Here is a 550,753-nt window from a genome sequence, read left to right as displayed (position 1 = left end):
AATATCATCAGCTCAACCACCAGTCTTCCACACATTGTAAATTATGCTGATTTGCTCACCTATTGTTTACGGTGGGTTCTCAGTGTTTACACATATGATAATGTGTATTGTATTGCAGGAGCTGGAGGACGGAAAGTCTGCTAGTTAATTGGCTCAGGTTAATTGAATCACTGTCATCTATTAGTTGCTGAGTGGAAATAGTATACTGTTTGTGTTGGTTCTTCCTTAGATATGTTAATTATATTTCTGTATACATTTTCTTCTGCATATGATAATGTAATCAGGCAACCCCTGATCTGATGGGGTAATTTGATCAGGAGGGGGATGTGCTCATGTGTGTATAAATTGAGTGTGAAACTGTTCAATAAAGAAGAAGAATCCATTACAAGCTAAGTTGTCGGCTAGCTTTGTATGGGGTGGCTGGGAAAATCTGATATCTATGTTCACGACTGGGAGGAAGCCGTATACTGCCGGAAGTCCACAAGTACAGTGTGGGTTGCGGTTCAGTTACATTGGTGGCAAGTGGTGGGATGCTTCCTGCAGTCTGGGACATCCAAACCTCCACCGGAATCCAAGGTCCGCATAGCAGAAGAGGAGAGGTACAGATATCAGCCACCATGGAAGAGGAATTCGGAAGGAGGTTGCTCGAGATGCGGATACAGCACAGGGGACCAGTGTCAGAGAAGGTCCTGCTAGGATGGCATGATGTAATCCGCTGGGAACTCTGGAAGGACGGCGCTAGCCCGTGAGCAGCTCCACCAGGAAAAAAATCCTCCCCTCCTTCCAGGAAAGATACTGGTCGCAGTACAAAAATAGAATTGTGTTTTTGGGGAGACAACCGCACCAGGAATGGAAAGCTGAGTTAAGCAGGCTGGTCCAGGTGGAGATGCTGTTGGAAGGGAGCTATAAAGCCCTCCGCTGGTATGTAACTCAAGTGTGCCCATGGACAGTGGACGACAGCGAAATGGAAGGCTTTTGCTACGGCGGCCCAGGGCTGGTATTAGAGAGACTTTCCAAGGACCCCGACTTTGGGAGCGATTTGGAGTGGCGGTTAGAGGAAATTAAGGATTATAGAGAAGAGATCTGTAACATCTCGGAAGTGTTCTGGGCACTGGAAGATTTGGAGTTTCTGGCCGTTCAGGAATGGGAGCTGAAGATCGCCTACAGACGGCTGCTAGACTCTGCTCAGCACCAGGCCTGGGCTCCCCTTGCCTGGGAATATCCTGAAGTACCAGCTGACAGTCCAGAAATCCTGACTGAAGAAACGACATTGTGGCACAGTAATAATGTGCTTTGCTCACCTGCACCCACGGTTTTGGATGCGGAGGTCTTATGGCAGATGCAGCAAGTGCTGACTCACCTTGACGAACACAGCTTACCTTAGAGAGGTTGGGAAATACCTCTCTCAGCCCCTCTTATGTGTAAGTCACCCAGTGTCTATTAGGGACACAGGGTGATCAAGAAGCCCAGTCTGCATATAATAATATAATCAGGCAACTCCTGACCTGATGGGGTAATTTGATCAGAAAGGGGGATGTGCTCATGTGTGTATAAATTGAGTGTGAAACCATTCAAAAAAAAAAAGAAGAAGACTCCAGTACAAGCTAGGTTGTCGGCTAGCTTTGCATGGGGCGGCTAGGAAAATCTAATATCTATGTTCATGACTGGGAGGAAGCCGTATACTGATGGAAGTCCACAAGTACAGTGTGGGTTGCGGTTCCATTACACTATGTATCCTGTTCGTATTTGGCTTTTTATAATAAAGGACTTTAATTTACTCAAGCATCTGGTGGTGTGGGGCTGACTTTTCTTCCATATCTACAACTACATGGTAGCAAGCTGGGGCCAGCGCCCACACTCAAAAGCTTCTGGTTACTCATCTGAAGGGTGTACGCATCTTTCCATATTTAATAGCATTACAAGCAATAGTTATTTTTGACAATCCAAAAAAAGCTTACCTAAAAAGCCTGTCTGCTGGCCATCTCTTTCAACAACTTCTTGCGACATGTCACATTCCCCAGGAAGCTGGCGCATAAGTCCCAAAGCGATGTCATGTCTTGCGCATGTGCAATGGGAGGCCGGCCGTGGGACTTCAGTGGGTCCCATCTGGCTCCCATAACCAGGATGATGAGCCAAAGCCCAGTGAAGAATCGGTTTAGAGGAAGACAGAGACAGACTCTGAGGGCTGGTATGTGTATTTTTCTTAAAAGTCAGCAGATACAGTTTTTGTAGAGTCGTTTCTCTTTACCCTACGTTTACACCTATGTGCTTTTTCTGTTTTTCAGAAATGCAATACAGTCCATTTAACATAGTTTCCTATGGTACACATTCACATCTATGCATTTTTCAGCTGGTTTTGCAAAGGGTCAGCAAAGAGAGGGGACAAGCAAGTGCCCCCCCTCCTGAACTATACCAGGCCACATGCCCTCAACATGGGGGCTGGTGGGGTTGGTGTTTTGAAGCAGGGGGGAGCAGGGGGGACAAGGGCCTCTTCCCGACAACCCTGGGCTGTGGTTGTGGGGGATCTGTGGGTGGCAGCTTATTGGACTCTGGAAGCCCCCTTCAACAAAGGGAGCCCTGAGATCTGGCCCACTTTGTGACGAATGCGGGTATCAGATCTCTATCGTTCTTACTAACTTGTGACAAAGGACCAGCCAATCTCACACCACGCTTGTGGGACCACAATTTAGGTGCTAGCAGCCTGAGAGGGATTGTCACTGGGCTAATAAGGCAATTAACCCTTTAAATGTCACCACCCCCATTTGGTCCGAGCAGGAGGAAGTTCGTAATTCTAGCAATACCAATTATGATTTTAGAATAAGGCCCCATGCACACAGGGCGTAAAAAAAAAAAAAAAAAAACGAGCTGCAGAGCCACTTCTAACGGCAGGAAAAAGCAGCTGTAAAAACATGCTTTTAATAGCTTTTTCCATTGGAGTTATTGCACGTTTGGCCACGTTGGCTTTTAGCAGCGTTTTTTCTGCCTCCATTCAAAATCAATGGTTGCCTAGGAGCCGTCTTTGAAACAGCTTTCAGCCCATTGATTTGAATGGAAGTCGCATCACACGTCGGATCAGGATGATCCGACTTGTGGTGCGACTTGCGCTCTTAGAATCTTGACGGAAACTCCACGCCAAAATGGGAAAAAAAAACGGCGTGGGGGTCCCCCCCAGGTTGCAAACCAGGCCCTTTGGGTCTGGTATGGATTTTGAGGGGAGCCCCACGCCGAAAAAACGGCGTGGGGTCCCCCCAGAATCCATACCAAACCCTTATCCGAGCATGCAGCCCGGCAGGCCAGGAAAGGGGAGGGGATGAACGAGCAGCTCAACCCCCCCCCCTCGGACCATACCAGGCCACACGCCCTCAACATGTGTAAAGCTCCCCCTGCCCCAAAGCACCCACCCCCCCCCCCAAAGCACCTTCCCCCACGTTGACAACCTTGGGTGGTGGTTGTGGGGGTCTGCAGGCAGGGGGCTTATCAGAATCTGGATCCCGGACCCTATGTGAATGGGTATGGGGTACATTGTACCCATTCCCCCCATAAAAGGCAGTGTATGTAAATAATTACAGGAGACGTTTTGAGAAGTTTATTAAAAATCTTTATCCGGTCTTCTCCCCTTTGGTCTCCTCCGCTCTGGTCTTCTCCCCTCAGATCTTCTTCCTCCGCTCTTCTCCCCTCTGGTCTTCTTCCTCCGGTCCTCCTCCGACAATGTCTCCGGTGACTATGCCGGCTCCGGGCTATGCAGCTTGTTACATAGCCATGTCTCCTTATGATGACATCGACATCGTCGGAGGAGGACCGGAGGAAGAAAAAGACCAGAGGGGAGCAGAGGAAGAAGAGCGGAGGAAGAAGAGCAGAGCAGAGAAGAGCAGAGTGAAGGAGACCAGAGGGGAGAAGACCGGATGAAGATTTTTAATAAACATCTCTAAACGTCTCCTGTCATTATTAACATACACTGCCTTTTATGGGATGAATGGGTAGGGGTACAATGTACCCCATACCCATTCACATAGGGAGGGGGTCCAGGATCTTGGGAGCCCCCTTGTTAAAGGGGGCTTCCAGATTCCGATAAGCCCCCTGCCCACAGACCCCCACAACCACCGCCCAGGTTTGTCGGGAAGAGGCCCTTGTCCTCATCAACATAGGGGCAAGGTGTCGAGCTCCCCCTGCCCCAAATCACCCACCCCCCCATGTTGAGGGCATGTGGCCTGGTATGGGGCGCTCGTTCATCCCCTCCCCTTTCCTGGCCTGCCGGGCTGCATGCTCGAATAAGGGTCTGGTATGGATTTTGGGGGGGACCCCACGCAGTTTTTTCGGCGTGGGGCTCCCCTCAAAATCCATACCAGACCTGAAGGGCCTGGTTTGGAACCTGGGGGGGACCCCACGCCATTTTTTTCCCATTTTGACGTGGAGTTCCCCCTCAAGATTCTCAGAGCGCAAGTCGCACGACAAGTCGAATCATCCTGATACGACTTGTGATGCGACTTCCATTCAAATCAATGGGCTAAAAGCCGTTTCAAAGACGGCTCCTAGGCAACCATTGATTTTGAATGGAGGCAGAAAAAATGCTGCTAAAAACCAACGTGGCCAAACGTGCAATAACGCCAATGGAAAAAGCTACTAAAAGCACGTTTTTACAGCTGCTTTTTCCTGGCGTTAGAAGTGGCTCTGCAGCTCGTTTTTTTTTTTTTTTTTTTTACGCTTTACGCCCTGTGTGCATGGGGCCTTAATTCAGCAATAGAAAAATAAGGTAGGATTGAAGAGGAAGAATACTTACAATCAATGTCCTGGGTGTTATGAGAGTTTAGTCGATGAGCCAGGTGTTATCGGTTCTCAAGCTTGACAGATGTTCCTGATTTGATGGTAAAGGAGAACTCTCTCAACTGGTTAGGCATCTCCCTTTTTCTCTGGGATGAAGGGGGTGTTGACAGATGCCCCTGATCAATAAAATGGAGTGTCCATGGGCTGTCCTGGGTTTATAACAATATCAAGTCCCTCCCTTACGGACAGTTTTATACCACTTTTCATATCTTCCAATATGTGCCGCTTGCATTCTTGAAACTGATAGATTATTGTTCATTATTGAATTTCGCATCCAGGGATACTAAACACTGAGGTAGCTCAGATAAACTTGTCACCCAGAGAATATCTGACAGCTATTTTCCCTTTCTATATGTGCTAGTGTGGTCATGTATGACCTTATTTTTTTCAGTACAACATTTCTCATTCAAATATATACAGTACTTATTATTATTGTGTCATGTTCCTGTCTGAGTTTATGAATCGTGTATGGATTTGTTAAGTTTTTAATTGGGCAGAGCTCTCTGATTGCCTTTTATGATCCCCATTAGTTGTGGGTATTGTTAATGGATTTGGTCACAGTTTTACAATAGGCCTGGACAGCAGAAACAGACATCCTGCCAGGACTCAATTACCAGTGTACAGCTCTGCACAGGCATAAGCGCTGGTTTCTGATGTCTCTGAGTTGAGATAACGGCTCTTTTGAAGTGTGAAACTTCTGCAATCCATAAAATAAAGGAGGAGGGAGGGGGTAATCCCTGCTGCAATTTGTAACTGTTCTGCACGGCTGTCATAGCTAACTTAGGATAACTGAGCAACATGGCCACTTGCTGCAGCTTTTCGTGTGCCCAATACAGGATATCATTACAGGGGCTACATAGTACCATTCACCAAAAAGCAATGTCCCCTGATATAGATCCATCTTTAATTCTTATACACATCACTGCCGCCACAGCCACCACTGGACCCGAAAAACGAAAAAAAAAAAAAGCTCCGTCCGTCACGAACGCTCACACAGACTGCCTGCCCAGCCATGTGACTTTTCTTAAATAGCAATTGGGCAGGGCCACTCGGCAATGTCACCTGGAGGGGCATTTATATTACTTTGGTGTAGTATAACTGCCCTGGAAATAACTGGAAATTGAATTTGCCCACACTTCCTGTTCTGTTACCTGGTAATCAGAGGGACAAGCAGTAAATGGAAATACCTCAAATGGTGACATATGATCAAACATATGTTAACCGCTTTCCGCCCTTTGTATGCAGAATTATGGCTGCAGGTTGGTTGTATTATCCTGACTGGGTGTCATATGATATAGGGCATGCATCGCATTGATCGGTAGTGTGGTGTGTCTTTCTGACACACTGCATCTCTGATCATAGTATAGAGACTATGACGTAGGCTCTTTACCTTGTGATCAGTTGTGTCCAATCACAGCTGGTCACATCCTTACCAGGAAGTGCCGTTTATCGGCTTTTCCTCTATTCGTGCTGACAAGGTAGAGGAGAGCTAATCAACGGCTCTCCTGATAAGGGGGGTCTGTGCTTATAATCAGTGCATTGATTATCAGTGCAGACCCATCAAAGATGCCAACCCATTCCCACCAGGAATGCAATCAGTCCCCATCAAGGATGCCAATTAGTGCCCATTTGGGATGCTAATTAGTGACCATCAGTAATGCCTGTGAGTGCCTCCTCATCAGTGCTGCCTATCAGTGCCATCTATCAGTGCCGCCTATTAGTGCCGCCTATCAGTGCCCATCAGTGCTGCATATCAGTGCTGTGACAGAAGTCACATTGGGTGGAGGACTCGTGTGGAACTCAGCTTACCTTAGAGAGGTCGGGAAACTCTTGTTTAAGGTCCCCAGACCCCTCTTATGTGTAAGTCACCCTGTGTCTATTAGGGGCAACTACTTAATTTACACTGAGAATGTAGTTTGCATTACATCAAATGGGACATTAATATTTATCAACAACATCCCTCAAGAAATCTATGATACCATAATTCCACTGTATCAGAATGATGGAAAATTGTATAAGCTTTGCATCATAGACCATTGTAGGTAGGAGCTAGACAGTCTACTACTGGAGTCTCCTTCTATTGTCTGTTTAATAAGGTGTTCTGTGTTTATACTTAGGATAATGTGTCATGTACTTTGTTTTGGCCTTGTTGCCAGCAGTTCAGCCAGTCAGGCTGGTTTAAGTGCTGGGTTAATTAGCATGTTAATTATATCATTGTCAGCTAGTAGTTACTAGAGGGGGGAGATCACTGTATTGTTAATTGTGCCAAATAAGTCACCTATTGTCTACTGTGAGGATGTGTTTATACTTGTAATAACGTGTATTGCACTTTATGAGCTTGATGCCGGAAATCTAACCTGGAGTGAGATCCTGAGTAATCAAAGCCTTGTCTAGATGTGGATTCCCATTCATTCATATTGTTTCTGTTGGTGGCTAATTTGATTAACTATTGAAGGATCCTCCATGGTGGGATTAGCCTTGTGTCAACTGTACCTCATTATATAAACCATTGAGCGACATTTTGGGTAAATATCTGGGTTATTGTTCATGTGGTTGTTTAGCTATGGTAATGACATTCCTGTGTACAGTTTGTATTGTTAGGGTAATATGATCAGGAGGGGACTGTCCTCCTGTGGTATATATACTGTGTGAGTTTGTTCAATAAAGAGTTCCAGATTTGCAGCTAAAACGAGTTCTGCCTAGTTCTTGGTTGCTATAATATCTGATATCTATGTTCAAGACTGGAGGAAGTGGTATACTGATGGGAGCACTCAAGCACAGTGTGGGTCGGTTCTGTCACAAGTGCTGCATATCAGTGCCCATTAGTCCTTCATATTAGTGCCTCATCATCAGTGCCGCCTCATCAGTTCTCATCAGTGAATAAGAAAACTTACCTATTTACAAAAATGTATAACAGAAACAAAGAAAACCTTTTTTTTTTTTTTCAACATTATGGTCTTTTTTTATTTTTTTAACAAAATATAAAAAAACAGCAGTGATCAAATACCACCAAACGAAAGCTCTATTTGTGGGGAAGAATGATAAAAATTTGGTTTGGGTACAGTGTGGCATGAGTGTGCAATTGTCATTCAAAATGCAGCAGCGTTGAAAATTGGCTTGGGCAGAAAGGGAGTGAAAGTGCCCTGTATTTGTGGTTAAGGGAAAAAACCTAGAACCTCTGTTCGGTTTATGCAGTGTGTACTCTCATGTCACTTGAGAAAGCTAGAGAAAGAGTTTTAGATGCATTTGGGCTTTGCATTACTTGTACAATTCTTCTGCAGTGGACACTTTGCCATCAGTTACTGCAAGTAACCAGGGCTGTTACGGTTACCTTTTATCCAGTCTCATTTTATTTTGGATCATAAATTAATGGCACGATGTGTAACATAAATAATTTATATAACACAAATGTACATGTCAGAGCACCATAGTTGGGAGGAATTTTAAAAGTTGGACATTTGAGCACCATGGGTTATGTTGACACTAGGGAACTAATTAACAGAGATTTTTTGTACCTATTTGAAAGTTTCATTGTTTCAAGCTTGCTACACTGTAAAAAAAAAAATTGCAGATACATAAACCACAAATTTAGATAAATTCAGGAAGAAAAAGGTCGCAAGAGTGAACTTTAAATCCCAGCAGGAAAATTTGAGTAGACTGAAACAAAATAATAATATGCTCTATGGAAGACGCCTCCTCTTCTTGCAAAAGCAAATGCATCAAATTCTACAACTATGACCTCTGTTCAATCCCCAGTGAATTAAGTACTGAATCCCAGCAGTTCATGCTTAACTGAATTAAAGAAAACTAAAATCAGAGATGCAGTCATAGCATAAATAGCTATGACAAACTCATTTGTATGTGACTAAAAAATATTCCCCAACTTTCCCCCAGGTGTCACGGTGACATTTTCTTCTGCCTATTGAGATGCAATTTAGATGTTAGTTATTGATCTTCTTTGGCTGGCCAAGAGATACTTCCAGTCTCACTGGCTTGTACCTGGCACACTGTAGATATAAACAATACATTTAAAGTAGAACTACAGGCAATTTTTTTTCCATTTTGGTAAAGCAAGGGAGGGTATATAACCCCTGTCAGATTTTCTTTTCACCATCTGTGTCCCATTGCAGAGATTTTCCTTCACTCCCTGTCCCATAGCCAAACAGGAAGTGAGAGGAAATCCCTGCAAATAAAGGAAATGTCTGGGGAGCCCAGGTCACCAGAACTAGTGTCCTCAGTGGAAGATTTCCACGCTATTACTTTTCTGGGGACAACCCAAATTGTGGGAATTTCTTTTACTTTCTCTTTCATTGATAATGGTAAACAGGGCAAATAAAAAGGGTGAATCTCTATAACTGGGGCACAGACAGCAATAAAAACTCACAGGTGTTCTAATCCATCTCCACTCTATTGAAAAAGAAAAAAAAGTTTTGACTTTAGTTATACTTTAAAGTAGAACTAAAAGCAAAACTTTTTGTTTTCTTTTACAACAGGGTAAGATAACGTTTTAACCTTTAAGTTTTTGTTTTTTTTTTTTGCATAGAGTGTCTGATTGAGGAGATTTCCATTTTTCCTCTCCCAAAAGCAAAACAGGAAGTGAGAGGAAATCCTTCTAAAGTGAGGGAATCCCTGGTTGTCACCAGAACTAGTTCAAGTTCAGAGAGTAGCGGTTAATAATTCTAACTCTGAATGGTCCAATGTTATCAGTGGTGTACTCCAAGGTTCAGAGTTGGGACCCCTACTTTTTAATACATTTATAAATGATATAGGGTCTGGGATAAAAAAAAATACCATTTCAGTTTTTGCAGATGACACCAATCTATGCAGTGCAATAACATTGTTACAGGATGTCTCCAACTTACAAGTTAACCTCAATGCACTGTTTCATTGGGCAACTATGTGGCAAATGAGGTTTAATGATCATAAATATAAAGTTATGCACTTGGGGGCTAAGACTATACATGCATCATACATATTAGGGGGGAGTACAACTGGGGGAATTAATGGTGGAGAAGCATCTGGGTGTTTTGGTAGATCATAAGCTAAAGAGGAAGTAAAGCGCTGTCTTTTTTTCCCCTGACCTGCAAAGGTAGGGCATAATGTGCTAGTATGTTGTCACGGCTGGAGATTGCATCAATCTTCGCCTGTCTTCCTTCTGGGTCTGCAGACTCCAGCTATATGACTGTCCAGAGCCGCATGATGTCACTTCCACGCATGCGCATGGGAGACACTGGTCACGGCAAGGGGCTCTGAAGAAACTGTACGGGTGGCCATTCTTTTTGAGCGTATGTGCCGATGATGTCATCGGCAGCATATGCAGTAAATATCTCCTAAATCGTACACATTTAGGAGATATTTACAGTACCAATCGGTAAGCCTTATTATAGGCTTACCTATAGGTACAAAAAAATCAGCAGAAGTTTACTTCCACTTTAATAGTAGCATGCAATGCCAAGCTGAGGTTTACAAAGTGAGCATTGTATTAAGAGAGTCCATATAGTGAACTTGGTGTTGAGTAATTCACTTTAAGCTCATCACAGAGGACAAGGGGGCATTCTTTGCGTCTGGAGGAAAAGAGATTTAATCTCCAAATACGGAAAGGTTTCTTCACAGTAAGAGCTGTGAAAATTTGGAATATACTCCCTCAAAAGCTGGTTCTGGCCAGCTCAGTAGATTGCTTTTAAAGAGGTTGTACACCGAGAAAAAAATTTTTTCTCTTCTTTACATCCTGAAAGAGAAACCCATAATGAGCTAGTATGCATCGCATAGTAGCTCATTATGAAATACTTACCTTAGAACGAGCCCCCGCCGTGCCGTCCGCTTACCTGTATGACGGGCGACATGTATAGTCGCCCGTCTTCCGGGATCGCGGCATCCGGCCATCTGATTGGCCGGAGCCGCGGTGACGTCACTCCCGCGCACGCGCGCGGGAGCCGACGGTCACGGCACGGGGCTCTGAAGGAACGGCACGATCTGCCGTTCCTTCAGAGCGCATGCGCCAGTGACGTCACTGGCTGCATTAAAGGTAAATATCTCCTAAACGGTGCATGTTTAGGAGATATTTACAGTACCTATAGGTAAGCCTTAATATAGGCTTACCTATAGGTACAACTTCCTGAGGAGGGTTTACTTCCTCTTTAAAAAGGCCTGGATTCTTTCCTAAATGTACATAGCATAACAGGACAGTGACATTTATAGGTAAAGTTGATCCAGGGAATATCTGATTGCATCTCAGGGAATCAGGAAATAATTTTTTCCACTGCTGGAGCAAATTGGATCATGTTTTTTTGGGGTTTTTCGCCTTCCTCTGGATCAAATGTAGGTATAGTATTGTGTATATGGGATTGTATGATTTCTTTTTTCTTATTTTTCCCTCCTATTGGTTGAACTAGATGGACCTGTGTCTTTTTTAAAACTGACTAACTATGTAAGTTTTCCTCTCTGTTCCTGTTCTCGGACAGCTAAAAATGTGTAATTTTCTTTCACTTTCACTTTTGATGATAATGGTAAACATGACAGATAGAGAGGGTAAATCTCCCACAGGCAGCAGTAAAAAAAAAAACAATGGACAAATGTTCTAATCCCTCTTCACTTACTAACAAAAAAACTGTATTTTTGTAAGAACTTACCGTAAAATCCTTTTCTCTGAAGTTCAGACGCAGCTCCGTCTAGTCTATGGGACTATGAGACTATGGGGTTATGCTCCTCCTATCAGGAACAGTCACTAGGCAGGAAAAAAGCTTAACCAGGCCTATGGGGGCTGTCCATGCAGGCATAGCCCCACATACCCTGCTATCATCAAACAGTTTAGTTGCAAGCAGTGTTTAGAATAGAAAATAACACATTCACTCAGAAGTAGAGGGGTGAATGCTGCATCTGTCGATGAACTTCAGAGAAAAGGATTTTACGGTAAATTCCTACAAAAATCCAGTTTCTCTTACGTCCTCCGACAGTCGCCGCCTCCTCTAAGTCAGCACTGTTGGGTATTGACTTCCGCACTCCGCAGCAGTAGCTAGGCATAAAGACTTAGTCAAAAGAACAAAGGCATTTGCATATACACACCCATAGGGGCTGTCCCATCTGGTCAATACCCCCTGCAGTGACCACTCCCAACTCAGTTTTAATCTGCCTAGCGTCAGGAGTAGTTAGGCTTCCCTGTGCTGGGGCTACAGTCTCAGCCTATCTAATCTTTTTTATTTGATTTTCTTTTGAAAATGTCAGTTTTCTCTTACTTTACTAGCTGTTTATTTTGTCAGCTTTAGTTTTAGTCGATTCTTCGGATGAAGATGGATCATGCGGTGCTGGGATTCGGACTGACCGCCCTGGTTCCCCAGGGCAGAGGGTCAGATGGACCCCCAGCCCACCATCGAGCATTCGGCTATGGTTCGCCCTGGCACTATGAATGACCCATCCCTGTTCGCAGCAGGGATGCAGCCGTGAGGTGCCTACCTCACAGGACACATCTGCGATGCTGCAGTGTCATGTCCCTGGCAAACGGCACTCCCTGTCATATGAGGACAGCGGCTTTCCGTTCATAGAGGCACCCCACGCCATCTGGTACAGGTAAGTACTTCTGTGTGGGGCCTCTGTCTGGGGTGGCAGTCCTGTGTTGCTGTGTGTCCCCCATGTCGGTACCTGTGTGACTCCCTGATGCGGTCCCTGCGGGGATCGCTTGTGCATGCGCTGCGGTGCTGTATGTTTTTGGGGGTCCCCTTCCCTGTGTCACTTCGGTGCTTGTTGGGGGTGCTGACTGTGTGTGTGGCGGCCGCAGTGGGGTAAATCCGCGCGGTCCGCCATTTTTAGGTATGGGCAGGCATGTTTGGCTTCTCTATGGGCAATCTACATGCTGTTTTTGGCGCCATCCGCCGCCATTTTGCGGTAGCCGAACGATCGTTCCGACCGCATGTCCGGCGGCCATTTTGGCGGGGCCTCCCATGCAATCCTATGGGGCAGCCATTTTCCCTGGGTCATGCAGCCTATAAGTTCAGCCTACTCTAGCAGCACTTCCTTTTCCTCTGAAGCAGGACACTCGGTGACAACACTCTGCGGGGCTCTGCAGGTTATTGCTCTCAATATCTTTCTGTATTGTCATTTCTGGCTCAGTTTTTTTTTCTCTCCTGTTTGGGGGTCTTTGCGGCACTCTTAAAGGGACAGTACTAACTTTATTGCACTAATGTTTTTTGTCACCTTGAGCAATGGATTCTCAGGACAGCAAATTCCCCCCAGCTCTGGTGGGGGTCCCCAGTTCTCCTGTGGCCCCTCTGAGACCTGATTTGGCCGCTGTAGTGGCGACCTTGGTGTCATACATGGAAATGCTGATGGCTGAACGTGCTGCTAAAAAGAGGCCCAGATTGTCTCTCTCCTCTGATTCAGATGGTGATATGGCTGCTTCTGCTGCGAGCGTGCCCTTTTCAGGGTCTCGCTCATCCTTGGACCTGCTGGGGTCTGAGGGGGAGGCAGAGGTGGAAGGGGTTGATACCTCTTCCCCGGGGTCGCCTGAAGAGCGGGCGACCATGGATGAATTAATTGTTTCTGTTAAGGAAACACTACATTTGGAGGATGAGCCCTGTCCTCCGGGCGTTGTGTCCTTATTTGGGACGCACAGGACCCGCAAGTCGGCGCAGGTTTTTCAGCTGAGTTTCATTACACTGTTAATGAAATGTGGCGCACGTTAAAACGTCCATTCCTGGTGCCTAGTCGGTTCAAATTGCTTTATCCTTTTGCACCGGCTACGGAATCACGATGGTGTATGCCTCCACAGGTAGATCACACTGTGGCCGTGTTAAACAAGGCTACCTTGGTTCCTTCTGAGGATACCCCGGTTTTCCGGGATCCCACGAACCGACGGTTTGAGTCTCTAGCCCGCCATTCCTATACGGTGGTGGGCTCGTTGCTCAGACCCGTTTTCGCGTCCGTTTTGGTGGCTCAGGTGGTGGCTGATTGGACTAAGGTGCTTAGGAGCAACCTCGTGTCTGATTATGTTCTGCCTGCCCGGCTGGAAATGGTGGATCAAATCCACCAGGGAATCATGTATCTGTGTGATGTGGCCTTGAATGAGGCCCCTTTAGTAGCACGCCTCTCTAGTGTCTCGGTACTTAACCGGCGACTGATATGGCTGAAGAGCTGGTCGACTGACCAGTCCTCGCGGAAAACAGTTGCTGATTTTCCCTATGCTGGCTCTCGCCTTTTTGGCGAGGCGTTGGATACCCTGGTAAAAGGCGTCACGGGGGGCAAGAGCACCATGCTGCCCCAGAACCCAAAAAACAAGTCCTTTCGAGGCAAGCGGGGTTCTGCGCCTAGATCCACTCAGGGGTCCTTTCGTGCCTTTTGGAACCAATCCAAGGGCAAGCCCTTCAAGGCCCAGGGCAGTCAGAAGAAGCCCTGGGCGGGTAAGCAGAAGTCCGGCAATGCCGGCTCGGCGGGTCATTCCACCTCTGCCTGAAGGGGCGCCCTCACCCATTTCAGGGGTGGGGGGACATTTGCGCGGTTTCCTCCAACCTTGGCTGCTCCGGATATCGGACAGGTGGGTCCTGGAAATCGTTCGATCGGGATACAAGATCGAATTCCTTTCCCGGCCGGCGGACAGATTCTTTCCCTCAAATCTTCAGTTGCCTCCGGGGCGTCTGCAGGACCTGCATCAAGCGGTGCAGGACCTTTTCGCTCAGGGGGTGATTGTCCCGGTGCCTCATCGGGACAGGTTTTGGGGAATTTATTCAAATCTGTTCACTGTGCCCAGAAAGGAGGGCAAAGTGCGTCCTATTCTGGACCTGAAAGCGTTGAACCGCTTTGTGCGTGTTCGGAAGTTCCGTATGGAGTCTCTCCGTTCGGTGGTGGCCTCCTTGAGTCCAGGAGAATTCCTGGCCTCGATAGAGCTGAAAGATGCATACCTGCACATCCCCATTTTTGAGGGTCATCAGCGGTACCTTCGTTTTGCTATCGCAGAGGACCACTACCAGTTTGTGGCGTTACCTTTCGGTCTCGCTTCGGCACCAAGGGTTTTTACCAAAGTGTTGGTGCCGGTTCTGGCCCTGCTGAGGGCTCAGGGCATTGTGGTCTTGGGTTACCTGGACGATCTACTTCTGAGATCGCGTGCCAGCCAGGACCTAGTGCACGATCTGTCCACCACGGTGCAGATGCTACAGGAGTTCGGATGGACCATCAACGTTCAGAAATCGACATTGGCTCCATCGGTTCGTCTTCCCTATCTGGGAATGATTCTGGACTCTGCTCAGGCAAAGGTGTTCTTGCCGGAGGACAAACTCCGGACTTTGCGGGACGAGAACAGGTCCCTCAGGGACAGCCCGTCCTCGTCACTCAGGGCCTGTATGCAGGGCCTGGGGTTGATGGTTTCGGCCTTCGAGGCGATACCCTTTGCTCAGTTTCACACGCGGGCTCTCCAAGCGGAGATCCTGGACAGGTGGGACAGACTGCCTCAGTCCCTGGATCTGTGTGTCTCCTTGAGTCGTCAGACCAGATTGGCTCTTCTGTGGTGGCTCCAGTCCCCGTCGGTGGCGGAAGGCAAGTCCTTCTGTCCGTTGGTGTGGACAGTGGTTACCACGGATGCCAGCCTTTTGGGCTGGGGTGGAGTCCTGGGCAACCGGTCTGCCCAGGGCACTTGGTCGGAGGAGGAGTCCTCCCTCCCGATAAATGTGCTGGAATTGCGAGCGATAAAACTCTGTCTCTTCCAGTGGTCAGACCGTCTTCGGGGCCGTCCTGTCCGGGTACAGACGGACAATGCTACCGCGGTGGCTTACATCAACCACCAAGGGGGCACCAGGAGTGCTCGGGCGGCCCGGGAGGTGACCGACATTCTGTCTTGGGCCGAGACTCATGTCCCGGCGATCTCGGCAGTTCACATTCCGGGTGTGGAGAATTGGCAGGCCGACTATCTGAGCCGCCAGAGCCTGGACCAGGGGGAATGGTCCCTACACCCGGAGGTCTTCCAAATGCTGTGTGGGGATCCCCGGACATGGATCTGTTCGCATCCCGGCTAAATCGAAAGGTGGAAAGGTTTGTGGCAAGAACGATCGATCCGCTGGCGGACCCCTCGGATGCGTTGGTAGCCCCTTGGCATCAGTATCGTCTGATGTATGCCTTTCCCCCGATTCAGTTGCTATCCAGGTTCCTCCGCAGGTTAGTCTCGGAACCGCACCTGGTGATTCTGGTGGCTCGGACTGGCCACGCCGGTCCTGATACGCCGACGTTGTTCACCTGGCAGTGGCACCTCCGTGGCGTCTGCCTCTGCAGGAAGATCTCCTGTCTCAGGGACCGATCTTCCATCCTGCTTTACAGTCGCTGGCTTTAACGGTCTGGCTGTTGAGACCCAGGTCCTGAAGGACAGGGGTCTCTCCTCTGAGGCCATTCCTACCCTTGTCAGGGCTAGAAAAACCTCCTCTGGTAAAATCTATTACAGTACCTGGAAGGCTTATTTCGCCTGGTGTGAGTCCAGGGGGTTCTCCCCTCGCTCGTACTCAGTGTCGAGAGTGTTGGCCTTCCTCCAAGTCTGGTGTGGACCAGCGCCTGGCGCTGGCCACGATCAAGGGCCAGGTGTCCGCACTGGCTATTCTTTTCCAACGCCCTGTGGCGTCTCATTCCCTGGTTCGCACCTTCATTCAAGGTGTGCAACATTTGGCTCCTCCCAGGAAGGAGCCCTTACCTCCATGGGACTTGAACTTGGTTCTGTCCGTGTTACAGCGTGCTCCCTTTGAAAACATTCGGGAAATATCGTTGCCTCTGCTGTCTAAGAAGGTTGCCTTTTTGGTGGCGATCACTTCGGCTCGCAGGGTGTCAGAACTGGCACCGTTATCTTGCCGTTCTCCGTACTTGGTGATTCACCGGGATAAGGTGGTTTTGCGTCCGCATCCCTCCTTTCTTCTTAAGGTGGTCTCTGAGTTCCACATTAATGAGGACATTGTCCTACCTTCGCTTTGTACAAAGCCTAAGCATCCTAAGGAGGTTGCTTTGCATTCCTTGGATGTTGTCAGGCCGATCAGGGTTTACCTGTCGTCTACGGAATCTTTTTGGAAGACGGATTCCCTCTTTGTCTTTCCCGAGGGACCTCGGAAGGGCATGGCTGCATCGGCAGCGACTATTGCCAAATGGATCAGACAGACCATTGAACAGGCTTATGCTTTGAAGGAACGGGTTCCACCCTTCCCTGTTAAGGCGCACTCTACCAGATCGGTAAGTGCATCCTGGGCCTATTGGCATCGGGCCTCGGTGGCCCAGGTGTGCAAGGCTGCGACTTGGTCGTCGGTGCACACTTTTTTTAAATTCTACAAGGTAGATGTTCTGGCATCAGCTGATGCCTCCTTCTTAGTGCGGCAGTGCCATGAAGGACCCTTGTTTTCTGGGTCCCTGGTTGTTGGTATTTGCTTTCCTGGGCTGTTGCTCCTGTTGAGCATTGTTTTTCTGTTGCCCAGAGGTTCTCTTACTGTGCATGTAAGGTTCCTTTCTCTGATGTGGGTACTGCGTTACCTTTTCTACAGTTGCGTCTCCCACCCCTCATGTCTATACTGCTTTGGGACATCCCAACAGTGCTGACTTAGAGGAGGCGGCGTCTGTCGAAGGACGTAAGAGAAAACTGAATTTTTGTAAAATCTTACCTGTAAAATTCCTTTTTCTGAGTCCTCCGACAGTCGCCACCCCCGCCCCTCTTTTGGGGTTCTTATTACCTACTGCTATGCTACCAAACTGAGTTGGGAGTGGTCACTGCAGGGGGGTATTGACCAGATGGGACAGCCCCCATGGGTGTGTATATGCAAATGCCTTTGTTCTTTTGACTAAGTCTTTATGCCTAGCTACTCCTGCGGAGCGGAAGTCAATACCCAACAGTGCTGACTTAGAGGAGGCGGCGACTGTCGGAGGACTCAGAGAAAGGAATTTTACAGGTAAGATTTTACAAAAATTCAGTTTTTCTCTATCGTTCATCGACAGACGTAGCTCCATCTAGTCAGAGACTATAGGGATGTCCCAAAGCAGTATATTCATGAGGGGTGGGAAGACACCCCTCATGGCAAAGTTAAGGTCACCGCCAAAGATCAAAGTCCCCTCCACGGAGTCCAAGAGTACCAAGATACCCTGGAGGTATCGGGGATGGTCCAAGTTCGGAAAGTATACATTAGCGAAAGTAACCTGCACCTCCCCAATCATCCCCTTGAGAAGGAGGAAATGACCCTAGACATCCGGCCGCACAGCCCCCAAAGTCCATTTCACTGATTTGGCAATCAGAATACTGACTCCCTTTGCTTTAGAAATGGGGGGCGTGCTATGGTATACTAACGGGAAGTCTCTGTTGAAGCGGCTAGGTATGCTGTCACCCCTAAAGTGGGTCTCTTGTAGGAAGGCCATTTGAGTTTTGGATTTGCGTAGGTCAGCCAACTGGCTGGAACTCTTTTCCGGGATATTCAGATCCCGTACATTGAGGGAGGTGCTCTTTAGGGGACCCATGTCGACCCGCAAAGCAGCAGAGCGGGGAGAGTACCAGAGGGGGGGGGGTCAGGGGACCACCGCAGCCCCCCAGAGCCGGAGAAGCCCAGCTCAAGAAAAAGAAGAGAGTGAAGGGGGGGGGGGAGAAGAGGAGGGACAAAAAGAAAGAAAGGGAGAAGAGGGGAGTGGCGAGAGGGAGGAAGATAAGAGAGAAAAAAAAAAGTGGAGGAAGGAAGAAAAAAGGAACATGAAGAAAAAGAGGAGGAAAGGAGTAATCTAGAATAATCTGAGAAAAATGGTCCACATTTGTAAAAGGGTACAAGGAGGTTCAAAGTACGGTTCAGCCCCAAATGGCTAAGGCCACTGTAAGGTAAGCATACTCAGCTGGTCTCGGAGAGTTAGAGGAAATGAAAGGACGATTTGCCACGAGTCAGTCTTCAGGAATAGCGGGCATCCGTCTGGGTGTATCTCGACTGGAGGGTCTGGAGCGAGCCCGCCTGGGCCATTGGGGTCTCTGGGTTGAGCAGGAGAGCAAACCAGTCCAGGACATCCACCGCAGGCTTTTTCAGGAAGGATAAAAGAGCAGGCAGCTGGTCTGTGGAGTGAAGGTAAAAGTCAGTTCTGCGCTTCTCGACAATTAGGTGGAAAGGGTGGCCCCAGCGATATGTTGCCTCAGCCGTACGAATGACCTCCAACAGCGGGTGCATCATGCCTCTCATAGCCCGAGTATGGCGGGAGACATCGGGGTACACTCGAACATAGGCCCCATCAAAGTCAATAGGGCACTGTGTCCATGCTTGGCGTAGGATTTCCTCCTTAACAGTGAAAAAGTGTGCCATGCATAGGACATCATGTGAAGGGGGAAGATGGCCAGGTGAATTTGAAGCAGGGGGGGCCACTCTGGGGCCCTGAACCCTGTGGACGCGGTCCAACTCTAGTTCCAAGGTAGGTGGTTTGCCCAAAAGTTGGTTGAGAATATCTGTAACTGTGGAGCGCAAATCAGAGCCCTCGTGGCCTCAGGTATCCCTCCGAGGCGCAGGTTATTCCTCCTGTTGCGGTTCTCGCTATCATCCAAACGCAGCTGCACATCAACAAAATGGCAGCACAGGGCCTGTTGGCAGAGAGGTGCAAATCCGTGGAGGTAGAAGTCTCCTAGAGCTCCACCACCATTTCCTCAATGTTATCCACCTGGGCATGGACTTCCTGCAAGTCTTTAGAGAGTGCTTTAACTATCGTGGCTGCCATGTCCTGTATATCCTGCTTAGCAGGGAAGTCAGAAAGTATCTCCCTGATAAAAGCCTCTGGGAGACCAGACAGCCTCTGGGATGATGAGGCTAGGCAAGGGGAGTCCCTCTGGGGAAGCTCAGGGGTAGGAATAGGGGAGTCTGTCCTGGGAAGTCCCTGGCTAGTGTCCCCCGATGCATGTACCTGTGTGGAGGCAGGCTTCTTTGCAGACTGCCCGGCGGAGCTGCTGTGAGGCGGTGCCATCTTAGGCTGACCGGCCGGAGATTCGGTGGAGGAAGTAAAAGATGTCACGGCCTCTGGGTCGGCTAGAGCTCCGGGCATGTGCGGATCAGTGGTAGGTTAGGTGATAATGGCGGTCCCCAGTCTCAGTCCACGCAGAGCTCCTCGATGCATGTCCTCACCCCGCTATCACTTGGCCACGCCCCCAACACATCTGTGTATAATTTTGTAAACGCATGCACAGACGACCAAGATGCCGCCTTGCAAACTTGCAGCACCGACGCCTAATGGCAAAAAGCCCAAGAGGCACTCAGGGCCCTCGTAGAATGCGCCTTCACTGGGAAAGGAGGAACCTGACCCTTCAGTGAATACGCCTGAACTACCGTCTGCCTGATCCATCTGGATATAGTCGCCGCAGACGCAGCCAATGCTTTACGAGATGCTTCGGTAAGGATAAAAAGAGCGTCTGATTTTCTAAAAGACTCAGTGGTCTCCAGATAGACTGCTCCAAAACAATACGGTGATAACACCTTTCTCCTGCGCTTAGAATTCAAGCTCCCCGGCCACACTTTTTTAAACTTGTGAGTTGGTCATGACACAGTGGCTCTGAGGAAGAGGCTGAGCCTCGAAACGCGTCAGCCGTCATCATAACAGGAATATGGACTAATACATGAACTACTCCTGACACTCGAGCGACTGAGCTTGATATGACTATTTACTACCATCGTTTGTGAGTAGCCATTTTTTATGTTGTATAATAAAGCCATATTGAAGATAATGCGCTAGGTCGGTGCGCCCTTCTTTTTGTTTCTTTTTGCCTTCGGTCTCCAGATAGACGCTGATCGCCCGACCACATCCAAAGTGTTCATTCAGATGAACATCAGAAACAACCTTAGGAAGAAACTACTGATTAGGTCGAAGTACCACTTTATCCCTGTGTATCACCAGATAAGGTGAGCGGCAGGACAATGCTGCCAGTTCAGATACTCTGAGAGTGGAAGTGATAGCCATCAAGAAGGCAACCTTCTGGGACAACAAAAGCAGAGAAATCTCCCGAATGTTCTCAAAAGGAGGCTTTTGAAGAACAGATAATGCCAGATTGAGGTCCCACGGAGGTAGCGGGCACCTTCTCGGAGGAGCCATATGACGCACCCCCTGTATAAAGGTATGAATCAAAGCATGCGTAGCTAACGAGTTTTGGAAATATATAGCCAAAGCAAAATAAATGTTTTGCTCTGAGTGGACTTCCTAATGGTGCCACATCCCTGATGTAATTCAAAAAAGGGATTTCCACTTTGAAATCTCCTTGGACTTTATACATCCTTATATTTATTCATATTTTTGGCATATAAATTCATGGTAGCTCTTACTATGAACTCGCAAATGTCTTTTTTCTTTTTAGGACAAATACACATTATTTTTCCTTTTTTTATTAAACCATAGTGTCATCTGAATTTGGCAAGCTCTCCAGCTCTTTGGACTTCAGTTGCCTTATTGGCCTAGTCTGTATGCATGCAGTCCGAGCAGCCATCTTGAATATTCCATCAATATTCCATCTATAATAGAAAAATAGTGCAGCGCAATCCTAGTGGTAAAATAATAAATCATATAATCATGCAGAGTCCCAATGTTAGTAGGTGTCCATATAAACAGATAAAAGTCTCCAGTGTAAAGTGGTCCTAGGGCAATTCCATAAGGTGCTTGTCTCCATGAGTGCTCATGCAATCCCACCACCTGTTCACACTGCCGCTCACCTTAACCGCTTCCATACAGAGCAGTTAGACACCCTTCCTGCCCAGACCAATTTTCAGCTTTCAGCACTCTCACACTTTGAATGACAATTGCTCAGTCATGCTACACTGTAACCAAACAAAATTTTTATCATTTTTTTCACACAAATAGAGCTTTCTTTTGGTGGTATTTGATCACAACTGGGGGGGGGGGGGGGTTTCGTGATATATGCAAAAAAAGAGCAAAAATTTTGAAAAAAAAACACTTTTTTTTAGTTTCAATTATAAAATTTTGCAAAAAATTAATTTTTCTTCATACATTTGGGCCAAAATGTATACTGCTACATGTCTCTGGTAAAATTAACCCAAATTAGTGTATATTATTTAGTCTGTGTGAAAGTTATTGAGTCTAGAAGCTATGGTACCAATTACTGAAAATTGATCACACCAGATGTACTGACTGCCTATCTCCTTTCTTGAGGCCCTGAAATGTCAGGACAGTACAAATACCGCCCAAATGACCCCTTTTTGTAAAGTAGACAGTCCAAGGTATTTAGTAAGAGGCATGGTGGGTTTTTTGAACTTGTAATTTTTTCCCACAATTCTTGGGAAAATGAAGAAAAAATTTTTTTTTCTTTTTTTTCCCACAAAGTTGTCAATTTATAAGCTATTTCTAACACATAGCATGTACACAGCAAAAATTACACCCAAAAATACATTCTGCTACTCCTTCCGAGTATGGTGATACCACATGTGTGAGACTTTTACACAGCCTGGCCACAAAAAGAGACTCCACGTCCAAGAAGCACCTTCAGGCGTTCTAGGAGCATAAATACACATAAAACTTTCTTACTACCCATCACACTTTTCAAGGCCCTAGAGCACCAATACAATGGAAAAGTCCACAAAATGACCCCATTTTGGAAAGCAAACACTCCAACGTATATTCTATGAGGCATTATGGGTCGTTTGAACGTGTCAATACCACGTGTGTGAGACTTTTTCACAGCCTAGCCATATAGAGGGGCCTAACATCCAAGGAGCATCATCATGCATCCTAGCCACTTGCCTAGGCCTATTTTTGACATTTGGTGTTTACAAGCTAAAATCAGTTGTTTTGCTAGAAAACTGCTTAGAACCCCCAAACATTATATATTTTTTTTTAGCAGAGACCCTAGAGAATAAAATGGAGATTATTGCAATATTTTTTATCACACCGTATTTGTGCAGCGGTCTTCCAAACGCAATTTTTTTGGAAAAAATTCACTTTTTTTAATTAAAAAATAAGAAACCAGTAAAGTTAGCCCAATTTTTTTCCATAATGTGAAAGATAATGTTACGCCGAGTAAACAGATACCCAACAAGTCATGTTTCAAAATTGCGCACGCTCACGGAATGGCGACAAACTTTGGTACTTAAAAATCCCCATAGGCGACAATTTAAAAATTTCTACAGGTTGCCATCTTTGAGTTACAGAGGAGGTCTAGGGCTCAAATTATTCCCCTTGCTCTAACGATCGCGGCGATACCTCACATGTGTGGTTTGAACACCGTTTACATATGTGGGCGGGGTTTCTGTATGCGTTCGCTTCTGCGCGCGAGCTCACGGGGACAGGGCGCTTTAATTTTTACTATTTATTTTATTTATTATTTTTTATTTTTACACCGTTTAAAAAAAAAAAATTGATCATTTTTATTTCTATTAAAAGGAATGTAAACATTCCTCGTAATAGAAATAGGCACGACAGGACCTCTTTTTTGTGAGATCTGGGGTCAAAAAGTCCTCAGATCTCACAAGTACACTAAAAGATAGAAAGAAAAAAAAAAAAATTATTATATAAAATTTAAAAAAAAAAAAAAAGGACCTTTAAACCGGTTGCTAGGCAACAACATTTTCCGTAGCTCCGGTCCTCCAAGACCATAGAGTCAAGTGAGGGCAAGCTTGCCCTCACTCGACATCCTGTCTGTGAGGATCTGGGACCGGATCGTTTTCCCCGCTGCCGGGAGGGGGGGGCGCCTCTTCCGCCATCCCGGAAGGGTGATCCCATGGCGAATCCGCCGCTGGGACCACCCTTATCGGAAAGCCAACCGTCCACCGTTTAAAAAAATACCAGGGTTATGGCAGCTATCTGCTGCCATAACACCGGTATTTAGGTTTAAACGGAAGACGTATATAAACCTTTTTGGACTTGGGCATGGTGGCTGTATGAAGGGTGACAGGTACTCGGGTACTTTGTTGGGCAGGTGACAGGTACTCTGGTACTGATGAGCAGGTGGCAGGTACTCGGGTACTCCGATAGGCAGGTGACAGGTACTCGGGTACTCTGATGGGCAGGTGACAGGCAGGTGATAGGTACTGATGAGTAGTACTGATACTGATAGGTGATACTGTACTGATGGGTACTGATGATCAGTACTGATACGTGATAGGTACTGATGAGTACTGATGAGTAGTGATGGGTACTGATGAGCAGGCCGTAAGTACTCGGGTACTTCAGGCGTCAGGTACTCTGATGAGCAGGTGGAAGGTACTCGGGTACTCTGATGGGTAGGTGACAGGTACTCAGGTACTCTGATGACGGGTACTCCGTTGACAGGTACTCAAAGTACCCGAGTACCCGTCATCAGAGTACCCGAGTACCTGTCATCAGAGTACCCGAGTACCCGTCATCAGAGTACCCGAGTACCCATCATCAGAGTACCCGAGTACCCGTCATCAGAGTATCCGAGTACCCGTCATCAGAGTACCTGCGTACCCGTCATCAGAGTACCTGCGTACCCGTCATCAGAGTACCCGAGCACCTGTCATCAGAGTACCCGAGCACCTGTCATCAGAGTACCCGAGTACCCGTCATCAGAGTACCCGAGTACCCGTCATCAGAGTACCCGAGTACCTGTCATCAGAGTACCCGAGTACCTGTCATCAGAGTACCCGAATACCTGTCACCAGCCCATCAGAGTACCCGAGTACCTGTCATCTGAGTACCTGATGGCCTGATGGGCTGGTGACAGGTACTCGGGTACTTTGATGGGCTAGTGACAGGTGCTCTTTATTGGGGGGGGGCAATCAGTGTGTTTAGCGTGCACTGTAATCTGTAACTAGCTGTTACCGCAATCTCCTCCTCACACAGGATCAGTGTGTGAGGAGGAGAACACGGTGACAGCTAGTTACCGTGTTCTCTGTTGACATTTGTGACCGGCTGTGATTGGACACAGCCGGTCACGTGGTAAAGAGTCAATTTCATTGGCTCTTTACCTAGATCGGGGATCGACTCTGTCCGAGGGACGAGCCTCGTCCCCGATCGCTGCTCTGCGCGCCCCCGGGGCGCGCATTGCAGAGAGAACGAGCGGCTCGTGCTGGAGCCGCTCATGTGATCGGCTGTGATTGACACAGCCGATCACATGGTAAACAGCCAATTTCTATTGGCTGTTTACCTTGATCAGGGATGGGCTATGTCCGAGGGACGAGCCTCACCCCCGATCGCCGCGCTGCCCGCCCCCGGGGGCGCGCAGTAGAGGGGAGATCCGGGCGACGTCATATGACGGCGGCGCGGATCCTTACAACCACTTTGTCGACGTCATATTACATGACTCGGTATGGAAGTGGTTAACAAAGAGACCCTACAGGGTCAACCAGCATGTCATCTCAAAATCAAAGCATCCTCACACTTTCTTCCTTAAGCGTAGTAAATGATTACACCTCCGATGCACTGTCAACTCCTCAAACAATGTTACCAATACGTGTAGGAGAAAAGAAAGAAAGATCTAATGCTCTCTGTATGCAATCAAGCACTCTTTAATCCATATAAGTAAACAACTCACATTTTTGAAGAAAATAACAGCGCATATCTGCAGAGTTTGCAAGCAGGCGTGCATCAGGTCCACCAACCCGGAAGAGTGAGAGGCGGCCGCGGGTCACGTGACGAGGGACATCACGTGACCCGCGGCCGCCTCTCACTCTCCCTGGTTGGTGGACCTGATGCTTGATTGCATACAGAGAGCATTAGATCTTTCTTTCTTTTCTCCTACACGTATTGGTAACATTGTTTGAGGAGTTGACAGTGCATCGGAGGTGTAATCATTTACTACGCTTAAGGAAGAAAGTGTGATGATGCTTTGATTTTGAGATGACATGCTGGTTGACCCTGTAGGGTCTCTTTGTTAAGGTGAGCGGCAGTGTGAACAGGTGGTGGGATTGCATGAGCACTCATGGAGACAAGCACCTTATGGAATTGCCCTAGGACCACTTTACACTGGAGACTTTTATCTGTTTATATGGACACCTACTAACATTGGGACTCTGCATGATTATATGATTTATTATCTTACCACTAGGATTGCGCTGCACTATTTTTCTATTATGTATTCAGAAGGTGTTTTGGAGATATTGCCCTTGAGTGCTTAGCTGCTGGTCCATTTATTAGTGGTGTGTACAAGAGTCCAGCGCGGAATATTTTTCTTTATTTGAATATTCCATCTATATTGATCTGCTGATTCTCATCATGTTCTGCCAGTCAGGCTTTCCACAACTTTATTGATTTTAAGAAATTGTTGCAAGTGACATAAACTGCACACAAAACGCAGCTGATGTAAGTGCTCTGTATGTATTGTATAGTGTCATATATCTGTATGTACATTTGCTGATATAATTATGCAAATATTGTATTATTTATATACTATTTATGAATGTATTTAATCATTGACAGAACACCACCTAACAATTAGAACTACCCCTGAGGAAGGAGATACCATATACTTCAAAACGCGTTGGGTACTTATCTGCTGTTCTAATGTGGTCATCACCAGCACCGTGTGATATGTAACATGCATTGCTTGCTATTTTAATATGTGTTCATATTTTTGTACTATTTTCAATAAAGTCATAAATTTTTTTTATATATATTTGTTGTATTCCAATTGAGTGCCTATAAAATCCCACCAACAGGGGAACCTTCTCTTCTTTTTTATATAGCCAAAGCTGACACTTGGCCTTTGATAGTGCCCAAAGCCAACCGCTGTTCAACTCCTTTCCTCAGAAAGGCCAAGACCCTAGCTATAGAAAACAAGCGAGGGTGCACCTTCAGTGATTCACACCATGAAATATACGATTTCCACGTACGATGATATATCTTCCTAGAAGTTGACTTCCTAGCCTTTAATAGCGTAGGAATCACAGAGTCAGAAAGACCTCTATGTCACTTGGCTTTCAACTGCCATGCCATTAAAGCCAGCAACTGTAAAGCAGGATCGAAGATTGGACCTTGAAACAAGAGATCTTCCCTGAGAGGAAGACTCCACAGAGCATCGGCGACCAACCTCACTAGGTCTGCGTACCAAGATGGGCGAGGCCAGTCCGGAGCCATTAGAATGACCGGAATCCCTTACATCTCAATCCTGCGCAGAAGCCTCAGGAGGAGTTTCAAGGGAGGAAAGGCATAAATTAGCCGATACTGACCCTGTCATGGGTCTGCCTCCTAAGGGTTAACTTAGTGCAGACTAATTGCAATGATTGGCAACAGGCTGCCCTATTTAAACACCTCAGAAGCACTGTGTCATTGCTGTCTGATCTGCAGCTTTACTTTGAGTCTGTTCCTGTGCTTGTATTGATTCCTGTATTGACCTGGCTTGTCTGACTTCGTTGCTATCTCCAGTCCTGACCCCGGCTTGCTTTGACTCTGCTATACCTGCTTCCTGCCTGATATCCTGCTGCCAAACCCTGCCTGTACACCGACTACTCTCTGCTTGCTGCTTGAACTGTATCTGATTACCTGTGTCTGAAACCGGCTTGTCTGACCCTGCTCCAGTCTTTGCCCATCCAGCTCCTTCCAGTGCCTGGAGACGCTGTCCTGCATCCGCTGTGCATCCGCTGTGCATCCGCACCTCTTTACCTGCTTCTTCCTGCTGCTCAGCAATCCAGCCGTGTTCAGTGACTTATCAGCTACTCTTCTCAACTGCCAACAGAAGACCAGCGCAGGCACTCTTACCTCACTGCGCTCTTGCATCCACTGTTGCAACTCCAGTGGTGCTTGAGCCAGGGCTGTACGAGAGGTCTCCCTCTGCACGTCAGGCTCTGCTACAAGGTACGTGACAGACCCCAAGGAACCACCAGAGCATCTGTGGCGTTGGCCAGAGGATCTCGAGACCTGGCTATGAACCTCTGAACCTTCTTGTTGAGGCGAGAAGCAAACAGATTGACATTGGGAGTTCCCCACCGAACACACAGGAGATGAAACACCTCCGGGTGCAGGGACCAATCCCCTTGATCCAGCACCTGATGACTCAGGTAATCAGCCTGCCAGTTCTCCACATCTGGAATGTGTACAGCAGAGAGGGCTTGAATACATTTTTCCGCCAAGACCAGAATCTCAGCCACCTCTTTGGCTGCCAAGACACTCTTGGTGCCCCCCGGTGACTGATGCAAGCCACAGCCGTGGCGTTGTCTGATTGAATTTGAACTGGACAATCTTGCAGACGAGTCGTCCAATGGTTCAGACAAAGCTTTATTGCTCTGAGCTCCAAAATATTTATTGGTAGTTTCAACTCTTCCATTGTCCAGTTACCCTGGGCACAGAGCTTCCCGAGCACCCTGCCCCAGACCAATAGGCTGGCGTCCATGGTCATCACCGTCCAAAACAACGGAAGGAAGGACTTGCCCTGGCATAGTGCTGGAGACTGAATCCACCACAACAGAGCAGACTTTGTGTTGTGGCTTAACCGAATCAAAGAGTCCAAGGATATTGGATCCTTGTTCCATTTGACAAGAATCTCCCTTTGCAAAGGTCTGGTATGGAACTGAGCAAATGGAACCGCCTCAAAGGTTGATACCATCAGACCCAAGGCCCGCATGCAAACTTGAAGAGAGGACAGATTGTTCACCAACAACAACCAAATCACCTCCTGCAACTTTTGCAGCTTGTCTGGGGGAAGAAACACCTTGGCCAAGGCTGAATCCAGAGTCAAGCCCAGATAATCCAGTCTCAAGACAGGTGTCAGCGAGAATTTATTGAAATTGATGTTCCAACCGAAATCCTGCAGAATTCTGACAGTAACTGTCAGATCCCCCAACAAGACTGAAGGAGAGTCCGCTCTCAACAGGAGATTGTCTAGGTACCCCAGTACCGCAATCCCCCGCTGGCGCAGCAATGCCATAACCGGTGCTAAGACCTTGGTAAACAATCTGGGAGGTGAATCGAAGAAACCTCTGGTGTCCAGCGTAAATAGGGATGTGTAGATATGCATCCTTTATATCTATGGAGGCCAAGAAATCTCCCTGGTGTAGTGATGCCACTACCGTGCGGCTGGATTCCATCTGAAACTTCTGTACCCACACAAAGCGGTTCAGGGCATTGAGATCCAGGATGGGACACACCTTGCCTTCCTTCCTGGGCACAGTGAAGAGGTTTGAATAAAACCCTTAAAAAAGTTCCTGAAAAGGAACCAGTACAATCACTCCTTGAGACAGCAAATCGTGTACTGCCTCTCGCAAGTCCCTTAACTGGACTAGGGATAAGCTGTCCGACGGGCGAGACCGGAATTCCATCTTGTACCCAGATTGGATCAGTTCATGAACCCATTTGTCCTAAATCAAGGAGGTCCAAGGTTCCAGAAATTAACAAAGACATCCCCCCACCCCAGAATCAGGTGAGGGCACTCCTTCATGCAGACGAGGACTTGTCTGCAGGTCCAGATTGGCCGGTCTTTGTTTTCCCCAACTACGGCTTCTTGGAACCCCCAGAAGACCTGAATAATTTACCTTTTTCTTGCAACCCGGAGGCACGTAAAAGACGTATATGAGCGTTAAAGGAAGGCCCCCCCCCCTAAGATGTGGCGCTTTGCCCTTAAAGGATTGGGGAAGATGATTGCTCTTACCCCCCATCAGGGCCATTTGAAGGCATTTGGGGGCCCCAAGCAGAATGGACATGGAGGCCCCCCCCGACCCCCCGCACACACGCAAAGCCTACAGGAACCACAGCATAGCCATACAGTTTAAGTATCTATCTATATATATATATTTACATATATGATATAGATAGATAGATAGATAGATAGATAGATAGATAGATAGATAGATAGATAGATAGATAGATAGATAGATAGATAGATAGATAGATAGATAGATAGATAGATAGATAGATAGATAGATAGATAGATAGATAGATATAGATATAATAAAGAAAGAAAGGAGAGAGAGAGAGAGGAGGGGGACAGATAAACAAAAAGAGACATAGGAAGACTAAGATTAGAAGGGAGATAGAAAAGAAAAGAAAGAAGTTTTCAGACCTGTCAGCACTTGGCAGATGTAGAAGCAGAGGGTCCTAGCAGCTACTCACCCTGATGCTATCTGCTCCTCACTCATCCACACTGGCTGCAGGAATTGTAATTGCATTTAGAGCCCTGCTATCTGTATACAGTAGGAGCTGTCAGTCTGCACTGTCCATGCTCTGCATAAAGTCTAGCTGGTAGGCCAGGGATCTCTCTTGTGCCTGCAGATCTTATCAGACTTTTTACAAACCTGTTGAGGCAGAGAGGGGCCCCTTGAGGGAGATCCCGATAACAGTGTCATTGCACTTTACTGCATTGACGATCAAAGGGGCGCTCACAGCCTTACACAGTGTCCTTGCATTTATTCCTAACCAGTCGTTGTCTTGGGGCCCCAGGCCAGCTCGGGCCCCAAGCAATTGCTTGGTTTGCCTGCCTTGTAGCAACGGGCCTGCCCCCCATGATACCTTTGATCAATTCATCCAGAGAGGATTCAAACAGCCTCTTCCCTAAGAAGGGAAGATCAGTCAAGGCCTTTTTAGAAGCCTGGTCCACCGACCAGCTTTTTAGCCACACCATGAGCCTAATAGTAATCCCCACTGCCAACGCCCTGACCACCAATGGGGCTAAATCCAGGGAAGTATCACACATGAACACCAGGACTTGAGCTAACTGGTCCAGTAGTTCCAATACTGCAGGGGGGAGCCATTCAGCTTCCAAGTTACTTTTAAGTAACTTCACCAATTCCGTAGCAGTCTGCGCTACCAAAACATTCACAAAGGTAGTCTGTAATATGTGACCTTATACCATGTGTAAATGGCAGAACAAGGATTCCACCAGTCTATCCATGGCGGTCCGCAAAAGTTTGAGGCTCTTCCACCGGTACCAGAGTTGCTTTATTCAACCTAGACACCGGGGGATACACTTTGGTGGTACAGTCCACCTAGTGGACACTCCCCCCGCAAAGGAGTAAGGGCCTGCAAAACGCTTAGGCGCCACTAACATGTGCTTAATGAGCTGCCATTGTTCATCCACAATAGTATGAAACAATTCTGGGCAAGGGATCACCTTGCCCGATTTACAGGAGCTAAAAGACACCTGCGTACCCGGCTCAGTGGGTTAATCAGCCAATTTTAAAGTTTCCCGCACTGAAACTATCAGAGCTTCCACCAAAGCGCGTTTCTGTGTGACGGCTGATGAGGACAGATCCTTTTCACTGTCAGAATGTGATGACACTGACCCCTCAGGGTGATCTGTGCCTGCGGCGGCCATGTCTATCTCAGAGTCCGAAGACCCTGCTGATGGAGATGAGGGCGTTTGCGGCTGGCAGCACTAGCAATGACAAAATCTACCTTAGACATCAAATTTTGCAAACAAGCTGCAATCTCTGGCTGAGACTGAGAACCAGAAGGTCCCGCAATTGCTTTCAGGGGGTCTGCAGGTGATATATTATCCTGGGACTCCTTGTAAACTTTTTTAAATAATTGGGAAGTGCCTCTTTAAGTCCGCCAAAAACGCGGTCCCACTGCTATAAGTTCGGGCTCACAATCCCTGGTTATTATAAGATTATAGCAGAGTTAATGAAGAAAAACCCACAGGGAACCCCAGGAAAACATTACCAGACCACAGAGGAGACTGCCAGCACGATCTGTGCAAAAATGAAACTGACACTGACTGTACAGGAAGAGGAAGAGAAAACTCAGCCCCTATATTTTAAAAAAAATATGCCGCATGCCTGTCCAGCCTATGGACCTCAGGAAAATGGCCGCTCATGCATTCTCAATGTGGAATTATAGAAAATGCCCATATAATCCAATGGGATTATAAAAAAGAACCACAGCAAAATGGCAACTCCACTCTGCGCCATGCGGTCTCCAGGACCCCCAAAAGCGGGCCCAGAACAATAGGCATCGGAAGGTCCCTGACCAGAGGCCCACAAAGGACAAATCCCCCCCCCCCCTCAAGTAAGTGCCACAGCGGCCGCATGATCACCTCCCACAAGGTAAAAACCTGCTAGGGGTAGGGGAATGCTGAGGGGTACACAGGACTAGTCCTCTGAGGTACCAGGGGAACCGAGGGAGCCCCTAAGGTCCGACTATTCCAGGGAAGGGCCCACGTCCACCCCGAGACCGCTAGGGGTTTTTTGGGGGGACAATTTACCCACCATACCACGGTACCAGCTGGGCGCTATTCCAAAACAGATCACCTCCCATCAGGGATGGGGGTGCTGTCAGCCAAAGGGGAAGCTGCGACTCAGGGCATTCCAGGTCATGTGCGTCCCAGCTAGACGGTCCACTCGCAGGCTTGTTCCCATCCGACGGGGCCCTGTCGTGGTGAGCCCTAGTTCTGGACTATAACCTGCTGATGCTCGCTGGCCAGGCTGGGAGACCTTAACGATCTAGATTATCCAGTGAGAAACCTCAGCTGGCTGTTGCTTGTAGTTCCTCTGGATCTTGGTCCTCAGGAATTAACTAGTGAAAATAAAAAAATCACAAACTAACAAACTTTCCCATAATAGCTAAGACAGAAGTGCCAGCAGAGAGCTAGGTCATATTCCTTAAACTAGGCAGAAACAAACTGTTTGATGATAGCAGGGGGTTATGCCTGCAAGGACAGCTCCAATAGGTGTGGTTAAGCTTTTTTCCTGCCTAGTGCCTATTACTGATAGGAGGAGCATAACCCTATAGTCTCTGACTAGATGGAGCTGCGTCTGTGGATGAACAATAGAGAAAAAAAGTTTTGCCTTTAGTTATACTTTAACCACTTCTGGACTGGAAGGTTTTTTGAATGACCAGGCCATTTTTTGCAATTTGGCACTGCGTGACTTTAACTGGTACATGCACAGTCATGCAATGCTTTACCCAAACAAAATTTATGTACTTTTTTTCACAAATAGAGCTTTCTTTTGGTGGTATTTGATCACCTCTGCGATTTTTCTTTTTTGCCAAACAAAACGAAAAAAGACCAAAAATTTTGAGAAAAAATTACATTTTCTACTTTTTCTTTTAAAAAATATCCAATAAACTCAATTTTTGTCATACATTTAGGCCAAAATGTATTTAGCTACATGTCTTGGATACAAAAAATGTCAAAAAGCGTATATTTATTTTTTTGTGCAAAAGTTATGTAGGATGTACTAGGCGGCTGGTGCTTGCCAGTTCACCAGAAGGTTGAGCAGCACTAGTACCGACACTCTGCTGCATTCGAGAACTCTGCAATTGTTGCACCTCAGCAACAGAAGAACAGGATCAGGTACTCCTGACCTTAGCAGGGACCACTACTCCGTCATCAGAGCCATCTGTCAGGGTGCAGCTGCTGTCTACAAGTTCGAATACTGAGCCTGATTCTGACAGTTAGGCTTCCCCATCGATCTCTTCTGTCAAGCTTAGCATTGTGTAGGCCTCTTTACTAGTGTACCTGTTTGGACATTTTGTCCAATAAATTTATAGGTACCTAGTGTGACTCACAGGTAAAAAAGCACCTGGTTTTCAAGGACTGTTTGAACCGCTACCAAAAAAATTTAACTGCTAGTGCTGGCAGAGATCAGGCCTGACTCTGCTAATGCTGCAGTTTGGTATGCTGTGTATCCATTAGTGACAGTAATCTGCTGATACTGCACTTCTTGGGGGATGGGCGGAGGGGCTAAATGCGGGTGCTGGCAGGTGTCGGAGCTGATCCTGCTAACTCTGTGTTTTGGGAACACTATACTAAACTATTGGGGATGCTAGTATAGTTCTGATCAGATCAAAGATATTGAGGTGTTTAGTGTGTGTGTGTCAATGGCAATCAAAGGGTTAAAATGTATTACTAACTATGCGGTGGGAAATCTGATGTTATCCTGTATTGACGCTAACTAACGTTAACTGATGTCACCTGTGACACTAATACAGTGATCAGAAAAAAGATCTGTACACTATAATAGTAACACTGTTACAGGGCAATGAAGGGGTTACCTGGGGGTGATCAGGGGGTTAAATCTTTATTAGGGGATGTATGGTGGGTACCCTAAACATATCTGGGACTCCCTCTAACTACCACTAACTGTCTCTCACACTAACTGAAGTCACAAGTGACACTAATACAGTGATCAGTAAATTATCTGTATACTGGGTATGGTGTACACTGTGACAGGGAGTGAAAGGGTAAACAGGGGGTGATTAGGGAGTTAAATGTGTGCCTATGTGTACTGGTGTCAGTGTAGTGCTTGTGTAGCCAAAGTTGATGTTCTCTTCTCTCATGTTGGAACCAAAAAGGGAGATTGCATCATTTTCTGTGCTTGTGTTTACATTACACAGGATCAGGACGTTCTGCAAATGGTTAGAACCAATCACCAGGTCCAGGCCAAAAATCATTGGATTGGACCTGATCGATTCTAAACCGAATCAGAACTTGCAGGGATGGCGGGTGCACGTGCCCCCTCTAGCTATGCACGTGACCGACATACAGTTACGTCGGTTTGCGCAGCCGAGCCACCTTGCAGCAGTAAAATTGCGGTGGGTGGTCGGCAACTGATACAGCTGCAAGGTCCAAAATAATGAATAGCATATCATGGCATATGTTTTGCATCACTACAGTTAAAGCCCAAATCCATTTAAAAAAAATCCAGCTGACCTTCAGTCTGGCGTTGTCTCTCACAGATTTCGCTAGTGCAGGGCAAGGGGTTGCTGGAAAACCTGGACTGGGGCTTTAAACTATAAATACCAGAAAAAAAAAATCAATATGATAATAACTGGATTTTTGTACTTACCGTAAAATCTTTTTTTCTGAAGTTCATTGACAGACGCAGCTCTATATCTTCCTAGTCCATTGGGTTATGCTCCTCCCATCAGGAACAGGACACTAGGCAGGCTTTACCACGCCTATGGGGCTGTCCCTGTAGGCATAACCCCAAACACTCTGCTACAGCACTTAGTTTCATTGCAAGCAGTGTTTAGAAGACAAAGAACCCTATTTCACTCACAAGTAGAGGGGTGGGTGCTGCGTCTGTCAATTAACTTCAGAGAAAAGGATTTTACGGTAAATACTAAAATCCAGTTTTCTTTATCGTTCATTGATAGATGCAGCGCCATATCTTCTTAGACAATTGGAATGTCCCAAAGCAGTATATGCATGAGGGGTGAAAAAAACAATGCAAAGAAGAACGTAATTGCCCAAAGGCTAAAATTAGCCAACCAGGTAACATGGAGCTCAACCAGAAAAAACATACACCCTCAAAGAGAACAAACAAAAAGGTTCTCTTTTAAACAGCAGCCTGCAAAACCTTGCGGCAAAAAGAGGCATCCGAAGATGCCAACACATCTACTTTTTAGAATTTTGTGAACGTATGCACAGACGACCAAGTTGCAGCCTTGCAAATTTGCATCACTGACGCCTGATGGCAAAAAGCTCAAGAGGCATTCAGCGCCTTAGTAGAATGTCCCTTCACAGGGAAAGGAGAAACCTGACCCTTCAGTGAATAAGCCTGAACAACCGCCTGCCTGATATATCTGGATATGGTCGCAGCAGATGCAGCTAATCCTTTACGAAGTCCCTCGGTAAGGACAAAAAGAGCATGTGCTTTTCGGAAAGACTCAGTGACCGCCAGGTAAACCCTGATCGCCCGGACCACATCCAAAGAATGTAAGGCAATTTCCTTGGGATGCTTGGGTTTGGGACAATGTGAAGGCAGCACAATGTCTTCACTCAAATGAAAATCAGAAACCACCTTTGGAAGAAAAGACTGATTAGGTCGGAGTACCACCTTATCTTTGTGGACCACCAAAAAGGTAAGCGGCAGGACAACGCCGCCAATTCAGACACTCTGCAGGCAGAAATGATAGCCACCAAAAAGGCAACCTTCTGAGACAATGAAAGCAGAGAAATCTCCCGAATGTTCTCAAAAGGAGGCTTTTGAAGAAAAGATCATAACAAATTCAGATCCCACAGAGGTAGCGGGGATCGTCTCGGGGAGCCATATGGTGCATTTCCTGAATGAAAGTGCGAATCAAGGCATGCGTAGCTAACGAGCGTTGGAAATATATAGCCAAAGCCGACACTTGACCCTTGATAATGCCCAAGGCCAACTGCTATTTAACCCCTTTTTGCAGAAAGGCCAAAACCCTAGTTACTGAAAACAAACGAGGGTGCTCCTTCAATGATTCACACCATGAAATGTACGATTTCCACGTACAATGATAGATCTTCCTGGAAGTCGTCTTCCTGGCTTTCAATAGTGTAGGAATCACAGAGTCAGAAAGACCTCTATCTCTCAACACCTGGCTTTCAACAGCCATGCCCTTAAAGCCAGCGACTGTAAAGCAGGATGGAAGATCGGCACTTGAGAAAGCAGATCCTCCCTGAGAAGAAAATCTCCAAGGAACATCGGCAACCAACCTTACCAGGTCTGCGTACCAAGACCAGAGAGGCCAGTCTGGGGCCACTAGAACGACCGGAATCCCTTCCACCTCTATCGTGCTTAGAAGCCTCGGTAGGAGTTTCAGCGGAGGAAAGGCATAAATAAGCCGATACCGACCCCAAGCAACCACCAGTGCGTCTGTGGCGTCGGCCAGAGGATCCCGAGACCTGGCTATGAACCTCTGAACCTTCATGTTGAGATGAGAAGCAAACAGATCGGCCTCAGGAGTACCCCACCGGACACACAGGAGAGAAAACATCTCCGGTGTAGGGACAATTCCCCTTGATCCAACACCTGATGACTCAGGTAATCCGCTTGCCAGTTCTCCACACCTGGGATGTGTACAGCAGAGAGGGCTGGAACAAACTTTTCCCCCCAAACCAGAATCTCAGCCACCTCCCTGGCCGCCAAGAAACTCTTGGTGCCCCCCTGATGATTGATGTAAGCCACAGCCTTGGCATTGTCCGATTTATTCTGAACTAGACAATCTCCCAGACGAGTCTTCCATTAGCTCAGACAAAGCTTTATTGCTCCGAGCTCCAAAACATTGATCGGTAGTTTTGACTCTTCCACTGTCCGGGTTCCCTGGGCACAGAGCTTTCCCAGCACCCCACCCCAGCCTAAAAGGCTGGCATCCTTGGTCACCACTGTCAAAAACAATGGCGGGAAAGACTTGCCCTGGCATAGTGCTGGCGACTGAAGCCACCACAACAGAGCAGACTTTGTGTTGTGGCTCAACCGAATCAAATTATCCAAGGACTTTGGATCCTTGTTCCATTTGGCAGGAATCTCCCTTTGAAAAGGTCTTGTGTGGAACTGAGCAAATGGAGCCGCCTCAAAGGTTGATACCATCAGACCCAAGGCCTGCATGCAAACCCACAGAGAGGACAGATTGTTTGGCAACGGCAACCAAATTACCCCCTGCAACTTCTGCAGCCTGTCCAGGGGAAGAAAGACCCTCGCCAAAATGGAATCCAGAGTCAGGCCCAGATAATCCAGTCTCAATAAAGGTATCAGGGGGGATTTCTTGAAATTGATATTCCACCTGAACTCTTGCATGGTTTTGACAGTGATAGACAGATCGCACACCAGGGCTGAATGAGAGTCCGCTCACAATAGGAGATCGTCCAGATACACCAGTACCACAATCCCCCATTGGCGCAGCAATGCCAACACTGGGGCCAGTACCTTGGTAAAAACCCTGGGGGTGGAGACCAAAGGGTAACGCCACAAATTGATAATGCTCCTCTGCTACGGCAAAGCAAAGAAACCGCTGATGCCCAGCGTAGATAGGAATGTGTAGATATGCGCCCTTGATATCTATGGAGGCCAAGATGTCTCCATGATGTAGGGATGCCACTACCATGCGGATGGATTCCATCCGAAATTTCTGTACCTGCACAAAGCGGTTCAGAGCCTTGAGATCCAGGATTGGACGCACCTTACCCTCTTTTCTGGGCACAGTAAATAGGTTTGAATAAAATCTTTGAAAGCATTCCTGAGAGGGATCCGGAACAATCACCCTTGTACAAGCAGATCTTGTACCGCCTCTCGTAGATCCTTTAACCGGTCTGGAGATGGATGAAGATTGGATGGGAAAAACCTGTTGAGACCGGAATTTGATCTTGTACCCTGATTGGATCAGTTCATGAACCCATTTGTCCTGAATCAAGGAAGTCCATGATTCCGGAAATAAGCAAAGGCGTCCCCCCACCCAAGAAGCGGGTTAGGGCACCCCTTCATGCAGACAAGGTTTTGTCTGCAGAACTGAACTGGCCGGTCTTTGATTTACCTTACCATGGCTTCTTGGAACCCCCAGAAGACCTGAATGGTTTTCCTTTTTCTTGCAAGCCGGAGGTACAAAAAAGCTGCCTATGAGCAGTGAAGGAAGGCCCCATCTATGATGTGGTGCCTTGCCCTTAGAGGATTGAGGGAGTAATCTTCCCCCCCCGTAAGACCTTTGATCAGTTTATCCAGAGAGGATGCAAACAACCTCTCTCCCATAAAGGGAAGATCAGTCAAGGCCTTCTTGGAAACCTGGTCCGCCGACCGCTTTTTAACCACACCATGCATCTAATGGCAATCCCCACTGCATACACCCTGGCCCCTAGGGGGCAGCATCCAAGGACGCATCATACATGAACACAGGGGCTTGAGCCATCTGGTCCAGGAGTTCAATCAGTGCCGGGGGAGCTGTTCGGATTCTAAGTTCCCTTAAGTAACTTCACCCATTCAGTGACCGTCTGTGACACCAGAACATTCACAAAGATTGGCTTTAATATGGAACCCGCCAACACATGTAGACGGCAGGACAGAGACTCCCCCTGTCTATCCACTGGGTCTGTAAATTCCAGGGATTGCTCCACCGGAACCACAGTAGACTTATTCAATCTGGAAATCCACCTTTGGTGGCACGGTCCATCGAGTGGAAACCTCCTCTACAAAGGGATAACGGCATTTATGTCACGGAACCATGAACCAGACGTACAACAACAGATAAGTGAAAATAAGACAGCTTTATTGAAAAACAAGCTATAAAGCAAAAGTCCAAAGTGATGGCGAAACCGATGCAGAGTCTTTGCGAAGCCAGGGATCAGGAACCAACAGGGTAGTCAGACGAAGCCAGGATCAGGAACCAACAGGGTAGTCAGACGAAGCCAGGAACAGGAACCAACAGGGTAGTCAGACGAAGCCAGGAACAGGAACCAGAAGTAGCAGCAGTCTTGGTAGCATGTGAACACAGGAGGACCAAGCAGGGAACTGAAGCCACAGACCTCCTATATATATGAGCTAGGCATCCAGCTCCTCCCAGTGGGAAGGAGGAGCCGCAGGGTGGGAGGCTACAAGAAACCCAGAAACCAAGATGGCCGCCAGCACATGTCAAACGAAGGAGAACAGCAAGAAGGTAAGACCATGACAGTACCTCCCCCTCAAGGGCCCCTCCTCCGCGGAGTAAAGAACGGTTTCTGAGGGAAGCGTGCGTGGAAGGCTCGGAGCAAGGCAGGAGCATGGACATCTGCGGAGGGAACCCAGGAACGCTCCTCTGGACCATAACCACGCCAATGAACCAAAAACTGCACCCGACCGCGGACCAGGCGTGAGTCCAGGATATTGCTCACCTCATACTCCTCACGATTGCCCACTCGGACCGGACGAGGCCGAGGAACCGAGGAAGTGAAACGATTACACACCAGAGGCTTCAACAGGGAGACATGAAACACGTTGGAGATCCGCATGCCAGGAGGAAGCGCAAGGGCATAGGCTACCGGGTTTACCCTGCGAAGCACTCGGAAGGGACCAACAAAGCGAGGCGCCAGCTTGGGAGTGGGCACTCGAAGGTTGAGGTTGCGGGTGGACAACCATACACGGTCTCCGGCCTGGTAGGAAGGAGCAGGCGCTCGTCTGCGATCAGCCTGGAGTCTCTGGCGCTGCGCAGAGACCTCAAGGGACTTCTGGATCTGTACCCAAGAAGCACGTAGGACGGAAAGGTGATCCTCCACAGCCGGAATATCCTGGGGAGAGAATACCTCCGGTAACACGGCAGGTTGGAACCCATAGTTGGCCATGAAGGGAGACGTCCCAGAGGAAGAGTTCACCGCCGTGTTCCTGGCAAACTCAGCCCAAGGCAGGAGGTCAACCCAATTGTCTTGGTGATCGGAGACATAGCAACGAAGGAATTGCTCCAAGGCCTGATTGGATCGTTCTGCGGCCCCATTGGACTGAGGGTGGTAGGCCGAGGAGAAGGAGAGATGAATCCCCAACTGGGAGCAAAAGGCGCGCCAGAACCTGGACACAAACTGACTCCCCCGATCCGACACAATCTCCTTGGGCAAACCGTGCAACCGGAAGACCTCCCTGGCAAAAATCGTGGCCAACTCCTGTGCAGAGGGTAACTTCTTGAGAGGAACACAGTGACACATTTTGGAAAACCGATCCACAATCATGAGAATGACCGTATGGCCTCGGGATGCAGGGAGGTCCACAATGAAATCCATCCCCAGGTGAGACCATGGGCGCTCCCCGGTGGCTAAGGGTTGCAGAAGGCCCAACGGAAGGTGCCGAGGGGACTTACTCTGGGCACAAACGGAGCATGCCGCTACATATGCGGCGATGTCGGAACGTAGGGAAGGCCACCAGAACAGACGTGAAACAGCCCAGGACAGCTGATTCTTTCCAGGATGCCCCGCGGTCTTGGAGTTATGGTAGGTTCGCAACAACCGAGTGCGCAACTCCTCAGGCACAAAACATCTGCCGTTGGGTCTCCCAGAGGGAGCACCAGATTGAGCCGCCAAAATCTGCTCACCCAGAGGAGAGGTCAGGCTGGTGCGAATGGCAGCCAGGATCTGATTCGGAGGTATGACCGAAGTCGGAATCGACTCCTCCCTGGACAGGTCGGAGTACTGCCGTGATAAGGCATCAGCCCTGATGTTCTTGGAACCGGGTAGGTAGGAGACCACGTAATTAAAACGTGACAAGAACAGAGCCCATCTGGCCTGACGTGGTGTCAATCTCTTGGCCTCAGAGAGGTAGGTCAGATTCTTGTGGTCCGTCAGGATGAGGAACGGAAACCACCGAACCCTCGAGCAAGTGCCTCCATTCTTTAAGAGCCTGCACGATGGCCAATAACTCCCTGTCACCAATCTGGTAGTTGCACTCCGCGGAAGACAGTTTCCGGGAGTAAAACCCACAAGGAAGCAGAGGACCCTCTGGTGTTCTACGCTGAGACAGAAGGGCGCCTACTCCCGTCTCAGACGCGTCCACCTCGAGGACAAAGGGCAACCCAGGGTTGGGATGCGACAGAATCGGAGCCGACACAAAGGCGGACTTTAGAGCCTCAAAAGCTCGGATGGCCTCGGGCGGCCAGACCTGGGAATTACTGCCCTTCCTGGTCAGATCCGTGAGAGGCTTGGCTAGCATGGAAAAGTCCCTGATGAACTTCCGATAATAATTGGCGAAGCCCAAAAAGCGCTGCAGGGAGCGAAGACCACTGGGCTGGGGCCACTGTAAGACAGCCGAAACCTTCTCAGGATCCATGGAGAACCCCTCAGCGGAAATGATGTAACCTAAGAAGGTTACCTGGGATCGGTGAAATTCGCATTTCTCAAGCTTACCGAACAGCTTGTTCTCTCGTAACCGTTGCAACACTCCTTTGACATCCAGAATGTGGGTCTCCATGGACTCAGAATATACCAAGATGTCATCCAGGTAGACCACCACACACTGCTGCAACAGGTCACGGAAAACATCGTTGATGAATTCCTGAAAGACTGCGGGCGCATTGCACAGACCAAAGGGCATAACCAAGGATTCATAATGACCGGTCCTGGTGTTAAACGCGGTCTTCCACTCATCGCCCGCCTTGATCCTTACGAGGTTATATGCCGCCCTCAGGTCGAGTTTGGTAAAGACCGTGGCCCCTTTAAGGCGATCGAACAGCTCGGAAATCAAGGGTATCGGGTAAGCGTTCTTGATCGTGATGCGATTGAGACCCCTGTAATCGATGCAAGGCCTCAACTCACCGCCCTTCTTTTTCACAAAGAAAAATCCAGCCCCTGCCGGGGACGAGGATTTGCGAATGTGTCCACGTGAAAGCGCCTCCCTCACGTACTCCTCCATGGCCTCAACAAAGGTAGGCGCCAATCTGTTAGGAGGCCTCCGCAGACTCTCCTTAAAGGAAGGTCTCTCCCTGAGTCGGGTGTCAATCAAAATCAGGAAAGAAATAAGAGACTCGAGCTCCACTGGTAGGTCCTTAGCTGCAACCTCATCCTTCAAGGCATCCGAGAGACCATGAGAGAAAGCAGCAACCAGAGCCTCATTATTCCAGCCCACCTCTGCTGCCAGGGTACGAAACTCAATAGCGTATTCAGCTACGGATCGTGAACCCTGTCTGATGGACATAAGGAGCTTCGCAGCAGAGGCAGCACGAGCCGGCACATCGAATACCTTCCGAAGAGAAGCAACAAAACCGGAAAACTCGGCAACCACCGGATTGTTGTTCTCCCATAAAGGGCTGGCCCAGGCCAAGGCCTTGTCCGAGAGCAGCGAGATTAAGAAGCCCACCTTTGATCTCTCAGTAGGAAAGGCATGTGGCAGCAACTCGAAATAAATGCCCACCTGGTTAAGGAAACCTCGGCACTGAGTTGGCTCTCCCCCAAAGCGCTGTGGAAGGGGGGCAGAACCGGACATACCCCGAAACACCGCGGGCGCAACAACAGGTGTCGGGGTAGACTCTGGCGCAACAACCGGAGCGGCAGTAGGAGCGGACCCAGGAGCGACAACCGACCCATCGGCAACGGGAGCGAAATGAACCGTGCGTTCAAGCAGGGTTTGCAACGCCACGGCGAACTGACCCAACAGGTGATCCTGCTGATCAAGTCTGGCAACCAGCGTGGGTAGTGAGGATGGCCCTGTACCGTCAGAATTCGTGGCCTGTGGTACCGTGCGTTCAAGCAGGGTTTGCAACGCCACGGCGAACCGACCCAACAGGTGATCCTGCTGATCAAGTCTGGCAACCAGCGTGGGTAGCGAGGATGGCCCTGTACCGTCAGAATTCATGGCTTGGTCCTAATGTCACGGAACCATGAACCAGACGTACAACAACAGATAAGTGAAAATAAGACAGCTTTATTGAAAAACAAGCTATAAAGCAAAAGTCCAAAGTGATGGCGAAACCGATGCAGAGTCTTTGCGAAGCCAGGGATCAGGAACCAACAGGGTAGTCAGACGAAGCCAGGATCAGGAACCAACAGGGTAGTCAGACGAAGCCAGGAACAGGAACCAACAGGGTAGTCAGACGAAGCCAGGAACAGGAACCAGAAGTAGCAGCAGTCTTGGTAGCATGTGAACACAGGAGGACCAAGCAGGGAACTGAAGCCACAGACCTCCTATATATATGAGCTAGGCATCCAGCTCCTCCCAGTGGGAAGGAGGAGCCGCAGGGTGGGAGGCTACAAGAAACCCAGAAACCAAGATGGCCGCCAGCACATGTCAAACGAAGGAGAACAGCAAGAAGGTAAGACCATGACAATTTAAAGCGCTTGGGCACCACTAGCATTTGCTTGATGCGCCGCAAATGTTCATTAACAATATTGTCAAAAAGCTCCGGACAAGGAAACACCTTGCCTGACTTCTGGGCTTTGCGGGGGCCAAAAGACACCTACGTACCTGACGCTGTAGATTAATCTGCCATTTTTAAAGTTTCTCGCACGGAAACTATGAGTGCTTCCACCAATGTACATTCCCGCGCGGCAACTGAAGAAGACAGATCCTGTTCACCATCAGAATGCCAGGACACCAATCCACCTGGATGGGGAGCGTACGTGGTGGCCATATCTGCCTCCGAATCTGAGGACACCACCGATGGAGGGGAAGGCAGCGGACGTTTGCGGCTATCAATACTCTTGAACACAAAATCTACCTTTGACACCAGGCTTTTCAAGACTGCTGTAAAAGCAGACAGAGACTGCGACCCAAAGGGTCCCGCAGCCACACTGAGGGGGTCTGTAGGTGAAACATTGTCCTGGGACTCCATTTTTCAATGAATTAAAATAATGCAGTGTCATTTTAAAAAGATCGCAAAATCGCGACCCCACCGCCGCACTAGCAGTATCACAAATCCCAATCCAGTACAATCTGATAGCAGAGTGAGTAAGGAAAACTCACAGGGGACCCCTTAAAAACATTATCCAACCGCTCAGGAGGCTTGCTGGAACGTTCTGTGAAACAAAGTAAAAACGATCGGACACAGGAAATAGAAAAGAAAAAAAAGCCTAGGTCATTGCTAGATCAAATGTGCCATACCTGCTGCCTGTCTAGCGAACTGGACTACAAGAAAATGACCGCCCAATGCATTCCTATGGAGAATTAACAGAAAATGGGTGCCCATACATTGTCAATGGAAAATAATGAGCACAAATCTACAGTAAAATGGCGGCCCCCACGGCGTGACATGCGGTCCCCTGGACCCCACCAGGATAGTCACCCCTCTCTCCCCCGCAGGAATGCCGCAGCGGCCATAATATTAACACCCCCCAAGGTAGGATCCCGCTGGGGAAGGGGGGAAAAACTGGGGAGGACCTGGTATGTCCGAGAGGCCAGGGGAACAGAGGGATCTCCCAAGGGTCTGACCATTCCCAGGAGAAGGCTCACCTTCACCCTAAGGCCGCCAGAGGATTGGGGAGACAGCATTACTCATCGTACCATGGTTCCAGGTGGGCGCCACTCCGAACAGACCACCTCAAACCCCGGGTGGGGGTGTTGTCAGCCAGGGGGTACGCTGCCACTCAGGGCATTCCAGGTCGTCACGTGCCAGCGAGGTGGTCCACTCGCAGGCTCCTCCCCATCCATCAGGGCTCTGTCGTGGCGAGGCCTAGTACTGGACTATAAGCTGCTTACACTCGCTGGCCAGGCTGAGAGACCAGCCGGCTGTTGCTTGTAGTTCTCCAGGAACTCTAAAGTAGTAAAAGAAAATTACATATAACAAAAATTTCACTTTTAAATAGCTAAGACCCAAGTCCCAACAGGGAACTATGTCCTACTCCTAAACTAGTTAGAAACAAACTGAGTGCTTGTGAATGTCAGAGATTTACAATGCCTCATGGGAATTGTAGTTCCTGAACAGCTGGAGGGCCATAGTTTGGACACCCCTGGTCTAAGAAGATATGGAGCGTCTGTCAATGAACGATAGAGAAATACAGTTTTGATGTATCAGTTTTGTAGACAAAGAGAAATCCTGATGGTTCCAAGCAGTGCCTGCTGCAAATAGTTTTTTTCCCTATTGTAGTGCAAATATAGGGTTAAAAAGGAATCACAAATTCCTCATAGCTTCATATACAAATTGCATGGATTACAGAAAAAAGCCTACAAGAGTGCCAGCTTCAACTAGCATTCTTAATACTATGTATTTTTGCAATGGAATTTTGAATGTTTATTTAACACAGTATGTATACATGTTACCATAGATGACTTAAAGTAGAACTTCACTCTCCCAATCAACATTGACTATTTTTAATCCTTACAACGGAACTATACTGCATCTGAGCACCCCAAACCAAACATGCTGTTTAATATGCAAAGCAAACTCACCCGTCCATCCATTCTTGTCCCCATACTTTATTTTGGTGAGAAATCACTTTGAAAAACACCCCCATAGCATTTTTCGCTTTGGCCATCTTGAGTAAGGGCAAACGATAAATGTAGCATTTCCTGTACCATGCCCGTAGCCCCTGCATCTCTTGCACCATACCCGCAGCCCCTGCATCTCCTGCACCATGCCCGCAGCCTCTGCATCTCCTGCACCATGCCCGTGGCCCTTACATCTCCTGAACCATGCCCGCAGCCCCTGCATCTCCTGCACCATGCCCGCGGCCCCTGCACTATGCCCGAAGCCCCTGCATCATGCCCGCAGTCTCTGCATCTCCTGTACCATGCCCACAGCCCCTGCTTCAATTTGTAACAATGAAAAAACATCCTGCATATCAGATATTTACATTACGATTCATAACAGTAGCAAAATTACAGTTATGAAGTAGCAACGAAAATAATTTTTTGCTTAGGGGTCACCACAACATGAGGAACTGTATTAAAGGATCTCGGCATTAGGAAGGTTGAGAAACAGTGTGCTAAGGCAAAGCAAACAGCCATGATACTAAGCAAAGGGCATTTACCCCACACAGTAAATTAGAAATTCATCACTGACTGCTTCACAGGACATTAAAGCTTGCCATAGTGTACAATAATACTATGCAGATTTTACCTGCTCTTTGTACTTGATGAGATGACAGCTGAGAGCTTTAGTTTGGGGTGGTGGAACCAATAGTGCCTCGAAAACAAGAAAAGTGCAGGCAATACAATAACGGTCGCATAAAATCTTATACTATTACACAAATTATTCAGTGTTGTTTCCCATATGATGCCTTATTGTGGAAACCCTTCCAAAAACATTTTTAATAAAAGGTAGCTTTCCTGCGGCATCTGATGTACGGAGGGTTGATTGGATCGTCTGATAATGAGCTCACCACTGCTAGCACTTACAACTACAGAACTGCTTTATCCAGTTGCCACGATACCTAAATATGAATCTGCCGTCTAAAAATAGAATGTGTCTGATCACATGATGCTGGGTTGGTGTCTAGAAAGCAAAATGTAGATTGTTGTGCTTAGACTGTTTAGTTTAGACTGAGCTGGTGCTCAGGGCTTCACAAGCGCCACTAACAATGTTGCGGTTTTTACAATGCTGGAGTCTTGAGTGCCAGTTCACATTGGTGCGATGTGGGAACCCTGCAAATCCACTGCGGGTTCCCACATCGCACCCGACTCACAAGCAGTTCACACTGCCATATGCAAACTGCTGGGATTGTCAATACAAAGTTAACGACACCCCCAGATTAGTTTGCATATCGCAGTGCGAACTGTCAGTTCAGGCATTAATCAAATCGCATAGGTGTGAAAATCCATGCGATCCGATTCTGGTGTGGACCAAAAATACGGTTCTGTGCGACTTTGGTCTGAATGTGATGCAAATTCAGCAATGGCTGAATTTGCATCGCACAGACATCGCATGTGATTTGCACAGCAGTGTGGTGCGAATCACATGCAATGTCTGACATCGCAAATGTGTGAACGGGCACTTAGTCTCGATCCTTAGCCAGACCCAGGACCCTGCACACTATATTTGGTCTCCCACAGTACAAAGAACATGAAAATGCAATATGTTTATTAAATATAACCTGCTAAATACCTTTTCTCATCAGCAGTCTTGTGACTTCTATGACCGTTTGTTACCCCAACACTTCATATTAATGATATGTGCCTGCTGTTCCATGTACTTGTATGAAAAAGTATCCTGTGCTCTTTGTATTGCTTCCTTCATATGAAATCCCTGGTGTTCCTGTCAGTCCCTCTGCTTTCCTATTAAAAACTCACTACATTAAGAAGGTGAACACAAAGTGGTCAGTTCTCTAGCTACTGTATGCTGGAAATTCAGCCTGCTCTCCTCCAATGATCAGACTTGTCCTAACATTCCCCCCCCCCCAGTGCACAGCCATTCACTGGGAGGCCCAGTGACCTGCTGCTTCTCCTCCCCCAAGTCTTATGAGACCAGAGGGAATGTGATCACTTATATAGTTATGTTTTTTTACATTTATACACAAATCCAAAAACTCTATCACTGCCAAGTTTACTGTATAATATATATATATATATATATATATATATATATATACATATATATATATATACACATATACATATACGCAGTATACATGGCAAAAATATGGTGAGCCCTTGCGCTCAGGAAAATCCGCTGAAACCTGCCTAACATGCAATAAGATATTGTCACCTACCATGTGAAATATATTCAATAGATATATATGCATTAATAAAATAATATGTTTAAAATTGTATTGTATTGAAAAAACAGTCCTCATAAAAGTCCATATAAATGCATTGGCACTACATATACGACATAAATGCTTGGAAATCCAAATCGCTCCAGGGAAGATCAGATGTGTATTTATAGGGACACCTCACACTCCACCACCAATGTGTCAGGATCACTCTGAGTAGATAAAGCACTCACCAGACCTCCTTGCCTATCCACTCTCATGGAAAAGGCTCAAAAGGGCTTCAATCAATGACAGACACAATCAGATGGGTATGTGCGATCAAATTCCTCACTAACTCCTCTTCCTCAAGATGTAATGTATAGGGGCACATGAAAAAAGAACAACCTCCACTAGTGCAATATTGTTGAAACTCTTACATTTATTGAAACAAAACTTCAAATATTCCCAAAATACAAATCGCTTTTCAGTAATGTCAGTACATGATTAGTGATCCCAATCGCCTCTCACCCTCTCCACGATGGTGCAGAGAACCTCCGGAGACACTTGCCGCTGACTGACAGTCTGAAAATGGACACCGTGTGGTCATGAACTGACGCGTTTCGTCATTTCAGACTTCGCCACAGGGGGTGTGTGACCACACGGCCCGGCAGTCCAATTAAATAGCAACTCGCTCATAGTGATATGTAAACAAGCAGTAACCCATTCCAGGGACCAGATAGAGCGTACCATCAGGCTGAAAATCACACCATTCCGGCCGCCTATCCTCAGTACTTACGGACAAGTAACCAACCATCACATTAACTCTATAGTGGCTTCTAATACCATCAATAGCCTATACCATCAATAGCCCTCGGTGAAAGTAAATTAGCTACACTCCAGTCCGTGGTATAGGTGAATACATAGAATTATACAAGTATGCAATAGTTATAATTAGACACTCATAAAAATGTAAAAAAATTTACATATAAATAAAATAAAAAAATGCAACAGAAAATGAATTATAAAAAAGAAGAAGAAAGTGGCTGACATTCATTATAGATAATATCAGCAATTTGCCACATAATAAAACGACCAAACAGCTATCATTAACTAAAATGGTACTATTAATACTCATAAAAGGCAATACAGTACAATATCATTTGATGCAATGAAAATTCAATTAAATACCACAGACAAAAAGCAGTATATAAAATAGAATATAAAGCGTCATGTCCACCAGCCCGCCCAATAGTGAACGGTATGGGATCAGTCACGGCGAGACTTGGTCAATATTTGGAAACCTTTTTGCAACCTAGTGTGGTATGTTCTAAAGCCTTTTTGAAAGATATGAAGGATCTGTTGTGCTCTTTGGGTGATGTGTTGCTGGGAGAAGACTCGCCCGCCTTCCTGGTGACGGCAGACGTGTCATTTATCTACACCATCATCCAGCACAATGATGCTCTACTGGCCTTTAATTGGGCATTGAGTAAGAGGGATGAGGTGCCCTTTGCACAAAAAGTGTTTATACAGAAAGCTCTAGACTTTTGTCTAGCACACAATTGCTTTTGGTACCAAAATTAATTTTATAGCCAGAAAACAGGAGTGGCAATGGGCGCTAAATTTGCTCCGAGCCTTGCAAATATCTTCATGGCCGAATGGGAGGATACGTTTATATTCAAAATGAGGAGACCTGAGTTAAGATATAAAAGATTTATAGATTATATCATTTTCGTATAGGAAGGATCTGAAGACTCTCTTAAGGAATTTATGTCCCATTTGAATACTAACCACAATAATATCAAACTAGACTTCCAATGGCACATAGACGAGATCCACTTTTTGGATTTCTTTATTCATAGACAGGGCAGTTGGTTTATAACAAAAGTTTATTATAAGCCCACTGACAGGAACAGTTACCTGTTCATTCAAAGTGGACATCACCCAACATGGCTAAAGAATATTCCGAGAGGTCAGTTCATGCGTATTAGGCAAAACTGCACTTATGATCATGACTTCTTGAAACAGTCAATAAATAAATGATACATTTTTGCATAAAGGGTACAGAGAAGATGTTTTGTCTAATGAAATTAAGAAAATATTGCAGATACCAAGAACTCAATATTTGATAAATAACAGCAAAACATCTAGCACTGGAAAGGAGTGGAGTTTTATATCCAATTATTCAGAGGACTACAAACAGATTGAAAGTTTTTTTAAGAGGCATTGGCATATTCTGCAGATGGACAGGAAGCTGGGATCTGTCCTGCCTTTCACCCCTTCATTCATTTATAGAAAAGCCCCAAATTCTGGGGATAGGGTAGTTAAAAAGATCCTTGATCCACCAAATACCTCTTTCTTTTCAGGTAGAAGAGGTTTCCATACATGTGGGAGATGTACGGCAAGTTTTTTTGCAAGAACGAATCTCAGGAAACGAGATGAGTTTCATGTACCGTCAATAGCTAAATCATTCATGATTAAACACTAAAGGACATGTGATACGACTCACGTCGTTTATGCATTGATGTGCCCATGTAATCTCATCTATATAGGGCGCACCAAGAGCACAATTAAAAAACGAGTTGGTGAACATATCACTAATATTCTTAATGGTTTGTAAGATCATAGCGTTTCTGAGCACTTTAGGTGCTTATATCAGCGCGATCCACGAGGCCTCCATTTTTGGGGCATAGAAAGAGTATCCCCATCATGGAGAGGCTCAAATTGGATTAGGGATTTATCAAAATGCAAAACAAAGTGGATTTTTCTTACACAGGCTTTAGATCCAAAGGGGCTTAATATTGAGATCTAAACTGCTTCATCAGTGATTTTTAGTAGAGGTGACCAGAAACATTAGTCATGACTATGGAGTCTTGTGACTACCTTTTTTGTGACTGACCCAATGGGGAGGTGGAGGGGGGCATAGGCATTATATATTATATACTGCTTTTTATCTGTGATATTTAATTTTATTTTCATTGCATCAAATGATATTGTACTGTATTGCCTTTTATGAGTATTATTAGTATGATTTTAATTAATGAGAGCTGTTTGGCCGTTTTATTATGTGGCAAATTGCTGATATTATGTATAATGAATGTCAGCCACTTTCTTCTTCTTTTTTATAAATAATTTCCTCTTGCATTTTTTATTTTATTTATATGTAAATGCAATTGTTATGAGTGTCTAATTATAACTATTGAATACTTGTATAATTCTATGTGTTCACCTATACCACGGACCGGAGTGTAGCTATTTTACTTTCACGGAGGGCTAATCTTTAGTTCCTGACTCTACTTATTTTTACTTATTTCTACTTATTATTGCCTTGTGTATAGGGTATTGATGGTATTAGAAGCCACTATAGGGTTAATGTGATGGTTGGTTACTTGTCCGTAAGTACTGAGGATAGGCGGCCAGAATGGGGTGATTTTCAGCCTGACGGTATGCTCTATCTGGTCCCTGGAATGGGTTATTGCTTGTTTACATATTACTAGGAGCGAGTTGCTATTCGGACTAATCGGTCCGTTTCAGGTCCGAATTCAGCCAAAAATTCAGACTGAAATCCGACCTGAAACAATGAAGAGAGACGCATGGGACCCCTGCTATGAGCAGCTCCATGCGGCAGCGTGAACCATGCCTGACTGTCCTATGAGGCCGCATGACTCCTGACCCGCTGTCTGGACAGTGCTGATTACATGCATTCTTTAAAAAAAAAAAAAAAACTCTCTAGCAATACACACCAAACTAAGCATTTGCAGCTTGCCTCCAAGGCTCTAATTTATCAGGAGATGCTTTGGGGCTGTGGAATGGGAGGATCAGAGAAGACAGGATCAAACAGCCATTTTACATAATGCAGAGGATTAAGCCTTTAGGTTCTACAGCGAGTATAAGAAGCATGCTTTACTGCATATACAGACTGATTAGACAGACTTAGTAACATGTTAAGCCTGTACAGCATAAAAAAAGTAGGATTCACAGATATATTCATAAGAAAAAGCTAATGATTGAAAATGTGCATGATTTTTGGCAGACTGCGTTTTGTCACTTTTTGATAAAACCACTGTAGCTTTAGCGTACTAAAAAAAAGTTTAAAAAAGTATTAGAATATCAATGTAGAGTTTAATATGTTTTTATTGTTTTAGTCAAAAAAGAGATATACAATGTGAACAGGAATAGAAACACAGAATGGTCAGATGCAAGATCCGTATTCGCTTAAAGAAGAAGTACAGCCAAAGCTTGTTTGGCTGTACTTGTTCTGTGGATCACAGGAGTGCAGTACGTCCTGCACTTCTGTGACCCCTTTTCAGCCAACAGGGGGCTGAAGCCCACTGTCGGCTGACATCACAGAGCTGGGAACCACCCAGGAGCCTGGACTGGCACCTTACTCAGTCTTTCAGCGAGCCTCTGAGAGCCTAAACCAGCTGCTCCCACCCCCTTCACAGCCCAGCTCTCCAGTGAGCACAGGGGAGAGGGCGGTCAGAGCAGAGAGCCAGGGTCTGATAGTCACCAGCTATCTGCTCATGAAGAACTGAACGATCAGTAGTGTTTAATTGCTCAGTTCTCAGTCTTGGAGCAGGCTACTACATCCACCTAGGTAAATTAAACGTTTAAAAAAATGTACCACCATAAGAAAAACGTACACGTGTTCACAAATAGTGTTCTATGGACGTCTTAACAGTAAATTTTGAAGCAGGAAGATCATAGGACTGAGTAACCAATCTTCTGACGGAGAAAAAGGGGGAGGGGGGGGGAATTGGATTTTTGACTTCTGGAAAATCCGTTTCTCTGATGCTCATTGACGGACACAGCTCCTGATATTCTTAACCATTGGGCAGAAAAAAAGTCTGGCTACGTCTATGGGCAATCCCAGGGGGTATACTCCCTCTCCCTGTTATAGGTACTCAGTTTTGTTACAAGCTGCGTCAGAAGAATTACAACTCCACAGAGGAATGAGTGCTGTGTCAGTCAATGAACATCAGAGAAATGGATTTTACATTAACTCAAAAATCACATTTTCTCTTTCGTTCATTGACGAACACAGCTCCTGATACTCAAAACCATTGAGACGTCCCATCCCAAAGCAGTGTTAAACATGAGGGGTGGGAACAGCAAAACAGTAGCCAACCAGGCAACAGGAGCTCCAATAAAACAACTGGAGCCCACCAGAAAAAACATAACACCCTCAAAGAGGATCAGGTCCTCTCAACAGCAGCCTGCAAAACCTTGCGTCCAAAAGAAGCATCCGCAGATACCAACACATCCACTTTATAAAACTTTGTCAAAGTGTGCACCGACGACCAGGTGGACGCCTTGCAAACCTGCGTCACTGGCGATTGATGACGGAAGGCCCAGGAGGCACTTAGTACCCTAGTAGAGTGAGCCTTAACAGGGAAAGGAGGAACCTGACCCTTGCTGGAATAGGCCTAAATCACTGTCTGTCTGATCCATCTGGAAATGGTTGCAGAGGAAGCGGACAACCCTTTACAAGGCCCATACGCGAGGACAAATAGTGGAGTTTGACTTCCAGAAAGACTCCGTAGCTGCCAGGTACACCCTAATTGCTGGGCCACATTCAAGGCATGCAAGAAAATTTCCTTTGGATGTTTAGGACTGGGACACAGGGAAGGCAACACAATGTCTTCATTCAGATGAAAATCAGAGACAACCTTTGGAAGGAACGACAGACAGGAGCAAAGAACCACCTTATCTCTGTGAATCACCAGGTAAGGTGAACAACATGCATGCAGAGGTGATAGCCACTAAAAAGGCCACCTTCTGGGACAGCAGGGGAATCTCTAGAAGATTCTCAAAGGGGGGCTTCTGGAGGGCCAAAAGCACAACACTGAGGTTCCAAGGAGGCAACGGAGACCGCACTGGCGGAAGCAAATGTCGGATACCCCGAAGAAAGGTACTCACCAGGGATTGTGTGGCCAAAGGTTGTTGAAAGAAGACTGCCAAAGCCGACACCTGGCCCTTGATGGTACTTAAGGCCAATTTCTGTTCAACCCGCCGTTAAAGGAAGGTCAAGATCCGAGCCACCGAGAAGGAGCGAGGATGAACCCCAAGAGACTCACACCACACAATGTACGCCTTCCTCATACGATGGTAGATCTTCCTAGCAGTAGATTTCCTAGCTTTTAACAGTGCTGGAATCACCGGCTCAGATAAACCTCTAACCATCAGCACCTGGCGTCAACAGCCAAGCCGTCAAAGCTAGTGACTGTAAAGCAGGATGGAAGTATGGTCCTTGGGACAGCTGATTCTCCCTAAGAGGAAGCTTCCAAGGAACGTCAGTGACCAGCAGCACCAGATTGGCGTACCAGTCAGGAGCCACTAAAATGATCGGAATCCCTTCTGCCTCGATCCTGTGTAGAAGTCTTGGCAGAAGCTTGAGAGGAGAGAAGGCGTAAATCAGATGATACTGAACCCACAAGGCCACCAGCGCATCCAGGGCGTCCGCTAGAGGATCCCGTGACCGAGCCATACACCTCTGCACCTTTCTGTTGAGCCGAGACGCCAATAGATCCATCTTGGGGATGCCCCACTGGAGACATGACTAATGAAACACCTCCGGATGAAGAGACCACTCCCCTTGGTCCAACGCCTGCCGACTGAGGTAATCGGCCTGCCAGTTTTCCACCCCCGGACTGTGTACAGCGGAGAGGGCTGGAACGAACCGTTCTGCTCACCTTAGAATGTCAACTACCTCCAGAACCACCAGGACACTTTTTGTGCCCCCTTGGTGAGTGACATAAGCCACGCCCGTGACATTGTACCTTTGAATGTGCACTGGACATCCCTAAAGACGATCTGTCCAATGTTCCAGGCACAGTCTGATCGCTCGGAGTTCCAAGACATTGATCAGTAGTCTGGACTCTTTCAGTGTCCAGCTCCCCTGAGCAGAATGCTTGCTGGGGACGCCTCCCCAGCTAGACAGGCTGGCATCCGTGGTGACCACTGTCCAATAAAAGGGGAGGAAGGATTTGCCCACCTGAAGCACCAGAGAACGAAGCCACCATACCAGGGACTCCTTCATTTCCCGACTCGGCCGGATCTGATTGTCCAGAGACTGCCGAGTCTTGTCCCATTTGGCCAGAATCTCCCTTTGCAGGGACCTCATATAGAACTGTGCAAACGGAACCCCCTCAAAGGTAGACATCATCAGGCCCAGCACCCGCATGCAAGTCCAGAGGGATGACCATCTGCTGAACAGCAGGAGACTAATTGCAGCCTGCAGTTTTTGGAGTTTGTCCAGAGGAAGGAGCACTCTGGCTAAGGCCGAGTCCAGATTCATACCCAGATGTCCAGCTTTGTTAATGAAACCAGCACAGACTTCTGAAAACTCAGAATCCAGCCGAACTCCCGCAGAGTTCGTATTGTGATCTCCAGGTTTTCCAGCAGAGCAGTAGGAGACTCCGCTCGCAGAAGGAGGTAGTCCAAGTAGCCAAGCATCACGATCCCCTGTTGGCATAACAAAGCTAGCAGTGAAACTAACACTTTTGTGAAGGCCCAAGGAGCGGAGGTGAGACCAAAGGGTAACGCCACAAACTGATAATGCTCCTCTCCCACTGCAAAGCGGAGAATACGCTGGTGACTGGCACATATTGTAATGTGAAGGTAGGTATCCTTGATATCGAAAGAAGCAAGGAAATCCCCGACGCAGGGATGCCATACTGTGCGAATGGACTCCATTCGGAAGTTCTGCACTTGCACAAAGCAGTTCAGCGCCTTGTGGTCTAGGATTGGACGCACTTTGTCTTCCTTCCTGGGAACTGTAAACAGGTTTGAGTAATAACCCTGAAAACTTTGCAAAGTCAGAACCGGGACAATCACCCCCTGAAGCAACAGGTTTTGTACCGCCTCAAACAGACCCTGTAAGCGGTCGGGGGGACAGGCACAAGTTGGAAGGAAATAACCTTGCCGGGGGACAAAAGCGAAACTCGATCTTGTAGCCGGACGGAATGACTTGTCTCGTACCAACGAAGTCCATGGGTCCGGAAACCAGCAAAGACATCCCCCCATGCCTGATACGGATGAGGGTGCACCTTCTTGCTGAAGGAGCCTTGTCCGTGGGTCTGGAGAAGCCCGCTCTCGGTTTGCCAGACCAGGTTCATTTGGATCCTCCAGGAGGCCCTGAAAGGCTTTGAGCCCTTGTCAGTCGACCCCGAGGGGTGAAAAAACTTCTTATGAGCCGAGAAGGAAGGCCCACATCTATGATGAGGTTCCTTACCCTTAGTAGTCTACGGAGGAAAGGTACTCTTCCCCCCGTGAGACCTTTTATTAAGTCATCCAGGGTAGCTCCTAACAGGCGATCTCCTTGAAAGGACAGATCAGTCAAGGCATTTTTAGAAGTCTGGTCCGCAGACCAGCATTTGAGCCAAAAGACACACCAAAGGACCACTGCTGAAACAGAAAGCTGCCCCACTTGAGGAGCCACATCCAAAGAGGCATCACAGATAAACAGCAGCCCCTGGACCAGCTGGTCTGCCAGCTCAGCAAAGGCAGGGGGGAGCCGTTGTCCCTCCAGGTCACGACATAAAAGCTTAGCCCCCTTGATCAGAGTTTGCGACACCAGGGCAATGGTGAATACTGGCCTCAGTGCCGAACCAGCCAGAGTGTACATATTGCGGGCCACAGCCTCCGCCTTCCTGTCAGCCGGATCCTCAAAGGCCGGGGACTCCTCAACAGGAATCATAGTTGCCTTGTTCAATCTGGAAACTGGAGGGTCAACCACCGGTGGAACAGTCCACTTCTTAATAAGGGACTTCTTATAGGGTAACGCTTAGTAAGGTGCTTTAGTAAGGTGCTTAGGGACCCCAAGGTCCTCCCACTCTCTAGCGACTGTCAAAATAGGTGGGGAAAGGAAACACCTTTGTCGCTCTGGATGGCTTGTGAGCACCAAAGGGAACCTGCGCCTCCGTCGCAGCTGCAGCTTCCACCAGCGCCTTTTCGTGTGCGGTTGCAGACGTGGAGGAATCATCCTCACGATCAGAGGATTCTGGGCGTGTCGTTGCAGACCCAGCAGGGTCACCCATGTCCGCAGGCAGCCGAATCAGATTCAGGATCTGATGAGACAGATGAGGCAGGGGGTGCTTTTTACTAGCCTGTCGCCTGAAAACCACCTCCACCCAGGACACAAAAGTTTCCAGGACCGCCATCGGTGCATTGATTGATGGTTGGGACCTGGAGAGCCCCGCAGCCTCAGAGAGGGGACCAGGTGGGGAGATGTGCTCCAAAGATGGAAAGAACCCCACCAGACTCATTGCCCGGCAGAAACAGGCACCTGCAGCCACCAGGATAAACTGCACTGCACACGCAGCAATCAAGAGGTAAAATAATCCCGGAGTCAGCACCAGGGGCTGAGGAGGGGCTCCCACTGCCAAAATCACCATCCACAGGGCTCCTCTGTCATGGCCACCGCTATTTTCCATGGCAAACCACCGCAAAATGGCAACCGTGCATAGAAACACAGGCTACAACAAAATTGCGGCACCATGAGGCTTTCAGGGACACAGGGGGGATCCTTAGGCCTCAGAGATAGACCCAGGCAGGATGGGGGGGGGGCCCCGGCAGGAGCCCCCACCTGGTACAACCCCCCCTAAACAGCCGATCATCCGGTCGCTGGCCGTGCACCCCCCCAGCCCCCATCGCCAGTATAGTGCCCTGCCCCCACCCCAGGAGGTGGACCTGACCACCAAAAACAGGCCCAGCATAAGTGAAGGGGGGTTAGGAGGGGGGGGGGCAGATGAAAGGGTGTCGCCTGACTGGAAGGAGGGGAACCCAGGGGTCTGACCGTTCCAAGGAGGGGCTACTCCCCATACCAGGAACCGGGTGGGCACCGCTCCAGACAGAACCCCTCTCCATCGAAATGGGAGGGCTGTCAGCCAGGAGAAACGCTGGAACTCAGGCCGAGACCCGGTCGTATGCGAGCTCGTGAGGCGTTTTACTCGCAGGCCAGCCCCCGTCCAGTGGGGTATGTCGCGGCCAACCTGGCGCAGAGCTAAGGTCTGCACGCGCTCCCTGGCCAGACTGGGGAAGCCACCGGATCTAGATTATCCAGCCTGTCGCCCAGTCCGGCAGTTGATTGATCTCACAGGAAAAAATCCAGGAGAAACAAATTTCTATATAAAAATAAAAAAAATGCCAGGACCAGAGATCCCAGCAAGGAACTAGGTTCTTACTCCTGACTAGGCAGAAAAAAAAACTGAGTACCTATAGCAGTACCAGTCCCAGGGGGTATATATAGTATAGCCCCTGGGACTGCCCATAGGCGTAGCCAGACTTTATTTCTTCCTAGTGTCCTACTCCTGTAGAGGGGGGGTATAACCTGAAGGGTTAGAATATCAGGAGCTGCGCCCGTTAATGAACGAAAGACAAAAAAGCAAATATGCACCAAGACAGAAAAGAAGAAAAAGGAGCAGAAGAAAAAGAAAAGACATGAAAAGAATTAGAGAGGGGGGGGGGGGGGTTTACATTGAGTTGGTCTGGAGTCTAGATTAAAGGCAGCAGGCAAACATTTCAGGAATGGGGCTAATAAAACAAAACCAGTTCGGGCTGGTTCACACCACAAACACTCACTCCAGATCTGTTCTGGATGCATTTCTGCATGCGCCTTTTTAATGCGTTTTTGATATGTTTCTGAATGCATTCCAGATGCTTTTTTCACTGTACTGGGGTCCAGTGCATTTTTGATGCATTTTACTGCATTCAGTACAGCCCAGTGCAGGAAAAATGCAGCATGTTCTACTTTTTTTTCTGGAACTGAACGCACTGGTGTGAACTATGCCATTGGAATCCATATAACCTACTTTCCATGCGTTTTTGATGCATTGGACTGAACGTGGTGTGAACTGGCCTTTGGTTTGTAGCATGTAATCTATTTTCCAGGGCATTATCCAGGTGGTCCATTGTGAAAAACTGTCAACTGGATCTTGAGCTAGGAGTTCCTCCATTCTCATAAATAGTGTTAAGCAAGCGGACCCAATTGAGAAGGGAGGGTGTATGGGAGGATTTCCTTATGGAGGGTATAATTTGTTGACTTGTCCAGGAAGTGGCAAAGAAGAAGGGTTTAGACTAGCAATTTTAAAGTAATAGTTCTCCTATTTTGAAAAAAAAATATTGTAAAGCTGTAATTAAACCCAAAAAGTGTAATAAATTGCAGCTTACCAATCATTCCACTAACCTCCTGTATTAGAGTGCAGCAGTGTCATCTGGGGGGAGGAGGGTGTTAGAAGTACTAGAAGATTTAGACACACAATTTGAAGCTGGCCTCCAGCTATTTTATATTCAGTTACAGCAGTTTTTTTTCCTTTTGGGATAAAGGCTTTACATAAATAAAAGCTGATAGTTTTAAGCACCCCTGCCAGTGTTAAGTCTCATCCCTGAAAAACAACTCACTTACTGGCTGGATCACCAGATGAAAATAGAAGAATGAATGCCTAAAAAATAAAACGAATGCAGCCATCACATCCAAGAATTGCTAAGCTGAAATATAATAAATGTTTGCTTTTTGGTTTAATACTGCTTTAATGCCTTAAAAATGTTTTAAACTTTTTTTTTTTACCAGTATATCCCACAGCCATGTGACGGTATGGTCCTATATTCTGCTTCTCGATGGGCTGGAGGTGGACAATACAAAATACAGTATGACGATTAGTGTTAGCGCTACCTTTAGAAATGATAAACTCTAATAAATTGCCCCAAATGGCGTGAATGGGAATATGGGGTGTGATGACCCACAAATGATGAAAATGTGCCAAAGTAATATAAGTGAAAGTCTGAAAATACAAGGTGTTTATTCACATAAAATCAAATTAATGCCAAAACAGTGAAAATAAACAAATGCCGTGAGTATAGTCAACCCACTACCACAAAGTGTGTGAAACAAGTTACTAATAAATAAATAAATAAATAAGCGTGCCACACAGAGTGTGATTAGGTGCTGAAAGGACGTTGGTATGTAAAGTTCACGAGTGGCCACTGGGTGGCGTTTTTGCTGATACAACCTGTATGATGATATGTGGGGGGTTCCTCTTCGTTGCGGGGAGCAATCGTGAGCTGGTGGCGGGTGGCCTAGATGCTCGCATAGGAAGAAGAAAGCCCCATGGTGAATAAATGAATCATACAGATAAAAACAAAGGCGTAGATAACTCACTCGTTAGATGATCGAAATCAAAAAAAGCACAGTTCGCGCCGGGATGCTTCCGCGTTCCACGGCCGACAACCGGAAGTGACGTTTGACGGAGACTCCGCCCTAGGCGTTTCGTCACAATGACGTCAACTGGAGCGGCCTCCTGTGGCACGCTTATTTATTTATTTGTAACTTGTTTCACACACTTTGTGGTAGTGGGTTGACTATACTCATGGCATTTGTTTATTTTCACTGTTTTGGCATTAATTTGATTTTATGTGAATAAACACCTTGTATTTTCAGACATTCACTTATATTACTTTGGCATATTTTCATCATTTGTGGGTCATCACACCCCATATTCCCATTCACGCCATTTGGGGCAATTTATTAGAGTTTATAATTTCTAAAGGTAGCGCCAGCACCAATCGTCATACTTTATTTTATCACTCTTCACCTTCACCTAAGGTTTGATTGGGGCAGCTTACACCTTTTTATTTTTCACCCTCCCACCATATATCACAGTCCGTAGTGCTGGTCACTCTTCTCTACCAAATACAAAATACACTTAGCAGCCTAAGTTGCCATCACAAATCAAGAGGATTTGTGTCTTTACGCAAACCCTCACTTCAGCAATAGGTAAGGGTACAGGGATGACTGACATCCATTATCAATCCCTGCCGCAAGCTGCTGTCACTCATGCGGTAGGTGAATGGTGGTGTGGCAGCTGTATTTTGACTTTGGGACTACTTGCATGCCATGCAAATTACAGCAGCCTGTATCTCCCATATCAAAAGAAGAGATATCAACTGATGTTTATCATTGTCAATGAAAATGAAAAGTAAATGGAAATCCCTAAACAAAAATACTGGGGATATCTTCCAATGGGCATACTAGTTCTGGTGATCCTGGTGACAACTAGAGATTCCCTCCCTTTAGATTTCCCCTCACTTCCTTTTTTAGTTATAGGACAGTAAATGAGGGGAAATCTCCCAATTGGACAAAGATGGCAAAAACAAACCTTACAGGGGTTATAACCCTCCGTAAACTATCCAAAGTGAAAAAACTAGTTACTACTTTAAAGCTTCCACCAGGGGTCAAAACATTTCAGCAATTCAGAGAGCCTGATCGGACAAAGCCGTCCTCAGGCAGGGTGGTTGTAAGTGTCTGTATAATTTCAAGCAGCTGTGACTCTTCCAAGAGGCTCACCACTGCTGAATCCTAGATGTTTATGTTTCACTAAACAGCATACATCCTTAAAATGTCAAACACTCTTTATCAGTTGCCATTAAAAGTGACATGTACATCCCAAAGCCACGCATTATTCCAAGAGCAAATCAGTGGTTAGTCTGGTCTTCTTCCTCATAGGAGGTCGAGGCTCTGGGGAGTTATGTTAGTTTGAGCTCAGAATATGGAATTCAAAATCCTTTTCAAAACATTAGCTAAACACTTATCCAAAGTAATTGCTAATAATGTAGATTATCATTGATGCCAATATTATTAGACTTTTACAAACTTCCTATGTTAATGAGTGGTCCCAAAGAGTGGAAACTTTAAACATTGAGAAGGGGTGTGATTACGTGTACTGGGATTGCATAGGCCTGGTCTTGGAATGATTGGGCTTTGGCCCATCATTCTTGAAGTGGATATTCCAGTTTTATCTTCAAACAGTCATTAAAACTGGACATGATTTATCGACCCATTTCTGGTTAAAAGGGGGATCGGGCTGGGCTGTTCTTTGCTGCACACTATATTGCACATAAATGAACCCCTAGCGGTGGTGCTGCACTCCAATCATTGTTAGCCCTTATAGGCAAGATCAGTTCAAAAAAGAAACTCCTTCCCTTACATCTTTGCCTTTGAGAATACCTATGTTCAGATCCCAGCTTCTTTTTTCAAACAAATAGATAAATTGCTTTCTGTATTTCTCTGGAATCAGTCAACCCCTAAGGCCCCTTTCACCGGCTCCGTTCCGTCGACGGAGCCATGCTGCTCAGCTGCCGCCGCTGAGCAGGCGGATGACAGCTCCGTCTCCGCTCTGTGTGCAGAGACAGAGGTGTCAGATCCCTACTTTCCTCTATGGGGCAATCGGATGAGAACAGACCATCTGTCCGTTCTCATCCGATCGACGGATGGAAAATAGGGTTTCCATCCATCTGGATTTGACGGACAGGTTTGGATCGGATGTCAGCGGACATGTCTCCGCTGACATCCAATGCCCCAAAGAGATGCATGGGGCACCTGTTCAGATACACCTGAAAAACTGACAGGCGGATCTGAATGGTCCGCAAGTGTGAAAGGGGCCTTAGGCTTAGTCTCAGGACCCTACATCAACCTACCAGCTCCTGTGGCCCGCCACTCCCAGATATCTATAAATAATGTCTGGTAGGTAAACTTTCCCATGCCCATAACTGGCTTATCTTAGATAACAAAATGCAGCTGTGCTGGTGGAGCTTGCCAGTTTAGGATTCCTCTGAAGCCCATTAAAGTTTATTTCACAGAACAAGTCAGGCCCCTCGCCACTTCATCAGCTGTATACATGCTATTAAAGCTTAGCCTAAGGTTCATAAAATGCTCAACATTGTGGAAGAACAATGGTTTCTTCGTATTCTCTTGTGGAACAACCCAGGGCACCCTCATATTTTGAAGATACTGCATTTAACTATTTTGGTGTCCAGGGAAATAAAACACTTCTTTGTTGCTAACAAACTGGCCTCCTTTGGGAAACTGAAAGATAACAAACAATTCATAGGATCCAAGGCTGCAAAAAAAAAAAAAAATATTCCTTGTCATCCACACAGTGCTGGTGGTACTCCAACTTGCTGGCTGATTTTATACATGGCTTATGAAATTGTATTTGAAATACAACAGTACTGGTATCAGGTCTTTGATCTCAATGATCTACCTTCTTGTCCTGATGGAAACTTTGGCCCTGTGGAAAACCTCACTGGTACTTCTGTAGTATTATGCATGTAAAGCCATTTTCTCGAGGAGAAAATTCTCCACTCCTAAACCCACTAAAAATTACTGGATGCCTCCAATTATTGCGGTTTTATCTCCATATAAAAGAAACATACAATAGCAGGGGGTGCCCTTAAAAGGTTTCCAATTTGTCTGGATAAATCTCCTGCTATTGTGGTTGGCTGTTGCACCATGTGTTATTCATGCCCCTTTCTCCGCACCCCAATATTATATAAATTAGAGCCTAGTGTCCTGTACCTGCCCTCATGTATTATCCTTGATCTTATGTCCCACACACTTCTGTCCATCTTTCTTCTGTTACCCTGTTTTAAATTTACCACCTGGGGATTAGTTAGTAGTTCTAAAGAAAACCCAAAAATTAACGTTTATGAAAAAATAAATCTCAGAGGGTTAACTAATTTCATAGGTTTAGTCCTTAAAGCTAATGTCCAGGTTTACTTTCACTTTAATTTGTGTGGGCCAAGCTCTCTCAAACAAACTATTTCCTTCACTAACATGTGCGCCCACTGGATGCCCTGTATAAACTTAATGTAGCCTCAACTACATATAGTATACAGCACCTTATTCTAGGTGTGAGAGGAGACCTTCCTGTCTCACACCTGGAACAAAACAGCTATGGGCTGAGTGGCACTTAGCCATTTATAGACACCTTTGCATTCTATCAATGAATACAAAGCTTCCTCTGAGTGGGTGAAGCTGATAATGCCATGATCTCTGCCTTGGTCAGGAAACATTGTATTCATGGATAGATTACAACACTGCCCATGAATGGCCAGATGCCAGTTAGAACGACACTAGTTTGCTCTGGGTTTGAAACAGAAAGGTTTTATCTCACAACCTGCATCACTGTGCTATATACTGTATGTACCTGAGGTTACATACAGATTATACAGCGCACCCAGCGGGCACATAGAAGTATGTTTGCCCCAGCTTGGCCCAAATTAAATATTTAAAAGGGAAAGTAAACCTGGACATAGGTTTTAAAATTATGAAACATTTCTCTATATAAAACTTCAATTGTGCAACTTGTTGGGAAGAGTGTTGTAGTGAACATGGTATCAATACTAAAATGGCACAAATCTTTGGGAAAATACAGAGCTTGCTAACAATACCATAATAAAATATTCAGAATGTAGCAGAAAATCTGTTTCAACACAAATGGACTAATCTGTAGGAGTTATTTCATTATAAATATTTCCTCTCAATATTTTTCTCTTCAAAATGAACAGCTCATACACATTGAATTGACATGTGTTTGATGGTTTTCAATGGAAAAAAGGTAGAAAAGAATTAAATGTTTTAATGGGCTCATAAAGTTCATGCAGTAAATCCTGCTGAATAATGCAACAAAACTTTTAGGCAGCACTCACATCCGTCCTTTTTTCGCCAGATACTCCTTCCATTGAATCAATGAAACAGCACTTTCAGTGTAAATCATATGACATGTAAAACAGGTTATAAATCACTCTTATGTGTATTTTCCTTGATTTTAGTGGAAACTGAGAACACAACTGTAATGGATTGAAAATTAAATGTTGACCATTTAACCTAGCAAAATAACATGATCATGAAAATATGCATTTTGCGTTAGTAGGCCAAGCCCCTTTATAGTTTGCCCCCCTAATACAAGGAAAACCAAAGCTATTCCATGTTGTTTTCCTCAATTTTAAGCAACCTTCCCATTTTCAGTTTTATAAGTGGTTATTTCACAAATGTGGATATATATAAAACATGAATTAGATGTACAAACGGCAATTAACTTTAATAAAGGAAGTACCTTCACAAACTAAATGTATACGGTTTTTAACCACTTGCCGACCACCGCACGACTATCTACGTCGGCGGTCAGCCCCTCACAGGCAAACTGACGTAGGTCTACGTCGCTTGCTTGTGAGGGTCTAGGGAGCGAGCGCGCTCCAGCTCCCGCTTGGTCACGGACCCCCCCGCGCGTGTGACCGGCGGACTCGATGTCCGCCGGCCACTCTGCGATCGCCGGGGGAGAGGGAGAATGTCAGGCAGCTTGTGTAAACAAGCTGCCTGTCATTCTCCTCGGTGTAAAGACACTGATCACATGGATCTACTATGTAGATCCGTTGATCAGTGTCCTTACAGCTCAAGCCACAGCCAATCAAAGTAGAAAGCACGCCCCTAGGGACACACACAGCCCCTCCCTCCCAAATAAAGTTAACCCCTTCACTACCAGTGTATTTTTACAGTAACAGTGCATATGTATAGCACTGATTACTGTAGAAATGTCACTGGTAACCCCAAAAGTGTCAAAAATGTCAGTCAAGGGTCCGATCTGTCCGCCCCAATGTCGCAGTACCGCAAAAAAAAAAAGAAACAACAAAAATGACAAAAATCTTTCCCTTTGTTAGTAAACGCGATAACTTTTGCGCAAACCAATCAAAATACGCTTTTTGCGATTTTTTTTTACCAAACATAGGTAGCATAAAACAAATTGGCCGAAAATGTTAAAAAATTTTGATTTTTACATTTTTTTGGGGGGGAATTTCATATAAAAAAATTTGAAAAATATTGCTATTTTTGCAAAATTTACGCTCTTTTTTTGTTTATAGCGCATGATCAAAAAAAAAAAAAAAAAAAAAAATCGCACAGGTGATCAAATACCACCAAAAGAAAGCTCTGTTTGTGGGGAAAAAAGGACGCCAAATTCGTTTAGGTACAGCGTCGCACGACCGCGCAATTGTCCGTTAAAGTCACGCAGTGCCGAATCGCAAAATACCCCCTGGTCATTTAGCAGCCAAATCCTCCGGGGCTTAAGTGGTTAAACAAAATGCAGTTTAACATTTCATAAGGTGGCAGAAGTAATTAATTATTCTCTTTTTATCACAAGACACACTAGGCAAGAAGACATCTAGGCAATCAGTTGATCTTAGTGTTTAATGCCATAAAGTGAGCAAGACCCTGTATGTGTGAATATATATATATATATATATATATATATATATATATATATATAAAATATGCACATACATGTCACACAAACACACTCATGTAGTTTAGTGTCCACTAATCCAAGACTAAACACTTGGTTTTGGTAAAATTAGCTTTCTACATTAAAATACTAAGTAGGATACAATACTCCATATCAAGTATCATAAAAAAAAAAAAACAGAAAAATAATTCCCAGACTCCTTACAGGTGTAGGAACTGGAATTCTGCTGCACACCACGGAAAACCAAGTAATTTGTTTGGGGTAGACCCTGACCTTTAGTGTTATGCAGTGTGAACTAAAGCTCGATATGTTTTTAAGAGTTGCATTTTAGGTTTTGATCCTTAGATTGTGCCAGCTAAACAAACACCTTCCTATGCCTGTCCACATTATCAGTATGCCCTCACTTCATTATTCACCTCAATACAAGACACTTCCTCACTCCCACCCTTCCTGCTCAGGCCAAGTTTCAGATTTTAGCGCTGTTGCACTTTGAATGACAATTACTCAATCATTTAACACTGTACCCAAACAAATGTTAAGCATTTTTTTTAGGACAGATAGAGCTTTCTTTTGGTCCCTTATGTGTGTCAAGCTTCACAAGATTTATGAAAGTGCGGTTTGCCGCGTGACAACTGGGGCATAATTGCATAGCGTTTGGGGGCCATTGAAGGATAATGGCACCCAAACATGTGCAGCGCATTGTACTGCGATTTCTGATTATGATCCCAAGTCGACGTGAGGTGTGAACGGGGACTTAGTGAGTATTGCTAATTAGGGACACCGACTGGCAGTACTGGTCTGGTGATATTGTAGTGCCATGGTGGAGATCAGAGATAATAGCTGGTGGCACTGACATATAGTGATTATCAGAGCAGCCAGCAATTGTACATGATCAGCGCCGTAATGGTACAGTTTCACCATAGTGACACTGCACTTACTCTGGTGACAGTATGTAGAAAATGTAATATAGATATGATAGACCAAATGGTAGGAAAATTATAAATGGTTTTTCAAAGTTTTTAACAAATATCTGAAAAGTGTGGCGTGCATTTGTAATTCAGCCCCCTTTACTCTTATACCCCTAACTAAAATCAAGTGGAACCAATTACCTTCAGAAGTCACCTAATTAGTAGAGTCCACCTGTGTGTAATTTATTCTCAGTATAAATACAGCTGTTCTGTGCAGCCCTCAGAGGTTTATTAAAGAACCTTAGCGAACAAACAGCATCATGAAGGCCAAGGAACACACCAGACAAGTTAGAAATAACATTGTGGAGAATTTTAAAACAGGATTAGGTTATAAAAAAAAATATTAAACAATTTTAACATTTCACAGATCACTGTTTAGTTCATCATCCGAAAATGGAAAGAGAATGGCACAAATGCAAACCTACCAAGACATAGTTGGCCACATGGAGAGCATTAATCAGAGAAGCTGCCAAGAGGCCCATGGTAACTCAGAGATCCACAGCTCAGGTGGGAGAATCTGTCCACACTCCACAGGACAACTATTAGTAGTGTACTCCACAAATCTGGCCTTTATGCAAGTGTGGCAAAAAGCCATTGTTGAAAGAAAGCAATAAGAAGTCCCATTTGCAGCTTGTGAGAAGCCATAAAGGGACACAGCGAATATGTGGAAGAAGGTGCTGTGGTCAGAGGAGATCAAAATTTAACTTTTTGGTCTAAAAGCAAAACACTACGTGAGGTGGAAAACTAACACTGTGCATAACCCTGAACACACCATCCCCACCGTGAAACATGGTGGTGGCAGCATCATGTTGTGTGGATACTTTTCTTCAGCAGGGACAGGGAAGATTGATGGAGCCAAAAACAGGGCAATCTTAGAAGAAAACCTGTTAGAGTCTTCAAAAGACTTGAGACTTGGGCGGAGGTTCACCTTCCAGCAGGACAACGACCTCAAATCTACAGCCAGAGCTACAATGGAATGGTTTAGATCAGTGTTTCTCAACTCCGGTCCTCAGGGCACACTAACAGGCCAGATTTTAAGTATTACCTCAGGGAGATGCAGACTAGAATACTGCAATCACTGAGGAGCAAATGATATCACCTGTGATGTATTTCAGTTTTCTTGCAAACCTGGCCTGTTAGTGTGCCCTGAGGACCAGAGTTGAGAAACAGTGGTTTAGATCAAAGCATATTAATGTGTTAGAATTAGTGATCGACCAATATTGGTTTTTCGTTGCGGATACTGATAGTTTGGCCATTGCATATTGGTATAGGCCAATATTTTCGTACATTTAAAACAAACATTTTTTTTTAATCACTTGACCTCTGCACTTAAAAGTTTTTACATGGAGCCCCGATCAGAGCCCAAATGTGGCTTTGATCGGGTCTTCGGCAGCCGTGTAGGCTGGTTGCCCGGGTCTCACGGGGGGAAGGGAGACCCAGGCGAGCAACTGAAGGCGGCGGGAGGGGGAACGTCCCCTCCCGCTCCTTGTAATGACAGCCGAACGGCTTCTCAGACAGTCTGGAGACATGCTTGGCCAGTCCATCACCTTTACTCTCAGCTTCTTTAGCAAGGCAGTGGTCATTCTGGAGGTGTGTCTAGGGTTATGTTGGAATACTGCCCTGCAGCCCAGTCCCTGGTGGGGATCATGCTCTGCTTCCGTAGGTCACAATACATGTTGGCATTCATGGTTCCCTCAATGAACAGTAGCTCCCCAGTGCCGATAGAACTCATGCAGCCCCGTGACACTCCCACCACCATGCTTGACTGCAGGAAAGACACACTTGTCTTTGTACTCCTCACCTGGTTGCCGCCATACATGCTTGACAGCATCTGAACCAAATAGGTTTATCTTGATCTCATCACACCACAGGACATGGTGCCAGTAATCCATGTCCTTAGTCTGCTTGTCTTCAGCAAACTGTGGGTTTTCTTGTGGATAATCTTTAGAAGAGGCTTCCTTCTGGGATGACAGCCATGCAGACCAATTTGATGCAGTTGTGCGGCGTATGGTCTGAGCACTGATGGGTTGACCATACCCCCCACCCCTTTAACCCCTGCAGCAATGCTGGCAGTACTCGTACATCTATTTCCAAAAGACAACCTCTGTATATGACGCTGAGCATGTGCACTCAACTTTTTTGGTCGACCATGGAGAGGCCTGTTCTGAGTGGAACCTGTGCTGTGTAACGGCTGTATGGTCTTGGCCAGGGTGCTGCAGCTCAGTTTCAGGGTCTTGACAATCTTCCTATAGCCTAGGCCATCTTTATGTAGAGCAACAATTCTTTTTTTTGGATCCTCAGAGCGTTCTTTACCATAAGGTGCCATGTTGAACATCCAATGACCAGTATGAGAGTGAGAGTGATAACACCAAATTTAACACTCCTGCTCCCCATTCACACCTGAGACCTTGTACCACTAACGAGTCACATGACCCCGGGGAGAGAAAATGGCTAATTGGGCCCAACTTGGACATTTTGACTTAGGGATGTACTTACTTTTGTTGCCAGCAGTTGCCATTAATGGCTGTGTGTTGAGTTATTTTGAGGGGACAGCAAATTTACATTGTTATACAAGTTGTACACTCACTACTTTCCATTGTAGCAAAGTGTAATTTCCTCAGTGTTGTCACATGAAAAAATATAATAAAATAATTACAAAAATGTGAGGGATGTACTCACTTTTGTGAGATACTGTACACACACACACACACACACACAATTATCCGCCCCCCCCCCCCCAACGGTCACCAGCACAGTTCTACCCTGGGGGAGTGATGGGGAATTTTTACACTGATTGCTTATTACAGTGATGATCACTGTAATCAGCAACTTGTAACAGTCTTCAAGGGTATTTTTTTTTCCATGAAACCTTGCTTTTCTCTGTGAAGCAGTCATTGATCATGGCTCACACAGACTGCGACTGCCCCTGGTACCATGTGATCTCTGTGACCAATCACAGTAGTAAGCAACTCATCATGAATCACAGACTCGCTTACTACTGTGACTGTGATTGGTCAAAGCGATTACATGGTACCAGAGTCACACACTAAAGACCGGTACCATGATCCGTAATCAGCTGTGTTAGGTGGATACAGCGTTAACAGATTGAGCTGCTGCGTGCCCTTCTGGGAGGACATAAGGGTACGTCCTTTCAGAACAATAGAGCACCCACCAGCCGTTTATATACACTGGCAGGAAGCTGTAAATTACTCATGGAATGTGCAACTAAGACACCTATACACAAAACAATGGGTAAAAAAAGCAAATAACCCTGATGCCTACATCCTCTTAGGGGAACAACCACAACTGTTCGGAAAAACCCTATTGCGGTCATTTAGAGGGTAGCACCACTGCACAAAAGATGATAAAGATTACTGGCAGAGCCAAATGGAAGACCTACCAGGTCTCTTCAATATACCAGAAACCGCAATGTATTATGGGACTACAGTGCTAGAACACAGCTGTAAAAAAAGTGACATGAACCAAAGCATTTCATACTTACACATACTCCGAATACATCACTTGCACAAAATATTTGCTTTAAAGCAGTATTAAAACCAAAAGCATATATTATATGAGGTGCCTGCATCAGTTTTCATTTTTATGTTTTGTTTCCTTTATTTTCACCTGGTGATCCATCCAGTAAATCTGTTCTTTTTCAACAGACCAAGCTGCCCTGAGGCACACCATTTACCACTGACAGAAATACTTGCAATGGTCAGATTTTATTTATTTACTTTTGTAAAAGCTTTATCCCTAAAGGAATAAAACTGTTGCTCTAACGGCTTAAAAAGTGTTAACTGGAGTTTAGCTTCAATTTGTTAGTGTATTTACCCACTTAACGCCAGGTGACATACGTGTACGTCGCCTGACTTTGAGTAGTTATACTGGGATATTGCCTGCAACTACAGGCATCATACTGGTATTGTTTTTTTTTTTTTTTTTTTTTTTTTTTTTAAGAGCCGTCGAAGCTTTTTCTTGTAAAAGCAATCCTAGCGGCTAAATAACCCCTGGATTGTTTTTACAAGCGGCTCCCCCATCCCACCGGGGAACCCGGGGATTGCGGTTCCACCAGCTGAAAATAGAGCTGATTGTTTACTGCAATGGCTCCAATTATCTCTATGGGCTTAGAAACTGGAATGGACAAGCATTTTGTCCCTTCCAATTTAACCGGTTTGTTAAACAAAAACCAACAATTAGTGGTTTGTGAAAAGCATTGGATCATACTGATCTTAGTATGATCCAAATCTTTTAAGAGCAGATGAGACATCTGGGGTCTAAAGCCTGGTACACACAAGTGGTTTTATTTTTGGTGTAACAATCTTTTATATTTTCCCAAACAATTGGTTATTATGTTGTGTTTTTGTACATTAGGATTCATTAAAGTGTATTTTTTCCAAAAAAATTATGTTTGAAAAACCGCGGCCCAAATACCGTGTGACATAAAAACACAGCAACACCCACCATTTTTTTTTCTCTAGGGCCTCTGCTTTAAAAAAAATATATAATGTTTGGGGGGTTCCAAGTAATTTTCTAGCAAAAATAAAAAGAATTGAGATTTTTCATGTAGGAGAGAAGTGTCAGAAAAGGCTGGTCCTCAAGTAGTTAAATCTGCTAGTCCATCTAACACTCCCCATCCACAAGATTGACAATGCTGCTCTCTATAGGTGTCACTGTTGCTCCTTCATCCAGAGTTTAGGCACCTCAATACAGAAGGCGTGTCACTGGCTAGATCCCCAGGTGAAAAAATAAGCTTTAAACAAAAAAAATAAAATAAACTATGATTGATAAGCTGCAATATATTAAACTTTTGGTTTGGGGTTTAAGAGCCCATTCAGACTAGCGCGACACGACTTTGGGGGGCGACCTGTGAAGTCGGGTGCACCGCGACTTCGGCGCGACTTGCAGAGACTTCACCTAATGGAAGTCTATGCAAGTTGCTCCGAGGTCGCCCCGATGTAGTACAGGACCCTTTTTCTAAGTCGGAGCGACTTGTGTCGCTCCTATTAGAACGGGTCCTGTGCTAATCAATGGACCGCGACTTGTCAGGCTGATAAGTCGCCTGACAAGTCGCGCTAATGTGAATGGGCTCTAATACTGCTTTAAGACAAAAAGACTGCCATTTTGAATAACAGAATATACAAAGGACAAAATAAATGTGTAATTTACATCAAGAATCTTCATCACTGCTACTCCATGCATCATGAAATGCAGGGTGAATATGGGCTTGCGACCTAGATGATTCAGTATCATCATCAGGGACAGGCTCCCGCATTGCGGGTACCCAAGCCAAAACATCACAGTCCTTGCCTCCACTATACAAATCCTGATATTGAGGTTGAAAGACACAGCAGTCTACATCACTGTAATGTCCTCTCAGAACACTTATTTTTTCACCGGTATATATGGTGTATACAACTATTGTGCTATCAACTGGAACAAATGCAAAGTCTGGATTACAGCCTGCTGAAACTGTAAACTTCACACATTTACGGCTGTTATTTAAAACTTTGCCATAATTAACCAGAGTATTTTCCCCTGTAGCACTGTTCCATAGTCTCATTCTGTTATCTGTGCCAAGAGTCAATAGGTGGAGCCCATCACTGGTAAAGCATAACCCATTTACTCTTCCATTATGGGCAGTGTTAGCAGCTTCTGAAGAAGATTTAGACTTCTCTCCATTGTGTTGATCCAGTGTGATCAGGCACCCAGTAGCTTTGCGGACATCCCACAGCTTTACTCTACTGTCGGCACTCGCAGTTGCTAAAATACAGTCATAGCGTGGCGACCAGCAGACAGACAACACTTCAGCTCTGTGACCCTGCAAAATGTGTGAACAAGACCCAGATTTTAAGTCACATAACTGAACTTTAGGATTTTTTGTTCCAACTGCTATTAAGCTATGCTTGGTTGCTAGTGGAGACATGTGGTGGCTGTAAACATTACCATCAAACTGAAAGACTTCAGCTAGCTTTAGTGAATTTGTATCCCATATCTTCAGAGTCTTATCAAAAGAGCTTGATGTAAATATTCCAGTATCGTGAGGGTACCACTGAACGGTTTCAACACTAAATTTGTGTACATCAGGGAGGCCTTTACCAATCTTACATAGTGCTTTGCATGTATACGAAGACTTTTTAGTCAAATTTTTAAGGTCATATATAACAATAATGCCATCTGATCCACCAGATAGCATATATCTTCCTTCCACAGGTTCAATGTCAAGAGTGTTGATCCCATTTTCATGCATTCGTTCAACATCCCTGTCCTTGTTTAACTCCAAACTTAGTACTCTCCGTGTGGCCTCAGCTCGTGTGAGGCGAACGGGGCTATCTAGGCCACAGACCCGGGACCACAGAAAGCCAAGCATTCTTCAAAACTGAAAAAAAAACAAAAAAAAAAAAACACATTAATTTGCTTTAAAATCCAAGGCAACAAGAATAAAGTATTTTGAACTCTGTTTTGAAAGCTTTGACACTATAGAAACATAGAAACATAGAATGTGTCGGCAGATAAGAACCATTTGGCCCATCTAGTCTGCCCAATATATCTGAATCCTATGAATAGTCCCTGGCCCTATCTTGTATGAAGGATAGCCTTATGCCTATCCCATGCATGCTTAAACTCCTTCACTGTATTTGCAGCTACCACTTCTGCAGGAAGGTTATTCCATGCATCCACTACTCTCTCAGTAAAGTAATACTTCCTCATATTACTTTTAAACCTTTGCCCCTCTAATTTAAAACTGTGTCCTCTTGTGGTAGTTTTTCTTCTTTTAAATATGCTCTCCTCCTTTACCGAGTTGATTCCCTTTATGTATTTAAATGTTTCTATCATATCCCCTCTGTCTCTTCTTTCTTCCAAGCTATACATGTTAAGGTCCTTTATCCTTTCCTGGTAAGTTTTTTCCTGCAATCCATGTACTAGTTTAGTAGCTCTTCTCTGAACTCTCTCTAGAGTATCTATATCCTTCTGGAGATATGGCCTCCAGTACTGCGCACAATACTCCAAGTGAGGTCTCACCAGTGTTCTGTACAGCGGCATAAGCACTTCTCTCTTTCTACTGCTTATACCTCTCCCTATACATCCAAGCATTCTGCTGGCATTTCGTGCTGCTCTATTACATTGTCTTCCCACCTTTAAGTCTTCTGAAATAATTACTCCTAAATCCCTTTCCTCAGATACTGAGGTCAGGACTGTGTCAAATATTCTATATTCTGCCCTTGGGTTTTTACGCCCCAGGTGCATTATCTTGCACTTATCCACATTAAATTTCAGTTGCCAGAGTTCTGACCATTCTTATAGTTTTCCTAAATCCTTTTCCATTTGGCGTTTCCCTCCAGGAACATCAACCCTGTTACATATCTTTGTGTCATCAGCAAAAAGACAAACCTTACCATCGAGGCCTTTTGCAATATCACTTATGAAGATATTAAACAAAATTGGTCCCAGTACAGATCCCTGAGGTACCCCACTGGTAACATGACCTTGTTCTGAATGTTCTCCATTGACTACAACCCTCTGTTGTCTGTCACTCAGCCACTGCCTAATCCACTCAACAATATGGGAGTCCATGCTCAATGACTGCAGTTTATTGATAAGTCTTCTATGTGGGACAGTGTCAAAAGCCTTACTAAAATCTAGATATGCAATGTCTACTGCACCTCCACCGTCTATTATTTTAGTCACCCAGTCAAAAAAATCTATAAGATTTGTTTGACATGATCTCCCTGAAGTAAACCCATGTTGTTTTTCATCTTGCAATCCATGGGATTTAAGATGTTCCACAATCCTATCCTTTAATAGGGTTTCCATTAATTTGCCTACTATTGATGTCAGACTCACTGGTCTATAGTTGCTCGATTCCTCCCTACTACCTTTCTTGTGAATGGGCACGACATTTGCCAATTTCCAATCTTCCGGGACGACTCCTGTTACTAATGATTGGTTAAATAGATCTGTTAATGGTTTTGCCAGCTCACCACTAAGCTCTTTTAATAATCTTGGGTGTATCCCATCAGGACCCTGTGACTTATTTGTCTTCACTTTAGACAGCAATCTTAGAATGTCTTCCTCTGTAAAGACACATGCATCAAATGATTCATTAGTCATCCTTTCAAGTGGAGGTCCTTCTCCTTCTTTTTCTTCTGTAAAAACTGAACAGAAGTATTCATTAAGGCAGTCAGCTAGCCCTTTATTTTCTTCTACATACCTTCCGTCCTTTGTTTTTAATTTAGTTATTCCTTGTTTTAATTTCCTTTTTTCATTTATATATCTGAAGAATGTCTTATCCCCCTTTTTCATAGACTGAGCTAGTTTTTCTTCTGCCTGCGCTTTAGAAGTTCTTATAACTTGCTTGGCCTCTTTCTGCCTAATCTTGTAGATTTCCTTATCTTCATTGCTCTGGGTTTTTTTATAATTACAAAATGCTAGCTTTTTATTTTTAATGATTTGGGCCACTTCTGCTGAGTACCACAGTGGTCTCTTCCTTTTTTTGCTTTTACTGACAAGTCTAATGCAATTTTCTGTTGCCTTCAATAATGCACCTTTTAAGTAGTCCCATTTCTCCTGGACTCCATGTAATCCGTTCCAGTCTGATAAGGACTCATTTATGACTAATTTCATTTTTGAAAAGTCTGTTTTTCTAAAATCTAAAACTTTTGTTTTTGTGTGGTGTGACTCTTTCACAGTTCTTATATTAAACCACACTGACTGGTGATCACTAGATCCCAAGGTTTCGCCTACAATGACATCATATACCGAATCCCCATTTGTGAATACCAGATCCAAAATGGCCTCCCTCCGGGTTGGCTCCTCAACCACTTGTTGCAGAGACAACCCCAGTAGGGAATTTAGAATATCTGTACTCCTGGTAGACAGACTCCTGTGGTCTGTCCCGAGTTTTCTGAGCAATCACTGCAAGAAAATACAAACAATAAGTGTGATAATGTATTCAATGCTGCAGTTTCTTAAAGTGGATGAAAATAACACCACATAGTAATTATAATCTACAGCATTCACATAGGGGAAGATTTAATAAAACTGGAGAGTACAAACTCTGGTGCAGCTCTGCATAGAAACCATCAGGTTCAATTTTTTTTTTGTCAAAGCTGAATTGAACAAGCTGACTTTAGAAGCTGATTGGCTACCATGTACAGCTGCACCAGATTCTGAGTTTTAGTAAATCACCCCCATAGTCTTGTAAAGCAAGATTAAGTTGTAAATTATCTGCGCTTTATTCTTGCTGTAAAGTGCCTGGACTCACCTACATCACATGCTGTGGTCTAATAGGTTAGCAAAAATCTGGTGCTCTGGTTATTTGGTGTGTCATTGCTTTTTAGGCACAGTTTCCAGAGTTCAGTTCTGAACATAGAATAAAAACTAAGTAAGATAATAATATTTTAAGAATATGGAATATTATTTCCCCCATTTATGTTTGATTATCTGCATTGCGTTTGCATTGATCAGGTATTTTCTGCCCCTGACAACTAATGCATTTTGCGCTGTCCATTACAATGTAGCATTAAAACAGTATCAAACCCAAAACCAAATATTTAACATTAGAGCAGATTACAATCCTTAGATGTGGTGGTCCTGCTGAAAAACAGAGTTACTCTCCAGATCACCAGGTGAAATAAATTAAAAAAACAAAAAAAGCTAAAAATAAAAACTGATAAAGCCATCACATCTAAGAAATCGTAAGCTGCAATATAATAAAAGGTTTGCTTTTGGATTTAATACTGCTTTAAAAAAAAGGGGACACATTCTCCTGAATTACAAGGCAAGCTTTAATTTTAAACTTTACCACTTTGACATATAACAAAGAAAACTGACTTATGTGACATATTATTATGTGAATCAGAAGACTGTGTCAGGGTAAATATCTAGGAATGCACATATAATGTTAAAGTTGCATTGGGAAAAATAAAAATATATGTACCCAAATCTGCCATTAAATTAAAATCCCTATCTATCCCGAGGCATAAAAAGGTTAGGGTAGGCTACAAAAACGAAAAAGGTGCAGAACTGAGACCATTCCTAAATAAAAAAAAAATATATATATAGAACTCTGTGTCTCAATTTGAACACATGAACTAGAACTGAAGAGGTTAAAGTAGAATTAAAGGCACAACCCTTTTTTTATTTTGAATAGAGTAAGGGTAGGGTTAAAACCCGTCAGTTTTTTTCCCCCATCTGTATCCCACTGGAAAGACTTCCCTTCACTTCTGAGAGGCCAATGAGGGGAAATCCCTAGTTGTCACTAGAACTAGTGTCCCCATTGGAAGATTCTCGCTCAATTCCTATTCAGGTGAACACCCACCCAATATTTGGGACTTTTTACTTTCGGTTATAACAGTAAACAGGACAAATAGAGATGGGCTGGGGCGTGTTCAAGTTGCCACATGCCTGATCCCACCAGGAAGCCGACACTGCACTCCGCGCAGTGTCTACTGAAAAGTACTGAGACTTTTCCCAATCTGTGTAGCGGGAGGTCGGGAAATGTCTCACTGCATGTGATTAGTGGAGTGCAGTGTCGGCTCCCTGGCGGGATCGGGGTATGTGGGAACTTGAACATGCCTGAGCCCATCTCTAAAGGACAAATATAGTAGGTGAATCTCCCTAATGAAACACAGACAGAAATAAAAGCTGAAAGGTGTTCTAAACTCTCTCCACTCTAAAACTCCACTATATATAAAAAAAAAAAAGTGATATCTTAAGGCTCCATGTCCCCACGGGACATTTGAAAACCTCTCCTGAATGCTGGAACTTGACAGCTAGTAACCGGCGGTTAAAAATGTGTTTTCTTTTTTTTACATCGTTCATGGGGGTGGAGTAACATCATGGCGCGTGCTGCTGTGAGCTTTCAAGTGTTTCCTGAGCAAGGACGCTCGTTTCTCTTAGGTACCGATGCCCTGTGTTGGGAAAGCCTGCAGTCCGAGCCTGGAGAGGCTTGTGGGAGCAGTGTGCGCCTATGAGGAGCAAGACGCGACCCATAGACGCCCAGGATCTGGCCTCATGAGACCAGCTAGAGCGCTCAGAGAGCGGTCGGGTTCAGTCAGAGTGGCTGGAGCTGCGAGAAAGGGCTGAATCGGAATGGTTACAATTTAGAAACATTCAATTATAGGCTCAAAGATCAAGAGAACCGAAGCAGGCAAAATCATTTAAAGATCCAAGGACTACCTGAGTCTATTAGGAATCTGTGGATGTTCCAAGAGATGTAATAGTGAGATTTCACCACTATGAAATAAAAGAACAGGTAGCACAGGGTATGAAAAAAATCTGCATTTATCGAGTTCAACGGATCTAAGCTACTCATCTTTACAGATTTATCACCTGAGACATTAGCCTGTGATAGGGCACTGAAACCCTTAATAAGTCAGCTACAAAGGACATTACCTATAGGCGGGTCTTCCCAGCATGCCTGATTGTTAAACATAAGGGTATCTCAGCAACCCTGCAATTTCCAGAAGATCTAAAGTAATTTTGCAATAAATTAGGCCTGCAGAGTGTTAACTTGGAGAACAGGGAAAAGAAGCCTCCAGACTGGGGGAAGCTAAAAAACTGGTCATGGAATAAAATATAAAGTATAGAGCTGAAAAATTGATTAACGATTATAGAAGGGTTACATTTAGGTAGGTTGGAAGAAGAGATGAGAAGGAGAGTTGAAGATGAAATGGAATTGACAGGGAAAACACTGGAGCGGCTATGCACCCCCTGGCCCTATGGAACAATCCACATAATTTCGGTGATGAGGACTGGGGGTTCAGCTTGGCTGCTTGCTTATTTAAGCGGCAGCCGAGCTGGACAACTAAAAAGGTTCTTAATGTACCTCGAAGAGGGAGGGTTATACGGGGGTATATATTTTTTTTTTTGTTGCCTTGTAGTTTATCAGTAGATTGGTGTATTCCCAGAGTTTGAGAAGATTACTCCGATTACATAGCATATGTGCCATTGCTTTTATTTTCTTGAAATTAAAAATATTAACTTATAATGTTATGGGATTAAATAGCCGTAGTAAAAGTTGCCAGATTACATGGGAATTAAAAGGATATTCAGCCAATATAGTATTTCTACAAGACATTTAAAATAGTCATCAAAAATTAAATTAGGCACTAAAAACTTCCCAGTGTTTCAATGGTTATTCTTCTAATAAGAGATCTAAAAGAATATCAATAGGGTCTGATAGTAACACACCATTCATATTGAAAGCACTAGAGATGGATCCTAAGGCTCCATTCACACCTGGGTGTTTTTGAGCGTTTTTCAGCTCCAAAAACGCTCAAAAAAACGTTCCAAAACGCCCAACAAGTAAAACCCCATTCGTTTAAATGGCCCCTGTTCACATCTGAGCGTTTTGCAAAACGCCTGTAGCTGAAAAAAGTACATGAGCTTCTTTTCGGGCTGATTACCAGCGTTTTAAATAGATGTCAATGCCTGCCTCCAAAAACGCCTGAAAATCGCGTTAAAAACTGCGGTAAAAAACGCTACGCTCAAGTGTGAATGCAGCCTTAAGGACGATATTTGTTTATTAAGGATTCTCTATTCAACATTGATTGTACATTGGTCAATGTGTATTGCCATTTTACCCACTCTTCTCTTTTCTTGAAGATGGTTATGAATAAATTGGAAGGTTTCAGAGAAAGGAAAGTTATAATGGCAGGAGATATTATTTTTGTATTTGATCCAAATAGGGATGCACCGAATATTCGGCGGCCGAACATTATTCAGCCGAAAATAGAAAAAATAGCACTTTCGGTGTTCGGCCGAATAAGTCAAAAGGCCGAATAATTTTGTGCCTAACAATAGGGCTGAACGATAGTCGATATGATATCGACTATCGTTCTGTGGCCGTAGGCGATATTCATATCGCCGAGGTCACGATATTTACATAGGCAGGGGGAAGGGACTCGGAGGAGGACAGGAGGACTCACAGACTTCCGTGAAGCCGGGACACTTCAGCGGTGAGCATACATACATTACTCACTCGTGCACTGCAGCCCGCCCCACACATTCAGTGAGTCTTACTCTCCTCCCTAGTTTTTTCAATGGCACATTCAGGGAGCCAATCACGCCGTGATTAGCTGCACAGCGAACCAATCACGCGTGCCTGCACACCTGATTTGTTCCGCTGTGCCGCTACTCATGGCGTGATTGGCTTCCTGAATGTGCCATTGAAAAAATTAGGGAGGAGAGTAAGACTCACTGAATGTGTGGGGCGGGCTGCAGTGCACGAGTGAGTAATGTATGTATGCGGCTGTGCTCCTTTCCAGGCTCCTACTACCACCACGACTGTCTGTCACTGTATAATCTGATCGAGTCCACACTGACACTGACTGACTGTCACTGAGTAATTGATGTTACCATATTAACCCTGACCTGCCCAGTGCCCTGTATCTGCAATTAAAATTTACAAGGCTGCCTGCATGCTTCCTGATTTCCATTCCCAGCATCCTTCCCAATCCCTACAGTGTCACTAACATTAACCCTATGGTACAAGGCTGCAGTGTGCACTGAATCCCATTCCCTACAGTAACATTTAGGGAGAGAGAAATGAGAGGACAAGAGAGAGAGAGAGACATGAGAGGACAAGAGAGAGAGAGGGAGAGACATGACAGGACAAGAGCGAGAGAGAGAGAGAGAGACATGAGAGGACAAGAGAGACAGAGACATGAGAGGACAAGAGAGAGAGAGAGAGACACGAGAGGACAAGAGCGAGGACAAAAAATTGGCAAAATAAATGGAAAAAATGCGAAACACCACATTCGGTATTCGGCCTTCGGCCAAACATTTCATTATTATTCGGCTTCGGGCAAGAATTTCATTTCGGTGCATCCCTAGATAATAATTCAAATCTGACAGAGGCATTAAAGGGCTGTTATATTGCCATTGCATACTTGTAAAAAGATTATCCCAGCATCTTAGGGACTCTGTTGTAGTGTGTATGGGTTGGTACCTCAAGCCAAGTTAAGTGGGACTTTTAAGGCAAGAAACATGTATAAAACATTTCAGGAAATTCTTTGCCGCATACAGGCTAGCTCATTTCAGTAAATGGGGTTCCCTAGGCATGAAGTGCAAAAAATGTGCATTAACACTATGCAAAGTGTCAACAGGGCCTTTGTTATACTTTAACAATTCCCTGTGCAAAGACAGACTAAATGCTGCCATTGCTGACCTGCTCTTGAAAATTCCTAATGCCTGGCTGTCATGTTAATCCAATGGCTTCCATACTTTTAGAAGCACTGTCCTAGAACAAAAATGCAGACTAGGAGCCCTTCCCATCCAACAAGTTTCTAACATAAAGTACACAACAGTCTGAATTTATCACAAAGGTGTGTATCTGTAACATGATATAACTGACAATGGTATGAACGTGTACGAAAAGTCTCCAAAGGCAAACGTTCTTTCTTGTGTATGATTTCTATGTTTGTGGTCACCTACTTCTGGGTCAATTTTTGTTTCTGGTCATACATGTTTTTCCCTATTCGACTATTTCCATATGATTAAAATACACATAAACAAATCGATAATAAACCAATCGTTCCTCATACAGAACTTTTCTTCCAATTTTTTTAGTGTGTGCCCAGCTTTAGAAAGAGGTCAGGTATGGCCACCCCTGTTCTCTTCTCTGACTTTAGGCCATGGAGCCTCCCCAACCCCACACTTCTTCTACACAGCACTGCCAACTGACAAACGATTCCAATGAAACCGAACCAGCACAGAAATCTCAGCCCACTATCGAATCCCAGCTCCTCCAACCAACACAGTCTCACCTCACATCACCACCGAACTTCCCGTCCCTGTTCCGTCTCCCACAGATGACCTCACTGCATCTGCGACGACGGTAGCACTGGTTGTTGCCGAGCGACTGACGTCATCCCGGCGCGCCCTCTCTCTCCTCCGAGCTTGTGTCTCTCGGCGAGCACCTTCCGCCAAGTGCGCGTGTGCTGGAGTGTACGTGAGGAACGGAGTGTTCACAGCCGGCCCTGAGCAGGTACCGAGCACCGGGCTCTGCCACCGGAGGGTTCTCTACTGTGTGTCAGAGTCTCCCCCCCATACTCGTGTGTACAGGAGGGCTTCTCTACCACCCGTGTGTCCAGGGGCTCCTAGGTGTGTGTCTGTCAGGGGAGCCGGGTGTGTGTTCTTATATGTGTGTGTCTGTCAGGGGAGCGAGGTGTGTGTCCAGCTCTACACCCCAACTCTGCCCATTCCTTCTTCTACCATCATTTTCACTATCGCAATGTATACCCTACTTCACATGATGTGTATATGAGCTGTGTGACAGCCGCATCATTCTATCACTCTATGGGTTTATGCCTGTGTTTGTATAATGTAATACTCAGTATACATATATTAACTAGTGTGTGTAATAGTGTGTGTATATGTATGTATGTATGTATATATATATATATTAGTAAGTGTATTAAATATTCAGTGTTGACGTGTGTGTATATGAGCTTTGTGACAGCCACATCATTCTATCACTCTATGGGTTTATGCCTGTGTTTGTATAATGTAATACTCAGTATACATATATTAACTAGTGTGTAATACTCAGTGTGTATGTGTGTGTGTGTATATATATATTATTAGTAAGTGTATTAAATATTCAGTATTGACGTGTGCATATATTAACTACTGTGTGTATGTATATATATATATATATATATATACATACACGCACACACACACTATATTACTAAAAGTATTGGGACCCCTGCCTTTACACGCACATGAACTTTAATGTCATCCCAGTCTTAGTCCGTAGGGAACCAATACTGAGTCGGCCCACCCTTTGCAGTTATAACCGCTTCAACTCTTCTGGTAAGGCTGTCCACAAGGTTTAGGAGTGCTTCTATGGGAATGTTTGACCATTCTTCCACAATTGCATTTGTGAGGTCAGGCACTGATGTTGGACAAGAAGGGCTGGTCTCCGCTCTAACCCATCCCAAAGGTGTTCTATCGGGTTGAGGTCAGGACTCTGTGCAGGTCAGTCTAGTTACTCCACCCCAAACTCGACCTTGCTTTGTGCACTGGTGCTCAGTCATGTTGGAACAGGAAAAGGCCATCCCCAAACTGTTCCCACAAAGTTGAGAGCATGAAATTGTCCACAATGTTTTGGTATACTGACATCTTAGGAGTTCCCTTGACTGGAACTAAGGGGCCAAGCCCAACCCCACACCATAATCCCCATCTCCACCAAATGATTTGGACCAGTTCACAAAGCAAGGTCCATAAAGACATGGATGAGTGAGTTTGGGGTGGAGGAATTTGACTGTCCTGACCTCAACCCGATAGAACACCGTTGGGATGAATTAGGGCAGAGAATGCCAGCCATGCCTTCTCTCCTACATCAGTGCCTGACCTCACAAATGCGCTCCTGGAAGAATGGTCAAACATTCTCATAGACACACTCCTAAACTTTGTGGACAGCCTTCCCAGAAGAGTTGAAGCTGTTATAGCTTTTAAGGGTGGGCGGACTCAATATTGAACCCTACGGACTAACACTGTAATGCCATTAAAGTTTATGTGCGTTTAACCACTTTAGCCCCGGAAGATTTTACCCCCTTTCTGACCAGGGCCTATTTTGCGATTCGGCACTGCGTTGCTTTAACGGACAATTGCGCGGTCATGCGACACTGTACCTAAACGAATTTCACATCCTTTTTTTCCCACAAACAGAGCTTTCTTTTGGTGGTATTTGATCACCTGTGTGATTTTTTTGATCATGCGCTATAAACAAAAAAAGAGCGTCAATTTTGTAAAAATAACAATATTTTTCAATTTTTTATATGAAATTCCCCAAAAAATATGTAAAAATCAAAATTTTTTAACATTTTAGGGCAATTTGTTTTATGCTACATATGTTTGGTAAAAAAAAAAAATCGCAAAAAGCGTATTTTGATTGGTTTGAGCAAAAGTTATTGCGTTTACTAAGGGAAAGATTTTTTTTTTTTTAACGAATAATGGCAGCGATCTGCGTTTTTTTTGCGGGACTGCGACATTGCGGCGGACAGATCGGACCCTTGACTGACATTTTTGACTCTTTTTGGGTTACCAGTGACATTACTGCAGTAATCAATGCTATACATATGCACTGTTACTGTAAAAATGACACTGGGAGGGAAGGGGTTAACTTTATTTGAGAGGCAGGGGTTAAGTGTGTCCCTAGGGGCGTGTTTCTAACTGTGATTGGATGTGGCTACTTGTGTAAGAACAGAGATCAACGGTCCTACATAGTAGAACCGTGTGATCTCCATTCCTACACAGGGGAGAATGACAGGCGGCTGTGTTTACATTAGCCGCCTGCCTTTTTCCCGCTCTAACGGACGATCGTGAGTGCCCGGCGGACATCGGGTCCGCCGGGCACACATGTGGGGGGTCCGTGAGCGAGCGGGAGCGCGCCTCCGGCGGCGCGCGCTCGCTCCCCAGAGCCTCACAGGCTAGCGACGTAGACCTACGTCGCTTTGCCTGTGAGGGGCTGACTGCCGACGTAAATCTATGTTAGGCAGTCGGCAAGTGGTTAAAGGCAGGCGTCCCAATACTTTTGGTAATATTGTGTGTGTTTGTATAAATATATGTATATTCATCACTGTGTGTATATGCTCCCTATAATATAAATATACTTCCCTTACCATAGAGTAGGGGTGTCAAACTTAATTTCATTGCAGGCTGCATCAACATAGTTGTCCTCAAAGGGCCCGTTGTACCTGTAAGGTTATATAAATTTATGCAGAGCTTTTTTTTCTTCAGAGAATAGATGCAGGAACTTAACCACATCCCCCACAAAACCGCATTGGGTGTGGCCAAATTGGGTGTGGCCACAATGGGTGTGGCCAAATTGCACTAGCAGTGGGAGGATCTTAAAGGGGCAGTAAATACCAGGAGTGTATTCTGTGTGGATTTCAGGGGTGCGCTGCGCTATGTACAGAATGCAAAGTTCAGGAGTGTTCTACGTGCAGGGTGCGCTATGTAGAGAGTGCAGGGTTCAGGGGTGCGCTATGTAGAGAGTGCAGGGTTCAGGGGTGCGCTATGTAGAGAGTGCAGGGTTCAGGGGTGCGCTATGTAGAGAGTGCAGGGTTCAGGGGTGCGCTATGTAGAGAGTGCAGGGTTCAGGGGTGCGCTATGTAGAGAGTGCAGGGTTCAGGGGTGCGCTATGTAGAGAGTGCAGGGTTCAGGGGTGCGCTATGTACAGAGTTCAGGGGTGCGCTATTTACAAAGTGCAGGGTTCAGGGGTGCGCTATGTACAAAGTGCAGGGTTCACGGATGCGCTATGTACAAAGTGCAGGGTTCACGGATGCGCTATGTACAAAGTGCAGGGTTTAAAGGTGTGCCACATACAGAGTGCAGAGTTCAGGGGTATGCTGTGCATAGTGTGCAGGAATCAGCTCTTTCCCAGGCTGTTATCATATCCCTTTCACGCCTCCCCCTGCGTGCGAGGGCCACATAAAATAGCCTAAAGGGCCATATTCGGCCCGCCGGCCTTGTACTTTACACATTTGCCATAGAGAGTTCCATTTCTTTCTTATGTGTGTGAAAAGCTCAGGGTGTGTACATGCAATCAGCAGTCTCGTATAGGTTTACCATATTGTAGTTCTTTTACGTGTGTGTATGTATATATATATATATATATATGTGTGTGTGTGTGTGTGTGTGTGTGTGTGTATATATATATATATATATATATATATATATATATATATATATATATAATGCATGCCGTCTTCAACACCCATATGATTACATTATGTAGTTAAGTTTTTTTTTTTTTTTTTTTCCCCCTGTGTGATGGATATGTATGTATGTATGTATGCGCTTGTATAAAACACACACACTATATTGTCAAAAGTATTGGGACCCCTGCCTTTACTCACAGATTAACTTTAATGGCATCCCAGTCTTAGTCCGTAGGGTTCAATATTGAGGGCCTTCTGGGAAGGCTGTCCACAAACGTTGGGACTCTTTCTATAGGAATGTTTGACCATTCTTCCAGAAGCGCCTTTGTGAGGTCAGGCGCTGATGTTGGACGAGAAGGTCTGGCTCACAGTCTCCGCTCTAATTCATTCCAAAGGTGTTCTATCCGGTTGAGGTCAGGTTCCTCCACCCCCAAACTCGCTCATCCATGTCTTTATTGACCTTTTGGTGGAGGGGGATGATGGTTTGGAGTTGTTTTTCAGGGGTTGGGCTTGGCCCCTTAGTTTCAGTGAAGAGAACTCAAGCAAGGTCCATAAAGACATGGATGAGCGGGTTTGTGGTGGAGGAACTTGACTGACCTGCACAGAGTCCTGACCTCAACCTGATAGAACACCTTTTGGGATAAATTGGAGTGGAGACTGCGTGCCAGGCCTTCCCGTCCAACATCAGTGCCTGACCTCACAAATGTGCTTCTGGAAGAATAGTCAAACATTCTCATAGACACACTCCTAAACCTTGTAGACAGCCTTCATATAAGAGATGAAGCTGTTATAGCTGCAAAGGGTGGACTAACGCAATATTGAACCCTACGGACTAAGACTGAGATGCCACTAAAGTTAATGTGCCTGTAAAGGCAGGGGTCCCAATACTTTTAATAATACGGTGAATTTAAATTGATGGATGTGTGTTTATGTTTATATGATGCGATCAGTGTGTGTATATAAAAAAATAAGTAAATACATATATGTGAAGTAGTGAGTGTATACTTGAAATGATCAGTAGGGATGAGCTCAGGTGTGTTCAGATTTAAGTCTGAAAACCCCTGAGGAATCCTGCCAGGAAGCCATCACAGTCATAAGTGACAGAAACATTCTCTGCCTTGTAGCCATGTGTATATGTGCAGCTGTGGGTTGGGACGTACCTCCGCCTATTATGATTGGTCTGTTACATTGACAGCTTCCTTGCAGGATCACTCAAGTGGTTTCAGACTGGGATCTGCAAACACCTGGTCAGTGTGTGTGTGTGTGTATACAGTGCCTTGCGAAAGTATTCGGCCCCCTTGAACTTTGCGACCTTTTGCCACATTTCAGGCTTCAAACATAAAGATATAAAACTGTAATTTTTGTGAAGAATCAAAAACAAGTGGGACACAATCATGAAGTGGAACGAAATTTAGTGGATATTTCAAACTTTGTTGACAAATAAAAAATTTAAAATTTGGGCGTGGAAAATTATTTAGCCCCTTTACTTTCAGTGCAGCAATCTCTCTCCAGAAGTTCAGTGAGGATCTCTGAATGATCCAATGTTGACCTAAATGACTAATGATGATAAATAGAATCCACCTGTGTGTAATCAAGTCTCAGTATAAATGCACCTGCACTGTGATAGTCTCAGAGGTCCGTTTAAAGCGCAGACAGCATCACGAAGAACAAGGAACACACCAGGCAGGTCCGAGATACTGTTGTGGAGGAGTTTAAAGCTGGATTTGGATACAAAAAGATTTCCCAAGCTTTAAACATCCCAAGGAGCACTGTGCAAGCGATAATTTTGAAATGGAAGGAGTATCAGACCACTGCAAATCTACGAAGACCTGGCTGTCCCTCTAAACTTTCAGCTCATACAAGGAGAAGACTGATCAGAGATGCAGCCAAGAGGCCCATGATCACTCTGGATGAACTGCAGAGATCTACAGCTGAGGTGGGAGACTCTGTCCATAGGACAACAATCAGTCGTATAATGCAAAAATCTGGCCTTTATGGAAGAGTGGCAAGAAGAAAGCCATTTCTTAAAGATATCCATAAAAAGTGTTGTTTAAAGTTTGCCACAATCCACCTTGGAGACACACCAAACATGTGGAAGGAGGTGCTCTGGTCAGATGAAACCAAAATCTAACTTTTTGGCAACAATGCAAAACGTTATGTTTGCCGTAAAAGCAACACAGCTCATCACCCTGAACACACCATCCCCACTGTCAAACATGGTGGTGGCAGCATCATGGTTTGGGCCTGCTTTTCTTCAGCAGGGACAGGGAAGATGGTTAAAATTGATGGGAAGATGGATGGAGCCAAATACAGGACCATTCTGGAAGAAAACCTGATGGAGTCTGCAAAAGACCTGAGTCTGGGACGGAGATTTGTCTTCCAACAAGACAATGATCCAAAACATAAAGCAAAATCTACAATGGAATGGTTCACAAATAAACATATCCAGGTGTTAGAATGGCTAAGTCAAAGTCCAGACCTGAATCCAATCGAGAATCTGTGGAAAGAACTGAAAACTGCTGTTCACAAACGCTCTCCATCCAACCTCAGAGCTCGAGCTGTTTTGCAAGGAGGAATGGGCAAAAATTTCAGTCTCTCGATGTGCAAAACAGATAGAGACATACCCCAAGCGACTTACAGCTGTAATCGCAGCAAAAGATGGCGCTACAAAGTATTAACTTAAGGGGCCTGAATATTTTTGCACGCCCAATTTTTCAGTTTTTATTTGTTAAAGTTTGAAATATCCAATAAATTTCGTTCCACTTCATGATTTGTTGATTCTTCACAAAAAATTACAGTTTTATATCTTTGTTTGAAGCCTGAAATGTGGCAAAAGGTCAAAGTTCAAGGGGGTCGAATACTTTCGCAAGGTACTGTATATGAAATGATAGTTATGTATGTATGTAACCCCAATTCCAAAAAAGTTGGGGCACACTGCAAAATCTACAAAATGCAATGATATGCAAATGTCACAATCTCAATTTTCCTCACAATAGAAAATAGCAAACATGTGAAATCTTAAAACTGGGAACATGTACCATTTAAAAAAAAAAAAAAAAAAAATCTAACTTTGAAATTGATGGCAGCAGGGCTATGTTATGGTGTAGCATCCCCTCTTCCCCCCCCCTTTTTTTTATTGATATTGTAAGAAAAGGGGGAAAAAATGAATGTACAATAGTCTGCAGTGAAACACAATCATCCAATGTGGAGAGAGAGTGTTACAAACACATCATCAACATGCGTCATGTAGTACAGAACTAAAAGCCATCAATACAATTCCAGATAACGAAAAGAGAATTAGATGTAAATAAGTCATTTATCATGGATGTAAACGAAAAGGAAGAAGAACCCTTCAAGTCCAAATAAACAGAAATATCAAAACATAACGTCTAGTATGTATAACTAAATATAGAGATAAATTGAACAGTCCACTCTAACATGGATTGCATATTTAGATATAGAAGAGAGGAAAAAAGATAATACAAAGTTAGAAAAGTGTGAAAAAAAATAAGAAAAAATATATTAATAGAAGCGGGGCTAGAGGAGAAATCCCCTCTTCTTTTAACAACTCTGTAAATGTCTGGGGGAGACCAGTTGTCCCATTCTTGGCTGATCTAGGTTTAGAACTGTTCCAACAGTCCTGGGTCGTCTTTGTCATATCTTTCTTTTCAAGATGTGCCAAATATTTTCAATTGGTGATTGGTCTGGATTGCAGGCAGGCCAGTTAAATTATAATGGAAGGCAAAACTTTTTAAGTTTTGGACGGAGTAGAGAGTGATAACACCTATAAGAGCCGGTTCACATACAGGCGACCCAACTTGCCGGGGCGAGCTGCATGCACGGACTTCATATCATTGAAGTCAATGCAGGTCGCTCCAGGTCGCCCCAAAGTAGTACAGGACCCTTTTCCTAAGTCAGAGTGCTATGGCAGGCGACCCACGGCAACTTGTCAGGCGACCAGGTCGCCTGACAAGTCGCCCCAGTGTGAACCGGCTCTTAGGGTTTTATTGCAGTCTTTTTTCATTGGTCACTTGTGAACTTAAATAGGCCTGCACAAAAACGCCTGTAAAAATAGCAACGCCTAGATGTGAACGTAGCCTGAGAGCCCGAATATCATGGGCATCCAACATTGTGTTTCAGCTCTGTCCCTTGCCCACAGATATTTTTCCAGATTCTTGGAATCTTTTTATTATATTATGTACTGTAGATGATGATATATTTAAAGTCTTTGCAATTTTACATTGAACATTATTCTTCATTGTTTGACAACTTTTCGCAGACTAGTGAATCTCTGCCCATCTTAATGTCTGAGACACTTTGACTCTCTAAGAGGCCCTTTCTTTAAAGGGCCATACACACTATAGGATTTTCTAAAGACTTTTTGCTTTAGACTTACCCAAACCATATAATATGAGGTCAGACCTAAACACTTTCAATTTCTATGCAATCTGGCAGGCCCTTGCACTACATAGAAAAGGTAAATCTGAAGGAAATCTAACCACAAAAGTTGGATAGTATGTATCCAGCTTTATACTCAATCATGTTACTGACCTGTTGAAAAATGTTCTTCCAGCTTTTCCTTGATAGTACCACCTACTTTGCCAGCTTTTTGTTGCCCTATTCCAACTTTTGTGGGACTTGTTGCTGGCATCAATTTCAAAGTGACCTATACTTGACTTAAAGAGGAAGTAAACCCTCCTCTACAACTTGTACCTATAGGTAAGCCTATGATAAGGGTTACCTATAGGTACTGTAAATATCTCCTAAACATGTACCGTTTAGGAGATATTTACCTTACATGCAGCCAGTGACGTCACTGGCGCATGCGCTCTGAAGGAACGGCCGCTCGTGCCGTTCCTTGAGAGCCACGTGCCGTGAATGTCGGCTCTCGCGCGCGTGCGCGGGAGTGACGTCACCGCGGCTCTGGCCAATCAGATGGCCGGATGCCACGATCCCGGAAGACGGGCGACTGGACATGTCACCCGTCATAGAGGTGAGTGAGCGGCACGGCGGGGGCTTGTTCTAAGGTAAGTATTGCATAATGAGCTAGTATGTGATGCATACTAGCTCATGATGTCTTTCTCTTGCAGGGTGACAAAAAAAAAAAAGGGGGGGGGGGTTTACAACCTCTTTAAAATGGTACATTTTCTCAGGTAAAACATTTGATTTGTTTTCTATTGTGACTAAAAAATGGGTTTAGGAGTTTTTCAATTCAATGCATTCTGTTTTCTTATCGATTTTACAGTGTTCCAACTTTTTTGGAATTGGATTTGTATGTTTTTCATAAAAAATGTTTTTTCACACGTTCACCTAAAAATGATCCGTGTGTTTTTCCTTAGTATATGTAATTCTTTCTCATGTGCAGGCCCAGATTTCTACATAGCCAACATACACCGTGGCCTATTTCATCAGGGCTGTCAGGGGCAGCACACAGCCACACATGCATCATGTTATTGACTGTCCATAACATTCCTGTATACAATAGAATACAGGGCTTCCCTACCTTCCAGTCCAGTGCAGTTGGTTTTGTATTCTTTCTCCTACACAGTGTGTAGATGTTTGTTAGTGGGATAATTTATTTTCATACATTTTACCCAGTGAAGCTCCATACAGTGCATCCGGAAAGTATTCACGGTGCTTAACTTTTTTTCACATTTTGTCATGTTACAAGCCTCATTCCAAAAAAGAATAAATTCATTATTTTCCTCACAATCCTACAAACATTACCCCATAATGACAACATTAAATAAGTTTGCTTTGAATATTTATTCACAGCCTTTGCTCAATACTTTGTTGAAGCACCTTTGGCACCCATTACAGCCTCAGATCTTTTTTAGTATGATGATACAAGCTTGGCACACCTATTTTTAGGCAGTTTATCCCATTTTTCTTTGCAGGACCTCTCAAGCTTTATCAGGTTGGATGGGAGCGTCGGTGCACAGCCATTTTCAGATCTCTCCAGAGTTGTTCAATCAGGTTCAAGTCTGTTCTCTGGCTGAGTCACTGAGGGACATTCACAAAGTTGTCCTGTAGCCACTCCTTTATGTTAACTGTGTGGTTAGGATCGTTGTCCTTTTGGAAGATGAACCTTTGCCCCTGCCTGAGGTCCAGAGTGCTCTGGAGCAGGTTTTCATCAAGGATGTCTCTGTACATTGCTGCATTCATCTTTCCCTCAATCCTGACTAGTCTCCCAGTTTGTGTCGCTGAAAACTATCCCTACAGCATGATGCTGCCACCACCATGCTTTACTGTAGGGATGGTATTGGCTAGTTGATGAGCGATGCCTAGTTTCCTTCAGACATCACACTTGCCATTCAGGCCAAAGAGTTTATTCTTTGTTTCATCAGACCAAAGAATTTTGTTTCTCAAGGTGTTTCTGAGAGTCCTTTTAGGTGCCTTTTGGCAAACTCCAGGCAGGATGTCGTGTGCCTTTTGAAGCGTGGCTTCTGTCTGGCCACTCTACCATACAGGCCTGATTGGTGGAATGCTGCAGAGATGGGTATTCACAAAGGTTCTCCTCTCTACAGAAAAACACTGGAGGTCTGTCAGAGTGACTATCGGGTTCTTGGTCACCTCCCTGACTAAGGCCCTTCTCCTCCTATCACTCAGTTTGGCTGATTGGCCTGCTCTAGGAAGAGTCCTGGTGGTTTCAACCTTCTTCCATTTTGAAATGATGGGGGCCACTGTGCTCATTGGGACCTTCAATGCTGCAGATATGGATTTTTTGTTCACTTCTCCAGATCTGTGCCTTAATACAATCCTGTCTAGGAGATCTACAGACCATTCCTTGGGCCTCATGACTTGGTTTGTGCTCTGACATGCACTGTTACCTGTGGGACCTTATTTAGACAGGTGTGTGCCTTTCCAAACCGTGTCCAATCAACTGAATTTACTACAGGTGGACTCCAAATCAAGTTGTAGAAACATGTCAAGTATCATCAGTGAAAACAGGAAGTACCTGAGCTCAATTGAGTGTCATGGCAAAGGCTGTGAATACTTATGTACATGTGATTATTTTTTTTTTATTTTCAAAGATTTCAAACAAACTACTTTCACATTGTCTGTCATTATGGGGTATTTTTGTAGAATTTTAAGGGAAAATGATGAATTTAATCTATTTTGGAATAAGGCTGTAACATAACATGTGAAAAAAGTGAAGCGCTGTGAATACTTTCCGGCTTCACTGTGTGTATGACTAAACTATGGTTTGCCCTACTCTTCTAGTTGTCTGTCCTGTGTATGGTGATGTAGCATGAGCAGGCTTTCTTTGCCAGCTCTTCCAGCCTGTGTGCCTCTTGAGCTACTATATTTTCAGTACCTGTTAGGCTGGCCATACATTATACAATTTTCTGTAGAATTTTCTTGAAGTTTACCTTGAACTAGGTAGTACAAAGGCCTACCGATTTGGATGCAAGTGAAGTGTTGTTTAGCTTTGACCTCATATTATGTGGTTTGTGGTAAATCTAACAGAACATTGAACATGTATGGCCTGACTTAGGCCCCGTTCACACTGGGGCGATCCGACTTCCCGGGGCGACCTCACAGGTCGCGGCGCACAGCTTGCACCGCGACCTCGGAGCGGCCGGCACGGACTTCATAACATTGAAGTCAATGCAGGTTGCTCCGAGGTCGCCCCAAAGAAGCTCCGGACCGTTTTTCTAAGTCGGAGCGACTTGTGCCGCTCCTATTAGAACGGGTCCACAGCTTCTCTATGCCAGGCGACCTACGGCGACCTGTCAGCCGACCAGGTCGCCCCAGTGTGAACGGGGTCTTAATGTAATGCTAAGGCTAGCAGATTGCCTTGGGTGCAAGTGGGAATCCTAAAGGTTCAGGGAGTACTGCTACGTTGCTTATGTGACTATATCCCTCTGCAGTTTTGATATACTTTCCTTACCATATGAAGTACTTCTGCCTCAGAATGTAGAAATATATTTCACTAAAGTAGAATCATGTTACTTTAAGGCTGCATTCACATGTCAGCGTATGGATCGCGGACAGAATCGCCGCAATTCCGCCCGCGATCCGGAAATCATTGCCCGTGATTTGCAATAGCACCCCAAATGCTGAGCGATGTTGCCGCGATTTCCGCCTGCCGAATCGCGGTAACATCGCGCAAATAAAAACGCGCGACGCATTACGCCCAAAAAAATACAAGAGCTTCTCTGGAGCGTAATGCGTCCCGCTATTTTTTTTGCGCGATGTTACCGCGATTCGGCAGGCGGAAATCGCGGCAACATCGCTCAGCGTTTGGGGTGCTATTGCAAATCACGGGCAACGATCAGGCGTCCCGCGATTTGCAATGATTTCCGGATCGCGGGCGGAATCGTGGCGATTCTGCCCGCGATCCATACACTGACATGTGAATGCAGCCTAAGAGAAGTCTGCCTTATTAAATAAGATGAGGTGCAGGAACCCCTAGCAGTTTGTTAGCAAATATTTATGATTTCTGTACTTTGATAAAGGTGAAATGGAATAGTACTGTTTGATTGTATATCTCTTTGCCTCTTTTTGGGTAAAACTAACTGCTGTGAAATAATACCTTTGTGATACAATGCAGCTTGTGCTTTTCAATATTAGTAGCTGGAGGCGAATGTGGGTGTCGCCATTGTGAGGGGACAGTTTGCCAAGACTGAATAAAATATTCAGATTCTTTCTGAGAGAAGCAAAACTTTAAATGTAAAGCATTTTTTTTTTGTATAAGGGGACGAAGAGAAGTTATGTTTGGTTATTTCCTGACTGCCCATATGGTTTGTGGTTACATACTTTTTACATGTACAAAAAGTCTGTAATTGTGTTCCAAATTAAGGATGAAGTGGATGTTTTCTGAAGCAGAATAGTGTCTGAAGCCTCAGATAAAAGTTGCTGTTATCTGATTTCAAGGCAGTGAAATAGCTGGTAATAGAGGGGAAGAGGCTTGTATCTGCTAATATAAACCCTTTATTTGGAGAATATCTGATGATTCTTAGTTAATTTTCTTTTAAATTGTGTCCTAAAGCCTAAGGCTTTGTTTACACAGCCGATTACTTGCTTGAACTGTTAAGGCAGTGTTTTTTGGGTGTTGTGTGCACCCCCCCATGCCGCTGGTCTCATAGATGTCTATTGGGACACACTGCTCTATGGACACAGCCGCTGTGTCCCAATGTGACACTCGTGTGGGTGCATGTACCTGAAAGGAGTTGTAAAGTCAGTTTTTTTATCTTAATGCATTCTTTGTATTAAGATAAAAATCCACCTGGGTATAGTATCACCCCCTAATACTTGCCTGAGGTCCTTCTTTGTCCTTCGATGTCCAGGAGTCCCTCGGCCATCTGGGACTGTCCCTCCTGATTGGCTGGGATACATTGGCTCCCATGGCTGTCTATCAAAGTCAGTTAGCCAATCAGGAGAGAGGGGGCAGGGCAGAACGCAGCTTCGTGTCTGAATGGACACACAGAGCCGCAGTTAAGCTTGGGTGCCCCCATAGCAAGCTGCTTGCTATGGGGGCACTCAACAGGAGGGAGGGGCCAAGAGCAGTAACAAGGGACCAGAGAAGAGAGGGATCCAGGTTGCCTTGTGCAAAACAAACTGCACAGAGAAGGAAGGTATAACATGTTCCTTTTTTTTTTTTTTAAATAAAAAGAAACAAGACTTTACAATCACTTGAAGCCATCCTTGATGCTTTCAGTGCCGTGCACCTGTATGGATGTCACCCTGGGACAGCGGCTTTGTCGGTGCAGCTGTGTGTCCCAATAGACATTTATGGGGGTGCGCGCAACACCTGTGCATCCCTTTGCTGGCAGACCACAGCCCTGCACAGGGCCCACAGCCTGGCACCCACTGACAGTTTTTGGTGCCCATCGGTGAAAAAAACTGACCGCCATACCAACACAAGTGATGATGATGCGGGGATCTCACCAGCCATTGGCTGCGACCGCTGATTGGATGCAGGTTTTCCAGCATACCTGTTCGACAAAAGCCGGCTGTTAGGTTGGATTGGTGGCATGTACACATGGGCCTAAGGTTGGCTTGTTTTTATGTAGCTTAACACCAGGGAAATGGCTAAGATCAAAATGTGACGGAACCGACCCACACTGTGCTTGAGTGCTTCCATCTGTATACTGCTTGCTCCAGGCTTGAACATAGATATCCGATATTATAGCTGCTTATTGCAACCAAGAACTAGGCAGAACTAATTTTATGGACTTGAACCCAAAACACACAATGGTTTAGATAAGGAGGTACAGCGGACTCATGACTAATCCCCTTATAGGAGATCCTCCAAGAGTTATTCAAATTAGCCACCAGACAGAAACACTAGGTGAATGGGAATCCACACATAGACAGTGCTTTAATCAGGATCTCACTCCAGGTCAGACTTCCCAGCCCCAAGGTCACAAGGTACATTACAAATGATCCCATATGTAAACCGATCCCCTAATAGTTTCATAGCAGACAATAGGTATGTTGGCACAATTAATATGTGGAAGACAGGTGGTTGAGTTGATGCGATTCCCATCTGTTATTAGTCTGACTGTGTGGAGCAGTTCTTATTGGTAATGGCCAGCTAGACCCTAAACAGGGACCTGGGGGGCCTAGAGTCTCAGAGTCTGTGTGTCTTGGGGAGACATGGACTTGAATCCAAAGTCACAATGCTCCCAAAGGTCCCTCCAGCATACACCTCCCAAAGAGTAGTGTTACCTTAATCACCTCTGGGTTTTTTATTACAAAAAAAAGACAGAAAATTTTGAAAAAAAAAAAAGTTTTTATTTTCTGTGAGTAAATTTTGACAGTAAAAAATGTTTCTCCTTCACTGATGTGCGCTGATGAGGCGGCACTTATGGGCACTGATGAGGAGGTACTAATATGCCGCACTGATGGGCTCTGGGAGGTGGCACTGACGAGCACTGACAGGCGGCACTGACGGGCAGCACCATCAGTGCCCATAGTGCTGCCAGTCAGTGCTTATCAGTACCTAGATGAGCAGGCATTGATGGGCAGTGATGGTGGGCACTGATTGGCACTTTATTTCGATTTTCTGTAATCAGGGCACTGATCAGTGCCCTAATTACATGTCCTTGTCTCCCCTGCGAGGAGCAGCCGCTGATCGGTTCTTCTCGCCTCACACTGTCAGAGTGGGAGGCGAGGAGAGCCGAATAACGGCACTTCTTTATTTACATGTCACCGGCTGTGATTGGACACAGCCGATCACATGGGTAAAGAGTCATGTCATTGACTCTTTACCAAGATTTGGGTCGCGCCGTGTCCTAGCAACACAACGCGACCACGATGCCGCTCTATGTGGGCCATTCTGGTGTGCCGTCATATGATGGCATCCCAGAACAATGGATGCACCGCTCCGCGGTTAAGAAGTCGTTAAGGCAGAACTGCAGGCACAGAAACTTTAAATGAAATATATTTCTCAATAACTTAAAAGGATATTAATCTTTGTGCACCTTAGACCCTTGCTAACCCAAGTGTTGCCTTGTAAAAGTAGCAATAACATGACTGCACTGTACATAGACTGTCCGGCGGGCACCCGTGATCGCTCCCTGTGGAGACAGAATGGCGGTGTGCTGTTGTAAACACGGCAGACCGCTGTTCTGTCAGTAAGGAGCAAAGGGATCTTGTGTTCCTCTTATTTAGGAACACAGGTCTCTGTTCATTCAGCAAGCCCATCCCCCACACAGTTAAAAGAAAAACCCTAGGGACACATTGAACCCTTTGATCACCCCTGGTGTTAACCCCTTCCCTGCCAGTGTCATTAGTACAGTAACAGTGCAGATTTGTAGCACTGATTATGGTAGTCACTTGTCCCCCCAAAAGTGTAAAAAATGTCAGGTTTCCGATCTGTCCACAGCATTGTCGCAGTCCCGCTAAAAATCGCTGATCGCCACCATTACTAGTTAAAAAAAAAAAAAATGAAATAAATCTTTCCCCTAGTTTGTAAACGTGATAACTTTTGCGCAAACCAATCAATATACACTTATTGGGATTTTTTTTACCAAAAAATATGTAGCAGAATACATATTGGCCTAAAATGATAAAAACATTTTGATCTTTTTAATTTTTTTTTTTTATTGGGGACGTTTTAGTTTAGTTTTTTTTTTTCCAGAATTGTCACTTTTTTTGTTTATTACGCAAAAAATAAAAATCGCAGATGCGATCAAATACCACCAAAAGAAAGCTCTATTTGCGGGAAAAAAAAGACATCAATTTTATTTGAATACAGCGTCACAGGACTGCGCTATTGTCAGTTAAAGTAACGCAGTGCCGTATCGCAAAAATGGCCTGGTCATCGGGGGTTAAACCGTCTGGTCCAGAAGTGGTTAATGAACATCTGCTTGCATGAACTGACGTTTTTTTTTTTTTTTTTTTTATCTGCCTGGAATTCAGCTACATTCTCCACTTGCTCTTGTAATAGATGTTAGAGGTTTTAAATCTCCCCTCAAAAAAATGTAAAAAATAAAAACCTGAAAGGCAAAGGCATAATGAGCTAGTAGGCATCGCCTACTAGCTCATTATGAAATACCTTAAAACGAAGCCCCCGCAGCACCGCCCCGCACAACACTTGCATGGCCGACGTTAACCTGTCTTCCTTTTGGGGTTCGCGTCCTCCGGGCATCTGATTGGCCAGAACCGCGATGATGTCAATCCCGCATATGTGCATGGGAGCCGTCGTTCACGGCACATGGCTCTAAAGGAACGGCACTGGCTGTTACTTCAGAGCGCGTGCACCAGTGATGTCACTGGCTGCATGCAAAGTAAATATCTCCTAAACGGTGCATGTTTGGGAGATATGTACAGTACCTATAGGAAAGCCTATGATAAGGCTCACCTATAGGTACAACTTACAGAGGAAGCTTTACTTCCTCTTTAACTACTCTTCTTTTGTTTCTTTACCTTAGGATGAGAACATTTTGCTTAGGAGCAGTATTATTCCCTTGGTGAGGACATAAAGTGGTGATCGAAAGTTTGGGCACCCCAGGTAAAAAAGTGTATTAATGTGCATAAAGAAGCCAAGGAAAGATGGAAAAATCTCCAAAATGCATCAAATTACAGATTAGACATTCTTATAATATGTCAACAAAAGTTAGATTTTATTTCCATCATTTACACTTTCAAAACAGAAAACAAAAAAAATTGCGTCTGCAAAAGTTTGGGCACCCTGCAGAGTTAATATCTTGTACTGCCCTCTTTGGCAAGTATCACAGCTTGTAAATGCTTTTTGTAGCCAAGAGTTTTTCAATTCTTGTTTGAGGTATCTTTGCCCATTCTTCCTTACAAAAGTCTTTCAGTTCTTTGAGATTTCTGGGCTGTCTGTCATGCACTGCTCTTTTAAGGTCTATCCATAGATTTTCAATTATGTTGAGGTCAGGAGATTGTAATGGCCATGGCAAAACCTTCAGTTTACGCCTCTTGATGTAATTCCCCGTGGATTTGGAGGTGTGTTTAGGATTATTTTCCATTTGTAGAAGCCATCCTCTCTTTAACTTCAGCTTTTTCACAGATGGCATCAAGTTACCATCCAAAATTTGCTGAAATTTTATTGAATCCATTTTTCCTTCTACTCATGAGATGTTCCCTGTGCCACTGGCTGCAATACAACCCCAAAGCATGATTGATCCACCCCCATGCTTAACAGTTGGACAGAGGTTCTTTTTATTAAATTCTGTGCCCCTTCTTCTCCAAACGTACCTTTGCTCATTCTGGCCAAAAAGTTAAATTTTAACCTCATCGGTCCACAGAACTTGTTTCCAAAATGCATCAGGCTTGTCTATATGTTCATTTGCAAAGTTCAAAGGCTGATTTTTGTGGTGAGGACTCAGAAGAGGTTTTCTTCTGATGACTCTTCCATGAAGCCCATATTTGTACAAGTATCTCTTTATAGTGGAATAGTGTACCACAACTCCAGTGTCTGCCAGATCTTTCTGGAGGGATCATGCAGTCAAACGTGGGTTTTGAATTGTTTTTCTCACAATCCTGCGAGCTGTTCTGTCTGATATTTTTCTTGGTCTTCCAGATCTTGCTTTAACTTCCACAGAGGATATTGACATCTGAAAACGCTTTGCTATCTTCTTATAGCCTTCTCCAGCTTTGTGAGCTTCAACTATTTTCAGTTTCAGTTTTCTAGACAACTGCTTAGAAGATCCCATGGTGCTGATTGTTGGGGCAAGGTCAGATGAGTCTGGGCATTTAAAACCTTTGAGATTGACATCACCTGGTCTTCCCAGACGATGATTGAGAACAATCCATGACACTGGCAGGTCTCAGCCTTGCAAAGGGGGCAGTGCATGCTATAAATTCTGCAGGGTGCCCAAACTTTTGCAGATGCCATTTTTTTGTTTTCTGTAATTTTGAAAGTGTCAATGATGGAAATAAAATCTAACTTTTGTTGACATATTATAAAAATGTCTAATCTGTAATTTGATGCCTTTGGAGATTTTTCCATCTTTCCTTGGCTTCTTTATGCACATTAATACAAATTTTTACCTGGGGTGCCAAAACTTTCCATAACCACTGTATGTGACAAAATTACATCTAAAGCTAAGAACTCAGTGTAAAAAAACCCATATATATATATATTTTTGGTTTTTTGACACCCTACTCTGTTCTCAGGAATTGATAGGAAATCCCTCCAAAGTGAGGACATTCCTAGTATCTCCATTGGAAGATTTCCCCTTTGTACTGTTCTAGAAACAACCCAAATTTGGTATTATAATTTTTTTTTTTTTACCTTTCGGTGATAACTGTAGACAACACAGAGAGGGCGAATCCCCCTATTGAGAACTTAGAGAGCAATTCAAATCTGACCGGTTTTCTAATTCCTCTTCAATCTATCAAAAAACAAACAAATATTGCCTTTTAGTTTTATACTTTAAGAACTGCTAAGCTGCAATATATTTAAATTTTTATTTTTGGATTTACATCTGTGTACCATTTGCAGAATAGAAATAGTAGTTTATTATTTGCTTTCAATTGTTGCCTGTCCTTTTAAAGGGCATTCTTCGTATACTCCTTAAAATAGTTTTTGAGCTGATGTCCATATTTTTAAATGTTGGGAGGATAAGAACTCAGTGCCCAACTGTTCCCACCCGATTTTGCCCAGCTCCTCCATTCAAAGAAGCCATATACAGTAATGGCTTCTGTGAATAACACAAGATCTATAAATGGGGGGGGGGGGGGGGGGATCTTTAAATTCATTGCCTGTCCTCCATCCATAGATCACCTTTCGTTCATGTAAGCTCTAGTACAGTACAAGCCGACAGCTGCAAAGGCTGTTGGTACTTGTAGTTCTCCAATTCACAGCACTCTGTAAATAAATTACGCAGCCGGGTGGGTGGAGCTTTTTAAAAAAAATTGTGACGGGGTGAGGGGAGAAGTTCCCCAGCTCGCTGTCACAGCACAGGATGGGGGGAGGGGCTACTGCAACAGCCCCAGCCCCTGCATTACAGGCCATTATAAGGCTTCAAAAACGTAACAAATCCATCAGAGATATAGCAGCAACATTAGGAGTGGCCAAATTAACAGTTTGGTACTTTCTAATGAAAGAACATCACACTGGTGAGCGCAGCAACATAAAAAGGCCTGGACGTCCATGGAAGACAACAGTGGTGGATAATCAAAGGATCCACTCTATGGTAAAGAAAAACCCATTCACAACATCCAGACAAGTGAAGGACACTCTCCAGGAGGTGGGCGTATCATTGTCAGTCTACAATCAAGAGAAGACTTCACGAGAGCAAATACAGAGGATTCACCACAGGGTGCAAACCGTTCTTAAGCCTGAAGAATAGAAAAGCCAGATTAAATTTTGCCAAAAAAACATCAAAAAAGCCAGAACAGTTCAGGAAAAGCATTCTTTGGACAGATGAAATTAAGATTAATTCTGTACCAGAATGACAGGAAGAAAAAAGTGTGGCGAAGGCTTGAAACAGCTCATGATCTAAAGCACACAACGTCATTTGTAAAACATGTTGGAGGCAGTGTGATGGCATGGGAATGCATGGCTTCCAGTGGCACTGGGTAATTGGTGTATATTGATGTGACAGAAGCAGCCGGATGAATCATGCAGTGTTTAGAAATCTACTGTCAGCCCAGATTCTGCCATATGCAGCAAAAATCAATTGGACGGCACTTCACAGTACATATGGACATTGATTGAAAACACTGCAAAAGCAGCCCAGGAGCTTTTGAAGCAAAAGAGGGGGAATATTCTGCAATGGCTGAGTCAATTGAGCTTGATTTCACTTGCTGAAGGCAAAACTAAAGGCAGAAAGACCCACGTACAAAGGACAAATGAAGACCGCTGCAGTTAGAGCCTGGCAAAGCATCAGAAAGGAGGAAATTCAGTCTTTGATAATGTCCATGGGTTCCAGACTTCAAGCAGTCCTTGCCAGTAAAGGATTCTCAACAAAATACCCACCCTGCCAGTTCTCATCACAGAATTTGATTGACAACAGCTGGAGCCATTGGCTCCTGCTGCCTCAGCAAAGTCTGTGAGATCAGGAACTTAGAGGAAAGAGGCGCTACAGACTGGCACAACACTGGATTGAGTGAGGAATCAGGTAAGTATATGGGGTGATGAACGGCATTACTTTTATCTAAACTTTTTTTTTAACCTAATGCAAGGAATGCATTAAAGTGGTTGTAAACCCTTCCATATACCTAGTGAAGTAACTGGCCTCAGATGATACACAGAGATTAAACCAATCCTACTCTATAAATTTGTACATGTTTCTCCTCTCTATTATTTGAAAGTGCAGAATTTACAGCTTGTCTGAGAGTTCTGAAAAAAGTAGATGGAGAGTTGAGGTTGCCCTCTGCAGCGCTCATTAAGGAGAGGGCTGAGAGCTGATTGGAGGTAAGGGATGCACAGCCCCCCCCCCCCCCCGGAGTGGACAGCTGAGGCTGTCAATCTGCTGCAGATCCCTCCCTTGCCACCATTTTTCTCTCTGTGTCAGGAAAACTTGTCAGAAGTGATTTAGGGCTCTTTCACACGGGCGCTCCGTATGTCCGCAAATCATCCTATTTTTTTGTGGATGATTTACAGACATAATGTAAGTCAATGGCATTGCGGAGGTCAGCGGAATACCATCTGCTGACATCAGATTTTCTTCCTTTCAGTTCTGTTCCGTTTTTTGGAACGGAACAGAACCCTATTTTTCCTCCGTTCAAAAAACGGAAAGGAAGCAAAATCGGATGTCAGCGGTGTCATCCGCTGACATCCGCAATGCCCATAGACTTACATTATGTCCGTATATCATCCGCAAACGGATGGGATGATATGCGGACATACGGAGCGGATGACACAAGTGTCATCCGCTCCATGAAAAAAAAAAAAAAAAAGGAGCGGGGAATAAAAACTGATCGCCCGTGTGAAAGAGCCCTTATGCTGATGGCAGATAAACGAAGCAGCAGGCAAAAATGACAGTCAGTGCTCTTAATTGAGACAAATCAGGGATATGCTTTTGTTCATATTCCATGTCTGAGGTTTACAACCACTTAAGGTAAGAAAATGTTTAGGCTTTAGAAGCCCTGTAAGCTTATATTACTAGTACATCTAAGAAAAGTCTGATCACTATATGTTACCTATGAGTTCTGAATCAGCTGGTTAGTTGCAGTACTATGGATGCTATTTGTGGCTTGTGGCAGGAAGTCAATTGCTGTATGTTTATAAGCTTGGTTTGTCTTAAAGGATATAGTGCTAGCAGGTGTTGTAGTTTATTTTGAATCAATATTTAAATTTCTTTAATGCTAAATTCTGAACACTTTTTGTGTACTGCTCCTTTAATAGTTACTGTTCTGGTATAATACATGGTAACCGTTGGGTTAATGGGTGGCAGTGGTAGATAATTGGTTTGTTGTTTTTATTTGCTGTGATAGTGCTCAGTTCAGAGCTGGTATTGATGCACACCCTCAAAACACAGAATCACACACCCTCTGATAACACCAGCTGAACTCAACCACATCACAATATGTTCTTCTCCTCCTTAGGGAGCTGCTCTGACTTTTTAGCATAGCTCAAGTATGCATTGTTAAAATATAATTACTTTTTGTGGCCCTGTAAATTTTGATACATCAAAATTTAGGTGTAGGCAAAAAAGTAAAATCTTTATGCTGGGTAGGAAGTTGGAGTATAGCAACTTTGTAAGAAATCTTACAAGAGAGGATTGTGAATTGACTTTTTTTTTTTATTTTTTTCCTTGTGATGAATTATAGTGCTAATAGGCAATCAAGGCTATTTTCAGCATATCTAAGCTTGATTACTCTGTTCTACTTAGCTGTCCAGTTGCTAGTGTCTATAGCTGTAGTTCCACTGACAATTTTTTTTTCCTTTCATACCAATTCACCCAGGAAACCCCCATTTGTACAATTCCAATGTAGAATATTGTGTTCAAATGCCTTACCTTCATATAAAAGAATTTAGGTGGTAAAATATATCCAAAACTACTCAGAGGATCACTTTTAAAGGATAAGTTCAACTTTTACACTTTTTAGAACATGTAACACACTGAATAAATTACTGCTGCAGCTGTCACCCCCCCCCCCCCCCCACTACTTTGATGACAGCAGGCCAGGGATCCTCTTCCACACTCGCTGTCACAATCTAAGAAAGATTCAGCCATGCAGGGCTCCGCCCACCTAGCTGCATCATTCATTCACTGTGCTCTGTGAATGGGAAACTACAATCACCGTCATTCTTTGCGGCTGTTAACTTGTAGTTCTCAATGAACTACCATGGCACAGTTGAGTGCTCTAGGAAGCTCATTGATTCTTCCAGTCATTGTGTAACGAGGTATGAGCAGACAGCTTACACAAACAGTCTGCAGGAGCTTTGCATTGCACCCGCTATCTGCTGATCGTGGATGGAATGCTTTACAGGCTCCTAACAAAAAAAAAAAATGTAAATGCACATTTTTTTTTTTACCTGCAAAAAGATATGCATTTATTTATTTGTTTTAAATGTGAACTTATCCTTCCATTAGGACATCTAGGATTCTTTCACCTCAGATGCATGGTTAGGCATTTTGCTTCATATTTCAGAGTGGGCACAATTTAAGGGCATGAAAAAAAAAAAACAGTTTTCAACAGGACGGCTTGTTCCATCAATAGAGTATTTTTCTTTCCCCTTTGATGTGTTAGCTTGCATTTCCTACCATTCTGACCATTAGAATGCTTCTAACACATGCAAACCGTGCCCAACAATGATATTGTTGAAGCATTGCTTTAAAACTATCTGGTGTGAGCAAACTGTAACTGAATATATTTTATTTCAAGTGGCCCACAAGCACTTACTTTAAATTACTTTTGCACAGTTACTGATAAAGGCTGGGTGTGTTTGGCGTAGGCCATTGAAAATGTTCTAGCACTCCCTCTGCCTTTGATTCACAGATTATAAAGTTTTATACTCCTTTCTGCTCTTCCCCCAAAACCTTCATGTGACAGTGCTTGTGCCTGGTAATTGGCTACTTGGGTGGTAAACACTGCTTTGTTGTCTGCACACAGATGTGCTGAGCATGCACTTTCTGCATTTGCGACATTCCGTGTGTCTGCATGCACCACTAAGGACTGGTTTACACCAAATGCAGTCCAGTGCATTTTTATTCTGCATCAAAAACACAAATACACAGTGTTTAATATGGATTCCAATGGCCCTTGCAGTGTGTTCCAGAGCAGTCAACAAAAGTAGAACATGTTGCATTTTCTTTTTCCTTCATTGACGGACACCTATTATTGCCTATTTTTGCCCATATATATTGCCTCCTCCAGGAGTAAGATTAGGCAGAACAAAAAACACCTGGCTACGCCTATGGGCCATCCTCCGCTTGGTATATAACCCCACTCTCTGCTCTAGGTAATCAGTTTTAATCTGTCTAGTCAGAAGTAAGGACCTAGGCTTCAGGCTGGGATCTCTGGTCCTAGCTTTTTTTTTCTCCTTCCTTAGATTAGATTTTTATTTTTTCTCTCGGGAGATCTACAGTCAACTGCCAGGCTGGGCGATGAGCTGTACAATCTAGATCCAGTGGTCTCTCTCCCCCCCCCCCCAGCCAACTAGTGCGTGCAGACCGCAGCTATGTGGTAGGTCGGCCGGTCTTAGGTCTGAGTCACAGCGGCCTCTTGGCTGTGACAGCTCCCCTACTTCGGTGGCGAGGAGTTCTGTCTGGAGCGTTAGCCACACCATGGAAGGGTAAGTATAGTCCCCCCTTTTCCCTTTTGGCAGTTTTTTTGAGGTGGACGTCGGTAACCTCCAGGGACGGTCGGACCATCCTGTCTGGACCTGGAGTCAAGTGGGGATCCTAGGGCAGAGGATGCAGCGGAGACACCTGGGGTCTCCCCCCCCCCCCCCCCTTGCTTTCCCCACTCTGTAAGGGTCCTGGGATAGTCTGTCCTGTCCTGGTAGTCTAGAGGGTTCCCAGTGTAGGAGACCCCTAGGCGCATGCCCCACTGTTTGCAGTGTGGTTATAGTGCAGGGGGGTCCCAGTGCAGAGACCGGTGCAGAGTGCGCAGCGGAGTCTCCCCTAATGTGTGTCTTACCTTCAGGAGGGGCGTGTGGGCAATGGCCCAGAAGGAAGCGTCCCCCGCCTTTCCCTGCTTAGTCTATCTCATCTGATTCGGAGCCTGATGCCACCGTGGACGTGGCCCCATCCAGTGGGCTAATATCACACCCCCAGATCATCTGATAGTGAGGATGATTCCTCTATGGTCGCAGCAGCGAATGAAAAAGCACTGGTAGAGGCACTTCTTACTGCAGTGCGTGAGACTTAAAAAATGGAGGATGCGGCTGATGTAGCCAAGGATGTGGCTGTGTTATTTGGTATGCATAAGTCACCTCGCGCTCCAAAGATGTTTCCTTATGTGCCTTATTTTGGCAGGTTTTCCTGTAAGGAATGGGAACAACCAAAATTAACATTTGTGGTCCCCAAACGTTTTGCTGTACATTACCCTTTTGAAGAGTCCCTTTTAAAAAAAGTTGACTAGTCCACCAGTGGTGGACCCTCATGTTTCTAGGTTGAACAAAACTACCATGATCTCGGGAGTGGAATCCCTTTCCTTTAGGGACCCAGCTGACAGGAAAGTGGAGGCTGTGGCACGCAGCATGTTTTACTATGGCTGGTTAAACATTGCGACCAGTCTTTGCCTCAGCCCTGGTGTCAGACCCTAACTGAATGGGCTAAGCTTTTGTGCCAGGGCCTGGGGGATGAGCAGGTCCCCGCTTCTTATGTTGCTTTAGCGGACCAGTTTGTCCATGGGCTGCAGTTTATTTGTGATGCAGCTTTGTTTGGATACAGCTCCTGTGCTGTCTATACTTTCTGTTTTAGCAGTGGTGCTTAGGCGCGTGCTGTGGCTTAAGAATTGGTCCGCAGACCAAGCCTCTAAGAAAGCTCTCATTGATCTGCCCTTTCAAGGTGATTGCCTCTTTGGGGCTACCCTGGATGACATAATTTAAGGGTATCACGGGGGGGAGGGGGGGGGAAGAGTACCTTCCTGTCATAGTCTAGAAAAGGGAAGGAGCCTTGTTGGCCCTCCTTCTCAGCCCATAGAAAATTATTTTGTGCTTCTGGAATGGAGAAATAGGGAGGGAAATAGATCTTTCAAATCTTCCCCGGGAGGTTTCAAGCAACCTTGGTCTGGTAAGCCTAGAGCTAGCTTCCCCGAACCATCAGACAAGACCCCTTCAGCATGAAGGTCTGCCCTCACCCATTATTGGGGTTGGGGGATATCTTTGCTGTTTTCCGACCTCATGGACCGCCTTCATTAACGTCAAGGGGATCTACTAAAGGATTCTTTTGGAGGTACCCAGAAAGGGGGACAAAGCTTGTCCTGTTCAGGTTTTTTAGGTCCCGATTCTCCTTGTGTGGATTTAATTCCTACAGAGGTTCAGATGATCAAACTACATAAGGTCCCCCCCTATCAATGTCCCAGAGAATTGATTTACCTAGGTCTGATTTTAATTCCTAACAATTCTCTGGACAAACTTCAGGAACCACACAGATAGTTCTCTCTCCCGTTTTGCATACAGGTTCTATAGTCTGGTGGTATCCACCTTCAAGACAGTTCTGTTTGCACAGTCATACATGCAGTTCCTTTTAGCTGGTTTGGCTCCACAGGAGGATACAAAGGTTTGTGGCAAGATCACAGGTTCCTCTGGCAAACGCTGCACGCATCCAAGGGCCTCGGTAAGGCTAGTATCATTCTCAGCTCAAGCTTCTTTTGCAATTCCTGCGAGGAATCCAGGGCGAGGATCTTCCAATCAGTCTGGTGGCCATACACGTCCCTTGGGGGCTTTTTCATAGAGAAGACCAGTGGTCACAAGGGCTGATCTACCATCCTGCTTTCCAGTCGCTGGTTTTATTAGCTTAGCAATTGAAAGCCAGGTACTGAGGGATAGAGGTCTGTCTGGATCAGTGATCCCTACTATGGTGAAGGCGAGGAAGTCTTCATCCAGCAAGATACACCATCATACGTAGAAAGCGTACATTTCTTGGTTTGAGTTGGTTGGCGCTCATCCTCTATCCTTTTCTGTGGCTCGGATCTTAAACTTTTTTCAACAGGGCGTTGATCAGAAATTGGCCTTGTGTACATTCAAGGGCCAAGTGTCTGCCCTGGCAATCTTCTTTCAGCGACCCCTAGCAATGCACTCTTTAGTTTCTACCTGCACTCATTCAGGGGGTTTGACATGTGGCTCCATCTGTACAGTCTCTTTTGCCGCCATGGAAATTAAATTTAGTACTTTGGGTTCTCCAGAAACCACCATTTGAGAATATTCGGGAGATTCCCTTGTCTACGTTATCCCAGAAGGTGACATTCTTGGTGGCCATGACCTCGGCCCGCAGGGTATTTGAATTGGCGGCATTATCCTGTCGATGTCCCTATTTGGTGGTCCATAGGGATAAAGTAGTTCTTCGTCCCTGTCCATCATTCCTGCCCAAAGTTGTCTCTGACTTCCATTTGAATGAGGACATTGTGTTGCTTTCCTTGTGTCCCAAGCCAGCTCATCCCAAGGAATTTGCTTTGCATACTTTGGATGTGGTTCGTGCGATCCGGGTGTATCTGGGACCTGCAGAGTCCTTTCGGAGGTCAGACTCGCTTTTTGTGGTTACGGAGGGACCAAGGAAAGGGATGGTCGCTTCTTCGGCTACCATCTCCAGATGGATCAGACAGACCGTGACTCGGGTCTATTCTACTTGGGCGCTGAGTGCTTCTTGGGCCTTCCATCATCAGGCTTCAATATTGCGCGTTTGCAAGACGGCCACTTGGTCGTCGGTGCATACCTTCACAAAATTCTATAAGGTAGATACTTTGGCATCTGCGGATGCTTCTTTTGGCTGCAAAGTTTTGCAGGCTGCTGCTTAAGAGGGGCTGTTCCCTCTTGAGGGGTGGTTTTCTTTAAACTTTTATTTTTCAGACTGGGCTCCTGTGTCCTGGTTAAGGGCTCCTATGTTTAGCCTTGGTTATTTTTCTTTTTGGCACTGCTTTTGGACGTCTCACTAGTTATGATTTATAGAGCGCTGTGTCTGTCGATGAACTAAAGAGTAAATGGGATTTTTGTACTTACTGTAAAATCCATTTCCCTGAGTTCATGGATGGACACAGCACCCACCACTCTATGGAATTCTGATACTTCTAATACTGCTTGCTACTAAACTGATAACCTAGAGCATAGAGGGGGGGTTTAAATATCAAGTTGAGGACGGCCCATGTGTGTAGCCAGGAGCTTTTTGTTCTGCTTAGTCCTACTCCTGGAGGAGGCAATATAACCGGCTAGGAATGATTTATGGAGCGCTGAAATGGATTTTACGGTAAGTACAAAAATCCCATTTTTTTCAGTATGGAACTCATCTGGAATGCACCAGGAAGCATCAAAAACGCACCAGAGTAGCCCATTGAGTCTGCCCACTTTTTTCTTCATTAACTTCTGTGTCTGAGTATAGATGAATGTATGTATGTCAGTGCAGACACTGAAGACCAGCATCATATAGTGCCCATCTGAGTATTTATACTTCCCTCTGCTTTAGGGATTAAAAAAAAAAATTATACATAAATATCTCTTTTTGGCCTGTAAAGTTCGATCGCCTTTGTTTCTTTTCTAATTCTACAATTATTGATGATGGCCAGATATGTCACAGATATTCTTTAAAATGTGTCCCTTAGGAAACCATGTTAAATGAACTAGTAGGTTTCTACAGAAAGAAGAAAGTACCAAAAAAACAAATAGGTGTGAATCAGGCCTTATACACTTTTGTATACTCAGCAAAAAGACATACCTTGTCCAACAAACCTTACGTTAACCACTTTACCACCGGAGGATTTTGCTGTCTTACGTCTGAGCCACTTTTTGCGATTCGGCACTGTGTGGCTTTAACTGACAATTGCACGGTCGTGCGACGCCATACCCAAACGAAATTTACGTCCTTTTTTTTTCCACAAACAGAGCTTTCTTTTGGTATTTGATCACCTGTGCGATTTTTACTTTTTGCGCTATAAACAAAAAAAGAGCGTAAATTATGAAAAAATAACAATATTTTTCAAATTTTTTTATATGAAATTCCCCCCAAAAAGAAATCCCCCCCCCCCCAAAAAAAAGTAAAAATCTAATTTTTTTTACATTTTTGGCCAATTTGTTTTCTGCTACCTATGTTTGGTAACAAAAAATCACAATTAGCGTATTTTGATTGGTTTGCGCAAAAGGTATTGCGTTTACTAATTAAGGGAAAGATTTCTGTCATTTTTGGTGTTTTTTTTTTTAACGTGTAATGGCGGCGATCTGCGATTTATTTTTTTTTTTTGCGGGACTGCGACATTGTGGCGGACAGATCGGACCCCTGACTGACATTTTTGACACTTTTGGGGGTGCCAGTGACATTACCACAGTAATCAGTGCTATATAAATGCCCTGTTACTATAAAAATGACACTGGCAGGGAAGGGGTTAATTTTATTGGAGAGGGAGGGGTTAATGTATGCCTGGTGCTTACTAACGTGTGTGGGGGGAGGTGACTGTGTGACACAAGGACAGATCCAGGGTTCAGCAATGCTGAACCCTGCAATCTGACCCTGCCTGTCACTTAGGAGATCCACCTGCTTGTGTTTACACAAGCAGGCGGATCTCCACACTCGATTCCCCTACGATCGGGGAAGAGCAGCGGCGATCGCCGCTGCTCCTCCCCTGGCCCGACTCCCGCTGTGACTGAACACAGCGGGAGCGAGCCTCCGGCGGCGCACGTGCGCCGCCGGGAAAGGGGGGTGTCCAGACGACAACCAACCACTTTGCCGCAGTAGTGCTCGAATGAGCAGACGGCAAGTGGTTAATCACATACAAATTTAATAGAACGTGAGTCATTACAGAGCCTTGTGGTGCACCGCTGATCTCTGTTCCCAGTGAATCCTATTTAGGCTGCTTTTGCATCGAGAAAAGTGCCTGAAAATCGAAAAAAAGTGCTTCCCTTTAAAAATCAATGAATTTGTTCCCACTGGGGTGGTGCACTTCCATTGCAGTGAAATAAATCTCGCTTGCAGCATTTTTGAGGCATTTAAAAAAAAAAAAAAAACATGCCCAGAAGCTGTTTAGCAGGCAATGATGCGCCTGCATCGGAAGTGATGAGCAGGGCCCGATGCAGGCGCATTGACTCCTGGGAGCGATGATGTTCAGCTCCCAGGAGTCCATGCAAGCAGGAAGAGACGGCGCGGGCTGCGGCGCAGAGGGAGAAAGTAGAAGGAAGGTAAATATATTTTCTTCAAAAACAAGGTAAGTTTGCTGAAATATTATTACGCTGCACAATTAGCCCAATTAGCGAAATTTCATACCCATCAGCCCCCTGCAATCTGGATGAGAATGGAGGCTAGCTCCGTCTTGGACCGAGAGATCTCCAACATTATGTGGTTGCCACCCAGAGATCGCCCCCCTATTCTTTGCCCGGCCTTGTCTCACTCCCTAGCCCTCTGGGACCGATTGTCTAAATTGCATGGCTTTCGCTCCCCGCATGCTCCCCTGGCCCCGATCCTCAATAATAGCGGGTTCCCCCCGGGTCTCTCACCCAAATCGTTCCAGTGGTGGACAAACAAGGGACTACTCCGTATTGCAGACTTTTGTGACCCTAGAGGTATTCTTAAGAAACAACAGTTGATTGATAAATATACGTTGCCTGCCTCGGAATATTTTAGGTTCACTCAAATTGATCATTTTCTGCGTTCTCTCTCTAACCTCTCTGACCTGACCACCATGACTTCTATGGAATTTTTGTGTCGCAAACACGACAAATTGCGGGGCTATATTTCAATGATTTACAATATATTGACGGACTCTCCTCTGAAACTCCCATACATGGAGCGTTGGGAGGCAGACGTCCAGGAAACCATTGATTTGGCAGACTGGCATGCCATGGCTCAGGAGGCCTCCAGATCCCTAATTAACACCTCAATCATAGAAGCTAATTATAAGGTACTACTGCGTTGGTACATGGTGCCGACCAGGATAGCATCCTTTGTGCCCGGGGCGTCTCCTCAGTGTTTTCGAGGCTGTGGCCAGGTTGGTTCTATGTTCCACATTTGGTGGCAATGCCCCAAAGTGAGACGTTTCTGGATCAGAGTATATAACTGTATATACTCTCTTACACAGATAAACCTGACTAAGTCACCGCAGCAGGCCCTACTGGGCAGAAAGGTGGACACGGCAACCAGGGCGCAAAGGAAACTTATAACATTTATTTTTACAGCGGCCAAAATTACGATTGCTAGATCTTGGAGGTCTCCTGTCCTGCGGTTTGAGCAACTTAGATACAAACTATCCTGGATAATGCTGAATGAGAGGCTGTCGGCTCAACTGGATGATAAGATGCACATATTCGACAAAGTGTGGGAACCCTGGCTCAATTATCTTACTGGGAACGAATAAGTAGTCCGCTTGGGTCTGGAGGTGGGGGTCCGGTGGGCGGGGTTGGGTCCATTTCTTCCTCTTTCTCTTGCCTTTTCTTTCCATTTCTTCTTTCTTCTCCATTTCCTTTATCCGCTATATTTGTCTCTCAGCAGCCTTTTTCTTTTATTTTATTTTTTTGCTGAGGATTTCTCGGTGGTCATCGGCTGTGGTTTAATCTTCTAGGTTGGTTTCAGCCCAGCTATCTAGCAGTAGCCTATATGTTTATCAATTAGCGAAGGCTGATATTGTTTGTTGGAGTTCTGACGCATTGCGGGGGGACGTCTCTACATCTCCACGTGTGTGGGAGTCCTTGAGCCCTCACTTCGCAAGGTCTCCCTCCTGGGAAATAACAAGTTTCCTACTGTATTTTTATGCTTGTCTATCCCGGACTGTACTACCTGACCACTGGGACTGTTATACGGTTTCGTACCGTTTTTCAATTATTGCTGTTTTGTTAGAACACACGTTTGTATGCTGAAAACTTTCAATAAAAATCATTGAAAAGAAAAACAAGGTAAGTAAAGCAAAAAAAAAAAAATTGTGATTATCCATTTCTTTTTTAGGTTACTTAGAGCAAGCGGATGGCAAATTTTCATTTTGAGGCTAGAACTCCACTTTAATGCATACTATGTCAAAGCCCCTAACAGTGATTGGGTATTTGAAATATACCCAGGTTGACTATGGTATGAGCATTTTTGTCCCTTTATTAAATGAAATACCCGTGATCAGTGTTGACAAATATTTCCAAAATTTGAGAATCAACTGTAAGAGCTGGTTCACACTACCACTACCAGAAAGTCAGAGCAACTTCAGTAGTGCCAATTAAGACGGCACTGATTGATTAACATTGCTTTTGTTATGTCAAGCTACCTGGGGCAACACAAGTTGCCTCACAAGTCGCGCTAGTGTGAATGGGCTCTTAGGGGCCAGGTAGATTTTGGGTTTGGCCTGACAATTACATTGTTCATATATTTGTGTCTGTGTATGTATCCCATTTTCTCAGGAGCCCAGGCTTGTAACATTGCTCAGCATCATCTTCTCAGGCATGCACACCAGATTTTTATTTTTTTTTTGCTTTGGCCATGGTGGTTTGGTGAACTGTAGTGTAGCTGGGACAGGTTTAAAATTGAATACATGTAAATATATGTATGTAATAAAACAGCTTAACCATTCTTTAGCATTTTTTATATTTAATGACTAGATTAATGGTGTTTACTTTGTGCAGAGGCTTGAAGATTTGCAGGGAAGTGAAGTACTCTACCAGTGTTTGGATGGCTAGCTATAAGTCTTAGCACCTACCAGTGTTTGTTTGGATGGCTAGCTAGAAGTCTTAGCACCTACCAGTGTTTGGATGGCTAGCTAGAAGTCTTAGCACCTACCAGTGTTTGGATGGCTAGCTAGAAGTCTTGGCACCTACCAGTGTTTGGATGGCTAGCTAGAAGTCTTAGCACCTACCAGTGTTTGGATGGCTAGCTAGAAGTCTTAGCACCTACCAGTGTTTGGATGGCTAGCTAGAAGTCTTAGCACCTACCAGTGTTTGGATGGCTAGCTAGAAGTCTTAGCACCTACCAGTGTTTGGATGGCTAGCTAGAAGTCTTAGCACCTACCAGTGTTTGGATGGCTAGCTAGAAGTCTTAGCACCTACCAGTGTTTGGATGGCTAGCTAGAAGTCTTGGCACCTACCAGTGTTTGGATGGCTAGCTAGAAGTCTTGGCACCTACCAGTGTTTGGATGGCTAGCTAGAAGTCTTAGCACCTACCAGCGTTTGGATGGCTAGCTAGGAGTCTTGGCACCTACCAGTGTTTGGATGGCTAGCTATAAGTCTTAGCACCTACCAGTGTTTGGATGGCTAGATATATATATGTCTTAGCACGATTGGTAAATTAGTTGAAAAAGAACTGTAAAGTATTTTACTCTTTTGCTATGTTAAGCATAGTATTTTTTTACATTTTACTCTTAAAATTCCCTTCTCTGCAGGTTATCAGCTTCCAGATCATATCTGAAAAATGATCCAAGGTTCACAGGATACCTGACTTCAAGGTTTCCCGACTTCCACAAATGAAAAAAGCCAGAGGGATACATGACTGAGTGGACGCATGCTGCTTATTTAAAGACTTTGGGTAATACTTTCTTATCCTAAGGAAGAGTGAGGTTAGCGAATTTCTGCTGCGTGCAGCTAAATCTTAAACCAATGAACTGTAAACTGACTGCTGAAGTTTAAAGAAAAAGGTGAATACCATCCTCATCATGGATGTGCTACTCCCTTCCTGACGTCAGGACCCCCGGAAGCTGCCTACCTTCTACTGCCAAAAACAATTGCTGAAAGCCACAATCAGTCTGTCTTCACAGGGTTATCGACTGAAGCAGGTTGGTTTCTCAGTGATTTTTAAATTTTTTTTTTTCTTATGTGTTACTGTATATATTGGAAATGATCCTGTTATGAATGATTTATTTATATTGATATATGGTTTTTCATACACTATGAAAAGAATTCTATCAAGGCCCCTTTCACATGATCGGACCGATCGGATCCGCCTGTCCGTTTTTCAGGCAGACCTGATCGGGCCACCTGTTCTCTTCTATGGGGAGGCAGATGTTAGCGTACATGTCTTCACTGACACCTGCCTGGCATCCGATCCGACAAGAGCCGCTGAAAACAGACGTATGGCTATACGTTTGTCACCCGTCCAGTGGGTCGGATGGGATTGTTTGAAAATGGACAGGCTGTTCGTTTTCATCCGATCTCTCCATAGAGGAGAGTGGGACTCTGACAGGTCTGTCGCTGCACAGTAAGCGGAGACGGACCTGTCATCCACCCTGCTCAGCAGGGGTCAGCGGAGTTCATCAAAACAGAATGCCCCCCATGTGAAAGGGGCCTAAGCGCCGGTTCACATTACCGCGACGCTACTTGCAGGGGCGACCTCCGAGATCGCGGTGCGAGCAGCGCGCCGCGACCTCGGAGCGGCCACCACGGACTTCATAACATTGAAGTCTATGGCGGTCGCCTCCTGGTCGCCCCAAAGAAGCTCCGGACCCTTTTTCTAGGTCGGAGCGACTTGTGTCGCTCCTATTAGAACGGGTCCGCAGCTTCCCTATGGGAGGCGACCTGCGGCGACCTGGGAGGCGACCAGGTCGCCTCACAGGTCGCCCCAGTGTGAACCGGGACTTAAGCAGAGCTCCAGCTGAAAAATAACCAGATAAAAATAAATAGACCATTAAATAAAATAACAAAACCAACATTTGTTGCAATATTGACTTTAAGGTACAGAGAGATTATCCAGAGTGTGTTTTCAGCCTTCACATGTCCTTGGTTTGATGGCCAGCATTGTTCAGTCCAGTTCTTCTGAGCCCAGGTCATCCTGAATTTACCCTAGCCTGGACAGTGAAAGGCAAAGCAGCAATGATGAATGTTGTGTGCTTTCTTTTCCTATCCGCATTTTTCCTGTCAGCACATGAACTGAATGACTCCTTGTGTTGATTCTTGCTCTTACATTTCAGGCTTACTATACAGGCATGGCAAGAAGCTATAAGTTCAAATTCAGGTTCTTACATTGCTTTTAAATAGAAAGTACTATTAATGTTTTATTAATGCTTATGCATCTGGATTCATTTGTGTCTTTTATATATGCCTAGTGTTCAGTTTTATTTACATTTAAAATTAAACCCCCCCCCCTTTTTTTTTCCATTATATTTTAACTCCTTTGCCTCTGCCTGTACACATATATGCAGCCTCAATGAAGTTGATGTTGTTCCATGAGGCTTCATATTTGTGTACGTTTATGCTAGGAGCACGCTCGACAGAATGCTCCCAGCATGGAGACTGGACTCTCAATGACAGTCCCAGGTCTCGTACAAATGATTGGTAATTGGGACTCCCGATTCCCGGTCACCTGATCGCTTCGATAGCCTCCGATTTGCTATCACAGTTATTAGTCACTGTGTATGCCCACCCCTTTGTTTTTTGTTTTTTTCCTCTGAATGGAGATAAAAATAAATTGTATCTTTCTCTCCTTGCTAGGGAAAAAATTTAAACAAACAAAAGTGCCTGAAAAATGGAAATAAAAAAAGAATAGCTAGTTTAAGGTTGGATTTAGGTCAGTGCCAGGGTTAGTGTTAATGTCAAGATTAGCGGCAAAGGTTGTCAAAAGGTCAGGGTCAGTATATTTTAGGTAGGATTTTTTTAAAATTAGTATCAGTTAGGCTTCTTTTGCACATGCGGACTGTTTTGTCTGTTTTTCATTGTAGTTTTCAGCGTATCTCCTATGGAAACTCTATTTACTAATTAGGTGACTTCTGAAGGCAATTGGTTCCACGAGTAAAGAGGGCTGAATACAAATGTGCGCCACACTTTTCAGATATTTATTTGTAACAAATTTTGAAAACCATTTATCATTTTCCTTCCACTTCACAATTATGTGCTACTTTGTGTTGGTCTATCACATAAAACCCCAATAAAATAAATTTACGTTTTTGGTTGTAACATGACAAAATATGTAAAGTCTAAAGGGGTATGAATACTTTTTCAAGGCACTGTACCAATTCAGTCTTCTTCTGCACTGAAAATCTTGTGGTTTTAGGAGTTTTCGTATAGCAATTTGCAACAGATAATTTGTTCTTTTCCATGTCATGACATAGGAAGTTTCATACTTATACTGCTGCCTGGCAACTCAGGATCACCCCTCCCACTTATAGCATTCTAGCATGCCTCCATTTTTTGCAAGTGTTCTAGGAGAATGGACATCTTTACTGCAGCTCTGCTTTATATAAGACAGTCATTTTTTGCTAGCAGGTTTTTTTGCTGCTTAAATTTTTTTTCTTGAATCAAGAATCATTCATCACTGCTGGATCTTTATCTCCAATTGCAGCTTTCAATTTTTTTCTTTCTGTTGTGTTAATAGTTTAGAAGGGACCTTTTTCGACACTGGGTTGTCTGTTTCAAGTTTTTGAGTTCTTTCCTGGTTCCGAGTCATTGGAATTTTCCTGTCTAAGATTCAGCGATTACTTTGGAGGGCCTGAATGCTAGAAGCTGTCTCATTTACGTATATTGATTCTAGGCATGGGGTGTATCGGGAGAAGGGGTGTATAGTCCTTCTTTCAAGGTGCTCCAGATCACCTTGTAAAAATGATTCTGGGGCTGCTTGCTGCATGTCTGCTAATGCTTCCAAAGCTGGCATCCTGGAATCATGTTCTCCTCTGCTCCTAAAGTCTGTTCTGTCTTCTGAATCCTCTTTGGCTCAGTCAGGTGTAGCTGAACTGTCTCCCTTTACCACGGTCATGTAAGACTTAGATTCTAATCACCCAGTTATTTGCTGATTCTGATTGCAGAAGCTGCAAGCTCCTTCCTGCACCCTCTTGTGTAAATTCTGCTTTTGATTTTCCCTTGGCCTTAGCGGCTTCCCAAGCCATCAGCCGCAGATACGGAGTCTGATTTACTCCAGTCTGTGACTGATTAGCTTTAACCCTTAAGAGTCTTTTGCTATTATTCCTGAATTAAAGATGACCATTTCGGCCCTATTTGATACAGTGCACACTACTCTACAACTAGATGGTTAGTCTGTTTCTACCGGGGCTGTTTCCAGTCTTTTGGTCATTTAAAAGTCCACAAAGTTTTCCTTTTTCAACGTGCTCTACCAGCTAATTTTTTATGGGTATTTAACGCATTCTAAAAACTGTTTGCTGCTCATAAGTGCTTATTAGTCTTGTATCTGTGTGGTTAGGATTTTGTGCAGAAATCTGTCTATTCCCAGTGATCCAGCAGTTTCCCGCCTTAACAAGGCATTTACTATTCTAGTCGAGAATGCATTTGTCTTTAAAGCGGCTCTTCAGTAATTTTTTCATCTTTCCATCTAATAAATCTTCTGCCCTTGTTGTTATACCTTTTGGATAGCGAAACATTTTTTTTTCTGCCAGTAAATGCCTCATACAGCTTACTTCTTCTGTCTGGTAAAAAGCCTAGGCCAATGACATAATGCACAGCTCTCTCTCTCATGAGAGTTTGCCAGCAAGGGAGGAGTGGTTAGTCATAGGAGAGCCAATGATATCTGCAGAGCTGGAGGGAGCTGGATGAGGGCAGAGATAACAGGAGACTGCAGAGATCTGTTAATCCAGAGGAGAAAGCTAAGGCCGCATTTTTGTGTTCCGTCGGTGCTAAGGGGTTAACATTAAATTTGGTCCATGCCACAGGCTCAGGGAGGTTAAAGATATGTGGTAGTGTGGGGTTATTCCATAGGGATTAGGGGAAACTACAGTTCATAGATATCCCTCGCAGATAAGTCTGGTCTTCCAGGTCTTAAGAGTGACAAACAGAGAGAGCGTTCGATTATAAGGAAAACTTGCACAGTTTAGGAGATATTCCGAGTGCATGCAGCCAATGACTTACCATGCCAGGACCTTCAGAGCCCATGCCGCAAATGGCGGCTCCGGCGCATGCGCGGGAGTGATGTCATTGCGGCTCCAGCCACTCACAGCACTGGAGCCTGCGTACCCAGATGTAACGGCGTGGAAGATGTCGGCTATCTTAATGGTATGCGGGCATGACTGAGACAGCTTCATTCTAAGGTAAGTATTTTATAATGAGCTAATATGCAATGCTTACTGGCTCATTATGCCTTTGTCTTGCAGGTTTTTTTTTTTCCCCAAGGTTTACAACCTCTTTAAAGACCAAGCCTTTTTCTGACACTTGTTGCTTACAAGTTAAAATCAGTATTTTTTGCTAGAAAATTACTTGGAACCCCCAAACATATTATATATAGATATATAATTTAAGCAGAGACCCTAAAGAATATGAGGGTCGTTGCAATATTTTATGTCACACTGTATTTGTGTAGCGGTCTTTCAAATGCAATTTTTTGGGACAAAATACACTTTAATGAATTTTAAAAAAAACTAAACGGGTTACCCCAAATTTTTTATTTTTTTTTGTATAATGTTACTCTGAGAATCGTGAGGATCGTTTTCTGCTCTGTACACTAATTTTCTGCATTGCAAGTATCCGCTCTGTTTGCCTGACTGATTATTAATTAAAACCTTTTTAAAAGAAAACATTCTACAAGATAAACAATAGATTTGCCATTCTTCATACAGGAGATAGGGAGCTAGAAGCATTATGGAATTACATCAAAACCATAATTAGTGAAGCAGAAAAAAAAACATTACATATGAAAGAAAAAGACATAACTTTGGATTTCAGAAGAAACTAGGATAGTAGCAGAAAAGAGGAGACAATTCAAAATTTCTAGTGATAGAGTAAAAGTATCACACATGAACTGGGAGTTTCAACGCCAAGTTTGGAAAGCTAAAGAACGATTTCTCACGTTTTTTTTTTTTTTTTATGGACATGAAGCAGAGTATGAAAAACAAAAAAAAAATACTAGGTTTTCAGGACATTAAGAGATTGCAGCAGTAATTCCGACCTAGATTGGGAATGCTTAAAGAGGAGTTCCACCCCTTACCACCAAAAAATTAAAAGTCAGCAGCTAAAAATACTGTAGCTGCTGATTTTTAATATTGGGACACTTGCCTGTCCAGGGATCCTGCGATGTCAGCACCCCAGCCAATTTTCCAATTGGAGAAGGTCACTGATCATTCCTAAACTGAAGAAAGGTGATACCAGGGATTTTAACAACTACAGAACGATTGTATTCCACATGCTAGTAAAGTATTGTTGAAAATCATACAGTCAAGGATACAATCCTACATTGAGTGAGAACTACCTGAAGCTCAGGGTGGTTTTAGAGAAAGTTGAGGAACAAGAGACATTAATGTCAATATTAGATGAGAGCAAATACTAAAAGACCTTATATATTTTTGCTTTGTCGTCTACAGAATGATAAATTATAGAGGACGAAATTACGGCGAATCTAGTTAATTCCAAAGAGCTCAAATTTGGTCTGATCTGACCGCAGCACTTTCTCCCAATCCTTCTCTGAATCATTTAGATGTTCATTGGTATGACTATACAATGCCTTGCAAAGTATTCGGCCCCCTTGAACTTTGCAACCTTTTGCCACATTTCAGGCTTCAAACATAAAGATATAAAACTGTAATTTTTTGTGAAGAATCAACAACAAGTGGGACACAATCATGAAGTGGAATGAAATTTATTGGAACAAAATTTATTGGATATTTCAAACTTTAACAAATAAACTGAAAAATTGGGCGTGCAAAATTATTCAGCCCCTTTACTTTCAGTGCAGTAAACTCTCTCCAGAAGTTCAGTGAGGATCTCTGAATGATCCAATGTTGACCTAAATGACTGATGATGATAAATAGAATCCACCTGTGTGTGTAATCAAGTCTCAGTATAAATGCACCTACACTGTGATAGTGTCAGAGGTCTGTTTAAAGCGCAGAGAGCATCATGAAGAACAAGGCACACACCAGGCAGGTCCGAGATACTGTTGTGGAGAAGTTTAAAGCAGGATTTGGATACAAAAAGATTGGGACGGAGATTTGTCTTCCAACAAGACAATGATCCAAAACATCAAGCAAAATCTACAATGGAATGGTTCATAAATAAACATATCCAGGTGTTAGAATGGCCAAGTCAAAGTCCAGACCTGAATCCAATCGAGAATCTGTGGAAAGATCTAAAAACTGCTGTTCACAAACGCTCTCCATACAACCTCACTGAGCTTGAGCTGTTTTGAAAGGAGGAATGGGCAAAAATTTCAGTCTCTCGATATGCAAAACTGATAGAGACATACCCCAAGCAACTTACAGCTGTAATCGCAGCAAAAGGTGGCGCTACAAAGTATTAACTTAAGGGGGCTGAATAATTTTGCACGCCAAATTTTTCAGTTTTTTTATTTGTTAAAGTTTGAAATATCCAATAAATTTCGTTCCACTTCATGATTGTGTCCCACTTGTTGATTCTTCACAAAAAATTACAGTTTATATCTTTATCTTTGAAGCCTGAAATGTGGCAAAAGATGGCAAAGTTCAAGGGGCCGAATACTTTCGCAAGGCACTGTACCCCTCCCCCTTTTTTACCTTCTCTATCTCTGCGATAAAGGGAATACCCCTGAATGGTCGCCATTCAGTCATGAGAGCTGTCGAACCAAGACTCAGTTATTCCCACAAAATCTAAGTCTTCCTCAAACATCAGCAGCTCCAGCTCTCCCATCTTGTTGGCCAGGCTTCTGGCATTGGTATAATAATTGGTTAATTTTGGCCGTTTACATATATCCTCATATGATGTTTTTAGGCTGTTCTTGAAATTTTTCCCTATACCCACCCTGGATTTAGGAGCTCTGAACACCCTACCTCAAGACTGTGGGACCATTTACAATGCACAGAACGGCAGGTACCAGACTATGAAGCTGTCACTAACGGTGCCCACACTTGAGATGCTGGGGACAGAAGACGGAGGGAAGGGGACAGCTTAGGTTAGCTGAGGTTAGCACATCGCTGGATCATGGGACAGATGAGTGTCTGTTAAAAAAAATCAGCAGCTACAGTTTTTTTAGCTGCTGACTTTTAATAACCACAAAAGTGACTGAAGCTCCTCTTTAATAATCCTTATCACATTTTTTATTTATTTTTTATTAATCCTGTCAGATATCGTAGAGATGGAATATAAAATGTCAGTGTGCTCCATTTTTCAAAATGTACTTAAATCGTTTAACTTTCACGTAAACACAATAGTGCACTACATCTGTGCACAAGGAAGAATGTCTCCTATAGTCATACACAATACTGCTACCAGTCCCTCCGCCTACATCAAAAAACTCTACCTTCCAGCATGTAAACTTACAGCATCTCACAAAAGTGAGTACATCTCAAAGTGCAAATGTCCAAATTGGGCCCAAAGTGTCAATATTTTATGTGGCCACCATTATTTTTCAGCACTGCCTTAACCCTCTTGGGCATGGAGTTCACCAGAGCTTCACAGGTTGCCACTGGAGCCCTCTTCCACTCCTCCATGATGACATCACACAGCTGGTGGATGTTGGAGACCTTGTGCTCCTCCACCTTCTGTTTAAAGATGTCCCACGAATGCTCGATAGGGTTTAGGTCTGGAGACATGCTTGGCCAGTCCATAGACATTTTTTTCAACTTCTTTAGCAAGGCAGTGGTCATCTTGGGGGTGTGTTTGGGGTTGTTATCATGTTGTAAAACTACCCTAAGGCCCAGTCTCTGAAGGGAGGGGATCATGCTCTGCTTCAGTATGTCACAGTACATGTTGGCATTCATGGTTCCCTCAATGAACTGTAGCTCCCCTGTGCCGGCAGCACTCATGCAGCCCCAGACCATGACACTCCCACCACCATGCTTGAATGTAGGAAACACACACTTGTCTTTGTACTTCTCACCTGGTTGCTGCCACACACGCTTAACACCATCTGAACCAAATAGGCATGTGACGATATCAGATTTCCATGCTGCGATTAATCGATTAGGGTTTTGTCACGGTATATGGTATTATCACGGTATTCAATTATTAAACTTAAATTATTAAATTTCTACCTCACTTCAATTTCATTGCTGAATTTAGGGACTTTGGTTCACTTTTGCACATTATTATATAGTCAGTCAGTACAGACTCTGTGAACCAGGCCTAAAATAAGCCATCAATCAGTGTCTGGCCTGCCTGCTGATGACTGGTCCTGGCGCTCTGATCCGATGGCCTGGTCATTAGGGGCTAAATCCTTGCGGCCCAGAAGTGGTTAAACCTGCAGGAGGACCAGTGTTTTTATTTGTAAATTACTTTTCATATGCTTAAGGCCTAGTTCACATGTATGCGGGTTGGCGGTTCACATGTATGCGGGTTGGCGGCCCACATTTGCACAGGCATAGCAGCCCATTGATTTGAATGGGCTGCTATGCCCTCATTTTACGCAGGAAAAAGGTGCATGCAGCATTTTAAAAATTGCAGTGGCCTTTAAATCCATCCTACTTCTGCACCATGCGACTTACCTGCAGTTCCTGCTCTGGCAAGCTTTCTGCGTTTTTAAATACATGGGCCCAGCATTTAAAAACACAGTTTGCGTGTGCAGGAACTGCAAGTAAGTCGCATGGTGCAAAAGCAGGATGGGGTTCACGGCCTATGCATTTTTTAAAATTCTGCATGCGGCTTTTTTCAGCTGAAAACGCAGGCATAGCAGCCCAACCCCATTCAAATCAATGGGCTGCTATGCCTATCCCTGTGCAAATATGGGCCGCCAACCCACATACATGTGAACCGCTAACCCGCATACATGTTAACCAGGCCTAAAGCAATAGTAAAGTAATTTACAAATAAAAACACCGCTCCTCCTGTAGGTTTAACCACTTCTGGGCCGCAAGGATTTCCCCCCTTAATGACCAGGCCATCGGATCGGAGCGCCAGGACCAGTCATCACCGGGTAGGCCATACACTGCTTGATGGCTATATAATAATGTAATGTGGGCTGCTATGCCTGTGCATCTATATATATATATATATGCTGCTATGCCCGTGTATGTATTTCTTTCTATCTATCGATCTATATCTCCATCTCTATCTATCTATATCTCTATCTCCATCTATATCTCCATCTATCTGTATATCTATCTCTCCATCTATCTGTATATCTATCTCTCCATCTATCTGTATATCTATCTCTCCATCTATCTGTATATCTATCTCTCCATCTATCTGTATATCTATCTCTCCATCTATCTATCTAGTGACAGTGTATGGTAAAAGTACTTGCTTGTAGAAGGCACTGTGTCTCTCTGAGCCCGGGAAGGAAGCATGTGGGTGTGTGCTGAGTGGGAGCTGTCTGATTGGTTACAGGGAGGAGCTAAGTCTCTCACTCTAGGATCATATTACCAGAGCTGTTTTCTATTGAGTGAGTGAACTGCTGAGTGAGGAATGAGTCATCCAAATATATCAATTCACAAGTCAGACTGAGGAGCAGAGAAACTCGGTATTTTAAAAAAGCCACAATAACAATACCGTGGGTATGCAATACCGCGATATATCGAATTACCGAAAACTGGCATATGTCTAGAACCAAATAAGTTTATCTTCGTCTCATCAGACCACAGGACATGGTTCCAGTAATCCATGTCCTTAGTCTGCTTGTCTTCAGGCTTTCTTGTGCATGATCTTTAGAAGAGGCTTCCTTATAGGATGACAGCCATGCAGACCAATTTGATGTAGTGTGCGGCGTATGGTCTGAGCACTGACAGGCTGACCCCCCCACCCCTTCAACCTCTTCAGCAATGGTGGCAGCACTCAAGCACTCATACGTTTATTTCCCAAAAACAACCTCTGGATATGACGCTGAGCATGTGCACTCAGCTTCTTTGGTTGACCATGGCGAGGCCTGTTCTGAGTGGAACCATGTCCTGTTAAACCGCTGTATGGATTTGGCCACTGTGCTGCAGCTCAGTTTCAGGATCTTGGCAATCTTCTTATAGCCTAGGCCATCTTTATGTAGAGCAACAATTTTTTTTTTCTCCGAGTTCTTTGCCATGAGGTGCCATTTTGAACTTCCAGTGACCAGTATGAGAGTGAGAGCGATAACACCAAATTTAACACACCTGAAACCTTGTAACGCTAATGAGTCACATGACATTGGGGAGAAAAAAATTGCTGATTGGGCCCAATTGGACATTTTCACCTAGGGGTGTACTCACTTTTGTTGCCAGCGGTTTAGACATTGACGACTGTGTGAGTTATTTTTAGGGGACAGCAAATTTACAATGTTATACAAGCTGTACACTCACTACTTTATATTGTAGCAAAGTGTAATTTCTTCAGTGTTGTCACATGAAAAGATACACTCCAGCATCGTGAATAGGTAAGACAACATCACTTTGTATCTGACCATTACTGTGTGAAATGGGGCTGTGCTTGAAATGTATTTACTTCACAGTGCAAACTTTTTAAATTTGAGGCTAATATCCAACCAGTGCTCAGTCTCAAGTGGATGATCAGGTATTACATCACACCACTGATTGCACATTTTAATGCCTCTTCTGCCTAGAGCCTTTATAAATTACTTGGGTGCTTCCGTTCCTTTCACCACAAGGATTTGTTGTAGGGACAGTCTACACCTGGGTTATCGCATATTCCAACTGCACTTGCTTACCTTATCTCTCAAACTCTCCTGTGTGTTTACCCCATAGTGTAAAACCCTCAACTCCAAACAGCAGGCAAAGATTTGCTCTGCTAAAGGCCCTCTCAGCACTCAGAGTACTGATGCGTCCCTTTAGAACCTGTATTAACATCGGTCTCAGCATCCAGTTCTACCTCTATTTCTGTGATTCCTACTTTGCTAAAAGCAAAAAAAGGTACTGGATTGCTGGACCTAGCAATCTTACTTTGACTAGTGAGAGCACAAACATTTTATTCCCAGAGATTACTCTGTGCTTCACATCTTGACCTGAATCTAATGTTAGCACCCTAAAGGAGCAAGTTTTCGGCCTTATCCTTCACTTTTCAATGGCCTTTGGCTTCTCTTCCCGTATATAAAATTTTTATTCAAGATGCTTCTTGTGTCAGGCCCCCAAGGTAGACACCTTATCTGTCAGACATGTCTCTGAACTAGCCGTCATTTCCTGTAAGGAATCCTTCCTCAAATTTTACAGCAAGACATCCTTTCTTTAAAAGGTAGTTTCAGTTCCATCATGGTGCTGCTGTTCCTTTGCTCTGCTCCTAAGCAAGGAATGCTCTCTTCATTGCCTGGGTGTAGTCAGAGCCATTAAAGTGTACCTAAAAGCTGCTGCTTCTGTCAGACAAACCTATTCCCAATTTATTTCCCTTTGTATTCACAAAGGGCACCTCACGTCAGAATCCATCATTGCACGGTGGATAAGGAATTTTATTGCTAGTTCCTATGCTCTAAAACATTGGTCTCCAAACTGCGGCCTGTGGGTTTGGTGTGGCCCTTTGCTTGCTTTTATCCAGCACACGGGGTACTATTCACCTTACTGACACCAACAAGGGGCACCATTCCTTTCACTGACACGAACAGCGTGGAAAACCATTCCTCTCACTGACACCAACAATGGGGAATTTTCCTTCCACCGACACCAGTGATGGGGCACTGATATGAACAATAGGCACTATTCCTCCTAATAATACCAATGATGGGGCACTATTCCTCCTTCTACTGACTACAGGCACTATGCAATTTTTTTACTTCCCACTGATGGCGCATTTTATATTTCCACTGGCCTCTCTGCCAGTCTGAAGGACAGTAAAACAGCCCTTTGTTTAGAAAGTTTGGAGACCCCTGCTCCTAGAAAAAAAACTCTGCCTGAGCTTTTGCGCTCACACTCCAGCAGATTTGTTGCCATATCCTTGGCTTTTAGGCATCATGCTTCTGTTCAGTTCTGTAAGAATACCACTTGATCTTCTGTTCATACTTTCATATGTTTTACCCGGTAGCTGTCCAATTTTTCAAGCCAGGTATGGTCCAAGCAGGGCCAATGCAACTATGTATAAAATACCCAAGCCTGGAATTCCTATAAGATTCCAATCTGCCTTATTATAAAATAAGGTTTACTGAGTTATGGGCAGTATGACAGAGATTGTTTTGAAGATACTCAGCATCATTTGAGGCCAGTTTTATAGTGCATTTTTTGTGACATTGGCAGTGTTCTAGTAACCAGTCTTTACACTGTAATCATGTTTTTTATTTTTCCCTTTTTTGTTTTTCTGTTTTCTTTGTAAATTTATTCTTTGATTTCTTTCAACACAGATGTCTTGAAGTTTCTGGACCAACTGGCTCCAAATTGTCCATTTATGCAAAGAATGCACATTAACTTGGATTTGTTTTTGCTGGACAAAATCCCATATTTATGGAATTTTTTTTTTTTTTTTTTAAATAAATAGCAGTCCATTGAACAGTTTCTAATTTCATTCCTGAGCCTTTGCTTCCTTGTATGGAATTCTTCACATAGCCACCTATTTCTAGACTGCAGCAGTCCTCAAGTGAAATCTCTATCAAACTTTCATATAAACATGGCTTTATTTTACATATTTGATTTAAGGATATTAATGCGGAACTTAACTCTCTCAATCAACATACTATTTTTAGTTCTTATGCTGCTAGCAGTTGTAAACAGATAGGAAGGTATATTATGTTTACTTGTTCTAAACTTTTTATTTATTTATTTATTTTTTTTGCATTTCTACAGTAGCTACCTGGGTTTTGGCCTAAGCAAATTTTGTCATACATCCCAGGAGTCTTTATGGGCATTTTTTTTTTTTTTGGAGGAGGGGCTCTCTCAGCTAAGAATTGCCTCCTTCCTGCATACCTGAGCTAAGGGCAGATGGATTACAGGAAGTAAATACTATAGAAACAAAATGGCCTTACTCAAGATGGCCGTGCCAAAAATTGTTAGGGGGTGTTTTCTAAAGTGGTTTCTCAACAAATGGAGACATGGATGAAAGGGTGAGTATGCTTGGAAATGTAAAAATATATTAAATAGCATTTTTTGGTTTGTGGTGCTCAGAAATTGTTTAGTTCCGCTTTAAGGTATATATAGGTTTTCTGGCTGTCTGAAAACATAAAGTGACATACAATAAAGTCTTCTGAGAGGGCATAATGTCTTTTTTATTGATATTTAGATACAATTATCTATGCATGATTTTGTATTTGTGTGTATGTATGTGCCTCTTTGGTAAAGCAGTAGGTCCACGTAACAGAAGAGTTTTCCTCTTCTACTTCAGTCTCCTTCTATATAGTGATCTACACGTAGGGTTGCAGCATACTTCAGTAAATTATTTTATCCCAGGCAAAAAGAAAAATAGGTAACAGAGTGACCGTTTCAAGCAACCTCTGCGTCATAAAAAATGACTAACCTCTGTTGCTGAAGGCATTGTGAATATACATTGGCTGATTACAAAATTACACTAGGAATAATTTAAAACCTAGTTTTTATTTCTGCTACACTGGTGACCACAGTACTTCTGCCTCCAGAATTGTGCAACTTTTTACTGAGTCTTTTCTTAAATGTTAAGGCATAACCATTCCTATTTAAATTGTGTTTAACTCTGTGCTGTTTGTGGCGTGCTGGAAATATTGTTAAATTTCTTCATAACATGTTTTATGTGCATAAAATAGCCTGCGAAAGATTTTCTCACAGGAGTTGTAACTGGAGACTGACTTCCACTAATGGCCGAACATTGGGAGCTTTCAGAGATCCATCTTTTTGGCATCTAGTTTAGTAGGAGGTTTAAGAATCAGGTTTAGCCTACTACATGTAATGTATGTAAGAAATTACTTCAAAACGTTTGGCATAAGCAAAAATCAGTGGCCACCCAAAATGTATATTTTTTATTTCAATATTTTTATTGAAGCTTTAAGACAATGCTGTATAAGACTCCATTCACACTACCGCGACTTGTCAGGCGACTGGTAAGCCTGACAAGTCGCGGTCCATTCTGTGCTACGAGAACCGTTCTATAGGAGCGACTGAAGTCGCTCCTTAGAAAAAGGTTCCTGTACTACTTCGGGGCGACATCGGATCGACTTGCATAGACATTCATTATATGAAGTCCGTGCAAGTCATGCCGAAGTCGCGGTAAACGCGACTTCACAGGTCGCCCCCGAAGTTGTGCCGCGTTAGTGTGAACCGGCACTTAGGCACAGCTTTTGAACAATAGTGCAAATAGATGTTAAACCGAAAACAAATACTGGAATGTTTTTCCCTCAAAATATTCTTAGACGTAAGACCTCTTAATATTAAACAGGGAGATCTCAACATTAAACGATCTCGGTAGGAATACCAGTAGAGATAACAAAACAGTATAGTAAGATACAAATTATTATCAATAGGGTCAAGGAATATATGTCCAATCCACTAGGGACTGACTGCGTGGTATCCCATCGAGCCATTTCGATTTGTGATACTGATAATGGCTATGTCACGGGGAGAAGAGATAGGGGGTGGGGAGAGAGAAAGTGGAAAAAAAACGGACCAGTAAGAGGAAATCCCAGTGTACATTCCTATGAGTATCATCAGTATAGAACTATATGTTCCATCAGAACATCTTGCAATTATTGAAGAATTCAGACAAACCAAAAGAAAGTTATAAGAAAGAGTGAAAAAAAAGGGAGGTAGATCAAGGAAAGGCAAAGGAAGGAAAGAAAGAGAGGAAAAAGAGAGGGCCAGCCAGGAATTCATTAGGTTACAGATAAGTATCGTAATCATGGAATCCATGTTGCATCAAATTTCTTAGTAGAATTGCGGAGAATACAGGTAAGTCGATCATTAAACATGATCCAGTTTATTCTTCACGTATTCAAGGGGAACCATCGACTGCTTCCAGTATTTAGCAATATTTATTCTAGCTGCTAAAAGTATATATGTAATGAGTTTTTTATCAAAATATTTTTTTTTTGGGGGCCTCCTCAGGAAACTTTTGAAAAAGCACTGGTCACTGGGATCTAAGGATATTAACCCCTGTCACTGTATGTATCAAATTAAATATTCAAATCCAGAATCTGGTGGCTACAGGGCATTGCCACCAAACATGATACATTGTACCCATCTTGCGACAACGCCTAAAGCATGTAGGGGATGCAGATGGGTGCATCTTCACAATTCTGGTCAGGACCAAATACCAATGTAGGAGTGTTTTTATAGTTTGCTTGTGTCTTGTGTTATAGATACTTTGTATAAAGCATAAGCAATATCTTGCCAGTCAGATATTTCAAAAATGGTATTCAAGTCCTGTTCTCATTGATTCATATAAGGGAGTTTAGTAGACGGATCTGTAAAAAGTGGAGTATACCGTAGATACCCGTCCCTGTAGGAGGCCTTTTGTTTGACAAGATAATTCAAAATTTGTAAGTGTAAGGACCCCCTCTAGCAAATTAAGTTTAGATCATACAAAAGAGATAAGCTAATTGTACCAAAATATTTCACTAGATGGCATTTGCAACGTATTTTTAAAATATTGCAAGGAGTGTGGTTGATCCCCATTGAGGTAATCACCTATCCTAAAAAGTCCCTTGTTAAGCCACCATAGGAATGGCATCAGAGTCATTGCGGGGAGAACTCAGGTTTGCAGGACAAGGGGGCCAGCGGAGTATGTAGAGATGGCAGGGGTTTTTGACATTTTACTCTATCCTAAACTGCTAATGAATGACACAGGGTAGGACATAGGGAAACAAAGACGACTAGTAAGCCACATTAGAGAACCAATGACAAAAGGGTAGCATGAGAGAGCTTTAATAGAGACCCAGAGGAGTTTAGATCCCTTGGCTTTTGTGTAGGAAAGCTGAGGTATTTGAGCAGCTTGGTAGTAAGCCTGTAAATTAGAGAGGCTAAACCCACCACTCGGTTTCAAAACCTACAACGTCAATTTATTCACTCTGGGTTTTTTATTGCCCCAAATAAAGTGAAGCACTTCCGATTGTAAATGCTGTAGATCTACCCTTGGGACACCAATTGGTAAGGTTCTAAAATTAAGTATCCTGGGTAGAAATGTCATTTTAATTGAACTGATTCTGCCAAACCAAGATATGGGATAGTCTGCTTATCGTCAAAGATCTTCCCCCAAGTCAACGTAAGAGTGGAGGATAATTACCCCGATAAGGGGGTGCCAATTAAGGGAGTCAATTGGATACCTAAATAGGGAAGGGAGTTTAACGCCCATTAAAAACTATAGGTATTGCATAAGTTCAGCACTAAGTATAAGGGGGTGATACTAATACCTAAATATTTTTTGCTTTAATGCAGGGAATGAATGAATGATGGTAAAAAAAAAAAAAAATCATAGGCATTTTCCTCATGTCGCGTAGTAAGTGACCAGGCAAGAGAGTTTGCAGTGGCAGCTGTGCAGCTTCTCATGGGCCTCAGTGTGGCCTTGGCAGGACAAGCAAGGACAGATGAGTGGAAGGCTTTGGAAATGTTAAGCTTGTTAGAAATTTACTTTCAATGAAAACACAATTTTTTAATTATCAGTAGATCCAGACATGGGTTTATATTCAAATTGTGAGTTCTCTATAAAAATAAAGCTTGGCAATGCCCATTCTCACACCCAATTGTCCCTGTTGGTCCTTTAATATCATGAAAGGGTTGATCATAGTGACTAAATCTTGCGTTCACACAGGAGCGGTGCTGAAAACTACATGCAATTCGAACAGGAACCACATTCCTGTTGAAATCGCATGGGATTCTTTGCAGTATGATTTGAGCCCATTAATTTTGCATGGGTTCAAATCGTACCGCAAAGGTATTGGTGCTCGGTATCAGTGAGTACTTATTTGTACTTGGGGGTAAAACAAAACGGTATTGGTGCAACCCTAGTTAAAAATTGTTTGATTTGTATATAGAAAAGGTATGGATTTGTTTATAACCTAAGCTGCCTATATTTGTGATCTATGAACTTAATATAAGATTCTTGGCTGAAAAGTTACTTTGATGTGTTCGTAAATGTCATAAGCCCAATAACCTTTAGAGCCTATGCGAACTAGACTGTTGTGGTAATTCACCATACCTACAGTATGTTGGTGCATTGGAGTGCCATTTATTATGCCTCCCCATCCTACATCGAACTGCACTGTTGTGTTAGAGGACTTTGTAGTGTGAATGGGATCTTAAAAAGATTTTATTCTGATGTATATGCAAAAATTGTGTAGACCTGATATTGTTGTAAAGGGTTGGGAAATTGTCACCTACTGTCTATGGGGACCCTAAATTTCCAAGCTCTGCAAGTGAATAGCAAAGAGTCCAAATTAAACCTTAGGCCCCTTTCACACAGGCAGAGACCGTTCAATTCCTCCTGTCCATTTTTTTTGTGGATCTGAACGGATGCCCCATGCATCTCTATGGGGCATCGGATGTCAGCGGAGACCTCTCCGCTGACATCCGATCCGTCAAATCTGGACGGATGGCAACCCTATTTTCCATCTGTCCAGCGGATCGGATGAGAATGGACCGACCCCCATAGAGAACAGCGGGGAAGCTGCACATGCGTAGCTCAGTGTCATTTTACAGAAGACTGTGGGCAGGTAGGTTTATTTTATTGCAGAAAAGACCCTGCATATGTCTTCTGCAATAAAGAGCTTGCCTGATTCCAGTTTTTTAATATCAGATTTTATTTAATTACTATCTTTTTTTTTTTTTTTTTTTAAGGTACTCAATTATTGAATGTGTGCCCTAATCCTGTTCCATATTTGTAGCAGCAATTCAAGACGTGTCATGAGTTTGGAATAACTTTCAGCTTGTTAAGTCTTTGGTGAAAGTGTTGTTCAGTAAGGCGCCATTCACACTTGAGCGTTTTGTAACTCAAAGCTCAAAAACGCTCAACAATCAAAAACTTATTGTCGCTTTTAGCAAAATGCTTGTCAGCATTTTTGCCCCATAAACTTCAATGAAAATGTATAAAAAGTGCAGCATGAGATTTTTTTTTTTTTTTTTTCAAGTATTTTGTCACACGTTTTTCCACTCAAATAGCAGCTGTCCACCCCTTTTTTCAGCAGCACTCCACCCCTTTTTTCAGCAGCACTCCACCCCTTTTTTCAGCAGCACTCCACCCCTTTTTTCAGCAGTACTCCACCCCTTTTTATTGAAATATGTCAAAAAAAAAAAGCATAACAAAAGCAGCAACAATGTGCAAGTCCACTCCGAAAAACGCTTTAAAAACTCGATGCTTAGGTGTGAATGTAGCATAAAGGCAGCACCTGAAAATCATAAACTGCCTTTTTTTGCATTATGTAAGCCTCTGGAAAATATACAAAAATACATTTGGAGTTCAAGGTAAATATATTTGTCTTAAATTTTGTTGGGAGATTCAGGCTAGGTTCATTTTAGCCCACACTGTGTTCCGATTGTGGATGCGGGAATTACATTGATACCAAAAAACCACTCACAGCTGAATCGTGCTGCTCTTGCAAAATGCGCAGGACTACCGTACATTCTGAATGGCACCCCCGCACATCTCAGCCCACAGAGTGGTCGCGGGTGCTGGAGCTGCAGGGAAACCGCATTGGTAAAAAGACAATGTAGTTTCCCTGCGGCCTTGTTTTTAAAAAGGTGCTTGCACCTTTTTTTCTGCTGTTCATGTAGCACAGCAACCCATTCAAATGAATGGGCTGCCATGCCTGAGCAAATGTGGTCACACGGCCCGCACTAGTGTGAACATAAATAATGTTGCGCTTCTCTTGTTTGATTGCAAAAATATTTGCTCAAGTGTGGCTGGGATGAACGGCGGCTTTGTTCATTGTAGCTACTATGCATATTCCTCAGCTTAATTTTTGAACTTGCTTATATAGGCCTTTGAGGGATCCAATTTTAGCGGGCTCCGCAGGAATCTGCTGAATTTTGAAATATTTGTGTCCAGGTTGTCAGAAAATTTTCACTCGCTCAGTGCTGCCGGCTTAAGGCAGGGATGCCTCCCCACTGTCAGAACACAATATCTCAACCTGAGGGATTCCCCAATCTACCTTTTAATGTGTGGATGGGGGAATCGATTCATTGTCTTTCATTCAACATGCTGGTTGAACGATGGAAAATGAATCATGTATGGCCTGCCTTAGGCTAAAAATCATAACATGGGCAGCTCTTCCCCAGAATGATTTCAGGAAGCCGACAACCCTGGGCTCTGTAAATACAAATAAATAGTCCTGAGAATTCATATGCTTTACATCTGCAAAGGTCTTTTTCCCTCCTCTTCTGGTTCTTTCCTGCTTTTTTGTCATTGCATTTAACACTTTTCTGTCTGTCCTTTTTATATCTTCATAAAGAAAAAGAGAAAGCACAGAAAGCGCTTTTGCAGTGGTGGTGGAAGCCGGGAGTATTCTAAGGAGAAGTAAATATACTTTAGATGAATATAGAAAAAAGTGCTGAATTGTAACTATTGGAGCTAATTCATGGATGGTTATCCATTTAGTTGTGGCTGCACAGGCTCATGTGTGTCTATGCTGAGGATCTGTCCTTTTGCTTGGTAAGAATGTCCATGGATATCAGTCCTGTGGCATGCTGCTACTGCAGTCTGTGTATGTACTGCAGATAACACTTCACTGGCACTGACTTTGTGCTCTGATTTGCATTAACAAACATTATGCTGCAGTGTACATGGATTTATTCAGCACCACTCTTCATCTCATAGTAATAATTCCAGAAGTATTTGCTCTATATGCTGCCTAATGTATGGTCTCGCATTCTAATAGTTTGCCTTATTTTAGCTTATTTTACTAATAGAATTTAATAGAATAAATTTCTGCCAGTGAATTTTCTAATAAAAACAGTGGACTACCATTATTTCATGCCCACGACCTGTCAGTTTTCTTAAAGGAAAACCATACCCAAGAAAAAAAAAAATTAAAGCATGTCTAAACCAAATCAAAATCTCAAATCAAAAATGTATTCTGTTGAGGCTTACTAATCAGTAAAGCTGATCTTCTGGCACAAAAACATTTATGAAAATGTTACTTAATGGCTACAAAGGATTTACATTGACTTGGTGTGCACCAAAATCTTTTGAAACCGTAGATATTGCCTTGTAAAAGTACCATTAACCTCATCACTGTGCTGTACATAACCTGTACAGAGAGTAGATTTGTGGGAGGAAACCAACAGGCTCCACCCACTACAGGCTGCCTGTAGAATACTACAGGAGGGGTGGGGACAAGACCAGTTACCTTACCCAAGGAAAAAAAGTAGCAATGACTGGTCTTAAAGGATAAGCTCACCTTAAATAAATAGATGCACATCCTTTTGCAGGTAAGAAAGAAAGTGCATTTATTATATTTTTTACATGGTGCCTTGAAAGCATTGCACCCATGATCAGCAGATGCCACGCAGGACATCAAACCTCTCAGTTTATCTGTCTGCTTGTACCTTGTATGGGCAAACAAATACACACTGACAGGAAAAATGAATGTACTGCCAAGAGCATTCAACCGTGCCATGAAAATTCATTGTAACTATAAGCCTTTGGGACTGTTGGGATTTGTAGTTTCCCATTCACAGAGGACTGTGAATGAATGATGTGGTTTGCCGGCGTGATCAAATGCTTTTAAGGGAAGAAGAGACGTCTGGTATCTAAAAGACCCCAGATTTTTCCATAAAGAGCACATGTCACTGGTTATTGCTATCACATGGTATGTGTAGAGATAAGTAATTATGAAAGCAACATTTTTTTTTTTCCAAAAAACACACCATGCTTCTTACCTTGGAGTATCTACTTTCCAGAAAGGGGTCATTTAGCGGATATGTGTACTGTTCTGGCATTTTCAGGCCTCAATAAATGAAATAGGCCATCAGTACATCAGGGTGTAACCATTTTTAGATATGTACCAGTCCGCAAATTTTTCACTTGCCTGCTTGCATTGGGTGAGTGGAAATAAGCCGAGGGCGAGCAGGGCCAGAGCCAGCTAAGGCAGCTAAGGTGGCTGCTCATAATAAAAAAGGTCTCGGGCTGATTAATTGTGCAGCCAGTGATGTTATGGTGCCTTTTACAAATAAGCAGAAATGGATGTGGTGAGGTCGAGCGCTACATGAGAGCAAAGATGGAATCTACTTCACAGACGCTGCCATCCCGGCCACAATAGACGCTGCTCTGTTCTCTGTCTGCCTGCAGTCTACCTGACTGCTGTGCCTTCCAGTGCAGTCTTGGAGCCAAAAGGATTACTAGGGATGCACCAAAATGAAAATTCTGGGCCAAAACCGAAACCGAAAATGCAGGATGCCCTTGGCCGAAAACCGAAAATGACTTTTTCCCCCAAATAATTTTAAAATGGATAGAAGAGGGGCATACACCAAAAACAGGCAGCGACGTACACCTGTCGCTGCCACCCCGTCACAGTATATGTACTGTGACGGGTTGGCAAGAGGTTAATTTAATTACCAATGGTATTAGTATTATGCAGCATGAGGGGGTTAATGTATTGCCACTGCTGGTCACTGATGCATTAGTGACCGACTAGTGGGAGTTAATTAACCCCTTTGTGCTGCATTAGTGCAACCAGTATCAGTGTTAATTAACACTGGTTACACTGATACTGGTTGCACTAATGCAGCACAAAGGGGTTAATTAACTGCCACTGGTCGGTCAGTAATGCATCAGTGACCAATGGTAAGCTCGCGTCAGCTCCCCCCCCTGCCTCAGCTTCCCCCCCCCCCCCCCCCTCAGCGTCCTTACTGTCAGACACTCTGCTCCTCCGGTGTCCTTCATTCATAAGACGCGCCTCTGGCCGGCGGCCCACCTCCCCGTGATGTCACTACTACGATCTGTGCATGAATGAACTAACACACCGGGCGGGAGGGCGGGCGAGCAGCCGCTAATAGCTATAACTATGTGAGCGCTTCACTTCCCTGTCAGAGGAGATACCCGCATGACAGGGAAGTGAAGCGCTCACATAGTTATAGCTATTAAAGGCCGGTCGCCCGCCCTCCCGCCCGGTGTGTCAATTCATTCATACACATCGTATTAGTAGGGACATCACAGGGAGGCGGGCCGCCGGCCAGAGGTGGGACTTTTCAAACCTGCGCTGCGCCCTCCTTCTTCCTCACGGCGGCCATTAATTTAGGCATTTTTAACCCATTTTTGGCCGAAATGGGATAGGCCCATTTTCGGCCGAAAATTTAGGTGTCTGAAATTTCTGTGCATCCCTAAGGATTACACTAAAGCAAAAGCAGGGTGCTGGCTCAGCACTGACGGGGGACACAACACAGTTACAGTGAGTAAACAGGGCAATATATGCAAAACCTGTCTCTGTTTCTTAATAGTATGCTTGCAGTCTCTGACCATCTCTTGTGCCATGTCCCCACAGTCTTTTACCGTCTCTTGTGCCATGTCCACAGTCTTTTACCGTCTCTTGTGCCATGTCCGCAGGCTCTAATCTGTCTCTTGTGCCATGTCCGCAGGCTCTGACCGTCTCTTGTGCCATGTCCGCAGGCTCTGACCGTCTCTTGTGCCATGTCCGCAGGCTCTGACACTTGTGCCACATCCGCCCATCTCTGATCATCTCTCCTGCCATGTCCATGTAAAGCACCTATTTTCCTTTTATATTTGCATTGAGTTGTTAATGTTTTCAAAAACAAATAGGAGCTGAAAAATACTTAGCATACCTCCTGAGGTGTAATTTCACATTAAGCCGTGGCATGTTTGAGCAATATAACATTGAAGTCAAAACATTGTGTAAAAAAAACAAACAAACAAAAAACATTTCTTTTGTTTATCAATGGACATGGCTCTCCATAAATCATAACTAGTGGGTTATGTTGCGTCCTCCAGGAGTAGGATTAGGCAGAACAAGACACCTGACTACACCCATGGGCCGTCGGCTGGTATATAACCCCCCTGTCTAGGTAATCAATTTTAATCTGTCTATTTAGGAGTAAGGACCTAGGCTCCCAGCTGGGATCTCTGGTCCTAGCAATTTTCTCCTTCCTTGCATTTTTTTTTTTTTCTCTCGGGAGATCTACAATCAACTGCAAGGCTGGGCGACAGGCTGGATAATCTAGATTCAGTGGTCCCCCCCACCACAGCCAGCGAGCACATGCAGAACGCAGCTATGTGCTAGATCGGCCGCGACATAGCCTCAGGGACAGAGTCTCGCATGGTTGCATACGACCAGGCTTAAGTCTGAGTCGCAGCGGTTCCTTGGCAGACAGCTCCCCTACTTGGGTGGCAGGGAGTTCTGTCTGGAGCATTACCCGCATCCTGGAAGGGTAAGTGCAATCCCTGTTCTCCCCTTTTTGTTGTTTTTGTTTTTCGGGTTGGACGCGGGTATTCTTCAGGGACGGTCGGACCTGCCTGCAGGTTCCCTCCTCCCATCCTTAAATCCCTCACTGAGCTGGGCTTCTCCCTCTCCCATTCCCTCCTGCCTGAACCTAGAGTCTGGTGGGGGTCCCAGGGCAGAGAATGCAGAAGAGACCCCTGGGGTCTCCACCGCTATCCCCACTCTGTAAGGGTCCTGGAATAGTGTGTGTCCCGCCCTGGTAGTCTACAACGGTCCCAGTGTAAGAGACCCCTAGGTGCATACCCTTTTGGCAGTGTGGGTATAGTGTAGGGGGGTCCCAGTGCAGAGTGCACAGCATAGTTTCCCCTAAACGTGTTTCCTACCTTTAGGGGGGGGGGGTCCGGGTGCAGGGAAGATCCTGGCAGCATGCTACAGTGTTTCTAGCTGATGGTGGTCATTTTCCCTTATTGTGGCTGGCCTCTGGTTGGTAGCCATGTTTGTGTAGCCGGATGATGTCATGGGGGTAATTTTTTCTTAGTCTGGAAGATGCTGGAGATAACTGAAGCTTCGTGGGATTGCCAAAGCTCCTCCTCTTCCTCCTTAGTTTCCTCTTCCTGTGATGGGGACATATGAACATGGATAATGTCCATGATGATGCTGGGTTCGAAATCTCGGCACTCCTCTGGTCAGTAGGGTGAGTCTTTGGGGGTCCCTGTTATCTCTCGCTGATTGGTACGCTGAGCCTTGAGGGGATCCTTTAGTGGTGCCAAAAGATAATTTTTGTACTGCAAGGTCTTCCTTTCCTTATGGAGCCTCAGGGTCATATCTCACCCACTGACTTCCTCATGGAGGTTGCAGGTCCCTCGGAACCCCAGCTTACCATGGTTGCACAAACTGTGGTCCTGCAGTCCTGGTGTCCCAGGTGGAAGTGGTGTGTGGGCAAAGGCCCAGGTGGAAGCGTCCCCTGCCTTCCCTTGCTCAGGCTGTCTCATCTGATTCTGAGCCTGATGATGCCGTGGACGCGGCCCATCCAGGGGGATTAAAAGCACACCCTCTGATGCATCTGATAGTGAGGATGATTCCTCCATGGTCGCAGCAGCGAATAAAAAAGCGCTGGTAGACGCATTTATCACTGCAGTGCATGAGACCTAAAAAATGGAGGATGCGGCTGATGTAGCCACGGACGTGGCTGTGTCGTTTAGTACACACGAAGTCGCATTGTACACCAAAGGTGTTTCCTTATGTGCCTTATTTTGACAGGTTTTCCTGTAAGGAATAAGAACACCCAAAATTACCCTTTTGTGGTCCCCAAACGTTTCGCTGTACATTACCCCTTTTGAGGAGTCACTTTTAAAAAAGTGGGCTAGTCCACCAGTGGTGGACCCTTCTGTTTCCAGGTTGAATAAAGCAACCATGATCCCAGTAGAGGAATCCCCATCCTTAAAGTACCCAGTTGACAAAAGAGCAGAGGCTTTGGCACGCAGCATGTTTACTATGGCTGGTTTGGCATTGCGGCCAGGCTTTGCCTCATCCCTGGTTTCTCAGACCCTAACTGAATGGGCCAAGCTTTTTGCACCAGGGCATGGGAGATGAGCAGGTCACCGCTGCCTATGTTGATTTAGTGGACCAGTTGGTCCATGGGCTGCAGTTTGTGATTCAGCTTTGGATACAGCTCCTGTGCTGACCAAACTATGTTTCAGTGGTGGTGATTAGGCACTGAAACATATGTTTCAGTGGTGGTGATTAGGCACGTGCTGTGGCTTAGGAATTGGTCCGCCTCTAAGAAAGCTCTCATTGATCTGACCTTTCAAGGCGATTGCTTGTTTTGGGGCTACCGTAGATGACCTCATTAAGGGTATAACCGAGGGGAGTATCTTCCTGTCAAGGAAAGGGAAGGAGCCTCGCCGTAGACGGGGGCCCTTAGCCCATAGGAAATTCTTTTGTGCTTCTGGGGCAGGGAATAAAGATAGATCTTTTAAATCTTCCCCGGGAGATTCCAAGCAACCTTGGTCTGGTAAGCATTTAATTAAAAGACATGGTCGAAACGCTGTCAATTTGCTAAACATCTCCATCCCGAATTTTAATGAGAAAGCAAAGAAGAACGCCCTGTGGGACTTGTGAATGAGGTGGATGCAAAAATATGGATAAAAAGCATAAGTATGCAGTAACAAATTTATTTAGTACATATAATACATATAGAAATGCATATGAACAGCAGACATCAATACATAGCATAAAAGCATAATAACATATTAACATCAATGAATAAGGAAATAACATGCATAAACTCATAAATGGAGTGTAAGCTCGACGCGTTTCGTGGGTCCTAGGTGCCCACTCATCAGGAGCATGAGGTAGTATGCCTATATAGAAATAAAAAGATAAAATGGAATGAGTCTAATGTGGATATGCATATAATTGGCCAGCAGCTGTGAGACTACAACATGAGTATGTATACCCCAAATGGGGGAGTCGCACTTACATGCGGCTGTAAAAAATGAAACATAGTGGATGAGCACTGTCCCGGGGTGGAAAATCAAGTCTGATCCGGGAGCTGACGGGGCATGGATGCACGGCAGCAGAATGGAAGGCCAGGTGAGAAATCATAAGTGATGGGTGCCACATCCTGCTTGATGGTATAATAGTAACTGGAAAGATATATAGGTATATATGTATAAGTATCAAAGTATCGCATAGTGATATATGGAACAATATATATGCGGTAGCAGTATAAATAGATCTTAGCCAGTTTAAGGCAAAAAGTGGAAGCAGGAAAAGAGGTGTGGACCCAAGATGGAGGAAGAAAGTGAGGTGAAAGAAACAGGGATTCAAAAGGTGATATAAAAATAAATGACAAGAAGCACTGTCCAAGTCGGTGCCAATAAGTGAAGATAATGTGGGCTAAGTCACCAATGTAGTGATAACCAAGTGATACAAGTATAAATTGGTGTATATATAATATAAAAAAAAAAAAAAATATATATATATATATATATATATATCCGGTGTCTCTATTACAACAATGAGAAGCCCAAGAACTGAAGAGCATGTATATGGAAGATGTGATGGTGGTGAGTGAAGGAAAGACCCACAAGCCATGAATGAGCTGAAGGAAGTGAAAGAGAAAGTAACCTCCAGAAAAAAAGGGGTGAGAAGAAATGGCCAGTGTGAGAAGTGACAAGGGGATGGAAGGAAAGAGGGAGTGAATAGAAGTGAGTGAGGAGAGTGATTCAAACCTGGTAGCCTCCAAAGTGAGCAGGTGGATCCAGTCCCAGAGCGCCATGTGAGTGGTACATTGGACAGGCAGACGCAAACCAGCACCTGTCCGTCCGGAATGGGTATCCAGCGTAGCTGGTAGCCACAGCCACAGTTGTAAAGACACTGCCGAAAGCGTGCAGACACCGAAACCGGCGTCTCACGTGGTCGACAGGAGGTATGGCGCTGATATACAGGTGGCCCCGCCCCCGGAGGGGAGGGGACAGCAAAGGAACACTTCCCTTAATAGTATATCGCAGCTCCCGGACTAAGTCCCGAACTCATGTTGTAGTCTCACAACTGCTGGCCAATTATATGCATATCCACATTAGACTCATTCCATTTTATCTTTTTATTTCTATATAGGCATACTACCTCATGCTCCTGATGAGTGGGCACCTAGGACCCACGAAACGCGTCGAGCTTACACTCCATTTATGAGTTTATGCATGTTATTTCCTTATTCATTGATGTTAATATGTCATTATGCTTTTATGCTATGTATTGATGTCTGCTGTTCATATGCATTTCTATATGTATTATATGTACTAAATAAATTTGTTACTACATAATTATGCTTTTTATCCATATTTTTGCATCCACCTCATTCAAAGTCCCACTGGGCGTTCTTCTTTGCTTTCTCTTGGTCTGGTAAGCCTAGAGCTAGCTTCCCCTGGACCAGTAGACAAGACTTCTTCAGCATGAAGGTCTGTCCTCACCCATTATTGGAGTGGGGGGGGGGGGGATCTTCGCTGGTTTCTGATCCCGATGACTTCTTTAGTGAGCGTCAAGGAGATCCACAAAATGTTTCTTTTGGGGGTACCCTGAAAGGGGGACAAAGCTTGTACTTTTCAGGTTTTTTAGGTCCTGAGTCTCCTTTGTACGTATTTAATTCCTGCAAAGGCTCAGGTGATGTCTGAACTACCCAATGTCTCCCCTATCCCTGTCCAGGGAATTGATTTACCTAGGTCTGATTCTTTTTCTGACCAGGGTGGTCCTTACTCTGCACAAACTTCAGGGACCACAGGCCGTGATTCACCGGCTGTTGTCACAGATAATTCTCTCTCCCGTTTTGCTTACAGGTTCTGAGTCTGGTGGTATCCACCTTCAAGGCAGTTCTATTTGCACAGTGTTACATGCAGCTCCTTTAGCAGGTTCGGCTTCTTCCGCAGTTCCTGCGAGGAATCAAGAGCAAGGATCTTCCAATTATCTTGGGGGCTGTAAACGTCCCTTGGGGGCTTCCTCATAGAGAAGACCAGTTGTCGCAAGGGCTGATCTACCACCCTGCTTTAAAGTCACTGGTTTTAATGGCTTTGCTATTGAAAGCCAGGTATAGGTCTGTCTGGATCAGTGATCCCTACTATGGTAAAGGTGAGGAAGTCCTCTTCCAGCAAGATATACCATTGTACGTGGAAAGTGTACATTTATTGGTCGATTGGTGTTCATCCATTTCTGTGGCTCAAATCTTAACCTTTCTTCAACAGGGCGTTGATCAGAAGTTGGCCTTGAATACCATCAAGGGCCAGGTGTCTGCCTTGGCAATATTCTTTCAGTGACCCCTAGCCACGCACTCTTTAGTTCATACCTTCATTCAGGGGGTTCGACGTGTGGCTCCGCCTGTACGGACTCTTAATCCGCCTTGGGATGTAGATGTAGTACTTTGGGTTCTCCAGAACCCTCCACTTGAGAATATTTGGGAAATTCCCTTGCCTACAGTTATACCAGAAGGTGATATTCTTAGTGACTATTACCTCGGCCCGCAGGGTTTCAGGATTGGCAGCATTATCCTGTCACAGTGCCTATTTAGTGGTCCATAGGTATAAAGTGGTTCTTCGTCCCTGTCCATCACTCCTGCCCAAAGTTGTCTCGGACTTCCATTTGAATGAGGACATTGTGTTGCCTTCCTTTGTGTCGCCTTCCTTTGTGTCCCAAGCCGCTTCATCCCAAGGGATTTGCTTTGCATACCTTGGATGTGGTTTGTGCGATTCAGGTGTATCTGGCAAGTACTGAGTCTTTTCGGAGGTCAGACTCGCTTTTTGTGGTTAAGGAAGGTGCAAGAAAAAGGCTGGCTTTTTCTTCGACTACCATCTTCAGATGGATCAGACAGATGGTGACTCAGGCATATTCCATTAAAGGTCAGGTTCCACCTTTCCCTGTCACGGTGCATTTTACTTGGGCGCTGAGTGCTTCTTGGGCCTTCCGTTATCAGGCTTTAAGTTCAAGACGGCCACTTGGTCGTCTGTGCATACCTTTACAAAATTCTATAAGGTAGATACTTTGGCATCTGCGGATGCTTCTTTTGGCTGCAAAGTTTTGCAGGCTGCTGTTTAGGAGGGGCTGTTACCTCTTGAGGGGTGTTTGTTCTTTTAAACCTTTATTTTTCAGACGGGGCCTCTGTGACCCGGTTAAGACTCCTATGTCCTGGTTAAGGGCTTTTATGTTTGGCTTTCGGTTATTTTTCCCCCACCCCTCATTTTCCTTTTGGCACTGCTTTTGGACGTCCCACTAGTAAGGATTTATGGAGCGCTGTGGCCGTCGAACGAAAGAGAAAATGAGATTTTTGTACTTGCCGTAAAATCCATTTCTCTGAATTCGACTGACACAGCACCCACCCCTCTATGGAGTTCTGATACTTCTAATACTGCTTGCTACTAAACGGATTACCTAGAGCAGAGAGGGGGTTATATACCAAGCTGGGGACGGCCCATGGGCATAGCCAGGTGTTTTTTGTTCTGCCTAGTCCTACTCTTGTGGAGGCAGTATAACCAACTAGTTATGATTTATGGAGTGCTGCGTCCGTCGATGACCTAAATGGATTTTATGGTAAGTACAAAAATCCTATTATTTTGTTTTTGATATTATAATGCTTGTGTTAAAAAATAAAAGTTTAAGCTGTGACAATAGATCTCCTTAAATTGAAATGTATGGTAGGAATTTCAGAAAATATTGTAAGCTGATTTTTGTTTATTTTTGCTGCTCTTTCTATAATAGTTTTTTTTTCTTATTTTAATACATAGTAGAATATGTAACAAAGCTTTAGAATTTACTGCCAGTTAAAATACTTCACAGGAAATAAAAAAGTCCAGTTGGTATGTCAATGTTTTTAACTTGCTATTCTTGTGCTAAGCACGACAGTGCTCCTCTCCTCCCATTTCCTAACGTTTCCGGAATAAACATTAATCCCTATATGTGACGTTCATTCATGAGGAAGTTCACGTTCTGCCAGCCAGTAACAATCTATCCTGGGTTTTCAGCACATTCATTCTATTCATTATCTTCTGCTTATTGTGCTCCCCTGCTACACAAAGAATAACCGCTTTTGCAGTATCAGACCACTGGTGTGGCCATTCAATCATTAAACAAAATATAATTTACTGTTTACTTTATGTGAACATGATAAAATCCCTGAACATCGGAGGGGAAAACACAAAACAATCATTAGAGGTTAAAATACATTAAAATAAAGTTGCTTTCAGTATATCCAGAAATAGACAAGTCCCAGCACTTTATCCTGTTATAGAGACACTAGGAAGGTTTGGGAGACAGGATTGAGTGGGATTTGCAGTTACTGTAGTTTAATCTTCAGTTGAAGGTAACTTCTATTTATGCATCATCATATAAGTTAAAATTGCACACATCTGTGATCAGTTTTCCATTTTACTAGATAAAGTATAGAGTATATACAGCCCCTTTTTTCCATTAAATTTTTTATTTATAATAAGACAGCAGTTTCCAACCACGTACATCATTGCAGTAAAACAAAAACAGTATAACCATATATGTAGATTACAATGAAAAGCAATAAACCACCCTGATGGGTGCATCCAATTATAGGCTTCCAGCATACGATCCCTGAGGATGATGGGTATCTCTGAAAACCGAGGACTCTGGGAAATAACCCTATACAGAAATCATAATGATTATGGGCAGTGAAGGGTACCGCTGTCCCACTTTTTAAAAAAACAAAGATTAAACTATAAAGAGAAAGGGGGAAAACAGAGAAGGAATGGAGGGGGAAAGCGGAGAAAGGAAGAGAAAAAAAAAAAAAAGGGGGGGGGGGTGTTGAATAAAATGGATGGATTGCAATCTCCTCCGATGCAAGAATGGACACTTGTGTCTAATAGTCAGTGGGATTCACAGTTAAGAGATTTTCCTTCTTCAGAATAAATAAACCTGTTCCATAGAGTCCATGTTTTAATATACACCGCATGTTTGTGTTGGTTTGTCAGTACACGATCCTCCATTGTATTTAATTCCTCCAACTTGCGTAGCCAGAACCCAATGGCCGAAGGTGGAGATCCATCCAAGGGAGGTACATGATTTGGCAGCATTCAGAAGATGATGTAGAAGTGATCTTTATTATGGATACAGCCCTTTACTTGTGTGAGTCAGACAGGGGTTTGTAGAGCAGGTATCTGGTTGTTGTATGCAACACCTGGGAATATCCTTCCCTCCACATGGAAAGAGAGGTAACAAATGTAGTGTGTATTTAAACATACTACACATTTTTAAAAAACAGCTGGGCTTTCTGAATGTGTAGCTATTTATTTTGTCTTAAGCAGCCTTATGGCTGCTTTATAACGATGACCCGTGTGGTAGTAAGATGTGTTGATTGGGATAGTTCGCAAAAGGTGTTTAACTTCCCCCACAGACAGTTATCACTGGAGCAAGTGCCCCTATTGCAAGATTTATCTTTTGCCTTATTCACCAGGTGCATGTGCTATTTCTGTAAGGGCACCACCCCTTAAGGCACATTTAATGTGTTGCTGCACATTTTCCCGGACTGTAACAACTGTCCGTTGATAGGTTGCTTTGAGGAAAGCCATTCAGAAACGTCTTATTACCCAGTGCAATGTGAATATGCCCTCAGAAAAACTGAGCTGCACATTAGGTGACTTATTCTTCTGAAAGAAGTAATCCTCCCAATACCATCTTCTAGAAGTCTTTTACAGGAAGAGATGACATTTCTTTATAAATTTTGTTGCCTCAATCTCTGGATCTATTGAGAATTTTGCATGCTTTTTGAGAGACCTCTGCTTGTGCACTTTTTCGTCCCTTAGGATCAGTTTTGTGTTTTTCAGGTTTCTGACAGATTTGCTTTACAGGAAAATTTAACTTAGAGAAATGTACAGTATATGAAACCCTTGATTGTCAATTTATGTATAAACAAGGTAGGTATAGATAATACATTACAGAATAGAACAGATGTTCAATATGCATATCATATTGACACATCACATATAAATGGTATGTACACAAGCAGGTCCAAATCAGAGTAGTCAGCAACCCAATACTGGTAATGTACTTCTCTGCAACGGACATTTTTGATAGTGGTCGAGTCTACATTAGGCATGTACCTATTTTTTTAATTTTAAGACCAGCAAGGGAGGAGATGAAAACAAGGTATAAACAATTTTGGCTGTAATAGGCAGGTAGGGTATGGCAATGCAAGAGAAACAGGGCTGATTCCAAGGGAATTGGAAAGTCAGTGAATTTTTGTGTTATATGCCTAATCATCGACCAGAACACTGAGCTTGTCACAAGTTGAGCAAATATTCAGGATGTCTCCTCCAACAGAGGTCTCAAGACACTGGACAAATTTTGTGAAGCCTAGAGAGTAATTTGAAGATCTTGTTCCCATTTGAGTAGATATGGTGCCTTAACCACTTAACGTCTAGCCACGTAGACCCACGTCGGCTGAATTTGCGTGGTTATATTGGGGTGATTCCTCTAGCTAGAGGCATCACCCCGGTACCGTTTTTTAGAGCCGGCGGTAACAACCGATGCGGCTCGGGAGCCGCTCGATCGTTACCCCGGCGAGTGGGAGGGGACGTCCCCCCCCCTCCCGCGGCCTTCCGCGGCTTTGCCCGGGTCTCCCGTCCCACCGGGAGACCCCGAGCACCCAGCTGGCACGTCTGCTGGCTGGATGGTGTCCCGATCAAAGCCGGAAGCGGCTTCGATCGGGTCTCCGATGACGTAACCCAGAGGCGGCGTCCATGACCTCACGTCCGGGTTACTCTGCTGCTAAAGGCGGCAGATTCAAAAAGTGAATGTATTCAAAAATGCAGTTTTCGGCATTTGGAATACATGGAAGTGTAAAGAGTACCTGTCACTGCATTTTGCTGTCACAAGGGATGTTTACTTTGCTTGTGACAGCAATAAAAGTGATCAGATTTTTTTTTTTTAAAAAAAACCTGTGTTAAAATAATAAAAAATAAATAGGAAAAAAAAAAATTTAGCCGCCCCCAGCGCCGTTAGCTCGCGCATGAAAGAAAGCGTATATTGAAGTCGCACCGCAAATGAAATCGCTGTTCAAACTAGGGCTGCAACTAACGATTAATTTGTCTGTCGACTAATCTATTATTTTTACGATTAGTCGACTAATCTAACGATTATTTTTAATTTTATTTTTTTTGCTTAATTGAGTGTTTTTTTGATTAGCTAATTAATCCTGTAATTAATACAGACCCCACAGTAAGCCCCCCTCCCAGTACAGACCCCACAGTAAGCCCCCCTCCCAGTACAGACCCCACAGTAAGCCCCCTCCCAGTACAGACCCCACAGTAAGCCCCCTCCCAGTACAGACCCCATAGTAAGCACCCTGTCTCGTATGTAGGACTGTGCCCACCCACTCATGTCCCAGGAGCTGTGGGGACTGACTGCTGGTAACATAAAGAAAGCCATGTGCACTCACTTGTTGGGCCCCCTCATTGAACTTCTACAGGCTGAAGTCCTGGTCCAAGAAGGTCCGGATAAGGAGTACGTAGACTCTTGTTCTCATCCAGCCGGGGGCAGGAATGGGAGCCGCATGGGCTGAGCTCGGTCCCCTCAGACTCAAGCAGGACACTCGGAGCGCCGTCCACACATCCTGTGCACCTACTAATCCGTCCCCGGGAAACACAGGACTCAGCTGGAAGGGGCCGCTTACTACTAGGAGCCCGGGGAAGGGGATTTCACCCGGCCGGCAATGCTTCAAGCGGCGCTGCCGCCGGCCAGGGTGCGCGTGACGTCACGTGTAGACGCGTCGACGCCTTTCACGCACGTCGACGATTTTTTGTAGTCGACGCGTCGTGGCAGCCCTAGGCCAAACCACACGTGAGGTATCGCCGCGATCGCCAGAGCGTGAGCAATAATTAAAAAAAAAAAGAGCTACACTAACTCTAAACTGGTAACCGTTAAAATTTTTTAAAGCGTCGCCTATGGAGATTTTTATTGACCGTAGTTTGTCGCCATTTCGCGGGTGTGCGCAATTTTAAACCATAACATGTTGGGTATCTATTTACTCAGCGTGACATCATCTTTCACAATATACAAAAAGATGGGCTAACTTTACTGTTTAGTTTTTTTTTAAATGCAGTGAAATGTGATTTTTTTTTTGTAATTTTTCCAAAATAATGGCGTTTGAAAGACCGCTGCACAAATACCGCGTGACAAAAAATATTGCAATGACCGCCATTTTATTCTCCAGAGACTTTGCTAAAAAATATATATATATAATGCTTGGGGGTTTTAAGTAGTTTTCTAGCAAAAAATACTGATTTAAACTTGTAAACAAAAAGTGTCAAAAATAGGATTAGTGGTAAAGTGGTTAAAGTCCCTAGGGGGAGCATTAACAAGATTTTAGATGGGAAATACTGAGTGCCTTGGGGGCAGTGGAGGAATATCATTCCCATTTGAATTATGTAAAGGCTTAAGCGGGAGGGCAAGAAGTAAGGAGTTGTGATTATTGGGCTTCATATGCTACAATTTTCAAGCTTTATTTGTTTGAACATTTTAGTTGTCTTGATGTCACACTGACCAAGTGGTTTTAATACTTTTTGAGTTGCAACTCCAGGAGCGCACCTCTATTTATTTCACAGGTTGCGTTGCATACTTGTTTCTGACCAGTGAACACTTGATCATGTATAGTTGTTGAGCTGTAGCATGGTTTTCCTTTGTTGCCAAGGAAACAACCACCTGCCAGTCATTGCATGCAAAATACTGGAAATTAAGGTTATTAAGAATGAATTTTCTGGGCAAAGTGCTAAGGATAGTATTGGGGGGAAAAATTGTGTTTACATGTTTTAAATTAACTACAATATCTTGGGAAAGAAGTAGTATATATACGCTGAGATAAATTTACATTGTAAGTGTGTAAATTTCCAAGAAGCTTGTTTGCATGTATGAGTGTTAGCCACCTGTCATTACCACAACCCCATATTAAATGTTCATTTCTTCAGCCGGCTGATGACCAGTTAAAAGCTTTTGTGAGTTGCCAGGTGGACATCCCTGCTGCTCTTTGTTGTTCAATCAATAACCACAGTCTAAAAATAAGTGGCGTTCATATTGTATACGCAAATGGTCTGTTAAAATACCCTTGCTGTAATTTAACTTTGTTCTTTGTGGGTTGTACAATATAAAATAGGTATTTTTATGTGTGTTTTATCTTAAACGGGGATCTGTATGGTGTTTTCAGTACTACCTTTAGGTAATGCCTTATGGTTTTAGCGGCATAGTTTGACATAATATTGTTTATACAATCTAAAGCTCGTCAAACAATGATTGCTGAAGGTTGTAGTTTCACTCAGTGTATGGTATTGTTATTTGGCAGTAAGCAGAAGTGCACTTATCTGTTGATATATACTTATATACAGTTCTGTGCAAAAGTTTTAGGCAGGTGTGAAGAAATGCTGTAAAGAAAGAATGCTTTCAAAAATGTATGTTTTAATAGTTTATTTAAATCAATTTTCAAAATGCCAGGTGAACGAGTTTAAGAAAAAGAGCTCTATACTGGGAGGGAAGAGCTGGTCATTTTTTTTTTTTTTAAATGGCCTGTGACATATGGACTCCTGAACCCGGCACTCTGTAGGTAACACACTCCTGAACCCGGCACTCTGTAGGTAACGCACTCCTGAACCCTGCACTCTGTAGGTAACGCACTCCTGAACCCGGCACTCTGTAGGTAACGCACTCCTGAACCCGGCACTCTGTAGGTAACGCACTCCTGAACCCTGCACTCTGTAGGTAACGCACTCCTGAACCCTGCACTCTGTAGGTAACTCACTCCTGAACCCTGCACTCTGTAGGTAACGTGTAACGCACTCCTGAACCCTGCACTCTGTAGGTAATGCACTCTTGTTTTTATTAATGCCCCTTTAGAACCCTCCCACTATTAGTGCAATTTGGCCACATCTATTTTTTGATGTAGTAAACCCAACATGCAACTTGTTTGATGCATCTATTCTCTATATACATTGTATGTGTGTGTATACTGTATGTATATATCTTTTTCTTTATCTAGGTTTAGTTGCTCTCCAGATATATATTTTCAGACTAGTTAGGTTTTGCATGGTTTTACTTTATTTATTATGACAATCTACCTTTTAGTATTTCATTTTTCTTGATGGGAAGAGTTTTTATCTTTGCTTTTTGAGCTGCCTGCCCTTGCTCTTATTACTACACTACTTGTTCCTACAGTTTTTTGGATGACATGCAGGTTCATGTTCATTCAGTGAGAACCTCTTTACATTTCCATGTGGTAAAGGGAGCCATAGTGCTAAATTGTTCAGTGTATTAAAAATGTTTGTGTTTATTGATGAAGCCCCTTCCAAAGCTTGCATTTGATAAATACAGTGGGTATAGAAAAGAATCACCCCCTTTAAAATCACATTTGGTTGCTTTGCAGTCTGACATGAAGACTGACAGTTTTTTGCGCCCGTTCAGACTGGCGCGATCCGACTTTGAGGGGCGACTTTGGCGCGACTTGCAGGGACTTCACATAATGGAAGTCAATGCAAGTCGCTCCCAGGTCGCCCCAAAGTAGTACAGGACCCTTTTTCTAAGTCGGAGCGACTTGTGTCGCTCCTATTAGAATGGGTCTTGTGCTAATCAATGGCGAGCGACCGAGCGCGACTTGTCAGGCTGACAAGTCGCCTGACAAGTCGCGCTAGTATGAATGGGGTCTTATCCAGCTTTATTTACAAGTTCAACTTATAACAACCATGTGAAAGATATAACACCAACATGTCAGAAAAAAAACATTCAAAAACCGAATCACTGAGTTGTAAAAAGGATCACCCCCTTGTCAGTATTTTGTTGGACCACATTTGGCTTTAATTACAGACTTTAAACTCAAGAAATTCCTCAAGAATTTGATGTATTTTACCCCATCTATTTTTCTTCTATCCTTAGAAGTGCTCCACTCCCTGCTGCTGAGAAACACCCCCCAGGATATTTTCACCTCCATGCTTTAGTTTAGGAATGGTGTTATTTGGATGGATTTTCACCCCGATCTGGCCACCTTAAGCGCACCTTGAAGATTATGAGGCCACATGGAAAAATGTGTTCTAGTCAGATGAGACTAAAATTGAATTATTTGACTTCAACACCAAACGATATGTCTGGCAGAAATCCATCCAAATAATACCATTCCTACAGTAAAGCATGGAGGTGGTAATATACTGTCATGGGGGTGTTTTTTTTGCAGCAGGGACTAGTCAGAAGAAAAAAATGGATGGAGCAGAATACTTTGAAATTCTTGAGGAAAAACTTCTGCCCTCTGTCAGAAAGTTGTGAATGGGAAGAAGGTTTACTTTACAAAATGAAAATGACATAAAGCACACAGAAAAAATGGCCACACAATGGTTGAAGGAGAAAAGGGTGAATGTCCTTGCATGGCCTAGTCAGAGCCCAGACTTAAACCCCATTGGAAATCTGTGGAATGCCTTGAAGACTGCAGTCCACAAACGGTCACCATCATATGTAACTGAACTTAAGCAGTTCTGCAAGGAAGAGTGGGCAAAATAAGCAAAGTTAGTAGAGACCTATACCAACAGACTAAAGGCTGGTATTAAAGCAAAAGGTGGTTTAACAAAGTACTGACGCAAGAGGGTGATATTTTTTCCGACTCAATGATACGTTTTTTAATTACATTTTTTTCTGAGCTGTTGGTGTTATATCTGTCACTTTGATGTTATAAATTGCACTAGTATATACTGCTGGATGCAACAAAAACTGTGTCTGTCTTCCTTTCAGGCTGAAACATTTGGGATTATATTAAAGGGGGTGATTCTTTTCTATACCGCACTGTATGTCTCAAAATTAAGCAGTACATTGAAATTGGTTGACACGATACATACTTTGTTACACTTAGTCATCAGATTAAAACTTCATTGTAAATTAGTGACAGAATCATAGGGGTCCGTGAAGTCTTAACCGCTTGCCGACCGCCGCAAGTAGATATACTGCGGCGGTCAGCCCCACGGCCAGGCAAAGTGACGTGTATATATACATCACTAGCCTGTGACCGGTTTGTGAGCCAATAGCGGGCGAGCGCTCGCCCGCTGAGGCTCGTTCACGGAGGAGTCCGCGCGTGTGACCGGCGGACCCGATGTCCACCGGTCACACTACGATCGTCGGTAGAGCGGGAGAAAGGCGGGCGGCTTATGTAAACAAGCCGCCTGTCATTCTCCCCTGTGTAAAAATGGAGATCAGATGGTTCTACTATGTAGAACCGTTGATCTCTGTTTTTACAATAGGAGACATGTCCCACTACAGTTAGAAACACGCCCCTAGGACACACTTAACCCCTCCCTCTCCAATACAGTTAACCCCTTCCCTGCCAGTGTCATTTTTACAGTAACAGTGCATATGTATAGCACTGATTACTGCAGTAATTTCACTGGTAACCCCAAAAGTGACAAAAATGTCAGTCAAGGGTCCGATCTGTCCGCCGCAATGTCGCAGTACCGCAAAAAAAATCGCAGATCGCCGCCATTACTCGTTAAAAAAAAAAAAAAACACCAAAAATGACAAAAATCTTTCCGTTTGTTAGTAAACGCAATAACTTTTGCGCAAACCAATCAAAATACGCTTTTTGCGATTTTTTTTTTTTTTTTTTTTTTTTTTACCAAACATACGTAGCGTAAAACAAATTGGCCGAAAATGTTAAAAAATTGTGATTTTTACATTTTTTGGGGGGAATTTCATATAAAAAAAATGTGAAAAATATTGTTATTTTTGCAAAATTTACTCTCTTTTTTTGTTTATAGCGCATGATCAAAAAAATCGCAAGGTGATCAAATACCACCAAAAGAAAGCTCTGTGGGAAAAAAAGGACGTGAAATTCGTTTAGGTACAGCGTTGCACGACCGCGCAATTGTCCGTTAGGCTCCGTTCACATGTAGGCGTTTTTGGGCGTTTTTGGAGCGTTTTTCTGCTCACTGATCAGCTCTCAAAACGCCCAACAAGACAAATCCCATTCATTGCAATGACCCTTGTTCACATCTGAGCATTTTGACACCCTAAGGAAAACGCCCAACGCTCAAAAAAGTACTTGAGTTTCTTTTTGGGCAGATCACAGGCGTTTTGTCCCATAGACCTCAATGTAAAGTGATATTTGGCGTTTCACAGGCGTTTTACAAGCGTTTTGTTGCTCCTGATCAGCTCAAACAGTACAACTCTCCACGCAGCTCTCTACCATTTTCCTGAAACATGGAGAACATCAGTTTCCTGTTTAGGCAGTTTAGGTGACCAGACCCTGCCATACCAAGGTGACCGTAATGAACTTTACTGACTTAGCCTGCTGCCATACCAGGGTGACCGTAACAAAGTTTAGGTGAACAGACTCTGCTATGCCAGGGTGACCAGACTCTTCCATGACAAGGTGACTGTAATGAACTTTACTGACTTAGCCTGCTGCCATATCAGGCTGACCGTAACGAAGTTTAGCTGACTTAGCCTGCTGCCATACCAGGGTGACCGTAACGAAGTTTAGCTGACTTAGCCTGCTGCCATACCAGGGTGACCGTAACGAAGTTTAGGTGACTTAGCCTGCTGCCATACCAGGGTGACCGTAACGAAGTTTAGGTGAACTGACTCTGCTATGCCAGGGTGACCAGACTCTTCCATGACAAGGTGACCGTAATGAACTTTACTGACTTAGCCTGCTGCCATACCAGGGTGACCGTAACGAAGTTTAGCTGACTTAGCCTGCTGCCATACCAGGGTGACCGTAACGAAGTTTAGCTGACTTAGCCTGCTGCCATACCAGGGTGACCGTAACGAAGTTTATTTGACTTAGCCTGCTGCCATACCAGGGTGACCGTAATGTAGTTTAGGTGAACTGACTCTGCTATGCCAGGGTGACCGAACTCAAGGTGACTGTAATGTAGTTTACAGTGAACTGACTCTACTATGCCAGGGTGACCAAACTCTTCCATGCCAAGGTGACCGTAATGTAGTTTAGGGTAAATTGATTCTGCTATGCCAAGGTGACCGTAATGTAGATATATATATGGAATCAAAAAACACCATTTTGAAGCCCTAAAACCCAATAAATGCCCCTAAAAAGTGCCTAGGGTTCTGGATCATGCCCCAGGGACTATGAACCAGAAAAAAAAAAAGATCATGCAGAAGAGGAGGTCCCTGGGAGGTCCAATGCAGAGGAGGAGGTCCCTGGGAGGTCCAATGCAGAGGAGGCGGTCCCTGGGAGGTTCCTTTGCAAATGTTGTAAAAAAAACGCTCTGCTTTTCCATTGGTCACCTCATTACACAAAAACACCTGTTAAAAACGCCCAAAAAAACGCCTGTAAAACGCTTGCAAAAACACCTGTAAAACGCCTGAAAAACGATAAAAAAACGCCTGAAAAACGCCAACTCCTACATGTGAACGGAGCCTTAAAGTCACGCAGTAAAAAATCGCAAAAAACCCCCTGGTCGGAATGAGGGTAAAATCTTCCGGGGCTTAAGTGGTTAATAGAGTGATGTTCCTCAATCTATGATGATTATGTGCATTCTTAGAAATACTAGTGCTACTGGCCCTAATCTATTACACTGTTGTGTTTACATCTTTGAATGACTGTCTCCCTTGTGAATTACAAGGCCATATTGTACAGCTAGTTTGCAGCACCATAAGCTTTGCTATAGTGTGAATGTATCTTGAAGGGCTGGCACAGTAGTAAATGGGATATGTCCTTTCATAACCTTCTGTATAAACATGTCTGTTACCTTCACGACTGCTGTGTTCTGTGCTGTCGTTCAGCTCGAATGACACTAGATCTCTTGCTGATGTTCAGCATTGCATGAGCTAATTCTAGGGCATCTTTCTAATGCTTTCTGCACCTTTGCAGATGTGTTGCTAGATTGCATGGATCTCCAAATGTATTTTCTGGGTGTGAAGCTCTTTTGTACGAGAGTAGCCTTTGAGGAAATCTCATTATATCTCAGTGAAGGATATCGCAACCTGAAATATCTGGAATTCATTCCAGTGTCTAAAGCAGAAAAATAACTTATTGTGATGAGGAAAAGCTGTTCAGCCCTGCTGTGCTTATTTCCCTGGAGGAGAGCACTGCTCTGTCTCACAGCAATGATGCCTAGATCTCATTTCATCTGGCAGTTTTACACACAACAAATATATGGGCATTAGGGATAGCACTGGTAAAATGGGCTCTTCTTCATTTGTTAGCTTTATTTTAAGAGTGTCTCCTTGAAGGAATACTGTGATCATCAGTTGTTCAGAGGAATAATGTTCTAAAGGAATATAAACGGTCTTTGATAGTATTTTCTGTTTAAATAACAGGTGAGATATGTAAGCAGTGACCGATCCAGTAACCTAAAATACTGGTTTCTTCTTTCTTTTATCCATTATTTCTCATCCAAATACATTTTCTTTTGTGATTGCACATACCTCCGGTATGTATATCATTAGCCCCATGTATATACATCCTCTTAATCAATATTACAATAAAGTAGCTGACACACACAATCCAGGTTATAAATAATTGATTACATACTTTTGCTCTTCATATTTCCTTCCTGTGCTCTAGTGCTGATTTCTCCAGGAACACTAACTCTTCCCAACAGGCACTTTTTAAAGCACAACCTTGATTAGATGGCCCAGAAATGTAATCAGTCTGCCTGGTCTACAGCATTCTGAAAATCAACCAGTATTGGCTGGCCAGAGTAAACACTCCTCTCTTCCTCCCTTAATATTTATAGTATATAAACTTGTCAATGTCAAACATTCCCTTAATAATATTAGAGCTTTTCATTAATGTGAATTACAGAACCATTATAGAACATGGATGGTAATGCCTTGACGGACTGTTTCACCATTCAGTAGTTTTTGTCCTTGGTCAGTTTTAGAGTCCTTTTGTGGTTTTTGGAATCAGCGGGGCATGGTGGGTTATTACCCTTGCATACCTATATGGGAGAAAGAAAGAGTTTCCTTACATCCTGGCTGCATACTGTGTATGTGCGAAGTGCGCTGAGCTTTCTAACTGGCCCGGCGGCGGAGGAAGGAGGAGGGGGGGCCGAAATTGGAATCTCGCAGCAGTGAGGTCTCCCAGGGGGGTTGGGATGGCTACCTGTCCACCCCCCCCCCCGTTCCTTCTCAAAAGGTGCCAAATGTGGCACTGGAAGGGGGAGGAAGCAAACAAGCGGAACTTACTTTTTTAGGTGAAGCTCCGCTTTAAGGCTCCATGCACACTAAGTGCTCAAAAACGTGTAACAATATGCTGGATGAGAAACGCTAATATTCAGCGTTTTTGTGTCTGCTTTTAGCAGTGTTTAGGAACATTTTCAAAAATCTTTAGGAGGTGTTGCGTTTTTGTTAAGGAGAAGGAGCGGTTCGATAAGTCAGTCACTGCTTCCTTTACTACGGATGACTCTTCAGCTGTCAGCGGGGCTCCCTGCTAACAGCTGAATGTAAACTAAAAATTGAAAAAAAATCCATGCAAAACCCTTATCTTGAGAATGAGAACCCCCCCCCCCTCCCCAAACTATACCTGGCCACATGCTCTTAACATGGGGAAAAGGTGCTTTGGGGTGAGGGGGCTCTTAGAAAGCACTTTGTCCCCATGTTGATGAGGACAAGGGCTTCTTCCCCATAACCGTGGCCTGGTGGTGGTGGTCTGATTTATCGGATTCTGGAAGCCCCCTTTAACAAGAGGGCCCCCAGATCCCCACAATGTGAAGGAGTAAGGGTGTTGAAGCATGTGGCCTGGTATGGTTCAGGAGGGGGGTGGGGGGGGGGGGGTTCCTGTCCTGCCCTGCCCTGCCAGACTGCATGCCCAGATAACATTCTGGAATGGATTAGGGGGGAGTGGTTTATGCTCCTAAAAGCTGAAGCTTGAAAAAAACGCTTCTAGCCTAAATTAGTGTGCTTGTACACATAGGATAACACTATTTGCTTCTAGGGGCAGAAAACAAAAAGCTCAAAGTAGCTGCTAGAAGCTTAAAAATAAGCGAGTGTGCCTTAATTCTTAAATAGATTTTTTGGGGGCTTTGTTCCATGTGATGTACACAGGATACCGATGACTTTGGAGGTGCAAAATGTTTTATTTGTGACAAAGCAATAAAAAAAAGTCAGTACGCATAAGTATTTATTCTCACAAAAGTTACTCCTACAAGGATGACTAATTACAGCTTCAAACCTCTTGGAGCATGTCTCTGTTTGCTTAGCAAATCTATGCATTTTTGTCCATTCTTCAAGGCAAAACTGCTTCAGCTCTTTTGAGTTACGGTAGTTGGGTTGTGTTAAATGGTCTGGGCTTTGACTAGGCCATTTGAAAACATGTAGGCCCCATGCACACGGGGCATTAGAAAAAACTTGCGTCAAAGTTAGTTCTGACGCCGGAAAAAGCAGCTGTAAAAACGTGCTTTCAGTAGCTTTTTTCCATTTGCGTTATTGCACGTTTTGCCACGTCGCTTTTAGCAGCGTTTTTTTCTGCCTCCATTCAAAATCAATGGTTCCCTATGGGAGCCTATCGATTTGAATGGAAATCGCACAGCAAGTCGGATCAGGATGATCCGACTTGCGGCGCGACTTGCGCTGTGAGAATCTTGAGGGGGAACTCCACGCAAAAATGGGAAAAAACGGCGTGGGGGTTCCCCCCAGGTTCCAAACCAGGCCCTTCGGGTCTGGTAAGGAATTTGAGGGTAGCCCCACGCCGAAAAAAACGGCGTGGGGTCCCCCCCAAAATCCATACCAGACCCTTATCCGAGCATGCAGCCCGCAGTCCAGGAAAGGGGAGGGGACGAGCGAGCGGCCCCACCCCCCTGGACCACTCCAGGCCACATGCCCTCAACATGGGGGGTGTTGGTGCTTTGGGGCAGGGGGGGCTCTGCACCACCTGACGTACAGATAAATATGCCCATGTGAATGAGGCCTTAATTTACAATAGGCTGTGCAAGAAAGGACACCATGAAACTATAGGACCAATGCCCATCTTATGCAGGTAGGAAGGTTTATAATGCTTTTCAGCAATTACCTTTTTCTGGCCACTCTTTTATAAAGCCCCGCTTTGTGGAGTGTACAGCTTCAAGTGGTCCTATGAAGAGATACCCTAAACTCCACTATGGAGTCTATGCAGCTTCTTCAGTGTTATCTTTGGTATTTTTTGTTACATCTCAGATTAATGCCTTACTTGCCTGCTCTGTGAGTCCTTGTGGGTCTTCTTTTGTCAGGTTTATAGTGTTGCAATTATCTTTCCATTTTGTTTTAGTTTTACTTGTGCTCCATGGGATGTAGAAAGTATGGGCCTTGTTTTTAAAAGTCACTTTGTCTCTGACCTGTTTGGAAGTCCACATGGTCTTCATGTTTGCGTAGTTTTGCAGACTTGGAATGGGTGTATTTATACTGACATCATTTGACACAGAGGTGTCCTTTTATGAAATTGAGATGAGCAGTGATCCTGCTGATCGCAGCTCATTTCCAATCTTTATTGGTTTATTAAACAGAGATGATCGGGGAGAACATGTTCTCCGCTGATCATCTCTACACACAGAGAATCTGTCATTGACTGACACAGAAACGGCCAGTTTATGAAGCTGCAATCTCCGCTCTTCACTGGTGATCTGTGCCAGAATTCACATTCCCAGATTCACCAACCCAGAGGTGGTGAATCGGGGAGAGAAGACAGAATTGGGGGAGAACTGAGGGGGAAGAAGGAAAATTATTGACTTCCTTCTTCCTCCTTCAGACCCCCCCAACACAGTAATCATGTCCCCTGCCATATTTATGTGTATATATACGTGTGTGTGTGTGTTTGTATATATACAGTACAGACCAAAAGTTTGGACACATCTTCTCATTCAAAGAGTTTTCTTTATTTTCATGACTATGAAAATTGTAGAGTCACACTTCAAGAGGTAGTCACCTGAAATGGTTTTCACTTCACAGGTGTGCCCTGTCAGGTTTAATAAGTGTGATTTCATGCCTTATAAATGGGGTTGGGACCATCAGTTGTGTTGTGCAGAAGTCAGGTGGATACACAGCTGATAATCCTACTGAATAGACTGTTAGAATTTGTATTATGGCAAGAAAAAAGCAGCTAAGTACAGGAAAACGAGTGGCCATCATTACTTTAAGAAATAAAGGTCGTCAGTCCGAAAAATTTGGAAAACTTTGAAAGTGTCCCCAAGTGCAGTCACAAAAACCATCAAGCGCTACAAAGAAACTGGCTCACATGCGGACCGCCCCAGGAAAGGAAGACCAAGAGTCACCTCTGCTGCGGAGGATAAGTTCATCCGAGTCACCAGCCTCAGAAATCGCAGGTTAACAGCAGCTCAGATTGGAGACCAGGTCAATGGCACACGGAGTTCTAGCAGCAGACACATCTCTAGAGCAACTGTTAAGAGGAGACTGTGTGAATCAGGCCTTCATGGTAGAATATCTGCTAGGAAACCACTGCTAAAGAAAGGCAACAAGCAGAAGAGACTTTTTTGGGCTAAAGAACACAAGGAATGGACATTAGACCAGTGGAAATCTGTGCTTTGGTCTGATGAGTCCAAATTTGAGATCTTTGGTTCCAACCGCCGTGTCTTTGTGCGACGCAGAAAAGGTGAACGGATGGACTCTTCATGCCTGGTTCCCACCGTGAAGCATGGAGGAGGAGGTGTGAGGGTGTGGGGGTGCTTTGCTGGTGACACTGTTGGGGATTTATTCAAAACTGAAGGCATACTGAACCAGCATGGCTACCAGAGCATCTTGCAGCGGCATGCTATTCCATCCGGTTTGCGTTTAGTTGGACCATCATTTATTTTTCCACAGGACAATGACCCAAACACACCTCCAGGCTGTGTAAGGGCTATTTGACCAAGAAGGAGAGTGATGGGGTGCTGCGCCAGATGACCTGGCCTCCACAGTCACCGGGCCTGAACCCAATCGAGATGGTTTGGGGTGAGCTGGACCGCAGAGTGAAGGCAAAAGGGCCAACAAGTGCTAAGCATCTCTGGGAACTCCTTCAAGACTGTTGGAAGACCATTTCAGGTGACTACCTCTTGAAGTGTGACTCTCCAATCTTCATAGTCATGAAAATAAAGAAAACACTTTGAATGAGAAGGTGTGTCCAAACTTTTGTGTGTGTATGTGTGTATGTATATATATATATATATATATATATATAAAATGTATGTGTGTATGCAGTATATACATATTTTTATGTAGGGGGACTAATTATTTTATTAACATTAGTGGGGGTCGAACGCACGTGTACTCGCTTTGTCTCACGAGATTACAGATGGCCCCATTCATTAGTACACCGATCTTGGCAGTTCTCCGAGTAAACACTTCTCCTCTGATCACCCTGTGAGAACTGAAGTTCACTGCTTCATAAAAAGGGTGCCAGAGGTGATAATTTTCCTCGGAGAACTGCTGAGAAGTGAAGTGAGAAAAAAATTCACAGTTTCATAAACGTACACCATTATGTGACACTTTGACTGCACACAGGTGGACGTTTTGTAATCTATTTATGGGACTGGTGTTTACGATAGCACCACTGTTCAGCCACCAATGTACAATAGCCTTAAAGCAGAACTCCAGGCATACAACTAAACAAATGTTGGAAGTACAATTATGTGAACTTTAAGGTGGGTCAGCTATTTTACATAAGATGGACACATACTACTTTTTTCCACATTCCCCCTCCTGCTGTTATTTCCTGATTTGCTTTTTAAAACCTTAGATTTGAAATCGTATTCTCAGTGGTTTTTTTCTTCTTGCAAGTTGCAACTCAGATTTTCATGTTGTTTACCCTGAGAGTGAAAAGCCACAGTTGCCAAAAACATCATACAGGTTTAACATTAAAGAACTTGTTGTGCATCTAATACAGGTGCTTAACCACTTGCCCCCCTTCAAGATTTACCCCCCTTCATGACCAGCCCATATTTTGCGATGCAGCACTGCGTTATTTTAACTGGCAGTTGCGCGGTCATGCAAAGCTGTATCCAAATAAAATGTACGTCCTTTTTCCCACAAATACAGCTTTCTTTTGGTGGTATTGGATAACCTCTGCATTTTGTTATTTTTTGTGCTATAAACGAAAAAAGGCAATTTTGAAGAAAAAAAAATACTTATTTTTTACTTTTTGCTGTAAAACCTATCCAAAAAAATGTAAAAAAAATCTAATTTCTTCATAAATTTAGGCCAATATATATTCTGCTACATATTTTTAGTAAAAAAAATCCCAGTAAGTGCAATATTAATTGGCTTGCGCAAAAGTTATAGTGTCTACAAAGTATGGGACGTTTTTATTTTTTACTAGTAATAGGTGACGATCAGCAGCCTAGAGCGGGTCTGCGATATTGCAGCATTCGGACACTGACACTTTTGACACTTTATAGGGACACTAATGGTGATCAGTGCTTAAAAAAAAAAAAAAAAAAAAGCACTGTCCCTGTACAAATGACACAGACTAGGAAGGGGTTAACATCAGGGGTGATCAAAGGAGAGCTACTGCTCCTGTGCATAGATGTGCACAGGGGCAGTGGCTCTCTACCTCCTCACAGGGCAGATTGATAGCAGCGGGAGACATTAGCTCCTGCTGCTTCCAATCATATCCTGTGAGGGAGTGCAAGATCTGTGTCTATGGACACAGGCAGCGGGGCTTAGCAGCAAGCCTGCATGAGTGGCCTCCCTAACAAGTTGCATTGCACAGAGCAGGTGAGTATAACATGTTTAATAAAAAAAAATGTTTAGAATCACTTTAAAGTCCCACTGAATGTTTAGTTTAAGTTGGTTAAATGCTTTCCAGATGCATCAGTTTTTTTGTTTTTGTTATTTTTATCATAGCTTGGAAAGCTGTCCCCTTCCAGATTAATGTAGAGAAGGATCCTTGCTCTCAGTGTGGAAGCACTGGTCTTTCTATAAAGGTCCAAGATGCCCTCCATAGGGCTAGAGTTGTCCAATTAGCAGGGAGCATGAACTTTGTTGATTGCAGAGCTGTTGGTCTGACACAGCAGGGGTGTTTTGGATCTCTACAGAGAGACCATTGTAGGAGGGACCTTATTTGCAGTATACCAGTAAGGGGTACGTTTGTATACTCTACTGCAGTCTACTCCACTGGGGGGCAAATAAAAATCTTTTTGGAGTATAATAACCCCAATCATTGATGTCAGTGGATGCAATAATAACCCCCATCATTGATGTCAGTGAACACAATAATAACCCCAAGTGTTGGTGTCAGTGGACGTTGCCCAACATCAGTGTCACTGAATACAATTAAACCCCTCAATTTTTGTGTCAGTGGATGCTATTAGAATTCCCTACATTGTTGTCAGTGCATGCAATTAGAATTCCCTACATTGGTGTCAGTGGATGCAATTAGAATTCTCTACATTGGTGTCAGTGGATGTAATAATTGCCAGCATCAATGTCAGGGGACAGAATAATTGGTGTCAATGGATGCAATAAAACCCAACATTGTTATCACTGAACACACTAATATCCCCCAGCACTGACTCAGTAGTAGGCGGCGGCGGTTCCCCATCCGGAGGAGACATCATGGAACTTTAGGACAGAGCCAATGAAAGGATTTTGACATACTAACACCTGTTGGCATATCCACATGGCCTTCCTCCATGTAATATATGGAGAGATGCTTCCATAGTACAATTTGTTTGGTGGCTCCCAGGCTCCACTACCCCTGGGTTAATCTTCTCTCTATATATACCGAGCTCTGTACCTATCCATGATTGTCCCTTCGTTATTCATTACCATTTGTCTGCGGTGACAGTTGTCCTGCATAACAATTATACAGAACCATTTTCTTTGATCACAAGCAGGCTCCAGATGAAGCTTCTTTATGAGGCGAAACATGTAGAGCAACCTGATCAAGCGTACTACTAATTTCTGTCATCACGTTTCTAAGTATATAAATATGTACATGTAGTCGCATTATGTGACTAATAATATGAATATGTGTATGATTACATCAAATAGAACTGCTGTATGTTATTCATTTCTGACTGGTTAACCCATTTTGGCTCCAGTCAATTTTTAATCAATATTTTCTGTTTTGTTTGTTTATATGTTTTGTGTGTTTCTCATGATTGCTTTTTGTGTTATGTTATTTGAATAAAATTGATTTTTTAAAGAATCTATGTGCCGGAAAATCCTTCCTTCCCAACCTTCCAATAAATTCTGACTCAGTAGTATCCACCACCACACAAACTGGTGGTCATTGGCAGTGAAAGGTAACCCCACCCCCTCCCTATTGGTTATTATGGCAGTAAAAGTTGTCTGACGGTATGTTTTGTGGGGAGCCAAACATTGAGAGAATTAATCATCTATATGTAGATAATTTAGTATTTTTTTTTTTGAATACATATTATCTGTATATAATGTGTATTACTTCTCCTGCAAGTTGCCGTCCTAGCTACCGGCCCTGATTGACTATCTTCGGGTGCTTGTATGGGTCAGCAACTCGTTCTGTAAGTGGAGGAGGCCTGATGAATGACAGGGACTACACTACCCATTCACATTGCATTTTGGGAGAGTAGTAGAACAAGGCCTCAAAAAGGCAGAGAGCAGAAAGGGGTGGGTGAGCAGTCCAGTTTTTCAGACTAGCAGTTTCCTGCTGTCAAGCTATTGATTTTCAGAAGACAACCGCTCAGGAAATATCTGGAGACCTGGACGGGAGGATTTTTACAAGAAGCAGCAGCCTGCTGGAGATGGGTGGACATACAAGAAGCAGCAGCCTGTTGGAGATGGGATATACAAGAAGTAGTAGCCTGCTGGAGATGGGGGATATACAAGAAGCAGCAGCCTGCTAGAGATGGGGGATATACAAGAAGCAGCAGCCTGCTTTGGAAATGGGGGATCCTCCTCCTGGCCAAACAGGAAGCGCGTTCCTGATTGGCCGCAAGGCAAACCCCAGGCCATTGGCCCAGGAGGAGGCGGGAGCGGAAGGACTACATAAGACGTGCCGCCGGTCGCCGGGACTGATGAGAAGCCGCCCGCCGCTGCTGCTTCAGGAAAGTAAGGGGGCACGCATGCTGATCTCTGCATTGGGGGCATGTATGCTGGTCACTACATTGGGGGCGCGCACGCTGATCTCTGCATTGGGGGCGCGCACGCTGATCTCTGCATTGGGGGCGCGCACGCTGATCTCTGCATTGGGGGCGCGCACGCTGATCTCTGCATTGGGGGCGCGCACGCTGATCTCTGCATTGGGGGCGCGCACGCTGATCTCTGCATTGGGGGCGCGCACGCTGATCTCTGCATTGGGGGCGCGCACGCTGATCTCTGCATTGGGGGCGCGCACGCTGATCTCTGCATTGGGGGCGCGCACGCTGATCTCTGCATTGGGGGCATGTACGCTGATCTCTGCATTGGGGGAATGGTATGCTGGTCACTGCATTGAAGTGGGCATGTACGCTGATCTCTGCATTGAAGGGGGCATGTACGCTGGTCACTGCATTGAAGGGGGCATGTACGCTGGTCACTGCATTGAAGGGGGCATGTACGCTGGTCACTGCATTGAAGGGGGCATGTACGCTGGTCACTGCATTGAAGGGGGCATGTACGCTGGTCACTGCATTGAAAGAGGGCATGTACGCTGGTCTCTCTGCATTGAAAGGGGGCACGCTGGTCACTCTGCATTGAAAGGGGGCACGCTGGTCACTCTGCATTGAAAGGGGGCACGCTGGTCACTCTGCATTGAAAGGGGGCACGCTGGTCACTCTGCATTGAAAGGGGGCACGCTGGTCTCTCTGCATTGAAAGGGGGCACGCTGGTCTCTCTGCATTGAAAGGGGGCACGCTGGTCTCTCTGCATTGAAAGGGGGCATACTATACCTTAATTACTGAAGGCTCCTTTCACACTTTTGCGACCTCAAACTCACGCAATTTTTTTACAGCGTTTTTTTCCGCAAAGCAGTGCCTATTAGATTTTTCTGTTTGCGCCCCCCCAAAAAATTTTGAGCACCAGCCGCCACTGACAAGAAGCAGAAGCCTGCTTCTGAGATGGGGGATATAGAAGAAGCAGCAGCCTGCTGGAGATGGGGGGATATACAAGAAGCAGCAGCCTGCTGGAGATGGGGGGATATACAAGTAGCAGCCTGCTGGAGATGTGGGGATATACAAGAAGCAGCAGCCTGCTGGAGATGGGGGGATATACAAGAAGCAGCAGCCTGCTGGAGATGGGGGGATATACAAGAAGCAGCAGCCTGCTGGAGATGGGGGGATATACAAGAAGCAGCAGCCTGCTGGAGATGGGGGGATATACAAGAAGCAGCAGCCTGCTGGAGATAGGGGGGATATACAAGAAGCAGCAGCCTGCTGGAGATAGGGGGGATATACAAGAAGCAGCAGCCTGCTGGAGATGGGGGATATACAAGAAGTAGCAGCCTGCTGGAGATGGGGGATATACAAGAAGCCGCAGCCTGCTTTGGAGATGGGGGATATACAAGAAGCAGCAGCCTGCTTTGGAGATGGGGGGGATATACAAGAAGCCGCAGCCTGCTTTGGAGATAGGGGACATACAAGAAGCAGCAGCCTGCTTTAGATATGGGGGACATACAAGAAGCAGCAGCCTGCTTTGGAGATGGGGATATACAAGAAGCAGCAGCCTGCTTTGGAGATGGGGGGGATATACAAGAAGCCGCAGCCTGCTTTGGAGATGGGGGACATACAAGAAGCAGCAGCCTGCTTTAGAGATGGGGGACATACAAGAAGCAGCAGCCTGCTTTCGAGATGGGAAACAACATTACATGACTAAAGTGCTTGATGCTGTTTCTGGGAAAAAATAAATTTCAAGTTTAATTTCATACAGGTAAGAAAAGTATATTGGACAATAAAAGATGTATTATGTAACATTTTTTTGTATTTACATATTTCATTTTGATGAGCACTAATGCTCCACTGTAAGATATATATATATATATATATATATATATATATATATATATATATATATAGAATTCTTCTTAGCTATATGTTTTTCACCTACATTAATATATGACATGTGGACATATTTTGTGCTGCTTTTGAGCATAACAGATGGTACTGCTGTGAGATTTCTATGTGTAAATGTGTTTAATCGTTGCACTTTGATGGACAATGTTTACATGGGTTTCCAGTATTGGCACAGTGCAACATCTCCGATTCATAACCTTGTGTTAGTTCCAATCAGTTGCTGTTTCTAAGAAGTTGGTAACCACCTCCTTACATCCAAGTTATTTCACCTGGTATTACTTTAAATTTTCCACATAATCTGCACTTTTCTTGAGCGGCTCCTGTGGAAGCAGCACAGGGAAGTGAAAGCGAGAGAAAAGCCAAGTCCTTGGCAAAAGCAGCTGAATTGCATCTGCAGATGAATGAGGATTTAAAATTCTATGCAGCAGACAGTACCTCCAGCAGGCGAGTAAAAGGTTACTGCATTATTTTGCTTGTTTGCATCCAGCGTACCAATTGGTACAGTGTTTCAGTTTGTCGTCACCTCTGCTTGCCCTGGCTGTAGTTACTCTAAAGAGGGATGTGAACTCATTTTAATAACAAAAGGGCACAGCAAGGTGATGCTATTATCTTGCAGTTTGCTTTGGTCATATTAAAATTGCTATTTATTTTGTCATTTTCGTTCCATTTCTGCGATGGTTAACCCTACTAGAATTGTGCTGTGATCCTCTTCTGTTACAGCAGAATGATAGATTTCAAATATGTTCCTCTAAACGGAGGAAACCTATTGCTTGTAGTTAAAAGTATGAGAGCTTTTTTTTTTGGTTAATCAAGAATGTCAAACTATTTACTGTAAGGCAGGATTTTTTTTTCTTCAAAAAAAAAGATCGTTTTTTTTATATGTTAATTTTTTATAAAGATAGTAAAACAGCAAATGTGTGCAGCTATGCCGGTTTCTAATCTCGTATGTGTGTGAACTGTGATGTAAGGTTGTGTAGAAGCTATTGATGCATTTACTCTGCTCTCCAAATTATTAACGCAAATTGATAAGCAGCTCAGCGGAGAGGCCAGTATCACGCATGCTGTGTGTAATTGGCAGGTCCCACCTAACCACTGGAGTCAGCAAAGGTCAACTGCTGTGAATTGCAAATAAATGAGCACAAATGGTGAACTGTTCCCTGTTTTCCGACTACGGAAGGCAGTGTAAGCAGCAATTGCTTTCAGGTGCCGATCATTCTTGAACAGGGTACTTGGGGACAGCTGAAAGGGGTGTGGCTGATTCCTGTTGGCTGTGGCTTAGAGAGCACCATCACTAAAAGGGAAACAGGTTGGATAGGTTGCAGAGCTATAACATCTGAACAGGACAGCTCTTTTGCCAGATAATGCAGATCAGGATGCCTGCCGTGCTCACAAGTGTACATTTCTTCATGAGAGGCTGTGACAATTCACATTGAACATCTAGAGAAAGACTTGACTTCTACAAGAAATGATGCTTTAGCCTGAACCTTGAATACTGTACTAAGGATTCTGCCATTGTAGTGCTCACAGAAGCACTTTGGTGACCGGCTTATCTTTCAGCAACCTGTAATCGGTTATTCCTTTTATTTTCCTTTCCTTCTTCTTTATGTTTTCCCCCTCCTATTGATCAGAGTTAATTTCAGCCAAGGAGCTACGTAATGAGGCAGCCAGCTAGTCGAGAGTGCATGTGGGACAATAGCAGTGGTTATTTCCTAAGGAAAGAACTCGTCTTCTGAGCAAGTCAATGTGTGGCTGTGGCTGCAGCATCATTTCTTCTTTAATGAAGAGGCTGGGCCGCTCGACCTGCTGCTCCGATTTGCTTTCTTGCAGCTATCCATCAGACCCTTTGCAGAGGCTCTCCTTCGAATGTCTTAGCCAGCCAAAGGTAAACTGTCCAGCTTTCTTTACTGTCGAAATGGATGATATGGACTTAAGGTTTCAGTGTGTAAGGATTGGGGTCGGGCGGATTTCTTGACCTTGTAAAAAAAAAGTATCTGCTATCATGTGACAATCACTAGATTCTGTACGGTTAAAAATGCACTGCAGTAATTGATTTTGTAATAGGATCGTTGATTTACTGGCAGTCCAAAGATGCAGTAGCTTTGCTTGGAATGAGTGTGTGCACTCTATTGAATGTTTACATTGCTGTTGACCTGCCTTTCACTAAAGCCTTTCAGGATATCTTCTGTATACATAAAATAAGAACAAGCACTTTATAAATCGGATTATGTTGAGCACCCTTCATTTTATCTTATTAAATTTAACTTTCTTTGTAGTGACTTTCAGATTGCTACTATTCTCTAGCTCCAAACTACGTATGCTGGAAGATGCTGTACTTTTGTTTCTGCTTAAAGCTGAACTCTAGCTTTACCCTTAGTCTTGCACAGTTGTACAGGCTCCTCTCTTGTACTCCGGTTGATTACTCTGTAATCACTCACAGTGCTCACTAAAAGCTGCAGGAAGTCAGATAGATAAATCCTGCCTCATTTCCTGGCTAGAGTATATAGTACTGGAGCATAGCCCTTTCCTACCCAGCCCAACAGTCCTTAACTGCCTCTTTCATTTATTGGATTTTAGCTATGGAGGCTCAAGATCACATGTGGGGTATTACCCATGGCAAGTCTGCATGTGCAAACAGCTTGTCTAGAAATGGCCACTCCTCCAGACTAGGACCAATTAAAGCACTTTAAATATTTGCATAATATCTCCAAGAACCAGCCCACTGCATCAGAGCTGAGTCAGGGTGCTGTGATGACTTTAGGAGGATATATATAGCACCTTAGTGGCCCCTCTCGCCAATCTTGATCTGCCTGCATTACAGAGTAACACAAATATCCCGTGATTATTTCAGAGGGTCTAAAAGTATGTGGTGAAAATGTAAAGGCGGTTTTTTTTTTTTTGTTAAAGTGGAAGTACTGGATTAATCAAACTAAGCCTACAACTTCACCCACCCTCTTTATAAATCCTCTTCTAACTACACTGTAAAAGGAAAATGCTTATATTTATCTATACTAAAGGCGCTTTGTGTAAGCCATGTGATCTCTCCAAGGGTCAGCTTCAGGGAAGAGGAGAGATCGCCGACAACAGCTACAATGCCTTTGCAGTGACATCACCTATTTACTATGGGTCATCTGTTGTCAGTTGTCCAACCACCCCCCCCCCCCCCTCCCTCTTTCCTGAAGTGGCAGCTGGGAGTCAATCATGTGACCGCAGCACCCTCAGAATAGTTACATAGTTACATAGTTAGTGAGGTTGAAAAAAGACATCAGTCCATCCAGTTCAACCTATGATGTGTGTGTGTGTTTGCTTTTAACCGTACATCGTATACCCCTGTATGTTGTTGTCTCTAAGGTGCCCATCTACTAGTTTTTTGGAACTATCAATGCTTCCTGCTGATACGACTGCTTGTGGAAGAGAATTCCACATCCTTACCGCTCTTACAGTGAAGAACCCCTGACGCACTTTAAGGTTAAACCGCCTTTCCTCTAGTTTTAGTGAGTGGCCACGTGTCTTATTGTATCTCCTTTCTCTGAATAGTTTGTTCCTTATGCTAGGGTCGCCAGTACAGTATTTGTACATTGATATCATATCCCCCCTCAATCGTCTCTTCTCCAGAGAGAAAAGGTTCAGTGCTTGTAGCCTATCCTCATAGCTGATGTCCTCCATTCCCCTAATCATTTTTGTTGCCCTTCTCTGGACTTTCTCCAGTTCCAGCACATCCTTCCTGAGGACCGGTGCCCAGAACTGGACAGCATACTCCAGATGTGGCCGGACCAGAGTCTTGTAGAGTGGGAGAATAAACTCTTTATTTCTGGAGTGAATCCCCTTTTTTATACATCCCAGTATTCTGTTGGCTTTGCTTGCAGCGGCTTGGCACTGCATGCCACTGCAAAGTCTGTTGTCTACCATTACCCCCAAGTCCTTTTCCATCTTAGACTCACCCAGAGGTCCCGCCCCCTAGTGAGTAGCTTGCTTTCTGGTTTCTGGCCCCCAGGTGCATTACTTTACATTTTTCAACATTAAACCTCATCTGCCATGTAGTTGCCCACCCCGTTATTTTGTTCAGGTCCGCTTGCAAGGTTTCCACATCCTGCATAGAAGATATTGGCATGCCTAGTTTAGTATCATCTGCAAATACTGAGATTGTACTAGATATTCCCTCCTCTAAATCATTTATGAATAAATTAAACAGGATTGGTCCCAGGACAGAACCCTGGGGGACCCCACTTTCCACACCCGCCCAATCCGAGTACTCCCCATTAATCACCACCCTCTGGACTCTCCCCTGGAGCCAGTTCTCTATCCAGGTACTCACCTTATGGTCCATACCTACCTTCCTTAGTTTGTACAGTAAGCGTTTGTGAGGAACGGTGTCAAAGGCCTTTGCAAAGTCCAGATACACCACATCCACAGGCTTTCCCTTATCTAGGTGGCAGCTCACTTCATCGTAGAAGGTTAATAGATTGGTTTGGCAAGAACGATTTTTCATGAATCCATGCTGATTACTACTTATAATACCATTTTCATTACTAAAGTCTTGTATGTGGTCCCTTAACATCCCCTCCAAAATTTTGCAGACTACTGATGTTAGGCTGACCGGCCTATAGTTACCCGGGATACATCTCGGCCCCTTTTTAAATATTGGTACCACGTTGGCTTTTTTCCAATCAGCTGGCACCATACCCGTCTGTAAACTATCCTTAAAGATCAAGAATAATGGTCTGGCAATCACCTGGCTGAGCTCATTAAGAACCCTCGGGTGCAAGCCATCCGGTCCCGGGGATTTATTTATGTTAAGTTTCTCTAGCTTAGCTCTAAGTCTATCTTCTGTTAGCCATGGCGGCACTTCCTGAGGTGTATTATTTAGTTCGGCCTTACAAGCAAGGTTCGTGTAGCCCCCCGGTTTCTTTTGTGAAGACTGAAGAGAAGAAATTATTTAACACTTCCGCCTTTTCTCTGTCCTCAGTGGCCATATTTCCTTTGTCATCTTTTATGGGGCCAATGTGTTCTGGCCTCGCTTTCTTACTGTTTATATACTTAAAGAACTTCTTGGGGTTCTTTTTACTCTCCTCCGCTATATGTCTCTCGTGTTCTATTTTAGCCGCCCTGATTTCATCTTTACATTTCTTATTACACTCTTTGTAATGCTTAAATGCTGCCAATGACCCCTCAGTCTTGTATTTTTTGAAAGCCTTTTCTTTAGCACTAATATACATTTTTATGTTGGAGTTTAGCCACCCAGGGTTTAGTTTTGCTCTTTTAAATTTATTTCCCTTTGGAATGCACTGGCCAATCCCCTTGTTAAGTATGCTCTTGAAGCACTCCCATTTTTCCTCTGTGTTCTTTGTTCCCAGGGTTCTATCCCATTTGATATTTTCTAGCAGCGAGCGCAGTTTAGGGAAATTGGCTCTTTTGAAATTCAGTGTCTTTATATTACCCTTGTGCTTCCTATTACTGTAATTAATACTGAAACCAATTGACCTATGGTCACTGTTTCCTAAGTTGTCCCGTGTTTCTATATCCTTGAGCAGGTCTGTATTGTTCGTAATCAGTAGGTCAAGTACCGCATTGTTTCTTGTCGGTGCATTTACCATCTGACCCATGAAATTGTCCTGCAAAACATTTAGGAACTGCCTAGCCTTGGCTGAGTGCGCAGTTCCTTCTGCCCAGTCTATATCTGGATAATTAAAGTCCCCCATTATAATGACATTTCCCATCCTTGCTGCCAATCCTATCTGTAACATTAGGTTCGCCTCACCCTCCTCCCTCTGGTTGGGGGGCCTATAACATACGCCCAGTATTACCTTCCCCACCGTGCCTTCCCTTTGAAGCTCTACCCGTAGGGATTCTGCCTCGTCCTTAGCTCCATTATTAATATCATCTCTCATATTTACCTGTATACTGTTCTTAATATACAGACATACCCCTCCCCTTTTTTACCTTCTCTATCCCTGCGATAAAGGGAATACCCCTGAATGGTCGCCATCCAGTCATGGGAGCTGTCAAACCAAGTCTCAGTTATCCCCACAAAATCTAAGTCCTCCTCAAACATCAGCAGCTCCAGCTCTCCCATCTTGTTGGCCAGGCTTCTGGCATTGGTATACAAACCTCTTAATTTTGACCGGTTACCTATATCCTCTTTTGATGTTTTTAGGCTGCTCTCTTGATTTTTTCCCCATACCCACCCTGGGTATAGGAGCTCCGAACACCCTACCGCTAATGCCCCCATTTCTGCCCTCTGAATCTTGCTTTCCACTGGCTAATTCTACATCTGTACCCTCCCCCCCATTCCCTAGTTTAAAAGCCCCTCTAACTTTTTGGCCATCCTCTCACCCAGTACGGCTGCACCCACCCCATTTAGGTGCAATCCGTCCCTACCAAAGAGCCGGTGGCCGACTGAGAAGTCGGCCCAGTTCTCCAGGAACCCGAAACCCTCCTTACTACACCAGCTCCTCAGCCACTCTTTAACTTCCCTATAGGTAAGTATAAGCAGCTTCTTTTTGCAGGGTAGTTGGAAGAGGATTTGGGAAATGGGTGGAAGCAGTCTTAGGCTTGCTTAGATCAATCCTGTACTTCCAATTTAATTATGTTGATGAGGGTGAAATAAAGGAACCATGGAAGGCAAAATATAAGCATTTGAACTTCAGCTTAATGATGTTTTAAGCTTTGAAAATGGTTACATATAAAGAAAGATACACATTTATGAAAACTATCCCCATTCACACTAGCGCGACTTGCCAGGCAACTTGGTCACCTGACGAGTCGCGGTGGGTCGCCTGCCATTGATTAGCACAGGACCCGTTCTAATAGGAGCGACACAAGTCGCTCCGACTTAGAAAAAGGGTCCTGTACTACTTTGAGGCGACCTGGAGGCGACCTGCATTGACTTCAATGATATGAAGTCCATGCATGTCACGCCGAAGTCGCGGTGCACGCTGTACACCGCGACTTCACAGGTCGCCCCAGCAAGTAGCGTCGCCCCTGTGTGAATGGGGTTTTAGTGTTTGGCTCTTTAACCTTGGAGTTTTGGGATCCTGGGTTCAGTTTTCATTGGTATCACTGTCTCCATGAATGTTTCTGCTTAATTTTGGTTTTCTCAGGTAATACAGATTACTCATGCAGGGCAAGATATCCTTTCTTGTTAATTAGTTTTATCCAAAATTGGTCATAGCTCTTGTCAGTATGAACAATCTAAGTAATTATAACAACTTCTTTCTTTTGCTTTTTTTTTTTTTTTTGTAACAAAAACATGGTAATTGCTGTGGCAATCCCGACCCCTCCCCTCCACATGACAGCAGTTGGGCCTGGTTGGCTCATGCTCCCCCATACACAGAAGTGCCAGATGTTTCACAGGGCACTAGTGGATGGAGGGAACAGCAGAAAAGGATGGGTAAAAAATAGTGGGTTTAAGCTTGATTTGAGAAGGAAGAACTACTGTATGGGTGCCCAGTTACACAACCTGTTAAGCTGGCCATTCAGGTAGCAACACTTTCGTTTGACTTGAAATTGAACATTTGATGGAGATTGGTTACCTGAAGACCAAGCAGGGTGCCACTCACAAAGTTAGAATAGTCCAACTGACAATTTTCGTACAGATCATTAAAAAACTTGATCGAAACCAGAGACCATTTGGCAATTGTTTTGTTCAAATAAGTGATTTTAAATCCGAGTTCAATCGAGGAAGTTTTGATTCCATCTCCTTGTGGCTTAAAACCATCTTTTTGTGTTTCCAAGAGCTCTTTGACTTTGACAAAAAAATATTGTGTTTTGTACTTGTTTATTTACTACTGCTGTAATCGGTTTTGTTCAGGGCTCTACCCGAATGCTTTTACACACTCCGTGCGCCACCTTTGCTATGTATCCCGGGCTCCACTTGCCCATCTGCAGGTCTGGAACCGGTGTTCTATCATATCTCCCTACCCCATCAGAAATCCATACCCTCGTCATTTCCGGTTCAGATCAGCTGTGGATCCGTCATGCATCAGCTGTCACACGTCCTAGTGCGCATACGGGCAGCGGGATCTCTTAAAACAAATATCCATCCGATCTCCATGCCCCACACTGCACCGACCCGACAATGGGACAATCTGATCTCCATGCCCCACACTGCACCGACCCGACAATGGGACAATATGCCCACTGTCCATTTGATGGCTATGTCCCATTGTGGCGTCGGTGTAGTGTGGGGCATGGAAATCGGATGGATATTTTGTCCCATTGTTGGGTCGGTGCAGTGTGGGGCATGGAGATTGGATAAATATTTGTTATAAGAGATCTCCCTGTCCACTGCCCGACCCATTGCCGCGAATGTGCAGTAGGACGTGTGCCCGACTGTTGCGATATTATCAAATTTCCCTATAGGACGTGTGACGTGGCTACAGCTGATGCATACAGCTGATGCATGACGAATCCACAGCTAATCCGAAATGACGAGGGTATGGATTTCTGGTGGGGTTTGGAGATCTGATAGAACAACGGCATAGCGGCTGCCGCCGGGAAGAGGGGAGGGAGCAGAGCGAACACACATCTGCTGTCCTCCCCTTCTTGTTGCTGACCCGGAAGTGACGTGTATGATGTCACTTCTGTTCCCCTTTTACAGTCTCCCTGCCCATCAAGGCCGGTAAAGAATGTAATGGGCATTGCATTACATTCAATAGAGCACAGGGGAGACATGCAGGATCTTTTAGACCCTGGATGTCTCATTAAAGAGCACTTGTCACAAAAGATATTACGAAGAGCACATAGCAATTTATTGATGAGATTTGGAGAATAACCCTGCTGTACTAATGTGAAATCAACGGATCGCAGCTAACTTTTACACTATAACCATTTCCATCCGCCCTGGTGATTTTAAATCTACTCCTTAATGACAAATGACACGAGTACCTAGGATTGTAATCGATCCTATAGTTCGAGAAAAAAAACTTGATAAGGTGGAGGGGAAATTAGCCCGGCGGGTTATCTTCAACATCTCATCAAAAATAGAAAGGACTAATCTTTGTGCTCTTCGCAATAGGGGTGTCCCCAATACGAGATTGTTTGTGTCACAGTATCATTCCTTCCCATCAAGAATTTTGAATCTTCTTAAATAACACTAGTCGGTACTTAGTGATAATTGTATGCAATTACCGTTTAATAACGTTTAATATGCCACCTTTACCATCATATAGGAAAGCAAGGTCTTTATACAACCACTTGGTCAGATCTGACCAATGTTGTCCTACTGTACCTTCACTATCTTTTTGGAACTGCAAAATAATGGGTCTTATCCCTGTTTGAGCTGCATACAGTGCAATTCTACGATGAAATGAAAACCTTTTACACATCCGCATAGGGGTATGAATATAGAAATTAAGAGTCATTATACCTGCCAGTCTTCGTTTGTTGTTTATATCATCAAATGTCCATGTGAATTGTTATATCTAGGAGAAAATACATAGAAAATTAAGGATTGGATTGCAAGACATAAGTATTCTACTCAAGACAAATTGGTCCAATTACCTATACCTAGGCATTTTTTAGAGAACCGAAATACCGTGGCACAACTTAAATTTATGGTAATTGATGGCATTCCCTGCAATAGACGAGGAGGAGATAGCGAATTAAATTTAAGAAAACTAGAGGTGCATTGGATAAATCGTTTGGGTACTTAACAGCCAGGCGGACTATGTTCAGTTTTTGATTTACATCTTTTCCAGTGATAAAGGGGTATAATGAATATGATGGGACTATTTTGCCGTGTATAGGAAGGTTTTGTATAATGTGTCTCTTGTATATATCCATTCATATATCATCATGTATGGTTTTAGATATGAATGATTTATACTGTGTTTTTGGATAGGTGACATTTGGTAAACCTTTTTTCATCTACTGATGGGGAAGGAATATAACTCATTAGCTCTCACTCTGAGAATCAAGATTTGATGTGTGATAGTATTGATTGATGTAATTATGTGTTAATGATTTAATTGGTTCTTTTTGAGTATGTTTCCATATTTTCAATATTTTTTTTTTTTTTTAATGAATTTGACTTGTTACAGACTAAAAGAAGGGCACTTATATGTATAGCCTAAACTGTAGCAGTGATGAAACTTGCTTGATTTTTTCTTTTGTTTGCTATAGTTATTTAAATCTTTAAAGTGCAGTAATCCTGGACTATTTCTTCTATATAAAACTGCTCTGGGAAAGCCTGATATTGCATTAGGAAATTGTACTAAGGCTGTTGTACTAACACCTGTTGGATGTGTTTGTGTATATGTGTTTGTATGCATGTATACAGGGAGTGCAGAATTATTAGGCAAATGAGTATTTTGACCACATCATCCTCTTTATGCATGTTGTCTTACTCCAAGCTGTATAGGCTCGAAAGCCTACTACCAATTAAGCATATTAGGTGATGTGCATCTCTGTTATGAGAAGGGGTGTGGTCTAATGACATCAACACCCTATATCAGGTGTGCATAATTATTAGGCAACTTCCTTTCCTTGGGCAAAATGGGTCAAAAGAAGGACTTGACAGGCTCAGAAAAGTCAAAAATAGTGAGATATCTTGCAGAGGGATGCAGCACTCTTAAAATTGCAAAGCTTCTGAAGCGTGATCATCGAACAATTAAGCATTTCATTCAAAATAGTCAACAGGGTCGCAAGAAGCGTGTGGAAAACCCAAGGCGCAAAATAACAGCCCATGAACTGAGAAAAGTCAAGCGTGCAGCTGCCAAGATGCCACTTGCCACCAGTTTGGCCATATTTCAGAGCTGCAACATCACTGGAGTGCCCAAAAGCACAAGGTGTGCAATACTCAGAGACATGGCCAAGGTAAGAAAGGCTGAAAGACGACCACCACTGAACAAGACACACAAGCTGAAACGTCAAGACTGGGCCAAGAAATATCTCAAGGTTTTATGGACTGATGAAATGAGAGCGAGTCTTGATGGGCCAGATGGATGGGCCCGTGGCTGGATTGGTAAAGGGCAGAGAGCTCCAGTCCGACTCAGATGCCAGCAAGGTGGAGGTGGAGTACTGGTTTGGGCTGGTATCATCAAAGATGAGCTTGTGGGGCCTTTTCGGGTTGAGGATGGAGTCAAGCTCAACTCCCAGTCCTACTGCCAGTTTCTGGAAGACACCTTCTTCAAGCAGTGGTACAGGGAGAAGTCTGCATCCTTCAAGAAAAACATGATTTTCATGCAGGACAATGCTCCATCACACGCGTCCAAGTACTCCACAGCGTGGCTGGCAAGAAAGGGTATAAAAGAACAAAAGCTAATAACATGGCCTCCTTGTTCACCTGATCTGAACCCCATTGAGAACCTGTGGTCCATCATCAAATGTGAGATTTACAAAGAGGGAAAACAGTACACCTCTCTGAACAGTGTCTGGGAGGATGTGGTTGCTGCTGCACGCAATGTTGATGGTGAACAGATCAAAACACTGACAGAATCCATGGATGGCAGGCTTTTGAGTATCCTCGCAAAGAAAGGTGGCTATATTGGTCACTGATTTGTTTTTGTTTTGTTTTTGAATGTCAAAAATGTATATTTGTGAATGTTGAGATGTTATATTGGTTTCACTGGTAAAAATAAATAATTGAAATGGGTATACTGTATCTTTGGATTTTTGTTAAGTTGCCTAATAATTATGCACAGTAATAGTCACCTGCACACCCAGATATCCCCCTAAAATAGCTAAAACTAAAAACTACTTCCAAAAATAGTCAGCTTTGATATTAATGAGTTTTTTGGGTTCATTGAGAACATGGTTGTTGTTCAATAATAAAATTAATCCTCAAATACTCATTTGCTTAATAATTCTGCACTCCCTGTATGTATATATCATTTTTTTTCAGTCTGTGCACAAATAAATTTATGAAATTTACAACACACAGACGTTTTTCTGCAATTTGTTATGCAGCCATATAGGTTCATTACTTTTAATCTTTCCCCACCATGCACAAGCACCCACAATAAGCAGGAAAAAAAATAAAATAAGCCAATCAAAAAACTTTTTGATTGGCTTGTTTACGTTACTTTATTTTAATTTTTTTTTCTTGTCATACTCTCAAACACTTCTTTTTGGACCTGTGCTTTTCCATTATTATACCAACTGCGGGTGTGCTGAGAACTCCTTGCAATCACAGCTCTTGTTCAGCATGCCATTTGCACCATAGTGTCTAATTGTGTACCTATCTGCAGAAAAGTGCATCTGTGACATGCAGTAATTATGGGATTGCAGAGCTCGCAGCAGTGTGCTTTGAATATATTTCTTTTCCTGAGCTGCCTGTGTTCATATTCATGAGAAATATAAAGAGGGAAAAATCAGTGTCTGAGGGCTTGTTCTTGCAGCTGTTTCTCCCATTTGGGAGAAAAAGACAGGAATGAAGACCTACAGTAGGGATACACTGTATGTATAGTAGGACTTGGAGAGGGTCTAAGTCAGTGGTTCTCAACCTTCCTAATGTCTCGACCCTTTAATACACAGTTCCTTATGTTGTTGTGACCCCCAACAATATTTTATTATTTATTATTTTCATTGCTACTTCATAACTGTAATTTTGTTATTGTTATGAATCGTAATGTAAATATCTGGTATGCAGGATGTATTTTCATTGTTACAAATTGATGCAGGGGCCGCAGGCATGGTGCAGAAGATGCGGGAGCCGCGGGCATGGTGCAGGAGATGCAGAGGCTGCGGGCATGGTGCAGGAGATGCAGAGGCTGCGGGCATGGTGCAGGAGATGCAGAGGCTGCGGGCATGGTGCAGGAGATGCAGAGGCTGCGGGCATGGTGCAGGAGATGCAGAGGCTGCGGGCATGGTGCAGGAGATGCAGAGCCTGCGGGCATGGTGCAGTAGATGGCAGAGGCTGCGGGCATGGTGCAGTAGATGGCAGAGGCTGCGGGTATGGTGCAGGAGATGGCAGAGGCTGCGGGCATGGTGCAGGAGATGGCAGAGGCTGCGGGCATGGTACAGGAGATGCAGAGGCCGCGGGCATGGTACAGGAGATGCAGAGGCTGCGGGTATGGTACAGGAGATGCAGAGGCCAAGGGCATGGTGCAGGAGAGACAGGGGCCGCGGGCATGGGGCAGGAGATGCAGGGGCCGCGGGCATGGGGCAGGAGATGCAGGGGCCGCGGGCATGGGGCAGGAGATGCAGGGGCCGCGGGCATGGGGCAGGAGATGCAGGGGCCGCGGGCATGGGGCAGGAGATGCAGGGGCCGCGGGCATGGGGCAGGAGATGCAGGGGCCGCGGGCATGGTGCAGGAGTTGCAGGGGCCGCGGGCATGGTGCAGGGGAAGCAGGCATGGTGTAGGGCTGTGGGCATGGTACAGGAGATTTTCCTGGAGAGGGGCTGTGGAGGGGTCTCACTTACTTTGTGAGGTGCCTTGGCGTTGCATTTAAAAATGGCGCCGCCCGGTGCCAACACGTCACCACACATGCTCCGTCTGCCTGAGAACAGCCGAGCATGTACAGACTTTCTCGACAGGTGGCGGAGGCACATGTGCAGTGTACCTCTCTGGCCAGCCGCAGCAATTTTTTTTTTTGCTGTGCGTTCTCTGCCTAAGACCATCAGAAACGTGTTTATCGATGGTCTTAGGCGACCCCCTGTGAAAGGGTCAGTCAACCCCAAAAGGGGTCGCAACCCACAGGTTGAGAACCGCTGGTCTAAATGAATTGTTAAGAAGACTCCTTAAAATGTAGCATTCTGTGTATTTCCCTGACATACACTACGTTACCAAGTATTGAGACATTTGCCCTTACACACACATGAATTTTGACACCCCAGTCTTAGTCTGTAGGGTTTAATATTGAGTTGGCCCACCCTTTGTAGCTATAAGGCCCCTTTCACACTGTGAAGTCTGTCGGCAGACTCTGTTTTTCTCAGCGGGTGATCGATCCGCCGCTGAGCTGGCGGATGGCAGCTGTGTCTCCACGCTGTGTGCGGAGACACAGCTGTCACGTCCCGCTGTTCTCTATGGGGGAATTGTATGGCAACGGACCGTCTGTCTATTCTCATCCGATCCCATCCGATCTGTTGGACGGATGGAAAATAAGGTTTCCATCCATCCAGATTTGACGGAACGGATGTCAGCGGACATGTCTCCGCTGACATGTCTCCGCTGACATCTGATGTCCCATAGAGATGCATGGGGCATCCGTTCAGATCCGCCAAAAAAACGGACAGGCGGATCTGAGCAGTCCGCCTATGTGAAAGGGGCCTGACAGCTTCAACTCTTTCAGGAAGGCTGTCTACAAGGTTTAGGAGTGTGTCTGTGGCAGGGGTCTCCAAACTACGGCCTTCCAGTGGTTTATGAACTACAATTCCCATCATGCCTAGTTATGTCTGTGAATGTCAAGAGTTTTACAATGCCTCATGGGGCGTATAGTTACACAACAGCTGGGGGACCGTAGTTTAGAGATCCCTGGTCTATAGCAATGTTTGACTATTCTTCCAGAAGCGCATTTGTGAGGTCAAGTCAGGCAGGAAGGCCTTGCTCGCAGTCTTCGCTCTAATTTGTCCCAAAGTTTTTCTATCGGGTTGAGGTCAGGACTCGGTAGCAGGCCAGTCAAGTTCCTCCACCCCAAACTTGCTAATCAATGTCTTTATGCACCTTGCTTTGTGCATTGGTTCAAATCATTTGGTGAAAGGGGGATTATGGTGTGGGTTTTTTTTTTCTTTTTTTTCACGGCTTGTGCTTGGCCCCTTAGTTCTAGTGAAGGGAACCCTTAAGACATCAGCATACCTAGACATTTTGGACTATTTCATGCTCCCAACTTTGTGGGATCTGTTTGATAATGGCCCTTTCCTGTTCCAACATGACTGTGTACCAGTGCACAAAGCAAGGTCCAAAAAGACATGGATGTGCGAGTTTGGGATGGAGGAACTTGACTGGCCTGCCGAGAGTCCTGACCTCAACCTGATAGAACACATTTGGGAAGAATTTGAGCAGATACTGCGAGCTAGGCCTTCTCGTCCAACATCAGTGCGTGACCTCAAATGTGCTTCTGGAAAAATGGTCAAACATTCCCATAGACACACTCCTAAATCTTATGGGAAAGCCTTTTCAGAAGAGTTGAAGCTGTTATAGCTGCAAAAGGTGGGCCAACTCAATATTGAACCCTACAGACGAAGACTGGGATGCCACTAAAGTTCATGTGTGTGCAAAAGGCAGGCGTCACAATACTTCTGGTAATATAGTATACTAGTGTATTTTCAAGCTCTAATTCATTAATTTACTAAATGGTCAGCGGACCCAGCCCAAGTATGGATACTGTATTGCCTAATGTCAAGACTGTAGCTGTGGGCTTTGTAGCTGCTTTTGTAGCTCCACTGCCACCAATCCAAATGTAAGTGAACCTGTAGTGAAAATTAAAGCAACTCTAGTTTAATAAAATTAATTTAAGTATGTTTTCTTAACTCAAAAAGTACCTTCTATTTCTCTCAGCCGCCTCAAAATTTTTTTACTTTTTTTTTTTTTTTACTGTAATTTATCCTACTGTTGGGAGGTTGGCTGCATTCGTTCTCCATGGTCCCGCTTTATGTAGGAATGCAGCCACCCTCTCTTGCTCCCTCCCAAGATGAACTAGGGACTTTGAGATTTGTAGTGGACATAGAGCATTGCAACTAACACTCATTGCTTCTTCCAAACAATCAAAGTGGGTTGGAAAAGGAGAGGTTTGGGAGCTCACAGATTATGTTGCAAGAAGGCAGAAAAACAGTCAGAAAGGATTTTATGAGGTTTAGTGGATGCGTATGGACTATTTGTGGAGAATAAGGATATTTATTGTCACTTCAATATAAGAAGTGGTCATAACTACTTTTTTTTTATAAATAAGACATTGAACAATTTCCGTACAAAACAATATGCAGAGACCATACAGAAAATTCGATATTTGTCACCGAAATTGAGCAGTCAGTTATACACACAATCATTGAAAATCAAACATCTTGTTAATGTGATAATGTGTGCCAGTAGAAGCCCTATGCTGTATAATGATCCCTGCGGAAATGATGTGGGCATGAGTAAGTCAGTTCAGTATCCCAGTCCTTATTAGTAGTGTTTGGTTACTTCAGTTCTAAGGTACCATGCACACTAGACACTCAAAGACTGCTACAAAATTGCTGGATAAAAAACATTTTTGGAGCGTTTGCAAAAGTGTTTAGGAGAGGTAGCGTTTTTGTTAAGGCTTCCTTAACCAGTGAATAGCTGGTTGTCAAGGAGCAGGCTGGCCGCATCCTAACAACAGATGGCTCATCAGCCCGCTGTTAGCTGAATGTAAACAAAAGATGGCAAAGGTGGGCAAGGAATAGGAGTGAGAGAAGCAGGATGTAGAAGAGATGGGTTAGACATTATATTAACAGACTCATAGTGCATACATTGAAAAACAAAGCAGAATAGTGGAAATGCAGTGATTAATTCATGCAATATTGATCCTGTATAATTCAGAGGCCTATCCTGTATGGATTATTCCTGGAGCTGGGAAGTCCACAAAGTTTTGAGGGGGGGAATGTATATTAGAGTTATTGTTGGTTTTACTGGCTCAGCGGGGTTTCAGGAAGCAGTCACCTCCCAGATTCCAAAGGCGGCGGGCCACGTGGTTGATTATTAGGTAAAATCTCTATGGTAAATATAGCATGATGAAATTAGTGAGATATCGAAATTACCAGGAGGTTGGCCATGACCAGTTTATAAACGTGAGGGTGCTGCTATGCTGCAGAAATCGCAGGTTCCACTGGAGAGAAGTCAGTAGCCCATGTCGATCAGAACAACATATAAACAAAAAGAGAACCTATTAGGGTGTTGAAGTCCATCAAATCGATAAAATAAATACACTTTACCCTCATTTTTCTCTAGTCCACTCTTGTAGAAAATCATGCAAAGCATCGTCCTGCATGGGTTGCCAAAGCTTCCACTTGCGGATTTCTGGATGTCAGAACCTTTTACCAGGGGGGTCGGAAAGAAGATCTGTTATCAGGCTGTAAGCAAATGGATCTGGTCAGGGTTGGAGTTCCAGCTGAGCAGGTAGATCGAAGGCCTTCAGTAATGTGGGAAAGTCCACTGGGTTACTAAGAATCAGTGTCTTGTTCTACTGCACCAGATGAGGAGTACCTTCATTGGCACTAGATGTTCGCCTTTTGTAGAACTCTTCTTAGCGGGCTCAATGCACTGCGTGGGCAAGAGTTAAAGCAGGATACATCAGGGAACAGAGAAACATGTGCCCCATAAAAATGCGGTATGCCTTTCTCTCTTGCCCTGGGTAGGATCTTCTCTTTTACCTGGTAAAAGTGGCCACAGGAGAGAAAGTCCCTTGGTTGGCTTGTATTAGTATTCTTCAATCCAGGGATTTGATGCACCCAGTCACATTCGATGGGCTTTGCAGGCAGTCTACCCAGGTGTGTATTAACGGTGCTCAAAACTGTGGGATGGAGTTTGCTGGCCCCAGTGGCCTCAGGCATATTTCATAGATGCACATGGTTCCCTCGGTGTCCTGAACAATGTGCATTTTACCATAAATTGCTGTGCATAAATAACACAAATCTTTGTAAACACTCAAAACGCCTCCTTCCCCATATATATTCCACCTTGTGCAGTGCTCAGGTACTCAGAGAGGCTCATCGGGTAGATATGACCACTTAATTCTAAGCTGGTCATAAAGTGCATAGAAGACAGACCCAGATATATTAATTTCCTTTACTCAAGTCTCCTACTTCTCCTGATTAGCAGGCAGCTCTTCTGCTCCTCATCAACTCTCATGCATTTGACTCAGTCCTACATTAAAGACAGACTTCCTATTTTAAATCCGTTAAAACAAGTGCTTTTTATTAAATGACAAATGCAAACCTACATAAAATAAATATTAAAAGCTCACATGCCAGTACTTGCTCCCAATACTTAGAGAAATCACTAGCCCTGGGTTTTCTGTATGGCTATTTGTATCAAGTTGTTAATTTACTTTACCAGTTCTGTAGGATGACACTCCTGTCTGTGCAGTTCCACAGTTTTTTGTGGTAAATTCTTTTAATCCTTTTGTCCCAAAACCCTACAAGCCCAATCTCCAGAGGAGGGGCATTAGCAATGATATAAGCTAGTTCTATTATGTATCGCAAACTAGCACATTATGTGAAACTTATTTTAAACTAAGCCCTCCAGTGGCTCGCTGTTACCGCTGACAGGGCTTTTATCTTCACCAAGTTTTCCTTCTGCGTTTACGGGCTTCGGCACCTTTGAAAGGCCGAGCCAAATTTTTGCCACGGATCCCTGAAGGAACAGAACGGGTATGCTCTTCTTTCAGAGCGAATGCGCTGGTGACATTACCGGCTGCTACACAATATCTCCTAAAGAGTGCATGTTTTGGAGATATTTACAGTATCTACAGGTAAGCCTTATTATAGGCTGTAGGTAGAACATAAACCGACTTTACTACCACTTTAAGGTCTCAGGGCATTCATGTCTTGGAATACCTATATGACCGACTGCTGAAAGATTTCTGTTCTAGTCTTATGTTTTAACGTTCAAAGGACGAATCCGTTCTTTCAAATTTTTGAATGGGTGATCCCCTACAAAAAGTTTGCCCTTCAGTCTTTCTACTGCACTAGAGTATCTGAGACTAAGGCTGGCCATACACTATACAATTTTCTTATTCAATTTCCTTTAGATTTACCTTAAACTATGTAGTGCAAGGGCCTGTCTGATTACATACAAATTGAAAGTGTTTAGGTTTGACCCTATATCACATGGTTTTGGTAAATCTAAAGCAAAGTTGAACAAGAAAATTGTATAGTGTATGGCCAGCCTTATTCTAGACACAGTCTAGGCACCTTCTCTGGGAAAAGATTGCTGATCAACTGTAAGGCTCTTAGATCAACCAGATAGTCCTTAACTCACTTCTGCATGAGAGTTCTGGGTCTCACGGTGGCTTGCTTTAAGGTGGTTCCACTCCAGAGCCCTTATAGTTTAACATTCTCGCGATGTGGGACAAACGGGTCCCTTCTCCGGACCACCCACAACTTCTATCCAGCCTGGTTAAAATCTAGTTCCTCCTAACTGTTGGAGATAATGACAGATGCCAGCATGTCTGATCTAAAAATCCCTAATGGTCCAGGGCACTTTGTCCCCCACAGAAACAACGCTCCTAATAAGTGTTCTGGAACCGAGAGCCGTAAGACTGACTCTCCTAGTACAGTCGGACAATTCTATAGCTGTGGCTTGCACAAGCCACCAAGGGGGGGGAAATAGAAATCGGCTTTTTTCAAGGAGGCAACCCCGATTCTCTCTCGGGCAAAGAACCGTGTTTAAACATTCTTGGCCCTCTACATGCCAGTATTGGAAAATGGGCTGGTGGACTTCTTGAATCACCAATACCTGAACTCGGGTAAGTTTTCTCTTCACCCAGAGATCTCCTTAATGCTCTCTCAGTAGTTTGAACACCAGATGTGGACATCATGGCCTCTGTATTCAACAAGAAACTGGACAGGTTTGTGACCTGATCAGAGATCCTCTGGCCTTTGTGGTGGATGTCCTGGTAATTCCTTGAAACCCATTCAGTCTTGTTTGTTCTTTCCCTCCAGTGAAGCTTGTCTCTCAATTACTCTGCAAGATAGAAGGGACGCTCATTCCTGTGATCCTTCTTACCCCAAATCGGCCCAGGATAGCTTCATACACAGACCTACTTGGACCCCCGGTCGACAAGCAAGCCAGACCTCCTGTCACAGGGCCCTGTTTTCAGTCCTGCTTCTCTGGCATAACTGTAACCAAGGTTTTAAAAGATGGGGACATTATTGATTTAGTCATTCCCACCCTGCTGAAAGTGAGAAAATCTACTTCTTTTAAGATCTACCATTGTAATTGGAAGGCCTAGTTTGGCTGAGGTGAAAGCAGACACCCTTGACACTTATGCTATATTGCTTGCATCCTGGCCCTTCTCTAGTCCAGACCAGAATCTGTCTCTTAGTACTCTAAAGGGCAAGCCTTGTGCCATATCCATTCTGTAACGAAGACATTTGGCTTTCCACAGTCTTGTTAAGACTTTTATACAAGGTGAGGCTCATGTTAATGCCCCCCTTTGACTTGTAGGTTATACCTGGGATTTAAAGTTGGTACTTTTGCGTCCTTCAGAAACTTTTATTTGAACCAATCTGGGATATCCCATTGGAGGATCTCACTGGTAAAGTGGCCTTTTTGGCAGCCATTACCTCTGTCTGGACTTATTTCTGAGTTGGTAGCTCTTTCTTGTAAAGAACCTTCTCTTCATAGAGCTAAGGTGGCCCTGATACCCAAACCTCCCTTTCTTCCCAAGTTGGTCTCTTCTTTTCACCTTAAAAAGGTTATTACTCTCACTTCCCTCTACCCCAAAGCAAGTTACATGGATTTTATTTTACCTTTTTTATGTCCTCCCTAAAGTTTCCAAGAAGGGTCATCTTGCTTCCTACTCCACCATAGTTAGGAGGAGCTTAGAAGGTACAAACTCTCTCTGTGTATAGGTTTTAGTTTTGTATGTATGTTGGTGCATCCATATTGCCTTTTTACACCTGCAAACTCTGCATCTGTGGAAGGCAAAGCCAGAAACAAAGAGCAAAGTAAATAGGATATAATGTCCCAAACAAGTACCCATGTGTTTTAGTCACTGAATGGTTTGTTAAAAACATGAGGATGACCTAAGATTAGCCATGTTAATCTGCTTGCATGCCTTGCCCATCTGTGGGAGAAGCACTCTGAGTATTGGATAAGAGTGAATGATAGCATAAGAATCCATATACTGAAAGAGACATTTGAGGGGATTGTTGACAGTAATTGTATTCCTGCTTTTTTGGCAATACATAGTAACCTAGTTTTGAAATACAGCTTGGATACCATGAAGCCATTTGATGCTTAAGCTGGAGAAGTTGGTTGCCTAGATAGGTTGGATTTGGGAAGTTTAGAACAGTATATATGTATGTGTGTGTATATGTATGTATATATATATATATATATATATATATATATATATATATATATATATATCCTTGGGATGTCAGGTGTAGGATGTCCGCATTTGGGACTGTTAATGAATTTGTGGAATTGGGTCTGTGAATATTCCTGCTATGGAATTGGCTCTGTGAATATTACTGCTATATCTTGCATAAAAGAGTTCTTGCCTTTTATTTCAGTTTGAGTGACATCATACACACACAGGTAATTGGATGATAAGGAGTTGATGTATTTTGTTTATTGCAATCAGAACTAACAACTGCAGTTAATTAGATGGTTCTTGCTTACGGCAAGAGACATATTAGTCACATAGTCGCTGCTTCCTCCTCTGCTTTTTTTTACTCAAAATTGTATATCTGCAACTCCTAAAGCAATTCCATCTCTGTGCTTTATAGGAGTAGTAAAAGATGACTAAACCCTCATTTGGTATTAGTTTTGCTGCTGGTTTATTGGTCGAATCATATTTTGGCTAGAGATATCCAAAGATTTTAGTTGATGGTCCATGTTTAGGTAGCAGTGTGGGCACCAGTAAATGGCTTGCTTTGATCATGGCATGCATGATTATACGACATTCTGAAGGGTGTTGTATGACAACTTTGATTTCCGTTTTTTAGCCAACTCAAATGTTTTCTGCAAGGCCATATGAGGCCACTTTCCCTTATGATTTCACTATGTTAATAATGGGAGAGTTCCTCGATTACATTGACAACAATCACTGTAGTGATTCTATGAAGAGTAGCACTGTTACCCTAGGATATTGCAGCATAACACCCCCCCCCCCATACCATTTGTAGTCCACAGTGATAGCTAGGAAAAATGTAAATGTTAACAGTACAGGCAAAGACCACCACAAGTAGTTATGCATCACCCGAATTTCTAGCAGGGACATAAACCTTTTTACACTTAAAGCGGAGTTCTGGGCAGGAAAACGTTTTTTCAATAAACATACCCCCGGGACAGTCAGGGCTAGTACATTCCACAATGGCTAGCCTCTGATCTGTCCCGGTTCGCACTTACCTGCAAGAAGAAATACTCACTTATAAAATTTCTTCTCCAGCGTTGCCATCTCTGTTGTGGGCAGCTGAAGCCGGCGCGATCCTCTTCTGCGTCCTCTTCCGTGTCTTCTTCTCCCAGAATGCGCCTGCACCTGCCCCTCTCGTCACTTCCGGTGCGGCGCCGCATTCCTCCACAGCTTCTGGGCATGCCCAGAAGCTGTTTAGCAGGGAATGCGGCGTCGCCCCAGAAGTGACGAGCGGGGCCGGTGCCGTCGCATTGATTCCTGGGAGCCATGACATTCAGCTCCCAGGAATCATCGCAAAGGAGGAAGTGACGGCGGAGCCGCGGCACAGAGGGAGGAAGTGAAGAATAGGTGAGTATATTCTATCTACAATTACAAGGTGAGTAAAAAAAAAAAAATAAACCTAACTATCCAATTCCTTTTCAGGTGAAGAAGATCCAGCGGATGGGCACAAAATTGATTAGGTCGATTTTGTGCCCGGAACTCCGCTTTAAGTTTTGGATTTAACTTGGAGGATTAATACTCCTGTCAAGCTTTAGAAGCTCCTAACCAGAAAAAGCCTACATGTAAGAAAAAAACTCTCCTGAAGAAGATATCCTACAGAATGACCTGGACAAAATAACGGAGTGGGCAACGACATGGCAAATGAGGTTTAATGTGGAGAAGTGTAAGGTTTTGCACTTGGGGGCTAAAAGCATAAAATCACAATACACTTTAGGGGGGGGGGGGAACCTCTGGGGGAATCAAAAATGGAGAAGGATCTGGGAGTCCTGGTAGAGGATAGACTAAGCAATAGCATGCAATGTCAAGCGGCAGCTGCCAAAGCCGGCAGAATATTAGCATGCATAAAGAAAGGGATGTATTCCAGAGATAAGACTATAATCCTTCCACTTTATAAAACTCTGGTCCGACCGCATCTGGAGTATTCTGTCCAGTTCTGGTCGCCGGTCCTCAGGAGGGATGTGTTGGAGCTGGAGAAGGTCCAGAGAAGGGCAACTAAACTAATTAGGGGATTGGAGGACCTTAATTATGAAGAGCGTCTGCAATCGCTTGATTTATTCTCCCTGGAGAAGAGACGATCGAGAGGGGACATGATAGCAATTTATAAATATCTCAATGGTGATCTCAGCATAGAAAAAAAGCTATTCAGTCGGAAGGATTGCATGAGGACTAGAGGGCATACAATGCGTCTGGAGAAGTGTTTTAACCTCAGGCAATGAGGGGGGTTCTTTACTGTTAGAGCTACATGATTGTGGAATTCTCTACCACAAAAGGTGGTTTCTGTGGGAAGTATGATGGCTTTCAAAAGACTCTTAGACGTACATCTCAAGGATCAAAACATTCAGGGCTATGTGAGATGATTACAGCCACACACACCTACACAGGTTGAACTGGATGGACTATTGTCTTTATTCAACCTCACCTACTATGTAACTATGTAATATTTGTGCAAATGTTGTTTATTTTACTGTGTCACATTAAAAACTTATATTTCAGAGAGATGCAGGCCTTCTGTTATTAAGGTGATGAAACATGACAAGATCTCAAATGTATAGAGCGTGTTATATATATATATATATATATATATATATATATATATATATCTGTGTGTGTATGTACACACACCCACCTGCGTGTCTCTAAAATGCACGTTTTCATAGAACTACAGTAAAAATGCTATTTGGCCTTTTTGGATCACAGATTTCTAATGGCGCTACTGTTCCATCAATTTGGTGATTGGAGACAATATGCGCAGGTTGTTAGTTCAAATGTTTTAGAAGCGCGATAGAAGATATTACTCTCCTTTTTGCTTTTGGTTTTATACCTATGCAGAGGAAATGTGGGCACATTTCTCTCACAGGGACATGGATGGCAATAAAATAATGCCAGTAGTTTTAAACCTACTGTATATGAGTCTACTGGAAAATAAATTTGTGTTGCTTCATCTGTCAAACATTAAGCGCCGGTTCACATTGCAGCGACGCTACTTCGCACCGCGACCTCCGCGGACTTCATAACATTGAAGTCTATGGCGGTCGCCTCTGGGTCGCCCCAAAGAAGCTCCGGACCCTTTTTCTAGGTCGGAGCGACTTGTGTCGCTCCTATTAGAACACCTATGGAAGGCGACCTACGGCGACCTGTGAGGCGACCAGGTCGCCTTAGTGTGAACGGGGGCTTAATGGGAAGGAGATGTTTTATTTATTTATTTTTTCTAAACTTTTTCTGCCTGACAATAGAGTAGGGGGAGGGGAGGAGAAATATCCCAAGGTGGACATCCGTTTACGGAGGTTCTAATCCTTGCATGCTGTATCCAGAACTTGGTCATTAAGTAAACTTCAGCATGTTTCAACATGATTCCATTAGACATGGTGAAGCAAACCGGTTTATAAACACTGAAATATAAAATTCCTAATTCTGTTCCTAGAAAAAAACTCTCCTGATGGCACATTTCCTGTACCACCAGGTTATCATTGGTGGCCTGCGGCTAGCTTTATGTCTTGCTACATGCCCAAGACATCTTCCAGCTCGGTATTTTCAAAATCAAAACTTGGAAAAGACTTTCTTTTTAGATATGTAAAACTATATTATTGGGTGCATATATAGTACTAAGTAAAAGGAAAAATTCTGTCGCACGTTCACACTGGGAATGCCATCTTCAATGATTTTCTGAGTGACTATGGTAGGAGAATTAGATTGTAAGCTTGTCTGCTAATGGAACTTCTGAGAATGGTTCCCCACATTGTGTGGTAAGGAATTGACACCTAAATCATTTTAGCAGTACTTTCTTTTCTTCTTGGTGTCATATTCCACAACTTTGTTGTTGGGATAAAATCTGCTGCGTTCAGTTCAGCATAGTTTCGGATTACTTATATTTATATGCTATCCACTTTAAACTGCTGGCTAATTATAGAAATGAATTTATGTCTCTGAAAGATTGAAATGCAGTTTGCCAGAGGTTTTTTGAAAGACAGTGGTTGGTTTGTCCTTGTTGATTTTAACTGTCTTTCTGAATTGATAAAATGACAATATACATCTCAGTCTTTCTTTAGCCCCCCCCACCCCTGTCTACATCACGCAGGTTTGCTGCCTTTATATAGCATCTAGTGCAAAACTGTTGGAGTTGATGTTCCTTTTGAACATGCATTAACAATGATGTTGTTTGTCTTTATTATGTTATTGATGATGCATTTCAGCATGAGAATCGGTGAACTGATGATTAGGTATTACTGGTGATCATTGCAGACTGTCTGGCTTCATAATTAATGTAAAGTGGTACGCAATGACTTCTTTATTGACCTCTCTTTAGACTACTGTTTAACAAAAAGGACCAATTCTTGTAAAATATTTGTCCTGTCTGTTTTATTTAGTCAACATGTTGGAGAATCTGTCATTTAACTATAGTGTGCATCCATTTTTAACCACTTCCATACCGGGCCAATTCTGGCATTCCTCTCCTACATGTAAAAATCTTAATTTTTTTTTACTAAAACAGAATATATATATATTTTTTAGCAGAGACCCTAGTGAATAAAATGGTGATCGTTTGCACTTTGACTACGGTATTTGTGCAGCAATTTTTCGAACACAATTTAAAAAAAAAAACAAAAAAACACTTTAATTAAAAATAAACCATAGCATGTATCCCATTTTTTGTATAATGTGAAAGATATTAAACCGGTCATGTCACGCTTCAAAATTGTGCACACTTTGGTACTTAAAAATCTAGGCTAAGCTTGAAAATTTTTCACAGGTTACTAGTTTAGAGTTAGAGGAGGTCTTATGCTTGAAATATTGCTCTCGCTCTAACGTTGGCAGCGATACCTCACGTGTGATTCGAACGCAGTTTACATATGCGGGTGGAGCCTACATATGCTTTCACTTCAGCATGCGAGCATGAGGGGTGCTTTTTAAACAATTTTTTTAATTATTTTATTTTATTTCTTTTTATTTGGACACTGTCCCTTTACATTTTTTTGGATCCCTTTTATTCAAATTACAAGAAATGTAAACATCTCTTGTAATGGCAAAAAGACATGACAGGTCCTCTTTATGGAGACATCTAGGGTCAATGAGACCCTAGATATCTCCTCTACCCTGGAAAGCTTGAGATAAAAAAATAAAAAAGAGATTGATCTATGCTTTCAGGTAAAAAAAAAAAATGGAAGTTTACATTTGCCAGTGCCAGAAGAGACATATTGACGTTGCCTCCGGCCTCCCAGGGTCCACAGCTAGCTCTTTAGTAATCCGCCGCCTGATCATACAGGAATGCCAGGAAAGGCACAGGAGAGTGGCAGAAGGAGGGGGATATCCCCTTCCGCTGCCTATAAAAACAATCAAGCGGCTGAATAGCTGCTAAGGAGGCTTTTACATTAGAGGGAATCGCCGGCTGAAAACGAGATGTCTGAATGATGCCTGTAGCTGCAGGCATCATTTAGATATCACCACTTCAATCCAAGCACGTCATATGATGTCCTACTATGTCCTACCTATGGGAATGCATTGCATAGTAGCTCATTATGAAATACTTACCTTAGAACGAAGCCTCGCAGTGCCGCCCGCTCACCTGTCTCATGGGTGACATGTTCGGTCACCCTTCTTCCGGGTTTGCGGCATCTGGCCATCTGATTGGCTGGGGCCCCGGTGACGTCACTCCCGTGCATGCGCGCGGGAGCTGACGGTCGCGGCACGGGGCTCTGAAGGAACGGCGCGATTTGCCGTTCCTTCAGAGCGCATGCGCCAGTGATGTCACTGGCTGCATGTAAGGTAAATATCTCCTAAACGGTGCATGTTTAGGAGATATTTACAGTACCTATAGGTAAGTCTTATCGTAGGCTTACCTATAGGTACAAGGTGCAGAGGAGGGTTTACTTACTCTTTAAAACTATAATCCTGCCACTTTACAAAACTCTGGTCCGGCCACATCTGGAGTATTCTGTCCAGTTCTGGTCACCAAACCTCAGTAGGGGACGTGCTGGAACTGGAGAGAGTCCAAAGAAGGGTAACTAAACTAATTTGGGGATTGGAGGACCTTAATTATGAGGAGCGATTACTCGCACTTAACTTATTTTCCCTGGAGGTATCAGCGGGGAGTATCAATACTTTTAAAAGACTCTTGGACGTGCATCTCAACACACACGTTGAACTGGATGGTCTGTTGTCTTTATTCAACCTTAAATACTATGTAACAATGTGTACACATACACAGCTGCGTACTGCTCACCTCCGCTGTTTATTCACAGAAGGCTTTTTATTTTTATGAATGAATTCATTCAATACAAAGCAGTCTGTGATTGGGCAGGACTAGGGAAGGGATGGGCACAGCAACTCTGCAGCTTGAGGAGCTGAGAGCAGAAGGTTCTGTGTAGGAGTGCCATAAGTATTACAATGGCTATGCCCCTGGCGCTGAGTTAAAATGTCAATTGTAAATTAAAGAGACTAGTTCATGAGATGGCATGCTCCTCGATTGACTTAACCCATACTATTCCCCCACATTTTACAAAGTAGCTGAATTCTTGTAGTTTGGCTTTCTCCACAATTACTATCTTTATCAGCAAGACACTATCACAATCATTTTTTTCTCTCAAAATAATCATATTTCTTAGTATCTCACAACAATAGAACTTTCTGTAATTATTATACAGCCTTTAGGTCACGGTACAAAGTGCAGTAATGGATGTCCCAGAGCTTACCACTCTATCAAATTGCTTTTGAGAACCTAATTTAGAAGTGTTACTTCTCAAATTCCCAGAAAAATCTGAATCTGGATATGTTTACCCTATGACAGCCTCAGGCTTGTATTTAATATTTTTTTTATTGCTTACAGCTTTTGTATTTGGAGTGCTAATAATCTTTTGTTTTCCTAAACTTCACAGTTGCTCAGAAAAGATCTTCCCAGAGACTGTGCCAAATGCATGGCTAAAGCTGGCTTGTGACACACAAGCAGTGCCATCCCCCCCCCTTCCTTCACTTTTACTGAAGTCAATCAAAGATTCTTGCTAAAACCACAGGATTCTGATCAGTCCTGCATATAGGAATTTTGGTGGGCTTTCAGAAAATGCACCAAAAGTGCCTGATGCAATAGAAGTCTAGGTACAGAGCATATAACAAGCCCGTGGGTGCGCTGTGCATGCAGTGCTGGTAAATTGCACCACATTATTGTGAAATATGCCTTGCTGCTGAGAGTTAGTATATTCACCTTCATATAGCGGTATTAGCTAAACAGTTGTATATGATTTTGCTATTATACTTTGCTTTATATGGGACTGAAGTCGAGTAATTGATTGTACAAAATAGTGTATGTTAGCACAAAAATATTTCATGTTAGAAGGGATTTATTGCAGTGACTTGCTTCAAAAGGTAAATCACAGTTGGGCTCAATGACAGATATTTTGGCCAAATTGCCTTTTTACTTTATTATATTAATATTATCTGATATCTAATTTTTTTAAAATCAAATTAGCTTTTGTGTTGATGTTCTTATAATGTCTTTCTGATTGTCTGCTAGTGTGTTTGCTCAGCCAACAAAAAAAGTCTGAGCATTCTTTGGTTGATTTGTATTTAGCATGTAGCATAGAATTTCAGGAATGCATTCAGTTTTATTGTGCTTTCCCAGATCTTTCAGCTAGTGGAACCAAGGGAGCCCAAGATGTGTTACTATTTTAGGTAGTGAACTGGTTCAAATATTTTACTAACTTACTGGTCCTCTGAAAGAATGTTGTAATTGCTTTGTCAGAGGTTGTCAGACAATGCCATGTGTGACTTTATACAAAGTTCATTACTGATGGGTTATTTGTATGTAAGAAGATAGTTTGATGTGTAATTTAGAGCCCATTCACACAGGGGCGACACGACTTGCCGGGGCGACCTCGGTGCGACATGCACGGACTTCATATCATTGAAGTCAATGCAAGTCGCCTCCAGGTCGCCCCACCCAAAGTAGTACAGGACCATTTTTCTAAGTCGGAGCGACTTGTGTCGCTCCTATTAGAACGGGTCCTGTGCTAATCAATGGCAGGCGACCCACCGCGACTTGTCAGGTGACCAAGTCGCCTGACAAGTCGCGCTAGTGTGAATGGGGACTTATGTGTACACGTACATTGTTTTCTTTTGTTAGAGTAACAAAAAGCAAAATGTAAAATACATTGTAAACATTCTTTTACCACTTTAAATTTTACATGCAGTAATGGATCCTTTCACACAGGCGGACTCAGTTTTGCACAGCGGGGGAATGATTGGCCGATCCCCACTGAGTAGGCGGATGATAAGTCTGTCTCTGCTCACTGTGCAGAGACGGACCTGTCAGAGCCCCGCTCTCCTCTATGGGAGATCAGATGAAAACGGACTGCCTGTCTGTTTTCATCCGATCCCTTCCTCCAGACGGATGGAAAATAGGGTTACCATCCTTCTGTATTTCTCAGGCAGAATCGGATAGCAGCCGGTGTCAGTGGAGATGTCACCGCTGACCTCCGTTGCTTCATAGAGGTACATGGAGCATCCGATCAGGTCTGCCTGGAAAACTGACAGGCAGACCTGATTGGAAAGCCCGTGTGAAAGGGGCCTGTAATTTGTCAGTTTTTTCTCCAATCAAAATTGAAAATTTAGTGTTTACACAACCAAAATGGTTTTGTGTATTTTTGCATAGAGTAGCTAATCTCTTTAAAGTGGTTGTAAGCTTGCAGCCACACTAGGTACAATTTTAAAGTAGTGTGATTTAAAGAGGTTGTAAACCCTTGAAAGTTTTTTTTTTTTTTTTTTTTCTGAAACCTGAAAGAGAAACCCATAATGAGCTAGTATGCATCGCATACTAGCTCATTATGAAATACTTGCCTAAGAACAAGCCCCCGCTGTGCCGCCCGCTTAGCTGGATGACGGGCGACATGTCCAGTCGCCCATCTTCCGGGATCGCGGCATCCGGCCATCTGATTGGCCGGAGCCGCGGTGACGTCACTCCCGCGCGCAGGAGCCGACGGTCACGGCACGGGGCTCTGAAGAAACGGCACCAGCGGCCGTTCCTTCAGAGCGCATGCGCCAGTGACGTCACTGGCTGCATGTAAGGTAAATATCTCCTAAATGGTACATGTTTAGGAGATATTTACAGTACCTATAGGTAAGCCTTAATATAGGCTTACCTATAGGTAAAAGTGTCAGAGGAGGGTTTACTTCCTCTTTAAAGCCCGACTTCAATCACTACATCAGCACTACTGTGAGATTTGAAACAGTTTGATAAAAATTCAGTCCTACTTTATGAGATGGGCTGTCCATGTCACAGGGAGAAACAGTGATGTTATATACTAAAGTTTCACTAGCAAAGGGTTAATCTTTCACTTCTTTCAGGCGCAAGAAGTGCTGATAAGGACACAGGCGCGATTTACATTATAGTCTATGGCAGTGAAATCCTGTAATTCCTAAAAAAAATAGTAACACATGAACTACTTCTCAAAAGATATTACCTAAAATCGTATCTATTAAGACACTGCGAATGAAACCCATTAGATGCTACTTTAGGTACGATTTGTAAATCGTATGTCGTGCCGGAAGTCATACTGGTGTGACCAAGGGCTTAAGGCTTGAGGTTTTTTTACCTTCATGCATTCTCCTAATACTTGAGCCCCATCTCGATCCAGTGATGTGCACAAGAGCCTTGGCTCTCTCGGGTCTCTTCCTCCTCGTTGGCTGAGACAGAAGCGGTAGCCATTGGCTCCCATTATTTTAAGTCACAGCCAGTGAGCCAATGAGGATAGAGCGGGAGTGGGGCTGCGCTTAATGTAGAACTATAGAGAAAACGTTTTTTTTATTTTGGATAGAGTAAGGGACAGTTATAACCCCGGTCAGGTTTTTTTTACCATCTGTGTCTGAGATTTCTGTAAACTTCCTGTTCCGCGACCAAATAGGAAATGAGAGCAAACCCCTGAAAATGAAGGTATCTCCTTGGGGACCCCCAGGTCACCAGAACTACCTAGTGTCCCCATTGCAAGATTTCCCTTCTATTACTTTTCTGGGGATGACCCAAAATTTGGGATTTTCTTTTACTTCTTCCTGTTTACCATTATTGAAAGTTAAGAGAGGGTGAATCTCATCAACAAGGGCACAGGCAGTGATAGAAACTGGCAAGCTTTATAATCCTTCTCAACACTCTCCAAAACTAAAAAAAAAGTTTTGCCTTTAGTTATACTTTAATCATGTCCCCATGCCTGTACTACTCATGTAAACAATGTGTGTGGGTATAGGTTAGCCTGATCTGTGGCAGCTCACAGCAGCCGACGTCTAGCTCCCTGCTGCATGCACATACCCTCACCTCCCCAGCTTCATTGCTTCTGCACCGAGGTGGGGGAAGCCGCTGGCAACTCTGACTGTTACATTAACATATAGGTATCCCTGCACTGATTGTGAGGGAAGGGATAGGGGCATGCATGGTGTTATGCATCCAGAAGTGAAGAGCTGAATTATGGAAAGTGTTTTCTCTGAGATAAAGTGCAGTGTCTCTCCCTGCAGGCTGTTGGAGAACAGACGAGACAGAGGCTACAGCTGAATAGCAGCTTGTCATTAAGAGATATATAGTGTTTTTTTTATTCATACTTACCTAGGTGGATGCAGCATCGATCCCCCGGCGCCTCTACACTGAGAACCGAGCGATTAAACACTGCCATGAGCAGAGAACTGACTGTCAGTCAGCAGCTCTCTGATCTGCCCCCTCCTCACTCACTGAAGTGCTGGACTGTGGAGGGGGGCTTGCTGAGAGGCTGAGCTGGGTGTCAGTCCAGGGATCTAGGCAGATCCTGACTGCTTGGTCGTCATGACACAGAGCCTGGACCGACTCTGTGACATCAGCCCGCTGTCTGCTGAAAACGGTCACAGGAGTGCAAAACGAACTGCACTCCCATGACCCCATAGAAGAAGTACAGCCAAGCAAGCTTTGGCTGTACTTCTTTAAACCGGATGAGGAGTCTGAAGAAAATTGTAACATTTTAAATCAAATGTAATTGGAAAGTTAAAGGACATTGTCCTGTGAAAAGATTTCACAGAATTTAGGGAAATTCATACTTTATTATTACACTTACAAAATTCATACCTTCTGTAGCATGCTGTCTCCCTCCCTGCTTCTGTTTACATTGTGATACTTTCTGTGATGGAACTGCTTTGAGCTACCATTGGGAACAGTTCTTGGGAAATTCGCTGTGCATTGGATTGAATTAGTAATCCGTCTGCTGTAACCCACATGCTCCCTCCAGTGGTGGGCAAGAGCTGCTTCTTCAGAATGTTATCTGAATGCAGTATTAAACCCAAAAGCAACTTACCATATCATAGATGTAAAGGCTGCATTTGTTTTTCTTTTTTTTATTTAGGCTTTCTTTCTTTTATTTTAACCTGGTGTGATTTGGTCAATAAGTCAAATTTCAACAATTCAAGCTGTACTGATACATGCAAATGTATCAGTTTAGAGGGTTGAGACAAACCAGTTACCACTGACAGGGGTGCTTACAGTGACCAACTTTTAGTTATTCATGTAAAACCTTTATCCCAAGAAAAAAAACTGTTGCTGTAAGTGCTTGTAGAACTGCAGTCTTAGCTGGAGTTTGGCTTCAATTTGATAGTGTATCTAAATCTGCTAGTGCATCCAACACTCTCCTCCTTTCAAACTGACAATGCTGTTGTCAAAAGCTTCTCCTGTACCTCCATGAACCTGGAGTAATTTAAGAGTACAAAACCTACATGGGAATTATTTTTCCCATTTTAAGCTCCAACGAGCAGAGCCCTCTGATTCCTATTGTATTGTAATTGTACTATCTGCCCTCATCTTTTTAAGCTTTGCATAAACTGTTAGCGCTATATAAATCCTGTATACTAATAATAATAATTTTACTGTTTTACTCAAGTGTAACTTAATATTTTTTTTAACTTGCTTGATGTGAGTAACATTTTTTTATATTTTTTTGTGTTTCAGAATGTGAAAGCGTTTGTCGCTTCACACAGTCTACTGAATGTCCATGAAGTAGCAAGCTGGCTTTTGGAAATGAATCAGGAACTGCTGTCTGTGGGCAGCAAGAGGCGACGTACTGGAGGCTCTGTGCGAGGTAATGCTTCCTCCAGCCAAGCAGATGAGGAGCAAATGAACAGAGTGGAGGAGGAGGATGAGCAGCAGAATTCACGGCAGCAGCAGGAGGATCAGCATATAGTGGTAAATGGAGATGTTGATGGCCCTGGTAGTGTGGATAGAAGTGATTCCCAGCACGGACAGTTGGAAGAAAATAATAACAGCTGCGTTATAGCAGGTCAGGAGTCTGAGGACCAACCTGAAGAACATGAGCCAGCAGAGGATGAGGAGGAGGATGAGGAACATGTTTGTGATGAAGATGATGATGAGGAGGAAATGGATCAGGACAGTGATGACTTTGATCAATCTGATGACAGTAGTAGAGAGGATGAACGCAGAAATAGCGACATCCCAAATTCAAACAGTATAATGGACATAACTCTTCACCAAAAGTCCACTCCTTTCCATACAAAAACAAAGGTGAGTGCTGTTCCTTATGTATAGCTGTGATATTTTACACTTTCAGTTTTTTTCAACAAATGCGTTTTTTTTCATACCTTATTGTCAAGGGTAGGCATGCATTTTTTTTTTGTCTCACAAAGTTTTTCATGAGAAGTATTTATTTTGTTTATAGTAATTAGTAATGAGGTAGTTCTTACGAGAATCTCGTTTTTTGTGGTATGTGTTTTTTTTTTTCCCTCATTTTTTGAGAATTTGATATCTGCTTAATGTACCAGCGATAAATATTTATCAGCCATCAGTTTATGAACAGTATAGTTTCAGAGTTAAATAGACTAAAAAACATCGAAATAAAGCATCATCAAGGCCCCGTTCACACTTGGGCGACAAAGAATTTCAAACGCGATACACGCAATGAATGGCACCCCAAACGTGTTGTGACATCCTCCCGTGACCTCGCTGTCTGCGGAGTGCGATCTGTGATCAGCTGATCACAGATTATGGTAAAGGGCCAATCACAGCTTGTATAATAGTGTAAATTCTCTGTCCCCTCAAAATAACTCAAAACGGTCATTAATATCTAAACCACTGGCAACAAAAGTGAGTACACCCCTAAGTGGAAATGCCCAGATTGTGCTCATTTAGCCATTTTCCCTTCCCGGTGTCATGTGACTCGTTAGTGTTACAAAGTCTCAGGTGTGAATGGGGAACAGGTGTGTTAATTTGGGGTTATCGCTCGCACTCTGTCATACTGGTCACTGGAAGTTCAACATGGCACTTCTCTGCAAGGAATTCTCTGAGGATCTGAAAAAAAAGAATTGTTCATCTACATAAAGATGGCCTAGGCTATAAGAAGATTGCCAAGACCCTGAAACTGAGCTGCAGCACGGTGGACAAGACCATACAGCGGTTTAACAGGAAAGGTTCCACTCAGAACAGGCCTCGCCATGGTCGACCAAAGAGGTTGAGTGCACGTGCTCAGCATCATATCCAGAGATTGTCTTTGGGAAATAGACGTATGAGTGCTGCCAGCATTGCTACAGAGGTTGAAGGGGTGGGGGGGTCAGCCTGTCAGTGCTCAGACCATACGCCGCACACTGCATCAGAAGGAAGCCTCCTCTAAAGATGATGCACAAGAAAGCCTGCAAACAGTTTGCTGAAGACAAGCAGACTAAGAACATGGATTACTGGAACCATGTCCTGTAGTCTGATGAGACCAAGATGATAAGCTTATTTGGTTCAGATGGTGTCAAGCGTGGCGTGTGGCGGCAACCAGGTGAGAAGTACAAAGACAAGTGTGTCTTGCCTACAGTCAAGCATGGTGGTGGGAGTGTCATGGTCTGGGGCTTCATGAGTGCCGCCAGCACTGGGGAGCTACAGATCATTGAGGGAACCATGATGGACTGGCCAAGCATGTCTCCAGACCTAAACCCTATCGAGCATCTGTGGGGCATCCTCAAACAGAAGGTGGAGGAGCGCAAGGTCTCTAACATCCACCAGCTCCGTGATGTCGTCACGGAGGAGTGTAGGAGGACTCCAGTGGCAACCTGTGAAGCTCTGGTGATCCCCATGCCCATGAGGGTTAAGGCAGTGCTGGAAAATAATGGTGGCCACAAAAAATATTGACACTTTGGGCCCAATTTGGACGTTTTCACTTAGGGGTGTACTCACTTTTGTTGCCAGCGATTTAGACATTAATGGCTGTGTTGTTATTTTGAGGGGACAGCAAATTTACACTGTTATACCAGCTGTACACTCACTACTTCACATTGTAGCAAAGTCTAATTTGTTCAGCGTTGTCACACAAAAAGACATAAAAAAACATTTACAAAAATTTGAGGGGTGTACTCACTTTTGTGAGATACTGTATATCTAGTAAAAATAGAGAAAGTTTCACTGTATGAATGACCAGCACCCTGCTTCTTGTGATGTGAAAGTCTTACCGTGAAATTACAGGGAAATGGAAAAACGTAACATGTACTTCGGTTATAAATGGATTGAAAAATGTATTTTAGGTCAGTGTTTCTTTGTACACCTTCCAATTTCCCTGCACAGCAGAGAGAAGTAAGTGGGTGGTATCATTCTAACATGACTCAAGTTATCTAGGGCTGAGCAGAAAATAGACCAGATGCCTACAAGAAGTAAAAAAAAACACAAGGGGAGTCAGGAAAGAGGGCAGAGGACACTGCTATGGGGCGAGGTGAGGGAATTGCTGAGGATACCACTATGGGTGGGTAGGTTAGGGGGCAGAGGACACTACAGTGGGAGGGAAGATATGAAAGGGGCAGAAGACACTGCTGTGGGAGGTGATGTTAAAAGGGGGGGGGGGGGTTTCAGAGGACTGTACTATGGCACGCTATGGGGGTTATCTACTAAAACTACACGGTGCAAAAATCTGGTGCAACTCTGCATAGTAACCAATCAGCTTCAAGGGTTTATTGTCAAAGCTTCATTGAACATGCTGAAGTTAGAAGCTGACTGGCTACAATGCAGAGCTGCATAAGATTGAGTGCTTCCATTTTAGTAAAGCTCCCCCTATGTGCTCTGCATGCTGTCTGGATAGATCTCAGCCACTGAAAGGTTGCCTACCCCGTTGTAAAGTGTTAGCTGGAGTTCAGCTTCAATTGGTTTAATCTAAATCTGCTAGTACATCGAACACTACTCTCTCCCCAGACTAAAAATGCTGCTGTCCAAAGGTGTCTTTTAGGTGTTGCTCCTTTATCCAGAGTGGGGGCACAGTATAGGATGTGTTACTGGTCATTTCACCAGGTGAACCATATCTAATAATTGGTAAGGGGCAATATATTACATTTTTGGTTTAATACTTAACTTGGATGCGTGAAGCTTTGACCGTCCGTCTCCATGTGTCTCCCCTGTAACTTCTTTCTAGTCATGTCAAATATTTTTTCTTGAGAGCAAGGTACTGGCTAAGCAAACTGCTCCTTAGCAGATACTTCGCTATTTTTCTTGTCTTATGTGCCAATATGTTCTTAAAGGCTAACTCCACCTTTTAAAGTATGTTACACTCATTTGTTCTTAAATTACAGGTGCATCTCATAAAATTAGAATATCATCAAAACGTTTATTTCAGTAATTAAATTCAAAAGTGAAACTCATATATTTTATATAGATGCATTACACACGGAGTGATGTATTTCAGCCATTTTTCTTCTTATTTTGATGATTATGGCTTACAGCTAGTAAAAACCCAAAATTCAGTGTATCAGAAATATAGAATATTACATAAGACCTTTAAATAAGTTTTTTTTTAAAACAGAAATGTTGGCTTGCTGAAAAGTATGTCCATGTACAATGGGTGAAATAATTATTTGATCCCCTGCATATTTTGTAAATTTGCCCACTTATAAAGAAATTAAGGGTCTATAATTTTTTTCATGGGTGTATTTTTAATGACAGTGACAGAATATAAACCAAAAATCCAGAAAAAAACCACAAAACAAATATTATAAATTAGGTTGCAGTTCAGTGCGTGAAAGAAATATTTGATCCCCTAGCAAAACATGACTTCATACTTAAAGATACCCTTGTTGGCAAGCAAAGAGTTAAGATGCTTCTTGTAGTTGGTGACCAGGTTTGCACACCTCTCAGGAGGGATTTTGGTCCATTCTTTTTTACACATCTTCTCCCTTAAGGTTTTTTGGCTGTCACTTGGCAATTCGAAGTTTCAGCTCCCTCCATACATTTTCAGTAGGTTTAACGTCTGGAGACTGGCTAGGCCATTCAATGACCTTAATGTGCTTCTTCTTGATCCACTCTTTTGTTGTCTTGGCGATAGGTTTTGGATCATTGTCACGCTTGAAGAACCCATCCATGACTCATCTTCATTATTCTGGATGAGGGAAGAAGGTTCTCATCAAATATTGTACAATACATGGCCTCATCCATTGGCCCCTCAATGTAGCAGAGTCTATTTGTAGCTTTAGCAGAGAAACAGCCCCAAAGCATAATGTTTCCTCCTCCGTGCTTGACTGTAGGGATGGTGTTCTTAAGGTCATAGTCAGCATATTTCTTCCTCAAAACACTGCGAGTCAAGTTAATGCCAAATACCTAAATTTTGGTCTCATCTGACCACAGCACTTTCGTCCATTCCTTCTCTGAATCATTTAGATGTTAATTGCCATGACTGTACATGTGCATTCTTGAGGAAGGGGACTCGCCGTGTTTGGAGAAAGAGAAAAATGCTGACTATGACCCTAAGAACATCATCCCTACAGTCAAGCATGAGGTGGAAACAAATTAAGTTTTGGGATTGTTTCTCTGCTAAAGGTACAGACAGACTTTGCCGCATTGAGGGGCCAATGGATGGGGCCATGTATTGTAAAATCTTAGATGAGAACCTTCTATCCTCAGCCAGAATACTGAACATGGGTCGTGCCTGGGTCTTCCAGCATGACAATGGCCCAAAACATACCGTCAAGGCAACAAAGGAATGGCTCAAGAAGCACATTAAGGTCATGGAGTCGCCTAACCAGTCTTTAAACCTTAATCCTATAGAAAATTTGTGGAAGGAGCTGAGACTTCAAATTGCTAAGTGACAGCCAAGAAACCTTAGGGATTTAGAGAAGATCTGTAAAGAAGAGTGGACCAAAATCTCTCCTGAGATGTGCAAGAACCTGGTCACCAACTACAAGAAACGTCATATTTTGCTTGGGGATCAAATAATTTTCACTCACTAAAATGCAACTTAATATATAGCACTTGTTTTTGTGTTTTTTTTTCCTGGATTTTTGGTTGATATTTTGTCTCTATCATTTAAATTACACCTATGATAAAAGTTATAGACCCTTTATTTCGTTGTAGGTAGGCAAACTTACTAAATCTGCAGGTGATCAAATACTTATTTCCCCCACTGTCCAGTAAGGTATGTACTCAGTACTTGGTTGTGGCTCCTTTTGCATGAATTACTTCTTCAATGCGCTGTGGCATGCATGGAGGCGATCAGCCTGTGACACTACTGAGGTGTTATGAAATCCCAGGTTGCTTTGATAGCAGCCTTACTGTGGCCTTACTGTAGAATCTTCATACTGGACCTCATGCAACTTGGATTCTGTGCCTCTCCACTCTTCCTCCAGACTCTGGGACCTTGATTTCCAAATGAAATGCAAAAGTTTCCACAGTCAGTGATGATTTGGGGACCCATGTCATCTGCTGGTGTTGGTTCACTGTGTTCCAAGTCCAAAGTCGGCACAGCCCTCTACCAGGAAATTCTAGAGCGCTTCATGCTTCCCTCTGCTGACCAGCTTTATGGAGATTCTGATTTTTTTTTTGCAGCAGGACTTTGCACCTGCCCACACTACAAAAGTACCAATACCTGGTTTAATAATCATGGTATCACTGTGAATGATTGGCCAGCAAACTCGCCTGATCTAAACCCCATAGAACATCCATGGGGTATTAAGAGGAAGACACCAGACCCAGCAATGCAGATGAGCTGAAGGCCGCTATCAAAGCAACCTGGACTTCCATAACACCTCAGCAGTGCCACAGACTGATCCGCTCCATGCCATGCCACACGGATGTAGTAATTCATGCAAACGGAACCCTGACCAAGTATTGAGTGCATACTTTACTGTACATGGACATACTTTTCAGTAAGCCAATATTTCTGTATTCAAATTTTTTTTTTATTTATTCTTATGTAATCTACTTTTCTGAGATACTGAGTTTTGGGTTTTCGCTAGCTGTAAGCCATAATCCTCAAAATTAACAGAAATGCTTGATATATATCACTCTGTGTGTAACACATCTATATAAAATGTTTCACTTTTTGAATTGAATTACTGAAATAAATAACTTTTGATGATATTCTAATTTTATGAGATGCATCTGTCTGCCACTGTGGCTGATGGTACTTGAAGTTCATTCATTCACAGGAAACTGTGAATGAATGGCGTCGCTGTGTGGGCGGAGCCCTGCACGGCCACACTGTTTTCTAATTATGACAGTGGGTGCTGGGAGAAGATTCCCTGCCCGTTGGAACATGTTACATCTTTCATCCTAAGGCTCCGTTCACACCTGAGCAATTTTCTGCTTGGAGCTTTAAAACACTCAAAAAGCCGAATCCCGTTAATTTCAGTGGCACCTGTTCACGTCTGAGCATTCTGTCGCCTGAAGCAAAACTCCTGAAGGTCAAAGTACATGAGCTTCTTTTTGGCAGATTACAAATGTTTTTGGCCCCATAGACTTCAATAGAAGCTCCTGACTTAAGCGTTTTTACGAGCATTTTCTGCTCAAATAGCAGCTCTCCACCCTTCATTTCCTCTCCCCCTAGTGCTTTCTATTGGCTAAACAAAAAGACTCAAAGCTGTAAAACACTTGTAATACACTTCTAAAGCGCTTGTAAAAAGGTTTAAAAAAAAAAAAAAATCCAGAAAATTACCAGTAAATTGATATGCTCATAGAGCCTAAATGTCGCTCTGGCAGATGGACTTGTAATTATCAACAGAACACAAGTGTGGTGATTTGCTCCAAATAAATAACTGCACATTGTTTTTCTATGGCGGTGTGCATTTTTTGTGTTTTCGGTCTTTAGAAGCTTTGGGATTGTTGATCCTAATTTCTATATATTCTGTGCAACCAAAACTAAGGGTCCTTTGACACGGGCGTTCCACCCAGGGGACTCTGCTGTGATCAGCAGGGATCAATCCGTTGATCCCCACTGAGCAGGCGGTTAACAGGTCCCTCCCCGCTCACTGTTCAGAGACAGACCTGTCAGAGCCCCGCTCTCCTCTATGGCAGATTGGATGAAAACAGCCCGCCTGTCGGTTTTTATCCGATCCCTTCCTCCAGACGGATGGAAAATAGGGTTACCATCCATATGGATTTCACAGACAGGATCGGATAGCAGTGGGTGTCAATAGACATGTCACCACTGATATCTGCTGCCCCATAGAGGTGCATGGAGCATCCAATCAGGTCCACCTAAAAAAACTGACAGGCAGACCTGATCGGAAACCCTGTGTGAAAGGGGCCTTATGGGGAGACTATACTTGCTCTCTATTTTGTTTTTGTTTTGAATTGCATTCACTAGAGCAGCAGTTCCCAAACTGTGCGTCGGGACCCACTGGTGGGTCGCGAGCTGTGTTTGAGTGGGTCGCGCTGAGCCGGAAATCACTGAGACCAGGCCCGCTTAAATTGTTCTGTGCGAGCCCGCGCAAATTACAGAGAGCCATAGCAGTCAAATCGCGATGGATTCAGGACCCCGCCCACTCAGTTTATGGAGGCTGGTCTGCATTTCCCGCGAGGAGGATACTTGCATCAGTGAGTACGTATGTGGGCTGTTATGTAAGATATGTTTATGGGGTGCTGAGCCAGCTCCTCGGTCCTGCTGGCGGCAGTGGTGGTGGCTAGACTGGCGGCGAGATTCTATCAGCTATAGCGGGCAGAGACGGCAGTCTCGAAGTCATTGGAGGACCAGGTGGCCCAGAGGTGTCAGGAGTTCATGGCAGCTTCTGTGACCCCAGTAGAGGATCTGAAGGAGAAGAGCCAGGACACCAAGACCAGCATAGAGCTCCTCATCATGGACACTCTGGGTGAGGTGTGCTGGGCCCTGGAGAGGGCAAACAGGGGCTTCACCTTCACTGTGGACCACTGGGAGAGGAAGGAGGGTGAGTGCCATATAGCCTGCTGATCACTGTCCTGGGGTGGTTGATTTCTGTCCTCTGCCTCCCTTATACTGTCTATGAGGGTGCTGATTACTTACCACACATGCCACAGGTTTCTGACCCCTCACTTAGAACATCTGGCAAGTGTAATCAATAATAAATTGAAAAGTAGTAAATTGATATTTTTAATTTAACATCCCACCTCCCTTAAAAATATGCATTATTATTATTTGCATTTATATAGTGCCAACAAATTCTGTAGCGCTTTACAATAATTAATTACAAGCAAGTGGGTCCCAAAAATTACCTGTATTCAGAAGTGGGTCTCGGCCCAAAAAAGTTTGGGAAGCCCTGCACTAGGGAATCTATAAATTGCAGCTAAAGTTACAATAGCAAAACAGTAGCAGAAAATAGTAAATGCATGAAGTTTTTACCTCTGATTTTGTTCAGCCAGAAGTGGAATAATCTCATAGAATAGAAGTGAAATAGTACAGCTGAAGAGGATGGGAAAGCATGAAAAAAACGTTGTCTGAGTATGAGAAGGTCGTGGCAGGTTACATGCTTTGCATTCATACATGTTTTCTAAACCCCTTTAATCTTTTGAATGGGCAGACATACTTGCGTTGTGTATGGGTGCTATGTAACAATGCTTCTGGAAGCTATGGTGTCCTTGTATCTCTCCTGACATTTGCCTTTGTTTTTCTCAGCCTTTCAGATCGGTGGATCCGAGTGGCTGCCAGTTCAGGCAGTTCTCTTGTCATTTGCAGCTCTGGTCTGCAGTGCTTGGTGTGAATTACACAGGCTCTGATTACACTTGGATGTGCTAACAATGCGGTTTCTTAGAGTACCACTGGCTTTATTTTAGTTAGGCTTGTTCAGGATTTCAGATGTTTGAGTATGGAGCATTTGTTGCTGTCTAACTTTTTTGTTAAATCCAGACAGTATAATTATCTTGTCAGACAAAATTTCTTATGATTACAGTCCTAATTAAAGCGTTTGTTACCCCAACACTTCATATTCCTGATATGTGCCTGCTGTGCCATGTTCTTGTATAAAATAGTATCCTGTTTTGTATTGCTTACTTTGTGTGAAATCCCTGGTGTTCATGCCAGTCCCTCTGCTTTCCTATTAAAAACTGACCATGCCTGGCAAAAGAACACAGCATGGTCAGTTCTTTAGCTATGCTGGGAACTCAGGGCACTCTCCTCCCAATGATCAGACTTGTCCTGACCCCCCCCTCCTCCCCCTGCACAGCCTTTCTATGGGAAGCTAAATGTAGTGCTGCCTCTTCTCCCCCCAGCTCTTATGTAGCTGAGAACAGAGGGAATGTGATCCCTCATAGAGAAGGCATGTTAGGTTTTTATTATGTTTCTTGTTTTTTTTTTATATCTATACAAAAATGTTTTGCCTTTTATTTATATTATATTTTAAACTGAATGGGTTGTTTGACAAGGCGATCGTTTACAATCACTTTAAAACTGACAGTATTCATGAAACCATGTTAAAGACCGCATAAATAGGACATTCTATCTATCTATCTATCTATCTATCTATCTATCTATCTATCTATCTATCTATCTATCTATCTATCTATCTATCTATCTATCTATCTATCTATCTATCTAAATGCAAAATAAAGCACAACTACATCAAAGGGATAGGCGGACCCCTCTCAGTCCCGCAAAAAATCGCAGATTGCCGCCATTACTAGTAAAAAATAAATAAAAATTACATAAATCTTTCCCGTAATTAGTAGACGTGATATTTTTTGTGCAAACCAATCAAAATACGATTTCTTTTATTTTTTTTTTATTTTTTTTTTTACCAAAAATATGTAGCAGAAAACAAATTGGCCTGAAATGTTAAACATTTTTTATTTTTATTTATTTATTTTTTTTGAGAATGTCATATAGCAGAATGTGAAAAATATTGTTTTTTTTTTTAAAAAATTGTCGCTCTTTTTTTGTTTATAGTGCAAACTATAAACCGCGCAATTGTCCATTAATGTAACGCAGTGCCGAATTGCAAAATAGGGCCTGGTCAGGAAGGGGGTCAAATTTTCGGGGGCTGAAGTGGTTAAGCATTGTATCAATGAAACTACTTGTTTTCAATTAAAAAGCCACTAATAGTATGCATCAAAATCATTCTTAGTTTTACAAATAAATAGATTGTGAAACCCTCCTGCTTTTTCGTAGCCGCCATCATCACAACTGCGGTCTTCCCCCATTTGTGCAGTACCTTATTTCCGCCCTCAGTATGTTTCCCTGGCCATAATCCCGTGCATGCGCAATTTGCGCTGTATCCAAGCCTCGTTTTTGCTCCCGGTTACTAAGGAAACCTTATGCAGCGGATAGGAGCCGATTCTGTTGCTACCTTACTCCAGAGTCTTGTGGGATCTCGGGGCTGACGATGACAGTAAGAAAATGACGCAGCCCCGGCATAGACCCAGCATTTTTCCAGCAGCAGAAGCTTGCCGGAAAATTAGGGCTAACGGTGCATGCGCGGGTGACGTCATTTAAAAGAAAAACAGCGATTACTCTGAAAGGAAGCCGGTAAGAGGAGAATAAAATATTTACAAGAAATAACATAGCCTGCTATTATTATTTAGAGGAAAGTGATCAGAATGAGTATACAACCGCTTTAATATAGGATACTTGTTCTCTCTCTCTGTTTTATTAGTTGCAGCTGATGGGGGTATTTTATCCTTGTCAAATGTCCTAAATGCTCAGTACCCGGGGTCAAAACGTGTTTATGTCCTTTTTATTCAAAGTAGCATATTGTACCGCATTTGTAGACTGATTTCATGGGTGTCACTGTCAACCTTCCAGCCACAGGTCAATATAAACTGGCCTTGGTGTCCAGTTTTACGCCTCAGATATTGTTCTGTATTGCCCTCCCAGCTAAAAAGTATTCAAAATATACACAAGCCTGTGCCACCCTTTGAGCACTTTAACAGCCTGTGCCATCTGGTTTCTGAAATTCTCAGTAGTACCTGATGTAGTTTGATATTTCTGAGATGAATGATGAAGGTGAAATACAGACAGTAGTAGCAATTCTACTGTAGCAACAAAATATGGAAGAAAGTCAGCAATCCGGCAAAACATTCTGCAGTTCACTTTTATCAACTAACGGACTACAGCTACCAGTGGATTTGTTGTAATTGTGTTTAGCCAGTCTTGTGATCCAGGCAGCTTGGAACCAGTGTTAATTTTGGCAGCAAATTTCAATTTAGTTTTAGTCTTAGTCTTAGGACTAAAATGGCATTTTAGTTTTAGTCCCATTTTAGTCTTCTGCAAGTGTTTTAGTTTTAGTCTTATTTAGTCGACTAAAACTCCAGTACATTTTAGTCGACTAAAACATCCTACATTTTAGTCGACTAAAACTCATTTTAGTCATCTATAATCGAATGGGTGTAGTTCAATTGTAATTTGTAATGCATTATTTAAGCATTTCTCTACAATTTCCAAACTCATTATATTCTACTGCTGGTCCTGGAGTGAAAAATCTAATATGTTATTATTTATGGTATTAAGCTTTGAGCATGCACCAGTGTTAATTTTGGCAGCAAATTTCGATTTCGTTTTAGTTATAGTCTTTTGACTAAAATGCCATTTTACTTTTAGTCGTATTTTAGTCATCTGAATTGTTTTAGTTTTAGTCGTATTTTAGTAGACTAAAATTGTATTAATTTAGTCGACGAAAACATTTTAGTCGGTTTTAGTCGACGAAATTAACACTGCTTGGAACTCTGAGCAGTTTGGGAAGCTGTGGCTTTTCTTTTGGTTTTTGGATTAACAATAAGGCAGTTCAGGGTCTTGAAACACTGCACTGGTGGAACTTTGCGTTACCGTTTTTATATATGGGAAAAAAAAGCCATCTCTACTTAAGGTAATACCTCGGTGTGAATCACTTTTTCAGGATTTCTGTGTGAGGAAGAGCCTCATAGGAACCAAAGGGACTGCAATTTATGCACAAGGCTGGAAAAAAAAGAATTGCGCACTTTCTTTTGTGGCCAGTGTGGACATTTTTAAAACCGGAGCAGACTGACTCTGGGGCAGCTGTGCCTAATAATAACCATTCAGCTTCCAGCTTCAGCTTGTTTAGTTAAGTTTTGAAAATGAAAGCTAGAAGCTGATTGGTTGTAATGCACAGCTCCTGCAGATTCTGGCTGCTCCAGTCTTGGTAAATGCTCCTCTATGGGTTTGTTTCATGATTGAATTTCAATACTTTTTCAACTTTATCTTTGTTTGCTTTTCTTATGGAAACTTGCAAGAGGAGATATTTTCTGTACAGATAATGTGTCTTCCCATAAGGTCACATCTAGAATATATCATTTTGTTTACTTTGGAATGATTTCAAAACTACTGAGGCAATGGAAATTTTTGTTCTAAGAATGAAGAAAGAGCTCTTTTCTTCAGTAACAAAGTTGAAGACACCATACTGGAGGAGTGGCAGTATTTTGCATGTTGTTGCAAATTATGCCCTCGTATTATCCTAAGTGGGTTGAGACAGCTTCTGCTGCTAGAAAAATAGAATGGAAAAATTGATGGAAACAGATCTTTTTTTAATTTCACTACAACAGCATTATATATAAAGCCATATCTCTCTATTGGAATTCGATTGAAAAAAGTACAATTTTTTACGATGTTTTAATCAGCAAGAAGAGCTTCAATTGCTCTTATTGTTTTAGGATGCAAGAATTCTAAAATGTTCATACATTATACAATTTTCTTGTACAATTTCCCTTATATTATGAGGTCAAACCTAAACACTTTCAAATTCGATGCAATCAGGCCGGCCCTTGCACTTCATAATTTAAGGTAAATCTTAACACAATTGAACAAAAAAATTGTATAATTTATGGCCAGCTTAACTCCGGCCTCTCTCACAGATATCTACTGCAATAATTATTTTATTGCAGCTTTGCCTCTCAAAAATCCTTCACCTCTCAAGGGATACTAGATTGTTGGCATGAAGGAAAGCATTTTAGGAGTGAGGAAGGAACACTAAATCTAAAGCCAGCCATAGTTGGATAAAATCTCACCCGGTTCTGCAAGGACCGGCCAAGATACGATCCATGTATGGGCAGGCTGGGTCGATGGACTGAAGCTGACCCATCGATTTGACTTCAGTACAACCAGTCTGTTTGTTTTTTTTTCCCCATTCGTTCACTGCCGTTGGCTATAGCGATCAGCGGTGATCATTGTGTTCTGCTGGCAGGTAACACATTAGCTCTTTGGGAGGGATTCCTCCATCACCCATGACTGTGTTAATCGAGGAATCGAGCAATTTTCTTTGGAAAGAAAATTGCATAATCTATGGGCTGCTGCATAATATATGGGCTGCTTAAACAACAGTAAATCCTAATTTAGGAAAAAAATGTCTGGTCCTCCTGCAGTGGAATGTCATAATGTGCTAGTATGCATTGCATACTAGCACATTATAAAAGACCTACCCTGTAAAACAAAGCCCTCCACGGTGTGCTGCCACTGCTGACAGGGCTTTTATCTTAACCTGGTCTTCCTTCTTGGTTTGCGGGCTGCGACCGTTTGGCCAAGCTGCAATGATGTCATTCTGTACATGCGCGAGGCAGTTGTGACCATGGCACAGCTCTCTGTGGCCGGTGTTGCATGAAAAAACCCTACCCGTGAAAATTCCCTTCCCTCGTCACTTCTGGTGAGGGTACGTCATACATCAGCTGAGCCGCTTGCCAGTGCGCATGCTCACAGCTGCGGAGGGTAGGGAATTTTCACGGGGTAGTGTTTCTTCACGGAACCCCGCCTCATTCATCAGCTGTTGCCGCGCAAAATCATCTCGGCTCAAACCCGTCAGACTTCCCTCATCTCTGCGCCAGGAAAATTGAATCAGCAACGTGTCTATGAAAATACAAATCACGGCTACAGTGTTTTAGAATGTAACATGCACTCATTTGGGACGCCGCACCTGCTGATGAGGGAAGTCTCTGAGATGATTTAATTTAGCGGCTGGGCATGCGCAGTGGGACGCGCTGCAACAGCTGATTAATGACGTGGTGTAAGGTTAAAAAACACTACCCCATGAAAATTCTCTACCTGCTGCAGCTGTGAGCATGCGCAGTGGTAAGCTGCTCAGCTATTGAATGACGTACCCTCAGAGGAAGTGACGAGGGTAGGGAATTTTCATGGGGTAGGGTTTTTTAACGTTACACCAGCATGCCGTCCATTGAGAGCACAGTGCACATGCGCCAGTGCTGTCACCAGCTGTTAGCCATTGGAATGTCTCCTAGACCAGTGTTTCTCAACTGCGGTCCTCAGGGCACACTAACAGGCCAGATTTTAGGTATTACCTTGGGAAGATACAGACTAGAATACTGCAATCACATGTTACCAACCAGTAAGCTTTATCAAAAGCTTACCTGTAGGTAAAAATGGCACAACGGACTCTAATAAGATCTGACTGAAAAAATACCTGCAAACTTATATAGCATCAGATGGCACAATGTTCTTGTTTCATTTCTGCTGAGCTGCAGCAATACCTGCTTGATTAACGTTGCAGATCCCTTCACACATGTCAGAGTAAATTTGAATCCGAAAAAGACATGTAGACAACAAATGCAGGCACAGTTTAATTGCTTCTCATTTTTATTTTTTTTAATTATAATACAAGTTATATGTTAACACATAGTGTTCTGTATGGTGTTGCAGTGCCTCTTCACCACTGCCATATCATCACCATGTAACCTAAAAGAAATAACCCACCCTTGGAGTCAAAGATTTGGAATAAAAAACAGGATCTTATTTATTAAAATATTGCCTTTGCTCCATCTAGAACTGCTGGGTGAATTGGCTAAAGGAGAGTGTTTTATTCCAGTATTTTTTACTTTTGCCTAGAATGAACACTTACTGGTGTCGTTTGTTTATAAATTGCTTTTCATTTAACAATTGAAATATGATTTATAAATGTTGTGCACTTATGTTTTTAGTTATTTGTTTTGCCCTGATTAGAGTAACATGTTAAAGGCTCATGCACAAAATAGGCCCCTGCTAAGCGTGTTTTTAATGCCTCTGAAAGCAGCCTTTCACATATACAGTTGTATTTTACAGTAACATTCAGGGGCATAAAATAAAGTCACAAACCTACGTTCAGAGAAGAGTTGTCCTGCGTGATTTTTGCCTGTACTTGCCTAAGCTAGTCTAAACGGACCAAAATGCTGGTAAATTTATTCTAGTGGCTAATATTCTAGTCAATAGAATGAGTCGTATGTATTTAAATGCAAAATGTGCGTACAAATGCACCATAGGAGGTGTTTTTTCTGGTAGTGTACTTGGAGAATTTTTTCATGTGCCTGTAGGCACATCAGGCTGAATAGCCTGTATAATGATTTTCTTTATTTGTTTATGATACGGTTGTCATTAAAATGTAGAAATGTAGGAAATTAATAATTATTAGTCGCAGACTTCGTTTGTTTACTTGTATGATTTTGGCGTAGTAAAACCTACAGTGCATTATTCACTTTCACCACAGGAGGGCATGCATACAGCTGTTTTTTCTTGCACTTTCATGTGCTTTCTTGCTATGTCACAGTAGCATTGAGAGGACAAATGCTGTGTCATTTCACACTGTGATCTCCTCTTTCTGCTCAAATGTTCTGTTTTAAACAAAATTCTCACTTATAACAGCGTACATGAAACACAAATGTTTTTCCTTCTGGATGTTTATTTGTTGAAATTTGTAACTACTTAATTTTCATCTCTATTTCAGTGACCGAATACATTAGCTGCATAGTAATAAGTCATGCTGTTGAACACTTGAACTAATATAATAGCAGATCAGCAGGGTTTCCAAACTGAGACCTGCGCCGATCAGCAGAGAGTTTAAAGCAGCTCTTTAAAGTGGAACTCCAGCTACACAGTTGTACTTAGTTGAATGTTGTACTGATTTACTTAGAGTAGCATTTTTTTTAACACATTGAAATTGAAACAAATACATTTGGCACAAATAAAAAAAGTGGCTTTTTTTTTTTTTTTTTTTATCCTGTAGAAAGATTTACATTTCTCTTTCGTTCATTGATGGACACAGCTCCTGATTCTTCTTAACCATTGGTTATACTGCCCCCTACAGAAGTAGGAGACTAGGCAGGAAAAAGCTTGATTATGCCCATGGGGGTATACACCCAATCTCACCTATAGGCACTCAGTTTTTTTTTTTTCTGCCTAGTCAGGAGTAAGGACCTAGTTCCTTGCTGGGATCTCTGGTCCTGACAATTTTTTTTTTCATTTTAAATTGAATTTTTTTTCCCTCCTTTTTTTTTATTTTTATTTATTTTTTCTTCCTGTAAGAACTACAGTTAAGTGCCAAACTGGGTGCTAAGCTGGATAATATAGATTCTTAGGGTCCCTCCAGTCCGGCCAGCGTGCGGGTGCAGACCGCAGCTCCGGGCTAGGTCGGCCACGACATAGCAGCCCCACTTGACGGGGGCTAGCCTGTGAGTTAACCTCTCGCGAGGACTCATACAAACTGGCTTCGGCCTGAGTTGTAGCGTTTCTGGCCAACAGCACCCACATTACGATTGAGCAGTGTCCTGTCCAGAGCGGTGTCTACTCTGTTCCTGGTATGGTAAGTAGCCCCCTTTTTTATGGGGGCTATGCCCTATTTTGTCCTCTATGGAGGGCTCCGAGGGTGACCCCTCCCCCCTTATTTTTTTTTGTGGGGTCCTATAGGGGATTCATTTGTGGACCCTTGGCCAGCGTCCCCTTGCGTGATCGCAGTCACACGATATAAGAAAGGTATAACGACCTTTCTAAGTCTACGTCCATGCACCCTAAGTGCTCAGATAGTGAGGATGAATCCTCTGCTCCTCCAGCCGCACCTGAATAGGCACTGGTGGATGCACTATGTGTGTCATTGCGTGAAACTTTAAAAATGGAGGTTGCGGCTGTTGTCACATCAGAGGTTCCGGTTCCTTTTGGCACCCACAGGCCCTCCAAAGCGGCGAGGGTGTTCCTATTTCTGCTTACCTTGAAAATTTGTCACAAAACAGTGGGGTTGTCCAAAACGCCTGTTTGGAGCTTCCTTTAATGACATTATTAAGGGTCTCACAGAGGAGAAGAGTACTCTTCTTCCGCAGGCTACCAAGAGCTAGGTGGCTCATCATAGATATGGGCCATTCTCCTCGGCTCCTAAGCGGCCTCTTCATCTCTCTCTCAGGGTCTCGAGACAAGGGATCAAAAGTAAGGGCCTGGCCTCCACCAGAGGTTCCAAGAGGACCTGGTCTGGCAAGCCACAAGCAGACTCTTCCAGACCTGCGGACAAGGCTGCCTCTGCATGAAGGTGCGCCCTCACCCGTATCTGGGGTAGGGAGACATCTTTGCTGATTTCCGGATCCATGGGACCTCCCTGGTACAGGTCAAGTGGGTCCACAAAGTTATTCAGTCAGGCTACGAGATCTAATTCGGTCTTGCCCTCTGGTAAGGTTTTTTTCCCCTTCCAACCTGCATTTGTCTCCAGATCGCTTCTGGGTCTCTTTTGGGCAGTGCAAGACTTGTTACTTCAAGGGGTGATTGTTCCGGTTCAAACTTCGGAACATTTTCAGGGGTTTTTACTTAAACTTCTTTACAGTCCCCAGGAAGGAAGGCAAGGTATGTTCAATTCTGGACCTCAAGGCGCTAAGCTGCTTTGTGCGAGCACAGAAGTTCTCCATGGAGTCCATTCACATGCTAGTGGCGTCCCGACTTCAGGAGGATTTCTTCTCGCTTCTATCGACATCAAGGACGCCTACCTGCACATTCTAATATGTACTGGTTGCCAGCGCTTCCTCCGTTTTGCTGTGAACGAGGAGCATTATCAGCTTGTGGCGCTGACCTTTGGTCTCTCCCCCGCATCGCTGGTCTTCACAGGAGTGTTGGCCTCGGTGCTTGCATTGTTTGAGTCAGCAGGGGATTGCGGTACTAGGGAACCTGGAAGATCTTCTTCTGCGAGCGGAGCCTCTGACTTCTTTGATCAACTACTGGAGATTGCTCTGCGAACTCTAAGGGAGTTTGGTTGGATTCAGGAGTCTACTTGGGTTCTGTCTACAAAAACGGGGCTATCTGGGTCTGACTCTGTGCTCAGCTACAGCTAGAGTGTTTCTTCCTTGGGAAAAACTCCAGACATTGCAGGAGGCAATTCAGCTTCTGTTGTTCAGCAGACGGTCATCCCTCTGGGCTGTCATGCACGTGCTGGGCCTCATGGTGTCAACCATCGAGGCAGTCTGTTTGCACTGTTCCACACAAGATCTCTGCTAAAGAGATTCTGGTGCAATGGGCCAAGGCTCCATGGTCTCTAGCGGTGACTTCGCTCTCCGGCACTTCGACAGGGAAAATCCTTCTCCCCCTGTACTGGACAGTTGTCTCCATGGATAACAGCCTGGCCGGGTGGGGAGGCGTCCTCAGCACTGACGTGCTCAAGGGGTCTGGACTCTGGCAGAGCCCAGACTGCCGATTAGTGTACTGGAACTCCGAGCAATCAAACTTGGTCTGGATCATTGGACAATTGTCTTCAGGGGTGTCCGGTACGAATCCTTTCGGACAATGCGACGGCCGTGGTCTTTGTCAACCACCAAACGGACACAAGAAGTGTCCTGTCGGCATTTTAAGGTGGGCTGACTTATTTGTTCCAGCCCTCTCGAACTTCTGCCACAACATCTGTGCAGGATTTAGGCAGAAGGGATTCTGGTCATTCTAGTGGCTCCAGACTGTCCTCTCTGGTCTTGGTATGTTGATCTGGTAGGCTGGTCACCGATGGTCCTTGCGGACTTCCTCTCAGGGATGATCTGCTGTCCCAAGGACCAGTCTTCCATCCTGCTTTACAGTCGCTGGCTTTAATGGCTTGGCTGTTGGAACACCAGGTGCTTAAGATGGAGGTTTGTTTGAATCTGTGATTCCAACACTGTTAAAAGCTAGGAAATCTGCCTCTAGGAAGATCTACCATCAAATGTGGAAGATGTACAATGCGTATACGAGTCTCTTGGGGTTCATCCTCGCTCCTTCTCGGTAGATCGGATCTTAACCTTCCTTCAATGGGGGGTTGAATAGAACTTGGCCTTGAGTACCATCAAGGGTCAGGTATAGGGTTTTGGGGATCTTTTTCCAATGACCTTTGGCCACACACTCCCTTGTACATACCTTTTATTCAGGGTGTCCGACATTTGGTTCCTTCAGTGCTTGCTCCGTTGCCGCCCTGGAATCCTAATGTGGTGCTTTCAACTCTTCTGTAGCTTCTCTTTGAAAATAATTGGGAGGTTCCCTGGTTACGCTGCCCCAGAAGGTGGCCTCCTTTGGTGGCTATCACCTCTGCATGCAGGGTATCAGGATAATGCCATCAGTTCCATCGTTCACCTTATGGTGATTCATAAAGATAAGGTGGTGCTTTGCCTCTGTCAATAAACCTTCCTATGGTGGTCTCTGACTGTCATTTCAATGCAGATATTGTGTTGCTTTCCCTGTGTCCCAGGCCTAAACATCTGAAGGAAATTGCCTTTCATGTCTTGGATGTGGTCCAGGCAATTAGGGTGTCCCTGACAGCTACGAAGTCTTTTAGGAAGTCAGACTTTCTATTTGTACTCACGGACAGACCTCACAAAGGGTTGTCTGCTTCTTCTGCGACCATTTCCAGATGGATCAGACCGTGATTCAGGCCTATTGCATCGGGTCAGGTTCCTCCTTTCCCTGTTTAGTTAAAGGGGAGAAGGTGGGGGGAGATTCTGTTTTGACACCTTATCAGACAAAAATCACGATTACATGCCAAGGCCCTATCCCTCAAAAAGTTAAGTAGGAAAAAGGGGAGTAGATTCCAACCCCTTTCTCTCCCTTTGGGGAGAAAGAGGGATGGAAACACCAAGAGGGATTTTAGAGGTTCCCGGCATAAATGCACATGTAGACAGAAGTTATAAAAACAAAACCTGTTTAGGCGCACTCTAGGGCGCTTCGTGTCTCCTGTGCTTTCCGTCTTCAAGCGTCAGTGATGCAGGCTTGCAAGATGGCCGTCTAGTCATCGGTGCACACTTTTACAACGTTTTTTACAAAGTTTGGCATCTGCGGATGCTTCTTTTGGCTGCAAGGTTTTTGCTGGCTGCTATTTAGAGGACCTGGTCCTCTTTTAGAGTGTATTCTTTTTTCAGGTGAGCTCCAGTTGTTTATGGTTAAGCTCTGTTACCTGGTTGGCTATGGTTAGACTTGGGAATTGCTTTCTAATGTTTTCCCACCCCTCATGTTTAGCACTGCTTTGGGACCTCCCAATGGTCAAGAAGATAAGGAGCTGTGTTCGTCAATGAACGAAAGAGAAAATGGGATTTTTGACTTACTGTAAAATCCATTTCTCTGATGTCCTTTGACAGACACAGCACCCACCCCTCTGTGGAGTTGGCTTTCTTCTGACACTGCTTGTAACAAAACTGAGTGCCTATAGCTAAGAGTGTGTGTATACACCCTGGGACTGCCCAAAGGCGTAGTCAAGCTTTTTCCTGCCTAGTGGCCTACTCCTGTAGGGGGCAGTATGACCTATAGTCAAGAAGAATCAGGAGGTGTTTCCGTCAATGAACATCAGAGAAATGGATTTTGCTGTAAGTCATAAATCCCATTTTTATCCATATTGCATTCTTGTCCTCCAGCTTCATGTGTCCCACTTCCCTGCACATTGGTCATATTTAAAATGTAAATAGAAGTCATGTGATCACTGGGCTAAAAATGACCTATCCCCTCAGCCATACTGCCACTGCACATGCATGCCCCACTGGCTATTATAAGCATGTTGCCTGCGCTTACATGGAATAGTCAGCCCAAAAGAACAACAAAACACTTGCCTATTCTCCTCCCCAGTTAAAATGTTGCTTTTGGGAGCCACTTGGAGGTGGTGCAGAGGTATGCCTTCTGTTTGGTCTCCATGTCTGTGTAGGTAGTACCCGCATGTAGTTCTCTCCCTGGGAGTGTGCACATGAGGGTGGCTCAATTGGGATCCTCCAGGCCAAGGGGCCACTCTTACATGAAAATGGAGGCCAGTGATTGGGGGACCAGATAAAAAAGGGAAGATAGACCAGCAGAACCATCAGGAGAATCTGCCACACTGTACATTTAAGATGGTACCATTGTTAATGCTTTTCAGCTTGCCTTCTTTTTAATTAGTTATAACTTGTATATACCTTTTTCTTTTACTGAATTTAATTTTTTAATCATGACACTAAAATACATGAATACCGTAATCCGTTAAAGAAACAGGTGCAATATCTACCTTCCCTTTTCTGATGCCTTTTTCATTTTGTGTGGTATTACAGCTCAGGGGTGTTTAAGCATTGTTGAAGACCATTCCTGCTTGGCACTACATGTAAAATATGGTAGCAAGCCGTACCTAATACTAATTGCTAAATTACATACTTGTGATTCCAAACAGTAGACGCTTTATTGCTCAAAATTGAGAAGTAAACATTTCCATTTTTACCTCACTGAATAGGTTGTTTTTCTGGGTGGTCAGTAAAACACAGCCTGCCTTCAACACTTAGTAATTCAGCGGTATGCCATTGAGAAGCTACTTCAGACAGATATGACCACAGACAGAATATAATACAGGTAAAAGGTCTGAACTTGAAAACGTAAAGAGCTATAGTGCAATGTACAGCAGCCAGCAATAGGTGCTGTCTGAGAGTAATTTGAGGTTGTCATTTTGATGTAATAATCACCTCACAAAATATGTTCTCCACCTGCCAGAATATGGCACCTTGTGTTAGGAACACTGATGAGGACCTTTGTAAACCATTAAACTCTTTACTCCCTTCACTGATTTGTGTAGGGTAAAGAGGAGACTAAGGTCATATTCACAAGGCGAAAAAAATCCAGCTATATTTTTGTACAGTTGAATATATAGGTGAATGGCCTCTGAGCTTATAAAATGCAATGATAGGCTTATAGTGGCTGCAACTGTTTACTTTACTTGTTTGTGTATATGGGTGACCATCTGTCCCTAACGGGCAATTACTCCATCTGTAATTACATCTGAACACTGGAGGACAGCTGGGGCCACTATCAGCCTGTCATTGCTTTGTAACAGGCTAAGCTGCTGCTACAACTGTGTGCATCTATCTGTAACTAGCTGCAAGAGTACACTGGATTGCTCCGGTAGCTGGAACACTGCATCATTCATACAGCAAAAATAAAGTATAACTGCAAAATAAAAATAAAATAAAACCGCTTATTTCTTTCCATGCTGACTACCTGTTGATTTTTCAAGTAGATATGGCAACATTGCTTTGGTGCTGCAAAGTTCTGAAAATTGGAGACACTCGTCTAATGTCTATAGGCACTTTTAGGGTGGGTCTACACATCAGACTATGTTTAGGCAGTGAGATAGACAAGTTTTGTTTGAGATAATTGGTTAATGTAGTTTTGAGCAAACATTTTTATTACTTTTGAGAAAATCTTTAAGAAAATCAAATGATTTTTTTCATGTTTTAGACAAGTTGGAGGAGTGAAACTCAAAGTGGAACTTGGCTCACTCCAACAACCTTTTTACTTTTATTTTATCCCTCCTTACACAAAGACTAAAAATGTGTATTCTATTTATTTTTACCTTTTTATTTCTTTTTGTACTAGAAAACATTACTTTGGGGTCTCCACCCTAACCGGGACCTGCTGCTCCCTGGGATAGTTATGTTACAGCTATCTCAGGAGACAGTGTGTTACTAAGCCACAACTGTGCACCATATGACATTGCGTGACGTTTGGTGAGCGAAAACACTGCAGGGCGATATAGTGGCAATCTGCTAGAAGCTGGCAGCATTTCCGCAAGACAGAAGGTGCCGTAATTTTTTTTAGATGGTAGCGCTAAAGAGGGGTGGGAGAGGCCATTCATTCTGCAGTTTTTAGTTCTGCTTTAAGTATGCCCCAGTGGTTCTTTATTTGGGCTTTCAGGGGTCTTTCTACTTAGATTTAGGTTCATGCAAGCTGCATCATAACAGTCTGCTAAAAGAAAAAGTTCTGGGTTCCTTAAGGTGTGTAAAAGCATTATTCACCTCAATAATAAATGCAGGCTGTATTGTATATACATCATACCTCACCACACACGGGGATGCACTTATGTAAAACTTGTGTAAATGTTGACAAAATTCCATACACATTAGTTATTATTATATTAAGGCTTACCTATAGGTACTGTAAATATCTCCTAAACATGTACCGTTTAGGAGATATTTACATTTGATGCAGCCAATGACGTCACTGGCGCAGGCGCTCTGAAGGAACGGCCGATCGTGCCGTTCCTTCAGAGCCCTGTGCCGTGACCGTCGGCTCCCGCGCGCGTGCGCGGGAGTGACGTCACCGCGGCTCCGGCCAATCAGATGGCCGGATGCCGCGATCCCGGAAGACGGGCGACTGTACATGTCGCCCGTCATAGAGGTAAGAGAGCGGCGCGGCGCGGCGAGGGCTCGTTCTAAGGTAAGTATTTGATAATGATCTAGTATGCGATGCATACTAGCTCATTATATCTTTCTCTTTCAGGATGTAAAGAAAAAAAGTTTTTCTCGGTTTACAACCTCTTTAACACACTGTACCCCTGCCCTCTTCTCTAAGAAATTGTCCCCCCCCCCCCCCCATCCTACCCCTGCCCCCTTCTCTAAGAAATTGTTCCCACCCACCACTTTACTACCTTAGTTCAGATCAGTGGTGAAGTGGTTTCTAAAACCAGTAATGAGGAAGGCGTGGTACAGAGAGGTAAAACACACCCTATTCCGTGATGCAGTGTCAGTGCATGATGGGATATGAAGTTTCCTGGATGGTCACATGATGCTCCAGGAAGCCAAGGCTCAGAATACATCTTTTAAAACATTTGAAAAGAGAGGGTGCAGATTTAAAGCTGCCATGTACTAGGTAAGGGAGACGCAAGTACATTGGGATGGTTTGGACAGAAAAGGTATTAGAAAATCCTTTTTATTTATTTTTTTGAAAGTGAATATTCTGCTTGAAAAGGTGAACTTTAAAAAAAAAGTTATAGCTTATTCTCCTGCTCCATGCATTTTACGTACAGGTCAAAATGCAATTTAGCCATTTGAACGGACTGCTTTGTGTGGTGACATCTGGGTGTATATCCTCACTTTATGGGATTTTAAAGCCAACCCAAATAAATAAATATTTTTTTATTTTTCTTTAAAAATACTAAAAAGTAATTAAATTAATAAAATCTTTTAATACAACTATAGTTTTATATCTAGACATGAACAGTAAACACCATAATAGCACATCTGTATTGCAACTTGTGGTATTCCCCTGCTGCTTGCTGTTAATATCCACTACCATATGAAACAGTAGATGGTTCTAAGTGTTGGGGATATCCAATGCAGTTTGAAAACCGGGTACAAATAATTTCTTCTTCAGGGATTTGATACCACTCGACTCTAAAACAAAGTTGTTCTATGTTGCAAATACATTATGCTCATTTAAGCTTAGCTCATTTACTATTATCAATGACACATAATATACTATCTTTGACTAGATTGCTCTCACAGCTCAAACTGTCCCAATAGTACTGTGGTTTGGCCCAGGTTCACACTGCTCCGACATGAAAGTCTCATGACTTCCGACCCGAATTTGCCCGATAGCTTCAGTCCGACTTTTGATCTGACCTAATGTGACTTTTTACACTCTATGGCATTGAAGTTGTAACGAAGTCAGACCAAAGTAGTGCAGGAACCTTTTCTAAAGTCAGAGCGACTTGTTTCGGATCAGTTAAGATGGCTCTCATGGGGAAACATTGAATTTGACATGTCATGCGACTCGTGCTCTCATAATTTAGATCCCATCTCACACCAATGTGAACCAGGCCTAAGTGTTGTATACAAGGACTGATGGACAAAGTCCATATTTCAGATACCATACCTTGAGGGAAAGGAAAATGAAAAATTGAATGGACATAATGACATATAATAAATTAGCCCGGTTTATAATAGAATAAGGGTAGATAATATATATTCTAAGATATTTGACCCTCCATAAATTAATGATTGCACATTGAAATTATTTCCAAAGAAATATATAGCTCTCCCATGGCTTTTTACTTGTATCTCTGTAAAGTGAAAAATCTCCAGTATAGTATAGAGATCCAGGCCGCCAAATTGGAGGACAAAGAATATATATTAATGTTGCAGAGTGGTATAAATTCCTTAAAGAAGAAATGATTGTACCTTTATTTGGAACCGCATTGGATACCCCCAATTCTTGGAACCGTCTACTGATGGTTGGTGGACTCAAATGGTGGTGGAGTTGAACAGCAAACAGCTGGGGAGAATACCACTTGTTGCATTACAGATGTGCTATTATGGTGTTTACTGTTGATGTATATATGTAAAACTGTGGTTGTATAAAAAGATTTTATGAATGCAATTACATTTTAGTATTTGTAAAGAATAATAATAAAATAATTTTTATACACACAGTGTGTGTGGGTTGCCTTTATAAATCCCTTTCAGTGAGTATGTACACTATGGCGACTAATGAGGGATGATGGCAACCACACTCCAGTCATATGACCTTTTTTTTCTTCTGTGTGGTGACATCTTATCTGACTAAGACCGGCCATACATGGAATCAAACATTTGATGTACAGGCTGAATGTATCAATCAGCCTGCCGGATTTGTTTCCGATTATCGCAAATGGCTAGCGATAATCCCTGTCTTCTCCTGGGGGGGACGGCTTTAAATTTGACCTAAATGTGTTCATGGAAACAAAAATCCAGACAAAGAACACATTTCCAATCCTAACCACAAAAAATAAACCTTTCCATTGCTATGATCTTACTGACCTTATGGCTCCATGCACACAGGGCGTCATAAAAACGTGCTCCAAAGCTGTTTACATAACGCCGGGAAACAGCAGCTGTAAAAACGTGCTTTCAGTAGCTTTTTCTACTAGCGTTATTGCACGTTTGGCCACAGTAGCTGTTAGCAGCGTTTTTTTCTGCCTCCATTCAAAATCAATGGTTCCCTATGGGAGCCTATTGATTTGAATGGAAGTCACACCGCAGGTCGGATCAGGGTGATCCGACTTGCGGTGCGACCTGCACTGTGAGAATCTTGAGGGGGAACTCCACGCCAAAATGGGGAAAAAAACGGCGTGGGGTTCCCCCCCAGGTTCCAAACCAGGCCCTTCGGATCTGGTATGGAATTTGAGGGTAGCCCCGCGCCGAAAAAACGGCGTGGGGTCCCCCCCAAAATCCATACCAGACCCTTATCCGAGCATGCAGTCCGGCATGCCAGGAAAGGGGAGGGGACGAGCGAGCGGCCCCACCCCCCCTGGATCATACCAGGCCACACGCCCTCAACATGGGGGGGTGTGGGTGCTTTGGGGCAGGGGGGGCTCTGCACCCCGCACCTCAAAGCACCTTGCCCCCATGTTGATGAGGACAAGGGCCTCATCCCCACAACCCTGGCCGGTGGTTGTGGGGGTCTGCGGGCAGGGGGCTCATCGGAATCTGGAAGCCCCCTTTAACAAGGGGGCCCCCGATCCCGGACCCCCTCCCTATGTGAATGGGTATGGGGTACACTGTACCCCTACTCATTCACCCCATAAAATGCAGTGTATGGAAATAACGACAGGAGACGTTTTGGAAAATTTATTAAAAATCTTCATCCGGCTCTTGTCCTCTACGGGGGTCTTCTCCTCTCCGAGGGTCTTCTGCTCTTTTGCTGTCCGCCCTTCTTGTCTTCTCCTCTCCGGGGTCTTCTGCTGTCTTCTGCTCTTTTGCTGTCCGCCCTTCTTGTCTTCTCCTCTCCGGGGGTCTTCTGCTGTCTTCTCCTCTCCGGGGGTCTTCTGCTGTCCGCCCTTCTGCTGTCCAATCTTCTTGTCTTCTCCTCTCCGGTCTTCTGCTCCTTTGCTGTCGGCTGTCGGTTGTCCTTCTTCCTCCGGTCCTCCTCCTCCGACGTCTTCAGCGATAATGCCGGCCTTTGGTCTCTGCAGCTTATTATATAGCCATTAGGGGCGTGGTCGCCAGATGACGTCATCGGGAGACCACGCCCCCTTGTGTCACAGATGACGTCATCTGTGACACAAGGGGGCGTGGTCTCCCGATGACGTCATCTGGCGACCACGCCCCTAATGGCTATATAATAAGCTGCAGAGACCAAAGGCCGGCATTATCGCTGAAGACGTCGGAGGAGGAGGACCGGAGGAAGAAGGACAACCGACAGCCGACAGCAAAGGAGCAGAAGACCGGAGAGGAGAAGACAAGAAGATTGGACAGCAGAAGGGCGGACAGCAGAAGACCCCCGGAGAGGAGAAGACAGCAGAAGACCCCCGGAGAGGAGAAGACAAGAAGGGCGGACAGCAAAAGAGCAGAAGACAGCAGAAGACCCCGGAGAGGAGAAGACAAGAAGGGCGGACAGCAAAAGAGCAGAAGACCCTCGGAGAGGAGAAGACCCCCGGAGAGGACAAGAGCCGGATGAAGATTTTTAATAAATTTTCCAAAACGTCTCCTGTCGTTATTTCCATACACTGCATTTTATGGGGTGAATGAGTAGGGGTACAGTGTACCCCATACCCATTCACATAGGGAGGGGGTCCGGGATCGGGGGCCCCCTTGTTAAAGGGGGCTTCCAGATTCCGATGAGCCCCCTGCCCGCAGACCCCCACAACCACCGGCCAGGGTTGTGGGGATGAGGCCCTTGTCCTCATCAACATGGGGGCAAGGTGCAGAGCCCCCCCTGCCCCAAAGCACCCACACCCCCCCATGTTGAGGGCGTGTGGCCTGGTATGATCCAGGGGGGGTGGGGCCGCTCGCTCGTCCCCTCCCCTTTCCTGGCATGCCGGACTGCATGCTCGGATAAGGGTCTGGTATGGATTTTGGGGGGGACCCCACGCCGTTTTTTCGACGCGGGGCTACCCTCAAATTCCATACCAGATCCGAAGGGCCTGGTTTGGAACCTGGGGGGGAACCCCACGCCGTTTTTTTCCCCATTTTGGCGTGGAGTTCCCCCTCAAGATTCTCACAGTGCAGGTCGCACCGCAAGTCGGATCACCCCGATCCGACCTGCGGTGTGACTTCCATTCAAATCAATAGGCTCCCATAGGGAACCATTGATTTTGAATGGAAGAAAAAAAACGTATAACGTGGCTTAACGCACGTTAAGCAACGTTATGGAGCCTTTAGCAGCGTCAGACGTTTTTTGCAGCTTGACGCTGGAGCTCCTGAACCCACAGTTCCTGGGTTTTTTTTGGAGCTGTAAAACGCCTATGCCACTTGGAGCTCCTAAAAGCTCTATGTGTGCATGAGGCCATAGAATAACATGGATGGGCGTTCTGCAGCTGCAAAAAAAAACGTCTGACGCTGCTAACAGCAGCTGTAAAAACGTCCAGTGTGCATGAGGCCTATCACTGCCAAAGTCTGTTGACAAAATTGCTTATAAACCTAAAACAATATTTTGTGAGTCTTCTAACTGAAACATGTCTTGGTCCCCTATTTATAATTTGCTGATATGTAGAACTATAGCAGAAGGTAGTTGAATTTTCTCTGAGGGTTTAGAGGTGTTTGAAAATTAACTTTGAACCTCCCTTGGCACTGCTGCATTCTCGGAGCGCCTCTTCTAGCAGCTGCACACAACTCTGAAGAACATGACTTGATTGCCTGTCCCAAATGTTGGCAGGCATTTTGCTTGCCTTGGGGGGGGGACATGTAGTCATTCTGGGATGATGTGCTGTCCTGGACCAGTGCTGAGCAAGGTTGGATAGGTTCTTGTTTAGCCATTCTGTTGGCCTCTTAGAAACAGGTATGCTCCAAATATGCTGATAGAGGTTGGCAGAAAAAAACGCCTCTAATCTCCAGTATTTGTATGTATTTATTCATGTTTACAGGCATTTGGTGTTTGTGTGTATGAGTGTAAACTCATTCTGTTGGCTAGGATATTTATTCTAGCCACTACAATAAATTTACGCATATACTGACTAGTGTATGCATATACATGCATAAATTATACTTGTAAACGCCTCTTCAAACGCAGCTTTGGAGCGTGTTTTTTCCCCCCTGAAAGATGCAAACAAATATTCGCATAAGCGCGTGCATGGCCACAATAGATAACATTCAGCTGCGTTTATCAGCATTAAAAAAAAAAAAAAAAAAATCCAGATGCCCCTAGCAGTGGCAAGTTTTCTGCCTGTGTGCCCGAGCCTTAGGCCTCATGCACACTTTAACCGCTTCCAGACCACCCACCTGCGCGAACCGACGTAGGTATACGCCAGTCATGCGCCTGCAGCTAGGGGGCGAGCGCTCATCAGCGGGGACTCTGATGCACGGCGCAGGCGGCTCCGATTGCCGCCTGACACCTGCGATCGCTCCCCACTGAGAGAGAACAGTCAGCTGTTGTAAACACAGCTGACCATTTTTCTCTCGGCACCTGTGATCCTTCTATATAGGAACACAGGTCTCTGTAATCATTTCACAAGCCACCCCCCCTACAGTTAGAAACACTCCCCTATGTACACATTTAACCCCTTGATCACTTACTGTGTTAACCCCTTCCCTGCCGGTGTCATTATTACAGTAACAGTGCATATTTTTAGCACTGATTACGGTAGTAATGTCACTGCCCCCCCCCCCCCCCCAAAAGTGTCAAAAATGTCAGTCAGGGGTCCGATCTGTCTGCCGCAATGTCGCAGTCGCTGCCATTACTAGTAAAAAAAAAAAAAGCAATAAAAATGACATCTTTCTTGTAGTTAGACACAATAACTTTTGCATAAACCAATCAAAATACACTTATTGCGATATTTTTTATTTTTACCAAACATATGTAGCAGAAAACAAGTTGGCCTAAAATGTTAAAAAAATTTGATTTTTAATTTTTTTTTTTTTTTTTGGGGAATGTCACTATTTTTTTGTTTATAGCGCAAAAAATAAAAATCACAGAGGTGATCAAATACCACCAAAAGAAAGCTCTCTTTGTGGGAAAAAAAAGGACATCAATTTTATTTGGGTACAGTGTTGCACGACCACGCAATTGTTCGTTAAAGGAATGCAGTGCCGAATCACAAAATGTGGCCTCGTCATTAAGGGGGAAAATCTTCCGGTCCAGAAGTGGTTAAAGGTGCTGTTTTTGGCGTCAGACATTTTTTCTGCAGCCAGTAAACTCCCCAGCATGTGTTATCCTATGTGTCCATGCACACATAGGCTGTTATCAGCAGTTTTTTGGCAGGGGTGTTTTCTGGCTGGAAAAAAAGAACCCAGAACTCTAGTGGGTTTTAGGAGATGTTTTTCAGCTGTAAGAACGCTCTAACTCTGATAAAAGCCAAAAAATGATGAAAAGCACAGCTAATCAACGCTTATCAGCGTTATGAGCCATACGCTTTTGTGGGAGTATGGTTTTGCTAAAAAACCCACTACAGCTGAAAAACTCCCACAGCTTTCTTCTGGCGTTTTTATAACGTCCAGTGTGCATGAGGCCAATAGTGTCTCTTCTGTATGCTTAGACCAGGGGTGTCAAACTCAATTTAATCGCCGGCCGCATCAGCATTATGATTGCCCTCAGAAGGGCCGGTTGTATCGGTAAGACTAGATGTCCAGAGCAGCCCCTACCCTTACATAAGACGTAAAGAGCCTCTCCACCATCAAAAGTTGAGTCCCCCACCCTCCCTTACATCACAGTGCACCTCCCTTACCTTGTGGTGCAGCTGGGAAGAAGCTGGAGGCATTGCTGGAAAGCAGAAAGTATAAGGTCTGGAGGAAGACTGGAGCTCTCCTGCAGCTACAGGAGAGGTGCAAGGGCCACATAAAATGGCCTGGAGGGCCGGATTCGGCCCGTGGGCCTTGTGTTTGACACCTGTGGCTTAGACTGTTAGGAACGCCGGGTACTGAGCACTTTCCGCATCTAGCTGTACCTTGCACAACTACCTCTGAGCTGCACTGTGTTATTGTACACAGCCTCTCAAAGTCAACTCTAGTTAAAATGTATTTGTTTTAGTTTGCATCGTGCTGAAGAGTGTGAATTAGTTTTTTTATTGCTCTCTGTCCCGGGGGAGGAGATTCCCCTCATTTCCTGTCCCAAAGATCGCCTGTCACTGGGACATGAAGTGTGGAAATCATCTTATTGGGGACATGGACTGTAATTAACAATTAGGTTTTAACCCTTACCCACTTTTCTGTAAATTGCAGTGTGGAGACTTTCCCTCACTTCCTATCCTAATAACCACCTATTAATGGGAGAGGAAGTGAGGAAAAATCTACATAAAAATGACAGACAAGAATTTAAACATGGGTGAGGACTGAACTTTTCCCAGTTCTAAAATAGAATACTTCATAGGCTAGCAGATAGTCCTGTCTGCTGGCATTGCTTTGCATTCATCGATTAGCTTACATTTCTAGGCTTTTGTGAGCCCTGCAGTGAGTATTTGAGGGAGAATGTACCAACCTGGCTGAATGCAGTCTAAGGCTCGGTTCACATATATGCGATGCGGGAAGGCTGCGAATTCGCAGCCTGTTCCCGCATCGCATACGCACCCCCGGCAGTTCACACTGCCATATGCGATACGCTGGGGGTGTCAATGTAATCTTAACGACACCCCCAGTTTGATCGCATATCGCAGTGCGATCGTGCAGTTCGCACAGGATCGGATCGCACAAGTGTGAACCGATGTGCGATCCGATCCTGATGCGGCAGCAAAAATGCCTCCTGTGCGTGTTTGCTGCGGGTGCGATGCGAATTTAGCCATACAAACTGTATGGCTAAACTCGCACCGCACAGCTGATCGCATGTAATGTCGGAGCAGTGCGCTCCGACATTACATGCGAACCCCGCACACGCAGAAGTGTGAACCGGGGCTGAGGCCTTAGGGTCTCTGGAATGGCCTGTGTCCCTGTGATTGCTAGCTCCTAAGCACCTGTTGTGTTGAAGTGCAGCACAGTGATTGTGCATTACTGTTATCTTGGTGTAGATACACTATATTGTCAAAAGCATTGGAACGCCTGTCTTTACACTCACATGAACTTTAATGGCATTCCAGTCTTAGTGCGTAGGGTTCAATATTGAGTTGGCCCTCCCTTTCCAGCTATAACAGCTTCAGCTCTTCTGGGAAGGCTGTCCACAAGGTTTAGGAGTGTGTGTATGGGAAGGTACCTTTTTTTATTTTTCCACAGCATTTACTACCACTTCAAGTACTTTTTGCCATTTGTAATGTTGGTCTTATGTGCTGTTGGAACACCATGTGTATATTCATCGTAATAGTTTTACCCATATCACCCCGTTAAACTGCTCTTAACTGCTTGCCGACTGCCCGCCGTGTATATACTGCGGAAGTGTGGCTCTATTGCGTGAAACTACACGTACCTGTATATTGTTTCGTTCAATACCACTAGCTGCAATTGGCTAGCGGGGATGTCAATCCACGGGTCCAGTGGACCTGATGTTCGCTGCCCACAGGCGATCGTTCCAATGTTGCAGTCACGCTAAAAATCGCTGATTGATACCATTACTAGTAAAAAAATAATAAAAATGCTATTAAACTATTGCATCATTTGTAGACGTGATAACTTTTGCGCAAACCAATTAGTATACACTTATTGTTTTTTTTTTTCTTTATAGCGCAAAAAAATAAAAATGGCAGAGGTGATCAAATACCACCAAAAGAAAGCTCTGTTTGTGGGAAAAAAGGGCAAATTTTTTTTTGGGGGGGGGGGGGGGGGTTTACAAAGGTGCAATTGTCAGTTAAAGTAAGGCAGTGCTGTATTACAAAGAATGTCCTGGTCCTTAAGGGGGTAAACATTTCTGGTCCAGAAGTGGTTAATTTGGCCGTAAGCTATTCTTAGTGAGGTGCTTTTCTGCAGACATGGACTACTGCTATCTCAAAAACCATGTTTGTAAACCACAACATCGTTCCCAGAGAAATGTTAATCTAGGGCCACATAACGTCTTTCCCAGAGAAATGTTAATCTAGGGCCACATAATGTTGCATCCATGGAATGTCTAACCTACCTGTTGTGCTTTGCCATTCTTCGCATAGTCCAGAGAAAAGGTGCTACCACAGCACAAGCAGCTAATGAGCAGCTACATTCTTGCGGGAACAACTGTCGGCTTGCTGTCTTTCCTCTTGTATCTTCAGCAGCTGTTCAGATCAGCAGAGCCACCTCACAGATCCTTGGAACAGGCACTTAATGCAAGCATTTCAGAAATGTCCCAAAATGCCACCGTCTAACCAAATACAACATAGTTTAAATACACACAGGCCTTTAATCAAGCACATAGATATATATGGATGTTTTATTGAATACCAGGGTTCTTTATTGTTCATCATTATATTAGACAATTGCAATTTTATGCAATTGTGAGGAACCTTAAACTATAAAGGCAAAACGTTTTATTTTTTGTTTTGGATAGAGTGGAGGTGGATTAGAACCCCTGTCAGGTTCTCAATAATGTCTGCACCCCCAATAGGGAGAATCACCCTTTTTTATTTTTTGTCCTTTTTACCATTATTGTTGAAAGTGAAATAAGTCTCACATTTTGGATTGTCCCCAGAAAAATACTAGAGGGGAAATCTTCCAATGGGTACACTATTTCTGGTGACCCGGGGGACCCCAAGAGATTCCATTGATTTGCAGTGATTTCCTCTCACTTCCTGTTTTGGCTATGGGACATAGTGAAGGGAAATCTCCCAAATGGGACACAGATGGCGTAAAAAAAAAAAAAAAAACTGTGAAATCTATCCTTTACTCAAAACATTTATGCAAAAAAAAAAAAACTGACATGGGTTATAACCCTCTCTTACTCTATTCAAAGAAAAAAAAAGTTTTCCCTATAGTTGTACAAAAAAAGTGTAATGCCTAAAATAATACACTGTATACAGTTATTAAATAACAGAAGTATGCGGCAGTCTGTAGTTATTGATGCGTTGCTGGCTACATAATAACAAATAACTACAGATGAAATTATATTGGTGTTTGGGGGATTCAGCCATTTATTTAAAACTGTCTGAAGTGGAAGCTGTATATTTAGATTGTTCCACCAGAGGGCAGCAGAGGATAAAATACATTTATACATTTTTTCTGTCTAAATGAAGTTGGAATTTTATTTTATGTCTGTCCTCCACCTATTCCTCCTTCATAGCAAGGACGGACATTCACTCACCAAGTAAATTGTTTTATGTGTCTGTATTTCTCTCTTATGTAATAAAACAAAATTTACAATTACAATTGTTTTGTTGTACCATATAAATTCTTTAAACAAAAAGCAGAAAAAATAAGTCCTAAAACATTTTCCTATTATTGAACAAGCTATTTTTTTTTTTTTTTTTGTGGTTTGTGTATGAATTAAGATCTCACCACTCTTCTCCCTTTTATAAATGTTAGTGTCCTGAGATGCAGGACCACTTGTGGAATGCAAACTTTGCAGTGTGACTAGTGGGCAGACAGCATTTTACTGTACAGTAATTGCTCCTCTCTTGCTATGGGAGGGACTGGCAGCTGCCTGAATGACAGGAGCAGTCTGCTCCTCATTTGGAGTTTATAATTCCTTGCTATACTCGGACAGCATGTACTTCAGCAAGCCACACATAGGTCAGAACACCACAGGGACAACTTGAAAGACAGGAAGAGAAGGCCTTGGGATTTTGAGAGCCACTTTGGGCTCTTCTGTACAGGAAGCCATCAGATGGTGAATATGAACATTTCTGTATGTTAGTATCAGCGAGCAAGAGTCAGCCAAGGATGTCCAAGTCTGATAAAGCTACCCTAAATTATGATTTGCTCCCCATTGATCTTAAAAGCACTAAAGAAAGTTTGCCAAACCAAACCGTGATGAAGACCTTTTGTATCAGCATCATAGCTCACGGCCTGCCTTTTTGCCGCAGACGGGTGAGTATTTGGCTTTTATTCTGGAAAATGTCTAACCACAAGTATGTTAATAGAATTATTAGGGAAGTATGTTCTCCTTTTTCACAGATATCACTTTCTGAATACAGACCCAGCAGTATTCATTTCAACTTTGCTCAGTTTATCAGTTATTGCCTAAGATGTGCATTGATACTGCTAGCCATTACTTTAGGTCTGCTAGACAACAGACAGATTTTACAGCAGGTTTGTCTTGCAATTATTTTGCTGAATGTAAACGCTTTACAAATTTCACAAGCTTACCAAGCACTCTGGTTAACCACTTTACAGCTTGCATAAATAAAAATAGCAAGTCGCTATGCAACGCTCGAGATATAGTTTAAATATAGATAATCCTGAGTGCTTCGTCTGTGGCTTTGTACTGTCATTTTCAATATTCAGGAAAGGTTACCCCTTGAGTTCTACTGTTGTAACTTTACAAAGTAAGGTTTTTGTGTGCCAGTACATTCTGGTCCCTGTATATACATAAGCCCTATAGAGGATTTTTTAGGTTACTATTTTACCATTTATAGCCGTTATTTTTTTTCCTTAAAAACAGTAAGTATTATGTATAGGGTGTATGGGACATATTGGGAAACATTTTTCAAATTTGTCTTATTGTTTCCGGAGCGTATCTTTATTTTACTTCTAATGTAATTTAGCAATAGATTTGTTCCCTGTAAGCAGTTTGCGTAGTAAATTAGCCACCAACCCTATCTGTACATGTTTGAAAAGTGCCCCTAAAGTTCTGCGCTCATTAACTTGAGTTTTGTTGCTAAATGAATTCTCTGTTTGCAGCATAGGAAATAGGCAGACAGTCACAATTTGGCCTCATGACGGCACAAAACCCAAGCAGCTGATTTGGTCGCACACCAGACCTAAAGATTAATGCTAACGTTTTTTATACAAATTTATATTTGATTTGATAAGCAACTGTGTTAATATCTCTCATTAAGATCGTTTGTGTGGTTTAATTCTTACAAATAAGATATTGTACTATCTTTGTGTTGGCTTGTTTTAAATATGGTTGTCAATCAGTATTCCCTTTATATAAAGTGTTACGCACTTATGTTCCCTGTTCAGCAAATTCATGAACTATTCCAGGGGCACACTGGTCGGTTCTAGGATCCATCAGAGGCCAACAAATGCTTTCATTATAGAAGCAGTAATTGGGTGCCAGCAGTATGATTTAGGTTATGAGATCGGTCTGTTCTGCTTGTGTACATCTTGTGTATTAGTTATATTGAGCGTCCATCAAGCTGATGACTATACATGGTCATAGGGCACATAGTCTGCCAACTCCATTTTGTACTTCATTTCAGAGAAGCACCCACGCGTCTATTCTAAACATTGCATCGAACAGCAATGTGATATTCCTTTATTAAAGCCACCTTGTTTTTAGTGGAGAGGTAGTCAACAGAATTTCCATATACAGAAACATGTAAAATTATTTTGGTCTTCTTGAGGTTTGTATTGACTCAAACTATATGGGCATATATACAGATTCCCCGTACGAGTCTCTGCCATTAAATCTTCCTGGTACATGTGTTTTTAAGTTATAGGAAATGATTACCCACCTGGAAATGTTTGACGAATGTCATAATCACTGCTTTAAAAATATGTCCCACAACTTATGTCAGACCACTAAAGGGCAGATTTTAGTTACGGGTGGAGTAGCCCCCTAGCTTCTTACATATACATTTTTGTATACTCCAGCAATCAGATCTTAAATAAATCCCAAATCTGTTCTCTGCTTGGAAGTTTTTGTTGTTCCCTGGAACACCTCCTATTGAATTATCTTTAAAGTTGTTTTAGCGTTAGGTTTTCTTTTTCCTAGTTAAGTGAATGCATGCATTGCATGTAAAATAAAAAAGCACTGACTGACACGAAAGCAGGGAGATCTTTTCCCGATATATAGTTTCCTCTCCAGTATTCCTTTCAGCAAGGAGAATAGTGAGCAACAAAGTGGTGAACTCAGAATCAGCATAGCTTTAGAAGATCTCACACTACAGGAGTGCCAATTCACAGCCACGTGTGAGGAAGGGCACTGCTATTTTTCAAGAGTAATCCGAGGAAAGGGGTACATTTTTCAGGGTACTGCTTGTGCAAAATTAACATCTTTATATTTTCCTTCTAAGACAGCACATCTTGGTCCATTTAACTGAAAGATCCACTTTAACATCAATAAATAATAAATTCAACCATGAATGTGGAAACCTCCCATAATGGACACAGCAGGGTTGCACAGAACCAAGTCATAGATATAACAACCAACCAAATCTGGCAGATCAGATGATAGCTGCAAAAGTGGATATCTGCAATTTGGAAGAAGTCTGGTTGAATCTTGTGTTCTAAGTTGTACAGTATTAGGTTACGCAGCACAAGATTTATTCTGATGGCAAACTACATCATTATGTAGCGATGTTCACATGATAACCTAAAGGAGAATTGAGGGATCACAAAAGCACAAACATACATACTCATTCATATGACTGCAGCACTGGTGTAATGCTGCTGCAGTCCCCTTTCAGGTGAATTGGGGTCACAGGAGTGCAGAAACAAGTGCTCTCTTATGACCCAGAAGGGAAGTATGACCAAAAAAAGCTTTGGCCATACTACTTTTTTTCAATCGTACACTGTCAATGAAGGGCACACCGTGGAGATGTCAGCCTTATAGGGCATCAAACAAGATATTAATGGGAAATACAAAAACATAGTGATGCAGCATCTACAGTGAGAAGCAGTGTCCCATTGTAAAGGGGCTACAGCTCTACTCTCATAGATAACTACATTTCTCATACCCCCAATAGTAATTCCAGAAACCTTAATTATTATTAATTGTATTTCCAATATTTGTATTATGTGCACCAAAGTTAATTGGCAAGAAAGAAAGGAAGACAAGAAATTGGTAAAGGCTCCAAAGCAGGGTGTTTTGGATGTACTTTTGCAACCCTCATCTTGACATTTGTCGATGGATTTAATAAGCTTATGCCCTTGTAGGCAAATTAACATTTTCTACTCTGGTATTTTGTGTCTAAATATATTCCATCTTTCCATATTATGCTCTATATTCTATGTAAGAGGATATAAGGTTTCTATTCTGGTTGTTGCGATTTTCAGATTTGATGAATTATGTAATTAAAGCGATTGTAAAGTCTCATTTTGTTTGCTATAAAAATAAATTATACTTCCCTCCTCTGTGCAGTGGTTTTGCAGAGGGCAGCCCAGATCCTCCTCTTCTCGGGTCTCGACTGGAGCTCCTGGCCCCTCCCTCCTTTTTAGTGCCCCCACTGAATGCAGCTTGCTATGGGGGCACCCTTTTGGCACTCCCTTCTCTCTCCTGATTGGCTGAGTTTGATTGAGCCAATGGCGCCGCTGCTGTCTCTCAGCCATTTAGAAAGAGAGTGACCCCCGAATGAGTCCATGAGTGCCTCCCAGCTGAGGCACTCAAGGACATCACTGGGCAGAGAGGGACCTCAGGTAAGTGTTAGGGGGGCTGCTGCACACAGTAGGCTTTTTATCCTAATGCATAGAATGCATTATGATAAACCCTCTGACTTTACAACCCCTTTAAAGCAAGAAATAGACCTCTCTCTACAAGCTTGGAAAACTTTAACCGGAAGAGCAAAAAGATAGCATTTAACTAAATTATCTTTAAAGCTGTTCTTGATACCTACATCGTTGTTGGGTACCAAGTAACCCACATGGGTGGAAATGCCACAAAGCACCACATTAAGGACATCTCTCATTAATTCACTAATTTATTTTATATGAGGAAGTAGCTTCTCGGTACTAACAGTAGGTTGTCCATGCACATAAGACGATTGTCTTCAGATCCGACTGATAATCTCATGTATGTAGGAGACAGCAAAAACCTTCATCAAACAGTACTTGATAAAATATAGTGCCTGACGCCCCTGGCTGCACTCCCTTCTCATTTCAGGGGAAACATTTGCAAAAAAAAAGCATGAATACATTCTTATAGCCAACCTTTGTCCCCCTGTTCTCAGACCTCTTTGGACTCCTGAAATCTAAACTTCAGAATAAGGCTAAATACGTAATAGAGATATTTTGGAGCTTTTTCCCTTATTTTTTTTAAAGTATTCAACTGGGAGAAATGTACAAAAATGTGGTATACAGTAAGGTAAGAACATAAGAACTGGACGTACATTGAATGAGTATGATGAACAATTAAAGTTTTGCACAAAATAGTGGTTTCCTGTGGACATTAGTATTTTACAAATAAACCATGTATAATCAGATTTTTTTGTATCTGGAAAGATTAAGGAAGGAGTAGAACAATACCCTAGGTTTTCTCCATTTTTATGCTAGGGGAAGATGCAGGGGGGAAATTCTGAAAAAAAGTGAGCAGTATATGGAGGGAAGGGGACAGGGAAGGAGGGTTTGCATGGGGATGTGGGACAAGTGCGTATGATGGTAGTGAGCTGTGTGGGAAAGGGTGGTGAGCGGAAATTAAAAAAAAAAAGGAATAGGAGTGGGTATTTTGTCCATCAGGTGGATACTGGAAGACACCAAGTGTTTTCAAAGGTCTCCATGCAGATAGGCCTTGCCTCCTGCTAAGAATGTGAAGTCAGTCTAATAAAACCATTTGATATTTGATAGATGCCACATTCATACATATATATACTAGGGCCAATTTAGATGGGAACCAGTTACTAGCATGTCTGTGGATGTTTTGGAATGCAGCTAAGATATTGATAATGGTATAAAATGAAGTCCTAATATAGCCAGGTACTGAAGAGGAGGTCACTGTTACTAAAACAAAATGTCATGGCTCACTACGATTTTCAAACCACATGGCTGCCCTGGGCCCTCTCACAGCTTTTGTGGGGTCCCCAGTCCACATTATCATCACATGGGTGACCCAGCTTTTTATATATCTTTAACAGGGAAATGTGAAAGAAAAGCAAGAAAATGTCAGCTGCTATGTATGTTGCCAGTGTTCTCTACTTGGCATAATGATGCTGCAGTTACCAGAAATGTATAATCACTTTCTCTTGACTTTCTGACAGTACAATCATCATTCCCACAATTCACTTTAGCCCTTCAGCCCCTTGAATGTTTTGCATTATTAACATGACCTTTTGTTAAGCTAATGATGCCTATAAATGATCATACTGCTTAAGTGCCATATAAATCAGATGCTGTTTAAAGTAGTCTAGCATGTTGTGATTGCTATTCAATGCAACTCCTTGTGAATTATCATGGTTTCTTGATTAACACAAGACATAAATTGACATGACAAGAAATTGGAATAGTTTCCTAATTTTTTTAAAAAAATCTGCCCATTTGTTCTTAAGGCATTAAAAAAGATTCAAAAAGTCCGCTTAAAGCTGAACTCTGGGCAAGAAAATTACTAATATATATATATATATATATATATATATCCTCATACCTTTAAATAATTTTTTTTGTGTTTTAGTGCACAGTTCCCTTGGAAGTCAGAAATCCAGTCTTCTTTATTCCATGCGGAGCCCTCATATTTTGCTCCTAAGACCGGTGGCCTCTGTGCCTTCTATCCCTCTGGCCACCGGTCTTGCACAATCACTATTCCCCCGTAGTTCTCAGTAAAGTGAGCAGTAGGGTGATTACATCACCACTCACTACAGTGTTTGGACGCGATAATCTGAGTCCCAGTCTGATCTGCCTACTCTGCAGCATAGGACAGGAGCCTGATTAATCCCATACACACACAGTCCTGCCCACTTTGCCACCCATTCAGACTGTATATTGTCTGAGGACTATTTACTGTCTCATTAAATCAAGCTCTTATATACGCTGTGTTATTTTTTTTCTTTATTTGCTATTTTTTCCCCACGAAAGTGGAGGTACCCTTTAAGAAAAACTGCTAATGTGATTTAGATTAAAATCACACGTTGTGTACACAACTCGCAAATCTCATTACACAGAATTTTCTCTATCCTTGGGCTCCAGGAAGAGGGATCTATAAAGTGCTGACATCACTTCCTGTTATTGTGTCACAACATACTAAGACTACAAATCCAATTATGCCCTGGGAGTCTAAATGAGTGGCAGCATGGGTGGAACTGTGGGCTTGTATGGGATGAATCAAACTTCTGGCTTGTCCATCTAACTCTGCTGTACAGTGGGTGGATCAGACCAGAAGTCTCACACCTTTGGGTCCACTCACTGTACAGCATAGTTAGATGGACAAGCCAGAAGTTTGATTCATCCCATACAAGCCCACAGTTCCACCCATGCTGCCACTCATTCAGACTCCCAGGGCATGATGGGATTTGTAGTCTTAGTATGTTGTGACACAATAACAGGAAGTGATGTCAGCACTTTAGAGATCCCTCCTCCTGGAGCCCAAGGATAGAGAAAATTCTGTGTAATGAGATTTGTGAGTTTTGTACACAACATGTGATTTTAATCGAAATCACATTAGCAGTTTTTCTTAAAGGGTAACTCCACTTTAGTGGGGGGGGGGGGGGGGGGGAAGAAAAAATAATACAGGGTATACAATTGCGACACAAGAAATATTGTAATTTAATGTTATTAAAAATTACCTTTTCTTTTCAATCTGCAGCTGTTGTAATTTTCTGAAAATGCAATGCAATATGGCTACCTGGAGATGTTCTGTATACAGAATGTGTACTGACCACACCCCAGAAACATTTCCTGCTTGTGTGATTGGCTCACCAATTTTCCCAGAAGTCTGCACTAAGATACAAGTCCGATTTCTGGCATCCCCTGCAACAAAAATTTCATAATTGGTGAGATACTCCCAATAGGAGCACGTCTAAAGGGATGCTGACCCAGCAGTTTTCCTCATTCGAGCCCTGAACTTGCTGCAGCTGATTTGATAAATATATAACCACTCCCATTAGACTCACTCAGCACAGAGGAACAAACAGGGATTTCTTCAGAATACCAAAAGGTAGAAATCTGCAACAAAGTTTGGTAAAATCCTTGCAATGTACATGGATCACCCAGAGGGGAATGTTTTTTTTTTTTTTCTCAACAAAGGTGTTAAATTAACGCTTTAACTACACAGGGGTAATGTGCAATACGTTACATAAATGTAAGTAGGAAAAAAAACCTAGGAAGGGAGAGGGCACAAATTGTCCCATCACAGCATATTTATAAAAGCATACTAATATGTAACATGCTAGCTCACATAGAAGACTAAACCCTTGGAGAGCAGCTGGTCATTGACTGCTGAAAACTGTGAAGCTTCCACATGCTGACACATCTCTGCAGCTATTGCCTCTAACACAAATGTTTCATGCCCGTGCTTGTACCCTGATCCCATTGATGACCAAGGGGATCAGTGACCGAAGATGGTTTTAGTTAACTGATTTATAATCTAATGTAGTAGTGTTCAGTCTTTATTTATGCGAAATAAGGAGGTGGGGGGGGGGGGTAGAAATGTATCGATTTTCTTTGAACATGCATATTGTTTTTTTACCTGTGTATTTATTTCACATATTACCCTTTTTTAGGTCAACCATTAAAAAGTTAAAAAAATTTAAATAATTAAATTAATTATTGCGATTTAAAAAAATAAAATAAGAAAATTAAAAGTTGGTACGTTACCAGAAATCAAATTAAACAGAATAATAATAAAAAGCATTCTTACTTTACATGTGCAGAGTCAAATTGTGCTTTAGCTTATTTCCCTTAAAAGAACACAAGGTGGCGCTAGCGTATTTCAGTTTAAATCTGTCTTTTTGCAAAAGGTGCATGGTTCATTTGTGTTTTTTGGACTGTTCATCCTTTGAAATTGGGCATTTTCTTGGTAAGCTTTACTTACCCAGTATAGTGTTTTTTTTTTTTTTTTTTTTTTTTTACAATTTCCGTTTAAAATGTGTTTTTTTTTTTTTTTTAAACCGTCATTTTAGAATATGGGAGTCATTATTAATTACATACTTTTTTATTGTTTGTATAGGGCATCATTCTCACAGGACTTTATAATTTCCCCCTAAAGCAGAATTGGGTTGATATCCATTAATCTCCTAGAATTGGATTTCTCTACATTATTGCTCAGCTGTCTGCTACTTGAGCAATCAAGAGCCTGATCAATGAAATTAAATTCAAAATGCCTTACTCAGCCAGTCTTGCAAAGTAGCATTCAGTATTAAAGTTCACAATCTGGCAGTGCTGTCAATGTCACCTACAACATGAAATATCTCAATTAGAATACACCAAATGGACATTTAACATGATAGGTGCTTGACTTCCTGGGGACAACAATGCTTGTTACTCTGTGTGGCCTAATGAAAAAGTACTTTTAAAGCTTCTTTATCTGCAGAGATATTTACCGTTACAAGGTAAAGAGACACAGTAATGTTCAATTACTAATAACAACCAGATATCATCTCTTAAATGGTTGTGATGGGCTGCAAGGACTGCCAAGGGGTTGACCACACTATGCAGGTGCTTTATCTGCCATTTTTTAGGTATTGTGTACAATTTAAAGTGAACCTGTCAACCTTTTTAAATGGTTTGCTTTAGAACAGATAACACAATCTACCTGCTGTTACCTTTATTGGCCAAAAGAAACCTCCTGTTTGTGATTCTCTAGCAACTAGTTTCACTTTGTTACAATAGGCCTTACTTCTCTTCAGGATTAAAGTGTATCTAATCTTTAACCATGGCCGAAATCGGGAACCTGCACGGTCAATGATCACCTGTTGCCTCCCCCTCGGTGCTATAAATCACATAGTGCTGGAAGTCAGAATTCTGCATGAGTTTGTAAGGGAGTCACTCTGCTTTAAGGAGGCCATACATGAATTGAAAATCTAAATTCAGCCATTTCAGCAGCGACTGGCCAAATTTCGATCTATGTATGGGCAGTCTGGTTGTGCAGATCTATGAAATCTCTACAACCAGCCTGTCGGGTTTTTCCCGAATGATCAGTACCGTCGGCAGCATTGACCTGTATATTTTAATGGCGGGTAAGTCTCCCCACTCCCAGAATATGATAACTCAGCATGAGTGACCAGCCCCGCTCCCTGCACATAGGCTTTTTTTCTTAATGCATAGAATGCATTAAGATAAAAAAAAAACCTTCTGCCTTTACAATCTTTATTTATGGCCTGCCTTAGTAGGAGCTTATTTGCTAATGCATGGAATTTCTCTGGATACTGGTATATTTTGTCTGATCCAGTGGCATGCAGACTACAGCACCTAGGACCAAAAACAGGTTTTGCATCTGAATTCTTGGAAGCCTTTATTAAATTGGAGCATGGTACAGCCAAAGACTATAATAAAGCTTCTCCTTCAAAAATGTTCTGTATTTTTGCCCTTTTATAGATGAATTTTGGAATATAAAGGCGTTAGCTATATACCGTTTGTCACTCTATATTCTACTTTAAGACACAGATGGGAGTGAAGAGAGGTTTAGTACCTAAAGACCAAATTATGCACTTCACATACTTCTCTGGGATTTCCACGTGGTCTAGCTTCTCATATAGTACCTCTAGAACCTGCCTTGATCTAACAAGTAATATGTGTACCTGGTGATAAGCACATCCTTAAGGCAGAGCCACATGATAAAGAGGACCTGAATCCTGGAAGCTTTGCCTAATAAAACCGAGGACAGATGACAGGTCATCCGTTTTGTCTGTAGGCTTCCTGCAGATGATCGTTTCCTCTTTATGGACTTACTATGCTTTTTTCCGCACCGCGTGCAGGCAGCTATCTTTGTGGAGGGCAGGGCTTTACTTATTCCTGCCTCCCTGATGATTGAACATTCTATAACTGGAAGATTATTCAGGAAACTGCAAGAATTATTCACAAATCACCAATCCATAGACTAAATGAAATAAGCAGAAGGATTAATTCGGGACAGTTTCCTCTCCACCAAGTCTGAGACTACCTTTAAAGCTCACACTGCAGATGAACAGTTGTGAAGCTCACATGCCAGGAACTCTCTTATGTTTTTCAAAGAAATTCAAGGCATTGGGTACATTTTCAAGGCACAACTAACATTTATCGATGCTATAAGAAAGCAGATCTTCACTTTTTGAATTCACATCCTCATGTCCGCATTAACCCTATGTAGTGCTTCCATGTATGGGTACCCCAACTTTCTTTTTAAAGAGAGCCTGAACTGTGGAAGCTGTGCCAAAAAAAGGCTAAGGGCTAGTAAGTATTATTGTATGTGGTAATTCTCTGACCTTTATGCTATCACTAACTTACCAAGCCCCACACTGCGTCTCTGAGAGTAGGTGGCCATCTTGATAGTGTAGCAGGGCTTTGTTTCTTGCCTGCAGGTCCATAGGAACAGCTTTTATTCCTTGCCATTGGGCCCTAAGAAGAACTGTGAGCAGCACAGTAATTCCACAAATTTTATTCCAAGTCTTGTGAAACTAGCAGCCTAAGGCATGGTGCTTCTCACACTGCAGCTATACTTTGAGAACACTGTAGGAATGCCCAGGCAAAGTGTTCATTTTTCAGGGTAATGCTTAGGCACAAATAAAATTCCTAGATGTCTCCAGTAATGTCGCAAATATTTCCTTTTTGAGTTCAGGTACACTTTAAAATAATTTTACAGATATGCCATGATGAGATGTTTCTACTACCTAGGAAATTGGAATGATTCTTTCAGAGATAGTTTGAATCCTAAGCCCCTTCTGACTATTTCTTTTGATTACAAGCTTCCCATATTTAAATTCTATGCAGTGTCTTGGACCAAGCACTCCTGCCTCCTTAGATCAGTAAAAGGCTTTTCAAGTATGTCCAGAGTGACCTACATCTATGCGTGTGCATGTCATTTCTGTATTGTAAACAACCAATATCAAACACTTCTGCAGGCTTGTCTGCTGATCTCTGATTGCTTTCAAGATGATCTATTAATGAATAATGAAATGCACGCATATGGTGAATTTCAATTTACTAGTGGAAATTCAGCTTTGCAATCAACCTGTCAAACACGTACTGTGTTGTATGATATGTAGTGACTCACTGTGCCCGTTTAATGACAATAGAAAAGCAAGTGAACCCAGTAAGCTATGGGATTCTAATAAAGCCATATGTAAAGCATAACAAGTTTGAAATGTATTTCTTTTATATGAAATGCTGAATCTAATGTTCATTTATTTGAAAATGTCATAATATACAAATCGCTTCAAATAAAATACTTGAGTAACATAATTCTTTTTAGTGCCATATGAAGAGCGTATTATGATAAATTTGTTTCAAGTCTTTTGCAGCTCTACAGGAAATAGTGAAGACTGCAAATCTCCAGGCAAATCGCTAAATGCACAGTTGAAATGCATAAATGCTTACTGCCATAGGGTTGCTAATTCTGTACAGCCAATTTTGTGATTTACACACAATTTCCACACTACACAGCCAGTCACATGACCTATGTGAAGACCCTAATTCATTATCATCCTGAATAAAGTGGATCTTAACTGAAAGAAAGCAAGATTTTCTCAATTATAGTAAACATTTAGAAATGTTAATTATGCCTGAACAGTAGCCTAAAAAAAATCTATTTGTCTTGCATTCCGGTCGGACTGCCCCACACTGGGTTGAATGTGGCTGGCTATTAGACTAAGGACATCTAGTGGCTGATAAGCATACTACAGGGAAAATGTCTTGGTTGAAACTGAATGTTGCAGTTAAAGCTGATTTTTCTGTTAAGGGTCCATTCACACTAGCGCGACTTGTCAGGCGACTTGGTCGCCTGACAAGTCGCGGTGGGTCGCTCGCCATTGAATAGTACAGGACCTGTTCTAATAGGAGCGACACAAGTCGCTCCGACTTAGAAAAAGGTTCCTGTACTACTTTGGGGCGACCTGGAGGCGACTTGCATTGACTTCTATTATATGAAGTCTGTGCAAGTCGCGCCGAGGTCGCGGTGCACGCTGTACACCGTGACTTCACAGGTCGCCCCACCAAGTCGTGTTGCCCCAGTCTGAATGGGGTCTAAATCTTCTAATAGGCTATTGGTTATATTTTGTGTTTTTTTTTTTGGCTGGAATGGGAATTATTAAATTAGTGTTAGTTAAAGTTTTAACCTACTAAAGAGAAGGAAGGCTAAAGCTTTTTTGGTTGTACTGCTCTTTAGGGTAACGGGAGTACATTTACTTTTGTGCTTCTCTGACACAGAATTGGCTAGTAGCAGACTATTGCCTGTTATCAGCTGAATGGGCAGAGCTGCACCAGGCTCAGAAAGGATTCATACAACATTGCTGCGATCTGTCTGGCTATCTGATTGAGTGGTTGCTCCATCTTTCAGTGCGTGGGTGAGAGCCAGAGTTTGTTTTTCCCAGCTTCACCCCAGCCTGGTGCTCTAGTGAGCACTGGAGGAATAAAAGGCAATGACTGACCGTCAACTCTAATCTGCTCGGAGCAGATCAAAATGTGAGCGATAAGCCAGCATATCATAGCACAGAAAATTTATATAATAAAGCAAGCTGCGCTAAGTGATCAAAAATTGTGACTAATCTGAAATCACAAAAATATCAAATGGTGTAAACCGTAATTAGAGTGAAAAATAAAAAAAAAAAAGATGACAAACAAAAAAATATGAAAGGTAAATAAAGTCTGGTGCAAATCCACAAATCCCCTCAAAAGTGAGACACACTGTGAAAAATGAAATTGATGTGCAGTCCACCACAGGTGTTAATCCTCCACCAACATTAATCCTGCTCACCAGAGACAAGGTTTGGTATCAAGCCTGTAAATCACAGCAGGGAGCCAGTAATAACAGCCAAGATATATCTGGGGAGGTGACCAACTCAGGTGTAATGGCCGTAAGTGTCACCAAATGACCTCATCCGATGTCACGGTCCACAATAAAGTTAGCCAGCCATCATGCAATAGAACAATGGAGACTCCTTAGCGTGAAACCATCAACAATTTATTAAATATAGATATAAAGACATGCACTTACATAGATGCAGAGTATAAGCGCTAAAAAGTTAAAATCATAGCGTAGTTTTCACTCATAAATGATAATTATTTATTCACCATGAATGAATGTTTACTAAAAGTCACATTTACTGTTGGTTAATATGGTCCTTGGCGTTTGACATTACATTTAAATGTAAGTTCCTAACCGTACATTATTATTCTTGTTTATCCTCAAAACTAAAGTATCACTTGCAAAATTGAGCTGATAACTTGCAGGGCCAATACTTAAGCGCCCTAGTGCCTGCGAAACATTGTTAATTTTGTAGACTAATACTGTTTTAGTTGACTAAAATATGACTAAAACTAAAAGAATTGGGATGACTAAAACTAAAATGGCTTTTTAGTCAAAAGACTATGACTAAAACTAACCTGAAATTTTTCAAAATTAACACTGCACTACCACATAAGAATATGTAGGGGGCATCTACTAAGCTGCTAAAAGGAAATTAAGAAAAAGGCTTTTCTTATTTCTATATTGGTAATATATTCAAGTGATATGTGCAATGGCCTTACAGTCAAGAGGGTTTACAGTTTTTTGTTTTTTTTTATATCAAGTTGTACTTCTGCTTGTCAAAAAGCAATATGTTTGTTTATGAAACTTGGTTTTATTTATAAAGACATTCTATATCACAACGGCTAAGAGTCGGTTCACACTGATCCGACACGACTTCGGGCGACTTAGCCCCCATTCACATAGAGGCAACCTGTGAGGCGACCTGGTTGCCTCACAGGTCGCCGCAGGTCGCCTTCCATAGGGAAGCTGCGGACCCGTTCTAATTGGAGCGACACAAGTCGCTCCGACTTAGAAAAAGGGTCCGGAGCTTCTTTGGGGCGACCAGGAGGCGACCGCCATAGACTTCAATGGTATGAAGTCCGTGGCGGCCGCTCCGAGGTCGCGGCGCGCTGCTCGCACCGCGATCTCGGAGGTCGCCACCCGAAGTCGGATCGCCCCTATGTGAACGGGGGCTAATGCAGTCGCCCGGGCACCGCGACTTTGGCGCGGCTTGCAACGACTTCACATAATGGAAGTCAATGCAAGTCGCTTCGACTTTGCAAAAAAAAGGTGCAGGAACATTTTTCTAATTCAGAGCGACTTGAGTCGCTCCTATTAGAATGGTTCCCATTGCACAGCAAGGTCCGCTACTTGTCAGGCGACCAAGTCGCCTGACAAGTCGGAACAGTGTGAACCGGCAGTAAATCTGTGTCTGTAGTGCATGTTCAACACTTAATACCAGAAATAATAACATGTTATTGGATTTGTACTCCAGGAGTATATGAGTTTGACAATTTTAAAGAAATGCCTAAATAATGCATTAAAATTTAACTAAACCCATTAAATTTTAGACGACTAAAATGTACTAGAGATTTTAGTCGCCTAAAATACAATTAAAACTAAAATGGCCTTTTAGTCAAAAGAATAAAACTAAATTGAAATTTGATGTAAATAACACTGCTGCGAAGATGTATAGTTGTCTGGATATGGATGGCGCAGATTTAGAACAGTACTGAAATTGCAATACCTAGAAGTCTGTTTCTCTATGTAATAACATACATATAAAAGAAGTAGAAAGTGTGTTCCCTAATATAGATATATATATAATTTTTTTATCTGCAATGTCATCTTCTTTAGGCCCCTTTTACACTTGTGCAACCTAAAAGTCGTGCAATTTTACCACTATTTTGTTGCCGCGATTGTACTGCGATTTTGCCGTGATTTTGACTGGATTCAAAGCAATGCCTATGTCTATGGACCTCCAAAGTAGTGCAGGGACTACTTTGAAGTCGTTGCGACTTGAATTCATACAGATATGAACGGTACTCATTGCAAATCATGGAGTACAACTTGTCACGTGACTTTGCAGTCCCAAATCGCAGGTCAAGTCGCACAAGTGTGAAAGGGGCCTTAATGGCACTGGTTGAGTGCGCTACAAGGATTACTGTAAGAAAAGGGTGTTTCCTGCACTGCTGGCAGATGTTTGCCATACAGGGAACATGTGAGTGTTGTACATGTTTAGAGGTGTGAATAGCCCTCTGATTTGTCATTTCCCTGTCTGTCATTGGATAGCATGGAATGGAAAATAGGTTTATCAAGATGTATACTTGTTGAGTAACACATCTGATGCTATTCTTTCTATTCTGTAATCTAGTTGAAAGACATGCTTTGTATGATTGATAGGATTTTTCCCCAAACAGTATTGGGAGCATTGGTAGTAGGATTGTCTCAGTGTGCTGAAATGCTTCTGTTCAAATCCAAGAAGCCAGACTGCTATAGAAGGGAATTATAGTTTGAACCTAACATTGAGGCTTGTATCAAATAAAATATTAAATATGTAAAATATATTTTAGTGTTTGCACTGTCTTCCCAGCTTCTGTATGTTTTCAAAGCAGCAGGATGAGAGTCTGTAGCTCTGTACTGCTGAAAGGGGTTATACATATTTTTTAAATTGACATAATATGATTCCATCCATATTATAGCAGTGAGTAAGCAGTTTTTGTGTTTTCATTTATGACCACTAGAGGTCTCCTGTATATTTCCCAAAGGATTTAAAAGGCTGCTGGTAGCTGTATATTCACTAGAGCTGTATTGTATCATTTTCTATGTGAAGTATCATCACAGTAGTTTAGACTTGTTTAAAATACTGTAGAGGTTGCTTGTACTCTTTAGTTTTCACTTTTATTAAAGTTAAAATGTAACTGTTTTTGAACCTTCTGTTTAAAACTCGGTTACAGGCAAAATATTTAAGTGTTAAAAGAGTAGGGAATTTTGGTTAAATGTTTGAACTGTTACATTTTAATTTCAGCCTATATACCAGTGGTAGAGATTACTCTTTGCTTCTGGTCTCTGTTGTCAGAGGTAGAATGAATCATGAGATATTTGTTCAGTGTAGACAGACAACAGAAAAAGAATGCTAAATCTAATCCATGTCTTTATTGACCTTGGATCGTGCACTGGTCCAAATCATTTGGGGGCCGGGGGTTGGTGGCGGGGGGGGGGGGGGGGTCATTGTTTTTTAGGGGTTGGGCTTGGCCCCTTAGTTCCAGTGAATGGATCTCTTAAGGCGTCAGCATACCAAAACATTGTGGACAATTTCATGCTCCCAACTTTGTGGGAACAGTTTGGGGATGGCCCCTTCCTGTTCCAACATGACTGCGAACCAGTGCACAAAGCAAGGTCCATAAAGACATGGATGAGTGAGTTTGGGGTGGAGGAAATTCACTCGCCTGTGCAAAGTCCGAACCTCAACCCGATTAGAACACCTTTGGGATGAATTGGATGGGAGACTGCGAGCCAAGCCTTCTCGTCCAACATCAGTGCCTGACCTCACAAATGTGCCTCTGGAAGAATGGTCAAACATTCCCATAGACACACTCCTAAACCTTGTGGACAGCCTTCCCAGAAGAGTTGACGCTATTATAGCTGCAAATGGTGGGCCAACTCAATATTGAACCCTACAGACTAAGACTGGGATGTCATTAAAGTTCATGTGCGTGTAAAGTTAGGTGTCTCAATATTTTGGCATTATAGTGTATCTATCTATGAAATGCTGAGATGTTGACATGTCTCACTGTGAATAAACAGTAGAGATTGACTGGGAAAATGCCCTGGTCACTGTCTCTCCTTCCCCAAAAAAGCATGGTCAGGGGACAACAGGGACATCTTACACATATATGATCATTTCCTGAACTGAGGGTAACTCTATTGAGCCAACATCATGGAACGTCTTTGGGAACCTTGACCCTTCTTCACTGTATCCAGAACTAAAGCTGGGCCTTTAGCCTCCAAATGTATACTCATCAGCAGCTTTATTAGGTACACCTTGCTAGTACCTGGTTGGACACCTTTTTACCTAAAGAACTGCCTTAGTTCTTCATGGCATAGATTCAACAAGGTGTTGGAAACATTCCTCAGAGATTTTGGTCCATATTGACGTGATAGCATCACGCACTTGCTGCAGTTTTGTTGGTTGAACATCCATGATGGCACTTGCCCGTTCCACCACATCCCAAAAGATGCTCTATTGGATTGAGATCTGGTGATTGTGGAGGCCATTGGAGTACAGTGAACTCATTGTCATGTTCAGGAAACCAGTTTGAGATGATTTGAGCTTTGTGAAATGGTGCATTATCCTGCTGGAAGGAGCCACCAGAAGATGGGTACACTGTAGTCATAAAGGGATGGACATGGGCAGCAACAATACTCAGGTAGGCCATGGCATTAAAAGTATGCTCAATTGGTACAAATGGGCCCAATGTGTGCCAAGAAAATATCCCCCACACCATTAGACAACCACTAGCAGCCTGAAACATTGATGCGAGGCAGGGTGGATCTATGCTTTTATGTTAAGGCCATATTCTGACCCTACCATCTGAATGTTGCAGCAGTAGTCCAGACTCATCAGACCAGGCAATGTTTTTACAATCTATTGTCCAATTTTGGTGAGTCTGTGTGATTTATAGCCTCAGTTTCCTGTTCTTAGCTGACGGAAGTGGTACCTGGTGTGGTCTTCTGCTGCTGTAGCCCATCTGCTGCAAGGTTCGATGTGTTGTACGTTCAGAGATGGTATTCTGCATACCTTGGTTGTAATGAGTGGTTATTTGAGTTACTTTTGCCTTTCTGTCACCTCGAACCAGTCTGCCCATTCTCCTTTGACATCAATAAGGCGTCCACACAACTGCCACATTCTCTGTAAACACTAGAGATGGTTGGGCATGAAAATCTTAGTAGATAAGCAGTTTTTGAAACACTCAGACCAGCTTGGCTGGTGCCAACAACCATGCCACGTTCAGTCACTTAAATCCACTTTCTTCCCCATTCTGATGCTCCGTTTGATTTTCAGCAAGTCATCCTTACTACGTCTAGATGCCTAAATGCATTAAGTTGCTGCCCTTTGATTGGCTGATTAGTAATTTGTGTTTCCAAGCACTTGAACAGGTGTACCTAATAAAGTGGCCGGCAAGTCTATAGTGGTAAGCAAGCTCTGAAAAGTGCGTTTGAAAAGTCGTTCGAATAAATTTAGCATTGGAACATTTGGTCTTCGACCACCCAGGTGAATAAATCTTTTTGCTTCTGAGATATCGGACTACTTTGCTGTCACTTTATTTGCAGCACACTTAAATCTATTTGATACTAATGAGAGAACTGACCTCTAGTAGCAGAGATACACTCGCCTTTGTAGCCCAAAGCTAACTTGGACACTGACTTGATGCTTGATCAGACTAGCTTATCGCTGCGTATGTATACTTTGTAGTTACAAATTCAGGCAGGAGGTGGAAAGGTGACAGAAAAATACTTTTGTCATCTGCCTGGCTGTCTAGTGTGGCAGAGTCTTTTTGCCAAGTCCCGGTTCACACTGGCGCAATGCGGGCAACCCTGCGATTTCTGTACAGCTTGCCGTATCTCTCCTGAATCGCACACTGGTTCACACTGGTAACTGGGTACTGCTGGGGGTGTTAGTGTAAAGTTAAGGACCTTCCTAAATCGGTGTGCAGATCTCAGTGTGGACCAAAAAAGGATCCTGCACCATTTTGAAGTAAATGCGATGCGATTTTAGCCTTACAGTTTGCATGGTTGAATTCACATCGCATAGACATGGCATGTGATCTGCATAGCAATGCGGTGTCTGTGATCACACCAGTGTAACCCCAGCCAGTCCATATTCCCATCGCACACGTTCCTGGAATGTGCTCTCAGAAGTACTGGGTGCTGTAGCATGCACGACACATTGTAATTACTCGCCAGCACACCACAGATCTTCAGGTAAGTCCAACCTTCTTCTTTTTTTTTTTTTTTTAATGAAAGATCACAGCACAGTAGTGCAATGTTTTGGAACCGCGCAGGACCCTTTCATCAAACATGTGATCATTGTGAGTCTTGGTGCTGTCACATGAGTGAAGCACCCAGTGACAAGAAGCCACGTTTCTGCAGTTCACTACATGTTTGGAAAAATCATTGCTTCTGTGATCACTCCATGATATGCCCATAAATTGCCTGATGCTTACCTGAGTTTTCAGGTCAAGGATGATTTTGAGACCCATAGCCATCCTTTGTGGTTCCCATTACCTCAGTTGTGTTTTCTTCACACACTATCATTTTTGCAATTCACAATAGGTAAATATGCCATTTACTGTTGATTGCCTGCAGCTTTTGAAATTGTGATGCACCTGGCTCCCAGGGAAGTTGATAGGTTCACCGTGAGAAATATCCATACCCAGCCTTGATAGATGTCCTAGCGACACGTAGGGTCTGGGTACCACCAGCCAACTAGTCCTAAAGCCCCTTTTATGCTGCACCATATTTGCTATAGGCCCCTTTCACAATCAGGTCTGCCTGTTCGTTTTTCAGGCGGACCCAATCAGACCTACAATTCTCCTCTGTGGGCAGTCAGATGTAAAAGGACTTGTGTCCGTTCACACCCTCCTACCTCCATTCTGATCTGATTTCGCAAAAACAAACAGGAGAGGATCCGTTCCCCTAAATCTGGCAGGATCGGAGAGCAGATGGATGTAAATGCACAGCCGGCCCATTTACATCTGGCTGCCCCTAGAGCAAAGCAGGCGGTGTCAGTGTCTTCTCTGCATGAGTGAATAAATGTCTCCAGTAGACCAAAGGCAATGTTTCAGAGCCAAGCAGGGCCCCTTTGACTTTTGATTGGTTTACGCAAAAGTTATCGCGTCTACAATCTAGGGGAAAAATTTGTCATTTAAATTTTTTTTTACTAGTAATGGCGACGATCAGCGATTTTTAGCGGGACTGCGACATAGGGGCCGGATCTGTCCGCCGCAAACTGACCTTTTTGACACTTTTGGGGGCACCTGGAATTTCAAAATTTTAGTTTCATTTTGTGACGCGGTTAGCCGCTGCCCCTCTGACGCCATTTTGAGAAAGAATACAGTGGTGGGGTGAGAGAAGAGCAGAGAGTGGTATTGTTCTGGTGGTTTTTGTGGTTTTGGGTGCTTTTGCTAAAAATACAATGTCTGCAGTGGGAGAGATTGCGTGTGTTGTAGTAGGGAGTGAGAATGAATGAATGTGTGCAAATTATTCGCTATAGAGACATTTTCATTTTCTTTCTTTCATCTATTCGGAAGTTAGTATTTTTGTTCCTTCATATGTTCGGAATTTCGAGTTTTTGTTTTTTTAATATTTTGCCTGTTCGAAATTTCGGAATTGTCGTATTTTCTTTCTTTTACCTATTACCTATTTACCTATTCTTTTACCTATTCTTTTACCTATTCAGATGTATAGATTGATCCGAATGTCCGAATACTTAAAATTGCATACGAAAATATATTAGTTACGACAGGGCTTGACAAATTTGCCTGAAATCTAGGAGCCAGCTAAAAAAGTTAGCAGCCAGTTTTTTTCTTTTTTTTTAAACAAATAACCAAGCTTTATTTCCAAAAAAATAACATACTAAATTTACACATAAAGACGACTAGAACCCCACTCTCCTCTATAGAGCAATCGGATGGAAACAGACTGTCTGTTTCCATCTGATCCGATCCACGGGATGGATAGAAAATAGAACCACCATCCGTCTGTTTTTGGCGGACAGGATCAGATGGCGGCAGCGTCCGTGTGAAAGGGGCCTTCGGCTGTGTAGCTGTGGCATGGCGATGAGGAAATATATATATATATATATATATATATATATATTTTTTTTTTTTTCAATTATTAAAAAAAAAATATATAATTTTTTTAATAATTTAAAAAATAAATAAATAATAACCACACTCCCTGTCCACTTACCTTTTAAGCAAAGGTAAGTGGACAGGGAGATGAAGCCTGCAAAAACTTCAGTCTCATCTCCTCTTGGGAAGGAGATTGGCAGGCATTGAGGACAGGCAGGGGAAACAGAGCCATTAGTGACTGCTTGTCAAACTCCCGGCCACCACAAGAGGGCGCTAGTTCCCCGTTCTCTCACTGAAGAAGGCCGAAAAGCCGCGGCCTCAATTATCGGATAGCGCGTAAGTCTGTGCACTCGGGGAGTGGGTGGGGGGGGCGCAAAAGGGACAGGACACCTCCTGCAGTGCACCCCAGGCGCCAGGTCGCTAATTCTAGTCACCAATGCGACCTGGCGCCTGGGGTTTGTCGAGCCCTGAGTTACGAAATTAATCGCACGTGTCTAACAGCAAATAACCTACTGTGGAGAAGTGGTCACAGAAGAAGTAGTAGCCTTATGAGCAGTGGCCCTCTTATTCTTGTACAAAATCATCTGAGGGTCTTGCTAAGATATGTGGCTATATATTGATAGGATAATTAGACTGTAAACTTCTTTTGATGTGACAAGTTTAGTGGATCACCAGATGGGAAATAGAAAAAAGAAAGCTTAAGAGATAAAACAAATGCAGCCATCACATCTACGAATTGGTAAGCTGCAATATAATACATGTTTGCTTTTGGGTTTTAATGCGGCTTTAAAGCTCAACAATAGTCAAAAATGAAATTTAAAAAGTACATTGATTACCTTGCTCCACAGTCTTGATTCCAGACCTTTCTTCCTAAGCCATTCTGCAGTGTAATGGATCAAAGTTTCCTATGTGAACCAAGCTTATTTCTTGGCCTTGTGGTTTTGCCCGCTGGATATCTTCTTGGGCATTAGACCCCTCATTAATTCTCCTGCTTCTGGAGTCCATGAGAGAGGATGTGGTGGCTGAAATTGTTGTCTTTACCAATAGGAGGTATCCACATCATGCATGTAGTGATATGGACACCTGAAGGTCTCTGGGAAGTAAACAAAAGAACAAAGCAGGATCAGGCCAGAACTTCAGATAAGTAAAATAGTTACAGTATTTGGATAAGTGTTTTTTCTCTGTCGCTTATTGACAGACGCAGTCCTCTTGATTAATATCAATTGGGTTATACTGCCCTCTACAGGAGTAGGACACTAGGCAGGAAAAAATGTTCCGGCCACACCTTAGGGGCAGTCCCAGGGGGTATATCCACCCCTTCCTGCTACAGGATGTTAGTTTTTTTCTGCCTAGTACAACAAGGAGTGGTAGTCCCCGTTCCTTGGACAGAACAGGGGTTCTACTTGAACCTGTTCACAGTACCCAGGAAAGAGGACAAGCTGCGTCCAATTCTGGTCCCATACTAAGTCCACTACGGGTAGTCCGTAGAGGGCCTACTATTGAAATGCAGAGGTGGCTCCAGGCAGCATATGAGCAACCTGTTGAAGCTCCACTGTACACTGGACCTAATCAACTGTCATACATGCAACAGTTGCACAGTAGAGCTAAGTTTCTAAACTTGAGGGCGCTCAATTGTTTTGTCCGGGTGCAAAAGATTCAAGATGGAGTCTATTCCCACAGTGGTGGCCTCCCGGCATCAGATGGATTTTCTGATGTTCATAGACATCAGTGATGCCTATCTTCACATGCCCATTTACGCAGGACACCAGCGTTCCTTCGCTTTGCTGTGGGAAAGAACCATTAGCAGTTGGTGGCATTACCCTTTGGTCTTGCCTCTGCTCCCCGGGTCTTCACAAAGGTGTTGGCCCCAGTTTTGGCGCTGTTATGACAGCGGGGCATATAGATTCTAGGTTACCTAGACTATCTTCTTCTCCGTGCGGAGTCTCCGCAGGCTCTGTTGCTAAACTTGGAGATCACCATGATCTCTTTGGAAGAGTTCGGGTGGCTGATGAACCTGCAAAGGTCATTCCTGGTCCCCACCAAGAGGCCGGACTATCTGGTCCTAACTTTAGACATATCCTTGGCAAAAGTGTTTCTCCCTGCGGAGAAACTCCAGAAGATTCAGTTGACGACTCAGTTGTTAATGGTTTGTCAACTGGCCTTTCCTTCGGACTTGCATGAGGGTTCTGGGACTGATAGTGGTTTCCTTTGAGGCAGTACCGTTTGCCCAGTTTCATAACCGTATTCTCAAAAAAAGAGATTCTTCTCAAATGGACCGGAATTCCGATTCCCTGGACAATCGGATCCGGATGAGCGAGTGGACCAGTGAGTCTCTGGCTTCGGTCTCCGATGCTCAGTCAGGGGAAGTCATTTCTCCCGATCTACTGGACGATTGTCACCACGGATGCCAGTCCATCCGGGTGGGGTGGGGTTCTTGGCAGGCTATCTGCTCAAGGGCTCTAGTCCCTGGAGGAATCCAGGTTACTGATAAATGTATTGGAACGGAGAGCGATCAGACTTTGTCTGGTTCACTGGACCGAGTAGCTCCGGGGCGGCCCGGTTAGGATCCAGTCGGACAATGCCACGGCCGTGGCTTACGTCAATCACCAAGGGGGCACCAAGAGTGTTCTGGCGGCCGTAGAAGTGGCCGGCATCCTTCGTTAGGCAGAACGATTGTTCCAGCTCTCTCCGCGGTTTTCATTTCGGGGGTGGAAAATTGGCAGTCAGATTTTTCTGAGCCGTCAGATTCTGGATCAGGGGGAATGGTCCCTTCATCCAGAAGTATTTCACCAATTGTGCCTTCGTTGAGGCACCCCGGAGGTGGATCTGTTGGCATTTCGGCTCAACAGGAAGGTGCGGAGGTTTGTAGCCCGCTCCCGCGATCCTCTAGCGAACACCACAGACGCGCTGGTTGCTCCGTGGGCATCCTTGGCAAAAGTGTTTCTCCCGGCGGAGAAACTCCAGGAGATTCAGTTGACGACTAATTTGTTATTGTCTGCCAATTGGCCTTCCCTTCGGCCTACCGATCGGTCGGCTGCAGCGCTCGGAACGCCATCCTTTCGAATCCATGACTAAGGTTTGTCAGGGATGGAGTATGGCGCCGCGGGCATTACCAACAGTACCAGTTACTGTATGCTTTCCCTCCTCTCAAGTTGCTGCCGAAACTTCTCGCAGGATAGAGGTGGAGGGAATTCCAGTCATTCCGGACTGACCTCATCGCGCCTGGTACGCCGACTTGGTCAGGTTGGTCGCGGACGCTTCTTGGCGACTTCCTCTCAGGGAGGATCTGCTGTCTCAGGGACCGATCTTCTATCCTGCTTTACGATCGCTGGCTTCAACGGCTTGGCTGTTGAGACCCAGGTGCTGAAGGACAGGGGTTTGTCGGCTTCAGTTATTCCTACTCTGATTAAAGCGAGGAAAGCGACTTCTAGAAAGGTCTATCATCGCACATGGAAGTCTTACATTGCGTGGTGTGGATCCCTTTGGGTTTCCTCCACGTTCTTACTCGGTGGCTCGGATATTGGCTCATTCTGCAACAGGAGGTTGAGCAGAAAACTGGCCTTGTGCACAATCAAGGGTCAGGTCTCAGCCTTGACAAAGCTTCTTTCAGAAGCCACTGACTACTCAGTACTTAGTACGGAGGTTCATCCAGGGGGTGCGACACCTGGCTCCGCCAGTGCGCGTGCCCTTGCTGCCTTGGGATCTTAATTTGGGTGTCGGTTTTCCAGAAACCTCCCTTTGAAGATATAGGGAGATTCCCTTGATTACCTTATCCCAGAAGGTGGCCTTTTTGGTGGCACGTCTGCACACAGGGTGTCAGAACTGGCCGCATTGTCCTGTCGTTCCCCCATATCTGGTGGTTCATAGGGATAAGGTGGTTCTTCATCCAAATCCATCCTTCCTTCCTAAGATGGTTTCAAAGTTCCATCTGAAGGAGAATAGTGTGTTACCTTCCCGGTGTCCTAAGCCCAGTCATCCTCGGGAGTGTGCGTTACACTCCTTGGATGTGGTTCGGGCGATCAGGTTGTATTTGACTACTACTGAACCTTTTCGTAAGGCTGATTCACTTGTGATCACAGATGGCCCCAGAAAGGGGTTGCCTGCGTCTGCCGCGACTATCTCCAGATGGATCAGTCAGACGGTGGTACAGGCTTATTCGATCAAGGGTCGGGTTCCTCCGTTCCCTGTTAAAGCGCACTCCACTCGGGCGCTTAGTGCTTCCTGAGCCTTCCGCCATCAGGCGTCGGTACTTCAGGTTTGCAAAGTGACTACCTGGTCGTCGGTTCATGACTTTACAAAAAATTTTATAAAGTTGATGTGATGGCATCGGAGGATGCCTCTTTTGGCCGCAAGGCCCTGCAGGCCGCTGTTTGAGGAGACCGTTGGTCTACCTCGAGGGTTTGTTGGGTGGGTCTCCTCTTTTTGTTCGATGAACCCTTGATGCTTCTGGTTGGCTCCGGTTGGGCCTTCTGGATTTTTTCTGTTATCCCACCCCTCATTTGTGGCACTGCTTTGGGACGTCCCAATTGATATTAATCAAGAGGACTGCGTCTGTCAATGAGCGACAGAGAAAATTGGATTTTTGTAAGAACTTACCTTAAAATCCTTTTCTCTTAAGCTCATTGACAGACGCAGTACCCGCCCCTCTATCTTGAGTTGGGTTGGGTTGAGTTCTCTGACACTGCTTTGTTACATAACTAACATCCTGTAGCAGGAAGGGGAGGATATACCCCCTGGGACTGCCCATAAGGTGTGGCCGGAACATTTTTTCCTGCCTAGTGTCCTACTCCTGTAGAGGGCAATATAACCCAATTGATTTTAATCAAGAGGACTGCGTCTGTCAATGAGCTTAAGAGAAAAGGATTTTACGGTAAGTTCTTACAAAAATCCAATTTTTTCATCATACCAGCGGTTAGAGGAGGGATGGTATAGTTGCAAATATTCTGGAGTTGGGCTTTAACAATTTGGGATATGTTGAAATATAATGTTTTTGACCAGCTAACCCATGCAGACTTAAGGATGTATGCAATGCGTTCATCTTACTTGTGCTGTGTTTAGTCTATCTTCGATATATAGCCAGATCTGCAGGCATACACCAATCTAAAGGATAACCGTTCTGTGGTAGAAAAAACCTTCCCATCTGACAATCATATATCAAAGCAATTAAAATTGTTACTGATCTATGAGCCAAAAGAGTATATGGTTTCTTGTGAGCTTGTCATATAACTTTCTGTACAGTAGCTTGTCTTTTTTTTTTTTTTATTACATCTGTCTAGAAAGAACTAAAGTAATCTAGCCAGAATGACTTTACGACTACATGCCAGAAGCGTAGACACTGTGACCATCTGCTCCCATAGTGTTTTGTTGTTGCTCCTGCATATAAAATAGACAATGTTTGATCTACTAATGGCCCTTTATTTAGTGCCATTACATATGGTGTTTAATACAGTTTTTAAGACACAAGCATGTTATTACTATAGTGGTTTTGCAGAAGGAGTTCTCGAGAAGCTCTAGAAGAGCAGGTTATTAGAATGAAGTCCTTGAGTTGAACCCAGTGCCACTTCAGAACTGAACGGGAGATCTGTTAATTATATCTCAAAATGAGTACTAGTGAATAAAATGTTTTTTTGTCAAGATGCTAATATATTGTTTGTATTTTGGTGTAAAAGTTTTTGAGCATGTGCTTGCTGGTATAGATGTATCATTAAAGTTTGCAGTTGAATGTGTGAAATGTTATCATTCTTCAGATGTATGTTACTTCACTCTAATATGTACCAACTGGCTTGTTATGTCCTAATTCTTTGTAATGTCATTTCATTTTTCCTTTGGGTTTCTTTTGTTCCTAATTCCTCTGAGCTCTGATCTGTAACTAAACAGTGTCTGGAGCACTCAGGGTAAGTCTGCTCATTATGCTCCCTGAGCCATATTGAGAATAGAAACAAGAGCACTTTATAGACCATTCTGTCTGTGGAAAATCATAGGTAATAGCAGGATATCATTCCGTTATCAAGTCTTTGGTTTATTGAATAGCAAGGTGACATTGAAAGGAGGGACCTAATGTAGACGTTCTTACACATCAATTTTACCTTACACTCTCTTTATAGGTGTAGTATTGTAACCTTTCTGCCATGTCTATGATATGCTCTAATAACACAAAAAGATGTGTGGAAAATGAAGTAATCCACATCCAATCCATGCTTATGTGCTGAAATCTGTTGCATTATATTTCTTTGTTTATTACATATAGCACTGACAATTTACATCAGTCCCTACCCTCAAGAAGCTTACAATCCAAGGTCCCTATTTCACATGCCCGTACACATACCTGGCCAAATTTAGCTACCTACTAGCATGTCTTTAGTTATGTTATACTCTTTTTACTTAAAGAGGTTGTAAACTCGCATTTTTTTTTTTTCACCCTGCAAGAGAAAGACATAATGAGCTAGTATGCCTCGCATACTAGCTCATTATGCAATACTTACATGCAATACTTACCTTAGAACGAGCCCCCGCCGTGCCGCTCACTCACCTCCTATGACGGGCGACATGTCCAGTCGCCCGTCTTCCGGGATCGCGGCATCCGGCCATCTGATTGGCCGGAGCCGCGGTGACGTCACTCCCGCGCACGCACGCGAGAGCCGAAAGTCACGGCACGGGACTCTGAAGGAACGGCACCAGCGGCCGTTCCTTCAGAGCGCATGCGCCAGTGACGTCACTGGCTGCATGTAAGGTAAATATCTCCTAAACGGTACATGTTTAGGAGATATTTACAGTACCTATAGGTAAGCCTTATCATAGGCTTTTACCTATAGGTACAAGTTGTAGAGGAGGGTTTACTTCCTCTTTAAAACAGGTATATCAAGCTAATGCTTTTGGACTGATTTGTCTTCCTCCTTTTTTTTGTGGTCCTCAGCTCAGTTAAAAATTTCAGTTGATTGGAGCCACACTTTTTCTGGGACAGTTTTTTCAGAAATGTGTTTAGTTGCAGTTTTTACTAAAAGCTTTATGATACATCTACATTCAATACTTTTTTTTTCTTTTTTCTTATTAGTAAGAGTTTAGAACCCTGGTCACATTTTTATTGCTTTTTGTATCTGTTAGGCTCCATTCACTCCTGAGCATATCATTTTCAGTTTTTTTTTCCAGGTTTTTTTTCAGGCATTTTTTGCAGGTGTTTGGAGGCAGGCATTGACATCTGACCATAAAACGCTGGTAATCTGCCAAAAAAGAAGCTCATGTACTTTTTTGAGCTTCAGGCATTTTGCTTTATGCGACAAAAGGCTCATATGTGGACAGGGGCTGTTGAAATAGTTTTTTTCTTGTTGGGCGTTTTGGAGCTTCAGAGAGGAGCGTTTTAAGAGCTGAAGAATGCTCAGGTGTGAACAGGGCCTAAGGGATATTTATTTTTTTTAGTTTGTTTTGGAAACCTTTGTCACTATGACTGAAAGTTAGAGATAATTCAAAATTTTAAGCTGCAACCAGAACAAAAAGAGAGGGAAGTCCCTGGCATTCCTAAACACGGCTTTAGGGCTCTTTCACACGGACGATCCGATCAGATCCGCCTGTCAGTTTTTTAGGCATGCACAATGGGGCGAAGACTTTGAGGATGGCCTTGTGACACGAAGGGCAGCAAAGAAGCCACTTCTCTCAAGGAAAAACATCAGGGGCAGACTGATATTCTGCAAAAGGCACTGCTGTATTTAGGCCTAGGCCGACAAGGCAAAAAAGCCGCCCCCTGCATGAAAAACCCCCCGATCTGCTGCTAAAACCTTAAAGATAAAGAAAAAATGGCCGTGGCCGGCCCGACATGCGCACTGCGCATGTGCCCCTGCCATTCGGGAAAACCCGAACATGTTCGGCTATTCCCGGGCAGGTGGCACATGCGCAGTGACGTAATGGAGCCGGGCGGCGCCATTTTCAAATGGAAGGCGCCTCAAGGTAAGTGAGACTCCTTCGCAGCAGATGCCGGTGCTGCGGGCATGGTACAGGAGATTCTCCTGTACCATGCCCACAGCACCTGCATCGGCTGTACTATGCTGCTCACAGCCCTGCATCTTCTGTATTATGCTGCCCAGTGCCCACAGCCCTGCATCTCCTGTACCATGCTGCCCAGTGCCCGCAGCCCTGCATCTCCTGTACCATGCTGCTCAGTGCCCACTACCCTTCTTCTCCTGTACCATGCTGCCCACAGCCCTGCATCTCCTGTACCATGCTGCCCACAGCCCTGCATCTCCTGTACCATGCTGCCCACAGCCCTGAATCTCCGTTACCATGCTGCCCACAGCCCTGCATCTCCTGTACCATGCTGCCCAGTGCCCACAGCCGTGCATCTCCTGTACCATGCTGCCCACAGCCCTGCATCTCCTGTACCATGCCCGCAGCACCGCATCTCCATATCTGCAGCCCCTGCACTATGCCCGAAACTACTGCATCTCCTGTACCATGTCCGCAGCCCCTGCACCATGCCTGCTTCTCCTGTACCATGTCTGCAGCCCCTGCACTATGCCCGCAACCCCTGCATCTCCTGTACCATGTCCGCAGCCCCTGCACCTTGCCTGCTTCTCCTGTACCATGTCTGCAGCCCCTGCACCTTGCCTGCTTCTCCTGTACAATGTCTGCAGCCCCTGCACTATGCCCGCAACCCCTGCATCTCCTGTACCATGTCCGCAGCCCCTGCACCATGCCTGCATCTCCTGTACCATGTCTGCAGCCCCTGCAATATGCCCGCAACCCCTGCATCTCCTGTACCATGTCCGCAGCCCCTGCACAATGCCAGCAACCCCTGCATCTCCTATACCATGTCTGCAGCCCCTGCACTATGCCCGCAGCCGTGGAAGATTTTCCCCCTTAATGACCAAGCCATTTTTTGCAATTCAGGACTGCATTACTTTAAAGGACAATTGCACGGTCGTGCAAGACTGTACCCTAAAAAAATGAATGTCCTTTCTTTCCCACATATAGAACTTTCTTTTGGTGGTATTTGATCACCTGTGCGATTTTTATTTATTGCGTTATAAACAAAAAAAGAGCAACAATTCGGAAAAAAAAAATATTGTTTTTCACATTCTGCTATATAACATTCCCCCATAAAAATGTAAAAATCTAATTTTGTCATCCTTTTAGGCCAATTTGTATTTTGCTACATATTTTTGGTAAAAAAAATCCCAATAACTGTATATTGATTGGTTTGTGCAAAAGTTATTGTGTCAACAAACTAGGGGAAAGATTTTTGTAATTTTTATATTTTTTTACTAGTAATAGCGTCAATCTGCGATTTGTAGCGGGACTGCGACTTTGAGGCAGACAGATCGGACATTTTTGACACTTTTGGGGGGACCAGTGACATTACTACAGTAATCAGTGCTACAAATATGCCCTGTTACTGTAATAATGACACTGGGAGGGAAGGGGGTTAACCCGAGGGTGATCAAAGGGTTAAGTGTGAGCCTAGGGTGTGTTTTCTAACTGTATGGGGAAGGGGCTTGTGAAATGACCATAGAGACCTGTGTTCCTATATAGAAGGATCTATGATCATTTCAGGGAGAACAACGGTCAGCTGTATTTACAACAGCAGGCCGCCGTTCTCTCTCAGCGGGGAGCGATCGCGGGTCCCCGGCGGCAATTGCGGCCACTCGCCCCGTGGATTGGCATCCCCGCTGCCTAGTGGGGGCCCCCAGGAGCGCTCCCACGAGCCAACATACCCATACAAAACAACGAAATATACAAGTAGGCACTTTGTACCCACTTTTAATGTACAGAGAGGAAGAGGTGGAGCCTAAAGAGGAAGGGGTGTGGTTTACAGATGATAGGTCGTGTCTGAAACAGGAAGGGGTGTGGCCTTGACAGGAAGGGGTGGGTCGTAGGTAAATTAGGGGGTGCACGAGTTTAGTCCTGCCTAGGGCAGCACAAAACCTAAATACACCACTGGCAAAAGGTACAGGAAATGGACTGCTGAGGACTGGGGTAAAGTAATGGGGCATCTGGAAAAAACCTTGTCTGGAGAAGAAAAGGTGAGTGCGACCATCAGTCCTGTGTCATGCCAACAGTAAAGCATCCTGAGACCATTCATGTGTGAGGTTGCTTTTAAGCCAAGCGAGTGGGCTCACTCACATTGCTGCCTAAGAACACAGCCATTAATAAAGAATGGTGTACAAAAAAACCTCCTCAGAGAGCAACTATTCCCAACCATTCAAGAACAGTTGGGTGACGAACAATGCCTTTTCCGGCATCATGGAGCACCTTGCCATAAGGCAAAAGTGATAACTAAATGGCTTGGGGAACAAAACATCGAAATTTTGGGTCTATGCCAAGGAAACTCTCCAGACCTTAATCCCATTGAGAACTTGTGGCCAATCCTCAAGAGGTGGGTGAACAAAGAAAACCCCCCAAATTCAGACAAGCTCCAAGCATTCATTATGCAAGAATGGGCTGCCATCAGTCAGGATGTGGCCGAGAAGTTGATTGACCGCATGCCAGGGCGAATTGCAGAGGTCTTGAAAAAGATGGTTGAACACTGCAAATATTGACTCTTTGCATAAACTTAATATAATTGTCAATTAAAAGCTTTTGACAATTGCTTGTAATTTATACTTCAGTATACCATAATAACATCTGACAAAAAGATCTAAAAGCACTGAAGCAGCAGACTTTGTGAAAATTTATATTTGTGTCATTCTTAGGAGCAGCTGTGTTTGTGTGTGTATATATGTATATGTATGTGTGTGTGTGTATATATATATATATATATATATATATATAATTTATGTGTGTGTATATAATAATATAAAGGGGTTAAGGTGAATACTATGTATTGTTAAAGCGGAGTTCCAGCCATTTACTCACCTGTCCAACGGTCCAGCGATGCGGCCGCCGGAAGCCTCGATCCTCTCCCTCGGCGCCGGCATCACTGCTGTGGGCACCCGGCTGTAACAGTTTGCGGCTTCACAGCCGGGTACCCACTGCGCATGCGCGAGTCGCGCTGCGCGCCGTGATTGGCCGGCAATCTTCTGGGACCTCTGACGTGTCCCTGAAGATTGCAGGGAGGGAGGGGGAGAGGAGAACTTCCGCTCAGGGCGCCGCGGCGCTCCGAGCGGAAGTGGGAGCGGGTACCTGTCAAAACTAGGTACCCCCCCCCCCCCCCCAAAAATGACATGCCAAATGTGGCATGTCGGGGGGTCAGGACTCCCTAAAGCGGAAGTTCCACTTTTGGGTGGAACTCCGCTTTAAATGTGATTTTAGATAGGGCACAGAGGAATTTTTCTACTTTTGTAATCTTTTACAGTTAACATTTGAATGGTTTTTGACCTGGTTGGGTAAACTTAAACTGACAGTTTGTTAGGTGACTGCCATGTGTTTAGTCCTCATGCACATTGGACGTTTTTACAGCTGTTTTTTTTGGCCTTAGGAGCTTTTGAGCCAAAACCTTTTGTGGGAGTATAGTCTTGCTAAATGAATTCTGAAAAATGCTGTAAAGCGTATTTCTCTTTCGTTTGACGGACACAGCTTCAGATCTTCATAACCGTTGGGTTATACTGCCCCCTACAGGAGTAGGACACTAGATAGAAAAAAAATCTGGCTACGTCCATGAGCAGTCCCAGGGGGTATACTCCGTCTCTCTGCTATAAGCACTCAGTTTTTTTTCTGCCTAGTCAGGAGAAAGGACCTAGTTCCTTGCTGGGATCTTTGGCCCTGGCAATTTTTTTGTTTTTTGATAGAAATGTTTCTCTTACGTCCTCTGACAGTCACAACCCATCCATATGTTCTTCACTATTGGGTAATGGCGCCCTCTGCAGGAGCAGGCTAGGCTGTGAAAACATTAATTAAAAAGCTTAACACAAGACACACCTTAGGGGCTGTCCCTCTAGACATTACCCTCAGAAACTTAGAGCTACTATTCAGTTTCTTGCTGCCTAGCTCAGGAGGAGTACTAGGATACCCTGCTACGACTCCAGTCTGTTTTTATTTTTTCTTAGAAAATTTTTTTTAATTTTATTTTTCTCACTAACGCTAGCTAGTCAGGGGGATCCTCCTTGAGAACTACAAGCGTCAGCCGGGCTGGGCTTTGCACTGGATAATCTAGATCCTTATGGTACCCCAGCCTGGCCTACGAGCGTGCGCAGGTTGTGGTCCGCCCAGGCCTCGCCACGATGGTGCCCAGACAGATGGGGGTGAGCCTGCGGAGTAATTTCTTTGCCGGGACGCATCAACCCTGGAACGCCCTGTGTTGCAGCGTCCCCTCTTGGCTGACGGCACCCCCACTCAGGGTGGGAGGTGACCTGTATCGGAGCGGAGCCCATGTCCATGGTTTGGTGAGTGATGCTACGCCCCGTGTCCCTGGATTCAGCTTGATTCTAGGTTATCAGAAGTCTGTCCTAGTTCTGTCCACAAGGCTGAACTATCTGGGCCTTCCTCTGGACTCTTCCTTAGCCAGAGTGCTCCTTCCTCTGGACAAACTCCAGAAGTTGCAGGCTGCAATTCGTCTCCTACTGTCCCACAGATGGTCATCCCTCCGGACTTGCATGCAAGTTCTGGCCTTAATGGTGTCTACCTTTGAGTCGGTTCAGTTTGCACAGTTCCATACGAGGTCCCTACAAAGAGATTCTGACCAAATGGGACATAACACCGCAGTCTCTGAAAATCCGATCCGGCTGAGTCGGGGAACGAAGGAGTCCCTGATATGGTGGCTTCGTTCTGCGGAGCTTTGACTGGGCAAATCCTTCCTCCCCTTGTATAGGACAGTGGTCACCACGGATGCCAGCCTATCCAGCTGGGGAGGCGTGGCTTATGTCAATCACCAAGGGGGCAGGAGGAGTGTCCTGGTGGCTCTGGAGGTAGCTGGCATTCCAAGGTGGGGAGAACGGTTCGTTCCAGCCCTCTCTGCTGTACACATTTTCGAGGGGGGGGGGGGACTGGCAGGTGGATTACTTGTGTCAGTAGGTGTTGCACCAAGAGGAGTGGTCCCTTCACCTTGAGATGTTTCATCAGTTGTGTCTCCAGTGGGGCACCCCCCCGAGGTGGATCTGTTGGCGTCTTGGCTCAACAGAAAGGTGCAGAGGTTTGTGGCTCGGTCAAGGGATCCTCTGGCAGACTCCACGGATAGGCTGGTGGCCCCATTGGGTCAGTATCCTCTGATTTACGCCTTTCATCCTCTCAAGCTTTTGCCAAGACTTCTACGTAGGATACAGGCATAAGGGATTCCGGTCATCTTTGTGGCTCCCGACTGGTTTCGCTGGGCTTGGTACGCCAATCTGGTGTGGCTGGTCACCGACGTACCTTGGAAACTTCCTCTCAGGGAGAATCTGCTGTCCCAAGGACCGATCATCCATCCTGCTTTACAGTCACTAGCTTTGACTGCTTGGCTGTTGACGCCAGGTGCTGAAGGATAGATGTTTATCGGAGTCTGTGATTTCCTACACTGTTAAAAGCTAGGAAATCTACTTCTAGTAGGATCTACCATCGTACGTGAAAGAAGTACATTGCGTGGTGAGTGTCTCTTGGGGTTCATCCTCACTCCTGCTTGGTGGCTCGGATTTTGACTTTCCTTCAACGGAGGGGGTGGGGGGGGGGTATTGGGGGGTTTGATCAGAAATAGGTCTTGTGTACCATCAAAGACCAGGTGTCGGCTTTGGCGGTCTTTTTCCATCGACCTTTGGCCACACACTAGGTGCGTACCTTTCTTCAGGGTGTCCAACATTTGGTTCCTCCAGTGCGGGCTTGGTTGCCACCTTGGGACCTCAATTTGGTGCTTTCAGTCCTCCAGGATCCTCCCTTTGAGGAACTTAGGGAGATTCCCCTGTTTACGCTGTCCCAGAAGATGGCCTTTTTGATGGCTATCACCTCTGCGTGCAGGGTGTCGGAACCGGTGGCATTATCCTGTCGTTCACCTTACCTGGTGATTCACAGAGATAAGGTGGTTCTTCGCCCCTGTCCGTCGTTCCTTCCAAAGGTTGTCTCCGATTTTCACTTGAATGAGGACATTTGCCTTCCCTGTGTCCCAGGACTAAACATCCGAAGGAAATTGCCTTGCATGTCTTAGATGTGGTCCGGGCGATTAGAGTGTACCTGGCAGCTATGGAGTCTTTTGGCTGCAAGGTTTTGCAGGCTGCTGTTGAGGACCTGATCCTCTTTGAGGGTAGGGTGTATTGTTTTTTTCAGGTGGGCTCCAGTTGTTTTGGTTGAGCTTGTGTTGCCTGGTTGGCTACTGTTAAGCCTTGGAAATTGTTTTGCTGTTCCCACCCCTCATGTTTAACACTGCTTTGGGGCATCCCAACAGTTATGAAGATCTGAAGCTGTATTCGTTAATGAATGAAAGAGAAATTTTTGACCGTAAAATCTTTTTTTCTATCATTTAAATGAAGATGTATTTGTCTACTCACTATTGTTTATTATAGTTAAATATAATTTATGATGTAAGAGCGCAGTTCCTTTGTTTCTTTTCATGAATCTGTATTTCACCAAACATTCTCTGGTGGTAAATTCCTTATTGTTGTTTGAAACATGCACACTGGAATGTTCAACTGTAGTGAATGTTTGGTATCGGATTCATTTATTTTAAATTTTCTCCTAAGTGTCTCGCAGCGTATTAAAATCAATGTGCTCCAAATTAGTTTTTTGCCAACAAGGGGTTAATCTGAAGCTACTGATCTCCTTTAAGTTAAGACCTTCTTCTGCCAGAGGGTCAGTAAGAAGATATTTGCTTCTCTAGACTGAAACTGCCCATGGGCGTCTGTATTTGCTTACAAGTGCATAGGTCTGGACATGAACACAGCTCATTGAAGTGTTTTTGAAAAAGGAATTTATCCATGTTTGCCGGTTTCGGTTTTTGCCTAAAATAGTTTTTTTTTTTTTTTTTTTTACTGTTCATGTTGTAATACATGCCTAGACTTTGCCCTTTGTTTAAACCTTGACTCCAAACAAATTATTTCAATTAAACTTGTATGAAAATTATATGAAATTATGATTTTCAAGAATAGCATATAAAGTGCAAAATATAGATGCTTGTAGAGTGTTAAAAAAAAAAAAAAAATGTCTCTTATAACCGGTCTTAAAGTGATTGTCAACGATCAACTTGTAAAACAACTCATTCAGTTTACCATAGTAATGAAAGGCAAAACATTCTGTATAGATATAAAAAAAGCATAACTTTTCTCTTTCGTTCATTGACGGACACAACTCCTTATCATCTTTGACCCTTGGGTTATGCTGCCCCCTACCGGAGTAGGACACTAGGCGGGAAAAAATTTGACTACGCCTATAGGGCAGTCCTAGGGGGTATACTCCCACTTCCTGTTTTTTTTTTTTGCCTAGTCAGGAGTAAGGACCTAGTTCCTTGCTGGGATCTCTGGTCCTGGCTTTTTTTTTTTCTTTTTTTAACTGAATTTTTTTTCTTTTGTTTTTTTATGAACTACAGCCAAGTCTGTTCCAGTGAGAACTATAACCAACTGCCAGCGGGCGCATGACCCGACCGCAGCTCCGTGCTAGGTCGGTCGCGATATAGCCCCACTGAACGGGGGCTGGCTGGCAAGTTAAACGTCTCCCGAGGACGCATAGACCTGGTCATGACCCATGTCACGACCTGTGTCGCAGCGTACCACTGGCCCGCAGCACCCCCAAAAACTGCCTTTTGAAAATATTTGTGAACTTCCTCTGCTTATTTTGTCACAGAAGGTGGCCTTCTTGGTGGTTATGCACGCAGGGTGTTGTAGTTGGTTGCATTGTCCTGTCGGTCACCTTACCTGGTGGTTCACAGGGACAAAGTGGTGCTATGTCCCTGCCAGTCGTTCCTTCCTAAGGTTGTCTCTGGTTTCCACTTAAATGAGGACACTGTGTTGCATTCCTTGTGTCCTAAGCTGAAACATCCTAAAGAAATTGCCTTACATTCCCTGGATGGGGTTCGGGCAATCAGGGTGTACCTGGCGGCGTCTGATTCAAATCATAAATCAGATTCCTTGTTTGTCCTTGCGGATGGATCTTGTAAGGGGCAGGCCACATCTACTGCAACCATTTCCAGATGGATCCGGCAGACGGTGATGCAGGCCTATTCCATCAAGGGTCAGGTTCCTCCGTTCCCTGTTAAGGCGCTTTCTACGCAGTCGCTTAGTGCCTCTTGGGCTTTCCACCGTCAGGCGTCAATGATACAGGTTTGCAAGGTGGCCACTTGGTCGCCTGTGCACACATTTACAACGTTTTACAAAGTGGAGTACATCCACTTTGTAAAACTTTGTAAATGTGTGCACAGACGACCCTCACATCTGCAAATGTTGCTTTTGGCCACAAAGTTTTGCAGGCTGCTGTTGCAGAGGCTCCAGCCTTTTGAGGATGTATTTTTGGTAGGTGAGCTCCAGTTGTTTCTGGTTGAGCTCCTGGTTTACCTGGTTGGCTACGTTTTAGCCTTTTTAGGAAATGTGTTTGTGTTTTTCCCACCCCTCATGTTGACACTGCTTTGGGACATCCCAAGGGTCAAAGAAGACATGGAGCTGTGCCTGTCAATAAATGAAAAAGAAAACTGGATTTTTGTCTTACCGTAAAATCCTTTTCTCTGATCATTGACAGACACGGCACCAACCCCTCTGTTGAATTAGGTTATGTATTCTTCTGATACTGCTTGTTACAAACTGAGGTCCTATAGCAGGAAGTGGGAGTATACCCCCTAGACTTTCCCTATAGGCGTAATCAATTTTTTTCCGCCTAGTGTCCTGCTCCTGTAGGGGGCAGCATAACCCAAGGGGCAAAGAAGATAAGGAGCTGTGTCAATAAACATCAGAGAAAAGGATTTTACTGTAAGACAAAAGTCCAGTTTTTCCCTTTTTTATAGGTGATCACATTCCCTCTGTTCTCAGCTACATAAGAGCTGGAGGATGGAGATGCAGCAGCACACTGAGCTTTCCATAGAACGGCTGTGCAGCAGGAGCGTGTCAGGACAGGTCTGATCATTGGAGGAGAGTACATCGAGTTTCCAGCATAGCTAGACAACTGACCATGTTGTGCTCTTCTGCTTATTGTGGTCAGTTTTTAATAGGAAAGCAAGGGGGCTAACAGGAACACCAGGGGTTTTATACAAAGGAAGCAATACAAAGAGAACAGGATACTTGTTCATACAAGTACATGGTACAGCAGGCACTTATAAGAAATGTGAAGTGTTTGGGTAACAAAACGTTTACATTATGGCAACATTTCATGCTCTGTGAGATATTTACTGAGGTATCTCAATTGCCTTTTGGAAAAATTGAGACTAAAACACACCTAGCTATACTGAAACATGAGCTCAGTTAAAAATATGCAAAATGTTTTATTCAGCCTAATATAGTTTTATTCCAGGGTTAGTAGTGCCTTTTGCTACTATACAGTTTGCATCAACTTTGACAAGTGTGTTGTGGAGCTTCCATATTTTAGTAGACTTAAGCAATATTAAACCCAAATCCAAAAATGTAATATATTGCAGCTTACCAATCATTAGATGTGGTCGCTGCATTCATTTTCTTTTTTGATGCTTTTTCCCTCTTAATGACCAGGCCCTATTTTGTGATTTGGCACTGCGTTATTTTAACGGACAATTGCGCGGTCGTGTGACGCTGTACCCAAATAAAATTGATGTCCTTTTTTCCCCACAAATAGAGCTTTCTTTTAGTGGCATTTGATCACCTGTGCAATTTTTATTGTTTGCGCTATAAACACAAAAATGCGACAATTTTTCACATTCTGCCATATGACATTCTCAAAAAAAAAAAAAATTGTAAAAATCAAAATTTTTTAACATTTTAGGCCAATTTTTTTTCTGCTACATATATTTGGTAAAAAAAATGCAATAAACTTATTTTGATTGGTTTGCGCAAAAGTTATCACATCTACTAACTACGGGAAAGATTTGTCATTTTTATTTTATTTATTTATTTTTTTTACTAGTAATGGCGGCGATCTGCAATTTTTTGCAGGACTTCGGCATTGCGGTCGACAGATCAGACCCCTAACTGGCATTTTTGACACTTTTGGGGGCACCAGTGACATTATTACAGTAATCAGTGCTAAAATATGCACTGTTACTGTAATAATGACACTGGCAGGGAAAGGGTTAACCCTGTGGGTGATCAAGGGGTTAAATGTATGCCTAGGGGAGTGATTCTAACTGTGGGGGGGGCATGGCTTCTGAAATGACCACAAAGACATGTAATTCTATATATAGAAGGATCACACGGGCTCTATGGTCATTGCAGGGAGCAGAATGGTCGGCTGTGTTTACAACAGCCGACCGTTGTTCTCTCTCAGCGGGGAGCGATCGCTGGTGTCAGGCGGCAATCAGAGCCGCCTGACACACGCATCGGCTTCCCTGCTACCTAGCTTCCAACTCGCGACCGACGTAGATCTACGTCGGTTTACGCAGGAGAGCCACCCTGCTGCAGTTAATAAGTCGGCGGGTGGTCGGGAAGTAGTTAAGCACACCCGTCAGTGTTAAATGGTTTGTCTCATCCCTGTAATTTTACAAGAGCTTGTTCTGTTGAAAAACAGACTGATTGGAGCATTGGAGACTGATTGGAGCACCAGATGAAAATAGAAGAAAGCCTAAAAAATGGTAGGCTGCAATAAAATAAATGTTTGCTTTTGGGTTTAATACTGCCTTAATAAGGCCAAATTTATAGCAAAAGGTACTTAGTTGAGACTTAATGATAAATGAGTTCATTACAAAATAAAGCTTAATGTATATGATGGAATATCACTTTTCCGGTCCTGAATCAAAAGCTATTCTATGATTCTGATCTATTTCTTCTGTAAAGATTCTTCTATTCTCAGGATGAAAATTGCAGTAGCGTATGGGATGCCTTCAAGGATTTGGCGACTACTGGGAAATATTGGCGGTCTTGTCCCTTTTTACCCAATGAGGGCTCATTTTTATCATTAGTGAACAGACTTCCCAGCTGCTCTACATGTTTCAGTTCCCTTCAAATATATTGGCTCCTGACACAGGACTCCTACTCTCAAATGTGTGCAGCTCTTGTGCTTTCCCAAGCTGAATCTCATTCCACACACTGCTTTTTGCCAACCCGAATGTCATAAGGTCTTTCACATGTGTGCAACTGCAGCTTGCAAGGTAGTCCTCGGACAGAGAGCACACAAAACAAACAGGCCTCTAATTCTTACTAGAAGGCATTTTGTGGCTCAGTGTATCATGATGCAGAATACAGTCTCGGTTGCCAAAGTAACTAATAAATCTGGCAAAACTCCTAGGCTTCTCATTTCTATTTATAATTCTGCATTCTGTGCACTGGGCTCTGTGGTTCCTTGCCATACAAGATACTACATCTGAATTCCTGTTTACTACCTTTACAAATCAGCCTTTTTATTTCTGCCGGCTGCTACTAAATTTGGTTTAATGTTTGTGTACCTTAAAATTTCAGAGCCGTTAGTGTTACCTGATAGATGTAGCTCATTTTAGATTAGACAGTTCGGCCCTTTCTGTCTTGCAATGGAAAGTTATTACATCCTAGCACTGATCTACAGCATGCTGCAAAGCACAAAACACTAATGCTGCACTCAAAAATCATACATTGAGGTGGTGCTGACAGTGCATTCATTTTGGTTGGCCTGCTAATGCAACTTGCCTAAACACCTGAAAAAAGTGCAATGGAATGCATTAACTTTTTTTGTGATTGTAATGAATTTTTAGTAATCATCTTATTACTGTTTAATCACCTGTCTTAGCTACTGGATGGCTCAAATGAACATAAACACACTTCCGCTTATCCATAGAGATCGTTAAGGTTACATTTTCTTCCATGACAAAAGTGCCATCTGTCCCATTCAGAAAGGAGCAGGACCCTATTTGCACCTTTGAAAGCCTTATACCCCTATTAACCATTATAATCCCTGCTCAGTCTTTGCTAACTCTTTAACACTGTCTTGTAAGGTACAAGATCCAGCTTTCCATTTGCATTTACTTTTTAAATAAAAAGGGTAATTGCAATGGTTTTAAGTTATTTTACTCCACAACCTGCCCTAAAATGCCTGCTTTAAGTCTAGAGAAAAAAGCATAGCATTTATAGATACAGTCCAGGCCAGAAACCAGAGAATTTGTGCAGTCTGTGTCTATAGACACAGACAGCGGGGCTTGGCCTGGCCCACTGCGCCCTTGTCAGTGACTCCCAGTGTCTTAGCAAAGCCTGTGAGACCAGGAGGTGAGGGGACAGAGCCGCTGTGGAAGGGCACATATTTAATGAGGGCTCTGGTAAATATGGGTAGGGAAGGGGATGAGGGGGGATGCTACTACCTAAACATTCTTTCCTTAAAAGGATAAGTTCATATTTCAAAAAGAAAATGGAGTGCAGTGGTCTCCAAACTGTTGCCCTTGGGGGACTATTTCATCCACTGACACCAAAGATGGGGCACAATTCCTATCAATCACACCAATAATAGGTCACAGTTGACACCAATGATGAGGCACAATCACTCCCAGTGACACTGCGATGGGGCACGGTTCCTCTCACTGACACCACAGATGGGGCTTTGTTTGCTCCCACTGATACAAGGACATTTTCTCCACCCTATGGCCATGGTCCGGCCCCCCTGAGGTCTAAAGGACAGTAAACTGGCCCTTTGTTTAGAAAGATTGGAGACCCCTGACCTACAGCGATCACTAGCGCTTTGTATAGTTCATTGAGAATTGCAAGCCGTCAGCCACAAAGGCTGTTTGTACATGTAGTTTATTTAGTCACAGATCTCTGTGTATGAATGACGAAGCCATGTGAGTGGAGTCCCCACAACCCCCCTGGCCGTGACAGCAGATATGGGGAGAAGATCCCCAGCATGCTGTTGCAATAAGTGGGGGGGATTGGCGAGAGGCTGCAGGAGTGGGAATATGTTACACATTCAAACCTAAAAATGGGTGGAAAATGTATCCTGTTCCCAAACGTGAACTTATTCTTTAATGCAAGGAATACATAGGGTAAAAAATAGTTAGTCTTTATAACCACTTTAACTCGGCATCCAGTGTAGTTGCTCAGGGTTCATCTCTAGGTGTGGCCTAATGAAACCTCAGTCTGTTACTAGCTGACTGGATATATTTAATATAACTACTACGTATTTTCCGGCGTATAAGACGACTAGGCGTATAAGACGACCCCCCTAATTTTCATCTACCGGTAATACTTATACTTAGGTTACCTTGGAGATATTGTACTCGGTGTATAAGACGACCCCCCATTTATGGGGGATTTTTTTGAGGTTCAAAAGTAGTCTTATACGCCAGAAAATACAGTAGTCTGTAGGTTTTGATAGTAAGTTAAATATACGGGCAGTGCAATCTAGGAGCCATTAGTCCATGTCAAAAGCATGGGGAATAAAAAAAGGCTTTCCACCATTAAACGCGCTACCTGTATTGTTTAGGTAGATTGGCAGCCTGTCTCCTGTAAAAGGTTTGCATTGTACACCAAACAAGGCAAGGCACAAGATTTCTACTTGGTAGTTCATGTTTTGGATAGTTGCCATGGGTGCTTTTCATTGTCATAGACGTGGGACTTGAGGTTTTCTCACAATCAATACATGTGGTTAGTGTTCTAGCCCATGGAGACCATTGTACTTTGAAGATGTGTGTTTTAAAGCCAAACCATTGCCTTCTGGTTACCTTCGTGTTCCTGCTCTTTCCTGCTTCATCTCACAAAAATATACTCCAAAATAAAAATGTATGCAACACTCCTCTGGTTAAACATTATCCCGTAAATAGTCTTGGTAATTAAACAAACTGAAGGAACTGAAGAGAACCAGTTTATCTATTTATTATGCACCTGGGAAGCTGTTGCATGACTTTTGAAGGTTTACATTGACATTTCATATCTATATTTAAATGTCAAATGCAAATCATTATGTCCCCATGTTTATCTCTTAAACCTTGACTGATTGTCATACCTGTTGTAGATTGATCCATATCAGGGTTCTATCAGTGGGCTAATAATCCTGTTAATCTTTAGGCAAATGCCAAAAAAACACACAAAAGAAAGTGCTGTTTGTATAGTGATTTTAATGCCCCTTCACACTATTCCTCTGCAGTAACGTGTATGTTATGATGAAGTGACCTTTATTCTGACTAGAACCCCAACACAGCTTGCTGTATAACTAATGAGCTAAATACCTTTTCGTTTTGATGCATTAGGCAGCTGATTCAAATGAATAGGCTGCTTTAACCTTCCTAGCGGTATTCCAGAGTGTGGCTCGGGGTTAAATTTCAGTGCCAAAAGCGGTAACCCCCGAGCCACACTCGGGGTACCACTAGGAAGATCGCTGGATCCTGGTAGAGGGGTTACTTACCAGGATCCAGCGATGTATCCCGGCTGTGTGTGGCGGCGGAGCTTCCTCCCGATCCTCTCTGTGCCCCGGCTTCCGTCTCCTGCGACGTGACGTTTGCAGGGGGGTGGAACCGGCGGCAAATTCAAATGTAAAACACACCGAACATACTGATACAATGCAAAATAAAATATAGTCGGTTAAAGTGATTGTAAATTCTCATTAAAAAAAACAAAACATGTTATACTTTTCTGTGCAGTTGGTTTTGCACAGAGCAGCCTGGACCCTCCTCTTCTAGGGTCCCTCTTCTGCTCTCCTGTCCCCTCCCTCCTGTTGCATGCCACACAGTACACACACAAGCACTGATTAGGCACACATTTAACCCTTTGATCGCCCTAGATGTTAAACCCCTTCCCAGCCAGTGTCATTAGAACAGTGACAGTGTGTATATTTTTAGCACTGATTACTGTATTGGTGTCACTGGTTCCCAAAAGTGTCAGTGTCAGATTGCCCACCATACATGCTATATGTCGCTGATTACTAGTATAGAGGGGAAAAAAAAAAATATTCCGACATACATGCCATGATTTGTAGATGCGTTCACTTTCTGTAAGACCAATAAATATACCCTTATAGGAAATTATTTATTTTTTTGTTTTATCAAAAATATGTAGGAGAATATAAATTGGTGTAATTCATGAACATTATTTTATTTATTTTTTTTAATGGAGATGTTTTATAGCAGCCAAAAGAAAGCTCTATTTGTGGGAAAAAATTACATACATTTTTATTTGGGTACAGCGTTGTATAACTACGCAATTGTCAGGTTAATTAACGCAGTGCCGTATTTCAAAAAGTGGCCTGGTCATGAAGGGGGGAAAATCTTCCGGATTTAAGTGGTTAATAAAGTAGTTATTTATAATCATGTGTGTTTTTTATTTACCTCTTTAATCAGACAGTAGGATGAATAGATCCCCCATCCAAACATATCAGCAAATCCTCCTCGCTGAGCGGAGTGCCACTGTCAGAATACACTGATCAGCGTTGAAGCCTATCAAATGAAAATTTGCCAGAAGTCCATTGGAGCGGAGTCAATAATTAGATGAACTCCTCTTGAACGAGATCTGCCATAGATGGTTCTAAATTCAGCTGGACCCTGCTGAACTGGTTGAATTTTGATCCATCTGTGGCCATCTTTAGTGAAAAATGTTGTCATAAGATCCTGCCACCATCTTTTGAAGCAACGTAAGAAGAAGCCTGCTTAATCTAGCTGCAAGGCTCCATTCAGACCTGAGCGTAATTGTTTTTTGGGTGTTTTTCAGGCATTTCTTTGCAGGTGTTTGGGGGCAGGCATCAACATTTAACAAAAACGCTTGTAATCTGACAAAAAAGCAGCTTGTGTACTTTTTTGAGCTTCAGTCGGTGAGCTTCAGACGACAAAACACGCAGATGGAAAGGGCCATTGAAATGAATGGGAGCTTGTTGGGCATTTTGAGACTTCAGAGATGAGCATTTTTCGAGCTGAAAAACGCTCAGGTGTGAACAGGGCCTAAATGGGGAGAAAGGCAGCAGTCTTACTATTGAGGGAGACAGCCATATCAGAAGATCAACAACAAATAGGTTACCATCTCATGTCCTAGATTAAATTAAATTAGTGTAAATTTAATGGAATATTTATGGTTCTCGAAACATCAGTGTGTGTCACTCTCTGCTTCTGATATTAGGGAAGATGTGAAGTTCTTGGGATGTGTACAAGGCGGTTGTATAACTTAACAAACAAACAAGGAGCTGGGGGACCGCACCCTGAACATGCATTTCTAAAGCTGGTGCAGCCATGAACCAAGCAACATGCATATTTACAGAGAATAGCGCACACATGAAAAAGAAATGACTATCAAATATAAAGGCAATCAATAAATAAAAATGGGGATTTAGTCCCACCACTATGTCAAAGTACCCTATTGTCAGTGGGTCCTACACTATCCATACAAAGAAGGATGAATCCAGCCTCTAAACCATTGGAGATACTCCTCCTTACTGGGAGAGATGTGCAACTGCACTATAATGGACACCTCCTATATCTACTTGCTAGTGGACACTGATAAGTTACAGGTGTGGGAGGGTGGGGTGCTCAACCCCAGAAGTCTGGTCAGACTGAATACATAGCAAACAAACAAGGAGCTGGGGGAGCACACCCTGAACATGCATTTCTAAAGCTGGTGCAGCCATGAATCCAGCCTCTAAACCATTGGAAATACTCCTCCTTACTGGGATTCGGTCTGACCAGACTTTTGGGGTTGAGCACCCCACCCTCCCACACCTGTCCCTTATCAGTGTCCACTTGCAAGTAGATATAGGAGGAATCCCTTATAGTGCAGTTGCACATCTCTCCCAGTAAGGAGGAGTATCGCCAATGGTTTAGAGGCTGGACTCATCCTTCTTTTTATGGTTGTATAACTTGCCTGTGTGTGTGCTTTTTTTCCATGTACAGTAATACCTACCATACAGGTATTCTTTCCCCAAGTAGGGGATTTTGTATGCTTGCTGTAAATTCTATGGAAACTGACAGGTTTTTTTTTTTCTTTTTAATGTGGTAATCCTTTTTTTTTTTTTTTTTTTTTTTTAATTAAGAAATGATCACATTTTATTTGTTGGCCTGTTGCCTCCAGTGGACCACAATGCCTTTATAAGGTTGCAAGCTTTTTTTTTTTTTTTTATGTACTCTGTGTACTGATGAAAATATAGCTAATTACTTGTATACTAATGATCAGCATGCTTCCATCTCTACCTTATCTTTCTTTATGAAAATGACATTTACTTGTGGCCTTTTAAGATTGTATTGTAGGGTACTAGTCACTGTGAGTCACACATTATATTCAGCCCCCAGCCTCCTACAGATTTAAATAAAAGAACATAAAGCAACTGAGACCAGCTTCTTATTAGAAAAAGAGTTGTGCAGAAATTTTCAGAAGCACAAGTCACTGTGACCTTGAAAATGTGGTCACTGAGACTTGAGGTTTGAGCCTTAAATAAACCTGTCTTTTCTTTTATAAGTTTTTCTTCTTTTGAAATAGCAAATTGTTGGGGAGTTTATACATGCAAATCCTAAATGGCCATGTTAAAATTGAAGCAACTTTCTTTAATGCAGATGTGTGGGTTGAAACATAAAAATCATACTGAAGAACCATGCACGTTCTTTGTTTTTTGTTTTTTTTTTTGGTGCTCTTTGTGCCAAGCAAATGTGGGCATGCTGGTATGCGAACAGTGCCCACTTAAGTGATTACCAATGCTCACCTACCTTTTTCCACTTCTCAATGTTTGTCTGTGACCACGCTAGATAGATCAATGGTAAGGCTAGACCAGAGTTTTGTTTTTTTTAAGGTAGTATAAAATGTGTGTGTATATGTGTGTGTTTGTGTGTGTATGTATGTGTATATATATATATATATATATATATATATATATATATATATATATATATATATATATATATAAAATATACTGTTAGGTCCATAAATATTGGGACATCGACACAATTCTAATCTTTTTGGCTCTATACACCACCACAATGGATTTGAAATGAAACAAGATGTGCTTTAACTGCAGACTTTCAGCTTTAATTTGAGGGTATTTACATCCAAATCAGGTGAACGGTTTAGGAATTACAATAGTTTGTATATGTGCCTCCCACTTTTTAAGGGATCAAAAGTAATGGGACAATTTGCTGCTCAGCTGTTCCATGGCCAGGTGTGTTATTCCCTCATTATCTCATTTACAAGGAGCAGATAAAAGGTCCAGAGTTAATTTCAAGTGTGCTATTTGCATTTGGAATCTGTTGCTGTCCCCTCTCATAATGAGATCCAAAGAGCTGTCACTATCAGTGAAGCAAGCCATCATTAGGCTGAAAAAACAAAACAAACCCATCAGAGAGATGGCAAAAACATTAGATGTGGCAAAATCAACTCTTTGGGACATCCTTAAAAAGAAAGAATGCACCGGTGAGCTCAGTCAGCAACACCAAAGGACCCGGAAGACCACGGAAAAAAACTGTGGTGGATGACCGGAGAATTATTTCCCTGGTGAAGAAAACACCCTTCACAACAGTTGGCTAGATCAAGAACAATCTCCTGGAGGTAGGTGTGTGTGTGTCAAAGTCAACAATCAAGAGAAGACTTCACCAGAGTAAATACAGAGGGTTCACCACAATACCATTGGTGAGCCTCAAAAACAGGAAGGCAAGATTAGAGTTTGCCAAATAACATCTAAAAAAACCTTCACAGTTCTGGAACAACATCCTATGGACAGATGAGACCAAGATCTACCTGTACCAGAGTGATGGGAAGAGAAGAGCATGGAGAAGGAAAGGAGCTCATGATCCAAAGCATACCACCTCATCAGTGAAGCATGGTGGTGGTAGTGTCATGGCGTGGGCATGTATGGCTGCCAATGGAACTGGTTCTCTTGTATTTATTGATGATGTGACTGCTGACAAAAGCAGCAGGATGAATTCTGAAGTGTTTTGGGCAATATTATCTGCTCATATTCAGAACCCATGCTTCAGAACTCATTGGACGTCGCTTCAATGTGCAGATGGACAATGACCCGAAGCATACTGCGAAAGTAACCAAGGAGTTTTTTAAGGGAAAGAAGTGGAATGTTATGCAATGGCCAAGTCAATCACCTGACCTGAATCCGATTGAGCATGCATTATACTTGCTGAAGACAAAACTGAAGGGAAAATGCCCCAAGAACAAGCAGGAAGTGAAGACAGTTGCAGTAGAGGCCTGGAAGAGCATCACCAGGGATGAAACCCAGCGTCTGGTGATGTCTATGTGTTCCAGACTTCGACTGCAAAGGATTTGCAACCAAGTGTTAAAAAGTGAAAGTTTGATTTATGATTGTTAATCTGTCCCATTACTTTTGGTCCCTTTAAAAAGTGGGAGGCACATATACAAACTGTTGTAATTCGTACACTGTACACCTGATTAAATACCCTCAAATTAAAGCTGAAAGTCTGCAGTTAAAGCACATCTTGTCTGTTTCATTTCAAATCTATTGTGGTGGTGTATAGAGCCAAAAAGATTAGAATTGTGTCGATGTTCCAAAATTTATGGACCTGACTGTATATATGTGTGTATGTATATATATATATATATATATATATATATATATATATATATTATTATTTTTTTTGTTATATTACAAGAATAATGTATTTCTGCATAAACTTGCATTCCCCTACAGTACAGCTGAATTCAGGGCATTTTTAATGAATAAATCTCAACCATTTCCTGATAATATCGATGGTTGCCTACTCCATTCTGCCTCATGCACATTCCTATTGGTCAGTGAGGCAGCCCAACATAATGATGTGCTAATAGAAATGTGGAAGGCAGAAGGAAGTGGGCAAGTGTCAAAACCTTTACAGGTGTGTGTGTTTTTTTTTTTTTTCTTTTTTTTTACACAATCAATTTAATCAGAAAAATGTGTAAGATGCTTAGTGTCTTCAGTATGCTTTTCTTGGACATTTTGTTTTTTATTAGCCCACTTTGATGCTTGAAGGGGGAGTTTCCATTGGAATTGGAAATCCCTATTAATGTTTGAATAATTGGATGTTCCCTGTAAAAGCACAATGTCTGTCAGTATTTGGTCAAACCTTTGCACACTTAGCCTTTTGGCCTGTGCTATATTCATTTTTAGGAAATGTCACTCAGTGATGACTGGACAGGGCCTGTTGTGGCAAGAGGAATGTTTTTCTTTCAAATCCTTAACTTGAAATCACGAGTGCATAACAGAGGAAACATTAGAGAAGCTTACAGCAACTCCACAGAGCTGGCACATTGAGCACCGTCATGACTCTGCTAATAATAGGATTTCTTTAAAGAGAAAGGAGTTAAGTAATTCACGACTTGCTGGCTCCAACTTGGAAAGATGAAATGCGGCTGATGTTATCAATTGATTCGGAAATGTTCTGGTCACAACATTGCAAGGCCATCCATATTGTATATCGTGCTGTTGTGACTGAATCTTAATATGTCTTTTATAGATTTTCTTTATAGTAGTTTCAGTGTCTGAGGTTATAAGAACAATTCTTGTTTTAACTTTAAAAAAGATTTTGGTTCAGTGATCATTGTATAAGCTCTGTAGGTTTCTCTATTACCTCATGTTTTTTTTAAAAATAAGTTTTAAAGCTGAAAACCCGATGATTATAAAATTAGATTTATGATGGAATCCTCAAAGGCTGTATTTCTCCCTTGGATCACACGAGTGCAGATCGTTTTGCACACCTGTGACCCGTTTTCCGCAGACAGCAGGCTGAAATCACAGACCCGGTTTAGGCTCGGTAAAGATCGCAACCATATGGTCAGGATCCTCCCACATGCCTGGACTGGCAATCTGCTGAGGGCCTGAGCCTGCCGCTCCCACCCCCTCCACAGCCCAGTGCTCCAGAGAGTGCAAAGGAAGGGGGGGGGGGGGTTGGGCAGAGCAGAGAGCCAGTGACTGACTGTCACTAGCTCTTTGCTCGGGGAGCACTGAGAACTGAGCAATCAGCAGTGTTTGATCGCTCAGTTCTCAGCCTTGGAGCAGGGAACAAATGCAGCATCGGGCCAATGCTGCATCCACCTAGGTAAGTATGATTTAAAAAAAAAATTCCCATACTTCTCTTTTTTAAAATGATTGTACACCCACTTTGTTGACATTTACCTATAGGTAAGCCTATATTGAGGCTTACCTATAGGTGCTATAAATATCTCCTAAACATGCACAGTTTAGGAGATAATTACAGTGCATGCAGCCGATTACATCATCGTTGCATCCGCTCTGAAGGAACGGCCACGCCGTTCCTTCAGAGCCCAGTGCTGCGAACGGCTCCCGCGCGCATGCGCAGGAGTAATGTTATCGCGCCTCTGGCCAATCAGATGGCCGGAGGACGTGAACAAGGAAGCAGGGTAGCCGGACATGTCGGCTGCCCTGTCGCTGAGCGGGCGGCAATGCGAGGGCTTCGTTCTAAGGTAAGTATTTCATAATGAGCTAATATGCAATGCATACTAGCTCATTATGCCTTTTGTCTTTACAGGTTTTTTTTTTTTTTTTCTCTTTAAGTGGTTCTAAAGCCAAAATATTTTTTAGCCTAATGCATTGCCTGTATTTGGTTAAAAAATGTTTTATAGTTTCTGTACTCCCCCCCCCCCTCCTTGTGAGAGAGGGTAGATGAGATCCAGTGCTGTGCACGGCTGCACTTTTTCTCCTCTCTTACTTTTGACACAGGGACTTGGGCATTCGCTCCTGTTGCTGTCAATCAAATGCAGTGTGGGCCAGGGCTAAGCCCCACTGTGCGTGTGTGTGTGTGTCTATGGAGTTCGGCTCACACACCGCTTGTGAGAGAGCACACATTGTGTGCTCCAATGGCAGGCAGCTTGCTATGGGGGCAAACAGAGAAGAGTAGGAGCCTGGAGCACCAGTGGGCGACCCCAGAAGAAGAGGATCGGGGCCGCAAAACCTTGGCACAGAAGAGGTAAGTATAATCTGTTTAGTTTAACCACTTCAATACCAGGCATTTTTACCCCCTTCCTGTCCAGGCCAGTTTTCAGCTTTCAGCGCTGTCAAACATTGAATGACAATTGCAGGGTCATGCAACACTATACCCATAATACATTTTTGTATCATTTTGTTCACACAACTAGAGCTTTCATTAGTTGGTAGTTAATCATCACTGGGTTTTTTATTTTTTTGTTAAACCAAAAAAGACCAAAGATTTTGAAAAAAACATGTTTTTCTTTATTTCTGTTATAAACATTTTGCAAATGATCTTTTCTCTTTCGTTAATCGGCGGACACAGCGCTTCTCAAATCATAACTACTGGGTTATATTGCCTCCCCCAGAAGTAGAACTAGGCAGAACTAAAAACACCTGGCTATGCCCATTGGCTGTCCTCAGCTGGTATATAACCCCCCCCTCCCCAATCACATGGTACTGGTAGCGGGCCGGTATAGTGATCAGTCATCGGCTGTGCCCGGTGGACCCGTATGATGTCCAGGCAGAAGGGAGGGGAGGTTAAAAAAAAAAAAATGTGCACGTTTTTAGTAATCCTTTTTAAATTATTTTTTTAAATTCAGCTGGGGTAGATACCTGAAATTGACATTTGCATATTAGAATTCTGTGTACAGAAAATAGAGAGGAGAAGCACTAGGGGCAAAACAGGCGTCATGCGTGCCCATGAGCTCATGAGGAACATGTTAGGAGAAGGAAAGTACATGACTCACCGATATCTTTCATTGTCCAGACACAGACTGGGGCAAGGAGGTGTCTAAACTGTGTTGTTTAACTGTAGTAAAGAAAAGCCAGGTCACTAGGCTCGCTGTGCTGTCTGGCAGCATTGTGTGCGTATCAGGACTGGATAGACAGAAATACAAATTCTTTGTCAATATGTATTTTAGCTGTAGGTGTAGCTGTCTGCTTAAAATTCATCCTAAAAGCACACCTGTGCCCAGACTATGAACATTGAACTATATACATTTTCCTAACAGGGAATGGGGAGGACAGAGCTGGCTCACAACAGAACGCGGTTCAGTAAATTCTGCACTGTGCTGGAACACGCTGCCTTTGTGATCTGCTGCACATACCAGTGTATTGTTAACCACTTAAGCCCCGGAGGATTTGGCTGCTAAACGACCAGGGGGTATTTTGCGATTCGGCACTGCGTGACTTTAACGGACATTTGCGCGGTCGTGCGACGCTGTACCTAAACTAATTTGGCGCCCTTTTTTTCCCACAAACAGAGCTTTCTTTTGGCGGTATTTGATCACCTGTGCGATTTTTTGATCACGCGCTATAAACAAAAAAAGAGCGTAAATTTTGCAAAAATATTTTTTTTATATGAAATTCCCCCCAAAAAAAATGTAAAAATCAAAATTTTTTTAACATTTTCGGCCAATTTGTTTTATGCTACCTATGTTTGGTAAAAAAAAATCGCAAAAAGCGTATTTTGATTGGTTTGCGCAAAAGTTATTGCGTTTACTAACAAAGGGAAAGATTTTTGTAATTTTTGTTGTTTTTTTTTTTAACGCTTAATGGCGGCGATCTGCGATTTTTTTTTTTTCGGTACTGCGACATTGCGGCGGACAGATCGGACCCTTGACTGACATTTTTGACACTTTTGGGGTTACCAGTGACATTTCTACAGTAATCAGTGCTATATATATGCACTGTTACTGTAAAAATACACTGGTAGTGAAGGGGTTAACTTTATTTGAGAGGGAGGGGCTGTGTGTGTGTCCCTAGGGGCGTGATTCTAACTGTGATTGGCTGTGGCTTCAACTGTATGCAGAGTGATCAACGGATCTACATAGTAGATCCATATGATCATCTCTCATACAGAGGGGAGAATGACAGGCAGCTTGTTTACACAAGCTGCCTGACTTTCTCCCTCTCCCCCGCCGATCGCAGAGTGGACGGCGGACATCGGGTCCGCCGGTCACACGCGCGGGGGGGTCCGTGACCACGCGGGAGCGCGCCTCCAGCGGCGCGCACTCGCTCCCTAGACCCTCACAAGCTAGTGACGTAGCCCTACGTCACTTTGCCTGTGAGGGGCTGACCGCCGACGTAGATAGTCGTGCGGCGGTCGGCAAGTGGTTAAAGGCATCCTAAATGCAGTGCGTTTTACAGGCACAAAATCACATGGTTCCACAGTAGCATATAATTGTGTGCATTTTTTTTTTTTGAAAGTAAAGTAGTGCATTTGTGAATTTTTCTGTATTCTGGTGTGATTTGCAGCCTATTCAAATGAATAGGGATCGCATGAAAACACTCTCAAGCAGGTTTGAACCTGCTCATTCCTGTGTGAGTCAGGTGTGAACCAGCCCTAAAAGAGCTTTAAAACAAACCTTCCTTGGCCCCTATAGCTGCTTTTACTGCAAGTTATTCATTTTTAAAGATCCTGAAAGATGGCAGCAAACCCTCAAGAGCCTTGTGGGCGGCACAGTGGTGTAGTGGTTAGCACTTTCACCTAGCAGCAAGAGGGTCGCTGGTTCGAATCCCAACCACGACATTACCTGCCTGGAGTTTGCATGTTCTCCCTGTGCCTGCGTAGGTTTCCTCCGGGTACTCCGGTTTCCTCCCACACTCCAAAAACATGCTGGTAGGTTAATTGGATCCTGTATAAAAAAAAAAAAAAAATTGGCCCTACTGTGTATGAATGTGAGTTAGGGACCTTAGATTGTACGCTCCTTGAGGGCAGGGACTGACGTGAATGTGCAATGTATATGTAAATCGCTGCGTAAATTGACAGCGCTATAGAAGTACCTGAAATAATAAAAATAAATTACATCTGTCTCCTGTCCATGGATGAAATGGCACAACACATCCTTGTAACTGTTGTTGAGGTCTGTGACACAATGCCTACATGTTTGACACAAATTACTCTAACATAGAAGTCTTGTTTACCTTCACTCCTTTATCACAGAAACTGCCATATTTCTTTGAGTTTGTTGCAACCATAGCGCCAGAATGTAAAAGTGTTGTATGTAAAGACTACCTAAATTTGTCACACGCATTAGAAATTGCAAGCTTTGGTACAGACTTTGAAATAAGGTTTTAATGCCTGAAAAGTGTCGCAAATGCTTTATTCACCCCAAAGCCAAAAAAATTGAGTTTGTTAGCCACAGCAGTTTACTGTCTGGCAGCTGCAGTGAGCTGGTGGTAGGGAACAGTGAGGTATGCCATTCAGTGCATCTCACAGCTCCCCTTTTTTTTTTTTTCAATGAACCTCATTTGAAGGCCACAACGTGACACTTCATTCATATCACTATACAGCAGCATGTGATCCTGTCCAGTGCGCTACAATAAAATGCAGCAATTCTTGCTATTTATTGCAAATCACTGCAGCTCCGCTTCAAACTGCTTTCAATGTGAATAGGACACACAGAAAACAATTGTTCTAATGGTGACTGGCATTTTTCCATGTGGAAAAATGCTGGTCAGACTGCATGTGTGAGTTGGCCCTTAGTTTCAAACAACTGGTTGTTTACAGTAGAGGGCTGTCTGCCAACCACGATTCTGCGTATATTTGTGTCTATGTTCATTGTTAAATTTGATGGCTGCAGCTTCTATGAGGCTATGTACCAAGGCTTGAAGATGACTCCATAGTATTCTTTAGAGCTATAATGCACTGGCAGAGCCAGGACAGTGACTTGTGATGCTGGATGTAAACAAACACAGAAGGCCACAGTCATTGGATCATGTAAAGTACACACCTTTAGAGTAGAAGGTGCTAGCTTAGGCCAGAAAAGGGGCAAAAAGTAGAAATTCAGTTTATCTGAAATAAAAACGAAATCTTCTCCTTCATAACCAAAAGGAAACTGGCACTTTAACCTGTTTGATCTGCAGTTGCCATGGTGCTGCACATGTGATCACTTATGAAATTGGCATACATCCCTAACTTTTTGAGATGGGAATAAGGAACACCTATTATCAAAAATATGTAAGCATAGGACACACACTCTCAAAGGAGAGTTGGGGAAAAAAAAAAAAAAAGATTAATTATATCCACAAGTGATTTTTTTTTTTTTTTTTTACCGCTACTATTCTTTAAAACTGGCTTTTGAAATTTACAAATGCAGCAGTTTAGGAATGGGACAAACTAGGAAACACCTTTTTGAAAGATAAATAGTGCATTTTATATACAACTTTATAGATCAGACCTAAATGAGGGACAAATGAGGAAAGAGGGACAGAGGGACTTTTTTCCAAATGAGGCAAAGTCATTCGAAATCGGGGACAGTTGGGAGCTATGACATGAGCAATTTGATGGCTTGAAAATTTGGTTGAGAAAACAAGTAACTGTGGCCGTTTTTATTCACAGCATACTTTGGAATGGAACTTTTTGGGAAACCGTTGAATTGATGGTTTTAGTTCTGCTTTAAAGTGCACTTTAAAGGGCCCTAAACACTTTGCCATTAACCACTTAAGGACCAGGCCTATTTCTGACACTTGGTGTTTACAAGTTAAAAATCAGTATTTTTTGCTAGAAAATTACTTGGAACCCCCAAACATTATTTTTTTTCTAGAAGAGACCCTAGAGAATAAAATAGAGATCGTTGCAATACTTTTTCACACCATATTTGCTAAGCGGTCTTACAAACACAATTTTTGGGGGAAAAATACACTTTTTCTAATTAATAAGAAAACAGTAATGTTAGCGAAATTTTTTTTCTATAATGTGAAAGATAATGTTATGCCGAGTAAATTGATACTTAACGCCAGGCTTCAAAATTGCGCACCCTCGTGGAATGGCGACAAACTTTTTTATCTAAAAATCTCCATAGGCGACACTTTAAAAATGTCTACAGGTTACCAATTTAGAGTTACAGAGGAGGTCTAATGGCTCTCGCTCTAATAATCGCGGCGATACCTCACGAGTGGATTAAACACAGTTTTCATATGTGGGCGCTACTTGCTTATGCATTCGCTTCTGCATGCGAGCTCAGAGGGACGGGACGCTTTAAAAAAAATTTTCTCTTTCGTTCATTGATGGACATAGCTCCAGAATCTTCTAACTATGGGGTTTTGCTGCCCTCTACAGGAGTAGGCCACTACGTAGAAAAAAGCTTTACCACTCCTATGGGGCAGTCCCAGGGGATATACTCCCACACTCTGCTATAGGCATTCATTTTTTTTCCTGCCTAGCTTCTTGTTGGGATCTCTGGTCCTAGCATTTTTCCTTTTTAAATGGAATTTTTTCCTCTTATTTTCTGTTCCTATGAGAACTACAATCAACTGCTGGACTGGGCGATGGACTAGATATTCTAGATTCTTAGACTCTAGATTCTGGATCCCCCCCAGTCCAGCCAGCGAGCGCGCGCGCTCAGGCCTCAGCTCCGTGCTAGGTCGACTGCGACATAGCACCACTGGGCGGGGGCTGGCCTGCGAGTTAAATGTCTCACGGGGATGGATACGACCTGATCCCGGCCGGAGTCGCAGCGTGCCTCTTGGCCCGTAGCACCCCCGTTCTGATGATGCAGTGATTTGCCCAAGGCAGTGCCCACCTGGTTCCATGGCGTGGTAAGTAGTGGTCTTTTGGGATGGAAGTGGACCCCTCCCTGGGACAGTCTGAACCCCAGGTTCCTCTCCCTTCCCCCAGCTCCTCTAAATGGTCACTGTGGGTCTTTCGACCCCACACCCCCTGGGTGCGGTTGTGAGCTGGCTATGCCTCATGCACCTGTGGGGGGTTGGCTGTAGTTGTTGCTGATGCTTAACGGGCTGTTGACTTGGGCGCAACGGGGGGGAGCAGGGTTGCCTGCCATCCTGGGGGTTGGTGACTAGGGCAAGGATGTCCCTGGGGATCCCTGCGGCAGTTGTTGGGCTGGGAAAAGCGGATGTTTTACCATCCACGGGTACGCACCTCACGTATCCTGATCTGGCCTAAAATTTAGGCTGCGGCTTTGCGGCCTTCTCGATGGAACCTATGTGAGGCAGCCCTTGTGAGGATGGCTGAAGCCACTGCCGCCTGTGTGGGCATCCGCCTTCCCCTCCAATGTCCTGGGTGGTCTCATCCACTAGGGCTCGCGTCTTGGCGACGGGGCGCCCTCAAAATTTAGGCTGCGGCTTCCAGCCTACTAGGCCATGTGGCCAAGGTGGGCAGCCTCAGTGGGCCTAGTTGAAGCCCCCAACTCCCCCCTTGGGCATCAGCCAGACTGAGGATCTGTGCTTTTTCCTGCTGAGTCCCCACAAGAATTTAGGCCATGGCTTGCAGCCTGCTGGGCCATATGGTCAGCTTGGCACCTCCCTTGAACTGGGTGGCACCGTAAGGGCACTTCATTAGTGACAGTCTTGCCGCCATAATTGTGTGAGTGGGGGTACCTTGCCTGCGCGTTAAGGCAGGCGGCCCACCTTTTAAGGGTGCTATGTTCTATTATGTCCTCTTAGGTGGGCTTTTAAGGCGACGCCCTTGGGGTCTCATAGGTGGTCCATTTGTGAACCCTTGGCCGGCATCCCCTTGCAGGATTGCAGTCGGCGGGCTCCCCTGATTATGTTTCGGGGTGAGCTTAGTATGTAGCGACCCTACTGGGTCTGCGTCCACGCACTTCGTATGCTTTGTTAGTGAGGATGATTCCTCTTCTACTGCAGCCACGCATGAAACAGTGCTTGTAGATGCACTGATTGTATTGGTGCGGGCAACTTTAAAAATGGAGGATGTAGCTGCATCACAGACGCCGGTCCCCTTTGGTACCCGCAGCTCCCCAAAAGCAGCAAAGGTATTCTCTTTTTCCTCCTATTTTGACAAAATTGTCGGGAGTCAGTGACCTAAACGCAATAGGTCGGTGCCTAAAGCGTTTTGCTGGTATCACTTTGAAGAGTCCCTGTTAAAGTGCACAGTCCCACCTGTAGTGAATTCTCAGGTTCCAGGCTGAATAAGACCCCTTGGACAGGAGAGCCAAGACTTTGGTCCGCCACATGCTTACTGTGGCCAGTTTGGTCCTTAGGCTGGTGTTCACCATAGCATTGGTGTCCCAGACTTTAACGGAGTGGGCAAAGCTTTTGCGTCAGGATCTGGAGAGGGATCAGCTTCCCCCTGCCCTTGTGGAGCTGGCAGACCAGTTGGTCTAGGGGTGGCAGTTTGTCTTTGATGCCTCTCTAGATGTGGCTCCCTTCGTTTCTATGCTGTCCGTAACAGCAGTTGTCCTTCGGCGCATGATATGGATGATATCATTAGGGGTCTTTCTTACAGGGGGGAAGAGTACTCTTCCACAGGCTGCCAGGGGCAAGGAGTCTAGTCGCAGATGTGGGCCCTTTTTTTCTGGGCTCGTATGCGACCTTTTCGTCTCTCAGGATTTCAAGACAAAGGATCAAAGTCTGCCAGGAACTCCTGTGGACAAGCCCTCTTCTGCCTGAAGGGGAGCCCTCACCCGTGTCTGAGGTGGGGGGATGTCTTCGCTTCTTTCCTGGACCTCCCTGTTTCAAACGGGGGGTCCACGAGCTGATTCGGTCCGGCTACAAGATCGAGTTGCGGTCTTCCAGTAATGTTCTTTCCTTCCAACCTGCGTTTGTCCCCAGACCGTCTGCGGGGTCTCTTTGGGACAGTACAAGACTTTCTACTACAAGAGGTGATTGTTCCGGTTCCAAAATCTGAACATTTTCATGGTTGCTAGTCAAACCTGTTTACAGTTGCCAGGAAAGAAGGCGCAAGGTACATCCGATCCTGGACCTCAGGGCTTTGAACTGCTTTGAGCGGGTACAGAAGTTCTGAATGGAGTCCATTCGTGGGATAGTGGCATCCCCACATCAAAGGACGCTTACCTTCATATTCCGATATGTCAGTCATCAGCATTTCCTCTGCTTTGCCTTGGGCGAGGAGCATTATCAATTTATGGCATTACCATTTGGTCTCGCCTCAGCTCCTCGGGTATTCACAAAAGTGTTGACCCCGGTGTTGACATTGTAGCGGCAGCGGGGGATTGCGGTACTGGGTACCTGGACGCTCTTCTTCTGCGAGCAGATTCGCCAAATGCTCTAAATGACAACCTGGAGATTACTGTACAAACTCTGCAGGAGTTTGGTTGGAAATTGAACTTCCAAACATCTGCTCTGGTTCCTTCCACCAAGTTAAACTATCTGGGTCTGACTAGCTTTAAGGTGGTTCCGTTTGCACAGTTCAACTCAAGACCTCTCCAAAGTGGGACAAGAATCCACAGTCTCTAGACAACCTGATCCTTTTGAGGCGGGATACGAGAAGGTCCCTGATATGGTGGCTTCGCTCTCTGACGCTTCGACAGGGTAAATCCTTCCTTCCTCTACTGGACGGTGGTCTCCACGGTTGCCAGCCTGTCTTGGTGGGGAGCGTTTTGGGAACGGATGTGCTCAAGGATTCAAGATTACTGATCAATCTCCTGGAACTTCGGGCGATAAAGTCTGGCTCATTGGACAAATAGCCTTTAGAGGTGCCCGGTAAAGATTCAATGGGACAATGCCACGACAGTGGCGAATGTCAGTCACCAAGCGGGCACAAGAAGTGTCCTGGCGGCTCAGGAGGTAGCCGGCATTCTAAGGTTCAGCTGTGTCTCCGGTGGGAAACTTCCGAGGTGGACCTGTTGGCCTCTCGTCTCAACAGGAAGGTACATAGAATTGAGGCAAGGTCTCAGGCCAACACCACAGATGCTATGGTGGCTCCTTGGGGCCAGTATCATCTGATATATGCTTTACCCCCGCTAAAACTTCTGCCAAGTCTTCTGCGAAGGATCGAGGCTGAAGGGATCCGGTCATCCTAGTGGCTCCAGACTGGCATTGCCGATCTGGTACGACCGGTCGCAGATGCCCCTTGGAGACTTCCTCTCTGAGAAGATCTTTTGGTCCAAGGGCCAATCTTCCATCCTGCTTACAGTGGCTGCCTTTACTGGCTTGGCTGTTGAAAGCCAGGTGCTGAAGGATAGGGGGTTGTCTGAATCAGTGATTCCCACGCTGTTAAATGCTAGAAAATCTACCTCTAGGAATATTTACCATTGCCCCTGGAAGACATACATTGCGTGGTGCAAGTCTCTTGCGGGTCATCCCCGTTACCTTTTGGTGGCTCGGATTTTGGCATTTCCCCAACAAGGTGCTGAGCAGCATCTGGCCTTGGGTACTCCTTGTCTTCTTTTACCATCCTTTGGCTACACATTCTTTGGTTCGCACCCTTATTTAGGGGGTTTGCCACTACTGTCGTTTCTCCAGTAACCGCCTTTCAAAAATATTTGTGAGCTTCCTCTGCTTACATTGTCCCAGCAGGTAGCCGCCTTGGTGGCTATTACTTCTGCATGCAGGGTGTCGGAGCTGGCGGCGTTGTCTTTTCGTTCACCTTACTTGGTGCTTTGCCCTTGTCGAGTCTTCCTTTCTAAGGTTGTTTCTGGTTTCCATCAGAATGAAGACATTGTGTTGCCTTCCCTGTGTCCTAACTCTAAACATCCTAGGGGGTTTGTTTTGCACTCTCTCGATGTGGGTCAGGCGTTTTGGGCGTACCTTGCGGCAACCGAGTAGTTTAGGAAATTAGCCTTACTGTTTGTCCTTACAGATGGACCTCGCAAAGGGGTGGTTGCGTCTGCCGCGACCATTTCTATATGGACAAGACAGACGGTGGTGCAGGCCTATTCCATCAAGGGTCCGGTACCTCCATTCCCTGTTAAGGTGCTTTCTACGCAGGTGCATAGTGCCTCTTGGGCTTTCTGCCATCAGGGGTCAGTGATACAGGTTTGCAAGGCGGCCACCTGGTCGTCTGTGCACTTTCACGAAATTTTATAAAGTGGATGCACTGGCATCTGCGGATGCTGCTTTTGGCCACAAGGTTTTGCAGGCCGCTGTTTGAGAGTACCTGGTCCTCTTTGAGGGTGTATTGTTTTCAGGTGAGCTCCAGTTGTTCCTGGTTGAGCTCCATGTTACCTAGTTGGCTAGGTTTAGCCTTTTTGGGAGTTTTTTTCTGCTGTGTTTTTCCCACCCCCTCATGTTTAATACTGCTATGGGACATCCCAATGGTTAAGAAGATTCTGGAACTGTGTCAACAATGAACGAAAGAGAAAATTGGATTTTTGTCTTACCGTAAAATCCTTTTTTCTGATGTTCCTTGACGGACACAGCACCCACCCCTCTATTGAGTTGGGTTATTTTTCTTCTGACGCTGCTTGCAAAAGAACGAAATGCCTATAGCAGATTGTGGAAGTATATCCGCTGGGACTGCCCCATAGGGCGTGGTAAAGCTTTTTCCTGCCTAGTGTCCTACTTCTGTAGGGGGCAGCATAACCCAATGGTTAAGAAGATTCTGGAGTTGTCCGTCAATGTACATCAGAGAAAAGGATTTTACGGTAAGACAAAAATCCAATTTTTTTTTTTCTTATTTATTTTACTATTTTTTATTTTTACACTGTCTCTTTCAAAATGGAAATGTAAACACTCATTGTAATAGAAAAAAGCAGGACAGGTCCTCTTTATTGTGAGATCTGGGGTCACAAAGACCTCAGATCTCAAATCTACACTTAAAAGCAATAAAAAAAGTATTTTTTTTTTTTTTTTATAAAAAAAAAATAAAAATTGGCCCTTTTAAAGTGAAGTTCCACCGTAAATTTATACTTGCCTCAATCTTCTCGCTCCGGGTCACCTGAAAAACAAATGGATAATCGCAATTTTTTTTTTTTTTTTTACTTACCTCGTATAGAAGAAAATATACTTGCCTTACTTCCTTCTTCCTCCCCTCGGCGGCCACGACCCGTCGTCACTTACTGGCTTTGCAATGATTCCTGGGAGCTGAACGTCATCGCTCCCAGGAATCAATGCACCGGCCCCGACGTCTGTTCCGGTGCGCACGCGTCATTCCACTCTAAACAGCTTCTGGGCATACCCAGAAGCTGTGGAGGGAGGATGCGCGCACACCGGAAGTCACGGCGGGGCCGGTGCAGTGCATCGTGGGACCGAAGAAGACGGAAGAGGACGCAGAAGAGGATCGCGCTGGCTTCAAGCTGCCCACACCTGAGATGGCAGCGCTGGACAATACTTTTTCAAGGTAAGTATTTCTCCTAAAAGGTAAGTGCAACCCGGGACAGATCAGAGGCTAGCCATTGTGGAATGTACTAGCCCTGACTGTCCCGGGGGTATTTTTATAAAAAAAAAGTATTCCCAGGGTGGAACTCCGCTTTAAGGCCGTTGGGTGGAAGTGATGTTTGACATTGCTTCGGTCCTCCAAGGGTATTGAGTCGAGAGGGGACACCTTGCCCTCACTCAACTTCCTGCCAATCAGGCGAGGGGATCGGATTGTTTTTCCCAGCTACCAACGGCTCAGGTAAGCTGGGAAAACGAGTGGAAAGTGGTGGAATCGGGTGGGCACCTCCACCGCCCATAAAAATGATCCCGTGGTCAATCGAAGTTGGGACTACGTTTATGTGAAAGAGGACCGCCGGCTCCAGTATTTACCATCAAATTAGCGACATAAATACACGGAGGGCAGTCCAAAAGTGCTTAAAGTAGTATTGAAACACATGACTTAATGTAGAACTAATGTTGGATGTTAATTTCGGATAAACTACATATACGAGTGTCTAAAATTTGAAGCCTAAAGCAATTGTAAATTTTCGTTTAAGCTTACCGGTACATTTAATTCCAGGTTCCAATCTTGTACGTAATTGTTGCAGGCATGTCTTGAGAAGACACATACACACCTATATTTTTTTTTTTTTTATGATTTTTTGCTTTTTGGGAGTCCAGAAAAACAGTTCATCGTTTACAGCTCGCAACCATAGTCATTAGTGCAAAGAAAACTTGCTTACGTTGTAACATCTGCCTTGACATGCATATTCTTGAAATTTGTGTTTTATGTACATTTTTTTGTGTTTGGTCATGCTGCATTCATTCACTTAATTGAGAGAACTGTGCTTTTGGAGATGATTAATTTTGGTCGTGTGATATTATTTGAAACACAAATTGCTGCATTCTTGTTGGGCATGTTATATTGTAGCATTTACCTCTTGCATTGGAGTTTCAGATGCTGTAAATTTACCTGAACATTCCAATTGCAGGTTTTGACATATTTGCACCTTCATAAAGTAACCATGAATATATTTTCCCTGTTAATTCCCTCATGCTGCTTTGAATTTTGGTTTTCCAGAAATATTTCAGAAATGCCAAGCTTAAAATAACTAGGTAAAGGGATTCTAAAGACAGAAGTTTTTTTTTCATATTAATACATTCTTTGCATTAAGATAAAAAAAAAAAAAAAAACACCTGTGTGCAGCAGCCCCCCTAATACTTACCTGAGCTCATCTTTATCCAGTGATGTTGCAGGAGTTTGTCAGCTGCCCGGGACTTCCCCTCCTCATTGGCTGAGACAACAGCACAGCGCGATTGGCTCCCGCTGCTGTCAGTCAGTCATCCAATCAGGACATAGAAGGATGGGGCCAGGTCGCAGCTCCGTGTCTGAATGGACACAGGGAGCTCTGACTCGGCTCGAGTGCCCCCATAGCAAGCTGCTTGCTGTGGGGGTACTCACTAGGAGGGGGAGCCTGGAGCACAGAAGAGAGACCTTGGAAAAGGACGATCTGGGCTACTCTGTGCAAAACCAACTGCACAGAGCAGGTAAGTAGAACGTGTTTTTTTTTTCTTTCTTAAATAGACTTTACAATCACTTTAAGATAAAGTATGTGTTATATAAATAGATGAAGATTTAATAGTATTTGTTGTGAAAAATGCATGTTTAATAGTTTTACACTTTATTGGCAAAGTATGGATTTACATTGTAGATTACCGTGTATTCCCATTATAGCATTATAAACTATACGCGATTGTATATTTATAGGCAAAGGCGCTTTCACAAAGCAGCTGTACACTCTGTTGGTAGAAAAGAAACCTCACCACATTCTGACTTTATTCTCTATTTTTTTGTGCCTGGATTTGGGCTTTAAAATGGGTTTCTGGTAGTTAAAGTGGTTAAAAACCCTTACATATACCCAGTTAAATGACTGGCCACAGGTAATACACAGAGTTAACACATCTACATAAGTTGATTCCTCCTGTATTGAATTGTAATGTAAGTGTACTGTCTACCCTCATGTTGTAAAGCGCTGCGCAAACTGCTGCCGTTATAGAACTCCTGTATAACAATAAGAAGTACCTGTCTGTCTGCAGCCCTCTCTTCTCTACATCTGTTCAAAGTGCTGAATTATAAAGCTTGTCTAAGCATTCAGAAAAAAGGGGGCTGGGAGCTGAAATTAGTCTGCCAAGCTCAGTAAGGAGAGCTCTGATCAGAGAGAAGGAACACACCACCTACACTCCTCAGCACACAGGAACCAAGATGAGGCTGTCAAATCAGCTGGAGATCCCTCCCCAATCACCATTTTTCTTTTGGTGTCAGCAGAACTTGTCAGAAGCGATTCATGCTTATAGCAGAGGAGCAAGCGGCAGACAAAAGTGTCACTTAAGCCTCGTACACACGTACCGATCGTCGGCCGAACGATCGGCCGTCTTTTGTCCAGGGCTTTCTTGTCTGTTGAAAACTGCAAAAGACTGCACACGAATTTTGTCGGCCAACAACAGCCGACTGCAGAAGTGATGTCATGTGATGGTTAACTTTCCTTGTCTTTTTCTTTTCTGAGCATGCCCAGTCTTGCTAATCTGCTGTCTGTCGGCCGAAATCTGTACTGACTGGCGAACAATCGGCCGTTCTGGTGACGGCCAACAAAAATTTTAATGCTTGCACGACAGATTCTGTTCGGCCGAAAATGCGCTGTCGGAAGCATCATACGAACAAGCCTACAATCGGCCGATCGGTCGTTGGCCGAATATTTACGGCCGACAATCGGTACGTGTGTACGGGGCTTTAGTATTATTTATTGAGACAAGTACACACTAAGAGTGATAAAGTGCCTTGAAAAAGGATTGAAATGTTTCACATTTTGTCATGTTGCAACCAAAAACATAAATTTATTTTATTTGGACTTTATGTGGATAGACCAACACAAAGTGGCACATAATTGTGAAGTGGAAGGAAAATGGTTTTCAAATTTTTTTAAAAATATCTGAAGTGTGGCGTGCATTTGTATTCAGCCCCCTTTACTCTGATACACCTAACTAAAATCTAGTGGAACCAATTGTTTTCAGAAGTCACTTAATTTGTAAATAGAGTCCACCTGTGTGTAATTTATTCTCAGTAAAAATACAGCTTTTCTGCGAAGCCCTCAGAGAATTTTTTGAGAACCTTAGCGAACAAACAGCCTCATGAAGGCCAAGGAACACACCAGACAGGTCAGGGATAACGTTTTGGAGAAGTTTAAAGCAGGATTAGGTTATAAAGAACATGGAGCACTGTTCAGTCCATTATCCTAAAATAAAAAGAGTGTGACAAAACTGCAAACCTACCAAGACATGCCGTCCACCTAAACTGACAGGCTGGGCAAGAGAGCATTAATCAGAGAAGCACCCAAGAGGCCCATGGCAACTCTGAAGGAGCTGCAGAGATTCACAACTCACATGGGAGAATCTGTCCTCAGGACAACTATTAGTTGTGCACTCCACTAATCTGGCCTTTATGGAAGAGTGGCAAGAAGAAAGCCATTGTTGATAGAAAACCATAAGAAGTCCTGTTTGCAGTAAGTGAGAAGCCATGTGGGGGACACAGCAAACATGAAGAAGAAGGTGCTCTGGTCATATGAGACCGAAATTGAACTTTTTTTTACCTCAAAGCTAAACACTATGTGTGGCGGAAAACTAACATTGCACATCACCCTGAACACACCATCCCCACCGTGAAACATGATTGTGTTGTGGGGATGCTTTTTTTTTTTTTTTTTTTTTAGCAGGGACAGGGAAATTGGTCAGAGTTGATGGGAAGATTGATGGAGCCAAATACAGGTCAATCTTAGAAGAAAACCTGTTAGAGTCTGCAAAAGACTTGAGACTGGGGCAGAAGTTCACCTACCAGCAGGACAACGACCCTAGAGCTACATTCGTGTGTTAGAATGGCCCAGTTAAACTCCAGACCTAAATCCAATTGAAAATGTGTGGCAAGACTTGGTTATTGCTGTTCACAGATGCTCTCTATTCAATCTGACAGAGCTTGAGCTATTTTGCACAGAATGGGCAAAAATGTCACTCTCTACATGTGCAAAGCTGGTAGAGACATACCCAAAAGACTGGCAGCTGTAATTGCAGTGAAAAGTGGTTCTAAAAAGTTTCAGCTTGGGGGGGCTGAACACGAATGCACCCCACACTTTTCAGATATTAATTTGTAAAAAGAATTGAAAAACCATTTATCAATTTCCTTCCACGTCACAATTATGTGCCACTTTGTGTTGGTCTATCACATAAAATCCCAAAAAAATTAATTTATGTTTTTGATTGTAACATGCCCCTTACTATCAAAAGGCAGAAATGGGCCTTTATGCCACGGAATCATCAAAACAAATTGAAACAACCTAAATCTTTCTGAATATAACCACAAAATATCCATGGTTATGAAGGAGTTAAGTCAATTATCAGAACAAGAGATATTTAAAAATATCATTCTGTTCTAAATGTACAGCTGTCCTGGTATTTCATAGAAGAAAACTGTGAATTCCTGTTTTGACTACTTTTTTGCTTAAAGAGGATCTTCACCTCCCTGTTACATTTTTTTTCTTCCCCTCTTGCCTCGACTGTTGGGTTGCCCTCAAAAAAACATGGTCAGTGAATCCAGCGTTGTTTGGTGTGAACTGCTGGTCCACTGATGTACATCAGGTTCTATACTGCCATCTGACGCTATCAGGTGACCGATGGTTTCTTCTGGGTTCTTGCAGCTTGCCCCTCACGACATGCGATAATGTTTTGGGGATTTCCTGAAGCCTCCTAAGATGCACATATTTAGGGGAAAAAATGGTCAATGTCTGATTAGGCAACAGGAAGTGGGGAGGAAAATTGTGTAAACCTATTAAAGAGGGTGACGGTCTGCGTCAACATGGAAGCTTACATGAAACATATCAAGCTCCCTGTTTCTGTATAGACGTATACATCTGTACTCAACATTTTCATAGTGATTACTGTTCCTCATGATTTTTTTTTTTTTTTTTTTTACTTTTTATGATTACTGGCCCTGAATGTTTTGTATACAAGTCATTTTAAAATTATTTTAGTATATTATTTGGCCATGTGAAATTCAGTGTTTGCATATACTATTGGACAGAAACAGAATGTAATTATGCTTATTTCCAGAAAGGCTTTGGATGCTTCAGTTAATATATGCACACCCACTTAACACCACATATGGTAGCAGTGTCATCATATTGACCTCAGTAACATCTGGTACATACGCCAGATTAAATGGGAAGCATTTCAAGGAGGAGGAGAGGGGAAAGAAGCAATAATTGATGCATCTGATGTTGAATGTCTGCTTCATTTTTCTAATCTTGTACGAGAACAAGCAATAATTGTGCTTTGACAAAAAGCACTTTCTGCACCACTTTCCCTTGAGCACAATATATTGGAAGCAATGTGAAATCTTTCACCCACGTAAATGCTCATCTTCCACTTATAGCTCTAGTTTTGCAAGTAAACATTTCTTGGAAACTTCTCAAGGTATATTTTTAAGCCAACTGAACATTTCAGTGACAAACATCATAGAGTATTCAGTGCTGGGCACTGTGGTCATGGATCATTAGAGAAGAGTCCTTGAATTGCACTCTGCAGAGCAACAGAATGATCAGCCTGGCAGATTCATCTTTTCAGGGTTACTCCTCAATTTCTCCTTATTTAGAAACCGTCAAAAAGATGAAATGTGCAAAGCATGGTAAAAAAAAAAAAATATATATTCATGACAATTTACTTGGTAATAACGGTTATGACAAATTCAGTGCTGTAAATAAACAGTACCTAAAATGTAGGGGCTACATATGGAAGGTGTCCATATGAGTTCTATAGTAATATGACAAATGTTATAGGATTCAAGTTTTGTTTCTTAGGCATGTTAACCAGGTTTTGTGGTATTCTGCCTTCAGTCAACATGTCTGAAAAATTAGGATAAGAATCTCAACGTGTGCTATTTTGCATAGTTTGGCAAACTGAAAAAAAGAAATGGGTGAATGTAGCATCTTTAAAGTTGAAAAAAAATCAACCCATGCCAAACAAAAATTAAATTAAAAACCTGCATCCACAGGACCTTAAAGCTGCAATTGACAAAAGAAAAAAAATGTGTAAAGTATGGTCCAAACGGGAAACAAACATGGGTGCTTGTATATTTATTATACTTATGGCTGGTGCTGGAGGGAAAGGATTTTTAATAGTGTGATTATAGTCCCTTTTTTAACAACTTGGATTCTAATTATGTCTGAAATATTTGATAGAGTGTTAAATTGTAAAAATGAAAATCCTATTTTGTGATTTTTCTGTACAACCTCATTACCATGGTAGAGGGCAATAAGGCATACCTGTACCCAGTTGGCTAGTTTGCATACCAACTACTGCTTTGTCAGTAGTGGGCTTTTCTTTTTCTCCAAAAAGGGTTCAATTTCATCCACATTGAAGCACTGGCCACTAATAAAATAAACTTACAGTTGTCAGTATTTAACACTAATTCAAATACATACTAAAACTACTTTATTCTGAACATTAACAATCAGTGACATGTCCGTATAAGGCTGGCCATACATGATACAATTTTCTTACAATTTTATGTACAATTTTCTTGAAATTTACTTTCAACTATGTAGTACAAAGGCCTGCCTAATTAGATACAAGTGAAAGTGTTGTTTAGCTTTGACCTCGTATTATGTGGTTTGTGGTAAATCTAACAGAAAATTGTACAAGAAAATTGAACATGTTTGGCCAGTCTAATGCAATAGACCATTTCAACTTTTCAGCTTAAATTTTTTACTCTGAACTCTTTTTACTGCAAGTTGTCCCTCACAGGTTAGTGTTCTTATTAGTCATGTATGCTCTTTTATGATGTGAGTAGCTTAAAGGGCAGCTCCTCTCAAAAACAGATGTGTATATAAATATGAAAAGATGCTTAAAGAAAGAATATGGTAATGCATGGAATACAGTAGAAGTAGACTTGCAAGAAACATGTGTCCTTGCTTGACATAGTACAATTCTTATGGCTGACTGTTAGGTTGTGTTTTCTTTTTCTATGCACCCTCAAGGGATTTGTTTGTATTTGTTGGGGGATGGAGTATGTGTACTGATTTGTTTCCTTTAGCACAAATTTGACATGTGCTACTGTGACATGCCTGGTTTTGCCATGTTTTTTTTCTGTGTTAAAAACCATTTTAGTCCTTTTATTTTAACGACAAAAATAGCCCTAACTAGTCATTTTATTGATATAAAATATATTGCTATGAAAGTTTTCCATACATTCAAATTTTTTAATTATGAATAATTCACTATGCTGAAATTACAATATAACTACTAGTGATAGAAACACTTGCATACAATTTTGGGCCTTTCAGTCCAGGAGCCTGCAAAAAAACACTTCCACTAGCAATTGAAAAGACATATTTCTCTTTTATTCATTGCCAGACACGGCTCCTGATATTCTTAACCATTGGTTATACTGCCCCCTACAGGAGTAGGACACTAGGTAGAAAAAAATGTCTGGTATCGTCTATGGGCAGTCCCAGGGGATATATAGGTACTCAGTTTTTTTTCTGCCTAGTCAGGAGTTAGGACTTAGTTTAGTTTTCTTGCTGGGATCTCTGGTCCTGGCAATTTTTTACTTTTCAGATAGATATTTTTTTTCCTGTTTTTTTCCTGTAAGATCTACAATCAACTGCCAGACTGGGTGATGGGCTGGATAATTTAGATCCAGTGGTCACCCCAGTCTGGCCAGGGAGCGCGCGCAGGCCTCAGCCCCGCACTAGGCCGTGGCTTATGTCAATTTACCAAGGGGGCACAAGAAGTGTTCTAGCGGCTCTAGAGGTAGCGGCATTCTAAGTTGGGCAGAACAGTTTGTTCCAGCCCTCTCTGCCGTACACATTTCTGGGATGAAAAACCTGCAGGTGGATTATCTCAGTCAGCAGGCGTTGGCCCAAGGGGAGTGGTCCCTCCATTTGGAGGTGTTTCATCAGTTGTGCCTCCGGTGGGGCATCCCGAGGTGGATCTGTTGGCGTCTCGGCTCAACAGAAAGGTGCAGAGATTTGTGGCTCGGTCATGGGATCTTCTGGCGGACGCCTGTGCGGTCAGTATGGTCTGATTTACGCAGGATCGAGGCAGAAGGGATTCAGGTTGTCTTAGTGGCTCCGGACTGGCCTCGTCGAGCTTGGTACGCAGATCTGGTGCGACTGGTTGCCGACGTTCCTTGGAAGCTTCCTCTCAGGGAGGATCTGCTGTCCCAAGGACCAATCTTCCATACTGCTTTACAGTTGCTGGCTTTGACGGCTTGGCTGTTGAACGCCAGGTGCTGATGGATAGAGGTTTGTCTGCGTCTGTGATTCCAACACTGTTAAAAGCTAGGAAATCTACTTCTAGGAAGATCTACCATTGTACGTTGAAGTCGTACATTGCATGGTGTGAGTCTCTGGGGGTTCATCCTTGCTCTTTCTCGGATCTTGACCTTCCTTCAACAGGGGATTGAGCAGAAACTGGCATTGAGTACTATCAAGGGTCAGATGTTGGCCTTAGCAGTCTTCTTTCAATGGCCCTTGGCTACATACTCCCTGGTGGATGCTTTTCTTCAGGGAGTTAGGCACTTGGCCCTTCCAGTGCGGTCTCCGTTGCCGCCTTGGGACCTTAATTTGGTGCTCTGTCCTTTTAGATGCCTCCTTTTGAGAATCTTCGGAAGATTCCCCTGCTTTCTCTGTCCCAGAAGGTGGCCTTCTTGGTGGCTATCACTTATGCGTGCAGGGTGTCGGAATTGGCGGCATTATTCTGTCTTTCACCTTACTTGGTGGTTCACAGAGATAAGGTGGTTCTTTGTCCCTGTCAGTCGTTCCTTCCAAAGTTTGTCTCCGATTTTCATTTGAAAGAAGACATTGTGTTACCTACCCTGTGCCCCAGGCCAAAACATCCAAGGGAAATTGCTTTGCATGCCTTCGATGTGATCTGGGCGATTAGGGTGTATCTGGCAGCTATGGAGTCATTTAGGGAATCAGACTCGCTATTTGTGCTTACGGATGGGCCTCGGAAGGGGTTGTCAGCCTTCTCTGCGACCATTTCCAGATGGACCAGACAAACAGTGATTTAGGCCTATTCCATCAAGGGTCAGGTTCCTCCTTTCCATGTCGAGGCTCACTCTACCTGGGCGCTCAGTGCCTCCTGGGCCTTCTATCATTAGGAGTCAGTGAGGCAGGTTTGCAGGGTGGCCACCTGGTCGTCGGTGCACACTTTCACAAAGTTTTATAAAGTGGATGTGTTGGCATCTGCGGATCCTTCCTTTGGCTAAAAGGTTTTGCCGACTGCTGTTTAGAGGACCTGGTCCTCTTTGAAGGTGTATTGTTTTTTCAGGTTGTTTTTTTGAGCTCCTGTTTACCTGGTTGGCTATAGTTCATCTTGGCAATTTCTTTTTCGCTGTTCCCACTCCTCACATTTAACACTGCTTTGGGATGTCCCAATGGTTAAGAATATCAGGAGCTGGGTCTGTCCATGAACATGAGAGAAATTGATTTTTTAGGATAAGTTAAAATCCCATTTTCTTTTTTTTTCTTTTCTTTTTTTTTTATTTGTTTGCTAGCCTTTCCTGAGATGTTTTTTCTGCCCTGGTTATTACTAATCATGCATAGCACTTGCAGCCATTTCATTAGTAGCATGAATTTCAGTTTTTTAATTAAAATTGAACAAACAGAACTCTTTCATAAAACAGTCGCCAAAGACCTAACACATGTTAACGGAATATGTGAAAAATTGCCTTTTAAAGCTGTTTTAGGTTTGAGCTATATGCAGGTTTTAAGTGCTTTAAATATAGTTGAAAAGAAATTGAGAAGAATAGTTACTGGAAGGGGGGGAGGGGGGAGAAGGAGGTGGTCTTCCCTGAGAATCCTAATGCATGTACTGGTATAGCTTTCCTTTGAGCTAAAATCACACGTAAGCCATAAATTAGGCCAGAGGCCAGATAAGTCATTATGGAGCAAGTGTAGGCTGGCTGCTTTCTTGTTTGTCTTGGGTAGATGTGCATGTTCTGAATACTGTTTACCATGAAAATGTGAGACAACACTCTTCACAGATTCCTTTAAAGGAATCCAGTACATAACATTATCTTATGTGATCAGATCTGATTTATAAGCTGGAAGCATCAGAAACAAGATGTGCTTACATTTACCAGAAATCTACCAGAAGAGCTCTGAAGCCATTTAGGAATTCCTTCATACATGCAATTATGGAAAATTATCACTGTCTCTTCATGTGCATTATATGGAACAGGATTTGCTGTAAAAGGCTTACGTGCATGGAGATGGTTGTAAGGATATGTGAAACATTAAAGGGTGTTTTTAACCTTTGGAAGCTTGTACACGTTCCATCCATTTTTAAGGTGTAACACGTTATTACTCCTGCAACCGTTCAATGACCCGCCACCTCTAGTGACAGGAAGCCAGGCATATTCTCCCTGAACTCGCTGTCACAATTTAGAAAATAAAATGCAGCCGTGTGAGGCTCCGCCCACCCAGCAGCATCATTTATTCACAGAATTCTGTGAATGAATGAACTAAAAGAACTGAAAGCCTTTGTGACTGTTGGCTTGTAGTTCTCAATGAACTACCATGGTACTGTTGAGATCTTGAGGTAGTTAATTGTTTCTTCCTGTCAGTGTGTAACTGCCTGCTCTTACGAGGTATGAGCAGGCAGATCCATTGACAGTCTGCAAGAGTCCTGCATTGTACCCTCGATTTGCTGAACATGGATGTAATGCTTTGCAGGCTCCTTGTAAATAAATAAAAATATAAATACAATTTTTTTTTATCTGCAACAACTGTGTCTTTTTTGGGTTTTTTTTTTTTTACGAAGGTGAACATTTCCTTTTAAAGCCTCTTGCACTCGGCAGTAAAAAAAAAAAAAAATCCAAATTTTTACTGATCTGAACACAGGTGCATTCTGGATTATGGAACAATGCACGCAGCTGCATAAAGATGAGTAATACAGTGATAAGTATAGAGCCATAGAATAAAAATAGAAAATGTTATGTTTGAATGCAATAATTTACATACATACACGTTACACATACACAGCGTTTGTTACCCTAAAAAAAAAAAAGACGATACTGTTTCCTTAAAGCATGTTATACAGCACAGTGGTGCTGTGTCATTTGGCCCCCTGTATTGCCTAAAATACCTGGCCCCCTGTATTGCCTAAAATACCTGGCTGATTCTGCCAGTTTCTACCCTCCCCTCTGTAAACTGACCACGGTGTATGTGCCTCGGTCATCTGCAGCCCTGCTCTCTGTCTCCTGTGGCCTCCCCCCCCCCCCTCCCCTTCATGTAGCAAATAAAGATTTTCATGGGATTCTGGAATTGCCGGCTACATCTTAATTGGACTTGAAGGGTTATAGTGAGGAAAATCCATTTAGACATTATTAACCCTTTGGGAGTATCACACCAAAAATAAAATTTTTATTGCGGGGGATTCCTAAAATCTGACGTGTATCTTAGGGAAGGCTTCGGAGACGATCAGTGAGCCAGTCATACAAGCAGGTAATAACATTTCTGGGGGTTTTCCATACACTAATGGTGTACATAATGCCTCTTGGTTGCCATATTGCATTCAATTTTACATAATATTATAGTCCTGCGGTTTAAAAAGGAAAGGAACTTATTAACACTCAATTACAATATGACTTTGTTTGGAAATGTACTGTAAAGGCTGTATTTTTTTATTTTATTATTTTTTTTTTTATTTGCATTTTTTTTTTTTTTTCCAATGAAAGTGGTGTTACCCTTTTAATCCTTTTCATGATCCTTTTCATGACTTTGTATGTAGCATCGTAAGCATTCAGGAACTTAAAAAATGTGGAACTCTGTATGTACAGTGCCTTGCAAAAGTATTCTTGCAAGACTTTTCACCTATTTTGTTAAATTACAGCCTTAAGTTCAGGGTTTTGTAAATCTGAATTTTATGTGATGGATCAGAACACAATAGTCTAAGTTGGTGAAGTGAAATGAGAAAAATATATACATTAAACTATTTTTTGGAAATCGAAAACAGAAAATTGGTATTTGCGTATATATTCACCCCCTATGTTATGAAGCCCATAAAAAGCTCTGGTGCAACCAATTAATCTTAGAAGTCACATAATTAGTGAAATTATGTCCACCTGTGTGCAATCTAAGTGTCACATGATCTGTCATTACATATACACACCTTTTTTGAAAGGCCCTGGAGGCTGCAACACCTAAGCAAAAGGCACCACTAACCAAACACTGCCATAAAGACCAAGGAACTCTCCAAACAAGTGAGGGACAATGTTGTTAAGTACAACTCATGGTTAGGTTATAAAAAAAAAATGCTGAAATCTTTGATGATCCCCTGGAGCACTATCAAATCTATCATAACCAAATGGAAAGAACATGGCACAACAGCAAACCTGCCAAGAGACGGCCACCCACCAAAACTCACCGACCGGGCAAGCAGGGCATTAATCAGAGACGCAGCACAAATACCTAAGGTAACCCTGGAGGAGCTGCAGAGTTCCACAGCAGAGACTGGAGTATCTGTACATAGGACGAAAATAAGCCGTACGCTCCATAGAGTTGGGCTTTATGGCAGGGTGGCCAGAAGAAAGCCATTACATTCAGCAAAAAACTTTACTTTTTGGCCATCAAAGAAAACGTTATGTCTGGCGCAAACCCAACATATCACATCGCCCAAGAACACCATCCCCACAGTGAAACATGGTGGTGGCAGCATCATGCTGTGGAGATGTTTTTCAGCAGCCGGGACTGGGAAACTGGTCAGAGTTGAGGGAAAGATGGATGGTGCTAAATACAGGGATATTCTTGAGCAAAACCTGTACCACTCTGTGCGTGATTTGGTGCTAGGACGGAGATTCACCTTCCAGCAGGACAATGACCCCAAACACACTGCTAAAGCAACACTTGAGTGGTTTAAGGGAAAACATGTAAATGTGTTGGAATGGCCTAGTCAATGCCCAGACCTCAATCCAATAGAAAATCTGTGATGGTAAGATGTGGCAAGCTCAGAGACTTATCCAAAGCGACTTGAAGCTGCGCTTGTCGCAATAAGTGGCTCTTCAAAGTATTGACTTTAGGGGGGTGAGTAGTTATGTACATTGACTTTTACTGTTATTTTGTCCTATTTGTTGTTTTTTTTTTTTTTTTTTTATTGTGAAGCAATCTTCAAAGTTGTGGGCATGTTCTGTAAATTAAATTATGCAAATCCCCAAACAATCCATGTCCATTCCAGGTTGTGAGGCAACAAAACACAAAAAATGCCATGGGGGGTAAATACTTTTGCAAGGCACTGTACACTATTCATATTCAGCCATAACATTATGACCACTGAGAGGTAAAGTCAATACCAATGATTATCTCTTTACAATGACATCTGAAAGTGAGTGGGCTATATTAGGCAGCAAATGAACATGTTGTCCCTGAAGTTCATATATTGAAAGCTGGAGAAAATGGACAAGCGTAAGAAATTGAGCAACAAGGGTCAAATTGTAATGGCTAGGTCAGAGCAACTCCAAAACGGCAGCTCTTGTGGGATGTTCTAAGCCTGCAGTGGTCAGGCTCTACCAAAAGTGGTCCAAGGAAGGAAAACTGGCATCCGGGTCAAAGGTGACCAAAGCTTATTGATGTACATGGGGAACACAGGCTCACACATGTAGTCCAATCCAATAGGGTTTCTAGAGCCCAGATTGCTATAAAAGGTAATGCTGGTTCCGATAGGAAGATGTCAGAAGACACAGTGCATCACAGTTTGTTGCGTATGGGTTTGCATAGCGGCAGGATGGTCAGAGCGCTTATGCTGACCTGTGTCCACAGCCAAAAGTGCCTGCAATGGGCACTTGAGCATCACAGCTGGACCACTGAGCAATGGGAGAAGGTGGCCTGCTCTGATGAATTTATGAATGGTTTTAGAAAGACAATGACGAGTTTGAGCTGTAGGCTTGGCCTCCAGATTCTCCAGATCTCAATCCAATCGAGCCCCACTTTGCAACTTACAGGACCTGACGGCTTGGTGCCAGATGATACAGTATACCTTCAGAGGTCCATGCCTTGACAGGTTAAGGTGGGTGCTCCTAATTTTATGGCTGATAAGTTTGTGTTTCATATTGTCGTCCTCTGTGCTTTTCTACCTTTTCGGGAGGTGGAGCATTTGACTTTTTCTTCAAGAATGCAACATCCGTCACAGTATTTTGAGCTCCTTTGAAATAAATGAAATCCCTTTCTTCTTTCCGTTTTGTTGCCCTACAAATATTTAATTAATAAATGGAGCCTGGTATTTTAGATTGTTGTCAGCAGTAATTAAGTTCATAATTCATTAGTTCCAAAACTTGCATAACTAACTCCCAAATGATATATGTGGTCTCTTTCTGTAGTTAATATTGGCACTTCAGCATTTTGTTTACAGGATTTTGTGCTTCAATGCAAGTATTACTGTCAGCATCTCAAAGATGAGCTAAAATATGTAAAATCACCTGTCCATTAGGCTGTCTACTTTCCAGGCCTTTCAGGGTTTGCTAAATATTGTGTTATATAATTGAATGTATATCATGTGTATTCATTATTTGCCATTTAAATGTCAAATGCATAGAAACTAGCTTCCTCAAAGTGTATTGGCTCAAATATTTAAGTCAAAAGATCAAGCTTTGTGGTTGGATACGAGGGGCATCTGTCTTCTTCCATCTCTAAACTTTTTGATGGTGTGGGTGGAGTGTTTAATGACAGAGAGTACTAATCTTGTTTCAAGACATTATAAAGAGAGTAAGGAAAAAACGCTTTTAAATGATAAAGCTTGCCTTGGTGTTTGCAGACACAAGGGTTTCATATTTCTTCATTTCCTTCATCTTTGGGAAATCTTAATAGCATGTTACCATTAGCAATTTTAACCAGAAATTCTGTTAAAATTTACTTCCATTTTCTCCACGTCTCCCCCATGTCTGCAAATAAAAAATGGGTGTAAGAAGAAATGGTTGGAGGTGCCCCTTCCCTAACAAGATGCTCAATATTGGCTTTCCATACTTTTTAATATAGTTTGCTGCAGGGTTAATATCTCTCCCCTAATCTGAAAAATGTTTTATGTTTGATCACTGTAACTAAGGCCATCCATACACGGGTCAAATTTGAACCGTTTGTGGGCAGAATGAATGTACCATGAATGTACTTGTAATCGATCGATCGATCTACTTGGGCACAACCAGCCTGCCAGATTCACTTGCTTTTATCACACACGTGAGTGTATACACAGTGGTAAATGACAGGCCACTCCTTCCCTCCTCCTCCTTGCCCACTAACCAGCTAAACACAACGGAGGTGGGATATAACATGTATAAGAATGGAGGCTTCAGCTCCCTCTTATTCTAAAGCCCCGTACACACGATAAGAAAATTGGAAGTAAAATTTAGTCCGATGCTTTCTACATCCAAAAACACATTTTCGTACAACAAATAGTGAATGTGCAGGCTATAAACTTTTTATCGTATGTGAACACAACGTACGATTTTCTATTTAATTAGTATAGTTTTCGTCCGAAAGAAATAGTTAGAGCAAGACTACGCATGCTTGGAAACAAAAGAATACATACAAAACAATTTAACACTTGACATCTCTTCTGAAGTTGAAGTCGGTCGTACGAGAATTTTCAAATTAAAGTAACCTCTTCACTTTAGATTTGAGACTAGCATGCAACAAAAAACGGACGGAAATTCGTCCGATAATCTGATCGTGCGTACGAGGCTTTAGACACAGGCTGGAAGGGTGTGACACAGCCTGTGACTGACAGAAATCCGCCCACACCATATTATTGCCAAAAAAATAAAGAATTAACTTCAAATATATATTTGTATGACAACTTAATACCGTTTATTGATCTTCATTATTTACTTTTACTCTGTATTCCAAAAGTTGTGTTTTTTTTTTTTTTTATAACACGTGACCAGCAGCACAGGGCTAGAAGCTCCTCCTGCTTATGTTCCTTTGCAGACAGGCTGGGGAAGATGTGGGTCATGTGACAGTTGTGTATGGATTAGGAAAATTAAAAAAAAATTGAAATAATTACAGTGCCATCATTCTCATACAGACATAGAAGTGACAATGTAGATCAAACCACTTTGTATTCAGGGCAATTCTGACAATTGCTTGGAACCCCCAAGCATTATATATATTATTTTAGCAGAGACCCTATAGCATAAAATGATGGGTGTTGCAATTTTTTATGTCACAGGGTTTTTGCGCAGCGGTTTTTCCGATTTTTTTTTTTTTTTTTTTTTTTTAATGAATTAAAAAAAAAAAAAAAAACACTTTACACTCATATTTTTTTGTAAAGTTTGAAAGATGTTATGCTGAGTAAAAAGATACCTAACATGTCGCACTTTAAAATTGCGTCTGCCTGTGTAATGGCGGCAAACTACAGTGCCTAAAATTCTCCATAGGCATCCCTTTCAACATCTTTACAGGTTACCAGTTTAGAGTTATGCAGGAGGTCCGGTGAAATAATTATTGCTCTGGCTTTGACGTACGCAACAATACTGCACATGTGTGGGGCAATCACCATTTAAATATGCGTGCGGGAGTGACGTATGCGTTCGCACTTGCTCGCAAGCTGGGGGGTTAGGGGTACTTTTTAAATTTATTTTATACAAAACTTTTACACTTTTTTTTATTTTTTTTTAGTTTAACTTTGCTATTACAATGGATTAACAACATCCCTTGTGACAACATAAACTGTGACAGATCCCAGATCGCTCCATAGATCTCTTCCTAAAGAGGACCAATTAGACCCCAGATTTTGCCTCTGGCCTCCAATGCAGCTGATCAGACACAGATCTGTCTAATTGGCTGCTTTCCTGGCTGCCAACGAAGGTTAACAGAGGCGGAACCAGAAGTGTCATTATACTCGTTATTTCTGGGATCGGAGAGAGCGAGGAACATCAGTTCCTCGCTTTCTCTCTGTTCTGTGCAGCCAACGCCGCTGGTTGCCTCACTCCCGGACTTCGCGATCGGGCAGCAGAGCCCGGGAAAGGTGGCGGAAGGGCGTGGGACTCCCTTCCGCCACCGACAGAAGTGATTGAGTGGCTATTTAGCCACTCTAATCAATTCTGCTACAAACCAAATTGCCAGCTGAAAAATGTTATAGCAGGATGATGCATGAATCATCCTGGTATACCTGGTGCAAACTGAGGACGCCCATGGACGTCCTACGGGCAGGAAGTAGTTAGTGTGTGTTTAATATCACTTTAAGCTCCTTAAGGAGGAAGTAAACTTCCTTTACTGACTTTTACCTTTAGGTTAGCCTATGATAAGGCTTACCTATAGGTAGTATAAATATCTCCTAAACGTGCAACGTTTAAGATATATTTACACTACACGCAGCCAGTGACATCACTGGAACATGCCACCCGTGCCATTCCTTCAGAGCCCTGTGCAATGAACAGCAACTCCTACGCGCATGCCATTGATGCCGTGATGTCATTGCGGCTCTGGCGAGTTAAAGAGCTGGAGGACGTGAACCCGGAAGCAAGATGGGTGAGTTTTAGGGTAAGTTTCACATATTGTGCTAGTATGTGATGCATACTAACGCATTATGACTTTGCCTTGAAGGGGGAAAAAAAACGTCCAGCGGTGTACAACTGTTTTAAGAGGCAGGGACTGATCTGATCCATGTAAAAAATAGTTTAGTGAGTGAAATGTAAATGGTTTGGATGGGATGTTCAGAAAAAAACAAAAAAACAAACTTTTTGTTGCTGACCAACTGGAGGATACCACAGATGTGTTAAAGTATTAGTAGCTTAAATACTATTGCCTTTTATCTGGTTCTGGTGTTTTTTCTCTTGAACATTGTAGTTAGCGGAGCTCTGAATGCATCTGTACACATGGTAGTTCCTATCCAAGCACTGTTGCACTAGTAATCTTCCCCATTTGTATAGTACTGTAGATAATGCCTGCCACTTGATAAATGTAGAGATGGCAGTAAAATGCAGCCAAGCTTTGACTTATTTTAAAGCCTTTGCTCAAGGATGAAATAAACATGTAATAGTCTCTAGGATATGCTTGACAAACCTTTTATAATGACTGGGAAGGGCGTGAAATCTGTGAAGGTGAAGGCATGGTTGTTACATCATTAGGTTGCAGCAGAACACAGCGACTTGCATTTCAGCTTTACATTTATATGGGAAACCTATTGCATTTTCACAGTTGTCACATTAAAAGCGATTGTTCTAACTGAAAAAAACAAGACATTAGTTTAAAGTAAATCTATGGTCACAGCAAACACTTTCATTTTATAACATTAGAATTGTAATATCCAGACAAGTGCTAAAGACGAACTTTAGGTGTTGCTCAGGTAGAGGGGTAAAGTCCAACTAGAACAGGTGCATCCAAGCTACTACCTCCTGTGCAATGTCTGTGAGACTCAAACACACAGCACCCAGTCTGTGAGGTCTCTGTAAACCTCCATGTAATCCATACAAAAAAGAAGGGCTGGTGCTATGGAGGTCGGCTAAAACATTGTTTTATTGTAGCATATGAACAACAGTCAAAAAGCCAACGCGTTTCGGACATCAGGCCTTAATCATGGCTAACACATAAGTGATACAAAACAGCTTTAATAGTGTAGACTAAATCACATGGTTAACCCCAAGGGTCACATGATCCAAAAAAATGGGTGCTGGCAAAAGTACACTATAAGCTTACAATTTGACTGAATGTATATAAGATCATGTATTGCAAAGATAAAAAAAGGAACAGCAATAAATATACTGAAAAAGTATAATGAAAAAGTGTATACCTCCAGATATCTGTTTCTATTTTAATATCCTGTGTGTTGGATGGTCAGCCTGGCTTCTACCTATTAAAAAGTTTGTCATTTGTGCGATACCACACAAAACATTCATTATGTATCTATTCAATATTGCTTATATGCACTTGTATTTGGTTTATTAATTATTTTATTATATTTGTGTTCTAGACCCTCTGGCGTGCATTTGTTTCACATTGATACTTTGGAATTGAGCAAAGCGGCGCTGATTCTATTTATTACTTTATATCTTAGTGTTGGAACATTTCAAATGTCAGCAGCCGCATTGGCATTTTACCTTCTCCTTTTCACCAATGGAGTATAGGGAGAGCGGGGCTAAACAAATCTGAATGTGTATACAAACCAAATGCTTAAATATGAAACAAGAACGGCCAAGGGAATATACATATAATTTCAGATACATAGCCACATCCCATCTATGGTTAAGGCCAAGAGGGATGCAGGTCTGTAATCTGAAAATGCAATAGACCTCGCGCTCTAATAATCTAAGGTATCCCCACCCCTGTTGCCGGCAATACTCTCTCAACACCATTAAAGCTGAAAGAACTCATATTGCCTTTATGCACATCCCTGAAGTGTGTGACTACGGTGGAGATGTTAGCATTTTAATTTATACAGTCACAGTAATGTTCTGCTATGCGTGAACGAAGGGGAGGAATCGTACAACCAGTTCTGCAAACTACATGCAGTGCATTGGATTAGATAAACAACATAATCTGTCCCACAATTCATGTATTCCTGTATTTTGAACTCTTTTTACTGTTGGCAGAAACAAAACTCTTGGACACAGTATGTGTGCGGCAATATCTACAAGTCTTGAGTCAACATTTTTAGGAAACAAGAAAGGATAACCATGTTTTTTTACTTTTTATTATCAAGGGACACGCCTTGGAGATATAAGGGACCTTAGTTTAGGTGCTCGACAACTGGAGAAACGAACACCATTGGATAAAACCTTTTAAGGTTTTATCAGAATACAGAATAGGGAGGTTCTGCTTTATGATGATAGTGATTTGATGATATTCAACAGGGTATGTGTGACAAAGGTGACAGGCTGTTTAGCGCTCTTGTGTCTTCTGAAATAGCTAGGTATGGATCTAGCAGTATGAGCGTTGGATAATAAATCTGCTCGCTGTTTGGCAGCTGCAACCTCAAAACCCCTGGATGGACCACCGAGGATAACCTCTGTATTCAAGCCTGTTCCTAATTACTTGGCATTCATTATTGAAAGAAACCTCAGTGGAGCAGTTTCTTCTGGCTCTAGTAAACCCACTTACCGGGATGGCCTTTCTAGTGTGGGCTGAATGACAACTACTGGCCAGTAAAGTGGTATTACCCATGGTGGGTTTACAAAAACTTTTAGTGGAAACCGTTTGGGCAAAGGGATCACCTGCCAATGTGACATTAAGGAAATCCATGACTCTGTTGTGACAATTACCATTAAACTTTAAATTAAGATCTTTGGTATTTTCGTGGTGCAAAAACGGTGTGATATCAAAAGCGTTATCCTTAACCCTAATGATAAGTAGTTCATCAATGAATCTGCCATACTAAAAACAAATTTCTATGAAATGGATTAAGATGGGAAAAATTATAAAATTCCTCCAACCAACCCATATAAATATTTGCCAGGGAAGGAGAGAATTTGGCACCCATCGATGAACCACACAAAGTAATCGGTTTTGTCAAAAAGAAACAATTTGTGGGTCAAAAGAAAATCTATGCATCTTGGAAGATAGTCCTGAAGTTCTAATGTATATGAACTATACTTTTGGAGGTGATATTTTACAGCTTTCAATGAGCTGGGTATGAAGGAATACAATGCAGTGACATCAAAAGTTATCCAGACTAAATCATCCATCCACTTTGCATTTTGGAGTTCACGTAAGACATGTCCTGTGTCACAGATGTAACCTAGGATCCTCTGGACGAAGAGCTGAAGGTGGAGTTTAAACCACTTGCCAAGGGGCTCTAAGAGAGCCAGTGCCAGCCACAATGGAACGCCCCTGTATAGGGACTTGGGATTTGTGTAATTTAGGCAACGAGACCGCTGTGAGTGCAGTCAGGGAAAGGAAGATGATTCATGACTGTATTAAGTAGCCAGTTTATGTGAAAATCGTTCACAGCATGGTACAGAGAAAAAAATACCTTTTCATTAAGTTGTTACTGAATACACTGTAAGAGTCAGTGCACATTACACTGTTCCTAGAGGAATTTTGCCTGTCAAAGCATCTAATATTATCCCAGGTTTCCATGCACATTAGGTTAAGAGGCATATTTCAAGCTCAGCCTAAACCCCTTCTGTTTTGCGAGTGGCTTTCTGGCAGAAAAAAAAAACAAACCTAAATGCTTCTAAACTCTAGTACAAAAAACTCTCAAAATGAGCGTTTTTCTGCCAACAAAGAGCACCCGTGTTTTTTAGGCCAGTGTGTATGGACCTTTTGACTTGTTTGATATCACAACATGATATAATCTATAGCTGCCAGTCTTGAATTTCTACAGTTTAAGGCCCTGTTAACATTTGTGCGTGTGAAGGAAATTGTAAAATCTGTATATAATTGTATTTCTATATATTGTATGTTTGTGCATTTCACACTGCACTCATTGTGCACACGGTGGTACTAATGTTTTCATTACATGTTTGCTTTCTTTCAATTCCTGTTTAGAATTAGCCGGCCTATGTTACGCCCCCTGTTACCATAAAAGTACAATTGCAATATTAGGGTGATACCTACTTTAATCATGTGTATAAAAAACTTCAATTGAATAAACAAAACTTATTTTGGAAAGATGCTGGGTGTATCTTTTTATGTTTGTTTCCTACTGCAATAGTTAAATAATTTGGAACCACTTATCAATATGAGGATAGGAGTTGCCTATCTATAACATTTCTTGAACAGTGAGATTTAATGCACATTACCTCATACGCATTAATGCACAACAGTAGAGTTGCAATTGTTTTCCCGTTTACAAAGAAATGAAGGGTCACATTTTTTTATAATAGGTGTAATTTAAATGATTGAGACAGAATAACCAAAAATCCAGAAAAAACTCATGATACAAATGTTATAAATTAAGTTGCATTTCAGTGAGTAAAATAAGCATTTGCTACCCAAGCAAAACATGACTTAGTACTTGGTGGAGAAACCCTTGTTGGCAAGCACAGAGGTAAGACGTTTCTTTTAGTTAGTGACCAGGTTTGCACACCTCTCAGGAGGGATTTTGGTCCACTCTTCTTTACAGATCTCTAAATCCTTAAAGCGGAGTTCCAGCCTAACCGCACATTCACCTGTCCCACGGTCCAGCGATGCGCCGCCTTCCCCCTCTCTGCTCCGCGGTGCCGGCATCACTGATGTGGGCACCCGGCTGTGACAGTTTGCGGCTTCACAGCCGGGTACGCACTGCACATGCGCGAGTTGCGCTATGCATCGTGATTGGCCGGCAATCTTCTGGGACCTCTGACATGTCCCAGAAGATTGCAGGGAGAGAGGAGAACTTCCGCTCAGGGTGCTCCGAGTGGAAGTGGGAGCGGGTACCTGTCAAAACTAGGTGCCCGCTCCCCCCCCCCCAAAAATGACATGCCAAATGTGGCATGTCAGGGGGTTAGGACTATTTAAAGCGGAAGTTCCACTTTTGGGTGGAACTCCGCTTTAAGGTTTCTTTGCTGTCGCTTGGCAACACAACTTTTCAGTTCCCTCCATAAAGTTTCTAAAGGATTAAGGTATGGAGACTGGCTAGGCCATTCCATGACCTTAATGTGCTTCTTCTTGAGCCACTCCTTTGTTGCCTTGCGGTGTGTTTTGGGTCATTGTCATGCTGAAAGACCCATCCATGACCCATCTTCAGTGTTCAGGCTGAGGGAAGAAGTTTAATCCTATAGAAGATTTATGGAAGGAACTAAAACTTTGAGTTGCCAAGCGACAGCCATGAAACCTTAAGGTTATAGAGAAGATCTGTAAAGAAGAGTGGTCCAAAATCCCTCCTGAGAGGTGTGCAAACTACAGCCAACTACAAGAAACCTCTTACCTCTGTGCTTGCCAGCAAGGGTTTCTCCACCAAGTACTAAGTTGTGTTTTGCTTGGCGATCAAATACTTATTTTACTCACTGAACTACAATTCAATTTAAGACTTTTGTATCATGTGTTTTTTTCTGTATTTTTGCCTGATATATTCTCTCTCTCACCTAAAATATACCTATGATAAAAATTAAAGACCCTTAATTTCTTTGTAAGTGGGCAAACTTACAAGATCTGCAGGGGATCAAATAATAATTTTCCCTACTGTATGTATGCAAGTATGTATTTTTTTTCCATTTGGGTGTGACGAATTCTTATTCAGTTTTTCTAAGACCCTAGTGCTATGAAACTAATCTGGAAGATTTGTGTTGCATTAATTAAAGGCGTTCTGTCCATTTCACCCCAGCTTTCTTACTGTGCACTATTTTTCAGCTGCTGGTGCTCATTACCATACAGCTGCCTAGTAGAATAGAGAGGGTAACAGGCGAAAGCTGCACTGTCTGCAAGTATAAGAAGCTGTCTTGCAAATGGGACACTGGCAGATGGGACATGTATTCGAGCTGCTTTTCTCCCCCTCGCTCCTGATAACAGACTGCATTAAAAATCATTCTGTTAAGTCTTAGGTCAACCCCCTGGATTCAGAGCTAAAAAGGGATTCAGCCCCTTTGAAGCCCTTTATAGAATATGAATTAACCCATTTAGACAGGATCACTGTCCTGGCTTGAAAGGTCAGCACCTCAACAGGCTGCCTTCTCTTTCTGTAATTTTTTTCAGCAGTAGCACTTGTAGTGCACCACTTGTAAGAGAGTGGCTAAGGAATAAAACATTCAGGGGCCACAATGTGATTTGGATGCATATGCAGTCTGTAGCCCTTTATTGGGTGAATGGTATATTCAATATATAGTGAAATAGATGAACACTTAGGCCTAAAGTGTATGCTGTATCAAAACTTGTGCCAACATTTGCAGTTTATGGTGGAAACCTGATAGCTAAAGTTAAAAAAATATAAAAAAAAATAGGGGGCGCTGAAGCTAGCCACTAAAACGTGTGGTATTGATTAATAACTTAGAACAGTTTTTCTGTTTATATCTTGTTGGATGCTTCCTTAAAATCAGTTTTTTTTTTTTTTTTTTTGCGAAAAATAATACTTTTAAGTTGTTGTTTTGAAATGCCCCTGAATGACCTGAAATATTTTAGACCAGCCTTTTTCAACACAGAGGAACCCTTTACAGATAGTTAACCACTTAAGCCCCAGCCCTATTTCGGACTCTTTTTGTTTACAAGTTAAAATCAGTATTTTTTCCTAGAAAACTACTTAGGACCCCCAAACATTATATATATATTTTTAGCAAAGACTCTGGAGAATAAAATGTCGGTCATTGCAATATTTTTTGTCACGCGGTATTTGCGCAGCGGTCTTTAAAAAGCCATTTTTTTTGGAAAAATTTTGAAAAATCACATTTCACTGCATTTAAAAAATACTAAACAGTAAAGTCAGCCCATTTTTTTGTATATTGTGAAAGATGATGTCACGCCGAGTAAATAGATACCCAACATGTTACGGTTTAAAATTGCACACACCCGTAGGATGGCGACAAACTACAGTCAATAGAGATCTCAATAAGGGACGCTTTACATTTTTTTTAACGGTTACCAGTTTAGAGTTAGAGTGTAGCTCTTTTTTTTAAATTATTGCTCACTCTCTGGCGATCGCGGCGATACCTCACATGTGGTTTGAACAGCGATTTCATTCGCGGCACGACTTCCGTATACGTTTTTTTTTTCTTGCGCGAGCTAACGGTGACGGGGGCGGCTAAATTTTTTTATTTTTTTTCCTATTTATTTTTTTTTTTTTTTTTTAATTTATTACAGGTTTTTTTTAAAAAAAAAATAAAAATCTGATCACTTTTATTGCTGTCACAAGGAATGTAAACATTGTGACACCAATATGCAGTGACAGGTACTCTTTATGGAGGGATCGAGGGTCTAAAAGACCATAGACCCCTCAACTACACTTTCATGTATGCAAAACGCCAAAAAATGCATTTTTGCATACAGCCGTTGCATACGTTTTTTAAATATGCCACCTTTTGCAGCAGAGTAACCCGGAAGTGACGTCATGGACGCCGCCTCCGGGTTACGTCATCGGAGACCCGATCGAAGCCGTTTCCGGCTTTGATCGGGACTCCATCCAGCCGGTGGACGTGCCGGCTGGGTGCTCGGGTCTCCCGGTGGGACGGGAGGCCCGTTCAAAGTCACGGAAGGCAACGGGAGGGGGGGCCTCCCCTCCCGCTCACCTGGGTAACGATCGAGTGGCTCCCGAGCCGCATCGTCATTACTGACGGAAAGCCGACCGTCGGCTGTAAACCACGGTACCAGGATGGTGCCTCTAGCTAGAGGCATCATCCCGGTATAACACCGCAAAGTCTGCCGACGTAGATCTACGTCACTTTGCGGTAAGTGGTTAAAATATCAATGGTGTCAGTGGGAACTCATCTGAGAAGCAACAATTGCTCAGGGAACCCCTGGCAACCTCTGGAGGAACCTCAGGTTTGCATGGAACTCTGGATAAGAAACTCTTTTTATGACTCTACATGCCTCCCTTTAAAGTATTTTTAAAATAAAAATATTTACAAAACTGAAGGAAAGCTGAATGTTCTAGGCTCCATTCACACTTACGTGACTTCACACATAAGTCACAGCCATTCTTTTTAATACCCATTTAGATCGGTGTGACTTAGTCACTGTGATTTTGAAAAGGTGCCTGCACAACTTTGGTGCGACTTGTGATGCAACTGAGGTCCATTGAGCGTAAAGTCGGGTCAGAGTCGTGCTGGAAATTGTGCTACTTTGCAGTGGCGCTAGTGTGAATGGAGCCTTAGTGAAACCATGTAACTGAAGCCACTAGTCCTTTACTGTTATGATGGGGAACCCTGCTATAAAATGTTTTGTTTTGGACCATGGAAATGAGTTATATTCTCGGTTAAGCTTCATTTGCTGTCTTGTGTCTGCTGGTGAGCTTCCCGAAGTTGTGTCCTGATTACACATAGGGCATTGGTGTGATCAGAACTTTCCATTTTACCACAGACAACCATAGAACCCAAAGATGTAAACTATTCATTATATAAATATATAGATAGAATAAACTTTCATTTGTTTGAATTCACTTGTTTAAAGCTTTGAGTACTGAGTCTTTGCTCCTTCACTATCCGATTGATGACAATAATTATTTTTTGTTTTCTGCTTATTGACCAAGCCTCTAGATCTGTCACATTCATTAAATATAAAGCAGTTTTAGTAATGATATGATTGTCTTGTGCATGGAGTACAGCAACTGAAGAGGATAGAACCGCACACAGACGGTTCAGTACTAATATTTTCAAGCACTGCTTACTGTTTTATACGATTCTTTTTTTTTTTTTTAAGGCTGAAAACCTTCATTCATAAACTTTAAATCTGGCTGGCTTCCCTCTATAGTGCTCTCATAAAATATTGAGGCATTTCCTGCCTTTGAAGATCCCCAGTTCATTGATGTTTTATGGCATAGCAGGAAGAGTATGCAGAATATTCCTTAAAGAACGCATGCTTTCAGACAATTCCATACTGATCATGTTTAAGAATGAAGTTGACAGCACTGGAGATTAGCGTTTTGCCATGCTTTGCTAATCACGCTTTTGCTTTCCGTGTGATGTCAAACCATCATGTGAGTCTTTGAAAGCCCGTTGGACTTGGAAGTTGGCTAAATGTTGTGATGAGTTAATTTAGAATGAAATCTTAGGCTTCTTAAAAGGAGGCTTCTGTGTTTTCTGCTCTTATATTCCATGTTGCAGGAGGAAGACAGGAACTTGTGCCAGACTTTCATGAGGCCATTGAACAAACCAGCACTGATCTCCTTTTATGTTTAACTCCTCAGATGTACAATTCATCTGCCACTTTTATAGAACTACAAAAACCAGTGCTTCCTTACATGCATGTACATTTTATCAATAATTTAACATAAGTGAAATGCACAACTGTGAATTTTAAGGCTGACTGGTAATTCTGCCATCACATGTGGCAGAATTCCCAACGTAAATTCACCGCTTCCGCTAACGTGTTTCGTTCCTGCAGAGTTCTGTGCCATGAGAGGGAGCACCCTCCTGTTTATTCCGGCCACCCAAACTCGCAGTATGTACTCACTCCTGTTGCCTGTTTGAATACACACTGCACATGTGCGGCCTGAAAGAACAGGACGGCCTTCCCTCTCTTGTTGATAGGGGGCACTGCTCTCCATGGTTGCTTAGTCCCTACAAGAACTTAAGATGAGAGCAAAAGCTGACTGCAGATGATTTTAAGAAGATTCTTTAGAGTAGTACTTAAGGCAAAACCTTTTTTTTTTTTTCAATTTGAATAGAGCAAGGAAGGGTTATAACTTCTGTCAGATTTTTTTTTTTTACATCATCTGTCTCCCAATGTGGAGACTTTTCTTCACTTCCTGTCCCATAACCTAACAGGAAGTGAGAGGAAATATCTGCAAGTTCAGGGAATTACAGAGCTAGTTCCCCTATTTGAAGATTTCCCCTCTATTACTTTTCAGGGGACAGGCCAAAATGTGGAATTTTCTTTCACTTTCAATGAGAACCGTAAACAGTACAAATAGAGAGGGTGAATCTCCTTAACCGGGACAATAAAAATTGACAAGTGTTCTAATCCCTCAGCACTCTATCCAAAACTAAAAAAATAAAACTTTGCCTTTAATTATACATTTTTTAATGAGAAAGGGTACTCTGGCTGGTAGGTTTAATCACACTATGTTGCTATACCCATATGGGACACCATAGCATGCTTTTTTGTAAAGCTGAACTTAGACTTTAACAGCTATGGATTTACTGCTGTTTATAATTTAATGGAGGTCTTTATTTACTCTAAGGCTACGTTCACATCTTGGCGTTGCTATTACAGGCGTTTTTATGGGCGTTTTTGCAGGCGTTTTACAGGCGTTTTTACAGGCGTTTTTACAGGCGTTTTTTGTGCAGGCGTTTTTAGATTGAATAGAGACCAATGGAAAACGCCTGTAATCTGCCCAAAAAGAAGCTCATGTACTTTTTTGAGCGTTGGGCGTTTTGCTCACAGCGTCAAAACGCTCAGATGTGAACAGGGGCCATTGAAATGAATAGGATTTGTCTTGTTGGGCGTTTTGAGAGCTAATCCTAGAGCAGAAAAACGCCCCCAAAACACCCCAAAACGCCTACATGTGAACGGAGCCTAAGATGTTAATATATGTTGCATGGTTTTCGTGACGTCTAGAAAGAGATTTCCCTTTACTTTAGGGAGATTTCCACTGAATTCATGTTGCTTCTGTGAAGTGATATTTCCCCAGTGTGACACGGACTGAAAAAACAAAAATGACAGGGCTTATAATTTTTCCTTTATCCAAAACAAAACTAAAAAAAAAAAAAAAAAAAGTTTGAGCTAGAGATTCACTTTAACTTTGCTCTGCTAAAACAAAGGTGGTTAAAGTGTAGACATGTTGAAACAGGTTTTTGTGTGTGGATGTTATGCTTGAATGCCTGTAATCTGAAAAAACATCCTAAAGGAACAGTTTCTGGGACATACTTTAAATAATCAGCTGAATGCATTTTCCTGAAGCTACAAAATAGGTTTATTTTAGCCTATAGGAAACAATCCTGCTGTGCACAAAGAAGCCCCCAAGTAGATGGGACGAGTCATTATGTCCACAGCATTCATACGTTCAGCTGAATGTAGATCTTATTCATTTCCCTTTGGAAGGTATCACAGGAGTATCGGGAAACGCCCATGAACTCAAAAACTCAACTTGTTTTTCTTTTTTTCCTTTGATTACTATGTGTTCATAGGTGTCAGAACTGAGCATTATAAGAAGGTGCTACTATTATTATCCTATGAGCTGTGACAGAGTTGGCCTTTTCCGAAGCTTTTCCTGATAGGTGACCACATATCCTTTCTTATTGTTTTATGACTCGCAGGGAATTTGCTTGATCACAGGGATGACTTAATGGTTTTATTTTTTAACTCCAAACATTCCCCTGATTATGTTGAACACCAGGTTGGAAAATAACAATCATGTAAGAGCCGGTTCACATAGGCGCGACCCGACTTGCCGGGGCGACCGGTGAAGTCGCGGTGCGCAGCTCGCACCGTGACCTCGGAGCGGCATGCACAGACTTCATATAATTGAAGTCAATGCAGGTCGCTCCAGGTCGCCCCAAAGTAGTACAGGACCCTTTTTCTAAGTCGGAGCGACTTGTGTCGCTCCTATTAGAACGGGTCCTGTGCTAATCTATGGCAGGTGACTTGTCAGGCGACCAGGTCGCCTGACAAGTCGCCCCAGTGTGAACCGGCTCTAAAGCTAAATCAATATAAATGTTTATAACCTGTCAAATAAAACAGCTGACTGTTGTAAATACAGCGCTCTGCCTTGTTACAGCCATTCAGTGTATAGATGTACATAGATCTCATTTCATTTCTGCCGCTTATTATTCATTTATTGACCCATGCGCCTATTCCGTTTTGCATGACCGATCTTAAGGTTTGATTTGTTAAAAATATTTCAAATGTGTAAATGAAATGAATAAACACATAAATGATTTCCTTCTCCTATAGAAGACATCAAAGTTGTTATAGGTCTTTCAAATGTAGGAGTAAGACCCTAACGTGGTGAATTTGCTGGCCTTATTTAACCCCCCATACTGCTATGAAATTCCTTATAATTCTTTATTGGGGAGAGAGCGGAGTATCTTATAAATGATCGTTTGAAGATCCCATTTTTGCTCATTAGAGCTTCATATATTCTATTTACAGCATGTTGTTAGGCTTCTCTCAAACCCAAAAGGTAATTCTTTAAAGTGATTGTAAAGTCTCATGTTTTTTTTTTTTTTTTTAACCAGTTGCCGACCGCCCACCGCAGATATACTGCGGCAGGGCGGCTCAGCTGCACAAAATCACATAGATCTACGTGATTTCGTGCACGCGGTCTCAGCGGCACGAGCGCACTGCCGGAGCCACCCTCCCGCGGGAGGAGCGGCAGCGATTGCCGCCGGCCTCCCGCAGTCGTCAGGGAAACTGACAGAATACCCGCCTGCTTATGTAAACAAAGCAGGCTAGTCTTCGGTCATACAGGAAGGGAGAGATCAGGAGTTTCAGCTACGCTGAAACCCTGATCTCTCTGTGACTGTCACAGAACCCCCCCCCCCCCCCCCCACACACACACACAGTGAGTAAGCACAAACAGGCATACATTAACCCCTTAATTAGTGTCACTGGTCCCCAAAAATTGTCAAAAATGTCAGATAAGGGTCTGATCTGTCCGCCGCAATGTCACAGTCCCTCTAAAAATCGCTAATCCCCCGCCATTACTAATAAAACAAAAAAAATAAAGTATAAAAATCTATCCCGTAGTTTGTAAATGCTACAATTTTTGCGCAAACCAATTAAAATACGCTTTTTTTTTTTTTTTTTTACCAAAAATGTGTAGCAGAATACAAATTGGCCTGACCTGATAAAAAAAATTTGATTTTTTATTGGGAATGTTATATAGCAGAAAGTAAAAAATATGGTGTTTTTTAAAAAAATCTCTTTTCTCTTACGTCCTCCGACAGTCGCCGCCTCTTCATATTCGTCACTATGGGGTTATTGACCTTTGCTCCGTAGGAGTAGCTAGGCAACAGAATATGTTAATATCAAAGCTTTTAGCATACCCCACCCCTAGGGGGTGGTCCCCTCAGTCAATACCCTCCTGCTTCCTGCATTCCTACCTCAGTTTCAATTGTCTAGCTCAGGAGTTAGCAGGCTTATCTACTGTGCTAGGATTTCAGTCTTAGCCTCTATTCTCTCTTTTTGATTTTATTTCAAGTGTTTTCTCTTCTTTACTTAGCTGTTATTTTTCAGCATTAGTTTAGTTCTTCGGATGAAGTTGATCATGCGGAGCTGGGTCTTGGGCTGGCCTCCCTGGTTATCCGGGGGTTCAGGGCCAGTGGCTTCCCAGCCTGCTATCGAGCGTTCAGCTCAGGTTTCCCTGGCATATATGAACGACCCATCCCTGTTCGCTGCAGGGATGCTGCGGTGAGGTGGCTACCTCACCGGACGCCATTTGCGGTTTCGCACCGCAGTTCCACTGCGTCCTGGCTGCGACTCTCCCTGTCTTTAGTGCAGCGGTTTGATCGCTTGTGCGGGTTCCCCACGCCATCCGGATGGTAAGAGTATTCTGTGTGGGGACCTGTCTGTTTTGGGTGTCAGTCTGGGACTGTGGGACCCTGCATGTCTGTGAAAAAACGTTGAGCTCCCTGTCAGTATTAGCTGCCTTTCTGTGGGCTGAAGAGGGGGGGGGGGCTCTCCTGCTCTGCTCTGTGTAACAGGCTGAGTTTTCTGTGAGACATGCTGTATGCTGTGTGTGACATGCTTGTGCAACATTTTTGGAGCATACTGTGCGGCGACCGCTGCTGCGGTCCGCCATTTTTTTGCAGCGAGCTATGGTGGCCGGTCCTGTGTGGAAAGAGCGGCATTTTTGGTGCCAAGCACCACCATTTTGGCGGTGATCGCTCTGGCCTCATGTCAGCGCTGTTTCTGTATCTGCCTATGGAGCCTCAGCCAGCGGCCATGTTTGTGTAGCCTTTACATAGGCTTCATAGGGGCGGTCAGTCTTGCATCACTTCCTTTTCCTCTGGGACAGCGATCGGTGCAGCAGCCTGTGTGATCTCTCCAGGTTTTACCTTTCCATATTCCTGTATTCCTTGCCTTGTATTCCTATCCCTGTGGGGGTCAGTGTATTCTGTGAGTGCGGTGGGCTACGCTCGCCGCGATCTTAAAGGGGCAGTACTCCTTTTTTTCCTAAGTCTACTGGGGCATGGATTCTCAGGAAAGCAAGTTTCCCCCACCTTGGTAGGGGGCCATGGGGCTGCTGCTTCCCCCGAGGGGGCTGATCTGGTTACTATTGTGGCTAACTTAGCTGCTCAGGTGCAGATGCTGGTGGCTGATCGATCCACAAAAAGGCCCAGAGTGTCAATTTCCTCTGATTCAGAGGGCGATGGAGATGCTATGGCTGGAGTGCCCTTCTCAGGGTCTCGCTCATCTCTAGACCTTGTGGGGTCTGAAGGGGAGGCTGAGGTGGAAGGGGTTGATAATTCTCCCCCTGGCTCGTCTGAAGAGCTTGCACTCATGGATGAGTTGGTTGCTTCTATCAAGCAAACACTGCATTTGGAGGATGAACCATGTCCTCCTGTTTTGATGTCCTCGTACGGGACGCAAAGAAAACGCAAAACGTCGCAGGTTTTTCCTTGCTCTACGGAATTTCAGCGCGCTGTTGATGAGCAATGGCGCAATTTAAAGAAGCCTTTTGCTGTGCCGAGTAGGTTCAAGCTGCGTTATCCCTTTACACCAGCTACTGATGAGCGTTGGTGTGTTCCGCCTCAGGTGGATCACGCGGTGGCGATTTTGAATAAATCCACTGCGATCCCTGCTGAGGATACCCCAGTGTTCCGGGACCCTACGGACAGGAGATTGGAGTCTCTGGCCCGTCACTCTTATACGGTTGCGGGCTCTATGCTGAAGCCGATTTTTGCTTCCATTATGGCAGCCCAGGCTATTGCCGATTGGACGCAGGTGCTCAGGCGCACCCTGGTGACTGACTCTGCTTCACCGTCAACATTGGCTATGGTGGATCAGATTCATCAGGGTGTCATGTACTTGTGTGATGCGGACTTAGATATGGTCCCTTTGGCTGCGCGTCTCCAAAGTGTGACGGTGTTGAACCGTCGCCTGATCTGGCTGAAATGTTGGTCTGTTGACCAATCTTCTCGCAAGACTTTAGCTAATTTGCCCTACGCGGGCTCTCGCCTTTTTGGCGAATCTTTGGATACTCTGATAAAGGGTATTTCTGGGGGTAAGAGCACTCTCTTGCCCCAGACTCACAAGACTAAGTTTGTTCGCGGTAAGAAGAATAGCTCGTTTAGACCCTCTCAGGGGTCCTTTCGTGCCTTTCGGTCGCACTATAAGGGCAAGCCCTTCAAGGGACAAGGCTCCCAGAAAAAGCTGTGGGCAGGTAAGCAGAAGTCCGGCCAGTCCGGGTCCGCTGCCCATAACAATGCGGCCTGAAGGGGCGCCCTCACCCAGTTCTGGGGTGGGGGGACGTTTGCTCGGTTTTCTTCAACCCCGGCTGGCCCGCGTTCGGGACAGGTGGGTTCAGGAAATCGTTCGATCTGGATACAAGATCGAGTTTCTCTCTCGGCCGGCGGGCAGATTTTTTCCCTCAAATCTTCAGCTGTCTCCGGAGCGATTGCGGGATCTGCATCTGGCGGTGCGGGACCTGCGGGCTCAGGGAGTGGTGGTTCCGGTGCCTCATCGGGACAGATTTCGGGGGTTCTATTCCAATCTGTTCACTGTGCCCAGAAAGGAGGGCAAGGTACATCCGATTCTGGACTTGAAAGCTCTGAACCGCTTTGTGCGGGTTCGCAAGTTCCGCATGGAATCCCTGCGATCAGTGGTGGCTGCCCTGGTTCCGGGGGAATTCATGGCCTCTATCGATCTGAAGGATGCGTATCTTCACATCCCCATTTTCGAGGGTCACCAGAAGTACCTTCGATTCGCCATTGCGGAGGATCACTACCAATTCGTGGCGTTACCCTTTGGTCTCGCTTCGGCTCCGCTGGTTTTCACCAAGGTGCTTGCGCCGGTTCTGGCTTTATTGAGAGCCCAGGGCATCTCGGTCCTGGGGTATCTGGACGACATTCTGGTTCGGTCTGCGACCAGTCAGGGTCTGGTGGGCGACCTGTCCGTCACGATGCAGGCGCTACAGGAGTTTGGCTGAACAAAGGTGGAGAACTGGCAGGCGGATTATCTGAGCCACCAGACCCTGGACCAGGGAGAATGGTCCCTTCACCCGGATGTCTTCCTGATGTTGTGCGAGAAGTGGGGGTCCCCAGATGTGGACCTGTTCGCGTCTCGTCTAAACAACAAGGTGGAAAGGTTCGTGGCAAGGACGCGCGATCCACGGGCAGACGCCTCGGACGCGTTAGTGACGCCCTGGCATCAGTATCGCCTGTTGTATGCCTTTCCACCGATTCAGCTGCTGTCCAGGTTCCTTCGCAGGTTGGCCTCGGAACCGAAAACGGTGATTCTGGTGGCACCAGACTGGCCTCGCCGGTCTTGGTACGCAGACCTCGTGAATCTGGCGGTCGACGCTCCGTGGCGTCTGCCTTTTCGAGAAGATCTCCTGTCTCAAGGGCCGATATTCCATCCTGCTTTACAGTCGCTGGCTTTGACGGCCTGGCTGTTGAAACCAAGATCCTGAAGGATAGGGGTCTCTCCCCTGAGGTCATTCACACTTTGATCAAGGCTAGAAAGTCCTCTTCGGGGAAGGTTTACTACCGTACTTGGAAGGCCTATTTTGCTTGGTGTGAGTCCAGGGGGTATTCCCCTCGCTCATACTCTGTATCAAGAGTGTTGGCTTTTCTTCAAGCGGGCGTGGACCAGCGTTTGGCGTTGGCCACGATTAAGGCTCAGATTTCTGCTCTGGCCGTTCTCTTTCAATGCCCTGTGGCGTCTAATTCTTTGGTTAGCACCTTTGTTCAAGGGGTGCGGCATCTGGTCCCTCCTAGGAGGGAGCCTTTACCTCCATGGGACTTGAATCTTGTTCTGTCCGTGTTGCAACATGCTCCCTTTGAAAAGATCAGGGAGATCTCGTTGTCTATGTTGTCCAAGAAGGTCGCCTTTTTGGTGGCAATCACTTCGGCTCGTAGGGTGTCGGAGCTGGCAGCTTTGTCCTGCAGATCTCCGTATTTGGTTGTTCACTTGGATAAGGTGACATTGTCTTGCCTTCGCTTTGCGCAAAAGCCTAAACATCCAAAGGAAGTGGCTTTGCATTCCTTGGATGTTGTTCGGGCGATCAGGGTTTACCTGTCATCGACTGAATCCTTTCGCAAGACGGATTCTCTATTTGTCCTTCCAGAGGGGCCTCGGAAGGGCATGGCGGCGTCGGCTTCTACCATCGCCAAATGGATCAGACAGGTCATTGAACAGGCCTATGCTTTGAAGAAGAAAGTTCCCCCCATGCCTGTGAAGGCGCACTCTACAAGATCTCTAAGTACGTCTTGGGCCTGTCATCATCGGGCTTCTGTGGCCCAGGTGTGTGAGGCGGCGACTTGGTCGTCCGTTCACACCTTCTCAAAATTCTACAAAGTGGATGTTCAGGCATCGGCAGATGCTTCCTTTGGCCGCAAGGTTCTTTGTGCGGCAGTGCCTTAGGGTTCCTTGTTTTTTCTTGGACCCTTGGCTGTTGGGATGTTTTTATCCCTAGGTTATTTGTTTTCCTAGGTTGTTGCTCCTGTTGAGCATGTTTTTTCATGTTGCCCAGTTGGTTTCCTTCCTTTGGTAAGGTTCTTTTTTCTCTGATGTGGGTACTGCGTTGCCTTGCGTTGCCTTGTTTTTTCTCTCTGGATCTGGATAATCAACATCAGGCAGCGAGCGCATGCAGGCTGCGACATAGCCTCTTGGACAGGGGTTGGCCCATTAAAAATCTTGCAGGGTCCCATACGACCGGGCTTGGGTCTGAGTCGCAGTGATCCCTTGGCCATTAGTTCCCCTACTTCGGTGGCGAGGAGTTCTGTCTGGAGCGTTACCTGCACCATGGAAGGGTAAGTACAGACCCCCTCTCCCTTTTTGGTAGTTTTCTTTGGGAAGAATATGGGTAACCTCCAGGGATGGTCAGACCTGCACAAGTCGCATCGTACTTCAAAGGTGTTTTCCTTGTGTGCCTTATTTTGACAGGTTTTCCTGTAAGGAATAGGAACAACCAAAATACCCTTTGTGGTCCCCAAAGAGCGAGTATCTTCCAATCATTCTGGTGAGAAGACCAGTTATCCCAAGGGCTGATCTACCATCCTGCTTTACAGTCGCTGGTTTTAATTGGCTTAGCTATTGAAAGCCAGTTACTGAGGGATAGAGGTCTGTCTAGATCAGTGTTCCCTGCTATGGTCAAGGTGAGGAAGTCGTCTTTCAGCAAGATGCCATCGTACGTGAAAGGCATACATTTCTTGGTGAGAGTTTAATGGCGCTCATCCTCTATTCTTTTCTGTGGCTCGGATCTTAACCTTTTTTCAACAGGGCGTTGATCAGAAGTTGGCCTTAAATACCATCAAGGGCCAGGTGTCTGCACTGGCAATCTTCTTTTAGCGACCCCTAGCTACGCACTTTTTAGTTCGTACCTTCATTTAGGGGGTTTCGACATGTGGCTCCTGTGTCCTGGTTAAGGGCTCTTATGTTTATCTTTGGGTTATTTTCCCCACCCCTCGTTTTTCTTTTGACACTGCTTTTGGACATCCCACTAGTTATGATTTATGGAGCACCGTGTCCATTGATGAACGAAAGAGAAAATGGGATTTTTGTACTTACCGTAAAATCCATTTCTCTGAGTTCGACGGACACAGCACCAACTCCTCTTTGGAGTTCTGATACATCTAATACTGCTTGCTACTAAACTGATTACCTAGAGCAGAGAGGGGGACTATATACCCGCTCGGGGTGGCCCATGGGCGTAGCCAGGTGTTTTTTGTTCTGCCTAGTCCTACTCCTGGAGGAGGCCGTATAACCCACTACTTATGATTTATGAAGTGCTGTATCCATCGATGAACTCAGAGAAATGGGTTTTACGGTAAGTAAAAAAATCCAATTTTTTTGCTTGAAAATTACTTGGAACGCCCACATTTTATATATTGTATTAAAGCAGACACCCTGGAGAATAAAATGGTGGTTTCTGCTATTTTCTATGTTGCATGATCGTTGCATAACTTTTTTAAAATGCAAATATTTAGGAAAAAAATAAATTTGAGTGTACGGAAAAACAATAACATGCCCAATTTAGGTCAAATATAAAAGATGATGTTACAGAGTAATTAGATACTTAACTTGTCCCACTTTAAAATTGTGTAGACCCGTGGAACGGCACCATACTACAGTACCTAAAAATCTCTATAGGTGAAACTTTAAATGTCTTTACAGGTTACCAATTTAGAGTTACGCAGGAGATATGGCGCTAAAATGTTTGCTCTCGTTCTAGAAGTTTGATCAGATGCTTTACAAGCCATTAATGGCTTTTAAACCCCGAACTGAAACCAGAAGGGATAAAATCTTCATCTCTTGCGGTTTCTTACATTACAGGGGAGGCAGGACCCAGCGGCGGTACCAGGCTTCCCGATCAGGAGAGCCCGGTAAAGTCAGATGGGCAGGCATAAGATGTTGCTGGATAGCTGCTCGTATTACTGCTATAAGAAATCCTAATGCTGGCTGAAAATTTTTATACTGGGATGATGCCTGCAGGTGCTTCCTAGTATAACCACTTCAACCCAAGGATATACAGGTATGTTCTAAGGGGTTGAAGTAATTAAATGAATTTATAGCAAAACAAATGTCAGATTTTAGCGTGTGGGAAACATTAAAAATGACTGCGGTAGACAAGTGGTTAAGAAATCAAAATTGTCTTTTAAATTGGTTTTGGGAGTTCCTTCGTATTTGAAATTGTGTGTAGATGACAGCACAGTTGTTTAGAATGGCAAAAGGCTATTGTATTGATTACAACACAGAAAGTGGCTCATACTGTTCCACACTTGCCATGTCTTGTAGCGAGAGTAATAGCATGCTGTACTCCAGCTGTGATTCATAGCTCTGAGTGTCAGGATGGAGGGGGATTCCTACACTCAGCTTTGTGCCCCAGTACCATCTGCTGTGACCGTGACTAAACTGAACACAGGATGGGTTGGTACAGAAGAGGCTTATATAATGTCAGTGCCTCTGTGTTAATGCCAGGGCGTGCCTACAGTTTTTCCCTTTGACCATTTGCCTACTGGGCACTTTTACCCCCTTTCTGCCCAAGCCAATTTTCAACACTTAACACTTTGAATGACAATTGTGCAGTCATGCTACACTGTACCCATATAAAAATGTTTTTTTTTTTCACACAAATAGAGCTTTTCTTTGGGTGGTATTTATTCACCACTGGGTTTTTTATTTTTTGCTAAATAAACAAAATAAGACACTTTTTTTAATAGTTTTTATACAATTTTTCAGACAGGTAATTTTTTTCCCTTCACTGATGTGCACTTCTGAGGTGGCACGAAAGGTCACTGGAAGGCGGCACGGATAGGCAATGGTAGGTGACAGTGATGAGGAGGTACTGGTGGGCATTGATTGGCAGCGCTGGTGGGCACTGTTGGGACTGAACTGATGATCAAGATACTGTCAGTGAGACCTGGAAAATAATGTAAGTAATGTGTAAGTGCATACCGTGAGTAGGGGGATTGGTGCAGGTAACAGGTACTCCTCAGTCTTGGGTTTGTATGAATTCTGGACACGTAGAAGGGACTTGTCTGTTCATATGAATTCCTGTGCACCTCTACCATTTATTTTCTCTGTTTAAAGCAATATATTTTTCTGTTTATTGAAGCATTAGTTGCGTTATTTCAGTGTTTGTGGACACTGACTCAGGCTTTGGTGCCAGGTGCACATGGAATTTACTTTTCTGCCTTGACCGGAGCTGAAGCAATCATTATATACCTGCAGTATGATGATATGTAGCCAAAATCAGACATTTTATTAATACCAGACCACCCATACTGCTTTACATAAAATGTTGCAGGACCCTGCAGTCCTTTTTGTTTTTTTAATTGCCCCCAAAGGCTTATGCCTCCAAACTTCACTATACGTTTGTGGTCATGGACACTTAGGCTAATATGGAGGTGAGTTCAGAGGCAGTAAAAAAAAGGTCAGACGCCCCTAAAAGCAGCTCAAAGAATGTCCTGTGTGCATGGGCCCTAAAGTGAGTGATTTTGCCCTCAGGGTTAAAAGTCTACTTCTGGATACAGAAAATTGCATGTGAAAACTTATTTTCAAGGATACTCCCAGCATAATATAAACCTAAATATATAGGTTGTTAGGTTTTGCTTGTGTATGGCTATGTTACTCCTTGTTAATAATTAGAAAATGTACCCATTTTGATTTAGGTGTTGCAGTTTTGTAATTTATACACCCAATCAGTAAAATATTATGCAGAAACTGAAAGTATATGAAAGTGTGAGATTTCCAGTCCACCCTGCAGATAGTAGAGTACCGTATAATAGTGAACTAATTATCTGCTGCTGCAATATACATATGAGCTAGCACAAATCCTTCTTTTTTTTTTTCTTTCACTTTGTACTTTCGGCTTTTTTGAAATGACTTTCGTAGGATCAGTTCCCCCCCGTTTCATATTGCTGGGCATGAACATGAAAAAACTTGTACAAGTCTTTCGGAAGTGTCCTTCAAGTAACTTTATGTACCTTTTTAATGTGCTAAATGTTCCTTCAGCCAAGAATTGTGACTTGCTTTTCAATTAAGTAGAAAGAGATATATTCTAGACACTGGACTTTCTTCTTGGTCAGAGTAGTGTCAACGGTGTCTAAAAACAACCCTAATGTATGTAGCAGTGTGATGGTCAACAAGGCATTTATGATGTATTCTCACTGATGAACTGGTGAAACGTGTACTCCCTGTAGAACAGGGGTGCTCAACCCGTGGTCCACCGTGCCCTTGGATGTGGCCCGCGACCTCAAACCAGAGAAGCAAGCCCATACCCTGGGATGGAAAAAACCCAGATTGCGATCCAAGAAGTGCCAACCTACTATCACAGTGCATGGAGCCGGCACTAGCAGCAAAGGAAGCAGGTGGTCCTGGAGGGAGCAGGAGCTGCATAAGCTGATGCTTCCCTTGTAGTGCCAGCTCCTTTCTAACGGCTTAGATGCCAACAGAAGCTGGATATGGTCAGTGTAATAAACATTGCATACACTGAACTTTTGCAATGGGCATGTTAGCATGTATAAAAAAAATGTTATGGGGCTGCTTTCACACTGGTCTGCAGGTGCAGTGCACCTGCGTCTTTCCTGTGGGTTAGCTGCACTGAGCCATAGACTTATGTTATATCCTACAGGTTTGGTGCACTTTCAGAAAGTGCACCACACCGGCAAGATGTAAAAGTAATAGATGGGTGCAGCACAGTGCAGGCAAGCCACAGATGCACTGTGCTGCACCCATCAATGTGAAAGTACCCGTATAAAGGTTTTGTGGTTTGGCGGCTGTAAAACCCCACAGTTCATTGTGGCCTATGACCAATTACCAAATCTCTGTGGCCCTTGCCATTCAAAAGGTTGAGTACCCCTGCTGTAGAGGGTTGAAATGTTTTAGTCCTATTAAAGTAAACCTGTACCAAGGCAAATTGAGGAGGTTCTGCCTTCGCTGACCTCTTTCCTTTTCTGACCTTAATTCCTTCTGAAAATGATAGTGGTTGATATGCAGAATCAACTACTTTACTACTACTACTAACCAAAAACAAGGATATAAATGAGAAATCCTGACATCATTCTAACTTTACTTGCTGCATGCTTGTTCCAAGGCATTCTCTTTAAAAGTATTGAATTGTTTTACTTTTTAGAGCAGAACTCTTGGATTTTTTATAAACTGCACAAATAAAAGGTTATAGAATATGTTAAGGCCTCAGCTTCTGTTCTTCATACATCTCTTACCTGAAGAGAAACTTGGGGGAAATCTCCCCAATAGGACACAAAAATCTGTCAAAACCTGATAAGGGTTTAATCCCATTCTACCATCAAATTAGCGGTTCTAGCTGTATCTCTGTTGCCTGTTGAGGAGATTTCCTTTTACTGATGCCCATTTAACCACTTCTGGATCAGAGGATTTTCCCCCTTAATGACCAGGCCATTTTTTGCGATTAGTCACTGCGTTACTTTAACGGACAATTGCGCGGTCCTTCGACGCTGTACCCAAATAAAATTGATGTCCTTTTTTCCCCCCACAAGTAGAGCTTTCTTTTAGTGGTATTTGATAACCTTAGCGATTTTTTTATTTTTTGTGCTATAAACAAAAAAAGGGCAACAATTCTGAAAAAAAAAAAACAATATTTTTTACTTTCTGCTATGAAATATTCCCCAAAAAAAAAAAAACATTTAAAAATCAAAACTTTTCATCCTTTTAGGACAATTTGTATTCTGCTACATGTTTTTGGTAAAAAATGAGTGTATGTTGATTGTTTTGCCCAAAAATGATTGCGTCTACAAACTAGTGGAAAGATTTGTCATTTTTATTTATTTTTTTACTACTAATGGCGGCGATCTGCGATTTTTAATGGGACTGCGGCAGACAGATCGGACCCCCTAACTGACATTTTTTACACTTTTAGGGGGACAAGTGACATTACTACAGTAATCAGTGCTAAAAATATGCACTGTTACTGTACTAATGACACTGGCAGGAAAGGGGTTAACCCAGGGGCGATCAAAGGGTTAAATGTGAGCCTAGGGGCTGTTTTCTAACTGTGGGGGATGGGCTTGTGAAATCAATACAGAGACCTGTGTTCCTAAATAGGAGGATCACAGGAGCTCTGTATTGATTCTTGAGAGAACAACGGTCTGCTGTGTTTACAACAGGAGACCGCTGTTTTCTCTTCACTGAGCAATTGCAGGTGCCAAGTGGCAATCGCGGCCGCTGGCCCCATGGATCAGCTTCCCCACTGGTAAGTGGGCGCGTGGGCCCCCAGGATCGCTCCCACAAACTGCTGTACAAATGCAGAGATTCACAGGAGCCTGCCACCGTATAACTGCGGCAGCTGGTCAGCAAGTGGTTAAATAGAAAGTAACTGAAAATCTCACCAAGGGGAGACTCATGGAAAGAAAGCCTTAACAGACATTCTAACATGTCCCCACTTTTTCCAGAAATTGGCTTTGATACATGTGTGTATTCTTGTGCAAAAGTATAATACACAGAATTTCACCAAATTTTCAGTTTTGTGCTAACAATTAGCAAGTAGAAACTGCACATAATAACAATGTCTAAGATAATGCCTATGTATGTTAATCATAGACAGAATTACACTACAGACTACAGACAGCCTGTGAAGTCAAAGAGGACCAAGTTACCAAAGCAAAAGTGGTTTATATTGACACATGCTCTATAATTTCCTGAGCTTAATTAAAGACTGAGAGCCAGACAGTTGGGAAGAAAGAACCGATGGAAGAGGAAGAAATTCACAATAATTAAATGGTTTACTTCTCCTTAAAATCTTACATATAGAAGGATAAAAGATTGTCATTATCTACTCTACTTTTCCAAAAATACCAACATTCACATAAAAATATACAGCGTGTGTGTGTATATGTATATATATATATATATATATATATATATATATATATATATATATATATATATATATATATATATATATATATATATATTAATATACACACACACCTACACAGAGCGATACAACCTTGAATTGTCTTTATGTATACAGTACTGTGCAAAAGTTTTAGACAGGTGTAAGAAAGAATTGTTTAGAGAAAAAAAAAAATGATTAGTTTCATCAATTTACATAATTCAAGGTTGATGAACAGAAGAAAAAGCTAAATCAAATCAAAATTTCGTGTGACTACCCTTTGGCTTCAAACTAGCATCAGTTCTGAAGCTGGCCATACAATATACCATTTTCTTGTTCAATTTCCTTTAGATTTACCTTTAACTGTGTAGTACAAAGGCCTGCCTGATTGCATACAGAAATTAAAGTGTTTAGGTGTGACCCCATATTATATGGTTTTGGTAAATCTAAAGGAAAGTTGTAGAAGAAAATTGTATAATGTATGGCCAGCCTTACACTTGCATACTTTGTGCACTTGCAAGTCAGAGGTTTTGGAGGATTAGAGTCGGGTGTGTGATTACCAAATAATACCAAGCAGGTTCTAATGATCATCAATTTCGTATGTAGTTTGAAACAGTTTTTTAAACACTTCCAGACCGGCACGTTGCAGTTTTACGTCGGTACTTTGACTTTAAATAGCGGTCTGCTGCCATAATCTCAGGAATTTTCTTATTTTCTTAATTATCTTAGACCTCCCCTGTAACTCTAAACATTTCTACAGGTTACCAGTTTAAAGCGTCTCCTTTGGAGAATTTTAAGTACCAATACTTTGTCACCATTCCACGAGCATGCGCAATTTTGAAGCCTGACATATTAATTTACGTGGCTTAACATTATCTTTCACATTATAAAAAAAATTGGGCTTTATGGTTTTCTTATTTTTTTATTTAAAGTGTATTTCTCTGTCGCTCATTGACAGACGTAGTCCTCCTTGATTAATATCAACTCGGGTTATACTGCCCTCTACAGGAGTAGGACTAGACAGGAAAGAAAACGTTCTGGCCACACCTTAGGGGCAGTCCCAGAGGGTATATCCTCTCTCTCTCTGCTACAGAAAATCAGTTTTTTTCTGTCTAGTTAGGAGTAAGGACCTAGATGCCTTGCTAGGATCTTTGGTCCTGGCAGGAATTTTTTCTTAGAAAGATTTTTTTTTTTTAGACAGCTTTTTTTCTCCAGTGTTCCTGTGAGATCTTCAAGCAAGCACGCTGGAACTGGGCGACGGGCTGGATGTTGAGATCCAGTGGTCACCCCAGTTCAGCCTACGAGCGCGTGCAGGCCATAGCTCCGCGCTGGGTCGGCCGCGACATAGTCCCACTGGACGGGGACTGACCCTGCGAGTTAAACGTCTCGCCTGGACGCCAATGACCAACAGAGTCACCGCGTCCGTATTGGTCGACAGCCCCCCCACCCCGGTGGAGAGGGGTTCTGTCAGGAGTTGGCGCCCGCCTGGTTCCGGTATGGTGAGTAGAATGTTCCCCTTCTCCCCCTGTCGGGTTTGTGGTGGACGCGGGCCCCTCTCTGGGATGGTAGGATGGGTCTCCCCTCTATCCTATTACAGGTCACAGATCCCCCAATTTGAGTGTGATTTTTTGTGAATAGAAACCAGGAGGCTTGGTTTGGGAGCGGACTATCTAAAGTCATTGTAAGACTGTAAGGGTGACTGAAGTCAGTGGCAGTACCTAAAGGCATTACTATTGAAGTAAAAGGTATCCTACCTGTCAGAGTGTGTACACAGGCCGATGCCTATGCCTGAGTTACTGCAGTCCAGATCGCCATTCCTCCAGCAACCGGTGCACAGCCTCCCGACGGCCCACGGACCGCATGCGGCCAGGATCCTGTACCGCCGGCCAGGCTTATCACCATTCATGGTGAAGTTTGTGGGGCCTAGGCACTCCCGCAGGCCGCCAGGCCGAATATATACATCCCGCAGGCCGCTGCTAGCCGCCGCTATCCTACATAGGCCGCCGCCATTGACTTGCAGATCGCACGAGGCCGCCATATTGGCGTAGCCTCGTGTCTCCAGCATGGGGGCGGCCATGTTTGAGGTGACCAAACACCTCGAGGAGCTATGGGGAGGCGCCGGAAGGCGTGTAAAGGGGCGGAGCCGCCTCCTTTCACCCAGGAAAGCAAGCCAAAGACTTTCTGTCTGTAATAGACAGTGCTGGAACAGGTTGTATTGAAACTTCTGAGCATCAAGTGGTGAGCCTTGGGGTCTCTCTCTCTCTCTCTCTCTCTCTCTGTAGGGGTCCTAAAGCAGGTAACACTGAGGGGCGCTGTGGCGCTGGGGGTCTAAAGAAAAAAAAAAAAAAAAAGTTTTTTTTTTTTTTTGCAAATTATTTTTTTCCGGCAAGTGTCTGGAATAATCATGGACCCTGCCACACAGGTACCCCCACCTGATCCCCTCGAGGTGGCCACAGGACCCTCCAGTTCACAGAATATTGATGCATTTAGAGCAGTTTTGGAGTCTTTGGTATCCCGGGTGGAGATGGCCTGTCAGGGACGGGGGTCAAGAAAGCGACCCCCGCCTACCCCTATTTCATCTGATACTTCAGATTCAGATTCTGAGATGGTCATTGCAGCTGCAGGTCCCTCTGCAGGGGCTGTTGTCTCAGGTAAAGTTCCCTCAGACAGTGAGGAGGACGTTCCTGCCTCCGCCATAGCACAAGAAGAAGCATTGGTGGACACACTAGTTGTGTCGGTCCGGGAAACTTTAAGACTTGAGGTTTTACCGGCAGAGGTAACCGAGATGGAAATTCCCTTTGGTACTAGTAAACCTACCAAGACGGCGAAGGTTTTTCCCTTACCCAAATGTTTTGGTAATAAAATTAAAGAGGAAAGGGATCATCCAAAACGTACCCTTACTGTTTCCAAGCGCATTGCTAGACGCTATCCGTTTGAGGAATCCCTCATTAAGAAATGGACGGTACCACCAGTGGTGGATCCACCTATTTCCAGACTGAATAAAGCCACTGTTATCCCGTTGGAGGACGCTCTGTCCTTTAAGGATCCGGTGGATCGGAAGATGGAAGCGGAGTCCCGCACTATTTTTTCCCTGATAGGGTCAGCCTTTAGACCAGTGATTGTCATTGGTTTAGTTTCACAAACATTAACGGAATGGGCAAAATTGTTACGCCATGACCTAAAGGGGAAAGGTATCCCCCAGGCAGCATCTGATTTGATGTAACAAATTATACAAGGACTGCAGTTCGTCTGTGACGCAGCCCTGGATGCCACCCCCTTGTTAGGGCATGCATCGATGTCAGCGGTAGTCCTCGACGTGTGCTGTGGTTAAAATGCTGGTCGGCGGATCTAGGTTCCAAAAAAGCCTTGGCGAATCTCCCCTTTCAGGGGAATCGCCTATTTGGGGCCACCCTAGATGAGATCATTTAGGATGTCACTGGGGGCAAGAGCACTTTTTTGCCGCAGGCTGCTAAAGCTAAAGGACCTCGTAACAAGCGTGGACCTTTCTTTGGCGCTCATAAAGGGTTCGTTCGCTCCGCTGGGGCGAGCAGGAAAGGCAAAGCCCCTCTAGGAGGGTTCAAGAGGCGCTGGTCGGGCAAACAAAAGGCAAACTCAGCCAAGCCTGAAGTTAAGGCTAATACAGCCTGAAGGTGCGCCCCCACCCGGCTTAGGGGTGGGGGAACGTCTTCACCGGTGTTCAGATCTAGGGCCTTCCTGAATCCCGGACTAAGGGGTTCAGGAGATCATACGATCAGGATACAAGATCGAGTGTCGATCACTGCTACCGGTGCGATTCTTCCCTTCCAACATTTAGGTGCTACAGGGAGCGGTAGTTCCCGTTCCCTGAACAGATTATTTTTCTTTACCTTTTCCAAAGATCATTCTCAGTTCCCTCCAGGAATCGGATCCGGTTGAGCAAGCGGACCAAGGAGCCTCTAGTCTGGTGACTTCGGTCCCTAATGCTCAACCAGGAGAAATCATCACTCCTGATAGGAATCAAGTTTCTGATAAATGTGTGGGAACAGAGAGCGATCAGACTTTGTCGGATTGCCTGGAGCAAGCAGCTCTAGGGCAGCCTGGTTCGGATCCAGTCAGACAATATCAGGGTGATGACTTGGGTCGATCACCAAGGATTTCACCATCTGTGTCTTCATCAGAGCATCCCGGAGGTGGATCTGTTGGCATATCGGCTCAACAGGAAGGCGCGGAGGTTGGTAACGCGCGCCCGCGATCCTCTAGCGTACGCAGCAGACGCGCTGAACGGCCTGTAAAGGCAGTGTCAGCTACTATGTCTTCCCTCCTCTCAGATTGCTGCTGAAATTTCTCCGCAGGATAGAGATGGAGGGAACTCCAGTTATCCTGGAAATTCTAGGCTAGCCTCGTCAAGCCGGTCAGGCCGACTTGGACATGCTAGTCGCGAACGCTCCTTGGAGTCTTCCTCTCAGGGAGGATCTGCGGTCTCAAGGACCGATCTTCCATCGTGCTTTGCAGTCGCTGGTTTTAATGGCCTGGCCATTGAGACCCAGGTACTGAAGGACAGAGGGTTGTCGGCTTCAGTTATTCCTACTCTAATTAAAGCAAGGAAAGCGACTTCCAGCAAAGTCTATTATCGCACACGGAAGACTTATATCGCGTGGTGTGAATCTTTGGGATTTCCCCCACGTACCTATTCGGTGACCCGAATCTTGGCTTTTCTGCAAAAGGGGGTTGAGCAGAAACTATCCTTGAGCACTATCAAGGGTCAGGTTTCAGCATTAGCAATCTTCTTTCAGAAGCCTTTGGCTACTCATTCCTTGGTGCGGAATTTCATCCAGGGCACTTGGTCCAGTCCGCGCGCCCTTACCGCCCTGGGATCTTAATTTGGTTTTGTCGGTTCTGCAGAAACCTCCCTTTGAAAATATCAGGGAGATTCCCTTGCTTACATTATCCCAGAAGGTGGCCTTCTTGGTGGCTATCACTTCTGCACGCAGGGTGTCAGAACTGGCTGCATTATCATGCCATTCCCCATATCTAGTGGTTTATAGGGATAAGGTAGTTCTTCATCCGAAGCCATCCTTTCTTCCTAAGGTGGTTTCAGACTTTCATCTGAATGAAGATATTGTGCTACCTTCCTTGTGTCCTTAGCCCAATCATCCTCGGGAATATGCGTTGCATTCCTTTCATGTGGTTCGGGCAATCAGGGTATACCTGAAGGCTACGGAATCGTTCCGTAAGACGGATTCACTTTTTGTGATCACGGATGGCCCCAGAAAGGGGTTGCCTGCATCTGCCGCGACTATCTCCAAATGGATTAGACAGACGGTGGTACAGACTTATTCGATTAGGGGTCGGAATCCTCTGTTCCCTGTTAAGGCGCACTCCACTCGAGCGCTCAGTACTTCCTGGGCCTACCGCCATCAGGCGTCAGTGGTCCAGGTGTGCAAGGCGGCCACCTGGTCGTCGGTGCATACCTTTACAAAATTTTATAAAGTTGATGTGATGGCATCGGCGGATGCCTCATTTGGCCGCAAGGGTTTGCAGGCCGCAATTTGAGGAGACCGGTGGTCTACCTCGAGGGTTTTTTTCCGTTGGAATTTCAGTTGAGTCTCATCCTTTGATTGATGAGCCTTTAAAACTTCTAGTTGGCACCAGTTGGGCCTTCTAGATTGGATTTTGATTTCCATTTTCCCACCCCTCATTTGTGGTACTGCTTTGGGACGTCCCGAGTTGATATTAATCAAGGAGGACTACGTCTGTCAATGAGCGACAGAGAAAAATGGATTTTTGTAAAATCTTACCGTAAAATCCTTTTCTCTTAAGCTCATTGACAGACGTAGTACCCGCCCCTCTGTTTTTGAGTTGGGTTGGGTTAAATTCTCTAAACACTGCTTTGTGACATAACTGATTTGCTGTAGCAGAGAGAGAGAGAGGATATACCCTCTGGGACTGCCCCTAAGGTGTGGCCAGAACATTTTCTTTCCTGTCTAGTCCTACTCCTGTAGAGGGCAGTATAACCCGAGTTGATATTAATGAAGGAGGACTACGTCTGTCAATGAGCTTAAGAGAAAAGGATTTTACGGTAAGATTTTACAAAAATCCATTTTTTTTGCACAAATATTGCGTTTGTAAGACCGCTGCGCAAATACGGTCTGACAAAGTATTGCAACGATCTCCATTTTATTCCCTAGGGTCTCTGCTGAAAAAATATATAATGTTTGGGGGTTCAAAAAATACTGATTTTAACTTGTAAGCAACAAGTGTCAGAAATAGGCCTGGTCCTTAACCAGTTCCGGACCACCCGCCACAGTTTTACTGCGGCAGGCAGCCCCTCCTGCGCGAACTGATGTAGGACTACGTCGGTCGCACGCCCAGTGCTAGGGGGCGAGGGCGCTCCCACCCCCACTAGGCAGCGGGGATGCCGATGCACAGGACCCACGGCCTCGATTTGCTGCTGGCCACCCACGATTGCTCCCCGCTGAGAGAGGACGGGCAGCTGTTGTAAACACAGTTGACCGTTCTGTCTGGAATGATCAGAGTGCCTGTGATCCTTCTATATAGGATCATAGGTCTCTATGGTCATTTCAAAAGCCCATCCCCCCACAGTTAATAAACACTCCCCTAGGCTTACAATTAACCCCTTGATTACCTACTGTGTACCTACCCCTTCCCTGCCAATGCCATTATTACAGTAACAGTGCATATTTTAAGCATGGATTCCTGTAGTAATGTCACTGGTTCCCCCCCCCCCCCCCCCCAAAGTGTAAAAAATGTCAGGGGTCCGGTCTGTCTGCAGTCCCGCTAAAGATCGCTGATCACCGCCATTACTAGAAAAAAAATAAAAATTACATAAATCTTTCCCCTAGTTTGTAGACGCGATAACGTTTGCGCAAACCAATCAACATACACTTATTGGGATTTTTTTACCAAAAATATGTAGCAGAATACAAATTGGCCTAAATGGATAAAAAAATATGATTTTTAATTTTTTTTTTGGGAATGTTATATAGCAGAATTTAAAAAATAGTGTAATTTGGCTGTAGCAGGAGGCAGTTTGTTTCCCTGAAAGGCTGGGAAGCATTACAATAATGAGTGTCTGCGGGCAACAGTGAAGCATGGTGGAGCTTCCTTGTAAGTTTGGGGCTGCAATTCTACAGAGTTGGAGATTTGATCAGGATCAATGGTGTCTTCAATATTTAGAAATAACTTATCCATTATGTCAAACCATCAGGGAGGCATGTGATTGGCCGCACATTTATTCTGCAGCAGGACCACAACCCCAAACATGCATCCAATATCGTTAAAGCCTAAATTCACTCTCTCAATCAACATTGACTATTTGTAACCCTTATGCTGCTAGCAGTAGTAAATAGAGAGGAAAGTATATCATTTTTGTTTTTGTGCTCAGTTCTCCAAGATATTCGGAACAAACTACTGTAATATATACTATAGATATACATCTGCAAAAGTAAAGGGATTTCCCCATCCACGCTAAACATGGATAAAGGAGTGGCGAAAGGTTAGAACATTGCTGCTATTTAATAATGTTTGAGATTTGGCCTGGAAAAAAAATATAAAAATCTGATTTCCAATATTGATTTGTATGGGGTATTAGATTTCTATTAATTTCATTAACTACACCACTCCCACCCCTTATCTTCCTCCCTTTTTCTTTTGTCTTCATGACCCCTGTCATTTAGATGTAAGGTAGTATGAGGGCCAGGGAATGTGGGTCACCTCTCACGTGTGCCAAGGTTTTTTGCATTATTTTATTTATTTATTTTACTTACACAGATAGGCTTTGATATACTGCACACTTTTTTGTTTTCGGTGTGCCATGTTTGTGTGGACACAGGTGCCCATTCATTTGAATAGGCTGGTGAACCTGCAGGGAAAAGGCTCCTGCACCTTTTCAAAATTTTTCCAATTCATGGGGGTGCTTTTAAAAAAAAAAAATGAATGGCACCCTTGCACGTCTGCAAAAGGGCTGTGGGTGTTTTCAGGTGGGAATTGTGTGCAGTTTACATGCTGACCCACAACCACCTGTAGCAGTGTGAACCTATTGCCTTCTATTGCTCTCTGAATGTTCTTGACAGTTTGATGCAGCCAGTGCATGGGTGATTCTGTATGAAGTCTCTGCGCTGTAAAATTAGACTAATTCTAACAGTTTGTGGTCCTCATGGCATTTGTAATAGACGTAGAATAGTCTTTTTTTTTCTTGAAGAATTATTAAAGGACTTCCTAATTTAAAATGAGACTACACTGTGCATGTGTAATATGTAAGTAGCATGTCATATAATAAAGAAATAAACTTGGAGTCATCACTGGATTGTTTTGCTGCTTCATGGTAACGGTTTGCCAGGATTATGCAATGCCATGAAGGAATAACTTTTACTCCAATGATCGGTGAAGCCATGTAACACATTATACTAAGCCTATTAAAATGTCTAACTTTTGTTACATATAAATAAATCATTAGATCTGGCCACATGTGCTGACTTTGTGAAACTCATTGGACTGGCAACACCTGTTTAGGGTTAGACAGCACTGTCTATTTCCCTACAGTAGACAGGGACCTCACTGCTTGCAACCTACACACCACAAGGTTAATGATAATAGGTTACCTAGGCTTCAAAGAGCGTGGTGTGACCTCTACATGCTTGGCATTCCTTTTCCGTGGTGTGAGCGCTCTGAGCCATCTCCCATGAGGCTGAGAGCATCCCAAGGGCAAGAATTAGCAGTACGTGCTAGGTGGCCTATTCTTCCTAGTAAAAGCAGAGCATGAGCCTATAGAGCAATGAAATAACAGCGATGGAAATGTCCTGTGCATACACGATGTGCTGGATGGAAGTAGACTAAAGTTTGGCAGCTCTGCAGAGTATAGTATGTTGGTTATCTGAATTCTTTTGTTGCATCCACAATAAAATGTTTTCAGTAGGCCCTCAATACTATAGTTACATGATACCAATAAGAAGGCTGTGTTTACTAGCCCAAGGCAGGGGCAGCTTCCAGTTACTGACACACATAGAACAGATTTTCCTGCCCGATACTGCATTGTGACTTGTATAGTTTCTGTGGTTTTTTTAAAAGCTGAAAAAGCTTTCCCGTAACACATTTACTGGATTTTTATGTAGTTTTCATTGCTCAAAGGAGAATCCTTTTAAGTGACAGCATGTGTTATTTGATCTAGTCTTTCATTTAGTAGAAATAGACAGTATTAATTATAGCATACCACACTAACTGCTAAAGGTTTAGCTTAAGATTGCCAGAGGAAGCGTACAGATTTTTAACTACAGCCATTTATTCTAAAAGGGAAGAGTAAGGCTGATTCACACTATGTGTTGAGCTGTGGTGGGCAAATGCACAGTCACAGTGCATAGACAGGGAATTTACTTTAGACCTGTTGATTTTTTTTCTTTTTTTTTTATTGCATTGTGCTGCAGTACATAAAGAGAAATGATATGTCATTTTGTAACATTTTAATAAATCTTTAAAAAAAAAAGCCCATGTGATGCATCAGTACCACTGCAAGGGCCAACCATTGTATACCAATTAAATGGTCGGTCTAGATAGGTCATAATATTACATAGTTATGGTAGATAAAAAGGCAGTTGTTACAACCAGACAGTATACTCTCTGTACATGTATGATGCTCTTTAGTCAATGTTTGCGTTTAGATAACCTGAAAACATTAGATAGATTTGGTACCCAAAAACTTAAGATACAGTTGGAATTTCATCTTGTCGATTACTACCAGATCAGAAATCAGTCACTTGTATGTGGGCATTCTGCCACCTCTTCAGACACTCCCTGATTATCCGATCTCTGAAGAAGTATTAAACTTCTGAAATGGATTGCTCAGACAGTTGCTCTTCTCCCAGGATAATTGCTAATAATCATCAGACGCAATGCTTACCTCTGATTTGCAATATACAATTGAAATTTCTTCCACTTTCTGGGGATAAAAGGTAACTGAGCTTTTTAACACTACACGTACCCTACAGCAGTGGTCCCCAACCTTTTTGGTACCAGGGACCAGTTTTGTGGCAGCCAATTTTTCCTGGTACCGGAGGAGCTGTGTACTGGATATTCAGAGTCTGTCCTTCGCCCCCCTCACACCACAACCCCCCTTTATAGTGTCCACAGTCCCCCTTTAGATCACAGTTCTCTCTTTTAAAGCAGTTCCACAGTGTCCTCCATTTCTTTTCACATCACAAGCCCTCACATTACAGTGGCCCTCTTCAGTTCAGTCCCCTTTACATTAATGTAATGGGGGCTGAACTGTAAAGGGGAGCACAGTGATGTAGTCATATGAGGATGGGTGAATTCTGCATTTTTGATGTGGATTTGTCTGTGTCCACAATTAGTTGGGTATAATAAAGGAGTGCTCATTATGTCTAACTAATGGCCAACTGTTTTCATTGTGAGGTGACAGTGACAAAACTGTCAGTTTTTTTTTGCTTTCTGTGTCCCAAAGGGAAGATTTTACTTCACTTCCTGTCCCATAGCCAAAACAGGAAGCAAGAGAAAATGTCTCCTAAGTGAGGGAATACCAGGGTGTCACCAGAACTTGTGTTCTCACTGAAAGATGTCCCCTCTGTTTCTGTTTTAGTCTCAATTCAAAATTTGGAATTTTCTTTTACTTTCACTTTTTCACTCGTGGAGATAATGGTAAATAGGACAAATATGGAGAGGGTAAATCTCCCTAATGGGGGCAAAGAAAGCAATAAAAACTTGACAAGTTTCCTAATCCCTCTCTAAATCTAAAAAAAAGTGTTGCATTTATTGAAATGTCACAAAATGACAAATTCAACTAAAATTTAAAAAAAAAAAAAAAAAAAAACGTAATGCATCGGCACCACTACAAGGGTTGGTCAGATTAGATACGAATCAAATGGACTGTATAGGTCCACATATTGCATAGCTTTGCAAAAATATAAAGGCAGTTACAACCAGACTGTATACTCTCTGTACATGATGACCTTTAGTCAATATTCGCATTTAGATAACCTGAAAACATTAGATACAATTGGTACCCAATAGTTCACATTTTATCTTGTTGATTACTATAAGTATAAGATACACACTGGATATTGTCCCCCCCCCCCCTTTTTTTTTTTTTGTGTTTCCTGTTGTTTTTTTTTCTCCTTTATGTATATGTACATTTATATTTTACTTATATACTTGTGTATTTGTATGTTTATTGTTTGAAATTCAATAAAGATTTATTAAGAAGATTACTATAACATCAGAAATCAGTCTAAAACTAGTGTTCCCATTGGAAGATTTCCCACTTACTGTTTCAATGTCTACCTAAAATTTTAGATTTTCTTTAATTTCACTTTCGATAACGATAAATTGGACAAACGGAGAGGGTAAATCCCCCTAACTGGGGGCACAGAAAACAATAAAACCTGACAGGTTGTTCTAATCCTTTTCCCCTCTCTCCAAAACTAAAAAAAAAAAAACACTTTAGCTATACTTTAACAAAATCTTACCTAGTACTTTCCTTTTAACCGCTTGCCAACCGCCCTCCACAGATATACTGCGCCAGGCTGAAATGGCTGCGCAAATCAATGTATGGGTACATTGGTTCACTGGAGCAGTGCTGGGGGCAGCGGGGATGCCGATCCACTGGGCTGGCGGCTGCGATTGCTGAGAGAGGACGACGGTCAGCTGTTGTAAACACAGCCGACCGCTCATTCTGAAAGTGATCACAGAGTGATCCTTCTATATTTATCTATACAAGTCACTCCCTTAGTGCCGGTTCACACTTGTGCGATGCGGGAACACTGCGAATATGCAGCGTGTTCCCGCAATCGCATCCGCACATCTGGCAGCTCAAAGTGCCATATGCGATACGCAGGGGGTGTCAATTAAAAGTTGACACCCCCAGTTGCGATCGCATATCGCAGTGCGATCTGCAAGTTTGCACAGAATCGGATCACACAAGTGTGAACCACTATGCGATCCGATTCTGATGCGGCTCAAAAAAAGCCTCATGTGCAAGTTTGCTGCGATCGCATGTAATGAAGGAGCAGTGCGCTCCGAATTACATGCGATCTAGCAAACCGCACAAGTGTGAACCGGCACTTAGGCTCACACTTAACCCTTTGATCACCGCTGGATTAACCTCTTCCCTGCCAGTGTCATTATTGCAGTAACAGTGCATATTTTTAGCACTGAATACTTTAGTAATGTTACTGATCCCCCCCAAAAATGTCAGGTGTCCAATCTGTCCACCACAATGTCGCAGACCCGCTAAAAATCGCAGATCATCGCCATTACTAGTAAAAAGTAAATAAAAATGACATAAATCTTTCCCCTAGTTTGTAGACTCAATAACTTTTGCGCAAACCAATCAAAATATGCTTATTACAATTTTTTTTGTTACCAAAAATATGTAGCAGATTACAAATTGGCCTAAAAGGATGAAAATTTTTGATTTTTAAATATTTTTTTGGGAATATTATACAGCGGAATGTGAAAAATATTGTTTGTTTTTTTGTTTTTCAGAATTCTCTCTTTTTTTGTTTATAGTGCAAAAAATAAAAATTGCACAGGTGATCAAATACCACCAAAAGAAAGCTCTATTTGTGGGGGAAAAAAAGGACATCAATTTCATTGGGGTACAGCATCGCACGACAGCGCAATTGTCCGTTAAAATAAAGCAGTGCCAAATCAAAAAAAATGGCCTGGTCATTAAGGGCAGTGGTCCTCAACTCCGGTCCTCGGGACACACTAACAGGCCAGGTTTGCAAGATAACTAAATTACATCCCAGGTGATCTCATTTGCTGCTCAGTGATTGCAGTATTCTAGTCTGCTTCTACCTAAGGTAATACTTAAAATCTGGCCTGTTAGTGGGCCCCGAGACCCGGAGTTGAGGACCACTGATTAAGGGGACAAATCCTTCTGGTCCACAAGTGGTTAATTTATATTTGTAGAACTCTTTTTCTCTCTGGAGACTTAAAGCACTTTAGCCTCTGTTGGGTCAGGTGTGAGACAGCCATCTTGGGCTCACTTCGTAGAATATACTAGGAGCTGATTAACCTACCAAATGCTGTGAGTAGGGGGCAGAGCCAAGCCGCACTGTGAGTGTCTATAGACTTACACCATGTTGCTCAGGAACGAGGGCCATAGCAGCCTGTTATAGGGGCACACCAAAAAGGAGGGTCCTGGAGTACCAGAAGGGGATCCAAGAAGGGGGGTTCAGGGCTCCTCTGTGTAATGGTTTAAGTATTATTTTTTTTTTGTATGTTATTTACATTCATTGATTCCCACTTTTTACTTTGTCTGTTTTCATGAGTGGGTCCCTACATATCAATTTATATGGGATTTATTACGTTTCATCTTTTGTGCTGTTGTATTGTGAGATGTCGCACATCATGTTACTATGGAGAGCATTGGAATATAAAAATATATTTGTCAAATACATTTCTTTAGGCTCCATTCACACCTGAGCATATCCGTTTCAGGCGTTTTTTGCAGGTGTTTGGAGGGAGTCATTGACATCTTACAAAAACGCTGGTAATCTGCCAAAAAAGAAGCTCATGTACTTTTTTTGAGCTTTAGGCGTTTTGCTTCAGGTAACAAAATGCTCATATGTGAACAGGGGCCATTGAAATGAATAAAATTTTCCTTGTTGGGAATTTTGAGACTTCAGAGATGAGCGTTTTATGAGCTGAAAAACAGGGCCTTAGAGAATAGATAATAGACATGATTTTATTTTTTTACAATCTTGGTATAACGTAGATGGATCTGGAGGTTTGTATGAGCTGATTCACATACTCTACAAATGAGCAGAAGTGCTTTTAGAGCTGCATAATACATTTTTGTATAGCTGGTGTCCTTGACAATGAAATGGAAGGCATTGTAAAGGTAGTATATAGTGTTTACTCATCCCACCATTGGAATTTGTGACCATGAAGAGTGGGTAGTAGACAGCCGCCTTCACCACAGTCACATCCTTATCCTTTAAATGTAGTTATTTTTCTTGAATGATTCCTGCAGGCTGCCACTGATGACTAGAAACTGTTACTTGCCTGGTTGTTTCTAGTGGGGAAGAGAGAAGTATGAACTCTGCATGGTCTACATGCTTGTTCCAGGTTAGGTAAGCCCATAATGGATCTTAATGACAGCCAGGCATCTAACATTTCTTATAGGAATGTTCAGCAATAACAGCCTACAGCTGTCCTAAAATAAAGGTTTCCTTGAAGGGTATAGTTACAATTTTGCAGTACATTAGCCTGCCCCATCAAAAATAATGGGCTGCCTGTGTACTAAAAAGCCCCAAAAATTGGCAGTGTCACAGAAATGTGTAATGTACTACACTATAGTGCATTGGGTGCCATTCAATAGATACAGCACTGCACAGTGCACGTATGTGCTTTGCTGTGTGTTGTGGTAAAGTGCATATTATTACAAGGAAGAAGAGTTAGTGGGTTCTAGAAGAAAGCAATACACAAAAGTGGGCTACTATTTCTGAGCTCCCTTTCTGAAAATACTAATCTGTTGGCTGTTTTTGGCTTCAACACACAGAAGAAGCTTGGAATCCCATTGACTGGGCAGACATATGATAGAAAAGATGATCTGAGCCTTCAGACATGATAGAAGAGATGGTCAGAGACTGCAGGCATGATAGAAGAGATGGTCAGAGACTGCAGGCATGATAGAAGAGCTGGTCAGAGACTGCAGGCATGATAGAAGAGCTGGTCAGAGACTGCAGGCATGATAGAAGAGCTGGTCAGAGACTGCAGGCATGATAGAAGAGCTGGTCAGAGACTGCAGGCATGATAGAAGAGCTGGTCAGAGACTGCAGGCATGATAGAAGAGCTGGTCAGAGACTGCAGGCATGATAGAAGAGCTGGTCAGAGACTGCAGGCATGATAGAAGAGCTGGTCAGAGACTGCAGGCATGATAGAAGAGCTGGTCAGAGACTGCAGGCATGATAGAAGAGCTGGTCAGAGACTGCAGGCATGATAGAAGAGCTGGTCAGAGACTGCAGGCATGATAGAAGAGCTGGTCAGAGACTGCAGGCATGATAGAAGAGCTGGTCAGAGACTGCAGGCATGATAGAAGAGCTGGTCAGAGACTGCAGGCATGATAGAAGAGCTGGTCAGAGACTGCAGGCATGATAGGATAGCTGGTCAGAGACTGCAGGCATGATAGAAGAGCTGGTCAGAGACTGCAGGCATGATAGGATAGCTGGTCAGAGACTGCAGGCATGATAGAAGAGCTGGTCAGAGACTGCAGACATGATAGAAGAGCTGGTCAGAGACTGCAGGCATGATACAAGAGATGGTCAGAGACTGCAGACATGATACAAGAGATGGTCAGAAACTGTGAATATTCTGTAGAAGTTTTTGGAGACTGGGGACATGTTTCAGGAGACAGTCATTCAAAAAGACTGGTTTCTCTCGTACATTGTGGTGCAGAATGCTTTATCCTCATGTACCTGTCTAGAACTTGTACTTGAACTTGTACTTGAATTTGGAGCACACTGTGCCACTTTTAGAATGCATGTGAGACACAAGCAAAATCAATATCTGTACGCTAAAAAATAAAGTTAGTCTTAATTAGCTCCTCTTTCGTAAGACATGATCAGTTAGTATTTTATTTTGAATTTGGCACATGCGTTGCTCACAATGTAAAAGAGGAGCACATTGCAACTTCCGGAATTTGCCGCATGAATTGCTTTCAGAACCAAAATTGTTGCTCTTTTTTTGTTTTTTTATGAGGCACAATTTATAAAGTAAGGCCATATAAGTGGTGCAATAGCAATATTGAATTGCCCCCATAGGCAGGAGAACAATTGAAATGGCTGCTATAAAAGGGCAATAGGGAAACACAGATTGGCGTTTTAGGAGCCCAGAGGGCCACACAAAATGCCAAAGGGTATCCGGGGTGTAACCCAGTGGATCAGAGTTGCCAACTGTCAGTAAATTTACATTTTCTAAAAATCAGTGATTTCTACAGCTCTAAATATCAGGCACTGGTTAATGCTGTGTTGACTGCAAAAAAAAAAAAAAATGCTGCGGGAGGTTGGCAGCACTGCATTGGATGGTCACGATTGCCAAGCAAGTAGCATTTTGTGCAGTGGAAGGATATATGTTGGTGACCAGAGTGTGATAGAGGAAGGTCTCTGAAGCTCAAGTGTTTGAGTGGCTGGGCGTTGCGGAGATCAGAGTGCATGCTGTGCTGTCAGTGTAGGAGTGTGATGTTGGAGATGGAAGTTGTGCTGTCAGTGTAGGGGGCAGGGGGGCAATTTTCCCCTGGGCCACTCTGATGCCCCGTAAAAAGGCTGCACTGCTTCAGCCACAGACATGCCTAAAGAATTCTTGGTGAAGAGAAGTAAAAAGTCCCACTGCTAACCTACTGAGTGCGAGATGAAGACATTCCCCCCCCCCCAGCATGGATGGTGTAAACTATGTCTGAGCAGAGGCTGGTTCCATGGCCCACTGGAATCTCTTCTCCCCCGGCTAGCCCTGACCGAGCTGTCCCAGCTCCCCTCAACTTCCCCCTGCTGGCCAGTTTGGGAACCCTGATGCAGCCAGTAAGTGGAGATTATCTGGAGCAGGGCTTAAACTTGAAATGGGGGTCAGGAGGCGGACGGGAAGAGGCAGAGTGGGAGGAGGGCTGAGTCGCTACACCATGGGCTTCTGGTTTGTACTTGCCCCCTGGGCCAAAAGTTACCAGTCTGCCCCTGGTAGGAGGGTGATGTTGGAGATGGAAGTTGTGGGTGTAGTAGGAGGTAAGTGATCGGAGTGTGATAGAGGAAGGTCTCTGGAGCTCAGGTGTTGGAGTGATTGGGCGTTGCGGAGATCGGAGTGCATGCTGTGCTGTCAGTGTAGGAGGGTGATGTTGGAGATGGAAGTTGGGGGTGTAGTAGGAGGTAAGTGATCGGAATGTGATGGAGGAAGGTCTCTGGAGCTCAGGTGTTGGAGTTGTTGGGCGTTGCGGAGATCAGAGTGCATGCTGTGCTGTCAGTGTAGGAGGGTGATGTTGGAGATGGAAGTTGTGGGTGTAGTAGGAGGTAAGTGATGGAGGAAGGTCTCTGGAGCTCAGGTGTTGGAGTGATTGGGCGTTGCGGACTCGGAGATCGGAGTGCATGCTGTGCTGTCAGTGTAGGAGGGTGATGTTGGAGATGGAAGTTGTGGGTGTAGTAGGAGGTAAGTGATGGAGGAAGGTCTCTGGAGCTCAGGTGTTGGAGTGGTTGGTCGGAGTGCATGCTGTGCTGTCAGTGTAGGAGGGTGATGTTGGAGATGGAAGTTGGGGGTGTAGTGGGAGGTAAGTGATCGGAGTGTGATAGAGGAAGGTCTCTGGAGCTCAGGTGTTGGGCGTTGCGGAGATCGGAGTGCATGCTGTGCTGTCAGTGTAGGAGGGTGATGTTGGGTAGCCCCAGGCGGATGTCAGGCTATGTGTGTCCTCAGCCCTCCCCCGGTCCCTCCCCTTCTCTCTCTCTCTCCGAATCTCCATATAATTGATGTGTGGGCTGTGTATCTGGAGCTCAGACTGCACCATTGCGGCTCCTTCTAGGAGGGGGAGCTAGATTGCGATCCCCGCTGTGAAATCAGTGTATGATAGGTGGTGCGGGGTTCCTCCGTGTACCGCCCCTCCTCTCTCTGGTCCCCATGCTGCTCCGCCCTCCCCCGTGCTCAGTCTCTGGAGTTGCTCTCAGTGGGGCTCCTGACTCTGGCAGTGTGATCGCTGCTGCTGCTGCTGTGTGGAGTTGGATGTGCCAGCCGCCTGCTCTCTTCTGGTAACGTGTCCGAGCATGTCCACATCAGACTGTGTACTAGACCTACCTGGACACGGGATCTTCTGTGCACAAGGAGGCATCACACGCAGCCGCTGATCAGGGATTACACCGACACTCACCCACCTCCCGGAATCATGGGGTTCTACGGCACTTTAAAAATGATCTTTTATAAAGTAAGTGCTGCCTGGATGTGATGAGTAGAGGAGAAAGTCTGCATTGGATGCGATGAAGGAAGGAAGGGGGATGCAGAATAAGGTGATGAGATGGTGTTTGATTAGACAGACCCAGCATCCTCCCCTCCTGGTTCTGCAGATGGCATTCCCAATGCAGATCAGAACACATCCATTGGCATGAGATTTCCCCTGGAAGCTGGCTCCTCTGTGGTGTGCTCTCATCGTCTGGTCACCTTCATCTGCATCCCACTTGTCCGATCGCTGCCCGGGGTGTGGAGGTATCATCCTGCTTCTTCTACGTGCCAAGGACTCATGCTGGCAAGGATCTGAATAGATGATCACAATCCGGGGAAGCGTGCCTTAATAAAATAAAAATGCCTTCTGCAGCTTTGCAGTATTGTAAACTTCCAGGATGGGAGCGTTTCTCCAGCTATTTGCCGACAAGTCTGGTAAGATTTCCTGGCAAGGTTAAAATAACGCATTGCCTGCATCTGTCAAGTCACTCTTTATTGTGCTACTTCTGATGACTAGGAAGGGGTGATGGAGAAGAGCAAGTTGTTGAGAAGTAAATCATCACCTTCTTGGTAGAGAAGGGTGAGATCTGCTTTGTGTGTGTGTGTACACAATGACCCTAGGATGCTGAAGGGTCTGTTTTTCCTCTGCATGGGCAGCGCCTTTGTTTGGCACCAAACTGGCATATGGCTTTTCCAGGAGCGAGATGGATCTACGGCTGGAGAAGTTTCAGTCCACAGGTTTTAGTTACCCCATGCTGACAAGGTTAACCGGCAGGAGAGCATGGTGCTGAATGTTAATTTTGTCTGCCAATGTGGTGGATTCCATTTAGTAACTTTGCAGGACGCTTCCATCTGTATTCAGAGGTATAAAATACAAGTAAAGCTTTGATCACTGCTCACTTGATTTAATTTTTAATGCTCTTCAGTAAAATATACTGCAGTACGATAGCTACGGCTGTGCTGTGCGTCATCGCTTTATGTATTTTTTAACGTCACCATGTAGGTTAGTAAGTTCTGCGTTATGAAAATATATAGCACTTGATTGCCACTGTGATATTATTTTGCAACTATAAATTCTCTAACATTTGAAGCAGATGTGCTTCCATGTCTTAAAACAAAAGGCTATATCATATGGGAAACCTGCTTTATCATCTTGGTCCCTTGGGGTTGTCCTAAGCACATCCCTGATTTAATGACTTGGAACAGTAATTACTTTTGCAGACCTTTGTGGTGGGAACCTGTGTGATCCCAGTGGTGGTACTTGTTCAAGAAATCACCAGCTAATTTCTGACACTTGTTGATGTAAAATGAGTGATGAGGCTGCATTATTGTAAAACAAGACTTTCATCTGTGGAAGAAGGACCTCATGGTGGCAAAGCACAGTTAAACATGAGTCCTCACAGCAGTCACTCTTCTCACAGTATGGCAGGTCACAGCCATATAAAAGGAGGGCACGCTATTTTATTTTATTTAAAAATTATTTGATATGCAAATTCTAAATGGCTTTCAAAAATTTAACTCTTAGATATCTCTGTAGACCAAACTCCTACTTTACAGTTGTATATTTTTTTTTTTATGTTTAAAGTGGAAATTAGTAATTTTAAGTGCCTAAACCCTATTTTGCCTACTGTGATTTAAAAACCTGCAACAGGTATTCTGAATGTGGCTATTACAGCTCTAGTACAATAGAGGGATTGTGAAGTCACTGCATATAGGAACAAATGTGATATTTGGGTGAGCCCCTACAAATTATACTTTGTAGTTTTGTTGTGTCTTTATTGTGATATATGATGGTCAGTTGTATACAAATATGTACAAAAATAAAAATTGCTGCATTTATTGCTTAACCCATTAGACTGGAGATTTCAGTGTTCTACTTTCTTGCTATAACCATTTAGATGTTTTATGGATTGTGTGTTTATGAACGTATGGTGTTTTGATATAATCTACACTAGTGAGATAATAGGTGGAAAAGTGTCATATTAAAATGCAATTAATATTTGAATACTCTCTCTGCCTGTCCCCAGTGTATTTACCTTTCTTTCATGGTTGTTGGACACAGTTTTATGCCTTTTTTCTTTTTTCTTTTGTTTTCAGATGAAGAGAAAGTTGGACCATGGATCCGAGGTCCGCTCTTTCTCTTTGGGGAAGAAACCCTGCAAAGGCTCAGAGTACACAAGGTAATTCAATTGAATAATAGTGGCTTTGGTCATGACTGGAGTGTACATCCTGTCTCACCAGCTGCTCAGCTTCTTCTCTAATTTGAACACAGCTTTGCTTTCATTACTACTCCAGAGGGTAGATTCTAGTTGTGAATAATACCAGATTAATTGGTAGCTCTCCAAAAAAAAAAAAAAAATCCCAATTTTACAAGATGTAAGCAAAGTTGTATGAGGGAAAAAAACAGTCCTCTTTTACTTTTAAAAGATTTTGCATTCAAAAACAAAGCTAATGGCAATTCTGATATGCGGTTATTAATTCTGTCAGTACTGTTTATCCTGCCAGGTCACTGTACTGAGCAAGAAGTGCAATTAGAATGACACTACTTTTTCCTTTTGTGTTTTTCATTTCAACCGTACAGAAAATGCAACTCCTTGTAAAACCTTTCTGCCGATATACATGTCATTAATTGGAAATTGCCTGCAGTGGGTGGATTTCTTTGAGAAGATCATGCTGCATGCAGAGATTTGACCAGTGACAGTCTAGCTAGTGCTAAATAAGGGCTTGTATAGCTACAATACTGCAGGTGCCTTCATCTCTCCAACACTTCATATTTGCCACATTCTTGTTCACCTGTCTGTCCTAAAGATTACTAGCCAAGCCATAGATGTGCTACATGTACAATAAATTCCTTGTGACTTCAAAAATCAAGGTGCTTATTTGCATTCAAAAGTCCAAAGCTGCACCTAACACAGCGGAAAGAAGACTGAGCTATTCTTTGATGCTTTTTTTCCCCCCTCTGCCCGCTTCCCACTGTCACTGCCACTTCGCACAGTTGTCCTCTACAGTCACACTTAATCACTTCACTCTGAAATTTGCATGGCCTTACAGTTCCCTGCAGTGGCAAGACCTAACGCAGATTTTCACTTAACCCACAAGATGCTGGTTTAACAGTGCAAGTGGCCCCTGTGGATTCAGTGTTAGCTCAGTTCTTCACAAATATAGATTGGGTGGGATTTACTACAACTGGAGCAGCTGTGCAAAGGAACCAATCAGCTAATAGCCTTGGCTTGTTCAGATCAGCTTTGAAAATGAAAGCTAGAAGCTGATTGGTTGCCATATATAACTGTTCATGATTCTGTCTGCTCTCATCTTAGTAAATTCCCCTCATTGTGTTATATCAGATAACTTTTTTTTGGGGGCAAAATTGTTTTTCATATATCTTTTTCGGTTCTTGCTTTTTTGGTTCTTTTTTTTATCCAATACTACGTCATCTACAGTTTAAAGCCTTGTTTATGTCTTGCAACACTTTTTGCCAGCTGATTTCCCAGAGGAGCAATCAGTTTAGTATAATTCGTTAAAGCTTTGAAGCCAGAAGCCTTATAGAAATATTTAACCCCAGAGTGTACCTCTCTCCTAAAATGTATTTTAATTCAAGCATTATTCAGTGTATAAAAGTGTTAGTTGGGATTGCCTACCCTCAGAGGATTCCAGTGGTGCTAATCACCTGCAAAATTAAAAGGTGACAAATGCATCAAGATATGGAGAGAGAGTGGCGATGACATCTCTTCATACAATCGCACATGACACCCTCTCCTTCATGCTGAATCCAGTTTGTGCAAACACACTTTGTATGTTTACATATAAATCTAATGTTGCGCATCCGCTGTGTGTGAAATCGATGATGAAATGGATTGCAGAAATAAACTTGGAAGCAAGAGGCGAAATGCCAGTCATCAGTTGAATTGGCTTTGCTTTTAACCCTTTCTAATGTTGCAGTATATCTGACAATCTGCTGTGACTAGCATAGGTCAAAGTGTTGAATTAGTGAGGGGTAGAGTACATGCCCGTTGGGAATGTTCGCTATAAATGTACATGCTTGGGAAATTGATTACATGCTTGAGAAGCGTGACATCCTCGCCCAGTGCCCTGAGTTTGAGTGACAATTTAAACTGCCTCTATCAAGACAGCTTTTCTCGGTCTGCAAGTAAATAAAGTGTGTGTCTAAATTAGACAAGGTTGTTGCAGATTTCCAAAGCATGCTGTAAGCTGGACATTTGTCGGGAAAGCACACATTTGTAGACATTTATACTTTGATCAAAATTAAGGTTTATTAATGCTTACAGTAAAGGGGCATGATCATGGTGGACGTATACAGTAAAGGGGCATGATCATGGTGGACGTATACAGTAAAGGGGCATGATCATGGTGGACGTATACAGTAAAGGGGCATGATCATGGTGGACGTATACAGTAAAGGGGCATGATCATGGTGGACTTATACAGTAAAGGGGCTTGATCATGGTGGACGTATACAGTAAAGGGGCATGATCATGGTGGACGTATACAGTAAAGGGGCATGATCATGGTGGACGTATACAGTAAAGGGGCATGATCATGGTGGACGTATACAGTAAAGGGGCATGATCATGGTGGACGTATACAGTAAAGGGGCATGAACATGGTGGACGTATACAGTAAAGGGGCATGATCATGGTGGACGTATACAGTAAAGGGGCATGAACATGGTGGACGTATACAGTAAAGGGGCATGATCATGGTGGACGTATACAGTAAAGGGGCTTGATCATGGTGGACTTATACAGTAAAGGGGCTTGATCATGGTGGACTTATACAGTAAAGGGGCATGATCCTGGTGGACGTATACAGTAAAGGGGCATGATCATGGTGGACGTATACAGTAAAGGGGCATGATCCTGGTGGACGTATGTTACCTGTTTGTAGTTTTCCTTCTCGTTCACTATTATTCCCATAATCCAAAAACTTAGTAATGAGTTAATCATTCTATATCTAAATGGACTATAGCCAGTGCCCATCCGCAAGTGGTTTCCTCCCACATTCCAAAACCTTGCTAACAGTTTAAATGTTTCCACCCAAATTTACCAAAGCTTGTGGCCCATCTTTATGTGGATTGCTCCCACTATCTAAAAATATGCTTCAGTTAATCCCCTTCACTCAAACTGACCATAGTTTGTGCCTTTACATGGGTTAGGAATGATGCGCAATAAGTTTCTGGGGTAGGTGTGACAGGATTTTTGTAGTTAAATATTTTGAATGACGTCCTTAAAAGAAAAGAAAATAAAAAGTCTACTAGCATAATTCTTCCCACTTTTGACCCTTGTCAATCAAATCTCTAGTTTTTGTCACCGAAACTCAAGTTTTCATAGCACTGAATCAAAGGAGGTTTTGAGACAAACTTGAATCATTTGAAAACTGGCCAGAAAGTTGTGACCAGCATGAAGGTGCTTATATCCACACTCCAGACAGCCACAAAATTCTGTCCACAGGAGCAAATGAGTGGAGGAGTTTTCCACTTGCTCAAAGTGGAAATCCCCCTTTTATGTCATCTGCAGTATTGTCTAGCTATACGTTTTTTAGGGTTTAATCTTGTTTTGTTTTTTGTATTTAGTACTACAGGTCTTGTGCCATGTTCAGCAACGCCTACGACATTTGGTGACTTAAGGGCAGCAAATGGACAAGGTCAGCAGAGACGTAGAATTACATCAGTGCAACCCCCCACAGGCCTTCAAGAATGGCTGAAAATGTTTCAGGTAATTTTTAATGAACTTGTGTTGTAAATCTCCTTTGCTTGGTATTTATAATAATCAACTTTATTGTACCAGCCTTGAGTATGAAAGTTCAGGATTCCAGTGCACCAGGCTCTGGCAGACATATGTATGAAATCACTAACTGCATTTATTGCCATTCTGCACAGCTGTAATATAAAAATGCAACAAACCGACCCAAGGCGCTCAACCATAGAATAGGCTAGCAGTTATATGTGGTGGTGACATGCATCCTGTTGACCCAGTGCTGTGCTGCATTCAATCCACTAGAGGAATGGAGATATCCAAAACAGAAATGCAAAGACTATATGCTACACACTGGTAAAGTCAAGATATCTATGAGAAACAAGGATACATTGGAAGATGATGAATGAAACTTGCTTCAATATAAACCATGAAGTAACATTTATTGTGTTGCCATAGATAAAACACAAAGTCCAGAAAAAAACGACAGTCTAATTTTAAAAGATAAAAGCCCAAGTCTAATTCAGCCTCAAACACTAAATGGAGGGCCCAGCACTTGTGATGGAAACAGGCTCAAGGTTCACATACTAGCCGGAAGGCTTACTGGAATCAGCTGTTGGTGTCCTGCATGAAAGGCACACGTTAGTGTGGTGTGTAGTAAGGCTGGAGCCCACTACAGGATTGAGACAATAATGCAGCAGGGCAGGGGAGATGACGTGGCCCAAGTCAGAGGAAGGGGAGGGACCAGGGCGGCTCTCTCTCCAATCCGATAACCCGTTTCAAAGCTCCCGGTTTCTTTGTCAAATGCTGACTTGCAGGAAAGGTTTATGACACAGGAGATCAATGTTTCAATATTTTAAGATTTTTAGGTTTAATTCCACTTTAGCTATATTCCTGTGATCAAATAAAATGATTGGTGATATTATATTTAACCTATATGTTTAGGTTAACCAAATCATTAAAATCTCAAATAGGGTTTAATATGATAATATTTCAAAAGTCATGTTAGTATCTTTACATTTCAGCTTTCGTTAAAATAGTACCTAATGATTCTACCATGAAGGTGCTTGTTCAGGTGCTGTCTTCCACTTGTGTTATGGCATTGTAACGTTTTTATATTCGCTTCTGTTGGATACTACAAGTTGTTGTTTAACACATATTTGGAAGGCATGACCTGCTATTGTTATCATCAGGAAAACCAGTCCTGAGAATGCCATGCAGTTATTGCTGCAACAAGTGAAAGTAGAATGAAAGTGACCACAAAGAGGCTGCAGGAGATCAGCAACAGAGCATAAAGGTGAAAATCAAATTCCTTTCAACATGCTATTTTTTTGCCACAGGGTACTGTGGTGTCAGATAGTTTGCTTCTACTTTCATGTGCTGGAGTTGTACTGATACAAAAGCCCCAACATATTTTCCTGCTCTGTGACACGGCTGGTGCATAAAGTAGCATTGTCATAAATATGGAAGAGATGTTAATTTTTGCGCTAAAATAGCTGGTATTTTTATAAAAGGAAAGGCAGTTGGAGAAAGCTGTAATCGGTAACCCATAGCTGCCAGTCAGGGTTTAGATCTGATTGTCTGTGAGCAGCTCTAGGACTTTTCCTTGCCTCCTTGACCCATAAGTAATCCCCATCGAGTGTGTTAAGTGATCATGCTACTACTGCCACTACTACTCTACCTGAATCTTCACACTCTGCCATATAAGCCCTTTGAGGTGTAGGCATTTTAAGGCATAGGTTGTTATCTCAATGCAATGTATGGCATCATAAAAATGAAGATGGCTTTTCTAGAGTATGTCAAGTAGCATGAGAGGGTACACTTGGGAGAGAAGTTCACTGCAGGGATATACATCGTATGCCTAAGTGTTATAAAATGACATAGAAAAGAAAAGATAGGATGTTTTCTAGAGCGACCAACTAGGTAACAATTTTATATGGGCCAAGCTGGCCCAAACTAACAATTTTTATTATGTAATAATGTGGCTGCAGGGTATGCTTTAATAGACTGTGCAGTATCATTAACGGTGCTGTGCAGGCAACTTCCCTGCTGCTGTTGGATATAAAGAGAGTGGGATTAGTGCTTCTCTGACATTAAGGCTACGTTCACATGTAGGCGTTTTTCAGCTCTAAGGATCAGCTCAAAAAACACCCAACAAGACAAACCCTATTCATTTCAATGGCCCCTGTTCACATCTGAGCGTTCCGACGCCTTGAGCAAAACGCCCGGCGCTCCAAAAAGTACTTGCGCTTCTTTTTGGGAAGGTTACAGGCTTTTTTGCCCCATAGACTTAATGCAAATGCTGGAAAGGCCTGAAAAACGCCTATAAAATATCAACGCCTAGATGTGAACGTAGCCTTAGGGAGAAGCCTTGTATTTTTTTCAGTGAATACAATGCTACCTCTGATTGGCCTAGGGAGAGGCAGGCGGATGAAGTCATGTTTTCCACCTTGGGCTATTGTAGAAAGCTTAGTGTTCTTTCATTACAGCAAACCCAGCGGCCACATCATTCTGTAATGGAAACTGACTGTTTAGGCCAACTTGGCCCAAACAATTTAACCTGTACCCACAAGCTGTACGCCTTTTATGTGGCCACTGGGCACATGCACTTTTATATGCGTCCATGGGGAGCAGCTATTCTTCTCGGGCAGCTCCTGATGCATGCTTGCGATTGGGATCTTCCGATCGTGTTTCTGTTGTGCCAACCAATCACAGCAGTCACAAGAGCTAAAAAGCCCATTTCCATCTCCTTGCATTTAAATCCTCTTAAAGGGGATGGGGGCAAGAGTGATTGAGTAGTTGTCATTCAAAGTATGACTGTGCTGAAAACTGAAAATGACCTGGACCGGAAGGTTTAACATGCAAGGCATAAAATGGTTAAAACATAGAATATGACTTTACCGGTAGATAAATTGCAGCTATCTTTTAAATGGGGCCTGTGAGTGTTACAACCAGCACCATAAGAAGTGCTTTTATTATCATGAAGATTATTTTGACTTGCCAGCAATTTCATTCTGTATATACTCTATTCTAGTGTCACTCTTGTTTGTATCTGCTGGTACTTGCAGAGATGGTAATATATACTGCAGGTGGAAGCAGGGTTTTCTCTATATGTTGGAGTTATTCATATGTAGCACTGATTCTGAAAGCATTTCTTCATGTGGATATTTCTCTGTAGATTTCCCAATATCACTGTTAGGTAATTTTTTTTCATGATAAGTTTAGTACGGCTATTTCATTTTTCCTTCGCCTTGTTTTCACAGAGCAGGGTTACTTCACAAAACTGCCTAGAAATGAGCCTTTTCTCAGCCTAAATTCTTTTTTGTGTATAGACCTAACTTTATTCATTAATAATGTGAAATTTTGCTGTGGCTGCAAGTAGCAAATGTTAAGAGACCATTTATCCATCATTCTGTGGTCTTGTCATCTTTGCTAGAGTGTGGGGCAGATAAGGGAGACCTTTATCTAATCTCCATTCCCTGTGTTGAAACATATGCAGGTATTCCTGGGGTTCATTTGTTTGTTCGTACAAGTTTAACATTCTTATTTGGTGAGTTAACACATGTGGAGCAGTTACAATAAAACTAGTTTTTGTAAAGAAGGAACATTTTTTTTTTTTTTTTCTTAGTAACTCTTTTTAGGCCTAATATAAGCTTTAAGCTTTTAGCTGCCTATATTTAACTAATTTAAGACCAGCCTTTTTCTGGCACCTTTTGTTTACATGTGAAAATCGTTTTTTTTCGTTGCTAGAATATTAGTTAGAACCCCAAACATTATGTATATTTTTTAAAGCAGAGGCCCTAGAGAATAAATTGGTGTGTTTTGCAATTTTTTATGTCACACAATATTTGCGCAGAGATTTTTTTAAACACAGTTTTTGGGTTAAAAAAATACTTTTTTTTTTTTTTTTTAATTTTATTGCAAAAAAACACAATAAACCCAATTTTTTGTAAAGTATAAAAGATGTCATGCCACGTAAATGGATAGCAAACATGTTGCGCTTTAAATTGTGCCTGCTCACACAATGGCGACAACCTGTAAATTTTATTTTCCATACTATCCATAGGCGATGCTTCAAAAGCCTTTACAGATTACCACTTTATATGTACATGTACACAGGTGGTGTAGTGCTGGAATTACTACCCATGATTTGATGTTGGCGGTGATACTGCACTTGTGTGGGACGATCGCGGTTTGCGCGCAATCAGGACCGACGCACACGTTCACCTTTCCACGGGGGGGGGGGGGGGGGGGGGGATGGTTGAACTGAACCATGCCTGAGTTTGATTGTCCTCACTGCCCTCTCATCCGAATCACAGTGGTCCTTCCTTCTATTCTCTGTGAGCTATGGAGAGGTCTATGCTCAGGCACTTTAGTGTGAGTGCAAACCAGGCCACAAGTGAACCGCACCTGGGACCACCTCTTCCAAGTGGTCCCAGGCATGGTACTGTTAACCGTTCCTTGGCATTTTACAGGGCACTCATACTACACAAACAAACCAGACCAAGGGAGTGAACTGTGTGCAGACACAGGTAATACTGGCAGTGTTAGTGCACACTGCTAGCCAATGCCTAATACAGAACTATAATGCTTAGTAGACAAAGATACACAGATTATGGAAAATGTTCCATATGAGCCTTTTCAGATTAGGACAACAGTTTGCAATTTAAATGCAGATTCTGTGAATTCTCTATAGTTTGCATTGATTGCTGCAGAAAGTCTGTGGAAAACATTTGTGTATTCACTTTGTTAGGGCACTATGCACACTTAATTAAAGCAACACTGTGTGTATGGGCTACCCTCTTTTTTGTCTTCTATCTGGTTGTTGGGTCTAGTGCTTGTGTTTTGCATGACATAACTTTCTTCCTGAAGGGTTAAATGGACATGTTCCTATGGTGCATTCTCTGTATTTATACCTCACTATGTTCTGTGTTAGGAATCAGAGCCATCAAAGCAACACTCCTTCTGTAAACTAAAGGAAAGCAAACATTTTTGTACTTTTGGCTGGGAGGTTATATACAGAAGGTCACTGCAAAAATTTCCAAATACAGGGACAATGTTTGTCTTTACAGAAGACTTGTGAACAAAACTAAAAGAACCCTTTATTGTCACTCTTTATCCTTATGTAACATGATTCAAATAATCTGATTGGTCGTTATGGAAAGTGTTCTCTTTTTTTTTTTTTCTGGAAGGCAGAATTGAAGAATTTCAGCAGAATTGATAGGTTTCATGTACATGGCTTTTTAAAATACTCTTATCTACGTGTAATTGTTCTGCCAGAAGCTGGCAAAAAAAAGCTTGTTTTGGTGCATAATTCTGAGCATTTATGTACTTTCTCTTTCGTTCATTGACGGACACAGCTTCTGATCTTCCTAACTATTGAGTTATAATGCCCCCTACAGGAGTAGGACATGGCAGAAAAAGAGTCTGGCTAGGTCTACAGGCAGTCCCAGGTGGTATGCTCCCCCTCTCCGCTATAGGTACTCAGGTTTTTTTTCTGCCTAGTCAGAAGAAGGACCTAGTTCCTTGCTGGAATCTCTGGTCCTGGTAATTTTTTCTTTTTGGATAGAATTTTTTTTCTCCTGGACTTTTTCCTGTGAGATTTACAATTAACTGCCGGACTGGGGAACGGGCTGGATAATCTAGATCCAGTGGTCACCCCAGTCTGGCCAGCAAGCTCGGGCAGACCTCAGCTCCACGCTAGTTTGGCTGTGACATAGCCCCACCCGACGGGGGCTAGCCTTCTGAGTTGAATGCCTCCCGAGGTTGCATATGACCGGGTCTCGGCCTGAGTCGCAGCATTCCTCATATTTGGAGCGGTGCATGCCTGGTTCCTGGTATGGTAGGTAACTGTCCCCCCTCTCCCCCATGCAGGGTTTTGGAGTGGATGTCGGCCCCCTCCATGGGACATTTGGATCCCTGGGTTCCCCTCCCCATAAGGCAGCCGCCCTCATCAGTCCGGTGGTCCCTGATGGCCCTTTCTGGGGGGGTGGGGGTTGACTTTGATGGGGTCCTCTCCCTCTCTACTGAGGATCGATTGGTGCTCTATGGTTTTCAACCGGGTTTGCTGCCAGAGTAGTAGGGGTTGTCTTTGGAGCACATCTCCCCAACTGATCTCCTCTCTGAGGCTGGATGCACTGATGGCGGTCCTGGAGTCCTGTGTGGAGGTGGCTTTTGAGTGTCGGGCTTGCAAAAAGTGCCCCCCCGCCTTCCTCTCTCATCAGATCCTGAATCTGATTCAGCCGCCGCGGACGTGGGTCATCCTGCTGGGTCTGCGACCACGTGCCCTGAATCCGCAGATAGTGAGGAGCATTCCTCTTCCTCTGCAACCGTGTATGAAAAGGCACTGGTGGACACACTGATTCTAGCTGTCCGTGAGACCCTAAAGATGGAGGACGCAGCTAAAGCTGCGGCGGAGACGCAGGTTCCCTTTTGGCATTCACAAGCCATCCAGAGCGGAAAAGGTGTTCCCTTTCCCCTCTTATTTTGACAGAATGGTCACTAAATAGTGGGGACCCTAAGCGATTTTGCTAGGCGATACCCCTATGAGGAGTCCCTTCTTAAGAAGTGGGTTGTTCAACCTGTAGTGGACCTTCCAGGTTCCAGATTGAACGTGGCAACCATGATTTCGGTTGAAGAGTCCCCGGCTTTTAAGGACCCGGATGACAAGAAAAGGGGGAGCTTGTGGCCCGCAATATGTACACCCTGTCTGGTTCGGCACTGAGGCCAATATTCTCCATTGCCCTGGTGTCCCAGACTCTGACTGAATGGGCTAGGCTTTTGTGCTGTGACCTGGAGGGGGAGTAGCTCCCCCCTGCCTTTGCATAGCTGGCGGACCAGTTTATCTGTGATGTCTCTTTGGATGCGTCTCCCCTAGTGGCTCAGCTCTCTGTTTCGGCAGTGGTCCTTCGGCATGTCTTTTGGCTCAAATGCTGGTCTACGGATCATACTTCTGAAAAGGCCTTGACTGATCGTCCCTTTCAAGGAGATCGCCTGTTTGGTGCTACCTTGGATGACATTATTAAAGATCTCACAGGGGGGAAGAGTACCTTTTCTTCCGCAGGTTACTAAGGGCAAGGACCCTCATCATAGACGTGAGCCCTCCTTCTTGACTCATAGGTTTTTTTTTTTTCTTCCTTCAGGATTGACTGCCAAGGGATCAGAGCCCTTTGGGGCTGCCTCTGGAGGATCCAAGCAAACTTGGTCTGGCAAGTCAAGAGCGGGCTTCTCCAAACCTGCTTTCGGCTTCGGAACGTTTTCAGGGGTAGACTCAAACCTGTTTACAGTCCCCAGGGAGAAACCAAGATGCGTCCAACTCTGGACCTCAAGGCGCTAAACTACTTTGTGCGGGTGCAGAAGTTCAGAATGGAGTCAGTTTGTACGGTGGTGGCTTTCCTGCATCAGGGGGATTTTTCTTGTCTCCATCAACATCAAGGACGCTTACCTTCACATTTCAATATGTGTCCGTCTCCAGCGCTTCCTCCGCTTTGCCGTGGGAGAGGAGCATTATCAGTTTGTGGCTTTAGTCTTGCTTCTGCTCCTGGGGTCTTCACGAAAGTGTAAACCCCGGTGCTTACGCCAATGGGGGATTGCGGTACTGGGCTACTTGAACGATCTCCTTTTGCGGGAGGAGTCTCCTACTGCTCTGGTGGAAATCCTGGAAATCCCCATATGAGCTTGAGGGTGTTTGGCTGGATTCTGTATTTTCAGAAGTCTGCTCTGGTTCTGTCCACAAAGCTGGACTATCTGGGTCTGACTCTGGACTCAGCCTTAGCCAGAGTGCTCTTTCCTCTGGACAAACTCCAGAAACTGCAGGCTGTAATTAGTCTCCTGCTGTCCAGCAAATGGTACTCCCTCCGGACTTGCATGCGGGTACTGGGTCTGATGGTGTTGAGGCGTTTCCATTTGCACAGTTCCATACAAGGTCCCTGCAAGGGAGATTCTGGCCAAATGGGACAAGAATCCGCAGTCTCTGGACAATCCAATCCGGCTGAGTCGGGGAACGAAAGAGTCCCTGATATGGTGGCTTCGTTCTTCGGCTGGGCAAATTCTTCCTCCCCTTGTATTGGACAGTGCTCACCACGGATCCCAGCTTGTTTGGTTGGGTAGGCGTCCTCAGCCAAATATCTGCTCAGGGGGTATGGACACTGGAAGAGTCGGGACTACCGATCAATGTCTTGCTACTCCAAGTGATCAGATTGTGCCTGGAACATTCGACGAATCGTCTTCAGGGATGTGCAGTGCGCATTCAATCGAACAATGCCACGGCCGTGGCTTATGTCAGTCTCCAGGGAGTCACAAGATGTGGCTCTGGAGGTAGCCGGAATTCTAAGATTGGCAGAAGGGTTAAGGCCTGTACACACGATAAGAAAATCTGTAGGGAAAATTCGTCCGACGACCGATCTGTCGATTTTCGGATTGTTAGTATGGTGCTTTCGACAGCCAACTCCGACTTTCGGCTGACAAAATCCTGATGTGCAGGCTATAAAATTTTTGTCGTCTGTCAAAACAGCGTCCGATTTTAGTCTCATTAGTACAGATTTAGACGGGAAAAAATCTTAAGAGCAAGACTAGGCATGCTCAGAGAGAAAGAACACATACAAAACAATCCAACACATGACATCTCTTCTGAAGTAGAATTCTGTCGTACGGGAAAATTCGTATGAAAATAACCTTCACTTTCTACATCAGACTAGCATGCCACAAAAAACGGACGACAGATCGTTCGATAATCTGATCGTGTGTACGGGGCTTTAGTTCCAGCCCTCTCCACCGTACACATTCCCGGGGTAATAACTGACAGGTGGATTACCTCAGTCGGCAGGCGTTGGACAAAGGGGAGTGGTCCCTTCATCCGGAGGTGTTTCATCAGGTGTGTCTCCGGTGGGGCATCTCTTAGGTGGATCTGTTGGCATCCTGGCTCAACAGAAAGGTACAGAGGTTTGTGGCTCCATCATGGGATCCTCTGGTGGATGCCACTGATGCACCGGTGGCCCAGTGGGGTCATTATAGTCTGATTTATGCCTTCCCTCCTCTCAAGCTTCTGCAAAGACTTTTTCGCAGGATTGAGACAGAAGGGATTCCGGTCATCTTAGTGGCCCTGGCCTGGCCTCGTCCGGACTTAGTACGCCAATCTGGTGCTGCTGGCCGCAGACGTTCCTTGGAAGCTTCCTCTCAGGGAGGATCTGCTGTCCCAAGGCCCAGTCTTCCATCCTGCTTTACAGTCGCTGGCTTTGACAGCTTGGCTGTTAAACGCTAGGTCCTGATGCATAGAGATTTGTCCGAGTGGGTGTTTGCAACACTGGTAAAAGCTATGAAATCTACTTCTGGAAAGATCTACCATCATACGTGGAAGACGTACATTGTGTGATGCGAGTCTCTTGTTCATCCTTGTTCTTTATTGCAGAAAACTGGCCTTGAGTACTTTCAAGGGTCAGGTGTCGTTCTTAGCGGTCTTCTTTCAACGGCCCTTCAGGGAGTTAGGCACTTGATCCCTCCAGTGCGGTCTCTGTTGCTGCCTTGGGATCTCAATTTGGTGCTCTGTCCTCCAGAAGCCTCCTTTTGAGAATTTTCGGGAGATTCTCCTGCTTACACTGTCCCAGAAGGTGGCCTTTTTTTGGTGGCTTTCACCTCTGCGCGCAGTGTCGAAATCGGCGGCGTTTCCCTGTTGTCCACCTTACTTGGTGGTTCACAGTGGTAAGGTGGTTCTTCGCCAAAGTCTGTCGCTCCTTCCTCAGGTTCACCTCTGCGCGCAGTGTCGAAATCGGCGGCGTTTCCCTGTTGTCCACCTTACTTGGTGGTTCACAGTGGTAAGGTGGTTCTTCGCCAAAGTCTGTCGCTCCTTCCTCAGGTTGTCTCTGATTTGCATTTGAATGAAGACATTATGTTGCCTTCCCTGTGTCCCAGGCCAAAACATCCAAAGGAAATTGCTTTGCATGCCTTGGATGTGGTCCAGGCGATTAGGGTGTACCTGGTAGCTATGGAGTCTTTTAGGAATTCAGACTCACTATTTGTGCTTACAAATGGGCCTTGGAAAGGGTTGTCCGCTTCCTCTGTGACCGTTTCCAGAATGGATCAGACAGACGTTGATTCAGACCTATTCCTTTAAGGGTCAGGTTTCTCCTTTCCCTGTCAAGGCACACTCTATTCCGGCACTCAGTGCCTCTTGGGCCTTCCGTCATCAGACATCAGTGACACAGGTTTGCAAGGCGGCCACCTGGTCGTCGGTGCACACTCTCACAAAGTTCTATAAAGTGGATGTGTTGACATCTGCAGGAGCTTCTTTTGACTGCAAAGTTTTGCAGGCTGCTGTTTAGAGGACTTGGTCCTTTTTGAGAGTGTATTTTTTTTCTTTTTTTCAAGGGAGCAGTTGTTTTGGTTGAGCTCCTGTTTACCTGGTTGGCTATAGTTAGCCTTGGTCATTTCTTTTTCGCTGTTCCCACCCCTCATGTTTAACACTGCTTTGGGACCTCCCGATGGTAAGAAGTTCAGGAGCTGTGTCCATCAATGAATGAAAATTTTCGACTTACTGTAAAATCCATTTCTCTGATGTTCATTCATATTACCCGATTTTGACAGGTACCCGCTTCCCACTTCCATTCCGCGGCACTCGGTAATTTAAGTTCTCCTTCCTCCCTTCCCCTGCAGTCACTAGTGTCCAAAATGTATATACCCCTTAAAAAGTAGCCTAGTAAGAAGCGCCCCACCCACCTTCACCTGTTTCCTCTGCCTCCTTTTGATTCTGAGGTTGTTTTTCCTGACACGAGTCACCCCACGGGGTCTGCGTGCGTCCATGCACCCCGAGTGCTCTGACAGTGAGGATGAATCCTCTTCCACTGCGACCGTGCATGAAAAGGCACTTGTGGAGGCACTGGTTGTATCAGTGCTGGAAAGTTTAAAATTGGAGGACACCGCTGCCACAGCTGCGCCAGTGCAATTTGGCCCCCGTAGACCATCCAAGGTGACTTAAGCGTTCCCCTTTTCCTGCCTATTTTGATGAAAATGTCGCTAGTCAGTGGGGATCCCCGAAACGCATGGTTGGAATTCCTAAGCGTTTCGTTAGGAGGTATCTCTTTGAGGAGTCCCTTTTGAAGAAGTTGACGGTTCCACGGGTGGTGGATTCTCAGGTTTCCAGAGTGAATAAAGTCACGCTTCTTCAGCTGGAGGATTCCCTGTCTTTTACAGACCCTGTGGACAAGAGCGGAGGCTCTGGTCAATACCTTTTCACTGTGGCAGGTTCACTTTTGATACCGGTGTTTGCTATCACCTTGGCCTCCCAGACCTTAACGGAATGGGCGAACCTTCTGCGGCAGGACACTAACGGATACCAGAAGACTGCGTCCACCACTCAGGATGCGCAGCGTGACTCGCACATGCGCAGTGGGCACCCGGATCTGAAGCCGCAAGCTGTCCCAGACGGGTGCCCATAGTGCAGATGCCGGCGCGGGGGACCGAAGACAGCGGTTGAGACCGTTTTTACTTTTTTATTTTTACCACAGGTGACTGGAGCTCAACTTTAATCTGAAATGTTACCATCATCCACAGGTTTATATAAATAGAGAATGAAAAGACCAGGTTTGCGTTACAAGGTTGGGTAACCTGTTGCAACCAACTGGAATTGTTTAGAGTAGCTCTGAGCAGGAAATGAATTTGCTTATTACTGTTTGCTGTGGTATAAACCTGTTATATAATAGGACTAGTAAGTTTGCCTGTTATAAACGCTCTGTACATTGACCACATATTAAAACTTCACATCCTCGACTGTTTAGGAACTTTGTATATTATGCTAACAGGACTTTTAACCAGGGGATAGCTGTAAATCATTCTGTATTTCTATTTAAGTGCTGCTGTAACCAGTCTGCAGAAGCTATCAGACATTTGGTGTGAAAGATCACCATATGCTGAATTGCAGCTACCTGTCTGAGGACATCAATACTGAACATCTACAGCTTGAAGGCAGAAGCAGCGATAAGTCAGCCATCCACGTCATCTCTGTGTTTTCCATTCATGTTACCATGAAGGATACATTCTTTTATCTATGATAATTGTTTCCCTCCTGGGAAAATAAAAGGCTTTCATGAGTGGAAAAGCAAATGGGAAGCTATGATGGAGATGAATGGTTTGAGTTATCAAGCCCTAACATGTTATCTTAAAGGATGGGTGTTCAGGTAATTATCCTAAGCATCTGGGCTATGTGCCAGGTGTTACCACTTTTCCACGGTAAGACTAGTGTTTTTATTTGTGTGAATTGCCCTTAACGGCTACTCTGCATAAAGAGTCTTGACTTACATTCTCCCTGATTCTCTCACCCTCTAGCTATAATTACTGGTTCCCATTCATTCAGGTCATTTGGTGGAGCTGTGGTATGCAAATTTACATTACAGAAGATAATCAAGCACTGCATTTTGGGATTAATGGGCATTCATGTTGCAAACAGGGACAGTGTTCCCATGAAAATTACAGTAACAGAAAAAAAACTTTCTATTGTTCAGATGCTTATTGAGAGCAGAATATCTCCATGCTGTCAAATCCTAACTATAGCTCTGCAGTTTGAATACCGTAACGTCTTCTGACAAGGAAAATCCGCTATAAATAGACAATAGGATATATTCCTTTCAGTGTTAAAGTCTGTAACGTTATTCAGTCTGGTACTTAAATCTTCAAATTCTGGCTTATTTAAAGACCAATATTTCTTTGGTGTGTGAGATGTTACTCCTCTTTATGTATTCTCAGAAAGGCCAGGAGGGCGTTTGCAGCCCTTTGTCAGTACTCTGGTACTTGAATGAAATATGAAATGAGAGAAAATAGATTGGCAACCTCTCTTTCTAAAAATGTTCATAGCTTGGCAATCATACTAATCCAGTGGCTTCAGGACTTTCTGAGGCATGGACCTGGAAACAAGTAGCTCAAGGGCCACATTGTATGTTTTGCAAATATTCAATCAGTTTTGTACATGAACTCATCAAATTCAACTTTGTTATTATGTTTTTTTTTTTTTTTTTTCTTTTGATAATTTGTAAGAAATGTTTTAGAGTAACAGAGAAAAATGGCAGTATAACAAAATTAAAGGAATTCCAAATAAACGTGGGCCCTTTAGAGTCCCCTCTTTGCATCGGAGTCCTCTCTTACAGAGAATTAAATCTCAGAGCTAGATTTGGCCTGGCGGCTGCAGTTTGTAGGCCCTTGATCTCCATGGTTTTTTTACGAAGACAGTGACCCAAAATCTTGAACCCAGTCAGCAAGTCGGTGTTTATTTTTCAAAGGTTCATCAATGGTAGCCAACATTTAACTCTTGGTACAGGTTTTCTTTAAAAGATATACTCTAGGCAAATCTAATAGACACAAATGCATGCAGCTATTTAATCATCAATAAATGTATTTTTAAATGTAAGTAGGTAAGCATCTGAATTTGACCTGGTATCGGCATGTTGCAGTCCCTGTACAGCAGGGCTGGCGTTTGAGAGGAAAAAGCAGTACAAAAAGCCAATCTGTTCATGTGCTGACAAGAAGCATGCTGATGAGAAAGCGGAGAAATGAGAAATTCAGTTTTGCACGGAGATATACTTTAAGGAGAAGATTTATAAAGCAGTAAATGAACATTTGTTGCAGATGCAATGATCGCATGCAGTGGAGATACACCAGCAGTGAATATTAGGTGAATATCATATTCACTGCTTTATGGATGCTTCATGACAAATAAGTAATTCTTTACCAAATCTTGTAGAGGTTTATTGGAGTGCCTAAGGACTTTCTATGACTAAGAAATGGTGACATAGCCTTGCCATTGAATTGCCATTTAAATTATCCAAAGTATAGAACGGTTTCAACTTTTTATTAGTGGACTAGTCCCCTGATGCTCTACTGCTAGTTCTGGTCTCCTGATTGGCTAGGCTGGATTCACACCATACAACTTTTGTTGTTTGATTACCTTTGCCACCTGGCAGGAGGTTCAGAAATATAAAAACCAATTCAAGAAAAGTTTTTCCAAGAGCTATTAAAGCCCTAAATGGTCATTTTAAAAAATAGTGTTTAACTGTAAGTGACTTGGCTTGCTGCACTAGTGGGGGTTCCTTTTTAGGTTTTTTTATATAGGGGCATAATTGTCTACAAGTGTGTATGTTGAGGTTGTTCAAAGTTTACATATGTGTGGAGCTTTTAGAGAATTTCATTGTAATTTGCATTGCATTGACCGTAAAGTATTTATCTTTTTAGCTTATCGAACTTTAGATTTGCCTTTTAACTATGTAGTGCAAGGGCCTGCCTGATTTGCATACAAATTGAAAGCGTTTAGGTTTGACATCATATTATATGGTTTTGGTAAAGGTAAAGAAAATTGTATAGTGTGTATCCAGTATACAACTTAAGAGAGCTTTTAACACAGGCCATAATATTTTATTAAAACTATAAGCATGCTTTAGTTTTTGCATGGTACATTCTTTTTAGAACACTTACTGAAAAATATTGTAAAATGTGTTCTCTTTATTTTGAGCCATAGTACATTTACACAATTGTCTTGATTATTTTTGAAGTTGTGCCACTAGTCTTTTTTAATCAACATCTTGTATTCCTTTGAAAATGACCTGTTTGGCCATGAACCTTTGTTTTGTGCCCTTATTGTCTGTGCAACAATTAGTGTTCAGCTTTATTCTTTACCTCTGAGTTCCCTAAGCCATGAAGAAGCCAGCTTGCCCTCTCCTATTATTTATGTTCCCATCTATTGAGTCTGTGTTTGCATAACAAATTAAAACCCTTTGATGAGCAGAGCTTGTGGACATTTACACATTTTGCAAATGTGGAATATTTTCAGTTGTAATGTTTGTGTTCCATGTACAAAGCATTGTGTTCCATGTACAAAGCATTGTGTTCCATGAAGCAGTTAATTACACCAGCAACAGGAATGCGGTATTCCGAAATACAAACTGTATTCTTCCTTTATTAAAATTGCCAGCAGCGACCAGTTCTATTTTGACATGTTTTGTGCTGGGCAACATAAAATAGGGAACAGTCATAGTTCATGAAAATCTTTTTGGGAAATTTCCCTTACTTTCCTAGTGTGAAAGTTGTCACTGTAGCAGGACGTGAGGTGAAATATCCAATAGGACAAAGCAAAAAAAAAAAAGCTAACGTAAGTTGCAGCTTTCCCCCACCCTACCAATAACCAGTGTTTTTACCCCCACCCTACCAATAACCAGTGTTTTTACCCCCACCCTACCAATAACCAGTGTTTTTACCCCCACCCTACCAATAACCAGTGTTTTTACCCCCACCCTACCAATAACCAGTGTTTTTACCCCCACCCTACCAATAACCAGTGTTTTTACCCCCACCCTACCAATAACCAGTGTTTTTACCCCCACCCTACCAATAACCAGTGTTTTTACCCCCACCCTACCAATAACCAGTGTTTTTACCCCCACCCTACCAATAACCAGTGTTTTTACCCCCACCCTACCAATAACCAGTGTTTTTACCCCCATCCTACCAATAACCAGTGTTTTTACCCCCACCCTACCAATAACCAGTGTTTTTACCCCCACCCTACCAATAACCAGTGTTTTTACCCCCACCCTACCAATAACCAGTGTTTTTACCCCCACCCTACCAATAACCAGTGTTTTTACCCCCACCCTACCAATAACCAGTGTTTTTACTCCCACCCTACCAATAACCAGTGTTTTTACCCCCACCCTACTAATAACCAGTGTTTTTACCCCAACCCTACCAATAACCAGTGTTTTTACCCCCAACCTACCAATAACCAGTGTTTTTACCCCCAACCTACCAATAACCAGTGTTTTTACCCCAACCCTACCAATAACCAGTGTTTTTACCCCAACCCTACCAATAACCAGTGTTTTTACCCCCAACCTACCAATAACCAGTGTTTTTACCCCCAACCTACCAATAACCAGTGTTTTTACCCCCACCCTACCAATAACCAGTGTTTTTACCCCCACCCTACCAATAACCAGTGTTTTTACCCCCACTCTACCAATAACCAGTGTTTTTACCCCCACTCTACCAATAACCAGTGTTTTTACCCCCACCCTACCAATAACCAGTGTTTTTACCCCCACCCTACCAATAACCAGTGTTTTTACCCCCACTCTACCAATAACCAGTGTTTTTACCCCCACCCTACTAATAACCAGTGTTTTTACCCCAATCCTACCAATAACCAGTGTTTTTACCCCCAACCTACCAATAACCAGTGTTTTTACCCCCACCCTACCAATAACCAGTGTTTTTACCCCCACCCTACTAATAACCAGTGTTTTTACCCCAACCCTACCAATAACCAGTGTTTTTACCCCCAACCTACCAATAACCAGTGTTTTTACCCCCAACCTACCAATAACCAGTGTTTTTACCCCAACCCTACCAATAACCAGTGTTTTTACCCCCAACCTACCAATAACCAGTGTTTTTACCCCCAACCTACCAATAACCAGTGTTTTTACCCCCACCCTACCAATAACCAGTGTTTTTACCCCCACCCTACCAATAACCAGTGTTTTTACCCCCAACCTACCAATAACCAGTGTTTTTACCCCAACCCTACCAATAACCAGTGTTTTTACCCCCACTCTACCAATAACCAGTGTTTTTACCCCCACTCTACCAATAACCAGTGTTTTTACCCCCACTCTACCAATAACCAGTGTTTTTACCCCCAACCTACCAATAACCAGTGTTTTTACCCCCAACCTACCAATAACCAGTGTTTTTACCCCCATCCTACCAATAACCAGTTTTTTTTTACCCACAACCTACCAATAACCAGTGTTTTTACCCCCATCCTACCAATAACCAGTTTTTTTTTTTACCCCCCACCCTACCAATAATCCGTGTTTTTACTGCTATTGTGAAATACATTTCCTATCACTTCCTCTGCTGGTGGCAGTGTTGTCCATTGCTGTGGCCCCTGGTGGGAAATTAATTCCTCTGATTCTCCTGGTGTACTTTGACACTGGGACAAACTAACTGTAAGGATAAATCTAACATTTTAGGGTTGTCACTAGAGCAGGTGGTGAACTGTCTAAAATAGGAATACCCCTTACGTTTGGTAGCTGTACCTGTAACGTCCCCAGAAAAGAAAATAAGGGATATTGCCTCAGTTGGAGACAAAAAAGCAAGAAATAAAGTGATAGTGAAAAAAAAAAAGTAAACAAATTAAAAAAATACAAAAATTAAAAAAAAAAAGGTTTGTCTTCACAAAAACTTTACATGATTGTGATGAGAAATTAAAGGTTGCTGGGTTCATAACTGTAAAATAAGTCTGAATAATTGCTTCTTGATTTTGTATTCCACAAAGTTCCTTTTTTATCTAGCAGTTTCAGGTGTTTGAAAAGAAAAGGTAAACTTACTGATTACAAACTCTTATCAATGAGTTGCATTTATGGGAGACAGGATATATAAACAATGAGTGCAGACCACCGAGTTCTTCTTTAATAATAAAACTTTAGATGATTTTCATTATATAAGCTTCTCTTATTACAAAACCAATAAAAGGCTTCCAAGAGGCTCCTGTTTATTCTTCACTTTATTGTTTTGGCTTTATGAAGCAATACTTCAGGGATCCAGTGACAATAAAATGGCCTCTGGTGCAATCTATTGACTTCCAATGTTTATTATTAGGTGTGTTTTTAAATGCCATAACTTGAATTCAGACTTCAATATCCAGAAAATTAACTTTAATGGAGCATAACTTTTTTTCCTAAAAGATCTGAATTAATATTTTTTTTTGCCCTTCTTGTTGTAGTGTTTTGATCTTACATGTACTATGTATGTACTGTACACTTGGCTGATGTCTGATCTCTGCATACTATGATCAGGATGACAGTTACACATACTATTGAATCTTGCTTGCTGAATGTAAATACCCCCAGAGCGTTGACCATATGTTGTATGATTATCTCTCATCCAAATCAAGACCACATTGAGAGAGAACATACTTTACATCCAATTTTTTTGGTAAACCCTTTAAGTGATTGATTTGAAATCAAGTTAAACTGCACATTACAAAAGCTTTGTTAACCCATAAATATGTATTAGAGCTAAGCAATTTTATTGCCATTTGCTGGCACATTGTATCATAGAGCTGGCATTCTGTAATGATGAAAAACATGGCACTTAAGCAACAAGAAGTAATTTTTATTAAGACCAATTATGGTTCAGTGTTCTGGCCTGCCACTTTACCCTCTGAGCACATTTATTTATTACATAATACCTGCACCATGAGTGTGGAGAAAATAGTATATAACAGCCAATAATTCAGTGTTTGGCATGCCTTGGTACATTGTACCATTGAGTAGTGATGTAGCTTATTGTAGGGTTTGTGGCCTGTTAGTAAATGTAAAGACTATAGTGTGTGTTCCTCTGAGTTTCACAGCCAGCAAACAAGGGCACTTCTGTTCATTTTATTTTCTGTAATGTTTAGAAGTCCCTTATTATGCACCCATTGTAAGCAACAGATAGACCTTTGCCCCATCATTGTTTACATTGTCTGTAGTTTTGTCTGTTTGCAAAAGGGGCACCTTTATATCTGATCGGAAAAGACATAATGAAACAATCAGGGATGCACCAATACCAGTTTAAGACCGAGTTTGAGTATTGATACTTTTTCTTAAATACCCTCCGATACCAAACACTAATACCTATTTTAGTGTCATGTGACTCATTAATAAATGATTTAATATATTAATCTAATACTAAATAAATTTTATGTTCTGTTTATTTTATTATTCAATTATTATTGTATAATATATTGCACTTTGAACCACGTCTGATTCGCATGACATGTGAACCAAACCATCTTTCTATATAGCTGGTTCATGTATGTGCAGACTGGCAGCAGTTGAGTTTTAAAGCGTCGGGTAAGATTTTCAGGTGCAATTTCCAGTGTCATACACTTTAAAAATTTGCACCTGGGCAGCTGAATGAAATCGCACTGAACTCTTTTTACAAATTGCCCTGAAACCAGCCTCGCACATATAGACTTAAAGGTATTCGTTTTAATATCGAAGTTTTAATATCGAAGCATTTGCATGAATACAAGTACAACACTAAAAACTACTGCAGGTAGCACGGTGGCTGCGTTTAGTACCCTCCCCTTATAGTACCATATATTTGGCTTCGGTTCTTAGCAGATAACACTGAGTAAATTTTGTATCCCCCCCCCCCCCCCCCCCAATGTTATGGGTTTTCTTTCATAATCCAGTTACAAAAATATTCAATGTCTGTTTAGGTTTCTGCCTTTCATTGTGCTACTATGGCCTTGCATTGTAAACTCCTGAAGGGTTGGGGCTTATATGAATTGTACTATGTAAAGCATCTTGGCTTAAAAGTCAGCACTATGCAAGTACAAGAAGTACATATAGCTCTTCAATCTGTGCTGGGTACACTTTGTATTTACACAGGATAGCCCCCTTGACTTTCACAGTTTTTATAACTCTTTGGCAAGAATGTGTTTTACTATGAAATGACAAACCAGGCTCATTCACACTGCATGTGTTGGCCAGCGGGCATGCTGCATGGAATCCCAAGGCAGCACAGTGCGCAGCAACTCAAATAAGGTTGTTGGGCCCTGCTGTGAAAAGAGAAATGGACAGCAATGCATTAAACGAAACACATGAATGCAAGTGTGTTTAATGTGGTTAGAATGGTTTAATAACATGTATGTTGCTTTTAACGCACATTTTTTGGCAAAATAACCCAATAATAATTTTAACCTATGTCTATTTCTCTAATGAACTTCCCTATTTTTGTTTTATAGAGTTGGAGTGGTCCAGAAAAGCTGCTAGCCCTGGATGAACTTATAGACAGTTGTGAACCAACTCAAGTAAAGCATATGATGCAAGTTATTGAGCCTCAGTTTCAGAGGGACTTTATATCTTTACTGCCTAAAGAGGTGAGATTTGTCAGCTGTTAGAGGGCACAGCTAGTTGTATAAACACAAGCCGCCCTCATCTGCCACCTTTAACTGCTGCTAAGCTAATTACGATATTCAGCAAAGTCACTTGTGCTGTGTTAATTGGTGCTTAAGAGCGATGCAAGCCGACACATCTTTGTGACTTAGCACAGTAATTCCATGATTAATGTGCGCTTATGAGTGAAAGCAGATTGACAATCATGGCAAGTCCCAAGTCTTGTTTGAAGATATGTTTTAGATACAAGCTTTTTTTCTTGACTTAGGTTTTACTACTGCTGAGTTCATGTTTTACGTTTGCTCAATATACAGACTTTGTAATCACAGTAAAATAACACTGCTGTGGCTGAATTAATGTTTATACCATGCGTTTTGGTGAGTGCTGCATTGTAGAGCTGTGTATCCTGTCATAACCTCTCCCCATGCACAGAACATTGATCCACACTGCATTGCAGACTCCTCGTACAGCAGTACACTTATTCTCCCTAATACAAAGGCTATAAGATAGATTTCACATATTGCATTCAATAGAGAATGCAGGATTATCTTTCTGCATAGGTGATCTTCATAAGTCTTTAAACTATTGGTTTTCATGATCTTTTGTTTAGCTTTTCTTGTCATTTTTTCGCCCTCCATCAAGAGAAAATTTCTCAATCATGTGCTCAGGTCTTCGCTCTTCGCTTCTTAAACTAATTCACTTATACAGCAAGGCATGATGAAAATTTGATTAGCGATAAAATGACGGTGGCAGTGTCATGCTTTGTTATAAGGTTTACTGTTAAATTCAAGTGGACACATAAGATGACTGTGGTCTGCATTTTTTCCATTATTGAGAATATCATTGGACCAAAGAAACTGTGCTGATATAATTATAGGACAGTGGTCTAATCCTAAAACATCCAATATTTGGTGTAGAAACCTGTACCCAGAGAAAACCTTAACCACAGTACGATTGCCACCTCATCCCTTTAAAGCCAAACACACAATTACACATGTTCAGAGGCTTTTTTAATGCACATAAGGCACGGAGTTTAATTATCACCTAATCAGCCACAGAACCTGTGTAATTATTATGTGTTTGGTTTTAAAGGGATGAGGTGGCAACTTTTAAACCACAGAGATTTTGTGGTTACCAATCTTTCTTTGCCTAAATAATGTAGTATACAGCTATATCAAAATGCTAGTAGATTTTTGGGGGCAAGGTATGCTAAGTAACATTGTATACGCTAGCTCACAAGTTTGCAGGACTCCACTGTGGAGATATATAAGATCATTTTTGAGTTTTTGGGGTTTCATTCTTTCCTCCTGTATTCGTGCCTTGATTCAAGACATGATCTTGGCGTTTTTGAAGTTTTTTTTTTTTTTTGTTAAAGAGGTGGGGGCTTTTAAAACATTTTACAAGCTTTGTGGAAGTATTTTTGCACATGTGTCAAGCTTTGGGTGCTGTGTTTTCTGTGCTGAGAAAGGGCAGAAGATCAATTATATAGGAGGCAAGAAGTTATTCAGTCACAAAAACTGGAAAGAATATATGCATGACACACATAGAAATGTGTGAGGTCAAAAATGCCTGATTATGCTCAAAAATAGCTCATGTACTTATTTAAAGCAAAAGTTCACCTTCAGGAACATGTGTGACAGCAGTACGTAGAGACCCTGCCCCTACCAGCTGTCACTTTTTGAAAAGAGCGTGGCCGTGTTTGGCTTCGTCCATGCGGGTCACTAGGGTTGCCATCCCTTTTACTGATTGCAGACCAGCCACCGTACTTATACAGTCGGCTCTCTCCCGCGAAACGACATACAGGTATGTGGATTGACCACAGAGAGAGCCAATCAGCGTGTCCAGCGGCCGCATTGTCCGCCAGGGCACCCGCAATCACTCCCCTTGGAGACAGGATGGTGATCTGCGGATGTAAACAGGGCAGGCCGCTGTTCTGTCAGTAATGAACACAGGTCTCTGTGTTCATCCAGCAAGCCCATCCCCCACAGTGTTTGAAAGCACCCCCTAGGGACACATTTAACTTTTTGATCACACCTGGTGTTTACCCCCTGCCTGCCAGTGTCAGTACAGTGACAGAGAATATTTTTAACACGGATTACTGTAGTAATGTCACTGGTCCCCGCAAAAGTGTCAATGTCAGGTGTCCGATCTGTCCGCCGCAATGTCGCAGTCCCGCTAAAAATCACTGATCACCGCCATTAGTAGTTAAAAAAATAAATTAAAAGACCTAAATCTTTCCCCTAGTTTGTAGACGCGATAACTTTTGCGAAAACCAATCAATATACACTCTTTGGTATTTTCTTAACCAAAATATGTAACAGAATACATATTGGCCACCTTATTCAGCCACAATCAACCTGTGTAATGTGTTTCCTGGTTTAAAGAGATAAGCGGGCAACCCTAGCGGTCACATCATTCATTCACTGAGTTCTGTGAATGAATGAACTAAAACTACTATTAGCCTTTGGGGCTGTCGGCTTGTGGTTCTCAATGAACTACCACAGCACCATTGAGCGCTCTGGTAGTTTAGGCATCGATCAGATGCGTTTTTAACCACACATGTGAATCGGGCCTGCTTTCAATGGAGTTGGTTAACAAATGCTTGGGACAGCCACAGTCCGTTTCTGCAAAGGGTCCTGTGTGATTTTTCGGTCCGGTTTAGGTGCAAAATCAAATAAAAATTAAAACCTAAACCTGTGAACAAAATCGCTCCGGACTGCAAACTGTAGCAAGACATGTGAACCCAGCCTTATTGAAACTACCCGTCTGTACAATTTCTGAACAGACAGTTTACACTTACAATCTATATGAGTGCTAATGACCGGGGATGCAAAGCTTTCCAGGCTCTTAAAAAATAAATTGTAAATGCACATTTTTTTTTTTATCTGCAAAGCAGAAATGTGAACAGGTCTAATTCCAAACAATGGAGTTCTCCATGTTAACCATAGTCACAAACTACAAAAGGTTCAGATGTTAATGGGGGATTATTGAGAACTGGTCTCTAGTTAAGTCTTTGCGTATCCAGTTGTTATAATAACCTTGCAGAGCAACTAGAATAGAAACAGCAATTTTTACCTGCTAAGACTAGTTGGTGTGAACCATTAAACAAAAAAAAGCCTGTATGATGTTACAGGCAGACGAGGCCCAGGGCAAAGTAAATACTTTTGACCATCTGTCTGCATTCAGCTTAACATGCTCTTCCAGTAAAACGCTTATTGCATGTCATACGCTCTTATTTGCTGTGGGAAGTTTATATGGGTACTGCAGGCCACTAAGTAGAAAGGCCACTTGCTAGGTTGACTTCTTAAAGTGTTAATAAACCCAGGACTCTGAATTCACTATATCTGGTCTCCCACAGTATGCAGAACATGGAAATGCAATTATTTTAGTAAATATAAACTACTAAATACCTTTTATCAGCAGTATATAGCAGTCTTGTGACTTCTATGAGTGTCTGGTTAAAGCTTGTAGAAGTTTTCTTTCTGCACAAACTATCAGGATGCAGGACCCCCTGACCCTCTGTCTAGACCAGGGGACTTCAAACTATGGCCCTCCAGTTGTTCAGGAACTACAATTCCCATCATGCCTAGTCATGTCTGTGAATGTCTGCGTTTTCAATGCCTCATGGGATGTGTAATTCCGCAACTGCTGGAGGGCTGTAGTTTAGGAATCCCTGGTCTACACTGTGCTGATTGGCCCTGTGCTGATCACATGCACCCTCCCAAGAAAAGAAAAAAACTCTCTAGCAATACGCACCAAACTCAGCATGTGCAGCCTCTCCCCTGGCTCTGTATTATCAGGAAATATATTGGGGACAGTGGAAGGAGGAGAGGATCAGAGGAGACCCAATGCAGAGGATTAACCCCTTAGGTTCCAAAGTGAGTATAAGAAGCATGCTTTACTGCATTTACACACTGATTTTACTGTTGTGGGTTTAGCAACACTTTAATTTAAAAATCTGTTCTATTCAATGAGGCCATGCACACAGCTGGGTGTACATGCAAAAATGTGTGCTGCCTTTAGCTGTGCAGAGAAAAAGTAGGGCACCTCTACATCCAAGGCCGCACAGATCTGTAAATTTTACGCATGTAAATGTGTAGCCATTTGAATGAAAGATTGGACATGGCTAAACGCAGTACACATATAAATGTATCTTTGCCCTCGTTCACATTGAATGAAGCTTTGAAATCATGCGACTTCATCTGAATTTCCACAATTTCAAAGCTGCATGTCAGTGTGACTTGGAAGACATCTGTGTGGCTTCATGCACTGATGTCTATGCAAGTCGCACCTGAAATCTCCAGGACTAGTACAGGAACTACTTTTTCAAAAAGATGCAGCATCGCAAAGTTGGCGTCGCACCATTTTGAACAGTGCCATTGCTGACATTAGGGTGCGATTGTGTGAACGGGGGCTAAATGCAAGTATTTTATTGCGTATTTTTGGGGGTTTTTTGCAGGCTCTTTTGCTAGCTGCATTAACAAAAACCTGCATTCCATGCAACAAATAACCATATGCCGGTGTTAATGAGGCCTTAGCCTCCTATTTAAATGTAACTGTTTCTGGGAGCATAAATAACATTCATTGCAATTATGCCAACCTGGATACATGAGGCAGGATAATGTTCCAGTGCCAGCTGTAAACAGCCTTTTAGCTCTGCTTTTTAAAGTAATTTCTTGATCTACAATAGAGGTGTCTTAATATTTCACATGAGCTAAGTGTAGAACTTTCAAACAACTTGCATCCATTGCTGATACACAGAAGTCATTCTACAGGGGTTGCTTTACTAAAACTTGAGCGTGAAAAATCTGGTGCAGTTTTGAAACCAATCAGCTTTTTTTTTTTTTTTTTTTTTTTTTTCAAAACTTAATTGATCAAGCTGAAGTTAGAAGCTGATTGGCTACTATACACAGCTGCATCAGATTTTGAATTCTCCAGTTGTAGGAAGTCGTCATAGTTTTTACTTATGTAATTTGGTATATTGTACTCTGATCTAGTCAACACACTCAGTACAATTTATTAAAACAATGTTTGTGTTTTGTTAAACTTTAAAATAGTTTATGCCTATTACCATCTTGATTATAGCAGTATCTGTGTGCCTCTTTTTTATAGGAAAACTTTAGAAATTATACCACATATAGTCTGTCCAATTGTTTTTAATTTTATTTTGGTTATTTTCAGTAGTTTTAAGCTCATGGTTTAATGAAGGGGATGTTTTAAGAGGATATTCTGGCAATAGTTTTAATTTAATCCTTTGGAGGATCATGCCTTTAGAGCACTACACTTAGAAATAAGTAATTTCCTCCCCTGATTTGATGTCTCATTTACCAGAGCCAGCTGTTATTTGCAATCTGGCACTACACCATTCTGCAATATAGAACGTGGCGTATATACAACGTGGAGACACACTGAGTTTAAACAATGAGGGACAAAGCCGGGGCAGTGCTTGAAAATGCTAGATCGAATTTGGCTGTGGAAGAATGGTGTTGTTTTTTTTTTTTCTAAATATGCAGCAGTAGACAAAAAAAAAAAAGGCTTGTCTAATTTATAACACCTTATATTTCTAAACACTCATTTGCAATTGAAATTACCTTTACAAATGTTTCCTGTTAATATCAATATCTTTTACCACTATGTTAATGCAGTCAAAAGTGCAGAAAATCAGCATTTTAATGTGCGCTTCCAAACCAGAGTGAGAGACATTGAGCAGATGTTGAAAGAGGTTGAATTTTGGGAGCTGTAACGCAGGTGCATCAGTTAAGCAAATGCCAGATAATTTAAAGGGGAACTGTGAATTATTGCATATGCCAAGCATAATGAGCTTGCACATTTTTCAGAATAATGATGCTACATAGTCACAGCCAAACCTATTTCAGTAGGGCTTAGAATAGAGGAAAGTCAATCATTTCCACAATCACAAAGTCATGTCTTCTGTTGACTCAAAGTGTAGATTAGACTTTGACTTCAATTATGGTGGTGTCAATTTTTTTTATATCCAGGCTGGTGGTCTTAGAAGTCAAAGCTGAATGTCCCCTCTGAAAGGCTGTATGAGCGAATTCATTACTGCACTTAATCAACAGGCAGTATCTATAATAAAAATAGTGTTTAGCCTCTTTTATATATTCTAACGCTTGATAAGGATGTTGCCCCTCATTTTTATTTCAAGTGACAACAATCTGGTCATCTACATGTTTCTGAGTGGCAGAGTTACTGTTAAGCATTACTTTACTTTTTTTCCCACTTTCCTAGACAGCTGCACTGGCTTTGCACAATGCTCCTATTGTTTAACTAGATTTTATAGTTATTTGTTGGAGGAAGTCAGGACTGACTCCAAAAGACCATACTATATGCAAGATTGGGTAATGCAAGGAAGGAGAGATCCAGCGCACTGGAAGCTATAAGTCCCAAAAAACAACCTCATAAAAACAGTCACATAGGGAAGAGTATAAAGTGCTAGCTTAGTGTTAGCCGCTGCAAAGGAGCTAGAAGTAACTCTGCAGGAAAGAAGCAGCGCAATTTAGGCGTAGCAATATAGGAGCTTTAATGACCACAATAAGTAAACTCACAGTATCGTGGTGGGTAATGCTCATCAATTAGAGAACAGTCCCTGCTGCAGGTGGTTGGATGACCAGCCTTCCTCTTCAAAGGGCAGCAACACTTCCTGGCAGTCTGATCCGTGGTGCTTCAGGCCTGAAGGAGTATCCATGCTCTGAACTTGTGCCACGCCCCCTGCCAGTAACATGCATGACGCTGGCTCAACCTCCATCCACCCAGGATCCTCAGACCAGCCTTCCAGGCAGTGTTGCTGTCCATCCACGCTGCTGAGGGCTCCATCCGGTTTCCCTTTGAAGAGGAACGCTGGCCAACTGGCCACCTGCAGCAGGGACTTTTATCTACTTGACGAGCATTAACCACCACGATCCTGTGACTTGTTTACTTATTGTGGGCATTAAAACTCCTCTATATAGTTGCACTAAGATGGCGCTACTTCTTTTCTTGCATTACCATACACACTTTGTCCTTTTGTTTGTAGTTACGTTTGGTGGTGTGCAGTTTTTTTTTTTTAAGGACTTTTCTTTTGTCTTGAAGTGGTTACAGTATATGTTTCAGTTGGAAAGTAGTTAATGTACTTTATTAGGTAAATTGACTAGGTAGGCTTGTGTCCTTAGACTCTTATCTTTTTTTTATTGATTTTAGTGCCCCCCTTAATTTATCTTCTTTTCTAGTTGGCGTTGTATGTTCTATCCTTTCTGGAACCTAAGGATCTATTGCAAGCAGCACAGACATGTCGGTACTGGCGAATCCTGGCCGAAGATAACCTTTTGTGGAGGGAAAAATGTAAAGAAGATGGTAAGCGTCTAAATATGTTTCAGTTGACAAAGCTTTTATTCCACCTTGTGGGGGATTTGCTTTGCTTTGAGTCCATTTCTTGTGTCCTTTAATGGCTTTTTTTTTATTTTAAGGTATCGATGAACCTTTACATATAAAAAGAAGAAAAGTGCTAAAACCGGGTTTCACGCACAGTCCATGGAAAAGTGCTTATATTAGGCAGCACAGAATCGATACTAACTGGCGACGAGGTGAACTTAAGTCCCCAAAGGTAAAGCTTGCCAATTTGTATTTGTTTTCATATTTTGTTGTATGCTTATGTGTGTGTGTGTGTGTTGCAAAAAAAAAAAAAAAAAAAGATACTATAGGTTAGTCCAGTATTGCAAACTTTTATTTCTTCAGTTCTAGGAATTAAACAAACCTGACTGAACTTTTAGGCTACGTTCACATGTAGGCGTTTTGGGCCATTTTTCAGCTCTAAGGATCAGCTCAAAAAACGCCCAACAAGACCAATCCTATTAATTTCAATGGCCCCTGTTCACATCTGAGCGTTCCAACGTCTTGAGCAAAACGCCCAACGCTCCAAAAAGTACATGAGCTTCTTTTTGGGCAGATTACAGGCGTTTTTGTTAGATGTCAATGCCTTCCTCCAAACACCTGCAATAAACGCCTATAAATACGCCTATAAAAAATGCCTATAAAATAGCAACGCCTAGATGTGAACGTAGTCTTAAAACTTTTTTTTTTTAACAGTCCACTTTTGAAATAGACTGCAGTAATGTATGATAGCTAATTTCTTTCCTATAGGTAATCAGTGTTTTAACATGACCAGAGAAAGCGTCAAAGGTTCAATCAACATATTCGGTTGCAGGCATTTTGCTTTCTAAATCTGTTTTGTACACAACTAACGCTAAACATACATTTTAAAACAATAATTCTAAAGCACATATTAGGAATCATTTAAAGGCTCTGTTCATTACAATTTACAGAGGTAATGCAGGCTTGTGCACTTGCATAGGGAGGTTTGTTTGAAATTTTTCAAGAGTTCCATTTGTGGTATGATTCCTAACCAGCTTTCTTTTTTTTTCCTTAGGTGCTGAAAGGTCATGATGATCATGTGATTACATGCCTCCAGTTTTGTGGTAACCGAATAGTTAGCGGATCTGATGACAACACTTTAAAAGTTTGGTCAGCAGTTACTGGAAAGGTAAGATCACAAAGTCATTAGATGCTGGCCTCTGTAATTTATCATGTCTTTACCAATTTATTGTATTTTTGCCAGGGAAATTGGATTGCTATGCAGGAGATAATGGCCTTCCTGAATGCACCTGTTTAAAATGGGTTCAGTAGCAGCCATGTCTGGTCATTGGGTGATGACTCGACTTTGGCATCCTGTGCTGTTGTCCTACCGGTCATATACTACCAGCACAATCTGGCTCACCATACCTGGCCAACTGTTGTTTTGCAGCAGTAGGTAAGAATTTTTGGCACCGACATTTTTGGATGTGTGGGTTTTTTTTTCTCTCCAAGTTTAGCCAGATAGTAGAACAGCTTCCTGATTTTTTTTTTTCTTCTTTTTTTTTAATTTATGAATCTAAAATGGTTTCTGTAGGGATCAAACACTGATATGTGCTGCTACATTGTTTCTGCTCCATTTCGCAATCTGCTTTGACAGGAGGGATTACAGAGTTGTTACAGTATTTCAATTGCTGTATGTGCCAGCTTGTTAACTGGGTCATCTGGCCTGCAAATTCCAGCAGTGCGAAAATATTTGGCATTATAGCACAGATGATAGGAGCCAATTTATCCTTAGCCAGCCATTGTGAGTGGCATTTTTTTCTGCTATCAGTCCGCAATAATAAAAATATTTATGTGTAAGCCATATATGATACTCAGAAGCCATGCTCTTAAAGACACATGGAACATTGGTCTGGATTTTTAGCATGAACATTGAAGCCCTTCAGCATGCTTAAAAGAAAGTGCCTTTGGGGTATAGGGAATTCAGCTACTCCCTGCCTGTCCACATTCTTCGGCATGAGCTGCTCCCATGAAAGGAAGTGCAGACGGTGCCTGGTTTCATTGCAGAGAAACTCAAGTCTTTCATGTTCTGTAAGATCATTTTAATTAGTCCTCCATAACCAATATAAAAAAAAACCTCAAGTTCCCTAATTTGTGCATTGGCTCTGATACTTGTCACACCCTTAGCCTTTATTAGAATAATCAGAGTCATGCGTCTGATCTTCCTGCTGGCAGAAAATCTGTGAGTGATATTTTGTGGTACGGTTTTACTTTGTTCCCATACATGCACCAGTTAGTGTCACTGGAGAAGTGTTATGGTCGCATACGAGTACAGCGTATGGTGATAGTCTAGAAATTGTTTTTGAGAAAAAAAGTGTGAAAATTGGTCTAACCACTCACAAGCTATTGTATAGTTTAAATTTGGATAATACTGCATTTTTAAAAATTTGTTTGGCTTATGATTTCTAAATCCATTTCAGTAGTCCTCGTATTATCACTACAGCGTTTCAGGAACTGTTCTTTCTCATACTTGGTCTTCAGGATTTTAAAATAAATGGCATAAAACCTTAAACAGATTTACCTTCTGTTTACGAAACTTTAACTAAAAAGTAGACCATTTGCTCATAGCAACAAATCAAATTCCAGATGTTAATTTCCTAAATAGATTAATAATTTAAAGCTGGTTAATTGCTTTGTGTAATGTTTTATTAGTCTATTGGTGTTGGTGTAATGCAAAAGACTGGAAGTTTAAAGTGCTTGTATGTGTGATTTCTCATTTCTTTTTCTAAATTAATACTGCTGTATTTTAGAAACCTGCAATGTTGTTCTATAATGAGTTACAATCTTTAATATATGAAATTGTTTTTTAACCGCTTGCCGACCGCTGCAAGTAGATATACTGCGGCGGTCAGCCCCGGCCAGGCAAAGTGACGTGTATATATACGTCACTAGCCTGTGACCAGTTTGTGAGCCAATAGCGGGCGAGCGCGCGCCCTCCGCGGCTCGTTCACGGAGGAGTCCGCGCGTGTGACCGGCGGACCCGATGTCCGCCGGTCATACTACGATCGTCGGTAGAGCGGGAGAAAGGCGGGCGGCTTATGTAAACAAGCCGCCTGTCATTCTCCCCTGTGTAAAAATGGAGATCAGACGGTTCTACTATGTAGAACCGTTGATCTCTGTTTTTACAATAGGAGACATGTCCAATCACAGTTAGAAACACGCCCCTAGGACACACTTAACCCCTCCCTCTCCAATACAGTTAACCCCTTCCCTGCCAGTGTCATTTTTACAGTAACAGTGCATATTTTTAGCACTGATTACTGCAGTAATGTCACTGGTAGCCCCAAAAGTGTCAAAAATGTCAGTCAAGGGTCCGATCTGTCCGCCGCAATGTCGCAGTCCCGCAAAAAAAACGTAGATCGCCGCCATTACTCGTTAAAAAAAAAAAACACCAAAAATGACAATCTTTCCCTTTGTTAGTAAACGCGATAACTTTTGCGCAAACCAATCAAAATACGCTTTTTTTTTTTTTTTTTTTTTTTTTTTTTTTTTACCAAACATACGTAGCATAAAACAAATTGGCCAAAAATGTTAAAAAATTCTGATTTTTACATTTTTTTTTGGGGAATTTCATATAAAAAAATGTGAAAAATATTGTTTTTTTTGCAAAATTTACGCTCTTTTTTTGTTTATAGCGCATGATCAAAAAATCGCACAGGTGATCAAATACCACCAAAAGAAAGCTCTGTTTGTGGGAAAAAAAGGACGTGAAATTCGTTTAGGTACAGCGTCGCACGACCGCGCAATTGTCCGTTAAAGTCACGCAGTAAAAAATCGCAAAAAAAACCCTGGTCGGAATGGGGGTAAAATCTTCCAGGGCTTAAGTGGTTAAGGTCTCCAACAGGAATTGGCCTTTTTTTTTTTTTTTTTTTTCTTTTTTTTAAATCTTTTACTGTGTCTTCAGTAAAGTGTTTTGTTACCCCAAATTAAATGGATATAAGGTTTCCTTTATAGCAGGTTAAACAGTACACTGCTTATGCTGTCTAACCTGCCCCTCTGGAAACTGTAAAAAAACTGGCTGATCCTGCCAGTTTCTGCCCTCCCCTCTCTGTGCTGACCACGACAATCATAACTGCTGAGCCCTGACTACAGTGGTCTGCCTGCATGCCTCTGTCATCTGCAGCTCTCCTCTCTGCGCTCCCCCCTCCCCTCCCTGCCTGTCAGCTCGGGAGCCTGTGTCTTTGCCCCCCCCCCCCACTGCTGTTAATGAAACAAGCAATACAATGTCACTGTCAGGCCCCCTCTTTCAAGCTCCCATCCTGCACGATATAAGTGTTTGTAATAAATGAAGGCTCTAAATATAATTTTGTGAAGTAGCTTCAGACTGGTCACGTGACTCCCGGCCACTTTGATAACACAACCAAGAGCTACAGCAGGAGGAGCCAAGCAACAGCTCAATGATCACGTGACTCCCGGCTGACATCAGAGGGAGAGCTTGGCTCCTCCTGCTGTAGCCCTGGATAGTAATTGCAGAGTGGCTGGGAGTCTCGTGACCGGCCTGAAGACACTTCTCAAAAGGTATTTAGAGCCTTCGTTTCTTGCAAACACTTATACAGTGCAGGATGGGAGCTTGAAAGAGAGGTGCTGGCAGCTAGGGCTGAAACAACTAATTGATTAATCGACAACAAATCGATTCTGAAAATAGTTGTCAACTATCTTCCTAATCGATTAATCGGTCAGCCGATTAGTTGTCCTGCATACAGAATGCATTATTTGTTTACATATCAGAAAATACTGTGCAACGCACATACTTCTCAGTACACCAGCCATAGTCCTGGGCAAGAGAAGGAACCAAGTGATTCTAAAACCAAAGGTTTTTTTTTTTTACCTTGCTATAGGGACACTATACAGTACTATACTTTGAGGCTTCCTTTAGGGGCACTTTAAAGGCAGGAGGGGCCAGAAGTGCCATGGGAGGGGGGGGGGGGTAGAAGAGGAGAATCAGTGCTGCTCTGTGCAAAACCATTACACAGAGAGGGTAAGTATGACAAGATTGTTGTTAAAAAAAAAAAAAAAAAAATCCAACGTTTACAATCTCTTTAAGGGCTCTGTACAGGGAAGATCAGCATCTGAACCCAGAGAAGGTGGAGGCCGATAGACTAGAGGGGGATATAAGGCATTACAATTACATTTAAAGTAAAAGTTTACTAGTATTGTGCATTATATTTAAAATGATATCCATGAAGAAAAAAAAAAGTCTCAGCTTGTAGTACTACTTTAATATAAAAATGTTTTTTTCCCCCCTCCACCCTTCTTATAGCTTCATATCGCTTCATATCTGACTACCAGTTAAAATATCCTGCATTTTCGACTTCTGGGCACATTTTTTTATATACATACACATGATACAAGATATAATACTTTCACTTTTTCACAGTAGAAATTATATTACAGTATCGATATCTGCTGTTTTTTTTTTAACTATAAATGGCTATTTTTTTTTTGTTAACCCCATCATGACAGGTGATAAAAAAAAAAAAAAAAACGTTCTGCTGCTACTAAATGTCTTCTGCTGCCCCATACATGTATTGGATTTTTGGATGAAAATATTTGCATCTATATTTGTACAAAAATTATTTGTATATTTGTTAAATGGACGAGTGTTTGAAAATTCCACTTGCTTTTAACAATGAATATAACTTCTGAGCAAAAGCCACATACACTATTTGAAGATTCATTTGATCGAGAAGTTTTCTATTCTGCTCCTTCAAATTTTTCTGTCACTGTGTTGAACAACGAATAGACCCCACTACTGGTTAGAAAATCGGATGAATGGTTTTAAAAATTTTCTAAAAAAAAAAAAATTTATTTTGTGTATGGCCAGCATAAGTGACAGCAGGTGCAAGCTACCTGCCTATTAATAAGGGAGTGTGTCATGAATATTCTATACCAATCTGGTCTGAAAAGAGTCTGATATGTACCACATTTAAACCTCTAATACATATACAGTAAAACCTTGGATTGCGAGCATAATTCGTTCCGGAAACATGCTTGTAATCCAAAGCACTCTTATATCAAAGCGAATTTCCCCATAAGAAATAATGGAATCTCAGATAATTCGTTCCACAACCATTTATTCATAAGTCCTTCAGTTTATAGTCCATATAAAAAGATTATAGCATTGCGATAGGTTATATAACCATAAAATGTCCATCCACAAATAGCCGCTTCCACAAGGGGATTAGAAGCAAAATCCAGCAGGAGCTACAGAGTATCAAAGAGAAGAGAGGCACTTCTAAGTGTAGCAATATGGTTCCATTTAATGAAGGTTCAACTTTTAGCAACTCACATGGTTGATGAATAAAACAGGCACATCTAAGTATGCAGGCATCCGGGGTAAAGCTGTCCACATAGACTATCTTCTGCACCGCCGGCTGCCAGTCTGTAATCCTGACCGGGAAGACCACCCTGCAGTAAAGCATTCTGAAAGCGAGGGGCAGCATGGAAGGGATGACGTAGATGGCAGTGCGGAGGATGGTCTATGTGGACAGTTTTAGCCTGGATGCCTGCATCCTTAGATGTGCCTGTTCCAATCATCAACCCTGTGTGTTGCTAAATGTTGTACCTTCATTAAATTTAACCATATTGCTACACTTAGAGGCGCCTCTCTTCTCTTTTATACTCCGCTGTGACTTGAGGCTACTTGTATATCAAGACATCGCTTGTATATCAAGTCAAAATTTATTTGAAAATTTTGCTTGTCTTGCAAAGCGCTCTTAAACCAAGTTACTCTCAAATCAAGGTTTTACTGTATCTGTCTCAGAGTGGATTAAATATCCAACTATATAGCTGGATATTTAGATTTACCACTGCATATAGATATTCAAGAATATTAACTAAATTATACACCAACCTTCTTTTTTTTTTTTTTTTTTTGAGGTTTTTATCCGTTAGTTGCAGCCCTTCTGGCAGCAAAGCAAAATTTAGGGTTACAAACCCTTTAAAGTGGAAGAAATGCTGTAGCTATTCCTAAAAACCTTCCCTCCCTCTCCTATCCATCCTGTCTACCCTGTATAAAAAAAAATGTGTACTTGCCTATTTTAATCTGCCCTGGTCTGGTTTTGTGATACTGCAGTGTCAGGTCCCCTGTGTAAGGGAGCGCTCCACATCGGCTGTAATGTCACCCATAGGCTCCCATTGCCCAGCCATTGTCAAGCTTCCTTGTAGCAGCTGTTTACTGACACAGGGGAGTCAAAACTGCAGGATCATGTGACCATACGAGTCGATAAAAATAGGTAAGTACACAGAACTTTTTTATACAGGGTAGTCGGGAGGTGACAGGGGATTGAACATCTTTAAGAAAGGCTATAGATGGGCTTTTCTTCAACTTTAAGCTATTCATACAACGTGCGAATTTCAGACATTCGCATTGGATCAACTTTTGTTGAGGAGCCTGCTGAAAGTTTTTTGGCTTTACTGCAGCTTCATCTAAGCAGTGCCGCTGCTTTTCAGGTATTTTGACATTCAATGGAGCCGACTTTCAAAATATGTTAGCCCCAGCGGGAGATTCATTTATCTGCTCTGTATAGTGTGGATGGAGGAATTTGTTTTTTTTTTGTTTTTTTTTCGATTTAGATTGCAGGCAGTGTATGACCAGCTTTAGGGTGGACACCATATTGGCCTGTATGTTGGCCTGATGAGCAAAACCACTGGTGTGTCTTACCTTGGGAGTAGAGAAGGCTTGCTAAGGAGTGGACTTATTGTAGCATTGTATATTAGCTATATACCACTGAGCACTCTTAGCATATTCTCTGCTTGCATCACACAAAGAGAAGCTTTAAATGAATGTAAGAAAAAAATATATATATTTATAGCTACAAACAGACCTACTCCCAGGCTGTTGCATTATCTTTTTATTATGAAGTTAAAACTACAAAAGGAGACTTTAAAAATCAGTCATGTATGATGAAATTTGTAGCAAAAATATCTTGATGAGTCATATATCCTAGTTATAAATAAGTCAGTTGGATAGTAAGTCGCTGGGCAACAGGTTTGTTTTGCAGCTGTAACATGTAAGTGGGCTGGTTTGTACCCAATAATATGCTTAGTGGGCGTTGATGGACGAATGAGTTTAATAACAACTTGGAGACACAATGGTTTAATTGCAGTCCACTGATGGATTACCTAACAAGATCAAGCGTAGATGACACACCCAGATGTACATGCATTGACTAAATTGTCAGCAGCATAGCATCTTAAGACTTTTTTTTCCCTGCGTACTTAATTTCATTTCAGGAATAAAATTAAATCATTATATTACTTTACTGATCTTTAAAACTGTCCTAGTTAATTTTCTTTATTTTTTTTAATGCTACCTGTATTTGCAAGACTATATGGAATTCATTACGAATGCTTCAAATCCCAGTACAAAATCAATGAATGGAGATGTGTTTTGGATATTCCAAAAATGCAACAAAAGTCCAACGTACATTCAAGCTATTTAGGAGATGTAAACATTCTCCGTAGCACAAAGTAGCAATGCTAGGGGCAAAATATTGTTGCTCTGTACAGCGATGTGATTAAGTGTGGAAGTGCTGTCTTCATCTGATAGTTTGGCTCTTTCTGTGAGACAGTATGTATTGAATTACGGAGTACACTTAACAGAATTTCTGCAGTCTAATTTTGTCAATGATTATGCTGTCTCTTCACAGTGTTTGAGAACGTTAGTTGGACATACGGGTGGTGTCTGGTCATCTCAGATGAGAGATAACATCATTATCAGCGGTTCCACAGACAGGACGTTAAAAGTATGGAATGCAGAAACTGGGGAATGTATACACACGCTTTATGGACATACCTCCACTGTGCGATGCATGCATCTACATGAGAAAAGGTTTGTTGTCTGGGTTTCTTCTTTTATTTATTCATTCATTACTTACATTTTTTTATATAGCACTGGCAATTTACGCAGTGCTTTACATGTTGTACATTCACATCAGTCCCTGCCCTCAAGGAGCTTCTAATCTAAGCCCAGCTATACATGGAATGAATTTCTTTCCTGCAACCACAGTTTGCAGGAAAGAAAGTCACTTGATTCCCCCCTCAACACAGTGTTTGAGGGAATCACTCTTGCTGGCCATTGTGGGGGAAGCCGTCCCTGCTGGGAGAAGACCATGATTATTGCTAGCGGTTATTGCAGCCGCTAGCGATAATTGCAGGTAAAACGCGACATGCTGGTTGTACCCAAGTTGATCGATACACGGCCTATTCGAACGTTGTATGGCCTTCCTTAGGCTAGGTGCACATGTTAAGTTTTTTTTTTTTTCCATTTAACTCAGCAGGCTGAATGCAAAGAAAATTGAGAGGTCACCGTTGTTGCCAAGCGATGTTAGTGCAGCAATCTCCCCCGCTGTGCTAATGTTTCCTGCCATAACACAATGATCTGTATTTTCAGTCATTGGCTGCCAGCGCTAGTCGGATGATGCTTTTCCAGCTTGCCCTTCTGATAGAAGCCAGGCAGCTGAATACACAGTCAGAATGTCTGGCCGATTTTTAATTTAAGGACCCTACCAGAGACACACACACACTCTGCTGAAGTCTGATATGTGGATGGCTGGTCACTATCCACTCCGCTTATGCAGAGCGGACACAGCCCGCTCTCCTCTAGATGTAAACAGACCAGCTGTCCATTTACACCCGACTGCCATCCAATCTACTTTTATCAGATCGGATGTGTCAACAGACTCAAGACTAGGGGGTCCGATCGGGTCCCCCTGAAAAACTGACAAAAATCGGTCCGCTAGTGTAAAATGGGCCTTAGGTATACTTTATAAATACTTATTAATGTGTAGAAATTGGGTGGAGAGTAATTATCTATTAAGGAAGAATAACCCCCTGTAAATTAAATGTCAAGAGTAAACCAAGTTTCACAGGCAACCCTGTAGACAAGGAAGATGGGGATTTTAATGTGCCCAATAATATTTCAATAAAATAAAATTAAAAAAAATAAAATAAAAATATATACATTTTATTAAAGACAATCTAGTAAAAACAGCACATGAAAATACAATATGTAAAGGTGTATTGCAGCACATCCTATAATGTAATGGATCGACGTGTTTCATCCATACTTTGGGCTTCCTCAGGATCCAGATGTGTAACTTTCTCAAAAAGTACACATACAGCTTTTAGTAGATAAAACATGAACAATCAAAATACACCTTTATATAAACATACATAAGAGTTTTTTTCTCCTCCTACATTGCAGTAACATATAAATCTCTTATTAATATAGAATAGCAGAAGGGGGAGACACCTCGGGAGCAACCAGCACATTGGGTAGCAGAAATATATAAAAAAAATAAATTAAGGGGGGGAAGGCAAGGTGAGGGATCAGGAAAACATGGGGGACCGAAATTGAAAATGGCCATTGGGGGGAAAAAGAGTGACAACAGGAGGGATGAATAAAGCCAATTGACAAAGAACAAATGCTTACCCTTAACAAAAACACCAAAATATAAATTAATCGGCCACGCCACAGAACCTATAATGATATACTTAAGAGTGTACACAATGTGTATGCAGGAATAAGGTGCTCACAGGCCCCTACAAAGAAGAAATACCTAAAAAAAAAAATACCAAATCAGAAAAGAAAAATAAAAAAACACCACGCACACAAAATAACATATCACCCAAGTGATAACTGGTGCAAAAAGTGATAAACTCACCCAGACAAAGATAATGCAATTCAACCATAAGTTTGAGTATCACAGGGTACAGAGAGTCTATAGCTACCAAATATCCTCTGTAGTTAAAAACTACATTTCAAATAGAAGGAAAAAATCCCTATATAGTGAAGATAAAAAAAGAGACAAGCAAACTATAAGATATCACAATCAAAAACACATCCCCAGTGTTCTAATACCATCAAACATATGAAGATATAATATTAACTCACATGTCATTATGTAAAGAAATCCCAACCTTCAGCATCCATGCTTATTAATGCGATAAAGACACTTGTACAGAGAGCTACCACAGGTTTTACTTTAGATGATTTTGCTAGGGTGCAATCTCCTGTATATCCTGGCAACGAAATGGGTGTACCACAGAACCCCCCCATGGATTTTTTTTCTGTGTTGTCAACATCTGTTTTGTCTGTCAGTTTTATTTGTTTTAACACTCTGTTTTTTCTGTTATTTGCTCTGACATAAAAATGAAAGCCAGGTCAGCAGTAACGTGAGAAAAAAACCTCTCCTTATGTTTGTGTTTTCATAAGAAGGCGGCATATTTTCAGATTTACTCCAATTACATTTTGCAATATGTCCTCTCTTTTACAGGGTAGTGAGTGGGTCGCGAGATGCCACCCTTCGAGTCTGGGATATTGAAACAGGCCAGTGCTTACATGTTCTGATGGGGCATGTAGCGGCTGTCCGCTGTGTTCAGTACGATGGACGGAGGGTCGTTAGTGGGGCTTACGATTTCATGGTGAAAGTCTGGGATCCAGAGACCGAAACCTGTTTACACACACTGCAAGGCCACACAAACAGAGTCTATTCTCTACAGGTATGAACAATATATTTACATAAGAACTTATTTTTTTTCTTTTGTCTGTATTGTCCTCCTAGCTCTTTGTTAGACTTAGAGCATTGAAAAGCATTATTTTATTCAGCTTAGCATGCTCGGGTTTTAAATGCATGTAGGTCAAATGCCACCCCGATTTGTATTTACTTTGCTCAGAGCTCATTATAATGTGCCCTTACCATCAGGCTCTGTGCTCTTTTTATCCTGTCTCTAGAAATGCCCTCTGGTTATGAGACGCATCAGATTTCTTGCTGTGATTGGCTATGCCATTTTAGGTCGCCAATTAGCTGCATATTTCTATCTGAATATTGTAAAATTGTTTCTTCTAACCTAATTTAAGCAAGTCAGGCCAATGTCCATCTTTTTGGTGTCATGAGGTTTTGTTTTATGCCTCTGCAAGCAAGGACGTGAATGTTAAGATTTCATCAAAGATGCATGACCACCCTCCCATTTCATGTGCAGCTAAAATGTTCTATGTTAAAAAGACAAGTGCAGAGTAAAATAATATGTCTGGCTGGGATTGCCAGTTTCTCTTGAATTATGAAAGTTTTCGAGGTCTACTTACAAATTCCAGGTTGTGGTCACAGCACAAATTATGTACCCCACCATACATATACATTTCAGCTGAACACAAAACTACACTGTCCAGAATAAAAATACAACTGCAAGCAGTTTATGGGGTTCCTTTTCTTAGAATAGTCATGCCCACATGGAAGCGTACGAAAGATTTGGAGCCACATAGCTGTTGGTGGTGGTGGAAGAGGCAGACTGATTTCACATGTCAGCTAACATGCCAATTATCAGCTTTAGAAACTGATGGGTTGCATTCAAAGACTGAAATAGCTATGCATTTGCAGACTACAGGAAAACGTTTATTTAGATTTGAGGTTATTACCACTATGGGGTTGATTTACTAAATCTTGAGAGTGCAAAATTTGGTGTAACTTAGCTTTTTCAATTAAGCTTTGACCAAAAAAAAAAAAAAATTAAGCTTTGACAAAAAAAAAAATAAAAAATATATCAGTTGGGGTTTACTGGACATTAGAACATGGAAGTTTTTTGTTTGATGGTAACTGCATGATAACTGCTTTGTTTGAAATTGTACTATATCTACATACAGTGTTTTTAGTCTCCATTTTAAATATTTTATAAGGGGGGGGGGGGGGTGGGACTTTGAATGAGGCGCATGTTGGGAATGCCGTGCTTCTCCATCCCTGTTCAATGGAAAAAAAGGAGGGTTGGGACTTTTAGTGAGACACATGACAAGGCTGGCAGGGAACAGTTTACACATTTATTGGTACATACAGATAAAAACATAAGGTGAAATTGTTCGATCAAGATAATGAGGGGGCTGGTAAATAATCCCCAGGTCCAAATACATAAAAATCAGCAAGGCAAAATTCCAAGTAATAGTAGAGTGGTTTGATATGTTCACAAAATCACAAACTCAAATTCCGAGTAGTAGTAGAATAATTTAAAATATTCAAAACATCACAACCTCAACGCGTTTCGTGGCCCAAGATCGCCACTTCATCAGGAGTGGATGTATGATAAAATCTATTGAAAAAAAAAATATATATATAAGGAAGAAATTGGCACGATGATGAATAAGAAATGAAAAAGGGGAGACAGGGCACCTAAATTCCCAAAACTTACATAGCCGCTCAGGTAGTAAATGGCATGGGAGAAGGACCATGACCCTGAATGTCCTCCACGGGAGCTGAGGGTGCACAAGGCAGGTGGACCAGGCAGAACACGCCGCACACATGGTGAGTGTGGGCTGAGATAGATTTTAAATATTTTATACAGCTGAGTTCTGGGGTCTTTATTACTTTTTAACCTTAGCACCCTTTGCCCAAGGACGAGAAACACTTCTGTAAGTTTTAAACAATAATGCCTTTATTTTTTATTTATCAGCTTTCGTCTGACATTATTACCTTCTACATTGTTTACATTGCCCAGGTGGCAGTGGAAGGATCAAATTAGGTAGCGTACATTACATCTAACGTGTCCCACTGGGGGTAGATGAAGACTATATTTCCCATGATATCATGCAGACATGTAGGCGGGTATTCCTGGGTGCTGTGTGAAGATCACACCCACCAACAAAAGGAATATGTCACTATTCTGTTGTGAACTAGTAGGCAGAAGGAATGTGACCAGGACCCCTTTATATAATGGGGAGAAAACACTGACGCTAGGTAACACAAACTGGAAAAACACATTTCAAGCAGGCATATTTGGCCTACAACAAAGGGGAAAAACAAACTTTAAAAAAATGAACTGAGTTTTTAAACAAGCTAATGAAGCAGTTTGTTTTTCATATGGGACACTTTATTCTTCCTTACTGGAGTGCAGCTTTAAGATTTTAAGCTCTTCGATGAGTGTTTTGGATATTCAAATACAATATAAGCTAAAAACGAATAAAGTGCAAAAAAGTTATATAGCAGTCATCAATCCCTTATGCATGGGTTATAATAGGACCTCCTGATCTACAAAGACCCCTCAGATAACCCCCCCGGAAGTTTTTTGTCATGAGAATTTCCAAGTATATTTTATATCTGCTAAACATGAAACTTAGATTATTTCTGCTTTTTTCCCAATTGCAGTTTGATGGCATCCATGTAGTCAGTGGATCTTTGGATACCTCAATAAGAGTCTGGGATGTGGAGACTGGAAATTGTATCCACACGTTAACTGGGCACCAGTCATTAACCAGTGGAATGGAACTTAAGGATAACATTCTTGTCTCTGGAAACGCAGATTCTACTGTTAAAATATGGGACATTAAAACAGGACAGTGTTTACAAACATTGCAAGGTATGTTGTTGACTAAGTTCTCTTCACTAGATAAGTATACTCTGGATATTATTCCACAAAGCTTAAAGCATATTTTGTTACTTAAGTATGTTAATCCTTTAAAAGCTACCTTTCTTACTTTCCTTCAACCACCAAGTGTTATGTTTACCTACCCTTGCTCTTCCAATATCTTTGCTGTGCAGCCTCCTGGGCACCACATAGCTGCATCTCTGTGTACAACTGTTGAATGGCCTTTCCATAGAAATAAATGGAGTATTAACTGTTGAATGGCCTTTCCATAGAAATAAATGGAGTATTAAGTTATTTCCCCACATTCTTTACATAAGCTGGTTTGCCCATTTAACCCTTCACCCGATCCATATGATTCTGAGGAAGGAATACACTCGGCATAGTTTATCAACTCCTCTAATGCCTATGGTAACCATTCATATTCAAGCTTTGCTTCTTGAGGTGTCACTTTGTAATGCAAATGTGCATCTTATTGGTGGATTTGAGACAGTACAGACCGTTATCCTATATATTTTTCTGAGAAGTGCAAGATGAAGCTTGAATCTTGCTATACTGTAAGCATCAGCTCCACTGGAACCGTTGCCCTGCTGTAGGATGCTCTTTTTTTGTTCTTAGGTTGCTGTAGTCAACACCACCTCTTCTCTTTTACTTAGTGCATAAAACAGATATATATATATATATATATATATATATATATATATATATATTGCATTCCACTTTTAGAAAACACAAAGATGAATGTGTGCTACAGAAATTACAGTTTTGTAGTTTTAATTTGCTTTGTTTAAACTGTTTTAAGTGTGGTAAAATAGTTAATTTTGATCAGGGAGGAAAATGCCAGGAAAATAAAAGGTCCATTGTCTCATCGTCCTCTGTGTTCCTATTCTTAGGAAGGAAAATTGCCACCATTCTACTTACATGATTTATTTGACTAGACAGCTTATGCTGCCTTGCAGTCCAATTAAATCAGCCAGTCTTGTAAGGTGCAACTAACCCTCTGGATACAGGCAAGGACTGACTGTTGATATGACATTTCCTGAGCATTCTTCATGGTCTGCTAGCCAAATCTATCATTACAATTGTATTATGGCATCGCAAAATTCATCCAGCCCTATGTAATTACATGGCATTCTTTTTTATTGAGATCGCAAACAGATATTTCTATGACATTTTAGGACCAGGCTGGAAATGTTTGCACAAACATGATATTAATTTTCTTTGCAGAAGGTGTTTGGTATCTCGCTGCCTTCTGGCAATTTGTGCACATATATGTGCTAATGCGCACGTTCCGCCATATTGTAAATGTAGTGTTTGTTTACCAAGCTAGTTCATTTGACCAGCACTTCATTTAAACCAAGATTCCTGGAATTGTGCTTGTGTTTTCTGAGCAAAGTAAACACAAGCACTAAGTTAAGGTTTGCCCCATACATAAGCACACCATGTAGAAGTTTAAAATCTAAAGATCTTTTTGCTTAGGAAAGTTATTAAAAATGATGTGGGTGAAATTCAAACTTTTATAATAACTGTTCTGGTCTCACTTAAATTTTCAATTTGTGGCCCTCCAGCTGTTGCGGAACTACAATTTCCCTAATGCCTCTGCCATTGATACCCATGCTTGTAACTGTCAGGACTTGTAGTTCTGCATCAGCTGGAGGGTCACAGGTTGAGCACCTAAGCATTATTAGCCTATGTATTTGCCGTCAGTGTGTCTGCATTACGTACAATCAGGTGGGATTCCCTAAACTCCTGCTTTCAGAATGTATTTGCCCACTTAGGTTCTGCATATAGGCTTTTATTTGCACAGCTGATTACTTTCTTTCTATATGTTCAAAGTGTGCATGTTTCTTTTATCCTGGCTTTCAAATGTTTCATGAATTGAGTTCTTATGTAATTCAGATGTTGGTGTGTAAACTCTAATGCATGAAAAATATGTTTTTTGCACATTGTTTTCGTAGGTCCCAACAAACATCAAAGTGCTGTGACCTGTTTACAGTTTAACAAGAACTTTGTAATAACCAGCTCAGATGATGGGACTGTAAAACTGTGGGACTTAAAAACGGGTGAATTTATTCGGAACCTGGTCACGTTGGAAAGTGGTGGAAGTGGCGGTGTTGTGTGGCGAATTCGAGCCTCCAACACAAAGCTTGTTTGCGCTGTTGGAAGTAGAAATGGGACTGAGGAGACAAAGCTGCTTGTGCTGGACTTTGATGTGGACATGAAGTGAAGGCTGGGGAAATTCATTTGTCCAAATTTCTAGACTATGTAACACCCTCTTTTATTTTTGGCCTCCCAGTTCTTACCTAGTCCTTCCCTCCAAAAATATCCATTGGCCTCTGTTAACAGGATCTCAGCTTTGGGCAACATGAAGCAGACCTACATACGGCAGATGAGAAGACATCTTGTCACAGCAAAGACTTAACGTTTTGATGTGGACTACCTTTTTCTTTTGTGAAAAGGAGGACTCTCAAAATGAAACCAGGTGCAATTATTTCTGAATAACGTCTTCAATTTGTTCACAAGGCAGCACCCGTAGTCTACATGAGATTCGGTGGACTGTCCTTAAAGCTCGACCTTAACTCACAGCTTCACAAATCGCTGGTTGAATTTGCAAGAGAGCAGTTGCAACAAAGTCATTTTCTCTTTTTTGGAAATGCTGAAAAAAAATTACTGTGAATTGTTTTTGTATAGTTCTGTCACTTTTTTTTTTTTTTTTGCCGACTATTGCCAATGTCAGTCAATCACAGTATTAGCCTCTGTTTCTCTTTACTGTTGCTTCCATCTACACTATTCAATGCATACATTGCTCTGGGGTGGCAAGCTTGTCTTTATGTTCTCAGACGGATATAAATCTTGATGCTGGTGCTAGCAAAGTAGGTCTTTATAAATGGGATTGTTGTCCCACAGCTGTACTGTATTCCCAGTGGCCAAACATATTTATGCTGCTAAATGAAAGGAGAAAAAAAAAGCAAAATTTTTTTTTTTAATATTATTTTACTGCTGTGACGTTTTAGTCCCAGACTGAATTCCAAATTTCTTCTAGTTTGGATACAGAAAAAAAGACTTTTTGCCACTGAAATTTGTATCCACGGTGCCTCTAAGAGGCCGTAAGTGGTACAGTTTCAGACAATTAAGAGTGAAGTTTGCTTGCAAAAGAAAAATATTGAAATATGAGTGTGTGCAAAGCTTATTTTCTTGTTTTTGAGCAAAATGTAAACACATTCCTTGGAACAAAGCTGTTGTAGCCTGTTCTTTTGGGAACTTTTTGTTGTGAGGCTGTGGTGAATGTAACAAAAATGCATTACAACTGACAAAAAACATGTTTTAAAAACAAAACAAACAAGAAAAATATTACTGGTTAGGCTCAACAAATGACAGTATTCAAGGGGGTAGACAGCTGTTACAGTCAAATAGGGCATGTGGATGAGTGAAGCAAAGAAGAAGGCAAATGGAGATTTTTTTTTTTTTTTTTTGTGGTGCAAGCTTCACGTGCAAATAAAAAAAGACCATACAATTGTCAAATAATTTGCCTCATGTTCCAAGAGTCACAACTCAAGCTGAACTGTGAAAAGTGGTTTAACACTGTATCCTATGCGATATTTTGGATTTGTTTCTAAGACTTTTTTTTTTTTTTTTTCCTCCTCATCCTTGATTTTTGTTTTATTATTTATAGTCTGGTTTTAAAATAATCAGATTCCATTTCGTTCATTTTACAGTTCTGTAACAACCTGATGTGATGGAGGAAAACATTGTTTAAAGGGATTGTGTCTATGGTTTGATTCACTTAGAAATTTTATTTTCTTATAACTTAAGTGCAATAAAATGTGTTTTTTCATGTTACACATTTTAATTTGTGTTGTTTTTTTTTGGTTTGCTTCACTTGATTCCTCTAAGAAACACAAATACTTTTAAAACCATATTTTCTATTTTTCATAACAGCATGTTGCTAGATAATTATTATACAGGATGTATATAGCATCAACAGTTTAATAGTACATAAGGTACTTTTCAGATTTATTTTATTGTGTTTGATATAATAACACTGATATTTCAGTGCTTTACACCAAACCATTCATATGGTTTCCCACTACAAATATTATTATATATTTTTTCTTTAAAAATATATATTTTTTATATTATCTGAAAAAAAATGTGTGTGTGTGTGTGTGTATATATGTATGTATATATATATGTATGTATATATATATATATATATATATATATATATATATATATATATTGGCTAAGTAGTAGCCAGTTAGACACTCTGTATTTTGAATTTTGAGAGAGGACACTAGATAACCTGAAGGAGACCCACATAAAGAGAGACAGTACACATCCTATGCTGGTAGGATACTCAACCTAGTGCATCTAGGTCACAGTGCTGTCTCATAGTTACTTATTAGCAGAATAACTTTGTAGAAGAAGGTCCTTTTACAGGTCCATCTCAAAAAATTACAATATCAAAAAGTTAATTTATTTCATGAATTCAATTAAAAACGTTAAACATAAATTATGTAGATTCATTACACACAGAGTGATATATTTCAAGCTTGTTTTTCTTTTAATTTTGATGATTATGGCTTACGGCCAGTGAAAACCCAAAATTCAGTATTTCAGAGATGTAGAATATTGTGAAAAAGTTAAATATTGTAGGCTCATGGTGTCACAATCCAATCAGCTAATTAACTCAAAACACCTGTAAAGGTTTCCAGAACCTTTAAATTGTCTGTCTGGTTCAGTAGGTTACACAATTATGGGGGAGACTGCTGACTTGACAGTTGTCCAGAAGACAGTCATTGACACCAGTCACAAGAGGTCATTACCAAAGAAGCTGGCTGTCCACAGAGTTCTGTATCCAAGCATATTAATGGAAAGTTGCGTGGTAGGAAAAAGTGTGGTAGAAAAGGGGCACAATCAACAGGGATAACCACACCCCTCTGAGAGAATTGTGAAGCAAAGGCCATTCAAGAATTTGGGGGAGATTTACAAGGCGTGACTATGACCGGTGTCAGTGCTTCAAGAGCCACCACACACACAGACGTATCCAAGTCATGAGCTACAACTGTCGGATATCTTGTGTCAAGCCACTTCTGAACCAGAGACAACATCAGAAACGTCTTACCTGGGCTAAGGAGAAAAAGGACTGGACTGTTGCTCTTTTCGGATGAAAGTACATTTCATTTGGAAATCAAGGTCCCAGAGTCTGGAGGAAGAGTGGAAAGGCACAGAATCCAAGTTGCGTGAGGTCAAGTGTGTCGTTTCCACAGTCAGTGATGATTTGGGGAGCTATGTCACCTGCTGGTGTTGGTCCACTGTGTTTTATCAAGTCCAAGGTCAGCGCAGCTAATACATTTTCACCATAATTATACAGTTTAGGGATGTGGGCAACTGTCAGCTACTTTCTCTATTTCAAAGTCAGCGCTGCCCTCTACCAGGAAAGTCTAGAGCACTTCATGCCAGCTGACCAGCTTTATGGAGATGCTGATTTAATTTTCCAGCAGGATTTGGCACCTGCCCACACTGCCAAAAATACCAATAAATGGTTTAATGATTATGGCATCACTGTGCTTGATTGGCCAGCAAACTCGCCTGACCTAAATCCCTTTGAGAATCTGTGAGGTTTTGTCAAGAGGAAGATGAGACCCCCAGATCCAACAATGTAGATGGGCTGAAGGGCCACTATTAAAGCAACCTGGGCTTCCATAACACCTCAGCAACGCCACAGGCTGATCGTCTCCATGCCACGCCACATGGATGCAGTTATTCATGCAAAAAGAGCCCCAACCAAGTATTGAGTGCGTAGGGTACTGTACATGGACATCCTTTTCAGCAAGCCAACATTTCTGTATTCAATATCCTTTATTTTAATTGGTCTAATGTAATAATCATATTTTTTGAGTTACTGACTCTTGGCTTTTCAATAGCTGTAAGCCATAATCATCAAAATTTAAAAGCAAAACATGCTTAAAATATATCACCCTGTGTGTAATGAATCTATATAAGAGTTTCACTTTTTGAATTGAATTACTGAAATAAATTAACTTTTATTAACTTTTTGATGATATTCTAATAATGTGAGATGCACCTGTATAACTAATATCTAATAATATTTATTTTCAACCTAAGTATGTGTTACTTTTACAGTGTGTTTCTGCTATACATTTTTTCCTTCTTGCATCTGTTTTGTTTTCTGATTTCTAGATACTTGTGACTAAATACAGCAGCAGAACCAAATGGACGCAGGGACTCCTTGCAACACGGAGACTCCTAAAACTTCTCTTTGAGATCTGTTTTGTATAATTCATCTATAACTTTGTGTTATTGCATACTGCCACTGATGGCATGTCCTGGACAAAAGTGATGGAGGCTTTGTAAAATGGTCATTCTGGTGTAAGGGGCAGTATGCTCCATCCCTGTGCTTATCACAGTTGCTGACATGACTGTATTGGGTCAAATAAAGTTGGAATAGTAGGTTGGTTTTATATATGTGGTAAATAAAGGTTGATCTTGTTAATGGCATTTATTGGGAAAGGTAAGGATCAACACATTTTGCAGAATAGTTTGAACACACCATATTGCCATTACACTGAAGTGACTATGTTCTCTTTCTATAAAGTGACAATTTGGAGTAACATAACTTTAAGGAAATTAACTGCATAATGTGATTTCAAATCAAATGTCATTTGTATTGGAAAGCGTGATCCCTTATGAACTCCTGTTTAGGTCTTTAACTGCAAAGCAACTATGACTGAAAGAGTCAGAATTTTTTTTTTCCCATTATATTTCAGTGCTTTATTGTCACTCTGCATAATGCCTTCATCTATAATTATGTCAAGTTGTTAAGTAGTACTTTATCCAAGTACCTACTTCTGTCCACTTGTATCCCTGATGTCCTTGTTAAACCTTTTTAAAGTTTTAGTAATACAAATACATACAGTGGTGACATAAACAGCTAGCACTTAAAATTTTGTATCAATCATTCAGAAATAGACTGAGCACAAAGAGCTCATCATAACTGGCAAAGCCACATTTCCAAGAGTTCATTTTTTTTTTTTTTTTATTGATGTCCTGAAAAAAGTCCATGATCTTTGTACTGTTTGTGTATAACACTGTATAATCAGATGATAAGATAGGAGCTCTGAATGAAACATGTTGTATGGCATGAAAGCATTTGGGACATTAACCCTACCATTTTTCTTTTAATTTATGGCTTTTCAATAAAAGTCTGTTTTTGAATAATAATGCTGTATTCGTGCTCGCTATGATCCAATTCCCAGCTTAATCGCTGCTTATCAGCAATGCCAGTTTCTGAATATTATTTTTGCTCTGTTAGGATAAAATGCTAGGTGGACTGAATAGAAACGGAATTGTTATGGGTGACAGTTTGGCTATTGTAGCTTCAAACTAAGGGAGTAGCTCTCTAGTATTGCTAACATTTGCCACCAGAGTGGGCAGAGTTCCTACAAACTTGCAGTTGATTCAAGTACATTCAGCTCCATACTTATTGTGGCGTCCATGATGCTTCACCTTGTGGTATGGCAAATTTAACTCTGCAAGTCTCGTTTGGCAGGCGGCGCTCCTTAAAGTCAAAGGGATCACACTATAACCAGGTGCAGCGCAGCATTGCAATACAAGATCCTCTTTGGGTTCACAGAAAAAATAGGTCGGTAGTATCGTGTCCCGAGTACCTGTACCTGCAAATAACCAGTTGACCAGTTAAGCGCCGGTTCACATTGCAGCGACGCTACTTTGCACCGCGCCGCGACCTCGGAGCGGCCGCCACGGACTTCATAACATTGAAGTCTATGGCGGTCGCCCCAAAGAAGCTCCGGACCCTTTTTCTAGGTCGGAGCGACTTGTGTCGCTCCTATTAGAACGGGTCCGCAGCTTTCCTATGGGAGGCGACCTGGTCGCCTCACAGGTCCCCCTAGTGTGAACCGGCACTAAGAGATCTACTGCAGATTTGTTTTTCAGAGACCTAATAAATACCAGTGTGAACATGGCCTAATGTAATTGATCTAATAAAGTGTAGAGGCTGTTCCCTTAAAGTAAATCTTTACTTAGCTATGTGAACTTTCACAAAACGTGGTATATAAGGTGAAGTTATGTTTAAATCTATTTACCAATCTTATCCTAGAAAATTTGTTCTCACGCATGACTGAGAAATCAATGTTAACCTAACTTCACCTTTTATCTACTCCGTCAGAACGTCTAAGTGTGACAAGAGCATACTTTGTATGTGTCAGTCACCTGGGCCCCCCACACCTCTCACTGGCTGCTTTTGCAGACCTTCACATAAATATTCTCTCCTGTAATGATGTTGAAGGTCAAGCAGGAGGAACCAGTAAATTCTGTTTTCGGTGGGAGGATTTCTTAGGATTGGGGCAGAGTTTGGCAGTAGGAAAGTTTGTAAGTATTTACGTTTTTTTTGGTGCATTCATATGTCATGACAGGCTCATTTCAATTCAGCTTCTATTTCTCTAGTAAGTTACCCCAACCTCATTACAGTGCAATTTACAATCCTTTTTTCAAAGTTTATTTTAGGTTAATATAGATTACAAACATTACAAAAAAATAGGATCTCTGTAAATAACTTATGCTCAGCACAAGGCAACACATGTGGGATATAAAATGAATACAGGTATAAATATATAATGGGGGGGGGATAGAGATGGATAAAATAAGCTACAAGTATGGGGTGGGGGGCAGGGGTCACTTAAAATAGTAACAAAAAGAGCAAGTGGTTTCAAATACGCTTGTCTTATGATATACATTACAATAATGAAAGATATTAAATATAAAATTATTATTATACAGGATTTATACAGCACTAACAAATACAGTTTTATAATAAGTAAAAATACGTTTTAACAATGCACTTTATTATTCTATTGTATATGGTAAATTATTGGAGTCCGAAAAAAATGACCTCAAATCAACCATAAAAAAGCCCAAAAAAAGCAAAGGGTTTAATTACCCACAGAACCAGCAATCGGACTTGTTGTACATTTTCTAACTGACTATAATCTCTCCCTATGCAGTTTTTTTTTAGCTTTCCCTTCATCTGATTCCAATACACTTAGACTTATTGCCATTAGCAGCGAATCCGAGTCTTCATGACCACTATCCAAGGAGATATGCAGGGAAACACTTGAAGACTAATGCCCCGTACACACGTGCAGATTATCTGAAGACTTTTGTCTTCAGATTTACCTTTTCTATGTAGTGCAAGGGCCTGCCGGATTGCATACAAATTGAAAGTGTTTAGGTTTGACCTCATATTATATGGTTTTGGTAAGTCTGCAGACAAAAGTCTTCAGATAATCTGCACGTGTGTACGGGGCATTACAATAGTGCATGTTTGCCAGCATTTTTTATGCCAGATCATGATCGTTCGAGGACAGACTTTCTCAACCTTTTCAACACAGCCAAACCCTTGAAATAACTTTCCAGTTTCAGGGAACCCCTAATAAACATGACTATTTAAGACTAAGAATCCCTCCCTCCTTCTCCAGAAGAACACAATAGTTCCCCAGGAAGGATTTCCCCATCAACACCTGTGGTTGCAGGAAAAGGAAATTGCACCATCTATGGCCTGGTTTACTGCTACAGTCATTATACAAAGCCAAAGTATTATTATTTTTCCCCCTAGAGGAGTCTCCATTCTGTGGAAATAGAGGGTAGAGTTGAGAAAACCACTCCATCATTATTGCTTTGTACAAAATGGGGGAAGAATAAATGGACTTTGAAGGCACCATAATAAAAAACAACGCTTTATTTTTGATAAGTATTAAAACCACAGTGCGTGCTCCTCCAGCTGCCTCAGCAGGTCACCCCTCGTGATTACTAATCATACTATTGGTTTACTACCCTCCTGGTGCCTTTTGGTTGGCTCCAGCAACATCTTCCTATGGAATCTATATTCCAAACCGCTCCGGATGAAGTCTGAACACCAGGCGAAACATGTAGAGCAATTGGACATATTGGTTTACTTCCCTTTGGAAGCTGTTACTGTATGGTACAGGACGCTCTGCGTTGCCTGCACCGTGGTGCGGCTTGTTTGCAGCGTATAGCGTCCTTTTTCCCTTGTTTATCATCCAAATGTAATTTTGTATTGTTTGTTGTATTGTATGTCCTAGGTGGTGAGGTTTTTTTTTTCCCCCATTCACCCATCACTTGTATCCTCTGATCAATGGTCTCCGCCCATGTTGGTCGGTCGACATATACTTCTGTGGTTTTAATACTTATCAAAAATAAAGCGTTGTTTTTTATTATGGTGCCTTCAAAGTCCATTTATTCTTCCCCCATTTTGTAATACTGACATTCAGGACGTGGCACATGGTCTTATATTGTACTACGCCCCTGTTTTTTGCTGCATCAGGGATAGGCGTAGATATTCTATTTAGTTATTATTGCTTTGTAGGTGTGAGAGTCCTATGTAGTCTCTGGGCAGGCGATTTACCCATCAATGCCTTTTACTGATGATCATCATTGTTCTTGAAGATGTTGATGAACATTTTATATACTTTGAATAAAGGTTAAGTTTAATACCAGTGGCCTTAGTGTGTGGGGTAATGCAACCTCATTTAGTTAAAAAGTACATTTTGTTTTAGTTTTTGGAAATTGGTGGGTTGGCTCACCTACTGATCTCATGTCTGTGTCCCTTTCCTCCATGGAATCTTATTCCTTCTGCAGCAGAGAAAGTTTATCTTTCTGTATTTTGTAATGAACAATTTGTTCACAATGCATCATGAAGGCTAGTTGATCTCACCTATCATGCATATTTGCGAACAGTGAACATGGGAATCAAGTGAAGACATTTTGCTTCAAAAATTATAAAACGTTGGAAAATAATTAAAATTTCTGCTTGGGGCAGGGAAATGCTTAAAGTGTTTTTGTTCCCCCAACACTTCATATTCCTGATATGTGCCTGCTGTACCATTTACTTGTATGAGAAAGTCTCCTATTCTCTTTGTATTGCCTCCTTTATGTGAAGTCCCTGGTGTCCCTGCCAGTCCCTCTGCTTTCCTATTAAAAACTGACCACACCAAGTAGGAGAGCACACCGTGGTCAGTTATATAGCTGTGCTGGGAACTCGGTATGCTCTCTAATAATCAGACTTGTCCTGACACGCTTCCGCTGCACAGCCATTCATTTGTTCAGTGCAGCTGAGAACAGGGGGAATGCCATCACTTACAAAAAAAAAGGGGGGGGGGAGTATTTGTAATGTATTTTTAGATCTATACACAAATGTTTTGCCTTTTCATTTTGATTTTAAACTGAATAGGTTGTTTTACAACGTGATTGTTGACAATCACTTTAAGTATTGGACACTAGCACGTTACTGGATAGTACTAATGCAAAAGACAGCCCGAAGTGCCAGGTGTTCCCTAACACCAGTGGCATTGGGAGCCAGCCATAGATTCTCATCATCAAATCTAAACAGTTCAGATGTTCTACTGTTTTGAAGGATCCACTAGGGGGAACATAACACCAACACTTAGTTTTGTATGGGCTCTGGCAGTTAGACTGAACTGGGATGCCTGGTAAAGATTACTTTTTACTGTGGTCCCTGAGAACTGCAGGATATAATTCAGTTTGAAAGAAACCATGCAAAACTTAAATCGAATAAGTTTATTTCCTCCTTGAAATGGCATCTGTTAGTTAATCTACCTACAGTATTAGACAAAATGTCCTCAATCTGCAGTCTCCTGGGTTGAATGATACTCCGAGGACATGTGATATGTATATTAAAAAAAATAAAGCCAGTGGGCATTGCACTGAGCCGGGAGTTGGACTTTAAAACAATGTATTTATGTGAAAAGCCTGAAAATAAATAATAGCGAGGTCCCTTTAGGTATGTTTTTAAATGGAATTGGAATGGGTTAGAGCAAGCTTTGAGCTTGGTATCCATTTTAATAGCTGGTGAAGGGCTTTACGATAAAAGTGATACAGGCGGCGTTAGAAGTTTGCACCAGTCTGTCTATTCTTCAACATGACCCCTAACAGAGCTAGAAAACCTTTTTCTCTTTCTCCTTTTTCTCTTTCATTCATTGATGAACACCGCTCCAGAATCTTCTTGACCATTGGGTTATGCTGCCCCCTACAGGAGTAGGACACTAGGTAGGAAAAAGCTTTACCACATCCATGGGGCAGTCCCAGGGGATATAGTCCCACTTCCTGCTATAGGCATTGTTTTTTTCAGCCTAGTCAGGAATAACGACCTAGCTCCTTGCTGGGATCTCTGGTCCTAGCATTTTTTTTTTTTTTTCATTTTTCGTTATTTTCTGTTCCTGTGAGAACTACAATCTACTGCTGGACTGAATGACAGACTGGATTTTCTAGATCCTTATGGTCTCCCCAGTCTGGCCAGCGAGCGCAACTTGACCTCAGCTCCCCACTAGTTCGGCCACGATATAGCCCACTGGACGGGGGCTGCTGGTGAGTTAAATGTCTCGCGAGGACGCATAGACCTGGTCACGATCTGAGTCGCAGCAGGCCTCTGGCCTGCAGCACCCGCATTCTGATACAGTGGTCTGTCTGGAGTGGTGCCCACCCAGTTTCCATGGTGTGGTAAATAGTGTCTCCCCTTCCACTGGTGGCCTTTTGGGGTGGACGTGGCCCCCTCCCTGGGATGGTAGGACCCCCTGGTTCCGTTCCTTCCCACATAGCGTCCCCCCTCAGTTATCGGGGTCCCCATGTACTCACACCCAACTCCCTTATCCTCCCCCCCCCCCCCCAGGGGGGGCCATACAGGTTATGTCTGTGTGGGGGTGTTGAGTGGGCGATGGGGGCTTTTTGGGAGGTAAAGTCCTGGTGGGGGTTCCTGCCAGGACCCCTCCTTACATTATTTTCTGGGGGTCATTGGAGTCGCATGTAGCTGCCATTTTGTCGTGGATGGCTGCTGTATGTATCGGCAGCCATGTTTGTGTAGTCGGGTGGCCATTTTCTTCTAGTTTCCTATTGCTATAAAGTGGCGGCCATATTTTTGTACGCTGAGACCGGTGATTCGCCAGTGGACCTTTAGTGTTCTTTCCTGAACTTTCTGATTGCCGCACTGTGTGCAGCTTTGGAGTTCTGCTCCATACCTGAGGCGGTGGTGGTAAGTCCCTGTGGGTGAAAAACGGCCTCCCTCTTTCTGCTATAGCAGCAACTTGGTGCGCTGGGACTGGTAGTGCCGCTTAGGCAGCGGTAGGGGATTTGTTTCAGCAGTACAGTGCCTTGCGAAAGTATTCGGCCCCCTTGAACTTTGCGACCTTTTGCCACATTTCAGGCTTCAAACATAACGATATAAAACTGTAATTTTTTGTGAAGAATCAACAAGTGGGACACAATCATGAAGTGGAACTAAATTTATTGGATAAATACAGAGTAATAACCGCGCTAATGGAAATTGCATAAAGCAGCAACTTCAAGTGTGACCACACCCTAAAGGAAATCTATATAACAAGTCGCGCTATTTTGATAATGATGGAAAATAAAGTCCATAAAAGTCCATATGTAGAAGGATCACAATATTCTGATCAGGCTCCCTATGGGTATGTGCTTACCAGAAATGGTAAATATTAAGGCAGGTTCTCTATAATGTCTTGTCCCCTTGATAGCAGACTGGAACCAATAACCTTGTGTTGATTCAATGGTCGTTGAATCATGAAATAAATAAAAAACGAAATAGCGTTAAACCCAACACAAATGATATTTAGTGACTTGAAACACCAAAGTGAGTGAAGAAAAATGGAGGATGTGTAGGTAACCACCAATGTGAATGCTCAAAGGCAAACAATAACTAGTAATGGGACACCTGTAGGTACCCCTTACCAAAAAATGAAAACTAGTGCATAAAGAATAAGTGCTGTCCTTCACCAGCTGGAGTCGCCTCTTACCAAGCGAAGGGAAATTAAGCGCCAAAGTGTATAGAAGTGATCTTAAAAAAGGATCTTCTGTGTAAAGGACCTCCACCAGTTGAACTCGCCTCTTACCAGAATAATAAAAAACCAAAATGCAGAAAACCAATCGATGGTGTCAAATAAATACGGTGCCAGCCTTCACCAGTAAGATTAGCCTCTTACCCAATGGGATTAGTCAAATCGCCTGTAGAGATATCAGACCTCATAAAGGAAACGGATGCAAAGTCCGACCCGAATGTCTCCAAGGAAAGCCACGGTAATCACCACCATATAAAAGAAACAGCTGCCGCCGCACAGCTCATGATTCAACGACCATTGAATCAACACGAGGTTATTGGTTCCAGTCTGCTATCAAGGGGACAAGACATTATAGAGAACCTGCCTTAATATTTACCATTTCTGGTAAGCACATACCCATAGGGAGCCTGATCAGAATATTGTGATCCTTCTACATATGGAATTTTATGGACTTTATTTTCCATCATTATGAAAATAGCGCGACTTGTTATATAGAAATTTATTGGATATTTCAAATTTTTTAACAAATAAACTGAAAAATTGGGCGTGCAAAATTATTCAGCCCCCTTAAGTTAATACTTTGTAGCGCCACCTTTTGCTGCGATTACAGCTGTAAGTCGCTTGGGGTATGTCTCTATCAGTTTTGCACATCGAGAGACTGAAATTTTTGCCCATTCCTCCTTGCAAAACAGCTCCAGCTCAGTGAGGTTAGATGAGAGCATTTGTGAACAGCAGTTTTCAGTTCTTTCCACAGATTCTCGATTGGATTCAGGTCTGGACTTTGACTTGGCCATTCTAACACCTGGATATGTTTATTTGTGAACCATTCCATTGTAGATTTTGCTTTGTTTTGGATCATTGTCTTGTTGGAAGACAAATCTCCGTCCCAGTCTCAGGTCTTTTGCAGACTCCATCAGGTTTTCTTCCAGAATGGTCCTGTATTTGGCTCCATCCACCTTCCCATCAATTTTAACCATCTTCCCTGTCCCTGCTGAAGAAAAGCAGGCCCAAACCATGATGCTGCCACCACCTTGTTTGACAGTGGGGATGGTGTGTTCAGGGTGATGAGCTGTGTTGCTTTTAAGCCAAACATAAAGTTTTGCATTGTTGCCAAATAGTTCGATTTTGGTTTCATATGACCAGAGCACCTTCTTCCACATGTTTGGTGTGTCTCCCAGGTGGCTTGTGGCAAACGTTAAACGACACTTTTTATGGATATCTTTAAGAAATGGCTTTCTTCTTGCCACTCTTCCATAAAGGCCAGATTTGTGCAGTATACGACTGATTGTTGTCCTATGGACAGAGTCTCCCACCTCAGCTGTAGATCTCTGCAGTTCATCCAGATTGATCATGGGCCTCTTGGCTGCATCTCTGATCAGTCTTCTCCTTGTATGAGCTGAAAGTTTAGAGGGACGGCAAGGTCTTTGTAGATTTGCAGTGGTCTGATACTCCTTCCATTTCAATATTATCGCTTGCACAGTGCTCCTTGGGATGTTTAAAGCTTGGGAAATCTTTTTGTATCCAAATCTGGCTTTAAACTTTTCCACAACAGTATCTCGGACCTGCCTGGTGTGTTCCTTGTTCTTCATGATGCTCTCTGCGCTTTAAATGGACCTCTGATCCTCACTGAACTTCTAGAGAGTTTGCTGCACTGAAAGTAAAGGGGCATGAATAATTTTGCATGCCCAATTTTCCAGTTTTTTATTTGTTAACAAAGTTTGAAATATCCAATAAATTTCGTTCCACTTCATGATTGTGTCCCACTTGTTGATTCTTCAAAAAAAATTACAGTTTTATATATTTGTTTGAAGCCTGAAATGTGGCAAAAGGTCGCAAAGTTCAAGGGGGCGGAATACTTTCGCAAGGCACTGTATTTTTTCTTTTTTTGCTGACGATCCCCGAGTTAACTCATGGAGTCCCTGGAGCATGTCTCATCACCTGAGTCACTAGTGTCCAAGATAAATATGGTCCTGCAAAACAGGACGGGCAAAAAGCATCCCCGCCTTCACCTCTGTCCTCTGAGGTTGATTTGGCCGCTGCAAACGAGAGTCTCCCTACTGGGTATGCGTCCATGCACCCTGAGTGCTCTGATAGTGAGGATGATTGCTCTTCCACTTTAGCCACGCATGAAAAGGCGCTAGTGGATGCACTGATTGTATTGGTGCGGGTAACTTTAAAACTGGAGGACACAGCTCCTGCTGCGTCAGAGACGCCGGTACATTTTGGTACCCACAGATCCTCAAGGGTCTTCAGGGGGTTTCCCTAAACACTCTGTCGGGGTGCCTAAGCGTTTCGCTAGAAGGTATCCTTTTCAAGAGTCAGGGAAAAAAAAAAAAAACTAACAGTACCGCCTGTGGTGGGTCCTCAGGTTTTCAGGTTAAATAAAGCCACCCTTCTCCAGGAGGAGGACTCTCCATCTTTTGAAGACCCTTTTAACAAGAGCTAAATCTCTGGTCCGACACCTTTTTACTATGGCTGGTTCCATCCTTAGAACAATGTTTACCATAACTTTGGTTTCCCAGACCTTAACAGAATGGGCATAGCTTTTTTCGCCAGGATTTGGAAGGGGAACAGATTTCCCCTATCCTCGAAGAGCTGGTAGACCAGTAAATAGGGGTTGCAGTTCATCTTCGATACCTCTCTGGATGCGGCTCCCTTAGTCTGCAGGGTATCTGTAACAGCGATTGTCCTTCGGCGCATGATCTGGCTCAAATACTGGTCTGCGGACCAGGCTTCCAAGAAGGTCCTGTCTGATCTCCCTTTTGTAGGTAATTGCCTGTTCGGAGCTTCCATGGATGAGATCATGAAGGGTCTTACAGTGGGGAAGAGTACTCTTCTACCGCAGGCTACCAGGAGCAAGGAGTCTAGTCGCAAACTTGGCCCTTTCTTCTCGGCTCACAAGCTGCCCTTTTGTTCCTCAGGACAAGGGATCATCGAAACCAGTTCGAACCCCCTCGGGAGGTTCAAAGAGGCCGTGGTCTGGTATGCCGAGGGCGGGTCCCTCCAGACCCGCAGACAAGCCCTCTTCTGCCTGAAGGGGCATCCGTATCTGGGGTGGGGAGACATCTTTGCTTCTTTCTGGACACGTGGACCTCCTTGATTAAAGACAGGTGGGTCCACAAGCTAATTTGGTCTGGTTACAAGATCGAGTTTCGGTTTTGGCCTCTGGCAAGGTTCTTCCCTTCCATCCTGCGTTTGTCTCCAGATCGCCTGCCATGTCGCTTTTACAAGGGGTCGTTGTACCGGTTCCAGAATCAACACTTTCGGAGGGTTTTATTCAAATTTATTTATTTACTGTTCCCAGGAAGGAAGGCAAATTTCGTTCAATCCTGGACCTCAAGGCCTTGAACTGCTTTGTGCGGGTACAAAGATTCTGGGTGGAATCCATTCACACGGTAGTGGCATCCCTTCATCAAGGGGATCTTCTGGTCTCTATCGATAAAAAGGACGCTTACCTTCATATCCCAATATATGTCGGGCATCAGAGTGTTCTTTGCTTTGCCGTGGGCGTGAAGCATTTTCAGTTTGTGGCGTTACCCCCTGGTCTCGCTTCAGCTTCTTGGGTGTTCACAAAAGTGTTGACACCGGATTTAGCATTGTTGTGACAGTGAGGGATTGCGTAGCTGGGGTACCTGGACAATCTTCTATGAGCAGAGTCTCCCACTGCTCTACAGGACATGGACATTACTGTGCGGTCTCTGAATTTTCAGAAATCTACTCTGATTCTGTCCACCAAGTTGGACTATCTGGGTCTGACTCTGGACTCAGCATCAGCTAGGGTGTTTCTCCTACTGGACAAGTTCCAGAAGCTGCAGAATACCATTCGACTTCTGTTGTCCAACAGTCAGTCGTCTCTCCGAATTTGCATGCAGGTGCTGGGCATGATGGTGTCTACCTTCAAGGCAGTTCCGTTTGCACAGTTCCATACGAGACCTCTGTAAAGGGAGATTCTTGCCAAGTGGGACAAGAATCCACAGTCTCTGGACAATTTGAGCTTGTTGAGCTGGGGTACGAGAGTGTCCCTGATTTGGTGGCTTTGCTCTTCGACACGGAAAATCCTTCCTTCCCCTGTACTGGAAGTTTATCACCACGGGTGCCAGCCTGTACGGGTGGGGAGGTGTTTTGGGCAGGGACTGTGCTCAAGAGGTTTGGAACTAGAGGAGTCCAGGCTACCAATCAACGTACTGGAACTTGGGCCATCAGACTTTGTCTGGACCATTGGACGGTTTATCTTCAGGGGTGTCCGGTATGGATTCAATCGGACAATGCTACGGCTGTCCCATATGTCAATCATCAAGGGGGCACAAAAAGTGTCCTAGCGGCTCAGGAAGTAGCCGTCCTAAGGTGGGTGGAACGTTTAGTTCCAGCTCTCTCGGGTGTGCATATTCTAGGGGTGGAATATTGGCAAACGGATTACCTCAGTCGACAGGCCTTGGACCAAGGAGAATGGTGTTCTCCAATGTCACTGGTTGCCGATGTCCCTTGGCGACTCCCTCTCAGGGAAAACCTGTTGGCCCATGAGCCGATCTTCCATCCTGCTTTACATTCGCCGGCTTTTAACAGGCTGTTGGCTGTTGAAAGCCAGGTGCTGAAGGATAGGGGGTTGTCTGACTCGGTGATTCCCACAATGTTTAAAGCTTGGAAATCTACCTCCTTGGAAGATTTACCATAGTGTCTGGAAGTCATACATTGCGTGGTGAGAGTCTCTCGGGGTTTCTCCCCATTCCTTTTCGGTGGCTCAAATTATGGTGTTCCTCCAAAGAGGTGTGGAACAGCGCCTGGCCTGTTTTCGGCCTTGGCAATTTTCTTTCAACGTCCTTTGGCTACGCATTCCTTGGTTCGCCACTTGGCTTCGCTTGTGCGGTCTCCATTGCCTCCATGTGTGACCACAATTTGGTACAGTTGGTTCTTCAGAAACCGCCTTTTGGAAATATTTGCGAGATTCTCCTGCTTTCATTGTCCCAAAAGGTAGCCTTCTTGCTGGTAATTACTTCCGCACGCAGGGTGTCCGAGTTGGCAGCTTTGTCTTGTTGCTCACCTTATTTGGAGGTTCACAGAGATAGTGTTGCTTCACCCTTGTCAGTCGTTCCTTGCTAAAGGTTGTCATCTGAATGAAGATATTGTGTTGCCTTCCCTGTTTTCTAAGCATCCTAAAGAGATTGCCTTGCATTCTCTGGATGTGGTTCGGGCGATTAGGGTGTATCTGGCGGCAGCCAAGTTATTTAGGAAATCAGACTCGCTTTTTGTCCTTATGAATGGCCCTCGCAAGGGGTTGGCCGCATCTGCTGCAACCATTTCCAGATTGATCAGACAGGCGGTAGTGTAGGCCTATTCACTCAAGGGTCAGGTCCCTCCTTTCCCTGCGTGGGCACTTAGTGCCTCCTGGGCCTTCCGCCATCAGGCGTCAGTGATGCAGGTTTGCAAGGTGGCCACCTGGTTGTCTGTGCTTACTTTAACAAAATTTTACAAAGTGGATGTTTTGGCATCTGCAGATGCTGCTTTTGGCCACAAAGTTTTGCAGGCTGTTTGAGAGGACTAGTCCTCTATGAGGGTGCATGTCTTTTTCAGGTGAGCTCCAGTTGTTCCTGGTTGAGCTCCAGGTTACCTGGTTGGCTAGATTTAGCCTTTGGGAATTTTTTTCTGCTGTGTTTTTCCCACCCCCTCATGTTCGGCATTGCTTTGGGACGTCCCAATAGTCGAGAAGTTTCTGGAGCTGTGTCCAGGGCGTGGTTTCCTGATGGCACTGGACACCGGAAGAGTTACTGGCAGGAACACCGCAGCAGCGCTGGATGCTGCATTTACATATGCTTTCATATATTGTGGAAATGTGAGTGCCCATCTTTTTACTTAATAAAAGTTTTATTAAAATGTTAATGCACTATGGGAGCTCTTTTTTCTTTTAACTTGGCTGTGTTTATTGAGGAGGATGTTATTGGACGAGTTGCTGCCCCACATTGCTTGGCCTTTCTGGTCCTTTGAGGTATTGTGTTCTGGATATGGCTGCTCACCCCAGACTGTCCGGTTAGAAATGTGCTCAACCACTTATAATTTGGTGGTGAATAGGATCTGGTAAGAAGCCATCTGTATCACTTGGGTGCTTATTTTCCTGAGACTCCTTGACAAATCTTCCTATCCTTGTGGAATACCTTTTTCCTGGGAACTACGGTTATCTGTTATTTCTGGTGGACTTGTGCAATATCTGCCATATATTTGCATTTTTTCTGTGATTAGCGCTGCACCACTTTGTACTGATTATTGTTATTTGGAATATGTACTATTATTTCAGGTGCTAGCAGCTCTCTCTACAAGCGCAGTAATTTGTTTTTATATCGTAAAGAGATTGCCTTGCATTCTCTGGATGCGGTTCGGGCTGCAACCGAGTTATTTAGGAAATCGGACTCGCATTTTGTCCTTACGGATGGACCTCGCAAGGGGTTGGCCGCGTCTGGTGCGACCATTTCCTGATCGATCAGACAGGCGGTAGTGCAGGCCTATTCACTCAAGGGTCAGGTTCCTCCTTTCCCTGCATGGGCACTTGGTGCCTCCTGGGCCTTCCGCCATCAGGCGTCAGTGATGCAGGTTTGCAAGGTGGCCACCTGGTCGTCTGCACACTTTCACAAAATTTTACAAAGTAGATGCGTTGGCATCTGCAGATGCTGCTTTTGGTCGCAAAGTTTTGCAGGCTGTTTGAGAGGATTAGTCCTCTATGAGGGAGCATGTATTTTTCAGGTGAGCTCCAGTTGTTCCTGGTTGAGCTCCAGGTTACCTGATTGTCTAAATTTAGCAGTTGGGAATTTTTTTCTGCTGTGTTTTTCCCATCCCCTCATGTTTGACTGCTTTGGGACGTCCCAATAGTCAAGAAGATTCTGGAGCTGTGTCCATCAATGAAAGAGAAAATTGGATTTTTGTCTTACTTTAAAATCTTTTTCTTTGATGTCTATTGACGGACACAGCACCCACCCCTCTATTGAGTATGGTTACTTTTTCTTCTGACACTGCTTGTACCAAAACTGAATGCCTATAGCAGGAAGTGGGAAAATACCCCCTGGGACTGCCCCAAAGGCGTGGTAAAGCTCTTTCCTGCCTAGTGTCCTACTCCTATAGGGGGCAGCATAACCCAATAGTCAAGAAGATTCTGGGGCTGTGCCTGTCAATGATCATCAGAGAAGAGGATTTTACGGTAAGACAAAAGTCCAATTTTTTTTTTTAATTTCCCCTTTGGTTTTTAACTCAACATATGTACACAATCTCACAAAAGTGAGTACGCCCCCCACGTTTTTGTAGATATTTTATTATCTCTTTTCATGTGACAACTCTGAAGAAATTACACTTTGCTACAATGTAAAATAGTGAGTGTACAGCTTATATAACAGTGCACATTTGCTGTCCCTGCAAAATAACTCAACACAGAGCCATGAATGTTTAAATCGCTGGCAACAAAAGTGAGTACAACTCTAAGTGAAAATGTCCAAATTGGGCCCAATTAGTCATTTTCCCTCCCCAGTGTCATGTGACCTGTTAGTGTTGGAAGGTCTCAGGTGTGAATGGGGAGCAAGTGTGTTCAATTTGGTGTTATTGCTCTCACTCTCTCATACTGATTACTGGAAGTTCACTATGGCACCTCATGGCAAAGAACTCTGAAGATCTGAAAAAAAAAAAAAAATTGTTGCTCTACAAGAAGATGGCCTAGGCTATAAGAAGATTGCCAAGACCCTGAAACTGAGGTGCAGCATGGTGGCCACGACCATACAGAGGTTTAACAGGACAGATTCCACTCAGAACAGGCCTCGCCATGGTTGACCAAAGTAGTTGAGCGCATGTGCTCAGCATCATATCCAGAGGTTGTCTTTCGGAAATAGACGTATGAGTGCTGCCAGCATTGCTGCAGAGGTTGAAGGGGTGTGGTGGGGGGGGGGGTGGTCGGTGGTCAGCCTGTCTGTGCTCAGACCATATGCCGCACACTTCATCAAGTTGGTCTGCATGGCTGTCGTCCCAGAAAGAAGCCTCTTCTACAGATGATGCACAAGAAAGCCTGCAAACGGTTTGCTGAAGACAAGCAAACTAAGGACATGGATTACTGGAACCATGTCCTGTGATCTGATGAGACCAAGATAAACTTATTTGGCTCAGATTGTGTCAAGCATGTGTGGCGGCAACCAGGTGAGGAGTACAAAGACGAGTGTATCTTGCTTCCAGTCAAGGTGGGAGTGTCATGGTCTGGGGCTGCCGACGCTTGAGAGCTACATTTCATTAAGGGAACCATGAATGCCAACATGTACTGTGACATACTAAAGCAGAGCATGATCCCCTCCCTTCAGAGACTGGGCTGCAGGGTAGTATTCCAACATAACGACCCCCAAACACACCTCCAAGACGACCACTGCCTTGCTAAAGAAGTTGAGGGTAAAGGTGATGGACTGGCCAAGCATGTCTCAAGACCTAAAAGAGGGTTAAGGCAGTGCTGGAAAATAATGGTGGCCACACAAAATATTGACACTTTGTGCCCAATTTGGACATTTTCACTTAGGGGTGTACTCACTTTTGTTGCCAGAGATTTAGACATTAATGGCTGTGTGTTGAGTTATTTTGAGGGGACAGAAAATTTCCACTGTTATACAAGCTGTATACTCACTACTTCACATTGTAGCAAAGTGTAATTTCTTCAGTGTTGTCACATGAAAGGATATTATAAAATATTTACAAAAATGTGAGGGGTGTATTCACTATTGTGAGATACTGTATATACGTTTTTAATTTCAGAATATGTTTAGTGAAACTGGATTTTTATATTTGCGTGGATACATATGCTAGCCAGGAACATACCAACAGGAGCAGAGAGCAGTGTGAGCAGAGGGCTTAACTGTTGCAGCTCCCTCACTGTCCTGGGGCAGGAAAGTGAGTAAGGTTTAGTTCTTAACCATGGCAGAGAAATATCAGGTCACCATCCTGGCACTTCTCCCTGGCAGGGTTGTGTAAATCTCAGAATTGAAAAGAAAGAAATAAAAATACTTTTGCCGGTAAAACCATATTCATTTATGTATTTCAGCATAGACTGATAACAGGAGAGTTTTCCTTTTAGAGTTATTCCAAACAGGAGATTTAGGGCCAGTTCACACCCCATGCAGTACAGTGCGTTTTTCTTTTTTTTTTTCTGAATTAAAAACGCATGCAAAGTAGGTTATATGGTTTTCAATGTCCTAGATCACACCAGTGCTTGCAATTCTAGAAAAAAACAGTAGAACATGCTGCCTTTTTCCTGCACTGGAGTGTACTGAAACTCTGCAAAAAGCAAAAAAAACACTCCTAAATGCACCAAAAACGCACTGGAACACACATCCATTTTAAGGTTAAGAAAATAAGGGGAAAAAAAATGCACCGGACAGCATCAAAAGCGCACTGGAACCCATCAAAAACACGCATGTAAAAAAAAGCATCTGGAACGAATCCGGACTGCGTTTCCTTGGTGTGAACTGGCCCTTAGAGTACATGTACTTAGTCCTTGTTGCTCAGTGCTTTCTAAATGTGGTTATAAGGTCCAACCTGGCTCCCTTCCTGCTGTAACCAATCCAACAATAGCCAGATGGAGACTGCTGATTCATAACTGTTCAAGTGTGAACAGGGAACCTAGAAAACTATTGTTTTCCATGTGCCCTTGTGAAACCATGTGGTTATCTAGTGCAGAAAAATTAATCTTTCTGCATAGGTACATACTCTTAGAAATAAAACCTGCTTCAATTCTCAAAATATATCTTTAGGACGACATAGAAAACCAAAAAATATTAAGCAAAAAAATGTATATACAGTAGCAGTGATAACTATTCTATATGAAAGGACACCTTACTTGAGAAAAATATGCTGTTACCTTAATAATTCTGAAATGGCTATTTTTTTGGCTGCCTCTCCCTTTATAAGTCCCTCACCTGTAGTGCGCATGGAATCAGTGAACCACTAATTTGCATACTTTTAAAATGTCAGTGACTTAAATTTTAAAGCTACTTGGTCAATATTTCAGTTGGACAACAGCATTTTCAGATGGAGATGAGCACAAACAGCCCATTATTCACATTATGACCAGTATTCCTTTAGTTACCTTGCCTTCCTGTTGGCAGCCATCTTGGACATGTGCAGACTGCTGTCTTATAAACTCTGTTTGCATCATCACTTGCCTTCTGCCTGGGCGTTGCTCAGTGATGATGTGGCACACCTGACTATATATATATATATATATATATAATCACCTGTTAGCTTGCAGTCCTTTGTCCTTGTGTTTGTGCTCCAAGATGCATAACTGCATAGCAGTCTTCTGTTCACCGTGTTCCTCCGTGCATGACCTGGCTTGACTGACGACTTTCCTGGCTCTCGATTCCGCATCAGCAGGCGACCCGGCATTGGCAGACTACCCGCCTCTGGACTCGATCCCGGCTTGGATGACTACTTGCTTCTAGAATCAATCCCGGCTTGGATGACTACCCGCTCTGGACTTGACCCTGGCTGTTCCTGATTTTGCTCCTCACTCTTTTTTTTTTTTTTATATTTCTTTATTAAATTTTCCAGGTAAAAAATTATTTACAACACTCCAATCGCTGGAGAATTTTTTCATATACATTTTACACATATTACCTTTTATCCCTTTTTTTTCCCCCCTCCCTTCCTTATCCCTCCCCCCCCCCCCGTCTCTTCTTATCATTCGACTCCTATTATTTCTCTGTATTCCCTTGTGTCCTTAAACTCTTGCCACTCATCCCAAATCTCCTCTTCATTCCCCTGTTCCTCCTCCTCCCAGGTCCTCAGCTGCTCCAACTTTCTTATTTTCTCTACTTTTAACAGCCAATCTTTCCTGGAGGGGGCCTCTTCTTTTTGCCAATTAAAGGGAATCAAGCTCTTAGCTGAGTTTAATAAGTGAGGGAGTAATGTTTTTTTATATTGCTTCACTGACATATGGGTTCCATGAAACATGCATTTCCAAGGATCCAAGGGAATATCTATTTTAGTAATTTTACTTATTAATTCTATAACTTCGCTCCAGAATACTTTAATTTTTGGGCACTCCCACCATATATGGGCTATAGTCCCTACCATCTGACATCCCCTCCAGCAAAGTCTTGAACTCTCTACCTGAATTCTTCCCATCTTATCAGGAGTGTTGTACCACCTTGTGATCAATTTATAGTTCATCTCCTCCGTGTTGGTGTCTATCGCGGATTTATGTACTAATTGAAGGCTCTTATCCCACTGTTTGTTGTTACTACACGGGCCGAGGTCTCTTTCCCATTTTTCTTTTAATGATATTCCTCTCTCTTTTTTTATTGTTAACAGTATTTTATACACATTCGAAATATTATTTATTATCTTATCCTTAAGACATAATTGCTCAAAAGGGCGGAGGTCGTTTATATCTCTCAATGGCTGCGGTAGTGACAATGTGAAGTGCTTTAGTTGGATATACCTCCACTCATTTATCTTCCAGTTTTCTTTCCTTTGTTTCAGCTCCGCCAAGGTTATAATTTTCCCCTTCTCTACTATATCCCCTAATTGTGCTTCTCCTTCTTCTATCCATTTACCTAATTCCTTCTCTTCCCCTGGTGCAAAAAATTTTGTGCCCTGTAACGGGATCAGTGGTGAATTGTATTTCCAATTTTCTTTTTTATGTATATTATCCCAAACCTTAATAGCATGTCTTGTGATTATATGCGTGTTAGTGTCCAGATTTCTAAACCTCTCAGGTATCCATATAACTTTTGCTAGGTGTGTACCACTCATCGTGCTTTCTATTACCACCCAATTTCTATCATTATTTTTTTTTGTCCATTCTATCACCCTTGTGAGTATTGCTGCAAAATAATAATTTTTAAAGTCGGGTAGGGCTAGTCCCCCTTGTCCCTTACCTTTACATAGTGTAGTGTACTTTACCCTTGGCTTTTTGTATTTCCAAATAAAGCGGGATATTAATCTTTTAAGTGTTTTAAAAAATACTTGAGGTAATGAAATCGGAATCATCTGGAATTTATATATAATTTTGGGCAGGATTATCATTTTTATCGTATTTATTCTCCCTATCCAGGAAAAGATTCTCGGGGATAATCTATTTAATTCTGATCTTACTTCATTCAGAAGTTCTAGAAAATTTGTTTTGTAGAGTTTTTCTGGAGTTGGGGTTAATTTTATCCCTAAATATTTAATCTCATCTTTTCTCCAGTTGAACTGAAATTCTTTTTTTTTCATCTCCTCTTCTTGTTTAGGGATATTAATATTTAATATTTCTGATTTTTTTTGATTAATTTTTAAATTGGATAGTTCTCCATATTGTTTCATTATTTTAATTATGTTGGGCAAAGTGATCCTCGGATTACTTATGTAAAGCAGGATATCATCTGCAAAGGCAGATACCTTATGCTCCACTTGTCCCACCTTTATGCCCCCGATGTCCACACTATTTCTAATAGTTGCCAGTAGTGATTCCAAAGATAAGACAAATAACATCGGAGACAAGGGACATCCTTGTCTTGTTCCATTGAGCATTTTAAACGAGTCTGACAAAGTTCCATTGACCTTTACCTTTGCAGTTGGTTGATTATACAAAGTTTTGATCCAGGCCAACATTCTAGGTTTTATTCCCAACTCCACTAGGGTGTTTATCATGAACTCCCAGTCTACCCTGTCAAATGCTTTTTCCGCATCTATTGACAGGAGTAGACTGGGAGCTCTGCTTTTTACCATATGGTCTATCAACAGTATAGTTTTTATCCCATTGTCCCGTCCCTGTCTCCCCGGGATGAATCCTACTTGATCATTGTGTATCCACTCCCCCATTAGGTTCTTCATTCTAGTGGCCAAAATTTTTGTGAATAATTTAGTATCAACATTAAGTAGGGAGATGGGTCTAAAACTAGAACATAGTAATGGGTCTTTTCCCTCTTTCCGTATAACTGTGATTGATGCTGACAGGGCCTCTCTACTCATCTCGTACTGAGTCCCTATTCCGTTTATATATTCTTAAAATCTTGGGATTAAAATGTCCTTAAATTTTTTATAATAACCTATGGTAAACCCATCCGGTCCTGGGCTTTTACCTAGGCTCGTTTCTTTAATGGCTCTCTCTATTTCTTGTTCTGAGATTGGTCTTTCTAAGAATGTTAACTTTTCCTCATCTATCTTTGTCAGTCCTGCGTCTACAAGGTATTTTTTGATTTTCTCCCTCCTTTCTGTTTCATTCCCCTGTATCTCACCTTTCTTTACTGCATAAAGATTTGCATAGTAGTTTTGGAATTCTTTGGCTATTCCTGTCGTTGTTTGAATTATTTCCCCATTTTTATTTTTAATTTTATCTACAAAATTTTTTCCTTTCTTCTTTTTCAGGATTTTTGCTAGGTTTTTCCCAACCTTATTACTTTCAATGTATTTTTCTTTTATGCATCTTTTCATTTCCTGCTTTATTTCCTGTTCTAGCAGATCTTTCAATTCTTCTCTCTTCACCTCAAGTAAATTATTTATTAATATATCTTGTGTATTTTTATGTTTTTGCTCTAATTGATGTACTTCTGTCATTAGCCTAATCTTATCTTTTATTCTTTCTTTTTTCCTTTGGGTCCCCTTTGAGATAAATATGCCCCTCATATAAGCCTTATGAGCTTCCCATACTATGTCTTTTGGTGCATCTTTTGTATCGTTTATTTGAAAATAGAATTCCAACTCTTTCACTATTTCTTTTTCCCACTTTTTATCTCCAAAAATCTCCTCATTTATTTTCCAAGCATCCATCCTAGGTCGCTCTTTCGCCATTTTTATTTTTACCATAATGGGTGTATGGTCCGACCAAGTCTTGACCCCAATCTCTGCCTCGCTTACCCTTTCGATCCACCTATGTTCGATTAGTATATAATCCAATCTTGAGTATGTTCCATGTACACTTGAGTAACATGTATAATCTCTATCTTTCGGATGGAGAATTCTCCAAATATCTGCCAGTTGATTTGTAAATAATTTTTCCTTTATTTTCTTTGCCTGTACTTTATTTATCCGTAGGGTTTTTGATGTGGTATCTACTTTAGGGTCAAGGCAGAGATTGAGGTCCCCTGCCAGTATGACTCCTCCTTTTTTAAACTCCATTAATTTTCCCAGTACTTTACCTAGGAAGTCTACTTGTCTCTCATTAGGGCTATATATATTTACTAGGGTCAAATCTTCATCTCCTATTTTTCCTCTTAAAAAGAGGTATCTTCCCTCTGGGTCTACCTTTCTCGACTCTAGAACAAATCCAAGGCCCCTAGAAATGCCAATGGCTACTCCCTTGGACTTCCTCCCGGGTGAGTCCGCGTAATACCAGGTAGGATGGCTCTTAGAATACAATCTGATATTAGATGCATGAGATAAATGAGTCTCCTGTAAGAATGTCAAATCTGCTTTCAAATAACTAATTTCTTTTAAAATTTTTTTCCTTTTTTCTGGAGAGTTTAAACCTCGGACATTGTAAGATAATATGTTAACTATAACCATTGTTTCTTAATCTTCATTACTGTCTTTCTCTATCATCTCTTCAACTCTAAAGTGGCCATAAAAACTGTTCAACCAACACCAGGGATCCCTAAGAGATGGCATTAATCCCTCTGATTTTTCTTGTCTTGTGAGTTCTCTTAATTCTTGTATTTTCTTATAGGAGACGTTTTGATCTATTGACTTCTTTTTCCCTCTTTCTTCCCCTTTCCTCTTCCCACCCCTACCCTCCCCTCCCCCAACTATTCCCGGTCCCTCCATCAGGGTTGTCGATTTTCCTTCCTCCCTTTCCAATCGACTTGTGGCCGAGGTCGAGCTCTGCTAGTGGTCACCGTTCCCTCCCATCTTCCCTACCATAGGGTCTAATGGTGACGGCCCGCTGATCTCCATAGGGCCACCCGTTTTTTATTCTTACTTGCTCCTCTTCCCCTCCTCCCCTTCTCCCGCCAGCCCTCCCCCCCTCCCCCAATCCCCCCGGTCCCCCCAGTCCTTTTTCATCCTTTTGTTTTCATCTTTTTCTTCTGTTTCCACTGATTCAATTCTCCTTCATCAACTTCTTCCTCTGGGCACTCCTGGTCTGTCCAGCCTGGAATATCCATAAGTGGGATTTTTACTGCTTCACAAAAGTCTTTGGTTTCCTCTGGGTATCTAAGGAGTACTGTCCTCCCATCTCTTCTCACTCCTAGGCCTGCTGGGAAGTTCCAAAAGTATTGTATATCTTTTTTCTTTAATATTTCTACCATTGGTCTAAGAATGCGTTTTCTGTTAATTGTCTCTTTTGCCAGGTCTGGGAAAATCTGAATGTCCTCCCCGTCATATTTTAATTCCGGTCTACTTCTCATTTTCTCCCAGATCTGGGCCCTTGTCTCGTATTTATGGAATCTTACAATCACATCTCTTGTTTTCTCTTTTGGTAGATTGGTTGGTTTACGCAACCTATGAATTCTCTCAAACTCAATTTTATCTGTGGTCGCCTTTCCCAGCAGAGGGTTAAATAACTTCTCCAGGGTTTCTTCTAATTTTTCTGTTGGCCCTTTCTCTGGTAATCCTCTTATTCTCAGATTTTTTCTTCGATTTCTATTCTCCTGATCTTTTGTATAACATATTTCTCTGCTCCATTTTCATTTTTCTCATGTGTTCTTTTATATTTTGGGTCTAACAACCGGTTGATCCTCTGGCTGTGTGTTTTGACCTTTTCCCTCAGGTGTCATGTATTTTTTAATTGTTCCTGGGCTTGCTGTAGTTTTTGGAGGCTTCCCTGCCACTTCCTTTGCCGGTTTACCTCTCATTGTGGATTCGGCTCTGGGGAATAAGCCCTCAGTATAACTTCCTCTTATGTCTCTATTTTCAGTATGAACTAAATATCATATACATTTATTCAGTGATTCAAGTAAGAGAGGTCCCACACTTTTTGCACGACAGTCTCACTAGTTCTTAAGCTATACACTCACGCATGATAATATAGCTGTGCTACCAGGGGAAGCTGTTGTTGAAGTCAAACGTATGAAAATTTTGGTGGTTTCCCCTCTCACTTAAGTACTTCCGGAAGTCTAAGGAAGTGTGAAAGGAGCCTTAGACCGTTAAGTCCTGTATCTGGTGGAATATTTGTTTCTTTACAAATGTCCCCAAGGACTCCAGATACAAATTTTTCCTAGTATTAGAGAAATTACATAGAAAGTTAAGGTCAAATGAGAGGTGAATCTAAAAAATTGCACTAAAAATATGATTACTTTGTTGATTGAATATTATGAACAAAAATTGAGGGTGATAAATAGGGAAATTGATATTGTTATTGAATCCTTAGCGCTTTATAAACAGACGGGCCTCAGTGAAAAGAGAAAATTATATTTGGCCGTCAACATAAAATTTAAATAAAATATTCTCAGTAAGAAAGAGGGTAAGTTATAAAGGGAAAGTTATTCTTATGACTTGTAGAAGTCCCATAAAGGGAATAGATCTGAACAGTTTAGATACACTAGAAACAACTCTAGGGGAAATTCAACATTGTGTACCTGTGTGTGGAAAACTGCATTCCTACAAGACAGTAGAAACTCTGTAGGTTTGGTTCACCAATAAACCTACAATAGAATTAGAGATTTGAAATGCTTGTTAAACTTAATTGATTTAGCATACCAAACAAGCCTGTTGAAGCCATTATTCTGTGGACTTCCTAAATCAGTCAGAGACCCCCTCCCCAGTCTCCCAGTAATCGGGGGAGACTGATTACTTTGGGCAGGGGATCCTGGGTTAAGGAGGTGATTATATTGATAGGACAAAAGAGAAATATGTACATACTAAATTTGTGTTTGAACTTTTGATGTTTCTTTCGGGAACACAATGCATTTATGTGTGATGAAAAATGTTTGTCAAGTCCAGAGAACAGCTTTGGCCGCTAAATGTCTTCTAGCTTATGCCAAGGTGTTTCGGGATGACTTGTCAATGCACCGCTCCAAAGTCTTAGGATGGTATAGGTACATTAAGGACATACACAAAGAAGAGGGTGCCTCCATCGGAGGTCAATGAAATAAATGTCATTTAGGATGAAGAGAAGTGAAAAAAAGAGAATATGCACTCACTGAATGGAGATGGCTGTAGTGTGTGTCATCCTGGGGAGTATCTGACATCCAGGCTGGTGGCAAGTGATGGAGAAGGTTGGAGGCAAAATAGCAGCTTTGGGAGGGATTCAGGACAACTGGGATTATGTGCTGAGGTACGCTGGAATGCAAGCTGTTAGACATTGTGGCGGTTTGACCATTCTTCCGGAAGCGCATTTGTGAGGTTAGACACTGATGTTGAATGAGAAGGCCTGGCCTGCAGTCTCCGCTTTAATTAATCCCAAAGGTGTTACATCGGGTTGAGGTCAGGACTTTGTGCAGGTCAGTCAAATTCCTCCACCCCAAACTCTTTCATCCATGCCTTTATTGACCTTGGTGCTGGAACAGGAAGGGGCCGTCCCCAAACTGTTCCCACAAAGTTGGGAGCATGAAATTGTCCAAAATGTCCTGGTATGATGTTGTCTTAAGAGTTTCCTTCACTGGAACTAAAGCGCCAAACCCAACCTCTGAAAAACAACCCTAATCCCTTTCCACCAAATGATTTGGACCAATGCGCAAAGCAAGTTCCATAAAGATATGGATAAGCGAGTTTGGGGTGGAGGAACTTGACTGGCCTGACCTCAACCTGATGTAACACCTTTGGGATAAATTAGAGCACAGACTGCAAACCAGGCCTTCTCGTCCATAACTTTGTGGATAGCCTTCCCAGAAGTTGAATCTGTTATAACGACAAAGGGTGGGCCAGCTCAATATTGAACTCTACGGACTAAGACTGGGATGCCATTAAAGTCCATATGTGTCTAAAGGCTGGTGTCCCAATACTTTTGACAATATAGTGCATATATGCTTCTACAAGTTTTGTCTATTTATTAACCTTCCTCATGCCACTGAGCTGACTACATTTGTAACTGATCCAGTGGTATAACATATTTTTAAAAAAGTACCTGGGTTGGTTTTGGTGGACAAATAAAGACATTTATTGAATATGCAGGCTGTATAGAATTTCTGAATGGGCTGCATGTCTGATGATTTTAATCATTGGTGATTGTAAACCGATGGAGATGGGAGAATAGGATATCATTCATCTGAAAATACCGACTGTCAAAATAAATCTAAAGCCAAAAGTTTTTTATGTTTTGAATACAGTGGGGATTAGTTGAACTCCTACTAGAAGATTTTTCTGATGTCTGTGTCCAAGTGAGGTGAATTTCTTTCATTTTATCTCATCTAGAGGGCCATTTCACATTACAGTGCTGCGGTTTGGCTGCAGTGTTCAGTGCAGCTTTACCTGCAGTTTCCTATTATTTCCTATGTTTAGTGCATTTTCTGAAAGCTCACCAAAGCTGCATCATGCAGGACTTTTGGTGTGCTTTACGAAAACGCACCAAAAATGCAGGACATTATAGTAGTTAATGGGAAAATCCTGGGTAATCCGCACGAAAATCACTGTTAGACTGCGCTGCACCCAGTCCAGTGTAAAAGCATACTTAACAGTTGATATTGTAACAAGGGTCCCCACTGGAAAATTTCTCCTCTGTTGCTGTTGTGATGACAACTCAGACATTTGGAATTCTCTTCACTTTCAGTCCCAGTGGCAATAGTCATCAGAACAATTTATCCAGTGCAGACGCAGACTGCAGTAAAAACCTAAATGCACAAAAAAATAAATAAGCATTATAATGTATGTGCACCTACAAAAAAAAAAAGACCTTATAGAACTACACTGAACAAAATTATAAACGCAACACTTGTTTTTTCCCCTATTTTTCATGAGCTGAACTCAAAGATCTAAGACTTTTTTCTATGTACACAAAAAGCCTATTTCTCTTAAATATTGTTCACAAATCCGGCTAAATCTGCATTAGTGAGCACTTCTCCTTTGCCGAGATAGTCCATCCACCTCACAGGTGTGGCATATCAAGATGCTGATTAGACAGCATGATTATTGCACAGGTGTGCCTAGGCTGACCACAATAAAGACCACTCTAAAATGTGCAGTTTTACTGGGGGGTGTCCGAAAACCAGTCAGTATCTGGTGTTACCATCATTTGCCTCACGCAGTGCAACACATCTCCTTCGCATTGAGTTGATCAGGTTGTTGATTGTGGCCTGTGGAATGTTGGTTCACTCCTCTTCAGTGGCTGTGCGAAGTTGCTAGATATTGGCAGAACCTGGAACACGCTGTTGTATACGCCGATCCAGAGAATCCCAAACATGCTCAATGGTTGACATGTCTAGTGAGTATGCTGGCCTTGCAAGAGCTGGGATGATCCAGGAATTGTGTACAGATCCTTGCAACACGGGGCTGTGCATTATCCTGCTGCAACATGAGGTGATGGTCATGGATGAATGGCACAACAATGGGCCTCAGGACCTCGTCACGGTATCAATAAAATGCACCTGCGTTCATTTTCCATGACATACGCCTGCCCATACCATAACCCCACCACCACCATGGGCCACTCTATCCACAATGTTGACATCAGCAAACCGCTCACCCACACGACGCCATACACGCTGTCTGCCATCTGCCCTGTACAGTGAAAACCGGGATTCATCTGTGAAGAGAACACCTCTCCAAAGTGCCAGACGCCATCGAATGTGAGCCTTTGCCCACTTAAGTCGGTTAGGACGATGAACTGCAGTCAAGTCAAGCCCCCCGATGAGGATGGCGAGCATGCTGCAGATGAGCTTCTCTTAGATGGTTTCTGACAGTATGTGCAGAAATTCTTTGGTTATGCAAACCGATTGTTGCAGCAGCTGTCTGGGTGGCTGGTCTCAAATGATCTTGGAGGTGAAGATGCTGGAAGTCCTGGGCTGGTGTGGTTACACGTGGTCTGCGGTTGTGAGACCAGTTGGATGTACTGCCAATTTCTCTGAAACGCCTTCGAGATGGCCTATGGTAGAGAAATGAACATTCAATTCACAGGCAACATTTCTGGTGGACATTCCTGCAGTCAGCATTCCAATTGCACGCTCCCTCAAAACTTGCAATATTTGTAGCATTGTGCTGTGTGATAAAACTGCACATTTTAGAGTGTGGCTTTTTTTGTGGCCAGCCTAAGACATGCCTGTGCAATAATCATGCTGTCTAGTCAGCATCTTGATATGCCACACCTGTAAGGTGGATGGATTATCTTGGCAAAGGAGAAGTGCTCACTAACACAGATTTAGCCAGATTTGTGAACAATGAGAGAAATAGGCCTTTTGTATTCATAGAAAACGTCTTAGATCTTTGAGTTCAGCTCATGAAAAATGGGGGCAAAAACAAAAGTGTTGTGTTTATAATTTTGTTCAGTGTATGTACAGTATCTTCTAAGTCCATAAATCATTCAACTTCCATCAGTTGACCACCACACAAAATACTGTCCTCCAAATTATAAGCAGGTCTATATGCCTTTGAATGCATTCATGCACAGCACCTAGGGATTATTCTTCTTCTTAGTTTAAGTTTCACCTTCTGTTTTTTGTTGTTTAATACTTCAAACAGTGCACAAAAGTGAAATACCATTTTAAATGATTTATTACATGAATAAACGCAAGCGTACACTTGCATATTTGTTGTGCAACACAGCACTATATAGTAACATTCTAAAAGATCACAAACTGCTAAGTTCCAAACATGATCACAAGGTCCTAATCTATGCATTTCGTCATTAGACTTCCTTTGAGTAATCTGAATGAACCAAACCGATTCTGTGCTTAAAAAAAAAAAAAAAAAACACCCCACTGTAAACGTGTAGAAAACAATAATTAGCAGAAGCTACAATATATATAACTCAAACCTCAAAAATATAAATATATCAACAGAACAGGGCTGATTATAACCAATGAATGAACAATCTATAAATCCTTATGTGAATTTCTTTTGTGTAAATGAAAAAAAATAAAATAATAATACATATATGTATATGCACCATCATGTTATTAGCTGTTATACCCTGAAAATGTTTCCAACTCTTAAACTGCCTGTTTAACCACTTTAAGACCGGAATGATTTGCCCCCTTCCTGACCAGCCCCTATTTTGCGATTCAGCACTGCGTTATTTTAAAGGACAATTGCCCGGTCATGCAACGCTGTACTCGAATAAAATTGATGTCCTTTTTTTCCCACAAATAGAGCTTTCTTTTGGTGGTATTTGATCACCTGTGCGATTTTCATTTTTTCGCGCTATAAACAAAAAAACTGACAATTTTGAAAAATAAAAAACAATATTTTTAACATTCTGCTATATGACATTCTCAAAATAATTAAAAAATTTTAACATTTTAGGCCAATTTTTTTCTGCTACATATTTTTGGTAAAAAAAAAAAAGCTTATTTTGATTGGTTTGCGCAAAAGCTATCGCGTCTACCAACTACGGGAAAGATTTATGTCATTTTTATTGTTTTGGTTTTTTTTTTAATAGTAATGGTGGCAATATGTGATTTTTTTGCAGGACTACGACATTGCAGCGGACAGATCGGACCCTTGACCGGCATTTTTGACACTTTTGGGGGGACCAGTCACATTACTTCAGTAATCAGTGCTAAAAATATGCACTGTTACTGTAATAATGACATTGGCAGGGAAGGGGTTAACATTATGGGTGATCAAGGGGTTAAATGTGAGCCTAGGGGAGTGATTCTAACTGTGGGGGGGGCGTTGCTTCTGAAATGACCATAGAGACATGTGATCCATATAGAAGGATCACATGGGCTCTATGATCATTTCAGGGAGAAGAACGGTCAGCTGTGTTTACAACAGCTGACCCTTCTCTCTCAGCGGGGAATGATCGCGGGTGTCAGGTGGAAATCGGAGTCGTCTGCCCCCTAGCCTCCCGAGAGCGAGTGCCATACATCTACGGCGATTCGCCTGGGAGCGGCTGCCTGCCGCAGACGCAGTACATCTGCGGCGGGCGGTCGTAAAGTGGTTAAAAAAAAAGGTTTGATTTACTTACATTTCACCTCACAGGGGTCAGTTTGGACCATCAGTGTCATATCCTGGCATATTTGGGTGTCCAGTAGGCACAGATGCAGCATCCAGCTCTAGACATATGCAGAACAGAAAGTTTGACCGATTCCAATTCTGTGAAGAATAGCTGGTTGTTAAGGAGCGGGCCGGGAAGCCGACCACCACGTCCTTAACAACCGATGACTTGTAATATAAATAAAAGAATGCCGGCAATGAGAAAATCAAACATCATGCCCCCATCCATACCAGGCTCTTTGGGCCCCCCTGCGCTCGCTCATCCCCTACTTTTTCTGACCTACCTAACTGCATGCTCTGATAAGGGTCTGGTATGGGTTTTATGGGACAACATGCCATTTAAAAAAAAAACATTTTCACGTTTTTTTTTATTACCAGTGATGACAGCTGGTGACTCATCACTTGTTAGATGTGGCGGCCGGCTTCCCAGCCTGCTCTTTAACAATTCATGGTTTGTTAAACAGAAAGAAAATGCATAAAAACTGCGTGTAAAATGGTGGGTTTAAAAACGCACCAGAAAAATGCATCAACTGCAGCCACATAGATGGGAACCTAGGGTTTGTGGGAGTTTCTTGTAGGATTTCAACGTTTCATTATTTTAACCAAGGTTTTAAGAACACTTTTCGAGCTTAATACACATGTAAACACTTTCAGTAAAATCTCATATATGCTTAAAAATATTTAATGTTTTCAATATAATAAAAATAATAATAATTGTTTTCAATATTTTTAAACCTGCAGCTTTCACTAAAAAAAAAAAATCCAGGTGATCCTGCCATAAGTGTCATTGTTCATGTACTTCCTGTTAAAGGGTTACAAAGCCCTATCCCTGTCTCTGAACTTTTCTCCTACATTGTCATCTTGTTACACAGGCCTCCGATAGAAACTATAAAACTGGCCATAGATGGATTGAAATTCTGCCAGTTCTGCAGAGACTGGATGAATTTCGATCCATGTGTGTCCACTCCCGCTCAACAAAAGTCAATTGTTCTTCCATGAAGCCAATTCTAAACTGGGGAGTCCCCATGCGGTTTCCTTCTGCTTCTACCAAGGGATAAGCTTCGGTATGTGTAAAAGACATCCACTCTTAACTCCACCCTTAACTGCAACTGGAACCTATTTACTATCTCTGTGTGTGTATCTGTGCTTTTGGACCTTCTGCTCTCTAGCTCCCTTGTAACCACTTCCCATGCTCGCCTCCAGGACTTCTCCCGAGCTTCCCCAATCCTCTGGAATGCTCTACCCCCATTTGTCCGACTATCTCCTACTTTGTCTACTTTCAGACGATCCCTGAAAACACATCTCTTCAGAGAAACCTATCTGGCAACCACCTAACAACTGTACTTTTATTTTCTCCATCAGCCCATCCCCCACAGTTATTACCTCTTGTATCTCTTTACCGTCCCTGTTAGATTGTAAGTTCTAACGAGCAGGGCCCTCTGATTCCTACTGTATTAAAGTGTATTGTATTTGTACTGTCTACCCTCAAGTTGTAAAGCGCTTTGTAAACTATCGGCACTATATAAATACTATATAATATTAATAATAATAATTGTTAGATCTCCTTTAGTTGAATTGAAAGTTTTGAAAAATTGAACTGGAAAACTTTTGTTGAGTCCCGCTCTAAAAATACAATGTCCTAGCGGGGATGGGGTGGGTGGGGCATCTGTTGCCAGCTTAAGTGGTCATTTGAAAACACGTAAGGCATGCAAGATCCACTGTTGTCACCATTAGGAGATCATCCTGAGAAATGCAATGCAGTCGCTGTAGAAGAGATGTCATGTGGACTGGACACGGATGCAGGAAACCAGTAGTACTGAGATGCACTAAAAGTTAAAAAAGGTGAAAAAATATTTGATTAAAACAAGGCAATTGTTGGAGTGCTTTAGCAAAGTCATTATTTGGGGTTTACATCTACATTTATATAGCTCAAAGTTAATTTTTATACGTACAGTATATGATGTTACTCATGGGAGGCCAAGCAACAAAGACCTTTCCTCTATTAGAGTGTGAACTCCTTTTATAAGTACCTGCATATTTATACAGCATCATTCTACCATCTATGCACACAGAGCAGAAGATACTGCTGTTAGTAGCATCCTATGAGTAATAACAAATGTAAGTGAAAACAATGCACATAGGAAATATTCTCTGCTGAAAACATTGCAGTACGTGTTCAACCATATATTTATTGTATTTTCATGGCATAAACATTACTCTAGGCTACATTAGACACTTTTAAAATTTATAGCGTGTTTCTCCTTCATTTTCTTCTTTCATTATTGCCCGGCTTTCACAACAGTGGCCTGTAGCTTGGCTCTGGTCTCCAAGTGGATTTAATTTGGTCCACTAAAATGCCAATAAATCAAACATAGCGGGAGAGTACTTCATTACAGAAATGTTTAATATAGCAGTGACAGAGACTGGGGCTTGGGGAACCATTAGAAGAGCAGGAAATATTACTTTACAAGTCCAATATGATTCTCCTAAGTTGCCTGGAGTGTTACATTGTATACGTCTTTCACAGTACAAATAAAGGGTTTGGGTCATCTCACTTATGACCTGTCTATAAACTATGACATCTAACACAGCCCATAACAGATTTATTTTTCCTAAGATGACATTTATTGGACTAGCCAGAGGCTGTATTGTTGTCATCATTCTATTACTGAAATAAAAGGAAACGTCTCTGTTTAACCCCTTCCCACCGAAGGGTAAAACAAATCTAAATGCCTAAGCCCAATTTTGCAATTATTACATGTGTTAGCAAAACTGTACATATCATCATGAATACTTTGTGCATCCACTTGGAATAGTTTTTTTTAGAACAAATTTGGCTTTCATTTGGTGGTAAATTTGTAATGGATATCTCCAGATTGTTTTTTTTTTTTCTTATCAAAGGAAAACTAGCCCAAAAAAAATAATAATAATTTTTTAAAAAATGCAACTGTATATTTCTTGCTACTATCATAACCTACCACCAAAGAGCAACCCAGAATACATCCTCCTGCTCCTGACAATCGCAGTGATACCACATATGTGTATGTTAGTAGTTGTTTATACTTGTAGTACAGCCCAGAAATAATAGTGCGCATTTTGCTTGTTTTTTTTTTTTTTTAATCCTACCTAAAACACACTGACACTAACACTGATACTAATTTATAAAAAAAATCCTGTCCAAAAAATACTGACTTTGACTGTGACCTTGACCCAAACAGTAACCTTGGCACTGACCTGGATTAAATCTTGATCTAGGTATTTTTTATTTTTTTAAATTATTTTATTTTCTACACACAGTTTTTTTTCTATTTCTGCAAGGAAAGAGAGAGATACAATGTATCTCTCTCGTCCATTCACAGAGACAGAAGACGCGGTGGCGGGTTTCACAGTAACTGATCACTGTGATAACCAATCATAGGCTATCACAGCGATCAGGTGACCCAGAATTGGACGTTCTGGGTCCCAATCATTAAAAGGGGACCCTGGGCTCTGGGGGACACTAGTCTCTGTGCGCACTCCTAGCATGAAAAGAGACATGCAAATACGGGGCCCCACAAAAAAAAAAAAAAAAGGCCCAGACCAGTAGGGCCACATATTTGCATACAGTCGGCGGACGAGGTTAATTCATTTTTGCAGACAAACCTTTTTCCTAGAAATTTTAATTATATGTGAACATGGGGCAGTCATATGTTTTAATTACATACGTATTACATTGTATAGCCTCTTCTTTCTCCTTTGTAATGCTGAAAAATAATCGTATTTCATTGTCCTCTCTTAGGTCAAGTCACCCATGCAAGTCTGTGTCATTGAAAACAATGCACTCTCTGTTGCTGAGATTTTTATCTTAACGGCTGTCAATCAGTGGGCATCACTGACTCTACTTGATATGCAGACAGTGTTAGGGAGGCAATCTACAAACCTGTATATGTAATATAGTTATGGAAATATGGTAAGCACGCAGGCATATGAAAGTCAAATCAAAAATATGTTAAGGTAAACATTACAATAATAATTCAAAATATGTGTTCACTTAAAGTATAACTAAAGGCAAAACTTTTTTTTTTAGTTTTGAATAAAGGGGAAAGGGATTAGAACCTGTCCGTTTTTATTGCTGTCCATGTCCCTACTACAGAGATTCACCCTCTCTATTTGTCCTGTTTACCATTATAATTGAGAGTGAAAGTATAAGAAAATCTAAAATTTTGGGCTGTATCCAGAAAAGTTATAGAGGGAAAATCTTCCAATTGAGAGGCTAGTTCTGGTGACCTGGGGGTCCCCAAGAGATTTCCTTAATTTGCAGGGATTTCCTCTCATTTCATGTTTTAGCTATGAGACAGAAAGTGAAGGTATATCTCACCATTGCAACAAAGAGGGCAAAAATAAACCTTTATGAGGGAGAGTACCCGGACTTTGTGGCTCTCGTGCAATATCACAGGATTGAGATGGGGGGTACTGCACACAAAAGTTTTTTTTTTTTTGTATCACCAACAAGTGGGTTACTATGAAGTCAGAAGTCCAAGGTTAGGGATACACAGGAGATTAATTGTCCTGGTTACTCAAAGATTTAAAGAATAAGTCCACATTTTGTAACATGTTACATCTATTTAGGGCTGTAACATGTAACTTGTTACTGTGCAGCAGCTGACCTCTTCCCACTGATGAGCGCTCCCATAGTTCTTTGACTCTTTCTGCACTTAGACAATAACTGTCTGGCCGTACAGGAGGTGTAGGAAGACAACTTGTAGGCAGGTGCAGTTTATCCTCCGCTCTGTAGGTGGCGATGTTTAGCAGGCCACTGTACCAAGGGATTGGAGGTTTCAAGGAGCTTAGTTCCTCTGAAGCCTCCGTAGGTGTCATCAGGGGAGCAGCTGTTTAATTGGATCCTGTAACCCTGGTTGACCTCCACAGCCATCTTTAGTGAGGGCAAGGCTAATAACTAGCACCTCCCCCACTGGAGTTGGTGCACATTTGCAAAGTGGGTAGAGTAGGGAAAGGATCTCTGCTGGTTAAGGACAGGGTGTTTAGCGCTAAGAAAAGGTTCCTGTCGAGGAGGGACAGAGCAGGGAGGCCACTGCTATCAGGAGCCTCTAGAGAATTGAGACAAGGATCCTTCTATCAGTCTAATAAGTGTGCCTGCACTGCTGCTTTGCCTACCAAGTCATGTAAGCATTATTAAAATGTATCTCAAGCGCTGGGACTGTGTTGAAAGTTCCACCAACATTGCTGAAAACTCTTGTACCTGAGTTGCATGTAGGATCCAGGTTCCGGCGCCATATTGTTTGGAGCTGTTGAGTAAGCACCTTGTCACAGTTTTCTACTTGTTATTTGTCATTTCTAAATACAAAATAATAATAGTACTACTTTCCTTGGTCTCTATGTACCCTTACTTCATCATAGGTAACAATTAAGTGGCCCTGCCCACAACTTGGTGTAGTTGGCAGGATGTGCCTCACACATTGGCTGGCATGGATGGGGGTTTAGGGACCACTATGGCACCCTTGCTAGCGGCCTTAGTGCTAGTCCCAAAGTTAAACAGTTCCAATGTCTTGCTAAAGGAGTGGGAAGAGACACTGCAACTGCAGTACGCCTCTACCGAGTGCCCACCAGGCTGACTGCAGAGATGACTATTAACTCCCTGGGGGATGATGCCCGCCAAGCTTTCATGGTACTGCCGGAGGAGGAACAAGCTAGCTTGGAGCAAATAGTTCTGCAGCCGGAGGGCATATTTGGAGAGAATGTTACCCTGAATGAGCAGAGACAGAGATTCTTCATTTGCAGACAACAGGAGGGGGAGAGGCTCACTTAATTTGCAATAGCTTTACAGAACTTGTAACTGTATATTTCTTGCTACTACCATAACACACCACCAAAGAACGACCCAAAATAAATCCTCCTGCTCCTGATTATCACAGTGATACCACATATGTGTTAGTTTTAGTTTGTACCCGTAGTACAGCCCAGATACAATAATGCACATTTTACTTTTTTTTTTTTTAATCCTTCCTAAAACACACTGACACTAACTGACACGGATAATAATTATAACAAATAAATACTTACCCTGACCAGATCACTTCAAATATCAGCCATAATAACCATTGCTCAGTTGTGGATCTTTCTATAGGGATCTCAGACCTGTATGAATATAGATCACTTCAGATATCAGCCACAGTAACCTTTGCTCAGTTGTGGATCTTTCTATAGTGATCACAGACCTGTAGGAATAGAGATCACTTCAGATATCAGCCATAGTAACCTTTGCTTAGCTGTGGATCTTTCTATAGTGATGACAGACCTGTATGAATAGAGATCACTTCAGATATCAGCCACAATAACCATTGCTCAGTTGTGGATCTTTCCATAGTGATTACAGACCTGTAGGAATAGAGATCACTTCAGATATCAGCCACAATAATCATTGCTCAGTTGTGGATCTTTCCATAGTGATCACAGACCTGTAGGAATAGAGATCACTTCAGATATCAGCCACAATAACCATTGCTCAGTTGTAGATATTTCTATAGTGATTATAGACCTGTATGAATAGAGATCACTTCAGATATCAGCCACAATAACCATTGCTCAGTTGTGGATCTTTCCATAGTGATTACAGACCTGTAGGAATAGAGATCACTTCAGACATCAGCCACGGTAACCTTTGTTTAATTGCATATCTTTATATAGTGATCACAGGCCTGTAGGAATAGAGATCACTTCAGATATCAGCCATAGTAACCTTTGCTCAGTTGCAGTGGCGGCTGGTGCTCAAAATTTTTGGGGGGGCGCAAAAAGAAAAATGTAATAGGTATTGCTTCGCGGCAAAAAACGCGCTAAAAAATTGCGTGATTTTGAGGTCATGGTACAGGCATGGCACAGGTGATGGTATAGGCATGGCACAGGTGATGGTATAGGCATGGCACAGGTGATGGTACAGGCATGGCACAGGTGATGGTATAGGCATGGCACAGGTGATGGTATAGGCATGGCACAGGTGATGGTACAGGCATGGCACAGGTGATGGTACAGGCATGGCACAGGTCATGGCACAGGTGATGGTACAGGCATTGCACAGGTGATGGTATAGGCATGTCACAGGTCATGGTACAGGAGATGTTATAGGCATGGCACAGGTGATGGTACAGGCATGGCACAGGTGATGGTATAGGCATTGCACAGGTGATGGTATAGGCATGGCACAGGTGATGGTACAGGCATGGCACAGGTGATGGTACAGGCATGGCACAGGTCATGGCACAGGTGATGGTACAGGCATGTCACAGGTCATGGTACAGGAGATGTTATAGGCATGGCACAGGTCATGGTAAGGGCATGGCACAGGTGATGGTACAGGCATGGCACAGATGATGGTATAGGCATGCCACAGGTCATGGTAAGGGCATGGCACAGGTCATGGTAAGGGCATGGCACAGGTCATGGTACAGGAGATGTTATAGGCATGGCACAGGTCATGGTAAGGGCATGGCACAGGTGATGGTACAGGCATGGCACAGATGATGGTATAGGCATGTCACAGGTCATGGTACAGGAGATGGTATAGGCATGGCACAGGTCATGGTAAGGGCATGGCACAGGTCATGGCACAGGTGATGGTACAGGCATGTCATTGGTCATGGTACAGGAGGTGGGCAGAGGGACAGGTGGGGGGCAGCGTCACAGAAGATGGGCTGAGAGACAGGACAGTGGAGAACCTCTCCAGCATCAGGTCATTAGGCAGTGGTGGGTAGTGGGGCTCGTGCAGTCCCAGTTAGGAAGGTGAGCATGGGGGGGTGAGGATAGATAGGCCAGGGGTGCAGTGGTAAGGAGGTGGAGGGTTTCAGGCAGGTGTCTGACTCTGACCGTTGCTGCGCTCCTCCTGCCTGTCTTCTCTCAGTGAGAAAGCTGACCCACATCGTACCGCTTGAAAGAATGAGCCCTGTGTCCTCTGCTCACCTCTGATCCCAGATCCCCCCTCCTCCTCCCCGCTGCCTCCAGTCCCGGCGGACTCCCATTCGGTCACTCTGTCCAGGGCTGGGCTGGGCTCCCCGCTGCTCAAACTAGGAGCGCTCCGCTCCTATTGTAGGGCCGGCCCTGCGCACACAGGAGAGAGAGGAGGCACTGAGGCTGCTTCCAATTATCACTTACCTGCTCGTCTTGGGCTGGCTCTCTCACGACCGGGACCGGGCCGACTTCACTGGCGTCTGCTGCTGCTGCAGAGGTGACGGGACTCGGGAGTCGGGAGAGACTTCTCCACCGACAACGTGCGCCGCTGCTCCTCCTCTCTGAAGGCGGGCGGGAAGGTGACGGCCGGGACGGTGAGTGATTGACGCACCGCCCCCATGCGACGTCACCCAGGATGTCCTGTATGATTGGTCCAGGCTGGAGACTGGACCAATCACAGCCAGGAATCCACGAAGTGGGGGTGTCCAAGCAATGTGCCCTGCGCCCAGGTTACGCCCCCAAAAGGCAGCCAATCGGCGCCTCTTGTGGGTCGTAACCACCCCCCCCCCCCCGCCCCCAGCCTCCACATAGGCCGGCGGCGGCGAGGCTTGCAAACGCAATTTTTTTTTTTTAAAAAACTTTATTGCTCATTTTGTCTTTTTTTTTTTTTTCTTTTTTTAGGGGGGGGGGGGGGGGGGGGCGGCACCCTGGTGCCCCCTATGCACGGGCCGCCACTGCTCAGTTGTGGATCTTTCTATAGGGATCACAGACCTGTAGGAATAGAGATCACTTCAGATATCAGCCACAGTAACCATTGCTCAGTTGTGGATCTTTCTATAGGGATCTCAGACCTGTAGGAATAGAGATTACTTCAGATATCAGCCACAGTAACCGTTGCTCAGTTATGGATCCTTCTAAAGTGATCACAGACCTGTAGGAATAGATATCACTTCAGATATCAGCTACAGTAACCTTTGCTCAGTTGTGGATCTTTCCATAGTGATCACAGACCTGTAGGAATAGAGATCACTTCAGATATCAGCCACAGTAGCCCTTGCTCAGTTGTGGATCTTTATATAGGGATCACAGACCTGTAGGAATAGAGATCACTTCAGATATCAGTAAAAAAAAGATAGGGTGTACCTGCGCTATGGAAATGTGTATACAACACTAATACCTGAACGTAAATGAACCAGGTGGTTGTGCTGCCTCCAACTTACCACTAGGGTAAAAAGATAATTGGGGTTGAGGATTGTTGGTTTGGGGCGCTACCACCTTACACTACCCAATTGTGCAAAAAAATGTTATAGATTATAGTAATCTCAAATGGTGTTAAAAGGTGCACTGTGCTCAGAAGGGTTTAGCCCGTAGGCAAGAGATGTGCAAAGGAAATAAAAAGTGCTTCATGCTATAAATAATGATCTTGGTTCTATTTAGTGCTATATAAATCAATCCATCTGTGTACCAATTTGCCGGGTGCAGATTGTTGGCCAACCTGTGGGTACTGCTTATTGTGAGTGCCGAAGTGCTAAAAAAAAGTGAATAAACGGTTGCTGCTATGAATACTTTTATATATTATAGATCAATTCAGATATCAGCCACAGTAACCTTTGCTCAGTTGTGGATCTTTCTATAGTGATCACAGACCTGTAGGAATAGAGATCACTTCAGATATCAGCCACAGTAACCATTGCTCAGTTGTGGATCTTTCTATAGGGATCTCAGACCTGTATGAATATAGATCACTTCAGATATCAGCCACAGTAACCATTGATCAGTTGTGGATCTTTCTATAGGGATCTCAGACCTGTATGAATATAGATCACTTCAGATATCAGCCACAGTAACCATTGATCAGTTGTGGATCTTTCTATAGTGATCACAGACCTCTAGGAATAAAAACAACTTCAGATATCAGCCACAGTAGCCATTGATCAGTTGTGGATCTTTCTATAGTGATCACAGACCTCTAGGAATAAAAACAACTTCAGATATCAGCCACAGTAGCCATTGCTCAGTTGTGGATCTTTCTATAGTAATGTCAGACCTGTAGGAATAGAGATCACTTCAGATATCAGCCACAGTCAGGGGCGGACTGACAACTCATGGGGCCCCCGGGCACTAGGAGTTAATGGGGCCCCAGGTTTAAAGATGGCCACCGCACGGCAGCCATCTTTTTTTTTTAAATAACAAACATGTTATACTTACCTCCTCTGTGTAGTTGGTTTTGCACAGAGCAGCCCCGATCCTCCTCTTTTCAGGTCCCTCTTCTCTGCTCCTGGCCCCTCCCTCCTGTGGAATGCCCCCACAGCAAGCAGCTTGCTATGGGGCCAGCCGAGCTGCAGCTCCGTGTGTCCATTCAGACACGGAGCTGTGGTTTGGCCCTGCCCCCTCTCTCTCCTCATTGGCCAACTTACTTTGATTGACAGCCATAGAAGGGAATGGCACTGCTGCTGTGTCTCAGCCAATCAGGAGGCAGAGTCCCAGATGGCCGAGGGACTCGTGGACATCGCTGGACAGGGATCAGGCTCAGATAAGTATTAGGGGGGCTGGGGAGTCCGCTGCACACAGAAGACTTTTTATCCTAATGCATAGAATGTATTAAGATAAAAAACCTTCCACTTTTACAGTCCTTTAATGTGGCAGGCCCTAGTGGAGGGGCACCTAGCTTGGCGACATGCAGAGTGTCAGGAGACCTAAAGCTGGTGACCCAGTAAAGGTACCAGGAGCCTCTCATTGGCAGTGCCACCTAAATAGCATCATGGGCAAAGTAATGCACTGTAGTCCCCTACCAGGGAAAAGGTGGCCTGTGGCGTGCATAGTGCACTGTGGCACATAGTGGGTGTGGCTAACTAATGCCACATATTGGGCATAGCTTTTTATTCTTATTAGAATTGTAAGTCTGATTTTTACAAATGTTTTTTTATTTTAACTAAATTTAATTTAATTATTTTTTAAAATGTTTTTCACAACGTTGGTGGGTGGCTTTGGTGGGGTATCAGTCTCACTTTTGAGACAGAGAAAGGGACACATTCCCCTGTTCCTTTTCTCTGCAGCCTCAGCTGCACTGCAGATGAGTGAACAGAAGACAGGGGCTTCTGTCCATTCATAAACTGAAGCATAGTAAACACAGTTAATACAGTGAGTGATCAGTATCAATCACTCACTGTGTTCATTTAGAAAAGGAAGGAGCTGGTAAATGATATTTTCCAGACCCTTTCTGGCTCTCCATCCTGAGGTTCTCCATGTGTGCCCCCAACTACTGCCGGTGGGAGAGGAAAGGAGGGATGCCAGCAACGCTGTGGGGGGGGTTGGAGGCCCAGGAAGTGAGAGAAATTTAAATCAGTGCAGCAGGTGGGGGAAATAACTGGAACCGATTCTTTGAGGCTCTCAATGTAGCAGCTGGAGCAGGAGATGTTGGCTTTCAGCTGCTACAGTGAGAGCCACAAAAGGTTGGTTCCAGTTATTTCCCCCCACCTGCTGCAGTGATCACCTGCTCTATGCACTTTCCATCCTCCTGTTGCGGGGGGGGGGGGTAACTGCAGCCCCCCTATGCACCAGTGGGATGGGAGTGTGAGGCAGTTGTGGGGGGATTACAGTTGGTGGGGGTGAGTCAGTTGGGGAGGGATTTCTTTCAATGGCAGTGTCTGTGGGGGATGTTGGGAAAGTAGAGAATGGAAAGTGATGTCTCTCAGTATGGAGGTAGGCAGTAGCTCAAAGGGATATCTCCCGGCTGGATGTATGAAGTGGCTTGGGGGTGATGCCAGCTGGGAGGAGTTAGGGACATGTCCACTGACACCTGCTGCTATCCGACCTGATGTGGTCTGTGAAATTTGGACGGATGGAAACCCTATTTTCCATCCATCTGGAGGATCGGATTACATAGGATAGGATCGGATGCAAATGGAGAGGTGGTCCATTATCATTCGATCTCCCATAGAGGAGAGCGGGGATCTGACAGCTCCGTCTCTGCAAAGTAAGCAGAGATGGAGCTGTCATGCGCCTGCTCAGCGGCGATCGGTGGATCGATCCCCGCTGAGAAAAACGGAGTCCACTGAGCGCACCGCCCGTGTGAAAGGACCCTAAAGCTAAATTCACAGCTATGCAATGGATGTAAAATTGCATGCCTTCCCAACAGGCACAGAAATGTGCTGCACTTTAGCAGATGCACAGCAGTTCTAATAATTGTTAAGGGCACCCCCATGCATCTTCAAATGTGCGCTCCATACTGGACTTTTTCATGTTGCTTGTGTGTGAAAAACATGTCCATACTTGGTCGCACCTGTAGTAGTAGCCTAACCATGAGTACATAAAAATAACAATAGACAGAAATAGTTCTCTAAATGATCAGTGTTATTATGATTTTACTTTCATGCATATAGCCTTGAAAAACATGATGATATGTTTATTGGGGATTATTATTTTGTATATAGCATGTAAAGTTTATTTGGTGGGTTTACACTTTTCACATTACAGAGTTTGGATAATACAGGATAAATGGAAAGGTCAAAAATAAACTACACATTATCTGGACATACAGAGTGCTTGGGGAATGTTTATGTAGATAGGGATATGATGTGTGCCTGCTTAGTCTTTCAGCTGGGGGGGGGGGGGGCTGCAAACTCTGCCAGCTCCAAAACACACACTCACCCTCTGGCTGCTATTGTCACCCTTCTTGTCACCTTAACCCTTCACATGGTACCATAAGAACTTCCCTCCTGACATGACACTTTTCCAGGCATTGTGCAGCTTACCTCCCCATACTGAGGAACTCTCTCCCTGCATGAAGTGAGAGTGCAGTAGCTATGCCCCTCCCCCCGGGTTCTACCATCACACAGCACTGAAGATGGGAGGGGGGATATGAGTGAGAGAGGCATAGAGCGAGCGTGCAGACTGCTGGCTGGGGAGACAGAAAGAAGATACAGAACTTCTAAATACATACACGGCTGGGCAATGTATGTATTTAGGAGCAGTAACACTGCTGCTGACAAACCCCGGAATGAGCTGTAGTGGGACACCTTTCTAGGAAGTGTGACTGTCCCGGCTCATGGGGCCCTCTACTGGCCAGGGGGCCCTCGTGCAGTGCCCGAAATGCCCGAATGGTCAGTCCGCCCCTGGCCACAGTAACCTTTGCTCAGTTGTGGATGTTTCTATAGGGATCACAGACCTGTCGGTGTTCAGGCACCACCTTCCGCAAAGGCCCAATTTTTGGCACTTGTATAGCACTTGTATAGCACATGCGATTTCAAATTTGCATGGAAGTCTTACCAGCAGGTCCCATTCCGACACCCAGCAAGTGTAACTGCAAGGCCTTGGTTACGGTGTTCAGGCACCACCTTCTGCAAAGGCCCAATTTCTGGCACTTGTATAGCACATGCAATTTCAAATTTGCATGGAATTCTTACCAGCGGGTCCCGTTCCGCCACCCAGCAAGAGTAACTGCGAGGCCTTGGTTACAGTGTTCAGGCAACACCTACCGCAAAGGCCCAATTTTTAGCACTTGTATAGCACATGCGATTTCAAATTTGCATGGAATTCTTACCAGCAGGTCCCGTTCCTGCACCCAGCAAGAGAAACTGTGAGGGTTGGTTACAGTGTTCAGGCTCCAGCAACACCAAAGGCCCAATTTTTGGCACCTGTATGACAAGTACATGCGATTTTAAATTTGTATGGATTTTTTAGCAGCAGGGCCCGTTCCTGCACCCAGCAAGAGTAACTGCGAGGGGTTACGGTGTTCAGGCACCATCAACAAGCAAGGCCCAATTTTTCTGCACCTGTATGACAAGTACATGTGATTTGAAACTTGTATGTATATTTGTATATGACATTTTTTGCTTTAGAAATATTAGTATAGCTGCAGCAAGCTACATACATTGTAGAGATGTACTATTTTACAGGCACAGGGGACCCACCAGGCACGATATTTGAAGGAATTTTTCATTGTTATAGTTTCACTTAAAGCCTCATTGAAATCAGTAAATCAGTGCTCCTTTAAAAACGATTGTTTTTAAAAACTTTTTTTCATTGCTACATGTTCCCCAGGTCAGGACCCGGACCCCATACACTTTTTTGGGGCAATAACTTGCATTTAAGCCTTCAAAATGAGGCTGTTTGATTTTTGAGGTTCGAGGCCCATAGACTTCAATGGGGTTTGTTTGTTTGAACAAACTTTTCCTCTGTTTGCGGTGTTCTGGTGCGAACCGAACCGGGGATTGTTTGGCTCATCACTATTCTCCACATTAGACCTGGCTAATGGCAAGTTCCAGTAAGGGAGCAAGGTAGGGAAAAGACAGCTTTTATAATACCATTTAGATTATACAAATTCAGTTGCATGCCTTTTGGGCTAACTAATGCCCCCAGTACCTTTCAGAGCGATGCCTTGGGATTACAGCTTTAGAACAATACTGATCTACCTGGATGATATTATCTTATCTAAAACCTTTGAGGATCACATTCAGCGTCTAGACCAAGTGTTTACTCACCTGTCACAGTAAGGGTTAAAATTGAAACCTAGCAAATGCCATTTGATGTGGTTGAAAATTCAATACTTACGACAAGTCATTGAAGCAAGAAGGGTACCTGAACGTGCTAAGATTCAAGCCGTGCAAGATTGGAAAGCCTCCAAATCACTGACTAAGTTGCTTTCCTTCTTAGGACTGGTAGAGTACTATAGATGTTTTATCCCTTAATTCACCCACATTGCTGTGCCTCTCATCCAGTTGCTGTGTGGACAACCTCCACAGCAAAAGGGCCTTTGCCTTCCATCTAGGCCCAGTGGCATGAACCACAGCAAGAACCTTTTTTCAACCTAAAGCAAAGTCTCACTTCGGCCCCTCTCCTGGCCTACGCTGACTATACTAATCCTTTCGGGGGCTACACAGGAAGCCTGCAAGGTTTGGGCACTGTATTAGTGCCAGAGATGTATAGTAACGAAGTAGAACTACTTAAGTACTGTACTTAAGTACCGAAATGCGGTATCTGTACTTTCCTAGAGTAGAATTTTTTTCTCCTACTTCTACTTTTACTTCACTACATTTTTTCGATGATTTCGATACTTCTACTCAAGTATTTTTTTTTTGTGCTGCATAGTTACTCGTTACTTTTAAAAAAATTACCACTGCCAGAACAGTAGATGGCAGGTTGCATAAAGCTCAAAAAAATGTGTATAATGTCATTTGTAAATCAGCGCATATGAAAATAAAGGCTGTGTATAATAAAAGCTGCTATACCAAATCTTTCCAATAAAAAGAAAATATGAAACAAACAAATAAATGGTGCTACAGCGCTTAAAGTGCATCAAGAAACTACTAACAAACACAGGTTAATCATTTGAATAAATCATTTGAAATAATAAAAAACAATATGATGTTCAAACTTTTGACTTCTTTCTTTAATAACTACATAACACAGTACTTGTACTTCTACTTTCAGTACTTGAGTAGATTTTTTTTTCAAAACTACTGGTACTTTTTACTTTTAGTACTTAAGTAGCAAATTTTTTGAAAAAACTACTTGCAATACTTAAGTAAAAAAAATGTTGAATACTTTAGTACTTCTACTTAAGTAACTTTTTCTGCAAGCACTTCCACTTCTACTTAAGTCACTTTTTGATCGAGCACTTGTACTTTTACTCAAGTAGAAATTTCGAGTACTTTATACAAGTCTGATTAGTGCAAGAACAGGACAGATGTAAACAAGTGATTGCATCTGTGGGTCGAAGTCTCCAAGTCTCACAACAAAACCCCCTTAATTACAGCTCATTCAAACTGGAGCCTCTAGCCCTGGTATGGGCTATCACAGAGAAGTTTGCCGCATATCTCACGTGGGATCAATTTGAAGTTTACACTGATAAGGCCACCCCGGAGCAGACTACCCTTCTAACATTGTCACATCAGAGCCTTCTGAACTTGTGACAATGGACTTACTAACAGTACCAGCTTCCTCTTCTGGGTTCCACTATGCACTAGTGTTTGTGGATTATTTCTCAAATTTTGCTGTAGTGGTACCCACTAAAGACCAGACTGCAGCACTAGTCACCTTGGAGATGCTGCTACTGTGACTGGTGGACTGGGTGTTAGTGAAAAACTCAAAGTCTGAGAGAGGTAGCAAATTGGAGCCTGGGTGGGAGGTTACCCCGAGAGAGGTAGCAAATTGGAGCTTAGGTGGGAGGTTACCCGATGACAAGTGGAGGAACAACCGTTCTCACCATCCCCTGTGTTCGATGTGATGTCATAAGGTCCTGCAGTTATCAGGAAACATCTTCACTGAAACCTGTTGAGGCCCTGCGCCCTGGGGGGGAGGGGGGATCTTTCCACCATACACACAAAAGACTGGGAGGACATGAGTATTGTCGTGGACATTCCGCCCATCTAGGAAGTTCCCATGGAATGGTGTCTGCCTCCCATTGAGTCCAAGCCTCTGGAGCCTGGATGTCCTGATGGAAAAAGTTCTTCTACCATCCTTGAGGACATTGCTGAGGACCCATGTACAGAACTTGAGTGCTTTGTTGAGCTCATGAGCCCCTCCATCTACATTGTTGCTTGCCCAGGTGAGGCTGTTATGTCTTACCACAAGAACCCCCAAGCCCCTGAGACCTCTGAGCAACTTTCAGTAATTGAAATTCCTGATGCTGAGACGGGGGCAGATAGTGAGAGTCGTCTCCCCATATGGTCCATCCATCTAAGGGCATTTACCTGCAGAGTATTCTGATTATGTTGTGAAAAGCTTCTTATCAATGCATTTTGTGCCTTTATAAAGTTGTATTTTGTTGTTTTTGTTTTTCTGTACTACAGATGCTGAGGACAGGATCTGGGTGGGGGTGCAATGCTTTGCAGGCTGCATTGTAAAAAAAATAATAAATGCTATTTTTTTTTACCTGTGGAATCATGTGCATTTTTTTTTTTTTTTTTTTTTTACAAAAGGTAAGCTTTAACTTCTTGTAGGCAGTAATCTTGATTTCAACACATTGTAATTGATGTGATGCTAATGAGATAACAGCAAATAAATTACTAAGTAGCAAAAGCCTAGGATAGGGAAAATAGGAACTGGACTGAACCCAAAAACATTTGGGTAACCGATAACGTTGGGGTTGATTTACTAAGACTGAAGAGTGCAAACTTTGGTGCAGTCTAATTGAACAAGATTAAATTAGAAGCTGATTGGCTACCATGCACAGCTGCACCAGATTTTGCACTCTCCAGTTTTCATAACTCAACTTCACTGTGTGATTCTCCCAGGTCAAAGGTTTGCATTGCAAGTAGAGGACTAAAGGGATGTATGAAATCAATATAATGCAAAAACAACCTGGGCATCTGGAAAATAAAAATCAGACTACAGAAAAGAGGTTAGGCCAGAACACTAGACCATGCCCAAAGTGACAATTGGCAAACAGCCTCAGTTTCTAACTCACCCTAAACAAAAGTTGCATTCATTTTCTAGTACGCATCACTGACAGAATTATTCTATATAAACATGTAGCACTCCCTTCAGGATTTCCTCCCAAACTTAAACCCTACGGTATATACAAAATATAGTGCATCAATATTCAAATACATCCAAAATGTTCATATTTGGTGTTAAAAAATAATACACATTATCCCTTTATATACATCAAAGAGCAAATCAGATCAAATATTTCATCAAGAAAAAAACAAATATTTAATCCCAAAAAAAAAAAAAATTGCAAAAAGTGCATCAAGACCAAATATTCTTTAGAAAAAAATCCAATCCTTAAAATTCTGTGATTTTACACCTGTATCTATTTTTCTATCTCCTTTACATGGGCAGGCACTCACCCCTTTATTTACTTTTCTGTCATGGAAAGGGATACATGCTTCATATACCTGTTTATTTAGAATACATAAAAAACTTTAACTGATTCACTCACATTGTTTGAGTGCATTCTAATGCCTCGTACACACGCAACGATTATCGGCCGACCAATCGTTCGAGTTTTGTCCAGAGTGGTGTTTTGTTGGTTGGAATGTGCCTAGACTGCCCACGAATTTTCTTGGCCAACAAAAATCCACTTCAGAAATGATGTCATGTGCTGGTTTACTTTCCGTGTGTTTTTTCTTCTCTGAGCGTGCCCAGTCTTGCTCATCAGATTTTTGTCTGCCGAAATCTGTACTGACTGACGGAAAATCGGCCGTTGTGTTGACGGCCAACAAAAATTTTATAGCCTGCGCACCAGATTTTTTTTCGGCCGAAAAGTCGGAGTCGGTTGTCGGAAGCATCATACTAACAAGCCGAAAATCGGCTTTAAATGTATCTCTTTAAAAAAGCAAAATCCCCTACCTTTGGGTCCGGTACTGATTTCCTGGGGGATCTCACTCTTTTTTTGCATTGGGTACCTCCTAAAATCATACCAGTTTTAAAGGGTCCGGTATGTATTTTGGGGGGAACTCTACGCATTGTTTTCATTCTTACTGTAGGATGTGCTGCAGCAAAAATGACATTTACAAAGTAAAAAAAATAAAAATACAATTTCGATTTTTGGCAAATGCCAAGTCATCGACAGCTTCTTTGTTAAAAACAAATAAGTAAATAAAGCACATCCGCCCCCCCCCCCCCCAAGAAAAATCCCCATAATACATAAACCCTTGGGGCGGGTCTGTGTGCTGTTATTTTTTGTTAACGAAGAAGCTGTCAATGACATGTCAATTGCTGGCAATATTAAAATGTTTTTCCTTTGTAAATGCCAGTGCAGCTGCAGCAAATTGGCTTTATTTATTTGAAAGATCCAGCTTCCATAGATTTCAGTGGGGTTCTGGTTCAGCATCCAAACTTCTTTAAAGTTCGCCAAACCCTGCTCGAACTGAAACACTAAGCAATTCAGCCCATCACGTATTATTGTATATGTTATATACACAATGGGAATTCTGTATGGCTAGTGGAGTTTTAATTAATTTTATCTTCATCAGTTTGAGTGCTGTGGTTCATCCAGTCCTGCAGTTAAATCATTTACAAAGTGCTAATGCTGTTATCGGTTTACTGATACAGCAACAAATCCAGGGGAGCATCTCCTTGTTAGTGTGTTACTGTGATTCCAACTGATCCACACCATTTCACCTTGTTTGGCAGCCATATTGTCATCATTTGATGAACATGTTCTGAGAGAAAAACTACAGATTGGTTCATCGCTGATTCTTTTAATTACTGAACCCTTTCATGCTAGTGGGGCTGTTTCTGTTTGCCACATTAATGTTTTTTCAGTGATATGACAAGGGGAGCACTAGCTGGGGTATTCATAAAGAGTGTTGTAGATTATACAAAAAAATGTCTGTATACAGTATCTCACAAAAGTGAGTACACCCTCACATTTTTGTAAATATTTTATTATATCTTTTCATGTGACAACACTGAAGAAATTACACTTTGCTACAATGTAAAGTAGTGAGTGTACAGCTTGTATAACAGTGTAAATTTGCTGTCCCCTCAAAATAATTTAACACACAGCCAATAATGTCTAAACCACTGGCAACCAACGTGAGTACACCCCTAAGTGACAATGTCTAAATTTGACCCAAAGTGTCCAATATTTTGTGTGGCAACCATTATTTTCCAGCACTGCCTTAACCCTCTTGGGCATGGAGTTCACCAGAGCTTCAAAGGTTGCCACTGGAGTCCTCTTCCACTCCTCCATGATGACACCACAGAGCTGGTGGATGTTAGAGACCTTGCGCTCCTCTACCTTCTGTTTGAGGATGCCCCACAGATGCTCTATAGGGTTTAGGTCTGGAGACATGCTTGGCCAGTCCATCACCTTTACCCGCAGCTTCTTTAGCAAGGCAGTGGTCATCTTGGAGGTGTGTTTGGGGTCGTTATCCTGTTGGAATACTGCCCTGTGGCCCAGTCTCACAAGGGAGGGGATCGTGCTCTGCTTCAGTATGTCACAGTACATGTTGGCATTCATGGTTCCCTCAATGAACTGTAGCTCCCCAGTGCCAGCAGCACACATGCAGCCCCAGACCATGACACTCCTATCCCCGTGCTTGACTGTAGGCAAGACACACTTGTCTTTGTACTCCTCACCTGGTTGCCGCCACACACGCTTGACACCATCTGAACCAAATATCTTGATCTAATCAGACCATAGGACATGGTTCCTGTAGTCCATGTACTTAGTCTGCTTGTCCTAAGCAAACTGTTTGTGGGCTTTCTTGTGCATCATCTTTAGAAGACGCTTCCTTCTGGGACGACAGCCATGCAGACCAATTTGATGCAGTGATGGTCTGAACACTGACAGGCTGACCCCCCCCCCCCCACCCCACCCCTTCAACCTCTGCAGCAATGGTGGCAGCACTCATACGTCTATTTCTCAAAGACAACCTCTGGATATGATGCTGAGCATGTGCACTCAACTACTTTGGTCGACCATGACAAGGCCTGTTCTGAGTGGAACCTGTCCTGGTAAACCGCTGTTTGCAGGGGATCTACTTTACTGTTTTTTCTATTGTTACATGGGAAGATTTATTGCTGCTGGTGGGATCTATTGTTGGGGGGGTCTATTTTTGCTGATTCCAGGGGATCTTTTTTACTGCTTTTCTAGTTATTATTAACAAATTCCACACAAATTGAACCACAACATGATACTTGGTTCTGTATTCTCTAATAGGGGGGTACTGGGAGGTGGGCAGAGGGTGGAACCAAAGGACAGTGCTCGGAGGTGGGTAGGGAGTGGAGATAAGGGGTGACTCAGAAGAGGGGAGTACCTGCACCTATTCTCTGAGAAAAAAAAGCCCTGGTTACAGCCATAGTAACAGGTTCTAAAAGTTGTGGTAGTAAAAATGACATGAATCCGGCGCATGTGTTTGTACTGGTCCTAAAACCGGCACACCGCTTTTTTAAATTAAACACAGGCCATGCTAAAGAGGCCGTACTGCTTAAAAAAAGTGTAATTACCACTTTTTTCCGCTTGGATACATAGTTACTGGTACTCTTAGAGGTGCTGCTGTTCTTTTTGTATTTCGAGTACCATTTATTCCCTTTGAGTGATCAATGTGGTGGCTGCCTTGGAGGGCTACTTTTAAAGAATACATTTTTATTGTATTTTTTTTTTCAGGGGTGTTAATGTTATTAACATTTATAGAATAAGGAGACCTCTTACTGTGCCTTTAGAGCTAAGTTTATTTCCTGATCTAAATCTTAGCTATGAGTGTAAGTACATAGGAGTGCAGAAGTGGGCTCACACAGGTGCTATTTTTTTCCCACCCTTATGTGACTGTATAGTATAGGAATCATAATGTTGAGTGTTTCTTTCACAGAAAGAATTGATATTTTTTTCCAACATAACATTGTTATGAAGATAGGTAATAGTGTAGATTACAATATGAATCATGTCTGGTCTTAAAACAGGCACCTGTCTGTGAATGAATAGTTGGCATATTAAAAGTACAGTCAATGTAACACCAATGAATAGCTATCTGCTAACAATTTTAACACAATACAATATGTGTCACTCTGTTATAAATTGTTATACGATATCAAACCAAATTCTGTTTGCTTTTTTTTATAGAATTTACATCCATCTAGGTATGGCATGGAACAGACTTTCATCTGAAAAAAATAGCACAGTAAGTAGGCTGAAAAAAGACCAATGACAATAAGGTTCAACTTATTCTAGTTATTTTAACGTACGAAACTTACATAATTGTATGTTGATTCAGAATGGATCAAATTTAATACCCCCAGTGTCTAAGCTGCCAATTTATTACTACTCTCAGAAATAAGGTTCTTTTGAAGACATTTACTTTTACAGAGTGTTAAGGGGGTTACAAACCCTGAATGTTTTTTTTTTTGTTGCTGTTAATTTACTCTAGTTTTCTATTTGACTATAAACAAAAATGTGTAGTGCCAAAAAACCACTGTTGAGAGTATAGTGCAAGTAAAGAAAAAAACTTAACAAAATAGAAGTCCTTTGTGATACAAAGCAAAAACAATTGAAAACAGTTCAGTGCGACAATGAAGACTCATTAGAAAGTCCAATGAGATAAATGCAAAAAACAGTTCCAACACCAAATTAAGTGAACAAGTGGTTTGAAATCAAGTGCTCAGAAGGCAGCCACTGCATCCCAGTGAAGTGGACACTCACCAGACATGATGGCTGCCATTACAGAAGCATATACGCATTGGCTTTATGTCTGTCATCCAGTGAGGAATACACCCAGCCGATCCAGAGATAGAGAGTTATGCTGGGATAAATAAAGCTCACCAGGAGCCAAGGGTAGTCCTCATAGTATAGTATTTATTGTTCTGGATGTATATACACATAAAAGACCATAAAAGAAATAAACAGAATAAAAATCCTTACATGTGGTGCCGCTGCCAACCCGAAATCATGCAGGGGCAGGGACTTCAGCACTAGTATCTCCTCTCTGACATCTTTAGTCCAATAGGACTTTATCAATGGGTAGAACAATAAATACTATACTATTAGGATTACTTTTATTTATCACAGCATAACTCCGATGATCTCTATCGCTGGATCGGCTGGGTGTATCCTCGCTGGTAGACAGACATAAAGCTAATGCATATATGCTGCTGTAATGGCAGCCATCATGTCTGGTGAGTATCCACTTCACTGGGACGCAGTGGCTGCTTTCTGAGCACTTGATTTCAAATCACTTGTTCACTTCAGTTCAGTTGGTGTAAAAATCTATTTTTTGCATTTATCTCATTGGACTTTCTAATGAGTCTTCATTGTCTCGCTGGCCTTTTTTTAGTTGCTTTTGCTTTGTATCACAAAGGACTTCTATTAAGTTTTTTTCTTCACCCGCATTATACTCTCAACAGTGGTTTTTTGGCGCTACACATTTTTGTTAAATCACTTGTTTGTGACAGCAGCCATTTTTACCACAACGCAGAAACATTTTTTTTTTTCTATTTGACTATAGTCACAAGGACTGAAAGTGAGGGAAAATCTGAATTGTCACCAGAGCAAGGGAAATCCAACAGGAGCACTTTTCTGGTAACAACTGTATAAAAGGGGATATCCTTAATTTAAAGAAAAATATTTGATCTTCCTTTTATGTCTGCAATAAAGAAAGGAAATCTCTAACGGAACATAGGTGGCCCAAAAATGACTGACTTTAACCATTTTCTGCTATATTCAAATAAATAACCTATGTCTTTAACCACTTTAGCCCCAGCCGCCGCAGATGTACTGCGGCAGGCTGGTTCTCCCAGGCAAAGTACCGTACATGTACATTGATCTCCTGGGAGGAGCTAGGGGGCGATCGCGCGCCGCCGGAGGCGTGCTCCTGCCCTCGCTCGTCAGTGGGGAAGCTAGTGCATGTGACAGGTGGCTCCGATGGCCGCCGGCCACCCGCAATCTCCTGCCGCTGACAGAGAAGGACGGACGGCTGATGTAAACACAGCCGTCCGTACTTCTCCCTGAAGTGATCACAGATGTCATGTGATCCTGCTATATAGGATCACATGTCTCTGTGATGACTTCACAAGCCATTCCCCCCCACAGTTAGAATCAAGCCCCTATGGCCACATTTAACCCCTTGATCACCAATACTGTTAACCCCTTCCCTGCCAGTGTCATTATTACAGTAACAGTGCATATTTTTAGGACTGATTACTGTAGTAATATCACTGGTACCCCCAAAATTGTCAAAAATGTCAGTTAGAGGTCCGATCTGTCCGCCACAATGTCGCAGTTCCGCAATAAATCGCAGATTGCCGCCATTACTAGTAAAAAAAAAACCAAAGAAATGACATACATTTTTCCCCGTAGTTAGTAAATGCAATAACTTTTGTGCAAACCAATCAAAATACGCTTATTGCTATTTTTTTTTTTTACCAAAAATATGTAGCAGAAAACAAATTGGCCTGAAATGTTAAAAAATTTCAATTTTTACATTTTTTTTGAGAATTTCATATAAAAGAATGTGAAAAATATTGTATTTTTTTTTTTCAAAATTGTCGCTCTTTTCTTGTTTATAGCGCAAAAAATAAAAATCGCACAGGTGATCAAATACCACCAAAATAAAGCTCTATTTGTGGAAAAAAAAAGAACGTCAATTTTGTTTGGGTACAGTTTTGCAAGACCGCGCAATTGGTCATTGAGCAGCCAAATCCTCCGGTCTGAAAGTGGTTAAGATACAGTATACTTTTATTACTTGAATCAATTAGGATAACTGTTCACACCAGTGGTAAACACTTCAATGAGAAACTTTTTAGCAAGAAAGTTATACAACTTACATTTCCTAAAGTAAAATTAATAATTATTTACTTTTAGCACTGGGAAATACACTGTGTGCAAACATATCAGACAAGTGAGTACTTTGATTAAATCCTCATCTTTATGCATATTTTCCAACTCCAAGCTGTATAAACTTGAGAGCCTTTTGGATTTAGGCATATTAGGTGATGTATATTTGTGTAATGAGTGAGGGTGTGGCCTAAGGGGATTAACACCCTATATCAAGGTTATTGGCCAAAAGTCCAGAGATTTAATTGACACTGAAAAGTCAGAGGGATGCTGCACTCTTGAAATTGCTAAGATATTGGGTGTGATCACAGAACCATCAAACGTTTTGTTATAAATAGTCAACTGGGTCTCAAAAAACATGTTGAGAAATAAAGACGCAAATTAACTGCCAAAGATTTGATAAGAATCAAATGTGAAGTTACCAGGAATCCATTATCCTTAAGTGCTGTCTTATTGCAGAACTGCAACCTACCTGGAGTGCTCAGAAGTACTAGGTGCTCAGTGCTCAGAGACATGGTGAAAGTAAGGAAGGCTGAAACCCAACTAGCACTGAATAAGACACATACGTTGAAAGGTAATCTTGGACCAAGAAATATCTGAAGACAGATTTTTCAAAGGTTTTATGGACTGATGAGATGAGAGTGACTCTTCACGGACCAGATGGATTGGCCTGTGGCTGGATCAGCAAGGTGGAGGTGGGGTACTGGTATGGGCTTGTATTAATAAAGATGGGCTAGTTGAACCTTTTTATCAGACTCAAAATCAACTCCCAAACCTACTGCTAGTTTTTAGAAGACACTTTCTTTAAGGAATGGTACAGAAAAAAGTAAATTCATCAAGAAAAACTATGATATTTATGCTCCATTGCATGCATTGAAGTACTCCACAGTGTGGCTAACCAGTAAAGGCCTTAACCACTTCCCGCCGGGGGCGCGCACAGGGCCAGATTAACGTAGGGGCTATTGGAGCTGCAGCTCCAGGCCCCTACCTTTTATATAGGCCCCGGGTTGGCCATATTCACTGTTACCGCTCTTCTGTCACTTGTAAACACAGAAGTCTGGCTTCTATGCTCGCTTCCTTAGGCAGCACCCTCAGAACCTCCCCACACAGCACGAAGGCCAGACAAGGAGGGACAGTTGCCGATGCATGGATGTGTTTATGGGCTTCAGAGACAGCATCCCATGTTGAATTAGGCATGCATGGCTAGACCCTTCCTCCTCTGGGTGCATGCCAAGGCACGGCCCTTAAGGCCCTTCAAAATCCTCAGCACCAAGCCCATGATGCTCTTAATCCAGCCCTGGGCGCGCAGAGCGGCGATCGGTGATGTGAGGTGTCAGCCTGACACCCTGCATCTCCGATCTCGGTAAAGAGCCTACTGACGTAGCTCTTTATCATGTGACCAGCCGTGTCCAATCACGGCTGGTCACATAGTGAACAGGAAGAGCCGTTGATCGGCTTTCCTTAGTTCGTGCCTGACAGGCACGAGTAAAGGAGCGCCGATCGGCGGCTCCCCTGACAGGGGGGGGGGGGGGGTCGGCACTGGTAATCAGATCATTGATTACCAGTGCAGACCCTCGGGGGGGTGCCACTAGAACCACCAGGGATGCCCACCCATGACCCCAGGGATGCCCACCTATGACCCCAGGGATGCCCACTATGGCCACTAGGGAGCCCCCCCATTGCCCTCCCCATCAGTGCTGCCCACCAGTGCCCTCCCTATCAGTGCTGCCCACCAGTGCCCATCATTGCCATCTTTCAGTGTCGCCCAGCAGTGCCCATTATTGCCCACCAGTGTCGCCTATCAGTGCCCATTAGTGCCCATCAGTGCCGCCCGTCAGTGCCGATCAGTGCCGCCTATCAGTGCCCATCAGTGCCCATCAGTGCCACCTATCAGTGCCCATTAGTGCCCATCAGTGCCACCTATCAGTGCCCATCAGTGCCACCTATCAGTGCCCATCAATGCCGCTTATCAGTGCCGCCTATCAGTGCCACCCCATCAGTGCCACCCCATCAGTGCCTGTCAGTGCAGTCTCATCAGTGCTCATCAGTGCAGGAAAAAACTTATTTATTTACAAAATTGTATAACATAAACAAAAAAACTCTTTTTTTTTTTTTTTAAACTTTTCGGTCTTTTTTTATTTGTTTAGCAAAAAGGAAAAAACCCAGAGGTGATCAAATACCACCAAAAGAAAGCTCTATTTGTGGGGGGAAAATGACATAAATGTGGTGTAGGTACAGTGTTGCATGACCGCGCAATTGTCATTCAAAATGCAACAGCGCTAAAAGGGGAAAATTGGCCTGGGCAGGAATGGGGTGAAAGTGCCCTGTATTGAGATTAGTGGGTCCTTTTGAAAAGGAGACTTTTAGGGTGAAGGAAAACAATACACCGCTCTGAACAGTGTGCTGTGGTTGTTGCTGCACAAAAAGTTGTCAACAGATCAAGAAACAGACTCCATGAATGGAAGGCTTATGATTGTTTTTGAAAAAAAGGGTGGTTATTTTGGTCACTTTTTTTTTTTTAAAATGTCAGAAATGTTTTTTTATAAGTTTTGAGTTGTTTGTTCACACATTACCAGATGAAAATAAACAAGTGGGATGGGAAAATGTTCATTTTTCCTTTAGTTGCATAATAATTGCGCACACATAGATATTCTCCCAAGAAAGCCAAAACCTCACTTTTACTTTCCTAAATATTCAGGTTTGAGGTTTATTAATATTTTTAATTGACTGAGTGCAGGGTAGTTGCTCAATATTGAAATTAATGCTCAAAAATACAATTTGACTAATAATTGTGCACACAGTGTACTGTATTTAGTACAGATACAAAGTAAATGTTTAACTGTTTTTCTCCAGAACTTCCATTTTGAATTATTAGTGCAGTATATTAAAGTAGTAAAAATATTAACTGAATAGTATTTACTTTTCATTCTTTGTTACATCTCAGTCTGCTGATCTCCCACTGCCGTTTTGCAACCACATCCTGTCTGCATGCATAGACTTCAGTGACCTCTGCATGACATTACCCAGGGTGGGTTTCCTGATATTGACAACACTTCTAGTCTCAATCTTAACTAGTTGGCGTCCGCGCTATAGCCGAATGATGGCTACAGCGCGGACCTGAATTGCCGGGAGGGTGTACAATGATGGTTCGCTCTGTGATCAGCGAGTCCATGAGACTTGCCTGATCACAGATCAGAGATCGGGGGTGATCCCGCCCCCTTACCACGTGGTCAGCTGTCAGCCAATGCTGATCATGTAAAGTAAACAGCAGCCGGCGATCAGCTGTTTTTTTCTCCTCACACTGTCAAAATGTCAGAGGGACATCAGTCTGAAGAGGAGAGGGATAATTTGTGCCCCCAGTGCCACCTACTAGTGCCCACAAGTGCCCACCAGTGTCACCTACCACTGCCCACCAGTGCCACCTACCAGTGCCCACCAGTGCTACCCACCAGTGCCACCTACCAATGCCCACCAGCGCCACCTACCAGTGCCCTCTGCCAGTGCCCACTAGTGCCACCTACCAGTGCCCACCAGCGCCACCTACCAGTGTCAACTATCAGTGCTCACCATTGCCACCTTTCAGTGCCTCATCATGTGTCCCCTACCAGGGCCTATCTTTGCCCATCAGTGCCACCTATTAGTGCCAATCAGTGCCCATGAGTGCCACCTATTAGTGCCCTTCAGCACCACCTACCAGTGCCCTTCAGTGCTGCCCATCATTGCCCATCAGTGCCACCTATCAGTGCTGCCTTATCAGTGCCCATCAGTGTCCCCTATCAGTGCCCATCAGTGCAGCCTCTCAGTACCCATCAGTGCAGCCTCTCAGTGCCCAACAGTGCAGCCTTTTAGTGCCCATCAGTGCAGCCTACCAGTGCCTATCAGGGCCGCATCATCAGCGCACATCAATGAAGGAGAAAAATTACCTGTTTGCAAAATTTTATGACAAACTATAAAAACTGTTTTTTGTTTTTTTCAAACTTTTCGGTCTTTTTTTTGTTTGTTCAGCAAAAAATGAAACCCCAGTAGTGATTAAATACCACCAAAAGAAAGCTCTATTTGTTTGAAAAAAGAAATTATAAAAATCTCACTTGGGTACAGTGTTGCATGACCGCGCAATTGTCATTCAAAGTTTGACAGCGCTGAAAGCTGAAAATTGGCCTGGGCAGGAGGGGGGGTTTAAGTGCTCAGTAGGCAAGTGGTTAAGCAGAGAGACAAGGACAAAGCGTTGTCACCCTATACCAGAAAGTGCCTGGGCAAGGACCTTCATACAGAGTCTCCAGTTATTATTTTATTGAAAGCTGCAGATTTAAAAATATGGAAAATAATTTTGAATTTTTACATCAAGTTTATATGATATATTGTGATTGGATTTACATATGTGTAATATAGTCATTTTATAATATACAATACATTTTTCTCACTTCACTGTCCACTTCAGCGTGCTTAACACTTTTTGAAATAAAACAAGCATGCTGCATTGGAGAGGGATAAATTCCTTTCCAGCAAGGTTAAAATCTAGGAAAAGGCCAAACAAATAACTTTATCATCCAATGTTTCATGGTCTAGCTGTGATTTAATACACCAGAGTTTGAACCTTTTGTAAATATATTCCTATTTGCATTATTTTGGGTTTGCACCCACAGGAAATGTCTATTGTGTACCGAACTCTACATAGTATATTGTAGTTGCAGCTCTCAGCTGGTGGAAGACATAAGGCTTTGGTTACTCCTTCTAGGATTAGACAGCTCTGGATTTTCAGCAGCCATAGCTATCTTATAGACTGGCTTTCTGATGATGAGCTTACCCCCAACTCTGCCAGAAATGTTTAACCACATCAGCTCCAGAAGGTTTACCCCCCCTTCATGACCAGACCGTTTACTGACAATTGCGCGGTAGTGCGATGCTGTACACAAATAAAATTGACCTCCTTATTTTTCCCACAAATAGAGCCTACTTTTGGTGGTATTTGATCACCTCTGCGGTTTTTATTTTTTGCGCTATAAAAAAAAAATAAACCAGACCATTTTGAGAAAAAAAACAAAAAACTATATTTTTTTACTTTCTGCTCTAAAACATACCCAATAAAAAAAAAATTAAAAAAATCGAATTTCTTCATCAATTTAGGCCAATATGTGTTCTGCTACATGTTTTTAGTAAAAAAAAAAAAAAATCACACTAAACATATATTAACCACTTAAGGACCAAGCCTATTTCTGACACATAATATTTACAAGTTAAAGTCAGTATTTTTGCCTAGAAACTTACTTAGAACCCCAAAAATTATATATATTTTCTTAGCAAAGACTCTGGAAAATAAAATGGCGGTCGTTGCAATATTTTTTGTCATGTGGTATTTGCGCAGCGGTGTTTCAAACGCAATTTTTTTTTAAAAAATAAATTTCACTGAATTGTAAAAAAACTAAACAGTAAAGTTAGCCCGTTTTTTGTATATTGTGAAAGATGATGTCATGGTGAGTAAATAGATACCTAACATGTTATGGTTTAAAATTGCGCACACTCGTGGAATGACGACAAACTACAGTATTTAAAAATCTCCATAGGCGATGCTTTAAACATTTTTAACGGTTACCAGTTTAGAGTTACAAACAAGGTCTTTTTTCAGAATTATTGCTCTCGCTCTGACGATCGTGCCGATACCCCACGTGGGATTTGAACACCGTTTACCTTTGGGGAAACGACTTACGTAAGCGTTTTCTTTAGTGCACGAGTTTACGGGGACAGTTCGCTTTAAAAAAAAAAAAAAAATTCCTATTTATTTTCTTTTTTCTTTTTAACGCTTTAAAAAAAAAAAATCTGATCACTTTTATTGATGTAAAAATCCAGTGTGACAGTAATAGACAGTGACAGGTGCTCTTTATGGAGGGATCTGAGGTCTAAAAGACCCCAGACCCCTCCACTGCAATTCAAAGTATTCAAAACGCCCAAATCTGCATTTTTTAAGTTTTTTAAATCAGCTCTGTTGGCAGCCGAGTAAACCCGAAGTGATGTTGTGAAGTTGCTTCCGGGTTACATGATTGGAGACCCAATTGAACCCGAACCCGGCTTTGTTCAGGGTTCTAACCAGCCAGCGGATGTGCCGGCTGGTTGCTCGGGTCTCACGATAGGACAGGAGACCCGAGCAGAATTGCGGAAGGTGGCGGTGGGGAGGGTCATCCACTCCCGCTCGTTGGGATAACGCATTGGTTGTTATCTCCAGAAAGCCGGCCACCGGCTCTAAAAAAACAGTACTGGGGTGATGCCTCTAGCTGCAGGCATCTCCCCGGTACAACCACTTCTTTAAGCCATTGTACAGGTACATCAGTTTGCGGGAACTGGTTAATTAGTTTGTGCAAAAGTTATAGAGTCTACAAACTATGGGATAGATTTATGGAATTTCTATTCTTTTGGCAGCGATCAGCGATTATTAGCGGGACTGCGACATTGCGACAAGTGACACTTTATGGGGACCAATGACAGTAATACAGTGATCAGTGCTAAAACAATACACTGTCACTGTACTAATGACACTGACAGGGAAGGGATTAACATCAGAGGCGATCAAATAAAATGTGTTCCCTGGGAGTGCTTGCTAACTGTGTGGGGGATGCTTTGACTGGGGGAAGACAGAGATCCATGTTCCTGCTTAGCAGAAACACAGTATCTCCATCCACCCCTGGATCTGCTTTGTTCACATAGGCACACTTCTGTTCTGCCTCTCTTGGGAACCCTTTGATTGGCTCCCACTGTGTCCAATCACAGCAGCAGTGGGTCACTGGTGGTGCCGTGTGGGCCTCATACCCGGAAATAAAAAAAGTACAGGTACGTGATTTCCCGCTGAAGGGCCACCCTGCCGCAGTATGTGTATGTGGGGCAGTCTAGAAGCTGTTGGGGAACCCCACATCTGTTGCTAAGTTATATTTGCTGAAATAGAGTAGGATAATTAATGGGTATCTTAGGGCAAGGCCTGTTTTTTGGATAGAGTGGGGAAAGGTTAGACCTTCTGTCAAGTTTTTATTGCTGTCCGAATCCTTATCTGAGGAGAAATCCAAAATGTTCTAGTTGCCTCCAGAGTAAGGAAACCTTCTAATGGGGACACGTCTTCTGGGGACAACTGTGTAAGAGTTACCCTGACTTTGGGAGATTTCCATTATTTCCCTTTGCATCTCTGGGAACGGAAGTGAAGGACTTTTTCCCCAATGGTACACAGATGGAAAACATTTTTAAAAAATAACCTAGGAGGGGTTTTATTCCTTTTATCCAAATCTAAAAAAAAAAAAAATGGCTAAACATACACTTTAAACGTAAATATATTTCATTTTATTAATAATGAAAACAAGTATAGTTTTACCTATTTTACTTGTCTTTTAGGATTCAAATTAACTGCTTATTATGATTTGTCTCCAATGAATTTACTGTCAATGAGGAGTTTAAAAGCAACCGGTGCTTTGAATTAAATGCAAAAGCTTTGTAGCTTGCATGGGGATGGCACAAAGGTACTCAGGTCTAATGATGGGCTATAATCCTAGAGACCTGAGCACCCTTGCATGGGTATGTGAATGAACCACAATGCAAATATAAACATATATACCATTGCAGAAGCCTGCCACAAAGCTTCTGCATTATTTCTTATGTTTTGCACAGTACAGACTTTTAAATCTCATGCTCACTGTCAATTGAAATCTCACATGTAGCTGAGCATTTAGTGATATCACTGTAAGAGACACATAGAATGAAATTACTATGCATCCCCAAATTGTCAACAACAGCAGGCTGAGAGCTTTTTGTGCTTAACGGTATGAGTACAGAATAAACAGATTGCTATGAAGACGGATCCTTCCCATTCCACAGTACAGAACATCATTTAGATACTAACACCCAAGAATGGGAGGGTTGCCATGGAAATCTTCTTCCTTTCATTTCCTTCTTCCAATGAGTTCCACCCATAAACTTAATTACTTCATTTATTTCTTGCTTTTGTGTATTAAGTCCTTGGCACTGGCATAAGTTAATAAGCTGCAGAATGAGTTTTTTGGCTATCAAGTTTTTTTTTTTTAATGTGGCAGGCATTCCTTTGTAATGTATAAATGAATAGTACCCAGTACTGACAATACAAAGTAAGTGAAAATATGGTCTATTGTAATGTGAAACACATAAGAGCCACTGCATTTTCTCAGGTATTATAGTCATTCACAGGTATCAAAAAAGCAGCATATCTATTACTGTTTATGCACCCTGAAAGTATTACAGTAATAAATACAGAAGGTTTAATTAGGCTTTTAAAGCTAAAATATCTGTAAAGGAACAGTGTGAAGCTTGATTCATCAGACCATATTACAGTCCATTAATATATTGTCCATGATTATGGGTGTTGCACCACTCTCTCCTCTTCTGAGGATTAATATTGGTCACTAGTGGTTGCAGCTCACCTATGAATGTTTTGCTAAAGCCTCGTACACACGCAACGATTTTTGGCCGACCGATCGGCCGTCTTTTGTCCAGTGTTGTTGTGTTGGTTGAAATGTGCTCTAGACTGCACACGAATTTTATCGGCCAACAAAAACCAACTTCAGAAGTGATGTCATGTGCTGGTTTACTTTTCGTCTGTTTTTTCTTCTCTGACCATGCCCAGTCTTGCTCATCACATTTTTGTCTGCCGAAATCTGTACTGACTGAAGAACAATTGGCCGTTCTGTTGACGGCCAACAAAAATTTTATAGCATGCACACCAGATTTTGTTCGGCCGAAAAGTCGCAGTCGGTTGTCGGAAGCATCCTACTAACAAGCCGACAATCGGCCGATCGGACGTTGGCCGAAAATTCACGGGCAACAATCATTGCGTGTGTACGAGGCTTTATGGATTTCCCTCCGCATAGTTTTTGTGGACATGGGCTTTGGAAGACTGAGATTGAGCTCTACAGTCACTTTTGCAGCAGTTGTTTTCTTATTCCGGGTCACAATCCTGAGCAATGTCCTTTTGCCTTTTTTGGTGGTTTGACCTTATGGCCCACGCTTATTCCTATCAGACGACGTTTTACCAGGAAACTGTATATAACCTTGGATACTGTACCTCGCGACACCACAAATAAACTGGCAACTTCAGTCACAGACTCACCAGCTAAACTGGCACCAACAATTTGCCGTCTTTGAAGCTTAGTAAGCTCTGACGTGACTTTGTATTACTAGCAGTGCACCCAGTAAATGATGAAAATTAGGCTTCCCACCTGTTAGCTAGGTGTCTCATCACACAGCGGAAGTAAACTAATTTTACATCACTTCCGCTTTCAACGCAAAATATATCGGCACTTTCATACCTAGAAATCATGTAATGTTTCCATATTTTTGTCCAACTCCTGGACTTTGGTAACAGGGTTAATGAATAAAGCCTGTAGGATGTATGAATAAACTATATATGATGTATAAATAAATGCATGAATGAAACCTGCAAACATTTTTGCTGGCTTAATTTAAAAAAACATAGCAACAATTTTATTACCTCCTGTATTTTCTAGTGTTTATGTGCAAATTAGAGAATCATCCTTTGATCCATACATATTTATTCCAGGAAAATAAAAATAAAGATTTGTTTGTTAAAATAAAGCATTGTTCCTTTAAAATCTAGCTCCATCCATATTTTTGGTTTTTAGCCTTCACTCAGGAGGGCAAGAATTACAATTTTTGTCAGGTTTCATTTCTCTAAAAGGAAATAGCCAATTTTAGGGTAATATTAAACCCTTAGCTTTTTTAATCATAACTCAAGGAATACAATATAGTAAACATTCCCTGTAAACTATTTTGTTAAAATTCTCACTCAAGCACTTGCGGTTTACAATATTTAATGCTGCTGGCTTCTGCTTTCTCAGTTCTGCTACCATGAAGTTAGTCTTCAAAGGAAAGAATTGACAGTGGACAGTGGACAGAGCAGTGAAGAATAGGGAAATACCATGATATCTTAGGCTACAGGCTGTGTGTTTCTATTGATATGCAGTGTTGGGGGTAACTAGTTACAAAGTAACTGATTACAGTAACTACATTACTTTTTTGGTAACTAAGTAATGTAACTAGTTACAATACTAATATTGGTAACTACACTACTTTACTAGGCTATAGGAAGTAACTACACTACTTTACTAGGCTATAGGAACGCGTTTTCCTGCGTTACCCAAGCCGTGCGATACAATTGTTATTTAGAAGAATAGAGAGGGATGAAGTTTATGACTTTTTGTTGCACTTTATGTTTTATTCTGTTTTTTCAGGTTTTGTTCTCATGTTTCCCAAAGCCTGTGTTTATACAATAAACTCTATGCAGAAAGAGTGTCATGTATCTTCTTCTACACGGTCAATTAAGAAAGAGGAAAGTAAAGTAATAAGTAGTGAAGTTACTTTTCAAATGCAGTAACTAGTAAAGTAATCTCATTACAATTTACAGAAGTAACTAGTAACTAATTACATTTTTTGAGTAACTACCCCAACACTGTTGATATGTACAGTGTAGGGAAACACAACTCTAGTCCCTGCATGCAAGGGTGACTCCATTGGACACTGCAAGAGAAAGGAGCCACCCTGAAACAGGAAACCTTGGACAGTGGTCATGGCAACAGCGTAAATAGGAACAAAGGCAAAAATTAAAAGGAGCTGCATACTCAATAAGTAATTAAATCAGCTGCTAAATGTGCTTAAATACTGCAGGCTTAATATCAATTTAAAAAGGTCATATTGTATGGTGACTGCAGAATAAGAAAAAACAGCCATAATACACCATATTGAAGTTCTGCTGTCTCCATTGCAGTATGCCATCAATAAAATAGTGAGGTCTTTGGATTTGGTCTACTCTATGGTCTATGGATTGAGTGATTGATTTTTCTTTTTTTAATTTGTAGTACAGTATCCCTGTTAGCTGTGCTCTCCCCACCCGTGGAAGTAAGGGTCAGGTGCTGGATGGATTTGTTACATGTTTATATTTCTGTCTGTGGTTTTCCCCTTTCTCTGCACAAGACATGGGGGGTGTAGTTGTCATTGGGACAGGAAGGCACAAAAAGCAGCGAAAACCCTGTCCTGGTCTAAAAACCTTCCTCAATCTACCACAACTGTGATTTTATCTTTGTTATCATTGGAAAGATTTTATATCTCTTCAAGATTACTCTTACTGCTGTTTGTGTCCTTGTTAGGGAGATCTCCTTTTAGGATAGGAAGTTATAGTGAGATCTCTTTAATACACAGTTAAAGTTTAAATACTGCCAGGAAAGTCCCCATCCAGAAAATACCTCCACGCTCTCTCGCTGTGTATAGGGGCAGAGTTGAGGGAAGGAATCCCTGATGCCCCACATCCATTCGTGTGGTGTGATGGTGGAAGACAACCTCAGTCTGGGCTCCTGCCAGGCCATGCCCTAGTGCATTTCACTCCATCCCCATAGCTTAGTGATGGAGATAGGAATAGGTGCAGAGTTGCTACCAGGACTGTTTCTGTTTCCGGTTCAGGGCAAAGTTGTAGGAGCCCTTCACAAGAGAGAGGAGATCTGTGAGAGAGAGTGAGAGCTGCATAAACCATGTGAGTTGCAGTATTCCAGCGTATTCCAGTGTTTGTGCTCCCCTGTGTTTGGTATATCCAGAGATGCTGTCATGGATGTTCAGGGAGAGAGGAAAGAGGACCACCTTTTGCAGTTGCAGAAAGCCATGCTGAGAGGGAAGACCCTTTTGCTGGCCATGGAGAGACTGTCAGAAACCCCAAAACCTGCTATAGATGAGAGGCTTCTTGGCCACCTGCTTTAACTAAACTGTCCTTGTTGTTCGCTTCCCACTTAGGACAAACTTGTTTGAAGTATAAATATTTTCCAACATATAGCATTCTAATAGCATCTTCTCAGGGCCCCAACGTTGACTTTGACAGTGCATTTTTGCAAAGCTTAAACTACTATTATTATGGCTGTTGGTCATTTCCCTCGTACTGCCTTACAGTGTCAACATCAAAACCTCACACTGGCTGGTATGTTTGTCATTGGTTATTTCAAAGGTGGCTGTGGGGAATGAACAGTGTTATCTTGGCGATCTATGTCAAGTGTTATTCTTTATCTGGCTACATATGCCAGTTGTTTTTTTTTTAACTGGTTCAGAAGGGACCGGCCGAGATTCAAACCGCCTATGGGAAGCCTGATTGTACCCAAGTCAACTTGGGTACAATCAGTTTGTCAGATTTTTCATGTGATTATTGCCAGCAGCTATAGCCGCTAGCAGTGATCGCTGTGGTGTCTCCTGGCAGGAGCGGACCCCCCCCCCCCTGTTGGGAGAACACAGTGGGGAGGGATTCCCCCAACAACACTGGCTGTGATGATGGGGGATTGAGTGATCCGGTTGCAGGAAAGAAAATTGCATCATCTCTGGCCAGCTTAACCCAGCTTAACCCACCCTTTTCCTTTGTTGTACAAGGCTTCAATAAAACCAATTAAAACAGTTGCAAGTGTGCTGGTGGTTTCTTGGATCCAGGTAGGGGGGCTGGCCATCACTGGAAGGCAGGCAAATACACAGAAAATACAAGGGCACCTCCAGGGATAGTGCTACACTGGTCTTAGCCAGTACACTGGAAACATATCATTTAGGTCTGTTGTTGCCCCGGTTCAGACTTGTATAAAGTACTCGAAATTTCTACTTGAGTAAAAGTCCAAGTGCTCGATCAAAAAGTGACTTGAGTAGAAGTGGAAGTGCTCGCAGAAAAAGTTACTTAAGTAGAAGTACTAAAGTATTCAACATTTTTTTTACTTAAGTATTGCAAGTAGTTTTTTCAAAAAATTTGCTACTTAAGTACTAAAAGTAAAAAGTACCAGTAGTTTTGAAAAAAACATTTCTACTCAAGTACTGAAAGTAGAAGAACAAGTACTGTGTTATGTAGTTATTAAAGAAAGAAGTCAAAAGTTTGAACATCATATTGTTTTTTATTATTTCAAATGATTTATTCAAATGATTAACCTGTGTTTGTTAGTAGTTTCTTGATGCACTTTAAGCGCTGTAGCACCATTTATTTGTTTGTTTCATATTTTCTTTTTATTGGAAAGATTTGGTATAGCAGCTTTTATTATACACAGCCTTTATTTTCGTATGCGCTGATTTACAAATGACATTATACACATTTTTTTGAGCTTTATGCAACCTGCCATCTACTGTTCTGGCAGTGGTAATTTTTTTAAAAGTAACGAGTAACTATGCAGCACAAAAAAAAAATATCGGAGTAGAAGTATCAAAATCATCGAAAAAATGTAGTGAAGTAAAAGTAGAAGTAGGAGAAAAAAATTCTACTCTAGGAAAGTACAGATACTGCATTTCGGTACTTAAGTACAGTACTTAAGTAGTTCTACTTCGTTACTATACATCTCTGCCCCAGTTACATAGTTCTGCTGTAAAGAATGCCCCAATTGATCAGTATAATTTTCCACTAATTGCCAGCTTGCATCTCTCCCTCACTCAATATATCATATACAGTGCCTTGCAAAAGTATTCGGCCCCCTTGAACTTTGCGACCTTTTGCCACATTTCAGGCTTCAAACATAAAGATATAAAACTGTAATTTGTTGTGAAGAATCAACAACAAGTGGGACACAATCATGAAGTTGAACGAAATTTATTGGATATTTCAAACTTTTTTAATAAATAAAAAACTGAAAAATTGGGCGTGCAAAATTATTCAGCCCCCTAAGTTAATACTTTGTAGCGCCACCTTTTGCTGTGATTACAGCTGTAAGTCGCTTGGGGTATGTCTCTATCAGTTTTGTACATCGAGAGACTGAAATTTTTGCCCATTCCTCCTTGCAAAACAGCTCGAGCTTAGTGAGGTTGGATGGAGAGCATTTGTGAACAACAGTTTTCAGTTCTTTCCACAGATTCTCGATTGGATTCAGGTCTGGACTTTGACTTGGCCATTCTAACACCTGGATATGCTTATTCGTGAACCATTCCATTGTAGATTTTGCTTTATGTTTTGGATCATTGTCTTGTTGAAAGACAAATCTCCATCCCAGTCTCAGGTCTTTTGCAGACTCCATCAGGTTTTCTTCCAGAATGGTCCTGTATTTGGCTCCATCCATCTTCCCATCAATTTTAACCATATTCCCTGTCCCTGCTGAAGAAAAGCAGGCCCAAACCATGATGCTGCCACCACCATGTTTGACAGTGGGGATGGTGTGTTCAGGGTGATGAGCTGTGTTGCTTTTACGCCAAACATAACGTTTTGCATTGTTGCCAAAAAGTTCGATTTTGGTTTCATCTGACCAGAGCACCTTCTTCCACATGTTTGGTGTGTCTCCCAGGTGGCTTGTGACAAACTTTAAACAACACTTTTTATGGATATCTTTAAGAAATTGCTTTTTTTCTTGCCACTCTTCCATAAAGGCCAGATTTGTGCAGTATACGACTGATTGTTGTCCTATGGACAGAGTCTCCCACCTCAGCTGTAGATCTCTGCAGTTCATCCAGAGTGATCATGGGCCTCTTGGCTGCATCCCTGATCAGTCTTCTCCTTGTATGAGCTGAAAGTTTAGAGGGACGGCCGGGTTTTCGTAGATTTGCAGTGGTCTGATACTCCTTCGATTTCAATATTATCGCTTGCACAGTGCTCCTTGGGATGTTTAAAGCTTGGGAAATCTTTTTGTATCCAAATCTGGCTTTAAACTTCTCCACAACAGTATCTCGGACCTGCCTGGTGTGTTCCTTGTTCTTCATGATGCTCTCTGCGCTTTAAACGGACCTCTGAGACTATCACAGTGCAGGTGCATTTATACGGAGACTTGATTAGACACAGGTGGATTCTATTTATCATCATTAGTCATTTAGGTCAACATTGGATCATGCAGAGATCCTCACTGAGCTTCTGGAGAGAGTTTGCTGCACTGAAAGTAAAGGGGCTGAATCATTTTGCACGCCCAATTTTTCAGTTTTTTATTTGTTAACAAAGTTTTAAATATCCAATAAATTTCGTTTCAATTCATGATTGTGTCCCACTTGTTGTTGATTCTTCACAAAAGATTACAGTTTTATATCTTTATGTTTGGCGCCTGAAATGTGGCAAAAGGTCGCAAAGTTCAAGGGGGCCGAATACTTTCGCAAGGCACTGTACAAACCCAATTCCAAAAAAGTTGGGACACTGTACAAACTTTGAGTAAAAAAGGAATGGACTCATTTACAAATCTCATAAACTTATATTTTATTCACAATATAATATAGATAACATATAAAATGTTGAAAGTGAGACATTTTGAAATATCATGCTAAATATTGGCTTATTTTGGATTTCATGAGAGCTACACATTCCAAAAAAGTTGGGACAGGTAGCAATAAGAGGCCGAAAAAGTTGAATGTAAATATAAGGAACAGCTGGAGGACCAATTTGCAACTTATTAGCTCAATTGGCAACATGATTGGGTATAAAAAGAGCCTCTCAGAGTGGCAGTGTCTCTCAGAAGTCAAGATGTGCAGAGGATCACCAATTCCCACAATGCTGTGGTGAAAAATAGTGGAGCAATATCAGAAATGAGCTTCTCAGAGAAAAATTGCAAAGAGTTTGAAGTTATCATCATCTACAGTGCATAATATCATCCAAAGAATCAGAGAATCTGTAACAATCTCTGTGTGTAAGGGTCAAGGCCGGAAAACCATACTGGATGCCCGTGATCTTCGGGCCTTTAGATGGCACTGCATCAAATACAGAAATGCTACTGTAATGGAAATCACAACATGGGCTCCGGAATACTTCCAGAAAACATTGTTGGTGAACACAATCCACCGTGCCATTCGCCGTTGCCGGCTAAAACTCTATAGGCTAAAATAGAAGCCAAATCTAAACATGATCCAGAAGCGCAGGCGTTTTCTCTGGGCCAAGGCACATTTAAAATGGACTGTGGCAAAGTGGAAAACTGTTCTGTGGTCAGACAAATCAAAATTTGAAGTTCTTTTTGGAAAACTGGGACGCCACGACATCCGGACTAAAGAGGACAAGGACAACGTAAGTTGTTATCAACGCTCAGTTCAGAAGCCTGGATCTCTGATGGTATGGGGTTGCATGAGTGCGTGTGGCATGGGCAGCTTACACATCTGGAAAGGCACCATCAATGCTGAAAGGTATATCCAAGTTCTAGAACAACATATGCTCCCATCCAGACGTCGTCTCTTTCAGGGAAGACCTTGCATTTTCCAACGTGACAATGCCAGACCACATACTGCATCAATTACAACATCATGGCTGCGTAGAAGAAGGATCCGGTTACTGAAATGGCCAGCCTGCAGTCCAGATCTTTCACCCATAGAAAAAATTTGGTGCATCATAAAGAGGAAGGTGTGACAAAGAAGACCTAAGTCAGTTGAGCAATTAGAAGCCTGTATTAGACAAGAATGGGACAACATTCCTATTCCTAAACTTGAGCAACTTGTCTCCTTAGTCCCCAGATGTTTGCAGACTGTTATAAAAAGAAGATGCAATGCCACACAGCCGTATACATGGCCTTGTCCCAAATTTTTTGAGATGTGTTGATGCCATGACATTTAAAATCAACTTATTTTCCCCTTAAAATTATACATTTTCTCAGTTTAAACATTTGATATGTCATCTATGTTGTATTCTGAATAAAATATTGAAATTTGAAACTTCCACATCATTGCATTCTGTTTTTATTCACAATTTGTACAGTGTCCCAACTTTTTTAGAATTGGGTTTGTACTTGAATTAATGCTGTACGTTTAAAGGAAAAAAAAAAAAAAAAAAAACAGCCGTTTAATAATCTCCTAGGTTGGGAATGAGTGCTCTGATAAACCAGCAAACTTACAAAGCAAAAATGGATGCCTCCCAGATAAATTTATAACTAGCAAAAGGAAATTACATGTGGGCAGAGCAATACATAGAACAGTACAAAACCTTCTAGGCATACTTGATTTCAGTGTACCCATGGCTCTACACACTGTATGCTCCAAGTTGGGAGCTTACATAGTTTATTTTTGATTTAGGGTTCACAGTTTGCAGAGGTGCTTTGACATGGGTTTACATGTATTTGCAAACATTTGTACTAAATCCTGATTTGTATATGATGTTTTGAAACACTGAAATATTTTGTTTTGTGCTGACTAGCGAAAGAGTGTGCTGGGGAATTTTTTGTACAGTAAAATATACTTGTCACAAACATGAATAATTAAACCTGAGTATTAGATGAAAAAATTGCATTTTGCTAATTGAATTATTTAAGTAGGGCAGCAGTTGTGGCTGTGTTAATGTTTGCATCTTGGGGCTGGGCTAGGTTAGTTGGGATGCTAATTACAATGATTAAAATTGTCATCTCAGCACTCATTGTTAAATGCCCTTCTAAAAAGTCCACATTCAGCAGTGTAAATGTTATCTAAAAATCAGCATGTAAATGTAGCTTTCCATGAGCGCATGTGGGTACATAGGAGCATGCAGAATCATGTTATAGAGGGAAGAAAAGAAGGAGATGAATTTTGTTTTCATGGACAGATCCTCACTGTTGCTATTTAAGAACACTATCATTCCTCTTCTGGGAAATTGTGAGATGCAGCTCCATATTCCAGCACAGAAATATGAAGTTTCCTCTTTATTAGTCAAAAACGTGGATGTGAAAAGTAGTGATTAAAGCTCTGTGATTGGTATGCTAACTAGTACTGAGCACATCTGCAGGTAAAGCTTTGGAAATGCTTGAAATGTTTCCACTTAGTGACATCCCACTATTTGCCTAGTAAAACATTGCGATAAAACTGTACAAATAGCCATAAACATTTATCTACTGCTGCAGCTAAAAAAAAAAAGGTTAATAGAATATCAAGTTTTGCTGTCACAAAAAAGCAGCCGTTCAGTGACTGGTAACATATAGAAAATATAGAAAGTTTTGGAAAATTGTTCAAATGATCATTGTCTTGCTGATATTCTAAAGCTAACCAAATTTGTTACAGTTTAATTTAAAGTGGAGTTCCGGCCTATTTTGCAACTTTAGTGATTCCTGGAGTACTCGCTATGCTGATCAACAATTGGGCATTTTTTATTTTGTTCGGGGGTCCCTTACCTTATTTTCAGGGCATTTTTGATTGTACTTCCTCCGTCTCCCCACTCTGTGGCCGCGGCCACCGACATCACTTCTGCCTTTGCATTGCATCCTGGGAGCTGTTTGTCATCACTCCCAGGAGGCTGGAATCAGGAAGAACTCCCAGAACACTCCCTGGAATCAGGAAGGACGACACAGCAGATTACACTGTGGCTTCAGATGCCCACATCCAAGATGGCCGCGCCCAGACAGCGTTTTTAAAAGTAAGATTTTAACTAAAATCCAATACTATACACCTTGTAAGTATGAGAATAGCGGTTCTGTAAAGGGCAATGGATTAGTATTATAGGGGTATTTTTAGTTAAAAAAGGTATTTGAGGCCAGAACTCCTCTTTAAGACCTCTGTACAATATCCTTTAGTCCCTGTTCAAACTGGTACAATGCAGGAACTCTTGCAAATCCGTGCGGGTTCCCGCATCGTACCAGAATTGCACAGTGGTTCACACTGAGATCCAGGAATCGCTGGGGGTGTCAATGTAAAGTTAATGACACCCCCAGGTTGGTTCGCAGATCGCAGTGCAAACTATGAAATAGTGCAGATATTGGATCACATAAATGTGAACACCCATGTGATCTGATTCCAGTGCGAACCAAAAAAAGGGTCCTGCACCATTTTGGTGCAAATGCGATCCAATGTTAGCCATACAATTTGTATCGCACAGACATTGCATGTGATCTGAACAGCAATGCGGTGCGAACCACATGCAATGTCTGGCATCGCACTAGTGTGTACTGTCACTTAGGGTTCGGTAGTGTAAAAGAAAAGGTGCTGCGCTATTCTGCAATAATAGGCAAATAAGTAAGAATTAAATATAACAAGGTGACAAAGTGCTGTGTTATTAAATAAATAAATATAAATGAAAAAATCTTCTAGTGATAAATAAATAGTGAATAAATATTAATATGACAGTGATAAAAGCACATGTGTTGTTTAACTCAAAAAGGTAAATTGGTAAGTAAAATAAAATAAATATAAATGGCAACTAATATCTCAAATCCTTGGCAGTGCAAAGTGTAATAATGATGAATAGAGTAACATAATATAAAAGCAAACACATTGCGTAAGTGAAGAATAAGTGACAGTAGAACACAGGAAATCTTCACAATTTTACCAATAATAGTCAATATAGATAAATAAAGTCTCTATCCGGTGGAAAGTCTCACATGGCTCTGTTCTATTCTGATAATATTTAGTATGAGCACATATAGTCTCTATCGGATGAAAAGCCTCACAAGGCAGGCGGTGAGAGAAGGCAAAAGCAATAGGTGACTGGTACAATGTGGACAGATGATTCTTGGTAGTTCTGGCTGTACTAAATCCTTACCTCACAGCTGTAAGGTAACAGCATAAAAAAACAGTGGGATGACAGATCTGCAATGTCTGAATCCAGTTTCTAGTACCAAGGTGTTCCCAGGGGTCACATTAGTGGCTGGTGGGTGCTGGTATCCTCTTCAAACCTGGCATGTATGGATAGCCCTAAGGGGGTGGCTCACAGGGAGGTGGACAGGAGAGAAGGAGGCTCCAATGGTGTAGTATTTTAAACCATTTATTAGGAACATAAATAAAATACTCACATTTAAAATTGAAGCGATCAGCGTGCAGCATATTTTTTTTTTCTCGTCCCAGCTCGGCATCCTCTTTTCTTTCTCTGCTTTTCCTTGTTGATCTTGTATCTTCCATCCTTGATTGGGGGGTAATCCCCCCTTTTCCCTAAAAAAGATCTGGTGTCTGAGGCTGCCTGATACTGGCCCTGTTCTGGTCTCCCTGATCTTCCTCCATCTTGGTAATTAGCGAGGGGTATCGGACTTCTGTCATGTTGTTTATAAGATCCTTGGGGAAGTTTTCTGGGGCTCCTCTGGCTTCTTTTTCGGTGTCTGTAAGTTTCCTGTGTTGGTCTTCTCGGACTCTTCTCGGATGGTAGTCCTGTGGGGGTCCGCACTGGTCTCGTTGGTTATTTTGTGAATGATTCCAAATATTATGAGGTTTTTTGTAGTCATTGTTTTTTCAATGATAGGGTTTCTTCCAAGTATTCTGTGGTGTTTTATCCCAGTAGGGTGGTCTCCTCTCCATGCTCCTTGGAGACAGTTGGCCGTTTTCCCTATATACCCCATTATAATTATGGTGCCTGGGGGTGTCATCCTATATTCTTTGTTGGGTAGGGATCGCTTATAAAAGCATGTTGCAATATTGCATTTTAGGTGGCGTGTTGAGCATTGTGGTGTAATCCATTTTAAATGACACCCCAAGGCACCTCTGCAATGCACCTTAAATCACAGTGCACAGTATTGTTCTGTGCTGCAAAAAATGCAAAATGTGGCAACGAATAAGAATGTTTGCTTTGTGTTACCAACAGCAATATAATACATTTACATACAATCAAATTGGCTCTTGCATTATATCATTGTTGGTAAATCTAAAGGCGATTGTACAATCGGATTGTAACATACTGCATGCCACCAGGTTTAGGCCTAGATCACTTGGGCTTCAGCTTTTGAACATTAATCTGAAGAGCATTGTGTACAGCTAGCATTAATTCGATTTTTTTTCTCTTTCAGCAAACTTTAACCACTTGCCTATTGGGCAATTTTACGCCTTCTTGCTCAGGCCAATTTTAAGATTTCAGTGCTGTCACACTTTGAATGTCAATTGTGTGGTCATGCAGCACTACCCATAAGACATTTTTATCATTTTATTCATACAAAAAGAGCTTTATTTTGGTGGTATTTGATTACCACTGGTTTATTTATTTTTTGCTAAACAATTTAAAAAAGACCGAACATTGAAAAAAAAAAAAAAGTTTTCTTAGTTTCTGTTTCAACATTTTGCAAACAGGTAACTTTTGCTCCTTCACTGATGTGCACTGATGAGGGTGCACTGATGGGCACTAATAGGCAGCCCTGATGGGCACTGATGAGGCGGCACAGATGGGCATTGATAGGTAGCATTGATCAGAGCCCCCCACCCCAATGCACCTTGTCCCCATGATGAGGATGAGGCCCTCTTCCCCACAACCCTGGGCTGTGGTTGTGGGGGTCTGCGGGCAGGGGGCTTATCGGAATCTGGAAACCCTCTTTAACAAGGGGCCCCCCCCGATCACGCCCCCCTATGTGAATGAGTATGGGGTACATAGTACCCCCTAGCATTTCACCAAAAAAAGTGTAAAAAGTGAATAAGGGCAGTACATAAGTTTGTTGTATCCTTTTATAATATTTTGACCATGTTCCTTAATCCTCACTTTAAGGGGTCTTTTAGTGCATCCAACATATTGCAGCCCACAACTGCATTCTAAAACATATACGGCCTCTTCAGCAGATGAAATCTTTAATATCGTATTTGACATTAGTACTATTGGCAATAAACTGGAATTTTCTTTCATTTGGACGATGAGTATGGGTACAGGCAAAACACTTTTTGCAGGGATAAAATCCCTTGCCATTTAAGAAGGTAAAAAGCTTTTTCGGCGGTTTTAGTACACTTTTAACAATTTTATTGCGAAGGATAGGGGCTCTTCTATACACAAATTTTCGTTTTGGTGGTAAAATGTTTCCTAAATGTTTATCAAATTTTAGGATATGCCAGTGGCGGGTAAAAAATTATTTCAATCTTCTTGTATTGAATGTTATAGTCTAATATAATAGGTACTTGATTTCCTTTTTTCCATGGGTATCTTTAATGAGTTGCTTCCGATCCATTTGTGACACCTCCATAATTTTTGTTCAATAAAGTTTCTATCATACCCTTTATGTATGAACCTTTCTCCTAACTGGTTGGCTTGTATAGAGAAATCGCCTGTTGTACAATTCCGTCGCAACCTCATTAGTTGTCCCTTTGGGATATTGTAGAGCAAGTTTTTGTGGTGGCAACTGTCAATGGGAAGATAACTATTGCGATCAACGTTTTTAAAATGAGTCTTAGTGGTAAGTCTTTGATTTTCTTGCATAATCTCAAGATCAAGAAAGGTGATTTTCTTATCACTAATTTCCCATGATAACGTAATATTCCTATTATTCCTATTCAACTGATTCAGAAATGCTTGCAGTCTCTGTTCATCCCCTCTCCACAGGATGAACACATCATCAATGTATCTTTTGTAAAAGACCAACTCACTTGGTGTTTCTAAAAAAATAGCATTTTCTTTCCATTCTGCTATGAAGAGGCCTGCTACGCTGGGGGCAAATTTAGCCCCCATAGCTACCCCTGTCTTCTGCTGGTAGTAGTTATGATGATACCAGAAGTAATTATTCTTAAGGCAGTATTCAAGACATTTAATCAAGAATTTCCTCTGTGTGCGTGGTAAGTCGGTATGTACCCTCAGGCCCCATTCTGTGTCTTCACAGGCCTGGTGATGTTGAATTATGGTGTATAATGTAGAGACATCCGCAGTTGCCATCAAAAATGGTCCATTATCGAATTGTAATTCTTCTATCAATTGTAGCATTTGTTTAGTATCTCTTAAATACGCTCCAATGTTCTGTACGACTGGTTGCAAATAGTAGTCTATACATTGTCCCAACCTTGATGAGACAGAATCATTACCATTTACGATAGGTCTTGGAGGTGGATCGGTTTTGTCTTTATGAATCGTTGGAAGCATGTATATGATTGGAGTTCTACAAGCTTCAGGCACTAAAAACTTGGCCTCTTTTTATTTAAGATAGTCTTTTTTTTAGCCCCAAGTGTACTACTTTTTCAAGTTCCCTCACCAAATTTAATAACTGGATTATTTGTAAGTTAAATATATGTTTCCTGATCATCCAATAAATTACTCATAGTGTTATGGTACTATTCTTTATTCATAATCACTATTCCTCCGCCCTTGTCTGCGGGTCGTGTAACTAAATCTTTTCTTTTTGTTAGTTTTCTAATACCGCTTGCAATATGTTGTGATTCTGGTACTTTCTTAACTGTTAATTATTTAATGTCTTGTAGTACTAGATTTTTAAACACTTCCACATGCTTGTTGTCATTCATCATCGGTTTAAACGTTTGATTTATTTCTGAGATTGCTATGTCTGATATCTTCATTGTTTGTGAAGGTGTGTATCAATTTTGAATGATTCCCTAACATGTATGTTTTAATGTTTCATTTTCTAGAATATTTTTGAACCCCAACATAAGTCTGAAATTTGTAAAGGTTGAGTACCGGTGCAAATTTTAACCATTTGTCTAGGACAGCAATTTCATCTGATGTTAATACTTTACTACTTATATTAAAAATCCCTTCTCCTTTTACTCTCTTTTTATTTTTTTTTTCTCGTCCCGGCTCGGCATCCTCTTTTCTTTCTCTGCTTTTCCTTGTTGATCTTGTATCTTCCATCCTTGATTGGGGGGTAATCCCCCCTTTTCCCTAAAAAAGATCTGGTGTCTGAGGCTGCCTGATACTGGCCCTGTTCTGGTCTCCCTGATCTTCCTCCATCTTGGTAATTAGCGAGGGGTATCGGACTTCTGTCATGTTGTTTATAAGATCCTTGGGGAAGTTTTCTGGGGCTCCTCTGGCTTCTTTTTCGGTGTCTGTAAGTTTCCTGTGTTGGTCTTCTCGGACTCTTCTCGGATGGTAGTCCTGTGGGGGTCCGCACTGGTCTCGTTGGTTATTTTGTGAATGATTCCAAATATTATGAGGTTTTTTGTAGTCATTGTTTTTTCAATGATAGGGTTTCTTCCAAGTATTCTGTGGTGTTTTATCCCAGTAGGGTGGTCTCCTCTCCATGCTCCTTGGAGACAGTTGGCCGTTTTCCCTATATACCCCATTATAATTATGGTGCCTGGGGGTGTCATCCTATATTCTTTGTTGGGTAGGGATCGCTTATAAAAGCATGTTGCAATATTGCATTTTAGGTGGCGTGTTGAGCATTGTGGTGTAATCCATTTTAAATGACACCCCAAGGCACCTCTGCAATGCACCTTAAATCACAGTGCACAGTATTGTTCTGTGCTGCAAAAAATGCAAAATGTGGCAACGAATAAGAATGTTTGCTTTGTGTTACCAACAGCAATATAATACATTTACATACAATCAAATTGGCTCTTGCATTATATCATTGTTGGTAAATCTAAAGGCGATTGTACAATCGGATTGTAACATACTGCATGCCACCAGGTTTAGGCCTAGATCACTTGGGCTTCAGCTTTTGAACATTAATCTGAAGAGCATTGTGTACAGCTAGCATTAATTCGATTTTTTTTCTCTTTCAGCAAACTTTAACCACTTGCCTATTGGGCAATTTTACGCCTTCTTGCTCAGGCCAATTTTAAGATTTCAGTGCTGTCACACTTTGAATGTCAATTGTGTGGTCATGCAGCACTACCCATAAGACATTTTTATCATTTTATTCATACAAAAAGAGCTTTATTTTGGTGGTATTTGATTACCACTGGTTTATTTATTTTTTGCTAAACAATTTAAAAAAGACCGAACATTGAAAAAAAAAAAAAAGTTTTCTTAGTTTCTGTTTCAACATTTTGCAAACAGGTAACTTTTGCTCCTTCACTGATGTGCACTGATGAGGGTGCACTGATGGGCACTAATAGGCAGCCCTGATGGGCACTGATGAGGCGGCACAGATGGGCATTGATAGGTAGCATTGATCAGAGCCCCCCACCCCAATGCACCTTGTCCCCATGATGAGGATGAGGCCCTCTTCCCCACAACCCTGGGCTGTGGTTGTGGGGGTCTGCGGGCAGGGGGCTTATCGGAATCTGGAAACCCTCTTTAACAAGGGGCCCCCCCGATCACGCCCCCCTATGTGAATGAGTATGGGGTACATAGTACCCCCTAGCATTTCACCAAAAAAAGTGTAAAAAGTGAATAAGGGCAGTACATAAGTTTTTGACAATTCCTTTATGAAAAATAAAAAGCAATGCCCCCCGATTATTCTAACTGTGGGGGGGGGGGGTGGCTTGTGATGTAATCACAGAGACATACGATCCTACATAGCAGGATCGCATAACCATCAGCCGTCTGTCTTTCTCCCTCTCCTGCGGATGATCGGGAATGGCCAGCGACCATCGGAGCCACCGTCCACACGCGCTGGCTCCCCAGGGAACGAGCGGGGGCGGAAGCATGCTGGCCGCGGCGCGCGCTCTCCCACAAGCTTATAGGGGGCTTACTTTGACTGTAAGGGGCTGACTGCCGCAGTAAATAGTGGTGCGGCGGTTGGCAAATGGTTAATAAAGGAATTGTAAAGCCCCCTGCTCGCAGGCCCCCACAACCACAGCCCAGGGTTGTGGGGAAGAGTTCCTTGTCCCCATCAACATGGCCGAGCCCCCCCAAAGCACCCCTCTATGTTGAGGGCATGTATAGTTCAGGAGGGGGGGCACTCACCCCCCCTTTCCTGGCAAGCCAGACTGAATGCTCAGATAAGAGCCTGGTATGGATTTTTCCCTTAATTAGTTCTGGACCACCCGCTGCCGATTTACGGCGGCTGGCTGGCCCTCCTGCGCGAACCGACGTAGGTATAGGTCAGTCACGCGCCTGCAGCTAGGTCAGCGGGGACTCCAATGCACGTGGCATTGCCGCCTGACTCCCGCGATCGCTCCCCGCTGAGAGAGAAGAACGGTCAGCTATTGTAAACACAGCTCACCGTTCTTCTCTCTGGAATGATCACAGAGTGCCTGTGATCCTTCTATATAGGATCACAGGTCTCTGTGATCATTTCACAAGCCCCGCCCCCATAAAGTTAGAATCATTCCCCTAGGCTCACATTTAACCCCTTAATCACCCACAGTGGTAACCCCTTTCCTGCCAGTGTCATTCGTACAGTAACAGTGCATATTTTTAGCACTGATTACTGTAATAATGTCACTAGTCCCCCCCAAAAGTGTCATAAATGTCAGTTAGGGGTCCGATCTGTCCGCCGCAATGTTGCAGTTCCGCAAAAAATCGCAGATCGCTGCCATTACTAGTAAAAATAAAAAAACAAAACAATAAAAATGACGTAAATCTTTCCCATAGTTAGTAGACACAATAACTTTTGCTCATACCAATTGAAATGCGCTTATTGCAATTTTTTTTACCAAAAATATGTAGCAGAAAACATATTGGCCTAAAATTTTAAAAAATTGTACATTTTTTTTTGGGAATGTTGTATAGCAGAAAGTAAAAATTATTGTTTTTTTTTTTCCAGAATTGTGTTGATCAAATACCACCAAAAGAAAGCTCTATATGTGGGAAAAAGAGGACATCAATTTTCTTTGGGTACAGCATCGCACGACCGCGCAATTGTCTGTTAAAGTAACGCAGTGCCAAATCGCAAAAAATGGCCTGGTCATTAAGGGGGAAAAACTTCTGGCCCAGAAGTGGTTAAAATCCATACCAGACCTGAAGGGCCTGTTTTTTTTGTTTTTTTTTTTTTGGAATTTTCTATTGCCGGCATTGTTTTCTTTACATTTCAGCTGTGAGTGGGGAAGCCCGCTGACAGCTGATAAGTCATCGGTTGTTAAGGATGCAGCGGCCAGCTTAATGGCCCACTGCTTAACAACCAGCTATTCTTCACACAGATATCAAACTGGTTCATTATTTCTGGACCGACTCAAATTTGAATAGTTCAGAAAATGTGGAATTCGTTAGAAAATCAATAAATTAAACTAAATTGAATAAAAACTAAACTAAACGAATTCCAAAACGAAACTAAACGAATTCCGAAACCTAACAAAATGAATAATATAACGAAACTATTTGAAACTAAACTAAACAAATGTTTCCTTTCTAGTGCATTGATGGGTACTAATAGGCAGTCTGAAAGGGAAACTCCACTTTATTGGGGGGAAAAAAAACATATAAAGAAAAAATAATATAGCTTATACAATTCCGACACAAGTCATATTGTAATTGAATGTTTTTAAAAATTAAGTTTCCTTTTCAAGGAGTGTGTCTATGGGAATATTTGACCTTTCTTCCAAAAGCGCATTTGTGAGGTCAGGCACAGATGTTGGACGAGAAGGCCTGGTTAATTCATCCCAATGGTGTTCTATCAGGTTGAAGTCAGGATTCTGTGCAGGCCAGTCAATTTCCTCCACCCCAAACTCGCTCATTCATGCCTTTATTGATCCTGATTTGTGCACTGGTCCAAATCATTTGGTGGAGGGGGGATTATTGTGTGGGGTTGTTTTTTAGGGTTTGGGCTTGGCCCCTTAGTTCCAGTGAAGGGAACTCTTAAGGTGTCAGCATACCAAGATATTTTGACAGTTTAATGCTATCAACTTTGTGGGAACAGTTTGGGGATGGCCCCTTCCTGTTCCAACATGACTGCGAACCAGTGCACAAAGCAAGGTCAATAATGACATGGATGAGCGGGTTTGGGGTGGAGAAACTTGACTGACCTGCACAGAGTCCTGACCTCAACCTGATAGAAAACCTTTGGGATGAATAAGAGCAGAGACTGCTAGCCAGGCGTTGTGATCCAACATCATTGCCTTACCTCACAAATTCGCTTCTGGGAGAATGGTCAAAAATTCTAAACCTTGTGGACAGCCTTCCCAGAAGAGTTGAAGCTCTTACAGCTGCAAAGGGTGGACCAACTCAATATTGAATCTTACCGACTTAAGACTGGAATACCAATAAAGTTCATTTGCATGTAAAGGCAGGCGTCCCAATACTTTTGGTAATATAGTGTAGATCACCCAGAAGGGAATGTTTTTTCTCAACAAAAGTGGAGTTACGCTTGAAGGGCACTGATGGGCACTGATAGGTGGCACTGATAGGCAGCACTAATGGGTACTGATTGGCACTAATTTCCAGCACTAATTGGCATCACTGATAGGCAGCACTGGTGGGCACTATTGGGGCTGTACTAATAATCAGGATACTGATGATCAGTGCCCTGATTATCAGTGCGGAAGTGAAGATCCCTCACGCTATGACAGGAATGCTGATAACTGGCAAGTGTGTTTACATCGTGATCAGTTGTGATTGACACAGCTGATCACGTGGTAAAGAGCTGTTGATTGGCTCTTTACCCCAATCTGTGATCAGCTGTGCCTGGAGGACACAGCGATCACAAAGCACACTTCCCTTGTGCCGCAGCAGGCGCGATCACGGGAAAACGTCATATGACGCCCTCCCAGAACTGGCTGAACACCAATATTTTGCTATAGTGGTTAAGCAGCTCTCTCAAAGCCATTAAAGCAGACCATTCCTTTCTCTAAATCTTATCAAAATCCCACAAGTATGATCCTTCTGTACTCCACACTCCCTATAATAATGTGCTAAAACCTAAAAAAAAAAGATGTGATGCAGTGCTAATAAATGCTATTGTAGCAACACTCTAAAATCATAAGTGAACAACATAAGCAATCTGTGTTGGATAGAACATAGAGAAAATAAGGTTTATTTATCAAAGACAAATAGGCTGTTTACTTTACGAGGGAATTTTCACTTAGCTTAGTGAATAGGGTGAGGCTTGGCTGACTTCCATTGTCCAAACATATGCAAGCAAAAATACACTTTCTTTTATTTTCCTTGCATGTGATTGGGTAGTGATGAAAGCTCTGTGATTGGTATGCCAACATATATGGAGCACACCTGCAGGTAAAGCTTTGTACATTTGTGGATTTTTTCCATTTGGTGACATCCCACTGTTTGCCTAGAACAACATACCAATAAAATTGAACAAACCACCATGAACATTTATCTGCATCTCATACAAAAATGGAAGGCTAACGCAATACCCTTTTGTGCTGTCATAGAAAAGAGGCCATTCAGTGACTGGTAATGTTTACGAACATTGAAAATATACAAAGTTTGGGAAATCGCCTTAGCCCCCGTTCACACTGGGGCGACCTGTCAGGCGACCTGGTCGCCTGACAGGTCACTGTAGGTCGCCTTCCATACAGAAGCTATGGACCCGTTCTAATAGGAGCGACACAAGTCGCTCCGACTTAGAAAAAGGGTCCGGAGCTTCTTTGGGGCGACCCGGAGCGACCTGCATAGACTTCAATGTTATTAAGTCCGTGCCGGCCGCTCCGAGGTCGCGGTGCGAGCAGCGCGCCGCGACCTGTGTGGTCGCCTGGGGAAGTCGGATCGCCCCAGTGTGAACGGGGGCTAAAACTCCCTGATCATTTACTGTTGCTGTTTTGTGATTTGCCCCAAATTATTGAGGACTAATTCATCAAATCTAATTAAATATGGATATGATGCAGAGCTAATAAATTGTAATAACACTCTAAAATCATAGGTGAACAAATTAAGGAATCTATGTCAAATAGAACATAAAGACAATGGGGATGATTTACTAAATTCAAATAGACTGTTCACTTTGGAAGGGGTTTTTCCCTTAGTTTAGTGAATAAGGTGAAACTCTGCAGATTTCCATCCATCCGTTATGTGCATGCAAAAATACAGTTTTTTTTTCTATTTTCCTTGCATGCCATTGGGTATTCTCTACAAAGTGAGATTTCAACACATTCATTTAGCTAAGGGAAATTTCCCTTGCAAATGCAACTTCCCTCGCAAAAATGAGCAACCTATTTGCCTTTAGTAAATCAGCCTTATTGTGTATATTCCGTAATGTGCACCAATTCACATGTGAATAAATATAGTAAAGCAAAATGTCCAGACAGTTTATCAGGTGTGTTTCTTCTACTTTATTGCAAACTTGTCCACTCAAAATGTGACAGGGGCTCCACTCTAGGGACTAGTGATTTCTCCAATCCAGTGGGTATGGACTCACCTATTAGACCTCTACTAATGTATTTTAGCAAGGCCAAAGCATGGGGGTAAAAAACTATCCAGAATTAAAAAAACTCTCAGAGACTCTTCAAATTTCTCCATGTATCTCACAAGCAGGGCCAGTGCTCCCGCTAGGCGAACTAGGCAGCCACCTAGGGCACCCTGCTGCCTAGGGGGCACAGCTACGGCCGTTGGTTTTCCTACTAGCCTGGCCACCACCCTACACTGGTGCGGGACCCAGCTGTTATCCGGTGTTATGTACCGACACACAGAGTCCAGCCTGGCCGGTATAAGGGGAGAGGCCCCTTCCTGCTCCCCCCTCCTCTCTCAGCGCCTTGTCCAACTACACGTGCAGCTCCACGCACCGCTACTTCCAAGTTTTCTCACACTGAGCTTGGCTGGTGGCAGTGGAGCAAGAGGCGGCGGGGAGGGAGCTTCTGGCGCCTGTGTTGCGGGACCTAGCTGCCCCAGAGGGACACCTGAGACCAGAGAACAGGAGCTGAGCCATGAGGAGGTGGTGGGTGAGCTGTGCGAGGTGGTGCTGTGTATTATATGTTACTCGTCACACTGCTCCTCCACCTGACACACTGCTGCCCCCTCCACACTGCCCCCGACACACTACTCCCCCTCTCTGACATACTGCTGCCCCCCTCCACACTGCCCCCGACACACTGATCCCTCCTCTAACACGCTGATCCCCCCCCTCCTGACACACTGCTCCCCTCCTGACATGCTGCTCCCCCCCTTACACGCTGCTCCCCGCACCCTGACACACTGTTCCCCCTCTCTGATGACACGCTGCTCCCCCCTCTGAAACGCTGCTCCCCACCATGACACACTGCTCCTCCACCCTGACATGCTGCTTCCCACCCTGACACACTGCTCCCCACCCTGACACACTGCTCCTTCCCCTGGCACACTGCTCCTTTACCTGACACACTGCTGCCCCCCCCAACACAGTGCTCCCCTACCCTGACACACTGCTCCCCACCCGGACACACTGCCCCTTCACCTGACACACTGCTCCTTCACCTGACACACTGCTCCCCTAACCCTGACACACTGCTCCCCCCACGACACACTGCTCCCCCAACCCAACACACTGCTCCCCCACCTGCACACACTACTCCTTCACCTGACACACTGCTCCCCACCCTGACACACTGCTCCTTCCCCTGGCACTCTGCTCCTTTACCTGACACACTGCTGCCCCCCCCCAACGCAGTGCTCCCCTACCCTGACACACTGCTCCCCACCCGGACACACTGCCTCTTCACCTGACACACTGCTCCTTCACCTGACACACTGCTCCCCTAACCCTGACATACTGCTCCCCTAACCCTGACACACTGCTCCCCTAACCCTGACATACTGCTCCCCCCACGACACACTGCTCCCCCAACCCAACACACTGCTCCCCCACCTGCACACACTACTCCTTCACTTGACACACTGCTCCTTCACCTGAAACACTGCCCCCTACCTGACACACTACTCCTTCACCTGAAACACTGCTCCCCACTTGACACACTGCATCCCCCACCCGACACACTGCTCCTCCACCCCGACAAACTGCTACCCCACCCCGACACACTGCTTCCCCACCCTGACACACTGCTCCCCCACCTGACACACTGCGAGTGATGCAAGTATAGGGGGAGTATAGGGAATCCATGGAGTGTGCTGCCAGTTTAGGGGGGGGGGGGTATGGGGAAAGCAAGGAGTGTGCGGCAAGCATAGGTGGTGTATGGGGAATGCATTGAGTGTGCTTATATTAAATCATTTTCTACAGTTTTTAGAAATTTGTAAGTTTTATTTATTTATGGGGGGGGGGGGGTGGGGTGCAGGTAGCTGGTTTTGCATGGGGTGCACAATAGTCCAGCAGCGGCCCTGCTCACAAGGAAGGATACAAAATGGTACTAAATATACAAACATAGGAATCCCTTTGTCATCTTCTCCATCAGCTGTTTCAAACAACACTCCTCCTTTCCCTAAAACGTACAGCCTAAAAGAATTAGGCAATGCTGCTACCTATATGCAGATTATGACTTTTTGTCAAAAGTCAACAGCTAAGCCCTCATCTCCATATTTGAAGTTCACCTACATATACAGTGCATTTGAAAGGTATTCAAAGTGCTTCACTTTTTCCACATTTTGTTATGTTACAGCCTTATTCCAAAATTGATTAAATTCCCTATTTTCCTCAAAATTCTACAAACAATACCCCATAATGACAATGTGAAAGAAGTTTATTTAAAATCTTTGCAAATTTATGAAAAAAAAAAAATCATATGTACAAAAGTATTCATAGTGTTTTGCTCAATATTTGTTGAAGCACCTTTGGCACCCATTACAGCCTCAAGTATTTTTTAGTACAATGCCACAAGCACTTAGCACACCTATTTTTTGCAAGTTTCTCCCATTCTTCTTTGCAGGACCTCTCAAGCTCCATCAGGTTGGATGGGAGCGTCTGCGCACAGCCATTTTCAGATCTCCCCAGAGATATTCAGTCGGGTTAAAGTCGGGGTGCTGGCTGGGCCACTCAAGGACATCCACAGAGTTGTTCCCTATCCACTCTTTTGTTACCTTGGCTGTGCTCTTAGGGTCGTTGTCCTGTTGGAAGACTACCTTTACCCCAATCTGAGGTCCAGAGCGCTCTGCAGAAGGTTTTCTTCAAGGATGTCTCTGTACATTGCTGCATTCATCTTTCTCTTGATCCTGACAGTTTCTGCTGCTGAAAACATCCCCACAGCACCATGCTTAACTGTAGCAATGGCATTTGTCAGGTAATGAGTGCTGCTTGGTTTCCTCCAGACATGACGCTTGCATTCAGGCCAAAGAGTTCAATATTTGTTTCATCAGACCAGAGAATTTTGTTTTTCATGGTCTAAGAGTCCTTCAGGTGCCTTATAGCAAACTCCAGGGGGGGTGCCATGTGCCTTTTACTGAGGAGTGGCTTCCACCTGGTCACTCAACCATACAGGACTGATTGGCGGAGTGTTGTAGATATGGTTGTTCTACTGGAAGGTTCTCCTCTGTCCAATGAGAAATGCTGGAGCTCTGTCAGAGTGACCATTGAGTTCATGGTCACCTCCCTGACTAAGGCCCTTCTCCCCCAATCGCTCAGTTTGCCAGGCAGCATGCTCTAGGAAGAGTCTTGGTGGTTCCAAACTTCTTTCATTTACGAACAACCTGTTTCTTTCTCAAAAATCATAGCAGAGAATCTAATGTTGGATTTCATTTGGTTACCAGCAGCAGATTTAATTGGATTTCTACTTTGCATAGTGAAAAGGGCTGTAATTTCAGTGCCTCTGTTGTGAACTTGGAAGATGAATTTCTCTACAATTCCTACAGCTACAGAAGTCAGTATGGACTTGTATTAAAGTCATTTTATAGGTTGCTCACAATATGTAAATATTTTTTTGCGCATAGATTGAGGGCAGGTTCACTCTTCCTGTCTACTCACATATACAGGGGACAGTGACACATGACTGTCACAGGATAGACTGAAGTCTGTTTGATGTGCAGGCTGTGATTGACAAACCTCACCTTTTCTATACAGCATAAAAGGCAAGATGGTGGCACTCAATTTTGGTAATGTTGGGTCTCAGGGGACAGACTAGAGCAACGTTTTTGTACATTGATTATTTTAATCGTGAGTTGTTTAAAATTTAAATCATTTATATATAGTATTTCTGTATATCTTAATCATAAAAGGCAAATCCAGGCACCTTCCTGTGCCTGAGTTAAGCCTTTTATTTAGTTAGTTATAACATCTTTCTGTGCCAGGTTCAAAGCATCAATGTTTGAGTTTGCAATGAGGAGCTTAGACTAAAATCCTCATTTACAGTCCATTGACCGTGCAGCAACTGTAACAATAGGCAAGGAAGCTCTTTTCCATTAAAAATAACAATGATTCACGATTTTAAAACAGCAAATGTTTGATTGCTATCAGAGATGGCCTGAGTGGCATTAGCTGTATTAGAGCTGAGGCAAATATTACTCCTAGATCAGAAAATGTAAGGCCAACCTGTTTTATAATTGTAATGAACTAGGGAAATGGAAAATTGACCCGTTGTTGCTTTATCAATAGGCCCCATAATCTTCAACGTGCATGTGTATATGTTTTAGGACGAATACTGTTGTTGGGCATGAACTAATGTCCATGTTTTTGTGTATTTCCAAAAGTACCTTCTTGACAAAGAGTTCTTTTTCACCGCATATATTATTCTGCAATGTAATAAATGATTGCAACAATGACTGCAATATTAAATCCAGACAAGCAACACACACTTCTTTAATACTGCTATTTATTGATAAAATATAAAACAATGAGGACTGTTGGGTAAGAAAATTTTATACAATTTTTTTATCAATATTCTAAAGTTAAGTCAATGCGGAGTTCCACCCTTTTTTATGTTTATTAAAAGTCAGCAGCTACAAAAAGTGTAGCTGCTGACTTTTAATAAACACACACTCACCAGTCCCATGGTCCTGCGATGTGGCCAGGGGGAGCCTCGGTTCTCTCCCTCTTCTCCCCATGGCGCTGGCATCTCTAGTGTGGGCACCCGGCTGAGACAGCTTGCGGCTTCACAACCGGGTGCGCACTGCACATGTTCGAGTTGCGCTGCGTGTCCTGAGTGGACGGGCAGTCTTCTGGGACCTGTGACGTGTCCCAGAAGATTGCAGGGAGGGATGGGGAGAGGATAACTTCCGCTCAAGCCGCCAAAGCAGCCCAAGCAGAAGTGGAAGCTGTTACCTGTTAAATCTAGGTACCCCCCCCCCCCCCCAAAAATAAATGACATGCCAAATGTGGCATGGCAGGGGGTCAGGAAGCCTTAAAATGGAAGTTCCATTTTTGGGTGGAACTCCGCTTTAAAGTGTAACTGGAACAATTGCAAACATCTTATATTTGCCACTTGACTCCATAATAGGCACCGCTGGGTAACTACATATATCTGCACTTCCAAGATTTCCCTACGAGCACCAAGCCCAGGGTGCTCTATTATGGGCATATTGGTCAGAGCCTGGAAAATCTTTCTACAGCCCACCCATTTATTCCTGATTATAATCCCACTGGTAAACCAAAATATCTCACTACTTCCAAATGACATCTGGTATTTTAGTACCCAGTATTTACTCAGCTATGTCTGGAATTTGTAGGTCAATCATGCTGTTATACAAAATCAAAACTTTTTTTGGTTTCAGTTTAGACCCCGTTCACACTGGGGTGACCTGTCAGGCGACCTGGTCGCCTGACAGGTCGCCGTAGGTCGCCTGGCATAGAGAAGCTGTGGACCCGTTCTAATAGGAGCGACACGAGTCGCTCCGACTTAGAAAAAGGGTCCGGAGCTTCTTTGGGGCGGCCGGGAGTGACCTGCATTGACTTCAATGTTATGAAGTCCGTGTCGGCCGCTCCGAGGTCACGAGCTGCGCGCCGCGACCTGTGAGGTCGCCCCGGAAAGTCGGATCGCCCCAGTGTGAACGGGGCCTTATACTATGTTGTTTTTAAACAATACAAAAGTGGCAAAACCACCCCCTGTGCAGGCAATGAAAGCACTTAGAAAGGCACTCAGAGAAGTATTTTGCTTTTCTGCACCTAATAAAACAATGTTGCATGCATTCAGGTTTTGATGCTGTAGAAAAGGTTGCTTTAACTGTTTGTCCCAACTAGTGCCCACCCCCTTTGCTCAGGAAGGTGCAGAATGGAAAGCTGTTCTGAGCATTTTAGGAAAGTATTTAGCATCAAATATTTTCTTAAAGCTGAAGTTCAGGTATGGTTTTCATTGCATAGTTACCTGTATATTGGTCCAGCCTAGGCAATGTACATATGCATACTGTATGTCATGCAAGAAAAAAACAGAAAAATTCCCAGCTCATCTCACCAACCAGTTTGCTTACCAACTGGTTTTGGTAACCGCTTTCGTTTGGTAAGTAAACTGGTTGGTGAGATGAGCTGGGAATTTTTCTGTTTTTTTCTTGCATGCATTGGTCTTCCATGTGCTCCTTGCTGTGAAGGCCAGTTATGGGTGGGGCAGGGGCAATTTTGTTTGTTAGATATGCATATGTCATACTTGTGGGACCACTGTGGAAGTGAAGAATCGCTTTAGTATTCACCACTACTGCAGTGATTGCTGCTGTCTTCTGGGCTCTGTGCTAATTGGCTGCCCTTCTGCATGCTCAATACATTGCATCACTCTCTTGGGGAAGGTGCCATTCACAAAAACATTGCATTACTTTCAGTTTCATGATCTCCTCCTTGCCCAAGCAGAGAATGCTTTGTTTCACTGAGAAGGATGCAAGGCATTATGTGAATGGTGGCTGCGCCCAGCAAGTCACCATCTGTATTTAGGGCCCAGAAGAGAGCAAGGACTACTGCAGTGATTCTTGGCTTTCACGGTTGTCCCGCGGGTTTGGTATATGCATACTTAGCTGGACCAGCTAAATATGCGATAAAATTCATATCTAGAATTCAGCTTTGAGCTCATTAACCCTATAGCGTAATACAAGGTAAATTGCATAATAGGGACTCATTTTTATTGTTGCCTTCTGACTTTCACCCACCTTTGTCGCTCAATATAAACTTTTTAAAGCAATGAAAGTCACTCATGGGGCAGCAATACTGCTTTATTGCTGATGTGTGAAAGACAACAGCATGATCAGTGAGGTGTTTTTGCTACTAAATGAGGTTCAAGATAAATGCAGCACTGCTTTGCTGGACCTGTCCATTAACCATCACATGGAAAACACAAAGAATGGGTCCAGGTACAAAAAGCAATAACATGAAAAATTGCATAAGGTATGAATGAGATCATTTATTCATCAAGAGGTTTCTGCCAAGCCACATAAATCTACAAGAACTGAAATTCTATCACATTCCAAGTGCACAAGCTGAGCATTTGTAGTATAGTTTAATTGGTTTGTCATTTAATAACTGACATGCTAATTTATTTTGGTAATACTGCCTTTTTAAATAGGATTGACAAGATGTGACTTCCAAAACAAATTATGTATGTAGCTGTACAATTTTCTCTCATTTTCGTATGTATTAATTTATTGATTTATTACTTTATTTAGAGTGTAAGTGTTTAAAAATGAATTTCTGCACAACTTCTGACAGAACATTAATAATAGATACCAAACTATATCAAATTCATAAAAAAGAAATCATGTAAAATTCATTGAGGGACATGAAAGCATAAATACTGAGCAGAAAAACACCTGTGACTTAAAATTCACAAATGTGTCTATAAAAGGTTTGGAAGAGAAATTGCTTCTAACACTCATGAATAAACAATAGTATAAGGAGACACTGTATAAGAAGCAATACAAGTTCAAGTGTTGCTGGGAATATTTCCGTTTGAATCAAAAATGCCAAAACATAAAGACTAAATACTCTGATATGCAGGAACCCTCTGGATGTATAACTATAGCATGCCTTACCTATCTAAATACTGAACTCACTTACAATCTACACAGAACACTATATCATCCTTCTGTTTTGAACTAGTTACCTAAAGTTATATAAATCCAAGTGAGCCATTAAATTACTGGAGGTTTCTAATGCAAGCAAAAGTCTTGTATATGACTAGGGCCTCTGTATCTTTATCAAGGGATAAAGTCACGTGGAGTGACGCAATTGTGGTAGGGAGGAGCCGGGTGACATCACTTCCGGTCTACGGCCGAGACCAGAAGTATCGGAGGTTTTACTGCATCTGCGACTACTTGCATGCCCTTACCTAAGTGTGAGTTTTACTATTTTTGTTTTCTCAATAAATTTACTTGCTACACTATGAGGTCCTCTTAATTATGTCCCTGATATGAGTGAGTTCCTGGAAGATTACCCTGGCCATCACAATTTAAAGAGGCGGCACCACTTATTGGCCGATTCACCTTAAGAGAAGGGGATCTACTAGTGACCGCACAAAATCCCCACAGGCGGAGGAAGACCCTGAGCCAAGCCTGGTGTTACATTTAAAAAAAAAAAAAAAAATGCTCCTTTTGAGTGTATATTGAGGTGAGCGGCCATTGCACTTATTTCTGGATTAGCTCACTTTGGTGACACGTTCTTTGTCTACTGGCAACTTGAAGATTCACAAGAGTCACTATATGCAATTGGAGCACCTTATTTTTTGCACCTTTGCACATGGACATTTTGATTAATATGTCCATTCACTACCTAGTGCAATAATATTCATTTTTTACTTTTTCATTTCATGTATTTGAAGCACTTTATTTATTTGCGCTGATTACGCATGAACTTCCTTTTATGGTTTTATTTCTCAGTATTTGTGCATTTATATCATCATTCATTGATTATATCATTTCAAAAACTCATTATTTATTTGGCACAGTGCACTTTGGATCTCTACTCCTTTTTTTTTATATTTGCACGTTTTTGATCACTGTGTAGTATGCAATTCATGATGCTATAAGATCTTGATATTATCATTTTTAGAGTGGTTGATATTATTTATATTATTTGTCTTTTACACTTGCTACTTTCTACTCCTTTCTGTGTGATTCCCACATTTGGATAAGCATACTTTATCTGTAGTATGCGAATCATGGCGAATTAGAGTTTTTTCTTCACTTACCACATTTGATTCTAGTGAATATTTATTCACTGAGAAACCAGCGCCAATTTATTTTTCATTGGTTTCAATTTTAATAAATATTAACGTTTAGTCTGTGAGGGGGTCAAGGAGTCCAACTTAAAAGTTCAATGTGTTTTGCGAAATAATTTTTGAGATTGGAGCCCCTCCAGTGTTTACTGATTTTGTCTATTCAAAAGAACATGGAACATGTGTAAGTGTCTAGGCACACCAAGGTTGATTTGCTAAAGGCAATTACACTGTGCACTGCATGTGCTCTTGTTTTACAGCCATGGCCAAAAGTTTTGAGAACGACACAAATATTAATTTTCACAAAATCTGCTGCTTTAGTTTTATTATGGTAATTTGCATAAACTCCAGAATTGTATGAAGAGTGATGAGATGAATTGCAATTATTTGCAAAGTCCCTATTTGCCATGAAAATGAACTTAATCCCATAAAAAAAAAATTCACTGCACTTGTGAAGAAGGCTTAAAGGGTGCCCCAGAAAGTCCAGCAAGCTCCAGGATCGTCACCTACAGTTGATTCAGCTGCTGGATCAGGGCACCACTATTGCAGAGTTTGCTCAGGAATGGCAGCAAGCAGGTGTGAGTGTATCTGCACGCACAGTGAAGCAAAGACTTTTGGAGGCTGGCCTGGTGTCAAGAAGGGCAACAAAGAAGCCACTTCTATCCAGGAAGAACATCAGGGACAGACTGATATTCTGCAAAAGTTACAGAGATTGGACTGTTGAGGACTGGGGTAAAGTCATTTTCTCTGATGAATCCCCTTTCCAATTGTTTCCAATAGTTTGGGGCATCCATAAAAAACCTTGTCCGGGGAAGAAAAGGTGAGCGCTACCATCAGTCCTGTGTCATGCAGTATAGCATTTTGAGACCATTCATGTGTGGGGTTGCTGTTAGGCCAAGGGAGTGAACTCACTCACAACGTTGCCTAAGAACACAGTCATGAATAAAGAATGGTACAAAAACATCCTTCGAGAGCAACTTCTCCTAACCATCTAAGAACAGTTTGGTGATGAACAATGCCTTTTCCAGCATAATGGAGCACCTTGCCATAAGGAAAAAGTGATAACTAAGTGGCTTGAGGAACAAAACATTTACATTTTGAGTCCATGGCCAGGAAACTCCCCAGACCTTACTCCCCAGAAGCTGGTGAAAAATAAAAACCCCTCAAATTCTGACAAACTCCAAGCATTGATTATACAAGAATGGGCTGCCATCAATCAGGATGTAGCCCAGAATTTGATTGACAGCAAGTCAGGGCGAATTGAGGTCTTGAAAAAGAAGGGTCAACACTGCAATGCAATGCAATACATATTGACTCGTTGCATAAACTTAATATAATTGTCAATAAAAGCCTTTGACACTTATAAAATGCATGTAATTATACTTCAGTATACCATAGTAGCATCAGACAAAAAGATCTAACAACATTGAAGCAGCAGACTTTGTAAAAATAATATTTGTGCCATTCTCAAAACTTTTGGCCACGGCTGTAAACTAAGGGGAAGCTCTGCTGACTTCTATCAACCAAACACATGCCAGCAAAAATGCTGTTTTTTTACTTGCATGTGATTGAGTACTCTTTGCAAAGTAAAGCCTTACCTCATTTACTAAGCTCTGGAACAAGTGCACTTGCAGTACACAGTATATTTGTGTGACAAAAACGTCCAGCACCCAGCTTGGGTGCTTTTGTCAAGATTTATAGCTTCTTCCAGTCTGGACATAGGAACCAAATATTATAGCTGAGCATACAAGACTAGCCGACAATAGTTTGTACATGTAAACTAAAACCTTTTATTGAAAACCCACACATAATGTATATAACACACAATCAAGTGAGGGGATGATCAGGCCCCGTTCACACTGGGGCGATCCGACTTCCCGGGGCGACCTCCTTCATAACATTGAAGTCTATGACGGTCGCTCCGGGTCGCCCCAAAGAAGCTCCGGACCCTTTTTCTAAGTCGGAGCGACTTGTGTCGCTCCTATTAGAACGGGTCCGCAGCTTCTCTATGGAAGGCGACCTACGGCGACCTGTGAGGCGACCAGGTCGCCCCAGTGTGAACGGGGACTCACATTATCGTATACAATATAAACTGTAAACAGGAATATAATTAATATAAACATTAAGTTAATTAAACAACTACCACCTAGGTGACTTAGTGCCCACCCAGACAATGTTGTAATCAATCAGAGATCCCACTCCGCGTCAGACTGCCTGGCACCGAAGTACATTACACGTTATCATAAGTTTAACCACTTCCCGCCCGCCCTATAACAGATTGACGGCGGGAATGTGGTTGTATTATCCTGACCGGACGTCATATGACGGCGGCAGGATAATACAGCTCTGCGCGCCCGCGGCGATCGCTGATGCGAGGTGTCAGCCTGACACCCTGCATCTCCGATCTCGTTAAAGAGACTACTGACGTAGCTCTTTACCATGTGATCAGCCATGTCCAATCACAGCTGGTCACATAGCAAACAGGAACAGCCGTTGATCGGCTTTCCTTAGTTCGTGCCTGACAGGCACGAGTAAAGGAGCGCCGATCGGCGGCTCCCCTGACAGGGGGGGGGGGTCGGCACTGGTAATCAGATCATTGATTACCAGTGCAGACCCTCGGGGGGGGGGATGCCACTAGAACCACCAGGGATGCCCACTATGACCCCAGGGATGCCCACCTATGACCCCAGGGATGCCCACTATGGCCACCAGGGATGGAAATCAGAGCTCAGGGAGCCCCCCATTGCCCTCCCCATCAGTGCTGCCCGCCAGTGCCCTCCCTATCAGTGCTGCCCACAAGTGCCCATCATTGCCATCTTTCAGCGTCGCCCACCAGTGCCCATTATTGCCCACCAGTGCCGCCTATCAGTGCCCATTAGTGCCCATCAGTGCCGCCCGTCAGTGCCGATCAGTGCCGCCCATCAGTGCCCATCAGTGCCCACCAGTGCCGCCTATCAGTGCCCATTAGTGCCCATCAGTGCCACCTATAAGTGCCCGTCAGTGCCACCTATCAGTGCCCATCAATGCCGCCTATCAGTGCCTAGCAGTGCCGCCTATCAGTGCCCACCAATGCTGCATATCTGTGCTACTTATCAGTGCCACATATCAGTGCCTATCAGTGCCGCATATCAGTGCCGCCTATCAGTGCCGCCTATCAGTGCCACCCCATCAGTGCCACCCCATCAGTGCCACCCCATCAGTGCCTCCTCATCAGTGCCTGTCAGTGCAGTCTCATCAGTGCAGGAAAAAACTTATTTACAAAATTGTATAACATAAACAAAAAAACTTTTTTTTTTCTTCAAACTTTTCGGTCTTTTTTTATTTGTTTAGCAAAAAGGAAAAAACCCAGAGGTGATCAAATACCACCAAAAGAAAGCTCTATTTGTGGGGGTAAAATGACATAAATTTGGTGTAGGTACAGTGTTGCATGACCGCGCAATTGTCATTCAAAATGCAACAGCGCTAAAAGGGGAAAATTGGCCTGGGCAGGAAGGGAGGAAAGGGCCCTGGTTAAACACATAACATCTCACAATAGTTCCATAATAAGTTAAAGTGGTCACAAGCATTGTCTCATCTACAAGAGATGCTCAAACAGACAGAAACAACAGAACAATGGGAACTAACACCGAGGAGGCACATAATGGGGAAATGTTACAATGGGACCAAGACGCAAAACAACTTAACCACTTCAATACCGGGCACTTTCACCCCCTTCTTGCCCAGGCCAATTTTCAGCTTTTAGCGCGGTTGCATTTTGAATGACAATTGCGCGGTTATGCAACATTGTACCTAAACCAAATTTATGTCATTTTTTCCCCACAAATAGAGCTTTATTTTGATGGTATTTGATCACCGCAAGTTTTTTTCTTTATTGCTAAACAAATCAAAAAAAGACCGAAAAGTGTGAAAAAAAAAAGTTTTTTTGTTTATGTTATACAATTTTGTAAATAGATACGCTTTTTCCTGCACTGATGAGGCTACACTGACAGGCACAGATGAGGAGGCACTGATGGGGTGGCACTAACATGCGGCACTGATAGGCAGCACTGATGGGCACTGATATGTGGCACTCATAGGTAGCACTGATATGCAGCATTGATGGGCACTGATAGGCAGCACTGCTGGGCACTGATAGGCGGCATTGATGGGCACTGATAGGTGGCACAGATTGGCACTGATAGGCATCACTGGTGGGCACTGATAGGCGGCACTGATGGGCGGCACTGATGGACACTAATGGGCACTGATAGGCGGCACTGGTGGGCAATAATGGGCACTGGTCGGCGGCACTGATAGATGGCAATAATGGGCAATGGTGGGCAGCACTGATCGGAAGGGCACTGGCGGGCTCCCTGAGCCATAATTGCCATCCCTGGTAGCCATGGTAGGCATCCCTGGGGTCATGGGTGGGCATCCCTGGGGTCATGGATGGGCATCCCTGGGGTCATGGGTGGGCATCCCTGATGGTTCTAGTGGCACCCCCCTAAGGGTCTGCACTGGTAATCAATGCTCTGAATACCAGCACAGACCCCCCTGTCAGGAGAGCCGCAGATCAGCTCTCCTCTACTCCGGCCTGTCCTGCCGAACTAAGGAAAGCCGATCAACGGCTCTTCCTGTGTACTATGTGACCAGCAGTGATTGGACACAGCTGGTCACATGGTAAAGAGCCTACGTCATGTCAAACAGACAGAAACAATCTCGGTAAAGAGCCTACATCAGTAGGCTCTTTACCGAGATTGGAGATGTGGTGTGTCGCCGCTCTGCCGCCTTCATATGAAGTCCGGTCAGGATAATGCAACCACTTTCCCGCCGTCAATCGCCTATAGAGCGGGCGGGAAGTGGTTAAACACTATAACAGGAGTAGGCTTGTGACGGTATCAGATTTTCATGCTGCGATTAATTGATTAAGGTTTTGCCACGGTATACGGTATTATCACGGTATTCTATTATTAAATTTAAATTATTAAATTTCCACCTCACTTCAATTTCATTGCTGAATTTAGGGGCTTTGGTTCACTTATGCACATTATTATATAGTCAGTCAGTACAGACTCTGTGAACCAGGCCTAAAATAGGTCAAAGCAGTGTCTGGCCTAACTGGTGATAACTGGTCCTGGCGCTCGGCTCCGATCCGATGGCCTGGTCATTAAGAGGGCAAATCCTTGTGGTCAAGAAGTGGTTAAACCTGAAGGAGGTGTTGTTTATAAATTACTTTACTATCGCTTTAGGCCTTGTTCACATGTATGCGGGTTGGTGGTTCACATGTATGCGGGTTGGCGGTTCACATGTATGCGGGTCGGCGGCCCACATTTGCACAGGCATAACAGCCCATTGATGTGAATGGGCTTGAGCTGCTATGCCTGCGTTTTCAGCTGAAAAAAGGTGCATGCAGAATTTAAAAAAATGCAGACTTACCTGCCTTTGCTGCACACGCAAACTGTTTTTAAATGCCGTGCCCACGTATACAAAAAATGCAGAAAGCTTGCCAGAGCAGGAACTGCAGGTTAGTCGCATGGTGCAAAAGCAGGATGGATTTCAAGGCCACTGAATTTTAAAAAAATGCTGCATGCACCTTTTTTTCTGCGGAAAATGAGGGCATAGCAGCCCGTTCAAATCAATGGGCTGCTATGCCTGTGCAAATGTGGGCCGCCAACCCGCATACATGTGAACCGCCAACCCGCATACATGTGAACCGCCAACCCGCATACATGTGAACCAGGCCTAAAGCAATAGTAAATTCATTAATAGATAAAAACACCGGTCCTCCTGCAGGTTTAACCACTTCTGGATCGCAAGGATTTGCCCCTTTAAAGACCAGGCCATCGGATCAGACCGCCAGGACCAGTCATCACCAGGTAGGCCAGACACTGCTTGATGGCTATATAATAATGTAATGTGGGCTGCTATGCGTGTGTGTGTGTATATATATATATATTTATATATATATATATATATATATATATATATATATATATATATATATATATATATATATATATATAAGAGCTGCACGATTCTGGCCAAAATGAGAATCACGATTTTTTAGCTTGGAATAAAGATCACGATTCTCTGTGTAACAAAAAAAAAAAATTGGGATAACTTTACTGTTACGTTTTTTTTTTTTTTTATTCATTAAAGTCTATTAATTGCGTTTGAAAGACTGCTGCGCAAATACAGTGTGACATAAAATATTACAAAAATCGCCATTTTTTTTCTGTAGGGTCTCTGCTAAAAAATATATATAAAATGTTTCGGGGTTCTAAGTACTTTTCTAGCAAAAAAAAAACTGATTTTAACTTGCAAGCAACAAGTGTCAGAGAAAGATCCAGTCTTTAAGAGGTTAAACTTCCTTTCTCCCTGGCAGAGGGAAGGAAAAGATACAATGTAAACATTTTTGTTTATAGTTACTGGGAGAGCTGTGTGAGTGAATGAGTCATCCAGCTCACTGAAATGTATCAATTCACAAGTCCCAGGAGCAGAGAAACTCGGTATTTTAAAAATGCCACAATAACAATACAGTGGCTATGCAATACCGCGATATATCGAATTACCGAAAACCGGCATATGTCTAAACAGGAGACCTCAAGAATCAGGTTGCTTTGAGCTGATGATATTAACATCTGCTTTGAGTATCACAATCAAAAGCAGTCATTGCTGGCAATGGGGCATCTAGGCCCTAAATATGACTCCTAGGCCTAGATTACTAGTCTGTATGTTTTGGGGAGACAGGGACTTGAATCAGAAACAAGACCACTCCAAGGGTCCCCTAGACATACACCTCCCAAGCAGTGGTGTTACCTTAAAAGCCAGGGCCCATAGTCAGTAAGTAGGAGGCTGCCATGGGGGATCCTCCAAAAGACCCTGTCCTGGCTGGTTCTGTCACAATTTGCCTTTAGTAAATCAACCCCACTGTGTTTAGGATAACCTTTACAAAGATTATCTATATGTTCTTTCACCCTGACAGAAAGTTTCCTTGTAGTTCTACCACGTACTGAGCCCCCCATGGACACTCCAGTATTTAGGTAACAAACAAACTATCACAGGACATAAACTTTTTAATTTTATACTGTTTCCCTGTAGATTGAAATTCCATCTGCTTTTTCTCTTTGTCCCAACTTGTCCTACAGGGCAGTAGGGACAAAGAGTTCTAGTTCTCAAGCCAGGTTCCCTCCTATAATAAATTTAGGTTTACAAGGAAATATCTGCTCCAAAGTTGCATCCCTTATCAAAATGGGCCAATGCTTCTTGATTATTTTTTCTATTTGTTTATATTGTTTGCTAAAACCTGTAACAAATGCAAAATAAAAACTCTGGGAATTCCTTCTTCTTTCCTCTAGCAACGTATTCTTATCTAGATTCCCAATTTCAATCTTCATCTCCTCCAGGTATCACTTGTTGTATCTTTTTGCCAATGATTGTTGTGCAAACAAACAGAAAAAAAAAATGAAACATAATATATACATAAACAATTTGCAATAAAAACAGAGGTTTTTTTTGTTGAAATACATTTGCAAATATATTTGAAATGCACATAAAGTTCATCAAGGCTCCATGTCGGTGCATATATAGCAATAGATACATTTGGGGCAGGTAATTCTGGGGGCAGCATGTTCTTCCTTAAAGGTCTGAGACACACCAGAAGTGCAGCAAAACAAAAAAACAGCTGAAAACATCCAATGTGTCCTTATAACAATTTTGAGAAAGCTAAATAAAAATGGCAACTGCCCCAATTTAGACTTAAGCCCCATACACACGTACCGAATGTCGGCCGAACTATCGGCCGTCTTTTGTCCGGTGCTGTCCTGTCGGCTGAAAAGTGCAAAAGACTGCACACGAATTTTGTCGGCCAACAACAGCCGACTGCAGAAGTGATGTCATGTGATGGTTAACTTTCCTGGTCTTTTTTCTTTTCTGAGCATGCCCAGTCTTGCAAATCTGCTGTCTGTCGGCCGAATTCTGTACTGACTGGCGAACAATCGGCCGTTCTGGTGACGGCCAACAAAAATTTTAATGCCTGCACGACAGATTCTGTTCGGCCGAAAATGCGCTGTCGGAAGCATCATACTAACAAGCCTACAATCGGCCGATCGGTCGTCGGCAGAATATTTACGGCCGACAATCGGTACGTGTGTACGGGGCTTTAGCTTTTAGAGCATGGTGCACATAAAAGGCCTTTGCACACAGCAAACACATTTTCTCAGCACTTACTAGCTAGCCAGCTAAAAAAAAAGAAAGAAAAAAAAAAAAGAAAATTACACCGTCTAGCCATTTGTGTTAAAAAACATTTAAAAAAATAAAAAAATAAATGGAGGTTACCCTGCCTCATCAAGGCCCCTCTGTATAGGGCAGTCCTAACCCTAGTCTATGAAAGTCTCCATTTTGGTGAATATATAACAATGGATAAGTGCGGGCAGGCGCACCTGGATGCACCCCATTCCTCCTTAAAGTTGCAGGGACACAAAAATGGCAATGGCTCCAAATAATAACTAGATTTTAGAGTAAGAAATGGCTTTACACAGCACAAACAAAATAAAATATTTTTCTTAGCACACTTGCCAGTTAGCTGACAGCAAATCCCAGCTATATGGTCCCTAAGAGCTAGTTAATAATTGGGGCTGGTTGCCATTCTTTTTTAGCTTGCTGAAGTTGGTGTAGGGACACACTGGTCACCTTCAGCTGTCATTGTGTTTTTTTGGGTTTCTTGTGTGTCCCTGCACCTAAGGAGGAATGGTCTGCTTCCTGGCATACCTACCTTTAATCTATTCGTTGATATATATGCTCCAATATGCAGACTCTTATAAACTAAAGAGAGGGGACTAAAGAAGTGAGACTTTCACGTATATATTGTCTAATGGTAATTGTGCCCAGTCACTAATAGAACTGCTATTCCCTGTCTGAGAAACCTATTATTGGTTTGTTAGTGTTTAATGCATACTTTAAAGCTTAGTTACTGATATTCATTTAAAAACATACACTTTCTATATATTTTCCTTCTAACTAGCTTGCTTTCCTTGATATACTATCTTTCTGTTATCTCATATATGTTCAGACTGTCCCCAGTCGTTTGACCACCATGCCTGACATCTTATCATTTGTCCCTTCTTGGCAAATCCCATCCTATGTGGCTAACTGAGTGAAATGTCAAGTATAATCATTAATTCTCATTTTCCAGTGTTCCTATCACTTTTTCCTGTTGCGTAAATGTGTTGATGCCAGACTCATGGGCTAACTGTCATGCTGCGAAGTAGCTAGAAAGAAGTTCCTGCAATAGTTATTTAATTGGTGTGAAACAGAGAAGGGCTATTTCCACCTGCTACCGACCAGTTTTCCCAATATCTTATTTGCAGACTGGTTTATTTGGGTCTGTTTCTCCATTCAATTTCTATAAAGTACATGAGCACAAGTCATTATGTTCAGAGAACCTAATTTCTCTGCATATTTGCATTTGTTGATATGAATGGCAGCTACAATATTGCTTCCCTGACTCAGGTGAAATTATGGGATATAAATATACTGCAATGGAACAGAGGTGGATTATCATGGCAGTGATAGTTTGTGTTCCTGGCACTGCCAAGCAGCACATCTTGAACCAAATATCTGCAAGACACAGGAGTAACTGTTTAATTCAGATATGCAAATTATTCATTAGCTATCTTTGTTTGATGCAAATTCTGCTGACTAGAAATATATTATTAGAAGCTGCATTTACATAGCAGAAAGAGACTGACCCAGCTACTCAGTCATAATAGATATAAAAGAGATATTTGAAATTGAAAAAAGGTTCCTTAAAGATGCACTGCTTGCATATATCAAACATTCCAGTTAATGTATGTTATTAAATACAATATTCATTACATTAATGTTTTTTAGGTACCCAAACTTGTCCTTTTATTCGTTTCCAGTAATACCCTGAAAAGGATTGCTGATATTAGGAGCACAAGCATTGAAAGTCAATTGGAGTCTGATGCAGTGCACCTGCAGCAACAATGAAGGAGAAAGCAGAGTAAGCATAGTGATGACTTACAGTATCAGATCAGTAATAATAAAAAGGGAACAAACCTATTCATTGACTGGAAAGGAGTATTGAATGTGACAGACCAAGAAGTGTAGGTTTCCATAGTAAATAAACAGAAATTTACAGATTTGCTAGTTCTGAGTGGCTAAAGTTATAGGCCTCTTTAACAAGGACGCACCACCCGACGGAGTCCATTCTGCTCAGAGGGAGATCGATCCGCCGATCTACACTGAGCAGGCGGACGACAGCTCCATCTCCGCTCTGTGTGTGGAGACAGATCTGTCAGATTCCCACTGTCCTCTATGGGAAGATCAGATAAGAACGGACCACCTGTCTGTTCTCATCCGATCCCATCTGATCCGATCCTCCAGGCGGATGGAAAATAGGGTTTCCATCCGTCCGGATTTCACGGACAGGATCAGATCGGAGAACAGCGGGTGTCAGCGAACATGTCTCTGCTGACATCCGCTGCCCCATAGGGATACATGGAGCATCTAATCAGGTCCGCCTGAAAAACTGACATGACATGTATTGTGGCTTACATACGTGAATGTGGTGACTGCATTTGTTTTCTTTTTTTTTTAGTTTAGTTTTTTTATTTTTTTTTGTTTTCCCCTGGTGATCTGGCCATTTGCACACTTCCTGTCTTAGATGGATCCAGTCAATAGATAGATCAAAATGTGTCCAGTTCAGCAGGGACCATCCAAATTTTGACCCATGTGTTGCCTCTGCAGTTGAACAGAAGTTGATTTACAAACCACCCTGTCAGATAAAAGCTGCTCCAACAGTGGCTACAGCACTGATCTGTGTATTCTGATAGTGGAAGAGGATTCCCTCATCCACCTTAAAAGTGTGGATATGGGAATTTGTTCAATTTTGTTCATGCAGCCGCTGGCTGAAAAAAAAAAACTAGACCATGTATTTAGGACAGGTCAAGATGGTAGGGTGGTAGTCACGTCGTCAATACTCCCTTCCTCGTTGGGCGCCAAGTGAGGGTCACATGAGATGCCTACAAGGAGGTGGGTTCTTCTGGGCTACGTTTAGCATACCATACACATGGGGTACCTTTACTTGAGCCACACTCACAAACCAGTAGTGACAAACTTGAACAAACTTTAGTACACCCTCTTGATGTCATATACACCAACATGGGCACTTGTGCATTTAGCAGGAACTCGCAGAGCAATGCCCTCTCCACTTGTCCAGGGTATCAGTGCTACCTCAATCCCAGTAATGGTATGGGGTTCCGCTGGGCACCTAGCGTGCACTTCACTTTCTCTTTGCCTTCCTGTTAATAGGCTGAGGGCCCGGCGGCGCAGATCTGCTCCTGTTGGGAGACGGATTGTTGATGAAGAAGTACCAAGTAACATCTCCCTCACTGCAAATCTCACCTGCCACATGTACATGCTTAATGACAGGCTGCTAGAGAAACCTTCGGAACCCTGGTAACCACTGTATCTTCACACTTTATGAATTCCTTGTACTGATGTTTTCAGACGCCATATGTTTAGTGACCTGAGCTGTAGACTACATGCGTCGGTTTCTTAAATTGCGCACAAAGTTTAAAATAGCCACTTAACTTACTAACATTGCATCCCTTTGCACCCCTTTAGTAACTTCAGACCAGGCAAGGGCAACGTTTCAAAAATCTTTACTAAAGAATAAATGACCATAATGAGAATCACAGGTAACAGTTCGGAAAAAAGTGCAGACTTTCCCCCAACATCTCTAGTTCCTAACTACAGGCTTGTAGCTTCCCCAGCATACCTGCTCCAATTAGGTCCATAATTGGATGAGTCCAAAGTGAGCTAAGCTCTGATTCTCTGGTTCTTCAGACTCTGATGACAGCATGGCAGCATTCCATGCCCCACATCTCTGGGACCCATCTGACTCCAGTTGTCCCTTATTTCCCTTTCAGGTTTAGGCTTTCTCCCCCCGAGTGCGGACCCTCTGTTCCTTTTATATCACACTGAACCAGTTCACCGGACAAAACTCACCAAACAGAAAACCCGGGAACACACAACTTTTAGCTTCCACTGGGCAGTGTAAATGGGCAACCGGAACTTCAACCTGTCTACATGAATATTCAGCTCAAAAGTGTCTCCACTCTGAATAAAGGAGCGACAGAGACACCTTTGGATAGCAGCATTGTCAATATGGGGACAGGGTAGTCTTAGATTAGCAGATATAGATGGGCTTGATAAATTCATTAAAGCTTAACATTTTTTAAGCAGTTATAGCAGTTTTTTTTATAGTAAATAAAGGTGGTTGAGCTCCAGTTTTGCCCCTCCCGCCACCCCTTAACCACTTGCCGACCTCTTACATGGAGCGTAGTAAGGCAAAGTGGCTCGTTATCGTCCAGCGATGTAGACCTACGTCGCTGGACTCCTCCCCTTGTGGGTGGCGTGCGCGCCCCGCCGGAGGCTCGCTTACGCTGTATTCAGACATAGTGGGAGTCGGGCCAGGGGAGGCGGTTATCACCGCCGCTCTTCCCCGATCGTCGGGGATCGAGTGAGGAGATCCGCCCGCTTGTGTAAACAAAGCGGGCGGATCTCCTATGTGACAGGCAGGGACAGATTACAGGATTCAGCATGGCTGAACCTGCGATCTGTGCCTGTGTCACACAGTCCCCTCCCCCCACACACGTCAGTAAGCACCAGGTATACATTTAACCCCTTGATCACCAATAAAGTTAACCCCTTCCCTGCCAGTGTCATTATTACAGTAACAGTGCATATTTATAGCACTGATTACTGTAGTAATGTCACTGGTACCCCCCAAAGTGTCAAAAATGTCAGTTAGGGGTCCGATCTGTCCGCCGCAATGTCCCAGTCCTGCATAAAAAATCGCAGATCGCCGCCATTACTAGTTTAAAAAAAAAACAATAAAAATGATTAAATTTCCCATAGTTAGTAGCTGCGATAACTTTTGCACAAACCAATCAAAATACACTTATTGCGATTTTTTTTTACCAAACATATGTAGCAGAAAACAAATTGGCCTAAAATGTTAAGGTTTAGAGGAGAAGCGTTTTAAGCGATTAGAGGAGAAGCGTTTTAACCTCAGGCAACGAGGAGGGTTCTTTACTGTTAGGTCTACAAGATTGTGGAATTCTCTACCACAAGAGGTGGTTTCTGTGGGTAGTATGGTGGCTTTCAAAAGACTCTTAGATGTACATCTCAAGGATCAGGACATTAAGGGCTATGTGAGATGATTACAGCCACACACACCTACACAGGTTGAACTGGATGGACTATTGTCTTTATTCAACCTCACCTACTATGTAACTATGTAACTATGTTAAAAAATTTTAATTTATAATTTTTTTTGGGGAATTTCATATAAAAAAATGTGAAAAATATTGTTATTTTTTCAAAATTGTCGCTCTTTTTTTGTTTATAGGGCAAAAAGTAAAAATCGCACAGGTCTAATACCACCAAAAGAAAGCTCTATTTGTGGGGAAAAAAAGGACATTTAATTTGGGTACAGCGTCGCATGACCGCGCAATTGTCCGTTAAAGTAACGCAGTGCCGAATCGCAAAATATGGCCTGGTCAGGAATGGGGGAAAATCTTCCGGTCTTAAAGCGGTTAAAAATATGCTCATTGAGAATTTTTTTGTCAAAGACATGTAGCTAAATACATTTTGGCCTAAATATATGACAAAAATTGAATATATTGGATACTTTTTAACTGTCAAAGTAGAAAAATATTGTTATTTTTTCAAAATTGTCGCTCTTTTTTTATTAATATCGCAAAAAATGAAAAGCGCAGAGGTGATCAAATACCACCAAAAGAAAGGTCTGTTTGTGGGAAAAAAAGGACGTAAATTTTGTTTGGGTACGGTGTTGCATGACAGCGCAATTGTCAGTTAAAGTCGCACAGTGCCAAGTTGCAAAAAGTGGCCTGGACGTACAACAGGAAAATCCTCCGGTCCTAAAGTGGTTAAACTGCAAAGGCAGCCAGATGGGGTTGTCCACATGCTGTGGCTGTGATGCTTTGCTTTGTAATGCAGCAAAACAGATGCCCTGCAAGTGTGTATAGGGTCATGCCGCAATTGTGAGCCAAATGCTAGGCTTGAGGTTGTGCCATGGTATTCCCATTAAAAAAATGCTCATTCAGCTTTTAAAAAAAAAGAGGCATTCAGGAGACAGCTGTATCACCCCTGTGCCCCTCTGTAAAAAATCATCCAACGTGGATTACTTTTCACAGAGCAATACAGCTTAGCTGACACTTCTTTCCAATATCAGTGCAATTTTTGGGGCGTTTTATGACAGGTCCTCTTCTCACCTGTTATGTTTGATGTAACCACATCTTTTATTCTGTGTTTTCTTGGCTTGGAGAAACATGTCATTCATTGTCAACCTTCTTCAAAAATCATCATGTTCATGTACTTTGTTTTACATGCTAAATTTATCTACAACTAACAAACATTTTCAAATTTGCAGTTCTAAAAAGCATCGAAAGTTTTACTTGCAGGATTAAAATTGCAGATTTGAATTCAGTTCTAATGCTAAATTTATGCAAACCACAAGCTCGGGAAGAAGCAATGTTTGGAGGTTCAGTTTTACGATTTATCTAAATAAGATAATTAGGTTTTTCTAATTATTTTTGTAAATGTTGCGGCTGCTGGATAAATACCCACAACACAACACATTTGGATGCTTTTTCTGTTGTCTCAGCCATGTTAGAGCCTCAGTTCTGCAGTTCCACATGACTTTTTTATTTTTTTGTTGAAGGATAACCTCAGATTTGGAAATGTTCCCCGTGCAATTTACCAATTGCTCCTCTATATATATCGCTGCAAATCCCATTGATGATAGCAATAACCAAAGAGATGATTCATCTGGCATAGACAGCTTCAGAAGTGTTTAAGCTTCCCAGGTTCAATATTGATTTTCGTTTACTGCCAAAACGTCTGATACGTTACATTTTTACTATATATGCTCTGTAAGTATAAAAGCATCAGGAAATCTCTTACTCCGGAGGAAATGTTCAGATATGGGAGACACAAATTTTCTGAAAATACATATCTGAAACAAGTGGCACATATTCTCTTTTCTAACTAAGCACTGAGACATTTAAGGATTTTTTAGTGCTACTGAAAGCATTAGTCTTAGGTTGCATGCACATCAACATATTGACCACTCGGTCTTACCCCCTTCATGACCAGGGCAATTTTGCTATTCAGCACTGTGCTACTCAGGGGAGGACTGCGCCAGGGGGCAGAGTGCAATTGACCCCTGGGCTTCTCTGATGTCCTGTGAAAAGGCTGTACTGCTTCTGCCACAGACATGCCTAAGGGATTCCTAGTGGAGAGAAGTAAAAAGTCCCCGCCACTGACCTATTAAGTGCGGGATGAAGACAAGGACAGAGCGCAGGCCTCCCTCCCCAGCATGGATGGTGTAAACTGTGTCGGAGCAGAGGCCGGTTCCATGCCCCACTGGAGACTCTGCTGTCCCAGCTCCCCCCAACCTCCCCCTGCTGGCCAGGTTGGAAACCCGGATTCAGCCGGTAAGTAGAGAGTATCTAGAGCAGGGCTTCAGCTTGGAATTGGGGTCAGGGGGAGGATTGGGAGAGTGGAAGGGGGGTGAGGGAAAGTGGGAGGGGGGCTGAGTCACTGCACCATGGGCCCCTGGTTTATAGTTGCCCCCTAGGCCGAAAGTTGCCAGTCTGCCCCTGGTGCTACTGCCAATTATGCCGTTGTGAAACACTATACGAAAAGCAAATTTATATAATTTTCACACAAATAGAGCTTTCTTTTGGTGGTGTTTGATCACCACCACTGGGTTTTTTATTTATTTTTTATATAAATGAAAAAAAAAAACATGTTATAAATCATCCAATAAAATCGAATTTCTTCATAAATTTAGGCCAAAATGTATTCTGTTACATGTCTTTGGTACAAAAAAATCCAAATAAGTGTATATTATTTAAATAGCGTCTACAAACTATGGTATATATACTGCAATTTACGCAGCTACAGACACTATACTTGTACTGGCAGTGATCAGTGATTTAAAGTGGGCCTGTGATAGGGTGGTGGGGAATCTGGTGCTAAAAGACACTGGCCTGGAAGAGACACTGACTTTACTAGTGACACTAATACAGTGATCAGTGATATTACTGTACACTGTACTAATGACACTGGCAGGGAAATAGTTAACATTAACGGGGAAATCAAGGGGTTAACTGTGTGCCTTAGGCAAGCCATACATGGTGCAATTTCTTTCCTGCAAAAAGAAATTCATGCAATTCCCTCATCGACACAGACAGCAGCCACTAGCCATAATCGCAAGAGAATCTGGCAGGCTGGTTGTAAACAAGTTGATCATCACTTGCCTGATAAAGGGGATCTGCGTGGCTCTGAAACTTTGCTACATATTTATCATGTGACCACGGAATAAAGCTTTGGACCCTTTCGAGGAATCCTTAGTGTGTTGATGACATTTGTTCACGTCAAGTTGATCGATAAACTTGGTACATTAGGCCTGCCCATTAATATCATATAAGGGTGGGGGGTACTGCGCTTCTGGGTTGATTGTGCGTGAACTGTGCTCAGTATTAATGCCTGTCACAAAAGATGGGGGGAACTACACCGTGTGTGGGTGGTTTACATAAATATGGTACTATATACATAAAGTGCAAAATTAATCCATACTCAAATAAATATTCTCACAGTGCTAAAATTACTAACAAAGGCACTCTAAAAAATATAAATAGATAAGAGAATATAAGACCACTTAAGGTGCTGATAATGCAATAGTGACAGGTAAAGTGCTCAGGTGCATATACAGATGTGAAAAAATTCAATATAAGCAAAATTAAAGTGTCCTCTGTGCTCCACAAAAATATAGCAATCTGGGTGAAATACAGTCCAAAACGGTTAAGTGAGTGTTCAAGTGGGGGGAATTCCACAGGTGATGCTCCTTCACCTAACACCGTGCTTAGGGTGGTGGGGGTGCTTCTCCTCAACCCCTCTAAGTGTCCTAGCAGCTCACCTCAAGGTCTAAGGGTAAAGGCCTTATAGCTTATCCAGGGGGCTCCTCTCCAATCCTGTTCCGTGTTCCACTAGGGCCTGATATCTGGGCTGCTGCGGGTGGGTAGGCTCCCTACTCCCTCTCCAGGTTCCCAGCGGTCCCAATGGATCTCAAAACAAAGGCTCGAAATAGTGCAAGTATATCATGGAAAAAGGGGTGCTTTATTTAAGTAAGGTTAAAAACTCACATTTGTTGAGATAGATAAGCGCAAATAATAATATCGGAGTGGGATCGCGGTCCTCACTTCCGCAGTGTGCGTCACTTCCGGTCCGAGCGTCCCTACGCGTTACGCCACTTCCGCATCACGTGGCTTCTACCTGCCCATTGATAGCTCAAACCTCTGCCGGTTCCTGCTGAACTGGCCAAGATTAGAACCATGTATGGCTGGCCTCTGGCCTAAAACAAGTGTAATGTGTGTAATGTTATTGGAATTAACCAGACAAATCATTCCACTACCTAAGAACGGCCATGCACCATTGCCCACAGAATTGAGAAAGAACTATCAATCTGTCAATCCTTTCCATGTCCGGGCTGGGTGAGGTTTCCCGTGTTGAGTCAAATTAAGCTGTGTAATGTGTGCTGCTTTTACTTACAGATCTGGCTGCCTTTTCTACCTGAAGTCAGATATGATTTCAGGGAAAAGAAACTGACAGACCACTGTCTATGTACATAGTTCCTGTGTGTTGGTCAACACAGAGCAAACTTGTGCTGTGTCCAGCACAGCTCAACAGAGGGCACGCATGCCCGGAAGACTGGCCATGATGTACGGGTACCACACCTAGCCTGGCTGTGCCACCATCCACAGTAGATGTACTGTGGCCGGATGGCAAGCATTTAAAATAATCCCAGCTGGCAGAAAAATCAAGCATAAAAATGCTCACTCTGTGACGTATTTACATGTGGGTATATTGTTTAGAGGCATATGTGATGTGTGTCAACTCATTCTGTTGCCCTAATAATTTTTTTTTAGCCACTAGAATGAACTACATGCAGATGCATTTATTTATGCACACGTATGCAGATGTATGTGCATTTGCATGCATATGTGCGGAAATGATGCCAGTAATCTCTACTCTGAATGTAAGTTTGGGGAATTGTTTATACCCTTAATAGTGCTCTAAAATAAAGATCTAAATGTTACAATGTGCATGGACACACTGGCTAATATAAAGCTGTGTTCAGAGGCATAAAAAAAACAAGAGACAAAAACGCTTCCAAAAGTGGGCATAAATTGGTTTAGTCAAAAGTGCAATTAAAAAAAAAATGGCTATGTACTAAAATATATAGCTGAAGGCCAGGCAGATATAAAAAAAAAAAAAAAACACAAAATATTACAACTCGGTATTCATTAATATGTCAATATTTTTTTTTTTTTTTTGAATATTAGCATTAAAAGTACTTAAATTTCACCTGGTATCATCCTCTTACAGTTTACTGCAAAGCAGAATTCGGACTCCGAGAGGGAAAAGCAGTGCAAAGAGCCAGTCTAATGTGCTGCAGTGATCATGTTCTTGATAGTGGGCGAAGAGTAACAGATTGGATGAGGTGGACAGAAGGGACAGTAACATCCCAATCTTCACTTCTTCCAATTAGGGAATGCCTTGTATTCACTGAAAGATGTGAATGGTGATGGTCAGTTTGGAGTGGGACAGCCTTGGCACAAGACCTGGAAGATAGAAGCAGTGATTCCATACCACAGTGAGTCCATTTCCACAGCCGTCCTTTAGGTATGAGACATACATATTATATTGTCCCAGTGTAACTATGCAATTAAGATCATATCTGGATTTCAGCTTTAAATAGGTGCATGTACTAGTATAACTAAATAATACAGATATTACACAAACCATATTATTGTTTTTTTTATACTTATCCTAATTCTCTGCTATTTCAACTGCTCCTTATGCTTTTGATAGTAGGACTGGCCCTACATGACCCCCCAGCAAGTCGATGTGGATGGGAGAGTCACTCCAAATTTTGTATTGATGTATAGCCAGCTTAAGTCTTTGAAAATCTACATAATGAAAACCCTTTTGTATTTTACCAATCTTTTTTATTTAGAAATTAAATGTTTGATGTCAGTTACAAACATTGCAATTCTGTATTATGGTTTAGAATTTGTAAGTGGAACATATCATGCCAATAAAATCAAGTATTGCACGGAGCTAATCTAATTATGATGCATTCTTTTTAAGTCTAATTACATAGAAATGACTTGGTATATCTTATGCAAGTAAAGACAAATTCATGAAAGTGAAGGAAAGCATGTGGGAAAGAATGTGGTAATATCAATCTCAAAAAACAGTAAAAGATTTTGCAGAGCATATTATGACTTTAATGTAAAATAATCAGCGAGAAGCACAATAAAATATGAGAAAAAAAATAAACTTGAATTAATCTTTTGACTCATTTTAATTCAGATTTAAACTTCTGAGAATTATTTTGTTCTCTGTATCAGAAGACTTATATTAGGAATGCCATTTTTTACAGTTTTGCTTCTTTTGAAGTTAGATGCCACCGCAGTGAAATAAATGTGGTCAGCAGCAAAATGTTAGGATGGCAACTCACTAAATAAATAGACCCCCAACTAGCTCAGAGATTGAGACTCCATTCACACTGGGGCGACCTGTCAGGCGACCTGGTCGCCTGACAGGTCGCCGTAGGTCGCCTGCCATAGAGTAGCTGTGGACCCGTTCTAATAGGAGCGACACAAGTCGCTCCGACTTAGAAAAAGGGTCCGGAACTTCTTTGGGGCGATCTGGAGTGACCTGCATTGACTTCAGTGATATGAAGTCCGTGCCGGCCGCTCCGAGGTCGAGGTGCGAGCTGCGCACCACGACCTGTGAGGTCGCCCCGGCAAGTAGCGTCACCCCAGTGTCAACGGGGTCTAATATGCATTTGTACATATTTACAATGTTGTAACTAACTGGGGTGCATTATTAGGGGACTGGATGTCTCTTCCTGTTTTTGCAGCTGGCTCCTGATGATGTCAGAAAACAAGATGGTGGCATGGAACCAAGTGAGCAGAACAGAACACATTAGTTGTTTTTTTTTTGGATAGCTCAGTGAAAAATGTAAAAGTTTTTTTTTTTTTTTTGGTGGGGGGGGGGGGAGAAATTTCAAATGTGTCTGCCTATTACATGAAAGCTGGTCAAAATGAGAAAGAATGCTTTTCTGTAAATGTGTTTCTCTGAGTACATATTTGCAATCTGCACAGTTAGTCCACTGTACCCCCTATGGATTCACTTGAAGAACTGGAGGTCAGCAATTGTGTGTGCAAAACAAAACCAGAAAAATTCCCAGGTCAACTCACCAACCAGTCTGCTTAACAACTGAATTACCCTGTCTAACAATATGTATATAGGGTTTTAGTTAGCACACATTTGCAAACCCATGTGTAAGATGCAAGGCCACTTCATGGCGTCCTGTATTACCTGCAGTCCTAACTCCCATAAATCCATGGAGTCTCAACAATGGAAGCACATGCATTCCAATAGATAGGCAGAGGGCAGGTATGCCTGGAGGCAGCCCAGTCCTCCCCAAAGGCACAGGGGCACCCTGGGTGCCCAGCACATAGCACAATGGCAGCAAAGGCATCCAGTGTGTCGCCTCATCAATATACATCAACAACAAACAAAATGGCCCCTGTCCCCACCTATAACTGGCCTTCACAGCAAGGAGCACATGAAAGGGCTGCACATGCAAAACAAAACCAGAAAAAATTCCCAGCTAAACTCACCAACCAGTCTGCTTACCAAACAAATGAACCTGTCTAACAATATGCGTTAAAAACAGGGTTTTAATTAGCACACATTTGTAAATGCATGCGTAAGCTGCAAGGCACATTCATTCCAATGAATAGACAGAGGGCAGGTGGGCCTGGAGGCAGCCCTGTCCTCCCCAAAGGCACAGGGGGACCCTGGGCACCCAGCACATAGCACAATGGCAGCAAAGGTGTCCAGTGTGTTCCCTCACCAGTATACATCAATAGAGCAAGCGGAAATGATCCAGTGGACATCTTTCTTTTACTTAGGAGAAGATGATTTAGAGGATTGTGGGACAGCATTGTAACTGACTCCATGATGTTATACGCCATAAGGTAAATAAATACAGTACTTGCTTTTAGCCATATTGCATAACAAGGTGTAGGGAATGCTTCACCACAATCCCCTGAACTCTTTTATTTTTTTTAAATAATACATTTTTTTTAAAGTATACTGCATAAACTCTTTGTAAGAAAAGAAAAATGGATCCATTCTGTGGACTGGGTAAGAGATCTTTATGATCACTTTATTACTCCACTGAATGGATCAGGGGTCTATGGTGAACATCTGCTCACTGCAAATGGGCCTAATATCATTACAAATTAGGTTCAGGCGAACTGATACTATTATCACTATAAGTGAGTGACACTACTGTTTTAATAAGAGCAACAATAGATCAGGCAAAGGCCCCAAGAGCCTTTAGGTGGGTCAAAATAGATTGCCATGGTTTCCTTCTGACAATCCCATCCCTGCACAGTCTGCACCTGATTTCCCACACAAAACCTACTTTTACTACTGCTCGCATGAAGCACAGGCTTATCTTTTTTTTAAATTATTGCTCCCTTCTTAAGATGTGACATCATAAACATGGCCATAAATAAACTAACAAAACCCACCAATTTGAGGGAGCTTGCATGGTGGAAATCGTGGCATGTTAGTACACCAGCCACCCAACCTCCTGTAAATATTTAGAAGTAAGGTGGCAAACCATTTGTTAAAACTTATTTCCCTGAGGATAGAAGTAAGAAAGCACTCTAAACATATGGCTGAATGGGGTGAACAGATTTGAAAAAATGCTGCCAGAGAAGGGACATTTCTGCTATTATGGAGGATAATGATGGAACTGTCACCAGTGAGAAAAGATATTTCTGCTATTATGGTGGATGATGATGGAACTGTCACCAGTGGCTGGAGGTGACCAGACAGGGTGGTTTCAAGATATCAAAAGCAGCTAACTCTGAAAAGTCCTTAGGCACCCCTAAGAGGTCAGGTGGGATGACATCTCACCTCAGGGTTGAGTCCTTGACTTATAGCAGGTTTGTGAACAGATGGGTCACAGTCCTTTTTTTGTCAGAAAATATTGTTTATTTATCTCTAATAAACTCCCAGGAGAAAGACTTAGGGCACAGAAAACTCAAAGAATACATCAAACTCCAGAATCGTTTTATAATCTTCACAGGTAAAACACTGATTTCCAAACACTTGACTGTAGTGCAGATGCAACTTCCCAGGATCAGATCCACTTCTTTTGGGAAAACTGCCTCCACCAAGCAGTGTGAGCTTAGGCCTCAGAACCGGGCTTTGCTCCTTACAGCATAGCACATGTGACCTCCCCAGGCAACAAGCATAGGAGGTCAGGATTAGTAGTATTCATCCTCCCCTGGCAAAGCTTGGGAGGTAAGTGATATTCCTGAAGGTCACCCCAATTTTTATGTTCTTCCCCAGCATGCACCACAAACAATAAACCTCCTACTGGCTAGATATTCATAACCATGACTATTGGAATAACTTACACCATTGCCAGAGACAATCCTCAGCAGCGGGAAAAACAATAGCCAGGGTTAAACAGATAAAGGGTACAACTGGTACTTTGTTTGGCAGCAACAATCACTTTTATTACTTTCTCCTATGGAATAATTTTTGTATATTTATTATATAACATTTTTTTTTTATTTCAATTAATGTGTGCTACTGTTTTCTGCGTAAACATATTTTTCAGCCAAGAATTTGCATCTTTATAGGAAAATGGTATTCCTTTAATTTGCAATGTATTGTAGGTTGTGAAGTCAAGGCACCCTGGGGCTTGAAAATACTCTACAGAATCATACTCATACCTAACAGGAAGATTCATAAGGCAGGTAAGGACAGGTGGAGAAAATAAATCTTCATGTATTTATTGCATAACTAGCAAACCCTAGATACTTTGTCAGTAAAAATGCTAACTATGTTTTTATTATTACCTGCGAGAGAAATGAATGTTCTTTGCAAGAAACAGTAACTTCTTCAATGTTTTGTTAGCACAAATAACAATGGATTTTATTGTTTTTGACAGAAGAGGAAATGGGCACTGGGATTAATAAAGCTGGCAATACTTTATTGCTGCTAAGAACAGCTCTGTATTATTATTAATATTTGCCATCAGTTGAAGAGATATAGTTGTGTAAACATTTTATGGAATACATATGCTTAGGTTTTTCAATCTCAACAGATTTATAATTTATATCTTCAAAGCAGGGCTGTCTCTAGGGCAGCCTTTTTCAATCAGGGTGCCCAGGCACCCTGGGGTGCCTTGAGGTGATCTAAAAATTGTCCCAAAAATGTATACAAGCTGTGGGTGGATTAGGTCTGCCTTTTAGTTACACAATGCCACAGGTTTTATTGTACACCATTACAGCCTTATAGCTGCCAACCTCCTAATGACCAATGACATCACCAGTTGAAGAGTATGTCAGTCGCCTGCATATCATCCTTGTTTGACCCTCCCTTGTCTCTCTCCATCAGCATTGGGGCCTCATTAGCTAAGTGATGGAGAAAAACTGAGGAAGAAAAACATTGGAATACTAGTCAGTACCAGTTTCCAAAAGTGTATTTGTTTTGGAAGAATAAATCACCTCTAACGTTGGGTGTCCTATGTGTATTGATGATACTGCCTTATGTAAAACAATTGGAACAGTTTTTACATTTTAGAATGGGGCACCTCCAGACTGTCCATTATTTTTGAGGGTGCCTTGAGATTGTCCATAATTTGAAAGGGTGCCTTGACTGAAAAAAGGTTGAGAAACACTGCTCGAAGGTCTTAGAAGATCCCGAGGAACATAGATTGAAAGTTGGGAGTAGCATAGAATGCTCAAGGTTGGTCTTACCAAAAAAATAGCAACAATTCTGAAAAGAAAAACTATACTTTTTTCTTTCTGCTATAAAACATTCAAAATATTTTTTTTTTTTAAATCTAAGTTTTTGATCATTTTAGGTCAATATGTATTCTGCCACATTTTTTTGGTAAAAAAAAATCCCAATACGTGTATATTGATTGGTTTGCACAAGTTATCGTGTCTACAAACTAGGGGAAATATTTATGTCATTTTTATTTCTTTTATTTATTTATTATTTTTTTTTACTGATGTATCACCCTCCTAGGTAGGTGCTAGGAAGAAGCATATGGGTGGCCCTGTCTGCATATCAGGGGGGGGGGGGGGCCTAATCATTTAGTTAGGCTGTCACATGCTTCCAGGTGTGACCTGTTGTGCCTAGGGAGTCTCCCTACTGTATCCACTGAGGGCTCTTATTGGACAGTGGAGGAAACCTAGCCAATAGCACACTAGGGCTTGTGGCTTTCTCAGTGGGCGGAGTTTACTGCAATGTACCTGGGATGGGCTATAAGTCTGAGGGGAGCAGGTGACAGGGCTTCTTTGGTGGGAAGCAGAGTCCCAGAAGGAGGGTGATGGCTGTCTCTCCTCCTGTCAGCGGTAGTGAAGGTGTCCTGGGCAGTCGGCCTAGAGGATGAAGGTTGAGCTGAGCTGCAGAGAGAGGGATCCAGAGTGCTGTGAACTGAGTGGAGCTGCTGGGCAGAAGTTTTGGGGAAAAACAGTGTCGTGAGTACTCAAAACTGCCCAGGGGTCTGCCTAGGAGAGGGGACCACACCAGAAGGTTAGAGGGATCTGGGAGCCAGCTAACCTTTGGAGCAGGCTTAGAGAAAGGGGTTGCCAGTGTCTAAGCCCTGAAGATAAGTGAGAGAAAGAGGGGGCCGGTGTGGGCCCTGAAGTGTTTAGCAGCGCATAAGTAGTACAAGTAGCTACCTCAGCAGGAATGCTTAAGGGGGCTCAAGAGGACTTCTTTATGCAAGGAAAGCAGTCCAGAGTCAGTTTGGAGTTAACAGGCAGCAAGCCAGCGTTAACCAGCGTCAACCGGCATTGACCGGCATTTTAGCCAGCGTCAAGTCAGCGTCAAACGGCATTTACAGTTGTCCCCAGCAAATTGTGCCTAGTTGAGCCAAAGGAGTATCCCACTCGTTCCCTTCTCCCATCCAAGTTCTGAAATAAACCTAAAAACTCAAAAATACTGTACTGGTCATTGTCTCAGCACTCACACTTGGAGAAACATGCACAAAGGTACTTTTGTTGCACCATTGACCCAGGGGGACCCATATCCAGCAAAACAGCTGGGAATCCTGCTACACTAGTAATGGCAATGATCAGTGATTTTTAGTGGGACTGCGACATTACGGCAGACAGATTGGACACCTAACTGACATTTTTGACACTTTTGTTGGGACCAGTGACATTACTACAGAAATCAGTGCTAAAAATATGCACTGTTACTGTACTAATGACACTGGCAGAGAAGGGGTTAACACCAGGGGCAATCAAAGGGTTAAATGTGTGCCTAGGGGGTGCTTTCTAACTGTATGGGAGATGGGCTCACTGGATGAACACAGAGATCTGTGTTCCTAAATAGGAGGAACACAGGATGCCTGTGTTCATCCCTCACAGAACAGCGGTCTGCCATTCAGTCTCCACAGGGAGCGATCGCGGGTGCCCGGTGGACATTGTGGCCACCGCATTCGCTGATTGGCTCCCCCTCTAGCCAATCAGTGCATGCGTGTGCCTCCGGGGGCGCGCGCGCTCCCACACTAACTGCTACATGAAGCGACGTACATGTATGTCATTTTGCGTAACAGAGCTAAACTGCAGCGGTTGCTCGGCAAATGGTTAAAGAGGTTGTAAAGCCACTTTTCTTCTTCCTATAATCCCCAGTGTTATATTAAATTATGTGCCCCAGTGCATGTTATTTATATAAAAAAAGTGCCATGTAATACCTAATTTCAGAGCGTCCACATGACAGCCCGCCACTTTCTTCCCCGATCCGACAGCTACAGTGGGCGGGTCTGAGAATATCTTGCTAATGTCAGCTGGGAGGAGGGGAGGAGAACTGTGGGCGGACACATGAGCGGCAAGCAGCGCTCTGAAATTAGGTATGAAGTGGCATTTTTTTTATAAATAACATACACTGGGACACATACTTTAATATAACACAGGGGATTATAGGAAGAAAACAATAATTTTTGCAGCAGGAGGGAAGGGGCGGGTACTGACACAGCTGACAGGCAGGGAGGGAGGAGGGGAGAAAGGACAAAGGAGAGCTGGGGATGACAGAGGAAGGCAAACTGACCATGGTGTCAGGGCTCAGTAGCTATGATATACCGTGGTCAGTTTACAGGGGCGAGGGATAACCAGGCAGGATCAGCCAGATATTTCAGGTGATTCAGAAAGGGCCAAATTACAGAGTACAAGCACTGTGCTGTAAAACATGCTTTGAGGGAACAGGATCTATTTTTTTTTTTTTTTTTTAGGGTAACAACTACTTTAACAGTTAATTCAAAAGTAGATACATGACCTAAAGCTTCATAGAAAGCATGATCACATTGTTAAAGTGTTACTAAACCCACAACAGTATAATCTGTCTCTATATGCAGTAAAACATGCTTGTTATACTCACTGTGGAACCTAAGGTGGTAATCCCCCACAGTGTGTAAAAAGGCTGCTTGATCCTGTCTTCTCTGATCCTCCCCTTATTTTACTGTCCCCAATCCATCTGAAGTTAGTACAGAGCCTTGGGGGTGCTCTGCACATGCTCAGGTGTGTATTGCCAGAGATTTTTCTTTTCTTTTGGGAGGGTGCATGTGATCAGCACAGGACCAATCAGCACTGTCCAGACAGAGGGTCATGGGTCATACAGCCTCAGGCTTATCAGAGGAGAATGAAAACTCCTTCTAAAAGCTTGAACCAGTGCTCAGCTGGACACTGTTAGAAGGCACAAGACTGCTATATACCGCTGATGAGAAAAGGTATTTAGCAGTTTATATTTACTAAAATAATTGCATTTCCATGTTCTGTGTACTGTGGGAGACCAGATATAGTGAATGCAGGGTCCTGGGTTTAGTAACACTTTAATCAACAGGCATTCAACTGGATGCCTAAGTGGCTAAACATGAAAGTACTAACTATTCATATAAGCAGAATGGGAGTACTGGTTATTTTCTTCAATCCTGGCAGCTGTATGGAGAAGAGTTGGGAGAAAAGGGAGGGTAAGAGAAGCTGTTGATTTACCCTGTTTGGGCAAAGCACAGTTCAAGACTTAGGGCTTTGTCTCATGGTGTTAGGGTTTGTGGGTCAGCTCCTTCAACATTCATTTTGAGAACTGGATTGGCGTAGGGCCAATGTGGTGCCTATATTTAAAAAGGGATCAAAGTCTTTGCCAAGTAACTATAGACCTGTTAGTTTAACTTCTATTGTTGGGAAGATATTGGAGAGTTTATTAAAAGACCAAATAGATGAGTTCTTGCTGGAAAAAAATATTTTAAGCAACAGACAGCATGGATTTATGAAAGACAGAAGTTGTCAAACAAACCTGATTTCCTTTCATGAGGAGGTAAGTAAAACCTTGGACAGAGGGGTGGCTGTGGACGTAGTATACTTGGATTTTGCAAACGCATTTGACATAGTTCCCCACACACGGCTAATGTGTAAGGTAAAGTCTACTGGCTTGGAAAGATCGGTTTGTAATTGGATAGAAAATTGGCTAAAAGATAGAACTCAGAGAGTAGTGGTTAATGATTCTTACTCTGAATGGTCTAAAGTTATCAGTGGTGTACCCCAAGGTTCAGTGTTGGGACCCTTATTTTTTAATATCTTTATAAATGATATAGGGTCTGGGATTAAAAGTAGCATTTCAGTCTTTGCAGATGACACAAAGCTTTGCAGTGGAATAACTTCCTTACAGGATGTCTCCAACATACAAGCTGACCTCAATGCATTATTTCATTGGGAAACTATGTGGCAAATGAGGTTTAATGTTGATAAATGTAAAGTTATGCACTTGGGGGCTAAGAATATGCATGCATCATACATACTAGGTGGAGTAGAACTGGGGGAATCCATAGCGGAGAAGGATCTGGGTGTTCTGGTAGATCAAAAGCTTAATAATAGCATGCAATGCCAAGCTGCTGTTTCCAAAGCAAGCAAAGTCCTTTCTTGTATTAACAGAGGCATGGACTCCAGAGAGAGAGATATAATTTTGCCCCTGTACAGATCATTAGTAAGACATCATCTGAAATATGCAGTTCAGTTTTGGGCACCAGTTCTTAAAAAGGATATCAGGGAACTGGAGAAAGTGCAGAGAAGGGCAACCAAACTGATAAGAGGCAGGGCGGACCTCAGCTATGAGAAAAATTAGAGGAACTGAATTTATTCTCTTGAGAAGAGGAGATTAAGGGGGGATATGATCAACATGTATAAATACATAAGGGGTCCATATAGTGAACTTGGTGTTGAGTTGTTCATTTTAAGGTCAACACAGAGGACAAGGGGGCACTCTTTATGTCTAGAGGAAAACAGATTTAGTCTCCAAATACGGAAAGGTTTCTTCACAGTAAGAGCTGTGAAAATGTGGAATAGACTCCCTCCAGAGGTGGTTCTGGCTAGCTCACTAGGTTGCTTTAAAAAAAGGCCTGGATTCTTTCCTAGGTGAACATAATATAAATGGGTACTAACATTTTTTTTAGGTAAAGTTGATCCAGGGAATATCCGATTGCCTCTCGGGGGATCAGGAAGGAATTTTTTTCCCCTGCTGTAGCAAATTGAATCATGCTTTACTGGGCTTTAGTTTGACCTTCCTCTGGATCAACAGCGGGTATAGGATTGTTTATATGGGATTGTATGGCTGGGTTTTCAATACTGTTTTTTTTTTTTTAGTTGAACCGGATGGACTTGTGTCTTTTTTCAACCTGACTAACTATGTAACTATGTAACATTTAAATGATGTATACGACTTTTTTTCTATATTAATTCAATCTTTTTACTTTTATACTAGCATAATAGATTCACAGGACTTGGAAACTACCAATCTTTTAGACTTCAAACTAGAGTACGTGGAAAATAAATATGAGATTTATAGGAAACTTTTAAAGAAAACCTTTTTCTGCCAGTTTACACCTGAATGTGACATGGAAAAGGCACGTTTCCCACACCACAAACAACAAACAACGTTTCCCACACCACAAACAACGTTTCCCAACACCACAAAGGCAACTGTGAGGGGCACTGCCAATAATTGCCCTTATTTGTACAAACATGGAAGGTGATATAACTTCACTGTATTACCAAAAGTATTGGGACGCCTGCCTTTACACGCACATGAACTTTAATGACATCCCTGTCTTAATCCGTAGGGTTCAATATTGAGTTGGCCCACCCTTTGCAGCTATAACAGCTTCAACTCCTATGGGAAGGCTGTCCACAAGGTTTAGGAGTGTGTCTATAGGAATGTTTGACTATTTTTCCGGAAGCCCATTTGTGAGGTCAGGCATTGATGTTGGAGAGAAGGCCTGGCTCACAGTCTCCACTATAATTCCTCCTAAAGGTTTTCTATCAGGTTGAGGTCAGGACTGTGCAGGCCAGTCAAGTCCCTCCCCCCCAAACTCGCTCATCCATGTCTTTATTGACCTTACTTTGTGCACTGGTCCACATCATTTGGTGGAGGGGGGATTATCGTGTGGGGTTGTTTTTCTGGGATTGGGCTTGGCCCCTTAGTTCCAGTGAAGAGAACTCTTAGGGCGTCAACATACCAAGACATTTTGGAAAATTTCATGCTCCCAACTTTGTAGGAACAGGTTGACCCTTCCTGTTCCAACATGACTGTGCACCAGTGCACAATGCAAGGTCCATAAGGACATGGATGAGCGAGTTTGGGGTAAAGGAATTTGACTGGCCTGCACAAAGTTCTGACCTCAACCCGATAGAACACTTTTGGGATGAATTAGAGCAGTGGTCCTCAACTCCGGTCCTCAGGGCCCACTAACAGGCCAGATTTTAAGTATTACCTTGGGGAGATGCAGACTAGAGTACTGCAATCACTGAGCAGCAAATTATATCACCTGGGATGTATTTCAGTTATCTTGCAAACCTGGCCTGTTAGTGGGCCCTCTAGGCCAGGGCTGAGGACCACTGAATTAGAGCACAGACTGTAAGCCAAGCCTTTTCTCCAAGATCAGTGCCTGACCTAAAAAATGCGCTTCTGGAAAAAGGGTCAAACATTCCCATAGACACACTCCTAAACCTTGTGGACCACCTTCTCAGAAGAGTTAAAGCTGTTAAAGTTGCAAAGGGTGGGTCCACTCAATATTGAATCCTACAAACTAAGACTAGGATGCCAGTAAGGTTCATGTGCGTATAAAGGCAGGTGTCCCAATACTTTTGGTAATATAGGGTAGGTTGTAGAGAATTTCTAGGATAAGATTAAATGGACGATTCCCACCATATAGGGCAAGATACCAGGGCTGATTCTCTTCACCTGGTGTCACATTAGATCATGTTGATTTCTTACTATATAGCTCGCATATTAAACTGCCAATAGAGTTTGGAGCAGAGCACCCTGTTCAGCCTGTGCAGAGAGGATGAGGATAACAAACCTTAAACATAATAGGCTAGGTGGGACTTTGAGTGAGACCCCAGCAGGTAGTGCCCGGCGTCTCCATCCCTATAACAAGAAAAAAATTAGGTAGAAGGATTCTAAGAGGTGCATGAAAGTCAGCCAGCCCCCAGTCGACTTTTTCGAGGATAACAAACCTGGCAGATACTGCTGGAACTGCTTATCTCAGTGGAGAACAATATCAGGATAAGTTTTCTTACTTGCCTGATTTGATGTATCCCAAAGCTGTTGACCACCGGAGCCTGCATGCCAACCTTGAAAATCACTGCCTGGTCTATCTGTAGTCATCTTGTTTCTATAGGCTGTTGATGCTATATTGCCTCAGACTAAGGTATGTGCAATATATTTTCCTGATCCTACTAATACTGAAGGTTGTGGCATGAAGGCCTTCTATGTGTTATCTGAGTACTCAGGAGCTGAATTAAATTAAGCTACTGCAATGGTGGAGTCAGTTAAAATCTGGCTGTAAGCTTTAATTGCAACAGTGTGTACTAGTGTTTATTGGCTAGGCTTAATAGGGCATTTCTAAGTACTTGCTAATCCTCATAGCTCCAGATAAGGAATGCTAAGCCAGAAGCTATTGTCACTGATCTCCATGTAAATTCTCTGCATTGAGCAATCCTTCAAGTTATAGCAAGCTGTGATGTTAAGTGTCGCTAATACTGCCAGCGCCATTACTGTAAATTCTCCACTTACTTAGTTTTGTGTACTTTGTGGGGTAACCTGTACTTCAGTAACAGTTTTTCTTTCTTGTAATAATGTTTCGTCTGTGTTATAGATTTAGTGCCTGCACCTATAGAGGCAACACAGTTGTTCTGAATTTCCTTTATAGAAGTGAAACTAAATGGCTGACTGTAATCTCACGCTGATGAGCGATTTAACCTCTTGATGGTAATAAAATCAGAGTGCTGCAAAATGAGATAATAGCTGACAAGTGGTTAATTTGCTCAGCATTAAGAGGTTAATGTCACAGTTTTCCCTGCTTTACGAAGACTCTGTACATTTAACTTTACTTTATTCAATTTCACATACTAAACCAATCAACAGCTCTGCATCTTCAATGTGCAAAATACACACTATTTGTTAACAGAATGTAATTAGGTTATGTTTAATTTGCTGTATAATAAACTCCTTGCATACAGAAGCAGTCTGAAACATCTGACTGAAGCATCTGCAACATCTATGTTTCAAAAGCAAATATTGTATGTTTGATCATAAAGTGTATATATATATATATATATATATATATATATATATATATATATATATATATATATGTATATATATTGAAGTGGTTGTAAACCTCTGACGTGAAATATGAACTGTGTACTTATCTCTATCCAAAGCACTCTGTGTGATTTCTCTCTTCTGCTTTCTTGCTCTGTTATCTGCATAAATCATTTCTGACAGGTTTTCCTGACACCAAGAGATATAAAGGTGATGGGAAGGGAGCTCTAGCACACAGCCTGTGATTCATAACCTTAGCTCCATGTCATTGCTGTGTGGAGGAGGGTGTGTTCCTTCCCTCCAATCAGCTCTCAGAGCTCTCCTCACAGCGTGTAACTTGGGATCCCCACCCTCCGCTGCTAGAGCTGAGAAAAATGCTTTAATCTGTGTGCTTTTAGAACTATCTACAGGACAAATGTCTTCAGATAAATTAGTACAACTTATGTTGGAGTATTTTTTTTTCATTTCTGTGTATCACCTGAGGCTAGTCACTTCACTGGGCATATGTAAGTGTTTTTGAACCACTTTAAACAGCACCCTGTAGTTCGCATGCATATTCGTTTTACATAAATGATATAATTTTGCAGCTCATCCAGTAATTAGCAGATACAGACTTTATGCTCTTTTTCCACTTGGCAGATGGCAGCTGAAATCAGACTTGCTGGGGAAGTGCTTGCATTATAGATTGCTGATTGGAAGTGGAAAGTTTGTAGGTAGGCTTAGTGAAGGCAATGAGCTTGTGATGTGTGCTAAAAGTGTAGTAGTATCTATTATTATTTGAAAGAAATGGATGTGAGATCATGGGACAATGGCATGGGGTATGTTCAACTGCAAGCTTTGCAAAGTGTGCAAACCATTTTGAATGCATTCAGATAGTGCAGGACTGTGGATTCACAAGGCATGTACATTATTTACCAAATCTATTGCCCATAGGTGTGCGCACAGGGTGTGCCGGATGTGCATGGGCACACCCTAATGATCTAGTGCGCATTAGCATTATCTCTCTGTGTAGCAGCAGGGAGATGGGAAACACTTCCCTCTTACCGCCTCTTCCATAGGAGAAGTGTTTATGCACTTCTCTTTCATTGTGCTGGCAGGAAGATCAATGTGCCAGGGTCATATATATATATATATATATATATATATATATATATATATATATATATATATTGTAACAGGACATCAAGTAAATGTGACAGGAAGTCAGGTAAATCTGTGAGTGTTGTCACAGATGGGAGATACAATTCACCAATTACTATAGGGTGTCGACTGCAGAAGTCAGCAGAAATGTCTAAAGACGTTGAACAGACTTCAGCTGTTCAGAATGAGGAAATGAAGGCCTCTATAATTTGTCCAAAGGAAGTCTAAGGATTGCTGCCTCCGGAAGCTGTCTCCTGAAGCCGGGTGGGCTGGGAGAGGAGGACAGTCAGACGTGTGCCTCCCGACAAGCTGTGTTAGCATGGGAGAAGACCCCCTGAAGTGATGTGCGCTAAGGAGGGTAACCAGTTGTGAAGACTTCTCAAGGTGAGAAAACTAACTATTTCTATGTGGAAGAAATAAAGGAATGTTTGCCATGTGAAGAGACAAGCAAAGGGACATTCTCATTATGAAGAGTAAAGGGACGTGTTCAATGGACATTTGTTGTGGGAAGATAAAACATGGACTGTTGAGTATCCGCTGTAGGATAAGAAAGTCTGCCCAACAGTAGGTTGGGGGGCAGACTCTTAGGTAGGTTCCAGTGTGAGAAGGTAGCCGCCCACAGAGGCAAGGATTTATTTTGGTGTTTTATTTTATTTTGCTGGTTTTGACGCTTGCAGTCTGGTGAAGAAAATTGCATTAATAAACAAAACTGTTGTTTGCAACCACTTCTCGGATATCTTCTTGTGTAAACGCACCCCCAAAGGGGTCATCCACACCCGCCACCGAGCTAATCCCTCACAATAAATATATATATAGACACAGACACGCATGTGTGTTTGAGCTTTGGGGTGCACACCCTAATGCTATAGTCTGCTCACACTTATGCTATTGCCCTAAATGGCTTTTATTTGTGTATCAGCTGTGTATTGATCTGTTTGACTGGAGTTACCATTTAGGGCCTGTTCACGCGAGCAGGCAATGAAAAAAGAACAGATAAAGCATTTTTTGCAGTGCATTGTAATTTCGTATGTGTTGAGATTTTCCCATGTGTTTTTTTTTCAGTTTTTTTTAAATGAGCTGCATTTTACAACCAGAGCGAGTTGTAATGCAAAAGTTACAGTCTGCTCCACTTCTTTCAAATGCATGTAACTGCAATGCATTGGTGTGAACTACACTCATTGAGAATTATTCATTTTTATGGCCATTGCATTTGGAATGCGTTTCTGAATACATCCAAGCAAATACAATGTGAACGGAGCCTTAATATCTCTGCACATATGTTTGTCTTTCTTTGCTAATTTATCAAACTGAAAAAATGGAGACTAATCGGAACCCGAAAAGAATTGAATTTCCTTGCACATAGATGTTTCTGTGCATTTAAATATAAGCTTATATACTGTACACATGCATATGTCCTCTTGTGTGTCTATGTTCATATCCAGATTTGTGCTTCAAGGAACTTACATTATTATGCAAAGCTCCTGATCTTTCTTACGCTATGGCTATTTTTAGGTGTAAGGAAAAGTATATCCACTCTGTGACTCCCAGGTTCTTTATTTATTTATTTATTGTATATTCATTTTTATGAAATATTTTGCAAGGTTACATTCGGAAAGCCCATAGTAGGGATACTTTGATCTAATATACCAGAACATTAGTGGAACATCAATAAGACATTCCTTCCTGACACCTTGACAAACAATATAAATATTTCTTATCACCTGTTCATCAAAAACATCTATAATTAGGTAACCCTTTTTTCGCTTGGACAAAAATAGCCTGCCCAAATACAAGACAAAACAAAATAAACAATAAAAAAAGAAAAAGAAAAAGTCGCAGGTTCTTTATAACTATATGTGAACAAAATTAAAGCCAGTTATACAATTTCTTCGTAAAATAATTTACACTTTTGGTTTCCTCCAGACATGACACTTGCCATTCAGGCCAAAGAGTTCAATCTCTGTTTCATCAGACCAGAGAATTTTGTTTCTCATGGTCTGAGAGTCCTTCAGGTGCCTTTTGGTAAACTACAGGCAGGCTGTCATGTGCCTTTTACTGAGGAGTGGCTTCCCTCTGGCCACTCTACCATACATGCCTGATTGGTGGAGTGCTATGGAGATAATTGTTCTTCTAGAAGGTTCTCCACAGAGAAAAGCTGGAGCTCTGTCAGAGGGTTCGTGACCATTGGGTTCTTGGTCACTCCCCTGACTAAGATCCTTCTTCCCCGATCGCTCAGCTTGGCTGGGCGGGCCACTCTAGGAAGGGTCCTGGTGGATCAACTTCATCCACTTACAGATGAAGGAGGCCACTGTGCTCATTGGGACCTTCAATGCTGCAGAAATATTTCTGTACCCTTCCCCCCTTTACAATGGACTCTGTGCAGGTCAGTCAAGTCCCGCCCCCCCCCCCCTCATGTCTTTATGGACCTTGGTTTGACTGGTCTGACCTCAATCCGATAGAACACCTTTGGGATGAATTAGAGTGGAGAATGCGTACCAGGCCTTCTTGTCTAACATCATTGCCTGACCTCACAAATGCGCTTCTGGAAGAATGGTCAAACATTCCCATAGACACACTCCTAAACCTTGTGGACAGCCTTCCCGGAAGAGTTGAAGCTGTTATAGCTGCAAAGGGTGGGCCGACTCAATATTCAACCCTACAGACTAAGACTGGGGTGCCACTAAGGTTCATGTGCGTGTTAGGGCATGCATCCCAATACTTTTGAAAATATAGTGTAGGTTGAGGCGAACCCCCAAACAAAATGAAAAAGACATCGTTTAGTTCAGCTAATTCCTGACCATAACACAAATTTCCATGTATCAATGACTTTACTGGTCACATTGAGTGCCGGTTCACACTACGTCGCTCCGACTTAGGGGGCGACCTGTGAAGTCGCGTGCAGCGCGACTTCGCCGCGACTTGCACGGACTTCATAAAATGAATGTCTATGCAAGTCGCCTCCAGGTCGCCCCGAAGTAGTACAGGACCCATTTTCTAAGTCGGAGCGACTTGTGTCGCTCCTATTAGAACAGCTCCTGTACCGCACAATGGGAGCGTGGCGGACCGCGACTTGTCAAGATGACAAGTCGCGGTCCAAGTCGGACTAGTGTGAATGCGGTCTGAATACTGTATTTACATGGAGATATTTTTGGCATAAAAAGTATTGCATTTAATCTAGTCGGCTTATTTAACTAAAAATGTTTTTTATTGAAAAAATAGCGAAAACCATATCAACTAAAAATCATGCACTGATCTGATGTCAGTAAGCTTATATTGGCTGACATGGGTTAACTGTACTCTACATATGTTCTCTGTGCTGCTTTTATTAGATAAACATATGAGAGGGAGATTAGAAAGCTCCAGTTTGTAGATCAATAATGCAGAATGCTGTTTCTTAAATGTAATTCTACTGAAATTCCTTTGCCAGTTTAATTTACAGCATTTTATTCTACAATACAAGGAAAAAACTGATTTTCTTTTCTTCTAAGTTTATAATAAGTTTGCAGATTTACAAAAAAATTGCTTCTTCTTGCTTCTCTAATGATTGCATTGCCTGTTTCAGAACTCATGCATGGAGTTTGAAGTCAAATTGCAGGCAGATTATTGTATAAAATGCTGCATTTCTTGCATGCACATACAGTAGATTCCCTATACCAATTCTTAGGCTTAAAAGTTGCATGTCTAAGGGGATTCTGGAAATGTACTCTGTTAAGACATCAAAATAGATAATATTATAGTAAACATAGTACTGTATCTAAGAACACATTTTGCTAAAATATTTGCTGTACATATGGCTTTTCTGCAGAGGATTTTTTTTTTCTTTTTAACAAAACCTGAGTTTCACAGTAAAGTAAAGAGGGTTCAGAACCATGGACAGTGACCAACATGACCAGCTATAATATTATATATATATATATATATATATATATATATATATATATATATATATATATATTATTATGTATAGTAATATATTATATATCAAATAGACCGTCACATCCAGTTAAGGACACTCCCTGAGGAAGTCACGTGACGTGACGTAACGCGTAGGAGGTGCCGTAGCGAACGGAGCGAAGTCCCCATAGCGTTGTTCAGATTGTTTTATGCGGATAACAAGAGAACTGAATGTAAGTGTATTACTTCTTTTGTGTAATAAATCGTGTTTAATACTGCACCATGATGGCCCTCTTTTATTGATGAGCCCCTGAGTTAGTGGTAGCAAACAAGGAACCTGCAATATAAGGAGCCCCAATAAGGAGCCCTAGAGGTATATCAAACATCGGGATCAAACATCGGGATACATACAGGATCCTTTAGGAAGGGCCTGGGAGCCATAAAGAACCACACCAAGGGAAAAGGCATATAAACACAGGCGGTTTATTCATGTTTTTGAGGTGAGAATTTAGAGCACCTAGAAGTGACACCTGGTGGAGGAAATAAGTCACAACACTTTAATTGCACGGAAGCACCTTTTTGGATTGTTTCAGATCAAGATTGAAGTCACACATTTGATTGTATTTTTTGTGGTGATTTTAAAATGGACTTTTTTTTAATCACATACTTTGTTAAACAGGTTTTATTTGAATTTGTATATAATTTGAAGCACCCAGCACTTTAGAGATTGTTTTTCATCACGTTATAAACGTTTGATCACAAATTGTATTGAAGCACATTCACACACTTAATGGATATTAGGAATTGGTCTAATTAATAGAGATACAAAACCCCATCTGACAAGCACGACACTGAGATATATGTTATAATAATTTTTTGAGTTTAATTCACTTCTGAAGCGCACCATCTCCCCCTTGTTTCTCAATATATTATATATTATAGCTCTATATTTAAAAAAAAATATGATTAATTAATTGTAAAATAATGTAATGACAACTTGGGAAGACAAGACATCTTAACATGCACTCTGCTTTTAATTTTATAGAATTGGCCCCTGCATCTAGTTTGTCACTGCTAATTTCCAAAATTCCATTCTTTTTTTACCTAAACACATTTAAACGATGATGTAAAAGAAAAAAATATTATTTCTTTTTTTTACAGTGCTGCATAGCAGAATCATCAGTGGCAATTAATTTGGGTAAAAAAATGTAGTGCTAATTTACGATCATATTAGGACCATAATGCATTGTACCAACTAATTTATATGCTCTAGGTGGCATAAATCCTTCAGCATAGTGATACCCATGCTGTCATCATACACAACCATGGCTACTAGGAACAATATCCCTGAGCCCCAAGGACATATTCCAGATCACCATGAGCGGATGTCATGCCAGTAATAAGAATTTTAGAAGTCGACAGGACACTTGACCAAGGGGAGGATCCAGAGTCTAGTCTCGGGAGAGACACTGCCAGAAAATAACGTGTTGGTTACAGAACTGTATTTAAAGCGTTACGCCACTTTTGTTGAGAAAAAAATATTCCTCTCTGGGTGATCTCTGTACATTGAAAGGATTATAATAACCTTTGTTGCAGATTCCTACCTTTTTTTATTCTGAAGAAACCCCTGTTTGTGCCTCTGTGCTAAGTGAGTCTAATGGGAGTGGTTTCATAATTATCAATCAGCTGTGCAGCTTCAGAGCACTAATGAGGAAAGGTGCTGGGCCTGCATCCCTTTAGACGTGTTCCTATTGGGATTATCTCACCAAAAATTATATTTATGTTGCAGGGGATACCAGAAATCTGACTTGTATCTTAGGCAGACTTCTGGGAAAATCAGTGAGCCAATCACACAAGCAGGAAATTATGTTTCTGGGGTGTGGTCAGTATACATTCTGTGTACAGAACAGCTCCAGGTGGCCATATTGCATTTTCAGAAAATTACAGATTGAAAAGGAAAGGTAATTTTTGATAAATGTATACGATATATTGTTTTTTCTTTATTTTCAATTTCTTTTTCCCCACAAAAGTGGAGTTACCCTTTAACGTATCATACAGTCCTAGCCTAGTTTAACCACTTCTGGATTGGGAGGTTTTATCCCCTTAATGACCAGGCCATTTTTTGCGATTTGGCACTGCATTACTTTAACAGACAATTGCAAGGTCGTGAGACGCTGTACCCAAATCAAATTGATGTCCTCTTTCCCACAAATAGAGATTTCTTTTGGTGGTATTTGATCACCGCTGCTCTCTGATTTTTTTTGCGCTATAAACAAAATAAAAAGACAACAATTCTGAGAAAAAAGAAAACAATATTTTTTAAATTCTGCTATATAACATCCCCCCCCCCCCAAAAAAAAAAAAAATTAAAAATCAAATTTTTCATCATTTTAGGTCAATTTGTATTCTGCTACATATTTTTGGTAAAAAAAAATCCCAGTAAGCGTATATTGATTGGTTTGTTGAAAAGTTATCGCGTCTACAAACTAGGGGAAAGATTTGTCATTTTTATTGTTATATGTTTTACTAGTAATGGCGGCGATCAGCGATTTTTAGCAGGACTGCGAAATTGAGGTGGACAGATCGGACCCCTAACTGCCACTTTGGGGGGGACCAGTGACATTACTACAGTAAGCAGTGCTAAAAATATGCAGTTACTGTAATAATGACGGCAGGGAAGGGGTTAACACAGGGGCCATCAAAGGGTTAAGTGTGAGCCTAGGGGGTGCTTTCTAACTGTTGGGGGGGGGTGGGCTTGTAATATCAATACAGAGACCCAGTGGCGGCTGGTGCTCCATGGTCCAGGGGGGGCGGCAAACAAACTGCACCATACACCCCCCGGCCCCCACCAGGCCGCACACCAGGACCACACCAGGACCCAGGACCACCCCACAGCTCACTCACCCTCAGCGGCGGTGGCGGCAGCTTCAGCTTCGGCTTCTTCCCCCTCAGTAGAAGCGTCTCCTCCCCTATGCCCAATGGCATGGCTTCTACTTTCGGCCAATCAGGAAACAGGTCTCAGGACCCGCTTCCTGATATATTCACTATTGTCACTATTGTCCCACAAGTGGGTGGACTCGGGGCGCACTGCTCTGCGCCCCAAGCCCACCCTTGTTTTTAGCCTGTGAGGGCCTCTGGCTCTAGTCACATGGCTAAAAAAATAAAAAAGCCCCATTGAACTCCATGCATCCGGCGCCCCGCATGTAGATTAGGGGGCTGGACGCATGGAAAGGGGGGGCGGCACCCCTGTGCCCCCAATACACCAGCCGCCACTGCAGAGACCTGTGTTCCTAAATAGGAGGAACACAGGAGCTCTGCAGTGATTACTAAGAGAACAACGGTCTGCTGTGTTTACAACAGCAGACCGCCGTTCTCTCTTCACAGGGAGCGATCGCGGGTACCCGGCACAAATCGTGGCTGCCGGCCCTGCGCCTCGGCTTCCCCTCTGGTAAGTGGGCATGCGCGCCCCCAGGATCCCTCCCGCAAACCGCCGTACAGGTACAGCGGTTTGCGGGAACCTGCCGCCGTATAACTGTGGCGACTGGTCGGGAAGTGGTTAAAACAGTGACACTGTTTTAAAGTGCTCCATGCATCCTCATCCCGGCATGCCATTTATTTGTATTCTGACACATGACTGCACTGTTCTGATAGGACATGCTGGTGCGGCTCCATGAACGCACCCTGCATGCATTCTGGGACCCACACCCGGAAGCATGACATATTGGCTGTGTGTCTCAGTAGAAATAAATGGGATGCTGGCACAGGGATATATGCAACACTTTATGCATCCTAAAGCCAGTAAATGGCAACCCTGCATGTTAGACGCATGTCTGCAGCATGCCCTGTGTAAATGAGGCTGAAAGATTATTTTCACTGTCATTCTATATCATCATTACCATCACGATAATCACACAATACAGGTGCTGTGGCTCAGTGCCCCTGTACTGTGTGATTATCATGATGATAATGATTAAGAAACACATTTAGCTGCTGTATAATTCCTCATCGTGGCTGGGCAGCAGCAAGGGCATTGCATAGGTGAAGGGTGTTACTGTACCTTTTTGGAGAAAAAGGAATTCATTGCAGATTTGATGCTTTCTACTTTCCTCACTGCCCCAGCCTGCTGTGGGGGCCTGTCACTTTCAGTGTGTTCAGACACAGATGCACGCCGCTGTGTCACCACCTCCGCAAATTCCCCCTCGGTCTGAGCCCGTCCTCTCCTCAGCACCAATTGGCTGAAGGAGTCAGGCAGTGATGAGGCTGCTGACTGATATCACTCTGCCAGGGCTAGAACCTTCATTTCATTGCCACAAAATGTGGCACCTGGTGGTATTAATCCACCTGAGCACGGAATTTAGAAAAAAAAAAAGTCTCTCCATGATACAGCATCCTGGGCCCCTCTAAATGAACTGATGGGGCTCAGGGATTATATTTTAGGCCTCCTGGGAGCTGGAGGAGATGGGGGAAGCAGAAATAAAGTCCCTGCTGCTGCATTTAGATAATGCCTCTCGAAACTTAAATCTGGTGAGGTGGGGGAGGGAGGGAGCCTCGGAGCCGGTAATATTTTCTCGGTGGGGGCAATTTCCCCGTTGCCCCCCCCCCCTGGATATGCCCCTGACTTGACCTAAGTTATCACAGCCAATGTCATACCAAGAACATTTTTAGAATATTTTTGCCCAGTCACAGGACACCCTTGAGTGGTATTTCAATGTTCTCTTGTTGAGATACCTTGTTAAAGTTTACCCATCTAACTAAATTTCTCCCAGATGTGAGGGATTAGCTCGGTGGCGGGTGTGGATGACCCCTTTGGGGGTGCGTTTTCACAGAGAGATAGCCGAGCAGAGGTTGAAAACAAGACTGATTTATTCATGCAATTTACTTCACACAATTGCAAGCGTCAAAACAGCCAAAATAAAATAAAAGACAAAATAAATCCTTGCCTCTGTGGGCGGCTACCTTCTCACGCTGGAACCTACCTAAGAAGTCTTTCCAACCTACTGTTGGGCCGACACTGCTGATCCTACAGCAGACACTCAAATGTCCATTTGTTTGCTTTTCACACAGCACAAACATTGTCCATTGAACATGTCCCTTTGTTTCTTTCACACAGCACATGTTCATTTATAACAGGATCCTTTACTCTTCAGATTCTTCACATTGAACACAGTTCATTTAACAGGTCCCTTTACTCTTCACACTCTTCACATGGAACACTTTGTCTTCTCACCTTTGAGACGTCTTCACTCGTGGTTACCCTCCTTAGCTTCACATCGCTGTAGGGGGTCTTCTCCCATGCTCACCAGCTTGTCGGGAGGCACACATCCGACTGTCCCCCTCTCCCAGCCCACACGGCGACAGGCGGCAGCAGTCCTTCTCCCATGCCCACACGGCGTCGGGAGGTACACGTATGTCTGTCCTCCTCTTCCCAGCTCACACAGCGACAGGAGGCAGCACTCAATAGATTTTCTCTGGACAAATTATAGAGGCCTTGATCTCCTCATTCTGAACAGCTGAATGGTTTTCAACTTCCTGCTGGCTCTTTTTGCAGCCAACACCCTATAGTATCAGTGAACTTTTCAAAGCAGGTGGGAATGTGTCTCCTCTCAGTGACTACATTCCCAGATTTACCTGACTTCCTGTCACATACCCCCCCCTCTTGTTTCAACCCTAGGGTTGGGACACATATTTCCAGGCACGCATGTGTCAGGCACTGCTGACTCACTGATAAGCCTCCTATTATCCTCAAGCTTCCGGATGAAACTGTTTCTGTCATCTTCACTGACAGATTTCTCATAAATGCCACACAGTTTGTCTCTCATCTCATATACACATTCTTCAACTGCATTTTTGGCATAATTTTGCTCCTTCTCGTTTCTGTCATCTTCATTGACAGCTTTCTCATAAATGTCAGACAGCTTGTCCCTCATAACCGTCTGTCCAATCCACCATGGAGGTCCGTGATCCATAGGCAACTCAATTGGGCTAGTCTTAATGTCTTCAACATTCTTAAGACGCCTCTCTCTGCAATCCATAAATGTTTTCCACAAAACTTTGAGAACCTTTGCTTCACTAAGGTTTGTTCCAAGTAGGGACTCTTGACATCCCTCTGTGACTTGAGTTGCCTCTCCATACAGCTGTACACAATCATTGACTTTTTGTTGTAAAAGGGAATGATCTTCCTTCTTGAGCTTTGCTTGCTCTAAGATGCTGTGCAGAGGATTTTCCAATTGAGACAACAGGCTGTCACACATTTCTTCAAAGTGACCCCTGTTCCTTTTCCCAGAGACATCAATATCATTCACCAAACATTTCATATTCATAGGCAGATCTGAAGCATTTGCACTCATCAACTTCTTAAACTTTTCGCCCTCCTGAGCGAGTCGCAGTAAAGGCCTACTATTTGATTTGATATTCAGTTTATATTTCTTGCCAAACTCTTCACAGAAGTAGCCAACCAGAACATCATCAACTTTCCTTCCACCAACATAGGGGTTAAAGGCAACAACACAGTTGAACCCAGCGATCTGGGTGGTATCCATTATAGACCTCCTCTCTGCATCAGTGAAGAAGCATGGAACTGCAACACATTCTTTTACAGGTTTCTTCAATGCACTTTCTGCTGAACTATTTGACCGCTCAAGGTCACCTAGTTCTTTTTCTCTATCTGAATTCCACATGGAATGCATCTCAAGATCACGATCAAACTTCTGCCACCCGTCTTTCACCAGTTCCATTTTGGAAACACTCCCTGAAAGGCACTTATTCATTTGCTTCACGTTTTCACCAACAGCCTTAGTTTTCCCCACTAGGTTTTCAGCCTGAACTGAGAAATCATCACATTTCTTACTCAGCTCCTTTGTTTGCTGAAGTTCTAATGATACATTTTCCAATGCTTGAAGTTTTTGAAGGAACGGTTTATTCCAAAGGGGTGATTCAAGCCACATGTCATCACATTTCTGAGGCTCACTCAGGACAGACCCCAAAACACTGATCCTTTTAAAAACTGCATCAGGCACACTATCCCCTCTTTGGGACAGATCCTCTGTTGCCTGGAATTCCTCTTCCAGTTCCTGCAACGGAATCTTCATCTCTTCTACTTGCTGTTCTAAGGCTCGCTTAGACTTTTCTAGCTCCTGAACGCTTTTCACAACATCATCCTTGGAGCTGACCAATTCTTCCATTTCTGTACGCAGCTGTTTAACACTTTCTAGTTCAGCCTTACACTCTAGAGCTTCCTCCAAAGAGCGAGCCAAGAACAGGGCTTTGCTCTCGTTATCACGCACCTCCGTTTCTGCACGTGCGCGTTCTTCTGCATATTTTGCAGACACAGTCTTCTCTTCACCAAGCATCTGATCAAACTTCTTTTTCACATCTTCAACACACTGTAATGAACCAACGCTTTCTTCCATGCGTTTTTTCATATCCGCTATCTGAGCTTGCAATGTTGCGACTTGCTCTGATAGGTTTTTCTTTGCTTCCGCCTCCTCTTTTAATTGTTCCAGGAAGCCATTTTTCTCATCTTCCATTTGTTTGAGCTTTGTGCTAAAACTCAGCCTTTGACACCTCTCTTCCTGTAAGAGTTCCTGCGTGTCTTGCAGCTGCGATTCCAAGATAGAAAAATCTTCCGCAATTTCTCTAGATTTGCTGTCTGCTTGAGAAAGCCGATTTGTAACATTGTCCAACTCAACCTGCAGTCGGTTTGCCTTCTCTGACAGCTTAGCACACAATCGGTCACCTTCTGACACCTTGACTTGCGATTCCAGAAGCCGTGCCTCTACTTTTTCCCTCTTATGTTCACAATCTCCTTTTCCCTGCATAAGAGCTTTCACCTCATTGGCTAGCTTCTGGGAATGAGACTGTAATTCTGCCACACAGGCTTCTTTCTCCTTTAACTGCTGCTGGAAACGTTGGGCTTCACCTTTCCAACTTTCACAGTCTGCACGTAATTCATCTACCACATTGCTCAAAGTGGTGAGCTCATACACAGTACTCAGTAATTTAGCCTCTCTTTCACTTTTCTCGTTGTCGCTGAGAGACAATGTCGTTTTCAGAGCGACATTCTGTTCCTGCGACTCCTGCAGGTCTATTTTTGTAACTTCCAAACACTGAAGACTTTTTTCCAGCTGATTACGCAACTCCAACATTTCACACATACTTTGCTTCTGCAAAGTCTGAATTTCAATTTCCTTTTCCATGAGGATGGTATCTTTCTCCTTTATAGTGTCTTGACATTTTTGCAACTCGACCAAAAGAAGAGCAGTGGATTCTTCCCACTGTAACACATGAGACTTGAGTAGTTCATTCATTTCCTGCAAGTTTCTATGCTCCATTTTAAGCAATTCCAAGGCTTGTTCCTTTTCTTCCATTTTCCGTTGCAAGGCATCCAACTCAGCCCTGCACACATACTCGGTTTCCTCCAAACCGATGGCCTCCATTGGCTGCTGGCGTCTCTGTTTCCAGCCTGCCATGCTCTCTTGATGAGCCTTTTGTTGAGCTGCAAAGCTCCGTTGTTTCAGCATCTCCCCCATTTTGGGTTTACTTTTCATCTGAGCACACTGCGTCTCCATAGCAGTTTCATCAGTGTTGCTAGGGACAACAACCTTCCTCTTTAGTAGACTCTCTTTAGGCATGGATGGGGTTGGTTCAGACGGTAACATCCCCTCCATCCATAGAATCCGGTCTCTCATTTCATCTATCTTTGCATTTTTCAGGCGTTTGGATCGCCCCATCTTCAATAACTCCACAAATTTTTCACAGTCCAGCAAAAATTTTCAGACCACTGTCTCTTTAACACATGTAGTTTTTCTCTCTCTTGCGGGATCTCTTTTCCTGCGCACACAGTTTGTGCAGTCACTTGCACCAGACACAACAAAGTTCATCAAATAATTTTGAGACCGCTGTCTCTTTAAAACACTTTTTTTTTTTCTGTTAGGATCTTCTCTCCTGCACACATAGATTGTGCAATCTCATGCACCAGATAAAGTTCATCAAACATTTGCACTTCCTTGCAGGGATCTCTGCTTATGCCCACTGCATACCTCCACCATATGTGAGGGATTAGCTCGGTGGCGGGTGTGGATGACCCCTTTGGGGGTGCGTTTTCACAGAGAGATAGCCGAGCAGAGGTTGAAAACAAGACTGATTTATTCATGCAATTTACTTCACACAATTGCAAGCGTCAAAACAGCCAAAATAAAATAAAAGACAAAATAAATCCTTGCCTCTGTGGGCGGCTACCTTCTCACGCTGGAACCTACCTAAGAAGTCTTTCCAACCTACTGTTGGGCCGACACTGCTGATCCTACAGCAGACACTCAAATGTCCATTTGTTTGCTTTTCACACAGCACAAACATTGTCCATTGAACATGTCCCTTTGTTTCTTTCACACAGCACATGTTCATTTATAACAGGATCCTTTACTCTTCAGATTCTTCACATTGAACACAGTTCATTTAACAGGTCCCTTTACTCTTCACACTCTTCACATGGAACACTTTGTCTTCTCACCTTTGAGACGTCTTCACTCGTGGTTACCCTCCTTAGCTTCACATCGCTGTAGGGGGTCTTCTCCCATGCTCACCAGCTTGTCGGGAGGCACACATCCGACTGTCCCCCTCTCCCAGCCCACACGGCGACAGGCGGCAGCAGTCCTTCTCCCATGCCCACACGGCGTCGGGAGGTACACGTATGTCTGTCCTCCTCTTCCCAGCTCACACAGCGACAGGAGGCAGCACTCAATAGATTTTCTCTGGACAAATTATAGAGGCCTTGATCTCCTCATTCTGAACAGCTGAATGGTTTTCAACTTCCTGCTGGCTCTTTTTGCAGCCAACACCCTATAGTATCAGTGAACTTTTCAAAGCAGGTGGGAATGTGTCTCCTCTCAGTGACTACATTCCCAGATTTACCTGACTTCCTGTCACACAGATTAGTCTCTGACTCATTTCTTTTAGTCTTGCTTCCACTCATTTTCCTGACCCTGTTCACACTAAGACAGCCCCTGAGTTGTTTTAACTACCAAATCCAACTATAAATATTACCTACTAATAATACTTATATTGAAACCAAACCCAAACTATTCAAAACTCAGGATGCTGGTGGCCATCGTCCCAATGGATACACAGAAAAGACAGAACCCCCTAGGGGTGGGACTATAAGGGCAACCACACATCCAAAAATAATATAAAAGATATATATTTTTATTTGGTCATGATGATTAAGGCCCCGTTCACACTGGGGCGACGCTACTTCCCGGGGCGACCTCAGAGGTCGCGGTGCACTGCTCGCACCGCGACCTCGGAGCGGCAGGCACGGACTTCATAACATTGAAGTCAATGCAGGTCGCTCCGGGTCGCCCCAAAGAAGCTCCGGACCCTTTTTCTAAGTCGGAGCGACTTGTGTCGCTCCTATTAGAACGGGTCCACAGCTTCTCTGTGGAAGGCGACCTACGGCGACCTGTCAGGCGACCAGGTCGCCTGACAGGTCGCCCCAGTGTGAACGGGGGCTCAAAGAGGCATGTTTGTCTCAACAAGCGAATTAATAAAACAACACATACAGTATCTCACAAAAGTGAGTACAACCCTCACATTTTTGTAAATATTTTATTATACCTTTCATGTGACAACACTGAAGAAATTACACTTTGCTACAATGTAAAGTAGTGAGTGTACAGCTTGTATAACAGTGTAAATTTGCTGTCCCCTCAAAACAACTCAGCACACAGCCATTAATGTCTAAACCACAGGCAGCAAAAGTGAGTACACCCATAAGTAAAAATGTCCAAATTAGGCCCACAGTGTTAATATTTTGTGTGGCCACCATAATTTTCCAGCACTGCCTTAACCCTCTTGAGCATGGAGTTCACCAGAGCTTCACAGGTTGCCACTGGAGTTCTCTTCCACTCCTCCATGACGACATCATGGAGCTGGTAGATGTTAGAGACCTTGTGCTCCTCCACCTTCTGTTTGAGGATGCCCCACAGATGCTCAATAGGGTTTAGGTCTGGAGACATGCTTGGCCAGTCCATCACCTTTACCCTCACCAAGGCAGTAATCGTCTTTGAGGTGTGTTTGGGGTCGTTATCATGTTAGAATACTGCCCTGCGGCCAAGTCTCCGAAAGGGAGGGGATCATGCTCTGCTTCAGTATGTCACAGTACATGTTGGTATTCATGGTTCCCTCAATGAACTGTTTCTCCCCAGTGCCGGCAGCACTCATGCAGCCCCAGACCATGTTACTCCCACTACCATGCTTAACTGTAGGCAAGACACACTTGTCTTTGTACTCCTCACCTGGTTGCCGCCACACACGCTTGACACCATCTGAACCAAATGAGTTTATCTTGGTCTCATCAGACCACAGGACATGGTTCCAGTAATACATGTCCTTAATCTGCTTGTCTTTAGCAAACTGTTTGCAGGCTTTCTTGTGCATCATCTTTAGCAGTGTGCGGCATATGGTCTGAGCACTGACAGGTTGACCCCTCACCCCTTAAACCTCTGCAGCTATGCTGGCAGCACTCAGACATCTATTTCCAAAAGACAACCTCTGGATATGACTTTGAGCACACGCACTCAACTTCTTTGGTCGACCATAGAGAGGCCTGTTCTGAGTGGAACCTGTCCTGTTGAACCGCTGTATGGCCACCATGCTGCAGCTCCGTTTCAGGTTCTTGACAATCTTCCTATAGCCTATGCCATCTTTATGTAGAGCAACAATTCTTTTTTTCAGATCCTCAGAGAGTTCTTTGCCATAAGGTGCCATGTTGAACTTCCAGTGACCAGTATGAGAGAGTGAGAGCGATAACACCAAATTTAACACACCCGCTCCCCATTCACACCTGAGACCTTGCAAAATGAATGAGTCACATGACACCGGGGAGGGAAAATGGCAAATTGGGCCCAATTTGGACATTTTAACTTAGGGGTGTACTCACTTTTGTTGCCAGTGATTTAGACATTTATGGCTGTCTGTTGAGGTATTTTGAGGGGACAGAAAATTTACACTGTTATACAAGCTGTACGCTCACTACTTTACATTGTAGCATAGTGTAATTTCTTCAGTGTTGTCACATGAAAAGATATAATAAAACATTTACAAAAATGTGAGGGGTGTACTCACTTTTGTGAAATACTGTATATAAAAAATTATTGTCACGGCTGATACACAATACTTTGCAGGTGATGGAACTTAGTTGCAAAAGAATCACTTAAAATCCGACGTGTTTCAGGTGCGGATGCACCTTTCATTAGGGGTATTGGTTGTGGCGCGATGTAATTTCGTATACTTTGCTTAGAAGTCCCTATTGTAGAAAAAAAGGCATGTGAGGTATAAAACCAAGATAGAAAGAAGAGGAGGGGTGAAGCAAATCAGCCCTGTTGATGAACTGCACTGTTGTGATGAAGGGGCAGGATGATCAAACCCAAACAAACATCACACAGAGGTTCCAAAAGGAAAGGGCTAAGGGTGTCCCCAGATATGCAGAAAAGAGGATAAATCTAAAGTAGGATCCAGTGGCGTGTGGTGCTCAAAATGTCTTTTTGGGGGGGGGGGGGGGGGCGCAAACAGAAAAATGTAATAGGCATTGCTTTGCGGCAAAAAACGCTGTAAAAAATTGCGTGACTTTGAGGTCGCAAAAGTGTGAAAGGGGCCTTCAGTAATTAATGCATAGCGTGCCCCCTTTCAATGCACAGAGACCAGCGTG

The 550,753-nt window shown here is 42.9% G+C and overlaps 2 protein-coding genes across 5 annotated transcripts; one reads left to right on the top strand and one right to left on the bottom strand.

Moving 5' to 3' along the window:
• Positions 1 to 58,931: 58,931 nt before the first annotated feature.
• Positions 58,932 to 72,842, bottom strand: ERCC8 (ERCC excision repair 8, CSA ubiquitin ligase complex subunit). The gene is made up of 2 exons (XM_082274191.1): positions 71,568 to 72,842; positions 58,932 to 58,951 (listed from the first exon to the last, which is right to left on the bottom strand). The coding sequence occupies exon 1, from the start codon at positions 72,826 to 72,828 to the stop codon at positions 71,629 to 71,631; it is 1,200 nt and encodes a 399-aa protein (XP_082130317.1). The 5' UTR covers positions 72,829 to 72,842; the 3' UTR covers positions 58,932 to 58,951; positions 71,568 to 71,628.
• Positions 72,843 to 81,320: 8,478 nt separating this feature from the next.
• On the top strand, positions 81,321 to 406,575 carry FBXW7 (F-box and WD repeat domain containing 7). Of its 4 annotated transcripts, XM_082244066.1 has the most exons (13): positions 81,321 to 81,450; positions 114,002 to 114,391; positions 198,984 to 199,553; positions 357,441 to 357,523; positions 360,934 to 361,075; positions 380,829 to 380,963; positions 388,206 to 388,329; positions 388,443 to 388,579; positions 389,402 to 389,515; positions 397,038 to 397,219; positions 399,666 to 399,891; positions 402,519 to 402,729; positions 404,694 to 406,575. In XM_082244066.1, exons 3-13 carry the CDS (start codon positions 199,053 to 199,055, stop codon positions 404,960 to 404,962), a joined length of 2,124 nt encoding a protein of 707 aa, XP_082100192.1. In that variant the 5' UTR covers positions 81,321 to 81,450; positions 114,002 to 114,391; positions 198,984 to 199,052; the 3' UTR covers positions 404,963 to 406,575. The 4 variants fall into 4 exon arrangements, with proteins under 4 accessions (XP_082100192.1, XP_082100191.1, XP_082100193.1 ...); XM_082244065.1 differs by lacking the exons at positions 81,321 to 81,450; positions 114,002 to 114,391 and adding an exon at positions 167,933 to 167,949; XM_082244067.1 differs by lacking the exons at positions 81,321 to 81,450; positions 114,002 to 114,391; positions 198,984 to 199,553 and adding an exon at positions 233,677 to 233,981.
• The last annotated feature ends 144,178 nt before the right edge of the window (positions 406,576 to 550,753 follow it).

This window comes from Pelophylax lessonae, assembly GCF_965119305.1.
Source record: "Pelophylax lessonae genome assembly, chromosome: 1".
NCBI classification, from domain to species: Eukaryota; Metazoa; Chordata; class Amphibia; order Anura; family Ranidae; genus Pelophylax; species Pelophylax lessonae.
This window is presented reverse-complemented; position numbering and strand designations above follow the sequence as displayed.

Coding starts and splice junctions, on each gene's coding strand:
- ERCC8 (XM_082274191.1), bottom strand. CDS start 72,828: ATGCTTGGCTTTCTGTGGTCCCGGGTCTGTGGCCTAGATAGCCCCGTT.
- FBXW7 (XM_082244066.1), top strand. CDS start 199,053: ATGAATCAGGAACTGCTGTCTGTGGGCAGCAAGAGGCGACGTACTGGA. Junction 357,524..360,933: donor AAAGGCTCAGAGTACACAAG/GTAATTCAATTG, acceptor TTTTGTATTTAG/TACTACAGGTCTTGTGCCAT. Junction 361,076..380,828: donor AATGGCTGAAAATGTTTCAG/GTAATTTTTAAT, acceptor TTTGTTTTATAG/AGTTGGAGTGGTCCAGAAAA.